The following is a 576,716-nucleotide window of genomic DNA, read 5'->3' as shown; positions in this document are numbered from 1 at the left end:
ATTTCTTGTTATTGGGTATATTCAATTAGATACTGGTAACCACTTACTAGAAGGACTGAAGACAAGATTGTTTACCGGACAGAGGGCTGTGTTCAATGGAGTTTAGGGGTTTAGCGTCCCTTCCAAATTTCAGGATCTTTAACTTTTCATATAATTTTGGAAAAAAACTGTCAGGTCTGGGAAGGCTGGATTTGGGTGATTAGACTTCATGAGACATTCAGAAAAAAGGGTCATCAAACCATTCCCTCAGTAACCATCGATGAACAATCAATGCGGGCAAAGCACTGTGCTAGGCATGTGAGTTACACGGGATTGGATAACACACAGTCCAAGGAGCATTTTCCTATGTTGGACAAAGATGGGCTTAGTGTATTCCTTGTGTCTTACAAAGCTTCACACCTGCAGTGATACAACTTTTCTGCACCGGGGGCAAGTGACTCGAAAGTGTTTTCTCGGGTGATCTCTATGTCTGCAGGTGGAAAATGCAAAGGCAGGAACAGATGCTTTTGCACAGTCCAACCTTCCATCCTTTTGTGCCTCTCCTTGTGGTCGTGTAGAGCCAGCTTATTCCGGCTGGTGAGAGCTGATTGTGTGCATTTTTTCTCAACTCCTTGTTTGGTGACATCACATTGGTAGCTTCTAATTTGCCACAATGAGAGTATTTACACCACGGAAGTCAGCAAATACTACAAATCAGAGCTTTCCCTGCCTCTCCTGACCTGGCTTACCAGCACCACACTAGATGAGAGTCACCCTAAGATTGAATGAAATTGAGGACCCAGTAGCTGGTTCCTCAATGAAAGGGGCTTTAGCTGATTTCTCAAGGCTGGTGCCGTGGCTTCCAGAACCCCTCAGGCAGCTTCCTAGATTTCTCAATGGAAGTTGTTCTCACTTCTCAGGGAAACCTTTTCACTATCTATGACCTCATTTGTCTCTTCTCTATTCCTTACAGCCACCCCAGCGGTCAGGGATCTGAGGCCCAAATAGCAATGATAAGCCTTTTCTTTACTCGAATTTGGACAACTCTTAGACTCTGGGATTTTCTTCATCGCATGTACATGAAGGCTGGTATCAAGATCATGTGGGAATCCATCAGAGCTATTTAAGGTATGGAGAATGACCCTTATAATGAAGTTTTTAGTTGACAAGGACAGTGCTTTTGCAGGAGGAATTTGGTGAGCAAATATGTAAACAATAACAATAAAGCTACTAAGCTAAACATTTCCTTCATCATTATTATCATCAACTTATATATGCATATGTAGTTTGGATAATATTATTTTTTTCTCTGGAGGGCTGTCTGGTAGAGGGCAGCCTGGTTAGGTAACTGTTTGTGTGGCCGCTTTTACATATGTGCGCGTATACACACACATACACACGCACACGCACACACAGGATGGGTGGTGGCAGAGACGCTGTATGGGTCCCAGAGGCAATATTACCTTAGTAATTTTCTGGGAAACACTCAGCTCACAGAAACCGAACTGCAGTTTACCAGAAGCTATCCATCTTCTTTAAAACAGTTCAGAAAAAGAATCCATTTTCTTGAATACAAATCCTCTTTGTCTTGTGATATATAAATCACCCCTTCGAAAGAAGCCTTTTGAGGTATCAATTCAAGGCATTCTCTCAAAATATCATCCCTCAGCACAGCCCTGCGATGGAAGCTAATCCTCTGTGACTGCCCAAAGGCAAATTCATCCCACTTTTCACCAAATTTCCCATAGAAAACCCTCTGCTGTCATCTTAGTGATTAGGATGGAATATCAGGGTCAGAATGACCTTAGCCAGCTGTGGTTATCTGGAGATGAAGAGAGCAGAGAGGAGAGTCAGTCTGACACAGTGATTTCGAATTAACGACTCTCTTTAATAAAGAACAAACTTACTGAGGATCTTTTTATAGGAGAGTGATGCCGTTGCACATAGCCTACGTCTGGGTCCCTTACTCATCCTCGTGTACTTCTTACTCATCCTCGTGTACTTGCCAATGGTCTCTCCTTAACCTCCATTCATTCTCCTAAGCCCAATTTATTTTTTTTTATTTTTTATTTTTTTAAATTTATTTATTTTATTTATTTATTTTTGGCTGCGTTGGGTCTTCGTTGCTGTGCGCGGGCTTTCTCTAGTTGTGGCGAGCAGGGGCTACTCTTTGTTGCGGTGCGCGGGCTTCTCATTGCGGTGGCTTCTCTTGTTGTGGAGCACAGGCTCTAGGCACGTGGGCTTCAGTAGTTGTGGCACGTGGGCTCAGTAGTTGTGGCTCGCGGGCTCTAGAGCGCAGGCTCAGTAGTTGTGGCACACGGGCTTAGTTGCTCCGCGGCATGTGGGATCTTCCCGGCCCAGGGCTCGAACCCGTGTTCCCTGCATTGGCAGGCGGATTCTTAACCACTGCACCACCAGGGAAGCCCTCTCCTAAGCCCAATTTAAATCCACTCACCAATACATCTTCCTTACTATATTCAACCCAAAGTGGTTTCTGAAGCTGCTAAACTCTTACCCAGTGAGGAGGTAAAGGAGGTGAAGGATAATGGTCAAGCCTCTCTATGTGTAGTCTGGTTTTTAGGACACAGCAGACAGTGATGCTGTCCTCTCCAGATTCCCTGGGTTCCATTTTTATCAGTTTGGTTTGCCCATCTCCAGCTGCTAACCTGAGGATTGCTCTTGGATGAGTAGAGCCACCTCACCTGGAGATGCCTTGGAATTATACCCCCTCCCTTACTTTGGGGCAGCAAATAGTAAGGACTGACCATTGGGGTTGGGTGGGTGGGAGTTTACAGAACCCCTCTCTCTTGTCTCAACGTAGGGCAGACTCCAAGGTAGAATTTGTGTTCCAGAGCTCCCTGTGGGATGGAGTTAAGGATAGACTTCATCTGAAACCCTCATTTTTGCTTAGTTTCTGCCTCATCTTTATCCTCTTACTCCCTTGTATGTTTCTTCTGAGAGCACTTCCTCCATAAATCACTTGGACACAAATCCCTGTCTCGGTCTTTGCTTTTAGGAAACCCAACTTCACCAGGTCCATCTCAGGCTGATTCAATGACCTTGCAAGGAGTGATTTGTTCTCAGAGTGAAGGGGTTGTAGTTAATTCCACACTGTGCTAAAGTTCAGTTTAAATGTGTGCTTGAGGACAACTGCAACCTACCTCTCTGGTCTTGATGACTGTTAATTTAGTGCGTAATATACTTGAATGAAACTTTGGTCTAATACCTATGGTTATCTGCATTAATTGTGAACTGGGTACTTCCAAGGAGCCTCTCATGGACATGCCTCTTTGACTCACTGTCTCTGTTCACTGGATGGCTGCCTTAAGCATAAGAAGGCCTCTTGCCCTCAAGGAGCCTGCTGTCAAATTGGGCAATGGACATACACACCCAAATAAAGTAGTCTGCAGAAACAACCTGATGAAAACGTGCAGAGCATATACACTGAGTAAGAGTTTAGCGGCTTCAGAAACCACTTTGGGTTGAATATAGTAAGGAAGATGTATTGGTGAGTGGATTTAAATTGGGCTTAGGAGAATGAATGGAGGTTAAGGAGAGACCATTGGCTCAAGGCTGGAGAAGACTTTGACCCCTTCTGCCAGGAGCATTTACTACCACACTTGGGAGTAGTAAGGTGAAATTCAGCACCCCTTTCATTGTAGAGGACCCTCAAAGAAGGGCACATTGTACAACTGAACTTTCCCACTCCCTTTGAAGTTGACATAGCCATGTGACTTGTTTTGGCCAATGAAATGTAAGGGGACATGTGTCACTTCTGGGCACACATTTTCAGAGCCAGCGTATGGCTCTCCGTCTTCCTTTCTCTTGATGCTGTCATCTTGGAAACATATGACGGAGTCTCTGTTTGAAGCATGTCTCTCTTTTCAGAAAATAGTTTGCAAGCAAATATGTTATGTTCCTGGATAAGTTACTTGCCCTGTGACTTATGAAATGATATTATAATGTGATTACAAAATGATGGGAATTGGGCTGCAACTTTCAGATTCCTTCTAGCTTATCTGATTCTTTGAAGAAGGGCCCACATTAAAATTTAGTAAGACTTTTATCTTTTCTTGGAAACCCAAAGAAATGGGGGCACAGAAACATCTTCTACAGAAAACACATAGTTCTTTGTAACATCAATGGACAAGAAATCTATCAGAAATAGGAAAAATAAAGTTAAATATTCTTCACTTTTGCTGTAAAACTCTGACATGTAGACCCTGACCACATAGAAATTTGTCCTCTCAAAAAACCGAAACCTTAATGGTCCCCAGGAACTGTGAAAAAGTTTAATTGATGAACATATTTGCAGCTCAGATGAATAGTTCAGGGAAGTCAAGGGTCTCGTTTATCCTAATGGGTGTAGTTGTGTGTTTGAGATTGTGTAAAGTTCAATTTCTTATTTTATTTTACTTTTTTGTGCAGAGGAACATCTGTTGTTGAGACTCATTTCTTTAGGGCTGTTGTGAACATACTTCGCCAAGCCTATTTTGCTTTCTGTCGTCCCAGATTCAGCCATCAATCTCTTTCTACTCTGTTTTGTGCATCATTATAAGTCACTTTGTGTGTAGAAGTGCTGCTTGTGTGTTGAGTTCTTGTTGCTTATGTGCCATACTTGTTGCCTCCTTCTCAGCCCAGCAGGAAATTACCTTCTGCTCAAATGATCTCCTTTCCTTCCCTTATCCCACCATCATTTTAGTATAATTTTCTCTTTCCAGATGATATGATGGGGTCCTTATGCTGACTGTTCATGGCAGGGTCTCATGTCTTCATAGAAACAGAATTCTCATCTTGAGTTAAAGAAAGGAATCTTAAGCCTTCTGAAATCATCTTCTATTTAATTATAGAGGACAGCCTTCTGTTACTCAGTTTATACCCAGGCTTTGTAGAATTTACACTTCTGTTAACAGGGTATTAAAATAGGACTCTTTCTTTCTTAGTTTCAGTAGAGGCGGCAAAAATCTAATCATAAAAATAACAGACGCTACACCTACTTTCTAAAATGAGGTGCTAGACCACCTAGGTAGGGTTGTGAAGGAGGTAACTGGGAACCAGTGTTGTGATCCTTAATCAACCTCCAACTTGAGGATAAAATACAATTGAGCTTGAAAAGGCTAAGTGAGAGAATATCTTTGAAGAAAGGTGATGGAGTGCTCTGGCATTTCCCCACTATGTCTCCATGGGGGGAAGGGAGAAGATGCTTATGTGTAGTGAGAGGTAATTGAAGGAGACCCCTTGGAGCCTTGATATGTATTCTTTGGAGTTTAGGGGCCCCAGTAGACTGGTGGCTGACTCATGCCTGAAAGGGCAACAAAAGAGAGCTAGGTGGAACAGCCCGCTTGGCATTGGAGGAAGGAAAGGTGGTGGTATTGGGAAATAGCAACCTTTCCGCAAATGGTAATTAAAGTCAATGGTAATTAAAGGTGCCTTGATATGGGAGTGGAATTTTGGATTTCACTCAAGAGGATGAATAGGTTCATGGATGGGCTGTGGAAGCTTGGGCAGGGTGTGGACAGACTGCCTGATGCCCAGGGGTGGAGGAAGGAGTCACAAGCAACTAGGAGGAGAAGGGGTATTGCTTGCACTAAGGGAGGTGCAATCAAATGTCCTAGTGGGGAAACCTCCTTGAAACCCATAGAAGAACCCCACGTGAGAGTCATTTCTGAACATTAGTCAGCCACTCGGCACCCTTCCCTCCCCACTGGAGGAACAACTCACCTTTGAGTGACTTTAAAGGGAGGCAGGGAAGAAAGAAGAAAGTTGCTTTCTGCATGCATGTTGAATCTGGTTATATCTGTGTAGCGCTATTGCTTCTATTGAGAGTTTTCCTGCATGTTGATAATACACTTATTATCATGAATTATTCGTTACAGTTTTTTTGTCTTTTGGAGTATATACTTTTCCGTATGGAAACTCCACTTACTGAGCTCGACCCAATGGTCTGTATCCTCAGAGCTTCACCTGGTAGAAGCACAGAAAGACATCGGTGGGGCTTTGAAATTTATCTTTCCATTTTCATCCATTTTGTAAGTGACATGGATTACAACAAATGCTTAATTCCTTATTTTACAAAAAATGCAGCTCCCTTTCCCACTGGAAGGCAAAATTGGCTCCAGTCAGTTTAGACATCATAGAACAATTTCCTTACCCTTCTGTCAGCTGGAAGCATTGTGATGAGGAGTTTGGGTAGGTGAGCTGGGACCAGACCATGAGGACCACGTGAAACGGTTTAGATCCCTGTTTTCCACCTGAATAATTTATGATACGCCCTGACTTTATCTTTTTGGGTAAAAAATTCTCAGAATCTCTTAGTGTTGACTTAAATGATTTCACTATAATTTTACCTAAATACATACAACCCTAAAACCAGGCTTAGAGTCATATTTATACCTCTTACACAACTATGAAACCAAAGCAAATTTGTAAATTGTATTCAAATAAAACTGCAAACTAAACAGAAAGGGAAATGAAAAATGAATTCGGTGTGTCACATCAAGTTGTTTTGGGGAAGCAAAATTTCCACTCTTAATGTGACAGTGATGCTGCCATCAGGTAGAGTGTTTTGAATTTGACCTACTTATACTGTTTGTTAGAAATGACTCAAGTGCTCACCATTTCTCTCTACTTAAACACTGCAGAAGCTTAATTTGGGCAGGGATGTGAAGTACTTCAAACTTCATTTGGCCCCGAGGCATCATTTATTCACTGTTTGTTTCTGGACTTTCCCTCATTAGCCTGGGGAAATTAAAATCCTACTACCTGGAACCCATGTAGTTGTTAACAAATGCAAATGTGGGCACTAAAATTTCAAGGTAGTACTTGGTTTTAAAGTGGAAATCCAGATGATCCAGTATATAATTATATTAAATATTTTAGATATCAGTGAAATGAAAAGAGGAAAACTATTCTTACAGAGATTTTGAAGTCCTTCCTTAATATGTCTGAAGACCTCCACAGTCTCCAGCTGGGAACTCAAACGTTCTTCCAAAGATGAGTTAGGTATTTAGGATGCTTCAGGTGACAAGACTGGAAGGTCACCAGGGGAGGGGCCCAGACAGAAGTCAGAGAAGAGCGAGGAGTCTGAGACAAGGCACCCTGAAGGCCAACAGGGACAGCGCTCAGGTTGGCAATGGATGGATGGCGTTATTGCAGGGGCTACTATGGTGCTCCAGCTGGGTCCCTCTTTAGGCCGACACAGATGCTAGGATTATCTGGTGTCCACGGCTACTGCTGTATCCTCTGGGAATTACCCTCAGTGACAGAGAACTGCTTTGCCCAAGGTGACACCCCTTCCTAGGCATCCACTCATGGCTAGGCAGATGTGGGGATACAAAGTCTTCAATTTAGGACAACATTGAAGGACCATCCGAGCTCCAGAGCCCTGTGTAGAATCAGCTGAGGCCTCGCTTCAACTTGATTGGGCATCAGCCTCTCTCTCTCTGCCCAATCCTGTCATCTTCCCTCCTTTTAGGTGTATCTCCTGAGACTTCTCCCCAGTGGAATGTCTGCATGCAATTCCTTATCTAAGAATCTGATTCTACAGGGCCCAATCTAAGGCAGATATCAGTGGGACCTGTGGACAGAACCAGTGGGCGTGTTCACTGCTGCACTCCCAGCGCCCAGCACAGTCCCTGGCACGTGATAGGTGACCCCTAAATACTTGAGTGAATGAATGAATGAATGAATGATGGATTTGACAAAATCAAGGATGATGACCATGATTCTGGCTTTGAATATTGATCAGATGATGGATCACTGGGGGAAATAGGATGACTTTAGATATTACAGGTTCTCTGATTCGCATTTATTGCCTCATCCTATGCTTTCTTCTTGGGCCTGATTCAATGCCCTGTTCCCTATCCCCCAAGTACATGTTGTATGGTTTTCTGGAGGTTAGCGTTTCAGGGCATTTCAAATGAATTGTGAGGCGGTGTCAGTGAGGATGAGATCTGTTGACTACTCCCTGACATCCCCGTCTAATCACCTAGAGTTGAGATTCCAGGTTTTTTGTTTGCCTGCAGTTGTCCACAAAGTGTTGCATGCACTCAGGAGTGATGAGTCTGAATTTCATGGCCTTGTTGCACATCAGTACATAAAATGACAGTAATGAGATTGGATGAGGGGAGGAAATGCTAGGTTCTTTGATTGTTCCAAATTTCATTTCTGGAGGTATCTAGGGAGCACTTCCATGGTGGAGACAGGAGCATTACCATTTTAACGAGCCCAGCCTCCCTGTAGTTTATGGCTTCCTTTCACCCACGGCAGATCTGATGGGCAATTGCTCTCCCTCTTCAGGTGGCCTTTCTGGGATCCAAGATTAGGTCAGACACTCCTTCCCACTGTCAGGCAGCCTCATAAAGCTCCTTCCTTTGATTGGAATTCCAGGCCATTAAGGAGTGGCCTAATTTGTTGCGTTGGACTGTTTCTCAAGTTAACTTTGCCAAAGGTAAGAAGCAAAACCGGATTTGGGTATGGGTCTTCTCCTATGTCATGTTTCTTAAAGGGTCAGATTTGCATTTCTAGAAGAGAGAAGAGTTGAATATACTTTGAGGGGGAGGAGCATAGGGAGTGCTCCATAATTCTGTTTTATTTATACTTCAATAAAACAATTACGGAAATGTGGAGGCGGCTGGGCCCTTGTAGAGAATCAGGTAGCCTCTGCTCTGCACTTTTTACATTACAATCCAGCGAGGGGGGTTTGCAAATCTAAAATTACAGAGGTGATTTAGGGCAGGGAATTGAGCAGAATCTGGGCCAACTGGGGTTACCAAATAGGAAGGTTTTGTAGGAGTTGTGAGGTTTCCCTTATCAGAACAGACTCCGTTTCCCTTGGCAGTAGAACAGTTGGGCAAGGGACCAAGGGAAAAAGTTAAGCTCTTGGTGCAGGTTCCCTATTTCTGATGTAGGGATCACTTGACTAGGACTGTCACCTTTCCCATACTGAGAGATGTCAGTGAATTGCATCTGCCAAACAAAATCTTAATCAGGAAGTAAACTTCCAGGGTTATCAGGACTAGTTTGAGAAATGTCTTAGGCCAATGGAATTGGGGTTTCTGATCACATCCTGGATGAATGCTAAGCGTTTCAAACACGAGGAGCTCACAGAGGACCCAGCCTACTATAACCTATTATTGTAGTCGTTATTGATGTTCAGGCTTCCTGCTGTAGGCTTGTCCCTGGAGTCTGCTTTTAAGATAGCAAGAGCTCTAGATGGCATTTGGTACCAGCCACTGCCCGCGGACTGTCACTCTGCGTAAATCCCTTAGTCCTGCTGGATCCCTCGAACAAAGGTAATCTGCCGTCTGACACCTGGGCTTGCCACCTTTAATTCCAGGCTTCTGAGCAGCTGTCTGCAAGGAAATAAAGGGATGGATTTCTTTTCTGCTCTCACTGTTATTCCATTCATGGGGTTCTGCCCCAAGGGGCACGCAGCTGCCCCCTACTCTTCTGTTTAACTGTGTAAAGCCATTCCTGAGTTTCTGTCCTGCCCATTTTGCAGTTTGAACTTTTGGGGTGAAAGAATCCTGTGGCAACAAAACAGCTCCTTTTTAGAAGCTGTTTCTGTTAGGAAGTTTATGAACAAAGAGAGACATTGAAAAAGCAGCTGTTTCTTCATGGTGGAATTTCAGGTATTGGCAAGGGTTGTAGGGGAAGTATTTTGAGGCAGAGGACCTGTTTCCAAGGTGCCCTCAACCTGTACCTTCACCCTCACATACTGAGCCTGGAGAGGGTGGGTTTGTTCTATCCTTCCCTCAGCCTTTCAGTGATTGGGCAGATGGGTTGGCTGCGTGATTGACGCAGTTTGTCCAGGGAAAATAGTTATAGGATGGGGCCAGGGCAGAGTAGGTCTGTAAACTAGAGGATTCTTTGGGGGCCTTGGGGTACTTTGGTCCAGAGTTTAAGCAATAAACTAAGACATGTACACAACAGAGAAAGGAAAAGATGTATGAATATAAATATATACATATATACTCTTATATGTATGCATATATGTATATTACATCTATATTACAGGTAATATATATATGTTATATATATATAAGTATATATTTTGCAGTAGAGTAATCTCACCCACAACTGGTGCTGGAGGAGAGTAAGGGAACATGGAATAGGTGGTGTAGGAAATAAGTTAAAAGTCCCTCTCTGGCTTCATGACCAGTGGCAGAAACAAGGATTACAGTAGCTTCTCAAATTTTCTTTCTTGCTCTGTTTTGTATATATATTTATATGTGTTTACTTTTTAACCATTTTCTGTCCTTTACTATTTTAAGATGTCTTGTTGGTGGTGAACTGCACAATTTAATCCTTAGATTACAGTTTAATCCAAGGTGGGAATGTGACAGAACTAGAAGGATGGTTGAAGATCACTCAGTGACAGACAGGACTTCGGCTCCCTCCTTTTGGGGGGAGGTGAGATGCTTCTATTTGTATGAGAGGTAGTTGCTTGTATTGGACATTGTTGCTGTTGGAAGCTTACATATGTGTCAGGTGTATTTGGATGATGAGTGCTGAAGATACGGGCTATGGTCGGTAGGGTGGATTAGTTCTCTCAACCGCCGTTTGATGTCGAGGTTGGAAAGGTCATAGCCCCCATTCTTAAGACTCTTCTGCAGTCCGTGTTCTGTGAACCAATTAGGTTCTGCTGGTTAGATGCAGTCACGCAAAACTAGAAGGTGGAAGTGATTCAGAGTCCACTTTCCTACTGATGTTGCTCTTGGCAAGTGAGGTCATAAATTGCGCATGTCTAGAGGCACTTGTGGCAGCTGAACTCAGTGGTCCGGTATCTAGTCCTCAGCTTCCTGGGTCCCTCAGGCTGTTGTGGCAGAAGCAGTGAGGGTAGCAGCTTCCTGACCCCTGGGTTGCACTTCAGTGGTGTGTCACTGAACTCAGCAGGCTTGCATCTTCTGTTTCCCCAGCACTTCTGATATTTGGTAAGCACCCAATACTTAATATATTAAATACCTTTTATTTTTATTTATTCATGTTTCAATATAGTTGATTTACAATGTTGTGTTAGTTTCAGGGGTACAGCACAGTGATTTGGTTATATATCTATATATATATCTGCGCACACACACACACACACACACACACACACGGATATATATATATATCCTTTTTCAGATCCTTCTCCCTTATAGGTTATTACAAAATATTGAGTAGAGTTCCCTGCGCTATATACAGTAGGTCCTTGTTGGTTATCTGTTTTATATATAGTAGTAGTATATATTAATCACAAACTCCCAATTTATCCCTCCCCTTTGGTAACCATAAGTTTGTGTTCTATGTCTGTGGGTCTATTTCTGTTTTGTATATCAGTTCATTTGTATCATTTTTTAAAGATTCCACCTATAGGTGATATCATATGATATTTGTCTTTGTCTGACTTACTACGCTTAGTATGATAACCTCTAGGTCCATCCATGTTGCTGCAAATGGCATTATTTCATTCTTTTTTTATGGCTGAGTAGTATTCCATTGTATATATGTACCACATCTTCTTTATCCTTTCATCTGAGTATGGAAATTTTGGTTGCTTCCATGTCTTGGCTATTGTAAATAGTGCTGCAATGAACACTGGGGTGCATGTATCTTTTTGCATTACGGTTTTCTTGGGATAAATGGCCAGGAGTGGGATTGCAGGATCATACGGCAGCTCTATTTTTAGTTTTTAAAGGAAATTTCATATTGTTCTCTAAATACCTTTTAGTTTTAGAAAACTAGAGTTGTTTCTGTTTCTTATATTGTACTCTGGCTTTTAGGTATAGCTTGGAGAGTCCTTTCTATGGAGGAATGGAGAACAGGATAATTAACTAATCTCTATCTTTACGAGCTGGGGTCTAGGATTCTGCTTCCTTCTCAAAATTTGCTTCACCAAGCCCAGGTCTACTCACTTTACACATTCCCAACATAGTCGTGATTTGTTTTCATGGGGTGCAATTCAAAGAACACTAACCTGGGAGTCAGAGAAACTCAGTTAGATCATTATATCTCTCTAACTAGCTGCATGGGCTTGGGCAAGTTGGATAACTTTCCTGGGCTTCAAATTCATTATCTGTAACATGATGACTGAAATCGTCCCTCCTTGACTCATCACAGGGTTGCTCTAAGAAACCAGCATCAATAACAGTAACCATCATTTATTTAACAAATACTTACTAAGAAATGCCAAAGTTCTCAGCTCCGTGTCAAGCACTAGAAACCAACAGAGAGCCTGGTAAGCCAGCTTTCCAAAAAGAAAAGCCCTGATTTGTAGCATTTGCCAATTTCTGTGGTGTAAATACTCCCACCGTGGCTGATTTCAAGTGACCTCCCTGAATGCTCTACAGTGAGCTCTTGTGAGTTGACACCAGCACACAAGTGACATGCAGCCTTGCCAGCCCAGGGTGGGGGAGTGGGTGGGCGGGGCAGAGTCAGTCCTCAAACACATAGTCACCCGGTTACAGGCTTGAGCAAGTGCTATAAAGGCAAAGAACAGGACATCATGCAAAAGTGATGTTGGTGAGATTAATTCAGCTGGCTGGTCAGGGAAGATGTGACAGTTAAGCTAAGACCCAAAAATTGAAGAGGAGTTACTCAGGTAATGAGGGGGTGGAAGAGGAAGCAGGAAGAGCATCCCAGGAGGAGGAAACAGCAGGTGTGAAGGCCCTGTGACCAGAACGAGCTTGGCTGTTTAAAGGAGCGTAGTGAGTCCAGTGTGATTTGTGGGTGGATGAGATTGCAGAGGGAAGTGGAGGCCAGATCATGGCAATCCCCGCAGGCAGGGGAGGGTCTTGGGTTTAAACCAAAGCGCACTGGGAAATCTTTGAAAGCTTCAAGCCTGGAAGTGACCTGAAATCTCTAGTTGCAGCAGGGAGAACGGGCAATAGGAGCAAACATGGAAGGAGGGATACTATGTAGAAGTCCAGGAGAGAGATGCTGCTTGTAATGGAGACGGAGGGAAGTGGACCCGTTCAAGATAAAATTTGCAGGTAGAATGATCATTTATGGAACCTACCAAGTGTTATTTATCTTTTCCTTTTAATTAAAAAATTTTAAATTAGCGTACAATAAAATTGACTTTTGTAGGGTGTCCAGGTCTAGGAATTTTAATACCTATAGATTCATGTAACTAACCCCACACTCAGGATTCAGAACAGTTTCATCACCCCTCACAAAAATCTCCTTGTGCTGTTCTTCTGTAGTCACACCCTCCCCCTCCATGCCTGATGGAGCTGGAAGGGTGGGAAACTGAACCCAGACAGAACAGTTATCCATTTGGATCCCAGTTGTATTACTGATAGTCCTTCTGTACTCAGGAGCATCTAACAAGGCCCAGCCTTTCCCAGCGGTTTATTTCAACCTCTTGGCCCTTCACAGGATTCCTACAGAATGCCCAGTCCCTGTCATAGGCACAGAAGATGCAGAGAAAGCCTTAGGAGCCACTTGAGCTCACCAAAAATTTCCACATCCTGAGATATATCCACAAAGTCAGTAATGGGGGAAGGCAGTCTATTTTTAGGCACGTAAATAATTTAGGTCAGAATATTCCAGGTAGCATTGCATTATAGCTGAAAACAAACCTCAGTTTGGATGGTTATAAAATGATTTCAGTAAGCATCATTGCTAAAAGCATAAGCATTTTAATTATCTCATCTGTAACTCTGCAGGGCCTGCTGAGATATAAATATACATATATATTTGTAATATAGATTGTTGTGAATATATCTGTTATTAGTTGCATCTCTCCCTCCTCCTTTCCCATTATTGTTATGTCACAAAATATCTTCTGTCTTTTGAGTGAAAGGAGAGTTCTGTTTACTAGTATTCTGGGGTCATGGAAAATGGACATGATTATTTTTTCTGGAAAGGGGAGAGGGTCCAGGATGGCTCACCTTTTCTCAATTCACAAATGAACTTCAAATATCTCTTGATCTGAAGTTGCAGTTTCCTTGTAAGGAAGCAGATGAGTTGATAGAGCCTTGTCCTGGTAGAGGCACTAGAGGGCAGGGAAACGTGGGCACGCATCTATCAGGCCTCCACAGGCATCATGCTTGCCCCATTGGACAAAGGTAGTCATGTGGCCAAATTCAGAGGTAATGTGGTAGGGGGCTACCCGAAGACATAAATACTGGGAGGTGTGGTTCTTTGGGGGCCACCAAAGTGGTAGCAACAGTAACAGTCTCCTGCCATCTCTAAGAACCTGCTCTGCAACCACTGTCCACAAAACACTGTCCACAGCTCAGCCCCGTCTGAAGCCTCAAGCTCCACCACAACTTCCTTGCCAAAGTCTCTTGGAATGTTCCTTCTGATACTGACTCATCATTGGCCTCCCAGTTTTACCTGTTGGTCTTGGTTCCCTTTGTGCAAGACACTGCCAGGTATTATGAGCAATATAGAAGAAATAGGAGCTCTGTTCCTGTCTTCAGAAGACAGCTGTCCAAATGGGGAGATAAAGGGAGGGATAGAAATTCAGAGAAGGAAGAGATAAGTGAAGGCTGGAGGAGATGGAGGGGGCTGCTTTTCTCCCTCTTACCCTCCTTCCCTCCCTCCTTTCCCTCTTTCCCTGTCCTCCATTCTATTCTCATAGTCTATATCCAACCTCTTCTCATCCTCTACTCCTCTCAGGCGTAGGATCTTCCCAAGGTGAGAGTGAGTCAGGGTCACTACTGTATTAGTCAGCTAGTTCTGTGTAACAAATTCTTCTCAAACATTGTGGCTTAAAACAATAAGAAATATTTCTTATCTTTCATGATTTCTATGGGTCAGGAATGGATGAGTGGCCAAGCTGGGCAGTTCTGGATCGGGATCTCTCACGAGAAAGCGTCAGGATGTCATCTGGGGTCACCTAAAGGCTTGACTAGGGCTGGAGGATCCCCTCCCAAGGCGGCTTGTCACAGGGCTGGCAAGTTGGTGCCGACTGTTGTGGGGGAGGCCACGTCCTCCCCAGGAGGGCCTTGTACAGGGTCCTCATGGTATGGCAGCTGGTTTCTCCCAGAGCAAGAAAGCCAAGACAGTGAGAGACAGTGGAAGTTATCTTTTTTACCCTCAGAAGTCACATAGCATCACTTCCTCCTCATGCTGTTCCTTAGAAGTGAACCTCCAGCTGTGACCTGCTTTCAAGTGGGGGAGAATTAGCTTTCACCTTCTTAAAGGAGTAGTGTCAAGGGATTGACAGACGCGTTAGAACCACCATATCTCTAGTTCAAGGGTTCCTCCTGAGGTCACTCAGCAGTCTCTCCCCCTTCAGTAATTTCTGAGGCAGGAACAGTTCCCATCATGGATAAACAACTCCAGGGAATGCCGTGAAAAATGATTTCTCAGTAACCAAGTCCCTGTTCCCCTGTGTAAGAAAGTTCTCTTCTCACACAGGCTATAGCTGATGCTAACCCTAGAGAGGCTGAAGGATGGCTGGTGCAGCTCAGAGAACTTCTCTGGACCACACTTGACTTGTCTCTAGAATGAAGAGGAGGTGACTGCTTTTCTGACTCTAGCTCCTCTGCTTCCAAATGTTTCTTCCATCAGCAGCAATCCTGAGCAAGAATCCTATGGGATTACTTGGGCAGTGCCAAACTTTGGTGAGAGAAGACACTTAGCATGGTCCTGGTGGTGCTGTGGACTCTTGTTTCCTGAAGGGGGCTGTCAAGATGGTGAGATAGAGCCTGCTTTTCGGTCAGGAAATCTGTAGTTTGAGAATGAGCCAAATTTGGGCACTCAAGGGGGGCCATTGAATTAAAAACATTTTTCAATTGAAGTATAGTTGATTTACAATGTTGTATTAGTTTCTGGTGTACAGCAAAGTGATTCAGTTATATATATATATAGTATATATATTCTTTTTCATATTCTTTTCCATTATGGTTTATTACAAGATACTGAATGTAGTTCCCTGTGCTATACACTAGAACCTTGTTGTTTATCTGTTTTATATATAGTAGCTTGTATCTGCTAATCCCAAACTCCTAATTTATCCCTCCCCAACTCCCTTTCCCCTTTGGTAATTGTAAGTTTGTTTTCTATGTCTGTGAGTCTCTCTCTGTTTTATAAGTAAATTTATTTGTATCATTTTTTTTAGATTCCACATATAAGTGATATCATATTTATCTTTCTCTGTCTCACTTACTTCACTTAGTATGATAATCTCTAGGTCCATCCATGTTGCTGCAAATGGCATTATTTCATTCTTTTTTATGGCTGAGTAATATTCCACTGTATATATGTACCACATCTTCTTTATCCATTCATCTGCATATGGACATTTTGGTTGCTTCCATGTCTTGGCTATTGTAAATAGTGCTGCAATGAACATTGGGGTGCATGTATATATATATATTTTTTTAATATTTATTTATTTATTTATTTATTTATTTATTTATTTATTTATTTATTTATTTTTAGCTGTGTTGGGTCTTCGTTTCTGCGTGAGGGCTTTCTCTAGTTGCAGCGAGTGGGGGGCCACTCTTCATCGCGGTGCGCGGGCCTCTCATTATCGCGGCCTCTCTTGCTGCAGAGCACAGGCTCCAGACGCGCAGGCTCAGTAATTGTGGCTCACGGGCCTGGTTGCTCCGCGGCATGTGGGATCTTCCCAGACCAGGGCTTGAACCCATGTCCCCTGCATTGGCAGGCAGATTCTCAACCACTGCGCCACCAGGGAAGCCCCATGTATCTTTTTGAATTATGGTTTTCTCCAGATATATGCCCAGGAGTCGGTTTGCTGGATCATATGTTAGCTCTAATTTTATTTTTTTAAGGAACCTCCATACTATTTTCCATAGTGGTTGTATCAATTTACATTTCCACCAACAGTGTAGGAGGGTTCCCTTTCCTCTGCACCCTCTCCAGCAATTCCTATTTGTAGACTTTTTTATGATGGCCATTCTGACCAGTGTGAGGTGTTACTTCATTGTAGTTTTGATTTGCATTTCTCTAATAATTAGTGATGTTGAGCATCTTTTCATGTGTGTATTGGCCATCTGTATTTCTCCTTCAGAGAAATGTCTATCTAGGTCTTCTGAAGGTGCTATTGATTTTTGAGTCTTTTAGAATCAGAGGCAATGTTATAGATACTATTGATAGAAGGAGCACAACTCCTTCATTTTTCTCATGAGCCCTAGAGAGGTGAAATGAACAATAATTTAGCAAATTAATAGTTAGACTGGCCACTTCTAATTGAGAGTTATCTCCTGTAGTAGGTCTATGCTTTCCAGGAAAAAATAAAACAACAAATCAAATTTCTAGAGATTTCCAATGCTAATATTGAGTAGGAGGTTGTCAGAGGTGAGGCCTAGCATGGTGCGTATCACATAGCAGGTGCTCAATAAAAACTAGTCAAAGAAATGAATGTGTGAAGTTCTATGAGATGTTACCAGCTCTTTCAGTAGTAAGGTCTAAGATTTGTCTTGTGGATACCAAGTTAGCAACAATTCTTCCACATCAAATTCCTCATCCCCTATGCCCTCTCTTTTGAACCTCTTTCTGTAAATATCTCAGAGATATTTTCCTTTTATTTATTTTGTGGACCATATTCTTATCTCGGTTCCATTATCTTATAATGACCAGACCTAGATATATGGATATTACAGCTCATGTGAAAAAACTGGGTCACTTTCAAACTGATTTATGGGACTGGTCCAAGTGCAGGTGTATGTAAAATCATGATTCAGGATTTAAAAAGAAATGTGCAAGTAAAAAAATTATACATCTTTATTGATTTAAGAAACTGCAGTGTCAAAAGTTATTTGTAAAAGTCTCACTCCCTTTATATTCCTAAAAACTAATTTTCACTGTTATTAATTCACTGCTTGTGTTCTAAATAAGGATATTACAAATTTAATTGATTTTGAACTCACTGATTTTGAAGTTAATGAAATTGTTTATTTCAGTAACTTCACTTTCGTTTCTTTTCTTCACCATTAAACTTGATGATATAAATCCCAAACTGATTTGCCTAACAGCAGAAGGGGCTAAAAAATAAGAGATCTCAGTTCTCTGGAAGTTTTTCAGTTTTATATCCTGAGCAATATACAAGTTCAAGGATTCATTCTGGGAGGGACCTTCAAGATGGAGGAGGATTAAGACGTGGAGATCGCCTTCTTCCCCACAAATATATCAAAAATACATCTATATGTGGAAGAACTCCTACAGAACACCTACTGAACGCTGGCAGAAGACCTCAGACCTCCCAAAATGCAAGAAACTCCCCACGTACCTGGGTAGGGCAAAAGAAAAAAGAAAAAACAGAGACAAAAGAATAGGGAGAGGACCTGTACCTCTGAGAGGGAGCTGTGAAGGAGGAAAAGTTTCCACACACTAGGAAGCCCCTTCAATGGCGGAGACGGGGGGTGGTGGTGGGGAACCTACGGAGCCACGGAGGAGAGCGCAGCAACAGGGGTGCAGAGGGCAAAGCGGAGAGATTCCCGCACAGAGGATTGGTACCGACCAGCACTCAGCAGCCTGAGAGGCTTGTCTGCTCACCCACCAGGGCAAGTGGGGGCTGGGAGCTGAGGCTCAGGCTTCGGAGGTCAGACCCCAGGGAGAGGACTGGGGTTGGCTGCGTGAACACAGCCTAAAGGGGGCTAGTGCGCCACAGCTAGCCCGGAAGGAGTCCGGGAAAAAGCCTGGAACTGCCTAAGAGTCAAGAGACCATTGTTTTGGGGTGCGCAAGGAGAGGGGATTCCTTCCCTGTCTGCCCACATAAGGCAGAGCACTGCCTAAACAAGCTCCAGAGATGGGCACGAGCCGTGGCTATCAGCACGGATGCCAGAGATGGGCAGGAAATGCTAATGCTGCTGCTGTAGCCACCAAGAATCCTGTGTGCAAGCACAGGTCACTATCCACACCTCCCCTTCCAGGAGTCTGTGCAGCCCCCCCACTGCCAGGGTCCCGTGATCCAGGGACAACTTCCCTGGGAGAACACATGGCGCCCCTCAGGCTGTTGCAACGTCACATTGGCCTCTGCCGCTTCAGGCTCGCCCTGCATTCCTTACCCCCCTCCCCACCCCCGCCTGAGTGAGCCAGAGCCCCCTAATCAGCCTCTCCTTTAACCCCCTCCTGTCTGGGTGAAGAACAGATGCCAGAGTGTGACCTACACGCGAAAGTGGGGCCAAATCCAAAGCTGAACCCCTGGAGCTGTGCAAACAAAGAAGAAAATGGGAAATTTCTCCCGTGCAGCCTCAGGAGCAGCGGATTAAATCTCCACAGTCAACTTGATGTACCCTGCATCTGTGGAATACCTGAATAGACAACGAATCATCCCAAAATTGAGGCAGTAGACTTTGGGAGCAACTGTAGACTTGGGGTTTTCTGTATGCGACTGACTAGTTTCTGATTTATATGTTTATCTTAGTTTAGGTTTTAGCGCTTGTTATCATTGGCGGATTTGTTTACTGGTTTGGTTGCTCTCTTTTTTTTAGAATTACTTTTTAAATTTTTTATTTTAATAATATTAACATTCTTTCTCTTATTTTAATAACTTTATTTTATTTACTTTTCTTTCTTTCATTTATTCCTCCCCTTTCTTCTGAGCTGTGTGGCTGACAGGGTCTTGGTGCTCTGGCCAGGTGTCAGGCCTGAGCCTCTGAGGTGGGAGAGCCAAATTCAGGACATTAGACCACCAGAGACCTCCTGGCCCCATGTAATATCAATTGGCGAGAGATCTCCCAGAGATCTCCGTCTCAACGCTAAGACCCAGCTCCACTCAACGACCAGCAAGCTCCAGTGCTGGACACCTCATGCCAAACAACTAGCAAGACAGGAACACAACCCCACCCATTAGCAGAGAGGCTGCATAAAATCAATAAGTTCATAGACACCCCCAAACACACCACTGGATGCTTTCCTGCCCACCAGAAAGACAAGATCCAGCCTCATCCACCACCACACAGGCACCAGTCCTCTCCACCAGGAAGCCTACACAGCCCACGGAACCAACCTTACCCACTGGGGGCAGACACCAAAAACAACGGGAACTACAAACCTGCAGCCTGTGAAAAGGAGACCCCAAACACAGTAAGTTAGGCAAAATGAGAAGACAGAGAAATACGCAGCAGATGAAGGAGCAAAGTAAAAACCCACCAGACCAAACAAATAAAGAGGAAATAGGCAGTCTACTTGAAAAGGAATTCAGAGTAATGATAGTAAAGATGGTCCAAAATGTTGGAAATAGAATGGAATGCAAGAAACGTTTAACAAGGACCTAGAAGAATTGGAGAGCAAGCAAACAATGATAAACAACACAATAAATGAAATTAAAATTCTCTAGAAGGAATCAATGACAGAACAACGGAGGCAGAAGAATGGATAAGTGACGTGGAAGATAAAATAGTGGAAATAACTACCACAGATCAGAATAAAGAAAAAAGAATGAAAAGACTTGAGGACAATCTCAGAGACCTCTGGGACAACACTAAACACAGCAACATTCGAATTATAGGGGTCGCAGAAGAAGAGGAGAAAAAGAAAGGGACTGAGAAAATATTTGAAGAGATTATAGTTGAAAACGTCCCTGATATGGGAAAGGAAATAGTCAACCAAGTCCAGGAAGTACAGAGAGTCCCATACAGGATAAAACCAAGGAGAAACACTCCAAGACACATATTAATCAAACTATCAAAAATTAAATACAAAGAAAAAATATTAAAAGCAGCAAGGGAAAAGCAACAAATAACATACAACAGAATCCCCATAAGGTTAACAACTGATCTTTCAGCAGAAACTCTTCAAGCCAGAAGGGAGTGCCAGGACATATTTAAGTGATGAAAGGGAAAAACCTACAACCAAGATTACTCTACCCAGCAAGGATCTCATTCAGATTTGATGGAGAAATTAAAACCTTTACAGACAAGCAAAAGCTAAGAGAATTCAGCACCACCAAACCAGCTTTACAGCAAATGCTAAAGGAACTTCTCTAGACAGGAAACACAAGAGAAGGAAAAGACCTACGATAACAAACCCAAAACAATTAAGAAAATGGTCATAGGAACATATATATCGATAATTACCTTAAATGTAAATGGATTAAATGCTCCCACCAAAAGACATAGCTTGGCTGAATGGATACAAAAACAAGACCCATATATATGCTGTCTACAAGAGACCCACTTCAGACCTAGGGACACATATAGACTGAAAGTGAGGGGATGGAAAAAGATATTCCATGCAAATGGAAATCAAAAGAAAGCTGGAGTAGCAATTCTCATATATGACAAAATAGACTTTAAAATAAAGACTATTACAGGAGACAAAGAAGGACACTACATAATGATCAAGGGATCAATCCAAGAGGAAGCTATAACAATTGTAAATATTTATGCACCCAACATAGGAGCACCTCAATACATAAGGCAAATGCTAACAGCCTTAAAAGGGGAAATCAACAGTAACACAATCATAGTAGTGGACTTTAGCACCCCACTTTCACCAATGGACAGATCATCCAAAATGAATATAAATAAGGAAACAAAAACCTTAAATGATACATTAAACAAGATGGACTTAATTGATATTTATAGGACATTGCATCCAAAAACAACAGAATACACATTCTTCTCAAGTGCTCATGGAACATTCTCCAGGAGAGATCATGTCTTGGATCACAAATCAAGCCTTGGTAAATTTAAGAATATTGAAATCGTATCAAGTATGTTTTCCGACCACAATGCCATGAGACTGGATATCAATTACAGGAAAATATCTGTAAAAAAAAAAAAAAACACATGGAAGCTAAACAATACACTGCTAAATAACCAAGAGAACACGGAAGAAATCAAAGTGGAAATCAAAAAATACCTAGAAACAAATGACAATGAAAGCACAGTGGCCCAGAACCAGTGGGATGCAGCAAAAGCAGTTCTAAGAGGAAAGTTTATAGCAATACAATCCTACCTCAAGAAACAAGAAACATCTCAAATAAACAACCTAACCTTACACCTAAAGCAATTAGAGAAAGAAGAAGAAAAAAACCCCCAAAGTTAGCAGAGGAAAGAAATCATAAAGATCAGATCAGAAATAAATGAAAAAGAAATGAAGGAAATGATAACAAAGATCAATAAAACTAAAAGCTGGTTCTTTGAGAAGATAAACAAAATTGATAAACCATTAACCAGACTCATTAAGAAAAAAAGGGAGAAGACTCAAATCAACAGTATTAGAAATGAAAAAGGGGAAATAACAAGTGACACTGCAGAAATACAAAGGATCAAGAGAGATTACTACAAGCAAGTATATGTCAATAAAATGGACAACCTGGAAGAAATGGACAAATTCCTAGAAAAGCATGACCTTCCCAGGCTGAACCAGGAAGAAATAGAAAAAGTAAACAGACCAGTCACAAGCACTGAAATTGAAACTGTGATTAGAAATCTTCCAACAAACAAAAGCCCAGGACCACATGGTTACACAGGTGAATTCTGTCAAACATTTAGAGAAGAGCGAACACCTATCCTTCTCAAACTCTTCCAAAATATAACAGAGGGAGGAGCACTGCCAAACTCATTCTACGAGGCCACCATCACTCTGATACCAAAACCAGACAATGATGTCACACACAAAAAAAACAACTGCAGGCCAATGTCACTGATGAACATAGATGCAAAAATCCTCAACAAAATACTAACAAACAGAATCCAGCAGCACATTAGGAGGATCATAAACCATGATCAAGTGGGGTTTATCCGAGGAATGAAGGATTCTTCAGTATATGCAAATCAATCAGTGTGATACACCATATTAACATATTGAAGAATAAAAATCATATGATCATCTCAATATATGCAGAAAAAGCTTTTGACAAAATTCAACACCCATTCATTTTCAACACTCTCCTGAAAGTAGGCATGGGGGGAATTTACCTCAACATAATAAAGGCCATATATGACAAACCCACAGCCAACAGCATGCTCAGTGGTGAAAAACTGAAACCATTTCCTCTAAGATCAGGAACAAGACAATGTTGCCCACTCTCACCACTGTCATTCAACATAGTTTTGGAAGTTTTAGCCACAGCAATCAGAGAAGAAAAAGAAATAAAAGGAATCCAAATGGGAAAAGAAGAAGTAAAGCTGTCACTGTTTGCAGATGACATGATACTATACTTAGAGAATCCTAAAGATGCTACCAGAAAACTACTAGAGCTAATCAATTAATTTGGTAAAGTAGCAGGGTACAAAATCAATGCACAGAAATCTCTTGCATTCCTATACACTAATGATGAAAAATGTGAATGAGAAATTAAGGAAACACTCCCATTTACTACTGCAGCAAAAAGAATAAAATACCTAGGAATAAACCTACGTAAGGAGACAAAAGACCTGTATGCAGAAAACTGTAAGACACTGATGAAAGAAATTAAAGATAATACAAACAGATGGAGAGATATATATACCATGTTCTTGGACTGGAAGAATCAACACTGTGAAAAGGACTCTACTACCCAAAGCAATCTACAGATTCAGTGCAATCCCTATCAAACTACCAATGGCATTTTTCAGAGAACTTGAACAAAAAACTTCACAATTTGTATGGAAACACAAAAGGCCCGAATAGCCAAAGCAATCTTGAGAAAAAAAAACAGAGCTGGAGGAATCAGGCTCCCTACCTTCAGAGTATAATATAAAGCTACAATAATCAAGACAGTATGGTACTGACACAGAAACAGAAATATAGATCAATGGAACAGGGTAGAAAGCCCAGAGATAAACCCACGCACATATGGTCACGTTATCTTTGATAAAGGAGGCAAGAATATACAATGGAGAAAAGACAGCGTGTTCAATAAGTGGTGCTGGGAAAACTGGACAGCTACATGTAAAAGAATGAAATCAGAACACTCCCTAACATCATACACAAAAATAAACTCAAAATGAATTAAATACCTAAAGGTAAGGCCAGGCACTATCAAACTCTTAGAGGAAAACACAGGCAGAACACTCTATGACATAAATCACAGCAAAGTCCGTTTTGACCCACCTCCTAGAAACATGGAAGTAAAAACAAAAATAAACAACTGGGACCTAATGAAACTTAAAAGCTTTTGCACAGCAAAGAAAACCATAAAGAAGATGAAAAGACAATCCTCTGAATGGGGGAAAATATTTGTAAAGGAAGCAACTGACAAAGGATTAATCTCCAAAATTTGCAAGCAGCTCATGCAGCTCAATATTAAAAAAACAAAGAATCCAATCCAAAAATGGTCAGAAGATCTAACTAGGCATTTCTCCAAAGAAGATATACAGATTGCCAACAAACACATGAAAGGATGCTCAACATCACTAATCAATAGGGAAATGTGGGCTTCCCTGGTGGCTCAGTGGTTAGGAATCCACCTGCCAATGCAGGGGACACGGGTTCGTGCCCCGGTCTGGGAAGATCCCATATGCCACGGAGCGGCTAGGCCCACGAGCCACAACTACTGAGCCCGCGCGTCTGGAGCCTGTGCTCCGCAACAGGAGAGGCCGCGACAGTGAGAGGCCCGTGCACCACGATGAAGAGTGGCCCCTGTTCGCCGCAACTGGAGAAAGCCCTTGCACAGAAAACGAAGACCCAACACAGCCAAAAATAAATAAATAAATTAATAAATTAATTAAAACCACAATAAATTTATATATAAAAAAATAGAGAAATGCAAATCAAAACTATAATGAGGTATTGCCTCACACTGGTCAGAATGGCCACCATCAAAAAATCTACAAACAATAAATGCTGGAGAGGGTGTGGAGAAAAGGGAACACTCTTGCACTGTTGGTGGGAATGTAAATTGATACAGCCACTATGGAGAACAGTATGGAGGTTCCTTAAAAAACTAAAAATAGAACTACCATATGACCCAGCAATCCCACTACTGGGCATATACCCTGAGAAAACCATAATTCAAAAAGAGTCATGTACTGCAGTGTTCATTGCAGCTCTATTTACAATAGCCAGGACATTGAAGCAACCTAAGTGTCCATCGATGGATGAATGAAGAAGATGTGGCACATGTATACAATGGAATATTAATCAGTCATAAAAAGAAATGAAACTGAGTTATGTGTAGTGAGGTGGATGGACCTAGAGTCTGTTATACAGAGTGAAGTAAGTCAGAAAGAGAAAAACAAATACCGTATGCTAACATATATATATGGAATCTAAAAAAATAAAATAAAATAATGGTTCTGAAGAACCTAGGGGCAGGACCAGAATAAATACGCAAATGTAGAGAGTAGACCTGAGGACATGGGGAGTGGAAGGGTAAGCTGGGACAAAGTGAGAGAGTGGCGTGGACATATATACACTACCAAATGTAAAATAGATAGCTAGTGGGAAGCAGCCACATAGCACAGGGAGATCAGCTAGGTGCTCTGTGACCACCTAGAGGGGTGGGATAGGGAGGGTGGGAGGGAGACGCAAGAGGGAGCGGATATGGGGATATTTGTCTACGTATAGCTGATTCACTTTGTTATACAGCAGAAACTAACACAACAATGTAAAGCAATTATACTCCAATAAAGATGTTAAAAAAAAAAGTCATTCTGGCTCTTTCTCTTGAAAGATATTTTCATTATGACTTCATATCTGTCTTATTATTTAACGAGAAATCGAGTCCTTAGTTTTCTTTTTTTTAAAATTTATTTATGTTATTTATTTATTTTGGCTGCGTTGGGTCTTCGTTGCAGTGCACAGCCTTCTCATTGTGGTGTCTTCTCTTGTTGCAGAGCGCAGGCTCTAGGCACATGGGCTTCAGTAGTTGTGGCATGTGGGTTCAGTAGTTGTGGCTTGTGGGCTCTAGAGCAGAGGCTCAGTAGTTGTGACGCACGGGCTTAGTTGCTCTGCGGCCTGTGGGATTTTCCCGGACTTGGGCTCGAACCCATGTCCCCTGCACTGGCAGATGGGTTCTTAACCACTGTGCCACCAGGGAAGCCCCCTTAGTTTTCTTAAAGAACATTTTATGCCTTCTCATTGTTCCCATGAGAATCCCCAGATAGCATGGGAGTCTCAGCTTCTGATGATCTAGCTGGAAATCTATCTCCTTTCCACATCCCTTCTTGTTGCTCCTTGCTGTACAGTGTTTCCTACTTGTCCCTCAAGTACACCAGAAACTTTCAGAGCAATTGTGTCGTACTTATCTCTTGCTGTGTAAGGAGTTACACCAAAGCTTCAGGCGTTATTCCATGGTTTCTGTAGGTCAGGAATCTGGGTGTGGCTTAGCTGGGTCTCTCCTCTCACAAGGCTGCAGTCAAGGTATCGGCTGGGACTACGATCTCCTCAAGGTTCAGCTGGACCAGGATCTGCTTCCAGGCTCATTCACTTGGTCATTGTCAGGATTCATTTCCTCTTGGACTTGGCTCTTTGTTGGCTGTTGGCCTGAGATCACCTTCCATTCGTTGCCAAGTGGGCCTTTCATCAAAGAGGCTGAGAGCAAGGGAGAGAATATCAACAGCGTGCAAGTCATAGTCTTTGGTAATCTAATCCCATCACGTTTTGCTGTTTCTGTTGGTTAGAAGCAAGTCACTAGGATCAGCATACTCCGTAGGAGAGAGGGTTACACAAGGTCATGGACACCAGGAGGTGGGGCTCACTGGGGGCCATGTCAGAAGCTGCTGACCACACATGGTTTTTATGGTTAACATGTATGGAATACGTACTATGCAGCAGGCATTCTGCTAAGACCTTTCCCATACGATCCTCACAAATGATTCTTTTGAGTTGACAATGTTTTCATCTTCATTCTGAGGCTCAGAAAGTTTAAGTTGCTAGAGGCACAGAAGGGTTAAGTCACTAGCAAGTGGCAAGGGCAGGGTTTGAGCCCCGGTTGTCAGGCTCCTAAGCCTTGGGACAGGCGCCAGCTTCCTCATTTCTCCATTCTTAGAGCTCAGCACAGGCTTTCCTCCTACCAGAGGAGCCTGGTAGGTACTGAGTAACAGCTAAATGAATGAATGAGTGAATCTAGATCTGGGTCACACTGTAACTGCTTCTGTCCAAACTCTGGTCCTAGTCCTTGATCCAGTCTAAATAATAAGTAAATTACCATGTGGTTAGATAAAGCTGAATTATATTTAATTATTGAGGAGAGCTCTGAATTTCAGGTGCAGGGTCCAAGAGAGGAGATGGGGTTTTGTAAATTGTTCTCATGTGGCACAAAGCAGACTTCATTACTACTGAGAACTTCCAAAGGATATTCCGGAAATTAGAACACTATGACCCAGGATCAGAGATTATGGAGTTATAGGAGAGACTGCCACAAATTCAAGAGGAATATTAGAGCAGAATTTGGAAGGTGGAATTAGCAGCTAATTGTTGGTAGGGTTTTTAATCATACTTCCTTTCCTTAAAGAAGAATGGGATTAAAGCTAGCCGGCACATGATTAGCTGAACCGGAGATAAACTGGTGGTGTGTCTGTGGCAGAATGGATTAAAGGGGCGTGGGCAAGCAGGGTCTGGGGACAGAGAGATGGCTCTTCCTGCGTCCAGCAGACCTTGACTCAACAACTCCTTTGTGTAGTTCTACACTTTCAGGATGCATTGAGGTGTTTGGGCTCCTGTAGGAACAAGTCAGATGCATCCAGATGTCCTGGCTGATGGATAAACCTGGCCTTACACTGGCCCTATGACACTCAACATTTGAGAATGTCTATGCAGTACCCAGCACTGGGAAGTGTATAAAGTGCTTCCTCTTGGGGTCTTATTCATGCCTTATAATGACTCTCTAGAGTGAAATTGAAGAAGACTATACAGACCTATCACCCAACTGGCCCCTTTTCTCCCTAAGAGGAAACCATGTGGTAATCAATTCACCATAAGTTTCCCTGCTGAGAATGGACCCCAATTCCAGGGTTTAATGGCATTGGACTAATAGCTGAGCAGCCACTGGGTTGGTGGACTCTTAGGGCCAGGGTCTCCCGTCTTGGGATAGGGGCTATCAACTGTTGTCTCTCTGAAGCTCCCTTTTCTGGATTCCAAGTGGAGTGCCTCCTGCCCCCTGCCTTCAGACACTTCTTTTTGTTGATGTGATTGTTTGTGTTCTGAATTAAGACCATGGAGACAAATGAAGCTAATTTGTTTCTCTCTTTGCAGCTGGCACAGGAAACATTTAGTCTCTGAGGTGCCATTTGCAACTGACCTCATACATTATTTATTGGTTTTATAATTTAGCCCAGCCTTTCAGATGCCTGCAGGATGTCACCTGCTCATGGGTATTATTATCTCCAGTTTATAAATGAGGAAACCAGGCCTAAGAAGTGGGGACAGGGGTTTTCTAGGGTCACACAGTCAGTCAAGGGGACACTCAGAGGCAGGTTTTCTGACTCCAAACTCCAGGTTCTTTTCGCTCCCACGCCTGCCCCATGCACATTTCCCCACAGAGTCACACTCAGGGCTCTCACTATACTGTTCTTTATATAGTGCAGTCACATCTGGGATGTGCTCTGTTGTTTAGTGAGGTTGGGCCGTGAGGAAAGGGGAAGCTTAGGAGCCAAATAAAGAAGACGTAAACTTACAGAAAGAAGGAAGCAAACAAAGCAGGAGAGTAGAGGGGTTGTGTACCCTTCTCCCATCGTCAGAGAAAATGAGCAATTTAGAAACACGGGGGACTCGCCGCACAGCTGCAAAAACGGACGAGGCCACGCCCAGTCCCACGCCCTGGCTCCATTCCCAGGCTAGGTTGGCCACATCTTTGTCCGTCATCTTTTCTTCACTGGAGCATCTCTCTAATGTATGGCTGCTTGGCTGAGTGACAGAGGCTGCTGTTCCGCCATCAACAGCACTTAGAGGTGAGGGGCTTGGCAGGAGGCAGCTGCTGCCCCTAGAGGTCTGGAACTCAAGCAGGAGCAGCCCCTGCAGTGGCATGCACCCTGATCATGTTCAACCTGAAGATCAAGTTTGATCAACAGAATAAAAATGTGATCAGGAATAGTGTGTGTGCCATTCAGACAGAACATCCGCTGGCACGCTCTCTCTCTTGTCTCTTTGCCTCCTTGGAGTCCCCAGCCTCCTACAGATGGCCTCTTTGCACCCCAGGAGCCTTGCTCTCCTGGAGTGTTCATCGTTACCTGCCTTGGCCCTGGCAAGTCTCCTCCTCTCCCGCGAGCAGGAAAGCGAGTGAGTTAGTGTGTGTCTCAGACCACATCTCGTCTCCAAGGAGCAGGGGGAGAGAGGAATTGTCTCATACCTGCTCTGGGTCCGGCTAGCTCACTCTGGCTGAGCCACACATTCAGAGCAACCATCCCAAAAGATGAAATTAACTCTGCAGGGCCAAGACCCATATTTGTAACACACATTTGGCAAATTTTCACTGAACCCGTACCCTGCTCAGGCTCTTGGATGGGGCAGGTGCCATGGGGGAATAAAAGGATGACGTCAACACTCAAGCCCTGTGCCTGGACCCAAGCAGCTCCAGAGGGGACCAGTTTCCTCCCTCCCTGGTTCTGAGGCCAGGTCACGGCTGCATGGCCTGGTGGTGGTGATGTGATGTGAACTGTCAAGTGTCCTGAGCAGAGGTGCTGGGAAAGGAGTGGGGAAAGTTCCCTAGGGCAGTGTGGGCAATGGAGCAATGACCACGCTGCCCGCTGGACCGCACACCAGCCTTCAGAATGCAGACGATGCTCTGCTGCCTTTCTCTAGAAGGAGTGCCTCACTGCTTTCCCAGGGAACCACGAGTCCTCCACCCTCAGTGCTTACCTTGTCTGTGTTCCAGCATCTCCATTCCACACTGCACCTCACTGACGGCATTGCTTCATTTTTCCTGAGGGCCCCTGTGTGGCCATCGAGAGCCTGTCCACAAAGAGGAAGCTCTTCCAGCCTTTGTCTCCAGGATCTAACTACTTTCTACTGGCCCATCGATTAGGAAAGCTGGGTGGCTTTTGATTTCCACTTTGATGGGAGAGGGAGTAGGAAGTGTTACCAGAGGGACTGGCTTGATGCCCAGAGATCAGGAGAACCAGAGGACCCATGAAGACAGCTTGCACCAACTTGGCTTCTTTCATGATTCCATGTGCTCACCCAAAGATGGAGATGGGACCCATTATGAAGGAACCCGGCAAGTCAAAATCTCTCTAAAGAGATTCTGAATAATATCTTTTTACAGATGATACTATAGAAAAACATCCAGAGAGAAATGACTCATTATTTCTTATTACATTTACAGGACTCTTTCTGGGGTTATAAATAAATTCTTCATCACTCACTTGAAGGTAATAAAGCTTGTAAATTTTCTGCTCTGAAGACTTATGTCCCCTCTTGCCTTTTTCTGCCATCCGGCTGTGTCTCACTTTACCTTACCCATCACCGGTTGGTGTGTGTTTAAGGAATGAAAAATAATTTTAATATTTGCCGAGGTAAAATATAATTAGGTTGGTAAATCTGCTGTTTAAAAGGGCATGAACAAAATCCCCAGACTAAATAGAAATTATTTCTGGATCGTCTTCTGTTTTCATTATTTCTATTATCTATTTCTTCTATTACCATGGGTAATCAGAAATTGATCATATTTCCAAAAAAACCAAGCCAAAACAGAACGAAGTAAACAAAAAACCCACAACTAGGGGACAAGGTAGGAGGGAAAAAAAGTGAATGAACCATATAGGTGCTTTGTCCATCATCAGTCTCTTTATCCATCCATCCACCCATCCATCTATCCATCCATCCATCCATTCATCCATCCATCCATCCATCCATCCAATGTTTAATGTGCCTACATGTTCAAGGCATGATTCTGAGAGCTGCATATCAGAGTAGAAATCCCACAAGCTTTAATGCCACACTGGACTGAGTTAGAATCCTAGCTACAAATTTATGCTGGTGTGTGATCTACAAAACTCAATCTTGGCAACCTCATGTTGCTCAGCTGTTAAGGTTTCCAAATCCCTTCCTCATAGGGCTCTTATGTACCTGGAACAATACCTGGTACCTAAGGGTTCCATAAATATTAGTTGTTTCCCTTGTTTCACTCTTCATTATCTAGTTCCTGATTAATTGAATCAGGAATTTTAAGGAAATTTTAAGAAAAGTCACTTTAAAATGGAGCTTGCCATGACCTCCCCATCCTGCCATTTTGTTAAGAGAAGTAATTAAAGAAAATTACCGTAGACAATATGGCAAATAAGCGGGCACAAGGCATCTTGAATGTTAATGATTTCCAAGGATTTCTCAGTTCCTCAGAAGACAACACTCAAGCATTTAGAGCCCGAGCATCCTGGGTCAAGGTGAATGTGCATGAGATGCCACCTGTGCATTCGGTTACACTGAGCTGGTCTTGGGGAGCTTCTGCCCAGAATCTCCATCATGCTGTATGGAGATTCCTTGGGGAGCTGCCATCACATTAGATATGTGGATTCAACTTCACCAACTGGTGTGGTTTCCCATTCCCATCCCAGAACCTATCAGGACTCGTCTCGTCATGCCACCCAACCTGGTTTGCCTCAGTAACTGCTAAATGCCTAAGTTCCCTGGCATTCTCTCAACTGGACTTTCATCTCTTCTGGCTCTGTTTATCCTCTATTCCTGGGTTTTGCAACCCAGCGTTTCTGGCACTATTGGCATTTTGGGTTGGATAGCTCTTTGTTATGGAGGGCAGTTTTGTGCATGTCAGCAGCATCCCTGGCCTCTACCCACTGGGTATCGGTGATACCCCCTCAGTAGGACAACCAAAAATGTCTCTAGACATTTCCAAATGTTCCTAGCAGGCAAAATTGCACTTGGTTGAGAACTGCTGCTCTTATATAACCTACACCTCCCATTGTGCCCTCTGGAAATGTCATCAGGAACCTCATCTTTACCTTTTTCTCTGGATTTTCCTGCCTCCTTTCTCTGTTTGAAACTTGGTTATCCCTTGGTTGTCTCAAAGGGGGACTGTTTCTTCTCCTACATCTTACCTACCGAAAGGCCAGGAGGTGAAGTAGTGGTCCTCCTTGCTTCCCATTGCTGCACTGAAACAGGCATTTTCTATCCTGCCCACAAAAATCTGATCCTTTGAAACTCATTCCATCTGGTAATGCTCTTCTTTCTTACTGCTTGATGCATCATCCACTGACTGCTCCATCTTTCTCCCTCATTCTTGGGAGAATTCAGTACCTGGCTGACCCTCTTATTTCTCTCCTGAACACTGTCCTCATTCTCAGTGTCTTGAACATCCACATTGATGAGTCATCCAACGTCATGGCCTCTCAGTTCCTGATCTCATCTTCATTGACCTTTTAATTTTCCTGATAAATGATGGAACACTGATGACTTGCCAGGCACTATTCTAGATCCAAAGGCTACAGGAGTAATGGGGTAGACGTAATCTCTGCCCTCATGGAATTTACATTGTAAGGGTGGAGAGGTGCAAGTAATAAGCAAACAAGAAAATCTCATTTTGCCAGTTGCTATTAAAGGAATAATTTAATAATTTAAGGATAATTTAATAATTTAAGGATATTGTGGATAGGGAATAATTTAAGGATAATTTAATAATTTAAGGAATAATTTAATAATTTAAGGATAATTTAATAATTTAAGGATATTGTGGATAGGGAACAATAGGGTTGAAGGAATGAGTTTGCATAGCAGGGTGCAGGACATCCTGTCTGAGATGGTGAAATGCTGAGTTGAGACTTGAAAGATGAAAAGGGGTGGACTATGCAAAGAGCCAGGGGAGGAACGATTCAGGAAGAAGAAACCAGAAGTCCAAAAAGGCTTTGGAGTGGTAATGAGCATGGAATGTTCAAGGAACAGAAAGTTGGCATAAGTGGCTGGAGAAGTGAGTGAAGAGGGTGGCACCGGATGGGATAAATTTGTGAGGTAGATGTGTGTGCCTTTGTTGATTTGATTATTTGTATCTTATGTGCACAAAATTGAATTGATCATTCTCCTCAGTTTATTATACCCTATCATTGCTGGTTTGTGGCTGCTGTCTTTTACATTTTAAAATATATTTAATTAATATATCTTAATTAATATATCTTTAATTTCCAATCCAATTCCCCTACCTCTTATATACTTCCATTTTTGTGTATTTATCTTTTGTATATATTCTTCCATTCTACTTTCCACACATCTGTTTACATACATGGTTCATGTTTTGTTGTATTTTAAAGTATTTTAATTAATGGTATTGTCCAATAGATCTTGCTCTGTTCTTTAATTTTTAAAAATTGAAGTATAGTTGATTTACAATATTGTGTTAGTTTCAGGTATACAGCAAAGTGATTCAGTTATATATATATATTCTTTTTCAGATTCTTTTCCATTATAGGTTATTACAAGATACTGAATATAGTTCCCTGTGCTATACAGTAAATGCTTGTTGTTTATTTTATGTATAGTAGTTTGTATCTGTTAATCCCAAACTCCTAATTTATCCCTCCTTCCCTTTTCACTTTGGTAAACATAAGTTTGTTTTCTAAGTCTGTGAGTCTGTTTCTGTTTCGTATATATATACGAAATGTATGTATATATACATTCTTTTTCATATTCTTTTCCATTATGGTTTGTCACAGAATATTGAATATAGCTCCCTGTGCTATACAGTAGGACCTTGTTTATCCATCCTATATATATAGTTTGCCTCTGCTAATCTCAAACTCCCATTCCTTCCCTCCCTTACCCACCTCCCCCTTGGCAACCACAAGTATGTGCTCTATATCTGTGACTCTGTTTTTGTTTCATAGATATGTTGATTTGTACCATATTTTGATTCTACATATAAGTGATATCGTATGGCATTTGTTTTTCTCTGTCTGGCTTACTTCACTTAGTATGATAATCTCTGGGTCCATCCATGTTGCTGCAAATGGCATTATTTCATTTTTTTGATGGCTGAGTAATATTCCATTGTATTTATATACCACATCTTCTTTATCCGTTCATCTGTTGATGGATATTTAGGTTGCTTCCATGTCTTGGTTATTGTAAATAATGCTGCTGTGAACATTGGGGTGCATATATCTTTTCAAATTATAGTTTTGACTTGGTATATGCCCATGAGTGGGATTGCTGGATGAGATGGTTGCTCTGTTTTTAAAAATTTTTCATTCAACTTAAGTTTTTGAGGTCTCTCCCTATTGCTATATATCTAGTTAATTTCATTTGCTTGCTGCATAATATTCCATCATATGTATCTACACCTTTCAATTATCCATATCTCTATTGGTGGCTACCTGAGTTGGCTCAAGTTATTTACCACAGTAAACAACACTGTACATGTGCTTTCCAGTGAGAGATACTCTTGGACGTGTTCCCAAAAGTGGGAATGTTGACTCATAAAATATAAGCATTGTTTAGTTTCACTAAATACTGCTAGTTTGATATCCCAAATTCTGTACCTCTATTCACTCTCATTAGCAGTGCATAGTTTTCTATGTATTTACCACCAGTTCAACTTAAACTTCTCCTACAGTGTGTGACTTTATTCTTAGAGTGCTCAGAAACATTAGCCATTCTATCAGTTTTCTCTTCCTAAAGAAATATCTTCAAATTTTTGTCCTGCTCCAAACTGAACTAGTTGTTCTCCAGGGATGCTATGCATCAGTCATCTGAGATCTCCCTTCACCATCATCCTGGGGATTTCCTTTCCTTCTTTCTTGCCTTCTGGGTTTTTATCTCTTACTCTTTCTCCGCGTACTCTCTTGTTTTTGTGGAGCACATCCTCCAGTAGCTTTCTGAGAAATGATAGAAATTTTACTGTGAGTATTCCATGTCTGAAAATGGACAGACCTTATAGTACCTTCACATTAAAAAAATTTTTTTAATTTAAGTATAATTGATTTACAATGTTGTGTTAGTTTTAGGTGTATAGCAAAATGATTCAGACACATGTATATATATATACACATATATATATTCTTTTTCAGATTATTTTTCCTTATAGGTTATTACAAAATATTGAGTATAGTTACATGTGCTGTACAGTAAATCCTTGTTGTTTATCTATTTTATATATAGTAGTGTGTATATGTTAATCCCAAACTCCTAATTTATCCCCCGCCCCTTTCCCCTTTGGTAACCATAAATTTGTTTTCTATGTCTGTGGGTCTATTTCTGTTTTGTATATAAGTTCATTTGTGTCACTTTTTTTTTTAAGATGCTGCATTTAATGATATATGATATTTGTCTTTCTCTTTCTGACTTACTTCACTTAGCATGATAATCTCTAGGTCCATCCATGTTGCTACAGATGGCATTATTTCATTCTTTTTATGGCTAGGTAATATTCCATTGTGTATATGTATATTATACCACATCTTCTTTATTCATTCATCTGTTGATGGACATTTAGGATGCTTCTGTGTCTTGGCTATTGTAAATAGTGTTGCAGTGAACATTGGGATGCATGTATCTCTTCAAATTATGGTTTTCTCTAGATATATGCCCAAGAGTAGTACCTTCACATTTAATCAAAAGTTTGGGGAATTCCCAGGTGGCCTAGTGGTTTGGATTCCAGGCTTTCACTGCTGCAGCCCAGGTTCAATCCCTGATAGGGAACAGAGATTCCACAAGCTGCGTGGCATGGCCAAAAAAAAAAAAAAAAAAAAGTTTGGATATGGAATTCTTGGTTGGAAATCATTTCCCTCACAATTCTGATGGCATTGCTTATTGAATTCTAGCTTCCACTGCTGCTGTTGAGAAGGTCAGTACTATTCTGATTTTTGATACTTTGATTGTGTGTGTTTGTGTATATTATATGTATATTTTCTGCTCAGGAACTTTAGCACCCTCTCTTTGTCCCCAGTTCTGAAATTTAAAAATGATGAGTCTCGGTGTGCGTCTATTTTTATCTCTCGCACTGAGAACTTTTTGAGCCTTTCAATTTGGGAACACAGCTCTTTCAGTGCTGGGACATTTTCTTAAATTATCTTATTGATGATTTCTTTCTATCCATGTTCTCTCTCTGGAATGCCTGCTGTTTGGAGTTGAACCTCTTATCTTTTCCATCTCTTTGTCTTTTTCCTTTACTTCCTGGGAGGTTTTCTCAACTTTATCTGACAGCACTTCTAGTGGGTTTTAAATATCTGTGGTCCTATTTTTATTTTCTAAAGACCCTTTTTTGGGGGGGGTCTCTGAATATTTTAAAATGCATCCTAGTCTTGTTTTGTAGATACAGTATTTTCTCTGAGATATTAATGATTGTTTAAAAATCATTAGAAGTTTTTATCTTCTGCATACTCTCTGCTTCTCTAATCTCCCCCCACCCAATATGTTTGTTTTTATGTTATATGTTATTGCTCATTTTAGGTTTCCTCAAATATCTTGTTATCTTTGGTTGTCTGTTGGTCAGTAAAAGGACATCAGAAAGCTCATTTGAAGCTCTGTGTTGCCCTTCATGGCTTTCACTGTAGGGTGAAGACGGGACTGTTTCACTGGGGAACTGCTGATATCAGTATCTTTAGATCTTTTCTATTAGGCCGGCTAGATTTCTCAGAGGTGTTTTAGTCTCCTGGTTGGAGGATTTATCCCAACTGACAGTGTCCTGGGAGTTGAGGTAGGTTGACAAGGAAGGAAGGTGGAGTTTTAAGAGTCAGTGTGGATCTTTTAGTAAACGCTCATATTTTTGGTACAGTAAGTTGTCCCTCAATTTTCCCTGGTGTACCCCAATCCAGGGGGCCCAATTTTACCCTCTTTAAAGCATTGGTTCTCAAAGTATGGTCTATGGACCTTTAGGAGTCACTAAGACCCTTTCAGGGGATCAGCAAGATTAAAACTGTTTTCAGGGCTTCCCTGGTGGCGCAGTGGTTGAGAATCTGCCTGCCAATGCAGGGGACACGGGTTCGAGCCCTGCTCTGGGAAGATCCCACATGCCGCGGAACAGCTGGGCCCGTGAGCCACAATTACTGAGCCTGCGCGTCTGGAGCCTGTGCTCTGCAACAAGAGAGGCCGCGATAGTGAGAGGCCCGCGCACCATGATGAAGAGTGGCCCCCGCTTGCCACAACTAGAGAAAGCCCTTGCACAGAAATGAAGACCCAACACAGCCATAAAAATAAATAAATGCATTAAAAAAAAACTGTTTTCATAATAATACCAAGACTTTATTTACCTTTTTCACTCTCATTTTTTTTTTTAAAGATTTATTTATTGATTGATTGCTATGTTGGGTCTTCGTTTCTGTGCTAGGGCTTTCTGTAGTTACGGCAAGCGGGGGCCACTCTTGATCGTGGTGCGCGGGCCTCTCACTATTGTGGCCTCTCTTGTTGTGGAGCACAGGCTCCAGACGCGCAGGCTCAGTAGTTGTGGCTCACGGGCCTAGTTGCTCCGCGGCATGTGGGATCTTCCCAGACCAGGGCGCGAACCCGTGTCCCCTGCATTAGCAGGCAGATTCTCAACCACTGCACCACCAGGGAGGCCCCTCACTCTCATTTTTTAATGAGTGTACAGTGAAGTTTTCCAGAGGCTACATGATGTGTGATATTGCAAGAGGGTGAATGCAGAAGCACATAGAAGACCAACTATCTTATATTAAGCCAGCTATAAAAGTTTGAAAAATGTGAAACAATGCCACTCTTCTCAGTACTTTTTTTTATTTAGAAAATACAGTTATTTTTTATAAAATATGTTATTTGGGTTAATGTATAGTTACTGTTTATTACCACTATTTAAAATAAATAAATAAATATTTTAAAATGACAGTTTTAATTTCTCACATGATAAATATCAATATATGTAATCCTCACAAAATCTTTTTGGGGTTCTCAATAATTTTGAAGACTGTATAGTTGTCCCAAGACTAAGCACTTGAGAATCGTTCCTCTAGAGAATGGTCAGATGAAACTGGGGAGAGATCTGAGGAGTCTAACTTTTTTTTGAATAGAAAATTCATTTGCTTTTCTACTTTCTTTTATCCCTTCCTTTCAGAGGTCCCTGTACTATAAACAGCAAAGTGGAGAGACAGACGAGCCTATGTCCCTGAAGACACTGTTAAACTGATGAATCAACCAGCCCTGAAGACTGATTTACCTCTGGAGATGCTTCCTGTTACGTGAGATAATAATTTTCTTTGTTTCATTTGATGTGGTTGTTAATTGCAGCTGAAAACCTAATGGAAGCCAAGAGAGAAGAGTGTTTCAAGAAGCGAGGAGTGATTGAGTCTGTAAATGATGGACAATGAAGGTTGTCCTAGGCTTTGGCTGCGGGGAGGCCCTAGGTGGCCTTGGCAGGTCATTTTCAGTGGGGTGGTGGTGGTACAAATCAGATCAGCTCCTGGCAGACCCCCTTCCTGCTTGTTCCTCTTTATCTTTTTCTTTGTCTCCTTTATCATCCAGACCACAAGACGCTGGGGTTCTTCGCAGCTTAGTCTGGGCTTTCTTCCCCCCTCTGTATATTCTTTTCCTTGATGTTATCCTTTCCCATAGGTCTAAATGTCATTTTATGCTGGCGTTGCCTCAAATTTATATTTCCAGACCAGCCTTCTCTCTGTGTTCCAGGTTCAAACCTCCAACTGCTCACCTGACATCTCCAGTTGAATCTTTCTCAGATGTGTCAGATCTAACCTTTCCAAAGTGGAAGACTTGACCTATCCCGCCCCCTTTCTTCACCTGTCTCTTGGTTCACCCAGCTGCTCAAGCCAGAAACTGAAGTGTCCCTCCTGATTCCCCTCTTTCCTCACTCCCTGTTTCTAATCCATTAGGCAGTTTTATAGGTTTCATCTGCAAAATATAACTGGGGTCTAGTCTTCTCCGCTTGTCCAATACCATCTTCTTTTTTTTTTTTTTAAAAAGTATCTTTTTAAAAAATTGAAATATAGTTGATTTACAATGCTGTGTTAATTTCCAGTGTACAGCAAAGTGATTCAGTTATACATATACATATACTCATTCTTTTTCAGATTCTTTCCATTATAGGTTATTACAAAATATTGAGCATAGTTCCCTGTCCTATACAGTAAGTCCTTGTAGATGATCTATTTTATATATAGTAGCGTGTATATGTTAATCCCAAACTCCTAATTTATCCCTCCCCCTGCTTTCCCCTTTGGTAACCAAAAGTTTGTTTTCTATGTCTGTGAGTCGATTTCTGTTTTGTAAATAAGTTCATTTGTATCTTTTTTTAAGATTCCACATAGAAGCGATATCATATGATATTTGTCTTTCTCTTTCTTATTTCACTTAGTATGATAATCTCTAGCTCCATCCATGTTGCTGCAAATGGCATTATTTCATTATATTTTATGGCTGAGTAATGTACCATTGTGTATATATATACACACACACCACATCTTCTTTAAATATACATGCACCCCAATGTTCATAGCAGCACTATTTACAATAGCCAAGACATGGAAGCAACCTAAATGTCCATCAATGAGTGCCATCTTCTTGACACATATCATGAACATTTCTTGCCTGTGTGATTGCAAAAGCCTCCCAGCTGGCCCTGCTTCCTTTCTTGCTGTCCCTCACCCAACATTCAGACTGTGCTTCTAAAAAAATACAGGGTAGATCATGTTCGTCTTGCTTAAATCCTTCCATTGCTTCTGTCCCTATCTATAATAAAATCCAGACCCCTTCTGATGACCCACGAGGCCCTGCCTGCTCTGGCCCCTGCCATCTTCATCAGCCTTATTATTGCACATGGCCCTCACCCTTCTTGCCTCGATCTAGCTGTACTGGTCTTTTAGTCTCTTGAACAGACCACTCATTCTACTTTGGAAGCTCTTCCTCACCCTTCACTGCTTGGCTAGCTCCTTCTGTTCCTTTAAATCTCAGCTTAAATGTCATTTCTTCAGCAAGGCGTTTCCACCGCTTTTACCTAAAGTCCGTGATATTCCATGGGATATTCTCCTACTTAGCCCTTTGTTTTGTTTGATTTTTGAATTTAATTTTTTTGTTTTGTGGCATAATTCAGATTCATTATATAAAACTATTTTCTAAATAATCTGTGTTTGGCTGCACAATAGGAAGGGTCTTACATTTATTTGCTAACTGCTCTCAGATGAAAGATGGTTCCCATTATGGCCTTGGCTCCTTTTATAAAGGGCCAAGAATTTCTTAGAAGAGCTCAGTAACTCTTAGTAACTCAGGGAAAAAATTACAGGAGAAACACCAGAGACCACAGTGACTCTTGGAACTCCAGAATAATTATTTTTGAACTTTCCCAACTGGACCCATTAGAGATTTATTTAATAACGTTAGATCCCTTCAAAGATCCAGTCTATTGTCTCAGATTTACTGGGCATGTTACTGAACCAAATGTCTTGTGAGTTCCCCATTCTGATTTTTAATAACAGTGAGTTGACAGCCTTGATCCCATCCTTTGAAGTCTACAGATAAAGTGTATCTGAAAGGGTCCCCATAGGGTGGGGAGACAAACAGGGACCCAGTCCTGGGATTTCTGGCTCAAGCTGCAGCTTTTGCTGGAAACCGGTGAGGTCAGCGGTTGCAAGGAAGCTGAGTTGATCTCTTGACAGTCACATGATGACAGACTCGGAGTGTATCTGGACCCAGGCGTCCACCTCCTCTTCTGGCGCCTCAGCAGAAAGCGTGCATGCTTTGTCCCTGGCAGGATTTTGAAGGATGTAGCTCTAGGGTTGTCTTTGTGTCAGGATGTCACAGAACCAGCACCAGAAGCAAGCAGACAGAGAATTCCTACATTCTCTTCTCCTCCTTCCTCTCTGAACCAAATATCGATAATCTTCATAGGCAAGCAGAGAAAAACGTCCTTGGAGGTGCCAAGCCAGGAGGAGGTGACGGGAAGGAATGTGGCATTGTGTTCTGAACGGTTCTTGAGGCAGCATTTTGTACCCCTTGGTCAGTCAGCCATTGGCTGTAGGTTGTCTCTGTGGGGAGCTAAGGCTGTAAGGACAGGGCAGATCCTTTGACCCAGAGCAAGTCTCTGGAGGAGGGGTGGCTGTGAGCAGTTAGCAGCCAGTATTCACAGCAGCAGGGGCATGGGTGCATCCGTGTAGAAAAAAAGGATCTGTGTGAAGCACCAGAACATCCATGAGGGCTCCTGTCCCTGGAGGGGATGTCCCTCAGGCCAGTCCCACCTTTCCGTCTTGTGTGACGGCTTTCTGGGCCATCCAGCTTGAGTTGGCCACTCCCTCCCTTTAGTCCTTTGGCCGTCGCACTGCCATCCCATTGTCATTGACTTTTTTTTTTATACACATTTAAAAAAAATTGAAGTATAGTTGATTTACAATGTTGTGCTGATTTCTGCTGTACAGCACAGTGACTTAGTTATACACATATATACATTCTTTTTAATATTCTTCTCCATTATGGTTTATCCTAGGATATTGAATATAGTTCTCTGTGCTATACAGTAGGACCTTGTTGTTTATCCATTCTATCAATAAATGTAATAGTTTGCATCCACCAACCCCAAACTCCCAGTCCATCCTTCTCCCTCCCCGCCCCCCTTGGCAACCACGAGTCTTTTCTCTATGTCTGCCATTGTCATTGACTCTTTACTTGCCTGTCTCCCCCACCTGCTCCTTGAGGCAGGAAACTGGCCTTGCCCATCTGTTGTCCCTCTCAGCCCCAGAGGCTGGCACCGTCTTTGGCACGGAGGAGATAAGTGCAACATTCCCCAGTGTCCTGGGTCCCCTGCCTCAGTGATTCTCCTTGTCTGTGCTCACTCCATGGACTCAAGTCAAGATCATTGACTAAAGAATGACCTTAGGAGACTTTGATGAGCCCCATGTGAAAATCAGGCAATCATCAGCAGAAGGGATAGTCTTCAGCAACGCCCCCCCCAACCTTTTTTTGGTTATATATGCCTTTAAAAAATTTATTTAAAACAAATTATATGGCAATAATTTGTTTATTGCCTACCTCCCAAATGGCTCAGTGGAAGACAGTTTTGCTGTGCCCCTCTTGGAGAGAGAGAGAAATGAGATCTTAAGGCTGAGTTATTTCCATCAGCAGGAAATCAGTACTCTTTGTGTGAACTGAGCAGGTACTGGGAGAGTCTGACTGTTTAATTTCCTTGAAATGCCATTTGCATGCATTCGATGTTGGGAGGATCACTTTGGGAGTTAGGGACTGAAAGAAAGGTCAGTGGAGAAAAAGGAGAGAAGTGGCAGCGTCTCGGAAGGCTGGGGAATGGGTGATACTTGAGAGGTTCCAGTGTTTATTGGCAACTGCTCCCCCTCCCCACTAGGCTCTGAGCCACGGAGAAGCCGGCAAGACGCAGGATGCGTCAGCCTTTTGGGGACACGGTGTGATCGCTTCCTGTGGTGAGTGATGGTTGAGTCACAGCCTCCCCAGGTGAACATCTCCTCTTGTCTGTAAGACAAGCAACTTGGGGACCTGCATAAACTTCTCCTGGCTGCCTCTCAGGGCTCTGCAGCTGCAAGGTGGTAAATGAATGAGTACGCCCAGTAAACAGCCAAACGAGGGTCTGGGGAATCTGAGGGACCACGTGTCATTCATCTTATATAAGGGACACTCAGGGTAAGTAGGGAGGAGCTAAAATGAGTCCTGCAGGGGCTTCTGGACTCCCCTGTGTTCTTCTTTCTTTGTCAATGCCCGTAGGGGTCTTCCGTCTACACTCAATCCCTTCATCTTTTTTTTTTTTTTGAAGTAGAGTTGATTTATAATGTTTCAGGTGTATAGCAAAGTGATTCAGATATATATGTGTGTGTATATATATATATATATATATACACACACACACATACATACATATATATATATTCTTATACAGATTCTTTTCCATTATAGGTTATTACTAGCTATTGAATATAGTTCCCTGTGCTTCATTCCCTCCATCTTAAAGATTGTTCCTACAGTAGGATTCAGTTTTAAAATGAAGTTCAGATGTGTGAGGCACCTCTATGTGCGAGGTCCCTGGCTAATTGCTGGAGACTCAGGGATCACAGTTTTATAAAGGAGACAGACCCGTTAAGAGCAGATGTGGGCATGTGACACCAGATAATCAAGGAGGAAGGTGCTCTCCAGGGTTGGTCAGGAGAGTCTGGTGAGTTTGACAGGCAAACAGGTCGGGCAAAGGCTTTCTAGCAGAGGGAACAGTCTGTACAAAGGCTGGGAGGTCTAAACATCAGGTTCAGGGCTGTCTGAGCATTTTGATATGCTAGAGAGTGAAGTCAGGGTGTAGGGACTTGGCTTGAGGTCAGGGATGTGGCTGAGGAGACCCTGCCATATAGACCTTAAGAAGATCAGCCATATGAAGGGTGAAGGCACAATGAGATGTAAGTGTTATGTTTCTCAATCGTAATTGTAATTGTAATTTCTGGGAGTGGTGATGACTAGTGAATTAAAACACCCAGTGATGGGATTGCAGGAGTCAAAGCACCGGCTGGTGAGTTTTCTCTTGGGCAGGGAAGTTTCCCCAGCTCCTGCTTTCGGCTCTTCTGAGCTAGCTCTGGAATATACCCACTTTGACTAGTCACTGTATATTTACTGAGCAACTACTATATGCTCAGAACAATATGTATGGCTGAGAAATACCATGGTGCCCTAGCTCATGGACTTCTGTGGCTCCACTGGGTCAGAGCTTCTCTGAGCTCTGTTCATTGCCGGGACTAACTGCCCACCACACCCAGCTCCACACAAGCTGAATTCATTCCTGAATCCCTCGTGCTCCAGGAATCCCAGGGCACATGCTCCATAAAGGTTTGATGACTGAATGACTTGTACACATCAAATCATTTGTGAACACAGGTTGGGTGAAAGTCATTTGTGGGTCTGACATTAATAACTGTATCTTCTGGAATTTGGGGGATGTGGAGGGTTGACCTAGGGTGAGAAAAATAGATCTGATCTTGCTTCTTCCCTGAATTGTTTTGTGACCTTAGACAGTCCTTGGCTGAAATAAGCCTCTTTTCAGCATGTGTAAGATAAGAGATTTGGATCAGCACTTCCTGAATGTCCCTTCTAGTTCAAATATACTAATATTTTAAGTCTATAAATAGGAATCTCCAGAACTCTGGATCGAAAGACATAAAAAAGTGTGAGCCCTGAGGGTTGTCGCAAGATGCAAAGACACAAAATGGGTACCTGGTGCTGGCACTGGCTTCTGCCTTGCTTAGGAAGTGCTGGTTTTTATTCCTTGTAAGATACAGGCAGGAAATCCTACCATCTACTCTGGGGTGCTATGGCAATTAATTCGTTCATGTTTCTGAGGAACAAAAGTAACAAAAAGTGCTGCCTGTAAAAAGTCATATAAATGCTAAGTGTTATTGTCTTCCATCTGATTCTCCTCCAATCGATTTCAGTTTCCTATCAGAGTAGTCATAACAGCATCAGTTGGGGCTCTTCTGGCTAATTGTGCTGCCAATAAAGGGGGAAAATTCCCTTAAAAATTTCCATTTTAATTTCCCTCTGTGACCCCCCTCCTCCTTTTTCTCTAGTGCGTTTATTGTTCAGAGTTGCACACTGCTCAGGGGTCACTACAAGTCAGCACCTTCTGTTTTCTCTCTGTACTCATTCTAGTCTCCATAAGTTGGCAAACGGTGTCTCCGGGCTTACCTGAAAAAGCTCTGGAGGATACACAAGGAAACACCCCAGGTGGGTCTCCACCCTCCAGGGGCTCCTATCTGTGCAGGAAGGGTAGAGACCATCCCCTTCCCCGCCACAGGCGACCACTGTTCAAGGCAGAGTGTGACAGGCTTGGCGAGCGCAAGGCTGTGGGGTTCTTGATGAGCCATATAATAAACGGGAATCCAAATGCAGGTTCCTCTGTGTATCAGTTATTTACTGCCATGATAATGCCATGGAACAAACCAAGCCAAAACTTGGTGGCTTAAAATAATGGCATTTATTTGAAGAGGCTGCAGGTTGGTGATCCAGACCTGGCTCGGCTGGGTAGTTCCTCGGCCCCGGCTGGGTGTGTCCTCATGTCTGAGGTGAGCTGCTCCTGAACAACGTAGGCTGTCCTTGGAAGGGACGGCTGGAGGGACTTAGCTCGGCCCACTGTCTCTCTTCCTCCAGGTGGCTTGGCTGGTGGTGTCATTAGGACACTGCAGAGATGCAAGAATGAGAGAGAAATCTACACGGCATCCTGGGGCCTGGGTGCAGAAGTGGCTCATCCTCACTTCTGTCTATTCTATTGACCAAAGAAAGTCACATGGCTGAGCCCAGATTTAGAGGGGCTGGCAGGATACAGACTTTTCTTCTTTGGTGGGGGGACTGCAAAGTCACACAGCAAAGGGCAGGATACCAGAAGGGGTAAAGAATTGGGGCTGCTAATGCCATCCATCTAGCACAGAGTGCCTCAGCCCTAGACTTTCTCAATCTCTGGGGGTCAGGACATCGGCATTTTTAAGCAGTTCCCAGGATGTTCTGATGCTCAGTGAAGTTTGAAAACAACTGGACACATAAGCAAAGAGCAGCAGAACAGTGGGAGCTTGGAGAAGACATGAAGTTACCGGCTCCCTGGGCTGGCCTTGCCCCAAATGCTCCTCATCTTGCCTGCTTTCCATTTTTTCATGTCCAGAGGGACTGAGTCAAGCCTCTTCAGCTGTCAGTGAAGCTGTGTGTTCTGTTACTCCTGGGGGGAAGGGATCCACGTGACTGGGACAGGAGAAGGAGGTGGGGAATGGCAAGAACAAAAAGCTCAAAGCAGAGGAGCTAAAGGGATGTTGGAGTGCAGTGGGATGTGGCTGGAGGAGGGGCTATGGGAGAGAAGTCTGGAAAGGTGAGTCAAACCCAGATTGTGGTGTGCCTCCAGCAGCTGGGATGTGGGGAAGCTGGGGGTTAGCTAACGTGGAGTCCTCTTCTGGGGAAGTGTGTTAATAGGATTGGTGTTGAGGGTAGAAAGGAAAGTGCCATGAACTAAAATAGGGCTTCAATGGTAAGCTTCCTGACTCTTCTGGTCATTCTTGGGTAGTACAAGGTCCTTTGGTTAGCAATTCAATGTCTATTTCCTACGTAGGAGTCAAAACTTTGAACTTGGTTTAATGCGATGTCTTTTCCACTTGGCATTTTCCATTCTGCCAGCTAAGGGCTGCTGAAAACAAGAAAGCTGGAAGTCAGCTGTGGCTTTCCAATTCTTGATTCCTGTGGCTTCAGCAACTACTTTCCCTACCCCAACTCGTTAATCACAGTTCCCACAGGTCTGGGGTGTAGAGGAGGTGGAAGAGGTAAGGGGTACAGGAGCATCTTACTTGGCTGTGAAAAAATAAAGAATGTTGCCCACTCTCCAGTTCTATAAGAATCAAGTCATTAGGCCACTGCTGTTACTGACCTACAACACACCTTGAAAGGAATTCAAGGCGAAGGTCAAATTGAGGCAATACTCTGGGAAAACAGGCAAAACAGGCCCTTTAGACAGTTGGAAATATTTATGGAGAAATTTTATATGAACCTGGATTCATCTTTCTATACTTAGAAAACCACTAAAATCATTAACTGAGGCATCTGTTCCTTGTGACTAGCAGCGACTTCTACCCAGATGCGTGCTTGAGTGCACATACCCCTTTGCCAAAATCACATATATACTGGCCTGCCTTCCCACCCCTTGGGAGCAGGTCCTCAGAGCAGCTGAGAGGCTGTCTCCCAGGCTACAGTCCTCAGTAAGTCCCCAAATGAAACTGAAACTCACAGCTCTTGCGTTGTGCATTTTTATTTCAGTTGACAGCTGGTTCAGGTGTGGACGGGCTGGCGTTCTTTCTGACTCTTTCTCTTGGGGCTCTGCAGGGACACGCTGTCTAAAGTTAGGTGCACGGCAGTGAGGGGGAGTGGGATGGGGAGGGACGAGGGAGCCAAGGGAAGGTGTGACTTCAGGTGAAAACCCATAGAGAATTGTGTACGTTGATCACAAGGGGCCACTCAGGAGTGCAAAGCAGGAATCCAGAAGAGGCACCCTGCAAACATCTTCTGAATGAATGAACGAAAAGGAATTGGGTCTTCTGAAATGAGTATGAGTTTTTGTTCTTTGAGGTCAAGATATTAAAAGAAGAAAGTTCCAGTGTCCTTACCGAGCAGTCACAGAGGAGTCCCAGAGATGTGTCTGTATCTCTCGTTTCTGGTGGATTTACGATGTCCGTGTGTGTCATCAGAAAGGAAACGGGAGGGTCCATCAGCACAACCTGCACCCCCAGCGGGGCTCATCCCAGCTGAGGATCGCAGAGGGAGGAGAGCAAGACACCACAGTGGGGTGGAGGCGGGCTTGCCGGGCTTTGACAGGTACACCATCCATTGTCCAAGGGACCCTGAGCGTGATTACACAGGGCACCCCCCTCACCCAGGGGAGACTTCCCAGCCTCTCGGGGAGACCCCAGCCTGGGCACTAGGAATAGGAGCTCTAATGGCATCTGGCCTAAGTTGGTGGAGCTGCATAGCTTCTCTGTCTGGCTCCCTTTTCTCCCTGAAACCTGGGGAATGATCTGAGTCGATGTGAATGGTCCTTACCAGGACACAGAGTTTAGTATCTAGAATTACGAGCCTACTGAATCCCCCCAGGTTTTGAGTAGTGTCGCCGACTGGGCGGCTTCACGGGGGCCTCTCCACCCTGATCTCCACTCAGCACCCAGGCAGTGGACACCCACTGTGTGCCGGCCCATGGCTGGAGCTCTGTGCAGGGAGGTAGATGGACTCGCTGCTCAGACCTGGTCAGCTGCCTCGGGCATGGGCGAGGGTCTCGGCGGAGTGGTGACTCACTGAGAACAGGCTTCATTGCGCTGGATGTCCTTTCCCCATGCTTAGTATCGCAGGAAGCTTTAGCTGGGTCATTGCATCTTGACCAAGCTCAGTATTTTTTTTTTTTTTTTTTTACATTTTTATTGGAGTATAGTTGATTTACAATGTTGTGTTAGTTTCAGGTGTACAGCAAAGTGAATCAGTTATACGTATACGTATATCTACTCTTTTTTTTGTTTTTAAGATTCTTTTCCCATATAGGCCATTACAGAGTATTTTATTTTATTTTATTTTATTATTATTAACATCTTTATTTGAGTATAATTGCTTTACAATGGTGTGTTAGTTTCTGCTTTATAACAAATTGAATCAGTTGTACATATACATATGTCCCCATATCTCTTCCCTCTTGCATCTCCCTCCCTCCCACCCACCCTCCCTATCCCACCCCCTAGGTGGTCACAAAGCACTGAGCTAATCTTCCTGTGCTATGCGGCTGCTTCCCACTAGCTACCTATTTTACGTTTGGTAGTGTATATATGTCCATGCCACTCTCTCACTTTGTCCCAGCCTACCCTTCCTACTCCTCGTGTCCTTAAGTCCATTCTCTAGTAGGTCTGCATCTTTATTCCCATCTTGCCCCTAGGTTCTTCATGACGATTTTTTTTTTTTTAGAGTCTATATATATGTGTTAGCATATGGTATTTGTTTTTCTCTTTCTTACTTACTTCACTCTGTATGACAGTCTCTAGGTCAATCCACCTCACTACAAATAACCCAGTTTCATTCTTGTTTATGGCTGAGTAATATTCCATTGTATATATGTGCCACATCTTCTTTATCCATTCATCTGTTGATGGACACTTAGGTTGCTTCCATGTCCTAGCTATTGTAAATAGAGCTGCAATGAACATTGTGGTACATGACACTTTTTGAATTATGGTTTTCTCAGGGTATATGCCCAGTAGTGGGATTGCTGGGTCGTATGGTAGTTCTACTTTTAGTTTTTTAAGGAACCTCCATACTGTCCTCCATAGTGGCTGTATCAATTTACATTCCCACCAACAGCGCAAGAGGGTTCCCTTTTCTCCACACCCTCTCCAGCATTTATTGTTTGTAGATTTTTTGCTGATGGCCATTCTGACTGGTGTGAGGTGATATCTCATTGTAGTTTTGATTTGCATTTCTCTAATGATTAAAGATGTTGAACATTCTTTCATGAGTTTGTTGGCAATCTGTATATCTTCTTTGGAGAAATGTCTATTTAGGTCTTCTGCCCATTTTTGGATTGGGTTGTTTGTTTTTTTGATATTGAGCTGCATGAGCTGCTTGTAAATTTTGGAGATTAATCCTTTGTCAGTTGCTTCATTTGCAAATATTTTCTCCCATTCTGAGGGTTGTCTTTTCGTCTTGTTTATGGTTTCCTTTACTGTGCAAAAGCTTTGAAGTTTCATTAGGTTCCATTTGTTTATTTTTGGTTTTTTTTCCATTTCTCTAGGAGGTGGGTCAAAAAGGATCTTGCTGTGATTTATGTCATAGAGTGTTCTGCCTATGTTTTCCTCTAAGAGTTTGATGGTGTCTGGCCTTACATTTAGGTCCTTAATCCATTTTGAGTTTATTTTTGTGTATGGTGTCAGGGAGTGTTCTACTTTCATTCTTTTACGTGGAGCTATCCAGTTTTCCCAGCACCACTTATTGAAGAGGCTGTCTTTTCTCCATTGTATATTCTTGCCTCCTTTATCAAAGATAAGGTGACCATATGTACATGGGTTTATCTCTGGGCTTTCTATCCTGTTCCATTGACCTATATTTCTGTTTGTGTGCCAGTACCATACTGTCTTGATTACTGTAGCTTTGTAGTATAGTCTGAAGTCAGGGAGCCTGATTCCTCCAGCTCCATTTTTCTTTCTCAAGATTGCTTTGGCTCTTTAGGGTCTTTTGTGTTTCCATACAAATTGTGAAGTTTTTTGTTCAAGTTCTCTGAAAAATGCCATTGGTAGTTTGATAGGGATTGCATTGAATCTGTAGATTGCTTTGGGTAATAGAGCTATTTTCACAATGTTGATTCTTCCAACCCAAGAACGTGGTATATCTCTCTATCTATTTGTATCATATTTAATTTCTTTCATCAGTGTCTTATAATTTTCTGCATACAGGTCTTTTGTCTCCTTAGGTAGGTTTATTCCTAGATATTTTATTCTTTTTGTTGCAGTAGTAAATGGGAGTGTTTTCTTAATTTCTCTTTCAGATTTTTCATCATTAGTGTATAGGAATGCAAGAGATTCCTGTGCATTAATTTTGTATCCTGCTACTTTACCAAATTCATTGATTAGCTCTAGTAGTTTTCTGGTACCATCTTTAGGATTCTCTATGTATAGTATTATGTCATCTGCAAACAGTGACAGCTTTACTTCTTCTTTTCTGATTTGGATTCCTTTTATTTCTTTTTCTTCTCTGATTGCTGTGGCTAAAACTTCCAAAACTATGTTGAATAATAGTGGTGAGAGTGGGCAACCTTGTCTTGTTCCTGATCTTAGTGGAAATGGATTCAGTTTTTCACCATTGAGGATGATGTTGGCTGTGGGTTTGTCATATATGGCCTTTATTTTGTTGAGGAAATTTCCCTCTATGCCTGCTTTTTGGAGGGTTTTTATCATAAATGGGTGTTGAATTTTGTCGAAAGCTTTTTCTGCATCTATTGAGATGATCATATGGTTTTTCTCCTTCAATTTGTTAATATGGTGTATCACGTTGATTGATTTGTGTATATTGAAGAATCCTTGCATTCCTGGGATAAACCCCACTTGATCATAGTGTATGATCCTTTTAATGTGCTGTTGGATTCTGTTTGCTAGTATTTTGTTGAGGATTTTTGCATCTATGTTCATCAGTGATATTGGCCTGTAGTTTTCTTTCTTTGTGACATTTTCGTCTGCTTTTGGTATCAGAGTGATGGTGGCCTTATAGAAAGAGTTTGGGAGTGTTCCTCCCTCTGCTGTATTTTGGAAGAGTTTGAGAAGGATAGGTGTTAGCTCTTCTCTAAATGTTTGATAGAATTTGCCTGTGAAGCCATCTGGTCCTGGGCTTTTGTTTGTTGGAAGATTTTTAATCACAGTTTCAATTTCAGTGCTTGTGATTGGTCTGTTCATATTTTCTATTTCTTCCTGGTTCAGTCTCAGAAGGTTGTGCTTTTCTAAGAATTTGTCCATTTATTGCAGGTTGTCCATTTTATTAGCATAGAGTTGCTTGCAGTAATCTCTCATGATTGTTTGTATTTCTGCAGTGTCAGTTGTTACTTCTTCTTTTTCATTTCTAATTCTGTTGATTTGAGTCTTCTCCTTTTTTTCTTGATAAGTCTGGCTAATGGTTATCAATTTTGTTTATCTTCTCAAAGAACCAGCTTTCAGTTTTATTGATCTTTGCTATCATTTCCTTCATTTCTTTTCATTTATTTCTGATCTGATCTTTATGATTTCTTTCCTTCTGCTAACTTTGGGGTTTTTTTGTTCTTCTTTCTCTAATTGCTTTACGTGTAAGGTTAGGTTATTTGAGATGTTTCTTGTTTCTTAAGGTAGGATTGTATTGCTGTAAACTTGCCTCTTAGAACTGCTTTTGCTGCATCCCATAGGTTTTGGGTCGTCGTGTTTTCATTGTCATTTGTTTCTAGGTATTTTTTGATTTCCTCTTTGATTTCTTCAGTGATCTCTTGGTTATTAAGTAGTGTGTTGTTTAGCCTCCATGTGTTTGTATTTCTTACAGATTTTTTCCTGTAATTGATATCTAGTCTCATAGCATTGTGGTTGGAAAAGATACTTGATACGATTTCAATTTTCTTAAGTTTACCAAGGCTTGATTTGTGACCCAAGATATCATCTATCCTGGAGAATGTTCCATGAGCAGTTGAGAAGAATGTGTATTCTGTTGTTTTTGGATGGAATGTCCTATAAATATCAATTAAGTCCATCTTGTTTAATCTATCATTTAAAGCTTTTGTTTCCTTATTTATTTTCCTTTTGTATGATCTGTCCATTGGTGAAAGTGGGGTGTTAAATTCCCCACTATGATTGTGTTACTGTCCATTTCCCCTTTTATGGCTCTTAGCATTTGCCTTATGTATTTAGGTGCTCCGATGTTGGGTGCATAAATATTTACAATTGTTATATCTTTTTCTTGGATTGATCCCTTGATCATTATGTAGTGTCCTTCTTTGTCTCTTGTAATAGTCTTTGTTTTAAAGTCTATTTTGTCCGATATGAGAATTGCTACTCCAGCTTTCTTTTGACTTCCATTTGCATGGAATATCTTTTTCCATCCCCTCACTTTCAGTCTATATTTGTCCCTAGGGCTGAAGTGGGTCTCTTGTAGACGGCACATATACGGGTCTTGTTTTTGTATCCATTCAGCCAATCTATGTCTTTTGGTTGGAGCATTTAATCCATTTACATTTAAGGTAATTATCAATATGTATGTTCCTATTTCCATTTTCTTAATTGTTTTGGGTTTATTATTGTAGGTCTTTTCCTTGTCTTGTGTTTCCTGCCTGGAGAAGTTCCTTTAGCATTTGTTGTAAAGCTGGTTTGGTGGTGCTGAATTCTCTTAGCTTTTGCTTGTGTGTAAAGTTTTTAATTTCTCTGTCAAATCTGAATGAGATCCTTGCTGGGTAGAGTAATCTTGGTTGTAGGTTTTTCCCTGTCGTCACTTTAAATATGTCCTGCCACCCACTTCTGGCTTGCAGAGTTTCTGCTGAAAGATCAGCTGTTAACCTTATGGGGATTACCTTATGTGTTATTTGTTGTTTTTCCCTTGCTGCTTTTAATATTTGTTCTTTGTATTTAATTTTTGATAGTTTGATTAATATGTGTCTTGGGGTGGTTTTCCTTGGATTTATCCTGTATGGGACTCTATGAGTTTCCTGGACTTGATTAACTATTTCCTTTCCCATATTAGGGAAGTTTTCAACTATAATCCCTTCAAATATTTTCTCAGTCCCTTTCTTTTTCGGGACTCCTATAATTCGAATGTTGGTGCATTTAATGTTGTCCCAGAGGTCTCTGAGATTGTCCTCAGTTCTTTTCATTTTTTTTTCTTTATTCTGCTCTGCAATAGTTATTTTCACTGTTTTATCTTGCAGTTCACTTATCTGTTCTTCTTCCTCAGTTATTCTGCTATGGATCCCTTCTAGAGAATTTTTTTTTTTTCACACACACACAGTGTATTTTATTTTTACAAGAGATAAATAGACTGACACGAAGCATTGTACATGGATGACCACAACAAAAGCAACAATGATTGCAATTACCAAACCTGAAACACACTCATACTATGTCACAATATTGACATTCAGTCCAGTAATCCTCCAGTGTAACAGCTCCTTTACTTTGCAGTGAAAATTGATTTGTATATTCTTTGCCTCTGAGTCCTTGTGGGATTTTTTTTTTTTAAATTCAGACAGAAAGTCACAAAAATTATACTCATCCTCATCAGTTCACTCAGTCCCATGTAATTAAATTCTTTTTTTCATCTTGATCTTTTGTTAGCACTTTTTTGAGTTCATCAGTTTTTCATTAGAGTTCTGAAAATGCTTATTCATTCAGTTCAGCAGTACAGTCAGTTACCAGAAACCTGTACTTGTCAGAGTCTTTTCCATGAATTTCTTGAAGATGAAACCCTTTAATAGGAACATATTTGCAAAAGCATCAGAGTACACCCAGAACTGTCTGTAAATGAGAAAAGACTTAAAAATGACCACAGTTAAAGATTTGATGAAAGTTCATAATAATGCAGTTGACAAGAAAATTAGTTATTTCTGAGATATACATTTTAAAGTAATAACTAGGATTATTACTTATAACATTATACCAGAACATATAAGATTTTTAGAAATTTCATGTAATGTCTGAAACATTTATATTAACATATTTCCATACATATTTCCATACAAATACAAATATAAGATTTTTAGAAATTTCATGTAATGTCTGAAACATTTATATTAACATATTTCCATACAAATAACCCAATGAAAGTTTAGTATTAGTTGTTTTGTTTGTTTGTTTTTTTATACTGCAGGTTCTTATTAGGCATCAATTTTATACACATCAGTGTATACATGTCAATCCCAATCGCCCAATTCAGCACACCACCATCCCCACCCCACCGCAGTTTTCCCCCCTTGGTGTCCATATGTCCATTCTCTACATCTGTGTCTCAACTTCTGCCCTGCAAACCGGCTCATCTGTACCATTTTTCTAGGTTCCACATACATGCATTAATATACGATATTTGTTTTTCTCTTTCTGACTTACTTCACTCTGTATGACAGTCTCTAGATCCATCCACTTCTCAACAAATGACTCAGTTTCGTTCCTTTTTATGGCTGAGTAATATTCCATTGTATATATGTACCAAAACTTCTTTATCCATTCGTCTGTTGATGGGCATTTAGGTTGCTTCCATGACCTGGCTATTGTAAATAGTGCTGCAATGAACATTCGGGTGCATGTGTCTTTTTGAATTACGGTTTTCTCTGGGTATATGCTCAGTAGTCGGATTGCTGGGTCATATGGTAATTCTATTTTTAGTCTTTTAAGGAACCTCTATATTGTTCTCCATAGTGGCTGTATCAATTTACATTCCCACCAACAGTGCAAGAGGGTTCCCTTTTCTCCACACCCTCTCCAGCATTTGTTGTTTGTAGATTTTCTGATGATGCCCATTCTAACAGGAGTGAGGTGATACCTCATTGTAGTTTGGATTTGCATTTCTCTAATAATTAGTGATGTTGAGCATCTTTTCATGTGCTTCGTGGCCGTCTGTATGTCTTCTTTGGAGAAATGTCTATTTAGGTCTTCTGCCCATTTTTGGATTGGGGTGTTTGTTTCTTTAATATTGAGCTGAATGAGCTGTTTATATATTTTGGAGATTAATCCTTTGTCCGTTGATTCGTTTGCAAATATTTTTTCCCATTCTGAGGGTTGTCTTTTCGTCTTGTTTATGGTTTCCTTTGCTGTGCAAAAGCTTTGAAGTTTCATTAGGTCCCATTTGTTTATTTTTGTTTTTATTTCCATTACTCTAGGAGGTGGATCAAAAAAGATCTTGCTGTGATTTATGTCAAAGAGTGTTCTTCCTATGTTTTCCTCTAAGAGTTTTATAGTGTCCAGTCTTATATTTAGGTCTCTAATCCATTTTGAGTTTATTTTTGTGTATGGTGTTAGGGAGTATTCTAATTTCATTCTTTTACATGTAGCTGTCCAGTTTTCCCAGCACCACTTATTGAAGAGACTGTCTTTTCTCCATTGTATATCTTTGCCTCCTTTGTCATAGATTAGTTGACCATAGGTGCGTGGGTTAATCTCTGGGCTTTCTATCTTGTTCCATTGATCTATGTTTCTGTTTTTGTGCCAGTACCATATTGTCTTGATTACTGTAGCTTTGTAGTATAGTCTGAAGTCAGGGAGTCTGATTCCTCCAGCTCCAATTTTTCCCTCAAGACTGCTTTGGCTATTCGGGGTCTTTTGTGTCTCCATACAAATTTTAAGATGATTTGTTCTAGCTCCGTAAAAAATGCCATTGGTAATTTGATAGGGATTGCATTGAATCTGTATATTGCTTTGGGTAGTATACTCATTTTCACAATGTTGATTCTTCCAATCCAAGAACATGGTATATCTCTCCATCTGTTGGTATCATCTTTAATTTCTTTCATCAGTGTCTTATAGTTTTCTGCATACAGGTCTTTTGTCTCCCTAGGTAGGTTTATTCCTAGGTATTTTATTCTTTTTGTTGCAATGGTAAATGGGAGTGTTTCCATAATTTCTCTTTCAGATTTTTCATCATTAGTGTATAGGAATGCAAGAGATTTCTGTGCATTCATTTTGTATCCTGCAACTTTACCATATTCATTCATTAGCTCTAGCAGTTTTCTGGTGGCAGTTTTAGGATTCTCTATGTATAGTATCATGTCATCCGCAAACAGTGACAGTTTTACTTCTTCTTTTCCAATTTGTATTCCTTTTATTTCTTTTTCTTCTCTGATTGCCGTGGCTAGGACTTCCAGAACTATGTTGAATAATAGTGGTGAGAGTGGACATCCTTGTCTCGTTCCTGATCTTAGAGGAAATGCTTTCAGTTTTTCACCATTGAGAATGATGTTTGCTGTGGGTTTGTCATATATGGCCTTTATTACGTTGAGGTAGGTTCCCTCTATGCCCACTTTCTGGAGAGTTTTTATCATAAATGGGTGTTGAATTTTGTCAAAAGCTTTTTCTGCATCTATTGAGATGATCATATGGTTTTTATTCTTCAATTTGTTAATATGGTGTATCACATTGATTGATTTGCGTATATTGAAGAATCCTTGCATCCCTGGGATAAATCCCACTTGATCGTGGTGTATGATCCTTTTAATGTGTTGTTGGATTCTGTTTGCTAGTATTTTGTTGAGGATTTTTGCATCTATATTCATCAGTGATATTGGTCTGTAATTTTCTTTTTTGGTAGTGTCTTTGTCTGGTTTTGGTATCAGGGTGATGGTGGCCTCATAGAATGAGTTTGGGAGTGTTCCTTCCTCTGCAATTTTTTGGAAGAGTTTGAGAAGGATAGGTGTTAGCTCTTCTCTAAATGTTTGATAGAATTCACCTGTGAAGCCATCTGGTCCTGGACTTTTGTTTGTTGGAAGATTTTTAATCACAGTTTCAATTTCATTACTTGTGATTGGTCTGTTCATATTTTCTATTTCTTCCTGGTTCAGTCTTGGAAGGTTATACCTTTCTAAAAATGTGTCCATTTCTTCCAGGTTGTCCATTTTATTGGCATAAAGTTGCTCGTAGTAGTCTCTTAGGATGCTTTGTATTTCTGCGGTGTCTGTTGTAACTTCTCCTTTTTCATTTCTGATTTTATTGATTTGAGTCCTCTCCCTCTTTTTCTTGATGAGTCTGGCTAATGGCTTATCAATTTTGTTTATCTTCTCAAAGAACCAACTTTTAGTTTTATTGATCTTTGCTATTGTTTTCTTTGTTTCTAGTTCATTTATTTCTGCTCTGATCTTTATGATTTCTTTCCTTCTGCTAACTTTGGGTTTTGTTTGTTCTCCTTTCTCTAGTTTCTTTAGGTGTAAGGTTAGATTGTTTACTTGAGATTTTTCTTGTTTCTTGAGATAGGCTTGTATAGCTATAAACTTCCCTCTTAGAACTGCTTTTGCTGCATCCCATAGGTTTTGGGTCATCGTGTTTTCATTGTCATTTGTCTCTAGGTATTTTTTGATTTCCTCTCTGATTTCTTCAGTGATCTCTTGGTTATTTAGTAACGTATTGTTTAGCCTCCATGTGTTTGTCTTTTTTACGTTTTTTTCCCTGTAATTCATTTCTAATCTCATAGCGTTGTGGTCCGAAAAGATGCTTGATATGATTTCAATTTTCTTAAATTTACTGAGGCTTGATTTGTGACCCAAGATGTGATCTATCCTGGAGAATGTTCCGTGCGCACTTGAGAAGAACGTGTAATCTGCTGTTTTTGGATGGAATGTCCTATATATATCAATTAAATCTAACTGGTCTATTGTGTCATTTAAAGCTTCTGTTTCCTTATTCATTTTCATTTTGGATGATCTGTCCATTGGTGTAAGTGAGGTGTTAAAGTCCCCCACTATTATTGTGTTACTGTCGATCTCCTCTTTTATAGCTGTTAGCAGTTGCCTTATGTATTGAGGTGCTCCTGTGTTGGGTGCATATATATTTATAATTGTTATATCTTCTTCTTGGATTGATCCCTTCATCATTATGTAGTGTCCTTCCTTGTCTCTTGTAACATTCTTTATTTTAAAGTCTATTTTATCTGATATGAGTATAGCTACTCCAGCTTTCTTTTGATTTCCATTTGCATGGAATATCTTTTTCCATCCCCTCACTTTCAGTCTGTATGTGTCCCTAGGTCTAAAGTGGGTCTCTTGTAGACAGCATATATATGGGTCTTGTTTTTGTATCCATTCAGCCAGTCTATGTCTTTTGGTTGGGGCATTTAATCCATTCACGTTTAAGGTAATTATCGATATGTATGTTCCTATGACCATTTTCTTAATTGTTTTGGGTTTGTTTTTGTAGGTCCTTTTCTTCTCTTGTGTTTCCCACTTAGAGAAGTTCCTTTAGTATTTGTTGTAGAGCTGGTTTGGCGGTGCTGAATTCTCGTAGCTTTTGCTTGCCTGTAAAGCTTTTGATTTCTCCATCAAATCTAAATGAGATCCTTGCCGGGTAGAGTAATCTTGGTTGTAGGTTCTTCCCTTTCATCACTTTAAGTATATCATGCCACTCCCTTCTGGCTTGTAGAGTTTCTGCTGAGAAATCAGCTGTTAACCTTATGGGAGTTCCCTTGTATGTTATTTGTCGTTCTTCCCTTGCTGCTTTCAATAGTTTTTCTTTGTCTTTAATTTTTGCCACTTTGATTACTATGTGTCTCGGCGTGTTTCTCCTTGGGTTTATCCTGTATGGGACTCTCTGCGCTTCCTGGACTTGGGTGGCTATTTCCTTTCCCATGTTAGGGAAGTTTTCGACTATAATCTCTTCAAATATTTTCTCTGGTCCTTTCTCTCTCTCTTCTCCTTCTGGGACCCCTATAATGCGAATGTTGTTGCGTTTAATGTTGTCCCAGAGGTCTCTTAGGCTGTCTTCATTTCTTTTCATTCTTTTTTCTTTAGTCTGTTCCGCAGCAGTGAATTCCACCATTCTGTCTTCCAGGTCACTTATCCGTTCTTCTGCCTCAGTTATTCTGCTATTGATTCCTTCTAGTGTAGTTTTCATTTCAGTTATTGTATTGGTCATCTCTGTTTGTTTGTTCTTTAATTCTTCTAGGTCTTTGTTAATCATTTCTTGCATCTTCTCAATCTTTGCCTCCATTCTTATTCCGAGGTCCTGGATCATCTTCACTATCATTATTCTGAATTCTTTTTCTGGAAGGTTGCCTATCTCCACTTCATTTAGTTGTTTTTCTGGGGTTTTTTCTTGTTCCTTCATCTGGTACATAGCCCTCTGCCTTTTCATCTTGTCTATCTTTCTGTAACTGTGGTTTTTGGTCCACAGGCTGCAGGATTGTAGTTTTTCTTGCTTCTGCTGTCTGCCCTCTGGTGGTTGAGGCTATCTAAGAGGCTTGATGGGAGGCTCTGGTGGTGGGTAGAGCTGACTGTTGCTGTGGCGGTTAGAGCTCAGTAAAACTTATTCCACTTGACTGTTGATGGGTGGGGCTGGGTTCCCTCCCTGTTGGTTGTTTTGCCTGAGGCAACCCAACACTGGAGCCTACCTGGGCTCTTTGGTGGGGTTATTGGCAGACTCTGGGAGGGCTCACGCCAAGGAGCACTTCCCAGAACCTCCGCTGCCAGAGTCCTTGTCCCCACGGTGAAACAGAGCCACCCCCCGCCTCTGCAGGAGACCCCCCAACACCAGCAGGTAGGTCTGGTTCAGTCTCCCCCAGGGTCACTGCTCCTTCCCCTGGGTCCCGATGCGCACACTACTTTGTGTTTGCCCTCCAAGAGTGGGGTCTCTGTTTCCCCCAGTCCTGTCGAAGTCCTGCAATCAATTCCCACTAGGCTTCAAAGTCTGATTCTCTAGGAATTCCTCCTCCCGTTGCAGGTCCCCCAGGTTGGGAAGCCTGACGTGGGGCTCAGAAGCTTCACTCCAGTGGGTGGACTTCTGTGGTATAAGTGTTCGCCAGTCTGTGAGTCACCCACCCAGCAGTTATGGGATTTGATTTTACTCTGATTGCGCCCCTCCTACCGTCTCACTGTGGCTTCTCCTCTGTCCTTGGACGTGGGGTATCCTCCTTGGTGAAGTCCAGGGTCTTCCTGTCAATGATTGTCCAGCAGCCAGTTGTGATTCTGGTGCTCTCGCAAGAGGGAGTGAGAGCACGTCCTTCTACTCTGCCATCTTGGTTAATGCCCCTTCTAGAGAATTTTTAATTTCATTTATTGTGTTGTTCATCACTGTTTGTTTGCTCTTTCGTTCTTCTAGGTCCTTGTTAAACGTTTCTTGTATTTTCTCCATTCTATTTCCAAGATTTTGGATCATCTTTACAATCATTATTCTGAATTCTTTTTCAGGTAGACTGCCTATTTCCTCTTCATTTTTTAGGTCTGGTGGGTTTTTGCCTTACTCCTTCGTTTGCTGTGTGTTTCCTGACTTCTGATTTTGCTTAACTTATGGTGTTTGTGGGCTCCTTTTCACAGGCTGCAGGTTCGTAGTTCCCGTTGTTTTTGGTGTCTGTCCCCAGTGGCTAAGGTTGGTTCATTGGGTTGTGTAGGCTTCCTGGTGGAGGGGGACTAGTGCCTGTGTTCTGGTGGATGAGGCTGGATCTTGTCTTTCTGGTGGGCAGGTCCATGTCTGGTGGTGTGTTTTGGGGTGTCTGTGGCCTTATTATGATTTTAGGCAGCCTCTGTGCTAATGGATGGGATTGTTTTCCTGTCTTGCTAGTTGTTTGGCATAGGGTGTCAAGCACTGTAGCTTGCTGGTTGTTGAGTGGCGCTGGGTCTTGGTGTTGAGATGGTGCTCTCTGGGAGATTTTCACCATTTGATATTACGTGGAGCTGGGAGGTCTCTTGTGCACCAGTGTCCTGAACTTGGCTCTCCCACCTGAGAGGCACAGCCCTGATGCCTGGCTGGAGCACCAAGAGCCTGTCCTCCACACGGCTCAGAATAAAAGGGAGAAAAAAAAATAAAGAAAGAAGAAGATAAAATAAAATTAAAATAAAATAAAATAAAGTTATTAAAATAAAAAATAATTATTAAGATAAAAATTTTTAAATAAAAAGAAACAAACAAAAAATGGACAGACAGAACCCTAGACCAAATGGTAAAAGCAAAGCTATACAGACAGAATCACACAGAGAAGCATACATATACACACTCACAGAAAGAGAAGAAGGGAAAAAAATACATATATCGTTGCTCCCGAAGTCCACCTCCTCAGCTGCTGGGAGAAATTTCCCTTTCTCTTCTTTGTTCGTGCAGCTCCCGGGGTTCAGTTTTCGATTTGGACCCGCCTCTGCGTGTAGGTCGCCTGAGAGCGTCTGTTCTTCGCTCACACAGGATGGGGTTAAAGGAGCAGCTGCTTCAGGGGTTCTGGCTCACTCAGGTCGGGGGGGAGGGAGGGGTGCGGAGTGCGGGGCGAGCCTGCGGCGGCAGAGGCCGGTGTGACGTTGCACCAGCCTGAGGCGCGCCGTGTGTTCTCCCGGAGAAGTTGTCCCTGGATCACGGGACCCTGGCAGTGGCGGGCTGCACAGGCTCCCGGGAGGGGCGGTGTGGATAGTGACCTGTGCTCGCACACAGGCTTCTTGGTGGCAGCAGCAGCAGCCTTAGCGCTTCATGCCTGTCTCTGGGGTCCGCGCTGATAGCCGCAGCTCATGCCCATCTCTGGAGCTCCTTTAAGAGGTGCTCTTAACCCCCTCTCCTCGCGCACCAGGAAACAAAAAGGCAGGAAAAAATGTCTTGCCTGTTCGGCAGCTCCAGACTTTTTCCCGGACTCCCTCCCGGCCAGCTGTGGCGCACTAGCCCCTTCAGGCTGTGTTCACGCCACCAGCCCCTGTCCTCTCCCTGCGATCCGACCCAAGCCCGAGCCTCAGCTCCCAGACCCCGCCCGCCCCGGCGGGTGAGCAGACAAGCCTCTCGGGGTGGTGAGTGCTGCTCGGCGCCGAGCCTCCGTGCGAGAATCTCTCCGCTTTGCCCTCCGCACCCCTGTGGCTGCGCTCTCCTCCGTGGCTCCGAAGCTTCCCCCCTCCGCCACCCGCAGTCTCCGCCCACGAAGGGGCTTCCTAGTGTGTGGAAACCTTTCCTCCTTCACAGCTCCCTCCCACTGGTGCAGGTCCCGTCCCTATTCTTTTGTCTCTGTTATTTCTTTTTTCTTTTGCCCTACCCAGGTAACATGGGGAGTTTCTTGCCTTTTGGGAGGTCTGAGGTCTTCTGCCAGCGTCCAGTGGGTGTTCTGTAGGAGTTGTTCCACGTGTAGATGTATTTCTGATGTATCTGTGGGGAAGAAGGTGATCTCCGCGTCTTACTCCTCCGCCATCGTGAAGCTCCTCCCAGGCTCAGTATTGCAGGAAGCTTTAGCTGGATCATTGCATCCTTGCGCAGGAGGCAGTTAGGAAAGGTGGGAGGCGAGTGACACGGATGGGCTGCAGTGATGCTACAGAAATGGCGAGGAGAGGCAGCTCCAAGATAAATCAGAAGAGAAAAAAAAATCCAGATTTCACATGACTTGTTGGGGTGGTGTGGGGGGCGGGGCAGAGGAGAGGGAGGAGCAAGATGAGACCCTGGGAGGAACCCGGAGGCAGAGGTGCAGTTATTAAGGTCGAAATAACATGCAAATAGCTTTGTGGCTTTTTCTTAAAACCACATTTTATTTGAAACTGATTGTTTCCTTGGTTATATTTGTCCTTGCTGAGAAATTTTGCAGAACAGACTAAATTCTCCAGTAATGCTGTTTCTCAGTTGCTGCGATCTTGACCCTCAAGGTGTCAAGTAGGCAGCTCACTCAGGGTGCTGGTGACCGTTGGGCTTCTCAAAACTGAGGAAATTTAAGAGTGTGGACTTCAGCAAAACATTATTGCTGCACATGTGAGTGCGATTCTTTCTTCTTAGTCCAAGGTCCTTGGTTTCTCCCTCCCCGCCCTTCCTCATTTATTCCTCAAACATTTATTGACCATCTACTATGCAGCACCTGGGATACACAGGTAAACAAAACAGATATGGTCCATATCTGCCCAGGGTCGATATGGTGGGAGCTGAGACGTTCCTCATTCATTTATTTGTTCAATAAACATTCCTGCGGTGCCTGATATTTGATAGTCTCTGTGCTAGGCATTGGGCATACAGGGTTGAAAAAGAGAGATATGGCCCATGCCTTTGCGCAGTTTATAATGTGGGTGGGGAGAGATGTCAAGCAATGAAGTTCATAAAATAAAAATATAATGACCTAGTCTGGAGGATGCTTAGTGGTCCAGTGAACACAGGTATCTTTCCTCATTGCTTCAAGTTTCATGGATATGTTCAACCTTGAACTGTGGAAATGTACATTTATGTGTTAGAATAATTGTGTGTGTAACAATTGTGTATGTTTCCTTCTTCATTCTTTCGCAAGAGGGAGCGGCTTCCTTGGGAAACACAGATCTCAAGTTAAGGTCTTGCACCCTTGTTGGCTGCTTTTCCTTGTCACCAAGGAGACCCAAGGGGTCAGTGGTGGAGGGTGGGGGCAGATTTAACGTGCTGTGTAAGAGGGGCTCTCCAGAGTTGTGTTGTTGGAAAACCAATGGCCAGCTGGGGACAGCGAATTGTAGCCACAGTTGGGACTCCTGCTCTCATTGCTTTCAGTGGTCTTGTCATATTCCCAAGTCCTTGCCTTGAAACCTGAGACCTACTCCTGCTAGGCTGAGGTTCTGACATTTTATGTCTGAAATAAGGTAGGAAGAGCCACAGACATCACTTATTCTTCAGTGTCTTTGTTATGGTGATTGAACCTGTACCTGCAGGAGGTGATACGTGCAGCTCTTCCCAATGTCCTGTAGTAACAAAGGAAAGGCCTCTAGGACCCCATGCCCCTGCTCACCTGCCACTGTCCCAGCGCAGCAGACAGAGCCACTGGGAGCCCCAAAGACCCTTCTGGCTGTGAGCTCTTTAGACAGGCCTCTTCTCCTCTATTCCTCTGTAAACTGTGCTGATCTCACAGGGTTTTATGAGCATTTAATGATACATGCCTCATAAAAAGTAGTTTATAATCATTAGGCCACTGGAATGATTGCTGCTGTTGGTTGTCGTTGTAATGATGTCCTTGATTCTCACATTCTGCACATACAGGGCGCTTAGGGGGTTTATAGCAGATTATGTCCTCCGAAGAAGGCACAACACCCCTCCCACCTCACATGTGACCTTACCACGCCCCTCTCAAGAGGTGTGGCCTATTTCTCCATCCCCTTGATCTGGGTTGACCCCATGACCCCTTTGGCTGCTTTGGCCAGTGGAATATGGCAGAGTGACACTGTGTCAGTGCTGGGTGTAGCCAGCCTGAGAAGTCTGCCCTTGCCTCTTGGAGCCAGCTGCCAGGTAAGAGGTGTGACTGTCCTGAGACTGCCAGGCGATGTTTCCCCTGGAGAGAAAGAAAGGCCAAGAGCAGAAGGGTATACTAGTCATCCTGTGAAGAAGCCAGCTTGGAGATGGATTTTTCCAGACCAGTCTCCTGAATTCCCAACTCAATTCCTGAATTCCCAACTCAATTCCTGAATTTCCAATCCACTGAATTGTGAAAAAAATAGTAGTTGTGTTAAGATACACAGTGTTGGGGGTAGTTGATGACCCAGCAGTAGAAAATGAAACAGTCCTTTGTTCCTCTTCCAGGTTTGTGTGTCTTTTCTCCAAAGCCTTGCTAATTGTGTTGAACTGAGAAAAGCAGAGGCTTTTCCAGCCCAGGTGGTCTGCTGTGTGAATCTTGATTCAGCCACCTATTAGCTGTGTGTTCATGTAACGCTTTGAACTTCAGCTTTCTGACCTAATACAGAGCCTCCCAGAGTTCTGGTGAGACTGCAATGATCCCATTCAATTGCAAGTGGCTTGCAGTGTGTCTGGCCCTTATTGTCTGCCAGGCATTAGTTGGGAGTCAAGGAACCTTCTGAGGCTCTGTGGGACACCTGCTGGTCAATCCTGCAGCCCTGGTGGGGTTAGCTCCCAGGAGTACTGGAGGTTGATGTATTCTGGGGCCGGCTTTCAGGATGGGGAGGGGAAAGACGGCATAGTGTGGAGGCTTCAAATGCAGCTTGTGGCTCCTTAGTACCTACTATGTGTGCCAAACCTCTCTGTAACCTCTGTGTTATTCCCTTAATCCTTATCTCCGTTTTACAGATGGGGAAACTGAGGCTCAGAGAACTGGTGTGGCTCACCTAAGGACCTATGCTAGCAGTGATGGAGCTAGAGTAAGAAATCAGGTTCCTGGACACCAAGTCCAATGTGATTTGAGGCAATCACTTAGAATTTTTGACCTCAGCACAAGGTGGGGAAGATAACAGAGTATTCAAGAGGCATAGCATTTTAATCTTAAAGCACTGCAATGTAGTGACTCTTTGAACAACATGAAAAATATTGAATTCTTTTAAAGCTGCAAACACCAGAAATTTACTCCTTCCAGTTGATGGTTCTTGGCAAAAATAGGCTTAAATAGCATCTTATTCCTCCTGTTTTCCTTCTGTTTTGAGCATGTGTGTTCTTCTGTTCTGGAAGTTTTTCTTGACAGAAGCAGAGAGGTTCTTGACAAACAACTTTAATATTTTTTTGTGTCCGCTGGCTCTAATAATCCTACAAGCTTACAAGGTCACTGTTAAGATTAAATGAGTCATTGGAGGCAGATGTTGACACATCATTATTTAAATCTGGAGCTGCAGGAGGACTCTCAGCCCCCGAGCTATGATTCACTCTCCAAACAAACACCCCAAATTCCACACGGCCTGCTGAGCGGACAACAGTCCGCTACTGCTGTCCCTACTCTGGACAACAGTAGGGAAACAAGCTTGCTTTGCTGTTGCCTTGCTCTGTGTGATGAGAAAGCCCTGCTTTCTGTTGGTGTGGAGAGAATGAGAGTGGTCCAGGAGACCTGGGCTCCTATCTTGTCTCTAGCACTGGCTGTGGGCTCTGTCTTTTCACCTGTTCTTCAGAGCCCTTCCTGTAATTGGTGCTGACACATTTATTTATGCAGTAAAATGGATTATCTGGAGTGTCCAGCTTGATGAAATTTTACAAATATATACTCCAAGTGAGCATCAGTCAGATCAAGACGTGGAACGTTTTCCCCACCTCAGAAGGCCCCCTTGTGCCCCTTCCCAATCAGTAACCCCTATTCTGACTTCTGTCCCCATGAATTAGTTGTGTCTGTTCTAGAATTTCACATAAAAGGAATCAAATGACATGTACACTTTTGTGTCTGGCTCTTTTGCTCAGGAAAATGCCTGTGAGGTTTATCCATGGTGTCATGTTATCAGTAATTTTTTCTGTTTCATTACTGAGTAGTATTCCATTGTATGGATATGCCACGATTTGTTTATCCATTCTCCTGTTCATGGACACCTGGGCTCTTTCCAAACTTTGGCTATTATGAGTATAGTTGCTATAGCTACTCTTTTTTTAAAATTTAAATTTATAATTGAAAATTTTAATTATTTTTTAAATTAAAAAGTATAGTTGATTTATAGTATTGTGTTGGTTTCAGGTATACAGCAAAGTGATTCAGTTTTATATGTATATATATATTTATTTTTTCAGCTTCTTTTCCATTATAGGTTATCACAAGATGTTGAATATTTTTCCCTGTGTTATACAGTAAACCTTGTTGCTTATCTATTTTATGTATAGTAAGTTGTATTTGTTAAGCCCATACTCCTAATTTGTCCCTCCCTCCCTCCCTCCCTCCCTCTCCCCTTTGGTAGCCATAGTTTGTTTTCTATGTCTGTCAGTCTGTTTCTGTTTTGCACATAGATTCATTTGTATTATTTTTTAGATTCCACATATAAGTAATATCAAGTAATATTTATCTTTCTCTGTCTGACTTGCTTTGCTTAGTATGAGAATCTCTAGGTCCATCCATGTTGCTGCAAATGGCAATATTTCATTTTTTTTATGGCTGAGTAATATTCCATTGTGTATATGTACCATGTCTTCTTAAACCAATCATCTGTTTATGGACATTTAGGTTGTTTCCGTGTCTTGGCTAGTGTAAAAAGTGGCTATATCTATTCTGGTACACATTGTTTTGTAGATTTAAGTTTTCATTTCTCTTGAGTCAGTACTTAGAAATGGGATTGTGGAGTCATAGGGTAGGCATATCTTCAATTTTATCAGAAACTGCCCAACAGTTCAAATGCATCTCTATGGCAATAAGAGCTCCTTGGTGTTTCCAGGAAGGGGAAGGCTGGGGAGCTCAGGAATTGGGCCGGTAGTGACGTGTTCTTCAGTTGAAATAACTCAGTCCTGCTGACCCGTTATTCTAAGTCACCAAGAATGGAGGGGAAAATGAGCCTCAGGGCTCTTCAGATGTCTCTCATCGGGAGAGTCCTTGAATCTCTCTGAATCTCTATTTTCCCATCTGTAAGATGGAAATAACAGTACCTATTTTGAAGAATGATTGGGAAGATGAGAAGTAATCATGTAAAATACCAAGCGGTGTGCCTATGATCTAGTAAGACGCCAACAAATATCAGTTTTCTTCATCTCAAGGGAAGAAAATAAAATACTTGTTACCAATGTGGAGTCTTGGTGCATATGGGCAACGTGGCTGTGTCACTGGTGACAGCTCTGTGCCTGGCAGAGTCATTTACTCTCCCTGGCCATTACGCTTCCTTATCTAAAACCTGGAAGAAGGTTCTTACGATGACGGCCTCTGGGGATTGTAATTAGTGTGTGGTGAGGGCAAGATGCATTCCTCACTTGCCCTTATTTGCTGTGTAGTGTTCATGTGATCGACACTTTTTTTTTAAAAATTAATTAATTAATTAATTAATTTATGGCTGTGTTGGGTCTTAGTTTCTGTGCGAGGGCTTTCTCCAGTTGCGGCAAGCGGGGGCCACTCTCCATCGCGGTGCGCGGGCCTCCCACTGTCGCGGCCTCTCCCGTTGCGGAGCACAGGCTCCAGACGTGCAGGCTCAGCAGTTGTGGCTCACGGGCCTAATTGCTCCGCGGCATGTGGGATCTTCCCAGACCAGGGCTCGAACCCGTGTCCCCTGCATTGGCAGGCGGATTCCCAACCACTGCGCCACCAGGGAAGCCCCCCGATCGACACTTTTGATGTGTAGTTGCCGGATGTTGGCAGAGGGTGAAATTGAATTGAAGTTGTATATTCCAGCACCAAAATGCTGCACTCTTGGCTACACGTAGAGCTCATATAGCTTCATTCGTGGAGGTGTACCTTACAAAATACCAGATTTTCATAATGGAAAAATAAGAATATTAGAGATAAACATCAAAAGCTTCCTTTTTATAATTCTCTTAATAAAAGCTGATTGTTTGTTATCTGGGCTGTGGGTTGCTATGGCGACATGAGGGTGCTGAATGAGAAGAGGATTGAAGTGGATATTCTAATATGGACAGGCATAGCTTATACACACTTAGAAAAAAAAATACTGCGTTTTAGAAACAGGCTTGACATGTTGTGGAGAGTGTTTTATGGTATCGATAAAATTTCCTGAGTTTCTGTGTCAGACTGGCCTCTGTTTGCTAGGTTACCCATTTAATCCCCATTGTATTTTATTTCTCAGTCATAGTCGAGATAGTTTATTTGTTCATTCATTCATTCATTCATCCATTCATCAGTAAGTAGCTTTTGGTAGCATATGTGTCCACATTCTGAGGGATATTCAAAGAAGTAAAGCATGTGGTCTCTCAGGGTGATTTCATCAGCGCGGGGGCACATCCTTGCTACTGGCTGACTTTCCTCTCTGAATTAGTCTACATTCAATCACTGTATTCAGTGATTTCAACACTGGGGAAATTTAATGTAAAGAATTTTAAAGCTATGATAAGATAGTATGTGTAAAGATGGGAAAAGAACTCTAAAAGGTACCCATGGAATGGCAGATGTGGAAGGGGGTGTCCAGTCCTCACTGGAGGAGGTCTGGTTGCAGCACCCTGGACTATGGGAGAGTTTGCTGGGTTATAGGAGCCCTAGTTCATGGTAACTGGGCAAACAGCAACAACCCTATGGGGTGTGGGTGAGCTGAGGCTGGGAGTTCGGAGTGCAGAGGGAGTTGGGGAGGTGTCACTGTGGGGTGGCAGCTGGGAGCTTTCAGTGTCTGCAACCAGAGGGCTACAGCAAGGCGGTCTCTGGGCCTTGGTGGGGAAGGCGAGGTCGCTGGGGGACGGCTTACTTTGGGCATGTATCCGGGGCAGAGCGCCTTTGGTTGTCCCACCTTGCACGGCTGACAGAACGTGCAGGTGAAGCTAGGAAAAGCAAAACAGAGCAAGATGAATCAGGAAGTCCCCGCCTCCTGTGATGTCCCGCCAGCGCCCTCTACTGACAAACCTAATATTGTGCTCACCGTGAAGGAGAAATGCTTCTGTTATCACAGGGCAGGTATTGAAGGGTAAATTTGGAGCTGAGAAGCAGTAAATCAATAACTGGCCCACCATCCGGGTTCTGGTTTATCTTGTAAAATCACTGAAAATATTTGACTTTCACAACCATCCCCAAAGAGGCTTCATGGGCTGCGAAGCTGGAAAGTTTAACAAAGGGTTCCTTCAAAGCAAATCCTTTAGAGAGAATGACTCCCTTGTCGCCCTTCCAAGAGGAAGCCCTGGGATGCACGCTTGGGTTGGTAGCAATCGTTTGTACTCAGTCCTTCTCTGCTGAAAGGGAGTTTATATCCATTTGGTTTTCAGACTTGGAATCACGAGGACACGGGCTTGAGCCCCAGCTCTGCCACTCACCAGCTGTATGATTTGGACACTCTGCAATGATGTCCTTGGTAGTTCAGATGCCAGTGTGTGCCTAACGGTACCCCAAAGTTACAGCTTTCCCATCATTTCAGAGGCTCAGCCACCATTTCCTAAAGCAGAGGTCAACACATTTTTCCTGGAATGGTCAGGTAGTAAATATTTTAGGCTTTGCTGGTCATGATGTCTCGTTGCAACTATCCAATTTGGTCTTTGTAGAGCAAAAGCATCCACAGACAACAAGCACATGAATGGGCATGGCTCTTTGTGGGGAGGGATGTCCAGGATTGGATCTAACTGTGCTGGGACCAGTGTGTCCCCAGTCACGCTCTGGCTCTTGTGTTACACTGACCTCTCCCTTCCCAGACAAAATTTTCTCTCAGATCTATTGACTTGCCCTGCTATAGGTCTTGGTTGGAGCCCCTGAAGATATCCTAATGAATTGTCCTATCTTTGTATCTGGAGCATCAGGGCTTGGGGTCTTGGTTGCTTCCTACCTAGAATGCCCCAGTCTTATTTAAACTTGGTCTTTAGGATCCAGCTCTGCAAACCCAGTAAGGTGGCAGCTTTTGCTAAGTTACTCAAAATATAAGATGTTGTTAATCTACAAACAATAAATGCTGGAGAGGATGGGGAGAAAAGGGAACCCTCCTACACTGTTGGTGGGAATGTAAATTGTTATAGACACTATGGAGAACAGTATGGAGGTTCCTTAAAAAACTTAAAATAGAACTACCATATGATCTTGCAATCCCACTCCTGGGCATATATCTGGAGAAAACCATAATCTTAAAGGATACATGCACCCCAATGTTCATTGCAGCACTATTTCCAACAGCAAGGACATGGAAGCAACCTGAATGTCCATCAACAGATGAATGGATAAAGAAGATGTGGTACATATATACAATGGAATATTACTCAGCCATAAAAAAGAATGAAATAATGCCATTTGCAGCTACATGGATGGACCTAGAGATGATCATACTAAGTGAAGTAAGACAGACAAAGACAAATATCATGTGATATCACTCACATGTAGAATCTAAAGATACAAATGAACTTATTTACAAAACAGAAACAGACTTACTTACGGATATCAAAAACAAACTTATGAGGGAAACGTGGTGGGGAGGGATAAATCAGGGGCTTGGGATGAACATATACACGCTACTATGTATAAAATAGATAACCAACAAGGACCTACTGTATAGCACAGGGAACTCTACAGTATTCTGTGATAAACTATATGAGAAAAGAATATAAAAAAGAATGAGTATGTGTATATGTATAACTGAATCACGTTGCTGTACATCTGAAACTAACACAACATTGTACATCAACTATACTCCAATAAAATTAAAATATTAAAAAAAAGAGAAAAAACCCCACAGAATGTTGTTAGACAGCCCTTTCAGTGATGCGCTGTGGAGCAAAGAAGATCCACTTCCCTGTTGAAGGAGCAGCCATGACAGTACAACATACCTGGCTCTGTTGTTTATTGTTGCTGTAGCTACTAAATGTAAAAAGTTGTCACTGTAGGCAAAAGATCATCTGTTATTGTCACCTGTGGATTTTCTTGGTCAGAGAAGTTATGGTAAATTTGGATATAACAGGTAATGAATTTTAAGGAAAAGTAGGGGCCAATAGAGTAAAACATTAAAATGATTGCCCTGGTGGTAGGGGGGGTGAATCTCCCCAGACAGACATCTGTCGACATGCCTGTATCCTGGGTTGGTCTTTGAGCCCAACTGCTGACCTCACCCCACCACCTCATATGATAAGGTAACCACCGCACCCTGGCATTTTCCTTGCCTTTTTTTTTTTTAGCTCTATTTAAATTCTGGGGCAGAAGGGTTGATACTGAGATATTTACGCCCTTTTAATAACTGCTGCTTAAGCTGCTTCTTTGACAGACAAATTCTAATTAAACAATATTATAAGTTGCAGAAACACAACGGCTCTCGGTGCTTTTTCTATGGCATGTCACATCTGAAAAAGCCACATCCTGTAACTTGCAGATACATTTTTAGGAACTGAATCCATGAAGTTGCACTGGTTGTTTCTCCAGAGATGTAGGTTAGGCTAACACCCTCTTCTTCTTCTTCTTTTTTTTTTTTACTTCTTAGAGGAAACTATTTTTAGGCAGTAAATTAATGGTAGGGAAGTTAAGGTCAAAGAGATTTGTATTTCTTTGCAGAAAATTCTGCCCTTGGCTTAGGAATGTTACACCAGCCCCTTAAGTGACTGAGCTGGGATTTGAACCTGGGTCTTCCTGGCACCATACATTCCGGGAAATAAAAGGAAAATGAAAAACAACAACACAACAACAACAATAACAAAACAAAAACAAAGGTGCTTGATTTTTGGATATATTGATTTGACTTCGATTTGAGGAATGGAGGGTAATTTGAGTAATGATATTCTACTGAACTGGAAGTGTAGACCTGGAACTTGCATGACAAGTGCAGAGTAGAGATTTAATTGTGAGAGTCTCCTGTTTGCAGCTTCATTTTTTAAACCAATGCTCTTTGTTTAACCTCATTAACTGGCATTTTTTATTGGTCGCAGTGGAAGAAGCACTAAAAGGGAGTCAAGAAAAGCTTCCTATACTGAGTGCTGCTTTTATTTAAACTTGCTGTGTGCCTTTGGGCAAGTCACTTAACCTCTCTGATTCTGGAAATTGAGTCACCAAATCTGAGTTTGGTGGAAGTGGTAGGCATTCAGGCTAAACTGGGCTCGTTCACATGGCAGGCATAGGGTTCCATGACAGTGAGTGGAAGCAGCCAGGTCTTAATGCCTCTTCTGTCACTTTCCATTGGTGAAAGCAAATCACAAGGCCGGCCCAACGCCAGGAGCTGCGAAATAACATTGTAAAGACATAAGGAAACAGAGAGGAGAATTATCACAAGCAATCTACGCTGGGTTAGTTTTCATTCTGGGATCTTTAAGGAAGATAAGTGATTAATAATGTGGTGATTTGGGTGTGATCTGCCTGTGTTATGACTTTAGCCAAGAGGAAAGACAGGTGCAAACAGCAGAGAGAACACTACACAAGGAATCACAACTTGCTCGCTGTGTGACCTTGGATGAAATACTTACCCTGTCAGAACCTCAGTTTTTTATCCCAAGGTTCCCCAGAAACTTTATTAAGTCTGTTCTATTCTGGGCACTAGAGTCACAGATGCAAAAAAAACGAGGTGACCCTTGTGAGTTTCTGCAGTTGCGTATATCAGTGATTGGTGAGGGAGGGACCCTAGTACCAGCCACTTCCATCTGTAAAAGTGTTGTCTGGTTTGCTCGCGTGCTGTCCAGGGCAGCTTTGAGCCTGGACCCTTGCTTCCCTGAAGGAGCTGAGGACCGGCAGGCAGACAGTGTTCCCTGCACCGAGGCAGGCACTTCCCCGTGGGAAATCTCCCTTTAATTCAGCTTTTGAATTTCTTGACCCCTTTGGGGGCCATGGGTTGGTAAAGGCTTCAAGCGCATCTATATTCTGCTCACTTGTCCTGGTTGATTTTCAACTTTGTTTTCCAACTGTGAAAAACATCTATACGGACGGCAGTAATTGGGAATTCAATAATTTTTTGATGTCTCTTGTGGTGCTTGGGAAACCCTCTGAGAATGACCTATGTATTTTCAGTGTTTCCCCATTCTGTGCTAAAACTCTGTGCTAAAACTATACGTGAATTTTATTCTCTCTTTTTCTTTCTTTTTTTAAAGCACAAAGCAGGCTAACTTTGAAGTCAAGTTTCCTTTTTAGTCAGGTGTCTGTATCAGGTCCTTATTTTTTCCTTTTGTTTTTATTGCTATAGTGTTCTTTATTACTTTTTCCCAAGTCACTTTAGAAATAAAAAAGATGTGGGAATAAAACCACCGGAGTCAGAGCTTCAGACAATCTGAACGTTGTCTCCCCATGAGAATTACTCTTGTGGCTGGAACAGGATGCTAGTGTTTTTTTTTTTTACTTGATGTTATTTGATTACTGGATCATCAAAACTTTATCAGCTCTATTGCATTGACTCCCAAAAGCTTGAGAGTAACAGAGGAATTGCAAGTAGGGCTCTTATCATATCACAGGACCTCCAACTTCATCGTCAAAGCAAGCAATGCAAAGGAGTGGAACATTTTTTGGAAGGAGCGTGAAAGCATTTGGACGCAAGGCCCAGTTCTACAACTAAGGCGCTGGGTGACCTTGGAAAACCTGCTTCACCTCTCTTGCTCCCTTTACCTTAAAGAGGAAGCTGCTTCCTGAAGTTACCTGTAAAATGTTTCCATTTCAGACCTAAAAAGAATCTCTCACTTCATGGATCTTAGGTTAAGAATTATTAAGGGTTCTGTGGGGTCTTACCATAAATAAATACCATTGATATAGAGATTTTGATAATGTTGAAAGTCATACATGTCTTCTCCACCCCATGAAGCCCACTTCCTCCTTGGATGAACTCTAGGTACTGAGATCCCGGACTGGGAACCGTTGAGGTCTTGCTGGGCCCTCACTTATCTAACAAAGGATGAGTCTGATGGGTCTTACAGAACAAGCAGGAGATCCAGGGTGCAGGGGTTGGGGGAGGGGGAGAGAACAAAAGTCAAAGCTTTATGTGGGTCTGAATGTGTTTGTTGGCTATAGTAGTAGATTCATTTTTCTTTTCTTTTTAAAGTAAATTTATTTATTTATTTTATTTTTGGCTGCGTTGGGTATTCGTTGCTGCGCGTGGGCTTTCTCTAGTTGTGGCGAGCAGGGGCTACTCTCCGTTGCGGTACGCGGGCTTCTCATTGTGGTGGCTTCTCTTGTTGCGGAGCATGGGCTCTAGGCACACGGGCTTCAGTAGTTGTGGCACATGGGCTCAGTAATTGTGGCTCGCGGGCTCTAGAGCGCAGGCTTAGTAGTTGTGGTGCACGGGCTTAGTTGCTCCATGGCATGTGGGATCTTCCGGGACCAGTGTTCAAACCCGTGTCCCCTGCATTGGCAGGCGGACTCTTAACTACTGCACCACCAGGGAAGCCCAGATTCATTTTTCTTCGAGTCCAAATTCTCTGATGTGCATATTGATGGCACAAGTAGCATCACCTGTCGTTTAGGGATGCTCCCTGGGCGTTTTGGGGTGAGACCACTCATTTCCACTACTCAGTCTACTTTTTTTGGGCCCCAGTCCAAAACATGAGTGACAAGTGGAATCTATGCGGTATGGAACAGGGGAATCAGGCAATTAATTATAGTTTTTAAAATTTGTCTAGAGAGGGAGGAACACCATTAGCACACTTTTTGGGAGAATTCCAAAAGATGTTTGTGGGCAGGAATGCTCTTTGTGATTGGACCTCACACCCTCCTTACACTGTTGGGATGTCTTGGCCCGTCCATGGGTTACTATCCTGGATGGAGATTAGAACTTGTGCCCCAAAGTCCAGGAAACATAATGTCCCACGCTCTTGCCCTTTCTGTTGATACAACTCTAACCGTGCCTATTACCGTTAACCACCATTTGTTAAGTACTTGCTAGGGGGCAGGCAAGGTACATCTACATTTATCATCTCACTTAATATTGAAAACATCCCTTTACTATAGGTAGCACTATTGTCCTCATTTGGCTAATGTGGAAATTGAGGCACTGGGCTTCTTTTGTCTTCTTTACGCAGCTGGTCAGTAGTAGAGATGTGATTTGAAGTGAATCAGCTAGCCTCGAGAGTCTTCCTCTTAAATGTTGTGTTGTGCTGTGTCCACAAACACGTATGGCCATCTGTGTCTGACCACTAGGATCACAGGGATTAAAAGACTGACCACTGGTCCATATTTCTGCCACTAGTCTAAGCCCCTTTCAGTGGCTTGAGTCAGAGCTGTAGACATGGTGGGTCACGAATGCTGCAGAAGCTTTGAGAGCAGAATCTTCGGAGGGCCCCTGAGAATATGCTGTTGGAGCAAGTATATTGTAGCAGTTTCTTCCTGTTACTCACGGGACCTCAGAGTCTGCTCCTGTCTGATCTCCACGTTAATTTCTTAACAATCTCCCCTTAGACTTTTAACTTCAGCAATGTCAAAAAATGTGTATTTCCTGAGGTCCCCATGCTCTCCTGCTGCCTGGGATGCTGGCCTCCTTCCCCATCCTTCACCTGGCGATGTTCTCTGCCCCTCCAGACTGACCAGATGCCCTGCCTGGGCATTCTCTTGACATTCTTCTAGGTTTTTCCTGGTTCCCCAGAAGTCCTTACTCTCTGTCAAAAGTGACACCCACGGGGCGTTTACCATGGCAAATCCAAATGATTCGTTTCATGTCTGTTTCCTAAACTTCTCTAGGACTTGGACTGGATACTGTAAATCTAGCATCTCCTGAGTCTGGCTGGGAGAGCTCTGATATACGTTTGGCACATTGCCAGTGACAGACAAACCTGGATAATGTGCTCTTTTCCAAGTGAATAGTTAGCTTTCATTGCTTTTTTATTAGATTGAATCATACGAAATTGCTGTTTTCATAAGTGAAAATTGCTTGAATACCAGCATTTCAAATGTATATTTTTCTATTCCCGTGAGCATTTTCAATCTGTTCCTCTCCTGGGTTCCTTCCTTTCTGCTTTTACAAACCAAGGGTTTCCCCTACGTATCCTAAACACACCTTTTCCTTTTTCTGACACTGCCTTCCCTTGAGTCCTGAACTTCTGGAAAGAGCTGGCTATATTCACTGTTTCCACGTCCGCAGCACCCACTCGTGCTTCAGTCTTTTGCCATCTGATCCTCCCTCTCTCTACTCTCCTGAAGCTGCTTCAGTTGTTTTTAGGCAGCCCTGGAATTGCTCCAGTCTCAGGCTGATCCTGTTCTTCACCTTCTTGGACTTTCTTGCAGCATGAAAACGCTGGGGTGACCCTCCTTTGAAACTCTCACCTTCCATGACTTCCGTGGCGTGAGTTTTTTTCTTTTGAATCCTACTGATTTATTCCATATCCACTCCATTTAAAGTTGAAGTATAAAATGACAACCCATCTCTCCTTTCAGTTGCATACAACACAGAAGATATTACAAGAGAGCTCATGACACGTATCCTGGAAAAGTAAATGCAGTCAATCAATTCTATATAATTAATTGATAACTACATGGGTATTATTTTAAAACTAGAGAGAATATATGGAGAGCATTTAGAAATGAGCCCCAAAAGATTTTTTGGAGAATTCAAAGACAAGAATCTTTATAATCTCAGAGAGGGTATATGTAAACTTTACTTACATTTCTGGAACCAAATTAAAGAAGCCATAGAAATAGAGGGTTTTATAGAATCAAGACTTTAAGCAAATAAAACCATGCTATGGCACTTGTACCTCTATCCATCTACCCTCTTCAGTGGTGGGGAACTCTCCTGGCTCCACCTCTCCTGGCCACGTAATTGACTCTTCTTCCCATCCCTGCCTGAGTCCTGCCCATGGGCACCCTCCACCCTCCTCCTCCCCTTGGGAGCCTCGTGCATCTACCATTTGTGAACATCTGCACGTCCAGCTGTAATGTGTACTCCAGGCCGAATTTCGCTCTGGCTTTGGTGTATCAATAGGACTCAAACCAAGATTGTCATCTTTCTCCCCAAATTGCTTTCTCTTCCTGTTATTTCCCCCTTCAATGGTCCTCTTTAATGTTTTTGCCTCTGGGTCCACCTCTAGCACCTCTACCGTTCTTGTCACACTGTCTAAGCCCTCACCCTGGACTGTTTCTTCCAGCATCCTAACTTTTTTCCACCTGTCTGCCAGCTCCACACACTCACATGTTGAAAATAGTCCTTGGGGAGGCTGACTTGATCACATTTGCATTTCCCACAGCAACTAGCACTGTGCTCAGGTTAAATAGGTCTTCGATACATACATGTTGAGTTCAGAGAAATTAATCCTTTAAATCACAGGTACAGTCAGACTGCATTGTTGTAAGTTTTGAAAAATAGAAGAAAGGAAAAAAAAAATCACAAATCTACCACCCCAGCACACTGTTCCAGTCACTTTGGTGTATTCTCTCATGAGTTTCCCTGTTCCTATTTTTAGGTGAGGTTTACAAAGTTGTTATTGTTACCCCAGTGGTCCACCCAGAGCACAGGGTTTCTTAGCAAGGGCTGCATCCTAGCAATTAATGTTGCTCACCAAATTTTTCCAGCTCTCTGCCTTCCCAGTGGGATTGTACTTCCCAGCTCCCTGCAGTTAAGTGAGGACGTATGACCAGAACTGGCCGATGATCAATTCATTGCTGACCCCTCAGAGCATTCTCTCCATGGCTCTTCCATCAACTTTGGTCCTTGAGTGAGATCACAACACAGAGAAGCCCCCAAGTGACCCATGATGGCCATGAAGTGGGAGTGAGAAAAAAAGCTTTATTTTCAGCCCTTAACGTTTTGGGTCTGTTACTGCAGCAAACCTTAGCTCAGTTGGAGATGTAGATTTCCATTTCTGGGAGATTCTCTGATCTAACACCATCGTTTTACAGATAGAGAAACTGAGACTCAGACAAGGGAAATGGCCTAAGTCATACAGAGTCAGTCTTGGCACATGACTGGAGCCCAGGTTCGCTGACTCCTTGGACACTTTCCCCAGCAGCGCCCTGGGTCCTGCACGCGGCCAGCCTTGCATGATGCTGCCCTGCTTTTCCTCTCTGTTTTGTGGTAGTATTTCTGCTGCAGAATGTGTGAGGCCAGGCTGTCCCTGGAGTATGGGTCACTGACCTTCTCTAATTTTCTACCTTGACAGGTCATTTGAGAGAGCCCGGGGGTCCACTTTTGGAGCCCTCTGCAAAATGCCGTGATACAGGTGCCCACCTCAGCACTATGGCAGCTAGAAGAATGCTTCCTTTTCCAAATGATCACCTCGAGTTTAGGCAACAGCATCTCTGTGCGAGTGAGAGTTCAACAATTCTACTTTGGAATTATCCGATGGTGACGAAATTCTCAGATTCAAAGGTATGAGGATAATTAGGACTCTCGTTAATCATTCTGTATCCCTTTGCCCACCCCCACCCCCCAGCAATGAGATTCACACAGATTAATTACTGTCTGCTATATATAAACGCAGAGAAAAGCAATCTGCCTTGGAGAGGCAGAGGGTAACTGTCATTTAATACATCACAGCTTTCCGCACACCTGTTCTCCCTTTGCTGTTGCCATGGAAACCACACTTTATAAGAGAAGCTGTGCATAATTAGCATGGATAGAGGTCTATATCAATCAGAATAATTTGGAAGAATACTAAAAACCCAAAGGAGCAGCCACAACTACTTGTCTCAGTAGGAAGGAATCAGATCTCCACTGTGTGGTAAGTGAGGAAGCAGTTACAGTAGGAAATCAGCAAGATTAGCAGTTCTGGGTCAGCTGAAAAACAAGGAGCCAGCCTTCCTGCACTGGAGAGCAAGAAAACTTTGACATGAGTTTGACTCTTTTCTTTTAAGTGCTCTTTAGAGACACACAAAGGAGATACAAAGCCAAACAAACGCGTGAATTAACTTGGAGGTGATGGGGCTCAGGTAGCCGGAGCTGTGCTTGAGTCGGGAGGGCTCTGCACATCTGGGGCACCCCTGCTGCAATGGCAGGCAGGGAGGCTGGGACTCCAAGGCTCCAACTGTGGGAGGAGCAGGTGGCTGAGGGTGGGGGTCCTTCAGGAACAGTGAGCAGCTTCCAAAGAGTGGGATTTTGTGAGTGGTTGGAATCACAAAATTTCCTTCTATCTAGTGGTGCAAAGAATTTCAGAAATAATCGAGTTCAAATGCGCTAGTTGTGGAGGGAGGAACGGGGCTCACAGAGAGATGCAACTTGCCTGAGGTTTCAAAACAGCTGGTGGCCAAGCTCTCTGGTTCTCACTAGTACTCTTTGCCAAGGCCACTGATTGGACCACCACTGGGTCGGTTGTCCTGGTCAGAAACTCTTTGGTCCTTTATTACCGTGGGGATGAAACGGAGCACCTGGCACCAGAAGCCATTTGGACTTTGGTATTTACAGTCTTTGACAGTTTCCCTTCAGATGTGGACGTGCAAATTCATTCATTCGTTCATTCGGTTCATGCAATACACATTCATTAAGTAAAACGGGATCATATTAAGTTCTTTTGAGATAACACACACAAAGCTGCCTGCAGAATGTAAATTTCCAGACCTCTTACTGGATCCGTGTTTATATTAATCAATAGTTATTCACTCAGCATTTACATACTGAGTGCCTACTATGAGCCGACTCTATTCTAGGTGCTGGGAAGTAGCTATGAAAAAAGGCACGAAGATCTCTGCCTTCACGGAGCTTGCATTCTAGTGGGGAAAGACAGACCCTAAGTATGGAAACAAAAAAGATAGTTTAATTTTTTTGTAATTAAACAAAATTTATTGAAGTTTGGCTGATTTACAGTGTTGTGTTAATTTCTGCTATATAGCAAGGTGATTCAGTTATACATACATATATTCTTTTCCATTATGGTTTATCACCAGATATTGAATATCGTTCCCTGTGCTATACCGTGGGACCTTGGTTTTTTTTTTTTTTTTTTTTTTTGGTGCGCCATGCGGCTTGAAGGATCTTACTCCATTGCCCAACCAGGGATCAAACCCAGGCCTCAGCAGTGAAAGCGCCGAACCCGAACCACTAGGCCACCAGGGAATTCCCTAGGACCTTGTTGCTTATTCGTTCTCTATATGATAGTTTGCATCTGCTAATCCCAAACTCCCAATCCGTCCCTTCCCCACCCCCCTCCCCCTTGGCAACCACAAGTCTGTCCCCTATGCCTGTGGGTCTGTCTCTGTTTCGTAGATAAGTTCATTTGTGTCATAGTTTAGATTCCACATGTAAGTGATATCATATGGTATTTGCCTTTCTCTGTCTGACTTACCTCGCTTAGTATGATCATATCCAGGTCCATCCATGTTGCTGCCAATGGCACTATTTGATTCTTTTTAACGGCTGGACTACTTCACCCTCATCAGGAAAGCGGCAAGAAAGGATCCAAGCAAGTGCCTAGTTCTGGTTAACATAGGCGACTTCAGAGTCTTCCCCCAAACTTCCGCTCCTCTGTGGTTTAGTGGACTCTTGATTTGGGGCATGTTGGGCCTTGTTTTGGAGGTCAGCCTGCAAATACTACTGTCCCTTCTATTTCCTCTGGGCTAGAGTTCTTCCCCCTAGAATTCATTCTCCAAATACTTCTTGTGTTCAGAAGCCACTCACTTCTCTAAGCAGACTTCATCCTTTCCAGGTTTAAAATTTATATATTGTCTTTTTCTTTTACAGTTAATAGAGTATCAAAAATGAGGACAGTGGGACCCAGGATGAAGCAGGGTAAAGAATTTTCTCTGGAATGCTTATATGGGCGTTGTGCTGGGCCTGCTAATCTTAGTGTTTAGGCATCGTTTCTTTGGAAAAGTGATTATCCCTTGAAAACTGGAATGGATAATGAAGAAACTCGAAACAGCCTTGAAACTGGAATGAATGTTTTATTATGGATGCCAACTTCAGTGGTATTTGTACAGCAACAAAGCAGATCTTGAAGCCAGGCATTCATTCCTCTTTATTCCTGAATCTTATCAATAGTTATTTGGACCAAGATTTAGCACAAAAGATTGATTTTCTGGGTTTTTTTATAAATTTATTTATTTATTTATTTTTGGCTGTGTTGGGTCTTCGTTTCTGTGCGAGGGCTTTCTCTAGTTGTGGCGAGCGGGGGCCACTCTTCGTCGCGGTGCGCGGGCCTCTCACTATCGCGGCCTCTCTTGTTGCGGAGCACAGGCCCCAGATGCGCAGGCTCAGTAGTTGTGGCTCACGGGCCTAGTTGCTCCGCAGTATGTGGGATCTTCCCAGACCAGGGCTCGAACCCGTGTGCCCTGCATTGGCAGGCAGATCCTCAACCACTGCGCCACCAGGGAAGCCCCCGATTTTCTGGGTTTTTAAAAAAAATAAAATTATTTATTTATTTTTGGCTGTGTTGGGTCTTCGTTGCTGTGCGCGGGCTTTCTCTAGTCGCGGTGAGCGGGGGCTACTCTTCGTTGCGGTGCACAGGCTTCTCACTGTCATGGCTTCTCTTGTTGCGGAACACGGGCTCTAGGCGCGTGGGCTTCAGTAGTTGTGGCTTGCGGGCTCTAGAGCTCAGGCTCAGTAGTTGTGGCACACGGGCTTAGTTGCTCCGCGGCATGTGGGATCTTCCCGGACCAGGGCTTGAAGCTGTGTCCCTTGCATTGTCAGGCAGATTCTTAACCACTGCGCCACCAGGGAAGCCCATGATTTTCTGTTTATTCCTTTGGCCTTTATATTGATTGTATATTTGTATTGTTGTACTGAATATGGTTACTTATATATATATGTACATGATCAAAATATGTTTAATAAGCATGCATAAAATATATGAACTTGAAAACTGTTCCCTGGTGGAACATTAGTGTCTTGGTTGAAATATCTAAGTGACTTCCAGAAGAAATTGTTAGTTCCACTCCAGTGTACTTTGTTCCTGTATAGGAGTTCACACTCGATACAACGATTCTTAATTTTTTATTGTTGTTGTTTTACAGTCTCCTGAGAATTCCAGGAACTCTTATGTACAGGACAGAACAGATTAAAACAAAAACAAAAACAGTTGTTGGGTTGGTTCCTAGAGGGAGAGACAAGCTTTTTGATTCTATTCCATTATTATGGTGGAGGGCCTTTACAATGAAGAAATACAGTCCTGGGGTAGATTGCAAAAATGCTCTCTATTACCCACCTCTCTGTGTCTATGTCCTTTGTAAAGTGACTTTGCATCTCCTCTCATCAAGAGATGAAGTCCATTTCCCTGACTCTGAATCTGGGCTGGCCTCGTGACTTGCTTTGCCTGTATGATTTGGTAGAAATGACAGTTGCCAGTTTTGAATGTAGGCCTTGAGAGTTCTTGTGCTCTCCGCTACCTCTCTTGGGATTCCATCTTCCACCCATGTGATCAAGCCCAAACTAGCTTGCTGGAGGCTGAAAGAGAATGTGGACCAGAGCCAAGTCAGTCTGAACATCTCAGACAAGGCCACCAAAGATCAACTAAGCTTTCCTCGGCAGCTGACTACAGATACATGAGTGAGTGTAGCTGAGGTCAGATAAGCCTGGCTCAGATCTGCACAACCACCCATCTAACTGACAGACTTATGAGCAATAGTAAATACTCATTGTTTTAAATGACTAAGTTTGGGATGGTTTGTTATGCAGCGATAGCTAGCTGATACAGATAGAAGAATCACAAGAAAGTGAGCTTCTTGAGTGAAAGATTCATGTCTGCTTCTCTAGTTATTATAAGCTTCTTGAACATAATACGTGTCTATTATTAAATATTTATTAAATTTGTGAGTACAATGTGATTAATTTGGTTTCCAGCATTGGAGGTCTTTCTAGTGGCACAGCTAGAAGGATGGTCATTTCCCTCACAAACCGTGTGATTTCTGTAGGAGAGGAATGGATTCTGTAGCAGAGGTGCTAGTTTTTCCACAATATCTGCTCTCACCTTCTTTCTTAGCTCTAAGGCCCTTAGTTTTTATTTTGACATATGGATTCCTGCAATAAAGAATACATTTTCTGGCCTCTATCACATATATGTATATGACTAAGTTCTGGACAGTGAGATGTAAGTGAAAGGGAAGGGGCATGCTCTTTTTTTCCTTCCCTCATTTTTGCTGGTTGGGATGCAGATGTGCTGGCTGGATATAGTGCAGCTATATTGGAAAATGGGGTAGAAATCATATGCTGAGAGTACAACACAGCAAATTTAAGGATATTGGGTCTGTGATCAGTGTTCTTAATTATTCACTCCCTCTTCCCTGTAAGAGAGAGAATCCTTCATTCATTTTATTATTTTTTTAACATCTTTATTGGAGTATAATTTCTTTACAATGGTGTGTTAGTTTTTGCTGTATAACAAAGTGAATCAGCTATACGTATACATATATCCCCATATCCTCTCCCTCTTGTGTCTCCCTCGCACCCTCCCTATCCCACCCCTCTAGGTGGTCACAAAGCACCGAGCTGATCTCTCTATGCTATGAGGCTGCTTCCCACTAGCTATCTATTTTACATTTGGTAGTGTATATAAGTCCATGCCACTCACTCACTTCATCCCAGCTTACCCTTCCCCCTCCCTGTGTCCTCAAGTCCATTCTCTACGTCTGCATCTTTATTCCTGTCCTGCCTACTAGGTTCTTCAGAACCTTTTTTTTTTTTTTTTTTTAGATCCATATATATCTGTTAACAAACGGTATTTGTTTTTCTTTCTGACTTACTTCACTCTGTAGGACAGACTCTAGATCCATCCACCTCACTACAAAAAACTCAATTTCGTTTCTTTTTATGGCTGAGTAATATTCCATTGTATATATGTGCCACATCTTCTTTATCCATTCATCTGTCAGTGAGCACTTGGGTTGCTTCCATGTCCAGGCTATTGTAAATAGTGCTGCAGTGAACATTGTGGTACATGACTCTTTTTGAATTATGGTTTTCTCAGGGTATATGCCCAGTAGTGGGATTGCTGGGTCATATGGTAGTTCTATGTTTAGTTTTTTAAGGAAACTCCATACTGTTCTCCATAGTGGCTGTATCAATTTACTTTCCCACCAACAGTGCAACAGGTTCCCTTTTCTCTACTCTCCAGATTTTATTGTTTGTAGATGTTTTGATGATGGCCATTCTGACCAGTGTGAGGTGATACCTCATTGTAGTTTTGATTTGCATTTCTCTAATGATTAGTGATGTTGAGCATCCTTTCATGTGTTTGTTGGCAATCTGTATATCTTCTTTGGAGAAATGTCTGTTTAGGTCTTCTGACCATTTTTGGATTGAGTTGTTTGTTTTTTTGATGTTGAGCTGTATGAGCTGCTTGTATATTTTGCAGATTAATCCTTTGTCAGTTGCTTCATTTGCAAATATTTTCTCCCATCCTGAGGGTTGTCTTTTCTTCTTGTTTATGGTTTCCTTTGCTGTGCAAAAGCTTTTAAGTTTCATTAGGTCCCATTTGTTTATTTTTGTTTTTACTTCCATTTCTCTAGGAGGTGGGTCAAAAAGGATCTTGCTGTGATGTATGTCATAGAGTGTTCTGCCTGTGTTTTCCTCTAAGAGTTTTATAGTGCCTGGCCTTACCTTTAGGTCTTTAATCCATCCTGAGTTTATTTTTGTGTATGGTGTTAGGGAGTGTTCTGATTTCACTCTTTTACGTGTAGCTGTCCAGTTTTCCCAGCACCACTTATTGAAGCGGCTGTCTTTTCTCCATTGTAAATTCTTGCCTCCTTTATCAAGGATAAGGTGACCATATGTGCGTGGGTTTATCTCTGGGCTTTCAATCCTGTTCCATTGATCTGTATTTCTGTTTGTGTGCCAGTACCATACTGTCTTGATTACTGTAGCTTTGTAGTATAGTCTGAAGTCAGAGAGCCTGATTCCTCCAGCTCCATTTTTCTTTCTCAAGAGTCCTTTGGTTATTTTGGGTCGTTTGTGTTTCCATACAAATTGTGAAATTTTTTGTTTTAGTTCTGTGAAAAATGCCATTGGTAGTTTGATAGGGATTGCATTGAATCTGTAGATTGCTTTGGGTAGTATAGTCATTTTCAGTGTTGATTCATCCAATCCAAGAACATAGTATATCTCTCCATCTGTTTGTATCATCTTTAATTTCTTTCATCAGTGTCTTATGGTTTTCTGCATACAGGTCTTTTGTCTCCTTATGTCGCTTTATGCCTAGGTATTTTATTCTTTTTGTTGCAGTGGTAAATGGGAGTGTTTCCTTAATTTCTCTTTCAGATTTTTCATCTTTAGTGTATAGGAATATAAGAGATTTCTATGCATTAATTTTGTATCCTGCTACTTTACCAAATTCATTGATTAGTTCTAGTAGTTTTCTGTTAGCATCTTTAGGATTCTCTAAGTATAGTATCATGTCATCTGCAAACAGTGATAGTTTTACTTCTTCTTTTCAATTTGGGTTACATTTATTTCTTTTTCTTCTCTGATTGCTGTGGCTAAAACTTCCAAATCTATGTTCTGTGTTGAATAATAGCGGTGAGAATGGGCATCCTTGTCTTTTTCCTGATCTTAGTGGAAATGGTTTCAGTTTTTCACCATTGAGAATGATGTTGGCTGTGAGTTTGTCATATATGGCCTTTATTATGTTGAGGTAAGTTCCCTCTATGCCTATTTTCTGGAGGACTTTTATCATAAGTGGGTGTTGAATTTTGTCAATAGCTTCATCTGCATCTATTGAGATGATCATATTGTTTTTATTCTTCAACTTGTTAATATGGTGTATCACAATGATTGATTTGCGTATATTGAAGAATCCTTGCATTCCTGGGATAAACCCCACTTGATCATGGTGTATGATCCTTTTAATGTGCTGTTGGATTCTGTTTGCTAATATTTTGTTAAAGATTTTTGTATCTATATTCATCAGTGATATTGGTCTGTAGTTTTCTTTTTTTTGTGACATCTTTGTCTGGTTTTTGTATCTGGGTGATGGTGGCCTCGTAGAATGATTTTGGGAGTGTTCCTCCCTCTGCTATATTTTGGAAGAATTTCAGAAGGATAGGCATTAGCTATTCTCTAAACGTTTGATAGAATTCGCCCGTGAAGCCGTCTGGCCCTGGGCTTTTGTTTGTTGGAAGATTCTTAATCATAGTTTCAATTTCAGTGCTTGTGATTGGTCTGTTTATATTTTCTTTTTATTCCTGGTTCAGTCTCAGAAGTTTGTGCTTTTCTAAGAATTTGTCCCTTTCTTCCAGGTTGTCCATTTTATTGGCATAGAGTTGCTTGTAGTAATCTCTCTTGATCCTTTGTATTTCTGCAGTATCAACTGTTACTTCTTCTTTTTCATTTCTAATTCTGTTGATTTGAGTCTTCTCCCTTTTTTTCTTGATGAGTCTGGCTAATGGTTTATTAATTTTGTTTATCTTCTCAAAGAAGCAGCTTTTAGTTTATTGATCTTTTCTATTGTTTCTTTCATTTCTTTTTCATTTATTTCTGATCTGATCTTTATGATTTCTTTCCTTCTGCTAACTTTGGGTTTTTTTGTTCTTCTTTCTCAATTGCTTTATGTGTAAGGTTAGGTTGTTTATTTGAGATTTTTCTTGTTTCTTGAGGTAGGACTGTATTGGTATAAACTTCTCTCTGAGAACTGCTTTTGTTGCATCCCATAGGTTTTGGGTCGTCGTGTTTTCATTGTCATTTGTTTCTAGGTATTTTTAAAAAAATTTATTTATTTTTGACTGTGTTGGGCCTTTGTTGCTGTGGGCCGGCTTTCTCTAGTTGCGGTGAGCGGGGGCTACTCTTCGTTGCTGTGTGTGGGCTTCTCATTTCGGTGGCATCTCCTGTTGCAGAGCATGGGCTCTAAGCGCCCAGGCTTCAGGAGTTGTGGCTCGCAGGCTCTGGAGCACAGGCTCAGTAGTTGTGGCACACAGGCTTAGTTGCTCCGTAGCATGTGGGATCCTCCCGGACCAGGGCTCGAACCTGTGTCCCCTGCATTAGCAAGTGGATTCTTAACCACTGCGCCACCAGGGAAGCCCCCTGGGTATTTTTTGATTTACTCTTTAATTTCTTCAGTGATCTTTTGGTTATTTAGTAGCATATTGTTTAACCTCCATGTGGTTGTGTTTTTTAGTTTTTTTCCTGTAATTGATATCCAGTCTCATAGCACTGTGGTTGGAAAAGATACTGATATGATTTCAATTTTCTTAAATTTACCAAGGCTTGTTTTGTCACCCAAGATATGATCTATCCTGGAGAATATTCCATGAGCACTTGAGAAGAAAGTGTATTCTGTTTTTTTGGATGGAATGTCCTATAAATATCAGTTAAGTCCATCTTGTTTAACGTGTCATTTAAAGCTTGTATTTCCTTATTTATTTTCATTTTGGGTGATCTGTCCATTGGTGAAAGTGGGGTGTTAAAGTCCCCTACTATGATTGTGTTACTGTTGATCTCCCCTTTTATGGCTGTTAGCATTTGCCTTATGTATTTAGGTGCTCCGATGTTGGGTGCATAAATATATACAATTATTATATCTTCTTCTTGGATTGATCCCTTGATCATTATGTAGTGTCCTTCTTTGTCTCTTGTAATAGTCTTTATTTGAAAGTCTATTTTGTCTGATATGAGAATTGCTACTCCAGCTTTCTTTTGATTTCCATTTGTATGGAATATCTTTTTTCATCCCCTCACTTTCAGTCTGTATGTGTCCCTAGGTCTGAGGTGGGTCTCTTGTAGACAGCATATATATGGGTCTTGTTTTTGTATCCATCCATTCAGCCAGGTTGTGTCTTTTGGTTGGAGCATTTTATCCTTTTACATTTAAGGTGATCATCGATATGTATGTTTCTATTACCATTTTCTTAATTGCTTTTAGTTTGTTATTGTAGGTCTTTTCCTTGTCTTGTATTTCCTGCCTAGAGAATTTAGCATCTGTTGTAAAGCTGGTTTGGTGGTGCTGAATTCTGCTAGCTTTTGCTTGTCTGTAAAGGTTTTAGTTTCTCCATCGAATCTGAATGAGATCCGTGCTGGTTAGAGTAATATTGGTTGTAGGTTTTTCCCTTTCATCACTTTAAATATGCCCTGCCACTCCCTTCTGGTTTGCAGAGTTTCTGCTGAAAGATCAACTGTTAACCTTATGGGGATTCCCTTGTATGTTATTTGTTGCTTTTCCCTTACTGCTTTTAATATTTTTTCTTTGTAGTTAATTTTTGATAGTTTAATATTTGTCTTGGCATGTTTCTCCTTGGATTTATCCTGTATGGGACTCTCTGCACTTCCTGGACTTGATTGACTATTTCCTTTCCCATATTAGGGAAGTTTTCAACTATAATCTCTCCAAATATTTTCTCAGTCCCTTTCTTTTTCTCCTCTTCTTCTCAGACCCCTATAATTCGCATGCTGGTGAGTTCAATGTTGTCCCAGATGTTTCTGAGACGGTCCTCAATTCTTTTCATTCTTTTTTCTTTATTCTGCTCTGTGGTAGTTATTTCCAGTATTTTATCTTTCAGGTCACTTATCTGTTCTTTTGTCTCAGTCATTCTGCTCTTGATTCCTCCTAGAGAATTTTTCATTTCATTTATTGTGTTGTTCATCATTGTTTGTTTGCTCTTTAGTTCTTCTAGGTCCTTGTTAAATATTTCTTGTATTTTCTCCATTCTATTTCCAAGATTTTGGATTATCTTTGCTATCATTACTCTGAATTCTTTTTCAGGTAGACTGCCTATTTCCTCTTCATTTGTTTGGTCTGGTGGGTTTTTACTTTGCTCCTTCATCTGCTGCATATTTCTCTTTCTTCTCATTTTGCTTAACTTACTCTGTTTGGGGTCTCCCTTTTGCAGGCTGCAGGTTCGTATTTCACGTTGTTTTTGGTGTCTGCCCCCAGTGGGTAACGCTGGTTCAGTGGGTTTTGTAGGCTTCCTGGTGGAGGAGACTGGTGCCTGTGTTCTGGTGGCTGAGGGTGGATCTTGTCTTTCTGGTGGGCAGGACTGCGTCCGGTGGTGTGTTTTGGGGTGTCTGTGAACTTATTATGATTTTAGGCAGCCTCTGTGCTAATAGGTGTGGTTGTTTTCCTGTCTTGCTAGTTGTTTGGCATGGGGTGTCCAAGACTGGAGCTTACTGGTCAGTGAGTGGAGCTTGGTCTTAGCGTTGAGACGGAGATCTCTGGGAGAGCTCTCGGTGATTGATATTACATGGGACCTGGGGGTCTCTGGTGGTCCAATGTCCTAAACTTGGTTCTCTCACCTCAGAGGCTCAGGCCTGACACCCAGCCCGAGCACCAAGACCCTGTCAACCACATGGCCAGGTACGTGGGTAGTTTCTTGCCTTTTGCAAAGTCTGAGGTCTTCTGCCAGTGTTCAGTAGGTGTTCTGTAGGAGTTGTTCCCTATGTAGATGTATTTTTGATGTACTTATGGGGAGGAAGGTGATGTCCACTTCTTACTCCTCCACCATCTTGAAGGTCCTCCTCGAGAATCCTTCATTCTTACTCAATTATCTATGTCTCAACTGGGTGCATATGCATCCATTTACTTATTCCACATTCCCAAATGGAAAGAATAGGGGTGAGGGCAAGACTAGGATGGACTATTTCAATTCTCATTTCATTTGATATAAACAACCTGCTGTCTGCTTAGTTCTATTGTCCAAGATACTGTGGCCCAGGTAATTAACAATGCAAGAAGGTGCAAACCAAATGGCAAAACAAGTTCTCTTAGGCGCTCCACATTCCCTAGGTTCAAGGGCAGGTTGATCAGGGAGCTGTGGAGGGGTGGCAGGCCTCATGAATGAGGTAGACAGGCTTCTTGGATGTTGGGCTCTATCCCATTCTTACCTTCTCTTCACCACAACCTTGTCTTGGTGGGAGAGGGCATCATGACAAAAAATGAGGGACTTCCAGAGGGGCAGAGGGTGCCTGCTGAGCTGTAGTGATGGCCAAGGTGGGCAGGGGAGGTAAGGTGGGCCCACATAGTGGAGTCACTTCAGCACCAAGCTGAGGACTTTGTACTTGAACCTGTGGGCATGGCCTTAGGGATTTTAGAGGACAGCTGCAAGCTAAGAGTCTTATATTGGGTTGGCTAAAAAGTTCATTTGGGTTTTTCTGTAAGATGTTTTGAAAAACCCAAATGAACTTTCTGGACAACCCAATATTTTAGTGAGACTAGTTGTGTGACAGTGTGAAGGGACTAGATTCACACGGGGCAGAGAGAGGAGGATGGAGACTTTGGTTCCGCAGGTGGGGTGAAGATGGCCTGAGCAGCGTGGTATCTATGAAGTGGAGAGATGGGGAAGGATGGACTTTGCAAAGGAAGCTACAAAAGGAACCTGGTGGCTGGATGTCAGGGCTGAATAAGATGTAAGAGCTGAACTTGCCTTCTCCTTCTTCTTTTTTTTTTTTTTACTTTTTATTGGAGCATAGCTTAGGGGTCCTGAACCCCCAGGCTGCGGACTGCTAGCAGTCCGCAGCCTGTTAGGAACCAGGCCGCATAGCAGGAGGTGAGTGGTGGGCGAGCAAGCGAAGCTTCATCTGCCGTTCCCCATCGCTCCCTATTGCTTGTATTACTGCCTGAACCATCCCCTCCACCCCCACCTGTGGAAAAATTGTCTTCCACAGAAACAATCCCTGGTGCCAGAAAGGTTGGGGATGGCTGGTATAGCTGATTTACAATGTTGCATTAGTTTCTGCTGTACAGCAAAGCGAATCAGTTACACATATACATATACCCACTTTTTTTTAGATTCTTTTCCCATATAGGTCATTACAGAGAACTGAGTAGAGTTCCCTGTGCTATACAGTAGGTCCTTATACAATAGATAACTAATAAGGATCAACTTGCCTTCTTTTTATGCATGGAAATGGGAAGATCGGCATTGCCACTGAGAGAAACGGGCCAGAGGGGCGGGCTCCAGTCTGAGTAGGATGGGGGCTGATGCCTTCAATTTGGAGTTTCTTGTCTGTGCACTGAGACCTGACCGCCCTCAGGGGATCTGTTCAGTGGGCAGTTGGCAGTAGAGGGTAGGGATGGAGCTGAGAGTGGGACTGGATGGAACTCCCTGACTGGTCAGCAGGGTCAGGCAGACTGGCACCTAGATCATCTCTCCCTAGAATCAAATGGCCAGGGAATGGTATGCAATCAACAAGGGTAAAGATAGCGTTTATTGGCAGACCTTTTGTTCATTGCCTATTATGTGGTACCCGGTGCTGAATACTTTGCATGCACTATCTAGCTTTATCCTCATCCTATAGGGCAGCACACCAGCAAAGAAAGAAGACTGAAGGGAGGGAAAGCTTCAGGGTGGAGCATCCACGTGCCGAGACAGGGTTGAGGTGTTGAGAGGACTAGCTGTGGGACCTCGGGCAGCGAACTGAACATTTCTGAGGCTCCATTTCCTCAGCATAAAATGAGTAATAGTAGTGATAAAAAATAGTACAGTAATAAAAAATAAAAGTGATAGTAATTGTAACTTCTATGTTCTGTATCTATTACAGCATATACTACTCACAACTTAATGTCTTACAACTTGTTGTATTCGTGAATCTGCATTTTGGGCAGGGCCAGGTGGGGACAACATGTCTCTGCTCCAGAAGGTCTGGGACCTGTGTTGGGATGGCTCGAGGGGCTGGGGCCAGCGGGACATCCCTCTGCATGAGGTCTGCTCTGTGTGCTCTCTCCATCATGGCAGCTCGGAGGTCCAAGAGCAAGTGTTCTAGGAGACAGAAAGCAGAGGCTGCCGGCCTGTTAAGGTCAAGGCCTGGCAGCTGGCACAGCTGTGCTTCCATTGTGTTTTATTGGCCAAAGTAGCTCTAGAGTCAGGGCAAGGAGACAGACCCTCCCCACTCTCAGTGGAGTGTCCCTCTTCTGTGGTCCTCTTTAACTGGTGAAGATGAAATAATATAATGAACACGAAAGGCTTAGCATGCCATCTAGACATCTTAAGAGCTCAGTAAACAGTAGTTATTGTCATGATTAGAGGTAGTGTCAGAATTATCAGAGAGAGATTCGGGATTGAGTAAAGGTACTGGATTCAATGACCAAGAGGCCATTGGTGATTTTATAGAGACAGCGGTGGCCTTGCTTTCATGGCTGTGGTCGAGGTGGGGCGGCCAGTGTGCAGGAGGTAAGGGGTGAGTTGGTGGCAACTCCAGAAAGGCAGTGCATGGGCTTGAGAAGTTCAACTGCAGAAGGACAGAGAGAAACTGGCGAGTCATTGTGGGTGAGCAGGAGCAGGGCGGCAAGGCCGTCAGGAGGATGGTTCTCCCAGGGAAATGGCTCAGGGGCAGTGAGGCATGCGTGTGGGGAGGACAAGAAAGAGACAAAGGTATTTGGAAGAGGAAGAGGGGTGAGGCAGAGAGACTGAGAAAAAGTGTGAGTATCTGTGTTTTAAAGGCCAAGTTTATTCTACGAAAGCTGTTTATTTAAGATTTGCATGCAAATGAAAACAGCCAGGATGTAAGCTCCGTAGAGGAGGGACTTTGAGAGGGAGAAGAGTTTACAGGCCTCATTTCAGGCTGGTAGACACGCAGCTGCCCAGGCCAGGCTAAGGGCAAAGCTTCAGCTGGGAGGGGGTCTGGTCGGGCAGACCGGGGAGTGTTGTTTTTGGGGTCAGTGGTTGGGGACATTGATTTTACACTTAAGAGTGGACGGTGACACACAACCAGGGTAATATGAAGCCAAGGCCACATCAGGAGTAATTCTGGAGGTCCTAAGAACTAAAATGTTTATGGTTCTTCCTCTACCCCTAAGTAGTTGAATAAAAAGAAAAAAATTAAGTTGTAAAATTAGTGTTAAGAGGTCAAGCAAAGTTCTGATTTTTCCCATGACACTTTGATGCGTCTTTTAAAATAGAAACTGTGAATGTTTTCAAAAATGAAGTTTTGGTGCCCTTGCTTTGTGGGAGACTTAGGTCTGGGCTTGGCTGGCCTGGAGGGTAGTCTGGTGCTGTGAGCAAGGCCCTCTGTCCTCAGTGCTGGCCCTGGTGGGAGAATGCTGGCCCTGAAATTCCTCCCTTGCAGACTCAGCTTTTTGGGTAAGGTTTCCTCCCAACACCCCAACCCCCTTGGACAGACCTGGGTCTTGCCCAGCTGCCTGCTGTACTGTTTGAATATCCCTGAGGATTTATCCCTGGGAAATTCCCTTTGTTTTTGACACAGGCTTCTTCAGGGCGGGGAATTTTTTGATTTGTTTGTTCCTTGCTGTATCCCCAGAGCCTAGCCCAGAGGCTGGCAAATGGCTGGCACTGGATCATTTGTTTCATGAATGTAAGAATGAAGGGGCATCATAAGGGGGACAGGTGCGGAAGGGGAGCGCTGAGAGCAAATCTTGGGTATTTCACAAATTTGTGAATGGCTCTGTAAGGGGCAGAGCGAAGTAGCTCAGATAAATCGATGGCTAAATCCTTGAAAAATGATCTCCATGTCCTTGGGATGAAACATGGAAGAAAGGAAGGGTTAGTTCCACGGATCCTGGGTAGGTTTTTTTTTTCTTTTTTTTTCTCATAACAACTGAGAAGTTTATATTTCTATTTGAAATGCAGAGTGAAACTGTGTACAGCCCTTTAAAAAAGTAGAATGTATTTACTTATGCACAGGCCATATGGGACTTTGGAGTGGGTGTTGATGGTACCAAAATAAACTCCCTGGATTCACAGCCATGAGCAGTAACTGGAGCAAAATTTCTCTTTCACCTTAGAAAACTTGAATTTATTTTAAACAATTTAAAATAGAGTGGGTTTTCCCATTATAAAATCAGTGCAGGCCTATTATAAAAAATTGGGAAAACACAGAAGAGGCAAAGTCTTGCTAAGTGAACTTTGCAGAGCATAGGTAGGGTGCTGGATGATGGCTGCAGGGACGACCCTTGAGACAACGGGAGATCAGAGCCTAGGGGACATTTTTAGGGCAACCTAAAGGTGAGCTGTGGCGGGACCACCTCTATCTCCTGAAGGCTGCAGGTCCTGTGTTAGGCTTGGGCAGGGTCTGGACCATCTGCCTGTCCCTGTAACTCCACATCATGGCTCTTGAGTTTCTATGATCCCCCAAAGAAGACTCTGTCTCTCCTTGGGGGGAAACAAAGCAGACTGGTGTTCTGCAAAGATCATCTATTTTCTGCAACACCAGCAGCTTCTGGAGGGTGTGCAGAGACCACAGGGACGACAGGGAAGCCGTAATCGACCCTGAAGACCAAGAGGGCTTATCCTTTCATGCAGCAACTCATTAGAGGCTCTGCTCCAGAGCGGGCCCTGAGCTGCGGGTACAGTGGTGAGTGAATAGGTGTGATGCCTGCTCTCACGGATATTACGGTTTAGTTTATGTCCACTGAGTTTACATGTGTCCTCATATGTGACTGAGAGAAGGTGGGCCTGTGATCATAGGGCTCCAGGAAAGGCTGTGGTCCCACCATCTAGTCCTCCCCAGCTCCATCCTTTGGGGAGGGGGTCCTCATCTCCTTCACTGACCCGCTCCAGAATCCTTGGAGTTGTTCTTAGTTGCCTTGGCTGCGCTGTGCGGCTTGTGGGAGCTTAGTTGCCTGACCAGGGATTGAACCTGGGACCCCTGCAGTGGAAGCGTGGAGTCTTAACCACTGGACTGTCTGGGAAGTCCCTTAGCTGTCCTTTATATACTTTGCCCCAGATGTTTCTGGGTTTCAGGGAAGCCGCACAGAGGCTTGGTGGAGATGGGTGATGAATGCAGGCCCACTGGTCCTTTCCCTGCTGGTGATGAGGGGGGTAGGGAAGCTGGATCCCAGCAGCAGGATGGGTGAGGCTCAGCCTAGTGCCCTGGGCCCGCCCACCGTGGGACCCCTTGTGTCTCCTCAATGATTCTCTGTCCACAAGCCTCTCAGGCAATCAGTGTCCTCACTGTACCTCCTCTTTTCGTCTCACAAAACTTGAATCAGGAAACTTCTGGAACTTATGCAAAAGGGGCTAGTGACAGCTTAAGCTAGTACCCTATCCATGGGATTTACATCACAAGAAAGATCCAGTCACCAAGACTGGCTGCTCAGTGGTTAGGAGAGGACTTTGGAGGGAATAGCTTGTTTGTAGGAGAACCCTGGATGTAAAATGTGGAGGCCTGTGGGATAAATTTTGTTCACAGTGTACTTATTGCCTTAGAAATTCAGCCCTAAGGAGGCATTTCAAGTATCTCCTGAGTTCCCTGCTCCCTTCACAAACATGGCACCACAGTGATAGCTGTGACCAACACAGCTTTTCAGCTAGGATTTCCTTCAACAGCTCTGCTTTCAAACATTCTGCTGCCTCATCCACGCAAACCATTAAAATATTTTAGAAACCCTACCATTTTGGCATCTACATCCTACTGTTCATTGTCTCATACCTAGAAGTAATTTAAAAACTATTTTGTCCATTTATGTTCCAAAGGGTTTTGAAAAATACAGCTACTGGATTTCTCATATGTAGTACCATGGGGGCAGCGCCTGGGTCACCAGCTGAGGAAGGGCCATTTACTGTGAACCAGAAGTCCTGGTTGTTCAGAACAGCTCCAACTTCAAATATTCCGTCCCGATGGTCAAAAGCATAGGTTCTGAAGTTTAGTTTTGAAAATATATCTCCATAGCTGGGAGGCAGTCAGTGTTTTGTAGGGACAAGGACTTCGTCCCTGCTTCAGGCTCCCCAGGGGAAATTAGAGGCAGTACCACTTCCATTCCAGAAATTGCTGTGAGATTTCACGCAGGGAAAGTGAGACTTGCCCTTTTCATTTATTATTTTTTCTTCTATAGTGACTGCAATTTTTTTTTTTTTTTGCTGAAGACAGAGGCTTTGGTGAGACTGAAATGCAGCAGTGGTTCAATTCAGACATTGGCTTAGGAAATAAATGGAGACTCAGGAAACAGCTGAGTTTGAATCAAATCCTGGGGTTGTTTCTTTTGGAAGGAAGGTCCCTCACTTGGTCAGGATGTCAGCTCTCACTTGAGTGCGGGTTCTTTCACTGTGGTGGGGTCCTCGGAGGCACTGGGGCTGGCCCTAATCAATCAGTGGATCTCCCTGAACTCTACCTTGTGCTCCATTCTGGATGCCATTTTGGAAATTCTATGAATCTGTCAGGCCTTTGAATATTCTCCACATCTTTTTTTTTTCTTGCAAATTTATTATATAACTATTATTACAATAAAAGTTTAAGAAAGATAATGTAAAATTTAAAAAAATAAAGAAATACAATTATACAGTTATTGTTACCAAACATTATCATCATTTTTATATATATCCTTCTAGTCATTTTTATGTGCATGGGTTTTGTTAGCTTTTAAAACAGTTATATCTCCACAGCAAATGCAATTTTCGTTATAAGCTTTTCACTAAACATTGTAACATAATTAGTAATTAATATTTGTTATTGACTGTTCTTGATTCCTACTACTTTACTTACTTAAGTGTTCCTCTATTGAAGGTTATCCAAGTTGTTTCCAGGTTATCATTATTATAACCTGTAATGAATGTCTTTGTGTACACTATTTTATGTCATTTAGGAAGATTTTTTTTTTTTAATTTATTTATTTAATTTTGGTTGTGTTGGGTTTTCGTTTCTGTGCGAGGGCTTTCTCTAGTTATGGCAAGCGGGGGCCACTCTTCATCGCGCTGCACGGGCCTCTCACTATCACGGCCTCTCTTGTTGCGGAGCACAGGCTCCAGACGCGCAGGCTCAGTAGTTGTGGCTCACGGGCCTAGTTGCTCCGCGGCATGTGGGATCTTCCCAGACCAGGGCTCGAACCCGTGTCCCCTGCATTGGCAGGCAGATTCTCAACCACTGCGCCACCAGGGAAGCCCTAGGAAGATTTTTAAAGGATATATTCCTAGATCTAAAAATTCAATATTCTGTGAGTTATAGGTGCTTTACTGGTGTTTAACATCAATAACGTTAAAGTTCTTAATAACATTAAATAGCATTAGGAGGGTTTCTTAGAGGATACATCAAAAACATTAAAGTTCTTAATAACATTAAATAAATAACATTAAAGTCTATATTTAACAATTTGTAGTTCCTGCTTAAAAAGATTTTTTTAGACTAAGAATCACTGTAACATACAACTCCATGACCGAGTATGTCAAGACCTTGATTGCCCGTTCATTCTTCTATTGGGAAAATTGGAAAAAGGGAGAACCCTTTCTTAGCCAGGCGCTCTTCTCCTTGGAACCTCCAAGCCCTCCTGTGTGTCAACTGATGTCAGTGCCCAGGGCTCTGCCCAGACAGAAGGCATCTGCTCTCCAGCTACTTGGCAGAGAATGTAACTGAAAACTTGGCTGCCCAAATTTTGTCAAAGGTCTGGTGTGGAAAATAACCTTTAGAGGACTGTTCAAAGGATATTGTCATGGACTCAATGTCTATGTCTCTCCAGAATTCATATGTTGAAGCTCTAGCTCCCAATGTGATGGTATTTGCAGGTGAGACCTTTGGGAGGTGGTTATGTATACATGAGGTAATGGGAGTGGAGCCCCCATGATGGGTTTGGTGCCCTTATGAGAAGAGGAAGTGAGACTAGAGCCCACTCTTTCTTCCATGTGAGGATACAGCGCAAGCCAGGAAAAGGACCCTCACCAAGAACAAAATCTCAGGCTTTCCAGCCTCCAGAACTGTGAGAAATAAATGTTTGTTGTTTAAGCACCTGGTCTATGGTATTTTGTCAGAGCAGCCTGAGCTGGCTAAGACAGGGATTCAGGCCTTCCACTCCTTTAGACCTTCTCCATTTTATCCTTGGATCGAGCGGGACCACCACAACTTAGACCAACATGTTCTGGCTTCTTTATTTGTTTCAAAAAAATTGTATTGAAGTATAGTTGATTTACGATGTGGTGCCAATCTCTGCTGTACAGCAACGTGGCTCAGTTACACACATGTAGACATTCTTTTTCTAATATTTTGTTTTCCATTATGGTTTATCACAGGATATTGAATATAGTTCCCTGTGCTATACAGTAGGACCTTGTTGTTTATGTTCTGGTCCCTTTAAAATGACTATTTCTGAGTTGTGTTTGGAGTGTTGCTCTCAGCCCCCTGGGGGGAGAGATGCTCTAGGAACTAAATGGCGGGACCGAATCTCCTCCGCCTCCTCAGGCCACAGTCCCAGAAGCACCTTCACCGCTTCCCAGCCACCGTCTTGTTTTCATTGATTATATACAACATGGTATTGCTTAACCAGCCAGAGTTCTTCCCAAAGCCAAATCATCCTCAGCAGTGGTATAAAACCTCAGCAGGCTGGGTTACCACCAGGTGGTTCAAACACACGATGAGGTGCCTCAAACACTATTGCTATACTTTTTCATTTTCCGTATACCCATGGAGAGTTTAATAGCAGGACGTCTAGAAAAAGAGCTATTTTCATTTCGATGCAAGATGTATGTTTTGTGTTTGGTCTAGTATTGCCTTTGAGTTGCCTGCATGGGGATGGGGGCCTCTAAAGGCCTTTATCTGGCCTGTTCTTTTTTTTTTTTTTTTTTTTTTTTTTTTTAGAAATTTCATATAATGTCTGAAACATTTATATTAACATATTTCCATACAAATATAAGATTTTTAGAAATTTCATGTAATGTCTGAAACAGTTATATTAACATATTTCCATACAAATAACCCAATGAAAGTTTAGTATTAGTTGTTTTGTTTGTTTGTTGTCTTATACTGCAGGTTCTCATTAGGCATCAATTTTATACACATCAGTGTATACATGTCAATCCCAATCGCCCAATTCAGCACACCACCATCCCCACCCCACCGCAGTATTCCCCCCTTGATGTCCATATGTCCATTCTCTACATCTGTGACTCAACTTCTGCCCTGCAAACCGGCTCATCTGTACCATTTTTCTAGTTTCCACGTACATGCATTAATATACGATATTTGTTTTTCTCTTTCTGACTTACTTCACTCTGTATGACAGTCTCTAGATCCATCCACTTCTCAACAAATGACTCAATTTCGTTCCTTTTTATGGCTGAGTAATATTCCATTGTATATATGTACCAAAACTTCTTTATCCATTCGTCTGTTGATGGGCATTTAGGTTGCTTCCATGACCTGGCCATTGTAAATAGTGCTGCAATGAACATTCGGGTGCATGTGTCTTTTTGAATTACGGTTTTCTCTGGGTATATGCCCAGTAGTGGGATTGCTGGGTCATATGGTAATTCTATTTTTAGTTTTCTAAGGAACCTCCATATTGTTCTCCATAGTGGCTGTATCAATTTACATTCCCACCAACAGTGCAAGAGGGTTCCCTTTTCTCCACACCCTCTCCAGCATTTGTTGTTTGTAGATTTTCTGATGATGCCCATTCTAACAGGAGTGAGGTGATACCTCATTGTAGTTTTGATTTGCATTTCTCTAATAATTAGTGATGTTGAGCATCTTTTCATGTGCTTCGTGGCCGTCTGTATGTCTTCTTTGGAGAAATGTCTATTTAGGTCTTCTGCCCATTTTTGGATTGGGGTGTTTGTTTCTTTAACATTGAGCTGAATGAGCTGTTTATATATTTTGGAGATTAATCCTTTGTCCGTTGATTCATTTGCAAATATTTTCTCCCATTCCGAGGGTTGTCTTTTCGTCTTGTTTATGGTTTCCTTTGCTGTGCAAAAGCTTTGAAGTTTCATTAGGTCCCATTTGTTTATTTTTGTTTTTATTTCCATTACTCTAGGAGGTGGGTCAAAAAAGAGCTTGCTGTGATTTATGTCAAAGAGTGTTCTTCCTATGTTTTCCTCTAAGAGTTTTATAGTGTCCAGTCTTATATTTAGGTCTCTAATCCATTTTGAGTTTATTTTTGTGTATGGTGTTAGGGAGTATTCTAATTTCATTCTTTTACATGTAGCTGTCCAGTTTTCCCAGCACCACTTATTGAAGAGACTGTCTTTTCTCCATTGTATATCTTTGCCTCCTTTGTCATAGATTAGTTGACCATAGGTGCGTGGGTTAATATCTGGGCTTTCTATCTTGTTCCATTGATCTATGTTTCTGTTTTTGTGCCAGTACCATATTGTCTTGATTACTGTAGCTTTGTAGTATAGTCTGAAGTCAGGGAGTCTGATTCCTCCAGCTCCATTTTTTTCCCTCAAGACTGCTTTGGCTATTCGGGGTCTTTTGTGTCTCCATACAAATTTTAAGATGATTTGTTCTAGCTTCGTAAAAAATGCCATTGGTAATTTGATACGGATTGCATTGAATCTGTAGATTGCTTTGGGTAGTATACTCATTTTCACAATGTTGATTCTTCCAATCCAAGAACATGGTTTATCTCTCCATCTGTTGGTATCATCTTTAATTTCTTTCATCAGTGTCTTATAGTTTTCTGCATACAGGTCTTTTGTCTCCCTAGGTAGGTTTATTCCTAGGTATTTTATTCTTTTTGTTGCAATGGTAAATGGGAGTGTTCCCTTAATTTCTCTTTCAGATTTTTCACCATTAGTGTATAGGAATGCAAGAGATTTCTGTGCATTCATTTTGTATCCTGCAACTTTACCATATTCATTCATTAGCTCTAGCAGTTTTCTGGTGGCAGTTTTAGGATTCTCTATGTATAGTATCATGTCATCCGCAAACAGTGACAGTTTTACTTCTTCTTTTCCAATATGTATTCCTTTTATTTCTTTTTCTTCTCTGATTGCCGTGGCTAGGACTTCCAGAACTATGTTGAATAATAGTGGTGAGAGTGGACGTCCTTGTCTCGTTCCTGATCTTAGAGGAAATGCTTTCAGTTTTTCACCATTGAGAATGATGTTTGCTGTGGGTTTGTCATATATGGCCTTTATTACGTTGAGGTAGGTTCCCTCTATGCCCACTTTCTGGAGAGTTTTTATCATAAATGGGTGTTGAATTTTGTCAAAAGTTTTTTCTGCATCTATTGAGATGATCATATGGTTTTTATTCTTCAATTTGTTAATATGGTGTGTCACATTGATTGATTTGCGTATATTGAAGAATCCTTGCATCCCTGGGATAAATCCCACTTGATCGTGGTGTATGATCCTTTTAATGTGTTGTTGGATTCTGTTTGCTAGTATTTTGTTGAGGATTTTTGCATCTATATTCATCAGTGATATTGGTCTGTAATTTTCTTTTTTGGTAGTGTCTTTGGTTTTGGTATCAGGGTGATGGTGGCCTCATAGAATGAGTTTGGGAGTGTTCCTTCCTCTGCAATTTTTTGGAAGAGTTTGAGAAGGATAGGTGTTAGCTCTTCTCTAAATGTTTGATAGAATTCACCTGTGAAGCCATCTGGTCCTGGACTTTTGTTTGTTGGAAGATTTTTAATCACAGTTTCAATTTCATTACTTGTGATTGGTCTGTTCATATTTTCTGTTTCTTCCTGGTTCAGTCTTGGAAGGTTATACCTTTCTAAAAATGTGTCCATTTCTTCCAGGTTGTCCATTTTATTGGCATAAAGTTGCTCGTAGTAGTCTCTTAGGATGCTTTGTATTTCTGCGGTGTCTGTTGTAACTTCTCCTTTTTCATTTCTGATTTTATTGATTTGAGTCCTCTCCCTCTTTTTCTTGATGAGTCTGGCTAATGGCTTATCAATTTTGTTTATCTTCTCAAAGAACCAACTTTTAGTTTTATTGATCTTTGCTATTGTTTTCTTTGTTTCTATTTCATTTATTTCTGCTCTGATCTTTATGATTTCTTTCCTTCTGCTAACTTTGGGTTTTGTTTGTTCTTCTTTCTCTAGTTTCTTTAGGTGTAAGGTTAGATTGTTTACTTGAGATTTTTCTTGTTTCTTTAGGTAGGCTTGTATAGCTATAAACTTCCCTCTTAGAACTGCTTTTGCTGCATCCCATAGGTTTTGGGTCGTCGTGTTTTCATTGCCATTTGTCTCTAGGTATTTTTTGATTTCCTCTTTGATTTCTTCAGTGATCTCTTGGTTATTTAGTAACGTATTGTTTAGCCTCCATGTGTTTGTCTTTTTAACGTTTTTTTCCCTGTAATTCATTTCTAATCTCATAGCGTTGTGGTCCGAAAAGATGCTTGATATGATTTCAATTTTCTTAAATTTACTGAGGTTTGATTTGTGACCCAAGATGTGATCTATCCTGGAGAATGTTCCGTGCGCACTTGAGAAGAACGTGTAATCTGCTGTTTTTGGATGGAATGTCCTATGAATATCAATTAAATCTATCTGGTCTATTGTGTCATTTAAAGCTTCTGTTTCCTTATTTATTTTCATTTTGGATGATCTGTCCATTGGTGTAAGTGAGGTGTTAAAGTCCCGCACTATGATTGTGTTACTGTCAATTTCCTCTTTTATAGCTGTTAGCAGTTGCCTTATGTATTGAGGTGCTCCTATGTTGGGTGCATATATATTTATAATTGTTATATCTTCTTCTTGGATTGATCCCTTGATCATTATGTAGTGTCCTTCCTTGTCTCTTGTAACATTCTTTATTTTAAAGTCTATTTTATCTGATATGAGTATAGCTACTCCAGCTTTCTTTTGATTTCCATTTGCATGGAATATCTTTTTCCATCCCCTCACTTTCAGTCTGTATGTGTCCCTAGGTCTAAAGTGGGTCTCTTGTAGACAGCATATATATGGGTCTTGTTTTTGTATCCATTCAGCCAGTCTATGTCTTTTGGTTGGGGCATTTAATCCATTCACGTTTAAGGTAATTATCGATATGTATGTTCCTATGGCCATTTTCTTAATTGTTTTGGGTTTGTTTTTGTAGGTCCTTTTCTTCTCTTGTGTTTCCCACTTAGAGAAGTTCCTTTAGTATTTGTTGTAGAGCTGGTTTGGTGGTGCTGAATTCTCTTAGCTTTTGCTTGTCTGTAAAGCTTTTGATTTCTCCATCAAATCTAAATGAGATCCTTGCCGGGTAGAGTAATCTTGGTTGTAGGTTCTTCCCTTTCATCACTTTAAGTATATCATGCCACTCCCTTCTGGCTTGCAGAGTTTCTGCTGAGAAATCAGCTGTTAACCTTATGGGAGTTCCCTTGTATGTTATTTGTCGTTTTTCCCTTGCTCCTTGCAATAATTTTTCTTTGTCTTTAATTTTTGCCACTTTGATTACTATGTGTCTCGGCGTGTTTCTCCTTGGGTTTATCCTGTATGGGACTCTCTGCGCTTCCTGGACTTGGGTGGCTATTTCCTTTCCCATGTTAGGGAAGTTTTCGACTATAATCTCTTCAAATATTTTCTCTGGTCCTTTCTCTCTCTCTTCACCTTCTGGGACCCCTATAATGCGAATGTTGTTGCGTTTAATGTTGTCCCAGAGGTCTCTTAGGCTGTCTTCATTTCTTTTCATTCTTTTTTCTTTATTCTGTTCCGCAGCCGTGAATTCCACCATTTTTTCTTCCAGGTCACTTATCCGTTCTTCTGCCTCAGTTATTCTGCTATTGATTCCTTCTAGTGTAGTTTTCATTTCAGTTATTGTATTGGTCATCTCTGTTTGTTTGTTCTTTAATTCTTCTAGGTCTTTGTTAAACATTTCTTGCATCTTCTCGATCTTTGCCTCCATTCTTTTTCCGAGGTCCTGGATCATCTTCACTATCATTATTCTGAATTCTTTTTCTGGAAGATTGCCTATCTCCACTTCATTTAGTTGTTTTTCTGGGGTTTTTTCTTGTTCCTTCATCTGGTACATAGCCCTCTGCCTTTTCATCTTGTCTATCTTTCTGTAACTGTGGTTTTTGGTCCACAGGCTGCAGGATTGTAGTTTTTCTTGCTTCTGCTGTCTGCCCTCTGGTGGTTGAGGCTATCTAAGAGGCTTGATGGGAGGCTCTGGTGGTGGGTAGAGCTGACTGTTTATCTGGCCTGTTCTTATAGCCACTCTTGCAAACTCACCTCACCGCTGCCTTTATGTTGTCTTTATTTTGCCTCACATTGTTGATTTATTTAGTTTGGTTTGCTGAATAATAAGCACTTTTGTAAGCCACCTCCAGCAATTTTGGGAACCAGATGGGATACAAGCATATCCCATAAAAATGTAATTTATTGGGTCAAAGCATGTGAATGTTTTTGAGGCTGTTTGTACATGCTGCCAATTAGCTTTCCTTTTCCTGATGACTTCCCAGGGCTGTCATCTGTTTTTTCTTGGACTTTAGGCTGGGACTAATGTGAGCAGCCATTAGTGAGCTGGTACTGATGAGTCTTAAAAAACTCTTAGCCATGAAATAAATGGATTAGTGTTGATTGACTTGATTGGAAGATACAGTGAATGTCAGGTCAGCTTTTTTTTATCCAACTCTGTCTCTCCTCTTTGCAGGTTGGTTTCCCCAGGAAGCCTGCCCTGATGCTGACTGAGTGTGCAGGGGGCTTTCTAGGAAGTGCTCTTGGGATCTACACCTTGGAAGGGCAGGAGCAGGACAGGGCAGAGGGCGAAGCTGGGCTGTGATATCCAGCTTCAGTGAAGTGTCAGTGTCAATGAAATCCTCAGGATGGTGCCTCGGGGAGCTCTGAAGCTGGGATGGCCCTTCAGAGTTGTCCCAAGTTGGAATGAGAAGGTCCGGGAGGACCAGTCAATGGAGCCAGTTGCTTGCAGAAGTATATGTGACCTTGGACAAGTCAGTCACCACAGGGGTCGCTGAGAGATGAGGTTGGTCTGCCAGGAGCTCTCAGTGCAGGTGCAGGTGCAGGTTTAGGTTCATTAGTCCTGCAGGGGGATCTGGACAGTGTGTCACAATGGAAGCCTTCAGGCATCACCTGATTTGGGGCATTGCTAGGCCTGTGGGGGTTTCTCTGCAAGAGAATTTAGCCTGCATTTGTGAATATTTTCCCTTTCGTTGGCACTTACTACCATTGCCACCTGCGATTTAGGAAATCCGCATCGTGGTTAGCCTTCTGATTTTATAATTACCTTTCCAGAATAATAACCCCATCCAGGTGTTTTGTAACACAGAACAGCAAGGGAAATTAGTTTCAATTAGAGGGGGAAAAATAGAAATTGAAGTGGAGTTGTGGAAAGAAAAAAAGCCCAACATGCATTTCTTTGAGTGTACTTCATTTAGGTGATTAAATCCCTGCAATGCGACTGAACCATTGGCAGTGGTGCCCTTTAAAGACCGACATTTAAAAAATACATGACTTTGTGGAATTTGGAGCTGTGCTGACTGCCCAATGCATATCTGGAAGTCAAAGGGGCAGGGAGAGAGGAAGGCAGAATAAGAGCCTCAAGGAAGGGAACAGAGACAAAAAGAAGCATCCTTCTTTTGTGTTTTCACATTTAAATTTTTTCTTAGCGTAAGAACACGAGCCTTGTAAAGATGAATTCCCATTAGTTTCCAGCATTTTGAAGAGATGTGTAGAGAATTGAGGGCAAATGGTGACTTACGGGCTTTAAAATATATATATATATATATATATATATATATATATATATATATATATATATATATATATATTTATTTATTTATTTATTTATTTATTTTTGGCTTTGTCAGGTATTAGTTGCTGCACACGGGACCTTTTGTTGCAGCGTGTGGGCTCTTCGTTGTGGTGCACACACTTCTCTCTAGTTGTGGCGTGTGGGCTTCAGAGTGCGTGGGCTCTCTAGTTGAGGCGCATGGGCTCAGTAGTTGAGGCACGTGGGCTCAGTTGCCCCACAGCATGTGGGGTCTTAGTTCCCCGACCAGGGATTGAACCCACGTCCCCTTCATTGGAAGGCAGATTCTTAAGCATGGACCACCAGGGAAGTCCCCTTATGGGCTTTTATTGAAGAAGCAAATTTGAAAGTTCTTGTCTTCTGTCTCCCTTGAATGAGGAAATCCTGGATCTTGTTTTTTTCTGGCTGGCTTGGCCGAATTTCAGAGGAGATGGTTTACCACTGGGCAGAAGGAGCCCTCCTCTTGGGGAGCTGGACAAAGCTGGCAGGAAGCAAGAGGGAGACAATCTCATAAAGGAAAAGAGGGACCCGTTTCTCAGCCAAGACCCATGTCACCAAGAAGCAGCTGGTCCTCAGGCTCCTGGAAGGGTCAGTGGGTGACATGCCCAAGGTTTTGGCCCCTGCTTAATGTTCCAACACACCGACCATTTGTAGACTGAGTGCTCAGGAAAGCTCAGCACAGCCAAGGCATGTTAGAGATGTTCTTTTATTTATTTATTTAAAAAATTTTATTGATGTATAGTTGATTTACAATGTTGTATTAATTTCTGCTGCACAGCAAAGTAACTCAGTTATACATATATATAATCTTTTTCATTATTGTTTATTACAGGATATTGAATATAGTTCTCTGTGCTATACAGTAGGGCCTTGTTCTTTATCCATTCTATATACAATAGTTTGCCTCTGCTAATCCCAAACTCCCACTCCATCCCTCCCACCCCCCCCCCCCCCAACTTGTGTTGGCAACCACAAGTCTCTTCTCTATGTCTGTGATTCTGTTTCTGTTTCGTAGATAGGTTCATTTGTGTCATATTTTAGATTCCACATATAAGTGATAGGAGATGATCTTTTAAACAGTTAGGTCTTTGGGAGGCTGCCACACCATCTCCAAAACAATTACACAGCCTTATTCCCCAGAGAGATGTTTTCTGACTTTCCAGTTCTGGTCTGAGACAGGAAACTGAAAACTGTCAAATTTATTCTTCTAGATCCACCCTAAATGTTCCATTCTAATGTTAGTTCACCTGTAATGAGGGGAGCACTGACACGGGGAAAGTGGCATTAAGGGTACAAGGAACTGGGCTTCTCTCCCCTCCGTGGTTAATATTGACCGCTGGGGAGTGGTCTGCTCTGGGAGGACACACATGTTTAAGTCGTGCAGGGGAAGAGCCCCATTAGCTGAAGTTTTTTGGGTTGACTTGGGCTTCCTCATGTTTTTGGAAAGGGCAGGAAGTCCTTTTTTGAATCTGTATAGGTTCCTACATTTTTGATGCTTATTACTATTACTCTATGAGTTTAAGATTATAGATTGACTTTTTGGAGCTTTTTGCACACCTGTGCACCAATCTGTGTAACAGGGCATTGGTTACCTTCAGTGCTGTTAGCACACTTTTACCCCCTCATCCCTTTAAAAACAAGACTCATCACAAACCTGATTTAACACAGACAGATCAAATTAGATGCTATGGTGTACTCATAATAAGGACCTACTCTATAGCGCAGGGAACTCTACTCAATACTCTGTAATGGCCTATATGGGAAAAGAATCTAAAAAAAGAGTGGCTATATGTACATGTATAACTGATTCACTTTGCTGTACACCTGAAACTAACACAACATTGTAAATCAACTATACTCAAATAAAATTAAAAAAAAAAAAGATCCTTGCAACTCTGAAAAAAAAAAAAAGAGAGAGCACACTTCCACTTATCAAGGAACCTGTCCACATGGTGAGCATCTTTTTGTCAAATCGTGGACTGCATTCAATCTGTCATTCGCTAGGTAGAGAAGTCGAAAGAAACTTTTGGGCTGCATTCACACCACCTGTGATTTCTGTGGCCCTTTCCTGCCCTAATATCCACAGGCACATGAGAAAGGCTGGAGTCCATTTTTCTAGTTAGTCAGGATATGTATCCATCATTGTCAGCCACGATTTAGTCTAATTTAAAGACTTAGGCTCTTAGGCATTTAGTCCAACTTTTTTTTTTTTTAAATAAGTGAACTGAGTGATTAATTAAACTGGCTTTACCCTAAAGTCTAGATCAGTACTTCCTTTCATGCATCATCTTAGTTCATTTATTCAAAAATATTTTTGAGTGTTTACTCTTTACTGTGCACGTCCCGAACTTGCCATACATTTGGGACTTCAGACTCACATGGATCCAATAATCTTAGAACCTCTACAGCTGGTAGTTACGAATTCTCCAGGAGCAGGATTTTGAATAAAGTTGTTTCCTTGCTCAGTTGGGAATTTGCTAGCATTTTCCTAGCCCAATCTCAGGTGGCACCAAGGGAGGAGCTGCCCATAGATTGTGTCTCCTCACCTCCTGGTTATATATATTGTAAAGTTGTTTGCATCAGGACCAAAGACATTTCTCCTATAGCTGCCGTTTGCTTTATAATTCCGTATGTATTCTTCTTAGTAAATGGTCTCTGTGAGTCTTGGAAGAGTAAAGTTTCTGAGTTGATCTAACTGACTAATTTTATAGATGTACAAACTGCTGCCCAGAGAGATTAAGAAACCCACCGACGGGTCACACAGTGGTGAATGGAGGGAGACCCTGATCTCCCAAGTTTGTGTTTGAGGTGGCTTGTACTCTTCTTCCTCAGGACTAATTTTATAAAAACTTCTAGAAACAACTTGTAAGAGGTTTTTTGTGTATTATATTAGTTACTCTTACTTTATCAATTCTCCATTTTTATCTTCTTGAGTTTTTTCCTATCTTTAGTTGCACAATGAAGCGCATTAATTTTTAATCTTCCTTCATTTCTAATATACACTTTTAAGAATATAAAATTACCATTTACTTAGTACTTTAACTACCTTCTGTAACTTTGATATGCAGTATTTTTGGCATCATTTTTTCTAAAGATTTTATTATGTTCATTACGATTTGTCCTTTGACTATTAATATACTTAAAAGTGTGTTTCAGAATTTCCAAATATATGGGTTATTTGGGTTATTTTTTTGTTATTGATTTCTAATTTAATTACACTGTAGTCAGAGATCATGGCCTCTGTGCTTTTCATTCTCTGGGATTTATATAGCGAACTGCTTTGCAACATTTTCTGTGATCTGTTTTTATAAATGTTTTATGCTTCTTGAAAAGAATATGTATTTTCTAATTGTTGGGAATGGTGTTTTATATAGAGCCATTAGATCAAGTATTTTAATTGTGTTCTGTATCTTCACTAATTTTTTATTAGCTTAATTAGGTACTGAGATATGCATATTAAATTTTCTATTATGATGTGAATTTGCTAATTTTTCTTTGCAGTTCTGTAAATGGGTGCTTCATATATTTTGAAGCTGTGCTGTTAGCAAAAAGTGCAGGGTTTAGACACTGGAGGCAGACTGGCTGGGTTTGAATCATACCTATGCCATTGACTAGCTCTGGACCTTTCCTGTAATTCAGTATTCTCATCTGTAAGATGGGCTGTGCCTTGGGGATCATTGTGAAGATTAAATCAATTAATACATATAAAAAGCACTTAAAACAGTGTTTGGCACATAGTAAGTGTTCCATAAGTGTGAGTTATTATTCTTACTGGTGAATTGCCTCTTTTATCCTTATGTAATGATTACAACTATATCTACATAGGTACATATCTATATCTGTATTTTTTTGTTTAGTCTTCCTTTTATGATACTCATGCTGTTATACCAGCTTTTTATTTTTTCTTTAGTTCAGTATACCCAGATATCTCTTCCCATACATATATTGATACTTCTAACGTTTATATTTCATTATGTTTCAGATGAGTCTTTGGTAAATAGCATATGGCCAAATTTATAAATATTCAATCAGAGGATTTCTTTTTAACACATTAAATCCAACTAATTTATAAGATTATGACTATATTTAAAATTATACTTACCATTTTATTTTCTGTTTTCTATTTACCATGCTTTTTCTCTGCTTTTTTCTCTTCCCTACTTTCTTTTAGGTTAATAAAATATTCTCTATTGCCCTTTTTAACTTCAACTGTTTTTGAAATTTATTTATTCTATTTCTTTTCTTTTATTGGTTACATTTAAATTTTTAACGTGCATAGTTAATTAAAACAACAACTACAACAATAACCTTATCCTGAATAATTCAAGCACTTTAGAACATTTTAATTCTGATCTTCCCTTTTCCCATGCCCATGTTTCTTTTTTATAGAATTTTAGTTCTACTTGTTTTAAGTCCTCCAAATAAGTCCTTACTGTTGTTACTAATTTTATTTTTTCATTCAGTGCTTGCATAACTTTACCTATTTATTTACCAGTTTCCTTGCTTACCCTTGTTTCCTTTTTTTTTTTTAATTTTAGCAATTTCATGTATCTTTATTTATTTATTTTATTTATTTATGGCTGTGTTGGGTCTTCTTTTCTGTGCGAGGGCTTTCTCTAGTTGCGGCAAGTGCGGGCCACTCTTCATCGCGGTGCGTGGGCCTCTCATTATCGCGACCTCTCTTATTGCGGAGCACAGGCTCCAGATGCGCAGGCTCAGTAATTGTGGCACACAGGCCTAGTTGCTCCGAGGCATGTGGGATCTTCCCAGACCAGGGCTCGAACCCATGTCCCCTGCATTGGCAGGCAGATTCTCAACCACTGTGCCACCAGGGAAGCCCTACCCTTGCTTCTTGCCTCTCACTCATGTCTTAGGGTTCAATTTTCTTTTTCCTGTATTATTTACTTTAATAGATATTTCTGTTATGACATGTAAGTCTCAGCCTTTATCTGAAAGTGACTATTTCCCCCTCCTCCTTGAGTCATGTATTAGCTGCATATGGAATTCTGGGACGAAATTTATTTTCCCTTAGTCATTTAAAGGTTTTAGTCTATTGTGTTCTGGCTTCTGTTGTCACTGGTGAGAACTCTGCTGTCAGTTTAATTGTTGTTCTTTTAGATAATCTATTTTTTTTCCTCAAGTCCCTTTTATGGTGTTGCATTTTGACTTTGATGTTCAATTTTCACAATATGAGCCTATGGGTAGGGTTTTAAAAATGTATCATTTGTAGAGCTCATTATACTTTAACTGAAGATTCATGTCTTTCATTAATCTGAGAAGAGTCTCATCCATTATCTCTTAGAATATTACTTTGCTTTTCTACTCTCCTTTTAAAAAGTTCTGTTTGACATTTTCTACCTCTTTGTCTCATTAATTTCTTCCTCTCTCTACTCCAGTTAATTAACTTTTCAGTTATGTTTAATCTTATGTTAATCTTGTGCAGTGAAATTTTAATTTCTGAAAGTTCATTTGCCAATTATTTTTTCATATTTTTCTGCTTTCATATGATTGTATTTCTTCTTTTATCTTTTTAGTCATTTAAAAGATAATCATCCAAGAGTCTTTTAAGATTGTTCTTTATCACAAGTTCTATTATGCCCATTTTTTATGTATACTGGGTCACTGTCACAGTGACTAGTGAATGTGGCTTGTAATTTTGGATTGTGAGTTCATTTTCAGCAGAGCTTTTCTTACATTTTCTTTCTTTCTTCCTGTAGCAGTTTCATGGATGCTGGATTATGAAAAGAGTTGCTACAGAGTGGGTTTTCATTTGATTTAAGAGCCAGTCTTTTCTTTTATGAAGATAATAGCTTTTCCATGGTCTGATGTTAGGGAATGATTTCTGCTTTTGCTCTCTACCTTCTGTGGATTTAAAGCCGTACCTCCCATTCCTATGGAACTATTAAAGCACAAGATCCTTAGGGCCTGTGTTCAGTTTGACTTGCCTCTCGAGTGTCATGACATTGGCACATGGTTTTATCCTGCTCCTTTGCTTTTGGCACCAAGCAATGTCTCCTTTCTTTTAACCTAAGCTATATATTTAATATTTTTTCTTTCGATCTATAATTTCTATGTGGTTGTATTGAATAGAGCTGGGAAAATGGCTCAGTCTACCATGTTTCCAGAACCCACAAGTCCTGAAATTTATTTTTTATTATGGAAATATTAAAAAAAAAAAGTAAAAAATTAGCAGACAAATGACAAGTTAGAGAAAGTATAATATATATGATAGAATGTTAATATCTTTAATTTATAAAGAGACCTATAATCCAACAAGAAAACGACGAACAACCTAACCACAAATTGGATGATTTTAATAAGAAGAAAGGTTTGAAAAAACTCAATCTTTATGGTAAACACATGCAAATTCAAATAAAGAAAGACCTTATTTTGGCTATCAGAGTGAAAAAAAATTTAAAACAATTATAATGTTAAGGGTTGTTTAAGATGTGGGAAAATGAACACTCAAACACTGTTGATGGCAGATCTGAGGGTCAGTTTTTGGGAGGACAGTTGGGCAATATGACCGAGAAACCTTAACAAATGAAAAGTATTCTTTGGCACTATCATTTCTAGGAATTTTTATTAATAAATGAATTAGGTATGCATGTAAAGATCTATGTATAGGGCTTCCCTGGTGGTGCAGTGGTTAAGAATCCGCCTGCCAATGCAGGGGAAATGGGTTCGAGCCCTGCTCCAGGAAGATCACACATGCTGTGGAGCAGCTAAGCCCATGAGCCACAACTACTGAGCCTGTGCTCTAGAGCCCACAAGCCACAACTAGTGAGACCGTGAGCCACAACTACTGAAGCCCACGTGCCTAGAGCCCATGCTCCACAAGAGAAGCCACCGCAATGAGAAGCCCATGCACCACAGTGAAGAGTAGCCTCCACTCGCTGCAACTAGAGAAAGCCTGTGCACAGCAATGAAGACCCAATGCAGCCAAAAAATTAATAAATAAATTTATTAAGAAAAAGCTTTATGTATAAAGATGAAGAAGCATTGTTAATAATGGCTAGTAATTGAAGTCAGTTAAATATTTAAAACAGGAAATCATGGTCTATCCATGCAATGAAATATGATAATTAATTAAAATAATAACAAAGAAAAATAACTATTAGAAATGGAAAATGTTTAGTACATATTATTAACTAAAAATCAGATGACAAAGTAAGAAATATAGTAGAATCCACATTTATCTTTATTTGTACTTATATGCTCTTAAAAAATCTAGAGAGGCAATCACCAATATGTTAACTTGGTGTTGGCAGAGTGGGTGATTCTTATTTCTTTTTTTTTTTTTAAATCTGTACTTCATATATTGCTTGTGTAATTAAATAAAGTTAATTATTACAGTATGTCCATAGGATGAAATTTTTTGTGGCCACTAAAATCTGTGATTCTGAAGAATGTTTGATAAGATGTGTGATGCTTAGAAAATAATACTGACGTAAAACAAAGTAGGACGTAAAGCACAGTAGGTTTCCTACATAATGGAATATATAAAATGCATGTATGCATTTGGAATGAAATAGTAAATATATTAATTTTATTTGTTAAATGAATCATTATTAACATTAATATCAATAATGGTTATTGCTAATGGTAGGCATATTTATGGCTTTTCTTTCTTCAGTTTTGAACAATGTCCATGCATACTTTTATACATCAGAAAACTATTCAACTCCAGTTTAATTCCAAGAAAAGTTGGGGAGAGGCCTGTGGGAGATGTGGGCCTGTGTGGAGAGGCCAGAGGTCTTGTGACAGAAGCGGAGGAGGCCGGGGTGGGCAGACAGCCCTGCCTGGTTTGTCTCCCAGGCCTGCCTCGCCTCTTCCTTCCTGGGAGTCCTGTAAGCTTAAAGGGTTAAAGCTTTTTACAGTTTCCATCTGCAAATGAATGCGATTAATCTTCTCAGAGAATATTTGAAATGAGAATTGTAAAGACCTCTGAACAGTATAAAAATTTTGCTTTTTGAAATGCCCATGTAAATTCACCTTACCTCAAAGGTTTGTGGAAGCTGTGACAGAGGTAGAAACTTGGATGAAGTGCCCCAGAGCAACAATGCCCTAGTGGGCCCAGGGGAACCAGAAGACCTCTGAGCAGAACACTGGAATTTAAATAAAACATGGGTCTAGATTGCATATGCAAGCTTTATTTGTTTGGAGCTGGCAGCTTACCTGAGGTCTGAAGAGACTTCTGAGAGCTTCCTGGATATAAGTGGTCCATGAGCTTGGCAAGCATAAGACTGGGTAACGCATGTGTGGGGGGACTGAGGAAGGCTCTCACCCACCAGACTAGTTAATTTATTAGCCCTAGACTCACCCAGTCTTGGGGACTGTGCAGCGACATGAGTAGCTAGTTCAGACGGCTGTGGGAAGGGCCCACCTGGGTCAACACTCTGAACCACGAGACACCTGTTAAAAAGTTGAATTTTCCAACTTGCAGGCATTCGTGATAGCTGATAGAGAGCTGCCGGGCTTCCTTTAATGAATCCCTGGGACTTATTTGATGTGAGTACCTTGACTTTTTGAATTCAAATGGATGTTCTTCATCTGCTTACAGATGAATGTGTTCTTAACCATTTGCCTGGCAGTTTTGTGTTTTAGAACAGTCTTCATCAATCATCATAAATCACAGAAGAGAAACTTTTTCTCTACCATAGTTGAGTTATCAGCAGCTGTAGATGGATGCTACCACTGGTAGGCTTGTGAGGAAGTCAGCCTGGGGACCTGTGTGCACGTGCAGGTCTCTGGCAGGAGTAGGGAGTCGTTCTCTGCAGGGATGCCGTGGAAATGGACAGGGTGGGGCCAGGCCCGCAGGGCACCGTCAGGGGCTGTTGGTAAAGAGAAGCTGACTGGAGACTGTGGCCAGCCACTGTGGCTCTTGGGGCAGTCTCAGGGTGGGTGGGCCTGAGCTTTGCGCTGGACCTGGAAGCACTATCTGTATGCCCACTCTCGGTCTCAAAGCTTTTGATGGATGTGATTAGAATATATTCTCTTCTTTGCCAACACATGCTACAAAGAAAGTTGAAGTCTTCCTATTCCAGGCAACGGAAAGCATAAGAAATACTATTAGTAAACTGATGAGAATTTACTGAGTATCTTTGAAGTTCTCATTGGTATTTTCCCCACACTGAAATTATGCCTTAGACAAAATCATGTCGGTTATGCCGAATTAAGAAGTGAATACACCCACATGTTTGGCACACATGGGGTTTTTATTTCACAAGCTGTTTAATCTTCTTGCATATTCCAAGGGAGGCTCATTGTAGGAGTATGTGTATATCTTTGACTTGCAGTCAGGTTATAAAAAAAAATCTAGGTCTAGAGTTTGAAAGTACAGGAATAAAAATACTTGAAAAAAACCAGGATAACAAACTCACAAGGAAAGAAAGTGTTGGCTTCATTTTAATTTTCTTTCAAAGTTTATAGAGTTCCAAATATCTAGCTCAACGTATTCTCCATGTTACATATACGACTATAGGAATCCACACCATTCTATTTCACATGAAGCTGAAAATTAAATTTCAAGTAAAAGTTTATATTTTGTTATTTGGTGACACTCGCTCATCCATAATCCATGATTTAATAAATTACTGTAAATTTATTAATTATATGTATATATAAATTAAAGACAACTTCTCTTTGTCTGCTTTTTCCCTGCATGTGGGTCACACTTTTCTATTTCTTTTTATGTCTCATAATTTTTTGTTGAAACCTTGAAATTTTAGGTACTGTATAGTGGCAAATCTTGATTCTGAATTTTTCCCCTCAGGGTTTTTGTTTGTTTAGTAACTTTCCTATGAAATCTATCTCCCTTGTGGTATGTGGCTGCTTATGTCTTTGCTCACTTAAAAAACATATGTAAGTATAATAATAAATTAATATATTAATATATTATTTTTAAGCCTGATTTCCTAGGTCTTGTCCTTGTGTCAGCATAGCTTAGGGGCCAGCCAATGATTCTTCAGAGATTGTGTTTATATACTTTTAGCCAGCAGGCTTCCACTCAATGCTGATGGATCTGTGTGTTGTTTTGAGGATGCATCCGAATTTCAGGCAGTTTAAAGTCGCCCTGGCGTTTACTCTTTATAAAGCTCCCTCTGGTCCCTCCTGCACGTGTATGCCAACTCCAGGTCTGCCAGAGATAGGTGGAAAGATTATCAGGTGCCTCTATGAGTGCTCATTTCTTGCATTTCCCTATTAAATTTCTGACTAGTCCTCTAGGCTGATGTTTGCTCCAAATAGGACCACCACCTCAGACTGTTGTAATGACTGACCTTCCTTGTTTGGTCACCACTGAGATTGCTGCTTATTATTCACTGAGCACCAGATTTTCACCTCCAGCTCCAAATTAAGTCATCCTTTTCTGGCACTGAAGCTGTTGGTCATACAGTCTATTCTACCTGTTAGAACTACTATGCTAACTGATCTGAGAGAGTAAGGGAGCTTGATGGGATCAGCCCTGGGCAAATATGCTGTAGATTCCAACTGTTCTTCTCCAAAATCAGTGGGGTTTTTTTTGTTTGTTTGTTTGTTTTCAAATATGAGGCTTTATTTTGAAACAACTTCTTAAAATAAATATTAATTTAGATTTTTTAAACATCTTTATTGGAGTATAATTGCTTTACCATGTTGTGTTAGTTTCTGCTGTATAACAAAGTGAATCAGCTATACATATACATATATCCCCATATCCCCTCCCTCTTGCGTCTGTCTCCCTCCCACCCTCCCTATCCTACCCCTCTAGGTGGTCACAAAGCACTGAGCTGATCTCCCTGTGCTATGCGGCTGCTTCCCACTAGCTATCTATTTTACATTTGGTAGTGTGTATATGTCCATGCCACTCTCTCACTTTGTCCCAGCTTACCCTTCCCCCTCCCTGTGTCCTCAAGTCCTTTCTCTACGTCTGCGTCTTTATTCCTGTCCTGCCCCTAGGTTCTTCAGAACCTTTTTTTTTTTTAGATTCCATGTATATGTGTTAGCATATGGTATTTGTTTTTCTCTTTCTGACTTACTTCACTCTGTATGACAGTCTCTAGGTCCATCCTACTCACTACAAATAACTCAATTTCATTTCTTTTTATGGCTGAGTAATATTCTACTGTATATATGTGTCACATCTTCTTTATCCATTCATCTGTCAATGGACATTTAGGTTGCTTCCATGTCCTGGCTATTGTAAATAGTGCTGCAATGAACACTGTGGTACATGACTCTTTTTTTTTTTTTAATATATTTTTCTTAACTATATTTTGCTTATTTATTTATTCATTTTTATTTTATGGCTGTGTTGGGTCTTCGTTTCTGTGCGAGGGCCTTCCCTAGTTGTGGCAAGTGGGGGCCACTCTTCATCGTGGTGCGCGGGCCTCTCACTATCGCGGCCTCTCTTGTTGCGGAGCACAGGCTCCAGACGCGCAGGCTCAGTAATTGTGGCTCATGGGCCCAGTTGCTCCGCGGCATGTGGGATCTTCCCAGACCAGGCCTCGAACCCGTGTCCCCTGCATTGGCAGGCAGACTCTCAACCACTGTGCCACCAGGGAAGCCCACATGACTCTTTTTGAATTATGGTTTTCTAAAGGTATATGCCCAGTAGTGGGATTGCTGGGTCATATGGTAGTTCTGTGTTTAGTTTTTTAAGGAACCTCCATACTGTTCTCCATAGTGGCTGTGTCGATTTACATTCCCACCAACAGTGCAAGAGGGTTCCCTTTTCACCACACCCTCTCCAGCATTTATTGTTTGTAGAAAATCCAGTGGTTTTTGATGAATAAATCTTCTCAGTTTGCTGTATGCTTTTGGTTGCTTTCCAGGGTTCTGAAATAGCTGTTTTGGTAATATCCTCCTGTATTTTAGTTGCTTTCAGGGAGAGGCTTTGGTGACCTCCTTCTCTCACCCCAGATGTCCACCTTACCTCAATTATTTTTGTATCCCGAGAAGCTATTTTCTTATTTGTTACACAAAGAATTCTCAATCTATAATAATTGACCTCTGATATTTAAAATGCGTTTTGCCTTAAAGGTCAATTCCAGGCAACTTCTTAGGATGAGAGTTTGCCTTCAGAGAAAAAATATCAGTCTCTTAACCAATCTCTACTAAACCAATTCATTACATTAACATGCAATTTAATTAAATATTATGTAAACCAATGAACATTGAGTATGGAAAGAGAGCTGTTTCTATGAAAACAAAACTGCATGCTTTGAAAATACTCAATAAATGTGAGGTGCTAAAAAAACTGCTATTGGGCTTCCCTGGTGGTGCAGTGGTTAAGAATCCTCCTGCCAACGCAGGGGACATGGGTTCGAGCCCTGGTCTGGGAAGATCCCACATGCCGCGGAACAACTAAGCCTGTGCGCCACAACTACTGAAGCCCGTGCCCCACAACTACTGAAGCCCTTGCACCTAGAGCCCACGCTCCGTAACAAAAGAAGCCACCACAGCGAGAAGCCCACGCACCACAACGAAGAGTAGTCCCCACTCGCCGCAACTAGAGGAAGCCCACACGGAGCAACAAAGACCCAACACAGCCCAAAATAAAAATAAAAAAATATTTAAAAGAAAACCAAACAAAAAACCCCAACCCGCCCCCCCCCCCCCGCTATTGAATTAGGTGTGGGTGAGACAACTATAAATGACTGCAGAAATACAGAAAAATTCAGAAGGATTTTGTGCTCAGATTACCTCATAATTGTCCTTAAAATTTTACTTTGCTTGAAAGAAATGGAAAATGTGAGTTATGAATGTGGCTTTTGAAGAACGATGACGGAGAACTTTTTATCAATGTTCTAATGTTCAAAGAACACATCTTGGCCCCACATAAAAAGTTAGCAGAAAAATGCATGCTTATATTTTAAGTTACAACAAACTGTGTAGGGTGTTATGCATCACTTTATTTTTTTTATGATTCCCTGCCTTAGCTAAGTTCTTGATTGACCAAATTATTCCCAGTCCCAATCAGAAAAGTAATTTCTCTACTCTTCCATTGCTCAGGAACCTAGGGAGATCTTAGTTAAGCTGGCTGCTGGCTACCTGCCTGGGATTCCCCCACCCGACTCTGCAGTTGACCTTTTGAGTTAGCTCAAGGCTTTACCCCTCCATCTCCCACTCCACAGTGGAGGGAAATAAGTAGATGGGGTAGGGATCCTGAGGGGTCTGGAGTCACTGTGCCAAGCCAGGGAATCTTTAGAGAGCTAAGAAAGTTTCATGCTCTTTCAGCTGTTTGGAAACTCTTTATGCTTCCATGTTGACTGAGGCTGCTCCTGGTCCCATCCTGGGAAGGCCCAGGAGTAAGAAGCAGCTTTACACCTTAGGGACAAATAGTATCATTCCCTTGACTATCAAGGGGACAGATGTGAGTATTCTGATGAATAAATTTTGATGCATACAACGGGGGACAGAAATACTCCTCTATCTGTCCCCCCTTGTATGCATCAGAATTTATTCATCCATGTCCCATTTCCTCAGCTAATCTGAAAACACATTCACAGGGAAAAGTTAGGGAAGATTGTCCTAACGTCTGTGTTTTTGAATAGACAGATCTTTTGAAGACAGAAAGGGGTAACATGAATGTGGGGTTTTCGGCACTGATATTAGTTGGTAGGGGAGAAAATTTTAGGTTGGCAAGACTTTTAGTGCTACCCAAACCATATTACAGAGGAAGCTGCTCAGTTTGTCTAGACCCCAGACCGAGGCAGAGCTAGCTGTAGTGGCCACCACGAAAAGAGTGAGGCTCAGAGAAAGCATGTACGATTGTAATAATTTTGAAAATCTGGTTATTTTGATAATGGATCAAGAGGTCATAGGAAACCTTTTTATATTTTGTCTAAAGCATGGTTGCTTATTGAAATCTATACCTACATATCCATTAAAAACACAAGTGTGGCAAAAGGAGAATTTTCCTTATAGAAAGTCTCATGGTTTAGCTGGAATAAGCTTGGTGCTTTTTATTAGCTTGTTGAGTCTGAATCTAGGTCTTGATTCTTAAACTGCTGTCCACAGTGAGGAAACCAATGAAGCTTTGAATGAACAAGTGACCTTGGGAGGACAATGTGATCACTCTCTCCAGAGGCACTCGGCTCAGGAGAAATATCTTAATAAGGGTGCTGAGATCCAGGAGGGCGTACGGCTTTTTAGAAGGGTGGACGTTTGGCATGAAACTTGTTAGAGTGTCACAGACCAAGAGGCTTTTAGTTTTCTGTTGAGAATCAGAGCAGGGCCTTTCTGCATCATGGAGCAGAGAGGAAAAGAGAAATAATTTGACTCACCTCCTACTACCCCCTTTCAACTCCTGCCTCATTCTGTATCACCCCAGTCCTTCCTTTCCAGGTTTTTTGCAACATTACCCAATGAAGAGGGAGAGAAAGAAGCCAGTAGAAGAGATGGAGGTGCATGGGCTCCTTTGGAACAGGGTTTCCTCCCTCCCTCTAGAAATGAGAGCCCTCCCTCAAAGGAAACAATGCCATTTCTCCTACCCTGTCTGAAACCTGCTTTCTCCCAAGCAGCTCCCCATTGCTTTGTTTGTGTTTTCCTTCTGGTTCACTACCAATAGGAGGTATTTTTATTCTGTCTCTCTCTAGCTCTGTCTCCCTCTCCCTCTTTCTCTCTCTAGCTTCTAGCTCTCATCTGGTCCTGCTGAGAGAACATAATACCGCCTTATTTGTGACTCTGCAGTCATTTCCATGGCAACCGACCCATGGCCCAAGTATGAGAGCCTGTGCAAGGACTGTGCAAGATAAAAGGCCTTTATTAAAGCTGAGAGCCAGCAGGTTCCCTCCCGCAGCCCTTGCCCAGGGAGGAACTTCTGCAGGGGTCAAAGGGGGGACACATAAATCAAAAGCAGGGTTCTCAGCTTTCTCACAATTTCCCCAGGGTAAGTGAAATACCTGCAGCCCAGCACATGTACAAGTGCGTGTACACACACACACACACACACACACACACACACACACACAGCACTTCTATTTCTGGACCTTCAGCCACAGAGCATTTTTCCCTTTGAAGGGACTCAGCTTCAATGCTGTGGCCTGGAACAAAAGCTTGTGTTTGAAATGAGAGATGGGCTCCACAGTTTCAGCCTCCTATGTATAGCATGGGGATGGGGATGGGGAAGGCAGGGGTGGGGGTGGTGACAGCAGGGACAAGGGTGGATAAAAGGTCACAAGGGTGGCAACGTGGGAATTAAGGAAGACATTTTAGAGCTCCTAACTCAATGACGACTAAGAGAGAGAGGAGGAAAAGAGGGTTTCAGCTGAGGAGTTCTTAACACAGAAGCTCAGAAAGTATTCATTATTGTGCAGTGGGATTTATATACAGTAAAATGATGTGAAATGGCAAGGGGGCCTGATATCTCTCCTCACTTATCTCTCCTTTCTTTTTCTTATCCTTTTCCTGTGGATCTCTGCTTTTTTGTTTTATTCCACTTGAGTTTGGGTCAAGGGAATACCATTTGGGGAAGATGCTAGAAAAATCCTAGTCTAATTCCTAAGGCCCTTCTTTCTGCCTCTGCCCTCCCTCCCACCAGAACTCTTGAATTCAGATAAAGAGAAGGCAAGGGAAAGGGTCTCTTGCCCATTGCTCCTGAGAAATGTCTGGTTGTGGAAAACAAATGGAACTTGCTGGCATCTGGAGCCAAGAGGGTAGCCCGGGTTTGTGCTACAACCAGGATGAGTTAATCTTTATTAAGCAGATGTAGAGAGGACCAGCTCGTTTCCAAACACCTCCACGGCCATCCGCTCCCCATTTCTTTTATTGATCTCCCTGTCTAAATGAGTACTTCTAAACTTGGTGGGCGTTTTCCAGTTAGATAAAAGACAATTCATGTCGCCTGCTGCCTCTGCGCTGCACTAACAGCCCCAAACCGAGAGAGCATATTCAGGGTGTTGACAGAACACCCTGCTTTAATCAAGGCAGCCCCTCCCGAGCACCCTGGTCTGCAGGACGTTTCTCTTAATAGATCGAGGCTTTCTTTATTGGAGGTGGAGAAAAATTGGCTCCTTCTCCAGGAGTGGGCTTTCAAGGTGAGCTGTGTAGTTAGTGGAGGAGAGCCAGGGCTCACTCCCTGGGCTGGTGCTGTAGAAAAGGTAGTTTGGCAATTATTTTTGGGTCAAGCAATGACCGCAGGGTTTTGAGATCTCTGAGACTCCCGCTGGGAGCTCTGGCCTTGGACCTGCACAGCATCCTAGGGGGTCCTCCTGTCCCCAGATGAGTCAGAGCTTGGGTAGCACGATGTGCTGTGGGCACTACCCACTGCCAGGAGGGCTGAAGAGAGGACAGAGGATGGGGTCCTCCCACAGAGGTGGGCCCTTCCACCTAGGATGTGTACTGGTGAATACAGGTGGCCCAAAGCCTGGACCTCAGCAGGGGCCTCCCATGGCCCACTGTAGCTGGCCCAACCCTTCTGCCTGAGTTCAAGGTCCTTTTTATAAGGCAGCCTCATTTCTCTGGCCTCTTAATCCTTTTTATTCTGGCCTGGCTCATCTTCCACGTAGCCAGGTGACCTTATTTTCTGGCTTTTGGTCATCCTTTTCTTCTTACCTTAAAAAGCTGCCCTCACCTGAGAAAGGGGATCCTTTTTCAGCCACCATCTTTCTCCTTCCTCCAGATTCCTCTCACACTGTTAGTACTGTCTTGCTTGCTGTTTCGTCACTAATTAGAGCGACTCTCCTTTACTGGGTGCACTTCCTGTGCTGGGGGCCCTGGGCTGGGTGTCTCACATGCAGTTAACAAAGTCAAAGCTCACAATGTTACCCTGAAGGAGGTGCCGTTATTACCCCCATTTTATCCACAAGGAAACTGAGGCTCAGCACCTTGCTCAAGGGCACAGAAACATCTGGATCCACATCCGTGTGATGTTAAAATTCTTAGGTTTTAACATGCGCAGTCAAGGATGAATAATAATCATAATGGTAATGAAAATAAGTTATTTGCTTTAGAAGCCACATGGCACGGTCATGTTTGCATGACAGAAGGTTTAGCAACAATGATCTTTGACTCTGAGGTAGAATCATTTCCCAGGTAGACAGATTTAGGCCCCAGTCCCTTCTGTCTCTAAAGCACCTGCACTTTTATTGGAGACCAGGAAGCTTTCCTATAGCTACTGTGGGTGCAGATCTCTGTGTCAGGGGCCTGGGGACCCCATTTGGTGGGGACTGTAGAAAGTCTAGTTGGACTATGGCAAAGGATTTGTTCCTCTTAAGTGTTTTGGCTTCTAAAGGGAAAGCCTTGGACCCTTAGACTTTCTTATAGCTTCCTCTCTCTCAAGGAACTTGGTCCGAATACTGTCCTCAGAGATGGTCATCTCTGCCAAACTTAAACCACTGTTTCAGGAAAGAGCCCAGACCGCTTAATTCAGTTCTCCCCTCCCTCTGGACAAGTCCCTTCTCCTGTTTATATTTCTCCCGAAGACAGGAGATGTCTCTTTTCTTTCTATTTTTTCAAGAGTCTTCATCCTGGAGTTCACACACCGATCCCCCAGAATTGCCCTTTGCCGTTCTTCCTAGGAGGGCAGATAGGTTTTATGAAAATAAGGCTTTTGGTAGCTCCTGCAGGTGGGTCAGACCTGTCGAGTCTTGTGTGATGATTAGGTGCCTTCTTTTACACCCTCACCTCAAGAGGATTATCTCAGCTGGCTTGATGGGACCTTGAAGGTAGGGGAGGTAACTAGGGCCTTCTGAGCGCTGGGCTGTGCTCGGAGATGTCCAGTAGCCACTGTCCACGTGGTTGCATCATGAACCCAGGGCCAAGGTGGAGGCTAAGGTAAGGGATGTACTAGGGGGTCACTGACAGTGAGATGACGGCTTTGCCACTGAGCGCCCCTTCCCTCCCCTGCATTCTTGCCCCTGGGCAAGCATTTGCATGATCCGGACCAACCGTGCCGTCTGGACCCCCAGAGGAGTCTCCGTCATCTGTCCTCCCGCCTCCGTCTCTCCTCCCTCTTCCCCTCACAGCACAAACTCAGAGGCGAGGCACAGCTTGGTTCCCACTCGCTTGTGGGGCTTGGGTGGACAACACTAGGTCCTTTTCTGACCCACGATAATCACACTGTCAGCATGAGGAGAGTGGGATGCTGAGGAGTGGACACCTGTTGAATACTGAGTTTCTGGATCTTATCAGCGGTGGCATCTTCTCTCCTGTCAAGCCTTGTTGAAGCATCATTTTGGCTGCACCTTGGGAGGCAGAGCCGGAGAATGATGGAGCTGCGTTGTTCGGAAGCCTGAGGCACCTGCTGCTCTGAATTGCCATGTAGCCACTGTGGAAGGCTCTGGAAAGAGGCACTTGACCTTCCCTTACATGAGAAGAGAGAAGAGCTAGAGCCAGGGATGAGCATTGGAATTAGTGCCCATTCTAGCTGGAGGGGTTCACCTTTACTCTCTGGCAGAAAAGTAAGTGTTTGAAAATTCAATAAAGCTTCCTTTCATTATCCAGCCCCAGCAGGACTTTATCATAATTTTTATAACTTCTTCATTCAAAACTCTGGGTGCTTTGAAGATTAATAACTTGTGTTTATCAAAACTTCCCTTCAAGGAACTCAGAGAGCTTTGTAGACGTTATCTAATTCAGCAGCACTGCAGGACCAGGAAATGGGGAACAGGGAGATGAACAGACAAGATTATTCCAATTTAGGAGAGTTGATAATATTAATAGCTCCCACAGGGAGTTTAAGTGAGTTTTTGAAAATCACAAAACAAGTTGTGAGCCATCCAGGAAAGGGTCTCTTCATGTCCCAGCCTCAGATCAGCATCTGGCTCTACCACTGTGAGCTGGGGGTGCTGGGCCTCTCTGTCTCGGTTTCCTCATCTGTAAAATGGGACAGTAAGTCCTACTTCTTGGCCTTGTGTGGCATTTAGTGAGGTAGAGGAATGATGGTACCAGCACAGTGCTTGGCATATCGCCAGTGCCCCATCAATATTACCTCCCTTCCCACCTTTTTTTTTCTTTGGCTGTGCAGCATGTGGGATCCTGGTTCCCTGACCAGGGATCGAACCCGTGCCCCCTGCATTGGAAGCGTGGAGTCTTAACCACTGGACCACCAAGGAAGTCCCTCTCCCACCTTCTGAAGGAGCCGAAGAATATCTTCCTGGGGGACTGGAGGGTAAACCACGTGTCTTGTCCTCTGCTGAGCATGAGGAAGTTGGAGTAGGGATGCAGGGGGTTTTCTGGGGATGAGGGATCAGTAGCCATTTCTCTTCTCTGGAAGCTCTGACATCCGAAAGGTACAGCCTAGTTTTGTGAGAAAACTGACGCTCCCTCCCCAAAATCTGGAACAAGAGGAATGCGTATCCCCGAGTAAATGGAGATTTGAAGCAATTTTATACTTATTTAGGGGGTGAAAAAAGTGCCTCTACCTGAATTGTCGTTTGGGGGGTTGCGTCATTTGTGGAGGTTTTCATGTCTCAGCAAGTGACTCCACAAACTTCCATCTGGCTCTTGCTGGAGGAGGAGGCTTCTGTGAGAAGGCACGTGACCTGCGTCTGGCTTGGACTCTAGGATGGCAGGAGATTTCCACCTTTGGAGCAGGACATGGCCTGAGGGATTTCTCCGCCCGGACCCACCTCATTAGGATGAATGATACCTGCACCCGTCTTTAGCAGCCGTGACCTTTTAAGGTCTTAAAGTTGTACGGAGAAGAGAAAAGGAAGGTCGTACAACTAAAAGATCCTCAGGAGCTTTCTGGATGTCCTGGTGACTGATACACGCAGAGAGCAGGGCGTGTGCTGCTTCCCCAGGCCCCCACCACGTTCTGAACAAGACTCGGAGAAGAAAGCAAAGGACCCAGCTCTGATGGTTCCTCCATCAGTTCCCTACTAATTTTTTTTTTTTAATTAATTAATTGATTTTATTTTATTTTTTGGCTGTGTTGGGTCTTCGTTTCTGTGCGAGGGCTTTCTCTACTTGAGGCAAGTGGGGGCCACTCTTCATCGCTATGCGCGGGCCTCTCACTATCGCGGCCTCTCTTGTTGCGGAGCACGGGCTCCAGACGCGCAGGCTCAGTAGTTGTGGCTCACGGGCCTAGTTGCTCCGCAGCATGTGGGATCTTCCCAGACCAGGGCTCGAACCCGTGTCCCCTGCATTGGCAGGCAGATTCTCAGCCACTGCGCCACCAGGGAAGCCCCTACTAATTTTAGGTCCTTTTCTACCATGGGAATCTATAGGATAACTGTGAGAGGCACAGGCTTTTGACTTGCAGCCAGAGGTCTGGGTCTCTTTGGTCCCCCTACCTGAGTTCATCTGTCTTTGGCAACTGTAGCCCTGGAGGGCTTTGCTAGACATCTTGCCATCAGTGGTATTGCTTGGATTCATCTTCTCTTGTCTTGATCTTAGAGCAAGTGAATTTTGGACTTACATGGTTTGCATATGTCAACCAGTGAAAAGATAAAGGTGGACAATGCCAAGGAAAAGGAGATGGTGGACCACCAGCAGGTGGTTCTAGTGACAAAGAAATGGCGACCAGGAAGTGGCTGTCGTGTTGCTTAATCTTGGGGCCAACTTATCTAAAAAGAGTGCAGAGTAGTTCCTCAATTCCAATGGGAGCCACCCTCAGCAGCAAGACCATCTCACTGACACCACATTCTAAACTTGGTAGAGGACTTCCCTGGTGTCACAGTGGTTAAGAATCTGCCTGCCAATGCAGGGGAAATGGGTTCGAGCCCTGGTCCAGGAAGATCCCACATGCCGCAGAGCAACTAAGCCCGTGTGCCACAACTACTGAGCCTGTGTTCTAGAGCCCGTGAGCCACAACTACTGAGACATGTGCCACAACTACTGAAGCCCACGTGCCTAGAGCCCGTGTTCCACAACAAGAGAAGCCACTGCAATGAGAAGCCCCCGCTCGCCGCAACTAGAGAAAGCCCGTGCGCAGCAACGAAGACCCAACGCAGCCAAAAAAAACCACCACCACCACCAACAACAAACCATGGTAGAGACACAAAAGAGGGTGAGCCCGACTTTGTTTACTGATAACTAGGCCCTTCTTCTTCTCTATAGATGAGAATTAACATTCAAAGCTTAGAAGAGGAAGCAAAATTTCTCTGCATTCTCTAGCCTCATCTTGAAGCCACACAGATTGCTCTGTCGCCTCTCGAGACCAATTTCTTTCCTGGGTATCACCTGGAGAGTGATGAAAGCTGCCTTCCCTGCTTCTGAGCTGAGGCCTCAGAGTCAGACTGAAGGCAGTCCTGGGACACTTACCTCTGAATGTCTCAACTCCAGCAGTTTTAAATCTCAGCCATAAATGTTTCAGAAGCGTGTTTTTTTTTTTTTTTTGGCACTGGATGTACATGTTCAGTGATTTAATGACCCATCCTGTGATCTAGTATTGCTACTGCTGTTGAATGAATAATTCTCCATTTGCAGGTGGAGAATTATTCTTCCAGGCTTTAACTGGGAATGCTTCATGGAATGGCATAAAGCACAGGTGCTCAGGACCCACGCAGCAAGTAGGAGGGAAACCCAGGTTATCATCCAACAAAGAGATGCTCTCCTGGGCTGGGAGTTCAGAGGAGGCTGAGTGAAGAGCAGAATTTGACTCCTTGTTTAATGGGAGCTAAGTTAGACCAAACGTAGAGTGAGGAGCAGGACCTGCGAAATGGTGGGAAAAAACCCCAGGTGGTTCAAGACCAGTTCTGAGAGGGCCCTGGCAAAGCTGCTGGCCAATGGGCATGACCAAGGTTGGTTGCCAGGTCTCAGGCCCACGGTCTGACTGGTCAGGGAGAATCGCCGCAGGCATGTCTGTCTGCCAAGTGCTTGGCTAGACCCTGGGCTGCCGTGCAGGGGCCTGTGTGTCCTCCTGGTGAGTCGGGTGTCCCTGGCTTGGAGACCACTGACATGTCCTGAGGGAGAGAGATTTCCAAGGCCAGATACCTGTGAGGACTCCTCCCTCCCCACTAGTTCTTTCTTTTTTTAACATCTTTATTGGAGTATAATTGCTTTACAATGGTGTGTTAGTTCCTGCTGTATAACAAAGTGAATCAGCTATACATATACATATATCCCCATATCTCCTCCCTCTTGTGTCTCCCTCCCACCCTCTCTATCCCACCCCTCTAGGGGATCACACAGCACCGAGCTGATCTCCCTTTGCTATGTGGCTGCTTCCCACTAGCTATCTATTTTACATTTGGTAGTGTGTATATGTCCATGCCACTCTCTCACTTCGTCCCAGCTCACCCTTCCCCCTCCCCGTGTCCTCAAGTCCATTTCCCCACTAGTTCTTGATTGCTTTCCAAAGACCCGGATGCTTTTTCCCGAAGCGTTTACTGTACATTCATTTATTCACTTATTTATCAAACATCTTTTGAAAGCCAGGTAGTGGGAAGAGTGTGGGGAGTGGAGCAGTGAACAAACACAGTCCCTCTGCAAGGATCAGGTGGCCAGAGGAGGAGACAGGGGCATCTACATGTGCTTCCCCCCCGGCGGGGGCAGTTAACTGCCGGGATGGGCCCTTGTACTCACAGAGGGCAGAGTTTAACTCAGACTCTCTGCGTGTGTCTGTGTGTTTTCCAGGAAAGGTTTCCACCAAGAGGTAATGAGGCTCAAAGGGCAAGAGGGAGTTAAAAGGATGATGGGAGGCTGGAGGTAGGGATGGTATAAAGAGTCAAAGCAAAGAGAATAAAGTCACAGGCCTGGGAGAACATGAGCACGTTATCCAAGTGAGCAAAGCCTTGAGCCTTGGGAGGGAGATACCCTATGCATTTCCAGGGGTGAAGAAAGGAGCAGCAGGACCCTGTAATCTTGCACCGTTCCCATAAGTAACAGGGTGTGGAGAAGCTTTTCTTGGCTTGCTCCAAGGAGAGAGTTGAGTCCATGGTAGCGTTGCCAGGTTTAGCAAATAAAAATACAGGATGCCCGGTTAAATTTGAATTTCAGATGAACAACAAATAATTTTTTTTAGAATAAGTATAGCCTATGCAATAGTCGAGATTTGCTTATCCTAAGAAATGATTCATTGTGTATCTGAAATTCAAATTTAACTGGGTACCCTGCTTTTTATCTGGCAACCTAGTATTTAGGCATCTCAGGATTAAAGAGATGGAGGAGGCCCCGAGGGTTTTTTTTTTTTTTTAACTTTGCGTTTGTTTGTTTGTTTGTTTGTTTATTTATTTATTTATTTATGGCTGTGTTGGGTCTTCGTTTCTGTGCGAGGGCTTTCTCTAGTTGAGGCAAGCGGGGGCCACTCTTCATCGCGGTGCGCGGGCCTCTCATTATCGCGACCTCTCTTATTGCGGAGCACGGGCTCCAGACACGCAGGCTCAGTAATTGTGGCTCACGGGCCTAGTTGCTCCGCGGCATGTGGGATCTTTCCAGATCAGGGCTCGAACCCGTGTCCCCTGCATTGGCAGGCAGATTCTCAACCACTGCGCCACCCCGAGGGTTTTGATGTCCCAGGGCTGGGCACCTTGGCAAGAAGGTGCTCAGAGGGTTTCTGGGTTGTCATTTCCAATTTTGAAGAAAATTTTTCAGTTTTTACCATCATAGCACAAACGAAACCATGTCATGTTACATAATTTATAGAGCTAACTTATTCATACATTCACTTTTAATTCAGTCACAAATATTTAATAGGCTCCAGGCCCTGTGCCAGGCACAGGGTACACTGTGTGAGCAAACACAGACTCAGACCGATTGTTGAGGCGTTTTCACGTACTTTTGACAAATCTATCACATTTCTGGCAGTTGCCATATTTTCCCTGATGGAACCAAGGAAAACACTTGCTTCCTCTCCCATCTTCCCCCACCCATATTGACCCCACATTGTTTCCCACCCCCTGCTCCTGCCTGCAGTCCCGTTTTGAATGGCTTAGGTGTGGTGATCTCAATACTGAGTTTGCATCAGAATCGACAGGTTTTATTCAACCCTGGCTTCTGGGGTCTTTCCTCCAGAGCTTGATTCCATTGGTCTCAGATGGGGACCAAGAATTTGCTTTTCTAACGTGTTTTTAGGTGAGGCCAATGGTGAGAACAGTGGTCTTATGTGATGGGTTCCTGCAAGCACCTGGGAGAGGAATTACTCCCCCTGCCCCAGTGCCATCTCCTCTGCCATCTCCCACCCATTGGCTTCATGCCGATCACTCTGGATTCCCAAGAGCTGAGGGCGAAACAGGCTAATCTGATATTTGGCAGGTCACAGGGGCAACTGTTCTTGGGATGAGGATTTCTGGTTAGCCAGTGGAAGCAATAGGATGTGAGTCTTTCTGAGATGGGATTATTTTAAAAAATCCTATGAACAAACATTAAAATTATATATGTATTGATAAAGTTGAATGTGGAAAATTTAGAACAATCCTAAAAGAGAGTTAAACTAAGAAGATTAAAAAATTATTCACAGTTCTATTGGTATAGTTCCTCTAAATATTTTATATATGTATGTATAAATATATTTATATATTTCATACATTTATTCATTCATGCATTCACTTGGCCAACATCTACTGCATGCCTTCTCTGTGCCAGGCACTGTTTTAGGCACCGGAGTTACAGTAATGGAGGGGAAAACCCCCAAAGATCCCCTCCCTCGTGGAGCCTATATTCTACTGGGAGAAACAGATCATATGCAAGAATATAAGTAAAATATTTTAGATGGTGACAAATACTAAGGATAAAAAAGTTAAATCAGGGGGTGGGGGAGGGATGGACTGGGAGTTTGGGGTTAGCAGATGCAAACGATTATACATAGAATAACTAAACAACAAGGTCCCACTCTATAGCACAGGGAAATATATTCAATATCCTATAATAAACCATAATGGAAAAGAATATGAAAAATAATATATATATGTATAAAATTACTTTGCTGTACAACGGAAACTAACACAACATTGTAAATCAACTATACTTCAGGAAAATAAATTTTTAAAACAGTTAAATCAGGAAAGGGGGATATGAAATGTGGGGGTGGGAGGGTTTGGGATGATGAGGGAAATTGTCACTGAGAAGGTGATTTTTAAGCTGAGATGAGAAGGAAGTAAAGGAGTAGCCATGAGGCTGTCTGGTGAAACAGCTTTCCAGGCAGGGGAGATGGCAAGTGCAAAGGCCTTGAGGGGGGAACAGGCCCCCCTGAGTGTTTGAGGAACAGCAAGGAGGGTGGTGTGGCTGGCGTGGAGAGCAGTAAGGGAGGAGGTTGAGGGGTAAGACACCAGATCACTCAGGGCCTTATGGTTTCTAAGGGCCTTGGTTTCCCTCTGCATGAGATGGGGGTCATTGGAGCAGAGGTGTGGTACTGTTCCACTTCCTGAACAGGACCCCTCTGGCAACTGTGTTGAGGATAGACCTTAGGGGGACAAAGGTTAAATCAGGGAGACCAGTTAGGAAGCCACTGCAATATTCCAGGCAAGATGCAATAGTGGCTTGGATCAGGATGGTGGTGATGGAAGAGTGAGAAGTAGTCCAATTCTGCCTTCTATTTTGAAGGTAGAGCCGAAAGGATTTGCTGATGGACTGGAGAGTGAGTGAAAGAGAGATAAAGGTTGAGTAGCTGGAAGAGTAGAATCAACCATTTATAGACAAGGGAAGATGCAGAGGTTTTGGAGTGGTGATCAGGAGTTCAGTGTGGGACAAATGCAGTTTCAGAGGCCAATCAGACGTGACCTGGAGATGTTGGGAAGGCCATTGGTTTTATGAGTCTGGAGTTCAGGGGAGAGATGTGGCTAGAGATAGGAACCTGGGGTTGTCAGCATGCAGGTGGTATTTCAGGTCTGTTGGTGCCCCACCCAGATCCCCTTGACTGGGGATCTCAGATCCCGAGATCCACACTCTCCTAGTTGCTGTGAACATTGGCTGCTAATGGCCCATAGCTGCCCTCTCTTCTGGAGAGCTGCCCTCTGCTGCTGTGGCCACCTCACCTGGTAGGTAAAAGAACCCACCCATCCCTGCCCCACCAGAGAACGGTTTGCAGTGAATGATTGACCAACTGTGATGTAATTCATGCTCCAGAGCTTTCCACAATCTGGATCTTTTGTCAAGCTGAGACCACAGACACCCTTCCTCCCTTCTCCTGAACTCTCTGCTCTCCTCACTCCCCGTGGGTTACTTCCAAGAGCACCCTCTCAATAAACCACACCATTCCGAATCTCTCTCCCAGGCTCATCTGGGGAACCAATCTAATGAGAGAATTTCTTTCAGTTCCTGGAGCATGGAGGTGTTTGTGCTATGTGCTTGTGTGCACCATCCTTCTGGAAATGTCTGGGCTTTTCAGGTTGTGTATTACCTGATTACATGGTGAGTCAGGATGGATTTGAGATGCCACCAGCCTCCCAGCATCCTGTCGTTAGCAATGCAAGGCTTGTTGTGGGTACAGGCGGGAGGGCAGGCTGGTCCTGGGGGCGGAGGCAAGTCATTATTTCCGCCTGGGTGCATTCTAATCATATTTCCCTCTGTCAAACCGAGCTGTACTTTCCATCTTACTGCAGAGTCTCTGCTTTCCTTCCGCTTGGATCAGAAACAAATCAGCGAGATCAAGCCTGGCAGTAGATCATTTAGAAATTTTCATCTTTATTAGTAGCCAAGAGCTGGCAGCATCTTTTGTATTTGTGTGTGAATACACGTGTGCCTTTTGCTTTTAAATAGTAGATGGCACTGCCTCTCATTTTGAAATGCTGTATATTTTGCACTTTAATTTTCAAGCTTTACTGAGGTCACAGACAAGGACAAATCAGCATAGAACAAAGTTCCTAACTGTGAATCTACCCAGCATAGTGATTCAGGTATCTGGCTAGTCTTTTATACTTTTATTTATTTATATTTTATTTATTTATTTTTGTTCAATTTATCTAAAAGAAAAATGAAACAGTTCACCCATTTCGTACCCCCTTACCACCTCTGGCAACCACCAATGTTCTCTGTATCTATGACCTTTTTTTTTTTCATATTTGAGATTCTATGTGTAAGAGAGATCATATGGTATTTGTCTTTCTTTGTCTGACTTATTTCACTTAGCACAATGCCCTTGAGGTCCATCCATGCTGTGGCAAATGGCAAGATTTTACTCTTTTTTTATGGCTGAATGATATTCCGTTATATATATAAATATATGCCACAATTTCTCTATCCATTCATCCATTGGTGCAAACTTAGATTGTTTCCATATCTTGGCTATTGTAAGCAGCGCTGCAATGAACACAGGGGTGCATATATCTTTTTGAATTAGTGTTTCCATATTCTTTGGAAAAATACCCAGACGTGAAATTGCTTGATCATATGGTAGTTCTATTTTTAATTTTTTGAGGAACCTCCGTACTATTTTCCATAGTGGTTGTACCAATTTACATTCCTATCAACAGTACACGATGGTTCTCTTTTCTCCACATCCTTGCCAACACTTGTTAATTCTTGTCTTTTTATATAATAACCATTCTAATAGGTATGAGATGTCTCATTGTTTTGACTTGCATTTCCCTGATGATTAATGATGTAGAGCATGTCTTCATGTACCTTTTAGCCATCTGTATGTCTTCTTTGGAAAAATGTCTATTCAGATTTTCTGCCCATTTAAAAATTGGATTGCTCGTTTTTTGCTATTGAGTTGTGTGGGTTCTGTATGTTTTTTGGATATTAACCCCTTATTAGATACATGATTTATAAATATTTTCTCCCTCTCAGTAGGTTGCCTTTTCATTTTGTTGATGGTTTCCTTTGCTGTGCAGAAGCTTTTTAATTTGATGTAGTCCTACTTGTTTATTTTTGTTTTTGTTGCTTTTACTTTTGGTGTCAGATTAAAAAAATTACCACCAAGACCTGTGTCAAGCAGCTTATTGCTTATGTTTTCTTCTAAGCTTTATGGTTTCAGGTCTATGTTCAAGTCTTTAATCCATTTTGAGTTAATTTCGTCTATTGTGTAAGATAGTGGTCCAGTTTCACTCTTTTGAATGTGGCTGTCCAGTTTTCTAACACCATTTATTGAAGAGAGTTTTAAATTGAAGTATTACAGACATACACTAAAGTGCCCAGATATTAAGTGTAAAACTACATATTTTTACATATGTGAATGCCCACGTACCCACTACCGAGATCAAGATATGGAACATTTCCAACATCCCAGAAGGTTCTCTTGTGCTTCTTCCCAGTCAATCCTTGTCCCTACTGTAAATAACCACTATTTTAATTTCTATCCCCATAGATTAGTTTTCCTGTTTTTGAACTTCATATATATGAAATCATGCAATCTGTAGTCTTTTATATCTGGCTTCTTTGATCCATTATTTTGTTGGTAAATTCTGCAGTAGTTTGTTATTTTAAAATTTCTGCATAGTTTTTCATTGTATGAATGTACCACAATTATTTATGCATTCCACTCTTATTGAATTGCTTCCAATTTTTGGCTACCTTAATGTTATCAAAACTGTCTTAGTGTCTATAAACTGATTTAATACCCCTTTCCCCACAAGAAACCTGCACAGTAGACTGGATGGGAATTTGTTAGCCTTATCTTTATCTTCATTTTATAGGTGAGGAACCTTCATAGGGAATTTCAAGGACTCACCCAAGGTCACATGACCATGTAGGGACAGAGCCAGGACCAGAATTTGGATCTCTTGACTGCTGGTCCAGTGCTCTTTCCCAGATCCCTGCTAGCAGTGCCCTGAAATTCTCGGCATTGAGAGGACCAAGGTAGGGGACCTCTTTGCTCCTTGGAGTAATGCTAACAGCTGCCTTCCTGATTGCTGAGACCCTGCTGAGGCCTCTCATTTACCTGGAACCTGTTTCCTATTTGAACAAGTGCCGTGTCCCCAGTAGCCTTTCAGCATAGAGAGATGCACTTGACACTCAGGTAGCAACAACAGTTGAGTCTCTTTCAAAAGGAAGCAGCTGAAACCTCCACTTGACAGTGCCCGGAGACTAAGCAGTTGTAGCCGAAGCTTATGGCTGCCAGACATGGGCAGAGAGTGAGAACAGGCAGCGTAGATGTCACCTGGAAGAACACCTGGACACACATGTTGTCAGTGCCGTGGTCCTGGCTCCAGGAGGCTTGGCAACCGGGACAGGACACAGCCCCTTCCTGCCGGCTTAGGAGCAGGCGCTGGTGGGGGTGGGGGCTATGCCAGTATTTAGGGAGAAAGATGAAAAGAAGGTCTCCTGTCCTGCCCCTAGGTTCTTCATAACCTTTTTTTTTTTTTTTTTTTTCTTATAAAGATGCAGAGGTACAGAATGGACTTGAGGACATGGGGAGGGGGAAGGGTAAGCTGGGACGAAGTGAAAGAGTGGCAGGGACATATATATATACACTACCAAATGTAAAACAGATAGCTAGTGGGAAGCAGCCGCATAGCACAGGGAGATCAGCTCATGCTTTGTGACCACCTAGAGGGGTGGGATAAGGAGGGTGGGAGGGAGATGCAAGAGGGAGGGGATATGGAGATATATGTATAGGTATAGCTGATTCACTTTGTTATAAAGCAGAAACTAACACACCATTGTAAAGCAATTATACTCCAATAAAGATGTTAAAAAAAAAAAAAAAGAAGGAAAAGAAGGTCTCAGAGCAGACGGTGCCCTGAGCATCGTTTCTGATCATTTCTGAGCTGAGTGCCCCGCGAAGGAGCCGTTTTTATTCTGTCACTCTGTCCCATGCCTCTTGCTATGCCCATGTGGGATTCCTGCAGGATTCAGAAGGGCCCCATGATAATGGACTGCTGGCTGTGGTTGCTGCCTCTGGTTTTCCCTTTTTCTCATTGTTCCTCATTTCTTTCACCAGCTCTGTTGCTTTCCTGCTTATTTTTCCTTTCTCTCATTATTTTTGATTCTTTGAAAAAGCAAGGCAGCATCTCTAGGATGGAGTAGTGAGGATTTAGAATGTTTCTGGCACCAGTGAGTCCTCTTGTCTTCACCATCTCCATGTCTCCATGCATGTTAGGTCACCTCGGTACATGTTTACAGACGGGCAGATGGGACCTCTGAGTTTAAGTAGGGGGACGAGCTCATCCTGGTTTTCCTAGGACTTTTTTGGTTTTAGCACTCACAGTCCTGCATCCTGGGAACCCCTTTAGTCCTGGGCGAACAGGGACAGTTGGTTACCCGAAGGCTATGTGATTACGTCAGGTTACAAGCCTGGAAGTTCCAGGGCTGAGATTTGAACTAAGGCCTCTCTGGTTCCCAAAGTGCTGTTTTCCCACCTCTCCGACGTTGACTTTTCCTAAGTATTGGTTTGAAATGATGTAGAAGATGTTTTGAGGGACATGCATGCCGGAGCTTAGCTGGGGCTAGAGGTGATAGGCACAGCCTTGAAGTTTGCTTCATTTGCAGACAGCCTCAGATGTGTCCCCTACTCTCAGCCTGCTGGCATGGTCCCCCAGACTTAGGCTGAGAAGAGAAAAAGGCCTGTTTATTTAGGTATTGCTGATGAAAAGTGAGAGATGGAAGTACATCCAACCTCTGCTCTTCATGATCTTCCAGTCTTGACTAGTTTTGGGTGCTCCCAAGGTTTGATAAAGCGGGATGGCTAGTGACCCTACCAGAGCGGATGTGAGGTGGCAGAGTGACCCTTTTTTTTTGAGAAATAAAGACTGAACTTTTATTTTACTTAATATAAGAAACTATTCCTTTGATTCTTTCTGTAAAAAGGAGAATTAAGGGCTTTCCTTGCAATTTCATACAAAACTATTATAAATTTTTAAACAGACAGTATTTAGAATTGTGTTATCATTTTCAACAGGTTACCATTTTCCCCTAGCTTAAATATCTAATTAGGAATGTCATATATTTTGACTTGGTAGTGTGTTGTAGCATCATATTCTTATTCCTTTAGATCAGAGGCTGTTTTTAAACTTCGACTCTTAAGCAGGAGAAGCATTTGCTTGAGAGAAAATCCTAGGGCCCAGGGCAGCCAAAGGGCAGGGCGGCTCATGGTCAGTGTTACTGCCCTGTTTCCTTCACATTTACTTGCTCCCTTTCTTTATTGTTCTTTTGGCTTCTAGGGCAGTGGTTCACAGCTTTGGCTGCACGAAACCAGCATCTTTAATCACCTGGGGTGTTTGAAAATCGTGACGCATGGTCTCACCTCCAGGAAGTCAGACTTAATTGGCCTGGGGTGTGGCTGAGGCATCAGGGCTTGAACAAGTCTCCAGGTGATGCTGACTTGCAGGCAGTATTGAGAGCCTCAGAGTGACCCTTTTGCAGTGTGACCTGTAAGCTGCTAGATTCCTAAGTTTTAGCCAACTTTTTGGGGCTGTTATCTGGGTTCAGCTGGGCCTCCAGGCCTTTTTTTGCACAAGTTTGCTGTGCCTAGCAGAGCTCCACCCCTGCCAGGGGCTCAGCCCTCATCCAGTGTGTTCCTGACCCTCCGGTTCACCAGGCGAGACCAGTATCCTCACTGTCCTCCCAAGGCCAGCACACCTTTATGGAGAACTTCATTTCCTTGGACCCAGCTTATTTACATTACTTAATCAAGCAGGATTTGACCAATGACTTAAAACTTTGTTTATTAGAGTTTACTGTGTGGTACAAAATTATATGATTCATTTTCTATTTTACGCCAAAGCCTGCTTATTCCCTGCTCCCTGTACTTTAGTGTGGTCCACTAGGGATGCACGACATTCTCTGCAACAGGGACTCCATTACCCCCCGCAAAGGCTGACATCTGCTTCTTTTCTGCCCCCACCACCAAGATTAGGTCATTCAAACAGAATTTAAGGGAACACCCTCTAGACACATTTAGGTACAGAGTGGAACAGGGGGTTTGTGGATAAGCCAACGAAGAGCTGTGTCATCTTTGAGGTTGCTGGTTTGTGGAGGTGGTAACAGCATCCAGGGAGGGGAAAGTTGTGTGGGGGAAAGGGGGGGAGACTGGGAAGGGATTAATGGATTGTCATCTATGTGCCAGGCATCGTACTTATGTCATCATATTCAATCCTTATAACAGAACCTATGAAGTACTAGATTTACATGAGCGGGTAAGTGACCGTCCTGTGTCCCACACAGTTATGAAGTGGCAGAGTCAATATCTTAACCAAGTCTGACTCCAAAAGCCCACTTTTCCTAAAATACTATAGGGAGGAGAATGAGGGGTTTAGAATAAATTCCTTGAGGATTCCTTCTCTTGGAGGACATTAGGAGATATGTTTATATACCAAAATATATCTTCTATATCGCTTTTCTGTCTTTTTAAAGTAGAGAATGCTCCTTGAAGTACTTCTTAAAAGTTTATTTTTAAAAACAAAAGACTTTATAAAATTTGTAAATATCCACTAAACCATGAGCTGGTTTACACAAGCAATTTTAAACAGGGTAGGAAGGATAGTTAAGAATGTTCCAAACCCAGGGCAAGTCAGATTTATTCTTCTAGGTAAAAAACAATATAGAATCATTGCTGCGAGTGTGAGTTCTGACTGCAGCTGACAAGTTGAATGGCCTAAGATGAGTTCCTGGGCCTCTCTGATGCTGTTTCCTCATCTGTAAAATGGGAATCATAACCCCCACTTCGCAGAATTGGCAGTTGTTAAGTGCAGAAAGTTGTCAACAGATGCTAATTCCTTCCTTCCTCAGAATTCCTTGCTTCTCAGAAACAAGTCTTCTGGTGCTGGTCAAAGTGAAGAGCCATTTGGTGGCGCCCCAGTCGGGGGAGAAAATGAGCCAGCTGTGCTCCTCGCAGAGCTTCCTTCAGGGGATGATTTCTGTACTTGACTCATCCACACCCAGCCTTCTCTTTGCTTTCCCTTTTCCTGGCCACTTTTTTAGTCTATTATGCCACCTCCACAGATGCTGAGCAAAGAGAGAAATCAATAAATCAAAGTTGCTCTATTTTAGCCAGAGGGAAGTTTCGGTGGGCAGGGCTTTTACATGTTTGCCTGAGCATCTTGGACTGTGTGGGCTGCCTTTTTGGAGTTTCTTCCTCACCTCCATCTCGAGCTGTGTGAACTTCCCTGACATCTGCTGGCATCCTTGTCCCAACAAAACGAGGGATGGAGCTCTCGCCACTGGCGAAATTGTGGGGAGAAGTCAGCACCCCAGCTGTGCACACATGTCCCCACACAGGGCTGGGGGAGTCTCAGACGTCTCTGGGGATCTGGTCTGTGGCTTCCTGGCACTTGACCCTCAGGATAGGGCCTGTGTCCTGGTGGAGCCCAGTGCAGGCTTGGACTCAGAGCACGAACAGCAGGGGGTCCTGTGGCGTGTGCCTCTTTCCCTCACCTGGGGCTCCCCGCCATTTGTTCTGCACCCCAACTGTCTTGATTACTGGTGGTTCCTGAGCAGTCACTCCTCGCCCTGCCCCCGTTTTCCCCCACTTTTTTTTGCTAGGCTCTGACTCATTCTTCACCGCTCATCTGGGTGCTACCATCTCGGGGATGCCTTGGCCACCTCCTTCCTGGCCCCCTGCCTAGGTGAGGCAGCTGTCTCGCTCTGAGGCCCCTTGGTGCCAAATCCCACCTTTTCTTGGTTTCCATCACACATATTATGGGAGTCTGTTGACTCCTGAAGGAAGGGGTTTTACCTCATCAATCGGAGCCCTCTCTTCTCTGTGTTTCTGAACCTGACCCTGACTCTTCTCCCCTCCTGTGGTCATCCCGCTGGCATCCTCCTCATCTCTAGACAGACTGTTCCAGTCACGTCCTATCTAGTCTCCAAACCAACCACCAGAGTGCCCTTCTAGAATGTGGGTCTGACTGTGTCGCTCCTGTCAGAGGCTTTTGGGGGTTTTCTCTTGCCCATAGGAGGCTGCATCAGCCTGAGTCATGTTGGGGTGCATCAGAGCAAACCCTAAGACAAAGAACCAAACACCAGCAGTTTATTTGGGGGATGAAGGGAACACAAGATGGCGTAGGGACTTGAGACAGGGAAGGATGTGCCTGTGAGCAGATCACCTGCAGGGTGCCTGGGAGACTGTAGCATGTGCCCCAGAATTGTTACTGAAGGGGTTATAAACCCAGGTTTTCTCTCCAAAATCCCATTGGTCATTGGCTGAGTGCGCTCCCAGGGCTGGTAATTACCTGCTGCTGTGGCCTGCCCCACACAGCACCCAGCAGGCTCCACTGGTCCAAGGGTGCCTGCAGGCAGAGAGCACAGGTACTTGCAGGGAGAAGCTTTATGTGGCACAGCGGGTGCTGAGGGCAGTGGGAGGGGCTGACAGGATTCCCCACAGCCTGGCTCCTAAGGCCTTCTATGACGCAACCATTTCCCGACTTGCCAGCTCCTCTACCTGCACCAGTCCCTGTGCTGCTGTGGGTTCCTGCACAGCCCAGCTGGTTATTGTTTGCCTTCGTGCTATTGCTCATGATACGCCTTCTGCTTTGGATGCCCTTCTCTCATTTCTCCATCTGGTTAACATCTACATATTTTTCCAGATTCATCATCACCTTTTCCAGGAAGCCCTTCTTCTTCTTTTTTTTTTTATATGCTTTTCCATTATGGTTTATTATGGGATATTGAATATAGTTCTCTGTGCTATACAGTAGGACCTTGTTGTTTATCCATCCTATATATACTGTTTTGCATCTGCTAATCCCAAACTCCCAATTCACCCCTCCCCTACTCCCCCTGCCCCTTGGCAACCACAAGTCTGTCCTCTATGTCTGTGAGTCTGTTTCTGTTTTGTGGATAAGTTAATTTATGTCATATTTTAGATTCCACATGTGAGTGATATCATATGATATTTGTCTTTCTCTGTCTGACTTACTTCACTTAGTATGATCATCTATAGTTCCATCTGTGGTGCTGCAAATGGCATTATTTCATTCTTTTTTATGGCTGAGTAATATTCCATTGTGTATATGTACCACATCTTTTTTATCCATTCCTCTGTCAGTGAACTTTTAGGTTGCTTGCATGTCTTGGTTATTGTAAATAGTGCTGCAATGAACATAGGGGTGCATGTATCAATATCTTTTTTTTATTGGAGTAAAATTGCTTTACAATGTTGTGTTAGTTTCTGCTGTACAGTGAATTGAATCAGCTGTATGTATACCTATATCCCCTCCCTCTTGGACCTCCCTCCCACCCCCCCATTCCACCCATCTAGGTCGTCACAGAACACCGAGCTGAGCTCCCTGCACTATACAGCAGGTTCCCACTAGCTATCTATTTTACATGTGGTAGTGTATTTATGTCAAACCTAATCTCCCAATTCGTCCCACCCTTCCCTTCCCCCCCGTTTCCACATGTCCGTTCTCTACGTCTACATCTCTGTTCCTGCCCTACAAATATGTTCATCTGTACCATTTTTTCTAGATTCCACATATATGCGTTAATATACGATATTTGTTTTTCTCTTTCTGGCTTACTTCACTCTGTATGACAGACTTTAGGTCCAGCCACATCTCTACAGATGACCCAGTTTCGTTCCTTTTATGGCTGAGTAATATTCCATTGTATATATGTGCCACATCTTCTTTATCCATTCATCTCTCGATGGACACTTAGGTTGCTTCCATGTCCTGGCTATTGTTAAGTAGAGCTGCAATGAACATGGTGGTACATGACTCTTTTTGAATTATGGTTTTCTCAGGGTATATGCCCAGTAGTGGGATTGCTAGGCCATATGGTAGTTCTATGTTTAGCTTTTATAAATTCATTTATTTATTTATTTATTTATTTATTTATTTATTTATTTATTTTTGGCCGTGTTGGGTCTTCGTTGCTGCGTGGGCTTTCTCTAGTTGCGGTGAGTAGGGGCTACTTTTCGTTGGGGTATGCGGGCTTCTCATTGTGGTGGCTTCTCTTATTGCAGAGAATGGGCTCAGTAGTTGTGGCACGTGGGCTCAGTAGTTGTGGCACACGGGCTTAGGTGATCTGCGGCATGTGTGATCTTCCCGAACCAGGGCTCAAACCAGTGTCCCCTGCATTGGCAGGTGGATTCTTAACCACTGTGCCAACAGTGAAGTCCTATTTTTAGTTTTTTAAGGAACCTTCATACTGTTCTCCATAGTGGCTGTATCAATTTACATTCCCACCAACAGTGCAACAGGGTTCCCTTTTCTCCACACCCTCTCCAGCATTTATTGTTTGTAGATTTTTTGATGATGGCCATTCTGACTTGTGTGAGGTGATACCTCATTGTAGTTTTGATTTGCATTTCTCTAATCATTAGTGATGTTGAGCATCCTTTCATGTGTTTGTTGGCAATCTGTATATCTTCTGTGGAGAAATGTCTATTTAGGTCTTCTGCCCATTTTTGGATTGGGTTGTTTGTTTTTTTGATATTGAGCTGCATGAGCTGCTTGTAAATTTTGGAGATTAATCCTTTGTCAGTTGCCTTCTTTGCAAATATTTTCTCCCCTTCTGAAGGTTGTCTTTTCATTTTGTTTATGGTTTCCTTGACTGTGCAAAAGCTTTTAAGTTTCATTAGGTCCAACTTTTATTTTTGTTTTCATTTCCATTTCTATAGGAGGTGGGTCAAAAAGGATCTTGCTGTGATTTATGTCGTACAGTGTTCTGCCTATGTTTTCCTCTAAGAGTTTTATAGTGTCTGGCCTTACATTTAGGTCTTTAATCATTTTGAGTTTATTTTTCTCTGTGGTGTTAGGGAGTGTTCTGATTGCATTCTTTTACATGTAGCTGTCCAGTTTTTCCAGCACCACTTATGGAAGAGGCTGTCTTCTCTCCATTGTATATTCTTGCCTCATTTATCAAAAATAAGGTGACTGTATGTGCATGGGTTTATCTCTGGGCTTTCTATCCTGTTCCATTGATCTATAGTTCTGTTTTTGTGCCAGTACCATACTGTCTTGATAACTGTAGCTTTGTCGTATAGTCTGAAGTCAGGGAGCCTGATTCCTCCAGCTCCATTTTTCTTTCTCAAGATTGCTTTGGCTGTTTGGGGTCTTTTGTGTTTCCATACAAATTGTGAATTTTTTTGTTCTAGTTCTGTGAAAAATGCCAGTGGTAGTTTGATAGGGATTGCATTGAATCTGTAAATTGCTTTCGGTAGTATAGTCATTTTCACAACGTTGAATCTTCCAATCCAAGAACATGGCATATCTCTCCATCTGTTTGTATCATCTTTAATTTCTTTCATCAGTGTCTTATAGTTTTCTGCATACAGGTCTTTTGTCCCCTTAGGTAGGCTTATTCCTAGGTATTTTTTTCTTTTTGTTGCAATGGTAAATGGGAGTGTTTCCTTAATTTCTCTTTCAGATTTTTCATGATTAATGTATAGGAATGCAAGAGATTTCTGTGCATTAAATTTGTATCCTGCTACTTTACCAAATTCATTGATTAGCTCTAGTAGTTTTCTGGTAGCATCTTTAGGATTCTCTAAGTATAGTATCATGTTATCTGCAAACAGTGACAGCTTTACTTCTTCTTTTCCAATTTAGATTCCTTTTATTTCTTTTTCTTCTCTGATTGCTGTGGCTAAAACTTCCAAAACAATGTTGAATAATACAGGTGAGAGTGGGCAACCTTTTCTTGTTCCTGATCTTAGAGGAAATGGTTTCAGTTTTTCACCATTGAGATAGATGTTGACTGTGGGTTTGTCATATATGGCCTTTATTATGTTGAGGTAAGTTCCCTCTATGCCTACTTTCTGGAGGGTTTTTATCATAAATAGGTGGTGAATTTTGTCAAAAGCTTTTTCTGCATCTATTGAGATGATCATATGTTTTTTCTCCTTCAATTTGTTAATATGGTTTATCACATTGATTGATTTGCATATATTGAAGAATCCTTGCGTTCCTTGGATAAACCCCACTTGATCATGGTGTATGATCCTTTTCATGTGCTGTTGGATTCTGTTTGCTAGTATTTTGTTGAGGATTTTTGCGTCTATGTTCATCAGTGATACTGGCCTGTAGTTTTCTTTCTTTGTGACATCTTTGTCTGGTATTGGTATCAGGGTGATGGTGGCCTCGTAGAATGAGTTTGGGAGTGTTCCTCCCTCTGCTATATTTTGGAAGAGTTTGAGAAGGATAGGTGTTAGCTCTTCTCTAAATGTTTGATAGAATTCGCCTGTGAAGCCATCTGGTCCTGGGCTTTTGTTTGTTGGAAGATTTTTAATCACAGTTTCAATTTCAGTGCTTGTGATTGGTCTGTTTATATTTTCGATTTCTTCCTGGTTCAGTCTCAGAAGGTTGTGCTTTTCTAAGAATTTGTCCATTTCTTCCAGGTTGTCCATTTTATTGGCATATAGTTGCTTGTACTAATCTCTCATGATCGTTTGTATTTCTGCAGTGTCAGTTGTTACTTCTTTTACATTTCTAATTCTGTTGATTTGAGTCTTCTCCCTTTTTTTCTTGATGAGTCTGGCTAATGGTTTATCAGTTTTGTTTATCTTCTCAAAGAAGCAGCTTTTAGTTTTATTGATCTTTGCTTTTGTTTCCTTCATTTCTTTGTCATTTATTTCTGACCTGATTTTTATGATTACTTTCCTTCTGCTAACTTTGGGTATTTTTTGTTCTTCTTTCTCTAATTGCTTTAGGTGTAAGGTTAGGTTGTTTATTTGAGATGTTTCTTGTTTCTTGAGGTAGGATTGTATTGCTGTAAACTTCCCTTTTAGAACTGCTTTTGCTGTATCCCATAGATTTTGGGTCATCGTGTTTTCATTGTCACTTGTTTCTAGGTATTTTTTGATTTCTTCTTTGATTTCTTCAGTGATCTCTTGGTTATTAATTAGTGTATTGTTTAGCCTCCATGTGTTTGTATTTTTTACAGATTTTTTTCCTGTAATTGATATCCAGTCTCATAGCACTGTGGTAAGAAAAGATACTTGGTATGATTTAAATTTTCTTAAATTTACCAAGGCTGGATTTGTGACCCAAGATTTGATCTATCCTGGAGAATGTTCCATGAGCACTTGAGAAGAAAGTGTATTCTGTTGTTTTTGGATGGAATGTCCTATAAATATCAATTAAGTCCATCTTGTTTAATGTATCATTTAAAGCTCGTGTTTCCTTATTTATTTTGATTTTGGATGATCTGCCCATTGGTGTAAGTGGGGTGTTAAAGTCCCCTACTATGATTGTGTTACTGTCGACTTCCCCTTTTATGGCTGTTAGCATTTGCCTTATGTTTTGAGGTGCTCCTATGTTGGGTGCATAAATTTTTACAATTGTTACGTGTTCTTCTTGGATTGATCCCTTGATCATTATGTAGTGTCCTTCTTTGTCTCTTGTAATAGTCTTTATTTTAAAGTCTATTTTGACTGACATGAGAATTGCTACTCCAGTTTTCTTTTGATTTCCATTTGCATGGAATATCTTTTTCCATCCCCTTGCTTTCAGTCTGTGGTTGTCCCTAGGTCTGAGGTGGGTCTCTTGTAGACAGCATATTTATTGGTCTTGTTTTTGTATCCATTCATCCAGTCTGTGTCTTTTGGTTGGAGCTTTTAAATGATTTACATTTAAGGTAATTATCGATATGTATGTTACTATTACCATTTTCTTAGTTGGTTTGGGTTTGTTACTGTAGGTCTTTTCCTTCTCTTGTGTTTCCTGCCTAGAGAAGTTCATTTAGCATTTGTTGTAAAGCTGGTTTGGTGGTGCTGAATTCTCTTAGCTTTTGCTTGTCTGTAAAAGTTTTAATTTCTCTTTTGAATCTGAATGAGATCCTTGCTGGGTAGAGTAATCTGGTTGTAGGTTCTTCCCTTTCATCACTTTAAATATGTCCTGCCACTGCCTTCTGGCTTGCAGAGTTTCTGCTGAAAGATCAGCTGTTAACGTCATTGGGACTCCCTTGTATGTTATTTGTTGTTTTTCCCTTGCTGCTTTTAACATTTTTTCTTTGTGTTTAATTGTCGATAGTTTGATTAATATGTGTCTTGGCGTGTTTCTCTTTGGATTTATCCTGTATGGGACTCTCTGCACTTCCTGGACTTGATTGACTATTTCCTTTCCCATATTTGGGAAGTTTTCAAATATAATGTCTTCAAATATTTTCTCAGTCCCTTTCTTTTTCTCTTCTTCTTCTGGGACCCCTATATTTCAAATGTTGGTGTGTTTAATGTTGGCCCAGAGGTCTCGGAGACTCTCCTCAATTCTTTTCATTCTTTTTTCTTTATTCTGCTCTGTGGCAGTTATTTCCACTATTTTATGTTCCAGGTCACTTATCCGTTCTTCTGCCTCAGTTATTTTGCTTTTGATTCCTTCTACAGAATTTTAAATTTCATTTATTGTCTTGTTCATCATTGTTTGCTCTTTAGTTCTTCTAGGTCCTTGTTAAACATTTCTTGTATTTTCTCCATTCTATTTCCAAGATTTTGGATCATCTTAACTATCATTACTCTGAATTCTTTTTCAGGTAGCCTGCCTATTTCCTCTTCATTTGTTTCGTGTGGTGGGTTTTTACCTTGCTCCTTCATCTGCTGTGTGTTTCTCTGTCTTCTCATTTTGCTTAGCTTACTGTGTTTGGGGTCTCCTTTTTGCAGGCTGCAGGTTCGTAGTTCCCGTTGTTTTTCGTCTCTGCCCCAAGTGGCTAAGGTTGATTCAGTGGGTTGCATAGGCTTCCTGGTGGAGGGGACTAGTGCCTGCGTTCTGGTGGATGAGGCTGGATCTTGTCTTTCTGATGGGCAGGACCGCGTCTGGTGCTGTGTTTTGGGATGTCTGTGACCTTATTATGATTTTAAGGCAGCCTGTCTGCTAATGGGTGGGGTTGTGTTCCTGTCTTGCTAGTTGTTTGGCATAGGGTGTCCAGCACTGGAGCTTGCTGGTTGTTGAGTGAAGCTCGGTCTTAGCGTTGAGGTGGAGATCTGTGGGAGAGCTTTCGCCGTTTGACATTATGTGGAGCCAGGAGGTCTCTGGTGAACCAATGTCCTGAACTCGGCTCTCCCACCTCAGAGGCACAGGCCTGACACCCGGCTGGAGCACAAAGACTCTGTCAGCCACATGGCTCAGAAGAAAAGGGAGAAAAAAAGAAAGAAAGGAAGAAAAAAATAAAATAAAGTTATTAAAATAAGAAATAATAAATTATTTAAAATAAAAAAAAGAAAAGAAAAGAGGAAAGAAGAGAGCAACCAAAACAAAAAACAAATCCACTAATGATAACAAGTGCTAAGAACTATAGTTAAAAAACGTAAACAAACAAATAAACAAAAACGGACAGATGGAACCCTAGGACAAATGGTAAAAAGCAAAACTATACAAAGAAAATCACACAGAGACGCATACACATACACACTCAAAGAGAAAAAGGAAAAAATATATATATATCTTTTGGGAAGTCTGAGGTCTTCTGCGAGCGTTCAGTAGATGTTCTGTAGGAGTTGTTCCAGGTGTAGATGTAATTTTGATGTATTTGTGAGGAGAAGGGTGATCTCCACATCTTACTCCTCCGCCATCTTGAAGGTCTCCTCCATGTGCCTGCTTTTTCAAGTGCTGAAGGGAAACCCGTGGAGCTGAAGTTCCAGGCAACAAAGCAGAGAGCAGCAAAAAGGGGGGTATGGGAGTATTCAAAGTCCGAGTGCTCACAGCCTTCTGGGGGAAGGCGATTTTATTCTGAGCCTAGATTCCTTTTTTGCAGCATCTTTCTCAGGTATGCCTCCCTCACCAGACCATGGGATCTATAGCACATGTGCCCCATCTGATTCCTCTTTGAGTCTCTAGTAATGAGTGAGCCTGTGGCCCGGTGCATAGTAGGCACTTAGTAAGTAATGCACAGGATTGAACCGTTCATCTGCAGTTCATTGTTTAGCACATGGTTGGGACCCTGTACTTCTGTCCTGAGTTGAATTAATCTTTGCTCCACTTCCTCTTTTCATTGGCAGAGGCAGCAAGGGAATAAAACCAAGTCCTCCCCTACTCCAGGGCACTCTTCTACCCAGAAAGATTAGAGCTGCAAGTGGTGACCGAGGAGAGGCACAGAAGCCACAGGAGACAGAAAGCATCAGGGAAGGGCACACGTGTGTGTATCCACACACACACACACACACACACTTATGTATACACATGCAGAGAAATGTGGACAGACAGATCCACACACACACACAGATGAATCTAAATGTCAACAGACAGATTGAGAGGGGTTGGACCCACTAGAAAGGGGAAAACAGACTAACAGGCATAAATGGAGGGAAGGACAAATAGACAAAGAGAAGAATAGAAGGAGGAGGAGGAAGGGAGAAAATAAGATCAAATAATGTGCTAATTGGGAAAGTAGTGAATAAAAGCCCCTGGAGGGAGGTTTCCCACCTCTCAGGGCAGCAGGGATGGAGGCTGGGGCTGCAGCCACCCGGCTCTTCATCTCCGTCACTGTTGCTGGTCCTCAGGCGGAGGTGCGTGCAGGGTTGTTGCTGTGGGGGGAGGACGAGAGGCTGCTGCGGGCCATCTGGAGCCACACGTCCCGGCACACGTCTGCTGCCATGGTCTGGTGGCGCCTCCTTTGGTGGCGAGTGGTGTGTGCTGTCTGCTGGACGTTCTTTGCGCCTTCTTTTAGGGGCTCTAATCCACAAGGAACAGCAGAGGGAGTCGGCGGCTGCCACGTGTCTGCCCTTGGCCTTGTGCTGTTGGATTTGCGGTGGCTCATGAAGGAATAATCACCCACATCAGTTTTTAAAGCTGCTTAATGCTCCGCTCAGCCCAGCTGTCTAGAAGTTTGCAAAACAGGCAGCAAGGCTCCCTGGGAGAGGGCCACAGACACAACTGACTATCAGGCCTGCAGATGTCACTGCCAGCACCCTGGACGGTTCCTGGGCGTTGTCATGGTGCTGGGGAGGGCAGAGAAGTTGTCCCACCCTTCGTCTGCGTCAGAGGGCAGGAGCTGAGAGAGCAGAACCTCCTAGTACTGAAGGTCCCACATCCTAGCAACCAGCCTGGTTCCAGGCCAGTCAGGTAGCTCACTTAGTTACCGCCTTAACAACTTTATATCAAGATAACAAGTCTTTATAATAAAATTTCTCTGTTAAAATACGGGTGTGATCTCTGTCTCCTGATGGGAACTTGGCGCATGCTCACATGGAATTCTCAGGAATTAAATCAGAGAGCATCTATTACTTGTGGGGAAAATCCAAAGTGTTCCACTAAGGAGTATTACCTTGTTTTATTGCTGCTATTTTGATCACTAAGGCTATAGCAGCAGCTGCTGCTCGGGTGATAACAATACCTCATATTCGTACAGCATCTCGTGTTTCACAAAACACTGCCGGCCCCCTTTCCTCGCTTGTTTTCCACAAGAGCTCTGTTGGCTAAGTACTGTTATCTCCAGTGACTTCACGGAAGGAGAGTGACTTGCCCACAGTCATAGCTCGTCACGGATGACTGGGTTCCAAACTAATTAAAAAAAAAAATTCCAGTTCCTCTTTTTACCTTGCAGCTTTTCTTGAGTTGAATTCATTTGCAGGCAAGCAGTAGTTACCTTCCTTTCCTTTTTGGCTTCCCACCCGGCCTCCCCAGCTCTCCACCCCCTAAGCTTTTGAATGTTATCTAGCGTTCCTGGATGAAATGGACCATAGGGATGCATGGACCAGGGGAACTAGGCTGTTTGGACCCTACCCATTCTTCTGGACATCTCCTTAATGCTGGCATGGCTCACATTTCCAGTGGGTTTGCATTTAAATGAAAAGCTTTCTAGAACCTTGGACTTAGACCTGGTGCACTTAAAAGGCACTTCCCAGAACACTCAATTTTATTAATACCATAAAACAATCTGCATTAAATAGCTGGATCATTTCACATTCAGAAGACATCTCCTATTTGAACTGCTTTATTTGGATGGTACTGAAGTATTCCTGTAAATGATGTTGCAGGTGGCACTGGGGAGGCTTGCCTGAAAGATGGAGACCTTCCTTTCCTCCCTCCCTCCCTCCCTCCCTCCCTCCCTCCCTTCCTTCCTTCCTTCCTTCCTTCCTTCCTTCCTTCCTTCCTTCCTTCCTTCCTTCCTTCCTCTCTCTCTCTTTCACTCTCTGTCTCTCTCCCTCCCTCTTTCTTTCTGCTCTATTGTGGTATAATTGATTTTAAAAGACTGCACATATTTAGAGTATAAAAGTTGATAGGTTTGCACATATCATACACCTGTGATACCATTACTGCCACAATCAAAGTAACAAATATATTTAAAACGTTAGTTTTCTTGTGTTTCCTTGTGCCCCTTTGCATTTTTGTTGTTGTTTTGAGAACACTTAACATGAAATCTGCCCTCTTAACAAATTTTTAAGTCCATAGCACAGTATGTTAACTATAGCATGATGTTGACCAGCACATCTCTGGAACATATTCACCTTTATAACTGTAACTTTATATGCACTGAACAACAAATCCCCATTTCCCCCTTTTCCCATCCCCTGGCAACCACCTTTCGATTTAACCACTTATATTCTTACGATTTTGTGGGTTGGCTGAGCTCTGCTGGGAGGTTCTTCTGCTCTACATAGTGTTGGCTGGGGTCACCCATGTGTCTACATTCAGCTGGGAGTTTAGTTGGGCCAGAAAGTCCAAGATGGACTCATTGATGTGTCTGGTGCTTAGATGTCTAGAATGGCTGGCATCTGGTGAGACTTCAGTCTCTAGGTGGTCACTCAACATTTTTTCACACAGCTGCTGGGTCCTAAGAGAGTGAAAATGGAAACCGTCAGGTCTCTTCAGGCCTAGACTCCAGAGTTTGTATAACATTATCCTCGCACTCGATGTGGAAAGCAAGGTTCAGTTCAACCGTGTAGCATCTGAGGTCACTCAAGAAAACGGAAAGGGCCCCGTAGAGGGTTTGAAGGATCTACCAGCTCTCAGGGCCTTTGTTCCCACTGAAAGCCATGACATTTTTGCCAGAGAATCTGTCAGTCCCAGCTTGAGGAAGAGCAAGTAAAAGCTGCTTGCTTGGTTCTAGAGAACACATTTTATCTCTGAGAAGTAAGCTAGAAATGCAATGCCATCAGGATTTGAAAACATGTCTTTAAATTTTAGGCACTTAAATCCAAAGGCAGGTAATGAATTTTGCTGCATTACTAAAGCTTCAACCTCTTTGATGAGCATATGCAACAAAAACAGAAAACTAAATGCACAAAATTACCATGGTGATGGCTAATTGTGGTGAATCTGCATCAGTTCACAGAAACGCAAATAACACTCCAGTAAGCTAAAGTGCTAAGATACAGAAAGTATTGTTCTGTTTAAAATGTTGTGAAAATCACAGTCTGCTCTGATTAAAATAACATTAAAAATGTTAGCAAATTAAATATTGTTTAATAATGAAGAGGAAAAGAAAATCATTTTTTCCCCAAAGCTATTTGAGAATCTGGTTTAGAATGATGGTGTGAGGGGCTGGAACGTGGTTGATTTATACTCTGCACTGGAGAGAAATTTGAAAAAGAGTATGGATCCTTGGGGTCCTCCTGTCTGCCTCTCAGCAGCTCTTTTTATGACGGCATCCTCTTTCCCAGATGCCCAGACATCTCCTCAGTAACTGACACTGTCGTGGGAACTACAGGGAAGACAAAGAGATGGACCCTGCCTGTTAGGAGAAATACCAGCCTGAACTTTACCTACTGTCGTGCCCAGGAGGCCTAGACACCTGCCACCTTTGGGCAAACATTTTCCCTCTGTGAAACTGATAAAATCTGTAACACAAATAACTCTCACTGGTAGTTACAGAAAGTATTGTTCTGTTGAAAATGTGAAAAATCACAGTCGGCTCCGTTAGACTGAATCTCCTCATTTGTAAAATGGGGAGACTATGTACCTTGAATGAGATAATGGATATCAAGCATCCAGAATGTGACGGTTGTTTAATGTCAACTCTATTAGAAAAGGCCAGTGCACTTGAAGTAATGGCAGAGTCAGGGAGACCCTATAGTGATGTGCCAAACTGTGGTTTGGACTCCAAGTTCTGGAAAAATTTAGAAAAGGAGGTCAGCTTCCTGAATAAGGAGAGACTTTAGCTGGGCTTGGCGGGGGCGGAGAGGCTGTTCTCAGAAGGTATCTTAGGAGGGAAGGTGTGGAGGCAGAACAGGGTGCATTGGTGGACAATGGGGAGACTTAAATGATTTCCATGAACTAAATGGAGACTAGTGTTGGGATCTGGGACCATGAAACCCAGACACAGGAGTCTACTTAGCAAGGAGACTTAACTCTGAGTGCCCTTAGGAAACTGCATCTATTCCCAACTCTTTAAAATTTGTGTGATGTACCCTCCCCCCCCCCCCAAATCCATTTCAGTTTCCCTTTTTCTCTCTTTTTTCCAAATCACACTCTGATCTTCACTCTGTAGTGTGCTGTTTACTTGCAAGTGCAATTAAAGGACTGGGCCAAAAAACAAATGGAGCACATCTTGCCAACTCTACCTGCAAAACGCATTACATTTGTTTAACTGTGACTCAGATTTGGAACGACTGGAAAAGGAAAGGGCAATAGTGTTTGGGTGATGACAGCACCATCCATTACCTTGCTGGGAGCCAGTGGAACTATGTGCGGAAGGATGAACTATGAAGCAAACAGTGATTCAAGATTAATACTAATTCCTCATGCCTGTATTGTGATTTACAAGTGTTTCAAATGCTCTCATAGCCAGTAACTCGTAATTTTTAGGACAACCCTATGAGGTTGTTAAAGTAAATGCTGTCCTTATTTTACACATGAGGGAGCTGAAATGCGTAAGGAAAAGAGGGCTTGCCCCCAGTTACACAGCAGGCAGACGGTGAAAGGAAATGGAGATTCAGGATGTTTGTTATGTCACCGATCACATGTTTGTTTGGTGTTTACTTCTGCCCCCATCCCTGTCCCGGTGGTGGACTATTGTTTGCAGACTTTTTGACGATGGCTATTCTGACTGGTGTGAGGTGGTACCTCCTTGTAGTTTTGATTTGCATCTCTCTAATAATTAGCGATGTTGAGCATCTCCTCATTATTCACGTTTTGCCTACCTCTGCAGCTTCCTCTTGCTCTATTCTCTTTGTTCTTCCCACTCCTTCTAATATCAAGGTGTCTGTACACTTTCCCCCTTTGCGTAGAATTCTGCCCTATCTCCTCACTTATTTAACTCTTCCTTGTCTTTGCACACACAGCTCGGAGGTTGCTTCACAGAGGCGCTTCCCTAAGCTACCATATGTGGCCTCCCATTCATATGCCTTCATAGCTCTGGCTTTGTTCCTCATGGGGTCCTTTGCACAGTTTGCAATTGTATATTTACGTGAATATTAGATTAATAATCGTCCTCCATGGTTGACTGTGTGCTCCATGAGAGGAAGGGCTGATGACTGTTTTTACTTAAGGACCTAGCGGAGTGTTTGATGTGTAATATACACTCCACAAATGTTTTTTGAGTATGAAATAGATACAACTGATGTTGGTCATCTTCACATGAGTGAATATCTTGAAGCCATGCCTCAAACTGAACTCATTCTTTCTCCCTTAACCCTTGCCCTTCCCCTCTTACCTTGGACTCCCCTCTAAGTGAATGGCCTGGCCATCCACCAGTCACTCCACTAGAAATCTCTGTGTCATCCTTGATTCTCCATTTCCTGCCACGTGTAGTCACTGGAGTCCTATAGAGTCCATCTCTTTAATATCTCTTGGATGTGTGCCCTTCTCCTGAACCCCACCTTGCCTGTCTTAGTCAAGAGATGCTTTTATTTGAAGTATTACACGTTTCTTATTTGAGTTCCTGACTCCACCCTTGTCTCCCTTTCACTTTCTAAAATACTAATACACATATTGTTCCCTTTTCAGAGTTTCAGTGGTCTTCTATTTGGGTGAAAGATCAAATCTAAACCCCTTAGCATTCCTCTCATGCTGATTGTTGCTAACAGGTCCAGTCTCCTCTTCCTCTTTTCCCTTCCTCTCCTCCATTCCTTTGTTCCTGACACAGTGACGCTCTTCCTGTGGTCTTCAAATGTTGCCAGGCTTGCTTGCACCAGTGTGTTTTTGTTCATGCTCTTCATTCTTCCTGGGATGACCTTGCACACCCCGCAAATGTTTCCCTATCCTTCTAGCTCAGCTGCCTCACATCACCTCCTTCTCCTGGGAAGCCTTTCTTGCCCCCCCACCTTAGGTTCCCCCAAACACTTCTTATACACCTGTTCTAAAATAAGTACTTATTTCTGAGTTTGGATTCCCAGTAGAAGGGTACCTGCAATGCTTAGCACAGTCATGCCTGGCTGGCACTGAAACAGTGATTTTTAAAAATATGGATATGTTTTCCTCAGATGAGGCCATTGGTTGTCAGCCACAGGAACCCACCCACTTAAGGCTAATTTGTGTAAACAGGATTTGTGGAAAGGTTCCCGGGAAATCTCATGAAACCCAGTCGTAGGCAGTTCAGCTGGGCTTTACCAGCAGTATTAGAAGTTGTCAGGCAGCTGCTCTCTTCATTTCTCTTTCTCGGGAGCTTCATTCTTTGTTGTCTGCTTTTATCTGCACATCTTCTCTTGTCTCTGCAGAGCTTGCAGTCTCTGAAGCTCCGTCTTGGGTCACCCAGCTTGGGTCACGAGTCTGCCCTTGACACATGCTGCAGTGCCAACATCTGACCTTCAGCAGTCCCTGTGTCTCAGTTCAAATTATCTAGAAAAGTTATTGGTTCCTGGCCAGCCAATGGGATGGCTGGCTTTGCATCAGTTCTATTCACTGTTGCTAGAGGGAAAAGTCACTTGGCCTGAAGCTATTGGTTGGAGTGGAGTCTCTGAGAAAGGATGTGGGAGGGGCAGGAAAACTGATTGATGTGCTAAAGCAGGAACAAAATCATAGTTTTGTGATTTGCTTATCAGGACCACTGCAGCTGGGAGCGATGTGAATAGCTGAAATCACGGACAGTTCTCCAAGCCTTCAGAGTCCCAGAGTCTGATGTTGACCTTGGCCCTATGCCAACCAGCTCCCTCATCCTATCTCTAGCCTTACTGTCTTTTAACCCAGGAAAGCAGTCTTACACATAAGACATCCGATAGAAACCAACTGTTAAGTCAGCAAGGGTATGGCTGGGCTTTCAGGTGTTTGTTTGGACTGGGTTTACTCGTCCAAAAGTGATTCTGGGCAGACAGCGTGCTTTGTCCTCAACTGTCATTTCTGGAGGGAGTAGCTCTAACTACAGGTACAGGAGTGGGCTTTAGGCTCTGGCTGGGCCTTGCATTCTCCAACTCTTCCACAAGGAATTACTTTCCTGGATTTGAAAGTATCAAGAAGTGGCATGGAGTACAAAGGCCACAGTTGTGGAGTCTGTTTCATTTTTATCTACAATCTTTGCGTGCTTCTATTTTTCCTTCTCTGATTATGCAGAGTAATTTCCTAGGGAGCACATTTATAGAGCTGGGTTTTCTAGGCCCATTTTGGGCTTATGATGCAAAGAAGTCCTGGGATACCTCATCTATTGCCTCCAACCAGTAAGCAAGTATGTCTTTTAACTCAAGGCATCCTGATTCTCTAGGCCATCTGATAAAAAAAAAAAAAAAAAAAAGGTTTGTGCTTGAGGTTCAGATGTGGTGGAATTGATGTTGCCAAGTCCTATTGTCTTTTAACTCAAGGCACCCTGAGTCTCTAGGCCATCAGATTAAAAAAAAAAAAAAAAAGGTTTGTGCTTGAGGTTCAGATGTGGTGGAATTGATGTTGCCAAGTCCTATTGTCTTTTAACTCAAGGCACCCTGAGTCTCTAGGCCATCAGATTAAAAAAAAAAAAAAAAAAAGGTTTGTGCTTGAGGTTCAGATGTGGTGGAATTGATGTTGCCAAGTCCTATTTGGACATTTGGCTGTAGGGCTTTAAGTCCAGTTTAAGAACTGGCTTTTTGGATATTATTTGGGCATCTAGGGGCAGGAGAATCAGGCTGAAAAGAAAACATTTCAGGGAAAATTATTGAACCTCCCAGGCTCTCAGTTTCTTTCTTTATGAATTGTGGACCATAAGGAATATAATGTATTGAACATGGTAGTTGTAATAAACAGTCAGCTGAAGAAGATGAAGGTTGCTGCTGTTCCTCCAACTGTCTCTGGTAATAAATATGGTGCAAGCTGTGCTAATTCCCAGGACACCAGAGGGTCGGTGAACACACTGAAGGAGAAGCTTGAAATTTGGTGGTCTCCAAACTGTAGGCAAAAACTAAGCCTATTTGGGTGCTACACCTACACTCACAATGCTCTGTGGCCATATAGGTAGACTAAACTCTGCCTAAAAAGAAGTTAAGCAGGTTTTCTTTGTAATTAAAAAAATTTACTGCAACACTGCTCAGAATTTTTAATATGCTTAATAATATATATTAAATCTGGAGGTGCATATAATATCTAGTACATCAAGCTTATTTTGTGTTACAGCCTTTTCCCCTCTTCTTTTTTAGTAGAACATCTTGTAAGGCTGTCATTATATGAAACGCAGATATAACCATGTAACAACTCAGTTAAATAAATACTGTTGAGCATTGCTTATGGACACAGGGCTGTGTTAAGTATTACAGGAGACAGACAGCATTGGTGTACCAGGCAGGACTCCTTCAGCTGTAAGAGATTGAGACCCAGTTTTAGCTAGCCTAGGTAAAAAATGGAATCTATTGACTCATGGAATTTGGAAGACCAAGGAGGGTACTAAGGAGGGTAGCATGATCAGATCAAGGTGTTCAGAGAACATAGTTGGATTTCTCTATTTCTTGTCTCTTCTTGGTATCATTATGAGACAGGCTCAATTCATGCACCAACTATCTTAAGTTGGGTTCCCAGGAAGCAGACTCTTGAATGGAGAGTTGCATAAAGATTTACTGGGCGGAGCTCTTGGGAATTATACCTAGGAAGAAGTGAGAAAGCCATGATTGGGCAGAGGAAGACTCTGATCCCTGGATTGGTTGCAGCTGCAGCCTCAGCTAATCCTACGGGAAGCTTTAGAAGCCTTCAGAGTTGTCTCCACATTGAAACAGAGTCTCTGCCATTGTATCTCTCTATTAGCAGGGCATTGGTTATAAGCCACTCTCCGGGAGGGAGCATAACTTTGATGAAGTGTTTTTTCGTGGCAGATTCCTGGTGAGAGACGCACCTCTGAGCCATCAGTAGCCATCACTTTGGCAGTTGGGGAAATGAGTGGCTTGGCTTGAAAAGGGTAGTTGGACAGAGCATCAGGGTCCACTAAACTCAACCAACATGGCCCTTCCAGCTCAAGCCTTAGCCTTCTTACTATTTCAGAGGGAGAGAGACTTTCTTTTCAGGTGATGTTTGTGAAAAGGGAATTTCATTATCCAGCCTGGGTTCTTACTGCCCCTGTGATGGAGGAGGTGAAGTTATATGGTTGATGCACCATATGAGGGAGGGGCAATCCCCAAAAGGAACACACACGGCATAGACAGAAAAGGGAATCAGTTATAGCCTTCAGCATCTTATTGTACCAGAGAATGAGAAAGCATATCCCCAAGTGATGAGTAATAGCACAAAAGATTTTATGGCAGATACTTCTAAAAACTATGACCTGGGGTCACTTAGTCTTCATGTTTTGTTGGTTAAGATGGAGAAGGGAAATTTGTTTCTAATTTACATCTGCACTTACCACTAAGTCTTTATTATATGTTTTAATTTTGAAGATAACTCTACATATACCATAGTGTGGGCTGGTCTGCTTTGATTAAAAATGTCTTTCGAAAAGACAAGATAAAAATTATATAATTTGGAATAATTTCCAAGCTAAGGTACATAGAAGTACTCTTCTGTGAATATTGCTAACTCCATTAATTATTTATCTAAAAATTTCTATGGCTTCATTACTAATGATATACTTTCTCATAGTTTTTGAATACTTATTATTTGCCAGAAACTCAAATAAGCAGTTGATAATCATCCTCAATCAATCTTTACGACAACTCTCACATAAGCACCAATAGTGTCTCCATTTTACAGATGGGGAACTGAGGTTAAATGAAGTAATTTTTCCAATGTCTTATAAGTAATAAATGGGATTTGACTCTAAAAGCTGGTGCTTAAACCCCCTGCTATGTTGCCTTATTACTCAAGTTGACTTTTTTTTTTTTTTTACAAGAGATAAATAGACTGACACCAAGCATTGTACATGGATGACCACAACAAAAGCAACAATGATTGCAATTACCAAACATGAAACACACTCATACTGTGTCATAATATTGACATTCAGTCCAGTAATCCTCCACTGTAACAGCTCCTTTACTTTGCAGTGAAAATTGATTTGTATATTCTTTGCCTCTGAGTCCTTGTGGGATTTTTTTTTTTTTTAATTCAGACAGAAAGTCACAAAAATTATACTCATCCTCATCAGTTCACTCAGTCCCATGCAATTAATTTTTTTTTCATCTTGATCTTTTGTTAGCACTTTTATGAGTTCATCAGTTTTTCATTAGAGTTCTGAAAATGCTTATTCATTCAGTTCAGCAGTACAGTCAGTTAACAGAAACCTGTACTTGTCAGAGTCTTTTCCATGAATTTCTTGAAGATGAAAGCCTTTTATAGGAACATATTTGCAAAAGCATCAGAGTACACCGAGAACTGTCTGTAAATGACAAAAGACTTAAAAATGACCACTGTTAAAGATTTGATGAAAGTTCATAATAATGCAGTTGACAAGAAAATTAGTTATTTCTGAGATATACATTTTAAAGTAATAACTAGGATTATTACTTACAACATTATACCAGAACATATAAGATTTTTAGAAATTTCATGTAATGTCTGAAACATTTATATTAACATATTTCCATACATATTTCCATACAAATACAAATATAAGATTTTTAGAAATTTCATATAATGTCTGAAACATTTATATTAACATATTTCCATACATATTTCCATACACATACAAATATAAGATTTTTAGAAATTTCATGTAATGTCTGAAACATTTATATTAACATATTTCCATACATATTTCCATACAAATACAAATATAAGATTTTTAGAAATTTCATATAATGTCTGAAACATTTATATTAACATATTTCCATACATATTTCCATACACATACAAATATAAGATTTTTAGAAATTTCATGTAATGTCTGAAACATTTATATTAACATATTTCCATACAAATAACCCAATGAAAGTTTAGTATTAGTTGTTTTGTTTGTTTTTTTATACTGCAGGTTCTTATTAGGCATCAATTTTATACACATCACTGTATACATGTCAATCCCAATCGCCCAATTCAGCACACCACCATCCCCACTCCACCGCGGTTTTCCCTTTTGGTGTCCATACATTTGTTCTCTACATCTGTGTTTCAACTTCTGCCCTGCAAACCGGTTCATCTGTACCATTTTTCTAGGTTCCACATACATGCATTAATATACGATATTTGTTTTTCTCTTTCTGACTTACTTCACTCTGTATGACAGTCTCTAGATCCATCCACTTCTCAACAAATGACTCACTTTCGTTCCTTTTTATGGCTGAGTAATATTCCATTGTATATATGTACCAAAACTTCTTTATCCATTCGTCTGTTGATGGGCATTTAGGTTGCTTCCATGACCTGGCTATTGTAAATAGTGCTGCAATGAACATTCGGGTGCATGTGTCTTTTTGAATTACGGTTTTCTCTGGGTATATGCCCAGTAGTGGGATTGCTGGGTCATATGGTAATTCTATTTTTAGTTTTCTAAGGAACCTCCATATTGTTCTCCATAGTGGCTGTATCAATTTACATTCCCACCAACAGTGCAAGAGGGTTCCCTTTTCTCCACACCCTCTCCAGCATTTGTTGTTTGTAGATTTTCTGATGATGCCCATTCTAACAGGAGTGAGGTGATACCTCATTGTAGTTTGGATTTGCATTTCTCTAATAATTAGTGATGTTGAGCATCTTTTCATGTGCTTCGTGGCCGTCTGTATGTCTTCTTTGGAGAAATGTCTATTTAGGTCTTCTGCCCATTTTTGGATTGGGGTGTTTGTTTCTTTAATATTGAGCTGAATGAGCTGTTTATATATTTTGGAGATTAATCCTTTGTCCGTTGATTCGTTTGCAAATATTTTTTCCCATTCTGAGGGTTGTCTTTTCGTCTTGTTTATGGTTTCCTTTGCTGTGCAAAAGCTTTGAAGTTTCATTAGGTCCCATTTGTTTATTTTTGTTTTTATTTCCATTACTCTAGGAGGTGGGTCATAAAAGAGCTTGCTGTGATTTATGTCAAAGAGTGTTCTTCCTATGTTTTCCTCTAAGAGTTTTATAGTGTCCAGTCTTATATTTAGGTCTCGAATCCATTTTGAGTTTATTTTTGTGTATGGTGTTAGGGAGTATTCTAATTTCATTCTTTTACATGTAGCTGTCCAGTTTTCCCAGCACCACTTATTGAAGAGACTGTCTTTTCTCCATTGTATATCTTTGCCTCCTTTGTCATAGATTAGTTGACCATAGGTGCGTGGGTTAATCTCTGGGCTTTCTATCTTGTTCCATTGATCTATGTTTCTGTTTTTGTGCCAGTACCATATTGTCTTGATTACTGTAGCTTTGTAGTATAGTCTGAAGTCAGGGAGTCTGATTCCTCCAGCTCCATTTTTTTCCCTCAAGACTGCTTTGGCTATTCCGGGTCTTTTGTGTCTCCATACAAATTTTAAGATGATTTGTTCTAGCTTCGTAAAAAATGCCATTGGTAATTTGATACGGATTGCATTGAATCTGTAGATTGCTTTGGGTAGTATACTCATTTTCACAATGTTGATTCTTCCAATCCAAGAACATGGTTTATCTCTCCATCTGTTGGTATCATCTTTAATTTCTTTCATCAGTGTCTTATAGTTTTCTGCATACAGGTCTTTTGTCTCCCTAGGTAGGTTTATTCCTAGGTATTTTATTCTTTTTGTTGCAATGGTAAATGGGAGTGTTCCCTTAATTTCTCTTTCAGATTTTTCACCATTAGTGTATAGGAATGCAAGAGATTTCTGTGCATTCATTTTGTATCCTGCAACTTTACCATATTCATTCATTAGCTCTAGCAGTTTTCTGGTGGCAGTTTTAGGATTCTCTATGTATAGTATCATGTCATCCGCAAACAGTGACAGTTTTACTTCTTCTTTTCCAATATGTATTCCTTTTATTTCTTTTTCTTCTCTGATTGCCGTGGCTAGGACTTCCAGAACTATGTTGAATAATAGTGGTGAGAGTGGACATCCTTGTCTCGTTCCTGATCTTAGAGGAAATGCTTTCAGTTTTTCACCATTGAGAATGATGTTGGCTGTGGGTTTGTCATATATGGCCTTTATTACGTTGAGGTAGGTTCCCTCTATGCCCACTTTCTGGAGAGTTTTTATCATAAATGGGTGTTGAATTTTGTCAAAAGCTTTTTCTGCATCTATTGAGATGATCATATGGTTTTTATTCTTCAATTTGTTAATATGGTGTATCACATTGATTGATTTGCGTATATTGAAGAATCCTTGCATCCCTGGGATAAATCCCACTTGATCGTGGTGTATGATCCTTTTAATGTGTTGTTGGATTCTGTTTGCTAGTATTTTGTTGAGGATTTTTGCATCTATATTCATCAGTGATATTGGTCTGTAATTTTCTTTTTTGGTAGTGTCTTTGTCTGGTTTTGGTATCAGGGTGATGGTGGCCTCATAGAATGAGTTTGGGAGTGTTCCTTCCTCTGCAATTTTTTGGAAGAGTTTGAGAAGGATAGGTGTTAGCTCTTCTCTAAATGTTTGATAGAATTCACCTGTGAAGCCATCTGGTCCTGGACTTTTGTTTGTTGGAAGATTTTTAATCACAGTTTCAATTTCATTACTTGTGATTGGTCTGTTCATATTTTCTGTTTCTTCCTGGTTCAGTCTTGGAAGGTTATACCTTTCTAAAAATGTGTCCATTTCTTCCAGGTTGTCCATTTTATTGGCATAAAGTTGCTTGTAGTAGTCTCTTAGGATGCTTTGTATTTCTGTGGTGTCTGTTGTAACTTCTCCTTTTTCATTTCTGATTTTATTGATTTGAGTCCTCTCCCTCTTTTTCTTGATGAGTCTGGCTAATGGCTTATCAATTTTGTTTATCTTCTCAAAGAACCAACTTTTAGTTTTATTGATCTTTGCTATTGTTTTCTTTGTTTCTATTTCATTTATTTCTGCTCTGATCTTTATGATTTCTTTCCTTCTGCTAACTTTGGGTTTTGTTTGTTCTTCTTTCTCTAGTTTCTTTAGGTGTAAGGTTAGATTGTTTACTTGAGATTTTTCTTGTTTCTTTAGGTAGGCTTGTATAGCTATAAACTTCCCTCTTAGAATTGCTTTCGCTGCATCCCATAGGTTTTGGGTCGTCGTGTTTTCATTGTCATTTGTCTCTAGGTATTTTTTGATTTCCTCTTTGATTTCTTCAGTGATCTCTTGGTTATTTAGTAACGTATTGTTTAGCCTCCATGTGTTTGTCTTTTTAACGTTTTTTTCCCTGTAATTCATTTCTAATCTCATAGCGTTGTGGTCCGAAAAGATGCTTGATATGATTTCAATTTTCTTAAATTTACTGAGGCTTGATTTGTGACCCAAGATGTGATCTATCCTGGAGAATGTTCCGTGCGCACTTGAGAAGAAAGTGTAATCTGCTGTTTTTGGATGGAATGTCCTATATATATCAATTAACTCTAACTGGTCTATTGTGTCATTTAAAGCTTCTGTTTCCTTATTCATTTTCATTTTGGATGATCTGTCCATTGGTGTAAGTGAGGTGTTAAAGTCCCCCACTATTATTGTGTTACTGTCGATCTCCTCTTTTATAGCTGTTAGCAGTTGCCTTATGTATTGAGGTGCTCCTATGTTGGGTGCATATATATTTATAATTGTTATATCTTCTTCTTGGATTGATCCCTTGATCATTATGTAGTGTCCTTCCTTGTCTCTTGTAACATTCTTTATTTTAAAGTCTATTTTATCTGATATGAGTATAGCTACTCCAGCTTTCTTTTGATTTCCATTTGCATGGAATATCTTTTTCCATCCCCTCACTTTCAGTCTGTATGTGTCCCTAGGTCTGAAGTGGGTCTCTTGTAGACAGCATATATATGGGTCTTGTTTTTGTATCCATTCAGCCAGTCTATGTCTTTTGGTTGGGGCATTTAATCCATTCACGTTTAAGGTAATTATCGATATGTATGTTCCTATGACCATTTTCTTAATTGTTTTGGGTTTGTTTTTGTAGGTCCTTTTCTTCTCTTGTGTTTCCCACTTAGAGAAGTTCCTTTAGCATTTGTTGTAGAGCTGGTTTGGTGGTGCTGAATTCTCGTAGCTTTTGCTTGTCTGTAAAGCTTTTGATTTCTCCATCAAATCTAAATGAGATCCTTGCCGGGTAGAGTAATCTTGGTTGTAGGTTCTTCCCTTTCATCACTTTAAGTATATCATGCCACTCCCTTCTGGCTTGTAGAGTTTCTGCTGAGAAATCAGCTGTTAACCTTATGGGAGTTCCCTTGTATGTTATTTGTCGTTTTTCCCTTGCTGCTTGCAATAATTTTTCTTTGTCTTTAATTTTTGCCACTTTGATTACTATGTGTCTCGGCGTGTTTCTCCTTGGGTTTATCCTGTATGGGACTCTGCACTTCCTGGACTTGGGTGGCTAATTCCTTTCCCATGTTAGGGAAGTTTTCGACTCTAATCTCTTCAAATATTTTCTCTGGTCCTTTCTCTCTCTCTTCACCTTCTGGGACCCCTATAATGCGAATGTTGTTGCGTTTAATGTTGTCCCAGAGGTCTCTTAGGCTGTCTTCATTTCTTTTCATTCTTTTTTCTTTATTCTGTTCCGCAGCAGTGAATTCCACCATTCTGTCTTCCAGGTCACTTATCCGTTCTTCTGCCTCAGTTATTCTGCTATTGATTCCTTCTAGTGTAGTTTTCATTTCAGTTATTGTATTGATCATCTCTGTTTGTTTGTTCTTTAATTCTTCTAGGTCTTTGTTAATCATTTCTTGCATCTTCTCAATCTTTGCCTCCATTCTTATTCCGAGGTCCTGGATCATCTTCACTATCATTATTCTGAATTCTTTTTCTGGAAGGTTGCCTATCTCCACTTCATTTAGTTGTTTTTCTGGGTTTTTTTCTTGTTCCTTCATCTGGTACATAGCCCTCTGCCTTTTCATCTTGTCTATCTTTCTGTAACTGTGGTTTTTGGTCCACAGGCTGCAGGATTGTAGTTTTTCTTGCTTCTGCTGTCTGCCCTCTGGTGGTTGAGGCTATCTAAGAGGCTTGATGGGAGGCTCTGGTGGTGGGTAGAGCTGACTGTTGCTGTGGCGGTCAGAGCTCAGTAAAACTTTAATCCACTTGACTGTTGATGGGTGGGGCTGGGTTCCCTCCCTGTTGGTTGTTTTGCCTGAGGCAACCCAACACTGGAGCCTACCTGGGCTCTTTGGTGGGGTTAATGGCAGACTCTGGGAGGGCTCACGCCAAGGAGCACTTCCCAGAACCTCCGCTGCCAGAGTCCTTGTCCCCACGGTGAAACATAGCCACCCCCCGCCTCTGCAGGAGACCCCCCAACACCAGCAGGTAGGTCTGGTTCAGTCTCCCCCAGGGTCACTGCTCCTTCCCCTGGGTCCCGATGCGCACACTACTTTGTGTGTGCCCTCCAAGAGTGGGGTCTCTGTTTCCCCCAGTCCTGTCGAAGTCCTGCAATCAATTCCCACTAGGCTTCAAAGTCTGATTCTCTAGGAATTCCTCCTCCCGTTGCCGGACACCCAGGTTGGGAAGCCTGACGTGGGGCTCAGAAGCTTCACTCCAGTGGGTGGACTTCTGTGGTATAAGTATTCGCCAGTCTGTGAGTCACCCACCCAGCAGTTATGGGATTAGATTTTACTCTGATTGCGCCACTCCTGCCGTCTCACTGTGGCTTCTCCTCTGTCCTTGGACGTGGGGTATCCTCCTTGGTGAAGTCCAGGGTCTTCCTGTCAATGATTGTCCAGCAGCCAGTTGTGATTCTGGTGCTCTCGCAAGAGGGAGTGAGAGCACGTCCTTCTACTCCGCCATCTTGGTTAATCCTCTCAAGTTGACATTTTTGAATAGATCTTTTCAAAGCTAGTTCTTACTCTAGTTGAACACTTAATTCACAGATTCTTGTATGGTAAATTAAAGAATTGAAATGGGAAGATAATAACAAAATTGTACTCTTTAACTTATTTCAAGAGTTGTTTTTATCTGTATAGCAATTGTATCTTCCATGTTTTAACATTAAAATGGGTTTTACACATAATATCAGAAGAACATGAAAAATAACAAGGCTGGAAAGTTAACGCTTGATACTACCACCCTTCAGCCATTTTTCTCTTTGTGTTTCCTCATAGGTCTAGTCCAAAGGAAGATATTTTTATCTACCTGTATCCATGGCAGAGCTATTAGGTTGAACCATGTGGAATTTTCAACATTTTACCACTTTTTCCCTACAAAAATAATAATTTCATATGGTTCAACCTAATATTTTTCAGTGTTAAATTTAACACTTTGTATTAACATTTTCCACGTTGTTATGTAGACTTCATAGTTGTCATTTCAATGACTGTCCAATATTCCATCAAGTAAAAGCTCACTTTAACTATTCCTTGTCTGTTGTCTTTAGCTTTTTAGTATTGTAAATGAATATCTTCATACAAAGACATTTATCTCTCCTTTGGGTTTTTTCCTTAGGATAAATTCTTACTGATGGAATTACTAGGTCCAAGAAAATTAATATTTTATGGCTTTTGATATGTATAGTTAAATTACTTCACAAACAGAATCTATTTAAATTGCAATCAACAGTGTATAAATGTACTAACTTCATCAGAACCTGATTAGCCTTGAGTATTATCATTATTTTTGATAACATAATAGGTGTAAAATGGTACTTAGTGAATATTTTGTTTTTCTTTGATCACAGCAAGGTGGAGCATTTATGCATGTTTGTTTACTAATTTCAGTTCCTCCTGCATAGATGATCAGATCATATTTTTTGTTCTTTCATCTATTGAGCATCTTATTTGTGTATAATTGTGCATTTAATGTAATTTAGATATTTACCCTTTATCTTTCTTTAAAAAGAATTTTAATCTCTTATTTTTCTCTTAGTTTTCATTATGTTATTTTAGAAGTCACAAAATAAATATTTTATACCATTAAATCTGAATTTTTCCCATCAATTAAAGCTTAGAAAATTTTAATTCCTGTATATATTTAAACATATTTAATTTTTCTTTGCCACATCTTATATAAGATTTAAAAATATTCACTCTTTTAGTGATCTAAAATTTATTTTGATTTATGGTATAAGCTGAGGATATAAAGTAATTTTATTTTAAATTTGCTGATCAGATATCCCAAACTATTTCTTATACCAATCTCTTTTTCCCCATTGTTTAGTGATGTTTCCTACAAGAATGTAAAAATGTTTAATGTGATAGAGTCTATTTCTGAAGCATTTATGTGGTTCCACATTTTTTTTATAGTGCCAGATGTATTTTAATACCTAACAGGATGGTCTCCTCTAATGATTTTCACATCAAGAATATTTAAAATATCCCCCCCCAATTTGGTCCCTATTTTTTTCTTCTTAGGGTAATTTTATAATACGTCACTATTTCATAATTTGGTCAGGTTTAAAACTAGTATATTGGTTTCCTTTTGCTGCTGTTAGAAAATAATACCAGAAACTTTATGGCTTAAAACAACACAGATTGATTACCTTATGGTTCTGCAGATTAGAAGTTTTGCTTGGTTAAAATCAAGGTGTTGGTAGGGCTGCATTCCTTTCTGGAGGCTCTAGGGGAGAATTAGATTTCTTGCTCTTTCTAGCTTCTAGAGGCCACCCACATTCCTTGATTCATGGGCCCCTTCTTCTACCCTTAAAGGCAACAATGCTGCATCTCTCTGACTGTTTTTCATTCTGAGCAGAGCCAGAAAATATTCTTCAATTTAAAGGATCTATGCGGTTAGGTTGGGCTCTGGATAATCCAGGATAATTTCCCTCCATTGCAAAGTCTTCACCCTTAATCTCATTTGTAAAGTCTACCCTGTAAGGTAACATATTCAAAGGTACTGGGATTAGGATATAGACATATTGGGGAGGGCCATAAGTTTGCCTACAACAAGTAGCATCAGAATTTTGCTTGGGATTCTGTTAAATATGTTAAATGACCTTGGAAGAATTGGCATTTGTGCAATATTTCATGTGCATATCCATCAGTAAGATATAGTTCAGTCTTCATGGTGATCATCTGGTGACATTTTGAGGATTTCTTTAGTAGTTTTATAGACCTTATCTCCTTAATCATACTCCTTAAACTTCCCTTTTGTGTGTTGCTGTTGTAAACAGAACTTCCCTTTGCTCAGATTCCTCCCTAGTACATTTTTCTAACAAGTTACTGTATGATGTCCTTAATTCTTTATGAAAATTTATTCCCTAATGTAATCTTAATTTGGCATCCACTCTACAAGGAGAAACATATGCTGGCAATATGTGGTGCCATGTGAATGCAGCTCCCAGGGAATCAGCCCAGCTATGCCATATTGAGAAGTCTCCACTTTCATTATTTATTTGAAAAGATGCAAAAATGCTGAGCATTGAGATGACCTTCAGCACTTATGAAAGGTTGCTGAATACCACGTTTGACCTAGTTTGCTCAGTGTCCTGAGCAGAAGGGCACCCAGCAGTCCAGGAGCTGCCCTGGCAAAGGGAAGTGGCATATGGGCCTGGGGTAGAGAGGCAAAGCTTTGCTTAGGGACCCTGCACAGCCCCTCTTTCCAAATGATTAATTTCTACTTCAGCAGGTTGCAGTTTGTGATCCACTTCCTTCTAAGTTTGATATTCATGTTGAAAGCATTCTCGTGATGCAAAGGAAGGAGCTTGGGATTGGGGAACAGGAGGCCTGCTTCCAGCCTCACCTGAGAAATTGGTTGAGCCCATATGGTCCTGAGGAGGTAATGTGATTCCTTAGGGAATCAGTTCTCTTATTTGTAGCAATGGGGGTTGGATCCATGAGTCTGTATGTTGATGGAGATTTTGAAGATGGCAAAATGCATTTGAAGAAGGAACAAAGCACCAGTCATTTTAGTTCCCACTCTTTTTTCTCTTTACATTGATTCTAGGGTGACAGTCAGGAAGCAGAGCTCTTTTTGACCCATTTACTCTAGAAATATCTCTGACCTTGTGAGCTAATTCTCATCTCAGCCTATGAGCCCTTGCGAAGTCTCAGAATTCTCTGCTCTAAGTAGTAATGAAATCCTTCCTAAATGATGGGCATGTGGGATTAAAAGCACATTGGTCTTCTGACATTGGAGCCTCCAGCCTCTGTTCCACAGAAAGCTTTTGCTGCAGAGGCCAAGAGGAGAAACCTCATAGGCTTGTCTTCAGAACCCATGGATGGATTTGGCCTTTCCTAGGCAATCCTTCATATGGATCTTGTTGAAATTCTCCCCTCCCACTCTGTGTGAGCATTGAAATGTCTTGATATTGTGTTTCTTCATCAGCTACTGTTCCCATTCCCTGCAGATCAGGGGTTCTGATGTCTGACGAGCAGGGATTGGCCAATGGGATCCAGAGAGTAGCTTGGAGACGGGAGGAAGAGGGAAGCCCTCAGAGCTGTGCTTCAGTGGAGGAAATCCCCAGAGAGTCTTGTGGAGAAGAAAAGGGAAAAATCGGTGCTGTTCTACAACCATGGCTTTGAAAAGACACTACAGCATAGCACGCTGGAGCAGGAAGAGCCCTCAGCCTGAGGACCGGAGGGTCAGAGGGAGGGGCCAGGGCCCCAGCTGCCAGGCCAGATTGGAATTCGAGGCACCAGATATAGCAGATGGCCATGCAGCGGGCTGCCTGCCTTCCCCCAAGCTGTGAGCACGGGTGGGATCAAGCTTTATGCTTCCTTATGTAGCTGCATTAAACTGAATGTAGGAATAGGGGTATTAGCAAAGGACTCCCTTAACAGCATTTTTAAAGAGAAGATGATATGGTGGAAATGAGGTTGGAAAGATCAGCGTGTGAATCGCAACTTTATCGAGGCGCAAGTGAGAGGTAGAGATGGCCTCTGAAGAGGGAGTTGGGAGCAGGAAACTTTCATCTTAAATTCACTTTGACATTTGTACCAATCCCCTGACATTTTGCAGATGACATTGTCTTTTCTTGGAGATTGCCTTGTTTGTTCTTCCTCTGTTTTGGAATAACCCTCCCAAGTTAGAAGGAGCTTGTCCTAGAGTTTATTCACAACCTGTCACAAACCTTGCCTGTGACCAGGAGCACAGTTTATAATCTGTTCCTGGACTTGTTGAGAATCTTCAGGCGGACTTTTCAGTAGATTTCTGTCTTAGCTCGGGCTGCTGTAACACAATACCATAGACTGGGTGGTTTAAACAGCAGAAATGTATTTCTCACAGTTCTAGAGGCTGGGAAATCTGAGATTAGGGTGCCAGCATGGACGGGTCCTGGTAAGGGCTCACTTCCTGGCTTGTAGATGGCTGCCTTCTTGCCATGTCCTCACATGGCCAAGAGAGATGGAGCTCTAGTCTCTTTCTCATCATGGGGACTCCACTCTTGTGACTTCTTCTGAGCCTAATTACCTCCCAAAGGCCTCATCTCCTAATACTATTCCATTGGGGATTAAAATTTCAATGTGAATTTTGGGGGGACACATGCATGAAGTACATAACAGCATCCAAGCCTTGGTTTAGCAGGTAGTGACACAGGCTCAGACTAATGACCACTGTGTTCACAGCCTGGAATTGAGGAACTGACCCAGACCATGGGACCACAGAACACATACTCTGCCACTCACTGCCTGAGTATTCACTGGGCATATTATTTATCCTTTCTGAGCCTCAGTTTTCCTAGCTGGACATGCTGGGATGAGATTTCCTATACTCTACAGGGTTATTGGGAGGAGTTGCTGGGGTGAATTATGCAAAGCAATTCATTTATAGTAAGTGATCAATAAATATTAATTATTCTTATTATCCATGTTCCAAATACAACATAATTTCCACCTATATTTGTATTCCTTTGCAAACAGACCAAGAAACTGTCAGAAAAGATAATTGACTTTCACAGATAGAAAACATTTGAATAACCTCTAGTTGGTTGGGTAAAATTTTCTGCTCATCTTTATTTGCAAGGTCATCATCCAAGCTGCATGACTAGCCATCAGAGAGACATCTTGAAGTAAACATTTTCAAGGGCAGGTGGAGATAATGATACTTTGTGGAGCTGGACTGATAAAAAGCAAAAGAGATGGAGGAGGAGGGATTTATTGACGAGACACTCCCAAGAGAGAGCCGCCCGTAAAGATGAAGCCACACTGTCCATGACAGGCCCTGGCTACATACATTAAATGAGCAAAGGAAGGCCTCAGTGATCCTACAGCAAAGCACCCCAGGGAGCGGTGAGTTTGTGCATGTGTGTGTGTATGAAGCCTATGTTAATAGCGCGCCTTGTTTGGGCTGTGAAATAAACTATGGGAGAGCAGAGCAGACTTGCCATTCCGTTAGTCTGCATTTTCTCTGATGCCCAATTGGCATCGTTATGACCTGGGAGGAAGTGAGGTTCACTTCCTCTATCCAGCAAGAGAGCTCCCAGGGCAGGCTTTGAGGATAATAGCGGTGACTAAGCAGCTACCATTTACTTTACTGACCAGGAGCTACTTGTCAGTTATGTACTAGTACCTTATACTCATTGTCTCCAACCCTGACAGCAGTCCTGTGAAGCACCCCCATCTATGACATCAGTCTTTGCCTGGAGACTTAGGAAACTGAGGTCCAGGGAGGTTAGATGATTTGCTCAAGCTCACAAAGCTTATAAGTGGCTGAGTTATAGGTCAGACACTTGTAGTCTGAATCCAAAATCTGTGGTCTGTCCCCCATGCTTTCTGCCCACCTCCCCGCAAAATACTCCAAACAACAAACTGAGTGTAAAATCTGGCCTCTAGCATCTGTCTGGCTCTGCCCTGAATCCACATCGGCACTAGAGTGTGGTGGTCGGCAGCGGGATGAACCATTCTGGGAAGGGCTGTAGTGACCCTGTAGACTTGGACAGTGCCTCGCAGTGGCCCGGGCTACAGGGGAACTGGTAGTGTCCGTGGGGTTGAGAGGCTACTCTTGCCAGCAGAATAGCAGCAGGCTAAAGGGTGGAGGGCATATGGCCCTGCTGGTGATTCTTTAACTCCATCACTCTTTGCCTAGAGACCCAGAAGTGGGATTCAGATGTCTGCTGCCAGCTGTCTTCCAGACCTAACTCCTTAGTCTGTTCTAAGTCTGCAAAGATAGTTGTTCTCAAAGCTTTTGGTTTGAGACAACCAAACCCCTGCAAAAATAGTATTTTTATCTTTTAGAATGTATCAGTCAGTCCTATGTGATTAATTTGTGTATTTAGGTTTTTCATATCTTACTTATATTCTTTTTCACATTAAGTCATGTGTTGAGAGAAGTGGATTAAAGTCTCCTGTTAATGTGCTTCTGTTTATTTTTCCTTTTTAAAAAAATATTTGTTTATTTATTGGCTGTGTCAGGTCTTAGTTGCAGCACGTGGGCTTCTCTCTAGTTGTGGTGCAGGGGCTCATTACTTGTGGCACGTGGGCTTCAGAACGTGTGGGCTCTGTAGTTGCAGCATGTGGCCTCTCTAGTTGCGGCATGTGGGCTCTCTAGTTGCAGTGCATGGGCTTAGTTGCCCCGTGGCATGTGGGATCTTAGTTCCCTGACCAGGGATCGAACTGGCATCCCCTGCATTGTAAGACCGATTCTTAACCACTGGACCACCAGGGAAGTCCCATATTTTTCCTTGTTTTTGATGATTTATCCTATGGTCTGTTTAGTGCTTTTTGCCCTGAATTCAACCCTAAGAGTGAGATTCAGAGCTTCTATTTTCTTTCGATTCGCATTTGCTTTTTGCAAACCTTTGTGCAGCCTCTTATTTTCAACCTTTCTGAGTTAGGCTGTCTTAGATATGTCTCTTGTATACATATAGTTGGTTTTTTCTTCATGACCCAATATAAGAATTTGGTCTCTTACTCGATGTTTACATACTTTACATTTATTATTAAAACAAATGAGTTGGATGTTAGTTCTGTCATCATATTTGATGTTATATCTTCTATTTTTTCCTTTTTATAATCTATCATTATATGGTGAGCTTCCTTTGTGTGTGTGGAGGTGGGGTGGTATGTGTGTGTACTTTCTGGTGATTTGAAAAGTTTGTGCTCTGTTTTAATTTCTCCTGGTGTTTACGTTGGTAATTTCACTCTTCTCTTCATTTAAACTCTATTGACTTTGCTGTAGTCAGTTTTGCTTCTACCTCTTTTCTCTCCATCTTTCCCCTGGCTGTACCCAATCTTTGTCAGTTCTTTTTTTGGGGGGTCAAATTTATAGGGTTCACACTTATTCCTTTCAATATATTTATCTTACTCCATTGCTTTATCAGATTTAAATGATGTATTTTGACTTCAGCCTAGAAAAAAATGACAAAGTCAGAATCCTTATACCACCTTCCACCTTTGTCTTCCCCATCTCCTCCCAATTGTTGTTAGTAATATCATTTCTACATTATTGTTGTGTATAACATGTATATGCTATTTATTATTTTTAGTGGTGATAAAATACATATAACACAAAATTTCCCGTTTTAATCATTTTAAAGTGCACAGTTCAGTAGTATTAAGTACATTCATGTTATTGTGCAACCAATCTTCAGAACTCTTTTTATCTTGCAAAACTGAATCTCTGTATTCACTTAACTCCCCATCCTTCCTTCCCCACAGCCTCTGGCAACCACCCTTCTTTTTCTGTCTCTGAATTTGACTACTCTAGGTACCTCATATAAGTGGAATCATACAGTATTTTGTCCTTTTGTGACTGGGCTTATTTCACTTAGCATAATGTCCTCAAGGGTCATCCATATTGTAGTATATGTGAATCTCCTTCCTTTTTAAGGATGAATAATATTCTATTGATTGTCTCTACCACATTTTGTTTATCCATTCATCATCCTTTGGTGGACACTGGGTTGCTTCTATCTTTTGGCTCTTGTGATTAATTCTGCTATGAACACGAGTGTATAAATATCTCTTTGAGACCCTGTTTTCACTTCTTTTGAGTATATACCCAGCATTGGAATTGCTGGATCATATGGTAATTCTGTTTTTAATTTTTTGAGGAACCATCATCTTGTTTCCACAGCTACTTCACAATTTTACATCCTATCAGCAGTGCAGAGTGTTCTAATTTTTCCACATCCTTGCCAACCCTTGTTATTTTCTGTTTGTTTTTTGATAGCAGCTATCCTAATGGGTGCAAAATACTATCTCATTGTGGTTTTGAGTTGCTTTTACCTTATGACTAGTGATGTTGAGCATCTTTCATGTGCTTATTGGCCATTTGTATATCTTCTTTGGAGAAATGTCTGTTCAAGTCCTTTACCCATTTTTAAAATTTTTGGTTGGGGTTTTTTTTTTTTTTTTTTTTTTTGATTGTTGTTGTTGAGTTGTAGAAGCTCTTTATATGTTCTGGATGTTAACACATTATCAGATATATGATTTGCAAATATTTTCTCTTATTCCATGGGTTGTCTTTTGACTGTTGTGTTCTTTGATGCACAGAAGTTTTAAATTTTGAGGTAGTCCCAATTTATGTACTTTTCCTTTGTTGCCTATGCTTTTGGTGTCATATTCAAGAAATCCTTGCCAAATCTAAAGTCATGAAGATTTCGCCTTTTGTTTTCTTCTACTTTAAATTTAAAAAATATCTTTTAAATGCTTAGTGATATTAGTCATTTTTTTTCCTGTCCTTTGTCAACAATTTTTGTATTGTTTTCTGGTCAGTGTTCTCATTTCCTGTTTGTTTCTCTATCTCTGTCTTTCATTTTCATATGGTCTTTTTGTACAAACTTGCATTGATTCTTTTTTATTAAATCATCTTTGAATGAAACACATTCTTCATGGATTCTTTTCCTTTTTCCTTTAGGTTTTTCCATTAGGTTTGGGTGAGGAAGAGCCTTAAGATACAGGGTTGGATGCACCTGGGAGTGAATGAATCATTTTAGCTTTTGGTTGTCCCCTGACAAAAGGACCAATGCACGGTTGTTTGCAATTGAGAATCTATCTCCTATTTACATCAGTCACAGCCAGCTTCCTGCAAAGTCTGTGTGATTCCTCATTGAGCTCCTTTCCCCTGCGACACTTTGTGCTAAATAGGATCGTAGAAAACCTCCTCTGACAGCTCACTGATGCCCTCTTGTTGCTCCAAGTGAGAGATTATTTCTCTCCCTAGTATGTACCATCTTGCTTGGACAACTGTGATCTGACAGTTTGCCTGAGATCTGTACCTGCTGGATTTCACTGGATTTCATAGCCCTTGTCTTTTAGCACAGTTCAGAGTTCCAACAGTCTATTTTAGTTTGTTGAAGGTGGACTTTGGGTTTCTGTTTCCCATTCTCTTTGCTGTTGGGGTGACTTCCTAGAGAAAAAGGAAGCAGGACCTTGCAGTGGGAATCCAAGTGGCTATATTCACTTCAGTTCTCTATCCCTTTTTCTTTTTTTAATTTTCTTTTTTATTTATTTATTTATGGCTGTGTTGGGTCTTCGTTTCTGTGCGAGGGCTTTCTCTAGTTGTGGCAAGCGGGGGCCACTCTTCATCGTGGTGCGCGGGCCTCTCACGATCGCGGCCTCTCTTGTTGTGGAGCACAGGCTCCAGATGCGCAGGCTCAGTAATTGTGGCTCACGGGCCCAGTTGCTCCTCAGCATGTGGGATCCTCCCAGACCAGGGCTCGAACCCATGTCCCCTGCATTGGCAGGCAGACTCTCAACCACTGCGCCACCAGGGAAGCCCCCCTTTTTCTTTTTGACCAGTTTGACAGCCTCCCAGTTTCCTAAGATACAGATTGGAGCACTGAGAGTCCAACTACACAGAAGTTATAGAACAGGATGGTTATAGACTGGACTTCTGACTCCATCACTTGCTAGCCACGTGACCCTGGGCAAAGAACTCTTCTGCGCCTTGGTTTTCTTCACAGTAGTAATAGCCAAGGTTTTACTGGGCGCCCGCTCTACTAGAGGCACTGTTCAAAGATTATTGATGTCTTTGTTACCCAATACAAGTCTGTGTGCCCGATGCAGAGTGAGCCCAAACAATACTGAAATGTCGGAGTTTGGAGCAGAGAAAGGTTTATTGCAGGGTTCTGCAAGGAGACGATGGCTCATGCCTTAAAAAGCCCGAATTCTCAATTCTCGAAGGCTTTCAGCAAAGCTCTCTTATAGGAGAGGGGAGGGAGGGGCATGGTTAGTTGTTGCAAACTTGTTGGTGTCAGATCCTTTGTTCTTGCAGCTGGTCACATGTTCCTATAAACCTCCACCAAAGCAAATGTTATTCTCTATTCTGAACACTTAAACCCCAGAAGCAAAGCAACAGCATTACCCCTCATTTTACTTGTTCAAGGTCCCAAGGTTCAACTTTCGCCCTCTGAGGTCCAGGCCTCGTTAAGGGGAGGGGTCCTGCGCGGGCCGGTCACCCAGCCCGGGTCCTCCTGCCAGTGCCCAGCCCGGCTGAGGAGGCAGATCTCAGCGGGCGGCGCCCTCAGGGCCGGGTCCCCAGACCCCGCCCAGCCGTCATCGCTGAGGGAGCCAGGCGCCCAGGACCCAGCCGGCCCTCAGGCTCCTCAGGCTGTCCAAACGGGGGCCAGGTCCTGCGGACTGCGACCCAGGGTGACTGCCGCCACTGGGGCCACCATGACACTGACCCTTGGTTGAGTGGGACCGCTAACCGCTCTGCGTGCTAACACCCCATTCTAATGTTTGGGCGCCGGCCACCCTGCTAATAGCCACACGCTACCGCCAGGCGCTAATGGCTGCCCTGCCCCGCCCCCACTTACGGCTGGCCCTGCGCAAGGACCACGTGCTAAGAGCTGCACGCTATTGGCCACGTGCTAACGCCTGTGAGCCCGCCCCCCACCCCACCCCCCATGGCCCACGTGCTAACGTACACACGCTGCCCCGCCCCTATTACAGATGAACTCCTGTAAGCCTCACCTATTGTTATCCTCCTTTTACAGCTGAGGAAACAGAAGTAAAAGCTTGTTTAAATACATGGCAGAGCTGGGATTCACATCTAGGCCCTCTGCTTCCAGGGCTGTGCTTGTCTGCTCTCCAGTCCCTGCTCGGCTGTGCAGTGGCCACCTCGCGGGGCTGCTGACGGGATTAAAACCATAATGCACGTCAAGCACTGGCACAGTGAGCTCGGTAAGTAAGATGTTTCTCCTCTTCCTTCTACCCCTTCTCTTTACCTTGCTCATCCTTCTCCCCCTGCTTTTACCTGTGTTCATACCCTTTTGAGATAGGGTAGGGGAAAATGATGGTTTGACACCATTTTGTTTGACAAAAAGGTGCACAATTGTCCCAAGCATTGAAAACAACTTCTTTCTTCTGAAGAAAAGTTTAAAATGCTGACCTTTGTACTGGAGATAAATTAGAAAATGATAAGGAAACTATCTTTCAGTCTTTGTGCCACTTAAAAAAAAATGTCTCAATGTCTTCAGGAGCTAAAGATGGTGGCAAAGGGAAGGAACCTGTGACGGAGGACTTTTTTTTTTAACATCCATATGGGAGTATAATTGTTTTACAATGGTGTGTTAGTTTCTGCTTTATAACAAAGTGAATCAGCTATACATATACATATATCCCCATATCTCCTCCCTCTTGCATCTCCCTCCCACCCTCCCTATCCCACCCCTCTAGGTGGTCACACAGCACCGAGCTGATCTCCCTGTGCTATGCGGCTGCTTCCCACTAGCTATCTATTTTACATTTTGACTGAGGACTGTTGAAGCAGCTGCTGAAACTCCATGAGGGCCTGGGTCTTGGTCATTTGGGGCCAGGTTGTAAGTCAAAGGAGGAAGGTGGAGAGCCATGTGGAGTGCCACGCTGTCCTCTAGAGTGTGCTGCCTACTTACCTCATGAAGGTCTCTGGCTCTGGGTTCCAAATATAAAATAGGTCATAAAGTGGGGAGTTAGGGACCAATCATTGTAAGTCATCCTCCCCATCTTTCATGGTTTTCTCCTTGTGTTTGCTACACTCTGACTCTGCAGCTTTCTTCTTAGAGGATGAAAGGCACAGGCTGGAAAGTGGACTCCTTGGTCTGATTTTGTACAAACTTTTCAAACCCTGAGAAACAGAGACAGGAGAGAGGGGAGGAAGGAAGAGGGAGAGAGAGATAGGTCGAGGGAGACCCACTAGACTCTGAACCCTAATTCCACCTTTCCTGTGGGAAAATCTGATTGGTTTGGCTTTGGCCGGGTGTCCACATGGTTGCAATCAAAGGTGTCCAGGTTGATGACATACCTGCAGATGGTATAGGCTCTCGGAGAAGAGGGACTTGGCAGAGGAGGACATGATTGGTGGAGAGCATGACTGGCACCTCTTGGGCACTAAGTTGCCGTGTCAGTCTGCTAACTGGGACCCTGGTATGGCAGTGCATTCTGCACTCCAGACTCAGTGACTGGGGAAACCAGCACCTGTATCCCTGCCTCCAGTTCCCAGCCCAGTCCCTGAGCCCACCCACCTCCTGACCTGGATTCCTAGTTTGCTGCCAGCCACCTAGTTCCTTTTAGTTGTCTGATATGGACTGTTTGCCTTGGCAATTGGTCCTCTTGTTGGTTCCCATGTCCTCTTCAAAACAGGCTTGCCTGGCATTTCGACGTTGTCTTTTCTCTGCCAGTTGATTTTTCCCTTGAGGGCCTTGCCCTAGCAGCAGGGCGCCCTGTATCACACTTCAGCCAAAGCACTCAAAAATCCTCTTCTGGAAGCAGAGGTGGGCCAGTAGTCCTCCCTGCCACTTCCATGCACCTCTCTCCAAATCATTCCGATCTGTTTTAAAGAGGGAATCAAACAATCTTGGGGGACATTTCATCCCTAAAATGTTCTCCAAGGAAAGTTCAAAGATGGGCTGTTATTTAGAGATCAGTGAAGATGAGATGGAATTTAAATATTAAGAAGAAAGCTCTTGCCTTCAGGTAAAGCTTGCATTTGCATAATAATGAGGATGACTAGCCAGATGGAATTGAGAATCTGACTGGAATCTCAAGTTCTGGTGAGGGAACAGTCACGTACCTGAACTGGCAATGGGAAATGTGCTAATGAGAGGTTTGCTGCTGTCCATCACTTTCCACAGATTCTGAGACAAAGAAATAGAAAGAGTTCACGAATAGGAGGTGATACAACTTGACATTAAACTTAATTAGGTTTGTTTTCCCATCAGCCCCTGACAGATGTGAAATTGTGGAAGTCTTTAAAGGGGGTGGGGGCAAATGATTCCCTTCTGTCAGAACTGCCTGACACTGTCATCACAGTGCTGTCATTGTCGTTATTGTTATTGTGTTAGAAACAATGGGAGAGAGGGAAAGGAAATCTGGAGTATGACCCAAATCATTATTGAGAACTAATGGGAACATCTAAAAAGAAAAGGGGAGAAGGAAATAAGGACTCCAAATAAACATTTTTGTGTCTTGATGGTTAAGATAGGGGAGACTTAGTATCTGGGTGATAGAATCAATAATTTACAAGACACCTTAACTCAGAAATTGTGGAGGCAAGGTTATGTTAGCCTGTCCCAGACCTGAGCTTGAATTCTTTTATTTGAGGCAACAGAATCTATTCTAGGGAAGGATGGAGGAAAGCTGTGATGGGCAAAATTCCAAGATGGCCTCTATCATCTTCTCCCCCTACCGTTGTGTCCCATTTAATTCCTTCCTTGTGAGTGTGGGCAGAACTAGTGGCTTGCTTCTAATAGAATCACACGCATGATCATGTCATATGGCGAAGGTAAAAGGATTTTGACTGAGTTAATGATTGGGGAGATTGTCATGTGTGGGCCTGACCTAATTGGATGAGCCCTTCAGAAGAGGGCTTAGGGCTGGCTTCTTTGAAATCAGAGACTCCAAGAAACAGAGACTCTCCATTTCTGACTTTGAAGCTGCCATGAAACCCACAAGGAGATGACTTCTGTCACCAACACAAGGGAGTCTGGAAGCAGATTCTTCCCTTGTTGAGCTCCTAGATGAAACCACAGCCTTGGCCCACATCTTGACTTCAACCTTGTGAGACCTTGACCAGAGAACCCAGCTGAGCCATGCATGGACTCCTAACTCACAGAAACAATGAGATCATAAAATGGGTGTTGTTCAAAGCCATTGAGTTTGTGGTAATTTGTTACATAGCAATAGAAAACGAATACAGAAGTTTATTCTTAAATAAGTCAGTTGGAGCAATGCTATGTGCATTAGCCTTTCTGGTGGGAGGGCAGGGCAATTGGGGATTAACAACACTGGTGTCACGTACACATTTCTGCAGCTGGTTAGATGCCAGTCTTGGCTCTTCTTAACTGCTTGAGGATGTCTCCAAAGGCTGGATGGCTAGCAAGGCCTAGTCTCTGATCCCCAGATTACCATCTTTTCAAACAGGCTTCTTCATCTTTTCATTGGAACTACTAAAACAATGTGACTCACCCATGACCACACTTTCAAGGAAATGACTAAGCTTATATTATGGTTTCATTCATCTTTTATCCTTAAGTATCCTACTTCTTATTACTTAACTTTATTTCAGTTCAATTAAAAACAGCATTAGTTGAGCATTTACTGTATTACAGGCTTCCTGTTGGGGTGGGGATGGGAAGTGGGGCGTCGTGTTATGTCATAACTAATACAAAGGGTTGTGGTTCTACTATGTACATCTATATTTTCTGACTGGGTGCTCTTAGGAAAATTACCTACCTGAGCTTCATCTGAAAAATAAGATTAATGATAAGGACAACAATGACAGTGAATAAGGATAATGATAGGGATAATAATATTGATAATATGGTTTTGAAAATTAAATGAGCAAAAATACGTGCAATACTGGCAATAAAAAATAATACTGGCAATAAAAAATACGTGCAATACTGAGTAAACTCTCAATATACGTTACTGTTACAATATTATTGTTTATGAGGGAAATAAATAAGGGAAGGCTTCTTGTAGGAAGCAGCCTCTTAATGAAGCCTAAAACTATTGCTAATATTTGATGAGGGAAGATATGGGAAGATTCCAAGCAGAAGGGCCATCAATGATCACAGACCCAGAGGTAGAAAATGGATAAAAAGTTGGGCAGACAGTGGCTTCCTATAGTTTTTCCATTACACCTTCCTTCTTTCCCTCTGAAGAACTTGACAGGCTATTTCTTTTTTTTTTTTTTTTTTTTTTTTTTTTTTAAACATCTTTATTGAAGTATAATTGCCTTACAATGGTGTGTTAAATTCTGCTTTATAACAAAGTGAATCAGTTATACATATACAATATGTTCCCATTTCTCTTCCCTCTTGCATCTCCCTCCCTCCCACCCTCCCCATCCCACCCCTCTAGGTGGTCACAAAGCACCGAGCTGATCTCCCTGTGCTATGCGGCTGCTTCCCACTAGTTATCTATTTTACATTTGGTAGTGTATATATGTCCATGACACTCTCTTACCCTGTCACATCTCACCCCACCCCCTCCCCATATCCTCAAGTCCATTCTCTAGTAGGTCTGTGTCTTTATTCCCGTCTTGCCACTAGGTTCTTCATGGCCTTTTTTTTTTTTTTCCCTTAGATTCCGTATATATGTGTTAGCATACTGTATTTGTTTTTCTCTTTCTGACTTACTTCACTCTGTATGACAGACTCTAACTCCATCCACCTCATTACAAATACCTCCATTTCATTTCTTTTTATGGCTGAGTAATATTCCATTGTATATATGTGCCACATCTTCTTTATCCATTCATCTGTCGATGGACATTTAGGTTGCTTCCATGTCCTGGCTATTGTAAATAGAGCTGCAATGAACATTTTGGTACATGACTCTTTTTGACCTATGGTTTTCTCAGGGTATATGCCCAGTATTGGGATTGCTGGGTCGTATGGTAGTTCTATTTGTAGTTTTTTCAGGAACCTCCATACTGTTCTCCATAGTGGCTGTATCAATTTGCATTCCCACCAGCAGTGCAAGAGTGTTCCCTTTCCTCCACACCCTCTCCAGCATTTATTGTTTCTAGATTTTTTGATGATGGCCATTCTGACCGGTGTGAGATGATATCTCATTGTAGTTTTGATTTGCATTTCTCTAATGATTAATGATGTTGAGCATTCTTTCATGTGTCTGTAGGCCATCTGTATATCTTCTTTGGAGAAATGTCTATTTAGGTCTTCTGCCCATTTTTGGATTGGGTTGTTGGTTTTTTTGTTATTGAGCTGCATGAGCTGCTTGTAAATCTTGGAGATTAATCCTTTGTCAGTTGCTTCATTTGCAAATATTTTCTCCCATTCTGAGGGTTGTCTTTTGGTCTTGTTTATGGTTTCCTTTGCTGTGCAAAAGCTTTTAAGTTTCATTAGGTCCCATTTGTTTATTTGTGTTCTTATTTCCATTTCTCTGGGAGCTGGGTCAAAAAGAATCTTGCTGTGATGTATGTCATAGAGTGTTCTGCCTATGTTTTCCTCTAAGAGTTTGATAGTGTCTGCCCTTACACTTAGGTCTTTAATCCATTTTGAGTTTATTTTTGTGCATGGTGTCAGGGAGTGTTCTAATTTCATACTTTTACATGTACCTGTCCAATTTTCCCAGCACCACTTATTGAAGAGGCTGTCTTTTCTCCACTGTATATTCTTGCCACCTTTATCAAAGATAAGATGACCATATGTGTGTGGGTTTATCTCCGGGCTTTCTATCCTGTTCCATTGATCTATATTTCTGTTTTTGTGCCAGTACCAAGACAGGCTATTTCTTTCGGACTAGAGCTTGGATTTTACAGTGGCCTCCAAGTTCCCATGAAGTTTATTTTTCTTTTTGACTGTAATTGGGATTTGAACCTTGATGCTCAGGAGAATAAGAGCAGTATGTGGCTGGTTCACACTTTCCTGAATGGTACAGCCTTAGCTCAGAGCATGGCCTCTTTAGTTACCAAACTAAAGAGTGTGTGGGGTCTAGCTACCCCAGCCTTTGGGGAATGGGAAGGCGCACAGTCTCAGATGTGGAAAGGCCCATTAGTCATTAATTTCAGTTAGAAAAGATCTGTGGGAGCCCTGCAAAACCAGGTGTGGCAGGGTAGTTTTCTCTCCTTGTCCTCCCCTTCTTTTCTTTTTCTCTGCACTCTTGGAAGTCAAGGCAAGGAGGCCAAGACTCACAGTTGTACATACAAGTTATACTAAAGAAGGGGCCAGTGTTATCCTGAGAAAGATCTTGTAGATGCTTCACTTTGAGGGTTGCAAGCTTTAAAATTCCTCTTACAAATGGCAGTAGGCACTTCCCTGTGGCCTATTAAGGTGGACCCTGGGGTGAGAATAGAGGGTCAGAGGGTAGAAATGGAAACAGGAAGGAGGAGGGAGATTAGGGAGAGGAGGGCATCTTGGGTGCTCATGTAAGGTGAATTGTGTGTGGGATGAAGGGCAAATTGATGGTAAACTAGAGCAATGCTTTGCTCACCTCCTGAATCCTGGAATTGTTTATGACTATCTACTGCCCATTGTGGGTGCTTACCTGTGTGTCCCTCCTGCAGTGTCCAGAAAGCTCTGGGGTTACTCTGGAGGGTGGGTTTGAAATTGCTTAAACTATTGCATGTGACACAATTTTTGGCTTCTTCGTAAGCATCAGAAGATTCTTGGGTGAATGGGAAATATGGCAGCTTCCTGTGGGAAAGTACTGATGAACTGGCAAGTTCATCGTGAAGTCCAAAACTTTATGGTCAGTTTGGTGCCAACTGTGGTTGATATCGTTGCTGGTTTTGCATGTTCAACATTATGTGGTATTTGCTTCAGAATATATGCTTATGAAACTTGCTATTTGGAAACAACACACTCAAGACTCAGAGTCTTGAGGTTCAAATATCTACCTGTGATGTACAGTGGACCTGGACTAGTTAAACTCCCAATACCCAGGTTGCTTGCTGTTCTGCAGGGTTGCGTGTCAGTCTCTTCCCTCAGAGCACGTATCACAATTAAGAACTTGTTTATTGATTGTCTTCTCTAGGCTGTGAGTTTCCTGGGGACCAGGCTGTGTGTCTTCTCTACAGCTTTATCCTCAAGTCTAGCACAGTGCCTTACATTGTCGATGCATATTTGTTGAATGCATGAAAGAATTTCAATGACACTTCTCTGAGTCCATGAATATGTCTTGTTTAATGTCGAGGTACCTCTAGTATTTGTAAGGTCGCTGGTTTGTGTTCAGGACGTCTAGGACTAAGGACGACGGGCTCTTTGTGTGTTTGTTGACACTCCCGCTCTTGCTGGACTTGGCTGCTGCTTTCTCTCTCTTCACCCTCTGCTCCCCCATCCTCTCACAAATGGTTCTACTGCCCTTCTCTGTAGCCTGCTTCATTGGGTGACCACGTTGTTGGGGAGCTAGAGGCTGGTGATTATTTTGATGTTCACACTGGTTCTGCCTCTTTGGTGGGAGCTGCAGAGTACGTGGCTGTTCAGCAGAGGAGAAGAGAGGGCTTCCAGCAGCCCAAGTGGGGCAGCTGTAGAGTAAGGTGGGAACCGAGGGGATGCCCACATTTCAAAAGTGATGAGTGCTAGGGAGTTCTTCAGCTAGAGCCCCATGGTCTTGGCGCTGCTCAGATTGAACATTCTGTAGCATCTTCCAGTAAAAGAAGCACAACCCTCCTCTCTTGTGGTACCCTGGGAACTTCCATTGGGGGGTTCAGGCCTTAACTAGCATTGTCCTGGCCCTAATATATTTGGACCCGTGTCAACCGGAACCATAAGTATCTCTTCCATTGGGTGTCTGAGATACATTAGGTATCATAGAATCCTCCAGAGAAACAGAACCAATATTGTATGTGTGTGTATCTATCTATCTATATAAATATATATATCTCTATATACATAGGTATAGATATATATATAGATACACACACACATATATGTGGTGTTTTGCCAGCTATCTGGGCATCCCTTGGACCAATCAACTTCACACTTGACCATCAAAACTAAAAATTAACCATCAAACTGGGTCTTGCTACAAGTCCGGATGGAAGTAGACTAACACGTTAGTGGTCCCAGGAACCAGACCCAGTGGGAGAGCAAAGCCCTCAGACCCTGGCTCTCTTACTACAGAGCTTCTGGATGGCTGACCACGGTGCCTGATGGGAGGGGGCGCTGGTGGTTATGGCTGTGGATACATTTGCATATCAGCTGTGCTGGAGGAGGAGTGGCACCATCCCCGTGATGTGCTGGTGGCCCGAGCTCCCTTTTTTCCTTCTGCAGTGTAACGCCACTTGTCATCTATTATTAAATATAATAATTGCATTATATCAGTCACTTCACAACTAACAAAGTCATTCTGACCAGCCAGAGACTTGGAGGAGCATGCTTCCCGGAGAACACCAAATTGGTTCTCAGCCATTTGTCATCATTGCTGTCATTGTCTTCCTGTGGTTATGATCATTATTAATAATGATGATCATGATCATTAGGCTTAGGAAGAAAATCATGATAAAATGGCTCTAATTAGGCATTCTAAATACATCATGTTCTTATCACTATGTTGTCTAGCATTAATTATAATCACTATAATCACTCTAACAATACGAACTTCTGCTTGAGTTTGTCTTCTCTGTGATCAGAGCCTTGAAAGACATGCTCTTGTTAGCTTTCTTGACATTCTGGCAAAGGGAGTGTAGGTTTCCAGTCACGGCCCCGTGTATTGGAGTAAGTATGGATCCCTTCAGGGGATGTAATAAAGAACTCCAGAAACCAAAACACAGCAAAGTCAGCCTTGGGTAAACATGTTGTGGGGAGGTATGTCTGATATGGTACAATCCAAAATGAAATAGACTTCAGGAAGTTCAATTCTACTTTCAAGTTGAATTTTGCCTCTGCCATTTCCCATCTGTGTGACCTTGAGAAATTTGCTTTGCCTCTCTGCTTTATTTTCCTATTGCAAGTAGAGGTAGTATATATTTTCTTGTTTCACTCTCCCTTTAGTTTAATGAAATAAGGCAGTGTAGACTATAATAAGGTCCCATGCTGTGAACTCTTGGAAGAAACCAAGTGAATGTTCACTCCAGCACCTGGCACAGTGCTTGGTACATGGTTGGTTTGTACTTAATGAATATTGGTTGAATGAGTAAAGATATTGAAGGATTGATTGCATCATATAATTTATAGCTAGAAGAGATTTTAAGCAGAATTATTAATTTCTGATACTTAAACTTCTGAGTTACTTGAAATCAGAGCTGATCTGCCCTTTGCCCCAGTCCACTGCTGCCCTCGAGCTCTGATGTCTCCACTCCCGTCAGCTCCCTCCAGCAGTGGGAGGACACCTCTGGACTGTGGGCATTAAACAAGATGAACACATGGCCCATGAATGCGGGCCATTACAGCTGTCAGCCCACCTCCTCTCCACGGTGACTGCAGCTCTCCCTTCAGGGACTGGCTGCCCTTGGGCTCACCCCTGAGCCCAGGCCCTTTCTTTAACTTAACTCTTCTCACATACCAACATCGTCCACTGTGACTTGGACCTGTGCTTAGACGATCATCCCATTTGAGGAATCCTGAAGTCGGCTAAAAATAGCACCATCTCTTAGCTATTCCAGCATCCTTCTGTTCTGTATGATCTATACTCTAATTTGCATTTAGGAGATGTGCTGACAAAGGTAAGCTCAGTTTTGTCTCAATTACTAGAAATTCCTCATTAGTAGGGAACAAATTAATGAACTCTTAGTTGTCTTGTTAAAGTAGTCATCACTAAGACTTAGTACACTGCTGTCTGGCTTCGAGTGCCCTGACCTCATTTACTCTTATCAAGGCCAAAGACTGGGACTTCCCTGGTGTTCCAGTGGTTAGGACTCGGCACTTTCACTGCTGTGGGCCGAGCTCAATTCCTGGTCAGGGAACTAAGATCCCACAAGCCACACAGCGTGGCTGGAAAAAAAAAAATGACCAAAGACTTCCTAGTATTTTCCTAGTATTGTCACATCCAAAGGCCACTTCCAGGCCTGGCTGTAAGTCCTTCTGTGCAATCAGCCATGCTCTTGTTTTTCCCTAGATCAGTGTTCTCAGAGACCATGTGTGTGAGGTAAAAGAACCCTGGATCCTCTTGGGAGAGAGGAACCTAGGAACCACATGGGAATATGTCAGGAGAGAGAAATAACCCTCCATTGCGGGGTTGTTTGTTACAGCAGCTAGTGTGTTACCCTGACTACTATGGACACTGACAGAGACATTCCTGGAAAGCAGGATGTTGATGAGATGGGCATTCAAGGGGGAGAGACATTCCACACTTGGTGGGGCCATAATTCTGCTGTGCCTCTCTTATTCAGCCCTCCCTTACCGTCCTTCAGTCATCCCAAACTTCTGTCCGAGAGTTAGCAGCCTGCGTTGACTTCCTCTTGTGACTCCCACAGATGAAAAGCGTTGGAGGATGATGTCCCAGGAGGGCCAGCATTGGGCATAGCATGCCCTTCACTAGCTCTTCTGCTGCGCCCCCCTCCAGCCCATATGAGCATATGGGTAAGAAGCCGGCTGCTCCAGAAGCCGCCTCACCCTTGATCCCATCCCTGGTCTCTGCCCAGAGGGCTGGGCCGAGGGATGGAGGTGCGGACCCGCAGAGCACAGGTGTGAGTTGGCCATGGTTTCAGGCTAATGAACGCTCCGTGGGCCCTTTTGCTGGTTGCCAGCTCTGAGCTTTGTGTGCTGGAAACATCTTGAACAAAATGTCATGAAGAGCATCTTGGCAGTGTCCTGCTGACTGAGGACACAGTGCTGCCGAGCTTGCCATCTGCCCGCAGCCTCTCTGAGGTAATTATATCAGAGTCTCTCAAGTCCTGGAGCAAGGTGGATGTCAAATGCACTTTCCTTCCTCTAGGAAGGTAATTTTCATTTTCTCAGTTCATTTGGAGCTACATATCGTTATTGTTTCCAGGTGTGAGAGAGGCGTGTGGAGAGAAGATGGGGGAGTGTGTGGAGTGAGGAAGGAGAGGGGCACGGATGCTAATTTTGGCAACTTTTAATTAAACTATAGGCTGGAAAAATTCCATTGTTATTACTGCTCAGCTTTCTGACTGGAGTGGCTTAACGTCTTCTTTTTTAGTGTAATAGTCTGAAAGCATTTTCTTTTTTCTCCAATTGCTAATTTGCATTAGGCAAAGGAAACGTGTCTGATAGCTCTTAGAAGGAAAATATTTTCAAAATTTGCTGAACACAGAGTTTTATACTTTTTCCCTCTGCCCCTCCTGTAATTGCTTTTTGTTTGGGGTGGGAGGAGAGGGGGATTCAGTTCTACACATGAAGGGTGGTTAATGAGACTTTCACTTGGCAAGAGAAATGCAAAGCTGGTCCTCACTGGAAATGTGTTGTAAATGTGGGGCTCCTCCAAGTCCTGTACTAGGTCACCTTCCCTGGGTGGTGGGTCTTAGGGTTCCTCTGACCTTGGGCAGCATTCAGGACCAATCTGGATAAGGAGGGCAGGGTAGTGTTTCTTCCTCATGGAATTACTTAAAGAATTTTTATAACGAAGGCTAGTGGCCAAGACCACAAGGGCATTGGAGGGCAGGCAGCTGTCCAGGTGCCCTTGGGTCAGACAACAAAGGGCTTGTAGACATTTAAAAGTGTGCTTTCGGGGCTTCCCTGGTGGCACAGTGGTTGAGAATCTGCCTGCTAATGCAGGGGACACGGGTTCGAGCCCTGGTCTGGGAAGATCCCACATGTCGCGGAGCAACTAGGCCCGTGAGCCACAACTACTGAGCCTGCGCATCTGGAGCCTGTGCTCCGCAACAAGAGAGGCCATGATAGTGAGAGGCCCGCGCACCGCGATGAAGAGTGGCCCCCGCTTGCCGCAGCTAGAGGAAGCCCTCGCACAGAAATGAAGACCCAGCACAGCCAAAAAATATATATATAAATAAATAATAATTTTTTAAAAAAAGTGTGCTTTGAAACATTAATTTCATTGTTTTCACAGCAAGTGGACAAATTAGGCTTTATTTTTTTTAAATCATTTTACAGTCAGAGAAATTGAATTTTATAAAGGAAAAATGGTTCACCCAAGGTTGTCTAGTAAGTAGATTGATGAACAGTCCCTGTTTTCTTGGGACCGAGGGAGTTCCTGGGACATGGGACTTTCAATTTTAAAATGGAGTGAGTCGTGGGCAAAATGGGGTGAGTTGGTCATCTTATTAGTAAGTTCAATTCTGGGTCTTCAAATCCAAGGACAGGGTTCTTTCTTGTTCCTCACGGCTGCCCCTGGTATATGCACTGTATTAATTGTGGTGTCACTTGGCTTTATTTAGGCTTTTATTATTTTGCACATGGATACTAACTACCTTACCAGTGAAGTAATATGGCTGACCTAGAGCTGTACAGGAGAATGAACACCCCCAATGTTAACAGTACCGACTTGTGCCTTTTGAAAAATTGCCTTTAAGAGGTTGCATATTACTCCATTGCTCGAAACGTGTTTGGAAATTCCAAATCTTGCAATTTGTCGCTAGACCCATTTTTAGGGCCATTCAAGAGACTGAGTCTTATTATTTTGCAGTTAACGTTTTGTGGCAAAATTACCTTTTAGTAATTTGCCTCTTGTTTCACCTCTCTTGCTCTTCTAGTTTTGGCCAAAAATATTTTCTTGCCTATCTGTCTCTACTATATGTCATTATACCCTTAGACCAGCTTGTTTCTGTGGTCATGAATCTATAATAGTAGAAAATGTGGTTGATTATAAGTGCAGTTGGTGTTTGACGACCACCAGTATGGTTTTGTGAGTAACGAGAGGAAGTAACCCATCGAATACTGAACGTACCACACGCTAGTATACGGTAGCATTTGGCACATTATTCAAATATAATGTAAAATAAGCAAGGATCCAGAATTTGGTTAATAAAAAGTAAGCATTGTTATTGTGCTGTAAGTGAAACCCCAAGAAGGTTTTAGAAAAGATGTTTAGAAGGAAGTACTAGAGGAGAACCATAGTCACAGGACATACACTCTGGCTATAGACTAGACCTTTGTTATTTAATTAAAAAGTAAGCCAATAGGGAGTATCAATTTCTCTTTAAATTTAGTAGAAATATTACAAAAGCCTATTCAAGAAAGCTAAAAAAACAAGGAGCATTAAAAAATGAGTGGGCTTCCCTGGTGGCGCAGTGGTTGAGAATCTGCCTGCCAATGCAGGAGACATGGGTTCGAGCCCTGGTCTGGGAAGATCCCACATGCCGCGGAGCAACTGGGCCTGTGAGCCACAATTACTGAGCCTGCGCGTCTGGAGCCTGTGCTCCACAACAAGAGAGGCCGCGATAGTGAGAGGCCCGCGCACCGCGATGAAGAGTGGCCCCCGCTTGCCACAACCAGAGAAAGCCCTCGCACAGAAACGAAGACCCCACACAGCCATAAATAAATAAATTAATTAATTAAAAAAAAAAAAGCGTGTCACAAGAGCTCAGTTAAAGATAGTTACAGTTATTCAGCGGTAGATTAAATAACTTCATGTTTAAAAAAAAAAATAAGGAGCATTAAATACTTCCCCCCCAAGAATATTTTATATTTTATCACTTTTTAGCCTTACATTTCTATGTAGTATTAGGTCGAACCAATAGCAATTGTTTTAGGTCAGAAATGGTTGAGTATTGGCAATTTTATGTGGTTCAGCCTAACATGACTATTTCTATCTTGCTGAGGGAGAAATGGAATTTATTACCGAGACAGTGAGTTATTGGAAAAACAGGGCAGAAAGCCCTTCTGATCTCCAATATAGAGCTCTTTCTGTTTTTCTCCTTTATAGCGCCAGCTCCAGTGGCTCTCACAGAGCAAAAACTTGATAAATGTGTGTGATGGTTTTTGAAAAATGGTCACAAATTTGTTGATACTCTTCCCATCAGGAGAGTCTATGTCCTTACCTCTTGAATCAGGCAGTCTTATGATTATCTTTTTTTTTTTCAAACAAACAACTTTTTATTGAAGTATAGTTGATTTACAATGTTGTGTTAATTTCAGGTGTACAGGAAAGTGATTCAGTTATGTATATATATACATATATATATTCTTTTTCAGATTCTTTTCCATTATAGTTTATTACAAGTTATTGAATATAGTTCCCTGTGCTATACAGTAGATCCTTGTTTATCTATTTTATATATAGTAGTGTATATATGTTAATCCCAAACCTCTAAATTATCCCTACCCCCCCTTCCCCCTTTGGTAACCGTACATTTGTTTTCTAAGTCTGTGAGTCTGTTCCTCTTTTGTAAATAAGTTCATTTGTATCATCTTTTTAGATTCCATGTATAAGTGATATATGATATTTTTCTTTCTCTGTCTGACTTGCTTCACTTAGTATGATCGTCTCTAGGTCCATCCATGGTGCTGCAAGTGACATTATTTCATTCTTTTTTTATGGCTGAGTAATATTCCATTGTGTATATGTACCACATCTTCTTTATCCATTCCTCTGTCGATGAACATTTAGGTTGCTTCCGTATCTTGGCTATTTTAACTTATGATTATCTGGACCAGTGGAAGTGACACTATGTGAACCCCAAGGGTAACTCACAACAGGCCATGCAATTTTTCCCTGGTTCTCTTAGAATGGTCATTCTTGTGCCACTCACTCCCCTGTGCATGCAGTGAGAAGCCCAAGTCACATGGAGAGGCCACATGGTATGACCACATGTTGGTGAACATGTGCAGCCTAGCCTTTAAGTCATGATGTCCCAGGCACCAAACATGGAGTGAAGGGGCCTCCAGTATGTCGGCCCCCAGCTGCTTGAGTCTTCTCAACTGAGACTCTGGACACTGTGGAGCAGAGACAAGCCATCCCTGCTACGTTCTGCTCAAATTCCTGACACACAGCATTTGCGAGCATAATAAAATGACCATTGTTTTAAGGCACTAAATTTGCAGTGGTATGTTATTTGTCAGTAGGTCCCTGAAACAATGTGAAAAGAACATGTACTTCTTGTCTAGGAAGTTGGGCTTCATTCTCAGTTACAAAACTGAGACAGCTGCCCCCATGTCATCTGAGTTCCAATCGGCTGCTGTGCCTGCCCATGGAAGCTCATGCTTGCCATTGACCATGCAGGAGCAAAAGCCAGGAGTGTAAAGGTGACACCAGCTCTAATTGGCTTGATGTTCTGAGAAGCCTGAGGAGGGTTTCTGTCTAGTGAGGGAATGCCAGTCTGCAGACACTCAGGTTTGTCAGAAATACTTCTTGAAGGAAGGTGCTCTCAATTGGGTTCGGATGCTGCTGGAATGCAAAAGGATTCTTCACATGTGCATATCTTTTCATTTAAAAATAACTTTAAAATGTATTTTCAAAGGAACAATGCATTTTCATTATAGCATGAATTGAAAATACAGACAAGCCAAAGGAAGAAAGCAAAAGACATCTATAGTCACATCCAGAGGCAAGTGCTGTTACCACCTCCTTTCCTGGGCATAAATCATATGACCTATTTGTATATAACATGATGTAATACGTGATTATTACAAATAAGACTTATGAACATTTAATATGTACATTTTAACATATGAGATTATACTATCCATATTATTCTATAGCTACTTTTTTATTTACATAGTTCCATGCTTGTATATAAAACTCTATAATTTATTTATTTGTACTGATTGCATAAGACACATCACATGATTGTACTGTAATTTATTGCTTTCCCTGTTAATGGATGTTTACACTTTTCCCATACTTTTATTGTACAAATCATGCCGCATCACCTTCTAAAGACAGTGCTTAAGTAATTCAGGCTGGCTGTTGGTTGAGGCTATTTCTTGTTTTTTGCACATCCCAGGCACATTTCTAATAGAAAATGCTTACCCTTATCCCCTAGGTCTTTCCTCGCCCCCCACCCCACCCCAACACATCTACACACACACACACGAATTCAGTGGGAGGACATGCACACACACATGGAAATTCCACAGAAGATGGCTGTGGGATCTTGAGATTAGACATTTTCAAAAGGGAGCAGGCATTTTCGTTCTCAGACTTTGTGCAGGGTTGCAACCAACGTCTGCTCCTCCAAAGAAAGAAATATTTAAAGATGCTGTGGGAAGTAGGTTAGGCTGAACATGAAAGGTTTTTTTTTTTTCTTCCCTCACTGTTGTATTTGTAAATATCTCCCCTATGACTTTTGCAATTGGGAAATGTCAGCATAAATGTGAAATAAAAATGGTCTGGTCAGCTAGTTGGTTTAGGTTTTCTAAAATGGAGGAAATAAAGTAGAGATTTAAAATGGCATCTACATGGATTAAGTTCTTCTTCATTTTTTTTTCTTTGTCTTTAAGCAAAAGGTACAAAAGCACTCCCTTGCTTTTTGTTAGCTGCAAATCAGTAGAGTAAAGGCTTTTCTTAACATTCTTTGCTTGACTAAGCTGCGAACCTTTCACAGGACAATAGCAGTGTTGCTCAGAGGAACACTTGGGATTTGGGATTTCACTGTAATGAGAGAAAAGGAGGCTGAGTGGAGTTTGGAGTTCTCCTGTTCCTTTGCAGTTCCTTGGTGTATTGCACAGCTTGAAGCATTAACCTTGAACTGGTTGAGTGACTGGTTTTTGCTAAGAGGGCAAGTGTGGAGAAAATTGTAGACTGGGGGTAAGCTTAGGTTTTGCTGTCAATCTGAGTTAAGTTAGACTCAGTTCCATTGCATTTGAAACATGGACATAATCAAACCTCATTGAACTTAAGTTTTCTATTTTGTATGATGCAGACCACACAGGATTGTCTTTGTGAGGGAAATAAGGGGGTAAACATAAAGCAATTGCACATAATAAACACTCACAAATATTGGTTTCCATCTCTGCCTAAGACACCATTTTGTCTGTCATAGTGTGGTGAGCTGGAGAAAATAAAATTTGCTGGAAGTCTCCTGAGAAAGTGAGAGATATCTTTGAGAGAAAGCATTTTTATAAGAGCTTAGGGTGGCACTAGTTACCTGCCTCCTCTTCTGTCTTGAGGGGCCAGGGTATATTCTAAAAATATTTTGTGTGGTTAATGGAAGAGATTGTTTCGTTGGTTGCTCTAGAGGTGTTGAGAGTGAAACCAGCAGATTCTGGGAAGATGTGTGCACTGTGAGGTAATCCATCTTCCTGTGTCACCCCAAGTCTTCAGGAAGCCTCCCCAAATCATGAAATACTTGATTTTGAGTGATGGTTTTCTTCTGGAAACTGGTAAAGGAAATGAGATTGCTGTGGATTTAAAGACACCTAGGGATTCAGAGGCAACAGAAGCAGGAGGAAATGAACTTTCAATTGGGCAGATGTTGTGGAGAGGACTTATGACTATTACAGGCAATGGAATTGGGAGTCAGGACAAGTTTCACTGAGTCTCCCAGTGGCAGGTTGACCTCTGGGTTATCTTTTTTTCTCTTTAAGGTTGTGCATCATTTGTGATTAATGTTTCTATTTACATGTCTTTCGGATATTGGAGCAAGACTGATTTAACCAAATCACAGTGAAATAAAACCTTTGCATCTGACTCTTCTGCTTTCCAAATAGTTTAAAGAATCCTTTGGCCTGCTAGCATTTTTATTGCGTTGTAAAATATTTAGTGGTTTTCCTCACAAATCTTGGTGTCTTAGTCAGAAATAACATAGCTGACATCAGGGCTAGATGTAATCTAAAATTATTGCAAGAAATGTACTTGTTTGCCCAGAAAGTAATTTCTTTCCATTCTGATCCATCCCACCCCCCAACCCCCCACCCAGATCTTGGGCTTGTGCTTATCTGCATGCCTCCATTATTATGTATTTTACACTCTACAGTCTTTCTTGTTTAAGGACACAGGCTGTAAGTCAAAAGCTAGAGTTAGATTCCAAAGCTTGGGCATAGACCATCTGGCGTTAGAGCTAGAGAACAGATTTCAGGTGGAGACAACCAGTAGGGGAACTATTCTAATAAATATAGGTGGATGGTCAAAGCCTTTGCTTCCTCTTGGACTTAAGTGTATATATATTCAACAAACTGCAACCTTTCTCGATATTAACAACTTTATTATGGTAATTATTGGAGTGAAAGAGGATTAGCTTTGTGCCTGGCCTTTCATTAGATGTCTAAACATAGACTATTTGTGTAATAAATCCAAAGTGCTCTAGAAAGAATTGTAGAAAATTTTTCATTGTTAATAACAATAAAACCCATGCATTCAGAGTTACAGCTGATCATAAGGATACAACTAACATTGGATGCAGAATGATAAACTTAGGGCTTGTAATTTCAGAAAAAGCTGCTAGAATAGTAATTGGAATGACTCCTTTCAGTAAGATATTACAAGACCTGCAAGTGCTACTGAATGCTGAAGCTATTAGCCAGAAAAAATTACTTGGGGAAAAGGAAATGAATACTTCTGAGTACCCATAAAGTGCCAGATACTTATATATTGTCTCCTTGGATACTTATAGTAATTTTGAGATAAAAGTATTATTTTTACAGATAAGGACATTGAGGGTAAGAGAGGTTAAGGATTTGACTAATCTCATATGGCAAGTGAATGCAAATGGTGTGTCTAGAATTCAGCCTCTTAGATATATTCCCTTTCCATCAGGTCTCTGGAGGGTAAAATGCATTTGATTCGGAAGGTGTTTTACTTCAAAGCCAAACATAGAGGGTAGAACAGTTATCCATAAAGTCAAGAAATGAAAAATTTCAACTTCACATTTATTGGCAGTTGGCAAATGTCCATCTTCCATTGTTACTCTAGCCTCTTAGAGAGAAAAAAATATGTTTGCAAGTATAGTGAAAAGAACGGGGCTTGTCAAGGTGTTTTCAGACATACAACTTTGAGAGTAAAGACATGAGTTGAGGAGATTGGCTGACTTCTTAGAGGGTTTGCAATGTCAGAACTATGGTGGGCAGTCCCAGAAACTAAACTTGTCAGTGCCCCAGATTTGACCAGGCTCAGGGAACTCAGTCATGTTTAGAGGAGGCTATTTATTAATTTACAAACTAAGATTTCATTTCCTTTGACCATATAATGGTACTCAAAGAAATTTTTTTGTACTAAGATAATAGATATATAGACTTTGTACTGAAGGTTTATTAGTGAGTAGACGCAGAAGGAATGGTTTGGATGACTATGTGGGTATTTTCTTCAGGCCACACCTGAGAGTAGACTATGTTTAGTGACCAAAACTTTCTTATCGGCTAGATAACTACTACTATGACATTCTTGTTCTTTTTTTCCTGGACTCCTTATAGATCTCAGTCCTTTTTAAGATTCAGTTGTAATTCAACTGTTTAAACAAGTGTCACACAAACATATACTCTAGTCACCTTAATTGGATCCCCACAAAGCCCTGCAGTTCACTGCTCTGAAATTGGAAAACCCAAGACAAGTCTCCCCCATTAATATAAATCTCAGATGTTACACTTATTCCAAGGTTTGATGTTAACTTCCTGTAGCCACCCTATATACCAATTAAAAGCACATAAAACCCCTCTGAACAGAACTGATTTAATCTGACCTGACATTCAGCAATGAAATGGAATTCGAAAAATCATTAGCTAGAGATTAGAGTGTAGGGAAAGAAAATATAAGATGAATTTGGGGCAAGATTTCTGTAAATCATAATTAATTGAAGAAGAAATGAAGTATATAGGAAGGGATGGACATTGCATTTTATTTGGGGCAAGAGAAAACACTAGAAGAAATATTTCCTGGGAGAGAAGCTACAGTTCTGATTATCATTTTCATTAATGATGGCAATAACATGAAAGGCTCATGTGGATTAAGCATTACTGTTTTCAAACATACTTTAAAAGTTTCTTTCAAATCATTCAAGGGTAACATAGCATGCTTAAAGTTCTGTTTATCCCAATTATGGTGTGTTTCTCTTTACATAATTGAAAGCTATCTAATGAGCCCTCACTGCATAAGAGGTGACTGCTAGGTGATATGAATAAGCAGAAAGGATGATCTTTTCCTTTAAGGAACATTTGCTTTAAATTCCATGATAAAAATTCACACAGAAAAGGGTGTTTGACAACTGAGGGCCATATGTGCATTGTGCCCAGCAGATGGCACATCCTGCCATTGGGAAGGATTGTCATAACATCTTGGAGGTCAGGTCAGGAGCTGTGTAAGGTAGCGTTAACTCAGGTTAGGGGAGTTAATCAGTGCTGTTTACCTCCTAGAAAAGGTTGGATGTTCCCTTCAGGCATGAATCCTCTGTAAAGTCCTCAAGTTTTCCAAGAGGTTATTATTCTTATTTCCAGTTTGGCTACCTTTTCAGGGTAACAGTTCTGCACTTAAATGGCAGCATAGATGTCTGTGTTCAAGTTCTTTCTAGGGGCACATTCTGGAATTTACAGCTGTCCAGTAGTTATTAAAATTACAGTTGAGAAAAAAAAAACATTAAGGATGATTGCATAAAGGATGTGCAGTTAATTCCTTCTTTTGAAATGCAAACATCTCCTTCCAGACCCAAGAGAGCTGTGATCCTGGGCTGACTAATAATGGTCCCCCAAAGATTTGCACTCTGGGTGAGTCATGAGTTTACGGTGAGGAACATTATAAGAAACAGCCTTAGGAAACACCTTGTTCAGGCTGTGGAGAGTATGTTCCTGAGAATATCTTTTCTAATTTAGTGCAAAGCATAGAGAGATATTTAAATCCATTCAGCAAATTATCCAATCAATAGTCTAGGCTGGCTCATCAATGACACCTCCATCTTTGGCCATTTCAATGTTACTTGTCCCTCTATGGTAGTATGGGCAGGAGCAGAGATAGTAATGGAAGCTGAGATCTGCCACTGCTATGAGCTGGTCCCTGTTAGGAGAGGGGGCAAATCACCATTAATGAGAAGAGAATTGTCAAGATGGAGAAAATGACTCTAAATGAAATTATTTCCACTTACTGCATTATATGACTTAATTAGCCCAGATCTGCCCTGGTCAATATGGTAGCCACTAGCCACATGTGGCTATTTACATTTGCACCTAAATTAATCCAAATTTAGTAAAATTAAAAATCCAATTCCAATTCCTTGGTTATACTAGTAACATTTCCAGTGCTCAATAACCACATGTGGCTACTTGGCTACTATAATGGACAACACAGATATAGAAAATTTCCTTTATTGCAGAACATTCTATTGGATAGCACTGGTCTAGACCATAACAAGGAGAGAATGACCCAAGCAATGAAGTCAATGGTCTATTCTCCAGAGTAATGTATCAGTATGTTTTCTATCTTTTTATTGCTTTACTTACCCCATTACATTATTTGTATGTTACATTATTATTATATTATCTTTGACTGAGTTGGTAGAAATGGATCATGCTTACTCAGTTATTTTAGAATAAGGGAGATTTTCCCCATTAGCCAAATGTATGGATTCATATTTGTGTGTATGTATATCTATCAGCCCTATCTATCTATCTATCTATCTATCTATCTATCTATCAATCATCTATCATCTAGGTAGCTAGCTATCATCTATCATCTGTATTCTTCGCTTCTTTCTCTTATTGGCTTTATAGAATATCCAAATTTAGTACATCAGCATAGATTCTGTTATGAACTGTGGAAAAATTCTGACTGGGAAAGTTGATTGAAATTAATGATTTAGAGAGTCTTTTGAATAATTTATAGATTTCAGATTTTTCTCTGTACCTGCTTCCTATTATCACAGATAAACAAGAGTTAGGTGTAGTTTTTATTAGTAAGAAAAGAGAGTGTCTGACAGACAGATGGAGAGGGACAAAGGAAGGGACAGATAGAGATGAACAGATGAATAAAGGGAGAGACATTTATTGTGTCCTGTGAGCCTGTTACTAGGTGAGGTTATTCTCTTGTTCTTATAATAACCCAGTGAAGTAGATTTCATCTTGATGTTATAGGTGAGAAAACAGGTTCAGCAAGGGATTTCACTTGCTCGGGGTTCAGAGAACTAGAAGATGGTAGTGGTGACATTGAAACTCATACTGTCTTGAAGGATCCCGCATTTTCCCTTCTATCAGGTGCTAAGCCATTATTTCTTTTCTGAGAGCTGACAGCTTACCCTCCATCTCTTCCTGTTGGTTTATATTTTCTTTTATCTCTTATCTTTTCTTCAAATTTTTTTATCTGAGGAATTTTTATTCTCTTTACTTGAAAATAAAGAGCAATGTGTCTGAAAGATTTTCCCCTTGCTTTCCGGAGTAATTCTTTTTCTGAATTTTATTATACCTGCTTTTTGCTCTTATAGCTCTTCCAGTTTTTACCGGAATATTAAGCATTGGCCCGTGCCGCTACATTTGTAATGATTACTCATCTTTCCATGGGGGTAATTTTGTTTGGGTCTTTGATTTGCTCATTTAAAACGTGCGGGGTCGGGGAGAAGTGTGAACTAAGGCTGCAAGCTACTTAAGTTTGGTTATTTTGCATCCAAACTCCTCACTAAATCTGCTACATTCTCTGTTCTCATGGGGACATCTTTCATATTTTGGCATTCTGCTCTTCAAACTAAGCAGAAGTTTAGCTTGATTTTTTGTGAGGCTAAATATATCACCACTCTCTCGTGATTTGATGTGAACAACATATACATGTACAGTTAAATAATATAATGAAAATAAAATGCCCATTACCCAATTTAAATAATTCAGTTGTTCAAACAGCAGTTCCATGGAGTGGGGAAAGCTGAACTATTGGCCCAATCTTCAGATGGTGTTAAGATAAAGAAAAAAGGAATAAGCTGCAAGAGCAGTTGCAGCTACATTTATTGATAATATATGGACAGGTACTTTCTGGGTGTTTGCATGGAATATATCATTTACTTCTTACCCCTGGGAGCAGGTGTTGCTACATGCATTTTTCTTTTCTTCACATTCACGAGAGAAGAATCTCTTTTTTTTGTTGTTATGCGTATATATATATTGTAATAGATCTTTATTGGAGTATAATTGCTTCACAATACTGTGTTAGTTTCTGTTGTACAACAAAGTGAATCAGTCATATGCATACATATATCCCCATATCCCCTCCCTCTTGAGCCTCCCTCCCACCCTCCCTATCCCACGTCTCTAGGTCATCGCAAAGCACCAAGCTGATCTCCCTGTGCTATGCTGCTGTTTCCCACTAGCTAACTATTTTACATTTGGTAGTGTATATATGTCCATGCTACTCTCACTTCGCCCCAGCTTCTCCCTCCCCCCTCCATGTCCTCAAGTCCATTCTCTATGTCTATGTCTTTATTCCTTTACTGCCACTAGGTTCATCAGGACCATTTTTTTTTAGGTTCCATATATATGTGTTAGCATATGGTATTTGTTTTTCTCTTTCTGACTTACTTCACTCTGTATGACAGACTCTAGGTCCATCCACCTGACTAGAAATAACTCAGTTTCGTTTCTTTTTATGGCTGAGTAATATTCCATTGTATATATGTGCCACATCTTTTTTATCCATTCATCTGTCGATGGACACTTAGGTTGCTTCCATGTCCTGGCTATTGTAAATAGTGCTGCGATGAACATTGAATTCTTTTTGAATTATGGTTTTCTCAAGGTATATGCCCAGTAGTGGGATTGCTGGGTCATATGGTAGTTCTATTTTTAGTTTTTTAAGGAACCTCCATACTGTTTTCGATAGTGGTTGTATCAATTTACATTCCCACCAATAGTGTAGGAGGGTTCCGTTTTCACCACACTCTCTCCAGCATTTATTGTTTTTAGCTTTTTTCATAATGGCCATTCTGACTGGCATGAGGTGATATACCTCATTGTAGTTTTGATTTGCATTTCTCTAATAATTAGTGATGTTGAGCAGCTTTTCATGTGTTTGTTGACCATCTGTGTGTCTTCTTTGGAGAAATGTCTATTTAAGTCTTCTGCCCATTTTTGGATTGGGTTGTTTGTGTTTTTGATATTGAGCTGTATGAGTTGCTTGTATATTTTGGAGATTAATCCTTTGTCAGTTGTTTCATTTGCAAATATTTTCTCACATTCTGAGGGCTGTCTTTTTGTCTTGTTTATGGCTTCCTTTGCTGTGCAAGGGCTTTTAAGTTTAATTAAGTCCCATTTCTTTATTTTTGTTTTTATTTCCATTACTCTAGGAGGTGGGTCAAAAAGATCTTGCTGTGGTTTACGTCAAAGAGTGTTTTTCCTATGTTTTCCTCTAAGAGTTTTATAGTGTCTGGTCTTACATTTAAGTCTTTAATCCATTTGGAGTTTATTTTTGTGTATGGTGTTAGGGAATGTTCTAATTTCATTCTTTTACATGTAGCTGTCCAGTTTTCCCAGCACCACTTATTGAAGAGGCTGTCTTTTCTCCATTGTATGTTCTTGCCTCCTTTGTCGTAAATTAGGTGACCATATGTGCGTGGGTTTATCTCTAGGCTTTCTATCCTGTACCATTGAACTATATTTTTGTTTTTGTGCCAGTACCAGACTGTCTTGATTACTGCAGCTTTGTAGTACAGTTTGAAGTTGGGGAGCCTGATTCCTCCAGCTCCGTTTTTCTTTCTCAAGATTGCTTTGGCTATTTGGGGTCTTTTGTGTTTTGCTATGAATTGTAAAATTTTTTGTTCTAATTCTGTGAAGAATGCCATTGGTAGTTTGATAGGGATTGCCTTGAATCTGTAGATTGCTTTGGGTAGTATAGTCATTTTGACAATATTTATTCTTCCAATCCAAGAACATGGTATATTTCTCCACCTGTTTGTCATCTTTGATTTCTTTCATCAGTGTTTTATAGTTTTCTGAGTACAAGTCTTTCGCCTCCTTAGGTAGGTTTATTCCTCAGTATTTTATTCTTTTTCTTGCGATGGTAAATGGGATTGTTTCCTTAATTTCTCTTTGTAATTTTTCATTGTTAGTGTATAGGAATGCCAGAGATTTCTGTGCATTAATTTTGTATCCTGCAACCTTACCAAATTTATTGATTAGCTCTAGTAGTTTTCTGGTGGCACCTTTAGGATTTTCTATGTATAGTATCATGTCATCTGTAAGCAGTGACAGTTTTACTTCTTCTTTTCCAATTAGTATTCCCTTTATTTCTTTTTCTTGTCCGATTGCCGTGGCTAGGACTTCCAAAACTATGTTGAATAAGAGTGGCGAGAGTGGACATCCTTGTCTTATTCCTGATCCTCGTGGAAATGCTTTCAGTTTTTCACCATTGAGTGTGATGCTTGCTGTGGGTTTGTCGTATATGGCCTTTATTTTGTTGAGGTAGGTTCCCTCTATGCCCATTTTCTGGAGAGTTTTTATCATAAATGGGTGTTGAATTTTGTCAGAAGCTTTTTCTGCATCTATTGAGATGATCATATGGTTTTTATCCTTCAGTCTGTTAATATGGTGTATCTCATTGATTGATTTGCGTGTATTGAAGAATCCTTGCATCCCTGGGATAAATCCCACTTGATCATGGTGTATGATCCTTTTAGTATGTTGTTGGATTCTGTTTGCTAGTATTTTGTTCAGGATTTTTGCATCTATGTTCATCAGTGATATTGATCTATAATTTTCTTTTTTTGGTGATATCTATTTCTGGTTTTGGTATCATGGTGATGATGGCTTCGTAGAATGAATTTGGGAGTGTTCCTCCCTCTGCAATATTTTGGAAGAGTTTGAGAAGGATGGGTGTTAGCTCTTCTCTAAATGTTTGATAGAATTCACCTGTGAAGCCATCTGGTCCTGGAATTTTGTTTGTTGGAAGATTTTTAATTACAGTTTCAATTTCGTTACTTCTGATAGGTCTGTTTATATTTTCTAAATCTTCCTGGTTCAGTCTTGGAAAATTGTACCTTTCCAAGAATTAGTCCATTTCTTGGTGGTTGTCCATTTTATTGGCATTATAGCTGTTTGTAGTCATCTCATAATTCTTTGTAATTCTGCAGTGTCAGTTGTGATTTCTCCATTTTCGTTTCTAATTTTATTGATTTGCGTCCTCTCTCTTTTTTTCTTGATGAGTCTGGCTAAGGGTTTGTTAATTTTGTTTATCTTCTCACAGAACTAGCTTTTAGTTTTATTGATCTTTGCTATTGTTTTCTTCGTGTCTATTTCGTTTATTTCTGCTCTGACCTTTATGATTTCTTTCCGTCTACTGACTTCGGGTTTTCTTTGTTCTTCTCTCTCTAGTTGCTTTAGATGTAGGGTTAGATTGTTTATTTGAGATTTTTCTTGTTTCTTGAGATGCGATTGAATTGATTTAAGCTTCTCTCTTAGAACTGCTTTTGCTGTGTCCCATAGGTTTTGTGTTGTTGTGTTTTCATTGTCATTTGTTTCTATGTATTTTTTAATTTCTTCTTTGATTTCTTCAGTGATCTCTTGGTTATTTAGTTGCACCCTGTTTAGCCTCCATGTATTTGTGGTTTTTACAGTTCTTTTCCCTGTCATTGATTTCCAACCTCATAGCGTTTTGGTCAGAAAAGATGCTTGATACGATTTCGGTTTTCTTAAATTTTCCAAGGCTTGATTTGTGACCCAAGATGTGATCTATCCTGGAGAATGTTCCGTGTGCACTTGAGAAGAAAGTGTATTCTGCCACTTTTGGTTGGAATGTTCTATAAATATCAATTGAATCTATCTGGTCTATTGTGTCATTTAAAGCTGTGTTTCCATATTTATTTTCTGTTTGGGTGATCTGTCCATTGGTGTAAGTGGGGTGTTAAAGTCCCCTACTATGATTGTGTTACTCTCAGTTTCCCCTCTCATGGTTGTTAGCATTTGCCTTATGTATTGAGGTGCTCCTACGTTGGGTGCATAAACATTTATAATTGTTATATCTTCTTCTTGGATTGATCCCTTGATCATTATGTAGTGTCCTTCCTTATCTCTTGTAATAGTCTTTATTTTAAAGTCTATTTTGTCTGATATGAGAATTGCTACCCCAGCTTTCTTTTGATTTCCATTTGCATGGAATATCTTTTTCCATCCCTTCACTTTCAGTCTGTATGTGTCCCTGGGTCTGAAGTGGGTCTCTTGTAGACAGCATATATATGGGTCTTGTTTTTGTATCCATTCAGCCAGTCTGTGTCTTTTGGTTGGGGCATTTAATCCATTTACATGCAAGGTTATTATCGATATGTATGTTCCTATTACCATTTCTTAATTGTTTTGGGTTTGTTTTTGTGGGCCTTTTTCTTCTCTTGTGTTTCCCACCTAGAGAAGTTTCTTTAGCATTTGTTGTAAAGCTGGTTTGGTGGTGCTGAATTGTCTTCGCTTTTGCTTGTCTAAAAAGCTTTTGATTTCTCTGTCAAATCTGAATGAGATCTTTGCTGGGTAGAGTAATTTTAGTTATAGGTTTTCCTCTTTTATCACTTTAAGTATATCCTGCCACTACCTTCTGGCCTGCAGAGTTTCTGGTGAAAAATCAGCTGATAACGTTATGGGGATTCCTTATTATGTTATTTATTGTTTTTTCCTTGCTGCTTTTAATATTTTTTTCTTTGAATTTAATTTTTGTTTGTTTGATTTATATGTGTCTTGGTGTGTTTCTCCTAGGGTTTATCTTATATGGAACTCTCTGTGCTTCCTGGACTTGGGTAAGTATTTCCTTTCCCATGTTAGGGAAATTTTCCACTATCATCTCTTCAAATATTTTCTCAGACCCTTTCTTTTTCTCTTCTTCTTCTGGGACCCCTATAATTCGAATGTTAGTGCATTTAGTGTTGTCCCAGAGGTCTCTGAGATTGTCTTCAATTCTTTTCATTCTTTTTTCTGTATTCTGCTCCTTGGCAGATATTTCCACCATTTTGTCTCTTAGCTCACTTATTTGTTCTTAAGCCTCCGTTATTCTGTTATTGATTCCTTCTACTGTATTTTACATTTCAGTTATTGTGTTGTTCATCTCTGTTTGTTTGTTCTTTAGTTCTTCTAGATCTTTGTTAAACATTTCTTGTATTTTCTCAATCCATGCCTCCATTATATTTCCGAGATTCTCGATCATCTTTACTATCATTACTCTGAATTCTTTTTTCAGTAGATTGCCTACTTTGTCTTCATTCATTTGGTCTTGCAGGTTTTTACCTTGCTCCTTCATCTGTGACATATTTTTTTGCCATTTCATTTTTTTTATGAGTGGGATTGTGTTCCTGTCTTACTGGTTGTTTGGCCTGAGGCTTCCAACACTGCAGTTTGTAGGCTGTTGGGTAGAGCTGGGTCTTGGTGCTGAGGTGAAGACCTCTGGGAGATCTCACTCTGATGAATATTCCTTGGGGCCTGAGGTTCTCTGTTAGTCCAGTGGTTTGTACTTGGAGCTCCCACCGTAGGAGCTTCAGCCCGGCCCCTGGCTCATGAACCAAGATCCTGCAAGCCATGCGGGGCAACAAAAAAAAAAAAAGAAAAAATAAACGGAGAACAATATAACAAAGTAAAAAATAAAATTAGACTAGGAAACTAACAGCTATGTTAGAAAAAAAATAAAAATACAGATGAAACAACAACTGGAAGGTAAAACAGCACCACAATAGTAAAAAAGAGGAGGAGAAAAAAAAAAAAGTGGAAAAGGCTTTGGCTGTGGAGGGCGGGGCCTATGCAGGGGTGAGGTTTGGGCAGTGGTTGGGGCCTATGCTTAGTACCCACAGGGCTGGAACAGGTGGGGGGCGGGGCTTTGTGGGAGTGGGGCTTAGGCTCAACAGAAAAGAAGAGGCCCAGGTGCGCCTCCTGCCTCTGGTCTCAGAGGGCAGGGGACCCCACCTGGGAGCCCAGCAGGCTTCCTGGGCTGGAGTGGGTGGGGCAAACGCCCTCCTCTCCTGCTCTTCCCGTCCTGGAGGGCCCCTCCCGCCTGCCTCTCCTGATCTCCCTGGCCTTGCTCCTATGTCCCGGGGACCCACGCAGCCTGGAGTGGGCTTTGGAGGGCAGGGGATCAGCCTGGGAGCTTAGCAGGCTCCCTGGGCCCCAGTGGGTGGAGCAGATGCCCTCTGCTCCTCCCACCTGCCTCTCCTGATCTCCTCAGCCTCCCTCCTATGTCCCCAGGACTAACTCAGCCCGGAGGGGACTTCTGAGGGTGTAGGACCCAGCCTGAGAGCTGGGCCGACTTCCCCAGTAGATTGGGCAGGGGAAACGCTGAGCCTGATCCTGGCTGATCTGAGCCCCCAAGGGTCGCTCCAGGCGTGGAAACCCCTTCCCGCTCTCAGCCACCCCTCAGGGGCACTGGTCCTGTCCGGCCTCCACTTCTCCTTTCCTCCTCAGTCCCCCCACATCCTACTGGTTCGCTTGGGGGTTCTTCCCGTCTCCTTGAGCATCAGGGTCCCCCACCAGCATCCATCAGGTGCCCTAGTTGTGGGGAGATGTGAACTCTGAGTCTTCCTACACCGCCATCTTGACTCCTCTGAAGAATCTCTTTTGTTCACTACATGCATTTAACAGTTGAGGAAATTGAGGTTCAGAGACATTAAATAACTTGTCCAAGGTCATTTAGCAAGTAGGTGGCGGAGCTAGAACTTGATTCTGGTTTTTCATTTATGTTAGTGAGGGGTTTGGGAAGAGAACTTCACTCGTTAGAATCTCAGTCTGTTATTACAACAGTTTATAAATGCTGGATCAGGAGTGCTGTGGAAATTATGCAAATATTACAGAGTAGGAACAATTAGATGATAACAGAGAAAGGCTCTGGCTAAAAACATTGAACATAAGAACAGTGTTGCATTTCCTAAATAAAAACGCTTCTCTTGAGGCAGGGGACCTGGATAGAGGGGTTAGGTGTTCTCATGATTGAAAGGGATGTCCTTGGTGGGAGCTGGGGGCTCTCAGTCCTGACTATACCCAACTGAGTGATTAAATACCACAGGTATCTCTGTGGATCGCTTTCATCCTCAAGTTCTGTGAGATCCCTCATTACCCACTAGACTGCCCATGAGATGTTCAGACTGTCCCACAACCACAGAGAGTTCTTCTACTTTTAAGGCAGTGGTTTGAAACTGGTTGAGATGTCCTCTGGGGGAAATCTGACAATATCTAGAGATACTTTTAATTGTCACAACTGGAGAGGGTGCTACTGGCATGTAGTGAGTAGGTGCCAAGGATGCTGCTAAACATGCTACAATGCACAGGACAGCTCCCTACAGCAAAGAATTATCAGCCTCAAATCGTCAGTAGTGACAAGGCTGAGAAATCTTGCTTTAAGGTAAACAAGCGAACAGACAGCAGACCTTTAGTTCTCCAGGTCTTGAAGGCAACAGTGTGTATAAGAGGGTGAGGTTTGGCCAGAGGGAGGAGCAATGAAGACACTAGGAAAGCTTCAATATCTGAGTTCACTTAGGTTGGCTCCTAAAGGGAAGTTAAGGAATTTACATTAAGGCTTTGAAATTCAAGCTCATATTTTCTGATTCCAAATCCAATGATTTCCATAGTTCCCTCATCCTAATTTAGCAAGTGTCCAGTACAGTATCATAAAAGATTTCTCTTGCAAAGAATATTTTGTTAGAAAATAACTGAAATGGAGTTTAAAAATATAAACAAGTTTGTTAGTGATGAACATTTTTAAAAATGAAGAGTTTTCAGTGAAGATGCATTAAGGTTAAAGTTCCAAATCTCAACTTTTTATAATTTTTGAAAAAAATTACCTTTGGCAAAATGGTGCATATGTGTGAATGTCTATATAAAAGTCTCAAATATAATTTACTTCAGTCAGTTGCTGGGAAAATTGCTCTTTGTTAGGACAAATATTGGTCTTGATGTGATGCATTAAAGGAAGAAAGTAAGATAACATTGATTTACAAAATGTTTGGGAAATTGTTAGAGGGATCTGGGACTTCAAGTATACAGTCCAATTTTGTTAATTAGTTTTATTTTTTTATGACCCAAGTTTATTTTTATTTATTTAAAATATTTTTGTTTATTAAAAACAATAAAGAAGGTAAAGAGTAAAAATTTCTCCTTAATTTCTCTTTCCATTTTCCCAGTTCCTCACCTTTTTCCTCAAAGAAGCTATTAGTTTCTTCTGTTCTCTTCCAGAATTTCCTTGTACATATTTAAGCAAATAAAAACATGCCTTGCCTTTTTTTACATGTAGACTTGTCCTACTTACAATGTTCTTTATCTTATTTTCTCATTTAACAATGTATCTGGGTGATGTTTCTATATTAGTACATAGAGAGCTTTCTCTTTTTTTGTGTGTTTTCACTACTACAGGATTTTCCATTGTTAGAATGAGTCATAATCTACTTAACTAATTGCCATTGAAGGGCATTTGTTGTTCCCAAACCTTGATTACCAACTTTACACATATGCCAATTCAAACGTTGTTCAGGTATGTCTGTGAGATAGTTTTTGAGAAGAGGAATATGAGGGGTAAAGTGTGTATGTATTTTTATTTTTATTTATTTATTTATTTATTTGGCTGCATTGGGTTTTTGTTGCTGCGTGCGGGCTTTCTCTAGTTGCGGTGAGCGGGGTCTACTCTTCATTGCGGTGCGAGGGCTTCTCATTTCAGTGGCTTCTCTTGTTGTGGAGCACAGGCTCTAGGTGCACGGGCTTCAGTAGTTGTAGCACACGGTCTCAGTAGTTGCGGCATGTGGGCTCAGTAGTTGTGGCATGTGGGCTCAGTAGTTGTGTGGCTCGCAGGCTCTAGAGCTCAGGCTCAGTAGTTGTGGTGCACGGGCTTAGTTGCTCTGCGGCATGTGGGAATCTTCCCGGACCAGGGATTGAACCCGTGTCCCGTGCATTGGCAGGTGGATTCTTAACCACTGCACCACCAGGGAAATCGCTGTCTTTATTTTTGAAATACACTGTGTCATTGTTCAACAAAGGGGTTACATTCCCACCAGTGATAGACAAGAGAGGTTGTTCCCATATAAACGCATTAATAAGCATATGCTATTAAAATTCTGGGTTTTTGCTAATAGAAATGAGTTCATGTTTGGACGCTTAGAACTATTTGTATTTCCATTTTTGTGAACTGCCTGTTCATGTTATTTGCCTATTTTTCTACTGGGTTGTGATCTTTTTCACAATTATATATAGGAGCTTCTTATTATGCCAAGAATTCATATCAATGAAATATGTTGCATATATATATTTCCCGGGTTTTCAGTTGTTTTTGCAGTCATATGATGTATCTTGCCATTCAGAAGGTTTAAAAATAACTTTATGGACAAATTTATTAATCTTGTTTTATGGTTTTCGGATTTTGAACATAATTAGGAAGATCTTTCACTCACTGAGATTATAAGGGAATTCTCCTTTGTTTTATTTTAGCACTTTTCTGTTTTCCTTTTTAGATTTAGATGTCTGCTCCATTTGGAATTTAACTGGTATGATGTGGGTTATAGCTCCAATTTCATTTTTTCCTTCCGAAAGGCTACTAAGTTGACTATTGAGTAGTCTATCTTTCTCCCACTGATATGATTTGGCAGTTTTGTCAGATGCTGTTTTCGTTTCTGTTTTGTGTAATTTTTGAGGTTTTCGTACCAATCTTATATTTACTTCCTTTCTTTTCTATGTTCTGAAACATTTTATGTTGGATTTCTACTGTTCAAAGTTTTAGTATATTTCCACTGTGAAACTGTTAGGGACTGGTGCTTTGTTAAAAGGTAACTCTTTGGTAAATTTTCTGTTTCTTCTATGGAAATCAATGTATTTAAATTTTCTATTTTTTTTTTCCTGGGATCAGTTTTTTTAAATTCTATTTCCCTAGAAAATTATTTATCTTATCTAGATTTTCAAGTTTATTTGTATGGAATTTGGCAAAGCACCCTCTATGATTCTTTAGTTTTCTATGCATCTTGTCATTTTTTTCTTTTTTGTATTTGGCCTCCTTTTTAAAAAGCATAAGATAGAGGGAATTCCCTGGCAGTCCAGTGGTTAGGACTCTGCACTTTCACTGCTGAGGGCCCGGATTCAATCCCTGCCCAGAGAACTAAGATCTCACAAGCCACGCTGTGTGGCCAAACAAACAAACAAAAACATAAGATAGAGAATTATATATATTTTAACTATTCCTCCCTACACCCTACAAAAATCATATTTTACTTTATTGGTTCAATTATTTTCCTAGTTTTTAATTCATTAATTTCTGTTATTACCTTTATTAATTTCTTTCCTTTGGTTTATTTTGCTGTCATATAAAAATGGAATGTATAATTATTTTACTCTTATCTTAGTTGAATAGGTGATTATGTTTATTAATTATTCTCTGAAAACTGTTTTAGCTGACTTTTATAAGTTCTATGTTTTTTGTCATCCATGCTTTCTAGAAATTCTGTAATTTCAGTTTAATTCTCTTTGATTCAAGAGTTGTTTAAGAGAAAAAATTTTAACTTTTAGGAGTAGAAGGACCCTTTTGTTTTCTCCTTTTGTAATTAGATTGTAGTTTTAGTCCATCATGATTGGAAAACCTCCCTGTCCTATTTCTACATTTTGGAATCTATTGAAGTTTTATTTGTGGCCTAATACACGGTCAAACTTCATGACTATTCCATGGGAACTGATATAAAATGCATTTGTTATTTTAGGGTAATGAATTTGATATATATCAATCAGGACTATAGGCAGACCTCATTTTATTGCACTTTGCTTTATTGCACTTCATAGATGCTGCATTTTTTCCCCCCAAATTGAAGGTTGTGGCAACCCTGTGTCAAGTGAGTCTATTGGTGCCATTTTTCCAATAGCATTTGCTCACTTCTTGTCTCTGCGTCATATTTTGGTAATTCTCACAATATTTCAGATTTTTCATTATTATTTTGTTTTTTTATGGTAATCTGTGATCAGTGATCTTTGATGTTACTATTGCCATTGTTTTGGGATGCCATGAACCATTCCCATATAAGGTGATGAACTTAATCGATAAATGTTGTGTGTGTTCTGACTGCTCCACTGACCAGCCATTCCCCATCGCTCTCCCTCTCCTCAGGCCTCCCTATTCCCTGAGACAACAATGTTGAGATTAGGCCAGTTAATAACCCTACAATGGCCTCTAAGTGTTCAAGTGAAAGGAAGAGTCATATGTCTCTCAGTTTAAATCAAAAGCTAGAAATGATTAAGCTTAGTGAGGAAGGCATGTTGAAAGCCCAGACAAACAAAAAGCTAGGCCTCTTGCACCAAACAGTTAGCCAGGTTGTGAAGGCAAAGGAAAAGTTCTTGAAAGAAATTAAAAATGCTACTCCAGTGAACACATGAGTAATAAAGCAAAACAGCCTTATTGCTGATATGGAGGAAGTTTTAGGGGTTTGGATAGAAGATCAAACTAGCCACAGCATTCCCTTAGGCCAAAGCCTAATCCAGAGCCAGGCCCTAACTCTCCTTAGTTCAGTGAAGGCTGAGAAAGGTGAGGAAGACACAGAAGAAAAGTTTGAAGCTGACAGAGGTTGGTTCATGAGGTTTAAGGAAAGATGCCATGTCCATAACATAAAAGTACGAGGTGAAGCAGCTGATGTGGAAGCTGCAGCAAATTACTCAGAAGGTCTAGCTAAGATAATTCGTGAAGATGGCTGTACTAAACAACAAAATTTTAGTGTAGACAAAACAGCCTTTTGAAGAAGGTTAGAAGAAGATGCCATCTAGGACTTTCATAGCTAGAGAGGAGAAGTCAATGCCTGGCTTCAAAGCTTCCAAGGACAGGCTGATTCTCTTGATAGGGGCTAATGCAGCTGGTGATGTGAAGTTGAAGCCAATGCTCATTGACTATTCCAAAAATCCTAGGGCCCTTAAAAATTGTACTTAATCTACCCTGCCTGTGCTCTCTAAATGGAACAACAAAACCTGGATGAGAGCACATCTGTTTACAACATGATTTACTGAATAGTTTAAGCCCACTGTTGAGACCTACTACTCAGAAAAAAAATGTTCCTTTCAAAATATTACTGCTCCTTGACAATGCGTCTGGTCACACAAGAGTGCTGGTGGAGATGTACAACAAGATTAATGTTTTCATGCCTGCTAACATAATATCCATTCTGCAGCCCATGGATCAAGGAGTCATTTTGAATTTCAAAGCTTATTATTTAAGAAATAATAAATAAGCTTAAGAATAATAAGCTTTCATGAGGCTATAGCTGTCATAGATAGTGATTCCTCTGATGGATCTGGGCAAAGAAAATTGAAAACCTTTTGGAAAGGCTTCACCATTCTAGCTGCCATGAAGAACATTTGTGAGAAGACGTCAAAATATCAACATTAACAGAAGTTTAGAAGAAGTTGATTCCAACCCTCATGGATGACCTTGAGGGGTTCAAGACTTCAGTGGAGAAAGTCACTGCAGATGTGGTGGAAATAGCAAGAGAGCTAGAATTAAAAGTGGAGCCTGAAGATGGGACTGAATTGCTGCATCTCATGATAAAACTTGAACAGAAGAGAGGTCGCTTCTTATGGATGAGCAAAGACAGTGGTTCCTTGAGATGGAGTCTGCTCCTGGTGAAGATGCTGTGAAGATTGTGGAAATGACAACAGAGGATTTAGAATATTACATAAACTTAGTTGATAAGGCAGCAGCAGGGTTTGAGAGGATTGACTCCAATTTTGAAAGAAGTTCTATTGTGGGTCAAATGCTATCAAACAGCACTGCAGAGAAATCGTTCATGAAAGGCAGAGTCAATCGATGCGGCAAACTTCATTGTTTTCTCATTTTAAGAAACTGCCACAGCCTCCCTGACCTCTAGCAACCACCACTCTGATCAGTCAGCAGCCATCGACTTTGAGGCAAGACCCTCCACCAGCAAAAAGATCACAATTTGCTGAAGACTCAGATGATGGTTAGCATTTTTAAGAAATAAAGTATTTTTAAATTAAGGTATGTACTTTTTTTAGACATAATGCTATTGCACACTTAATAGACTACAGAATAGTGTAAATATAACTTTTATATGCACTGGGCAGTCAAAAAATTCTTGTGACTTGCTTTATTGCAATATTCATTTCATTGCAGTGGTCTGGAACTGAACTTACAATATCTCCAAGGTATGCCTGTACTTCATCAGCTTTGTTATTTAGATTTTCTATATCTTTGCCTCTTGTTATACTTTTTTGGTCTACTTAACTGTCAAGAGCTGACAGAAATGACTTAGCTTCCTGTTACTAGGGCATCTCTTTATTTCTCCTCATAGTTACTGAGATTTCTGATTCATAAATATTGCTGCTAAATTGTTTGGTGCATAGGTGTTCGTAACCTGAAAATCTTCAATTTGAACAGCAAATATTACCAAGTGCCCTTCTTTGTTTCAGTTAATGCTTAGCTTTGGAGCCATACTTCTACCTTGTGTAGTGTTAGTATTGTGATTGCTGCTTTGTGTATTGCTTGGTGTTGCATGATATAACTACTTAGCTCTCTTTTCTGTTTCTCTGAATCACTTTTTAAAGATGTGTCTAAAAAACAAACAACCCAATCAAAAAAGGGGCAGATCTAAATAGACATTTCTCCAAAGAAGACATGCAGATGGCCAAAAAGCACATGAAAAGATGCTCAACATTGCTAATTATTAGAGAGATGCAAATCAAAACTATAATAAGGTATCACTTCACACCAGTCAGAATGGCCATCATCAAAAAATCTACAAATAATAAATGCTGGAGAGTGTGTGGGGAAAAGGGAACCCTCGTATACTGTTGGTGGGAATGTAAATTGGTACAGCCACTATGGAGAACAGCATGGAGGTTCCTCAAAAAAGTAAAAATAAGGCTACCATATGATCCAGCAACCCCACTGCTGGGCATATCCGGAGAAAACCATAGTTTGAAAAGATACATGCACCCGTATGTTTATTGCAGCACTATTTACGATAGCCAAGACATGGAAGCAACCTAAATGTCCATCGACAGATGGATAAAGAAGATGTGGTACATATACACAATAGGATATACTCAGCCATAAAAAATAATGAAATAATGCCAGTTTTCAGCAACATGGATGGACCTAGAGATGATCGTACTAAGTGAAGTGTTAATAAGTCAGAGAAAGACAAATGTCATCTGTTATCACTTATATGTGGAATCTAAAAAAATGATACAAATGAACTTTACAAAACATCAACAGACTCACAGTCTTAGAAAACAGACTTAAGGTTACCAAAGGGGAAAGGTGGGGGGGAGGGATAAATTAGGAGATTGGGATTAACATATATGCACTACTCTATATAAAATAGGTAATCAACAAGGACCTACTGTATAGTACAGGGAACTCTACTCAGTACTCTGTAATAGCCTATGTGGGAAAAGAATCTGAAAAACAATAGATATATGTATATGTATAGCTGAATTACTTTGCTATACACCTGAAACTAACACAACATTGTATATCAACTATACTCCAAAAAATAAATAAATAAATAAATCCTCCTCTTGGGAGAAATCTCATCAAAAAAAAAAAAGATGTGTCTCTTTGATTTTGGCACAGACTTTGATTTTGTTTTGTGAGCCACTCTGAACATCTCTTTCTTTTAACACATAAGTGAAACACATTTATTTATTTTAACATCTTTATTGGAGTATAATTGCTTTGCAATGGTGTGTTAGTTTCTGCTTTATAACAAAGTGAATCAGCTCTATGTATACATATATCCCCATATCTCTTCCCTCTTGCGTCTCCCTCCCTCCCACCCTCCCTATCCCACCCTTCTAGGTGGTCACAAAGCACAGAGCTGATCTCCCTGTGCTATGCGGCTGCTTCCCACTAGCTGTCTGTTTTACATTTGGTAGTGTATATATGTCCATGCCACTCTCTCACTTTGTCCCAGCGTACCCTTCCCCCTCCCCATATCCTCAAGTCCATTCTCTAGTAGGTCTGCGTCTTTATTCCCGTCTTGCCCCTAGGTTCTTCACGACCATTTTTTTTTCTTAGATTCCATATATATGTGTTAGCATACGGTATTTGTTTTTCTCTTTCTGACTTACTTCACTCTGTATGACAGACTCTAGGTCCATCCACGTCACTACAAATAACTCAATTTCGAGTGAAACACATTTATATTTTTTGATGTAACAGATACATTTGATTTGCATTATGTTAAATTATTTTATGTTTTTTTTCTCTCCCTTTTTTTTTTTAAAGTCTTCCACTATGTGGTTTGTTTTGGCTTTCTTTTTGTTTGTTGGTTTGTAGTTCTGTAATGTTTTTTAAACTTTTTTTTTTTTTTTTTGCCATCCCACGCAGCTTGCGGGATTTTAGTTCCCTGACCAGGGATTGAACCCAGGCCCCCTGCAGTGGAAACGCAGAGTCTTAACCACTGGACCTCCAGGAAAGTCCCTGTAGTTCTGTATTTTATAAAGGTTTGAATTTTTGTTTTAGTGTTTACTTCCATAATTGTAATTTTCCATGGCCGCCTACTTTTCTAGGCATATATTAGTTCCCAATCATGAGCTAAATATAAATTAGTATCATCTGTTTCCTAAAACTTCCTCTTCTTTTCTCTATTACCTGATGTTACCCAATGGATTGAAGAAAGTGCTTCTTCTGTTGTGTTAAATGTGTCTCTACTTAGCAATGTCCTTAAGAAAAACTTCACCATCTTTTCCTTGAATTTCTGCATTGTGGTCCTTATTCAATGAGGTATTTATTTCATTAATATTGCATATAAATTCTGGTAAAAGCGTGGTCACAGTTTTGATCTGCTCCCTGGCACCGTTTTTCTGGTAAAGGTTTTTGTCTGTTGGTAAGTTTTGCTACTCTCTCCTGTTTTTCGTATAGTAAGTTTGTATCGATATCTTACCTATATCTCTTTATTATTCATATTTTAATCAGTTTATTTTCCTGGATGAGCTCCTTATGGCTGCTCCTTGGTGATGGTGGGAGAGGGTTAACGGATGCCCAGACTAGCCTTCCAGACTTCACTCCAAGGGTTTTCTTTGTTTTGCTGCCACAGAGACAGACTGCTTCCTGAAAATATAGCTCATCTGTGCTTTTTTTTTTTTTTTTCTTTTTCTTTTTCTTTTCTGAGTATAGCCTCATTTCCTCTGTCTTTCCAAATCAAATTGAGTCCTGGAGTGCTTTTTCCTCCAGCCTTTTTACCCCAGTTTCTGCACTCTTTGTGACAAACAAGAGTTACAGTTTACTTCAGGAGGAGTCCTCGTCTTCAGGAAGCATATTTTTTTACTGGAACTTTCTGAAATCTACCTCTGCTGGGCTTTTTCACCCCATTCTTCTTGTTACTTCTTCTTGTGCAGCCTCTGCGTCATTTCAGCTGCTTTTGAGGGCTCTTACACAAATTTTGGAGTCTCTAGATTATAGGTGTCCTGGTTTTACCAGAAATGGAACTTTTAACTTAATTCTCATTTTTGCTTTTGTAAGATTTTCAGTGGGAGAAGTATTTATCTTGGAATTCTGATCCAATTTTAAAATATGGTGGGTACACTGCTCTTTCAGAAGCACAGGTCAGGGGCAAAGTGAAGTGCTTCTGCAATTTGTTAGATATACAACTTCACCCACACACTTCTCAGCCATGGTAGACCTGGGGGGAGGAATGGGAAACCTTCTGTAATCGTCACCTTTAGTTTTATGTTTTTAACTCTGGCTCCTTTCTCTCATCCTCAGAGTCTGGATATCTCTGTCAGACAGCTAGGGATATGTTTCTGAGTTTCTTAAAGACAGTGACGTCTCTCAGATTATGTGGTCACGTGAGAGACAACGAGGCAGTGCTGTGACATCCTATGTGGCCTGGTGTTTGTGCGTAGTTCTGTCCCCCACGGTTTTCACACCCTCTCCATGCTCCCACCTGCTTATACACAGACACAGCTGTAGAGGATGGATAAGAGAATAACTGTGGATAATAGACTAGCCTTTTTAAAAACCACCAGTCATAATATAGAATCAGTGAGCATTGCAGAGAATGGCTAGGTCACTATATGGAGAGCAGTCTCTGTTTCTGGGTAACCTGGAAGGTGTAAGCATTCCATGAGATTTGATATGTTTACTCACATGACATCATACCATTCCTATTGCCACCTTTGAAGGTCAAGGACAAGGTTATCTATGTATTCCTTTTATTATTAACTTTCAGAGTCACTTAGCTGCTTAGCAACACTGTAGTACATTTTGTGGGTTATGGTCAGTCACGTTGAAGGCAGAAATGGTTGGGGGATGGGTTGAGTAGTGATAGCAATAAATATGAAAAAGATTTTGCACAGCAAAGGAAACCATAAACAAGACAAAAAGACAACCCTCAGAATGGGAGAAAATATTTGCAAATGAAACAACTGACAAAGGATTAATCTCCAAAATTTACAAGCAGCTCATGCAGCTCAATATCAAAAAAACAAACAACCCAATCCAAAAATAGGCAGAAGACCTAAATAGACACTTCTCCAAAGAAGATACACAGATTGCCAATAAACACATGAAAGAATGCTCAACATCACTAATCGTTAGAGAAATGCAAATCAAAACTACAATGAGGTGTCACCTCACACCAGTCAGAATGACCATCATCAAAAAATCTACACACAGTAAATGCTGGAGAGGGTGTGGAGAAAAGGGAACCCTGTTGCACTGTTGGTGGGAATGTAAATTGATACGGCCACTATGGAGAACAGTATGGAGGTTCCTTAAAAAACTAAAAATAGAACTACCATATGACCCAGCAATCCCACTACTGGGCATATATCTTGAGAAAACCATAATTCAAAAAGAGTCATGTACCACAATATTCACTGCAGCTCTATTTACAATAGCCAGGAGATGGAAGCAACCTAAGTGTCCATCGACAGATGAATGGATAAAGAAGATGTGGCACATATATACAATGGAATATTACTCAGCCATAAAAAGGAACGAAATTCAGTTATTTGTAGTGAGGTGGATGGACCTAGAGTCTGTCATACAGAGTGAAGTAAGTCAGAAAGAGAAAAACAAATACCGTATGCTAACACATATATATGGAATCCAAAAAAAAAAAAGTTATGAAGAACCTAGGGGCAGGACAGGAATAAAGACACAGACGTAGAGAATGGACTTGACATGGGGAGGGGGAAGGGTAAGCTGGGACAAAGTGAGAGAGTGGCATGGACTTATATATACTACCAAATGTGGGAAGCAGCTTCATAGCACAGGGAGATCAGCTCTGTGCTTGGTGACCACCTAGGGGGGTGGGATAGGGAGGGTGGGAGGGAGATGCAAGAGGGAAGAGATATGGGGATATATGTATATGTATAGCTGATTCACTTTGTTATAAAGCAGAAACTAACACACCATTGTAAAGCAATTATACTCCAATAAAGATGTTACAAAAAATAAAAATCAAGAGCCAGTATATTAAGTTCTGTGCTGTTGGTGATACAAAGATGAATAATCTTCTGCCTCATATGCAAATGGAAGGCTTCAGGCTAGCATTTATTAAACACCTATTATGTGGCAAATATTGGGCTAGGCATTTTACTTAGTTATTTTAAGAACTGTAATGTGTGGGCACTACTAGCCGTATCTTAAAGAGGAGACATCTGGAGCTCAGAGAGAAGGGTTAGAGCCCAGACTCGGATCAATGACCTCAAAGCTCACCCTCCTTCTGCTGCACCACAGTGGTTCCATTTCCATAGAGGGAACAGGCATGGGTACCATTCCCTGATATGCAAGTGATGTGCTGAGACTGGAAATGAAACCAGGCAGCCTGAGAGTTCCCGATTTAAGTACCTGTGTTAAGGTACCCTGGAAACCTGGGTCCTAAGATGCTGTTTGAAATTCTGTCTGTGTCTGAGGCTGGAGAGTGGCTAGAAGGGAAGTACGGGTTGAGGGATTAAACTCTTTGGGGGGCACTTAATGCCAGGAAGATTAAAAACTAATAACAAAACATAAATATTATCCAGAATGCATTGTTTCTCACTCCGAAAAATATGTAAGCCAGCAAGTCTCTTACTTTTTCTTTAAGAGAAAGACTATAAAAGTGTGTCTCATGCTTCTCACTCCTCAGGGGTTGGTCTCACACTTCTTGGCTTGGCATAGGTGTGGGAAATCCGATGCTCCCCAATGCCACTCTGGTGGAGAATTCAACACTTGTTCCTGGGGGGTTGGCTCTTCCCAACCACCTCCATTCTCATGGCCTCACCAAGTCAAAGTTATCTTCCCACTTGAACATCATCATGGGTCTTTGTGTTGAGTCCACTGTATTCCCTTTCTCACATGCATTTGCTCTCCGTGCAGGAATTTGAAGTAGAACTTTGCCATGTGCCATTTCCCATGTCACGTGAAGATAACATGGCTGTGTAATTAAAAAGTTTAGCAACACTGACATTTCTGTGTTTGTGCTAGAATTATCTCGATATTACCAGGGACTGAAGGATGCTGCCACCTGCTAGGAACATATACTTATGTTTGAGCAAAGGTTAATGAGTCTATTCAGAAAAAGGATTCAGGTGTGGCCTCAAGAGTGACTTGGTACATTCTAAGTTAACCAAGCTGTGTGTTCTGAGAACTAGGTCACTTTGGGGTGAGATAATTTGAAAGTTCCTTTCAGGGAGGTGCTGGGTGGAATAGTGGTTTGATTGATGATTTCAATCTTACATGTAAGACAAATGTTCTCTGGCTTGACTAGGTGCTCAGTATTACAGGTCCGTGGGCAGATATTAATTCTGTGTCAAGTTGTACATTTGTAGGGGTGCAAATGTCCCTTTATCTTAATCTCTGTGTATTTGTCTTTGTGTAGCTCAATGCTCTGCACAAATGTGGCAGCCATTGATAGGGTATATGCACAGTGACTTAAATTGTATTTATTGAGTATAAACATAGGTTGATAAATTTGATACCATTTAATCACACTCACCCTGAATATCAATTCTCCATTCTCTGAAGGTCTTATTTAGTTAAATATGATGGCCAAGCTTTTGAGAATCTTCTAAATCCATGAGCCTTTGGGGAAAAATGTTATTTTCAGTTACCTATTTCTTGAGGTGTTTTTCTCTTAGATTTACAAAGAGCAGTAGCATGCCATTGAAAATTACTCTTTGGACAAACAAGACATCCTTCTCAAATCAGGATGGTGGCTTGACCTGGAGGAGCCTCTTCACCTCCCAGAAAAGCAGAGCAGTGAAGCTTGTCTCTTACTCAACTTGCCTTACTTTAAGAAAGGACTTGTTAGTTTAAAAATAGTCATCTTTTATTCCCTGCCTATCAGGGCCTCTCTGCCTTCTCTCAAAAGCCAGCATTTACTGATGTTCTTTGATTGACACCCTCCTCAATACTAAAAGGGAACAGAGAATGGGAGAATATTTCATTTTATTGACAGGCGCTGAGACCTTGTCAGGGACAATTGCTTAGCAACCTCTATGGTGCCACTTTGGGGAAAAGGGGAAGAAAAGGACAGAATTACATATAACTAAGAGGAAAACATATGTGACAAAGGCCAACTATCATAAAACACTGAGTATTTTTTTTTAAATGGGTCTTTAAGTTAGCAATGTCAGTTGTAAAATCTGCACAAATTATCTTTTTCTTCCCTTGGGTTGTTGGATTACTGCAGAGTTGAGATAACGTTACATTTTTGCAAAATGCACATTGATGTAGGGAAGTGAAAGGGAGCTGTGTTCAGAGAAAGGCAACCTGGGTTCCTATCTTGACTGTCCTTCTGGCCGATTGACTCAGTGCAGGCAACTTGACATTTCTGAGCTTCATGGATAAAATTGGGAAAACAACCCTTATGAAGATTAAACAGGTTTATATTTAGAATTACAGGTTTATATGCATGTGGAAGGGTCTTGAAAATTGTCAAGCACTTATAAGGAGTTCTTATAATTGTGCTATATTGGGACACAGTCTGTGTATCACTATATGGTGCATTTGTAAGTTGGACATAAATATTTTATTGGTATGGAAAGAACACTGGCTTATGGTTATAAGTATTTTTCAAAGTGCCTTTGAAAACATTATACCATCTGATCCTTATAGTTCAGTGATACAGAATAATTATCATTTCCTTTTTTCAGTTAATCATTTTTAACCCCATTTCTAGGTATGGAATTTGCCCACAGCTACTCTGGGGGCTGGGCAGGGGCTTGATCAAGTCAGCTGGTCCCAAACATGTAGCATTTCTACTCTTTTTTCAATTTCTGTTGCTACCTTCAGTTACTTTTGTAATAAGATTATGTAAACGAGCTTTTTCCAAATTATCTGTGGTGAATAACCAGTTTTAAAAAATTCTAATGTGCCACACATGGATATTTTTGCAAAATACAGTGAAAATGAGATATTAGAGTCAGTTTCCTGGTTTGGACAATGTACGAGGGGTAAGATAATGCCATTGGGGGAAGCTGGGCAAAGGGTACATGGGAACTCTCTGTACTATTTTTGGAACTTTTGTGAGTCAACTTACATCACAAAAGTTATTGAGAATAACTTATTAGAAAATAAAAATAAATACAAAATACAATTCTTATATTTTAGTCATTGGAGTCAAACAGACATAAAATTACTCTGTCAAATTTCTATAAATGTTTCTAAATGCACGCTCTCGATTTCTACACTTGTTTTGTGGTGGACCAATAACAGAGAGGTCCACCGACCACATGAGTGTGAACATTAATGGAAATAAATTCCTCTTCTGTTCAAGTAAGTAGTTCCTGCAGGAACTGTGACTACAACTTCCAGGTCCACGGAAGAGAATCTGATTGTCCCACGCCTTGTCCTGTCCAGTCAACTATGGCAGGGTGGAAGGTAGGATCATGCTGCAGCCCAACTTATAAGTGAGCATTAGTTTTCAAGAGCAGCAGGGATGAAGAGAAAAGCTCAGAAAGTGACCAATAAATGACTCAATATGTGACCAGTTCTAGGGAGGCAAAGGCGAGCCCTTGGTGGAAATAACTGTAGATCACTGTCCAAAACTACCAATTATTAAAATACTACAAGGTGGGGAAGAGGAACTATGGGAATTCAGAGAAGAGAAAACGTCTCCTTGGGGAGATGACAGAAAGTTTCTTGGAGTGGGTGGCATCTGAGCGACTGAAATAATCCTTGAAGAAAGTGTGAGGTCTGACTAGAGATAAAAGGGGAAAGTCATTGTTGGCTTTTGTACAGATTGTTATTTTAGGAAAGTCAATCATTTAATGTGGTGGGGAGGATGGACTAGAGGTAGGGGGTGATGAAGCCAAGGTCAAGAAGGCAACCATGAGGCTGGTGCCTGGGAAGGAATACAAATCCTTGAAACAGTGTTATGGAATCGGAAGGAAATGGACACAAGAGAGATTTCAGATGGAAAACAGAGGACAGCAACCGATTCGATGCAGGACATTAATAGTAAGAGATCCAGGAAGAGAAACACATTTGGGAGGAATAAGAATGAGTTCAGTTTCAGTTATACTGCTTTCCAGGGTCTGGTGATGGTTTAGACGGTGGTTTCCTCAGACAGTCAGAAATATGAGTGTCCAAAAAAATCAGGAGGATGCATTCACCGACTCAGTACCTTGAATACTGTCCTTCAAAAAGATGCATTCAAGTCCTATCTAAATGCGACCTTCTTTGGAAACAGGTTCTTTGAAGATGGAATGAAGTTAAAGTTTCCAGATGAAATCATCCTGGATTTAGAGTGACTAAGTCCTGATAAGTATCTTTGTAAGAGGAAAGAGAGGGAGATTGACACACAGAGATACACAGGGAAGGCCTGGTGGAGGCAGAGATTGGAGTTATGCTGCCACAGGCCAGGGAACTCTGGGAGCCACCAGACACTGGCTGGAGTGGGGGTGGGGGGGAAGAAGGACTCCCCACTGGAGCATGGAGTGGGAGTGAGGCCCTGCTGACACTGTGAGTCAGACTTCTGGCCTCCTAAAGTGTGAGAGAATAAACTTCTGTTGTTTTAAGCCATCAGTGTGTGTAATTTGTTATGGCAGCTCTAGGAAACTAATACATACCTCTTTGAGAGCTCAGTATATCATGCTGTTCTTGTGTTGTGAAGTAGAGGGAAAATGAAGTTCTTTATTCATCTTTATTAGCATCTTGTTTCTGGGTGTTTTCAAAGGTGGCTTTTCTTGCAGGTCAGCAGAGGTGAAATGATGTCATTCAGAAGAATGAAGTTTCAGACACCTTAGCAAGTGTGAAAAGTGATTGACTTACAGATTGATCCACCCCCTCCCCCCATTGCACTGCTTTAAATATTTCCTTCCTTTTTTCCCTTCCTTCCTTTTTTCCTTCCTTCCTCCCTCCCTCCCTCTGTTCTTCCTTCTCTTCTTTCTTCTTTTTTACAGAATCTACAGAATCTCTCTACATTAGATTTCCTGCCATAAAAAGAAAACACAATTCATTAGCTTCAAATTCGTTTTTCCATTTCTAACTTCCAATCAGAACTTATGACCTTGAAATAACCAGTGTTTCCACATTCAAAAATAGCCAGAGTCCTGTACACAGTTAGCAGGTCCAGTCTTATTCTGGTTAAAGATGTGATTATTTTCCTCTTGGGCCTTTTGGAGTATTGAAAAATAACTTGCAGGCTCTTCTAACCTAATTGCTACTGTTAGTATTTTGTTAGATGTTACTGCCTGGAGAGCCGGTGTTCTGTTGGATGCACGGCCTAACACAGGTTATGGAACAGAGTAGGTTTCCAAGTATGATTTTTGACCTAAACTGTTGGCTGAAGGATTGGATTTGCTGGCCTAATACTGCATAATTCTTAAAGTGAATTTTCCTCATGAGACTGGAAGCGTTTAAATGTGTCTTCAGGCTTTCATGAACTTAGGAAACCACCGTATGTCTGCATATCAGTAAGAGTGCCCTCCATTGCAAGTATCAAAGAACACAAGTCAGTCTGGTTTCAACAAAGGGAGTGTATTGGCTTTTGGAATAGAAATCCCAGAAGTGTTGACTTTAGGTGATCAAGCAGCTCAATGATGCCCAGAAGGAACCAGTTTCTTCCTGTTTTCCTGTTATCCTGTCCATGGTGTCAACTTTATCCTAAGGTGGGGTCCCCTTTCGGCTCTAGGAAGGCAGATGCTATGAAAGACAACTACTTGCCTGTTTGTTAATGTCTCTGGGGAAGAATATCACTACCTAAGCTGTCGAACAAAAATCCTGAACATTCTTCTGATGGGACCAATTAGGGCACATGTCTCTCTTTGAACCAATCTCTGTAGCCATGAGTTATAATTACACTACAAGAAGAACCTCATAGCTGGTTTAAGGGTGTCTTGGCCTGACTTGAAAAGAAAGGGTAACTGAGCTCCCCTTTTGTTTGGCAGGCCTAAGTTCAGAGGATCACTAAACCAGGCTATGTTAGCCCAGGAAGGCTAAGAATGATAAATAGGGTTATATTTGTGTCCAAGTATATTGCACTGGACCATATCCTTTAGTTATATTGTATATTATATAAACTCAAAAGTGATGCTGTACAACTGACCCAAACAGGGGAGCCCCAAGACTTACTCAGACTAGCTAAACTGCAGAGCAGTCCCCGCCTTTATGTGACCTTATTGATGTGACTTTACTCTCTCCAATTTACCATCTGTAACTGGGGGTCTATGGTTTAGAAGTTTGTAATTCCTTTGGAGAATACTGTCGACCTCTCTGCTGTATATGTTTTTACTACCCTGCCTTCCTTCTGTATCCTTCAATTAGTAAACCTTATTTGATTTGCCCAAGCCAAGGTCAATGTTTGTTCTTACTCAGTGGATCTGAGTCTACTCTTGACGTTTGCCGCTTTGGTGGCAGAGCTAAGTGTCTTGGGCCAATTCTGAACCACTCCTGGAGCTGGGACTGGGGTTAGTCCCATCTAAAGCACAAAGCCTTCTACAGTGGGTCAGGGCTAAAACTGATGCTGGGAGAGGCTGTCACAGTGCCTACTCATTTGCATTGTCTGCTCAACTTATAATGGATATTTTACTAGCTGTCACAGGGCCCATTAATGTCTTCCTTTTGCAAATGAGAAGACTGTGAGATTTCAGTTTCTAATTTGAATTATTTATCAGTCTAATATGGATTGTTTATATAAAGAATATTTGGAGGTGCAAGAAATGTTACTGGAGCCAGCATGCCATAGGAAGATGGTTTGGATTTGTGCTTTCTGGAGACTCAGGGCTTCCCCCAGATGTCTCATAGCTGAGCTGGACCAGGAGCAGTGAAGCTTTGGAGGCCAGCCCTGCTTCAGTCACGGTGCTGTTTCTTAAATGTTTCATGCATATTGTAGTGATCGTGTGGGATTCCATTTAAGATCCGGCGCTGCTAACAAGCAGGTTGAAAACCGCTACTCCCTCCTAGCTCTGTGACCAGGAAAAAAAAAATCCCTTCTCCCTCTCTGGTCCTCCATTTCCTTTACTTGTAAAATGAAGGTGCTGGATGAGAAGTTCTCAGTAGCCCCTTCTGTCTTCCACAGTCTATGATTTTGTAACTTTTGCCTTTGGCCGAGTTGCATGAAAACTGATTAAGTGACTACCTTTGAAGTTATTAATTCGGCACAGCTTCCCCATCTTAGTGAGTTTTCAGCTGGCTAACGCATGACAGTCATAAAATGCCAGCGTTGCCTGCGTGGGATGGAGTTAACAGTATGAGGTTTGCTAAGTGTTTCTGTGCGATCAGTATGAAAGCAATCACATTTCCAGAGCGAGGAAGGTCAGTGCCCTGTCGCTTCCAAGCCTCGCCACACTAAGGGGACATGAAGGGGACTGCCACCTGCCAAACACAAATCAGGCTAAAAAATGAATGCCCTCTGCAGTTGCAGTCTGCTAGCTCCGAATGTCAAAGGATATTACTTTGGGAGCCTGTTAAGCCCCCTGCTCAGAGCACAGCAGTGTCTAAATCCCCTCATCTCATTTGATTAATCTGAGAGACTATAGAATATGTTATTAGACACAGAAGACATGACTGCAATATGATAGTCTGCAGTATTACCAAGCATGGCAATTCTTTGAAGTCCTGATGATTTTTCCTGGTTCCAGGTTGCTTGAAAGTGGGGGTGGGGAACCTCGTTGATCTTAGTGAATTAGTGTCCTATGTGAAATAATGTTAGTGAATATATACATAAACTTAAAAAAAAAAAAGGATTATAGAGTGAATCACAACCCTTATAGCATCAGGACTCTTCTATCCAGAAGAGGGGACTCTTTCTTTCTCTGTCTTTCCCTACGCACACTTTAAGCCCTGGAACACACACCTGTACTTAACAGGAAGGAGACTGTATATTTAACAGTGGTATTTCTCATTGGTAAGATTACAAATGATTTTTTTTTTATTCTTTATGTTTTTGTATGTTATACATTTTTTATCATGGACACATATTGTAATAAGAAAATATGTTTGAAATGGTGTTTTATTTCAAAATACATTTTCCTTTGTTCGTTGTAAGGTGATTCTTTTCTCCAGAAAGGCCCCTGAATACTGTCTTTTTTCCCATTCTGCTGAAATGGAGGAAGGTACCTGAAATGCTGTGTGAAACAGATTAACTGAGCCCTGCCTGGGAAGCATCCCGCGTCTTCCTTTTCAAGACCTGGAGCCACTGTGGCCTGACAAGCAGTGAGAAATGTGATAATAAAGACGATGAGCCACTCCAGGGCTGGATTTCATTTCCAGCTTAATTAAATCCTAGAAACACACCTGACCTCCAGCTTTGAAGAGCTGCCACAAAAGCCAGGTGCCCTCATCAGCTCGGGCTCGCCCTGCGGTGATTGTAGGATGGCAGGCTGAAAGGAGAGGGCAGAGGGAGACAGGAGCCATCGGAGATGAAACAGTGGAGTCAGGAGGGAATATTTCAGAGGAAGCTGTTTTATCCCGTGGGCGATCTCTTTGCCCCTCTGCTTAAAAGCTGAATAGCAACGCTAACCTACAAATGTCCTGGATTGAAAACTTTTCCAATGGCACTGCTGCCCCTGCCACTTGGCCTCCCCCCAGGTCCTTGACCAGCTCCTGCCCCCACCTGTCCTGGTAAATGGGGTACAAAATGCACTTGGTTGGCACAAGTCCTGACTTGCCCTTCAGTCCATGCAGGTTGACTGGCTCCTGGTTGACAAATGCGTGGCTACTTGTGGTCCTTCAGGCCCTGTGGCCACCTGATGCTGCTGCCTGGGGTCTCTTGTGTTTGATATCTCAGAGACCAGAAATCCTCTTGAAATGCAAGTAAAAGGGGAAAAAAATGCCATGATTAATTGAGCCCAGGAGTTGTACAAGGAACTTGAATGACATCATCTCAGCTAGTTTTCATGACCACTTGTGACACATGATTGGAATTTCACAGGTGAGGAAACAGGGCTCTGAAAGGGTAGGTGATTGTTGTAGCTCTAAGAAGCAGAGCCTGAGACAGGGATTTGGGTACCTGGGTTTTATGAAGGGGCTGCTATTAGGAGAAACCTGGAAGGAGGCAGGGGGGCAGGGGAGAAGAGGGAAAGGGTAAGCAAGGATACAGTCTCAGGACACTCAGCCTTGGCCTGAACCACAGGGAACCCTGGAGTGTAAACTTCACCATGGAGTGGTCCCCACCCCAAGGCCAGGAGGTTGACTGACCCCTATCCATTATTGCTGTGGGTCATCCCTGGTGGTGGGGACATGGCTCCTGAGGCCAGGAGGCTCACATCAGCTGAGGGCAATTCGCTGAAGGAAGGGGCCAGTTGGAGCTCATGATGGTCAATACTCATAATATCTGGGGGGTGATGCCAACCTGTAAAGGGGCTCTGGCAGGGCACCACCAGCACCCACTCATCCACAACGAATCCATGCTGCTTCCCTTCAGAACCTAGAGATGACTTTGGGGGTTGGGTGACACAGGTGGGTGGCTCTCATTCTTGTAGAGTGTGAAGATTGTCGAAAATGTGCATGAAACATGCAAAGCATGGGAGATGCCCCATAATCATTGAAAAGAGGAAGAGTCCCTTGACCCTAAGTTGTGAATATTTCTTCCTCCCCTTTGATTTCTGAACATATTGTACCTTCATGAGAGCTGCTGTTATATGCAGAAAGTAAAAACATATCTATCTTTGACTCAAGTGGGAAATTCTCAAGGGAAGAAATCTTGCCTTATTTCATGGGTAACACACCCGCTTGTACATATGTCTTGTCCATAGTAGGCTAATCAACACTGATTGAATTGGGTACTCCTTGTTTGCAGGGGGAGGCTTCCTGGTGCTATTATTTCAGCCAATCAACCACTCAACATTCATTCAATGTCTATTAGTTGTGACTAGCTCAAAAGGCATTGTGTTATTGGCTGCCTGTTTTATTTCCTAACTATCTGTCCAAGGGTCTCAGAGTCCATGAAACAGCAACAGGAGGGTAATTCTAGGTTACCGGACCAGGAAGAAAGGCAGTTCCATAGGAGGTCATGTAAGAAAGAGTGGGTCTCTTGGAGTCAGGAGACTTGCAACACCACTCATTAGTTGGTTTTTGCATCTGTAAAATGGGTCAAAGATGCTGCCTCGTTGAACTTGCAGGGCTGTTGTGGAGGATCACAGGAGACAATACAGGTGAAGTCCACAGACCGTGCAGAGAAAATTGATGCATGTTTAAGGACCAATGATGGTTCAAGGGCAAGGATGACAGGTAGAGGGCTTGGAAGCCATCGCTGAAGTTCAGGTGGCACATTCTACCTCTACCTCCTGTGTCCTTAGAATTCACTGCCTCTGGGAAACAAAAGAGGAAAAGGAAAAATCATCATTCTTCTCTCTTCCCCTCCTGACTTTAAGTAACTGCATATGCTATTATTAGCACCTCAACTTACACCTCCAATTTCTGAAAGTTTCCCATTTAATTTTACAAGGACATATATACTTTACAATGCCTGACACCTGCTCAAGCAAGCAAATAATTGTTTTGACACTGTGACAGTTATAGAGAGTATATTTTAAAAATTTCTGCAATCTGCCAATGGGATAATTAGAGTCTAACTCTCATTTGCCAGGGCAATGAGGTCTTGAGGCCAAATGACTCCCTGATGGCATGCCAGCCACGTTTTCCTGGTCCTTATTGGCTGGTAGAGATTTAGTTCCACATAATTGTTTCAGTCCTCACTGATGACTGATTTTTGACCTTTAATGATAATACAAGTTATGTACTGAGTGCGTCACTTGCTGGTTTCTTTGGATGGGCATCTTACTACAATTCTCATTGCTTGAAAAATAGCTTTAATTTAAGTTGGTCTATTTAGGACTTCATTTTTCTTGTAGAGTGACCCCATAGCTGGCCCAAGGCAGTGGGTCATGGGACAAAAGATAACCAGCACTCCTGTTCTGGGCGAAGGTGACCAGGGAAGGAGGGATGGCCTGAGAAACAGAGTCCAAGGAAGCGGGTAAAGAGAAAGTGTGGACATGAGGTAAAGACTAGTGAGAGCTGGCCAGAAACACTGTCTTACATTTTACCGTCAGATTTAGGAAGGATCTTGGAGATGCTGAGAATGGGGGAGGGGGTATGATTTCTTTCCTGGACCACTGGCGGTGTATTGCTGGACGATGAACCTGGGGTCTGTGAGGATGCTGAGTCAGGCCAGGCAGCCTTCCAGAATCCTGGCTTTGGTTTCAGACTCCTCAGAGCCCATTCTATAATGCGACTTGGGCATGGAGCCAAGCCTGCATCCCTGCCCAACTGTTGAGCATAGCCTCTGGCCCCACATAACCAGAGAGCCTGAAAAATGCAGCCTCTGAATGCAGCCTGTGGTACCACCCTGCATCAGAGCCATGGAGCCCAGCTTACAGCCCCGCCCTGCAGCATATCCCAGCCTATGGCCCTGCCAATTGCTGAATGCTGTCTGAGGCCTCTCCTGGGCAAGGAACCTAGACAGGGACTGCCCGACCATGTAGTACAGTTTCTAGCCCCACCTAACTGCAGGCTACAGCTAGAGGCCCCTGCCAGCCCGTGAGCCCAGCCAGGCCTTGCCCAAAAGCAGAGCACAGATATTGGCCTGTCTGATCACGACACCCAGCCTGTGGCCCTCAACCAACTTCAAGGCACAGCCTGTGGCCCCATCTGACTGTGAAGCCCTGCCTGCAGCTCTGCCTGAACATGGAGTCCAGACAGCAGTACCATCCAGTTGGGGAGCACAGCCTGAGACCCTCATCTGATCAGAAGCAGTTGTGGAGCTCAGCACCTTGCCCTGCCCAATTGCATAGTCCAACCAGTGGCACCATCCTGCTAGGAAACCCAGCTGCGACCTTGCAAAGCTGGTTGCAGAGCCCAGCTAGTGGCCTCACCCAACTGTGGAGCCCAGCCAGCAGCACCCCCAGCTAACCCCAGAGCATGGGCAGTGGCTTCACCTAACTAGGAAGACTGATAGCAAGCCCTGCCTACCCATGGACGATACCAGCTCACCTGACCAGTACCCCAAGCTGAGCTACTGGTGAAGGATTGTCCCTGATGAAAAGACTGGAAGAGGAGAGTACTCACTCAGATGCTCAGATATCAATGCAAGGAATCAGGGATCATGAAGAATCAGGTAAACACGACACCACCAAAGGAAACTAAGATGGCTCCAATAACTGACCCTAAAGAAATAGATTTCTATGAAATGCCTGACAAAGAATTCAGAATAATCAGAATTCAGAATGTAAATTGGTAACAGTATGGCGATTCCTCAAAAAATTAAAAATAGAATTACCATATGATCCAGCAATTCCACTTCTGGGTATATATCTGAAAAAAATAAAATCAGTATTTTAAAGAGATATCTGTACTTCCATGTTCATTGCAGCATTATTCACAATAGCCAAGATATGGAAACAACCTAAATGTCCATTGTTGGGTAAATGGATAAAGAAAAAAAAAAATATATATATATATACACACACACAATGGAACATTATTCAGACATTAAAAAGAAGGAAATCCTGCTATTTGCGACAACATCTAAGTGAAATAAGTCAGACACAGACATAACAGATACTCTCTGATCTCACTTGTATGTGGAAGCTAAAAACCCCCTGAAACAGAGATCAGATTGATGATTGTCAGTGGTGGGGGTGGGGGAAATGTATGAAGGTGGCCAAAGGGTACAAACTTCCAGTTAAAAGTTCTGGGGATATAATGTATATAGCATGGTGACTATAGTTAACTCTACTATATTGTGTATTTGACAGTTGCTAACAGTGTAGATCTTAAAAGTTCTCACCACACACAGATTGTAACTGTGAGATGATGAATGTGCTAATTAACCTTATTTTGGTAATAATTTCACAATATATACATATATCAAATCATTACACTGGATACCTTAAACTTATACAATGTTATATGTCAATAATATCTTAATAAAGCTGAAAAAAATGAAGATAAAAAAATGAAAAAATGTTTGCTGTATATATAGTTTCTATTTTTGAATGTTTAGGTAGTTACATTTAAAAATATACAAAATCGGGACTTCCCTGGCGGTCCAGTGGTTGAGACTTTGCCTTCCAATGCAGGGGGTGAAAGTTTGATCCCTGGTCGGGGAGCTAAGATCCCACAGGCCTCACAGCCAAAAAACCAAAACATGAAACATGGGCAATATTGTAACAAATTCAATAAAGACTTTAAAAATGGTCCATATCAAAAAAAATCTAAAAAAATATACAAATCAATGAGGAAAAGACAAAGATCCCAATAAAGTGGGCAAAGACTTGATCAGAAAATAAGATACATAGCTAATGAGCATGTGAAAAACTGCTCAACATTATTAGTCATTTGAGGAATGCAAATTAAAACCACAAGAAGGTACCAGCTCACATCCACTAGAATGGCTAGAATTAAAGACTTGCAGTGCCAAGTGTTGTTGAAGATGTGGAAATACTGGAACTCTCATATATTGCTGATTGGAGTAGAAAACTGGTGCAACCACTTTGGAAAAGTCTTGGCAGTTCCTTTTAAAGGTAAAAATCCATCTATCCTATGACCAAGTAATGCCATCCTTAAGTATTTAGAAATAAGAACATATATCTACAACAAAGACTTGTACAAGAATGTTCGTAGCCACTTGATTCATCATAGCCCCAAACTGGAAACAACCCAAATATTTCCTTGATTTATTTCTCAAGAGCATTTCTTACTGTGGAAGAAATCGAAGGAGTTTCCGCATAGACACAAGGTGGACCTCCCCAGCTCCCATGAAGAAATGGCATCACAAAGGGAGCAGATGACCCACTTTCTTAAACTTCAGACTTGCACCAAGGATCAGCTGTGGACTTGATTCTGAAGCACCTTTTTCCTCTCCGTGGTCAGGGTACAGAAGCCCTGAGAAATGGAGCCCCGCTTTTCCTGCGTTGGCTCCTGTCCTGTCCCCAGCATGCTAAAGTGAAAGCCGATTGTGTCTCTCCCAGCTCTGCATCCAGTGATGTCACATTGATAACGTGAAACCAGGACGGTGGGAGTATTTACACTGTAGAAAGCAGCATTTCACCTCCCACTCCACGTCTCCCTCCAAAGCCAGTGGTTAAACACAGACCAGCTCATCTCTATCTGTACCTTCCCCTTCCCGCCTGGTGATTCTGCTCTGACAAAATTAGTCATTCTTCCTGTTTGATCACTATCTAGTGCACATTGTTGTATCCCCAGAAAGGGGCTTTATATACTTTCACTGTTTCCTGATTCTGCTCCAGAGTCAGCAGGTGACAGCAGTTTTCCTCTTTCTCAAAACCTAAAAGAGGGGCCTCACTTCCCTACTTGGTGAGTGAGGAGTGTTTCATGAGATGATTTTCCTTGTTCATAGTCTTCTAAACATCTAGGTTAAACAAGTAGGAGCAACTGGTGAGAAGATACCACAAAAAAATATAGGGGATTTAGGACAAATGCATCCAACAGGAGGGTCAAGCGGGGGTCTGAAAACTTTCTCTTAAAGGGCCAGATAGTAAATATTTGAAGCTTTAAAGGCCAAGAGGCAATCTTGAGGCTATTATGTAGTACTTATATAACCATTTAAAATGTAACCATATAAAAATTTTTTAAAAAATTCTTGGCTTCTTAGCCATGAAGAAACAGGAAACTGGTTGGCTTGGTCTGTGGGCTGCAGTTTTCTGACCTCCACTATGGAGGACTCACTTGGGGGATGAGGAGAAAGGCAAGATGGTCAGGTTGGAGGCTGGCAGATAAGGGTGTTGAGGGAGGGCTAAGACTAGGATGATGACAGTGGGGAGGAAGGAAGAGGGAGGAACAGGTCAGAGGGAATGTGAATATCCAATTAGATGTATATATAGCTGATAAATGAAAAGATGAATCAAATGTGATCCAGAGGGCTGGCTGCAATTTGTTACTTTGTCTTTGAGATTTACAAACATTAGGTCGTTAGAAGCTCTGCAAAATCCTGCAGTAAATAAAACTGTCTTTGTTCAGTCCATCATTTCTCAAAGTTATTTACCCTTTATTCATGGACTACCTACTAATTAATGCCCCTTATGAAGTAATGTATCATGGAATGTACTTTCATAGGTTTCACTGACTTGATCTATAGGTGCGTTCATTGCCCAGTGCAATGTCTCGCTCATCAGGAAAACAGGAACCATATCAGTATTTTAACAGCGATAATTTAATATAGGGGATTGAACTGCTGAACAGGCACTTGGAGGATTGTAACTGCAGAAAGATGTAGTAACTGCAGGAAACATCTACCACCCTTAGAGCAAGAAGAACAAAGGGAAGATGTTGGGGTTATTAGAACCTAGAAACTTAGATTGAAGGCCTCCAGAAAGCTGAGACCCAGACCATGAAGCAAGAGGTGCCACCTGGCTGGTGCTGGTATCTCTGAAGGAAACCCAGTGAGTCTGGCTTGGGTGTACGGAAAAAAAAGGCCTGGAACCAACTGCTGCTGCTGCTAGGGTGGAGCACCATTGCTGAGGTGACATTGACAGTAAGAGGAGGCAGACAGCAAGGAGCAAATCCCTTCTCCTTCCTCTAGTCTTGCAGTTTCCCTTTAACACCCTTTATTGGCAGATTCTACCAGGAAGCCAGATGGCAAAGGAGAAATTTTATCTGTGGAGTACAGCCTCAGAATCATAAAACAGAGAACAGAAGGGTGGGTGGTGCTGAGAGACAATAGCTTAATAATCAGCCCAGATCCCAACCTACACGTATGGTCAGTTTCCAAGCAGCCTGAGTCTGCATGACTCAAGAGGTCTCCTCCTCCTCCCAAGGGCTGGAACAGTCACAGGTACCTTTCTGAGGCTTTTCTTTTTTTTCTTAGCCCACAGAAGCTGTTCATTTGGGTAGAGAAAATTATGGTTTTACTTACATTTCTCTTATAATCCAGAAGGGTTTAAAGAAAGAGAAAAGAGATTTTGGCAAAGAGCAAAACGATTTGGCAGCTTCTTCTAAAGTGTTTTTCAGCATCCCTAGATTCATCTGTTCCTAATCCTGTAATCATGTGCTTCAATTTTCCATTTAAGTCCCAGGGATTTAGAGGTACCTCCTTTATTGCTGCTGGTGGGTGCTTAGTGGACAGCTTGCAGATGACAGGGCTGTGTGCTAAAACAAGACACACGGGGAACAAAAAGAAGCACCCTGTTCTCCCAAAGACCTCCTCTTCTGAGACGTGCAGGGTGAGGCATCTTTCTGGAGGAGCTGAAACATCCTGGAATCTTCTCCTTAGATGTTCCAACGGTCACCGTAGAATGATTTTCTTACACATGAAAAACTTCTCCAGTGTGGAAGTCTGACAGAGCCCTTACTAGGCCCCAAGAGAGTCAATTCACTTCATTGCTTTATTATTGCTAATAATTGTACCTGTCCTGCTCTCTTTTTTGGCTCACTCAGAAGATCAAAAGAGATGGTGGCTCAATATGAAAACATGCTGCAATGAGTAAAGTGAAAGAAATACACAGGGAATCAACAATGATTGGGTTTGAGCTATATCAATTCATATGGTTCTTGACTCAGTAAGGATACAAAGAGAGATACATCTTCCCCCCAAATTCCTTTCTATTATAGAGAAGTTACAATGTATACATTTCTGGGTTTATGTTGCACATTTTTCCCCTCCTAAAATGTTTGTCTTTAATGTTACTATCAACAAAGCACCCAATGTGTAAGTGAAAACAAACCCAGGACAAATTTCTCTGTGTTTCTAGACCAATTCAGTTTTCTCCGTTATTTTCAGTTTTTCTTGGGACCAATATGGAGTAGAAGTTTCTGAAAATTTAGTTTGAATCTAGGAGTCAACTACTACTATTATAATTTCTTCCTCTCCTCCCCCTCCCCTCCTTCTTCTAGGAGTAGTAGCATTTATTGAGTGCTTATTGTATGTTGGACACTTTTTAAAAGCACCTATACTGTATTGCCTTCTTAAAAATAACCTTTTGAGGTAAATATTGTTTTCATTCTCACTTAATATAAGCAAACTGGGGCATAAAAAGGTAAAGAAACTTGCCTGATGTTACAGACAGTAAATTATGGAGCTGGGATTTAAACCCACATAAATTAGTTCCACAATCTAAACTTTTAGCTACTCAAGAAGTGTATTCAAGAAACACTTTTGCATATATTGTGTAAATCAAAGTTGCCTCTCAATGGCTTTTATTTGTTGACATAGAGATATTGTTCATTGAACTCTTAAAAAGTACTAGATTGGATTCTAAGCATTCTCTATGCATTATCTTATTTAATCCTCACAATATTTAAAAATCATTGTTCTTATTTATCAGATGAAGAAACTAAAGTTCAGAGAATTTAAGCAATTTGCGCAATCAGGCTCACACTTTTAATGACTGTTGAAGCTGATATTTGAATTTAGGCCTATATGATTCAAAATCCCATGTTTTAATGTAGTAAGTCACATACCTTTTCATTTACCAGAAATACATATTTTTCCTATTTTTCATGGAGGCATCCCTCAAACTTCTCTGAACATTAGTGTAAAGCTTATAACAATGGCAAAGCTGAAATAAAGCTAAATGAAAATCAGAAATCATGTAGTAATTATACCAGGAAACTGGGTTGAGGGGCAATGAAACAGAGTTTAATGCTCCAATTTTGAACTTCTTAGAAGTTAAGACCAAAAAAAAAAAAAATAGGAAATCCAGTTTATCTAGTTCTTATTGTCAGATAAAAAGAGGTAGACCAGTTTTGCACAAGACACAAACTCCTTAGCATTCAAAGTCAAGAGCAATTTATCATAAGTCTTGTATTTGAACAACAGCCATAGTTTATAGGGACCTTCATGAAACAGCATGGTGTGAATGAATACTTGGTGAAAGGTAAAGATTAGAATTTATATTGTATGTGAGATAGATCAAATTTGCAGAGTGTCTTTAAAGGAGAATGAATTGTAGTTGTACATTCTAGTGTAACGTATCAACTAATGTTCTTAGATCTGTCATACCAACTTCATGGGTAAATGTGTTTACCAGCCTCATAGAAGGAAACAACTTTATTTATGTGCTAAAAGCCAATTGTTTACTTCTTGAAATTCTGGAGGAAAAATTTTAAAACTAACTTAAAACTTGTTTAACTTCAACTTAATGGGTGGTCTCTATTTTCTCCTTGCAAGGTCTGGTTGAGACCTGAGGCTTCCTCATTCATTTGTTCATTCTGCATTTAATTTGGTCCCCTATTAGTTAAGGAAGACCTCAGGCTTGGCTAACACCCAGGCAAAAGAAACAAGGGAAGAAACCTTGGCTAAGAACCTGGTGGATCTCAGTGGCCTGTGGTGCATTCATTGGTTCTACGCACAACTGAGGCAGTTGAGCCCTACCTGCTAGTGTTATGCTGGAGCTAACCATACAGGAAGGTGAGAAAAAGGCAGGGATACAATCAGGAGACAAGTCAGAGTCACATGGTACATGGTAACCTGTCAAGGCCAGGGAGATAAAGATGCTCAGAACTGGGTTTATATTCAGGTGACTACAGCACAGCATTCTTGAGCTTGAGACAGCCGTTCTTTAGTGAACCACAATCTCACCTATGTGGGCTGGGGATTAGAACTCCTCATGCTGCATCACTTGATGGATAAAATTGCAAATAAGTTAAAGATGAATTGAGAAGCTCATGGGATCATGGACATAAGTACAGGTGTATGATCATAACTAGGTTCTAGGGTTTTGCTCAAATCTGACATCTGTATACCTAAGTGTTCATCCATCCATCCATCCATCCACCCCTCCATCCCTCATTTATTTAATAGAATTACATCTATTGACTCAGGAATTAAAACTAGTTCAATATTAATGGAAATGAAAGCTAGATTAGGTTTCTTTATAATAATTAAAGGAACACACTAGAAATGGCATAAAGTATTAGTAAACTATGCATTAATCTGTAAGTACAACAAATATTTATTAAAATACTCTTATGGGCCAGGAGCTGTAGTAAGAGCTAGGGAGAGAATAAAGGTGAGTAAGGTAGAGGCTTGCTTTTTAGATTTTAGAATTCATGGTCTAGTAGAAAGTAATCACACACACCTCTCTGACCTCATGTCCCATCCTCTTACCTTCATTCACTCCACTGTAGAGACACTGTCCTCCCTTTTTTGTAAAACATAACAAGCATCTCTTTCCTCAGGGCCTTTGTCCTTACAGTTTCCTCTGCCCAGAATGTTCTTTCCCCACACATGTGCAGTGTTGAGTCCACACTTCCTTCAGATCTCTGCTTACATGTCACCATCTCAGTGAGGTCTTCCTTGAGTATCCCATCCAGGATAGCAATTCTCTTTCACTCAGGGAGCTCTGTATCTCCATAGTTCTGAATTATTTTTCACCTTACTCATCTGTCTTTACTTTTTTTGTGTGTTTGTTTGTTTGTCTGTCTCCCCTTATGTCCGTTAGAATGTGTGTTCCATGAAAATAGGGAGCTTTGTTTTGCTTTCTGCACTACCCTCGTGTCCAGAAAAGAGCTTGACAATAGTAGATGTTTAATAAATATTGTTAAATGAATAATACAAGGAAGAAAAAATAATGCTAAAATACACAAATGAATTGTTTGACAGCAATGGGGAAGGAGTGATTATTTTGGATTGGAGGTATGAATATTGATTGGCTTATGAATCCTTGAATAAAAAGTTTTTACTTTGCATAGTAAAGTCTACAAATGTGGGACAACTACATGGCTAAATTCCAAGATAGATATACCCAGCATTTCAGGAATCAAGGTGCTGGTTAGATGTGATAAATGACCATATGATGCCTGAAAATTTTCCATTACCCTTTGCATTTAAATTTTTTTTTGGTCTGGGACCATCTGGAGATAAATGGGTTTGACCTCATTTCCAAAACTACTTGTGAAGCCTATTCCTGGTAACCAGGATCTAAATCTCCACCGTGGGCTGTTTGTGCTTGATTCTGTGCTCCAATCCCTACAGCTCTGACTACTGATGGGACTCGAGAGAACACTGAACATTTTCCTTGTTGCAAAAGCCATCACTCACTGGAGATGGGGAATAGGGAAGAACTCTAATATCCACTGGAATGGCTCAGGGCAACCTGGGCTGCCAAAGAAAACAGGTGTTCAATGATTACTGGAACAAGTCTGAGGCAGAGAATCCAAGCTGTGCTTGGGCCCATGTGATGCCTTTCCTTGTAGTGCTTGTGGATGTCAGACAGGTAAATGAGGACTCTCAGGCAGCCAGAGAAACCCTTTGGGGGCAACTTTTCATTCATTCAGCTGACAATTATTTATTGAGCCTCTGCCTGGTATAAGGCTCAGAGCATGACCAGTCTTGGTCCAACCAGAGGTTCTCTCCAGTAAGTTTGTGGAATCCCCCAAGGACTTCAGGAAGCTTTCTCTTGGAGATTGTTTTAATCAAAGAATATTATTTGCAGGAAGGAGAAACTCATTCAAACAAGCTCCTTTAAAACAGAGGAGAGCAGGGGAGAAATTTTCCAGAATCTAAAGGCAGGAGGTGGCAACATGGTAGCTCACGGCATGTTTCTCTACAGGGTGCTATGCTCTCTGGGCATCTAATTCAGTTTTCTCTCTTTCCTTGGATCTGGAGTTCATCAGGCCATAAAAGACCATTTCAGACCTGGCTGGATAGCACTGTCCAGGAGCACTTGAAGGAGACTGCCTGTAGCCTGTGTGTTCCATTCCAGACCCCTGGAAGAAAGAACCTGAGTGGCTCAGCTGGTATCTGGGGTCCTCTTCCATGCCATCAGATGTAACCAGGGGTCAGGGTCTTGTGGCCCACTGTTCACTTAGCAGGGCGGTGGGAGGTGGCTCTCTCAGAAGGTAGGCTGAGGTTACGGGGAGGGCAAGACTGACATCTCTAGTGAAGACTAAAAGTGCTGTTCAGAGACGGTGACCAGTGAATTTAACGGGACCAGAGGGAACAGAGCTGTCATTGACATGAGCTATTAGTTAGACACATGGGATATGGGGGAGGGGAAGTTTGGGTAGCAAGAAGGAAGCCTGAATACCAAAGCTGAAATGATGGGAAGAGTGAGTACCCAGCCTACCCTGTCCCCACATCAGCTACTTCCTGTCCTGCAGGTGAAATGGGGGTGAAAGAGCTTCTCCTGGATTAATGAGGAGCTGCTGCAGCAGAGGGGTTAATCGGTGTGTTAGTGACTCACACTCCCTCTTCCTCCTTGGACCTGGGTGGATTTCCCTGCACACCTGGGAATCTCAGTTTATAGCCATAAAACATGATTCTGAGCTGCAAATAAGAGAAAGCCTAAGGACTTGTCTTGACTGCAGTGTGTGAGAGGCAGAGATGTCCCCCCTCCCCGTGCTGAGGAAAAGAGCAAAGGCCATTTACTGAGTAACAATTATGTTCCTGGAAGTGTGGACTGAAGTGGATGCTACTGGTATTCCATCCAGAACCCCCTGGGTCTCTTTTGCCCTGTCTGTGCCTGCCCTCCCAGTTTCAGTGGACATTTGCTTGCAAACAGCCGGCCTTGGCGTCTGTTCTTTGGCAGCTGGTGCTCTGCCGTGGGAGTTGCTTTGCTCACATGTGCAGAGTTCACTGTGCCTGTGAGCGTAGGTTTCCCCTTTACCCCCCGTGGAGGCTCTTAGCTGGTGACAGGTGGATGCAGGGATATGAAAGTCCTGCCCTCTTGCCTCCAGTGGGGACTACCTCAGATGTAGCCCACCCTCCAGAGCTTCCCTGTGGAGTCAGGCTCAGGCCACCCTCCACAGGTCCTCCCTGAGATGGCGTCCTCACCAGGCATCCTCCTCTCCCTTGCTGGTCTCCCCGGGGGCATTTTCTTAATAAATCACTTGTACAAGAATCCTAGTCTTGAGTTCTGCTTCCAAGGAACCTGATGTACATTATCCCGCTCTCATTTGTACTTGACAAAAACCTTGTGAAGGAAATGTTATTATCCCCATTTTACAGATGAGGAACCTGAGTCTCAGAAGGTGGTAAGATGTTCAAAGCTAGTGATTCAAATCCAGCTCTGTCCAACACCATGAACTCAATGCCATGGAAAACAATCAGCATTTCGACGAAGCTAAGCCAGTGGTCTCCTCACAAACGCAGTTGCTTTCTCAAGGTCACAGAGAAGGTTAGTCACCTAAATTGAATCAGGAGTTGAGTAAGTCTGAGGTCTCAGGCCTATGTGGATGCTTTTGCTGACTGTCTTCCTTCCTCCTTTAGCCTGTGCTATACTTACCCATCTACTGCGTTTATCAATACTCTGCTTTAAGAGTCTGCTTTCCCCTATGGGTCTTACATGAGCCAGTAAGCTGGTTGAGGACCAGAACCCTGTGCTACTTATTGCATGAAATCTGCAGAGCCTACGACGGTGCTTGGCACATAAGAGGTACTTAAATGAATATACCTTCAGTGAAAGGATCCAGCCACAGGGCAGTTTCCTCCATGAAAGGTCCACTCCGGAGAAATCAGTTAAGTCAAAATGAAGGGATTTCTCTGAGTCCTTCAAAAGAACTGCCATTCCTTGAGCTAATTTCTTACTCTCTAGTGCCTGCATCATGGTTTAGCGCAAAGACCTCACGCCAGTGCTTTCTCTGCTGAATGTCTCTCCTCTGAGGTTTCTGTTCCAGCAACATTAACTAATTCTGTCAAAAGGTTTTAACCCTTGATACATTTTCAGATGATATACATATTTTAAGGGTTCAGTGACTTTAACATTAATTCTGGGGAATTATGAATTCTTCTTAATTTTCTATGCAGAGATTTTCCATGAAAATCAAGCCTAATCATTATATTGGACATCAAACATGAGTAATGCAGAGAGTGCTATTTAACCAATTTTGGGTGGTCAAATGATGGCATTATTATCTTTTAAATTGTGAATCAGTATTAGAAGCCCCGGTGTTTTTCTGCTGATGCTGCTAGCATGTTTTTCTTCACCGTGTTTTTTTTTTTTTTTTTTAAGTTTTAAAACTACCCACCCCCCGCCTTTATTTATTTATTTATAAAATTCTTTTCCATTATGGTTTTTTTTAATATAAATTTATTTATTTATTTATTTATTTATTTATGACTGTGTTGGGTCTTCGTTGCTGCATACGGGCTTTCCCTATTTGTGGCAAGTGGGGGCTACTTTTCGTTGCGGTGCTCAGGCTTCTTATCGCGATGGCTTCTCTTGTTCCGGGGCAAGGGCTCTAGGTGCACGGGCTTCAGTAGTTGTGGCACGTGGGCTCAGTAGTTGTGGCTTGCGGGCTCTAGAGCGCAGGCTCAGTAGTTGTGGCACACGGGGTTAGTTGCTCTGCGGCATGTGGGATCTCCCCGGACCAGGGCTCAAACCCGTGTCCCCTGCCTTGGCGGGCGGATTCTCAACCATTGCACCACCAGGGAAGCCCTCCATTATGTTTTGTTACAGGATATTGAATATAGTTCCCTGTGCTAGACAGTAGGACCTTGTTGTTTATCCGTTCTATGTATTAGTAGTTTTGCATCTGCTAATCCCGAACTCCCAATCCATCCCTCTCCCATCCCCCTCCCCCTTGGCAACCACAAGTCTGTTCTCTATGTCTGTTCCTCACCGTGTTTTTATCAATCCTCCCCTCAGTGTACCAATCCAGATAATAATTCAGATGTGTATTATGGCCCCCAGTTCCTGGAATTTTTCTTTTGAAAGGTGTGTAGGTGGGTTTTGTGATTATGTAAGCACAAAGCTACTAGGATTGGCGGGAGCCCCCGCTGAGAACAGGCAGGTGCTGGACAGTCTTCTCGCGGCCTTGCTGTCCCTGGTGTGGGCTGGTGCTGGGCTGCTACTGCTGCATAGCAACACCGACATCCCTGCCACGTTTTCTTTCCCAGCTGTAACTGAGAAATACGGGAACTGACTCTTGGATTCAAGCAGCCTTTAAAGCCACCGCTACAGAAGGAGCTTGGATCTAGAATCAGAATTTGTAAGGTTGGATTGGGAGGAATCCATGTGTAATCCAGTTACTAAACTGGGTTGAACTGGCTGCTTACGTTAACCCCTAAAACTTATGGAAAATAATGTGTGGCATGTGTTTCAGTTACCTACCACTGCATAACAAACCACCTCAAAAACTTAGTAGTAGAAAGCATCATCACTTTCTCATGATTAGGAGGGTCTAGAATTTGGACAGGGCACAGTGGGGATTGAATGTCTCTGTTTCACTTGTGTCTGCTGGGCTGGAATGTGCAGGATGGCTTCTTCACTCACATGCCCGACACTTGGTCAAGGATGATTTGAATGGCTGGGTCCTGGCTGGAATGGCTTGACTAGGATATACGTTTGGCCTTGGTTCTTGCTGTTGGCTGCTTTCCTTGGTTTCCCTTCATGTAGTTTCGGGGTCTCTCTCTCTCTCTCCGCAAGGCCGCTCCCTGTAGTCTCTCCAGCGGAGTAGTGAGAATTCTGACATGAGTGCTTAGAGCAAAAGCAGAAACTCCAGGGCTTCTGAAACCGTAGGCTCAGAACAGGCACAGAATCACTTGCACTGTATTCTTGCTAATGTCATAGATTGGCTCAGATTCAAGAAAGGGGAACTTCTTAAGGATGTAAGTACTGGTGATGTGGTTTCCCCCAAATCCCCTGATGTAACAGACTACTGCAGCATGGTTTGAGGAAGAGAGTGTACAGACATGGGACACACAGAATAGACAGAGGCTGCTGAGGTTTGAGAAGTGCCTAGGGTTGCCAGATAAAATACAGGCTACCCAGTTAAATATGAATCTCAGGTGAACAATAAATAATTTTTTAGGATAAATATGTCCAGTGCAAGTCAGCACAGCATGCAATATTTGGGACATACTTATCCTAAAATAGCTTGTTTTTCTTTCCTGAAATTCAAACTTAATTGAACATTCTGAATTTTTATTTGCTAGATGTGGCAACCCTAGGTGAGGGCCCTGTGAACAGTACCTAGTAGCTGTTTATTGGTCTAGTTACAAGGTGGTTCAGGACGTACGAGGACCAGGGCATGTGAATGGAGAGGGAGAGGGCAGGTCTTTGAGGCTAGCCGAGTGTGCAGGCAGTGTACCAGAGTGGCTGAGATTGGGACAGTGGAGTCAGCAGACCAGAGACGAAGTCTCAACTCTGCATGACTACTCTGAACATCAGTTTTTCTTTTTTTTTTTTAGGCTTTCAGATAAGGCAGATAATACAGTGCTACTCAGTAGGGTTGTGGTGAGGATTAAATATGGGTGCCTGGAATGCACTTGGCTCAGTGCATAGTAAGCTCCAAGAACAGGTGAGTGTAACCACCATCAGAGCAACGATTGTGGCAATGATAATAGAGTTGTGGGTATTGAAGCTGGTGCACAAAGAGTGGGGAAGAGGCACGAAGGAAGCTAACGCTTCTAGAACAGAGGGCAGGCTCTGTGCCTGGAGCTTGCAATTCTCCATCTCCCTTAATCATCATAGCCTTTGCAGGGACAGTAAATCAATTTTAGAGATTAGTGAATTGGCTTGGAGGAATTAATGTTTGCCTGAGTGGTAAAGTCAGTTCCGTATGACTCCAGGAATTTTTTCCTATAAAAAAAGACACGTTAATATAGTTTATTTGGGTGGACCTCAACTTAGGGGCTTCCAGTTAATGTGCTGTGGGCCAGTCTTTCCTGTTGACCTTGGCCTCTGTGTTGCCTTAACTCTGAGCCTTCCCTACTCAATTGTACAATGGGAGAGTAACACCCATTTTGCTTCTCCCAGAACCTGTTGAAAGCATTCACTGTGGTAAAGGGTGTGAAGACATTTGAAAACTCTAAAGTGCCCCACAGATGTTGAAATTGTTTTATAAACCCTAGTACATCAAGCGTCAGTGGAATTGAATACGTTAATCTTGTATTCTGCTAATTCGAGGCCTTGGCAGGATAGGAAATGCTGTTCTCCTGAAGGCAGTGAAGAAGGGGCTTGGGGAGGTAGGAAGAGGAGAGAGGCAAGTCTTATGGTGTGGTGTGTTTCCCCCTGGAACACTCTAGAACAAGATTCTGGGGATACCGGATTTAAGGGCAAAGAGCAGAGTAGGACAAGAGCATGCCCATGTGGGCTGTGGAGCTCTCCCTCTGGCTTATCGCCTTTAGGAAGCCTTGCCAATAGCTGCTTGCCGAGGCACAGGGAGGTCTGATCCAGAGATTGATGAAATGCCGATTTCACGTTTCTTTCATTGTCTGCTGAAGATTTGGAACTTATTTACAAGGCCCCTATGAACTTTTAGACTTCCCCAGAGAAGAGCAGCTTAGAAATATGGAAATATTTCTGGAAATATTGTCATTATCTATGTTATGGGCGAGCATGATGTAAACAGTGACTGACAAAGCTTGAGTGAGGTGGGTTGTGTCTCTAGCTCAGGTTTTCTCTTTCTCTGATTCACTCTGGGTCTGGATTTCCATCCTCCCAGCACTCTGGATGTGCAGCTGCATTCATTATGCTCACTGGCTCTGCCCATATCGCCACATAAGGAGCAGAACGGTCTGCCACCACAGACTCATTTCCCAGGCAGTAGATTATGATAACATGACAAGAGAAGGTTCTAGCTTTGACACGTATTTTCCAAGTTTACCAGAGGTAACAGCATAGCTGGTGGTGTATGTGTATGGGTGTGTGTTTGTGTTTACGTGTGATGGGGGTGGAGTGAATGTGTGGGCTTCTGAAAGGCATCTTGCGAAAGCCACAGTGGGAGGGAGAGGCAAGAGTGCTCGCTGCTTGGTAATGAGATTCAGTGTTATGGGGCTGTTATTTTTAGCGTTTAAACTATGAAAATCTCATTCTCTCCCCAGAGGCCTCCTCTCTGCCATTCTTTAGCACATCAGGTGAGAAATCAAGTGTCATCTTTAAAAAATGATAACAGATCCCAAGTTAGCTTGTAAAAAATACTGCTCTCCCCCAATTCTAAGTGTTTGGTGTGGCAAGAGTCATCTTATAAATTGGAATTTTGATTTGAGATGAGCAGGGAGGGACAGAAGAAGAGAAAGGAGATTTGAAAGTCTTGAATTAGAGAAGGAGGACTAGAGATAGAGAATTAAAAATAAGATGGAACTTGATTTTATTCTTTATGAATAATTAAGCACAAATGCCCACTGCAACTCTGTGTGCATGTCTGTGTGTATGGCTTTATATACATATATGTATGTATATAACTTGCATCTCCCATACGTGTGTGTATATGTGTGTGTGTGTGTGTGTGTGTGTGTGTCACATGTCCTTTTTGATATAGTCTATGAATTATGATCTTGGTCTAAATTTTCTTCTTTGGTCATCCTTATATTTTATGCTCACATTTGTGCCCATGAAATTCCTTTAGAGCTAGTAAACTGGTTGCAATCTTAAAGGTACAAAGGCTTTTCTACTTTGACTATATCAGCTCCAGAGACAGAGATTTCTATTGTTCTGTTTTTATCCTGTTTACTATTGCATAAGACCAATCAATTAGTAAAATTCAGGACGCTTAAATAAGAAGATGCTCATCGCTTCAAATTCCAGCTATATGGGTGATAACTTCCAAATGTATATCTCCAGTATTAACCTTTCCCATGAGTTCCAAACTTTTTAAGTCCAAATGCCTACTTGCCAGATCTACCTGGATATGTAACATGTATCTCAAAGCTTAATATATCCCAAATCAAACTCTTAATTCAGTTCATGCCCATTCTTGATTTAATTCTGTTGCAGCTTTTCAGTAAATTCTATCAGTTTCTTGGGTCAAAAGTCATGAAGTCAGCCTTGATTCCAGTTTTCTTCTCCCAGCCCATGTACCCGGTCCATCAACAATTCTGTCAGGTCTACTTTCAAAATCTATTTAGAATCTGACCATTTGCCATCTCCGCTACTCCCACCCTGATTAAGTCACCATCTTTTGGCTTTATTATTCCAATAGCCTCCTAATTAGTTTTGGCCCCTTTACAGCCTATTTTCCAACAACAGTCAACATGATCCTTTAAAAACCTTGGCCAGATCGTGTCACTCTTAAATTCAGAACCCTCCAGTGACTTTTGAGTGAAAGCAAAAAGTAAAGTGAAAGCCAGACCCTTACATTGGCTGCAAGGTCATGTGCACCCCTCCTGCTCCCACTGCCTCCTGCTCGCCCCTCAGCACACTCATCTTCATCCACACCTGTCTACCTGCTTCCCATGAATGTGCACTGTTCAAAGATAAACTGGGCCATATTAAAAATGTTAAGAGTTTACTTGAGCAAAATCCATTTGAATTGGGCAGCATTCAGCCTAACAGATAGAAAGCAGCTCCAAGGAGCTGTAGAAAGTGAAAGACTTTTTTTTTTTTTTTATGTGATATATGAAAGTTTTTTTTTTTTCTTTTTTCCTTTAACATCTTTATTGGAGTATAATTGCTTTACAATGTTGTGTTAGTTTCTGCTGTATAACAAAGTGAATCAGCTATATGCATACGTATATCCCCATATCCCCTCCCTCTTGCGTCTCCCTCCCACCCTCCCTATCCCACCCCTCTAGGTGGTCACAAAGCACCGAGCTGATCTCCCTGTGCTATGCACCTGCTTCCCACTAGCTATCTATTTTACATTGGGTAGTCCATCGACAGATGAATGGATAAAGAAGATGTGGCACATATATACAATGGAATATTACTCAGCTATAAAAAGAAATGAAATTGAGTTATTTGTAGTGAGGTGGATGGACCTAGAGTCGGTCATACACAGTGAAATAAGTCAGAAAGAGAAAAACAAATACTGTATGCTAACACATATATATGGAATCTAAAAAAAAAAAAGTTGTGAAAGACTTATAGCCAGAGGGAATGGGAATGAGGAAGTTTCACTAGACAGAAGAGTGAGTTGGTTACTGCAAAGTTATTTTCCTTTAGGGGTTGCCAATCTCCCAAGATCCAGAGGCACTCCCAAGGTTACCCAAAGAAAGACAGACTTAGACAAATACCCTGAGAGCTATCAGCAGTTGGTAGGACCCTGGACACAAGTGGAGTGCATTTCTGTCCAGCCAAATTTTCAGGGCCCCTGAACCTGATGGTTGCCAAGCCAAGTCTCAGGATACAAAATGAGACAAACAAGAAGGCAGTAGCCATCCCTGGGAGAGAAAGGATCACCAGCCAATGGATACCTGAAAGCAAATTCATGAGTCACAAGTCAAAGATTCAATTCTTACAAATGTTTTTTTGCCTGCCAGTATAAATTTGGAAAAGAAGGGACAATATGATTTTACCTTCCTTTCTTGAAGAGGCACCACAGATAGAGATCTGGAGAGCTGACTTTGGTAAGCATTCTTACCCTTTGCTGGCTTCCAAGCCAGTTTTTTCAGGATCCCATCTGCAGGCTCTGGAGTGAGTGGGGTGCCCCAGTGGGTCCCATCCTGGTCATCAGAAACTGTAGAGGAGGAAAAATGATTTCTCCTCTATCCTTTATGGGGAGTGCTTGGCTGAGACCCCTTTTTCTCTAGGATACTTCATAAGTGGATAAGCTTACCTAGGTTAAAATTTTCCACTGCGGCCACTGTAATTCAAGATTATCTTTGATAAGTTTAACCTGTTTTTTCAGGCTTGAAATAAATTTTACTCACCTGAGACCTCACACTGGACCCAGTTCAGCTTAGGTTGGCCCCAGTCCAACCCCAGACCTGGTCCGGTTTCCAAGTAGGACCAATTCTGACCCTGGAACTGGTCTGGTTTCTAAGTTGGATCCAGTCCAACTCAGCTGCTTTCCAGACCCAGTCCACGAAAAAAAAAAAAAAGCTCATATAAAGTCTGAAAGCTCATAATGCAAAGGCCATAGAGCGAGGGTCCAAGAGGAACCGACCCCCCACCTCTAGGGGCAGCAAGAAGGCAGTAAGCTCAGGAACTCAACAGAACCTGCACCTAGTTGCTCGTGGTTCCTGGGACCACCGTTGCTCTCCTTTAATTCCCTCTTGTGACACCAGAACTGTTCAGAGATACTGAGGCATATTAAAATTTTTAAGAGTTTATTTGAGCAAAAATCGATTTGAGTTGGGCAACATCCAGTCTAGCAGATAGAAAGGAGTCCAAGGAGCTGTATAAAATGAAGGACATTTTGTACAGGAGCAGGAACAAGGAAGTGAAACTAGGCAAAAGAGTGGGTTGGTTATTGCAAGGTTACCTTCCTGGGGGGAATGGCATGGGTCCCTCAGGCAGATTATCCAACTAGTGCTAATCAGGTGACTTATGATTGACTCTTTAAGATCCCATTTCTGGGAGAGTTGATGCTGTAAGTTAGTTAAATCTCAGTTTGGTGATGTGGAGCTTAGCCTAAGTGACTCCATTTTGGGTCTGTTGTCTCGTTTTCTAACAGCAGCTTCCATTCACCTTCAGTTGGCTCTGCCAGGGATGCTTTTCTTTCACAATTATGCACACTCATCTCCCACTCCGTTTTGTCTCTACTCAAATGCCACCTCCTCAGAGAGGTTATCTTTAAGCATTTAAAATAAAATAGTGCCCCATTCCCTGTCTTCCTTACTCTGCCTCCCTTATAACCTATGTTATTTTTCTTCATGATACTCATCACCGTCTGACATTATATGCTTACTTATGCTTATTTATTTGTCTGTTTCCTCTCACCCCTCTGTAAGCTTCCCGAGGAAGGTTTTTTGTTTTTGTTTTTGTTTTTTTCATGCTGTGTCTCCAGTGCCTAGAACAAATATCTGTCATGTAGAAGTTGCTCAATAATTATTTGTTAAATAAACAAGTGAACGAGTGCTCTGGAAAGCTTTCTACAACATTCCTGTAAATTCTCTCTAGCGTTAGTGCAATTATTTTATTTTGATGCTCTGGGATGTGATACAAGGAAATGTACCATAATGACAGTTTGGAAGTGGAATTTGTCCATCACTTCTCTTTTGCCATCCACCGAAAGCTCCTTATTCTGGGGAAGGCGCTGATTAGGGCAGAGGGATCACAAATCCAGGAAAAGTGTGGGGTGCTGGCTCATTCTCTGGGGAAGGGTAAAGTGCTTTTTCAGGGAGCCGAGCCCCGACAGTTCCCTGGTGACCTTCTGGGTCGACTCGTACTTTTTACAGCAACACAGAGGAAAATTTCCTAGTTACGATGCTACTTTGCAAAACTAGAAATAAAATTTGAAACAAAACTGTTTTACAAGTTTACCCTCTTGACTCGTATATTTAGCCAGATTCTTCTCTCTTTCCCCAGTCTACCTCTGCAGCCTAGTTCATTCGATCTTACAAAATATGTCTCCTTAAAACTTGTTTCTGTAAGGAGAAGAATAGGTGAGAGGTGGACTACTTAAAAATAAAATATCTGAAAAGTATAATGATTGCAAATCTATGTAAGACGCTGTATTTTCAACAAAGTCAGGGCTGGTATGCAACCCTGAGTCTGGCTAACCCAATATATGAGCTGATGCAAATGCTTCCTCCTGGTGGAGTGCAGTGCACAACCTGCACATCCGTACGTGACAGCCCTGAATCCTGGTTCTGCCACATACTTACTGTGTGAACTTGTGCAATTTTTTTTTTGCAGGTCTGTTGCCTCAGTTTCTGCACCTATAAAGTGGAGAAAATAATACTTACCTCCTAGGGTTATTGTGAGAACTAAATGAGTTAATATGTCTAAAACCCTTAGAACAGACCTGGAATGTAGCAATTGCTATGTATATTTATTACTATTATTTATTACGATAATATTATTGTCAATGGGTATGAACATTTTAAGAGTTAATTGCAGGCTGCCAAATGAAACCTCATCTTAAAATGACTGAAGACCTAATGTAATCCTGTAAATCTGGAAGCCTGTCAACTCTAGTTGATGTCATGATTGGATTCAAGACCCTTCAAAAACTATACAATAAAGAGTATCTACTCTTGGAGCCCTGCGAGATGAAGCTGAAATATGAAGCCACATTTTCCAGAGATGAGATGAGGCACAGAAATGGAAGGCTAGTTGGCTCTAGAGGGGAATGGGAGCCCAAGAGGAAGCATGTGATTACAGAATCATGATTTCAGAAAAGGAAAAACCAGTGAAGAAAGCATGTGGCAAGGAGTTTGTTGGAAGAGAAGACCTCCCTCTGTGGGGAGGAGAGGTGACCACAAACTCTCCATGAGCAAGTGGGACAGAAGTCTGGGTCCCACCAGAGGGGACGCTCAGGAGCCATCTGTCACAGTTAATTCTGAGTCGGGATGTCCTGCTTACCTTTGGCTTCATACGGCCTTGTGGTCCAGATGAGAGTCACGTGCTTGCATCTGTTCTCCCTCTCTGAAAATTTTCCTCTAGAATAATGATCACCTTGTTAACCAACACCAACCATTTTCAAAGGAATGCTTTCAGAAAGATGTAAAGAGCAGCAGAATGCTTGACCGAACCCATCTGGTTTCAGAAGCTCCCCTCTTCTCAGATGTGTCTACTTTGATTAAAGCAAACCATGAAGATTCCCATGCCTGGGAATAGAGGCAGAAAACTCTATTGCAGGCGGTTTCAGAGACATCTCCATGCAGAATAAGCAAAGTGAAGCCCAGGCTGGTCTCTCACTGCACTGAGTGAGCTGTGGCAGGCTTTCTGCCCTCTGACCTCACACTTTTGCCTCTCCATTTACCTTCCTTCTGGAGAGGAGAAGCTAATCAGGCTGTTTGGAGGCTAGGATATTCTTTGGGGCCACATTTAACCAACAGGCAGGGCTACTGTGCTGTCTTAGTTTTGGGGAAGCAGACCCCAAGACAAGATTTTGAGTATAGATAACTTATTTGCAAGGTGTGGAAGGAACTCAGGAAGTGGCTGAAGAAGTGGGACGGGGAAGGGAAGTCAGCTAATAAATGGTGTGTTAAACCATTTACCACCGTGGACAACTGGAGCTTTATCCTATAGGGACACTCTGGGAAAAGAATAGAACACAGGACTCAGATATATCGTACTCTGTGGCAAGGGAGTTGGGATGTTTATACACCAACTCCATCAATCATCAGTTGAAGGCTGCTCTGGGAAATGTTAATTCCCTGGCATTTCCAAGACTCAGAGGCCTGCCAGGAGCTTTGGAAAAAGCCCTCAAGCAAAGAGATTCAGATACTGGCAGTTGGGAGTCTGCCTCACTCACAAAAATGGCAAGGTCTGAGGATTATGGATGGGACACTTACAGTGTCTGTTACGTGTAGCTTAAAGATCAACACACAAACTCATGTCTTCCTCTGGTCCTTTTTCCCATGGCAAATCTCAGCAGATCAATGTGGCTGATGTGGGTAATGCTGATTAAAAGAGTAGTTAATCACATTAAAACAGGAAAATTGTTAGGTTAAGTAACATTTATGGAAAATACATCTTTTGTGTTTGATCATAACGTCTGGGATGATTTTGTATGATATGTTTTGTTGGTAGAAGTAGAACATAGTGGGCAAATAGGTTGAGAAGTAAAACATGTCTTGGGAAACAAGACATTTGGAGTCATAGACATGTTTCAGGGGAAGAGTTTTTTTGTAATTTTTGTAATTATGCAATAGGTTTCAGTAGAGAAAATATCTGAGATTCTATTGAGAAGGGTTGAGTTGGGATGAAAAAGGATACATTGATCTTCTGAGCTTCAGAACATCCTGGGAATAGCACAAGCACTGCCTTCTTCCCACTGGTGTGGTCGCAGCCAGGGCATAGCTGCCAAGTCTGTAGGAAGCCCTGCTGCTTTGTAGTTCCTTCCAGCCAGATCAACTGTGTGGAGGAAACTTTGGGCTGAAGGATGTGGAATCCATCTTCCAGTGGATTTTGTGAGTTGGTTTGGGTTGCTCTTGCCACTGAACTTAATGGAGTATAAATAGGAATCATTCTTTTCCCCAAAAACAGGTTTTTTTTTTTTTGTAAAAATTTCCTTCCCTACTTCTTAGATGATGTCACAGGGATATTCCATTGATTTTCCAGTCATTTTGAGGTATTAGAACTGTTTCATTTGCAAGACTAAAAAGTCCAATCCAATCTAATGTGAAAAATTCAGACTCTCCAATTCAGAACTTCTTTCCTCCAAAGTCAGACTTAACTTGTGGCTAGAGGCTAGGCAGGAGAGAGAGGAGGTTGTGGTCCATTCTTTCTGTCTCCTTGTCCCACCTCCTTCCCAAATAACTCTGCTGAATTTGGCTTCTTCAGAGTCAGAGAATATGGAGTGGGGGATTTACAAAAGACAGAGGCAATGTTTTTTGTTTGTTGTTGTCTTTTAACCTGACATGGCTGTCAGAAGCCCTCTGTCAAGGCAGGCATCCAATTGGTGGTTCTTTGGTGTATTCTCAGAGACCTCCAGTGGGGACCTCTGTGTCTCACTATATCCTGGGCAATGGACCCACTCTCTGCTGACTTCTTACAGCTCCTCCCTATCCATCCAGCCAAGGCACATCACTGGGAACGCTTTGCCCTAGTGGCCAGTCCTCTTAAATGGGGTCCTCTCAAGCTAGCTTGAGCATAGGCTAAACTTCACAGGGTCCACACGGGAACTTGGCTCCTTTGATCCACCAGTTCTCAAAGTGAAGTTCATTTCTATTCTGCTCTGAGGTGATGCTCCAGGTAGTCCCTTGCCTTCATACCTCCCCAGGTTTTAGGGAACCCATGCCAAGAACTCTCTCATATTCTAATCTCATCACAAGTTTCTTGGGCTCTATATACACCATCAGCCAGGAAAGAAGTTTCTACTTGTTCCTCCTACCAGACAATCTTTAAAAGTGAGTTTTGGGGGCACCCCCACTTGTTTTGGGGTAGAATAAGGGGTATGAATCCTAATGATTCTACTTTTAATTAACGCACCTTGTTTTCTGTAAGCTGGGTGTCAAGGATGGGCTGAACGATTTTGGTCATTAGTGGTCCAAACTACACAGATGTGTCAAGCACTGCCTCAGCCAGCATAGGCTAAGTGCTACAATAACAAACCCGAATCTCAGTGGCTTCAAACAAAGGAGTTTTATTTATTGTTCATGTTATTGACCAAAGTGGGTTGGTGTGTGTGTGGGGAGCTCTGCTCTGTGCTGTTGTTCAGTATCCAGGCTTCTTCTCCTAGTGTCTTTGCTGTCTTCTATGTGGAGAGTCTTATTTTGTGCGATGGCTTCCTTTGGTAGTCTGGTGAAGTTTAGGAAGACTTTTTCAGAGTAATGTTTTTAAAGGAATAGAATACAATAATCAAAATATTAATACAGTGTGCTTCTTTATTACATATTAAATACTGAGACTGAGGTGGCAGGTCTAACAAGTTATGTAATTTTAAAGTAGTCTTGATCACAACAACGTTTTGAGATATCTCTAACGACTGTAATATACTGTACTAGGAAATATTGGTGACTTCTGTTGGTGACAGTGTCACTCGTACTGCTAATACTATGTAGTTTCTGTCTCATTAATAAATTGAAGGAAATGGTAACATCAGTTAAAAGTTAATTCGTATAACTGCAATTTTTTTCTCATAACACTTCATGGATTTCCTGAAATGAATCCCTTGAAGACCTGTGGACTGGGGTTTAAGAATCTTTGTAGAGCCTCTACAAGAAGTTTTATGGAGTTCTCTACAAGGTTGACCAGCATTATAAGAAAATGCCTGGGAAGTTGGTAGATGGCAAAATTGGCTGTAGTTCTCTACCCTTCCCTGTATCCATACGGTTGGCAATTTGGCTTTATAACTTTTCCCATCAAAATGTGGAGTCTAGATTCTTGCCCCCTCAGCCTGGGCTGCCTTTGTGACTTTCTTTGGCCAGTAGCGTGTGGTAGAAATGACATTGTCCCCGTTCTGATCCTGGGCCTCAGGAAACTTGGCACACTTCTGCTTCTTTTCTTGGAATCCTGCCACTCCCATATGAACAGTCCTGATCTGTCTGCTGGATAATGGGAGATATGCAGTCAGCTGCCCTGTCACTTCAGCCAACTGCCAGCCACATACCAGAAGCAGAGAGGCCAGCTGACCTGCATCTCACTGCAAACACAGAAGGGAGCTGCGGTGGGACTGGAAGTACCGCCCCACGTGGTGAGGCCTAAGTTGCCAACCTGCCGGATTGCGCTCTAAATAGATGGTGGTTGTTTTAAACCACTAAGTTTGAGGTGGTTTGTTTTAATAGAAATAACTACTGATGCAAGGATGATGGCCCTACTTTTAAGTGACTCGGCTAGGTGGTGAGATGGTTCCTTCCACTTACATTCTGTTGTTGAAATCTAGTTATAGGGCCCCACCTACATACAAGAGATACTATAAAATGTAGTCTAGTAGTATGTCCAGGAGAGGGGGGCATAGATATTCCTAGGTCTCTGTCGTAAGCACTTATTTCTCTCTGCTTTGGAGCCTCAGCTGAAACTCCTGCTCAAAGACAGAATTACTATGTAAAATCCTGCTATGCCTTGTGATAGACTGTCACTACCTGAGGCTCCAGTGACTCTCCTTGCTCCCATCTGCCTCCAAAGAGGATAAGATTCTGGTTTAATAGACTCAGGGCCTGGTCATATTTATTTGAGGGAGAGGAAGGAGAAAGCATGCAGGCTGAGCCATAATATTCAATTGCATTTTTAAAGCACCTATACCTTCTTATGTATTCCTTTGGGACCCCATAGAGAGGAGACTTCATGGCAGGATTTATGCATTCTTATGTTGTTGCGTTGTGATCAATATCTTTGTTCACTGCTCTCAGGATGTCATATCCAGTCTAGTGTGTATAAGGTGTAGTAACATGATTTATGATCCATGAGTTTGAATGATGCTTCAAGAGCCCTAACACCACACAGAAACCATGGAGTGTGCTGGAGGGATTGCAGTATAGCAGATAGACCCAGGTCTCAACCTCTTCTTTCCAACTCACTAACTGTGTGACCTTGGGAAGATTCCTTAAATGCAGGCACTGTTTCCTTTTTGCAAAATGTAGACAATCATAGCAAACATCCATGTTTCTTGTGAGCATTACATGAAAGAAAGGGTGTGAAAGTGCTTCATACTAGTAGATGCTCTGCAAGTACAAACTGAATGTAAAGTGTGAGCAGGCTGGTGTTTTAAATCATAATTTAAAAAGAAGATACAGGACAGAAAGTTGAGTTAATCATAGCACATTGTAATCATAAGTCCATGTAAGGCCCTTATCTGGTATGTACCCAATTATTTAATTTCCTCTTTATTCTTGTTCCATGGTTTCATTCATCTTTTTTTTTATAGATATCCATTCTCATGTACTTTATGCATATTCTTAAATTCATTTATATTTGGAAAATATAATGTTGTTTTGTGTGTATTTGTGTGTGTAAAGTTTATGCAAATAGTATTGTGTTCAAATTTCTTTTTTTTAAACCTTTTGCCCAATGCCATGTTTTAAATGACTATCCACGGTGCTGAAAGTGATCTCACTCATATTACTTTAAGGATAAATAGCATTATGTTGTAAGTATTTTCTATACCCATTCTCAATTGTTGGATACTCAGGTTGTTTACAATACCAAAAACATGCATTAAAAGCATCTTCTAAATTGCCACTTTACTAAACTGATGGAAAATTTCTCTGGGATGAAGGCCCAGGAGAGGACTGACAGGAACAGGGTGTGTGCACACTAGATTTTACTGACGACAGCTAAGTGACTTTCCAGAATAGCAGCGCCAGTATATATACCCACCAGTACTGCACGAGGAACCTGTTTTTTGACATCTTAACCATCTTTCTAATTTTTGCATTTTAACAGATATCAACTATCTTATTGTCATTTTAATTTCTATTTCTCTGTTTTCTTGTGAGTGGGAGAGTATCTTTATCTGTATGTTGGCCTTTCAGGAATTCCTTCCCTGCATTATTTCTTCATGTCTTAGAGAATCAGTTTTCTCACTACTCTTTACTAACCAAACCATCCTTTTCCCATTGTTTTGAAGAGTCACCTTTACTATGTGTCAAAGTCACATACAAAGTGGGATCTATTCCTGAGGTCTCTATTCTGTTCCACATTTGTTCTGTTTATCCCTTTGTATTCTAGTCCATATTGTTTGTATTACAATGGCCTTTTCCTATATCTCAGTATCATGTGTAGTAACCCTCTCCCTGCCCCCGTATTTCCTCTTCTATTTCAAAACTGACTTAGATCTTCATGGCCTTTGTTCTTCCTTTTTATCCCCAATGACGATTTATTAGCCTATTGTCCCAACACGATTTATTGAAAGAGCTAGCTTTTAATAACTAATTCATAAGTGAACTTAATAATACATCCACACTTCTAAGAAATGGTACATGGTATTCTTATTTTTGTTCATTTTTTTAGTGGTCACTTTCTTTTCCTCTTCAGCCAAAGAGCTTTTTGGAAGGTGATTTTTTAACAATTTCAAGTGGTTTTATTTTACGGTTAACATGTTCTTATTAATTTCTAGTTTTATTGCATTTTGATTAGAGGATGTGGCTGCAAAATACTTTTTTAGAACTCTGGGTTGTCTTTGTGGTCTAATGTACGATGGATTTATGTGAACAGGCCATGGGCACCAGAAAACTATTCTCCATAGAGTTAAAGTTTGCTAATTATTAAACCAATCTTTATGAATTATTTAACTCAAATACTTTAATCTAGTATTGTTAACCCATAGGGAGCCACAAAGAAATTTATGAAAGGGCTTCAGGGGATTCATAAATCCCCTGACATATAGGCAATATGCACATGCTTCTGAGCAAGGAGAGAGCCTTTCATGAAACTCTCGTAGGGATTCGAGAGTCAAAAAAAATAAACAATCACAAGATCTTGAGTTCTGTTTTATGGTTGTTTGTATCTATTTGATCTGTCAATAGCACTGTAACTGTTTTTACAGTTTTGTCTTGTTTTTCTGCTACTTTTCATTTTATATATTGAAACAATGTTGATTGATGCATAAAGATTCAGGAAATTTATGACATTGCTGTGGATTTTATTCTTTATCAATATAAAATGATAATTATAGAATCATTAAACATCCCTTTTAGTATGTTTGCCTTGAATTCTGCTTTATCTGATTTTATTATCCCAATTGTAGTTTTCTGTTTATTTGTATTTGCTGACTACTTTTTTCAAATTCAGGCTTCTTGCTTAATTGGATTCTTTTTGTATCAAGCATGTTTAATATGGAATTTTATCCCTTTTATGCTCATTGCAATAACTGATATATTTCCCCCTACTTCTGTCATTTTCTTTTTATTTGGTTGTTGGTATTCATGGTTTTCTTTGTTGTTGTTTCTTTCTTTTGCTATATGGATTTGCATTCATTGCTTTGCTCTTCTTCAATGGTTTGTGTATTTTTTTTTTTTTTTTTTTGGTTTGTGTATTTTGATTGCAGTTTATTTTAAAACCATTTTTTAAAATTTATTTATTTTTTTTTTATTATTGGATGTGTTGGGTCTTCGTTGCTGCGCGTGGGCTTTCTCTTTAGTTGTGGCAAGCGGGGGCTACTCTTCATTGCGGTGGGCGGGATTCTCACTGCGGTGGCTTCTCTTGTTGCGGATCATGGGCTCTAGGGTGTGCAGGCTTCAGTAGCTGTGGCACATGGGCTCAGTAGTTGTGGCTCGCGGGCTCTAGAGCGCAGGCTCAGTAGTTGTGGCACACGGGCCTAGTTGCTGTGCGGCATGTGGGATCTTCCCAGACCAGGGCTCGAACCCGTGTCCCCTGCATTGGCAGGCGGATTCTTAACCACCGAGTCACCAGGAAAGTCCTTAAAATCATATTTTTAATCCTTTAAAAGTTTTTCCAAATATATTCTAACAGATGTCTATTTGATATTATAATTGGTGTCTTTTAACTACCCTTTATATTTTAAAATAAGAATTTGAAATTATTCTGTTTTCCTCTTCCATTTATTTATACAAACTTACTTTTTAATTCAGTTTTTGCAATTCCATAATTATCTTTATATTCTAAATCTTCATGAGTATATTTTTATTTTTTGCATTGTTTTTAGTCAAATAAGAATTTAGCCAAATTATATTAATTGCTGTCAGTAGTCTAATCATTTCATATTGTGACATCTTTCTTGGCCTCTTAATTTTGCTTTACCCTTTTCATTGTTTCATGTTTTAAATATTATTTTTATTTTAAAACATAATTTTTTAAAGAGAATATATTTTCAGATCCCTCTTATCCCCGAGATTGACTTTCTTTGCCATCCCACATATATGACAGTGAATATGAATGCATCATTTAGCAATTTTTGCCAAACAAAACCACATCAAAAATTAGTGACTTGAAATAATAATCACTTATTTAGCTCACAGTTCTATAGTTTGCCAGTTTGGGCTGAGTTCTGCTGGGAAGTTCTCCTGGTCTAGAATGGTCTCACTCATGCGTCCATGGTCAGCTGCTAGGTTGGCTAGGGGTTGGCCTCATTTGGAGTGGCTTGGTCCTAATGTGGACCCTCATCCTATAGTAGGCTATAGGCATGGCAGCTGGATAGGATTCCAAGAGAGAGCACAGAAGCATGCATGCAAAGCCCCTTAAGACTTAGGTTTTGTACTGGTATATCATGACTTCTAACATATTCTATTGTCCAAAGCAAGTGACTGAGACCACCAGCTTCTATTGAAGGGGTGGGGAAATAGACTCCACGTCTTGATGGGAGGTGCTGCAGTCACATCACAAAGAGGAACTCATCAACAAAAGGGATATTGGTTGCCATTTTAGCAAATCAGTCTACTATAGTATGTAAAACTTCTGACAATTCTTTAAAAAAATCCTTCTCACCTTACCGATTAAAAAATATTTTTATATAGTTGACCTGATGGCCAAACATCATCACTAAATACACATAGAAAAAAAAATGGCATTACAGTGTCCTAAGTTAATTGTGAGTTTATCAGCTTTAGACTGTAAAACTCATCTGTTCTGTGCCTGTGTCATTGCATTGCTCCTAATAATTTCACTCTGACATGCTCAGGAGCATCAAGAAGGTCTGCTCTACCCTCTACCAACAGAACGACAAATGAAAACATACTGAAAAACAACCTATTTTGCTTTAGCTTAAGCCTCTTTCAGTACATGTTATGATATTAATTAAAAAGTCTCATAAAAGACTTCAGATCTTATACTGCAAGGAGCCTTCCCTTTGATTGCAGGGCTGACCTTCCCTCAGTACTGACTGACAAGTCAGCTGTTCCCAGGTAGTTTTATCCTAGTAAAAGCCAGTTGTAAAATGGTATCATTATGTAGAGTGGGGAGCCCTTTGGAGTTGTAGTGAATAATTTTGTTCCAACAGCGTGCAGCTCAAAGCAGGTTGACAGTAAGTTTAACACGAGAAAAAGGGACTGTCCAGGAGAATTGTGAAAATGCCTTTAGTTTTGTATATGGGAACCCGACGCTGAAAGACATTATTTTACAAATTACTATTTTATTGTCTGGAGAGCCTCCTGGGTAAATGGTTACTGACCAAAGTTTGAGCTGAATACCTTGTTTTGGTCTTTATCCCTTTGAATTGCGTGAACATTATCTTATTTGCGAGGTTGAAAATGTACTCATGAAAATAAAAATCTCCGATGACCACTTACCATCCCCCCAAAATATTTTTATAAAAAGTATATATATACACATACATACATACATACACACACACACACACACATATATATCCTCTTTCCTGGTCAGGAAATTTTATTCTGGACTGTCTGATAGGTTATTTCCAGGGACATTGTGTAACTTCTGTGTGTTCTTTTTTCTTTGTTTTACAGATTTGTAAATAATTTCATATTTATTTTTCTCATTTATAATCAGAAAACCAAGATTTATCTAGAATCAGCTTTTTCTCTCTTTTTTGTTTTTTAAAAGATAAATGTTAAAACTATATTATTAAAGTGATATATTCACAGGTTAAAACATCAAGCAGCAAAGAATGGTGTAAAATAAAAAGTAAGTCTCTTCCTCCACAACCTAACCCCTTGCTGCTGATAACCACGATCAACAGTTTCATGGCATCCACCAGAAATATTTTTTTGCATACTTATGGCACACACACATATTTCACTCAAATAAGATAATGTTTTCACATTGTTAGCACCTTTTTAGTTTTTCACTTAATAATATATTTTGAAGATATTCCTATGTCAGTACATATAGAATTATTGCATTTGTTTTTAACAGCTCAAATTGATATGACTTTTTATTACAGATGTTTTCACACATACATGAAAGTACCTGGATTAATAAATGAACCTGCATGTACCCACTACCTAGTTCTAACAGTTATCAGTGTTTTGCCAGTCTCGTTTGCTCTATTCATCCCTCTTCACACTCAACACTGTTTTTCTCCTTGCTGACAGCTTTCAAAGCAATTCCCAGCTATCATATCAATTCATCCTTAAATAATTCATTATGCATCTCTAACTGATAAGAACTTTCCCCATGTTACCACCACACTATTACAACGTTTAAGGAAAATAACTCCATAGTCATGTTTACCTGATTGTCTCAACTCTTCTTTTGAAATTGGGTTACCTGAATCAGGATCTTAACAAAGGCCCACACATTTCATTTTGTTGTTATATTATTCTTCAGGATTTATAATCCAAATACTGATTTCAAATGTTAGTTGAAATGCTTATTTTCTGTATTTTCAACTTTAGAGTTTGCTTTTTTTCCTTTTGGATCAAACTTTATTTTTGGAATGTGCAAAACATTTCTGTGGTTCAAGAGTCTAAAGGATGTAAGAGTGAATACTCAGAAAATGCTTGTTTCCATTCCCCTCCCCTTCATTCTATTACTCTTCCTGTTACCCGTGACTTCTACAGGTAACCATCTCTACTAGTTGTAGGTTATCCTTCCATTATTTCTTTTGACAAAAAAATCGTGTGTGTGTGTGTGTGTGTGTGTATTTCCTGTTGTTTCTTACACAAAAGGTATCATAATCTATACACTGTTTTGAACCTTGTGTTTGTCACCTAGTGTATCTTGGAGATCACTCTACATTGGTACATACAGCCTTTCCTCATGCTTTTTGTGTGGTAGCTGAGTAGTCCACTGGCTGGAGATACCCTGGTTTGTCTAACCAGTCCTCTGAATAATCTTGAGCACATATTGTCTGGTATTTGTGCAAATGTGTCTTCAGGGTAGATTCTGAGATGTGGAATTGGTGGGTCAAAGGGAAAACGCTTATGTAATTTTGTTAGATATTGCCGTCATAACATAAGATCTATTTTTATGCTGTATTTTCTTTCAGACCAGATTTCAGCACTTTTCAATAGCCAGGCTTTGGTTATATTCTCTGTCCACTTGTGCTGTGGTTGAATTTATCACAGACATTCAGTTAACGGGCAAATAAATCTGTGCAGTGGATGGTTCCAGTTCTTATTTCTGGCAGCCTTTCACTTTCTTTATTGGGGTGGTGTCTTTTTCTTGCACCCATACTACTGGACTCTGAATGTTGTATGTGAAAATCTACAGTTCCCGGAATGCACTGCTACCAGGGGTCTCTTTGCCTCTGCTCCTGCTTGTGGCACTTTTCTCCTGGAATTCCTACTGCCCCAGATATACTCAAACACATATTGCCTTAACTACTATTCAGGTCATTTTTTGGTGGTGTAATCTTATCCCAGATGTAGGAAAAAAATGGTGCTTAGTTATACACCATTTGGAGAGTGGGTAGAGGAGAGGGTTAATATTCTGTTTTTATTACAGAAGAGTTGGGAGCATACACAGGCAGTAGAGAGGGGTTGCTTTTCAATTTTCAGTTCTGTTGTTATTAATTTTTAGATGCAGTTATCTCTGGATTATATCTGTTCTTTCCAGATTCATGGATTGCCTTTCAGCCTAAGTTTTGGGGATAGTACAGTTTTTCACCTTTTGCTATATTTTCATTGGTAATTCAGTGAGATGATAGATAGGAAAGTATGTATGGGAACTGCTAGTCAAAAGTCATTTTAAACCAGAAAACATTTTTTTTTCCAGTATTGTATGTCAGCTCTTGGTGTGTAACAAACCACCTCCAAACTCTGGCTAGTAATAATAATAATAATAATAATAATAATAATAATAATAATAATAATAATAATAATAATAATAATATAGTCTTGCTCATTTGTGGTTTGGCAGAGCATCAACTAGTTTAGTCTGAGTTTGGCTGGGAAACTCTGCTTTACTTGTCAGGCTTACTGGGCTTAGTTTCTCACTGAGGATTGGGCTCAGGTCTGCTCTGTATCTGTTCATTATACAACACAGGCTGAGGTATCTGGAAAAGCTCACCTCAGGGTGAGGAAAGAAGTGCAAGAGAGGTAATAGAAACATATATTTCCTTTTAATGCCTCGGTTTGGAACTGGCACTTAGTTACTGGGACCCAATTTCATTGGCCAAAGCAAGTCAGATGACTGAGTCCAAATTCAAGGAACAAAGAAATGTATTTCACATCCAGTGGAAACAACAGCAAAACTGCATCACCAAAAGCATGGAATCAGGGAGGGAGCCCAAAGTATTTACTGTATGCAGGTACTATGCCAAGTCCTTCCCACAGATTGTTCATAGCTTTCCTTTTCCCCAACACGTCATATCAAAATAGATTTCCTTCTGTTTCATAATGAGGAAACTGAGGTTGAGGAATTTTCAGGGACTTACCATGAAACACCTTTTCCAGGATTTAATTGGGATTTTAGACTAGGTCTCTATCCAGGAAGTTTATGCTTTTCTGACTCTACTCCTCCAAATAAAATTTCTTTCCCAAACCCCGCAATTGCTCAAACTCATAGTGCTCATTGAAAAAAATCAGACACAGAACCAGAAGTTATAAACCATCTGACATTTGAGAAGCTACCACCAACGACTCCCTAATATAGGAGGAGGTGAAAGACGCACTCTTGGGAAGAATCATGGCTTAGTTAACGGAAGGGGAATCGATGCCAGGTAACAATGCCTCTGGTTAACCTTGTCACTTGGTGTTGGCTGGATCACAGGGCTTGGAAGAGTGATGTAGAGAAGACCTTGAGAAGAACAACTCCAGCCATACCTGCTGTCCCACAGTTAACATTTCGACATCTGCTGTACAGAGCGGGTTAGCACAGAATCTCAGCTTTGGAGGCATATATAATAATGACTCACACAATCATTAATGTGTGAACCCCAGGCTGGGAGCTCACATTTCATATGAGAAAAGAATTTTTGTTCAGTCGTAAGTGCTCCCCTACTGGGCCTAGAATTACTCTCTGCACCAAAAATGCCTGACTTCATTTTCTTTGAATTTAAAAGGACCTTCACAAACATTTTGGCTTAAATATAATGGAAGACTTTTTATAAAGGAAAATAAATTAGAAAAAAGGTTAATAGAATGTTATTGAAAATAGTTTCATTGAAAATGCCTCCAATGAAAACACACTTAAAAAATATTGACTATGCCCCCAGCCCACTCCCTATACCTCTTTCTCAGGTTTCTTCTTGTTTCCATGAAGGAGAGCAAAGGAAAAGAAGCTTGATAGATCTAGATTACTTATATTTTGTAAGAGAAACTAAAATAGAAGTATCTTTTAAAATGATGTGACTAAAATAAACACTACAAATTAATTCATGTTTTTCAATAGCATAAAATATTATAAGCATCCCTGCAAAGGGATGGGCTTCAGAGTTTGGACTTCAAATATCAATCCTAATGGTACATTATGGGTTAATCTGTCTCCTCTTGTCTTTTCTCAATCTCACTTAGCTTCCCATTAGTTATAACTGGGCCGTACTGATACCTAGAGTTGGTCACCTTGTCCTTGTAAAAAGATCAGCTTTGCCATTTTTTCTTACTGGCTATAAACAGAAAGAAGCAGGGGCTAGTTTGCACATATGGGCGCCTAACTGAGGCTTTCTTGCTGATCCAAGCAGAAGACACTGCAAAAGCATTAAAAGTTGGGAAGTCAACTCCGTGATTAGCAACAAGCCCTAACTTTCTTTCCTGCCTGGCGGATTCAACTCTAGACCTTTCATTGGGAAGGGTAGTCTTTACCGGATTATGACCTGAAGGAAAGAGGTTTCTAAATAAAATCATCTTGAAAGAAGGTGAAACCATCATGGGGTCTCTATCCCTCTTTTTTCACCTCACTTCAAATTGTGTTCTCCAGTCCATGAACCTTCAAGGAAACTTCATCTAGGGTCTATCCATGTTTGCCATGCCTTTGGTAACATGACGGGGTGATGAAGTCTTAGGAGAGAAGACCCTCGGTCTTAACATTACATGCTTCCTGCTAAACCTCAGAACACAGATCCATGCATTAATACATTTTCTGTTGTGTACATATAAGCTTTTGGAGAATTTTTTGTAATGGTCGATGCTTCGGAGTGGTATATTTGGTTATGGTTACTTCTAAGCTAAGCATAAGCAACTCATCTCAGTAACAATACCTGAAACTCTTCACTAAGTCCTTCTCAGAACCAGCCATGGGCAAAACTAAAATCTGAAAAATTCATCTGTACTAGGATTATACTACCAGCTCTTTGTTTTTCCCTCCAGCATGAGACCTCTGAAGTTATCACCTGCTCCTAACCTCAGATGATCTCACTTGCCCCATCAACTTTTGCTCTTAGGCAAGAATCATAAACTGAATCACAGCAAGATGTAGGCAACTCTTAGGAGAAAGGGATGCTTTTTACAGGAATAAATGAATATTACCAAGATGGTGGTGGCTTCCAACCTGGGGTACCTGGACCCCAAGATTCTGTGTAGATAGGAAAGGAAATAGCTTTGAGCTGTTTTCAACATTTAAAAGACACCCATGAGACAATCATCTAGCAGATAAATCAAGTTTCCTTCTTTGAACTTTAATTTTATCAACTCAGTGTGGTAATTTGAGTTAACATGTGCTGAAGAATAATTTATAAATACCAAATATTTGTTATTCAAAAATCCATCAGAGATGTGATTCATGGAAGAGATTAAGAATCAGTTTGAATGGTGAAAAGTTTGGACTTCTGAACTAAAGATTTAATAGCAATGTTTCCAACATCAGCTTGGGACTGTGATAAGGGAGAGAAGGATGTAGAGAGAAAAGAAACTACCATGGAATGAGCACCTGCTCAGGGTCTGGCTGGACACTTTTACACATAGCCATTCACTAGGCTGTGGGTAGCTTTGTGTCGGGGCTGTGTTTTATCCCAGTCTTTCCCTAGTGTTGAGTGCAGCAGTTACTTTCTATGTGGAAGGTGCTTCTTAAACATTTATGAAATGGGATGGAAGATGAGAGAACTTAACTCCCCTAAGAACACATGAACTTTCACATCATCTAGGTGTGTCTCAGTCACTTCCATTTTTTTTTTCAGCCTCACCATGAATTTGTATCAGTGGGATGAAGGAGAATCATCCTAGATGTGCTGAAGTCATCCACACAGAAAATCACATACTGTATTCTATAGATTCACCACCTATACATCTGCCCATCATGGAGGTATTGTTCTTTATGCTGTGTTTATCTGTCCTGAATTGGAAACCTTTCTGCTTTTCACAGTACCAACAATTTCTCCATATCCCTCCAAACAGAGAAGTGTCAGAAATTAGTGGCTTAGGTTAGTTTGTGAGCCCTGTGCCCTCTCGGGCATAGAAGCCTTGTGTGCAGGCTGTGCTGAAGCTCATGGAGCCTGTCTTTGAGCTGCCCACCTAGCTGGGGTGTTCGTCTCCCTTGGTTCTTGCTTGTGCTGCCCTCCAGAGCCTGCCTACCAAGCTAGGTCTGCTCTCATTTGAAAGCTCAAGACTGAGCACAGCAGGCCCAGATGCAAAAAAAAAAAACCAAAAAAACCCACACAAAAACTGAAACCCACTGACATTGTGAACCTGGAGAAAAGACTCCCTTTCGCAGTCATTGTCAATTTTAGTCAGTCAGCCCCAGGACTCCTCTGCATGTCTGGGATGCCACAGCTTAGAAAAAGGATGCTGCTGACAATGGAAGACACATACACACACATATACACGCATGTACACGCGCACAATCACACAACACAGGCATGCAGGAAAGGAGGGAGAGAGGTATGGTGATTACATCTTGTGTGTCAAGGATGAGAGATCTCACCATTCACAGTTGCATTCTTTTAATTTCAATAAACATTCACAGAGAACCCAGCCCCGTGGAGCCCTGTAGCAGCACTCTGCAGGCTCTGAGTGGGATACAAAACCCCCTAATACAAGTAGGGAGAAGCAAAAAACCAAACAAAAACAAAACCCCCAAACCACCAACCCAGGCATCAACTTGAGAATTTCCAAGCACTTTCACAAACATCTCATTTAGCCCCATGTGCAAGGCAGGTGAGGCAAGTGTTATCTGCGTTTTACAGGTGAGACCAAGGGCCTGGTTGAAGATCGCAGAGCTAGCAAGTGGCAGTCCCAGAATCCAGGTCATCCAGCTCCCGATTCAAAGCTTTTCCCACAATATGACACTGCCTCTTTGTAAACACTTGGTTATAATACAGCACTCTGTTAAAAGAGCACAAAGAAAAAAAAAGATTAATTCTTTCCAGCCCAAGGGAGATGGAAGATCAGGCTTCTCAAAAGAAGTAATATTCCACAGGTAGAGGAAATGCGGATGGTTGTTTGCAGAAAAACACAATGGGATGGGGAGGTAGGCAGTGTTCCCATGCAGAGCAGTGGTGAAGAGGCCGATTTATTTAATCCAAACTCTACTAAACGATCAGGTCTAGGTCCAAGAGAAAACAGGCAGAGACATGAAAGCATCTGTCTGCCTGCAGCTTGCCTCCTGGGTTTCCATTTCCTGTGTGAGGACCAGGTATTTCTCAGGAAATGAACATGGCGAGTAATGACCCCTCTTCATTAGCCCTAATCCTCCTCTAATCCAGTGGCTTTGCAGGCCTCAGGATGAAGATCCTGTCAATAAACTATGGAATATCTATGTATTGGTCATCCAAGGGATGCATGCATAGGATTCAAGGTGTTGTTTCATTTCACAAAGATGCTTCAGACTTCCTGTGTGACTTGTAGTGCCTCATTTGACCCCATCCAATCCTATTTCTTCATCTGTAAAATGAGGGTAATTATATCAACCATGAAGGGTGGCTATGGGTAACAAGTGAATTGATTTTTGCGAAGCATGTAGCACAGTTCCTGACTCATAGCTACCTGTTTATAAATATGAGAGATTATTACTACTATTTGACATGAGGAAAAGGAACTAGTGAAGGTCTGTTACGTGCTGACCCCACTTCTCCATTCCAGCCAGATGTGGCTCCTGCAGGGCCAATGTGACCAGAGGCTGAGTGGCCTCCACTGTCATAGTCAAGTGGGGTCCTTCAAAATGGGGTCCTTTTCTGAGACTTCTGTTTCATGGTTTCATGGAGAAGAGGAAGAAGGAGAAAGCAAGGTTTAGTATCTGATCTGGCTGAAGGAGTGGATCTCAGTGCGTTTTCAAAGCAGTAGCTTTGGTCTGGGTGGTTCAATTTGCCAGTGAGATACAGGATGTGATATTCAATATGTGGCAAGGGACTACAGTAGGTATTGCTAACCCTCCAGTTATGGGCAACCCCAGACAGCAGCTGGAGGTGGGCAGGGACTGGGGTTGTAGCCAAACCAAAAGAGCTGGGGCTCTAGCAGGAATGGCCAAGTGGAATAAGACATCTATGCCTGTCTTCAGGGAAAAGGTGGCATACTCAGGGGGAAATACAGCTCTGTGATGACTTGGATGTCCATGGCTCAATCCTGGCTCATCAGATCCTAGGTCTTTGGCAGCACAATTAAATCCAGATCTCCATTGAATAGTATGGCTGAGGCTGTCTTGCACCTTGTAGCCTTATACAGATGGACTCAGGATTTAGGCAGGACCGGGTGAGGAGGTCTGGGACTGAGCAGGGCTGGAGAAGAATGGAGCTGAAGCCCACCATGAAGCCCCAGTCACTGGTTGTTCCTTGCCAGCACCCAAACTCTTCACTTCCTCTGGATTTTGCTGATGCCACAAGGATCATTTGCCACCTGTTGAAACAAACATCTGATACTCTGTCCATATGGCACTTATATTTCACAGTCCTGTCAGTTAAGTCCTCCATATTTGCAGGAATTAATAACTTCAGCTAGGAATGTGTTTGCACTTTGGGGACTCTTCAGTGTGAAGGAAGAGGCAATGGAAAAAAGAGTCAGAAAATCATATCCCTGGTTTACAAATGGGTGATATTTTTTTCTAGAAGGTAGAAATCAGGGAACAATGCTTGGGAATTTTAACTTCACTCAGAGGTTACTCATGACTTTGTTAAAGGCCAATTCTATTTCCTGTGGAAGGAATGGAATTTGGACTTTATTTGATCTGATTATATACAGGTAATGGGGATAGAAAATCATGATTAAAAGTGGATTTTAGTTCAAAAGATGTGATTTTTATCATTGTAGTGAATGCACTATTTGTAGCTGATAATGTAGACTGGCTTACTCAGCACCCTTTCCACCCTCCTTTTAGCTTGCTGTAGAGAGTGAAATGCTAAGAACTACATTTCCCAGACTCCCTTGCAGCTAAGGTTTTCATGTGACCTAGATTATCAGGCAGGTGTACCTGCAATAAGCTTGGGGGCAGATGAGAGCAATGTGAGGTACCAGTCGTGCAGAGACAGATACAATTTTCTGGAAAACACTATGGCAGCGTATTCTTTAGCTTCGTGTTCCCGTTTCATAGATCCAATCTCTTCTCTTATTTCTCTAGGTCACTGACAATCTGTATTTTATGGAAATTTGTTCTTTCTGTAGAAATTTTACTTTCTCTGAGTTGCCTTCTTGTTTGTTTGTTTGGTTTTTTTTGGTCTTTATATTTTATGTTAGCGGTTTTCCAAGAAGGCTGGTGATTCTTGGTTGTGTGTTCATATATAAGAGGTGGGGACTAAACACTTGGAAACCCTGAGCAAATGAGTTGGCTTGGAGACTGTGATCATCACTGTAGGGTCGTCTGACTGGGGAACCTGTGGTATCAGTATCTTCTGGTCCTTCCTCTGGGGCTGGGCAGAGGGTGAAGGCATGGCTGTCAGTGTTCTTGGAGCTGAGAGAGGGAAGAGGGCTGGCCTCTGCATTCAGTACACATAACTTTACCTAACTCGACTGCTTTGGGTAGAGTTGCCCACAGTCATCTGTGCCAGCTTTCTGGGAGCTTTCTGCCTAACCTAACCTTCTCAGAAGGAGAATTCCAGATTTTGCCAGGCGGGAAATCATCCTGCAGTGTGGGGTGAGCACGGGGCCTGGAGCACTACCTGACTCTTCACCCATCCTTTTCGATTTGGCTTCTCTTTCACCTCACTTCCTGAAATACTTAATGATCATGGTACCTGAGCTTTTTGATGATTCTGCTGTGTTATTCAGATTGGCCTTGGATTCCCTGCTGCCATTTTAAAATTCAAATTTCAACAGTTTGCTAAATCAATTACCCCTTGTCCATCATCCGTTCACTTTGCAGTTTTCAACATTTTCTTGCTATCTCCTCCCCTGTTCTTTCCATCTTTTTGAAATTATGCCTTTAAGAAAACCCCCTTTACTATAGCTTTAGTGATGCTTTGGGAAAGGAGGAAAATCAGATATTTTCAATCTGCCATCTTTATGTACAGCTGTTCACATACTTCTTTTTTTTCAATACATTTTTTTTTGAAATTTAGACACTTGCAAACCAATTTGCCTGAAAAGCCTTATAGATTTTTCTTTTTAAATAAATTTATTTATTTATTTATTTATGGCTGTGTTGGGTCTTCATTTCTGTGCGAGGGCTTTCTCCAGTTGCGGCGAGCGGGGGGCCACTCTTCATCGCGATGCGTGGGCCTCTCACTGTCGCGGCCTCTCGTTGCGGAGCACAGGCTCCAGATGCGCAGGCTCAGTGGTTGTGGCTCACAGGCCCAGTTGCTCCGCGGCATGTGGGATCCTTCCAGACCAGGGCTCGAACGCGTGTCCCCTGCATTAGCAGGCGGATTCTCAACCACTGCGCCACCAGGGAAGCCCTTCAATACATTTTTATTGGAGTATAATTGCTTCACAATACTGTGTTAGTTTCTGTTGCACAACAGAGCAAATCAGCCATATGCATACACATGTCCCCATATCCCCTCTCTCTTGAGCCTCCCTCCCATCCTCCCTATCCCACCCCTCTAGGACATCACAAAGCACTGAGCCGATCTTCCTGTGCTATGCTGCTGCTTCCGACCAGCCAACTATTTTACATTCTGTAGTGTATATACGTCGATGCTACTCGCACTTCGCCTCAGCTTCGCCTTCCCACCCCATGTGATCAAGTCCATTCTCCATGTCTACCTCTTTATTCCTGCCCTGCAACTGGGTTCATCAGTACCTTTTTTTTTTGTTTTTTAAGATTCTATATATATAGGCGTTAGCATACGGTATTTGTTTTTCTCTTTCTGACTTCACTCTGTAAGACAGACTCTAGGTCCATCCACCTCACTACAAATAACTCAATTTCATTTCTTTTTATAGCTGAGTAATATTCCATTGTGTATATGTGCCACATCTTCTTTATCCATTCATCTATCGATGGACATTTAGGTTGGTTCCATGCCCTGGCTATTGTAAATAGTGCTGCAATGAACATTGTGGTGCATGTCTCTTTTTGAATTATGGTTTTCTCAGGGTATATGCCCAGTAGTGGGATTGCTGGGTCATATGGTAGTTCTATTTTTAGTTTTGTAAGGCACCTCCATACTGTTCTCCATAGTGGCTGTATCAATTTGCATTCCCACCAACAGTGCAAGAGGGTTCCCTTTTCACCACACCCTTTCCAGCATTTATTGTTTCTAGCTTTTTTGATAGTGGCCATTCTGACCGACGTGTGGTGATACCTCATTGTAGTTTTGATTTGCATTTGTCTAACAATTAGTGATGTTGAACATCTTTTCATGTATCTCTTGGCCATCTGTATGTCTTCCTTGGTGAAATGTCTATTTAGGTCTTCCGCCCATTTTTTAATTGGACTGTTTGTTTTCTTGATATTGAGCTCCATGAGCTGTTTGTATGTTTTGGAGATTAATCCTTTGTCTGTGGTTTCATTTGCAAATATATTCTCCCATTCTGAGGGTTGTCTTTTTGTCTTATTTATGGTTTCCCTTGCTGTGCAAAAGCTTTTAAGTTTCATTAAGTCCCATTTGTTTATTTTTGTTTTTATTTATGTTACTCTAGCAGGTGGGTCTAAGAAGATCTTGATGTGGTTTATGTCAAAGAGAGTTTTTCCTATGTTTTCCTCTAAAAGTTTTATAGTGTCTGGTCTTACATTTAAGTCTTTAATACATTTGGATTTATTTTTGTGTATGGTGTTAGGGAGTGTTCTAATTTCATTCTTTTACATGTAGTTGTCCATTTTTCCCAGCACCACTTATTGAAGAGGCTGTCTTTTCTCCATTGTATGTTCTTGCCTCCTTTGTCATAAATTAGGTGACCATATGTGCATGGGTTTATCTCTGGGCATTCTATCCTGTACCATTGATCTATATTTCTTTTTTTGTGCCAGTACCAGACTGTCTTGATTACTGTAGCTTTGTGGCATAGTTTGAAGTTGGGGAGCCTGATTTCTCCACCTCTGTTTTTCTTTCTCAAGATTGCTTTGGCTATTTGGGGTCTTTTGTGTTTCCATATGAATTGTAAGGTTTTTTGTTCTAATTCTGTGAAGAATGCCATTGGTAGTTTGATAGGGATTGCATGAATCTGTAGACTGCTTTGGGTAGTATAGTCATTTTCACAATATTGATTCTTCCTATCCAAGAACATGGTATATTTCTCCATCTGTTTATGTCATCTTTGATTTCTTTCATCAGTGTTTTATAGTTTTCTGAATACAAGTCTTTCACCTCCTTAGGTAGGTTTATTCCTAGGTATTTTATTCTTTTTGTTGCAGTGGTAAATGGGAGTGTTTCCATAATTTCTCTTTCTGATTTTTCATTGTTGGTGTATAGGAATGCCACAGATTTCTGTGCATTAATTTTGTATCCTGCAATCTTACCAAATTCATTGATTAGTTCTAAGAGTTTGCTGGTGGCATCTTTAAGATTTTCTATGTATAGTATCATGTCATCAGCAAATAGTGACAGTTTTACTTCTTCTTTTCCCATTTGTATTCCTTTTATTTCTTTTCCTTCTCTGATTGCCATGGCTAGGACTTCCAAAACTATGCTGAATAAGAGTGGCAAGAGTGGACATCCTTGTCTCGTTCCTGATCCTCGTGGAAGTACTTTCAGTTTTTCACCATTGAGTATGATGCTTGCTGTGGGTTTGTCATATATGGCCTTTATTATATTGAGGTAGGTTCCCTCTATGCCCATTTTCTGCAGAGTTTTTATCATAAATAAGTGTTGAATTTTGTCAAAAGCTTTTTCTGCATCTGTTGAGATGATCATATGGTTTCTATCCTTCAGTTTGTTGATATGGTGTATCACATTGATTGATTTGTGTGTATTGAAGGATCCTTGCATCCCTGGGATAAATCCCACTTGATCATGGTGTATGATCCTTTTAGTATGTTGTTGGATTCTGTTTGCTAGTATTTTGTTCAGGATTTTTGCATCTATGTTCATCAGTGATATTGGTCTATAATTTTCTTTTTTGGTGATATCTTTTTCTGGTTTTGGTATCATGGTGATGGTGGCTTCATAGAATGAATTTGGGAGTGTTCCTCCCTCTGCAATATTTTGGAAGAGTTTGAGAAGGATGGGTGTTAGCTCTTCTCTAAATGTTTGATAGAATTCACCTGTGAAGCCATCTGGTCCTGGAATTTTGTTTGTTGGAAGATTTTTAATTACAGTTTCAATTTCGTTACTTCTGATAGGTCTGTTTATATTTTCTAAATCTTCCTGGTTCAGTCTTGGAAAATTGTACCTTTCCAAGAATTAGTCCATTTCTTGGTGGTTGTCCATTTTATTGGCATATAGCTGTTTGTAGTCATCTCATAATTCTTTGTAATTCTGCAGTGTCAGTTGTGATTTCTCCATTTTCGTTTCTAATTTTATTGATTTGCGTCCTCTCTCTTTTTTTCTTGATGAGTCTGGCTAAGGGTTTGTTAATTTTGTTTATCTTCTCACAGAACTAGCTTTTAGTTTTATTGATCTTTGCTATTGTTTTCTTCGTTTCTATTTCATTTATTTCTGCTCTGATTTTATGATTTCTTTCCATCTACTGACTTCAGGTTTTCTTTGTTCTTCTCTCTCTAGTTGCTTTAGATGTAGGGTTAGATTGTTTATTTGAGATTTTTCTTGTTTCTTGAGATGAGATTGAATTGATATAAACTTCTCTTTAGAACTGCTTTTGCTGCATCCCATAGGTTTTGTGTCATTGTGTTTTCATTGTCATTTGTTTCTGTGTATTTTTTAATTTCTTCTTTGATTTCTTCAGTGATCTCTTGGTTTTTTAGTAGCACCCTGTTTAGCCTCCATGTATTTGTGGTTTTTACAGTTCTTTTCCCTGTCATTGATTTCCAACCTCATAGCGTTTTGGTCAGAAAAGATGCTTGATATGATTTCAGTTTTCTTAAGTTTTCCAAGGCTTGATTTGTGACCCAAGGTGTCATCTGTCCTGGAGAATGTTCCATGTGCACTTGAGAAGAAAGTGTATTCTGCCACTTTTGGTTGGAATGTTCTATAAATATCAATTGAATCTGTCTGGTCTATTGTGTCATTTAAAGCTGTGTTTCCATATTTATTTTCTGTTTGGATGATCTGTCCATTGGTGTAAGTGGGGTGTTAAAGTCCCCTGCTATTATTGTGTTACTGTCAGTTTCCCCTTTCATGGTTGTTAGCATTTGCCTTATGTATTGAGGTGCTCCTATGTTGGGTGCATAAACATTTATAATTGTTATATCTTCTTCTTGGATTGATCCCTTGATCATTATGTAGGGTCCTTCCTTATCTCTTTTAACAGTCTTTATTTTAAAGTGTATTTTATCTGATACAAGTATTGCTACTCGAGCTTTCTTTTGATTTCCATTTGCATGGAATATCTTTTTCCATCCCTTCACTTTCAGTCTGTATGTGTCCCTGGGTCTGAAGTGGGTCTCTTGTAGACAGCATATATATGGGTCTTGTTTTTGTATCCATTCAGCCAGTCTTTGTCTTTTGGTTGGGGCATTTAATCCAGTTACATGCAAGGTTATTATCGATATGTATGTTCCTATTACCATTTTCTTAATTGTTTTGGGTTTGTTTTTGTGAGTCTTTTTCTCCTCTTGTGTTTCCTGCATAGAGATATTTCTTTAGCATTTGTTGTAAAGCTGGTGTGGTGGTGCTGAATTCTCTTACCTTTTGTTTGTCTGAAAAGCTTTTGACTTCTCCATTGAATCTGAATGAGATCCTTGCTGGGTAGAGTAATCTTGGTTGTAGGTTTTTCGCTTTCATCACTTTAAGTGTATCCTGCTACTCCCTTCTGGCCTGCGGAGTTTCCACTGAAAAATTACCTGATAACCTTATGGGGTTTCCTTTGTATGTCTTTTTTTGTTTTCCCTTGCTGCTTTTCATATTTTTTCTTTGAATTTAATTTTTGTTAGTTTGATTAATATGTGTCTTGGTGTGTTTCTCCTAGGGTTTATCCTGTATGGGACTCTGTGCTTCCTGAAGTTTGGTCACTACTTCCTTTCCCATGTTAGGGAAGTTTTCCACTATAATTTCTTCAAGTATATTCTCAGACCCTTTCTTTTTCTCTTCTTCTTCTGGGACCCGTATAATTCAAATGTTGGTGCATTTAGTGTTGTCCCAGAGGTCTCTGAAATTGTCTTCAATTCTTTTCATTCTTTTTGCTGTATTCTGCTCCTTGGCAGTTATTTCCACCATTTTGTCTTCCAGCTCACTTATTCGTTCTTCTGCTTCCGTTATTCTGTTATTGATTCCTTCTAGTGTATTTTTCAGTTCAGTTATTGTGTTGTTCATCTCTGTTTGTTTGTTCTTCTAGATCTTTGTTAAACATTTCTTGTATTTTCTCAGTTGGTGCTTCCATTCTATTTCCGAGATTCTGGATCATCTTTACTGTCATTGCTCTGAATTCTTTTTCAGGTAGATTGCCTGTTTCCTCTTCATTTATTTGGTCTTGTAGGTTTTTACCTTGCTCCTTCATCTGTGACATATTTTTTTGCTGTCTGTTTTTTTTTTTTTTTTATGAGTGGGATTGTGTTCCTGTTTTACTAGTTGTTTGGTCTGAGGCTTCCAACACTGGAGTTTGTAGGCTCTTGGGTAGAGCTGGGTCTTGGTGCTGAGGTGAGGAACTCTGTGAGGCTTCACTGTGATGAATATTCCCTGGGGTCTGAGGTTCTCTGTTAGTCCAATGTTTCGGACTCGGAGCTCTCACTGCAGGAGCTTCCACCTGACCCTGGGCTCTCGAATCAAGATCCTGCAAGCTGTGTGGGACAGCAAAAAAAAAAAAAAAAAAGAAAATACAAAGTAAAACTTGGACTAGGAAACTAACAGATACGTTAGAAATAATGTAAAAATAAAAATATAGATGAATCAACAAGCGGAAGGTGCATCAGTACAACAATAGTAAAAAAGAGGAGGAGAGAAAAGAAAAAAAAAAGTGCGGGGGTGGGGGGGGGAAGGCCTTGGCTGTGGAGGGCAGGGCCTAAGCAGGGTGAGGTTTGGGTGGTGGGCAAGGCCTATGCTTAGGACCCACAGGGCTGGAAAAGGCCCTGGGGGCTGTGGGGGATGGGGTTCGGCTCAAGGAACAGAAGGGCCCCAGGCGTGCCCCCCACTCCTGGTCCCAGAGGGCAGGGGACCTCACCTGGGAGCCCAGCAGGCTTCCTGGGCTCGAGTGGGTGGGGCAAACGCCCTCCTCTCCTCTTCTGCTCCTCTGGTCTGGGGTCTGGGAGGGCCCCTCCCGCCTGCCTCTCCTGATCTCCCCAGCCTCCCTCCTATGCCCCCAGAACCAATGCAGACGGGGGGAGGGTGGGCTTGGAGGGCAGGGGATCTGCCTGGGAGCTCAGCAGGTTCCCTGGGCCGGAGTGGGCGGGGCAGTAGCCCTCTGCTCCTCTGCCGCTCCTCCCAGATGGCCCCTCCCGCCTGCCTCTCCTGTTCTCCCCTTGCCCTGCTTCCTAGGGCCCCAGGACCCATGCGGCCTGGATAGGGCTTTGGAGGTGGGGGGAACCGGCTTGGGAGGTTAGCAAGCTCCCTGGCCCGAGTGGGCCAGGCGATTTCCCTCTGCTCCCCCCCTGCTCTTCCCGGAGGGTCCCTTCCACCTGCCTCTCCTGATCTTACTGGCCTCAGGGGCTCCAATCTTGTCTGGCCTCCACTTCTCTTCCCCCCGCGGTCCTGCTACGTCCTACTGGTTCACTCCGGGGTTCCTTCCATCTCCTTGGGGGTCAGAGTTCCCCACCAGCAGCCAGCAGGCGCCCTAGTTGTGGGGAGACGCTAACTCGGCATCTTCCCACACTGCTGTCTTGACTCCTCCCACATATTTCTTTATATCCAGTTTTTACCATTTATCCAATATTCATAACTAGTAGAAATGACCTTCTACTCAATGGTTATTAATTATAACATTATAAGCACAGTTCATGTTATCATTCTTTTGAAAACATTTTTATTGGCTATATATTTTAGAACATAGATGTACTTTAATTTCCACACTTGAGTGGGGAAGTTTTAGATAAACAGGTTTCCCAAGATCAAAACTCAGAGTATCAGGCTTTTACTTAGCATTGGATATTTATTTTGTTTCAGTCATTTCACTGTTATGATGCATATCTTTGTGCATAAAGTTTTTCATGCATTAGAATTATTTCTTCAGGCTGGATTCCCAGTAGTGGATTTAATAGATTCCAAGCTATAAACATTTTTAAGGCTTTAGATTCTCTCTGTCAAATTTCCTTCCAAAAGTTATGGCATATTTGCTCAACAGAGGGGAACAATGGGTCAAAATATGTTTGGTGCACCCTTGGGAAAGAGTGGGATGGGGTAGTCCACACAGCTCATCTCAGTAGTCAAGCACACACACATAAACAGCACAAAATCTTTGCATTTCCTCCTTTGTCCACTTAGGATGCCAGCTCATTTGGTCATTCTGATAATAGCCAATCCTAGACTTTACCTGCTGTGTGGGGTCCTGCCAATCATGATTCAAGAAACACTTACCATGTGCTTGGATTACCCAAAAACACACAGTTAGAGTGGCAGCTCCCAGTTTAGCAAAACTCTGAAATGTTCGAAACAGGAGGCTGGTGGTAATCCCTGAGCCTTGTCACCATCAGAGCCCCTCCCTCAGGGTCCCCTGTCTTTGCCGAACTCCACAGGTGGGACCAGACCCATGAAAATGGCGTATCAGGGACATGGAGAGAGGGGTGCTCAGTGGGACCTGACTGTCTCTGGAGCCATCTCTCCTTGACCCATACGGCATTTATGATGTATCTGTCATTTTACTTAACAATGTATCTCCTTTCACATGTGGTATTTTGCTTTAAGCAAACTTATAAGGCAGAACAGGCTTGAACAAGCTTGAAGGGGAAAAATGAGTCCTCATTCCCAAATGAGGGACCACATCCTTTACCATCCCACAGAGGTCAGGCAAGGGGTCACTTGACTAGAAATCCCCCAGGGTCCATAAATGTATAGGAAGGGAGGCTGTGTCTCAAACACACAGAAGCCCAATCCATGGCTTTATTACGTGAGGGGTGTGTGTGTGTGTGTTGGTTTAGTGTTCCAGAAATAACAGCTCCTGGTTTTTTCTTACCAGTTTTCAGGGATGGTACACCCTATAGTGGTTATGGAGGTGACGGTGAAGGTTGTTGTATGCAGGGTCCTCATGGATAAGCTGAAGATTTGTGGGCATCCCCATCCGTAGGCTCTCAGGACCATAAGGCAACCCTTTGAGGGGAACCCAGAAACCTCCTAAAGGACTGATGCCTTGAACAAATCTTTGGACCAACCAAGTCCACCTCCCTGATGGAACCCTGTTTACTGAATATTGCAACTGCCTTGGAAATTTTCCTTAGAATTTTATTGATGCATCTGCATGAAATGTCACAGAAGAAAGCACCCCAAAGATAAATATATTGTAGGAAAGAGCTTCTGCTTTAGTGTTTGAGAGATTTGAATTCTGATTCATCTGTCTAGCTCTCAGGGGTTTCCACATCTGAACTGGGAACATGATGCTTAGCTTATAAGGTTGTTGTGAGATTATAATGAGCCTTATTGATGCATCGGGCACAGTGTCTGCCCACAGTTCATGTTCTATGTGCTAGTTCCCTTCTTTCCTCTCAGGAGAGAAGTGCCTTCGGTGGTGGGTTCCAATCTGAGACCTTCCTGGACAAGCCATCAAGACAGAGTTCCTGGAGCTTTGCTCCCACTTGCTTCCATCTGGCTTGGGTAATTGACGTACCTCTGGGAATCTCCTTTTACTCTGCCACCTCCTCTCATTTCCTTAAGCAGTGGTTCTCAAAGTGTGGTCCCTGGACCAAGAACATCAGCATCACCTGGGAAGTTAGAGATGCAGCTTCTCAGGCCTTACCCTGAACTACTGAATCAGAAACTCTAGGGCTGGGGCCCAACAATCTGTGTTTGAACAAGCCTTACAGGTGATTCTGGGGTAGACTCAAGTTTGAAAACATTGGTCTAAGGATGCCAAACTCTCGTTAATATTACCTACTTTCACATTTGGTCTGCAGTCAGGGCACAGCCCACCTGCCTTGAGACTGTGAAATTAGCTGAAATCTCTACCTGTGTCTCCAGCAGAGGCAGACCCTGTAGTGGAGTCTTTATCTTGTCTCAGTGACAGTGGTTCTTCTCACCTGTTGGTGCCCGGGCACACCTGTAGTCCTCAGCACTTGGCAGGGCCTCAGCATGTGGGGGAGGAAGCCTTGCTCTTAGCTCTCCTACAGCCCTGCATCTGGATTATGGGGCATAAACTTTATTGTAGTTTTTCTTTCACTTTGTATTTTACATCCTGTCTGTCCTTGAAATGATTCTGTTTTGCCAAAGTGGAGAGAAGAAAATAAAACCTTCAAATGTTACCGAACCACTTTAATAGTCTTGAGTGTTTTTCCTGATCAGAGGTTCAGAGCATATGCCAACCTTTTCTTCATTTTCCACTTCCAAAGTTCTGTCACCTCTTTAGTAATTAGGGGGAAATTCTCACCATGTCAAGCAGGGCACCCAAAGTCGCTATAACCGTAATCTTTGAAGTCAGGATCCTGAATATTACCGTCAAATCCTCGTTCCCAGCACAGGCTCAGCATGCTGAGGGTTACTTGACAAATATCCATCGAGTGGACAGGCTCAGTGCGTATCTGGCCTCTACAGAGCCTGCAGGTCTGGCTTGATCAATTGCTGGCATATTTTGAATGTTATTGAATTAAGACTTCCTTGAGTAGGCTTGTGTTTATCTTGCAAGGAGCTCTGCCAAGATGAAATTAGATTTTATAAGGTCCTGGATGGTTGCGGGAGCCATAGCAAGGCTTTAATATTTCAGAGAGCAGTTATGTTGGGCTTGATCTCAAGTTCAAGGACAATGTCTTCTTTGTGTGGTGTTTGGTTGGGGGTTTTCAAGCATGATGGTGATAGGCCTCAGACATTACCCTGATTTTAACAGTTGGTTTGGGTTTGGCCAGAAGTGGAAATGACTCAGTGGTCCAAACAGAAATTGCTGTGGGAGGGATGTCTGCTTTCCAAACATAGGAACTTTGTGCTTGTTGTACCCTGTCCCAGGGTGCTTGCCAAGATCTTCCCAGGACTTATTTCTTTATAGCATTTGCTAAGAGGCAGTATAGTGCAGTAGCTAAGCACACAGACTCCAGAGCCAGACTGCTTGGGTTAGGACGCTGTCTCCCCCTCTGTCTAGCTTTGTGACCCTAGGCGCGAAATCAATCCCTTTGCTACCCCAGTGTCTTCAAGCAGTAAAATGGAGATAATAGTACTGACTTTATGGAGTTGTTGAGAGGACTTAAATAATTCATACATGGAAAGTGCTTTGAACACTTTGAACATCTCTTGGCACAAAGAAAGCCCTCAATCATTGTTAGCTATTACCATTATTATTCAGGTTCAGTTCCAAAACCACCTGTTCTGAGAGTGCTTTCCTGACCACTTAATCCAAAACAGCTATCCCCACCTCAATTTAATCTTTATTACACCACCACGTTATGGTCCTCGTGACTCTGGCACAACCTGATATGAGAATTTGTTCTGTTTATTTCATGTCTCACCAACCCCAGAAATAAGCTCCATGATATCAGGGGTTGTGTCTTGGTCACTGCTGAATCCTCAGCACCTGGAATACTGCTGAGATCACAATAAGCATTCAGTGAAAACATGTTGAATGAATTATGGGTTCCAGAGCTAGTCTACTTCTGACCAAACTCAGAGCTATAGTTCTCCCACAGTGTGGAGAGGCAGGGCATGATCTGGGGCTCACACACCCCTTGGAGACCAGCTCTTATCCTGCAGTTCTTGAGAGCCTGAGCTGCACTTTGGGGATCTTTGGAGTCTGGTTCATTCCAGCATCTTCTAAGGCCTGAGAGATGTGCAGTGTTCAGCAGGAGCGCAGTGAAATGGGGTGTCTCCACAGACTAAAATGACTTGGTCTTTCTAGCCCTCCAAGGACTGAAAATAAAATGAGAAGTTTATGTTTGTTTTGAGGAGGCTTGGCTGGACTCTCTCAGACTCAAGGAGACTGATGCAGACTGGCCATGCTGCTCATCCTGGCTACTCCTGTGGATGCCTGGTCACTCCTGCCATGAGCTTTTGCTAGTCCAGGTCCTGGCACAGTTCACAGTGAGCCTTCGAGTGAGAAAGATCTTATCTCTTCTTTTCCAGGCTTGTCCAAGGGTGCATAACATTTGGATGCCCAAATCTGTAACTTTCAGTGTTGGGCTTCTCTTTTATAGGCAGATGCATTCATTAGGATGCAGCCAGTCTGGGAGCACTCAATCAAGACCCTGTTGGGGTCAAGCACTTGATGACTAAAACCTATGCTTGTCCACGTGGTTCTGGGGTGGTTTATTTTCCAATCCTCCAATATTAATCAGGACAGAATAGGCTGTGCTGCAGAAACAAACAATCCTGATGTCTCAGTGGCTTAATGCAAGAGGAGTTTATTGCTCTTGCCATGTGTGGGGGATTCTCTAGGGCAGCTGTCGTCCAAGTGGTGACTCAGCGAATCAGGCTGCTCTCGGTATGAGGCCTCCCCAAGGATCACTGCAGGAGGAGAGGAGAGACTCTGGAATTGTACACAGATCTTCCCCTGTTCAGCTCTGAAGTGATGTGCTTCCCCTCTGCTTCTCTTTCATTGGTTAGAACTGGTCACACGGCCCAGCTACCTGCAAGGGCCTGCAAAGTGTGATCTTCCATGTACTCAGGAAGGGGAGAAGAAGTGGGTGTTGGTGAATGCCCTGATTCACCAACCATGTTTCCCGCACCTCCCGAGTGAAAATGACTTCGTTATGCAGAAAGACTGAGACTACTCACTTTGCACCTACTATTTGAAGGGACATTCCTCCAGCATTAAAAAGATATTTACTTTCTATGCCAAGATTGTAGCACAACTTGAATCTTCACTGTCTAAAGAAGAAAAATAAAGTCACATATTTAATATTTAGTGGGAGTACCCTCATGGCAGCACAGCTGTTAGACTGTGACCCACTAACGCATAGGATTTGGATAGAAGAAAAAAGTAATATTTCTAGGACTTGGGACACGTAAGCAGTGACTCAGAGACAGGAATGATTATGAATAGTACCATTAGCATGAAATTAGAAAACCGCTCAGACGTGAGAGTCTTTGAGAGAGAGGCTAACTACCCAGAAGACTTATTCCCTATCTTCACAGGATTGGTAATGATATAAAGAGATGAAATATTCAGGTCCTTGAATAGAGGTGCCCAGGCATTTGTTAATTTCTTGAAGGAAGATGTATGGATGCCTGCTATAGGCCGGGCATTGAACTAGAAAGGGATGTGTATATAAGTAAGACATGGTTCAAGCCTTCAGAAAACTCACGGTCTAGTGGGGGATACTGATTAACAAAATAATAATGTCTATACAACACGGGAATTGTAATATAGAGGCATGCTCAAGGTGAAGTGGTGGCTTGTGAGGTCAGAAAAGGCAGAAGGAAGTATTTAAACTTATTCTGGAAGAATGGGTAAGCAATAGCCAGGTAGAGAAGGGAACAAGAGCATTCCAGAATACTGTTTAAAGGCACAGAGTTGTAAAACAGTAAGGCATGTTTTGGATTGGAGAATACATATATAAATAAATAAAGTATGATTGGAGAATGAAATGGGGATGGCGGGGCATGTGATGTGGCTGGAGTGGTCATCTGGGCCAGGTCACAAGGAGTCTTGTTTGCCATGTTAAGGAGCTTGGGTTTTATCTTGAGGATAAGGTGCCTTTGAAGAGTTTTAAGCTGGGAGCATAAGGCAATAATGATTCAGTTTTCTTTGGTAGCTGGCAGGAGGATGGGTTAGAAATGACGAGACTAGAAGCAGGGAGACTGGTGGGGAGACTGACGGGGAAACTGATGAACTGGCCCAGGTGAGAAATGGTGGGATCGCACTAGGACAGTGGCTCCTGGAGATGAAGATGAGACCTAGTGAGTCTGGCATTGTTGCAGCAGAGACAAAGGAACAGCACATGGCACTTTTGATGCTGCTCAGATTAGGGGTACAAAAGAGGGCGTGGTGAAGGTAGGATCCATCAAGAACTATATGATGTTTCTAACTCTGGTCTTGCCAAATGTAGCAGATGCTATTGGTGCCTTGTCCAGATCCCATTTATCACGCTGGGATGCCCACCCCCTAACTGCTGGGAGTGTAGGCTGCTGAAAGCTCACAGTTGTGCTCCTTCTCCAGAGAATTGTCTTCCTTTGATAGGAGCTGCCTGGCTCTGGTGCGTGCACGTGTCTTATCCTGGGGAAGCCCGCAGCCAGTGATGGATGCATATGGGAGTGCAAAAGTTGGACCTAAAGGGTGCACAACTTTGTGTTGTAGTTTGTCTCCAGAGCCTCTGTGGTCAAATCAAAGCTAGACTTTGCCTGAGACCCCCATCCTTGCTTGGCTCCTTTCTCTGCCTTATCCTGCTTCCCTCCCTCCCTTGTTTCTGACAGCACTCCCTTAATATGGTACGTGCAGCAGAATCCTTGTCTCAGGCTCTGCATCAAGAGAAACCAGTCTGAGATACCAGGAAATGGTGGAGATGGAAGTTAATAAAAGATTGGAAAATAAAATCCCCAAACTGCTACCCATCTGAGGAATGAGAATTAGAAAACATAGTCTGAGAACAAATGATGCAGTGGAACTGAGAACAGACACCCTCATCATCTTGCCAAGCTTTGAAAGAGAATCCGAATTCTTCAAAGTGTGTGTGTACATGCTGCCCTTAGGGATCTGGGCCACAGCTGCTGAGTTCCAGGCCCCTTCTGATGCTCATCTATCTACAAAGCAGATGTGGCAGGTGGTGGAAAGTAGAGTGAGGGTCTGAAGTGTTCTCTTGTTTCAGTAGGGCAGCCTTGGCAATAAACCTGTGGTGGCTGGACCCCAGTCGCCTCATCTGGAAAGAGAAAGGTTGGGACCAAATAACCCCAACTTCTTCAGAACTTGCTTCAGCTTTGAGATGGAGTTGCAAATGCCAATAACATCTATCTCTTTTTTTTTTTTTTTTTTTGGCCTGGGTGGCCCTGAAGGCTGTGGGCTGCAGAAATAGATAAAATGTGTCCCTGGCACACTCCCTTCCTTTCCAAGCCACCTTTACAAAGCCTGTGGCTCCCTCCTGTCCCCTTTATGCTGAAAAACACTACTCACGTGGGTAGAAGTCATTTTTAGCCTCTGCTTCTGGGTCGAAGGCTTCGAGCCCAGTTTCCCCATTGTTTTGTTGTCTCCTATTCAAAGTGGCCCCCACCATGCTGAGGAGGAGCCTGGCCAGGAGGAGGCCAGGCCAGTGCCGTGGGTGGCCTTGCAGTTACCCTCTTCCCAGTGAACAAGCATCAAGTCACTGGCACACAGAACAATACTAACAGGGGCTGGCTGGGATTTTTATTTTTGACTTCCCCTTCCAAAAAGCTTTGCTTCATTTTGGCGTGGGGACAAAAGGCAACTACCCCCTTCTGCAAACACTATAAAACCATATCCAGACCAAACCTCCCTTGGTGCTTTAATCAGGCAGCTGAAAGGTACCAGGTCCAGGTTGATGCTGAGGGCTTTTGTGCAAGGATGAAGTGCTCCAGGTCATCTTATACCCTGGGGGTTGTTGTGACTTGTCATTTTAGCTCCTGGTCTTACGGATGGCCTAGGGGAGGGAGTAAGAGAGGAAGTGGGGGAAGAGAGTGGTCAGAGAGAAAGAGAGAGAGAAGCAGGGGAAGGAGAGATAGTGGGAGGAGATGATGGAGACAGGGAGAACAGTAAAGAAAGCCATTGAGGGACAGGGAGAGAGGGAGAGAGAGATTAAAGAGAGGGAATTAAAAAGAGAGAATTAGAAACAGAGAGACAAAGACACACAGAGAAGGAAAAGGGACAGGAGAGAAGAAAAGTGAGGAGAAGAAGAGAAAAGAAGGGAGAATTAGAAAGAGAGAAAGGTAGAGATGTGGATGAATTAAAAATAGTGGGGGATTCTTGCTCATTGGGAAGAATTTTGGAAGAGGAGGGTCATGGGCTGAGGCACAGTTGTATTGAGGAAGGGTAGTTATGAGTGAGCAAAACTGATGAAAAACTATGAAAAACCATTTTGGCAGGCCCAGGATTGGGGGAAATGAGGGCTAAATGAGGCCAGGCTGGGTTTTAGGCCCAGGGCACACTGGCTCTTCCCAGGACCCTGGTCTCCCCAGCACACCCCCATCTGCCCAGGCACTGGCCAGTATTCCTGCGGCTGCCTTCCTTTAAAAGGAGGGGGGCTTAGGATCATGACCTTCTTTCCGCCTCTCTGCTGAGTGCAATAGGAAAGGGGATGCCGTAGGGGGATGTACAGACACTTAGGGCGCAGGGTTCTGCCTCTGTCCCCTGCCAGCTGTGCAGGCTTTGGCAAAGCCTGACCTTTCTGAGCCTCAGTTCTGTCATATGTACAATGGTGATGACAGTGATACTGATGGAACTGTGTTTCTGTCCCGTGTAGGAGGGTCCCTAGTGCATTGCTTTCTCCCCTTCCCCATGACACTTCCCAGTAGAGTACCCCGAGTGACTGTGGAGCTTTGGGTTTCTTTCTGACACAGCTTGACCCCCTGGGCTCTCAGGAATAAGGTTCCAGAAATAAGGAAAAGCACTAGGTTGTAGCCTCCAGCCAGGCACAGAGACACCACTCCGGTGACTATGAAGACCTAGTCAATTTGGTTTGGCTGTTGTGAGGGGGCAGGGTTGGGACAGCGTTTCGTGCCCAGAAGGTAATGCCGCAGCTCATTCAGCCCACTTTGGGCCCCTGTAAGCCTTGCACACTTAGATATTTTGGGTGATGGGCATGTTAATGAGCTTGGTGGTCAGGATGAAGCTGGGGAGCCATGTCCACCAGGTTCTGCTCAGCCAGGGCAAGAGGAGGTGCAGCCCTGAGGTCCTGTCCACTGGCAGTGGAATAAAATCAACGAAACAGCTGCCTTCCCCAGGCTGCAATCAGAGATGTTTTTTTTTTTTCTTCAGCTCTTTTCATTGCCATTTTGGCTTTTTGGATTATCATCCCCCAGTTCCAGTTCTTCTGCCCTGACGTGGGGATTCTTGTAGTCATGAGGCTGCCTGCCCTGGGTGAATGTCAGGCCGAGGCCAGAGACTTGGCATTGCCAGAGAACACAACGCATGGTCCCATTTAATCTGTTGAAACTGATCAAAGGAATGGCTCCAGACCAACACGTGAGTTGCTTTCCTAATAACACCGTTTACCAAACCCCACCTGGGGGCCAGGCTCCACTGCACAGACATCTCCTCCTATCCTCACCATCCCCCACCCCCCGCCCCAAGGATAACAGGAATACAGTGTTCCGTGTTTCAGTGCAGATGTGAGAAAGCTCAGAGAGGTGAAGACCTTGCTTACAAACGGTGGAGCCAGGATGGGATGGGGGCCAGTCCCCCAGACTCATGGACCCCAAGCTCCCAGGAGGACCATGGATGGGATGCTGTGTGGAGGACTCTTGTAGGTGAGGGAAGGGCAGCCTGAGTCAACGTGGACGGACAGAAGAAAGCTCCCCTTGCCTTTGGCAGAGGTCAGAATGGTGGCAGAAGGCTCCCTCTGCTGAGGTTAGAAGAGGTAAGGATCCTGGTCATCGCTACCCTGCTAGTACTGAACATTTAATTGGAAATATGCCCCCAAAGGGAGTGGGGCAAAACTTCAGACTGAGATGGCTTTGGTCATAGAACTCTAGAAATTTAGTTTCAGTTGTTTCATCTTAGTAATTAAGAGTTTGAAAGGAACGGACAGGCTTTCCCTTGGTTTGCAAATGACCCACGCACACACGTGCGCACACTTACATCACCACCTGGAGCTTCAGAGAGAGCCAGGCCACACTGCTGGACAGCTTGGGAGGCCTCCTTGACTCCATTCCCTGATTGCTTCCAGGGACCCAGGCAGGCAGACACCACCTGGGCATTGTAGCTGTCATCTCACAAGGAAGGAGGAGGGACAGTATCCTGTGGGAAGATGCTTCATTTTCTGTGCCTTTTCTCCTGCCTGCGCTGCTGGGTCTCTGCTGGGGCTGGAGAGATTAAGGGATGACTGTGTCCTTGCATTCCCTTGGGCTGTGTTATGTGCCCAGGCACTTGGATCAGGCTACTCTATAGCACTGATCAGTTTCCAGTACAAGGATCTGTTTCCAAGGCTGTCTTCACCACTACATTGTCAACTCCCACTGAGCCCGGGGCCAAGCCGGATTCACTGTTCTCTCTGAGCACAGAATCTTCTGGTGGAGAAGCTGGAAAGAAGGCATTGAGGACAGAGTCAGAAAATAGCATTGCCCTGGCAGCCTCACCACAACTCCAGATTTGCCTTTCATCTGCAGATGCAGAAATCCAGACCTACCAATGAACCAGAATTCCAGGAATTCCTAAGAAGCCAGGGAGCTGGGCTAGCAAGTAATGTGTTAGTTTTGCCATAAGAAATAGAATAGGCCAGACCAGGGTCCTAGCTCCCTGTGAACAAATCTGCATTGGATACCCAAGGCATTGGTTCTCACACTTGAAAGAGCATCAGAATCACTGGGAAGGCTTGTTAAAACACAGAGGGCTGGGCCCCACTCCTGAAGTTCTTCTGATTCAGTAAATCTGGGGTGGAGCCTGTGAATTTGCATTTCCAGTATGTTCCCAGGTGATGCTGTGGGTCCAGGGACCTCAACTTTGAGAACCATTTTGCTAGGTCAATATGAATGTATTACATGGAGAGGGAAACATGGCTCCAGTGGTCCCCAAACGCTGGGGATCTGCAGGGCTATCTGGGTCATTATATACCACACTGCTTCCATTTTTCTTTGACTTGTCTCCTTCTTATAAAAATAATCAAACCAAAAGAAAAAATATCCACAACAACAAAAATGATCCTAAACAATAGCAATAATAACCACCACTACACACACACAAAAAAGACCAAAAAAAAAAATGTATCCTCAGTGTTGTGAAATGGTTTTGCACAATGTCCTGAGTTGGAAATGACCCTAGTTCAGGACAGCAGGGAACTCTGGCTTGGTCTAGGTGGGACAGAGTTTGCCAGCAAGATCACCAGCCCAAGGGCAGGAGGCAGATCAGGTGACGGCCCTGCTCAGAGGAAAGCGTGCCAGGAAGTTGGTGTGAGGATGAGCCATCCTCCCCACCTGTTCTCTCCTCAGCACAGCTGTCTCCTAAGGCATGGACGCCTCACCATCTGTGCTTTTAACGTGTGAAACACATTTTTAAATATACTATTTAATTAAAAATGATATTTGTCAGCTCACTGCTGCACCAGCTCCCTTCCCACCGTTGTATTGCTGCCGGAGCTATAGTGCAACCGGAGAAGAAGTCAGCTTTCCAGGGAGCAGAGGTTGGGCAGTGGCGTGGAAGTTCAAGGCAAAGCCTCAAAGCTTTTTAGAGCCAGTGGTCAGACCCTTGTGTTGTCCCTGGAGGTCTGGAACCCTCCGGAGGTCAGGGTTAGACAGTCTAAGGTACTGATGTTTCTGGAAGGGATGGGCACCTCGTAACCCTCCATGAACTTTTCCACCCTTTCTCCCACTTGCAGATCAGACCATGTAAATATTAATCCATCAGTATGTCTACCTAAAAATTCCTAATAATCTACAAACTACACATCCCTGCCTAGAAGCTGCCTGGGTACCTTGGGTCTCATAGCTGGCATGTACCTTCTTCTTTCAAAGTCTAAATGATACTTCTGTTGGGCTTGTTTGCTTCCCTCCATTGCAGAAATTTGGAAGATTTTTCACAGCCCGGGTATGACAGACTGTTCCTGCTGTGCTATGAATTCATGCCTGCTCAGCTGGCACTGCTTTCCCATGGTGAGGAGTCTAGTGGTGTCATCTGGGCTTTTAGCTCTGTTGTCAGCTTTGAAATAAATTGTAACCATGTTTTGTGGCGAGAGGGAAGGAGGAAGAGAGGGAGAGAGAGAGAGAGAGCGGCCTAATTCTAGATGGATATGTTTTCTGATCAGTCTCTAGAAAAATCTTCCCTGTTCATTGTGTGTGCCAAACCCAGGACTGTAAATGGAGTTGTTGCAAAATTTTTGCTTTCAGTCTAGCTTGTGGTTTGAAGGCAGAAGGACCACCAGGTGGGGCTAGAGAGAGGCTTGTTTTGGATGAGGCAGTAGCAAACTGACTGACTTAGAAAACAGTTAGTCTTGAAAAAGAGTTTACTTTTCATATCTTAAAATGAAAGTTAAGACCTAGTGAGTCTTTGCAGTTCATGGTTCTTCTATAGAAAGGTCATATGCTTTTAGCAGTGCCAAGCATTGTCCCTTCAACCTCAAACCAACTGTAGGCAACTTCCTTTGCTACTCTCTCCCCTCCTCCCCCTCCCTCTCTCCCTCTCTCCTTCTTCTCTCCCGCCTTCCCTCCCCCTCCCCCATTCTGATTTGAGGGTTCACGTGTCTGTGTAAAGCACTTTTCAGAGGCTCCATGGATTCAAATGAAAGGGCAGAGCTGCTCAGCCTCTCATGTCAGATCTCACTGCTCTGGACCAAATAGCATTATTAGTTTGGAGAAATTCCTTCAGTAAACTTCCACTGAATATTTGTGTAGCATTTTCTAGGGATTACTAATAGTTCTCAGATTAATCTGACAGTTTCATCTCACTTGTGATCTGTCCTTCTCAGTGCATTATTTGGAACTCCTCGTCCTTACTTGAAAGCATATGAGATAGTTTTACCAGTCACTTTTTAAGACAAACATTTTCAAGTTCAGAGTGCACAGATGATAAATACATAATGCTCTACATTTTTAGATTAATTGGTAATTAATTTTTGCAAAGAGCTTTGGAGATAAAAAGTGTTGTGCACCATCATGTCAAATTAGTGTTGATTACAAAGAGTTTTAAGTTTAACACCATGTGAATGTTGGCTTTTTCAGACCTCTTATATTGTGTTTCCGGAACAAAAGGGGACTTATTTGGAATCTTACATCAATTACTGGATAAATGAGAGAGAGGATCAATGACATCGACAAACACAGCAATCAGTCTGATAGCAAACACACACACACACACACACACACACACTCGTGCAGGCCTGATAAGAATTTTGACTGCATTGGGAAGGACATTCTGCATCACATCATGGGCAGACTGGAGTGAGGAAAAATGGTGATGGAAAATGGGTCATTGTGGAGCCTGAAGATGTACTTTTTCTTGATTTCAAATTGAATGAATTGAACTGGGTGAATATGTTGATTCAGCCCTCAAAGGTCAAAAACAAAACAAAACAAAACAAAACAAAACCAAGCAGAAGACATGGGAAAGCAGAGAAGGCCTCAGGAAAGTACCCCATAAAGTAGTGACACAGAGCACAGACCTGGATGCCTGGTGGGGACAGCACAGACTGTGGAACCACCCAAATGTGGAGTCACTACTCACCCAGCTGCCTTTTGGTTATATAACCTTGGGAGTCTCAGTTTCCCCTCTGAAAGATGGGACAATAATACCTACCTCAGGGGTTGTTTTAAGCGACAAATGAGGTAAATAGTGCCTGGCAGGTGATGTTTTCCAAAAGTGTTATTCTAGGTATCGTGATACCTAGGGACACCCAGAGAGGGTTCCCCAAATTGTGCTGGGGATAAGGGCCCTATAGGGTAAGAGTATTTGAGCCACGTTGAGCAATAAAGATAGTTCACATTTCATAAGTAGCTCAAATAGCTCAATAAATTGCATCCAGCTTTGGGGTTGCAGTGCACCATCACTCTTGTTCTTTCATGGTATCCCCACAACCTCCTTGTGAGATCAAGGCAAGCAGTATTTTCCCAAAACCAGAAACCAGCGCGATTCTGCTGCATCTCCAAAGGTACCAGCAGGGAGCGAAAGGAAGGAAACCAATGTGGATCTTAGTTCTGGCACAAAGGAATCATTCCTCAGATGGAGAGAGGGAGGGAACCACCACCTCCTCATTCCTGTGGGTCAAAGAGCTCATGTGCATGGGGTGAGTGTGTGCACACTCATACACACTCACACTCACACACACCCCTGAAGATAACCTGACAGCTAGTTAAAAGCATCTGCCAAGTGCCTGCCTGTAATTCTTTAAAAAAGGAAGATGCCATTTCCAAACGGTAATCTTCACATTTTTTTTTTTTTTGAGAAAAAAAGAGGACAGTCTCATTTGGAGACTAGTAGGATGAGGGAAAGACTTGCTGGGCTAGTTCTAGAAGTGTGAACGTGGCATGCTTGTCTGGGTATTAAGGTACTGCAAATTTAATTTTTTCCCCACAGCTTTATATGAATGTCTTTCTGATGTATCCCTTCCTTCTCTTCTTATGAAATGATGCTGGCAAACGCAGAGGAGAGGACTTTTATTGTGTTAAAAGGAGCTTTATTTGAGACACGTTTCCATAACGACAGACTTTTTATATATAGAAACAACTCTACCTGCTTTTTTTAAAAAATTCTTTTGGAATCAAAGTCTGAGTCATTTTAAATCTGGTAAATTCTTAAGATATTCTGGGGGTAGAGAGAAAGGGTCCACAAACACTTTCAAATCAGTGGGTTCATGGGCAATTGGGCTGCAAATTGCTTCACCAGTTCTCTGTGGATCCTCTGGCCTGACCCTGGGCAGCAACCTGCACCGAGAAAGCTGGAGAGGATTCTGACAGCTCCCCTTGTCATATGCAGTTCCATCTCCCATCACCTCCTTATTCTCTCCTCCTCTCTCTTTCTCTTTCCTCACTTTCTTTTCTTCCTTCTGACTTAGCAGGTGAATAACATGCTGGGATCTTGGCCATAAGTGGATCCCAAGCTTTGCTCCATGACCCAGTCACTTGGGTGGGCTGATTAAACTATAGATTCTGGGGCCTCATACCACATACTCTGAATTAGGCCAGAGAACCTTCATTTCTAAGCTTCTCCCCAAGTGATTCTGAGCCCACCAGCCTGGCCTGAGTTCTGCTAACAGAATAAGGAACAAGATTAGGTCATACTGAGCACTGTTTGTGTGAGTGCATTGGACCCTTGTAATCACCCCAGGGACAGATGCGGAAGCTGAGGCTCAGGAAGCTTAAGTAATTTGCTCCAGGGTTAACTATTCGGTCATTTATTCATTGAACCACTGAGTGATTTCTTCTTTCATCATGTTTTTTTTGGGGGGGGGGCACGGCCCTAAGAAATACATAGAAGAATAAAGCACAGTAGCTCCCCTCAAAGTGACTAAAGCAAAGTGGATCACACAGCTCATTGCTGCTGGAACCAGGGCTCAAATCTCGTATTCTGACTCCAATCTTGCGTTTTTAGAAAACCTTTTTTTTTTTTTTTTTTGAAGGATTTATGGACTCACAAGAAGTTGTAAAAATAGTACAGAGTTCCTGCATACCCATCACCCAGTTCTCCCAAAGGTAAATCTTACAAAACTATAGTGCTTTATAAAACCCAGGGAATTGACATTGGCACAATACAACTAACCAGACTCCAGGCCTTACTCAGATTCCACATTTTCATCTTGGACTTATTTTATGACACACAAGGCCACAGGTGTATCTATAGACCTTCCTTAGGCCTGATGTTGGTTCACGACCAAAGTGGTTTCTGACCTCTGGGATAATAGGTGCTGATCAGAAAATGCAGAAGACACAAACTGTACTCTGGGTGAGTTTGCCTTTCACAAAATAAAAACATATGTAATATCTAGTGGATACTGTTGGTGTTATGAACCTTTACTGGGCCAGCATCTATCTCCCACCTGCTTTTAATGTCTGCTGCCACTGGCTTATAGTTGACCCTTCTCTGGACAGGTGACCCTCAGTCAAGCAAGACCTGCCTGACCTGGGATGTTAGATCCCCGCCTTCTCCTCCTTCAGCCCAAAATCTGTAGCCAATGATGGACTGATATGGGGGCAAAGAAAGCAAGTTCTTGGGCTTCAAAGTGGGACCAGCTCTATGACACAAGTCATGCTGCAGAGCTCCCAGAGGATCAGGCTGAAGCTCATCTCCCGCTGAGAGCACTTTCCTGCTTAGCTCCTTCCCCTGCCCCATCCTGAGCCAACCTACCCCCTTTCTCCTGAGAGCACCCCCTCTGTAGATCATGTGCCTCTGAAGCTCCGTGTCAGACTCTGCTTCTGGGGAACTTGAGCAAAGCCACATCTTCGTTTTGTTTCTTTTCTCCTCTTTTCATTTTAGAGAAGGGCTGTGCTAGGCTCCAAGCAGATTTCCTTGTAGTCCACTGGAACACCCCCACAGACATACACAGACACCCAAACACACATGTACTTACTTGTGCACCCTCATCACCACCCAACTCTCTTTCACATACACCATAAACAGCAGCATAGCAGATGGTGATGGGGCAATCCTGAGTAGCTGTTTTGGACCCTCCATTGAGTGCATAAACAAACAAATTGAAGCCCAGATCAATGGTTATGCATTTCATGTCAGATTGGGTCTCATTAGTTTGTGGATGTTGCTTTGAGATAATCAACACAAGGTGATCAGAACGCAATTTTATATATAGCATAATGTCTTAGCTGGAAATCCAAATTACTGTCTCCCTGCCTCCCTGTTTACACAAAGTCAACTTTAAATTAGACTGATTGGACTGAACTGATCATTTGTTTTCCCTTCAGTAGAGTGTAACGTCAATAAGGCTGCTTCTTGGCCTTCCTGGATGCTTGTGGCCAGCACAAAACCATGGAGAAGTATTACAGTCTTTTAAGAGGCACCACTGGGTTCAAAACTAGGAGTCAGGAGTCCTGGGGTCTTCCCTGACTTGCTAGCTGTGAAACCCTGGGCATGTTCCTTTAAAGTCTCTGGCTTATTTTCCAGTAATATGGAGCTACTATAACCTCCCCTGCCTGTCCCAGAAAACAAGGATAAAATTATTTAAGTGAAGGTGCTTTATAAGCTAATAGGTGTCAGTTTCCAGGGCTTCAGCCCTGAACTTGTTCATCCCTTCCTCCTTTGGTGAAACTTCCACCCTCCTTCTTACCTTTATCCCAAACCAAGCACTCAATGTCCTTTTATTCTCTGCCCCCGCCCCCTCCCCGGCAAAAGCCTTAAAAAAGTGTCTATGGCTTCTTGGAGGAACTCTCAGTCTCTTAGAATTCTCTTTCCTCATGAATCTGACCAAGAAGATGTGACCTAAGAATGCTCTGATGTGGCTGGAATCTTACAAGTACTTTCATCACTCTAGATGCCCCAAATTTGGATTAAAACACATAAAACACAATGTGTCCAGTCTTTTGACTTCGGCTTATTCTGCTATAGGATTTTATGTTATTGAAACCAAGATATAGAACAAGGTCTGGTATTTTTCTACAAATTTTCTACAAAATACCCCCAAAGTGTTTAGCATTTCTTTTGTGGGACATTTGCAACTGAAGAATCACTCTTCTTAAAATTATCCTTCAGTCTGCTGTGATCACACAGCAGGAATTGGTAGGCATGCAAGGAAGGGGATGGGGGAGCATGTGGTGATGGGGCCAAGACTTCTAGGTTTGGAGACTACCTCCTCTGAGTTCAGTTTTTACTTTTTCTTGCTTCTGGAGATATACTCTTATTTCTCTCCTTCCCACTTGAAATCAGATATTAGCATCCTCCCTGAAGACTGCCTCCATATGGGGTGCAAACAACATCAAAATATAACAGTTCAGATTTTGTATGCTATAAAAATATAGCATTTATTGACGTGAAGTTAATTATATTGGAGTACACCAGAGGAAACAAAAAGATTAAACTTCTACCCAAGACACTCCGTTTCTCCAAATTCATGCAAGTTACCATAAAACTTGTTCAGGAGACACAGTCTAAGCAGCTTAATAGCCCAAGGAACAGTTCAAGGTCAGGGCCTTCTGGAAGTTATGGATGCCTATTTCCTGAGCCTGCCTGGTGTAGTCTCCAGGGAGTCCTGGTTGTATCTTATCAGCAATGTTGACTCTGGAAATGCATAGACTGTTCTGGGTTTGACCTGAACATTTTGAGCTTTTAAGCTTATGAATGTTTAAGCTACAATCAGGAATTTTTTGATGCACTGGAAAGTCTTCTCTTCATGATTAAAAAAAACAACAGCAGAAACAAGTACTACATTCCTTGTTGAATGCTGATGCAGTGAATGGCACCTCTGTCCACTGGTTACACCAGCCTTCAGAGATCATCTTGAAGCTTTACTCTCAATTCCCATGTCTAATCCTTCACCAGGTGCTGTTGACTCTACTTCCATACTTCTTAATAAATCTTTCCACTCCTCCATTGCTACTGCCTCCATTTGAACCTAAGGACATGTCATATCATGCCTGCATTATCACAATCATGTCTTTTTGAAGCCATTCTTGCCTCTCTCCAATCCATTCTCCTATAAACGTTCACATCTGGTTTCAGATTTAAGATGGAAGACTCATATGTCCAGCCTTCATTTCTCCCAAAAGTCCCCTAGAAGGACGAAGGGAGATTTCAAAGAACAATAATTTAAATACAGTAGTGCTGGAAGACAAGGACAAAAGCCAACAGCAAAAGAGAAAGTTAAAGGAAATCCTTAATGAGAAGAGACAGATGTGATCAGTTTGATAAAGACAACAGAACTGGAGAAACTGCAGCTTAAAATACCCAGCATGAGAACAACCTCATCACAGCAGGGGGAGCAGAGAAAGCTTCCATGTCGAGGTCGATGAATACAAAATGCTGGCCATGGGATGATCACCAGGATTAGTAATCAAAAAAAAAAAAAAAGGAAAATTTAAAAGGTGAGTCTCCTGGAAATATCCTCTTTCTCCCACTTCCCCTCATACATAGAGCATATGGCAATGGCACAAAATCCAAGAGCTAGTCTCTAAAGAAAATGTGTGAACATTCTAGGAAGGTATCTTCCTGTGGTTTTGGGGATCTAGAGAAAAGCTGAGCAGATAAGAAATTACCTCATCAGAAATCAGCATTAGAAAGAGAGGAATAAGGGCATCAAGAACAAAGCAGCTCCACTCAAGAGATCACTCCAATATGAAACCCAAGCCCTCTTACATGGCAGTTGTGGGGCATGCCGCCTACAGACAGCTCCCCAGCCCTGCACCCACAGGAGAATCAACAGGTCACTAGCCCCTGCTTCCTCATGGAGCCTGCCTTCCACTGTCCCACTTATGGAGAAGCTTGTTAGGGAAACAAACCTACCTACCCAACTGCAGAGGAAATTTTGCTCTTTACTCATGAATATGAATTCTCAACCAAAAACCAGGTATTGAAGGAAAACCAGTAGCACAAAGGGAAGGATTAAGATTTTTTAAAAATAAACAAAAAAGAGCAACCTTCTATGGAAGAGACAGAAATAATTGGGAAATAGAAAAAGAACTTGAAAGTTCTGAACTGTCCTTAAAAAAAGAGGCAGGTGGGTATTGTCCATGTTTTCCTCTTTCGAAAATGAAGAACAAGATACTATGTATAAGAAAGAACAAACAGTTAGCAAAAAAGAAATCCCTGGAAACTAAAAATATGTTTCATTTTATGAAAATGAAGAAAAAAGAATCAAAGGACTGACAATAAGAAATAGGAAAGCCAGGGCTAAAGACCAAAGCTAGGAGATAAGTCAAGGAAATCCCCCGCAATGGTAAATAGAAGTCGAAGAGGTTATCCTGTCCACAGTAGAGTGGACGTAAATCGGAGTACATTCCCATGTGGATAAGTACTCAGCACCGAGGATGAGAACACTGCAACTCCGCACACAATGTGGATGAATTTCAAGAACACTGGGCAAAAGAAGCCAGCAAGAGCACATGCTGTATTACCCTACATATGTATCAAGTTCAAAGACAGGCACTACTGCTCCGAGGCACTGAAAGTCAGGAGAGTGGTGGCCCTTGGGGAGGTAGTGACAGGAGGCGGCATGAGGGGGATTCTGGGTATTGATAACATTCTCTTTCTTGATCTGGGTGCTGGTTACACAGGTTGTTCAGTTTGTGAAAATTCATCAGGTTGTACACTTGTTTGCACTTTTCTCTATGTACACTATCTTTGCTAAATGTTACCAAAAAAGAGCCAAACAAATATAAAACGTCACGCATTCGAATTTATCAATGTATCCTTAATGGTTCTGGGTTTGGTATCATGTTCAGAAAACCCTCCCCTAGTGTGAGATTACACTTGTCTTTTTCCTGATGCTTTCTTCCAGTACATTTATAGTTTAATTTTGTTGTGGTTGTTGTTTAAATTGCATGACCATCTAGATTTCTTTTTATAGATCAACATTTAAAAAATGACTCCATTCGTCACCAACAAATGTGTCACGATGTATTTAATCAGTCCTCTCTTATTAGAAATATAGGTTGTATCCAGTTTTCACTATTTAGAAAATAATAAAATATAGACAACTGGGTAATAAGGAGTTAAACATTCATCCATTTAAAGCTGGAGGAAGAGGACAGAGATAACGGAGTAGAATGAAAGACACCAATGGAAAATAGAGAGACATTTCTCATAGGTGAAGAAAGGAGGGTCTCCAGCGTGTCTTGGCCTAACCCACGCTGAGCAGGATGCTGAGGAAAAAAAATTCACACTTAAAAGCAACCAAATTAAAGTAGAAAACTCCAAGGATAAGAAGAATATTCTGAAAGTTTCTGTAAATAAGAAGCAGGTTACCTGAGATGCAATCAGCTTGACATCACATTTCTCACCGTCAAGAGTGAAGATACTTTTTTTTAAAAGAAAATGACATGTCTCAAATTCTGAATTTGCCCCCAGCCAAACTTTCAATTAAAGATATTTCTGAGAAATCAAGCACTCAAAATATTTACCACCCATGTAGCCAATTTGAACATAATTACTTGAAGAGTTTTCCTGAAATGTGAAAAGGAATATAAGAAAATGACTTGTGTCCTGGTTCTCCACAACCTTTGTTTGGACCCCAAACTCATTTATTCAGTGTTCTTGGTACCTCCACGTCCCCTCTTCAGGACTCACAAAGTCTTCTGGGTCTCCTGCTTGCCACACACCAACCATAAGGAATCAAAGCTGCCACCTCAGGTCAAATATTTAGAGAATTCCCTCCATCCATGTTGTACCATTATTCCTTAGCCATTTTGGACTTTGTGACTAGCTGAATGGAGGGCTTTTCTGAAAGCACTGCAGCCTCCCTCAAGCTATGGTCGAGAAAGTGGTTTGCTAGCCCCCAGCCATCTCATGAATCCATGTGCTAACTGAAAGGTTACCATTGTACGCAAACTCTCTGGGATTTCAGCCTGGAGGGAAGCCAGGACACATGTTTCCTTCTCCATCTCTTTCTTTTTTCCATGCTCAGCACAAAAGCAGAAACATTGGGCTTTCCCGTGTGGCAGGGACTTTTTATATCCTGAATTCTCTCTTTCCCTTTAGCTTGTAGCTTAACTCCCAACCCTTGAGAGCCCAAGAAATATAGAAAATTCCTCCCTCTCAATATGACAATTTCCTTGATAGGAACTTGAAAGTCTTTTTCGAATTGTTGGAAACTGTTCATTCTCTTCTTCCCTCATGTGGTAAGTCTTCAGCTTCATCTAATCTAAAGGCAGCTAGCACTTCCTTGAGTCCTCCCAATCCAAACCAGGTCTACCAGGTCTTTGCCTACCCAGGACATAGCAGTTATCATAATTCCTTTGTGTGTCTATTTGGTTATCACATGGCTCCCTCTAGATCATGCACCCTATGAGAGAAATGCCTCTAAACAAGTCTATGAAGTACTCTGATTTGGCCTGTTAAAGTGGATTTGTTTACACCCTCAGATCTGATTCTTAATCAGGAACGTCTTTAGAGTAAGTTTAATTTGAGTGACTTCTCCTGGGTTAAAGCCAATGGCCAGGGCTGATCCTTGAGGAGGACCCAAGGATAAAAGCAGGTGAATCTCTCAGTCATGAGTATCCAGGACCCAAGACTCTTTATATACAATGCTTCTCTCTCCATCTCCATCCCAACCTGCCAACTCCCTATTTTGGAGGTAAACATCTGGGAGTGTCCTGTAGAGACTGCTTCCGGAGTGTCCTTTCTGGTTCAGGGTGCCCTTAATGTCAGTATTTTTGTGGACAGTAATGATGAGGACAGTCAAATCCGTACACGTAAGCTGGCGCAGTTCTCATGCTCTAGATTCAGGACATGAGAAGGACCACCTGGTGGGGCATCTTCCAAAGACCAGGAGAGCTGACACAGGGGCTAGGACTTCTCAGGAGTAGTTGTGCTGGGAATCAGAGTCCTTGCTCTTTCTTTCTTCCTTCCTTCCTTTCAAGGATGTCTGAATACTATTTGCAGGGATACCTGACCCTTTTCCAGACCCTCTCTGATATTTTGGTATATTATTTGCTTGCCTTTTAAAATACACATTGGGCATCATTTTCTCATCTCTCCCTTAGTTTTGAAATACCTACTTCCAGCATTTTCCTTGGGAGGCAGGAGGCTTGGTCTTAGACTTGCTGTGTGACTGTGGCAAAATTAACTGCCCTCTTTGGGTCTCTGGTTTATCCTATGCAACATGACTGAGGAGGACCAGATGATGCCAGCACTTCTGTCACTGATGGCATTCTAGGACACTTTGCTTTTGAAGCTGAGGCAGGGCTGACATGTGATGGCGTCTGCATGTGATTGGTGGCTATCAACATTCTGCTTGGAGAGGTTTTGTGGGTACGTGGACTCCCACTTGGAGCACAACTGCCTAGAAGGAGCAGAGGCAAATGTGCAGGCAGAAGTGACTCTGGCTAGTAACACAGCCAGTTGTTGATTAATGAAGGGGAGAGAGAGCGCAAAAAACTGAAATCCACAGATGATTGTCAAACCTCATCTTCAGCAATGATTTTAACCTCCTCTCTGATTCCATTTAAAAAAAAATGTTTTTTTGCTTCCTCTTAAGACCAGAGCTGCTAACAAGAAAAAAAATGGACTGATTTAAATTTCATCTTCTTTCATTTTCTCAGTGCAAGCTGAGGTACAGTGCTAATGAGCAGTGGAAAGACAACAAGGATTCACTGAAGGGTGAGAAGAAAGGCTGGAGAGGCCAAAGCCCCTGCCCATGTGGTGGAATTACAATGAGTGAAGGTCAGCATTAGGATGTGCTGGGTCCTGTGACATAATCCCCAGATCTCCTTGGCTTATCACAGTGTAGGTCTATCCTCATTCATGCCATAGCCCGATGCAGGTAGTGGGCGGTGATGCACTGTTCCATGCAGTCATTCAGGAACCCAGGATTCTTCCATCCGTTGAGGCATCAGAGACCTCCACTGGATCCTCTGCATCTGGCTTAGAGACAGAGAAAGAGAGGGAGCTTGGAGGATTGTGAGGGAGGTCTTATGGGTGGGGTCTGCCCACAGAGAACTCAGTCACATGACCCCATCTAGCTGCAGGTGAAGCTGGGAAATGTAGTCTATCCACATTGCCAAGAAGTAAAGAAACAGAGTGAACACATAGCACTGTCTCTGCCACCAGGTCTTTTGGCTATGCTAGTTGATTTCTCTCAGAGCTCTGAAATGGGGGTGGGGGTGGGGAAGAAAACAAAACCTTTTTCTCAGCAGTACCTCTGCTCATTCATGGTGTTACTCATGGCTCTTCCTTCATTCCTTCTTTATCGGCATGCAGTCAATCCACAGCACCCAGACCTAAACTTATCCAGGTCAGGGAAACTCTCTCTCTGATGGTACCTGATTCTCTCTGAAGAAAGGAAGAGGATACTATTTCCCTGTAGTCTTGTGGTTAGGGACCAGACTCCAAGCCCTTCAGATCTGATTTGAATCTTTGCTATGTCATTCAACTTTCTGGGCCTGAGTTTTCCCAGCTGTAAAACAAGAATTAAAAATCTTGTCTCATAAGACTGTTGTGATGTTGAAAGTAGTGTTTGGCAAAGTTTACAGGTCTAATATTGTATTAATCTAAAACACTCAGTGGATTCAGAAGGGGAATAAAATGTTCAGACCTTGATTCCAACCCCAGTAACTCTTGGGAAGTTCTTACTTTAAAAAACAACGGGGCTTCCCTGGTGGCGCAGTGGTTGAGAATCTGCCTGCCAATGCAGGGGACACGGGTTCGAGCCCTGGTCTGGGAAGATCCCACGTGCCGCGGAGCAACCAGGCCCGTGTGCCACAATTACTGAGCCTGCGCGTCTGGAGCCTGTGCTCCTCAAAGAGAGGCCGTGATAGTGAGAGGCCTGCGCACCGCGATGAAGAGTGGCCCCCGCGTGCCGCAACTAGAGAAAGCCCTCGCACAGAAACAAAGACCCAACACAGGCAAAAATAAATATAAAAATAAATTTAAAAAAAACAAAAAACAAAAAACAATGAAGTTCCTTTGTGCTGTCTCTTTCCTGCTAATTAACCAACAAAGAATCTAGATATGGCCTCCTGTCATCAAGAGTGCAGGGGTAAAAACACTACACCAGATGTGGTCCTGCCCACCAGAAAGACAAGATCCAGCCTTATCCAACAGAACACAGGCACCAGTCACCTCCACCAGGAAGCCACACAACCCACTGGACCAACCTTAGCCACTGGGAACAGACACCAAAAACAATGGGAGCTACGAACCTGCAGCCTGCGAAAAAGAGACCCCAAACACAGTAAGTTAAGCAAAATGAAAAGACAGAGAAACACACAGCAGATGAAGGAGCAAGGTAAAAACCCACCAGACCAAACAAATGAAGAGGAAATAGGCAGTCTACCTGAAAAAGAATTCAGAGTAATGATAGTAAACATGATCCAAAATCTTGGAAATAGAATGCAAAAATAAAAGAAACGTTTAAAAAGGACCTAGAAGAACCAAACAGCAAACAAACAATGATGAACAACACAATAAATGAAATAAAAAATTGTGTAGAAGGAATCAATAGCAGAATAACTGAGGCAGAAGAACGGATAAGTGACCTGGAAGTTAAAATAGTGGAGATAACCACTGCAGAGCAGAATAAAGAAAAAAGAATGAAAAGAATTGAGGACAGTCTCAGAGACTTCTGGAACAACATTAAATGCACCAAAATTCAAATTATAGGGGTCCAAGAAGAAGAAGAGAAAAAGAAAGGAACTGAGAAAATATTTGAAGAGATTGTAGTTGAAAACTTCCCTAATATGGGAAAGGAAATAGTCAATCAAATCTAGGAAGCACAGAGAGTCCCATACAGGATAAATCCAAGGAGAAACACGCCAAGACACATATTAATCAAACTATCAAAATTAAATACAAAAAAAAATATTAAAAGCAGCAAGGGAAAAACAACAAATAACATACAAGGGAATCCCCATAAGGTTAACAGCTGATCTTTCAGCAGAGACTCTGAAAGCCAGAAGGGAGTGACAGGACATATTTAAAGGGATGAACGGGAAAAACCTACAACCAAGATTACTCTACTCAGCAAGGATCTCATTCAGATTCGACGGAGAAATTAAAAACTTTACAGACAAGCAAAAGCTAAGAGAATTCAGCATCACCAAACCAGCATTACAACAAATGCTAAAGGAACTTCTCTAGGCAGGAAACACAAGAGAAGGAAAAGACCAACATTAACAAACCCAAAACAATTAAGAAAATGGTAATAGGAACATACATATCGATAATTACCTTGAATGTAAATGGATTACATGCTCCAACCAAAAGACATAGATGGGCTGAATGGATACAAAAACAAGACCCATATATATGCCGTCTACAAGAGACCCACCTCAGACCTAGGGACACATATAGACTGAAAGTGAGGGAATGGAAAAAGATATTCCATGCAAATGGAAATCAAAAGAAAGCTGGAGTAGCAATTCTCGTATCAGACAAAATAGACTTTAAAATAAAGACTATTACAAGAGACAAAGAAGGACACCACATAATGATCAAGGGATCAATCCAAGAAGAAGATATAACAACTGTACATATTTATGCACCTAGCATAGGAGCACCTCAATACATAAGGCAAATACTAACAGCCATAAAAGGGGAAATCGACAGTAACACAATCATAGTAGGGGACTTTAACACCCCACTTTCACCAATGGACAGATCATCCAAAATGAAAATAAATAAGGAAACACAAACTTTAAATGACATATTACACGAGATGGACTTAATTGATATTTATAGGACATTCCATCCAAAAACAACAGAATACACTTTCTTCTGAAGTGCTCATGGACCATTCTCCAGGATAGATCATATCTTGGGTCACAAATCAAACCTTGGTAAATTTAAGAAAATTGAAATCATATCAAGTATCATTTCCGACCACAATGCTATGAGACTAGATATCAATTACAGGAAAAAAATCTGTAAAAAATACAAACACATGCAGGCTAAACAGTACACTCCTAAATAACCAAGAGATCACTGAAGAAATCAAAGAGGAAATCAAAAAATACCTAGAAAAAATTACAATGAAAACACGATGACCCAAAAGCTATGGGATGCAGCAAAAGCAGTTCTAAGAGGGAACTTTATAGCAATATAATCCTACCTCAAGGAACAAGAAACATCTCAAATAAACAACCTAACCTTACACCTAAAGCAATTAGAGAAAGAAGAACAAAAAATACCCAAAGTTAGCAGAAGGAAAGTAATCATAAAAATCAGGTCAGAAATAAATGACAAAGAAATGAAGGAAACAATAGCAAAGATCAATAAAACTAAAAGCTGCTTCTTTGAGAAGATAAACAAAACTGATAAACCATTAGCCAGACTCATCAAGAAAAAAAGGGAGAAGACTCAAATCAACAGAATTAGAAATATAAAAGAAGTAACAACTGACACTGCAGAAATACAAACGATCATGAGAGATTACTACAAGCAACTATATGCCAATAAAATGGACAACCTGGAAGAAATGGACAAATTCTTAGAAAAGCACAACCTTCCGAGACTGAACCAGGAAGAAATAGAAAATATAAACAGACCAACCACAAGCACTGAAATTGAGACTGTGATTAAAAATCTTCCAACAAACAAAAGTCCAGGACCAGATGGTTTCACAGGCGAATTCTATCAAGCATTTAGAGAAGAGTCACACCTGTCCTCCTCAAACTCTTCCAAAACATAGCAAGGGAGGAACACTCCCAAACTCCTTCTACGAGGCCTTCATCACCCTGATACCAAAACCAGACAAAGATGTCACAAGAAAGAAAACTACAGGCCAATATCACTGATGAACATAGATGCAAAAATCCTTAACAAAATAGTAGCAAACAGAATCCAACAGCACATTAAAAGGATCATACACCATGATCAGTTGGGGTTTGTCCCAGGCACGCAAGCGTTCTTCAGTATACGCCAATCAATTGATGTGATAAACCATATTAACAAATTGAAGGAGAAAAACCATATGATCATCTCAATAGATGCAGAGAAAGCTTTTGACAGAATTCAACACCCATTCATGATAAAAACTACTAGAGCTAATCAATTAATTTGGTAAAGTGGCAGGATACAAAATTAATGCACAGAAATCTCTTGCATTCCTATACACTAGTGATGAAAATCTGACAAGAGGGAAGAGATATGGGGATATATGTACATGTATAGCTGATTCACTTTGTTACAAAGCAGAAACTAACACACCATTGTAAAGCATTTATACTCCAATAAAGATGTTTAAAAAAAAAAAAGGAATTAAGGAAACACTCCCGTTTACCATTGCAACAAAAAGAATAAAATACCTAGGAATAAACCTACCTAAGGAGACAAAAGACTTGTATGCAGAAAACTATAAGACACTGATGAAGGAAATTAAAGATGATAAAAACAGATGGAGAGATACATCATGTTCTTGCATTGGAAGAATCAACACTGGGAAAATGACTATACTACCCAAAGCGGTCTACAGATTCAATGCAATCTCTATCAAACTACCAATGGCATTTTTCACAGAACTAGAACAAAAAATTTCACAATTTGTATGGAAACACAGAAGACCCCAAATAGCCAAAGCAATCTTGCGAAAGAAAAACGGAGCTGGAGGAATCAGGCTCCTGCACTTCAGACTATACTGCAAAGCTACAGTAATCAAGACTGTATGGTAATGTCACAGAAACAGAAATTTAGATCAGTGGAACAGGATAGAAAGCCCAGAGATAAACCCACGCACATATGGTCACCTTATTTTTGATAAAGGAGGCAAGAATATACAATGGAGAAAAGACAGCCTCTTCCATAAGTGGTACTGGGAAAACTGGACAGCTACATGTAAAAGAATGAAATTAGAACACTCCCTAACACCATGCACAAAAATAAACTCAAAATGGATCAAAGACCTAAATGTAAAGCCAGACACTATCAAACTCTTAGAGGAAAACATAGGGAGAGCACTCTATGACATAAATTGCAGCAAGATCCTTTTTGATCCTCCTCCTAGAGAAGTAGAAATAAAAACAAAAATAAACAAATGGGACCCAATGAAACTTAAAAGCTTTTGCACAGCAAAGGAAACCATAAAGAAGACAAAAGAACAACCCTCAGAATGGGAGAAAATATTTGCAAATGAAGCAACTGACAAAGGATTCATCTCCAAAATTTCCAAGCAGCTTATGCAGCTCAATATGAAAAAAAACACAAACCCAATCCAAAAATGGGCAGAAGACCTAAATAGACATTTCTCCAAAGAAGATATACAGATTGCCAACAAACACATGAAAGGATGCTCAATATCACTAATCATTAGAGAAATTCAAATCAAAACTACGAGGTATCACCTCACACTGGTCAGAATGGCCATCATAAAAATATCTACAAACAATAAATGCTGGAGCGGGTGTGGAGAAAAGGGAACCCTGTTGCACTGTTGGTGGGAATATAAATTGATACAGCCACTATGGAGAACAGTATGGAGGTTCCTTAGAAAGACTAAAAATAGAACTACCATACGACCCAGCAATCCCACTACTGGGCATATACCCTGAGAAAACCATCATTCAAAAAGAGTCATGTACCACAATGTTCATTGCAGCTCTGTTTACAATAGCCAGGACATGGAAGCAACCTGTGTGTCCATCGACAGATGAATGGTTAAAGAAGATGTGGCACATATATACAATGGAATATTACTCAGCCATAAAAAGAAACGAAATTGAGTTATTTGTAGTGAGGTGGTTGGACCTAGTCTGTCATACAGAGTGAAGTAAGTCAGAAAGAGAAAATCAAATACCATATGCTAACACATATATATGGAATCTAATAAAAGAAAGAAAATGTTTTTGAAGAACCTAGGGGCAGGACAGGAATGAAGTCACAGACGTAGAGAATGGACTTGAGGACACGGGGAGGGGGAAGTGTAAGCTGGGACGAAATGAGAGAGTGGCATGGACATATATACACTACCAAATGTAAAATAGATAGCTAGTGGGAAGCAGCTGCATAGCACAAGGAGATCAGCTCTGTGCTTTGTGCCCGCCTAGAAGGGTGGGATAGGGAGGGTTGGAGGGAGACCCAAGAGGGAGGAGATATGGGGATATATGTATATGTATAGCTGATTCACTTTGTTATAAAGCAGAAACTAACACGCCATTGTAAAGCAATTATACTCCAGTAAAGATGGTAAAAATAAAAGAGTGCAGGGGTAATGGTAAAGAATGTTCATTTCTCCCAATCTGGAACAAAATTTAGGTTTGGTAGGGGAGGCCCAAATGTCTAACTCTGTCATTGTTAGACCATCAAAGGAGCAAACAGATGACTGTGGGTCTATATTGGGGAAAAGTAGAGTTGATGGGAGCAATTAGGATTGATTTTGAAGTTTTGGAGCTTAGAAGACCTTGTGAAAATCTTTTCTTCTGTCTCCCATGGAAATAAAAATTTTAAAAAATCTTAATTCTTCCAGTCCAAAGTCTCCGTTTTTTGTTTGTACTACTCTAGGTGTGCAGGGGCCAGGATCATAGTCTTGATAACTGTAATAGTAAGCACAACTGACTTAATGGCATTAAACAAATACCCATACTTAGTAGTTACTATGTGCCGGGCATATTCAATCTTGTTTGTTCCTTTCATCTTGGCAGACCTAGGATTTGAATCCAGGACCAGTTGGCTGCAGAATCAAGTCTTTTCTTTGATACAGTGTTGTCCATTAGGTTACGTAGAAGTTAGTGCTATAATTTGATCAAGTTCATGTGATTGTCCTCCTGTGACACATTTGTGCCTTTGTTACATTGCATAGAAATTGCATAACCTTTGTTGCACTGATTAGTAATTAAGCAATGTTGGTGGAGGACTGTTTCCAACAGTTTTCGTTAGGAATGTGCAGTATTTCAGTTTTAGTCTAATAGATTAAGTAGGTTGTTATGGGTCCAGCTCCCAAAGAGGGCCAGAGCTCCCAGTTTCATGGGTCAGAGTGCAGCTGGATGTCCAAAGTTGTGTGTCCAGGGACAAGGTTCCCAAGGGAGTTCAGAGAGGAACATCAAAGATCTAGCAAAGGTCTGTGTGGGGGCAGGGAGGACGACCCAGGAGAGCCAAGGAATAGAACGGGGTCTGGCACTGTCAGGTAAGTCCTAGCATCTTCTTGGGAGTTATTTGATATCCAGGGCATGTTGAGGGGTCTCAGAAAGACCTTGGGTTATTACCCTGATGAGAAAACCTCCGCACTCTTGCATGTCCTGGGCAGGGGTAACCCTGGTGGACAACGTGTGTCCATCCAAGGTCTTAGTGCCAGTGGCAGCCATGGGCTCTAAGACAGAGGTTGGCTAAAGCTGGGGCAGCCCTCCCATATCCCCTTCCCTAAGTGAGGGGAGTGAGGACCCACACACAGCCTTTTTTGGTATAGATTCCCAGGAAGTGGAAGAAGGACAAAGGCTGACTCTTATTTGACATTTCTGCTGCTCTCTCTTTTCCTCCCACCCTACTCCGGAATTCAGAAGTACAGAAAATTACTCAGTTAACCAAATGGAGAATTTAATGAATCCACTGATATCAAAAGACAGACCTGCAGTATCTTTATCTGTGTAATTAATTAGCCTCTGTCTGTGAAGTGTTCTGAGCATGTGAAGTGCCATGGATATTGTATTATTAATTATTATCATGCATGGGAAACATAACTGGATTTTTTGACCTCCATGCCCTTAACAGCCCCTGTTTAATGGTGCATTAATTGTAGCTTTACTTTTTGATCAGCTTTGACTCTCTTTAGGTGGTGATATATTGAAACACTTTTTCATGCCTTTCGAGATTTTTCCTTAGAAAATCAAGTTTCAAAAGTGTGTGTGCAAACATGAGTGGCAGTGAGGAGCCACTGAAGGTGTCTGAGGGGGGAGGAGCAGGTGACTGCACAGGAAGCAGGTTTACAGAAGATGCGTCTGCTAGTGTCAGATGAAATTAAAAGGAGGAGAGACTGCAAGCGGGGAAGAATCCTGCTTGGGCATGAAGTAATGAAAATTAGGATTAGGGTGGTGGTTGGGAATTGGGGATTGTTTGGTGGAGAGAAAAATTTATTATTTTAGGAACCGTTGAAGATAGTGTCCTAATGGACCCTCTTGGTATGCTGGGGGAAAACCGTATATAGCTTAATTCCTTGTGTTAAAAATGAAAAGGAATTTGGGGAGCTGGAAGCAGCCTTGAAATGGACAGAGGTGAAACAAATTTGGAGGAAGGGCACCACGGTGAGAGTCCAGTGGGCTTCAGTCCTGTGGCAAGTGGGTGGCTGTGTGGCCTGCAGCAGGCATTGCCCAGGTCCTGGGTAGGTATGGGGCTGGGTAGCAATGAGGGTTGTCTTCTAGTCTGTTCTTGGATGCAGTGTAATACTCACCTGTCTTTAGTGTGTTGGGAATGGTGTTCTGGAGAAGTCGGAGCGTTCCACCCCTGGCTCAGCAGTGGGCAGAGGGAAGCAGAAGTTGGGTGAGGGCCACGCGAGTTAGGTGGGGAGCTCTCCTCCAACGTGGATTCCAGTGACTACAAGAACAAAAAGCCATGGAGGAATTCAGTATATTCTCGACCAGGGCCTGGATTTCCTAGAGCGTGTGAGAAGGGATCAAGCTAATTTTATCTGATTTTCAAAACCAAAGTGACCTCAGCTAATATCACGATATCTAAAGGAAAGACAAATCCTAGAACTGGAGCTACTCTGCAAATTGAGGATTATATGCCTAACCTTATGATGGAAGCCCACTGCCTTCCTCTCTCCAGCTTTGTCCTTGTATAGCTATTCATTATTTTTCTACTTTACTAGAATAGTTGTCTCTATCCAAATGGGACAAACTGTGTTTTCAGAGATTTCTGAAAATCCTTTTCTTCCAGAGCCACTCTGTTCTGGATTACTCTGTGCTTCTAATGAGATAAAGCCTAGATAACTGTTCTGGATCATTCTGGACTTTTAATGAGATAAGACCCAGAGACATTTGTCCCAGAGCCACTCTTGGCTCTTAATGAGGTGAGGCTAACAGGGGATGGACTAGAATTGTTTCCCCCAAGCTCCTCAGAGACCAAATATGGCCCTACCGTTTTAGGAAACCTGCACAGAGGAGAAATGCAAACATGTGGATGAAATCTTCCAAATTGCCATCTTCTTTCCCCAACTCCTCTCCTTTTCTATTCTTCACATTACTTCCTTTTTATTGAGTGTGTGTGTGCTGGTAGGCATTATCAGTGGAGAGGTGGAGGTTTGAATTTGGGAGAGTAGCTGTTTACGTATTCTACACCTGGACAGCCTTTGTCACTAAATACCTATGTGACCCCTGGCAAGTCACCCAGTCTTTCTTCCTCTGCCTAGCTTTGACCTTCTACAATCCACTGTTTACTTTTCATTAGATTACCCTGTTTAGTTGCCTCTATTGATAAAATGCTCAGGCTAACTGGTCATTTCATCTGCCAAGACGAAAAGAAAAAAGTATCAAATGTTCAATAGCCAAGATATGCAAACAACTTAAGCACCCATCAATGAATGAATGGATAAGGAAGATGTGGTATACATATATAATGGAATACTACTCAGCCATAAAAAAGATAAAATCTTGTCATTTGAGACAACATGGATGGACCTTGAGAGTATTATGCTAAGTGAACTGAGTCAGATGGAAAAGGACAAATACTACATGATTTCACTTATATGTGGAATATAAAAAACAAACAAAGTAAATGAACAAACAAGAACACACACGTAGGTAGAAAGAACAGAGTAGTGGTTACCAGAGGGGAGGGGGGGCAGGGTGGAGGGTGAAATGGATAAAGGGGATCAACTGTATGGTGATGAATAGAAACTAAATTTTTGGTGGTGAGCATACTGTGGTGTATACAGAAGTAGAAATATAAGGTTGTACACATGAAACACATAATATTGTAAATCAATGCTACCTCAATTAAAAAAAAAGTAAAGTGTTGTCTTTTACAAATACTGATACAAGATACTACATTATTGCTAACTTTAATCACTCTGGGGATGAGAATGCCTTCCCTGCTTGGCCTCTGGTACTCACCTGTGAAGTGGCTTGAGTATTGGAGTCACCTGTCTTGTGAGAGAGAAATTTCTTTCCCTGTGGAAGTTACCACACCCACCCAAGCATGCAAATCATGTCAAGGATCCTGGGCAGAATCCCATTATGACTCTAAGATACATTTCATCCCTTGTGTTTCTTTCTGTTGCCATTCTAGGATGCAAAGGGGTTGAAGACAGGAGCTGTCTTTAATGGAAACTGAACAGTGCCTAACTCCTGTGGATATCTGTTAAATGTTGAATAACAACAGTGATCATGTAATAAGGACGCCCAGCTCACTCGGGAGAGAATACCAAACAGCCTGGAATTTTCCTGTTGCTGACAGCATGGCCCAGGAGCATCTTGAGGTGAATTTAAAAACCTCAGCGATTCAAATCACATTTCCCATAAGAAATCCATCTTCTAGCTTGGAGTAATTGTTCAGGTTATTGCTGGTTTACTGCGTGATTTGTTAGTCCTCATTTGAATCTTCCAGGTCTGGAAGAAAGATATTGTGCTTTAATGATAAATAAGCTCAAAAAGAGGGAAAAACATCCAAGCAGCTCCCTGGCCAGTACCTTTCTCTTTTTCCTCATCCAGTATTTTTTCCAACTGTTTCAATTGTTCTGAAGTAAATTATTACTGTATGAGCTCATTTAAAGAGCTGCTATAGAAAACAAGCTGCCACAAGCTATTAAGAAAATAACCCTATTTCAGTTTTGAGTGAAAAGGAAAAGAAATTAGCTCCATTCAAGATACATATATATTTTTTCACAGAACCAGAGTCTTTCTCTATAGTGTCAAAAATAAAGGAACTGCGTCCTTTTTATCCTCCCTGCTTTCCTCAATTCAGCCCCAGTCTTACTCCATAGGATCCTGGAGGAAAGCTGTCAGAAGTGTTGGTTAAAAGCTTTCTGATGGGGACATTAATGATTGGTTTGGAAAGAGCCAGGGTGAGCGGGCATGAACCCGGCTCCCCACTGGATGTGCAGCGCTCTGCCTAGCACAGACATCTTCCCCTGGACAAGGGCCTCAGCATCACTGGGGCACTGCTGGGCTTGAGATTTACGCACTTGCTCATTTTTGGCCCACTAAGTGCCACGTGTTTTGCTGGGTGACCAGGATATAATAAATAAGACAAAATCCTGCCCTAAAATGACCTCACCGCAGATTAAATAATTATGGGCTCCCCCTGGATGAGTATAATGACAGCAGCAGACATGGCTTGGAGGTGGGTTGTGGGACCATGGCTCAGATCACCTGCTCGGTCTTAATGGGGTCATCAGAAGCTTTCTGGAGGAGGTGACACATGAGTTGCTTTCGAAGACAAATAGGAATTTTCCAGTTGTAGGAACAGCCGGGAAAGAGCCTTTCATTGCCACACCTTATTTGCTCTCTGCTCCTTGAACTTTAGGTAGAATTATTTTACCCCACACTTCCAAACCTTGTCAAAGTCCAAAGAGGGGCTCTTTTCATGGCCATTTTTGCTTCCCTGTGTCCACCACTAATTCTATCAGCTATCAGGCACCTACAGTGGAGCTGATGCTGGGTGCTTTGTAACATGTTGTTTGTCTTAACTTTACTCCTATATTAACAGCTGAGGTGGCTGAAGTCACACAGCCAATAATTCAGGTAGCCTAGTCTGTTTAGTAAAATCTAAGCCCTTCCCACTCGAGTGTGTTGCAAATTAAAAAGAAGAAAAATTCTACATGGAAAGAATATTTCAGCCTGACGTCTCCACTTTCTAGCATGAAAAACCTACAGCACATTTATGGTATTTACCTGAATAGATAAGTATCATTATTATTATTATTATTATATATGAATAGTGCTATTTGTTGTGCTTGGTTTTTGTTTTTCAGTATTGTCAGGCTTTGGAATGTACATTTTTATAGCACATTTACATTTCTTACGAGCAGATATTTCAGTGTTTCTGTGTGATTTGTCTGTGGGCACCAAAAAACTTGAACTCCTGAGCCAGTTGCTAGTAAACTTTAAGAAACACTGAGCTGGGCTCAGTATCAAGGCAGAAAGCTTGGAGTATTCATAGTCTTCTCCCCCTAGGTAGACATAATGATACATGAAACTGGATTCTGAAGTGTCTGTTTAGGACTTTCTTTCCTCTTATGGGTGCACCAAAATTCAGAGGAGAATGTTAGGAAATTATGAGCTGATCATTGTCCCTGGGGGCAAAGACCACTGACTATATGAAAATCCTAGGGCTGGACTACATTTCCCAGCCTCCCCTGCAGTTCAGCGTGGTCATGTGACTGGGTTCTGGCCAATGGGCTGTGGGAGTCAGTGATGTGTACCCCTGCCAGGTTTGGCACAAAAACCTCCCGTGCAAGTTCCTCCATGCTCTGCACCCTTTCCAACTGGAATAGAGGTGACTTGCAGGGTGACCTTGGAAGCCATGTGTTGAAGATACATGATCAACTGTCTCCCTGAATGACCATGTGGAATAATCCATTCTCTGCCAAGAACTGTTATGTGAACATGGAGTAAGCTTCTATTGTGCTTCTATATTTTATTTTTAGACTTACTTGTTATAGTAGTTGGTGTTACTCTAAATGATATAGGCCATCATCCCTGGAGTCTTTATTGTCATAAACTTAATACCTGTGTCTTGAATCTTGCAGTTTCCACTGTAGAGAACTCAGTAGGGAGAGTTGGAGGACTTTGTGAGGCTTTAAATGGAAGGAAGGCACACAGGTTACATTTGTCAGGTCTGATCCCTGAATGTGTCTGCTTTGTATGACTTGTCCCCTGAGGGCTCTACAGGCATGGGGAAGAATGTTCACAATCACAATCAGATCTTTTCCCTTGGTTGCTTTATCAACATAGTTTTTTCTGCTGCAAGGTTTCTGACCACCAGGGCCTGCCATCTCTCTGTCTTTATGTCACCCTTCTTCTCTTGAAGAGTTGTCCATTGTAGTGCCTTCATTAGCTCTAACAGTTTTCAGAATTTTACTCAAGCAGGGTGAGGAGCTTTTAACTCTCAGAGCTGCTGAGTGAGAGCTCTGTCTGGGGCATAAGCAAAACCATTCCTTCCCTCACTCACATGTATCAGTGGAAGCTGCTGGCAGGAACCTGGTGTCAGTGAAAAGCTTTTTTAAAAATACCAATTTAGTGTTGAAAAATATTCATATATCCTGTCAATGTTTCTAGAGATCTTCCTGAATTTGAGGTTTGGAGACAATGTGTCTGGATAGATTTGGGGAACTGGGCTTTGTCTACCACTGCTGCTGTATCTGGAACCATATACAGATGATAAGCTGGGAACACCTCTTGCTGGGTAAATCCAATTCTCACTTTATTGAAATGATACAGGGCATGACCCACAGGGTGTGTGCAGAGTGGTCCATGACCCTGTTACCACAGACTTCAGGGTCTGAGAACTAGGTTAAGTGCTTGCCTTCTCTGTGATTCTACATTGTTATTTCCGTCTTATTCTTTCAGACGCGAGAGGGCTGAAGCAGGAAGGATGCCTGTGTATTACAGTAGCCCACAAATGGTACCTTCGAGGTGTGCCCCTCTTCATATTTCTGGTGAAATGGATAGGGATAAGATGACTCAGCAGTTGGGGATTTTGAAGGTGAGCGTGTTTGATATTATGTATTTAGCTTTTATAACCATATTTCTAACTTAACCCAGACTGAATTGGATAGAATTTTATATATTTCTGTAGGCAGAGGCACCTTCTTTTACTCTGGTGGACTTCCTATTGTGGACATATGTTACAGAACATCCCATGATTTCTCAAATATTTACCATTAACCTATTGTTTATTATTATTTGGAAAGCCATCTGAGCATCTTGTCTCCACTCAACTAGAATGCTTCTGCCACCATCTCAGAAGCACCAGTAGTTGCCATGACACTTAGATGAGATCATAGCTCTGTTGCCGTCTTTAAAAATATTATGTCTAAATAATTCCAACTTTCTAACCCCCACTGAAGTTCTCAATTTGATTATCCCCATTCACAAACTCTCCCAGGGGAAATTGGGGTAGTTATCTTAATAAATTAGATCATCTTGCATTGTCTCAACTTCAAGTTGTATCAGTAACAACAAACCCCAGTTAAAATTCAGACTGTACTTTTAACCTGACCAGGGATGAAAATATCTGTTGTATTTGCCATTTAAATGTTCCACTTGCCCCCTGAACACCTGGTGTTTAGCATTTGTTCTTTCTAAGTCTCTGGAGAAATGGAGAGAGTGAAGATCTCTTACTTGAATGAATAACTCAGGGGAAACCTTATGCCAGATAGAACTGGATAACAGACAATATTAAATGTCTTTAATTCTGTCTTGATAATTTCTAATTGAAAAATTGTGTTGGTTTTCTTCTTGAGATCAGGTTGGCTTCATCATATGTGTAAGAAATCACCATCAGGAGGTAGATCTTCTTTCATTTTTTAAGGTGGCTAGATGGTGTCCCCCCACTGCTTGCCTGCCCTGTCCCAGGGCTAAGGACCTATAAGAGAGATTTTTACAAGGTCACTCAGGCCTGAGAAGCAGATGTTATTTTTAGCATAATCAAATAGAGGAGGGGTGCTAGCAGGGTGCTAATCCGCCCCCCGCAGCATGAGCTTCTCTGGTTGGGCTCAGGTCTCATTCCCAAATAGTGGCCCCTTCCCTCTTCCTTCAGGGCACAAGGTGGAGCTTCTCCCGCTTTTAAGGCAGCAACATCAATGGGGACAGGTAGGGACTGTCCATCCATGTTGGAGACCAAAACCAAGAGAAGTGGGAAGAGAAAGGAACATATAGTGCATAGAGAAAGGGTGGGTCTATGAATGAGATCCTGCATCTGGTAAGATGCTTTTGGCACCAAGGAGTAGGAACTCCCAAATGATCAAGGAAGAAGGAAGCTTATTTCATGGGGATGTGTTTGTTTGTGACGCGTTCGTGATGGCGCCCGCTTCCTCAGTGTTTCTCGTGCCTTTCCCAATGCGCTGGCTTTGTCCTTAGACTGGTGGCCTGGTGGCTTCAGCAGCCCCAAGTCATCTAGACACCACAGCACCAGAGAAGGAGGACAGCCTTTTCTGTGGCTTTCTCTTTACACTGAGAAGATGTGTCTCTGAATCCCCAGGAGACTTACCTTATTCCTCTTTGGCTAGAATTGGGTTAAATGCCGATTTCTTAGCTACTAGCTGATAAGGGGATGGAATTACCATGATCGGTTTAGACTAATTATTTGGAGTGAAGTGAATATTGGGGGATTAGTCACCATGACACTCAAGGTTCCATACCTGTGATGTCTCTTATTATCTCTTATATGTTATCTTATCAATTAGATAGATTAATTGCACCTAGATATTTAAAACATTTAATAACTGGTATGTAATATAAAAATAAAAAATATAGTCCCTTTTATTTCTATAACTGAACTCTATATACTATGTATAAACTAAACCATATCAATATATACTGTATCTGTATATTTATATTACATATTATACATACCTATTATGTAGTATAGAATATATTGTATGTACTATATTGTTACTATTTTTAGGATGTATATATATACATATACACACACATATAATATAAACTAAACTTTATATAATCTAAAAGCTTCTTTCATCACATCAATATAATAATTTCCTAGTTTTTTGTTGGCTTTTTGAAATTGTTGGTCTGCTCTTTTGGCTGATGTAACATTCAGTAGCTAGATGGTGTTCGGTCAGAGCCATGGTTTGACAAGTGCTTCAAACTTTTCCAACATCTTTCCCATTACATTGATAGCCATCAGGAGGCTGGGCTTCTTGTCAGAACCTGAGTGGGGCCCATACCTTTGCTCCATCTTAGCGCTGAGCTCTCTAATGGTCTCCAGGCTTGACTCCTCACCTTCCGTCTTCTCTTCCCCGCAGTTAGTCATTTGGTACCTGGGTGCTGGCCCCATGCAGGTGCTGCCTCTGGGGTAGGGGTCCAAGGGGACAGGCAGAGAGGAGGAGGCAGGAGTCCAGGGTGGCAGGTGAGGAGCAAGTTGGCTCTTCCTGGATGCAAGAGTTGGGCCTGGATCTTTGGTTGGCCTTTTCATGGAGGGGAGGGAACTCCAAAGGACCGTGTGCCCTGCCCACACCAGTCACAGGAGGGTGGGCACTGTGGGGAAGGAGGCAGCTGGCCGCAGTGCTCTCCACAAAGTGGAACAAAGGCAGAGGGGGAGGGACAAGGAAGAGGGACATGGACAGAAATGAAAGAGGAGCTGGGATTGTTGACGGGCTGTCTGGGTGGGAGGGGTGAGTGGGGCGAGGCTCCCCTGCCCAGAGGTCACTTGATGGGGCCCAGAGGACCCACATGGCCACTTGCTGGGGTGTCTGGCAGAGTTCCCTCCAAGACTGGTTCACAGTGTCAGAGATGGCTGCTCCCCACTGTGGATGGGTTGTCAACTAAAGCAGAGCTGCCCAAGCTCACGTGGGGACCCTGCTCTGACATCTGACCACTCCCATTGGCCCTGGACCTTATTCAGCCACTACCCGAGCCTAGTAGGGTTAGGTGTCTCTTCTAGGTGCATATAAATAGATCACCCCAGCTTGGCTGAGTGGTCTCCATCTCCCACCCAAAGGCTTTTGAACCAGGAGGCACATTCTCAACTAATTAAAAAAGTAATAGGGGACTGCTGTGGATCCGTATCCAAAGTAGAAAAGCATTTTGATATTGCAGCCATGTGTGGTTTCTGAGATAAACCACATGTGCTAGAATTTACATTATTAATTAATCCTGCATATATGGCAATTGTACTGTTTATTGGCCAATATAGAGGTATTTAAATATTGGAAGAGCTTACCATGGTGTGTACCCACTGAATATGAGGTATTGATTACATTTCTCCCCATCCCTAAAAGGTGGCTTTTGGAGGCAGGTGTTGAATTATCTAGCTTGAACCTGAATAAAATGTTATTGAGTATTTGGGGGCTATGTGGTTTTTTTATGATGGAGGGAGGGGATAGGCCACCTCCTTACCCTTTATCAGAGTAGCCACTCGGCTTTCTCCAGTGTGGAAGGAAGAGTCCTTAACCTGACTGCTGACCAGAAAACTGACACCTCCTGAGGGTTCCACTCCCTTCTCCTCCCCGCTTGTCATTCTGTTACACTTTTTTTTTTTTTTTAAGTAACATATCGCCTCTGCTCAGGAACTCAAAAGTAGAGTGAACTGTGAAAATACATCCTGTAATTTATGGTCAATGTGCTTTGAAGGTGAAAAACACCCTCTAGTCATACAACATTACTGTAGCTTCTGTCTGTCCTTTTATCCACTGTTCCCCCTGCTTTGCTAGCTGGCTTGAGCCACCTGCAAAAAGATCTGAAGAGGGAAGGAGAAATGAAGAAGCACACTGGAAAAATTCTTCATTTATTATTAACTTAAAACTCAGACTGACTTGCTTCCCCCAGGGCTGGAGACTACAATGGGAGCATGGAATTGGTCCAGTTAGCCTCAGACATTCGGAGAAAGAGATCAGTGTCATGGAAAGATCAGTGAACTGAGAGAGAAGAGCTGAATGCTCACTGTGGTTTTCTGAGTCCTTTAACTTCTCAGTGACTCAGTTCATATTTTGGACACCTTGTTCTCTCTGTTTGCTAGCTTCTACTTCTGGCCATTCTGTGGTTTTCGTTTCTACTTATTGCAAGGCTTCAGAATGTAACAGAAAATGCCTAGGACTGTGTATTGGTTAAAAACATCATCCCATAATTTTGTGTCTTAAAACAAAAGCCATGTTATTTAGTTCATAATTCTGTGAACTGTCCAGCTCCTCTGGCCTGGGCTGGCTCAGCTGGTCATGGCTGGCTCTCTCATGCATCTGCTATCACCTGTCAGGTCTGCTTGATAATCTACAACGGCCTCCCTTGCGTGTCTAGTGATTGGCAGGCTGGCAGCCAGGGTCTGGATGCCTGTTGGCTGGGGTGCTCCCTGGGGTGCTTTGGTTCTCTTCCACATGACCTTTCAACCTCCAGCAGACTATCTTGGACAGAATCACATGATGGTCTCTGGGTTCCAAGCTCAGCAGGTGGACAAGCCAGAATGCTCATGCACTTTTCACGCCTCTGATTACATCATCTTTGCTAATGTCCAGTTGGCCAAAGCAAATCACATGGCCAATTGAGATTCAAAGGGAGAAGAAATAGGTTTCATTTTTTGATGAGAGGGAAGGAATTTATGACCATTTTTGCAATCTATCACAGACTGTATTTTGAGACATCTGAAAAGAAATGATGACAATGGCAGATAACAATTGTGAGTGTTTACTATGGCCCAGACACTACACTAATCACTGAATTTACATGGTCTCATGATACTTGACCTCATCAGTCCTACATCTTTGGTGCTTCTATTAAAAAAAGAAAGTAACTATATTAGAACCCTGCTTTGCTTTACATAGCAGATGTGGTACAGAAATGTTTCTTGTAAATAGAAGTTTTTGTGGCTTGAATTATATTTTCAACACAATAGGGGAGTTGGCTATTTCAAGGAACCCTGTCGTGAGTCTTTTTTGAAAGTAAAGAATCCTTTTGTAACACCCCAGATCACCTCCTGGTTTAGCTGCTTGGCAGGTCAAAGTAAAGGGATTTGAAAATATAGATGATGTAGAAAGAGCTCCGACCTTGGACTTGAACTGCCCAAGATTCAAATCTTACTGGCTGTGTGATCTCAGGCAAGTACTTTAATTTCCCTAAGCCCTACTTAAAAAAATTTTTTTTTATAAAATAAGGTTAATAGATATCTACATCCATTGGGCTATTGGGAGGATTACATGACAAGGGGAAAAAATATAAAGGACCAGATAATTTACAGAAGTTCAGTAAATGAGTACGATGTTTTCTTCCACATTATCAGATGTTAGATTTTGTGTAACTACCTATCCTGTCATTTCCCACCATGGATAAGAACCTTTTGAAATATTTGTTTTCCAGTTTTGAAATTAGCTTGGCTTGGTTCCCTTTGTCTGTTCTTCCAAAGTCTTGCCTTAAAGCTTTATAGCCATTTTCATCCCTTGATCAAATTCAAGAGGGTGGATGAGGAAATGAATTCATAGCTCTGTAGATAAAAAGAGCTTTTTACCAGGTAAAAAGTCTGTACTAAACCAATTTAATAAATTAGCTGAGAATAAGTAAGGTGCTGCCTAACACAGTCTGCAACGTTACCTTTTAACCTGATCTGCAGAGAACAGGAAAACAATTAACAAATTGGGAAGCCATCCCAGGGTGTCTGAGGGCCACCAACCACAGGGTGGCCATCGGAGTGATTGCCACCAACTTCGGGGTTACTGGGTGGACGTGCCGTGTCAGCACAGAACCCTGACTTGGAGTGGCCAATCTTCCAGGGCTGTGAGAGCATCACAAGGAATTTATAGCTGGTGAATTACAAAAGCAGCTCTAATTAGCCCCGAGAGGCAATAGTATAAGAACTACTGAGAACATTGCAGACTCATATTTGTTTTCTTCTCAGGATTTTATATGAAAACCTGGTAATGAATGTTCTTTAACAATAGGAGCTGAGAGACCTTAGCTCTAATAGCCCTCCAGAGGATACAGCCTTCTTTATTTGCAATCCTGCAAAGACCAGTGGGGTACTATTGTTAAGCCTTGAAATCGCCCCCCAATTTGCACTGTGGCTTAAATCAGAAGGGAGGAGCAGAGGGGAAGAATTTTTCCTTAACCCCTGCCCCCTCCCCACACAGTAATAAATAGTAAATAATCTAGCACTCATAGGTTTCGTAATGTTTTTCGAAGGACTGGCACATTTTTAAAAGGAGTTTCAGGCACAAAGGGTTTTCTTGTTTGTTTGTTAGTTTGTTTTTAATAAAGAATAATAATGTCCCTCTGACACTCACAAGTTAAGGTACTGTTTCTGAAGTCAGGGTTGCTTTGGCCAGATGTTGTCACGGGTAACCTTGGCCTGCTTTTTCTACGTCTCGGGGAAAAGGTACTCATAGATTAATTCTCTGGTTGACATTTGGGGGGTGGCTTAAAAAATTCCTCCCTTCTTCCCTTGCTCCACTCAATAAATATACAGAGAGCCTTATATGGAACAGCCACTGTTCTAGGTGCTGAACACATAGCGGGGAACCCAGTAGGTTTGGATGCAAGATCACTCCTGTGTCTTCTCTGAAATCTGAGCCCTTCAGTGTTGTGGGTTATGGTGAGAAATCCAGACAGGTAGTTGTAGGGATGTTTACTGGTAACAGTGGAGATTCAGCCATATCCCCATGATTGTGATTCCTGAATCAGGTGAAAGTTCAGGATGAGGCAGGTACAGGGAGGAATTCGGTGCTGTTTTCCTCATCTTGTAATACAGTCATAATGGATTTCAATTCGGGCAGTCCAAAAAGGATAGAAAAAAATAAATCATCATTTTCATGGCAGTTTGGTTCTGAACCAAACATGTTAGCCCATCCCTGATGGAGGCTGATATGGAGGACTACTAGCCCACTTCATCCAGGAGATGGTCCAGCTTCACTGACCTTCTGTTGCCTACTTAGGAGCTTATTAAAGTACTGACTCCTGGGCCCCATCCAGGAACTTCTGAGTCATTGTATCCAGGGAAGGGGCTGAATTTCTGACGTTTTAATAAAAACTCCTCTGATGCAGTGTTTGGCTAAACATCTCAGGCAGGCCCATGTGGCTTATATGTTCCATATTGGATCCCTCCATCCTTCCGGCAAGAGCATCTCACTTCCTTTTGGAGAACCACTCTCCTCATTCTGTGGAGTAAAGAAGAGTAGGATAGTTGGTCATATGCCCTTAGCTCATCCAGTCAGATGTGCTAAGAGTGAGGTAAGGATAGGAAAAGTCTTTTGGATCCCACTGGTTCTGCAGTGGTACTCTGACCAGCTGGTGTTAACTTCTGTTGCCCAAATCCTCAGAGCTTCTCTGGTCCCAGCTTTTGTCCAAGTTCAGTCCTTCAGCCATTTCCTGTATTGTGAACCTTCACAAAGTCTTTAAATACATTTTTGAGGGCCTAAGTTAGCCAGGATTGTTCTGCTGGTACAACCAAAGAAGCAGGAAGGACATGAAATCTTGGCATGGAATTGGTGTTCTGGCTTTTGCTGGATGTCACATTTAGGAAGGAAATGAGGGTCTTTCCTCTGCATGGTCCATGAAGGGAAAGCCTACCCTGCCTTCCACCTCCACCCCAAGGGGAGTAATGTGCTTCTTCTCTCTCCTTCAGCTCAGGCAACTCTGTTGAGAATATTTTTCTATGTATCTGTTTCTCCTTCTAAGCTCTGAGGACAAGAACTGTGTCTTATTTCTGTCTCTGGTTCCAGGGACTAATGAAGCGCTTGGAGTATAGAAAACTGCATGTGTGGCTGTGAGATGGGATTATATTCTGAACCTCAACAGTGATGCAGGAGCTGGGCCTTGTTTGGGACCCAGCCTTCATTGTGAGCCCCACCTAGGTGTTTGGGACCTGTTTATCTCTACCTTTACCCAGTCCTGTTCTTCCTAAGAAAAAATAACTAAGTTTAGCTGCCTCCAATTGGGCCATTATCCTTAGTTTTTAAAGTCCAGAGATCTTTTTTTTTTTTTTTAATTTATTTATTTGGCTGTGCTGGGTCTTCATTGCAGCACACAGGGTCTTCATTGCTGCTGTGGGATCTTTAGTTGCGGCATGCGGGATCTTTAATTGTGGCATGCGAACTCCTAGTTGCGGCATGTGGGATCTAATTCCCTGACCAGAGACTGAACCTGGGCCCTCTGCATTGGGAGCTCAGAGTCTTAGCCACTGGACTACCAGGGAAGTCCCAGAAGTCCAGCGATCTTTCATTTGCTTAGGAATTTGTATGTTTCTTAGATTAATTTCTTATATCTGGGTCCACATTTTGTTTTCTGCCCCTCCTGAGTCTATTCTATGCAAATGGCATGATAGACAAAAGAAATGTATTTATCTCTAATCTCTCAAGGACCTCAAGAAATAAAAGTTTCCAATTAGCATTCTTTCCTTGGCAGCCCCACTTCGTGATTAAAGAGCTTCATTGGCTTTGGAAAGTTTTAGAATTAAAACCGAGTGCTAACAGAGACCCAGGGGCAAGACCTCATGAATGGAGGCCAGAAAGGAAAGCAGGCAAAGCAGATGGAGCCAGTGAAAGAGGTGGGAGGAGGCCGCTGTTTCTGGAGAGACAAGGGAGGACAAGAATAGCCCACTGAGACAATTTGCTGTCCCTCAAGTGGAGTCAGTGGCTAGTTCCACAGAGGCGGTGTCGTCTGAGAATCAGGAAATTCCAGGGGGCTTGTCTTTCTTCCTGCTTTGTTAAATGACACTGAATAAATCCAGGAATCTTGCTTTGTAACTCCTTCCTCTATAAACTCACTTCACGACCTAGATGTGCACTGAAATACTGTACTGAAAGCAGCCATGTAGGATATCAGAGGTCGGCTTAGTAGAATGGAGAGGTGGAATGTGACAGGCTAGATGTCAGGAGATGAACTTTGTCCCCTGTCTACCTATCTGGTTTATTTCATGCTGCACCACCGCTCACCCCTCTGCTCCAGCTTATAGCTGCTCTGCATTGTACTGGGCTCTCTCGCATCCATGCCTTTGCACCGTTGCTGTCTCTGCCTAGAACATTCTTCTCCCCTGACTTAGGTTGGGTTCTCTAAAAGCAGAAGGGAAGACAGGGATTCATATGATTTCTTAAGGGAGTGGTCTCGGGAGAAGGGAAGGGAAGGAAGAAGGGGAGGGTAGGGCAAGGAGCTAAGCAAGAATGTGATCTCAGCTGATCCTACAGGGAGCTCTGAGTATGAGTTACATCACAGAGATTGTCCCAGTTTCAGGCAGGGTCCCTGGACCCCCATGACAGTCAGTCATTGCAGAGGGGATATCCCTGTATATGGGGTGTGTAACCTCCCAGGCCTCCCAGGTGAGGTGCCTCCCCATGGCCAGGACCAACTGTCCTGAGAAGGGTGCAGGTGTGAACCATAGCAGTCGACACTCACAGCAGCTGGGAGCCCTGTCCTGGTAAAGGAGACCTTGGAGCATCAACAGCATCCCCTCCACCCCCATTCTTCACCTTGTTAAATTCTATTTACTGGTTTTTCAAAAGACTTGGTTCTGGTCATACATTCTTTGACCACTTCTTTCCTTTGTAGCAGGTTAGATGTCCCTTGTCTGTATTCAGTAGCCTCCTGGACTTAACTAACTTCCATCTAATCTCACTGTATACTATTGGGCCTTCTCTGTTCATCATCTCCTTGGTGATATGGGATTACCTTTCCCATCTCTATCTACCATGCTTACCACAGTATGTACAACATAATGGTATTCCATAAAATTGTGTTGAGTGGATGAATGAAATCTTGGATCCTCCATTAGTTTACTGTATGATCAAGGTCATAACTTTTGTGAGTCTAAATCCCCACTGCTATAGGCAGGGAATGATACCTGTCCACTGGGGTCTTAGTGTTAAGAAGGTCAAGCCACCTAGCACAGTCTTAGCCATGAGGCATGGTATGAAAACCAGATCTTGTTTTGTCTCTCTCACCCTAGTGCAAGAGTCCGCTTGACATAGGAAAATGGTGTCCCTCCCGCCCGTTTCCTTGGTCGGTAGCTTGGACAGTTCCAACAAATCTGATTTATATCAGGCTGACTTCTATCAGTAACTCCTCCTCCTGAGCCTTCATTTTGCCTCCAGGAGCCACTCAGGACCTCTGCTCCGCGCTTCACACGACCGTCCTTACAGATCGATTATTTCAGGGAGTGTTGCTGTCTCATCTGCTCTTCTCACTTCTTGCTGACAGTTGCAGCCAAACCTTTGAAGTTCGAGTCTTGCTTGTCTCCTTCCTTCCTTGGTTGTCATCGGCTCTCGCTGTTTAACCCAGATGAGATGGAAAGAGTTGGACGCTCAAAGTTTAAGTTCCCACGAGAATGATCCTCAGGAAGGTCTTCTGAGGACATTCATGGAATTTTGTCTCTGTTTTTTTAATCGTGCCAACTCAAAGGAGGACACGTCTGCTTAGAGGGATCCCACACTCCCCTATTGTTCCTCAATAAAATCTTGGTGATAAACGACATCATATCCATAATCAATTTTTGGTTTTCCTGGATAACCTTATGACTATATTAGGGTGATGTAGAAACACCAGTGCACCAGGGACTGGAATACTTGCTCCCTATTTCAAGTGGCCATTAATTAGCTGTGTGACCTTAGGCAACTTTATCTCTTTGTTCTGGAGGTGCTGCTGCAGCTCTCAGCAGGTGAGAGGAGTGAAGACAGAGTGGACAGAATAAACACACACTGAAGGGCCCAGATTAACAGGGGGATGAGGGGGATGAGGGAGAGAGAGTGATCAAGGACAACTCTCAGAGTCTGTAGGAACTCTAGCAAGTTGGATAGGGAACGGGAACCTGCAAAGAAAATAGAGGAGAAGCCAGGGAGATGGGAGGAAAATCAGGGGGTTGTGGAGTCCTGAGAGACCAGGTCATTCCAGAGGAGGGAACTGGTCTGCACCACTGCTGAGGTTTCTGGTAAGATGAGGATTTAAAATGGTCCTTGGGCTTTAGCAGCAAAGAGGTCGCCTGATGATCACAGAGGCATTTTAAAGCCTGTGATGGGGGTGGAAGATGGAGTGGAGTGAATTGAGGAGTAAGTGGGAGGGGGGCATATGGAGACTGCAAGGAGAGATAACTTTCTGCAAAACTTTGGGTGTGAGGAGGTGGAGAGAGAGCTATAGCTGCAGGAAATGTGGAGTGGAAGGAAGATATTTTTAAGGCTGGGGAGACTTGAGCCTTTTTAAGTGATTGAGAGGAAAGGGTTGACTTCTTCTACATAGAAGAGAAATGGTTTAATTGATAACCCTGAAAAGGCCAGGGAAGAAGTGCAGAATGCAGGAGGAGGGACTGACATTGGCAGAGAAGGACACTGCCTTGAATGTCACACCAGGGATATGCGTGTTGTTGTGGAAACCACACTCGAATTCACTGGGCCAGCTGCTATTTCTCCTTCCTTCACCCCCGACCACAATATCAGTCAGACACCTTTTCTCTAGACCTCAATTCTCAGCAGCCCCGACTCCACGTGTGTGTGTCCAAGGTGGGAAGGAGAATGTCCCAGGACCTCACAGGCACCTTCTTGGTCATTGGGACTAACCCCCTTCCTGCCTTTGTTCACTCAGTGTCTGATCAGGCATGAGAGTCATGCCCAAGGTTCCCTATACACTCGCCCCATCCAGGCATCCATTCTCACCTGACTTCCCAAGTTCACATCCTACCAACCCAAAGTCGACTCCCTCTCTCCTCCTCTCAGATGAACCGGACAAGCTGTAGCTGCAGGGTGTATGATGGTTACATTTCTGCTGGTCTGCCTCATGCTCCTGTGTCTGGGTTCAGGATGAGTCAGCATTCTCTAGTGCTCTTGGCCAAATCCATTTTTCTTATAAATGAAGTTACTGTCCCCATTTTCCTAGTTGACAGAGGGGCCTAACGAGTCCACTGGCCTCACCTGTGTGTGTTAAGTGGCTTGAGTGTCATTTAATCTAACTTCAAGATGTGTGACTAAATTCTAGATGTGCTAATAAAATGCTGACCCTATAAAAAAAATCCAAGTGTCACATTTAAAAAAAATCCAGGAAGCAATGACTAGAAACACAAATTAACTGAGAGATTTAATATGCTCCTATGTGTTTGTGCATAACTAGCTTTCTAAAGGCCTGAAGACAGAACCACAGACTTTTTAAAGCAACAAGAAATTGCAAGTCAATAAACATCCTATTCCCATGCCCCCCTCTGCTCATCCAACCCGGTGATGACGAAACGCACACTGACATGAGCAATAAGAAAAATAATAACATTATCACAGGATCAATGTCTATTGCTGGCTTCATAAATAAAAGACTTGGCTTCCTATTGATGTTTAATTTTTTGTAAATGCCTCTGGAAATTTAAGTAGCAGTAGGAAAACATTATCCTGAGATAATGTTCAATTTCTCCCAACATAAGCTCTTAAACCCTGGATGTGTTCAGTTTTCAGTCTGGGACAAATTCTGGAGAACAAATTTCTTTGGAACAGACCGTGGTAGATTTATTTTAAACAGGCTGGCTTTGGTGCTCCGGGTCTAGGGGACAGGAGAGTAGAAGATGGTTGGAACAACAGAGGCATAGAAAGCCTGGCAGTCTGCTTCTTCCATGGCTTGCTCGAAGGTACCCATCAGCAAAGTGGGGGACTCTTTCTCCTCCCTCCCTGTCCCACAGCTGATGCAGTGGCATGAGCCCAATTTGTGAGTACTAGGGGACAAGTGAGGAGGCTCTGAGGGGTTCACCTGTCCCTGTAGGATCCTATGATGTCCTAGCATCCTGTTACCCCTTGCTGTACCTCAGCTGCTCTGGCATTGACTCAGATCCCTGGGGCTGTATACTGGGCACCTAGCATGAATAACAAATCAACGCCTGCCAGCTCTACCCTAGGGAAAACATTAGAATACTTTGAAGGGGAGGAACCATAGATATTAAAGCTGAAAGGGAGGTTCCTCAAGAGATCTTCTAATCTAGGATTCCTCAGCCTTCAGGCAGGTTAGGTGTGAATGCCCCCATTCCTCAGAAGAAATTCTGAAGATCCAGCGAATTAGAATAGAGGGCAGGTAAGTGACTGTCATATACCCTTAGAGCAGTGTTTCTCAGCTTGCACAGAATTGCCTGGTTCTTGTTAAAACACAGATCCCTGGACCCCACCCCCAGAGTCTCAGATTCTGTAAATCTGAGGTGGGGCCCAGGAATGTGCATTTCTAATGATTTTTTAGTTCCTGCTGATGCTCTTGGTCTTGGTCCGGAGGCCACTTTTTTTGTTTTTAAAATAAATTTATTTATTTATTTTTGGCTGCATTGGGTCTTCGTTGTTGGGTCTTAGTTGCTGCGCGCACGGGCTTTCTTTAGTTGCGGCAAGTGGGGGCTACTCTTCGTTGCGGTGCACGGGCTTCTCATTGCGGTGGCTTCTCTTATTGCAGAGCTTGGACTCTAGGTGTGCGGGCTTCAGTAGTTGTGGCACACGGGCTCAGTAGTTGTGGCTCGCGGGCTCTAGAGCACAGGCTCAATAGCTGTGGCGCACAGGTTTAGTTGTTCCGCCGTATGTGGGATCTCCCCATACCAGGGCTCAAACCCATGTCCCCTGCATTGGCAGGCAGATTCTCAACCACTGCACCACCAGGGAAGTCACCGGAGGCCACGTTTTGAGAATCACTGGACTAGAGTCTCCTTTCTGTATTTCATGACCCAGAAGCTGGGCTGTCTTAAGCTAATACGTGAGTTGTTCTGTAACCTATTGAGTCAAATAGGAGCATAAAATACCCATGTCCCCAAAGGAAGCTCATTCCTTCATCTGAGACTCTGCAGAGTCTTTGCCCGAGTAAGAGTAATTTGTTTTCCTCATTGCGACTCTAAGGCTGGTTCCAACTACTCCAAAGCCACATGCGCTTGGAAAGACACAGGGATTCCTCAAGGTGTCCCAGCCTCTGACCTAGAATCTTTTAACTTGAGAAGAACTGTCACCTTCCTGGGAATCTGAAATAGAAAGGCAAATTTGTGAAGGCCCTTCTGACTCTGAACAGCTGGATTTGCACTGGCCATGGTGATCACTCAGTGCCATGCAGACACGACAGTGATAAATGATGCTGGATTCCACTAAAAAACCATCAAAGCTGCAGGGTGGAGACCCCAGTCACTGAGCCCAGTGCCCTCTGGCCCTTCCCATCAAGGTTTGAAAAGCTGACAGGCGGCAAGGAGGTGGGGTGGGAAAGAGGCATCATGTGGGTGTGGCAGCTTCGCTATTTAGCAGAGGTCGCAGTTGTAGGGGTGGGGCGATCAGCAGGAGAGGAGGGAAGGGTTGACAGCAACGAGAGGGTTTTCTTCAGTCCCGAGAATTCTAGACCCTTACCTGACCTCCCTTCTTCCCTGACAGAAGGATTTCATGAGAAAGTCCACTTGCCTCGGAATACAGTCCCAACCCCACCCCCACCTGAGTCAAAGCAGTGAGAACAGTTTGGCTCTTTGCAGGGTTGTGTGTTCTAAATATTCTACTTGCATTATGTTGCATATAAAGGTTAGAAAACAAAAATGCTGGAATTTTCAAGTCCTTGTCCTGCTTCTCTCTGTCAATTTCTAGTGTGCTGCCTTTATAAGCATTTCCCCCTTTTGTTTGAATTGCTTCCGTCTTTTTCCTTTTGTATTCTTTCTCGCTGATTCCTCTTCTTTGTTCCTCTTTGAGGAATTCAGATTTCTGCTTCTCCAGTCACCTTTCTTTCCAGTCTTTGACTTTTAAGAGCAGACTGTGTAGGTGGTTTTGAGACACAAGGGCCGGTTCTGAGAGCCACTTCTCCCCCAGCAACTTGCATTTCAGGCAGAAGGAGCCCACGTCCACTTCTATTTTGCTTCATGTGTTACTGAAGTGCAACATGTATACAGAAAAACGCACAAACCATATATTTCCTGCTGATGGCTTTTTATAGACTGACCACATGGAGTGACCAGCACCCAGATCAAGAAACAGAACATGGCCGGCCCCAAAGCCCCTAGTGTCTCCCTTCAGTAATTTCCAGCCCTTAGGAATATCACTATCCTGATTTCTAACAGATTAACTTTGACTGTTTTTTAATTTTACATAAATGGAATCATTCAATACATGCTCTTTGATGCCTGGCTATTTTTCTCTATTTTGTGTTTGTGAAATCCACTGATGCTGTTACATGTAGTTTGTTCATTTTCCTTGTGCTCTCTCTCCTTTGCTCTCTCTGTGTAACGAACATATTACATTTGATTCATTCGACTATTGATGAACATTTGGGCTTTCCCAATGTGAAGCTATTATGAATTTTGCAGCTATTCTCATTCTTTTACATGCTTTTCTGTGAACATACATCCTTTTTCTGTTGGATTTGAGTGGAGTTGCTATTTTATAGATTAGCATTTATTCAGCTTTAGAAGATACTACTATATTGTTTTCTAAAGGTACTTTACCAATTTATACCTATACCCCCACCAGAAAAGTCCAAGAGTTGTAGTTGCCCCACATTCCTGCCAACATCTGGTATCTTTACTTTTAGTCATTGTGGTAGGTGTGTGATGATAAGGGATTGTGGATTTAATTTGCATTTCTTCGATAGCTGATAAAGTTGGGTGCCTTTTAATATGTTTACTGTTCATTTCAATACCCTTTTTGGTAAAGTACCTGTTATGTATTTTGTCCATTGTAAAAATTTAGATTATTTGCCTTTTCTTATCACTTTGTAGGAGTTCTTTATAATTGTGGATATGAATTCTTTGACAGATACTCTAGAGCAAATGTCTTCTCCCAGGCGTTGGCTTGCCTTTGACTCTTCTTCAAACCCACTGTTTTACAACTGTCAAACTCACACTTAAACTCCAGCTCAAATGTCACCTAGTTGGTGACTTAGCCTCCATCCCCTTTCTCCTGGAGTTGTTGCCTATCCCTTGTCCTCCCACAGCTTCGGCCTAACGCTCTCTCATAGTGATTGTCGCATTAGTTACAATGACCTCTCCTTTTCCAGCCCCCGAGCACCTGAGGCACAGACTATTTCTAGATGGAAACAGTGGCAGTCATTTTTCTGGAGGCTCTGGGTGTTTTGTTTCTTTTTTACTTTGTAATTATCTGCGTCCCAACTTTCTACTGTGTGTATGTATTATGTTTGTAATGATAAAAAGACACATATCTTAATATTGTGCCCTTGACCCTGCCTCATCTCCAGCACTATGTGTTGGACATCTATCCAGAGGATCTTTCAACTCAACATGCTAAAAAATTAGCTCCTCCTTTTGTCTTTCCATCTCAGCCCAGTTTCTTTCCTGGCCTCTGTGATGGGTATGGGATAGCATCACTACTGCCCAGAAATTAAGTATCAGAGAGAATTGCTCTAACTTCTAAATTATCTTTCACTCCTTCCTCCCACATCTAAATTGTGCTTTCCAGCTCTACTGTCTTTGCCTCTCTCTGTTCTCTTGCAAAATTATAACAGCTTCTAAATTGTTCTTTTGCCCACCCCTGTCAAAGAAAAATTGCACTTGATGGAATTAAGCAGATAAAGAAGACTTTATTCAAGATAGTTGTTGTAGAGGTCAACTTCACTGCCGTAGGGGAGAAAGACTGACCCAGTGCCAATGAAACAAAAGACAGGGAGTTTTTAAGCACTGGGGTGAGCTAGTAGAAAAGTGCTGTAGGACTTTATGGGGAAGGTAGGTCAATGTGATTAGCCCGTCTCTGTCTGCTAATTGATGTTTATCAAAGTTAGGCGTCTACCTTCCCACAGAGACTGGGAGATGACTGTAATCATCTCTCTTGATGGTTATATTTCAAAGGGATGGCTCCACAGTCCTTGAGAAAACTCAAGATTCTTGGGTTGTAATTGGCTGGGAGAAGATTTACATCTCAAAAGGACAGAGAAAGAATTTGCAATTTTCTAAACTAAGGAATAAAAAAGTAAAGTAAGTCATGCTCTGAGAAAAGGGAGGTAAGGCGCCTATAGTCAGGAAGAAGCCTGTCTGAAGTTTAGTCAAGCTGAGGGGAATGTTAAGGCCATCTTGGTCACCCACACTCCAATTTAAATACCATAATTTAAATTTGGTTTTAACATTCTATCCCTCTGTTCTAAAACCTTTAATGAGCTGTAAACTCAGGTGTGCATGGAAGAGTCTCCATGCTCTCATCCCAACCTCCCCTGAGTCTTATTCCTGCCGTACTGGAGATGGAGTCACCATGAGCATTCTGAAAATGGTCACAGGAAGTTGAGGTTGAGGGAGATGAACTTCAAAGCATCACAGGATGTAAGTGGCTGACCCAGTGGTGAATTTGAATCATGGGCTGGGTGAGGGTGGAGCAGGAGAAACAAGACCAGGTAATGTCCCAAGTCATTGGACTGCCAGCCAAGTGTGTTTCTGGGAAGACAGGCATTTCGTCCCAGGCAGTGCTCAGAGAGTGACCTGCTCAGACTTCTCAGCTGGGCCCCAGCTGCCCTTCAAGGGCTTTCTGGTAGTCACATCATTTCAGGGTTCATTTAACAAAATTCAGAGATTTTTCCTTAGCTGGAAACCATCTGTGCTCCATCAAGGTCAAGGTCATGGGCCAATGGGCCAATCATGTTTTGTGCCCATCCTCTGAAAGTCAGCAAAATGGATGTGGTCCCCTTAATGTCTCCTGAATGACAAGGACAACCTAAGATTTTCTACCTTCCTGCTCCACTGAACACACAGAACTCAATTGAAAGGCCACAGCACATTTAAGTGTCTGAAATTAAATCTGAAGTCGAAGCAGCAGCATCTTATTGCTTTTAATCAGTGCAGTGCATGAAAGCCCCTTTGGAGAAATCGTTATTTTACCTCTACATGCAGAAGGCAGAACTGCATCCCTGCTTCCTCTGGTCCCTGGAAGATGACAAGGACTCTTCACTCTGCCTGTCCATCAGACTTGGGGCTGCCTTCAGCTTCTGCTGTGTCCAGGGCTTGGGTCAGATTTGATTCTTAGAGCTGCTTCTTTTGAGTCCCACTTTGCATGGCTCTCAGCTGTACTTTTCTTAATATAGGGACAAGAGGCTGAGGGATTAGTAACTATAGTTACCATTTATTAAGCACTTTCTTTATCAGTATTAGTAGCAAACAATCAAAACTGGTTTGATCAGGGGGTAGTTTATTAAAGGATATTGGGTTGTGCACAGAATCTCCAGCAAAGCTAAAGAACAGGGTTGGAAGCTGTACAGCCGGGAACAATGCTCAAAATCTCACTGCAGAATTGGAGGTAATAGGGACACCAAAACTGCCACCCCGGGCACAGCACCACAGCTTGAACTGCTAATGCTGAACGCTGGAAGCCATGTCTAATTTTCCCTGCAACAGCCATGAAAGGTAAGTATTATTATCTTCATTTCACAGATGAGGTCACAGAAGTTCAGAGATGTTAGGTAGCTTATTCCCAAAGTTAGCTACAAATTCTCAACTGTGTGTTCAGTGAGGATGGGGATTATATTGATTTTGCTCACTATTTAGTGTAAGCTCCAGTGCAGTTTAGTAGGTACTAAATAAACGTATGGAATGAATACACGGGGGAAGTGATGGAGAGATGCATGGTTATCGTGTTTGTTTTTGTCCCACTTTAACACAACCTGTCCTCTTCTACCTTCCTTTGGGACCATATCCCATGTTTCTGGCCAGAGGGTTGGGTAGATGACTCAGGGTCAGGCAGTCATAATATCCTCCTGGCCATGGCGTTTGGTCCCAAAGTTTGAAGGATATGAGTCTGAGCAGATGGCCCAGCACATGGAGCAAGACTGACTGTGATATGAAAGAACTGAGCCAACATACAGAGAAGCGCGAAGACAGGATTTATGATTCAATTTTCCTGCATATTACTAATATTGGCTGTTTTATAAATAAGCACTATCACTCCAGTCAAGAAAGGCAGATTGAAAATGGTGACTTCTCTCAAAAAAGGGGTTTTATTTTGGATGCCAACTCCAATGCCCCATTGGATGGATATGTTTCAAGAAATATTCCAGAACTGGGTTAAAATGGATGTCTTCTCAATCCTTCTTCCTTTCTCTTTGGCAAGCCCCCATGTGTCTTAACTTACCTGTAGTTGAATGGAGTCTTTTTTACAGGCAGTTTTTCCATCTCCAAGTCCATGCTCAGTGAATATCTCTGAGATATGTTTGTTAGGACAACTGTTGGGCAAAGGATGTTACGGGGGCAAGAGAAAAGCAAACTTCAAGGTGGACAATGCAGGTTCTGGTGGCCATAGTATGTTTCAGGCTGAGCACCTGTGAGAGCCCTTCTACTGTAGGAGTCTACTGTGTAGGGCACTCATGTGGTCAGGTACAGAGCACTCCTTCAGGCTAGCTCTAGTAATGGGACTGTTGTGAAGTTGTCAATGCACTCATTGCATTGACATTGCATCGTCCAGACCTCTTGCAGGAGCACAGCTGCAACATGGGGCTCTGTGGATCCTGGGGTGTAATTTAAGAATTAGATGTTCGCTCTATCCTAGTAGCTTTAGCCTCAGGCCATCTTGGCCCATCCTGTAGTACCAGGGCTCCTTCATTATCAGGGCTCAGTTATCCTTTTGTTTCTACTCCAGCTCCAGTGCTGACGGCATGACCCTCTCCCTCATTACTTCCATGGACCACCGGCTGGCCCACAGATTAGACATCCCCGTCGGGTGTCGTAGCCTTGCTTATCTCTATACTTGATGGATAGAGCTGCTGGCCCTTCAGTCCTTCCCTATCCACCACTGCACCCAGCTCCCTACCCAACCCTCTCATCTCCAAAGCTCTGATGAATCAGTTTGCATTTCCCAGGCCGAGTATATTCCCACATTTGGCTGAAGACTTTCTCCCTTCCCGGAATGCCCAGTCTCTGTACCTTTGTTGTTCTCCCGGGGCTCCTGGCCTTTCTTTCTTTCTGCATCATAAGGAAAGCAGCCTGCTGCTGCTCTGCCCCATCGCTGCTTGCCTTGGTAACTTTGCTTTTCAAAACGAGGCTTAATTGTAACTTTTATTGACAGACTTACCTTATGCCATAGGAACCCATCTTGAATAAATTAAAATCAATTAATCACACAGTGATTAACTTTAATTGTGGGATGTTTCCTACACCCAGCAAATAACCATTCACATATGTTTCAATTAATATTTTTACCCCTCTTTGTTGACAAATGAGCTATTGTACTTAAAATTAATTAAATGTTAGCATGGTCCCAATTAACATTGCATTAACCAAAAAATGCCTTGATTGTCAATCCTGAGCAAAATGTGTGACAATCTACCACTTAACATAATGCAGTATATGTTAGTTAAACACACGGAGGCCTAACCTTTTTCCAAATATAGTGAATGATCTGGTCAAAACATGAGGCCACATTTAAAGCCATTGAAAATCTTGGGGTTTTTGACTCTGACTTGAGATAAACAGGGAAAATAAAACTGTGTCCACCTAGAAATAGTTGCCTATCTTTTTCTGTCTGTGTTTTGCTAAACCAAGATTTAATGTCTCTAGATGATCAGTACTTTATATATATAGGGCCTTTTTATTTTATTCAATATTTTCAATTATTTTTGTCTCTTTTATTTCTAAAGTGTCGCATTCCTCTCTATCTTCAATGTTTCTTTACCTAAACGCTATTTATTGTGCCATAAATTCCAAACTGCATTTTTCATTTTTCACTCAACCTTCTGTTTTTGAGACTCATCTAAGTAGGTTATGTGGGTCTATTTTATATGCAAACATTGTTTATCCATGCCCACATTGATAAGCATTCAAATTGTTTCCAACTCTTTGCTTTTATAAGCAACGTTGGGATGAGTATCTTTGTGTTTCTGAATTTGGGTATGTTGGGATCCAGGGCAGACCACCCCAAAATGTGCCTTAATGACATATTGATTATTTTGAATTAAAGTTACTTAAGAAACAGCAAATACAAGAAGAACACTCTGACTCTCCTTTCTGTCTCCCTGGAAGCAGGAAATAAATCTCTCATGTGAAAGGTTCATTCCCTGCATCTGGAGGTAGAAGGGCACCCTTATTGCCCAAGACAGAAATCAGGGCTGAGAAGCCTATAGAAACAAACCTTCTTACTTCTTTAATTTACTTCCCCAAGCCCAACTCTGTTTGGATTCTTCACTAATTGGCCACCCCAAACCTAAGCTTCTTTGTCCTGTGAATTCCTCACAAATTTATTGTTTCTTTGCTTAAAAAGTATAAAAGCTGCTTGCTTTGGCCACCACTTAGGTCTCATTTCTATGGGACCTCCATGCACACGAATTAGAATTTGTTTCTTTTTCTCCTGTTAACCTGTCTTGTGTCATTTTATTGTTAAACCAGCCACATGAACTCAAGAGGGGTAGAGAGGGAAAATATCCCCTCCCCAACAGGTACCTGTCTGAGATATATTCCTAGGGAAGCAATCATTGGGTCATAGGGTGAGTGCAAACTGCACTTTGGATTTGATCACATTTTGCACAGGAGGAAATGGAGATCTGGAGAGGTTAAGCAATTTTTCAAGGTCAAGTCTGTGACTAGGCTTGATTTCAGATCTTCTGAATCTTAGTGGATCTTCTGCATCTTAGTGGATCTTCTGAATCTTAGTGAAATATTTATTTCACAATATGCTACCATCTCAATTGCCCTGAATTCCCTGGAATTTTCAAAGCAAAATTTCTCTAGTATGATAGTTTCATTGTGTTATAGTTTAGAATATATTATTAGGGTCACCTTAAGAGTCAACATTCTATATATAAATTATGGCTGACACAGAGACGTATGCAACTATTATCAGTCAATGGCATTGGGAATTTAGGTCTAAACTGTTCTCTTCAAAAACTTTTAGGGAATTCCCTGGTGAGCCAGTGGTTAGGACTCTGTGCTTTCACTGCAGAGGGTGCGGGTTCAACCCCTGGTCAGGGAACTAAGATCCCCACAAGCCGTGCAGAGCCACCAAAAAAAAAGAAAAAAAATGACAAATTAAAAAATAAAACCTGCTTTTGTTATCGGGCAAAGGCCTATAAAATCAGTCATATATTTTAGAATAGGTGATAGAGATATAATAATTATCCATCTGAGATTTCAAAGTTCTTCTCACACTAGGGGGCAAAACACTGCTACCATGATAAAAAGAAACACACACACACAAACATAAATCCCACATTTATCTTTACAAGTAAGCTTGCCCTGAAGGGTGTACATATGTATGTCTTTGAGAGATATAAAGTGATATACATCTAAGCTTTTAAGTTGCCTTTGGAGCTTTATAGTTCTTTTGTGTGTTTGGAGAAGGTTTGACCACTCAAATGCCATCCCTAGATATGTTATTCGCCTCCCTGTTTCCTCTGCCTCTGTTCACATTAATTTCTTAAGGGTTAATTGAGCAACTGCTGAATCCAAGAACAATATACATTCCTTGTCCTTATAACACAAGGCAGAGGGAAATAAGTAACAATTCTGAGTGCTGAGCCAAGGCTTGTGGGTGACCCGAGGAAGGAGCCATTGAATCAGTCAGTGAGTGGTGAGCAGGAAGGTGAGATCTGAGCTGGACTTGAACAGATGTGTAGGAGGTGGTCAGGTGGAGGAAGGAAGGCAGGATCCTAAGTACAGGAGAGAGCAGAGTGCTTCACCTGCCTCCTGTACTCATGCCCCCGCTCCCTGCTCTTCCTGCCCCTACAGTAGCCATGTTCAGAAATAATCCAGCATCCCTGAGGGAAGAGGAACAAATGTTCTACATTGCACCATGCTAAGCATCCCCCTCCAGTCCTTGTGCCTGTGAAATGCATTTCACGCCTCATCTGTTCCCTAAATGAGATGTGAAAGCACTTTACACCTCGTTTACATTTGTGCTGTTTTACCAAACAGCATAGATACAGCTCCATCCAAAGTAATGAAATGAGGTCAGGCACCCTTTCTCTCCTTGGATTGAATCCACCCAACTCTTCAGATCCTCCCAGGCATCCACTAAGTGTTGGGAGAGAAAGTGCAAGGCTTGGTGGAGAGGTGTAGGGAGCAACGAGCAATGGGTGTTCAGATCCTTTTTGAGGGAAATGGCCTTTCTTTCAAGCCAATAGTACTTTCCTGAGTATAATTTGTTTAAGTAAAATGCAGAAATCATAGGTGTATACTTAGAAGAATTTTAGCTTTTGCATATACCTGTGTAACCAACACCGAGACCAAGATAGAGAATGTTTCTCTCACTCCTGAAAATTTTCTCATGCCCCATTCCAGTCAAAAGCCGCCTCCTCAAAGATAACCGCTATTCTGACGTTAATTGCCACCATGGATATGCTGTAATTATTCTAGAGCTTAATATACTTGAAAGCATATAGTGGGTGCTGACTTTTGCTCAGATAATGTCTGTGAGATTCATGTGTGTCGTTGTATCAATAGCCCATTCCTTTAAATTGTTGGATAGTGTTCCATTGTATGACTAAGACACAGTTTAGCCACCATCTTGGGTTGTGGTGGTGTGCGCAGCACTTCTCCACACAGGCGCCAAGGTGTGTCCCCGCAGCAGTTCTGCACTGGGAAAGCCAATCTGACCTGTCAGGCGCAAGGCCTCTTCACACAGCCCCCTACAGGCAAGTGAGACTAGACTAAGCAAAAAAGAAGAGAACCAATGCACCGAAGCTCCGGGGGCGGCTAGGCCAACCACTGAGGCAGAGCTGTGGAGCCCCAATCCCAAGTCGGCCACCATCCAAGGGCCAGAAACCTGATTCATTTCTAACTTGCCCATCCTCCAGCTATGGGGCTGACAGGGTATTGGTGCTCCAGCCGGGTGTCAGGCCTGAGCCTCTGAGATGGGAGAGCCAAGTACAAGACACCGGACCACCAGAGACTTCCCGGCCCCATGTAATATCAATCAGCGAGAACTCTCCCAGAGAGCTCCGTCTCAATGCTAAGACCAAGCTCCACTCAACGACCAGCAAGCTCCGGTGCTGGACACCGGATGACAAACAACTAGTAAGACAGGAACACAACCCCACCCATTAGCAGAGAGGCTGCCTAAAATCATAATAAGGTCACAGACACGCCAAAACACACCACCGGACACAGTCCTGCCCACCAGAAAGACAAGATCCAGCCTCATCCACCAGAAAACAGGCACCAGTCCCCTCCACCAGGAAGCCGACACAAGCAACTGATCCAACCTTACCCACTGGGGGCAGACGCCAAAAACAATGGGAACTACAGACCTGCAACCTGTGAAAAAGAGATCCCAAACACAGTAAGTTACACAAAATGAGAAGATAGAGAAATACTCAGCAGATGAAGGAGCAAAGTAAAAACCCACCAGGCCAAACAAATGAAGAGGAAATACGCAGTCTACCTGAAAAAGAACTCAGAGTAATGATAGTAAAGATGATCCAAAATCTTGGAAATAGAAGGGAGAAAATACAAGAAATGTTTAACAAGGACCTAGAAGAACTAAAGAGCAAACAAACAATGATGAACAACACAATAAATGAAATTAAAAATTCTCTAGAAGGAATCAATAGCAAAATAACTGAGGCAGAAGAACGGATAAGTGACCTGGAAGATAAAATAGTGGACATAACTACCACAGAGCAGAATAAAGAAAGAAGAATGAAAAGAATTGAGGACAGTCTCAGAGACCTCTGGGACATCATTAAATGTACCAACAATCGAATTATAGGGTTCCCAGAAGAAGAAGAGAAAAAGAAAGGGACTGAGAAAATATTTGAAGAGATTATAGTTGAAAACTTCCCTGATATGGGAAAGGAAATAGTCAATCAAGTCCAGGAAGCAGAGAGAATCCCATACAGGATAAATCCAAGGAGAAACACGCCAAGACACATATTAATCAAACTATCAAAAATTAAATACAAAGAAAAAATACTAAAAGCAGCAAGAGAAAAACAACAAATAACATACAAGGGAACCCCCATAAGGTTAACAGCTGATCTTTCAGCAGAAACTCTGCAAGCCAGAAGGGAGTGACAGAACATATTTAAAGTGATGAAAGGGAAAAAACCTACAACCAAGATTACTCTACCCAGCAAGGATCTCATTCAGATTCGATGGAGAAATTAAAACCTTTAGAGACAAGCAAAAGCTAAGAGAATTCAGCACCACCAAACCAGCTTTACAGCAAATGCTAAAGGAACTTCAATAGGCAAGAAACACAAGAGAAGGAAAAGACCTACAATAATAAACCCAAACCAACTAAGAAAATGGTAATAGTAACATACATATTGATAATTACCTTAAATGTAGATGGATTACATGCTCCAACCAAAAGACATAGACTGGCTGAATGGATACAAAAACAAGACCCATATATATGCTGTCTACAAGAGACCCACTTCAGACCTAGAGGCACATACAGACTGAAAGTGAGGGGATGGAAAAAGATATTCCATGCAAATGGAAATCAAAAGAAAGCTGGAGTAGCAATTCTCATGTCAGTCAAAATAGACTTTAAAATAAAGACTATTACAAGAGACAAAGACGGACACTACATAATGATCAAGGGATCAATCCAAGAAAAAGATATAACAATTGTAAATATTTATGCACCCAACATAGGAGCACCTCAATACATAAGGCAAATGCTAACAGCCATAAAAGGGGAAATCGACAGTAACACAGTCATAGTAGGGGACTTTAACACCCCACTTTCACCAATGGACAGATCATCCAAAATGAAAATAAATAAGGAAACACAACCTTTAAATGATACATTAAACAAGATGGACTTAATTGATATTTATAGGACATTCCATCCAAAAACAGCAGAATACACTTTCTTCTCAAGTGCTCATGGAACATTCTCCAGGATAGATCATATCTTGTGCCACAAATCAAACCTTAGTAAATTTAAGAAGATTGAAATCTTATCAAGTATCTTTTCCAACCACAACACTATTAGACTAGATATCAATTACAGGAAAAAATCTGTAAAAAAATGCAAACACATGGAGGCTAAACAATATGCTACTAAATAACCAAGAGATCACTGAAGAAATCAAAGAGGAAATCAGAAAATACCTAGAAACAAATGACAGTGAAAACGTGATGACCCAAAACCTACGGGATGCAGCAAAAGCAGTTCTAAGAGGGAAGTTTATAGCAATACAATCCTACCTCAAGAAACAAGAAACATCTCAGATAAATAACCTAACCTTACACCTAAAGCAACTAGAGAAAGAAGAACAAAAAACCCCCGAAGTTAGAAGGAAAGAAATCATAAAGATCAGATGAGAAATAAATGAAAAAGAAATGAAGGAAACAACAGCAAAGATGAATAAAATCAAAAGATGGTTCTTTGAGAAGATAAACAAAATTGATAAACCATTAGCCAGACTCATCAGGAAAAGAAGGGAAAAGGCTCAAATCAACAGAATTAGAAATGAAAAAGGAGAAGTAAAACTGACACTGCAGAAATACAAAGGATCATGAAAGATTAATACAGGTAACCATATGCCAATAAAATGGACAACCTGGAAGAAATGGACAAATTCTTAGAAAAGCACAACATTCCGAGACTGAACCAGGAAGAAATAGAAAATATAAGCAGACCAATCACAAGCACTGAAATTGGGACTGTGATTAAAACTCTTCCAACAAACAAAAGCCCAGGACCAGATGGCTTCACAGGGGAATTCTGTCAAACATTTAGAGAAGAGCTAACACCTAATCTTCTCAGTCTTCCAAAATATAGCAGAGGGAGGAACACTCCCAAACTCATTCTACGAGGCTACCATTACCCTGATACCAAAACCAGACAAAAGATGTCACAAAGAAAGAAAACTACAGGCCAATATCCCTGATGAACATACATGCAAAAATCCTCAACAAAATACTAGCAAACCGAATCCAACAGCACATTAAAAGGATCATATATCATGATCAAGTGGGGTTTATCCCACGAATGGCAGGATTCTTCAATATATGCAAATCAATCAATGTGATACACCATATTAACAAACTGAAGGATAAAAACCATATGAGAATCTCAATACATGCAGAAAAAGCTTTCGACAAAATTCAACACCCAATTATGGTAAAAATGCTCCAGAAAGTAGAGGGAACTTACCTCAACATAATAAAGGCCATATATGACAAACCCACGGCCAACATTGTTCCCGATGGTGAAAAACTGAAACCATTTCCTCTAAGATCAGGAAGAAGACAAGGTTGCCTACTCTCACCACAGTGACTCAACATAGTTTTGGAAGTTTTAGCCACAGCAATCAGAGAAGAAAAAGAAATAAAAGGAATACAAATTGGAAAAGAAGAAGTAAAAAAGGCACTGTTTGCAGATGACATGATGTTATATATAGATAATCCTAAAAATGCCACCAGAAAACTGCTAGGACTAATCAATGAATTTGGTAAAGTAGCAGGATATACAATTAATGCACAGAAATCTCTTGCATTCCTATACACTAATGATGAAAAATCTGAAAGAGAAATTAAGGAAACACTCCCATTTAACATTGCAACAAAAAGAATAAAATACCAAGGAATAAACCTACCTAAGGAGACAAAAGACACATATGCAGAAAACTATAAGACACTGATTAAAGAAATCAAAGATGACACAAACAGATGGAGAGATGTACCATGTTCTTGAATTGGAAGAATCAATTTTGTGAAAATGACTATACTACCCAAAGCAATCTACAGATTCAATGCAATCCCTATCAAATTACCAGTGGCATTTTTTACAGAACTAGAACAAAAAATCTTAAAATTTGTATGGAGACACAAAAGACCCCGAATAGCCAAAGCAGTCTTGAGGGAAAAAATGGAGCTGGAGGAATGAGACTCCCTGACTTCAGACTATACTACAAAGCTACAGTAATCAAGACAGTATGTTACTAGCACAAAAACAGAAATATAAATCAATGGAACAGGATAGGAATCCCCGAGATAAACTCACGCACGTATGGTCACCTTATTTTTGATAAAGGAGGCAAGAATATACAATGGAGAAAAGACAGCCTCTTCAATAAGTGGTGCTGGGAAAACTGGACAGCTACATGTAAAAGAATGAAATTAGAACACTCCCTAACACCACAGAGAAAAATAAACTCAAAATGGATTAAAGACCTAAATGTAAGGCCAGACACTGTAAAACTCTTAGAGGAAAACATAGGCAGAACACTGTATGACATAAATCACAGCAAGATCCTTTTTGACCCACCTCCTAGAGAAATGGAAATGAAAACAAAATAAACAAATGGGACCCAATGAAACTTAAAAGCTTTTGCACAGCAAAGGAAGCCATAAACAAGATGAAAAGACAGCCTTCAGAATGGGAGAAAATATTTGCAAATGAAGCAACTGACAAAGGCTTAATCTCCAAAATTTCCAAGCAGCTCATGCAGCCCAATATCAAAAAAAAAACAACCCAATCCAAAAATTGGTGGAAGATCTAAATAGACATTCCTCCAAAGAATATATACACATTGCCAACAAACACATCAAAGGATGCTCAACATCACTAATCATTAGAGAAATTCAAATCAAAACTTCAATGAGGTATCACCTCACACCAGTCAGAATGGCCATCGTCAAAAAATCTACAAACAATAAATGCTGGAGAGGGTGTGGAGAAAAGGGAACCCTCTTGCACTGTTGTTGGGAATGTAAATTGATACAGCCACTATGGAGAACAGTATCGAAGTTCCTTAAATAACTAAAAATAGATCTACCATATGGCCCAGCAATCCTGCTACTGGGCATATACCCTGAGATAACCATAATTCAGAAAGAGTCATGTACCACAATGTTCATTGCAGCTCTATTTACAATAGCCAGGACATGAAAGCAACCTAAGTGTCCATTGACAGATGAATGGATAAAGAAGATGTGGCACATATGTACAATGGAATATTACTCAGCCATAAAAAGGAATGAAACTGAGTTATTTGTAGTGAGGTGTATGGGCCTAGAGTCTGTCATACAGAGTGAAGTAAGTCAGAAAGAAAAAAACAAATACCGTATGCTAACACATATATATGGAATCTAAAAAATAAAAAAAAAATTGGTTCTGAAGAACCTATGGGTAGGACATGTATAAAGATGCAGACATAGAGAATGGACTTGTGGACACGGGGAGGGGAAGGGTAAGCTGGGACGAAGTGAGAAAGTGACATGGACATATATACACTACCAAATGTAAAACAGATAGCTAGTGGGAAGCAGCCGCATAGCACAGGGAGATCAGCTCGGTGCTTTCTGACCACCTAGAGGGGTGGGATAGGGAGGGTGGGAAGGAAATGCAAGAGCGAAGGGATATGGGGATATATGTATACGTATAGCTGATTCACTTTGTTATACAGCAGAAACTAACACAACATTGTAAAGCAATTATGGCCCAATAAAGATGTTAAAAAAAAAAAAGACATAGTTTAATCATTTTCCTGTTGGGCATTTGGGTGGTGTTTTGTTTTTGTTTTCTATAAATTAAGCTGCTATGAATATTCTTACACAAGATTTTACGGATATATACACTCATTTTTCTCAGGACACAGCTGTGAGTGGAATTTCTGGGTTCTAGTGTAGATGTATTTTAACTTTATTAGAAAATGCCAAACATTTCTTTGAGGTGATTGAACCGTTTTACACTCCCACTGGTGGTATATGGAAATTCTGGTTGCTTTGGTTGATTCAAGATAATGAAGTAGTGTTGGCAATCACTGTAAAGTAGCACATATTCATTTAAGGAACATGAGATAAAAGACAAGACTAAATATTTTGGAAGAGAGCCAGAATATGAAAGGAGTTCCTATGCATGAATCTTTTTTGCCCCAAATAATGTACCTTGAATGTCCTGATTTTGCCTAAAACTCGCTGTATTTAAAAATGCACACCACGTTTTGTCTCCTTCAGACTACCTGCCTGAGGATGTAAGAACAATGCACTGGGTGTCATATACCAATGATGTAAAGGAGGCCATTTGCCTACCTTCACCAAATTAGACTCATAATGTTTGTAATTTTTGCCAAACTGGCAAACAAATATTTATCTCTTATTTCTGTCTTTAATTTTGTGCTTTGACAGTTAATGAAGCAAAGCATTTTGTTTGTTTATGGATATCTGTATTTTTTTCTTAGTGAATTGACTCTTCATGTTCTTTGCTCATATTCTCTGGTGTTTGTCTTTTTCCTGTTGATGTTTAGATGGCTTTATACTGACAACTGGTTGTCATATATGTTGCAGTATTTCTCTTTTTCTGTTGTTTACCTTCTTAAATAAAAACTACTTTTACTATTTTTAAAAATCCTACTTGCTCTTTATAAAACACCTGAGCAATAGAGAAAAGATTACAGAAAGATCGAAATTCTTCCAAATCCCACTTTACAGAGATAAAACAAAAAATAAAACCAAGAAATATTCAATAAAATTCTGGTGAAAATCACTTCAGGCATCTCTCTACCCATATATGGAGAAAACTAGGTATGAAGGTAGACGTTTAGAAGAATCGCTTTAAAAATACAATATAAGTTCTATTTGCATAGCTATACTTAAAAATGTCTTTATTGCAAAATATATTAATCCTAAAAGAGTCTTATTATTTAAAACTTCGTGAGTTTGGAACAATATTTGAACCACATAATTTAACTTTGGACTGTATCTTTGGAAATCTTTGCTATCAATGGTGAAAAAAATTAGCAAACATATTTTTTTCAATTCCCCAGCACTTCTAGTTTTATTGGTTACCTCAGTATTTTGATGTTGTCAAGTTTTATAACATTTATAACCTTTACTCTCACTGTAATTCCCACAGATGTCAATTTTTCTTCTATTTTTAAACACATCATCAGCATTTCTTTTACCTTGGACTTGCATTCATATTTTCTTTATTTTGGTTTATTGCTTTTTATATTCATTTTATCATTCTAATAATTTCCTTCACAAAGGGCTTGCAGGTGTTAGATTTCCTGAGTTCTTGTATATTTCAGAATATTTCTCAGTTGCCTTTGCACTGGAAGGTTTACTTGGCTAGGGATAAAATTATTGAGTTTGCCTTCTTTCACTCAGAACTTTATGGATATTGCACTAATGTCTACTGGTATTAAATGTTGGATAAAGCAGAGATCAAGAGGAACCTCATCAACTCCCTCCCCAACACACACATTTACACACTCTGTAAGTCTATGTATGACTTTCTGCCTAGATGCCCATATAATTTTTTTCTTTTTAAATATATATCTTTTGGTGGTTACTCTAGAGATTACAACATACACCTTTGACTTATCAAAGTCTGATGTTACTTGGAACTTTTATCCTCTCCTTGGACAATGTTAAAAAATGTAACTCCATTTAACCTCCTATCAACTTATATGCAATGGTTGTATATTTTAATTCTCTATACATTTTAAACCATGTAAAACACAATAGTAATAATAGTAATTATTATTGTTATTGTTATTTTGTACAGAAAGTATTCATTTAGCTTGATATACATAGTTAATTTTTCCTCCTCATTCCTTTCTGCATATCTAAGAAAACATATGGGATCATTTTCTCTCTGCCTGAAGAACATCCATTGTTATTTCCTTAAGTGTGGTCTGGATGTGCTGCTTATGAATGCCTTTGGTTTTTATTTGTCTTATTTCACCTTCATTCTCCAAGTGTATTTTCCTGAGTATTGGATTCTAGATTGGTGCTTTTGTGCTTTCAGCACTTCGAAGGTCTGGGTTCATTGTCTTCTGTTTGATTCCATTGTTTCTAGTGAGAAGTCTGATAGTTACTCTTTGTAATGAGGTGTCTGACTCCGTTTTTGGATGTTTAGCTGCTGATAGCTTTTAAGCTTCCCCCTTCCTCTTCCCTTTCTGCCCCACATCTGGACTAGCTGATAAAAAAGCCCTGGTGCTCCCTCCTTTGCTACTGGTAGGAAAATCAAACCACATGAGTCCCTGCCTGCACGAGGGAACCCTCTCCCTGGTCCTACTTCCTAATCACAATGAAAACCCAGGCCAGTCTCCTTTGCTTGCTCTCTGAAGTCACCCTGCTCTCCCCAGAGATACAAGTATGTAAATAGTAAACCTTTCCACAGCCGCTTGGTGTGTGTGGCATCTTCAGTCTCGATGTTTGAACCAAACTCTGGGTGGGAGTCTTATTGCCTCTGCAGGGAACCATGACGCTTTAAAAAAGTCTCTTTTGTTTAGCTTTCATCATGAGGTATTTAATTGTTCTTATTTTATTTTATTTTTTTATTACTCTGCTTAATCCTTCTTGAACCTGTAGCTTGATGGGTTTTTTGTGTTTTTCTTTTTTTTTTTACTAGTTTTTAAAAATTCTCAGCCATGATACTTCTGTCCAATTGTCTGTAACCTTTCTTTCTGGGACTCCAAGTATGTCAGTCTCCCCATGTACGTCAGTCTTTCTCATTTTTTTCCTGACCCTTTTTTCTGTCTTTTTCATCCTTTTCTCTCCCATGTTTCACTTTAGATATTTTCTTCTGACCTTGCTTCCAGTTCAATGATTCTTTTTCACCAGTGTCTAAACCTATACATTAAGTTCTTGATTTAGCTAATTGTATTTTCTAGTTTAAGAATTTTGATTTTCAGTAATAGTTCATGTATAAACTAAATATGTTCTTGTAAAACAAAAATGCCAACTTGCAGTTTGCACTGTTTCACTGTTTCAAATTTTAAACACAAATAAATATCCCAAGTGGTAACACAGAATGACAGAGTTGAAGTAACTCACACAGACAAAAAAAAGAATTTTGATTTAGTTTTATTTTATAATTCCTAGTTCTCTTCCAAATCCTCAGTCTTGTGTTTTTCTCTCCGTATGTGTTAGGATGGTTATTTTAAAGTTTGTGTTTGGGAACTCCATTATCTTAAACTCCTGTAGGCTGATTCAATTTCTTATTATTTCTCTTAATTTGGTTTAGGTTTTCTTGCCTCTTCATTTCTGTTTGCTTTCAATGCTTGCACTTCCAGTAGGAGAATTGGCCTGGATTACCTAGTCTGCTATTATCGGAAGTGGAAGACTGAATCTCTGATTTATTTTATCTTAATCCCTTATGTTCAGTAACTTCATCAGGATAGAAGTTGTTAATGAATAGTTCACCATCAAGTATATATAAAGTATATATATACATATATATATATATATATATTTGGTTCCTTTCTTTTTTCTCAGAATATCAATTATGTACATGTTGATTCTTCTTTGTTTTTTATTTTATCATCCCCTTAATAATTCTTTAAATACCTGTTCTTTTTCATACCGTTTGAGTGATTACCTGAGCTTTGTCAAGCCAGGGACCTGGCTGTGGTTTTTATTTTATTTAATGGTATTTTTAAAAATTTATTTATTTTATTTATTTATTTTTGGCTGTGTTGGGTCTTTGTTGCTGTGTGTGGGCTTCCTCTAGTTGCAGCGAGTGGGGGCTACTCTTCGTTGCGGTGCGCGGGCTTCTCATTGCAGTGGATTCTCTTGTTGCAGAGCACGGGATCTAGGTGCGTGGACTTTAAGAGTTGTGGCTTGTGGGCTCAGTAGTTGTGGCATGCAGGCTCTAGAGCACAGGCTCAGTAGTTGTGGCACACGGGCTTAGTTGCTCCACGGCATGTGGGATCTTCCTGGACACAGGGCTCGAACCTGTGTCCCCTGCATTGGCAGGCAGATTCTTAACCACTGTGCCACCAGGGAACTGGCTGTGTTTTTAATTATACATATTCAATAGTTTTCTGCTTCAAATAAGACTTTAATCTCTGTAATGTTTTCATTTTCTTCTTGAATTTCTACTTTCACTTTGTCAGCTCACATTATTGCTCCTTTTTAAAATCTCTTGAAGATTTCAAAACTTTGGTTCTCTTTTTGATGTTCTTTTTGAAAAGGAAGTTTCATGGGATTCTTTGAGACTCTGAAGAATCATTTGGAGGAGCTCTTCTTCTCTTTCCTTATGTGTGCTTTTTATCTTGTGTTTTTTTTGTCACTTTTTTTTTTTAATTGTGTGTCTGGTCTGTTTTCATTTACGGCTCATTTTTACATGGGGTCAAATAGTTACTATATTGGGAGAGACTTGGGTGAGGGTTGAGCCAAAGGCATCTGTGGCTTAGAACCAGGATTTGTGGCTTTAAACATGCTCTAATTTAGTCTGCCTTCTGCCTTAACCTTTGCTTAATTCTCCCCTTGGTTGTTGAAGGTCAATGGTCAGTGTGGCCCAGAGCACATCCCTTTAATTAACTGACTTTCTGGGTTATCATCTGGCATTTGTTCTTCCCACTTGCCTTCTCTTTGCTTTACCCCTAAAGCCCCATTTGGTTAGGAGTCTCACATTTGTCAGACCTGAAAAAAGAGAACTGGTGTGCTGTTTAGCCAGAGTTTAGGCAGGCGCACCATCCAAATCTAAAGGCAGACGTTTGCTTCCTGGGCTGGTGATGAGTTGCAAGTGATGGACGCTCCATTAGAGAGGCCTCAGCCAGTGTCTCAGGATAGGTTTATATCAGAGATCTGCATGTCACAGCAGCTGCTGCTGTGGGGCAAGGACCCTTGAGAAACTTCTCTTCAGGCCCAACGCAGATCCTTAGCTGACCATCCAAGATGGCTCAAAGTTCCTAGCAGATGATTTGGCAATTACCTATCAGTCTTACCAAATGAAGTCTCACACGTGTACCAAGACCACTGTGGACAAACATCTTTCCTCACAGAGTGATGTGGAGAAGTGTGTGTGGGTTTGTGATGAGAACACTGGCTGGGAATTAGGACACATGTGTCCTACTCCTACCCCTTACACTAAATGGTTAACGCCACTGGGAATAAGCAGTTAACCTCTTTAGGCATTAATCTCTTCACTATCGATATGCAAGGCTTGCTGATCTTTTCAAGTGGGGATAGTCTGTAGAAAGGTCTACACATTTCTGCTTCCAACTGAAAATGGAGATTAGCTTTTCTTTCTGATTGCTTGTGTGCTCAAAACAGAAGAAAGACACCTGGGTAAAGCATTTCCACTGACTTCTGCAATTCCCTTAAGGGGATCCCAGAAACTTTAAGCTTCTCTTAAGTTCCTTTGAGGTCTCCCAGCCCAAGGACTATCACCACATGTCCTCCATCCTGTCCACACTTTCAGCAGGTGTGTGTAGGTGGAGCTTAAATTTAAAAATAACTCAAGTGAACTCACACATCTTTTTTTGAAACTTGCTGTTCAGTAGAAGCTCTTAAGTTCTCAGCATTTTTCTTAGTGGTTAAACAGAACTAGAAACAAAGACAGTAGCCACTAATGACCACATTGTGCCTCCAATTCTCATCACTAAACCAACCTCCTCAACAGACATAGCAGCAATGTGATAAGAATTTTTAAAAAAAATCTTTATTGGAGTATAATTGGTTTACAATGGCGTGTTAGTTTCTGCTGTATAACAAAGTGAACCAGCTATACGTTTACATATATCCCCACATCCCTTCCCTCTTGCATCTCCCTCCCACCCTCCCTTTCCCACCCCTCTAGGTGCTCACAAAGCACCCAGCAGATCAACCTGTGCTTTGCAGCTGCTTCCCACTAGATATCTATTTTACATTTGGTAGTGTATATATGTCAGTGCTACACTTTCACTTTGTCCAGCCTTACCCTTCCCCCTCCCCATGTCCTCAAGTCCATTCTCTACGTCTGCACCTTTATTCCTGTCCTGCCCCTAGGTTCTTCAGAACAATTTTTCTTTTTTTAGATTCCATATATATGTGTTAGCATATGGTATTTGATTTTCTCTTTCTGACTTACTTCACTCTGTGTGACAGTCTCTAGTTCCATCCACCTCACTACAAATAACTCAATTTTGTTTCTTTTTACGGCTGAGTAATATTCCATTGTATATATGTGCCACATCTTCTTTAACCATTCATCTGTCGATGGACACATAGGTTGCTTCCATGTCCTGGCTATTGTAAACAGAGCTGCAATGAACATTGTGGTACATGACTCTTTTTGTTTTTAAAACATCTTTATTGGAGTATAATTGCTTTACAATGGTATGTTAGTTTCTGCTTTATAACAAACTGAATCAGCTACACATATACATATATCCCCATATCTCCTCCCTGTAGCATCTCCCTCCCATCCTCCCTATCCCACCCATCTAGGTGGTCACAAAGCACCGAGCTGATCTCCCTGTGCTATATGGCTGCTTCCCACTAGCTATCTATTCTACATTTGGTAGTGTATATATGACCATGCCATTCTCTCAGTTCATGCCAGCTTACCCTCCCCCCTTCCCATGTCCTCAACTCCATTCTCTACGTCTGCGTCTTTATTAGTGTCTTGCCCCTAGGTTCTTCAGAACCTTTTTTTTTTTAAGATTGCGTATATATGTGTTAGCATACACTATTTGGTTTTCGCTTTCTGACTTACTTCACTCTGTATGACAGACTCTAGGTCCATCCACCTCACTACAAATAACTCAATTTCATTTCTTTTTATGGCTGAGTGATATTCCACTGTATATATGTGCCACATATTCTTTATCCATTCATCTGTCAATGGACACTTCGGTTGCTTCCATGTCCTGGCTATTGTAAATAGTGCTGCAATGAACATTGTGGTACATGACTCTTTTGGAATTATGCTTTTCTCAGGGTATATGCCCAGTAGTGGGATTGCTGGGTCGTATGGTAGTTCTAAGGTTTTTAAGGAACCTCCATACTGTTCTCCACAGTGGCTGTATCAATTTACATTCCCACCAAGAGTGCAAGAGGGTTCCCTTTTCTCCACACCATCACTTATTGTTTGTAGATTTTTTGATGATGGCCATTCTGACCGGTGTGAGGTGATACCTCATTGTAGTTTTGATTTGCATTTCTCTAATGATTAGTGATGTTGAGCATCCTTTCATGTGTTTGATGGCAATCTGTATATCTTCTTTGGAGAAATGTCTGTTTAGGTCTTCTGCCCATTTTTGGATTGGGTTGTTTGTTTTTTTGATATTGAGCTGCATGAGCTGCTTGGAAATTTTGGAGATTAATCCTTTGTCAGTTGCTTCACTTGCAAATATTTGCTCCCATTCTGAGGGTTGTCCTTTCATCTTGTTTATGGTTTCCTTTGCTGTGCAAAAGCTTTGAAGTTTCATTGGGTCCCATTTGTTTATTGTTGTTTTTATTTCCATTTCTCTAGGAGGTGGGTCAAAAAGGATCTTGCTGTGATTTATGTCATAGAGCATTCTGCCTGTGTTTTCCTTTAAGAGTTTTATAGTGTCTGGCCTTACATTTAGGTCTTTAAACCATTTCGAGTTTATTTTTGTGTATGGTGTTAGGGAGTGTTCTAATTTCATTCTTTTACATATAGCTGTACAGTTTTCCCACCACCACTTATACAGACCGTCTTTCCTCCATTGTATATTCTTGCCTCCTTTATCAAAGATAAGGTGACCATATGTGCGTGGGTTTTTCTCTGGGCTTTCTATCCTGTTCCATTGATCTATATTTCTGTTTTTGTGCCAGTACCATACTGTCTTGATTACTGTAGCTTTGTAGTATAGTCTGAACTCCGGGAGTCTGATCCCTCCAGCTCCATTTTTCTTTCTCAAGATTGCTTTGGCTGTTCCGGGTCTTTTGTGTTTCCATACAAATTGTGAAATTTTTTGTTCTAGTTCTGTGAAAAATGCCCTTGGTAGTTTGATAGGGATTGCATTGACTGTCTGGATGTTTGTTCTATCAATCCAAGAACATGGTATATCTCTCCATCTGTTTGTATCATCTTTAATTTCTTTCATCAGTGTCTTATAGTTTTCTGCCTACAGGTCTTTTGTCTCCCTAGGTAGGTTTATTCCTAGGTATTTTCTTCTTTTTCTTGCAATGGGAAATGGGAGTGTTTCCTTAATTTCTCTTTCAGATTTTTCATCATTAGTGTATAGGAATGCAAGAGATTTCTGTGCATTTATTGTATATCCTGCTACTTTACCAGATTAATTGATTAGCTCTAGTAGTTTTCTGGTAGCATCTTTAGGATTCTCTATGTATAGTATCATGTCATCTGCAAACAGTGACAGCTTTATTTCTTCTTTTCTGATTTGGATTCCTTTTGTTTCTTTTTCTTCTCTGACTGCTGTGGCTTAAACTTCCAAAACTATGTTGAATCATTATGGTGAGTCACCATGGATCCTTGCCTTCATGGAACTTATAGTCTAGTAAATCATCCTATGAACTTTAGATACCAAAAGATACAGGATTGCTATTTCCTGGGTTTTAAGACAAAGGCAAAATAATTATATTCTCAAACATGTAATAACTTACAGAAAATGCCATTCATATATTTTTATGGAAATTACTTGGAGACATTATAAGATAACAAAAATATAAATCAAAGGTGCTCTTAAGAATGAAGAAATTTTGTTTAAATAGGACTGGTAATGAGCCCATATTGAAAATATGGGGCCAACTCAGTTGGTTTACTCATTCATTCAACAAATACTTATCAACTGCACGTGATATTATTTTCCTAAAGAATTCAAGAAAATCAACTACAAAATTATTAGGACTAATAAAAGAGTTTCCTACAGTGGCTAGTGACAAAAATCTACATATAAAACATCATTAACTTCTTTGTATACTGGTAGATATAATTAGGAAAAAGATCTCTGTCATCATAGCAACAAAATTATGTAAAACCCAGGAACGCAGTCAACAAGAAATGTGGCAGAAGGAAATTTTACTAAGGGATATGGAATGAATGAGAAGATGTAGTACTGAGGAGGTATTCATTTTCCCCAGATTAACTTCTACATTTAATGTGAGGAAGAAACTGAGGTTGAGAGATTCTGAATGACTTGCCTTTGGCAGCCGTGCCAGCCAAAGGCAAGTCAGACTCCGAAAACTGGTCTCTGTTCTTGTCATGATTTCATGTCGCACCAAGCTACTAAGAACATATATGGTTTAGATTAAAGATAACGTTGAACACTCAAGTTTCATGAGGTTCAGGCTTCCTGAAAGGTTTCTTCACCATCAGCTGCATCTTGCACTGATGACCCCAAATACTCCATCCACACCACGTAGGGGCTGGTAGACTCGCTATGTGGGGAAACACTATTTGGCATCCTGAAAGGTGTCTATTTGCCAGGAGGATTAATTTAGGCTGATTATTTTTACAAAACAGAAGACTCGGGAAGTATTTCTTTTTACCTCCCCCTTAGCTGCCTAAAAAATTTAGATAAAGGTCCTGTTTCCAGAATAGAGCTATCACCAGAGATACCTGCAAAGAGTATGGACTGGGTGTGGTGAAGGAAACTGGCAGGGCTTAGAGATCATAGACCCCTCTTTCTCATTGTCTCTGCATGGTCCAGCAAACATTTATTTACCCAACATTTGCTTTTCTACAGTAATCAAAACAGTATGGTATTTGCACAAAAACAGAAATATAGTTCAATAGAGCAGGATAGAAAGCCCAGAAATAAACCCACACACCTATGGTCAGTTAATCTAAGGCAAAGGAGGCAAGAACATACAATGGAGAAAAGACAGTCTCTTCAATAAGTGGTGCTGGGAAAACTGGACAGCTTCTGTGAAAGCATGAAATTAGAACATTCTCTAACACCACGCATAAAAATAAACTCAAAATGGATTAAAGATCGGATACTGTAAAACTCCTAGAGGAAAACATAGGCAGAATACTCTTTGACATAAATCGCAGCAATATCTTTTTGGATCTGTCTCCTAGAGTAATGGAAATAAAAACAAAAATAAACAAATGGGATCTAATGAAACTTAAAAGCTTTTGCACAGCAAAGGAAACCATAAACTAAATGAAAAGGCAACCTATAGAATGAGAGAAAATATTTGCAAAAGATGCAACCGACAAGGGATTAATCTCCAAAATATACAAACAGGTCATACAACTCAATATAAAAAGCAAACAAACAAACAACCCAATCCAAAAATAAGCAGAAGACCTAATTAGACATTTCTCCAAAGAAGATATACAGATTGCCAGCAAAGACATGAAAGGATGCTCAACATCACTAATCATTAGAGAAATGCAAATCAAAACTACAATGAGGTATCACCTCACACCGGTCAAAATGGCCATCATCAAAAAATCTACAAACAATAAATGCTGGAGAGGGTGTGGAGAAAAAGGAACCCTCCTACACTCTTGGTGGGAATGTAAATTGATGCAGCCACTATGGAGAACAATATGGAGGTTCCTTAAAGAACTAGAAATAGAATTAACATATGATACTGCAATCCCACTCTTGAGCATATATCTGGAGAAACATGGTTCGAATGGATACATGCACACCAGTGTTCACTGCAGCACTATTTACAGTAGCCATTGCAACTCCCTGGGTGACTTGGAAAACCCTCAGTGTTGAGGCTAATGATAGAGGTTGGGTCAGAATTCATCTTTGAACCAGTAGAGAAGCAGCAACTGTCACATTCTGACCAATTACTCTTGGACTTGGTAAAGGAGCTTTTTATTATGGCTTCATTGCCATGGAGTCTGGCTTTGTGATTAGGAAGTCATTGTCTGTATAATCCCATGCCATGCTGAATCTTATACAATGAATAATAATTATTATTCCCACTGAATAATGATAATTTAGTTAGTTCTAATTTTGAGAACTTTAGAACATATGGTTTATTAAAGAAGCAACATAACCAAAGTTTAATTAATAATTAAAAACAGGCATCTGTATTTCAAATAAAAATTTAGCCATTTTGAAGTACACCTAAGTCAGTGATTCTTTACAGGGGGAAGCCCTAAATCTTGAGAAGCACTTGAAGTACTAGTCCCTATAATATCCACCGAATCTTCTAGTTAAATGTAAAAGCCAGAGTCTTAGTCAGCCTTGGACACACCTTGCACCTAAAAATTGTGTATTTTTGAGTGAAAAGATCTGTAGCTTTCATCAGATTTTAGAGATCATTGACGTAAAACAGATCAGCAACCTCTGTGATGTTTTCCAGCGACACAGACACTAACAAAACCTTCCCTGCCTGCCCCAGCTAGTGCTCATTGCCCGAGAAAGGTCTCACCTAGAATTAGAGAATTGAAGTTCAGAGTCAGGTGACCTGACTTTAATCACTTCTGAAATTTGCCATTTGCATCAACAAGCCCTACTGAGGGAGAATTGAACTGACCGCTCCAATAAAAAAGGCCAGGTTCAAACATTCCATCTTTAAGGAGTTCAGGCCCTCTTCATTGCTCCCCGGGCTTACCTTGACACCTTCTAACTGCTCCTCTGCCTCTGGTCTCCCTTACTGTCCTGACTCCTCAATCTTGCCAGAGTGAACTTTTCAAAAAGCAAACCCGAGAATGCTCCTGGGGCTTATAATTTGATTTTATCTGTGTTTTAAGGTGCTTCTGGCCTCATGCACCCTGTGGTTTTGAGTGTTTTGCCTTTCAACTCCCTGAGCAGGGACCTGAATGCCCTTCCTGCCCTTGCCTGCCTTGAGAAACTCACTCATCCTTCAGCGTTCAACCCAGTCTTTATGTTCTTTGAGATGCCTTTCAGAATATCCACAGGCAGATTTAGGCTGCATCAGCTCGGATCCCACGGTGCCTTGTGCAGATCTTAATAAAGTTCTAATCTGGGACTTCCCTGGTGGGGCAGTGGTTAAGAATCTGCCTGCCAATACAGAGGACACAGGTTCCATCCCTGGTCTGGGAAGATCCCACATGCCACGGAGCAACTAAAGCCTGTGCTCCACAACTACTGAGCCTGTGCTCTAGAGCCCGCGAGCCACAACTACTGAGCCCACATGCCACAACTACTGAAGCCCACGTGCCTAGAGCCTGTACTCTGCAACAAGAGAAGCCACTGCAGTGAGAAGCCCGTGCACCACAACAAAGAGTAGCCCCCACTCTCTGCAACTAGAGAAAGCCTGTGCACACAACAAAGACCCAATGCAGCCAAAAATAATAAATAATAAATAAATTTTTAAAAAAGATCTAATCAGTTTCTCTAGTGGTTCTTGGCTGTCTTCCTGAGGACTCTGTGACTGTCTTCTGTTCCTCATTGTCTCTTCAGCACATGGAGGAATGGAAAGAATACTGGATAGTGATCTACAACTTAGTTCTTTTGATTTCATTAAATCAGAATGTGTGATAATTTATGTGATTTGACTGGTTGGGGCTCCCAAGGGATGTGGCACATTTAAGCCTTTTCTTTTTTTCCCAAGGGCAATCACCATGCTTGAAACACCATCGATACCCCAAAACAGCATGGGTCTTTACCAGAATTGATAGAAGAAACAAAATTTCAATGACATTCTTTACTAAAGAGAAGAGAGTTCTTAAGCACTTGTGTATTTCCAAGACCTTAATTTTCTTAGTTAAATCAGAATTTTGATAATATATAATACTAGTTCATTAAAATAAGTCTACAAAGCTTTATTCACATTCTTTTGATCATTTTTAATAATTGGAAGTAATGCAATATCATGTCTTAAAAAATGGTTTATATTTCAGTTTTTAAACTTACTCTGCTTTCTTTTTTGTTTTTTTTTTAACATCTTTATTGGAGTATAATTGCTTTACAATGGTGTGTTAGTTTCTGCTTTATAACAAAGTGAATCAGTTATACATATACATATGTCTCCATATCTCTTCTCTCTTGCATCTCCCTCCCTCCCACCCTGCCTATCCCACCCCTCTAGGTGGTCACAAAGCACCGAGCTGATCTCCCTATGCTATGCAGCTACTTCCCACTAGCTATCTATTTTACGTTTGGTAGTGTATATATGTCCATTCCGCTGTCGCATTTTGTCCCAGCTTGCCCCCTTCCCGTATCCTCAAGTCCATTCTCTAGTAGGTCTGCATCTTTATTCCCATCTTGCCCCTAGGTTCTCATGACCTTTTTTTTTTTTTTTAGATTCCATGTATACATGTTAGCATACGGTATTTGTTTTTCTCTTTCTGACTTACTTCACTCTGTATGACAGTCTCTAGGTCCATCCACCTCACTACAAATAACCCAGTTTCGTTCCTTTTTATGGCTGAGTAATATTCCATTGTATATATGTTCCACATCTTCTTTCTCCATTCATCTGTTGATGGACACTTCGGTTGCTTCCATGTCCTGGCTATTGTAAATAGAGCTGCAGTGAACATTTTAGTACATGACTCTTTTTGAATTATGGTTTTCTCAGAGTATATGCCCAGTAGTGGGATTGCTGGGTCGTATGGTAGTTCTATTTTTAGTTTTTTAAGGAACCTCCATACTGTTCTCGATAGTGGTTGTATCAATTTACGTTCCCAAGAACAGTGCAAGAGGGTTCCCATTTCTCCACACGCTCTCCAGCATTTATTGTTTGTAGATTTTTTGATGATGGCCATTCTGACCAGTGTGACATGATATCTCATTGTAGTTTGGATTTGCATTTCTCTAATGATTAATGATGTTGAGCATTCTTTCATGTGTCTGTTGGCAATCTGTATATCTTCTTGGGAGAAATGTCTATTTAGGTCTTCTGCCCATTTTTGGATTGGGTTGTTTGTTTTTTTGACATTGAGCTGCATGAGCTGCTTGTAAATTTTGGAGATTAATCCTTTGTCAGTTGCTTCATTTGCAAATATTTTCTCCCATTCTGAGGGTTGTCTTTTCGTCTTGTTTATGGTTTCCTTTGCTGTGCAAAAGCTTTTAAGTTTCATTAGGCCCCATTTGTTTATTTGTGTTTTTATTTCCATTTCTCTAGGAGGTGGGTCAGAAAGGATCTTGCTGTGATTTATGTCATGGGCTGTTCTGCCTGTGTTTTCCTCTAAGAGTTTGATGCTGTCTGGCCTTACATTTAGGTCTTTAATCCGTTTTGAGTTTATTTTTCTCTGTGGTGTTAGGGAGTGTTCTAATTTCATTCTTTTACATGTAGCTGTCCAGTTTTCCCAGAACCACTTATTGAAGAGGCTGTCTTTTCTCCACTCCATATTCTTGCCTCCTTTATCAAAAATAAGGTGACCATATGTGTGTGGGCTTATCTCTGGGCTTTCTATGCTGTTCCATTGATCTATATTTCTGTTTCTGTGCCAGTACCATACTGTCTTGATTACTGTAGCTTTGTAGTATAGTCTGAAGTCCGGGAGCCTGATTCCTCCAGTTCTGTTTTTCTTTCTCAAGATTGGTTTGGCTCTTCGGGTTTTTTTGTGTTTCCATACAAATTGTGAAATTTTTTGTTCTAGTTCTGTGAAAAATGCCAGTGGTAGTTTGATAGGGATTGCATTGAATCTAGATTGCTTTGGGTAGTAGAGTCATTTTCACAATGTTGATTCTTCCAATCCAAGAACATGGTATATCTCTCCATCTATTTGTATCATCTTTAATTTCTTTCATCAGTATCTTATAATTTTCTGCATACAGGTCTTTTGTCTCCTTAGGTAGGTTTATTCCTAGATATTCTTTTTGTTGCAATGATAAATGGGAGTGTTTTCTTAATTTCACTTTCAGATTTTTCATCATTAGTGTATAGGAATGCAGAAGATTTCTGTGCATTAATTGTGTATCCTGCTACTTTACTAAATTCATTGATTAGCTCTAATAGTTTTCTGGTAGCATCTTTAGGATTCTCTATGTATAGCATCATGTCATCTGCAAACAGTGACAGCTTTACTTCTTTTCTGATTTGGATTCCTTTTATTTCTTTTTCTTCTCTGATTGCTGTGGTTAACACTTCCAAAACTATGTTGAATAATAGTGGTGGGAGTGGGCAACCTTGTCTTGTTCCTGATCTTAGTGGAAATGGTTTCAGTTTTTCACCATTGAGGACGATGTTGGCTGTGGGTTTGTCATATATGGCCTGTATTATGTTGAGGAAAGTTCCCTCTATGCCTACTTTCTGCAGGGCTTTTATCATAAATGGGTGTTGAATTTTGATGAAAGCTTTCTCTGCATCTATTGAGATGATCATATGGTTTTTCTCCTTCAATTTGTTAATATGGGGTATCACATTGATTGATTTGCGTATATTGAAGAATCCTTGCAATCCTGGAACAAACCCCACTTGATCATGGTGTATGATCCTTTTAATGTGCTGTTGGATTCTGCATGCTAGTATTTTGTTGAGGATTTTTGCATCTGTGTTCATCAGTGATATTGGCCTGTAGTTTTCTTTCTTGTGACATCTTTGTCTGGTTTTGGTATCAAAGTGATGGTGGCCTCGTAGAATGAGTTTGGGAGTGTTCCTCCCTGTGCTATATTTTGGAAGAGTTTGAGAAGGATAGGTGTTAGCTCTTCTCTAAATGTTTGATAGAATTGGCCTGTGAAGCCATCTGGTCCTTGGCTTTTGTTTGTTGGAAGATATTTAATCACAGTTTCATTTTCAGTGCCTCTGATTGGTCTGTTCATATTTTCTATTTCTTCCTGGTTCAGTCTTGGAAGGTTGTGCATTTCTAAGAATTTTTCCATTTCTTCCAGGTTTTCCTTTTATTGGCATATAGTTGCTTGCAGTAATCTCTCATGATCCTTTGTATCTCTGCAGTGTCAGTTGTTACTTCTCCTTTTTCATTTCTAATTCTATTGATTTGAGTCTTCTCCCTTTTTTCTTGATAAGTCTGGCTAATGTTTTATCAATTTTGTTTTTCTTCTCAAAGAACCAGCTTTTAGCTTTATTGATCTTTGCTGTCATTTCCTTCATTTCATTTTCATTTATTTCTGACCTGATCTTAATGATTTCTTTCCTTCTGCTAACTTTGGGGTTTTTTTTTTTCTTCTTTCTCTAATTGCTTTAGGTGTAAGGTTAGGTTATTTGAGATGTTTCTTGTTTCTTAAGGTAGGATTGTATTGCTATAAACTTCCCTCTGAAAACTGCTTTTGCTGCATCCCATAGGTTTTGGGTCCTTGTGTTTTCATTGTCATTTGTTTCTAGATATTTTTTGATTTCCTCTTTGATTTCTTCATTGATCTCTTGGTTATTAAGTAGTGTGTTGTTTAGCCTCCAGGTGTTTGTATTTCTTACAGATTTTTTCCTGTAATTGATATCTAGTCTCCTAGCGTTGTCGTCGGAAAAGATACTTGATACGATTTCAATTTTCTTAAATTTACCAAGGCTTGATTTGTGACCCAAGATATGATCTATCCTGGAGAATGTTCCATGAGCACTTGAGAAGAATGTGTATTCTGCTGTTTTTGGATGGAATATCCTATAAATATCAAGTCCATCTTGTTTAATGTATCATTTAAAGCTTGTGTTTCCTTATTTATTTTCATTTTGGATGATCTGTCCATTGGTGAAAGTGGGGTGTTAAAGTCCCCTACCATGACTGTGTTATGGTCGATTTCCCCTCTTATGGCTGTTAGTATTTTCCTTATGTATTGAGGTGCTCCTATGTTGGGTGCATAAATATTTACAATTGTTATATCTTCTTCTTGGATTGATCCCTTGATCATTATGTAGTGTCCTTGTTTGTCTCTTGTAATAGTCTTTGTTTTAAAGTCTATTTTGTCTGCTATGAGAATTGCTACTCCAGCTTTCTTTTGATTTCCATTTGCATGGAATATCTTTTTCCATCCCCTCACTTTCAGTCTGTATGTGTCCCTAGGTGTGAAGTGGGTCTCTTGTAGACAGCATATATATGGGTCTTGTTTTTGTATCCATTCAGCCAATCTATGTCTTTTGGTTGGAGCATTTAATCCATTTACATTTAAGGTAATTATCGATATGTATGTTCCTATTACCATTTTCTTAATTGTTTTGGGTTTATTATTGTAGGTCTTTTCCTTCTCTTGTGTTTCCTGCCTAGAGAAGTTCCTTTAGCATTTGTTGTAAAGCTGGTTTGGTGGTGCTGAATTCTCTTAGCTTTTGCTTGTCTGTAAGGTTTTTAATTTCTCCATCAAATCTGAATGAGATCCTTGCTGGGTAGAGTAATCTTGGTTGTAGGTTTTTCTCCTTCATCACTTTAAGTATGTCCTGCCACTCCCCTTCTGGCTTTTCTGCTGAAAGATCAGCTGTTAACCTTATGGGGATTCCCTAATGTGTTATTTGTTGTTTTCCCCTTGCTGCTTTTAATATTTGTTCTTTGTATTTAATTTTTGATAGTTTGATTAATATGTGTCTTAGCATGTTTCTCCTTGGATTTATCCTGTATGGGACTCTCTGTGCTTCCTGGACTTGATTTACTATGTCCTTTCCCATATTAGGGAAGTTTTCAACTAAAATCTCTTCAAATATTATCTCAGTTCCTTTCCTTTTCTCTTCTTCTTCTGGGACCCCTATAATTCAAGTGTTGGTGTGTTTAGTGTTGTCCCAGAGGTCTGTGAGACTGTCCTCCATTCTTTTCATTCTTTTTCCTTTATTCTGCTCTGTAGTAGTTATTTCCACTATTTTATCTTCCAGGTCACTTATCCGTTCTTCTGCCTCAGTTATTCTGCTATTGATCCCTTGTAGAGAATTTTTAATTTCACTTATTTTGTTGTTCATCACTGTTTGTTTGCTCTTTAGTTCTTCTAAGTCCTTGTGAAACGTTTCTTGTATTTTCTCCATTCTATTTCCAAGATTTTGGATCATCTTTACTATCATTTTTCTGAATTCTTTTAGAATAAGGAATGCCTATTTCCTCTTCATTTGTTAGGTCTGGTGGGTTTTTGCCTTGCCCCTTCATCTGCTGTGTTTCTCTGTCTTCTCACTTTGCTTAACTTACTATGTTTGGGGTCTCCTTTTCACAGGCTGCAGGTTTGTCATTCCCTTTGTTTTTGGTGTCTGTCCCCAGTGGCTAAGGCTGGTTCAGTAGGTTGTGTAGGCTTCCTGGTGGAGGGGACTAGTGCCTGTGTTCTGGTGGATGAGGCTGGATCTTGTCTTTCTGGTGGGCAGGTCCACGTCTGGTGGTGTGTTTTGGGGTGTCTGTGGCCTTATTATGATTTTAGGCAGCCTCTGTTCTAATGGATGGGGCTGTGTTCCTGTCTTGCTAGTTGTTTGGCATATGGTGTCCAGCACTGTAGCTTGCTGGTTGTTGAGTGGAGCTGGGTCTTTTTGTTGAGACGGAGATCTCTGGGAGATTTTCACCGTTTGATATTAGGTGGAGCTGGGAGGTCTCTTGTGGACCAGTGTCCTGAACTTGGCTCTCCCAGCTTAGTGGCCCAGCTCTGACACCTGGCTGGAGCACTAAGAGCCTGTCCTCCACGCGGCTCTGAATAAATGGGAGGAAAAACAGAAAGAAAGAAAGAAAGAAAACATAAAATAAAATAAAATAAAATAAAGTAAAATAAAAAAAGACTTATTAAAGTAAAAAGTAAAAAATTATTATTAAGAAAAAAATTTTTAAGTAAAAGATAAAAAGGACAGACAGAACCCTAGGACAAATGGTAAAAGCAAAGCTATACAGACAAAATCACACACAGAAGCATACACATACACACTCACAAAAAGAGAAAAAGGGAAAAAAATACATATATCGTTGCTCCCAAAGTCCACTGCCTCAATTTGAGATGATTTGTTGTGTATTCAGGTATTCCACAGATGCAGGGTACATCCAGTTGATTGTGGAGGTTTAATCTGCTGCTCCTGAGGCTGCTGGGAGAGATTTCCCTTTCTCTTCTTTGTTCGCGCAGCTCGTTACAGCTTTGGATTTGGCCCCGCCTCTGCTTGTAGGTCGCCTGAGGGCATCTGTTCCCGCCCAGACAGGACGGGGTTAAAGGAGCAGCTGCTTCGGGGGCTCTGGCTCACTCAGGACGGGGGGAGGGAGGGGTACGGATGCGGGGCGAGCCTGCAGCGGCAGAGGCCGGCGTGACGTTGCAGCAGCCTGAGGCGCACCGTGCGTTCTCCCGGGGAAGTTGTCCCTGGATCACGGGACCCTGGCAGTGGCGGGCTGCACAGGCTCCCGGGAGGGGCGGTGTGGATAGTGACCTGTGCTCGCAGACAGGGTTCTTGCTGGCGGCAGCAGCAGCCTTAGCGTCCCATGCCCGCCTCTGGGGTCCGCGCTGATAGCAGTGGCTCGCGCCTGTCTCTGGAGCTCCTTTAAGCGGCGCTCTGAATCCCCTCTCCTCGCGCACCAGGAAACAGAGAGGCAAGAAAACGTCTCTTGCCTCTTCTGCAGCTGCAGACTTTTTCCCGGACTCCCTCCCGGCTAGCTGTGGTGCGCTAACCCCTTCAGGCTGTGTTCATGCCGCCAACCCCAGCCCTCACCCTGGGATCCAACCGAAGCCCGAGCCTCAGCTCGAGCCCTCGCCCGCCCCGGCGGCTGAGCAGACAAACCTCTCGGGCTGGTGAGTGCTGGTCGGCACCGATCCTCTGTGTGGGAATCTCTCCGCTTTGCCCTCCGCACTCCTGTTCTGCGCTCTCCTCCGTGGCTCTGAAGCTTCCCGCCTCTGCCACCCGCAGTCTCCGCCCGCGAAGGGGCTTCCTAGTGTGTGGAAACCTTTCCTCCTTCACAGCTCCCTCCCACTGGTGCAGGTCCCGTCCCTATTCTTTTGTCTCTGGTTTTCCTTTTTTCTTTTGCCCTACCCAGGTACGTGGGGAGTTTCTTGCCTTTTGGGAGGTCTGAGGTCTTCTGCCAGCGTTCAGTAGGTGTTCTGTAAGAGTTGTTCCACGTGTAGATGTATTTCTGATGTATTTGTGGGGAGGAAGGTGATCTCTGCGTCTTACTCTTCTGCCATCTTGAAGCTCTCCTCCTACACTGCTTTCTTTATTTCCTTATTCACTCAGAAATGATTAAGGCCTGTGCTCCCTTAAGAGAAAATTTAAATCTGTCCTAAACTTTCATAAACTAGTTTTGACTAAATAAAACTTCTGTTATTATAATATATATAATCGTACATACTAGTGTTACATGATTATTTTAAAAGCATCTTTGTTCCAATCAGGGCAACTTTTAGGGACATGTACGTACACACATATTAGGACTTTCAGTTTAACATTATGGCACATGAAGGAGCCACAATGGTAATTCACATTTTTCCTTACTATTTTCTCCCACGTCCTTCATGTTATCATTATGAATATCATGCTTAGACCAGGAAGCAGTGTCCACCAGTGTGCTGCAAAAGGAGAAAATGCTGTCTTTTATTCCAGAAGTGCTTCACTTAGTTCAAGAGCTGCTGACAAATTTTAAGCGAGGGAATGAGAAAAATCAGAGTTACACTTTGGGGAAAGATTATTTGGCTATGATATTCAGATTGAATTGCATCAAGGCTGGAGTCTGTTTTACGCCCTCAATCTGGTGTATGTCTTTGTCTGGCCAGTGGCATTTCTCTCCTTGAACATGTCAGAATTGATGAACAATTAGACATTTCCCCAAAGGTCCCACACTCTGTCCTTTTCTGTACCTGGCAGGTTTTTCCACCTGTCACACCTAGGGGGGGCCTTCCCAACTTCCTCAGCCTACACAATGCCCCACTCCTAGCTCTGGTGTCTTCCCAGCATCTGTATCAGAGACAAATCTTGCCCGTCTCCTTGTGGAACTTTAACCCAACTGGTGGCAGGAAACTCATTCATGTGGTAGGTCATTCATGTGGCTCAGTGTCCGCTCATAGTAGGTTCCATGGGTGAGGTAGAGAATGAATGAATGGGTGAGAGTAGAGATAAAAAGACTAGATATGTAGCTGGTCTGAATGCTAGATAATCCCAACTTGATTCTGGGAATGATGGGAATGTGTGCATTGGAGGCTATTTGGTATTTCGGGGGTGGCATTATGATAGCAACCCCTGACTGAAAGTCAGGAGCAATGGAGAAAAGAGCGTCACAAATGATAGAATGTTTTGGCCTGCTTCAGAAGACTGCATGTTCCAGGAGTGGAAATATGGGGGGCTGGAGGGGGGGATAATTTTAGGGTAAAAACCAGTGGTTTTATAGAAGTTGAATTTAATAAAGTACATAGCACTGTAATATTAAGATAGGTTTGACGTTTTTCTGTTTGAAGTTTTTTTTCTTCTGTTGAACCTAAATTTCAATATGTAATTTAAACCCAGGTTGATACAAAATTTTCTTCCTTTCTTAGTTTAGACTCCTGAATGAGTGTGTTTCCTTTAAAGGGAGAAATAAATATTTGAGAAAAGTAAACAGTTGAAAAATTAAAATATGAATAATTTACATGCTGTCAGTTATTTTGTCGATTGCTAAATTATGTGTTCATTGAGTGGTGACTATGTTTAAATATCTCTTTCAGTGTTGCTAAGGGAAACATTCTTACCTGACTTTTGTGTGTAGACTTTTTGTTTATATTGTTCCCAGTTTATTTTTTATTTTTTGAAAGAATAATAACTATTTTTCATAAACATATATGTTCATTTTTAAATAAAAATGCTGTAAGATGGGGCATGCTAAGAAGAACAGATTACCTAAAACCGCACTACCCAGAAACTACTGTTTTTAATATTTGGTAAACTCAATTTCAGATATCCTTTTATTAAAATACGTATAGATAGAAGGTTAGATAGATAAGAGATAGAGACAGAGAACAAAGATTGGGTTCATAAAGCACATGCTATTTTTTCTGAAAGTATTAAACATAATCCTTCTTTAATTTGCAGAGATAAATTGACAGTGAAATTAAAGGAACCAGTGATCTCATAATTCTCACAGTTGCCTAGATTAAGTTTTATATGTAAGTGAATTTAATACTAACTACCAGTCCTTGTTTTATGGTTTCTCCTTTTCTATTATGCATATTTTGATAGATTTCCTTGCTAGCATAATCTCAGCCTCTAGTAGTTTTCATAAGAAAGGCCCACAAGTGCTTGATTTTCTAAGTTATTGCCTACTCGAGAATGTCTGTTTGTTGCTTCTGTACTTTCTGTTTGAAGGAATACTTGTGGAGTACTTTTCCCTCAGAACATTTGAACTATTTGTCTACTGTTTTCGGGCTTTGATAGTACTACTTTGTATAAATCTGAGTTCAATGTTTTCTTTCTACTGGGTTGCTGGTTTGATATTTCCTTTTTAACCATTGTGTTTTGAACTGCAACTCACAAATAGAGAAATCCACAACACACAGAACAAGTACTTATGTATCCCTCACCCAGGTCAAGAAATAGAACATTGCCAGACTCTCCATTACCTTCTCAGAATTTGCAAAATCCTCACAACCCAAGTGGTTTCTCATGGAGGGCTTACCTCCTTGTATCTTTGACTTTTCCCAGATCTTGTGACAGGAATTCCTTTTCTACCTTATTCGCTTTTCATTGCCTCCCAGCATACTTTTTTTTTTTTTAATTTTACATCTTTATTGGAGTATAATTGCTTTACAATGTTGTATTAGTTTCTGCTGTATAACAAAGTGAATCAGCTATACATATACATATATCCCCATATCTCCTCCCTCTTGCGTCTCCCTCCCACCCTCCCTATCCCACCCCTCTAGGTGGTCACAAAGCACCGAGCTGATCTCCCTGTGTATCACCTCACACCAGTCAGAATGGCCATCCTCAAAAAATCTACAAACAATAAATGCTGGAGAGGGTGTGGAGAAAAGGGAACCCTCTTGCACTGTTGGTGGGAATGTAAATTGATACAGCCACTATGGAGAACAGTATGGAGGTTCCTTAAAGAACTAAAAATAGAACTACCATATGACTCAGCAATCCCACTACTGGGCATATACCCTGAGAAAACCATAATTCAAAAAGAGACATGTGCTACAATGTTCATTGCAGCACTGTTTACAATAGCCAGGACATGGAAGCAATCCCAGCATACTTTTAAAAAGTATTTTGCCCAGCTTTTCCATTAGTTGTCATCAGTGGAATGGTTGTTCTGAATTACATGCTCCACCACTACCAGAAGCTGAATTCCCCCATGTGACTCTTTAACCTTGAATTTCAATGATTTTGGTAGGATTTGATCATGGTGTTCATTGTTATCTATTTCTTTATTTATTTGAGGGGAGGGATGGTCACTGCCCTTTTCATCAGCAAATTCAATCCTTTATGTCTGGAAATTTTTCTTTTCAATTATTGAATTCTTGTTGTCCATCTGTATCTTCTGTATCTATCACTATCTCTACAACCAATTTTTAATATCAACATCTTCTTGAAGTGTTACATATATACAGAAAAGTTTTCAAATTTTAGGTGTATTGCTTGGTGAATTTGCACAAACTGAGCACACCCATGTAATAAATACTCAGTTGAAGAAATTCAGTCTCTCCAAAATCCTCTCTTGTGATTCTTTGTCCACTCTCCCCCTTCTCCAAAACTGTCCCCTGTTTAACTTCTAACACCATAGATTAGTTATACCTGATTGTGAACTTTCTATAAATGGAATTACACTGTGTATAATCTTTTATTCCAAACTTCTTTTACTCAGCAATACATAAGCGAGTTTCATCCATGTTGCTGTGTGTAGTTGTTTATTTATTATTACTGCATAGTATTGCATTGTGTAACTATATTACAATTTATTAACCTCTGTTTAATAGAATTCAGAGTGTTTCCAGTTTTGGGCTCTTCAGTGAAAGATGTTGTTGTGAACATTATAGTACATGTCTTTTAGTGAACATGTTTATACATTTCTTTTGCATACTTTCCTAAGAGTGGAATTGCTGGGTCATAGAATCGGCAGGTGTACAGCTTTTGTAGATATCATGAAAAAGTTTTCCTAAGTGTTTGTACCAATTTACACTCCCACCAGCAGCGTATGCTATGAGAGTTCCAGTTTTTCCACGTTGTTACCCTCACTTGGTAATGGTTCTGGTTTTCATTTTAGCCATGCTGGTGAAGGAGTGTTTAATCAGCTTTATTTATTTATTTCTGGTTTGTGTTCTGGATTTCCAAGGGCTTAATTCTGTATGCCTCACTATAAGACCTCTCTTTTCTGGGTCTCAGTTCTTTCATCTATAAATTAAATATACTATCCTGAATGTTGAAACAGTGGCAAACAGTGTTCTAAACTTCATATTTTTTCTTTTCACATTTAAAATTCTCTTTATGGATTTCTCAAATAGTTGGGGGGTTTGTGTGTGTGTGTGTGTGTGTGTGTGATTAAATATCTTGATGCAGATTTCCTTCCAAGTAAACTCAACCTATATTTTCTGACTTCTTTCTTGAGACAACCTGGGGGAGATGAGAGGTAACAGTGTAGCTTGACAGAGTGCTGGCATTTTGTTGGATCATTCTGGAAACACAGATCACCCAGTATTATTAAATGAACTTTTAAGTGCACCGCTTCCTTTGATTCAAATCTGACCTGAAAAAAATGGCTGGTAAGAGCAGAGTGTCAGTGTTGGAGTTTGAATCCAGCCTGTTGTGAATACCTCTTCATTTTCTTTCTGTGGCTCTTATAACATTCAGCTCTTTGGTTTCCTGAATACTGAGGTGCATAGGGCTGTGCACAGTGTCATTTTATACCTTCTTGTTAACCTTCACTGAGAAGCTGTGTAAATAAAACACAGCTAAGCTATATAAAGAGATCCTGTTTGAAGCTCCAAACGGCTATGTGATGATTATCCTACAGCTCCTTCTCAAACAGGAAGAATGCCTCTCAAAGGCAAGCAATCAGTCTGCTCCTTGGCACATCCTGGAGCCCTGGGGTTGCACCAATGTCGAGAGATCGCTGCCCATTTCTACTGTCCTGCGTTCATGATTCTTTCAGAACTCACTCATTACTGATACTGCTGTCGATCATAGTAACAACAAAGAAGAATCTACCAAGTGTTTGAAGTAGCAAGATATATATAGTGATCTCATTCATGCCTGAAACAAGGAATATTAGTGACTGTAGTGACACCGGACTTCATTCACAGGGCTTTCATTTTAGGAATTACTCAGGTAGTTCTGAGTGATGGGCTTTAGGGATGGAGAGCGTTCAGAATCCTCACTATCTTGTTCTCTGCATGAAAAAATGTCTCACCGTCCAAGACCAGGGAGAAGGTAAAACTTTCCATTAACCATTCTAGTTACTTGAATTCTATATACCCTTTAACTTGACCTACCTATGTTTGCCCTATCTTGTCCCCTTAGCCAAGATGGAGAAATGGGCTCTGTGAAGGGATTGATGGGTTTATTATTGACGTCTACATCAGTAGCATCTCTGTTGGAGGAACATGGAGGATGAAATATTCGAGTCCTCTATCTGGTGTGGAAGCTTTCGTCCCAAAGCATCTGTGCTAAATACCCACGTGAGAATTTCTCACAAACCTTCGAGGCTTGAGCCAGTAGTCTGTCTTGAAATCCTTCCGAGGTGGGGATATGGGAGCCCTGGGCCTCATTAGCCTGCCACTCTAGCCAGCCTCAGCTGGCAGAATGGTTGGGAGAAACAGCCCTGCACATCTCACGTGCAGGCCCAACTTTACTGTGCCATGTCTGTGCATCATGGGAAGATCTTGGAAACTGATCCTGGTGTTTCAAAGCTGGGGTAAAGCTGAATGTCAGGAGTGTCCAGGAGCTGAGGTTCAGGGAAGCAAGGCGGGATTTGTCTAGCTCTGGATGGGCTGTGTGTGAATTTAGAAGAGGGATGAGAACGAAAACACAGGGAGCAAATCAGGCTTTGTGTGAAACATTCGGCAGCGTCACCGTCCGTGCTTTTGAGGTGTTAGGAAGCTGCTCCTGACCTCCTCAGGGAAAGTATAAACGAGAGTGTCTCTCTGGCCGCTTCCCTGGAAAAACACAATCCCCCTTTCCTGTTCACCAGGCAACATTAGGGAACACACATCTGACCTCTCAGTTCTTCCTGCTTTGTGAATGTGGGTGTAGGGGGGCCATCAAAACCCGCTGGAGGAGAAAGTAATGCATCTAAACTCTTTAATAGGTGGGCTTTATTGCGCTTTGATGAGACCTGCATGGGAACACCTGTGCCTCATTCAGTCTTTATGAGGCTTCTCGGTTTTCATATTGACTACACTGAATACGCCATAAAACGATTAAGAAAGAGAGACTGGTGTGTAAAGCAGTTCTTGATAGAGTACTTAGGGGCTTTTGGAACCGGGCCATAGCAGGATGATAACACCCTATGGCTGCCAGCAGTGTGATGCGGGTGAGATGGACCAGTGCCAATGTGGGTGATCTCCTGGCTTGTCAGGCTACCTGCCAACAAGGTCACAGTAGGTTACCTGGGCAGCTGCCCTGCAGAGGCCACAGGTGTGTGAGGATGGCTCTTTACTCATGGTGTTCCCTCCCAAGATGCCCACTGACATCCGAAATGTATTTAAGCACTGTTTTCCTGTTACCTGTGACTAGAGGCTGATTGATCAGGTGAGTGCAACTTTCAGACCGTAAAAAGTGGAAGAGAGGATGCCTAAGAAATGTAAATGCTTCCTAAAGAGGGCAGTGGATTCAACTCACTTTCAGAAATCCTGTGTGAATATCCCAGGGCTGTCTTAAAATATTTCTTCCTTTAAAAGAGACATATTTCTATTCCTTGCTGGAGAAAAAAAAATCATATACTTCTTTTGGATCTATTTTTGAGTAAATGAGGGGGGAGCAGGTGTGTTCTGGCTCCTAGTCTGTCTACTCTCATGGATAACTGGTCTTCCTCTGCAGGAAGGAGAGAGAATTCCTCCATGGAATAGTGAATTCCAGAACAGCCTGTTTCTGTAGCATGCTTCAGAAAGCCCAGATTTCACCTCCTCTCTTTGGCAGGACCTGATCCTTGCCACTCTTTCTAAAGTCAGATCCAGCCCAGTCACTAGGATCTGACAGTTGGCCAGGACCTTCTGTTGAGGGGGGGCCCTGTTGGGTCCCCACCTCTGATGAATGAGGTAGCTCAGCTGGAGCAGCTGAGGGCAGTACTTGGAGGGGAGGCTTAGGTGGGGTTCAGGCAGTCAAGAGAGGTAGCCAGCATGAGCCTCTAAATGTGACAAAATTACTCTGGGATCCTGAAAGGAGTTGATAGAAAAAATCACAATACTATTACAAATTGGATTATTCAAAGACTCAGGCAAGCCACCATTGTTCACTCATGTATTACCACTAGAGACCTATAGGTACGAGGATGGAAAGCAAAATTCTGCTGTTCCTAGAAGTGTCAACCTGTCATTAAGTCTCAAGTTCATCCTTGTATTTAAATTCGCTTTCACCTGTCTTTCTGAATCTCTTGAGCTTGTCTCCCTGTGCTGCACATATGCTGCTGCACATATGCCTCTGCCTTCAGAGGAAATATGATAGCTCACCATATTTTATGGCTTTTGACCATAGCTGCTATGCCGGACTGCAACTCTTTGTAGAATTGGGAAGCTAATGAACATGCCTCAGGAGATACAGTTTTTTTTTTTTCCTGGTCTTTGTTGGTTGCTTGTTGTCACTTTTTAGCCTCTTTGGCTTTAGACTGCACACATGCCACACGCATACACACACGTACACACGTGTGCACAGATGCACAACTGTATATATACATCATGCACGTTTGTATACAAAAGCTTGAATGTGCACTCCCGCTCTGATTTTAATTGGCATTTCTCACATTTTAAAACTGTCTTGTAGGATACTAGAAGAGAAAGATATTTAGGAGCATTAAACCTATGTGTCAAACGTGAATGTGAAAAACTAGAATAACTTGAAATTAACTATATGAGTTTACTAGTAGACACTCCTAAACAAATTAAAGAATAAAGCTTAAAAAATGAGGAGATGGATATATACTTACATGCAATTTTAAACAAAAGGAAACAGGGTTGATATCAGAAGTAAAATTATATGAAAAAGTTAAATGTGCAAAAGGGAACAGTCTAAATTGCTAATGATATAAATCCAAATGAAAATAATAATCCCAAACTTTAGGTAATGAATCACACATAGTTGAACAAAATAAAAAAGGGAGAAAATTGAAAACTCAAGGAAATAGTAGGAGGCAATTTTTAAAATACTAAGTAGGTAACCGAATAAAGAGAAATCAATAATGGGATTGACGGGCTTTTTTTAATGGTTGTATTTTTTTTTTAACATCTTTATTGGAGTCTAATTGCTTTACAATGGTGTGTTAGTTTCTAGTGTAGAACAAAGTGAATCAGCTATACATATACATATATCCCCATATCCCCTCCCTCTTGCGTCTCCCTCCCACCCTCCCTATCCCACCCCTCTAGGTGGTCACAAAGCACCGAGCTGATCTCCCTGTGCCATGCGGCTGCTTCCCACTAGCTATTTTACATTTGGTAGGGTATATATGTCCATGCCACTCTCTCACTTCGTCCCAGCTTACCCCTTCCCCCTCCCTCTGTCCTCAGGTGATAGTTGTATTTTGAATTGTGTCCTATCCAAGGAAGAAGAGAATGAAAATATGAGTAGAAATTAATATGTATGAAAGTAATAAAAATGACAGCTAAATAAATTAGCACTAGACTTTTTGTTGTTTTCACTTCTCGTCTTACTTTCTTTTTCTTTAGAGAATCAAGACCAGTAAAGCAGAGAAGACTCTCATAAAGGTGATCAGGGAAATAAAAAAGAAGCAGCCATGTACTTCATTAGGAATAGTCAAGGAGATGGAGTTAAATAGCTATTTGTATATTTTTATATACACATAGAAGAAAAAGTAGAATTCTATGTCAGTACATACCAATACAGATAAATATATAGATAAAAGAATAATCTTAGAGGACACTATAAAAAACAACTGATTATAGAACAAATAGGAAAAAACTAAATAGAACCTGAATTAAATTATGAAAAATGCCTAAAAGTAACCCCATATCAATTTAGGAATGGGTTCTTGCAAACAATTTTAGAACATAGAATTCTTATGCCACTCGAAATATTTGAGCATAAAAAGACAAGTTTCTCCTTTTTTTCTTATAACTATAGAGAACCACAGACCAGTGTCTCTTAGAAATGGAAACACAAAATCCTAAACACATGATGGCTGTGTGAAATCAAGTATATTAAAGAAATTATGTGCTATGAATAAGTAGGCTTTATTCAAGGAATTTAATGATGGCTCAGTGATAAAAAGATATGATAATCATTGTAAGTAAGGGAAAAATGTACGACTATTCTTGATTTAAGGTAAATTATAGAGAAATAGGATGAGAAGAATAAAATGTAATAAAAATATCTCTGACCAAAACGTGCACATCATAATCAAAATGCAAACACTAGAGCCATCCTCCTTACAAGTCAAGATTGTTTGCCTCTCTGTTATACCACAATTGACACAATGTATAGAGAAAGCACTTCAATAGGATAGAACATAGGTATTTGTTAATATTTTCAGGAAAACTACTTGTGGAAAATAAAAACACTCAAGGAAACAAACTTAAGGAGGCTCCAAAGCCTTTCATAAGCACATCTCTTAAGTGGACAAATGGTATGAAGGTGAGAAAATTAAACTATTAGCATTCATGGAAAATATAAGCACATATTTATGTTAGTTTGGAGTAACCCAGAACTTTACACCCATGAGAGAAATTATAAAAGAAAATTTGAAAGGAAATAAGATAAAGCAATTTAAATTAAGAGAAAACTGGGTAAGTATTTTTGAACAAATATGACAAGTAGAAGGTTACTATCTTTAATATGTAAAAAGCTCTTAACACAGACTCACAGACGTAGAGAACAAACCAGTGGTTACCAGTCGGGGGTGGGGTTTCCAAACTATTGGATGTAAGATAAGCTCAGGGATGTATTGTACAGCATGGGGAATAGAGCCAATATTTTGTCATAACTATAAATGGAAAGTAACCTTTAAAAATTGTATTAAAAAATTTAAAAAGCTCTTGCAAAACAAAAAATAGATAAATATCCTTAAAGAAAACAGACAGTCTATAGAAAAGGAAACACAAGTTGTCTGGAAACAGATAAGAAACAACAATGACTTATCACTAATCTTATTAGTTAAGCAACAGTTGGTTTTTGGAAAAGTTGACTGAGTAAATGAAAGATAATTAACTCAAGGCAATAGAGAGACTGGCAATTCAGATGTAGGCTGTGGAATAGAATGATTTCAGTTAAAACACTTTCCTACCGCTTTCTAACTGCTAATCTCAGTCTACTTCTCAATCCTCAATGCCAACGTTTATAAGTAACGGGGGTGGCCTTTACAGGATCACTGGTCGAAGTAAATGATAAAACCATGTCCATCCGAAACTTATGGAAGCATATCTAAGCGTTGTATCTGTCTGTCCCTCTATCCCTTTATGTTTGGCATCCACCATTTATCTCTTTCTTTCTAATTACATTTTTTAACATCTTTATTAGAGTATAATTGCTTTACAATTGTGTGTTAGTTTCTGCTGTATAACAAAGTGAATCAGCTATATGCATACATATATCCCCATATGCCCTCTCTCTTGTGTCTCCCTCCCACCCTCCCTATCCCACCCCTCTAGGTAGTCACAAAGCACCGAGCTGATCTCCCTGTGCTATGCGGCTGCTTCCCACTAGCTATCTATTTTACGTTTGGTAGTGTATATATGTCCATGCCACTCTCTCACTTCGTCCCAGCTTACCCTTCCCCCTGCCCATGTCCTCAAGTCCAGAACCATTTTTTCTTAGATTCCATATATGTGTGTTAGCATACGGTATTTGTTTTTCTCTTTCTGACTTACTTCACTCTGTATGACAGACTCTAGGTCCATCCACCTCACTACAAATAACTCAATTTCAGTTCATTTTATGGCTAATATTCCATTGTATATATGTGCCACATCTTCTTTATCCATTCATCTGTCGATGAACACTTAGGTTGCTTCCACGTCCTGACTATTGTAAATAGTGCTGCAGTGAACATCATTGGGGTACATGACTTTTTGAATTATGGTTTTCTCAGGGTATATGCCCAGTAGTGGGATTGCTCGGTCATATGAGAGTTCTATTTTTAGTTTTTTAAGGAACCTCCATACTTTTCTCCACAGTGGCTGTATCAATTTACATTCCCACCAACAGTGCAAGAGGGTTGCCTTTTCTCCACACCCTCTCCAGCATTTATTGTTTGTAGATTTTTTGATGTTGGCCATTCTGACCGGTGTGAGGTGATACCTCATTGTAGTTTTGATTTGCATTTCTCTAATGATTAGTGATGTTGAGCATCTTTTCATGTGTTTGTTGTCAATCTGTATATCTTCTTTGGAGGAATGTCTATTTAGGTCTTCTGCCCATTTTTGGATTGGGTCGTTTGTTTTTTTGACATTGAGCTGCATGAGCTGCTTGTATATTTTGGAGATTAATCCTTTGTCAGTTGCTTCATTTGCAAATATTTTCTCCCATTCTGATGGTTGTCTTTTCGTCTTGTTTATGCTTTCCTTTGCTGTGCAAAAGCTTTTAAGTTCCATTAGGTCCCATTTGTTTATTTTGTTTTCATTTCCATTTCTCTAGGAGGTGGGTCAAAAAGGATCTTGCTGTGATTTATGTCATACAGTGGTCTGCCTATGTTTTCCTCTAAGAGTTTTACAGTGTCTGGCCTTACATTTAGGTCTTTAATCATTTTGAGTTTATTTTTCTCTATGGTGTTAGGGAGTGTTCTAATTTCATTCTTTTACATGTAGCTGTCCAGTTTTCCCAGCACCACTTATTGAAGAGGCTGTCTTTTCTCCATCGTATATTCTTGCCTCCTTTGTCAAAGATAAGGTGACCATATGTGTGTGGGTTTATCTCTGGGCTTTCTGTCCTGTTCCATTGATCTATATTTCTGTTTTTGTGTCAGTACCATACAGTCTTGATTACTGTAGCTTTGTAGTATAGTCTGAAGTCAGGGAGCCTGATTCCTCCAGCTCCGTTTTTCTTTCGCAAGATTGCTTTGGCTATTCGGGGTCTTTTGTGTTTCCATACAAATTGTGACATTTTTTGTTCTAGTTCTGTGAAAAATGCCATTTGTAGTTTGATAGGTATTACATTTTTATCTATTTTAAGAAGGCATGGGTTGGTGGAGTGAGAGAGAGATGGAGAATTATGTCCAAAGATAGTGCAGTCATTAAAACTTGTGAAGTTTTAAGTCTATATTTTTATAAAGAATATTTAAACATATATATATATATAAAACATCCATAATAAAATTAATAAAACTTGACTTAAAAGTGACATAGTGCAGTGAAGGAAGTTTGTTGGCCAGTCATCCAGGTAATTGATGCTACTCTAACACTAGGTAGACCCTGAAACCTTGGTGGCTTAGCAAGGTAAAGTCTATTTTTCACTCATGTCACAGCTAGGTGTAGCCATGCCATCTGGAACATATGGCCTACAAGGTTGCCATGGCAAAGGAAGAAAGCAAGTTGTAGGATTTGGACTTACGTCATTTTTTCCCCACATTCCATCGGATAGAACTTAGTCATATAGCCCTGGCTTACCTGCAAAGGAGACCAGGAAATGTAGAGAAGTCCATGAAGATCAGATGAGCATTATTGGTCTCTGCCTTTGATAGAGTATAATTAGGTCCAAGCTCTCCAGGATGACACAGTTGCACTGTGAAATTTCTAGAACCATCTTCAGAGTTTGTTCCATTGTAATAATCCCTTTGCAATAACACCATCATCTGGGAGTTTGTTCAGAGTGTTTATCTCACTCCTCCATTTTCATAAAAGATTGTCAGTCAGTAAAAATAACAACAACAACAACAGTAATAATAGCAGATCTGCATTCAGATTAGAGGATTTTTAAAAAATGTCTGCTTTTCAATTCTTACTTAAAGGTTAGTTGAAATAAGGAATATTTGGAAGTGAGTGTGTGGGAGTTCTCCTTAGAAATATTTTATTTCTTGGATCAAGCAGAACAAATCTACACGCCCTGTAGACCCTCTATATTATTCCCTCCCTTTTCCCTTCCCCTTGCCTCTCTCTCCCTACCCTTCCAGACTGCTTTCAGAGGCCTGCACTTTGCTTCATGCTTGAAGATCCTAATGAAACCCATCAGCGCGTTTGCAATTTGGTTTCTATGCGCAGTATCTCTCGGTGGTCCATATGTGAACCTCCAAGTGAGAAATTTCTTTCAATACTGAGTTTTAAGAAAAGTTTGGCTTATTTTGAAGGATACTGTATTTTATTCATTTTTCTTCATGCTTTCTCTTTTGCTTTGGCCACCAGGAAGCTCCGTCAAATTGTTGGATCAACTAACACAACTAGGACATGAAGGGCCACAAATATGTATTGTACCATCCCCCTCTCTTCCATGTTGATCTTTCATTTAGATTTATATTTTTGTTTCTATTTGAGTATTGTAATACATGTTTTAAAGTGACCTTAAATCCCATGTCCTAGATTCACCCTGGGGAGTCAGTCAGCTCAGAAAATTCCAGAGATGATTATTGGAAGGACTCTTTTGATATAGAAAGTTGGGACACTTTTGGTTATAAGGCCAAACTTTACAGAAAAGTATCAATTTCTTAGGTGTTCTTGTGTGTATATTTTATTAAACAGCAAGGCTTGGAAGAGAGGATGTTTATGGGAAGTGAAGAGATATGTGACAGCCAATTTAATAAGGAACAGAAATAAATTATAGAGAGTCCTTTTAGGACTCACAAAGGGTTTCTGCATTCTTCTATGTTAAAGGGAATATTTTCTGTCTATTTATGAATTGCGTCACTAATGGGTGGGGAAATGAAGTACCTTGACTAGACTGTTGATATCTCTATAAAGATCATATTCATGGGTGAAAAACATAGGATTTGCCCATTTCTCAGAATATAGAGTGTTATAAATAGAGCAGTATTAGATTATAGATGATGACCTAGTTTCCATGGCAACAACATTCATTATCTTATCTCATTCTCTCCTAACTTACCCAATTTAACTGCCCTATCCCTTTCATCACACCTCCCCCTCATTAAACACTTACCAGATCCTTTTCTGTTGCTATGTAGGCAGTATAATAGCTTTCTCAGCTGCTTGCTGAATGAATTGGGAAACACACACACACACTTTGAGAGTGTAAGGAGAAGAATTTCAGCAGTATTTCAGGATCAAGGGATGCAAGTGGCAGGTACGTGTTCTATATATATACACATACAGTGCATCCCCCTGGCACATTTTGCACAGAAATGTGCCCTGTTTTTGGTGCACAGAGCTGCCATGTGTGTCGATTTGATGGAGTCTGGGTTCTCCTGACAGTGTGACAGGGTATTAATCACATGTGACCAAAATAGCACACAAAGGAGGGCAGTCCTGTTTGTTTTTATTTTTTTCCTTCCCTGGGTGGGAATGGGTGATTTGCTGAAATTCCTTGTCTTTGCATCCTTTCTGGTTTCTTTTTTTAGTCTTTGTCTTTGTGTCATCCTTCATCCTTACTGGAGGACTTCTCATTTAGAACTGCAAGGTAGGTGTGTTGTCTTGGGCACGTGAGGTCATGGGGACCAAGTCAGTGGAGTAAGGATAACATAAAAAAATAGATGCTTGTTTCACATTGACTTGTTTCCTCCTAAGACCCATTGTGAGAATCATATAGCTTCATAATTATTATCTTAATGGCTTTGTCTTACTTAGGAGGATAAAGCAGGTAATAGTTAAGATTTAAAACATTTTTAATGGCCAAGTCATGCTGATAGTTAATACTTATCTTTGTATGATTTACAAATATAGAATACTGGAGTATTATGTTTTTATATGTGCTATTTCAAAGTGAAGTAATCACATGCTATTCTATTGGAAATTTCTAATATGAGATCGTGAAACCTTAGGGTCAGAGTCTGTTGTCAAATGCCTTGCCTTGATCAGGAATGGCTTGGGTACTTGATATGTCCTGTCCTCTGCCCATGATAGGAGATGGCCAACAGAGGGTGGACTTGACTTTGTGGTCCCAAGGACATAAGATTATGTTGGCTTCACCAGTCACTGTGCCTGAAGTTGGAGTACAGATATCTGGAAATGAGTCTGTGGTCAGGAGGTTATGGGGGGAGGCGGGGCAAGAGCAAAGCCACGAGAGCAGAGTTCAACCAGATTCTTAAGCAGTGGTCAGCAAATATTTTCTGTAAAGGACCAGATAGCCTTTGCAGGTCCTATGGTTTCTGTTGCAACTCTTCAACTCCGCTGTTGTGGCATGAAAGCGGCCATAGATAATATATAAGTGAATGGACATGGCTGTGTTCCAGTAAAACTTTATTTATAAAAATAGGCAGTTGGCTCTATTTGACTCACAGGCCATAGTTTGCTGATGCTTGTTTTTAAAATGATACCAAGTAGATAGTAGTTACTGGGATGTGGGGTCAAATAAGAAGGATGGGTTGATCAACAAATCTAGCAAGAAGAAAAATGAGAAGTAATGGTAAAAATTGACAATTAAGTGGTATTTACTGTATGCTAGTCCCTCTTCTCAGTGTTTTACACTCATTAACTCACTGCATCTTTATAACAACAACACCATGGTATAAGTACTGTCTTATTGGCTGGGAAACATGCAGGTTATATAATGTTCCCAAGATCACATGGATAGTGAGTGGCAGGGCTGGGATTCAATCCCAGGTTCTGAAATTCAAATCAGGTTTCAAAATTCAAATCAAGCTCCAAAATCCAAGCTGTAAGCCACTGTGGTTTATTACCTTGTATAGTGGAGCTGACAAGTGAGAGGTGGTCAGGAGGAATTCTGGAGATGAGATCATATGCATACAGTAAACTTTATATTGTCTCAGAATGTGCATAATGCTGCATTTGAAAGGCCAGAATGGGATAGACAGGCTGTACAGTGGCTACCCCTGATGGGACTTGCAGAAAGGCAGAGACTGACGGAAAGTCTCCACTCTGACATTAACTTTCTTGGTGTGTGAAATATATCATACACATGAAAGAGTGTATATAAAATATACTATGAATGTCAGGAATAATAATAATAAAACACCCCTGAACCCACTATTTCACTTAGAAAGAGGTCATTATCAGGACCAAAGAAACCTCCCTGAGCCCCCTGGTCCCATTCCATTCTTGTCTCCTTCCAAAATACCCCATTATTCTCCATTTAAATGAATATCTGCCTTGCTTTTCCTTATAGTTTACGACATATGTATGTAATCTAAACAGTATGCTATTTAGTTTTGTCTTTCATATGAATGGAATAATACTGCTTTGGTGGCTTGATTTTTTCTTTCTGCATCAAATCCTTGAAGTTCGTACACCTTGCTAAATCTAATGGTAATTCATTTCCATTGCTGTATAATATTCCATTTGTGTGAATATAATCCAATTTAGTTATTCATCCTGTTACTGGGCATTAGGTTTGCCGTAGGTTTTAGTCTGCTGAGGGCGATGCTACTATGAACATTTCTATATGTGTTTCATATTATGGAGCACACATGCAAGAATTTCTTTAGGAAATATTTTTATGAGTGGAATCCTTGCCCACAGATTGTGAACACACTGAACCTTAAGAGGTAATGCCAAAGTACATTTCAAAGTGGTTGTACCAATTTACTTGTTCACCAGCAGTGTCTGAGGGTTGGTAAGGCTCTGTATCCTTGCTAACCCTTGATGTCGCTGGGTGAGTGGATTTGATAGGCTATCTCTTTGTGGTTTTAATTTACATTCCCCTAATAACACTTGAAAGTTTTTTCAGGTTTTAATATTATTGCCTCAGACTCTTCCTAGTTACTATGGGTGAACATCAAATAGACTCTTCCATGGGAAAACCTCACTGTACGTGCCTTATTTATCTCCCTCATACTGGTAGGGTTGGTGGATGAGCAACCCAAACACAGAAATGTCCTCTTGGGATCCAGGTGGACACATTTATGTCTCCACACCAATCAAAATTCCATTCATTCTTCTGGATTTTGGAGGCAGAGAGACTCAGGCTTATTCATACCCCATTCCCACCACAAACCAGCAGAGGGAACTCAGGCAAAGTTATTCCACTTCTTGAAACTCAGTTGCCTAAATAATAAGATGAGCACAATAGCATCTCTCTGTGCTGGATGTTGTCTGTTGATTCTAATTTCTTCCTTGTTTTGTGGGGGCTAGAAGGCTGAAAACTACCTTTTCCAGCCTCCTTTGGTCAATAGGGTTCTGGTTTGGATCCTGCCAATGCCAGACATCCATGCAGACTTGGAAGGCAGAGAAGAGGAGAGGTATTCACTGCCCTCTGCCTGTGCAGGGTGGCCACATAGATGTACAGTGAACATGATGTTTGCAGTGACTTGAAGGTGAGCTTCTGGAAACCCCCACTTCATGTGGCACTCAGGTGAGATCATTGGCAGGGGCTTCCTGTGATTCAAGTATTTTCTGATTTCAAAGTCAGCAGTGGTTCTCACTGACCATCAGTCCCCTGCCCTGTATTTAAGAATCTCTGTAATTAATACAAACTCCCTTTCTGCTAAAATACCTAGAGTGGATCTATTCATCTGACTGAACTCTGACTGATACACACTCCCTTATACTACCTAACTACTTCAGGCTGTTGTGAAGATGAAATGGAATAATTCATGTAGAGCACCTATTATGAGCCTGGCATGTAGTGGGTGCTCTATAAGCATCCATCTTTTTTCAGAAAGAGGATCATCTCCCACTTTGATATACAGAAATGGAAATGAATAGAGAATGGTGAAGGATCTTGCTGCAGACAGTAGATAGGAGACCTTGGGTAAACCTTCATTTAAAACTTTGTTTCCGTGACACCCAGGCCAAGGCTCTAACACAGCTGCTTTAGCACTGCCAAATCTGCGGTGAGACTCCCAAATGTCTGGAAGCCAGTGTTGCGTGCTGCTGGCCAGGTTCCGTCTCCACCAGGTGTGTTGGAACGCCAGCATCCTTCCCTAGCTGTGATGGTGCCTTTCTTTATGATGTTCACTCTGAATCTCATTAAAACATTTCTACCCAGAGTTATCCCTGCATCAAAACCCTGCTAATACTTGCCAGGAATTTTTCTGAACAGTTTTTAAGTTGAGTCAAATGAACAGAAACCACCTCCCTCCATACTGTTGAAGCATCACCTGGAAGCAGTTGGTGCAGCTCTGGCTTCTGTTCATTTCTCCACTGGTCTCACGCAGGTTTGAAATAGCACACGCTGTGACTGGTTAACAATCAGAAATGCCAACAGGTCTGAACTCACTTCCACAGGCTCCTTTGCTACCGTGTTTTGGCATTTTTAGAGTCCTTCAAGAACCACCGCAGAAAAGCTGGGCTGCAAATCAAATTCTATCTGACTTCAGAGTTCTCACTTTTTTACTGTTGGAAGAAAATGCTCCACTGAGAGAAGATGTCACCCTCTCCCTTTCTCAGCACTAGCCAACTGGATTCTAATCCCCACCCTCTCCAGGCAAAGCCTGCCTTTGTTGTCCGCAAGTGCCTCCTTTCTGAGTCCCTTCTTCTCTGTTAGGAGCCCCCTACACTTCAGAGATTCAGGGTTCTCGAGTGAACTTATATCACGGTGCCCCCCCTCCAAGGGGCACCTGCATTTTAAGGCCTGTGCCCCCTGCTGTGGAAGCTCTGCTTACACATTCAACAGCCATATAAGTGCCCTGTGTGTAATGGGCACTGTGATGGGCAGCAGGGACAGGACTGAGCAAACCTTCCTGCTCTCCAGGAGGTTAGTAAGAAGGACACTGCCAGGCAGTGCCAGCTTGACTGTGAGAGCTCAGGCTTGGGGGGTCACGGCTATTAGGGAATGCGTGGGCTTGAAGGGAGATTTGGGCAAAGCAGCGAGGCAGTCCACACCGAAGGTGAGGAGCCGTGAGTTTTTGCCACACCTTGGCTGCTGAAACACCTCATGAGATAGTCATGTGACCTTTCCAGCTCAGGGGGCACGTGGGCAGCAAATGTGGGGTGGCTTTGTCTGACAGTCCAGCTGCGAGACAGCCTCCTGCTGAGGGAAGCTGAAGGGTGTGCTCTTTACATGCAGGGAGGGGCACCAGGCGGAGAGGGACTCACACAGGGAGGCTATGGGAGGGGGAGCTGGGAAGAGATGGGTGGGGAGTGATATGTGGTCAATCTCTGTTTCCAAACAAGAGGGGCTGCTCATGTCAGCAGAGGGCATCAGTGGCCAGGGGCCTGTCGGTTTGTCCATCTGTGTGTCTGCAGTTATAGGAAACCCTATTCCAGAAATGGAATCCAATCCCGTGCCCAGTTTATTTCAACTTAATACAGGTCAAAAGCAACGATGTCTGCTATATCTTCTGTTTTATCACTGAAGTTTGGTATTTATTGCTTAGTGTTTTGAGAATACCTACTTTATGGGGTATTTATGGAGGGAACTAGTTAGACAATTTTTGATTTTAGAGCCATCTCATTTCCTGGCAAAATACTCCATGTTTTCCTACTATCTTTTTTTTTTTTTTTAACATCGTTACTGGAGTATAATTGCTTTACAATGGTGTGTTAGTTTATGCTTTATAACAAAGTGAATCAGCTATACGTATACATAGATCCCCATATCCCTTCCCTCTCGCATTTCCCTCCCACCCTCCCTATCCCACCCCTCTAGGTGGTCACAAAGCACCGAGCTGATCTCCCTGTGCTATGCAGCTGCTTCCCACTAGCTAGCTATTTTACATTTGGTAGTGTATATATGTCCATGCCACTCTCTCACTTCGTCCCAGCTTACCCTTCCCCTTCCCCGTGTCCTCAAGTCCATTCTCTACGTCTGTGACTTCATTCCTGTCCTGCCCCTACGTTCTTCAAAAACATTTTCTTTCTTTTATTAGATTCCATATATATGTGTTAGCGTATGGTATTTGATTTTCTCTTTCTGACTTACTTCACTCTGTATGACAGACTATAGGTCCAACCACCTCACTACAAATAACTCAATTTCATTTCCTTTTATGGCTGAGTAATATTCCATTGTATATATGTGCCACATCTTCTTTATCCATTCATCTGTCGATGGACACTTAGGTTGCTTCCATGTCGTGGCTATCGTAAATAGAGCTGCAATGAACATTGTGGTACATGACTCTTTTTGAAGTATGGTTTTCTCAGGGTATATGCCCCGTAGTGGGATTGCTGGGTCATATGGTAGTTCTATTTTTAGTTTTTTAAGGAACCTCCATACTGTTCTCCATAGTGACTGTATCAATTTACATTCCCACCAACAGTGCAAGAGGGTACCCTTTTCTCCACACCCCCTCCAGCATTTATTGTTTGTAAATTTTTTGATGATGGCCATTCTGACTGGTGTGAGGTGACACCTCATTATAATTTTGATTTGCATTTCTCTAATGATTAGTGATGTTGAGCATCCTTTCATGAGTTTGTTGGCAATCTGTATGTCTTTTTTGGAGAAATGTCTATTTAGGTCTTCTGCCCATTTTTGGATTGGGTTGTTTGTTTTTTTGATATTGAGCTGCATGAGCTGCTTGTAAATTTTGGAGATTAATCCTTTGTCAGTTGCTTCATTTGCAAGTATCTTCTCCCATTCTGATGGTTGTCTTTTCATCTTGTTTATGCTTTCCTTTGCTGTACAAAAGCTTTTAAGTTCCATTAGGTCCCATTTGTTTATTGTTGTTTTTATTTCCACTTCTCTAGGAGGTGGGTCAAAAAGGATCTTGCTGTGATTTATGTCATAGAGTGTTCTGCCTATGTTTTCCTCTAAGAGTTTGATAGTGTCTGGCCTTACATTTAGGTCTTTAATCCATTTTGAGTTTATTTTTGTGTATGGTGTTAGGGAGTGTTCTAATTTCATTCTTCTACATGTAGCTGTCCAGTTTTCCCAGTACCACTTATGGAAGAGGCTGTCTTTTCTCCATTGTATATTCTTGCCTCCTTTATCAAAAATAAGGTGATCATATGTGCATGGGTTTATCTCTGGGCTTTCTGTCCTGTTCCATTGATCTATATTTCTGTTTTTGTGTCAGTACCATACAGTCTTGATTACTGTAGCTTTGTGGTATCGTCTGAAGTCAGGGAGCCTGATTCCTCCAGCTCCATTTTTCTTTCTCAGGAGATTGCTTTGGCTATTGGGGTCTTTTGTGTTTCCATACAAATTGTGAAATTTTTTGTTCTAGTTCTGTGAAAAATGACATTGGTAGTTTGTTTGGATTGCATTGAATCTGTAGATTGCTTTGGGTAGTTTAGTCATTTTCACAGTGTTGATTCTTCCAATCCAAGAACATGGTATATCTCTCCATCTCTTTGTATCATATTTAATTTCTTTCTTCAGTGTCTTATACTTTTCTGCATACAGGTCTTTTGTCTCCTTAGGTAGGTTTGTTCCTAGGTATTTTATTCTTTTTTTTGCAGTGGTAAATGGGAGTGTTTCCTTAATTTCTCTTTCAGATTTTTCATCATTAGTGTATAGGAATGCAAGAGATTTCTGTGCATTAATTTTCCTGCTTCTTTGCCAAATTCACTGCGTAGATCTAGTAGTTTTCTGGTAGCATCTTTAGGATTCTCTGTGTATAGTATCATGTCATCTGTAAAGAGTGACAGCTTTACTTCTTCTTTTCTGATTTAGATTCCCTTAATTTCTTTTCTTCTCTGATTGCTGTGGCTGAAGCTTCTAAAACTATGTTGAATAATAGTGGTGAGAGTGGACAACCTTGTCTTGCTCCTGATCTTAGAGGAAATGGTTTCAGTTTTTCACCACTGAGAATGATGTTGGCTGTGGGTTTGTCATATATGGCCTTTATTATGTGAGGTAAGTTACCTCTATGCCTACTTTCTGGAGGGTTTTTTTTTTTTTTTATCATAAATGGGTTTAAATGTTGTTGAAAGCTTTTTCTGCATCTATTTAGATGATCATATGGTTTTTTCCCCTCAATTTGTTAATATGGTTTATCACATCGATTGATTTGCATATATTGAAGAATCCTTGCATTCCTGGGATAAACACTACTTGATCGTGACGTATGATCCTTTTAATGTGCTGTTGGATTCTTTTCGCTAGTATTTTGTTGAGGATTTTTGCATCTATGTTCATCAGTGATATTGGCCTGTAGTTTTCTTTCTTCTGACGTCTTTATCTGGTTTTGGTATCATGGTGATGGTGGCCTCATAGAATGAGTTTGTGAGTGTTCCTTCCTCTGGTATATTTTGGAAGAGTTTGAGAAGGATAGGTGTTAGCTCTTCTCTAAATGTTTGATAGAATTCGCCTGTGAAGCCATCTGGTCCTGGGCTTTTGTTTGTTGGAAGATTTTTAGTCATAGTTTCAATTTCAGTTCTTGTGATTGGTCTGTTTATATTTTCTGTTTCTTCCTGGTTCAGTCTCGGAAGGTTGTGCTTTTCTAGGAATTTGTCCATTTCTTCCAGGTTGTCCATTTTATTGGCATAGAGTTGCTTGTAATAATCTCTCATGATCCTTTGTATATCTGCAGTGTCAGTTGTTTCTTCTCCTTTTCATTTCTAATTCTATCGATTTGAGTCTTCTCCCTTTTTTCTTGATGAGTTTGTCTAATGGTTTATCAATTTTGTTTATCTTCTCAAAGAACCAGCTTTTAGTTTTATTGATCTTTGCTGTTGTTTCCTTCATTTCTTTTCCATTTATTTCTGATCTGCTCATCTTTATGATTTCTTTCCTTCTGCTAATTTTGGGGTTTTTTTTGTTCTTCTTTGTCTAATTGCTTTAAGTATAAGATTATGTTGTTTATTTGAGATGTTTCTTGTTTCTTGAGGTAGGATTATATTGCTGTAAACTTCCATGTTAGAACTGCTTTTGCTACATCCCATAGGTTTTGTGTTGTCATGTTTACATTGTCATTTGTTTCTAGGTATTTTTTGATTTCCTCTTTGATTTCTTCAGTGATCTCTTGGTTATTTAGTAGTGTATTGTTTAGCCTCCATGTGTTTGTATTTTTTACAGATTTTTTCCTGTAATTGATATCTCATCTCATAGTGTGGTGGTCGGAAAACATACTTGATATGACTTCAATTTTCATAAATTTACCAAGGCTGGATTTGTGACCCAAGATATGATCTATCCTGGAGAATGTTCCATGAGAGCTTGAGAAGAAAATGTATTCTGTTGTTTTTGGATGTAATGTCCTATAAATATCATAAGTCCATTTTGTTTAATGTGTCATTTAAAGCTTGTGTGTCCATATTTATTATCAAGTTGGATCATCTGTCCATTGGTGAACGTGGGGTGTTAAAGTCTGCTACTATGATTGTGTTACTGTCGATTTCCCCTTTTATGGCTGTTAGCAGTTGCCTTATATATTGAGGTGCTCCTGTGTTGGGTGCATGAACATGTACAATTGTTATATCTTCTTCTTGGATTGATCCCTTGATCATTATGTAGTGTCCTTCTTTGTCTCTCGTAATAGTGTTTGTTTTAAAGTCTATTTTGTCTGATATGAGAAATGCTACTCCAGCTGTCGTTTGATTTCCATTTGCACGCAATATCTTTTTCTGTCCCTTCACTTTCAGTCTGTATGTGTCCCTAGGTTTGAAGTGGGTCTCTTGCACACAGCATTTATACGGGTCTTGTTTTTGTATCCATTCAGCCAGTCTGTATCTTTTGGTTGGAGCATTTAATCCATTTACATTTAAGGCAGTTATCGATATGTATGTTCCTATTACCATTTTTTAAATTGTTTTCGGTTTGTTATTGTAGGTCCTTCTCTTGTGTTTCCTGCCTAGAGAAGTTCCTTTAGCATTTGTTGTAAAGCTGGTTTGGTGGTGCTGAATTGTCTGTCTGTAAATATTTTAATTTCTGTGTCTAATCTTAATGAGATCCTTGCTGGGTATAGTAATCTTGGTTGTAGGTTTTTCCCTTTCATCACTTTAAATATGTCCTGTCACTCCCTTCTGGCTTGTAGAGTTTCTGCTGAAAGATCAGCTGTTAACCTTATGGGGATTCCTTTGTATGTTATTTGTTGTTTTTCCCTTGCTGCTTTTAATATGTTTTCTTTGTATTTAATTTTTGATAGTTTGATTATTATGTGTCTTGGTGTGTTTCTCCTTGGATTTATCCTATATGGAACTCTCTGCGCTTCCTGGACTTGTTTTCCTTTCCCATATTAGGGAAGTTTTCAACTATAATCTCTTCAAATATTTTCTCAGTCCCTTTCTTTTTCTCTTCTTCTTCTGGGACCCCCATAATTCGAATGTTGGTGCATTCAGTGTTGTCCTAGAGTTCTCTGAGACTGTCCTCAATTCTTTTCCTTCTTTTTTCTTTATTCTGCTCTACAGAAAAGTAGTTATTTCCACTCTTTTATCTTCCAGGTCACTTACCCGTTCTTCTGCCTCAGTTATTCTGCTATTGATTCCTTCTAGAGAATTTTAAATTTCATTTATTGTGTTGTTCATCATTGTTTGCTCTTTGATTCTTCTAGGTCCTTGTTAAACGTTTCTTGTGTTTTCTCCATTCTGTTTCCAAGATTTTGGATCATCTTTGCTATCATTAGTCTGAATTCTTTTTCAGGTAGACTGCCTATTTCCTGTTCATTAGGTAGGTCTGGTGGGTTTTTACCTTGCTCCTTCATCTGCTGTGTGTTTCTCTGTCTTCTCATTTTGCTTAGCTTACTGTGTTTGGGGTCTCCTTTTCACAGGCTGCAGGTTCATAGTTCCCGTTGTGTTTGGTGTCTGTCCCCAGTGGCTAAGGTTGGTTCAGTGAGTTGTGTAGGCTTCCTGGTGAAGGGGACTGGTGCCTGTGTTGTGGTGGATGAGGCTGGATCTTGTCTTTCTGGTGGGCAGGACCATGTCTGGTGGTGTGTTTTGGGGTGTCTGTGACTTTATTATGATTTTAGGCAGCCTCTCTGCTAATGGGTGGGGTTGTGTTCCTGTCTTGTTAGTTGTTAGGCATAGGGTGTCCAGCACTGTAGCTTGCTGGTCGTTGAGTGGAGCTGGGTCTTAGCGTTGAGATGGAGATCTCTGGGAGAGGTTTTGCCGTTTGATATTACTTGGAGCTGTGAGGTCTCTGGTGTACCATTGTCCTCAACTTGGCTCTCCCACCTCAGAGACACAGGCCTGACACCCAGCCGGGGCACCAAGACCTTGTCAGCCACATGGATCAGTAGAAAAGGGAGGAAAAAAAGAAAGAAAAAATAAAATAAAGTTATTAAAATAAAAAATAATTAGTAAAAATAAAAAAAAATTTAAAGTAATAAAAAATAGAAAAAAAAGAAAGAAAAAAGAGAGCAATGGAAGTAAAAAACAAATCCACCAATGATAATAAGTGCTATAAACTATACTTAAGAAAAAAAAAATGGACAGACAGAACCCTAGAACAAATGATAAAAGTAAAGCTATACAGACAAAATCACACAAAGACGCATGCATACACATACACACTCACAAAAAGAGAAAATGGAAAAATATATAATTATCATTGCTCCCAAAGTCCACTGCCTCAATTTTGGGATGATTCATTGTTTATTCAGGTATTCCACAGATGCAAGGTACATCAACTTGATTGTGGAGATTTAATCTGCTGCTTCTGAGGCTGCTGGGAGAGATTTCCCTTTCTCTTCTTTGTTCCCACAGCTCCTGGGGTTCAGCTTTGGATTTGGCCCTGCCTCTGTGTGTAGGTCGCCTGAGGGCATCTGTTCTTCACTCAGACAGGACGGGGTTAAAGTAGCAGCTGATTAGGGGGCTCTGGCTCACTCAGGCCGCGGGGAGGAAGGGGTACGGAATGTGGGGTGAGCCTGCGGCGGCAGTGGCCGGCATGATGTTGCAACAGCCTGAGGCGCACCGTGTGTTCTCCCTGGGAAGTTGTCCCTGGATCACGGGACCCTGGCAGTGGTGGGCTGAATATGCTCCTGGGAGGGGAGGTGTGGATAGTGACCTGTGCTTGCACACAGGCTTCTTGGTGGCTGCAGCAGCAGCCTTAGCGTTTCATGCCTGTCTCTGGTGTCCACGCTGATAGCTGCAGCTTGCGCCCATCTCTGGAGCTCGTTTAGGTGGTGCTTTGAATCCCCTCTCCTTGTGTACCCCAAAACAGTGGTCTCTTGCCTCTCAGGCAGGTCCAGACTTTTTCCTGGACTCCCTCCCAGCTAATTGCGGTGCACTAGCCCCCTTCAGGCTGTGTTCACGCAGCCAACCCCCAGTCTCCTCCCTGGGATCTGACCTCCGAAGCCCGAGCCTCAGCTCCCAGCCCCCACCCACCCCGGTGGGTGAGCAGACAAGCCTCTCAGGCTGGTGAGTGCTGGTCGGCACCGATCCTCTGTGCAGGAATCTCTCCACTTTGCCCTATGCACCCCTGTTGCTGCACTCTCCTCCGTGGCTCCGAAGCTTCCCCCCCGCCACCGCCCGTCTCCGCCAGTGAAGGGGCTTCCTAGTGTGTTGATACTTTCCCTCCTTCACAGCTCCCTCCCAGAGGTGCAGGTCCCGTCCCTATTCTTTTGTCTCTGTTTTTTCTTTCTTTTGCCCTACCCAGGTACATGGGGGTGTTTCTTGCTTTTTGGGAAGTCTGAAGTCTTCTGCCAGCTTTCAGTCGGTGTTTTGTACAAGTTGTTTCACATGTAGATGTATTTCTGGTGTATTTGTGGCAAGGAAGGTGATCTCCACGTCTTATTCTTCTGCCATCTTGAAGGTCTTCCTACTATCTTTTAAGGCAAGAATCAAGGGTGGTCATGTTTTGTTTTTTTTTTTAATACCAGTGAGAATATAGAATTGTGTTAAGGGAAATGGAATACATTTGGCCTTGCCTTTCAAGTCCCTGTGTGGTTTTCCTCATTTGTAAAATGGGAATGGTGCCGTCTATGTCAGAGGGCGATTTTCCATACATAATGAGATAATGGATCTGAGAAGACTTCTAGACTCCAGTGTCAGACTGGCTCCAAGGAGAGGAGGTCCCTTGATTCTAGGAACATGCAAGAGCTTTGTCCAGTGGGTGTGTCAGAGCAGGGGTTAAGGCAATAGACAGCTTTACTCTAACCCACATGGAGCCCAAGGATACTCCTGTGCAAAGAAAGAGCCCTGTGAGCAATCTAAATCCATCCATCATGTGACCAAAAACTTTGTACTAGAAAGAGGGAGAAAGAAGTGGGCCTGGCTGAAGGTGGGAAGTGCTAACAATATGTTTGGTTGGAAGGCCTGCTCTGCCAGATGCCTTTCTTGTTAGCTCTGCAAGCTGCACCTCACTTTGTCTGCTATATTTCTGTGGTGGGCATTGCTATTCTCATTCTAGAAAAACGGTGGCTTAGAGAGTAACTTGCCCAATGGTGGAATATGCATTTGAGGCCAGATAGGTCGGACGCTCAAGCCCACCCTCTTTCTTCTGCTTGGTACTGCATCTGCTGCTGCCCCAGGAGAAAGAAGACTGTATAGCCACTTAAAGGCGCCTACAGTTGTTATTGTTCCCATGCTGCTTTTTTGTCATGGAAGCAGGAAACACAGGAGACCTTGCTAACGGCTGAGGGTCACAGGCACTTGACTCACGTGTCTGGCAACATGGTGATGTTGATCATCTTTTCCTGTGTCTGTTGGCCATCTGTATGTCTTCTTTGGAAAAACGTCTATTCAGGTCCTCTGCCCATTTTTTAATCAGGTTGTTTGTTTGGTTTTTTTTGATGTTGAGTTCTTTTTATATTTTGGATATTAACCCCTTATTGTATATATCACTTACAAATAATCTTCTCTCATTCAGTGGGCTGCCTTTTTGTTTTGTCAATAGTTTTCTTTGCTGCACAAAAACTTTTTCATTTGACGTAGTCCCTGTTGTTTATTTTTGTTTCCCTTGCCTGAGGAGACATATCCCAAAAAATATTGCTAAGACTAATGTCTTCGAGGAGTTTTATAGTTTCAGGTCTTATGTTTAAATCTTTAATCCATTTTGAGTTTATCTTTGTATATCCTATGAGAAAGTAGTCCAGTTTGATTATTTTGTATGTAGTTTTATGAGCACCACTTATTGAAGAGGCTGTCTTTCCCCCATTGTATATTCTTACGTCCTTTGTCATAGACTAATTGACCATATAAGTGTGCATTTATTTCTGGGTCCCCTGTTCTGTTCTATTGATCTAAGTGTCTGTTTTTGTGCCAGTACCATACTGTTTTGATTACTGTAGCTTTGTAGTGTAATTTGAAATCAGGGAGTGAAATTCCTCTGGGCTTGTTCTTCTTTCTCAAGATTATTTTGGCTATTTGGGGGTCTTTTGTGTTTCCATACAAATTTTAGAATTATTTATTCTAGTTCTGTGAAGGATGCCATTGGTATTTTGATAGGGATTGCATTGAATCTGCAGATGGCCTTGGGGCAGTATGGTCATTTTAACAGTGTTTATTCTTCCAATCCATGAACACAGTATATCTTTCCATCTATTTGTGTCATCTTCGATTTCTTTCACCAGTGTCTTACAGTTTTCTGAGTACAGGTCTTTTGCCTCCTTAGTTAGATTTATTCCTATGTATTTTATTCTTTTGGATGCGATTGTACAGATTAAATTAAAGAGGATTCTAATCATGCAAACAGAATAAACAATAGCAAAATGGCAAGGTGATACTCCTACTTTTTCACCAATATTATGATATAAAAAATCTATTCATATTCTAAAACTGCTCTAAAGTAATTGGAACTTCATATATTGGGTGTGGAGATTAATTATTATAGGGGCTTTTGACTTTAAACAAATAGACTGCCAGTTTTCCACAAATTCCCTGCAAAAATGAAGAAGGGAGCTCTTTTATAGAGGGAAAAGGAAGTTGGAAGGGAAGTTGAGAGCCTTTGCTGGCTTTTTTATGCATGCCACCCACCTCGGGCCCATGGAAAACACAAACACAACCTTTGTGCTGATAAAATCTGGGAATACACACCTATACCAATGCATTCAACTTTAAAAGCCACTATATCAATTTGCATATCATGCTTCCTGCCCTGTCCTTGGGGACAAGGGTCATATTTCTGTCCACTGAGTTTTACAAACTCCAAGAGACACATATTAGACCTAGTGGTCCAGGCCCCTCAACTTGAGTCTGCACACTTGAGTGAATGAGGGAAACCACCCCATCAGTCTATTTCCTCTGGTCCCCTCAGGGACTTCCTCAGCAGGTCTCTGGCTCATCTCAGGCTCAGGCATTAAAAAGAGTCAGTATGGAAGGCTCCATCAGGGTATAGACATGAGGGGAGGATGGTTAGCATCTTAACTTTTCCTCAGCCTAAGTGTCTTTAGAAAATTCAGAAGTCCTTTAGAAAACAAACTTATGGTCGCCAAAGGGAAAGGTGAGGGTGGGAGGAGGCATAAATTAAGAGGTTTAAATTAGCATACGTACATTTATGTAGAGAAAAGGCATAATCAATAAGGACCTACTGTGTAGTACAGGGAACTTGACATAACATACTGTAATAACCTCAAAGGAAATAGAATCCGAAAAAGAATATATAGACGTCTCTGTATAAGTGATTCAAGTTGCTGTACACCAAAAAGAAACACAATATTATAAATCAACTATACTCCACTATACAATTAATATTAAATTACAAAAACAACAAGCAAATGTAAACAAAACAAAAACAAATATTCAATAAGTCTCTCAATAAAAGAATATTTTGCAAAAAAAAAAAAAAAAAAAAAAGTCTTGCCATAGACAACCTGGTCTTATTTCTGTCTTCTCTATACTTCCTTCCTCGGATCAACAGCCCCCAGATGACCAGGGTGAACCAGGCTTGGAAGTTGGCTGGCAGTGAGGGAAGACTTCAGTTAAATTGACACTGATTCCCTGGCTGGTCCCTGATTAACTACTGTTCAGGGATATTGTCTTCATTAAATAAGTTGCTGTATGCAGAATAGAGAAAAAAATGCGTGTTGTTGTTCTCCTCTGTGCTCCCCAACCCCACTGCTCGCTACAGATATTTTGGGTAGGATTTGACAATTTAAAAACCACTTGAAACACTAATAAGAATAATTTTTGAAAGAATTAGTCCTGGGGAAGTTAGACAGGTGATCACCCCTTTTGAGAGGGCATTAAAAGGACACGAGAAGAAGCTACTTCACTGAGGTCTCCATGGCACTTAGCCTATGAAATAACGAACCAGATTCTGAGAAATGTGTGCAAAGTTCTAAACGTTCTTTTGGAACTTAGTTAACATACATCATTGACTCCAAAAAGAATGCCCAAGAGATACTCTCAAAGGGCCCTACTTAATTCTTGCACTGTCCTCCTCTGAGCTCATAGCCTTTTTACGTAGCAGATGAAAATCAAGCATTTAGCTGATGCTCCAGCAGCATGACGTGGCTTCAAGGCAGCTAGCCATCTGCAAAATGTCTAGAAAAGCAAGTGTGTACCATCTCCTTTCTTTCTGGCCTCTAATTTATTGGCAGAGAAATGTTAAGTGGATTTTTTAAAGAGTCACCATATTGTAGAAACAGATTGAAGGAAGATGGATTTGGGAGAGTAAAGTTTGCAGGAGGGAATCCAGGTCCCAAAAAGGAAGGCATGTGGCTGATGTCACAGCCCTTACAGCCTCCCTAAGTAGAGTGAAAGCTTCCTAACTGTAAAGAGCCACAGCACTGGCAGTATTTATTGAGCAACTACTTTGTACTTGCTTTTTAATGAATTGTTTCATTCAATTTTTAACAAACATATGAGTTGATTACTAAAATTATTCCACTTTTCTAAGTGAGAAAAGATAGGTAATCTTCCTAAGGTTACACAGCTGTTAAATGGTAGAGTCAGAGTTTGAAACTGTGGTCAGTCAGACTCCAAGTTATGGAAAAACTTAAAATGAAAACAGACATTGTTCAAAAAATTCACTAACCCTATGTTATGGATTTAATTGTGTCCCCCCACCCCAAATTCATATTTGGAAGCCCTAACCCCCAGTGTGATGTATTTGTAGATGGCCTTTAAAGAGGATAATTAATGTCAAATGAGGTCATAAGGGTGGGGTCTGAATTCAACAGGACTGATATCCTTGTAAGATGAGGAAGAGACACCAGTAGCATGCACATACAGAGGAATGGCAGGGTAAGGGCGCAGTGGGAAGGTGGACATCTGTAAGCCAAGGAGAGAAGCCTCAGGAGACACTGAACCAGCCAACACCTGGATGTTAGACTTTCAGCCTCCAGAACTGTGAGGAAATAAATTTATGTTATTTAAGCCACCCAGTCTGTGATATTTTGTTACGGCAGCCCTTAGCAAACCAATACGCCCCACCATCTTTAATGGGTGGAGCATACTTTGCCATTCCTTGACTTAGAATTTAATCATATGATTTACTTTGGTCAATGGAATGCTAGCTGACCTGATGTGAATAGAGGCTTAAAAAACATCTGGGTGGTTTGATGTTTGCTCTCTTGTGCCTGTGCTAGTGCCATGAGAAGGACATGTTCCTTTCAGCTGGTCCAAGGAGAATGAGTCACACATGGAGTAGGGCCTTGCAGCTTGAAGTAGAACCACCTGGCTGAACCTGGTCTAAGTCAGGCAATGCCAAGATGCTGTACTTTGAAGCCAGGTCACCCCAACTGAGCCCTATATCCATGACAGTAGATGCTCATCGTCTTAAGCTCCTGAGTTTTGTTAGGCAGCATTATTGCAGCAATAGCTAACTGATACAGTCGTCAAAGATCAGAATAAAGAACTTTACATAATTTCTGCACAATAATTTCTCAGCCATTCATTAGGGGTTGGGACGGAAGGATGTTTGGAGAGAAGGTAGACAAATGGCAGCTCTAATAATTCTCTCAACTGTCAAATTAGAAGAAGCTATATTTCTCTAAAAATATGTATAAGGTGGAATAGAACCATTATTTTCCCCTTCTTCCAGGACAATATTTAAATGGAGAAAAACACACCCACACACTCACAGAGAAACAGAGAGAGAATGGGCTTGGGCTTGTTGCACTTAGTTATACTGAGTTTAGTGTCTTGAGTTTGTGACTTACTAGCTATGGGTGACCTGGCACGAGTTACATAACCTCACTGAGTTCAGTTTTTCTGTCTATAAAATGGGAATGCCAATGATATCCTTCACACCCATATACAATTTTGTCTCCCACACATTTGTTCTTCCCCTTCAGTTGTAAAATTCTGACTCAGAGCAGTACTCTTTATATTGCCTCATTATAATCCAGAAATCTTGAAGGGCTGGGGTAGGGTAGAGAAGATTTGAGAAACACAAACCTTTGGGGAGGTTTTTTGCTGTCTCAGTGTTTGGAGATATTTAGCCCAGAGAGGCCAGCAGGACAGGTTGGGTTGCCTTCCTCACTGCCTTGGGTTGATTATGAAGTCTTGAATCCGAAGTATGTGGCCTAATGGGGGAAGGTGTGGAGTCCCAGACCATCAGAGCTGAAAGAGCCCACAGAGGTGATGAGTAATAGATAAATTCTAGTTTGACAAGTTGGAGCCCTGATTAATAGTTCAGATTCCAAGTTCCAGAATTTCCTTGTTCTGTGCCCTGGGACAAGTTACTTAGCCTTTTTGAGTCTTTGTTTCTTTATCTGTAAAAATAGAGTAATAGTAGTGTGTATCTTTTAGAGTAAAGCTCTCCATTATTATGAAAATCACATTAAACCAAGATTATCTAAAGCCCTTGGTACAACATCAAGCTGCAGATAAGCACTCACAAATACAATCTTGGGATAGTTAATTTATCCACTCCAATCCCCTCCTTTTGCTAATAAGTAAACTGAGGCTCCCTGAGGTGAGCTGCCCTCCAAGTCACAGGCCTGTGAAGTGACAAAGCAGGACTAGACAGGAGAAAATTTTTCCAAGTGACACATACCTAAAGAAGAGGCATCCTAACCTTTTCAGAACTTAAGATGAATTATGAAGACTGAAGGCCCGGGAGAGAGGGTTAGAGCTATAAATTCTCAGTATTGAAAATGATCCAGCATCTAGCTTGTCATTGTTGCAAGAATACTCTCTAGTTTCTACTGGTAGCTTGGCTTCTTCACCTGTTATACCACCAGTGACAGGAAGCTCGTCACCTACTGTGACCATGCATCCCATCTGGAAGAACTTATTACCAAGCTTTTCCTTATATTGAGCCTTAATATAATGTTTACTTCTGGAACCACATTAGAATGAATCTAATGCTTTTTCCATAGCCTAGTCTTTGACTATTTGAAGACAGCTCTGTGTCTCGTGCTCTCACTGACTCTGCCATCCACACATTCATTCAACTAGTGTGTATTGAACAGCATATCAGGATTCTTTTAGTGGTAATAAACAGGAAACTCAACTTAGACTTAACATTTCATTCATTCATTCATTCATCTTTTTGACAGATTTTTATTGGATACATTTTATGTTCCAGGCACAGTTCTAGATGCTGAGGATAGAGCAGTGAATATAGCAGTCTCAACCTGTATGGAACTTGCATTCCAGTGTGAGAAGATAGACAATGAACAAATAAATATATTCATCTCAATGAATAAACATATAATAACTCAAGTGAAAAGTGCTTTGGAAAAAGAAAAAGAAGTAGAAGTAGAATGAAGGGTACAGAGAATCCCAAGGGGTGGGGGTATGGGAGTATGGTACCATTTAGCTGAAAACTTCAGAGGTAGGGCACAACTCAGCTCTCCATCTTTTATCTGTGTTCCTCTCAGATCTGCTTTGTGCTAGACTAGCTCCCCTCATGTTAGCAATATGGCTCCTGGTGGACCAGGGCTATGTAGTTTCTCATTTACATTCAGGAGGAGATGGGCATTAGTTTCTACAGCAAGGCAACAGAATTTCTAAGCTTCACTCTGACAGAATCACCCCTGAACCCTGTGTCCAGAGGGAATATCATACACTGATTAGCTTTGGCCTTAGTATATTCCCATGTGAACTTTTAGAGGGACATGCCCACTTCTAAAGTTAGAAGTATGCTCGTTATCACCCAAAGCATATGACTGCCATGAAACAGGCGAGAAGGAACCCTATGATAGGGAGGCTACTATAGCATCCACTGCAAATACTATATGCAGGCACTTCGGGCTTATGGAGATAAATAGAACGTAACCCCTCATCTTGCAGAGGTCACAGCTTAATGGATGGATATGAATGAACAGATAATTCTGTAACAGGGATTACCATTCAGGCTGGTCCAAGACAGTTGTGAACCTTAGGGCAGGGGTATGAAAATAAGGGTCCTACAAGGGTCATTCTAAAATAGTCAATATTATTCAGGATTTCTGTGTTCCCAGCTCTTCACTCCCCTGTCATTAACAACCCTACCCATGAAAATTTGCAGAGGTCTCACTTAAGGGGAGTATACTTCTCTGCCCTACATGATTTGCTTTGGCCAATGGGATATTAGCAGACCTGTAGCCAGTATAGGCATTAAACATGCTTGAACATTTGGACTTCCTTCCTGCACTCTGCCTCACTTTGAGAATCATGTACCTGGGTTAGCCTGCTTGTTTCAGGAGAGAGAAGGAAACAAGTGAGGCAGAATCACCCGAGCTGAGCCATCTCAGTGGAACCCAGATTCAATCAGCTAACACCACTCAACCTTCACACCCACGAGCTAAATAAATGCTTATTGAGGGTACCGCTGAGGTTTTGTGGTTGTTTGTTATGCAACATTATTTTGGCTGACAGATACAGGCTGTAAGAACATCTTTGTAGAATTTGAAAACATGCTAAATTATTCTAGTTCCTATTTAATATAACGAGGTAGGTATGGTCATCAAATTTTGTGTACTGGAAGTCTTTGCAAATGAAGAAGAGACAGGGAGAATAGCCCCCTCTTTCTAGTCCTGGCAGATGTGGGAAGAAGACAGGAAATGGAGATGTGGTCAGAAGAGGCAAATGGCTGGAGGAGTGAATGGGCTGGAGTTGGCATCCCTGAACTTTGGCTCCCCAGGGGCATGGATGGGATGCAGGGATGGAGGGTGGATGTGCTGGGAGAAAGGGTTCTACCATAGGGTGGTCCTGTGGAAGGAGGCAAGGAGACCCTATAGCAGGGATGGATCCAGACATGTCAGACTCTGAAGGGTCTGTGAGAGGAGTCAGTGAGAGGAAGGGCCAGTCAGCCGGAGATCACCAGCAGGTCTTGAAGAAGCTGAGAGAGGCCAGTTGACAGGTCACAGCAGCCAGAGGTGTCCCAGCAGGTGTTGGCGGGCTGCCTGGGGTGGGACTGGCCTCACCTTGGGGGACATCATTCAGGAGGCAGCCCAGCCCTGCCTCTCTGTAGCCTAAACCACGGAGGATTCAGAGGGTACCAGGTCCGTTCAAGGACACTCCACTCGCCCCATCCACTGGCCCAAGAATACGCCAGGAGGAGACGGGATGGAGCCTGGGAGAGGGGCTTCAGTAATCTGAGGTTCTGAGCATTTTCACCTCAAGTGACAAAACATTTAATTCAACAGATTCTTCAAATTTAGGATCAGACCCAAGAGCAACAGCTTAAACTAAATTTAGTTTTCTTTTCCTGCTTACCAATTGGGAGGGGGGCTTGTGAGGAAGAACAAGGCAGTTATTGACCAAATGAAGAAACCACATTTTCTTTGTACACAGAAGAGTAATGGGGATGGATTTTCAATCCTGCCACAATTACGGTCCAGGGTGGTGAGGTCTGAAGTGGTGGAGAGCTCTGGGGTGCTGCGGGAGCTGCAGAGACCATCTCTGACTCAGAATGAAGAGGGGCAGGGCCGGGGGCTCCTGAGAATTAAGCACTCCTAACAAGCTGAATCTTACAGGATCCATAGCAGGTGCCCAGATGAAGAACCAAGGCAAAGGAGGAACTGAGGTGGGGAGCGGCCCATGCAAAGGCCTGGGTAGGGGGAGGACACCTATAATTTCTCTAGCTGACTTGCATGGGATGACTTTTGAGTGTCCTTGTCACCAGGGCACTGCAGGGATCTGAGAGCAGGGAAGGTAGGTGAACACATGCTGCCTGAGGCAGGGACTGCCTTTGCCTTCTCTTTCCTCCTCTCAGCCAGCTTGTATAAATTTCCAAGGGATTTCACTTTACTTGTAGGAAACGGTAGGAGTGTGGGGCAGAGGTGGGCTGAGACTAGGGCAGTAGGTGAGGCAATGCGCACACATATCTCATTTTATCCCCACAGCAGCTTTCTCATGCTGGTGTTAGTCTCTAATCCATCAGCATATTCTCTCGACTCTTATTTATATTCAGAATACAACCAGAATCAAACCACTTCTTATAGCTCCATCACTTCCCGACTTGCCCGTTGGTCCAAGCCACAGCTGTCTCTAACTTGGACTATTTTAATAGTCTCCTAACTGGCTTCCCTGCTTCCACCCTGCCTCCCCATCCTCCACACACGGTCAGGGAGATCCATAAAACACACTGAAGTCTGGTTATGTCATTCCTCTGCACAAAGCCATCCAAAGGCTCCCCGCATGACTCACAATAAACCCAAAGTCCTCGTGGAGGTCTGCAAGGCCCTCCATGATCTGGCCACCCTCCTGCTTCCCAGTCTCATCCCCTTCTTCCCCCTGTTCTATTGACCCCAGTTACTCTGACTTCCTTGGGGTTCCTCTCACTGTTCTTAAACATGACAGACACACTGGAGTCTCAGGTCTTCTGCACTCTTTTCCTCTTCATGGAATGCTTTTTCTTCAGACATCCTAAGAATGTCTTTACCCTCTGCCATCACCCTGCTGTGCTGCTCTCATGCCCTTGTAACTACTTCCTGCCAATGGGGAGGTAAGATCTCCAATCAGGAGTCTGAGCAGCAGGGGGCTGAGCTGGTTGGGACTCCTGGTCAACCCTTCATTTGAGCACTTGATCATTATGCACTTGGATGCAGGCCAGTGCAGCAGCCCGGTGAGGAGCAGGGGCAGAGCCAGGCCCTGCTCCCCTTGTCCCCTCCCCATCCTCATCCTCATCCTCTTGGGCTCACCACTGTCAAGGAAAACTCTAGTGGGCAGGAACTGTCAGTGCCTTCCTTATGCCCATGGGATCTGGCCATTTGGCAGGCACTGGAGATAAACAAAACCATTGATGACTTCAGAGATCCTTGAGCAAGAAAAAAAAATGCTAGCATAGTGTGTTTATGCAGTAGTAGATGCCTGTATTAGTTGCAGCAATATCAGGAAAGAGAAAGTGATGCTCTCTTAGGAAGAATCACAGAGAACATGTTGTCTGAGCAAAGTCTGCAAATGGAACGGCTTGTGAAGTGAACCAGTTGGGACCAGAGTGGGGATGAAGGAAAGAAAGCCAGTACTAAACTTCATGTGCAAAAGCTACAGAAGGATACAAACATTTGGTGATTGACTTGAGTTAGAGGCACCTGTGAGAGCCCTGGGTCTTACCGACAACTAGACACCCAGAGCCAGATCAGTGGGGACCCAATGATCAAGGCTGGAGGCCATATATAGGGACCATTGGCAAATGCACAGCAGGGGACTTGATGGGAGGATTCGGAGATCTCACAGCAAAGAGCGCTGGAACAGAACCCTGGGGAACCCCAAACTTTGAGTATATTCAGACAGAGACATCTACCAACAAGGCCCAGCAACGAGACTGATGGGGAGAAACTGGATAGAATCACATTGCTAAAGACACAACCGAAAATGTCAGGGAGGAGTGGCCAAGAGCTCAAAATCCTGCAGGGAGGCCATGGTCAGACTGTGCATAGAATTTAGCGATTAGGAGGTCAATGGTGACAGAGGGAACCACGTGGCAGTCAATTAAGTCATGTGAAACGGCTTTGAAAATTGTGGAGAGCCACCGGAAAGCAATGTCAATACCTGATGAAGACAGGCATCAGCCACCTTAGGCTGATCAATTCAGACTGTGCAGTGAGATTGACGTCAAATTCATCACTCCAGATTTACAGCTTCTCAGTTGCATCCTGTGCATCAGTATTTTAAATAGACACCCCTGTTCTCATAATGAATGCTTTTTAACACTTTTACATCCTTATCTAAAAAATTAGCTTCTTGTTGGCTCCAGAAAATTGCCTGTAATTTGTCGCCTAGGAGCAAAAATAAAATAGGGGGCATAAGAAAGAATGAGAGAGAGAAACTGCAAGTTATGGGGTCGTTGCTATGCAGGAATAAATAATCCTGGCGACTGGGTAGCAGTGCCGAGTTGTAGAATGTAGCCTCTGAAGAAACAAGCTTCAATCTTAGTCTGTTTTGGATAATGCCAATAGGGAAAGGGCTTCCAGCAGGACAAAATAGATTTTCTAACTAATACTTTTATCCTGTAAAAAAGAAAAGGAAACTAATAAAATATCTTAAGAAGTAATGGCTGTTGAGAGAACCATATCTAGAGGCTATGTGAATGATTTCAGTGAAGCAGTGCAGACGTCCCTGTGGGCTGCAGATGACCGTGGCTGAGTGCAGCAAGGGGATGGCTTGGGAGAGGGTCATGGGACCCTGAGTCTGTTTGATTTGTAATATCTTCTTATGATTGTAACTGAGCTCCATGCAGATATCTAGAGGGAAGTCATATGCGGATGTACATTGCAGCCATGACAAGTGTTGTTCCTGACTCAGGGCTGGGACATACCGAGCACATTCCTGCCTTGACACTGACTCTTCTCCTGCTTGGTTTGCTCATCCCCAAATGTCCACATGGCTGTTGCCCTCGCCATTCTTAGGCCTGTGCCTTAAGCATTGCCTTCTCTGTGAAACCCTCTCTGACAACCCTATTTAAAATAACACCTGCATCCATCCACCTGCTCGCCTTCTCCTCTTCCCTGCTTTATTTTTCTTTATAGCACTTATTACCTTATGATATATATTTTACCAGAGTGTTAGCTGCTCAAAGCAATGGTTTCTGCCTGTTTTGATCACTGCTATATCCCCAATGTCTAGTAGAGTGCGTGGCACCTAATAGGCACTCAGAAGTATTTTTGGAATGAATGAAGGAATGGACTTTGGCAGCCTGCCACGTGTTCAGTTCCAGATTGGAGTTGTCAAGCTTCTAGAAAAGTGCTTCCCTCAGAAAGGTCACCATCAAGTCACCACTCAGCCTCCTTTCTCCACCAGCTCTGTGATTCCTTCCTCTTCCTTCAAAGCATGAGCAGCATGGCTCAGGTTTGCCAGGAGCTTCCAGGATGTTCCTTCTGGGGCTTCTCTCTACCATCATATAAACCTGTCCTCCTTTCAGAGGCCTGGCATTTCCCAGGCTGGAGCCATTCCAGAGACCTATGGGTATTTAGAACTTCAGAGCCTGAAGGAGCCTGGAAAGCCCATCTGTCCAATCTGCAGTTCTCTAGATGAAGAAACTAGAACTCAGAAAACTGTCCTAATATCCCTCATGCCACCCAATTCATTGGGCGAATGGGGCTTGCCAAGGAGAGGAGAGGACGTCACATGTGTTATCACGCGTGAGCCTTGCAAATGGTGTGGGTCTGGTATCACAAGTTCCATGGACGGGTTGGAAAATAGAGGATCTAAAATGTTAAGTTACTTTCCCAAGGCTGCTCAGTTGCTGAGTGTTAAAGTGGGAATTGGGACCCAGGTTTCCTTTGATTCTAAACTCATGCTCCATGGACGACTAGATTCTGCTTGTGCTGGAATGTGGGGGGAAAGTCACGTCCCGGGCCGCTGCACTTGACAGTGGGTCAGTGAGTATGCAGCCATGTCCTTCTCTGCTGTCAGTCCCGTTTGTATTTCTGAAAGAGGGTTTTCCCCTTTCTTCTTGTTCTACCAGAAGAGGTGTTCCTCTTTTCTGTCTAGTGGTCAGTCCTCTGCTGAGTCATTTTTCTTTCTCTCTTTCCTCAATCTGCATCTGCTCTTCCTCTCCCTGGCCTCTCCTACCAGCTCTTAAACATGCTTGGTTTTATGTTTGTCTCATAGTACAAAGGAACACAGCTGCCCGGTTATCCTACAGTCTCCTGTGGTGACAGTCTTTGTTCCTTCTTCTTTAATTCCAGGATTCCTGGATGCATCCTCTGCATTTCCCATTCCCTTTTCAACCCTCTGCAGCTCTGTCCTTATGAGTTTCAAAGCTGTTCTGGCTCCCTCTGTCCTCTCCCCCATCCCCTGGTGGCCACCATTCTATCCTCTACTTCTAAACCTTTGACTACTTTAGATGCCTCATATGAGAGGAATCATGCAGTGCTTGCCTTCCTGTGACTGACTTATTTCACCGAGTATAATGCCTTCCAGGCCCATCCATGCTGTCACAAATGGTAGGATTTCCTCCTTTTTTAAGGCTGAATTATATTCCATTGTATGGTCTCTTACTAAGGGTTCTGACTATAGCAGAAAGAAAGGAAGAAAAAGAAAGGCAGGGAGTCAGGGAGAAAGAAAGAGAGAAATAAGGACGGAGGGGAGAGAGAGAGGAAGAAAGGAAAGAAGGAGGGAGGGAGGGGAGGAAGGAAGGAGAGGGGAGGGAGGGAAGGAAGGAAGGGGCAAAAAATGGACAAGGAAACTTTGGTGATGATGGCTATATTTATTACAGGAATTGTGATGGCAACATAAGTGTGTACGCATGTCCAAACTTACCAAATTGTGCACATCAATTATGTGCAGTTTTTTTGTATACCAATTATACCTCAATAAAGCTGGGGAAAAAATAAGATACCTATCACGAGACACATTACCTATTTAAATAAAAGTTAGTTGCACACATGGAAAGAAGAGCCTTTCCTGCTAAGAACACTAGCAACCTTTGTTGGTAAGTCCTGTGACCTCTCTTCAGACTTATCTTACTTGATCCTTCTATAGCATTTGACATGGGAAGCTATTCCATTGTTCTCCAAACTCAGTTCCCTTGAGTTATATATCACCATACTCTCAGGCTTTCTGCATACACCTCTCCAGCATAGCTGTTGTTTGCTGGATCTCTGGTAGATTGCAAAGATGGCTTCAATCATCTCTTCCATTCCAGGGTGTGTGCCCCTGTGCATTGTGACTTTGCTGATCCTAGGTCAAGACATTGAGTTTATTTCTGTATCCATTGAATCTGGGCATGGTCACATGAGTTGCTTTAAGGAAATTAGCAAATAGAATGTAGAGAAATTAGCAAGCAGGGTCTTAAAATTGCTTGCACATTGGTGCTTGTCCTTTTCTGACTCTGACAGGAACTCTGAGCCCACAGTGTGAAGGAACTGCAGCTAGCCTGCTGGAGAGATCATATAAAAGGGAACCAAGACACATTGGTCTGCCAATTTCCAGGCAAGCGAGAATGTTTTAGATCAATGAGTTCATCTGAATCATCAATTCACTGTAGCCATATGACCACAGGTAAAACCAGCACAGGAGAAAACAAAACAAAACAAAACACCCGAACGAACCAGACCGAATTGGCAAACAGCAAACTATGCAAATAAAAGCCACTAAGTAGTGGAGTATTTGTTATGTAGCAATTGATAACTGATATAGCCTTCTATTCCATCTATTCCTTCCATTTCTGTGGTTTTTAAAAAATCTACAAATGTCACATCCTCTTCTCCAAATATTTCCATTAATATCCACATTCCATTAATATCCTGAAACAGTATAGCCAAACCAGATATTCTTCTGATTCCTTGATTGTAAAACCAACTACCTGCTGAAACTTGGCTGTACCTCATGGAGCTCAAAATTATCACATCCTATGTGAAATTCACCCCTGCCACCCCAAATCTGCTTCTCCTACTATCCCTAACTCAGAGAATAGAACAAAAATCTGCACATTTTTCAATCTGTAGAGTCGATCTCTTCCTTGCCTGCTTCCAACTGTCACACTCAATGTTTAATCAATTACCAAGTTCTATGAATATTCTTCCTTGATCTTTCTTAAAATAATTCACCTCTCCCTGTCCCCATTTTCACTGCCTTAATTCTGGCCACCATAATTGTCTGCCAGAATTACTTTCAGCATCTTCTTAAGTAGACTTACTCTTACCATCTGATTGTCAAACAAGTAAGACTTACTCCGAATATCCAGCTGCCAACCAAGCCATTCTTGAAAACAATGTATATTCTTCAATTTTTGGCTATAACATTTCACCTAAGTCCATTAGATCTCCTGTATCTAACTGCCTTTCCCCTTCTACTTATCAGTTATGGGGATAAATGTGTTAAAATCTCATGTTATGGAACTGTCTAATTCTTTGGGTAGTTCTGTCCGCTTTTGAGTTTTATATTCTGAGCCTATGTTTTTTTAGGTGTGTAAAGTTTCAAGTTGTTATATATGAATTGTCTTTTATTATTATGAAGTAATCTCCTTTATTGCTAATAATACTTCCTACTTTAAATTTTATTTTGTGTAATACATTTTATGTACTGGTATTTGCTCCATTTATTGTTTTTATAAATTTATCTTACAATTTTTCTTTGCCTTCACATTTTAGATATATTTTTATCCAGTCTGACCATCTTTATCTTTAAACTGGTGGGGTTTGTACCTTTCCATTCATAGTGATCACTGGTATATTTTGATTTATTCCCATTCTTTTATTTTACACTTCCCATTTGTTTAGGTTAGAATTTATTTTTCTTTTGGATTGAGTGAGGCTCCCTCTGTACTCCATTATTTCATTAGTTTTCTGCAATTATTTTGGGAGTTTTTCATTCTATTTATATTATTTAATTGGTTGCTCTAGAAATTTTTACTCCATATTTAATTTTAAAAAGTCTAAAATCAATAAGTTGGCTTTCTTCCCCCAAAATGTAAGAGATTTAAAATACTTTATTCCCAAATATTCTCCCAGAATGTATATAATATTGTTACTTAACAACTTTTTGTACCTTGTTTATATTTTATCATACAAATGGGGCATTGTTTTATAAGTTTACCCAGATGTTTACCATTTTCTCTGCTCACTGTGTTTTATTAAATCTTCAATCTTCTGTTTGAAATCATTTTCCTTCTTTCTAAAGTATATACTTTAGAAGTTTCTTTAGTAAAGATATGTTGGAAATTAACCCAGTTTTCTCTTTTCTGTAACTGCCTTTATCTTGCCCACATTCTTTAAACATTGCCTTAATGGTTATAAAATTCCTGGTTGACAGCTATTTTACTTCAGCAATTTAAGTGGTTTCCATTGTTACTGCTGGGAGTCATCCATCAGTCTAAGTGCCATGACACTGGTGGTAAGCTGTTTTTCTCTGGGTACCTTTAAAGGCTTTCTCTGTTACTTGGTGTTTGGCAGATTCATTACACTGCATCTCAGTCTGAGCTTCTTTTTAATTATCCTATTCAGACTAGGGATGAGAGAACTCGTGCCTTTCATCAGTTCTGGAAAATTTGAGCCATTGTCTCTTCAAATATTATCTATCTACCAGTCCATTATTTCCTTTTAAAATCCCTATTATGTGTGTCTTAGATCTCATTGCTTTATTTTCCGTGTCTCTTAACCTCTAATTTATACTTTTTGTTTTTGTACAGTATTTTAAATTATTATTATTATTAATTTATTTTTTGCATCTGTCTTCCTGTTGAGTAATTCTCTTAATTCTGGACTACTTCCAGTTCAATAATTCATGCTTCAACTGTGTCTAATCTGTAATTTAGCCTACACTTTGAATTTTTATTTTCATTTACTATATTTTTCATTTCTATAAATTCTCTGGGAATCTTTATTTCAAATATACCTGGTCATTTTCGAGACAATCTCAATCACTTATTTCTCTAAATGTATTACCTATATATTTTTTAGATTCTAATTCTAACCATTCTAAAATCTGAAGACATTGTGCCTTACTTTCCTCATCTGGAAAATGGGAGTAAAAGTAATTGCCATTCAATGGACTGTTTTGAGGATTGAAATGATTAAGTATATGTAAAGTTCTTAGAGGAGTTCCTAGCACAGAGTAACCTATACAAGTGTTAGCTATTGTTGCTATTACTGTTGTTGCTGTTATTTGTAGAACTGATTTTGTTCTTTGCTGACTCCCTCCAAATGGCTTGTTTTTCTCATGTGCTGAGTAATTTTTGATTGTGAGCTCATGTTCCTCAAAACATTATCAGGGGAAATTTCTTAAGGCTTGTATATATGTAAGGTGCATGTCTCCAGGGAGGATGGCTTTTTCCAAGCCATGGGGATACTACCAATTCCAACTAGTTTAAATTAAATTCTTGCCTTGGGTGTTTTTGTGCTACGTGGACAGTGTGAATTACAGCCCTAAATTTGCCTGAGGGTTCGATTGTGGTTATGAATTCTCAGGGAAGACTTGTTTCCCCTTCACCCAGAGATGGACTAAGATAGGCAAACTTCCTTAATGCCATTCTTTGTGAGGTAGGTTCTTTGCTGGTTTGCCTGGTGAGATTTTCACTCGTTATGGTCCCAGCATTGGTATGAGTATCAGTGATTGTGAGTCCCACTGTGTGATGATCCAGTATCTTCAGGGAGAAGAGAAATGGCCCTGGATCATACACTAGCTTAAGTATTTACTTATTTTTGAGAGTTCATTCTTCCTGGTCATTTCTGACTACTTTTCTTGCTGTCTCAGCCTTCCTTTAGAAATGTATTTTGAACGTTCTATCCAAGATTGTTGACGTTTTGAACTTGGAGATTTTCTTCTATAAAGGGCTAGATAGTCAATATTTTAGGCTTTGTGGGTCACGTGGTCTCCATCGTTACTAGCTGTGCTGTTGTAGCATAAAAGCAACCATAGACAATTCATAACAAGTGGGGATGATGGGTTTCCATTAAACTTTATTTTCAAAAGTAGGTGACAGACTGGGTTTGACCCATGGACCTTAGCTTTTCAACCCTTGTTCTAGAGCATACCTGGTAATAGAAGACAACAGAATAATGTTGCCTCCAAGACTCCTGGCAGCCACAGCCAAAGGGGAACCAGTGTTGCTGCCTGATTGAAACTTTCCTTTTTATTTGGAGCTTAAAGTCTTAGAGGAGAAAAACCTATAGTGGCTTCCAAGGAGACAGCGCATGGGACGGGAGTTTGGGCAGAAGCTAGAGGTAGGATGTGGGGGAAACTTGAAGTGTTTGTTTGCCATCCAGGTTCTTTCTGATACAGTCTCCCGCCTGATGCCTGTAGTGAATCTTGCTGGATCACAGATGCTTAATTTCCAAGTTTCTTCCATCCTTCCCATAGTTCATTAATGTCTGTACAGCCTCCAAACGTGCATGTCCCTCCTCCGCTGACAGAGTATCTTCCATGTCTGCAGTGATGGTTCAGGCCAGCATAAGTGCTTTTTCTTTTTTCAAAAGCCAACTTATGTCCTCATCATGAATTAATGCTATACTTTTGACTGACTCCTTGGGGCTAAACAATAATGTTATTTGTCATGTGAACAAAAGGGGGTAGAAGTGGGAGGTGACTGTATTTTATAATGTCCTGAAATCTGACTACAGAAACGTCACTTCTACAACAAAGGCAGCTTTGGTATACTTTTTGGAAACATAAAGGTTTTGTCGAGCTGGTTGTGAAGTCTTATTAGGTGGAGAGAATTCAAGCCTATTTTTGTGGTACAGGTGCTGATCTTGTAGGTAGGAAGGTGGAATAGAACCTGAGGCTACAGGGGCAAAGAAAGATATTTATTGAGACCCCAGCTCTAAATGTAGTTGCTCTTTTGCAATACCTGGAGGAGGTGTCACAAAAACACTCTATGACAAAGGCTGTTCTAAAGAAATCCCAATGGTGATTCTGCTGAAATTCGTTTCAGAAGGAGACAATATCCCAGATGCGTTAGGTCTTGTTGAATATCTTAATGAATGGCTTCAGATAATCAAACCATGTTGTGATGACCCCTCAGCATCTGCCTTGCCATGGATAATGCCGAGTTCCTGGAGGTTACTCTTTGGCAGTGGTCTTCCCCCTGCACTTTTCTGATCCGTTTTCAGTTTTATACCTTATGTCCCAAGACACTTACTACCAACACAACTGTTAAACAACTATATAAAAAGAATGTATTAGGAAATCTTTACTTTTCACAGAAAAATCTCAAAGAAAAATGGATTAACAAAAGGTTGTTTTTGCCATGCTTTTTCATCATATACAACAAATGTAAATTTTGTGCAATAAAGTGTTTCCTAAGTAATTTAAAAAAAAAATGTAGAAGCTGGGCTTTCCCGTTCCCTTATTTGAAGCACTCTGAAGAGCTGGTATTTCCACAGGCATCTTTGTTAGTGGTGAGCTAGGAGGGCCTGTCAGCCGAGAGGTTAATCTTACTAATTAACAGAAAGTACACATGCCTCAGAAAGCACCTCAGCAAGCTGGCAGAGTTTCCCTCTATTTCATCAGGGTGACTCTGAAAAGGTTGCAGGCAAATGGCACCTTTCACTTTAAAAACCTAAACCATGGCTTTGTAACCATTTTTAAAATTGGAGTTTGAGAAGCCCATGGTGGTGAAGGTATGGACAATTGTGGCATTTTTTCAGAAACTTGTCCAGTGGAAAGGCTGCATTTGTAAGTGCATCATTCTTGTTCTCCAGTCCCCCTTGCCTAGCTTTTTTCCTTCTTTACACTTATTTTAAAAGGCCTTCTCCCTCCTCCTTCCAGTGAAAACCCACGTCTTATCCCTGAGTCTGTTGTGGAAGAACAGACTGGAAGACATCTGCCTCTCGCCTTATTTTTTTTAATTCCTCTAAACGATAGCGCCAAGTCTCCACCACAGAGCTCCGGCTCCCTGAACAAACCAAATGGCGGCTGTTGGCATCGTAGTGACAGCTTGTTAATGGAGGAATCCTTGACAGTGTGACAACCTGTGTGGGCTGCCTCGGGAAGCCAAATCCGCCCCCATACAAACCCCAGTCATTAACAGGTGGGGAGGAATAGCAATGAACTGCTGCTGAGGAGGGAAAAATACTCCACCAAATGCATTATGTATATTAAAAAGTAACTCCAATTTGGTAATCTCTTTCCTAGTTCTTGTTAGCATGCTCTACTGGAAACTGCTTTGCTTTTGGGGTCAGAGGAGCCTGGATTTGAATCTGAGTTTGGCCACCTCCCAGCTGTGTGACTTTCTGAAAATTCCCTCACTGAATCTCAATTTGTGAATAGGAGTATGGTCAGAGACTATTTGAAAAAGCACAGTCGTGGATGTCACCTATCTGTGTTCAATGGTTAAAATCTCTTTTTAGGATGATTGATTGGCCTAACTGTTCTTGTAGTTCTGTCAAAGTTTGATTTTTAGATTTTGAGGCAACGTTGTTTCAGTGCATTGAGTTTGAAATAGCTTTGTCTTCTTGGTGAATTGGGCCTTTCATCATTAGAAAGTGACCTCCTTTATCTCCAGTCTTTTTGTCTTAAAATTATTTTGTGGATGTTATTTGATATGCTGGTAGCTCAATATATATATATATATATATATATATATATATATATATATACACACACACACACACACACACACACATATATACATATATATGTGTGTGTGTGTGTGTGTGTATATATATATATATATACACACACACACACACACACACACACGGCTAATTCCATTTATTTTACAATATTTCTGTGCCGTCCTGATGCAGCTGTAGAGAAAGGGCAGGCTCGGGTTGGCTGTTTCTTGGTCAAGGCAGTCACACTGGTTGGACTGACTCCCTTGCTATCCAGCTCCTTGAAGCCCCAAGTATATATTTTTATATACACACACATTCTCTGAAAGAAAGCCTCTTGGAGCCTGCATGTGGTGGTACCACTCACGCCAGTCTCCGAGCACTTCCCTCCCCGCTCTGACCTATACTAGAAAGGATGTAGAATGAATTTATTAAAACTTATATCTGTAGCTCTTGGTACATGTCTAAGGGCTAAACTTAATTTAGGAGACATTCAACACTGTTTAAAAGAATGGTTTCTAAGCTTCCTTAGGTCTCAGGTCCCTTTGTGAATGTGATAAAAGCTGTAGAGTCTCTCCTCAGAAAAAAATGCACAAATACAAAATTTTCAAACAATTTCGGCCTATCTACCTCCTAATGTTCCAGAAGCTCCAGGTAAAGGAACTTTTCTTTAAATACTCATGTTATAAAAATAAAGGGATAAAAGACAGGATAAAACATTTTAAAAAATGAAAACTTCTATGTCAGAATGGCAACCTGTGTAGCCCTGGCAGAAATTCATTGCCTCCTGTGGTCTAAGGTGGATCAGACTTTGCAGGAAGATCATGCCCTGGGCTAGCTCTGCATGTGTGCACTGGAGACCTGAGCTGAGAATTAATCAAAGGGTCTAGAACAGGTGAACCCTATGACCCCAGCTGAGGCTCCCAGGAAACATCCTATGAGGAAGGCCTTCATCAACCAGGGCATGCCCCAAGCTCCCCCTGAAGAAAATCCCAGTTGAAGCTGAGCTGAGGAGAAAATGTAAAACACTGAAGAAACACCACCATGAGAGATGGTCAGCAGGTGCAACAAATGGAAGCATTGATTCCTGAGAAAGCAGAAGTAATAAAGTCAGCCGAAAAAGTACATGCACACCTCGTTTTATTGTGCTTCGAGGATATTGCAGTTTTTACAGGTTTGTGACAACCCTGTGTGGAGCAAGCCTATCGACACCATTTACGGCATTTGCTCATTTTGTGTCTCTGTGTCATGTTTTAGTGATTCTAACAATATTTGGAACTTGTTCATTATGATTATATTTGTTATGGTGATCTGCGATCAGTAATCTTTGATGTTACTGTTGCAAAAAAGATTAGGCTTGCTGAAGGCTCAGATGATAGTAACATTTTTAGCAATAAAGTATTTTAACATCTTTATTGGAGTATAATTGCTTTACAATGGTATGTTAGTTTCTGCTTTATAACAAAGTGAATCAGCTATACATATACATATATCCCCATATCTCCTCCCTCTTGCGTCTCCCTCCCACCCTCCCTATCCCACCCCTCTAGGTGGTCACAGAGCACGGAGCTGATCTCCCCGTGCTATGTGGCTGCTTCCCACTAGCTAGCTATTTTACATTTGGTAGTATATATCAGTCCATGCCACTCTCTCACTTCAACCCAGCTTACCCTTCCCCCCTCCCTGTGTCCTCAGGTTCATTCTCTACATCTGCGTCTTTATTCCTGGCTGCCCCTAGGTTCTTCAGAACCTTTTTTTTTTTTTTTAAAGATTCCATATATATGTGTTAGCATACGGTATTCGTTTTTCTCTTTCTGACTTACTTCACTCTATATGACAGACTCTAGGTCCGTCCACCTCACTACAAATAACTCAATTTCATTCCTTTTTATGGCAGAGTAATATTGCATTGTATATATGCGCCACATCTTCTTTATCCATTGATCTGTCGATGGACACTTAGGTTGCTTCCATGTCCTGGCTATTGTAAACAGAGCTGCAATGAACATTGTGGTACATGACTCTTTTTGAATTATGGTTTTCTCAGGGAGCAATAAAGTATTTTTAATTGAGGTATGTACATTGTTTTTTAGGGCGTAATGCTATTGCACACTTAATAGACTACAGTATAGTGTAAAGATAACTTACATATGCACTGGGAAACCAAAAAATTCATGTAACTCGCTTTTTTTGCAATATTCACTGTATTGCGGTGTCTGGATCCAAACCTGCTATATCTCTGAAGTGCGTTTCACTTTCATTATAAGTGCGTTTAAAATATTCAAAGTTAAGAATAGAAACCATAAAAATGGACGTAATGGAAGAGGACAGATAAATTTGAAAAAGTAGCTATTTTTAGAAATGAAAATACTGCCTTGGGTGAGAGGGAACCTTAAAGGTTAAAGGACAGTTTAAAGAATAGACTAGACATCACTAAAGAGTGAGTAAATAAATTGGAAGAATTGCCAGAGGAAATAACCCAGAATGCAGAAGAGAGGACTAAAGAGTTGGGAATTATGAAAGAGAAGGTGGAGAAAGGAGTAGACAGTGTGAAATTTTACCCTAGATGCACGGTGATGAAACGACAATAGTCATGCATAAGGAGAAAGTTCTGAAAGTTACCAGGCAGAAAAGACAAATTACTTAAAGAAGTCAATGTCAGACAAAAGGCAGACTGTCATCCTCAGTAACACATGCCAGGAAATAAAAAAGAAAGAAAGATAAATATCTCCAAGGCACTGAGGCAAAATTGTGTGCATACATATGTTACTAATGTAAATGATGCAACCTCCCCCCCAGCCGCCCCCCCCCTCCTGCCACAAACCACAAAGTACAGTCTCTTCAATAAATGGTATTGGGAAAACTGGACAGCCACATGCAAAAGAATGAAACTAGGCCACTGTCCTACATCATGTGCAAAAATTAACTCAAAATGGATTAAAGACTTAAATGTAAGACCTGAAACCATAAAACTCCTAGAAGGAAATAGAAAGGAGTGGTAAGCTCCTTGATGTCAATCCCGACATTGAATTTTTGTATTTGACTTCAAAAGCAAGGGGAACAAAAGCAAACATAAGCAAATGGGACTACATCAAACTAAAAAGTGTCCGCACAGCATAGGAAAACATCAACAAAATGAAAAGACAGCCTAGTAAATGGGAGAAAATATTTGCAAATCATGTCCAAAAAGGAGTTAATATCCAAAATATGTAAAGAACTCAAACAATTCAATAGCAAAAAAACCCCAAACAATCTGATTAAAAAATGGGCAGAGGATCTAAGTAGACTTTTTTTTCAAAGAAGACATAGAGATGGCCAACAGACACAGGGAAAGATGCTCAACATCACTAATTATCAGGGAAATGCAAATCAAACCACAATGAGCTACCACCTCACACCTCTTAGAATGGGTATAATAAAAAAGACAAGAAATAACAAGTGTTGGCAAGGATGTGGAGAAAAGGGAACCCTCATACACTGTTAGTGGGAATGTATATAAATTGATGCAGCCACTGTGGAAAACAGTATGGAGTTTCCTCAAAAAATTAAAAATAGAACTACAGTTTGATCCATCAATTCCACTTCTGGGTGTTTTTCCAAAGAAAACAAAACCACTAATTTGAAAGATATATGCACCTGATGTTCATTGCAGCTTTGTTTCAATAGCCAAGGTATGGAAGCAACCTCAGTGTCTATTGATGGATAAATGGATAAAGAAGATGTGGTATATATCTACAGTGGAATACTGCTTAGCTATAAAAAAGAACAACATCTTGCCATTTGTGACAACATGGATGGACCTTGAAGGCATTATGCTAAGTGAAATAAGTCAGACAGAGAAAGATAAATACTGTATGATATCACTTATATGTGGACTCCATTGATAAAAAGTAAAACACATGAACAAACAAAACAAAATGAAACTCATTGATACAGAGAGCAGATTGGTGGTTACCAGAGGGGAAGGGGGTTGGGAGTAGGTGAAATGGGTGAAGGGAGTCAGTTGTACTGTGACAGATGAGAACTGGACTTTTTATAGTGATCACTTTGTAGTGTATACAAATATGGGCTTATTATGTTGTAAACCTGAAACTAAGGAAATGTTATATACCGGTTTTACACCCCCCAAATAAAAAACTCAAACCACAAAAGACAAAACCAACATCCACAGGATATCCACACTCCATACTCAAGTGTTGAATTTATTCTTGTTGGTAAATTAGAAGTGTTCGTTTTATCTTAATACTTTGGCATCATTCACTTTTCCTACAATAAGCATGATTAACTTATATAATACAAATAAATAGTAAAAAATAATAATCTGTGTTGAAAGGATAAGAAACTTCTGTCTGTGTCTGTTCAAATTAAGCCCATCCTTTAGGGATTAGCTCCAATGACACTTTATCCACAAGGCCTTCCTGCTGTTCCTTCACCTCTGCAGGACGGATTCATCCAGTAGGCATAGGGAGCACAGTGCCCAGGGCCCCTGATAATATGTTAATTTTAATGCTTTTACAATCAGAAGGAAAAGCTGAATATAATAATAGCATATGATAAGGAATACAGCCTGGATTGTATTTTATTTTCATTTTTATACCAATGCAGTGGTAAAATGTAATTTAAAATATATATTATATATTAAATATATGTATTAATTATCATATTTTTAATGCAGAAGGAACCCACGAAGGCAAAAGTGCCCAGAGCCCATGGAAGTCATAAAGCAGCCCTGTACCTCTGACTTCCTGTCTTAATTTTGGTTTCCCCAGAGGCAGAGTCTGAGAAAAGCCTCTACAGGCAGATTATTTGGGAAATGACCTTAGCAAGCAGACGTGAGGGAGCGGACAGAGAGAGAGAAAGACAGGGAGGGAGGAAAAGCCCATAAAAGCTTGTGTTCTTAAGGTCACAGTTGTGGGCAACAGGGTTTAGTTTCTCCAGGATCTCCACTCCTAAAGGTGTACAGAGTGCTTCCCAATATTTCCCACCTGAAGGATAGGCTGCCAGGCTATTTATCCACTGACTGCTGTCCTCCATTTTTTGAGCAATGGCCCCAAAGTCTGTTAACTCCCTTCCATGGGGCTTGTATAAGCTGATTGGCTTCTGGCACTGGGGCAGAAAACCAAGTGTTAGCTCAAGGTGAGATGCTATGAGCATGAGAGCAAGATTGCATGGCTAAACACAGCTGAAACTAAAACCAGAGCAGGGCCAAGGTGAAGTGACTCAAATGACCAAAAGTGTCTGCTGCTGTTCCCCTGGAATCAATCTCACATAATCCCCACGCTCCCAAATGGTTTTATTCATAAGTCTGTAAGAGCTCATTTTACATTTAGCCATGTTTCATGCATCCTGTAGTTCCTTTTGTCCTTGAAGTATAAATTCCTTGAGGTCACAAGCCATGGTCATGGCACAGAACCTTGCACATAGCAGGTACTCAATACATATTGTTGATTCCATTTAACTTAGGAGGGTCCTGGACTAGGATTTAAGAGAACTGAATTCCAGTCCCCACTCTGCAACTAACACACTGCGTGATTTTCGGCAACCCCCTCAATCTCCTTGGATCTCATAACTATATCTATACAATGAAGGGCATGTACAAGATCTTTTCCAAGGTGCCCTCTGGATCTGTTGTATTATTCCCATCCGTGCAATTCCGTTCAGCATTAAGAAAGCTCCAACTGCATTCTAGGTCCAGTGTTAGTTGCTGGGATTATAGAGGTAAATGCAGCACAATCTCACTGTGTGGAAATGAAGTGTTTCTTCGAGGAGAGAGACAAATGAAGAATTATAGCACGATGTGGCAGAAGTAAGCCAGAGAGCTGAGGGCACACAGTGGGATTTATAAACAGATCTGGGATGTGTCAGGAGGAATTCTTGCAGAGATGATAGCTGAGATGATTCTTAAAGAATGGGTCATAAGTGATGGGGAGAATATGGGGAGAACAGGGGAGGACACGCCAAACAGAGCTGGTCCAGGAAAGGGAGACAGGGAAGGGAGACATCTTCCTCAAGGCTGAGGACAGCTTGCCTAGGGCAAAAAAGGGATGCTCCTAGGGCTGTCTGACTTTTGGACCCACGCTATTCCCGTATCTCATTTTGCCTTTCTGAGGGTAATTGTTTGATACTGTCACATACAACTTTTAATGTGTCTGTTGGCTCCAAGATTGGGAGAGGAGAACTAGTTATATGGACAAACTACAGCATCCATGGTGGGAGACAAGACATATTTTTCTATGTTTGCTAGGGAAGGAGAATCACCTTTACTTTATTTCATATTTATTATTAAGCAGCACTGTGGAAATGGATTTTTTTTTACAGTGCAGCCATAGACTAATGGAGAGAAGAGGATATATTAGCCACTAGATGGGTCTTCATTCAATTTATGTATGTTCAATCAGTCTAGTGTTCCTCTCTTTGATAGTAATGAGTACATTTCTTTCCAGAAGTCAAAGTCCCTGTTATTTTCTCCCTATTTATGATGATCGGGTATTTGTGTTACTCCAGGTAAAATACACTGGAGGTGGCTATTAGAAGCAGCTCTTCATGCTAAGTTCACCATGGGAAGCACACACTACAGAGACCCCAATCCTCTGGATGTAGCTGCTGACATTTCCCCTTCCTGTTCTGCCTGAGTATGAGATCACCCCATAATTTTACCTCCTGGAATCATTTGCTGCTTTGGGAAGAAATGCTCTTTGCTGATAAACATCCCACTACACGTAAATGTCATGCTAAAAAGGTTTCTCTTTTTGGAGAAATGGCCCCAATTTCAACAACATGCTTCATTACAGAAGAGAAACAAATGACGAAACTTGCCAGAGTAGTGGCTGGAACACAGTCTTCCCAACATTTCCCTGAATGAGGAAGCAGGAGAATGCTGGAGAGAGACTTTATTTTTGTAGAGAAACTCATTTTTTAGAAAAGTTTGGTTCAGCATATGAAATTTGATGTTGAGTACAGGTATGAACACTGATTCACTGGTGCTAATGCCAGTCCTAGACATACAGTCACTACTCAAAACTAAATCTGGCTGTCACCATTTTTCAACCGTACCATGGATATTTAGTCGTAGTACAAGCCATCTGTGATCTTACAACGGAGGGGAGCAGCATGAAAAGAATGTATTTGTTGAGACTCTACGAAGTGCCCTGGTAATTTCATCTTTTCTTTTACTAGTGACTGGACGAAGCATTTTACTTATGCTATCAATTCAGTCAACACACATTAATGAAACACGGAGTGAGTCATTTACTGTGAGGGTTAAAATATCATCTCATTCAATCTTCACCTCAATATCAAGAAGTTAGGCATTTTATTATCCAAAGTTTGGAAATCCATTTCCACAGTGTTGCTTAATAATAAATGTAAAATATCCAAAGTTTGTAGATGAACAAATGAGGCTCACAGAGTTTAAATCGATTGCCTAAGGTGACAAAACTTGTAAATGACAAAGCTGGGATCTAAACCCAGGTTTGTCTGACTCTAAAGCTCATACTTAGGACCTCACAGATCACACTGTATTCACCCAGTAAGTGCTTGTAAAACTGGACTTTTTTTTTTTTTTTTTTTTTTTTTGTCTTGTTGGGTCTTCGTTTCTGTGCGAGGGCTTTCTCCAGTTGCGGCGAGCAGGGTGCGTGGGCCTCTCACTGTCGCGGCCTCTCTTGTTGCGGAGCACAAGCTCCAGATGCGCAGGCTCAGTAGTTGTGGCTCATGGGCCTAGTTGCTCCGTGGCATGTGGGATCTTCCCAGACCAGGGCTCGAACCCGTGTCCCCTTCATTGGCAGGCAGATTCTCAACCACTGCACCACCAGGGAAGCCCCCAAAACTGGACTTTTATAGAAGCAATTATGGTGACCCCATTGAGGATGGACACAGGGCATGAGGGAGTAATAATCCTCAGAATCCCCATTCTTTCTTCATTCCGTGATGCATTTATCAAATACTTCTTGAGTCGATATGCCTCTCAATACACTACATTATGAGATTCAGAGATGAACAACGTGTGCTTCTTATCCTGGACTGCCTAGTCAGGAAAGCAAAGAGAACCACTCCAAGTACAGTAGCCTATATACCAATTCAGGCATGTTCTACGGATCAATGGCTGAGTAATAATCAGTCCAAAACTTAGTGTCTTAAAACAATAGTTGTATTATTATCTCTCATGGTTCTATGGCTGTTGGACCCCTCTTGGCACCCCTCATGGTTCTGCCCACTGATGGTGGTTGAGACTGTGGTCATCTGGTCATCTGAAGGCTTTTTTATTCCCAAGTCTGGTTCCTGTGATGGCTGGATTAGCTGGGGGCTGTTCTCACAAATACCACATGGGTTCTCCACATGGCTAGCTTGGGATTCCTCACAGCATAAAATCCACAACAGATGGATTTCTTCCTGGTGACTGGCTTCCCTTGGAGCAAACCTCCCAAGAGCAAAAGTTGGAAGCTATGAAGCTTTTTCTGACTAAGCCTCAGAAATCAAACAGTGTCACTTCTACTGCATTTTGTTGGTTATAAGCAAGTCTTCAGTTCAGCTCAGATTCAAGGGGTAGTGCTATACAGGAGCATGAATACTGAGAAGCATAATTCACTGGGGGGCAAATTTGGAGACTAGATACCACATACTAGGTAGCTATCAAGTTTGAGAGCCTTACTGACCAAATTTACTCTTGGGCAGAGGAAGCTCAGCCTGACTCTTGACAAAAGTAGAACAGTTCTTGTAAGCCAAGAGGTGGGAGTCTGGGGAAGCCCAAGCAGTTGGGTTGAACAACAGTGTGTGTGTGTGTGTGTGTGTGTGTGTGAGGGGGATGAGGTGTATGGCGAGTGGCACAGAGAGTCCACAGATTAACAACGGCCAATTGCCTCGTGGCCATGCAGGAAACGTAGGCTTTAACAAATAGGAGAAGAGGAATCACTGAAGGTCTAAAACACCAAGGAGTATCAAGATGAGATTTGTACATTAGAAGATCCCTCAGGTTGCCGTGGGGAAGGTAGATCTGAGAAGGCAATGGTGGAGTCAGGGAAACTGTGGAGTTGGGAAGAGGAGAACTCTGGTTGCCAGAAGCCACCCTCCTTAGAAGAAAGTAACGCATTGTGAGTTAGAAGCTATGAACCAGTTAGCTGAAGAGGATGAGTTGGGGAAAGGACCCGGGGGCTTCTGCACTGGGCAACTCTGTGGGAGGTGGTGCTATTCAATGTGGTGGAGGATACAGAAGGAGGAAGTGCTGGTGCATCCAGTCTTGAACTCGTTGATGCGGAAGTACCTGTGGGAGAATCAGATGGAGATGCTCTCTATGCGTTGTGGTGCACACCATTGGTGCCCCGCCCAGATTCCCTTTATGGGGCCAGTCCACACCCCCCACAACTGTGGTGGTGGCTGGCTGTTCGCACCTGCATCCTTATTCTGGACATTCTCCTTAACCAGAATAGCCTGGGGGGTTGTGGTCCGCTCTGGAGGCAGCCCACAGCCAACAACTGACTGCTAATGGGGCTGCAAATTGTCATCCCCTCGCCACCAGGTGGGACAACTCTGTGATTCCACTTATACCCCGAGCTCCCCAGGGGCTCAGCGGAGGCTAGAGTTCAGCTGAGTTCCCTTCTTTGTGCAGCCTCTTCCCCTGCCCTAACTTGCTGCCCTCACACCTCCTCCCCTCTCAGTAAATCACATGCATGAGAGCCTCAGACTCAGGGCTACTTCGAGGAAAACTGACCTGAGACAGGCCTTTAGAAGGTGTACCCGTGGATAGGCTGTTTGGAGGCACAACGGGCTCTTTGCAGTGAAATCTGTTCTAAAAAACAGTAGGGCTTCTTGTAAAGTTGAGTTGGATTGTGACGTGGGGCACATTTAAGAGGTGTTCTGAAAGTGTAGCTGTACCAAGGTGCGTGAATTCTGGAATAAGACTACCTGGTTTTAATCCCAAATCCACTGCTTACTAACTGTAGCATCTTGGGCAAGTTTTCCCATCTATAAAATGGGAGAATAACAGCTCTCTACAAAAGAGCTATTGTAAAGAGTAAATTATTTAGTGAATTATTATCACCAAAATGTAAAAACACCATAAGAATAATTTTATCTACTATGTTCAATGCTGTATTCTCAGCATCTAGGATAAGGCCTCTCACATACTAGATTCACAATAAATACACGTAAAGCAATTAGAAGAACACTGGGCACAATTTCACTCCTGGGAGTTTATCCAAAAAAATACTGGGTTGGCCAAAACTTTCACTTGGGTTTTCCCATAAAATGTTATGGAAAAACCCGAACAAATTTTTTGGCCAACTCAATATATTCACAATAATATAAACCAACAGAAAGATGATTAATTACAGAAATAACAATAGCTTGTTGAAAGCAATAGCTTGTTTGAAATAGCAAAAGATTGGGAAAATAAATAATTTACTATATAAATAATGTTTCCTTCATTCAGTGGAATACTATGCAGTCACTAAAAAAATGAGGCAATGAAATGTACAGATATGGAATAATCACCAACACGTATTGTGAAAAAGTAATGTGTAGAAATAAGTAAGGTGATGTGTGTATAGCATATCATCATTCGTGGAGGAATATAAGTACGTATTTGTAAATATGTATGTATATGTGCATATACATGCAATATGTGCACACGCACACACACGCACACACACACACACACACACACACAATCTCTGGTAGGACTCCCAGGAATTTGGCAGCAGTGTTTTACTCCGGAGGGGGAAGGAAACTTAAGGTAAATCCTTTTTATTTTTGTTCCACAGGCAAGGCAAGTCCATCCTATTTGGAAACTAATCAAACAATTCACAATCTTTAAAAGAAAGAATTGATATTAACAAAGAGTTGGCTGCCTAGGGGCGGATGAGAGAGTGGGTCTATTTTCAATCATCTAACAGAGCCGCAGGCATCTTGCTGAAAGTACGGGTGTGGCCATAGGGCTGGTAAAAGTGTGGAGTTTTTCTGCACGAGGGGGCGCCAAGTCCTTTACTTGGTAAATCCCCTGTGAATTGACCTCTAAAGATAGATTACAGCTCAGCCTTCCACTCCTCTGGCCTGGAAAATTAGATTGAATACCATTATTAATTTTGATTATCAGACCTGAATTCTCCGTAAGCTCACTTAGCAGGCAGACAGCCTTTAGCCTTTTATAAATAATGCCCTCGAGATCTGCCTTCTTAAGGGGATGGAAGGCGCCGAGGGTAGGACAGAAGTGCCCACTACGTGTTAGGACCCCTGCTGGGTAGCTGACTTGTGCATCAAGTCAGTTAATCCTCTCACCACGTCTCTGAGTTGGCATCGTTATATATGTCCATTTAAATAGGAAGCAGGCTTTGGTGGTTAAATGACTGACTTGCTTATGGACATAGAAAAGTAAAGAGAGAGGAGGCACATAACTACACCTGGGCTCGTGAATAATCACTATTTTGTTTGAAGGGGAAATGCACGAGAGACCTATAAAAAACACCAAGAAGAGGCAGACATTGGTCTGCCAAAAACGTTCCTGACGACCAGGAAAAAGGTGCTTTCCTTGGGCACAACACCTTCCCTTGATTCCTCGCATGCTAGAGGGACCACGATGTCTGTCTGAGAAGTAAGATCTGTCACCTGAGTGAATCCAAATGGTGCTGAAGGGCTGCACCTTCCATGCTGACTGAGAAATCATGGCACTTTTCTGAGAAGGAGCAACCTTGGACATCCTCTCAACTTGGGCAGGTCACACTTATTTAGAGGTGGGGGCTGTGACCCACGGAGGGGAAAAGAGAAGGTCAGGTCACACAGGCTATGTTGTAAGTTAGGGCCACATGCTAGGTCTTTGGATTTTGTTTTTCCAGTTCTTCCTAAAGCTGCATCTTACCAAAACTTTACAAAGCTCACATTACGCTTGGATCTAATCTTGCAGACCCTGGAACTCAACCCCCTTATTTATTCTGAGTTCCCTTCCTTTTGAGTCACTGTGTTCTTCATTGGTGACTCGGCCTATGAGTATGGAAGTGACCTATCAATTTTTTTTTAAATTTTATTTATTTATTTATGGTTGTGTTGTTTCTTCGTTTCTGTGTGAGGGCTTTCTCTAGTTGCGGCGAGTGGGGGCCACTCTTCATCGCGGTGCGCGGGCCTCTCACCATCGCGGCCTCTCTCGTTGCGGAGCACAGGCTCCAGACGCGCAGGCTCAGCAATTGTGGCTCACGGGCCCAGTCGCTCCGCGGCATGCGAGATCTTCCCGGACCAGGGCTCAAACCCGTGTTCCCTGCATCGGCAGGCAGATTCTCAACCACTGCGCCACCAGGGAAGCCCTGACCTATCAATTTTGAAAAAAATTTTTAACTACTAATTTTTATAAGTAGTAATTTACAGCTTTCTCCAAAGTACATTGGAAGTGTCTGCTGACAAAGGACTTTTATTTGCTTTGGCCTTTCTAGACTTCTGTTATTTGCCAGGCATGACAGTAGGTACTTATTCTGTTATCTAATTGAGTAGTGATCTGGCCTCCATTTAAAAAACCTGCACAGTGACTTCCCTGGTGGTCCAGTGGTTAAGACTCTGAGCTCCCAATGCAGGGGACACAGGTTCGATCCCTGGTCAGGGAACTAAGATCCCCCATGCCGCGGCATGGCCAAATTAAAAAAAAAAAAAAAGACCTGCACAGAATCCAGGGCTGCTGTCACATTGCTGTATGGATTAGCAGTGGAATATCAAACATGAAACTGAGAAATACAAGTTGGAAAGTGGTATTGCTTCTGTGGTAGGCAGAGTTCTCAGATGATCCCCAAGATTCCACCTGTTTGTGTATGTTCTGTGTAGAATCCCTTCCCATTCACTGTGGGCAGGACCTGTGAATATTGTGGATGCCACTCCCATGGTTACATTTTACAGCAAAGGTGAAGGGATTTTACAGATATAAATCAGATCCCTAATTAGGTTGACTTTGAATTAATCAAAGAGAGATTACCTGTGTAGACCTGACCTAATTGGGTGAGCCCTTTTAAAGATGGCTTAGACCTTCCCTGATGTTAGAGAGATTCCCCTCTTGGCCTGGAGTTGTTCAGCCTCAAGGAAATAAATTCTGCCAACAATCATGTGAGTTAGGAAGAAGATCCTGAGCTTCAAACGAGACCCCAGACTGGCCAGTAGCTTGATTACAGCCCTGTGAGAGCCTGGGCAGAGGACTCAGCTGAGCTGAGCCCAGACATCTGCCTTGTAGAAACCGTGTGATAATCAATGGGTTCTAAGCTGCTAAGTTTGTGATTTGTTACACAGCCTAGAACACTAATAAGGCGCCCGTGTTTGTAGAAGGAATTTAGGACCTACATTGTGTGGCTGTCAAATTGTCCCACACATAATTTCTTTCATTTTTTGTTTCTCTTCTTAAACTTGAATATATATATTTTTTCATGTGGCAATATTAGAGAACAAGAACCTGTATGACTTCAGGTGCCTTTGTATGATATTTTTCAAATTACTTAATTTCCTCATGGCTCCCTTTGTTCACCTGTGAAACAAGAGTGGCTCTGTGGCTGGCATGTCAGCAGGCCTGCTAGGCAGCAGTCGCTAGGAATTAGGGGCAGTGAGGGGCTTCTACAAACAAAACAATAATCTAGGGGGCTTATCAGATGGATAAGAAGCTATGGTGAATTGGAAAGAGAACTGGATTTGCCGTCCAGAGAGCAACATTTACATTCTTAGTCTATTTAAAAGCCACGTGACTTTAGGCAAACCATTTAATATTTCTGATCCCTGGCTTTTTCATCCCTAGAGTAATGGATCGTAACAAGCTGGTGGTGAGGACTAAATGAGCTGCTGTGTGTGATTCATTTTGTCACCCCCCAGGTTGATTTAATCTTGTCCTGGTCAGTTCCTCCCTTACAGACTTCGGAGTGTTCTCACCCTCCTGATCTCTTGGATTCTTCTAGTAACACTGGGAAGAAGCTTTGCAAATGGGATTTTATTGGGAATGGGAAATTAGGTGACAAAGACAAGGAAAAATTTCCATTTCCTTTCGGAGCAAAATGTCACCCTATTCTGTTTCAGTGAAGAATAAAGGAATTTGAATAAAATGTCAGTTTCTTTCTGAACTAATTTGGGAATTATAATGATATGCACAGTCTCCATTGAGCACATGAATATTCATAATTAAAAATGAAATTGTCCTTTTTTTCAGATTGTAAAAGTGAACAGAACTCCCCAGGGGTGCCCAGGGCCAGAAGAGCTGTTCATTTTAAGAAAAATTCTAAGGAAATGCTATGATACCAAAGCAATATATTCAAAACTGCAACAGATGCCAGGCGAGGGTTGGTGAAACACTGTTAGACTATTGATGTCCCTTCCATCCTCTCTCCGTGGCTCAGAGGACACAGGAGTTGTTCCCCTGGGGAGGGAAGGAGCTTTGAAAATATGTCCTGGCTGCTTGCTCCCCCATCCCATTCCACCACCCTGCCTCTAGCCAATGCCTCGGCTCACACACACACAGGTCTGGTTTTCCAGACATACTGAAGCTCTACCTCTTCAAAGTTCAGCATAGTGGGACAGGCATACATTAAATAAGTAAAATCTAGAGGAAGGGTAGGATGCTCTCGGGCATTCAGCCTTCAGTTAGTAGTTACTATGTCTATGTTATAGAGAGACTAAGACAGATTGTAGTGCGTGCTGTTCTTGGTGACATATTAGAAGATTTATTCTCCTAATTTTAAGTTTATTTTTTAATGAAAGGGTCTTTTCAGGATATTTCCCTATAGTTAGCACTAATAGAGACCCACGTTATTGTGGGGGAAGAAATGGACAGGCAGTAGGTCTGAGGTCTAGACTACGTGGCCTTGGGTGAGCTTCCAGTTTCTGGATCCTCATTCTTGCTTGGACAATTTTGTAGTTGAATTAGATGACCATTACAGAGATTCTTCTAGCTCTACATTCTGTGCCTATGATTCCTCTCCCCTTCATGGTCTAGTTTTCCAAACATTATAAAGATGTTCATTTCTCTGGGCCCAAGAGAGGGAATCATTCTGGGGAGAAAAGCCAAGGCTTGTGTCAATTAGAACCTTTCACCCTAAATAATCTGCTTTGCTTTCTGCTCAAATCCAGGGAAGTGATTGCCTCTGCTTTGCCTTAGTAAAATGGGGGGAACTGTTAAGGTGACTTGTTCTAGGTTACTGAGCTTAATGGAGATACATCTTCCTTGATTGAAAAGGTACGGAGGTTTAATTAGCCTAGCAACTCTGCAATATCTTCCAGAAGCCTTGGGAGCATGGGTTTCTTTTCTTTCTTTTTCATCCACTTGCTTCTTCGGAGTTAATGGTTTCTTCCTGTAACTGTGCCATGATCGACTTTCCTGGACACCACCCGCATCCATTATCCCAGTGACAGTGCCTTAATTGAAATGACATCTTAGAATTATTTCTTTAAAATTCATTGTTTAATTCAGTAAATTTAGTATTAATTAACGCCAACTGCCCGGGTGTTTTGGTCCCCCATTTGTCACTCTCTCAGCTAAGTACTGGAAATAATAGGTCTATTTCATTTTAGAGGACTTATTTCACTTTATAGTTCAGATTTGCTAGTGTAGCAGGAATGGAAATTCAAAATGGCTTGGTATTTTGTAATGATCATGCACTTGGAAAAGAGAAAGAGAAGGAAGAGAGGAGGAAGAGGATGGGCAGAGGAGGAAGAGAAGGAGAAAGGTTGGTTGCCAGATGCCACTCATCCGTGGAGGAGCCTTGAGTCAAGACTTGAGTACACGATTGTCAATCAGGGGCTCAGGATAAGCTAAGAGAGCCATACACTTCAAAAGACTTCTTCTATCCATAGAACATTCAAAATGAGATTGTGTGTGTGCATGTGTGTATATACGCAAATACAGTTAACTCTATTTTCCAGCCCTGTGGGAAAATGATATGTGTAGTTAATCAAATAATGTTGTAACAAAGAATCGTCATGCATCCTGTTAATACAGTCACATTTTGTAACAATTAGGCTATGCTGGGAATACAGATATTGAGTCCTAGTGGTTAAATACGGTCTTGGGTTGCGTTTCCCCAGAAGACATTGGGTTCAGGATTTAAGAGCAAGTAGCTTATCTGAGAGGTGATCAAAAGAAGCACCCAAAGGGGAGGCATGAAAGGGAAGATAGCCAAAAATGGTACATTTTTTGACAGTTACCTCATGGGCACCTGAGCTCAGCCCTACTGGGGAACTCTGGGAGATGGGACAGAACACATCCTGAGTTGTGTCTCCCAAGGGGCGAGGAAACTGGTATTTATCTTCCAGATCCCATCTGTTATCACAGAGCACTAACCCCCTGGCCCTCCTAGCTTGCCCAGTGTACGTGGGCTGGGAGAAAGCTCCTGGGGACAGAGGGGCAGGTGCTTGCTTTAGGTTAACAGGTATGAAATGGGAAGGTGAGTACCAAAGGGACATAGGGGGAGCATCAACAGTGTCTGTCATGTTTAATATTTCATGTGTTGACAGGCTCAAGTATCATCTAAGGTTGGAATTGGAGGCTTTCAGATCCTAGGGCAGGTGGCTTTGGGGTCATGGTTACCACGAGGGGTACAAGTACTCGTCATACTTTAATACTTCTCAGCCAGGTACAATTTATCTGGGTGGTCAATATTCTGCCCAGCTCCCCACTACACCCATCCCTGGCTTCCATGAGTGTCGGCTGCTCAAGGCTTACAGTTGCCCCTTTGTCTAGATGATGGCCCTTGGCTGACAGAGCCACCTGACCAAGGAGTTTACAGCTCTGAGGGCACAGCCCACAACCAGTAACTCAGAGCCCTGACTTAGCATCATATATCATCTGAGAGGATTGCCGTTCTATCTATAACAGCAATCACCTATTTATACCCCAAGTGGTGTTGATGCCCTGCCTGTGCATTTTGGCCTCACTTTTTGCCACCCGTGAAAATGTCTCTTTGCTATGTTGTAATAATTTCATAGTACTTAAGAAGACCACCAGATACCAGCAGAGCAGTGGGTGGATGGAATTCATGTGTCTGTATTTGGGCCCAGAGTGTGTACTATTAATGCATCCTAAGCCAGGGACAGAAGGTGGTGCCCATATTTTTACATGAGAAAGATCTATTATCCCCATTTTAGAGGTAAGGGTACTGAAGGCCAGTTATTTTATTAACTTGCACAAGCTCATACCACTTGTCAGTTGGTAGATTTGGGATTTGAAGCAGGTCTTTCTAGACACAAGGCCCATGTCTTCTCTACCATACCACAGTGTTGCTCAAAGATAGCTTCGTGTTTGACTGGAAACTTGAAACAAGGAGACTTGGTAATGCTCTCTGGCTGGCTGACCTGACTGACACACACCAATGGAGGGTCCCTGGGACTCCTCGCTCACAGAGACTGATCACCTTGATTCTCATTTTTGAGTTCAATCCAATCTCTTACTTATAACTTAGAAAGGCCTCCTAGTGTCTTGGGGCCAGTGTAACGTGTGCCCTTAATTAACAGTGTAATATGGAGAAAGATTCCTTTACCAGAAGGCCTGTTGAGCTCACACTGTCAGACGAGAAACAGGGTCTCCACGTGAGGCTTCCATGTTTCGGAACCAGGAGGGCTCAAACAACATGGGGTCTACAGATGGTTTCGGGAAGTGATTGTGTCTGCTCTAGGCTTTTTTACCCGACTTTCATTTAAATTCTACAAACATTTGCTGAACACCTACCAAGTGCCAGACACCACTCTAGGCCCTGGGGGGACTACAAATATAAAGAAGATGTCTTGCTTTCATTCTTGTAGAGAAGCTTAGCAAATAAACAAACAAGTATTACACATGGCAGAAAGAATCAAGGGCTAATTAGTCATTTCTGCACCCAGCTGTGGGAGCCCAGAAGGACAAGTGGTTAATTCTGACTGCAGGGGGTTTGGAAGTGACATTGAAGGATGAACACAGTGTTGATAGACAAGGAAAGGGGCTAGATCTATTTACCAACTCAGCAACAACAGAAAAGAGGAAGCAGCCATTCTTAAACAGTTTTCCTACAGGAGAACTACATATGTAAGTTAGTGTGCGAAGATCTTTTTTTGTGGAGGAAAGATTCACTGAGATGCAAGGGAAAGAAATACCTCACGGCTGGCAGAACTCCAGCCACAGAGGAATTATTATGTTTATCACCAGTTTCCCCATGACTTAGTCTTAAAGGGCCAGCCTCCCACCTGCACAGCACAGACAAAGCCCTGACAGAATGATTTTACTAATATTTCTGATCATCTGCATAAACTTATTATGTGGCAATTATCTGGACCGAGTATGTCCCGATGCAATTTGGTTGTTAGGCAGCTGACATAGACTGCTGGCATTTGACTGTTTTAGTTTAACAGACCCAGGCTGTGTTTGTGTTGAGCAGAGAAATAATAAATGATTTACAAAACTGTCACTCTGCACTTCTGCAGATTCATTTGAAAGAGATTTGGTAGGATTCTGTTTGTTAGCAGGAAAGGAAGAGAACAATATTGCCCCAGTTTTCACCACAGAGAATAATGGGAAATGACAGCCTAGAGGCAGGCTGGAAAGGTGACAGCAGAGATAGTTCCCTGGTAAATGAGAAGGAGAATGATATTTATTGAACACCTGCTATGTTCCAGGCACCATTCTAAGCATGTTTTATGTATTGTTTCATTAATTCTGGAAAGGTAAAGTGGAATTATACATGTGAAAGTGCTTTATAACATGCTCTACAAATGTTAGACATAATTAATATTTTCCTTTATTGTAAAGCCTCCTAAGATTCATTTGAGACCATTCCCTGCTTTCTGTTATCAGATGTTAATTTATGTTGAAGCAACAGCAGGTCAGCTTTCTCTTACTCAGAACATTTAAGTAGGAAAAGGTGATGGGAGAAGCAGGTGGATTGGCTCATGAGACCGTGGGAATGTGTTCTGGAAGGGGTCTTTGTTAGATTCTTGTTTTCAATTCCTCCATTGACTTTGACCTTATGTGCTGCTGGTACACCACCAACCATGCTCTCAGAGGTGAGCAGCCCTTTTCCTCTGCCATGTAGTCTCATCCAGGGCTGGAGAGGGAGTAGTGGTGGGGATTAGTCTGGTCCCTCTAGTGTAGGTAAATGACCTCCTGGTTCCCTGTTCACCTGATTTCACCCTGCTCCAGATTCTTTTTGGTGAGTTCGAAGACTACATCCTCTTAATTTTGGAGAAGTTGTACTCAAACGTCGTTTCTAATTTCATTCCACATGCCAGCCCTATTGGACCTCAGCAGCATCTAGATAGGAAAGGTCTGCCGATTGAGAGATGGCCAATGGAAATGGACCGCCCATTCCACAGCTTAAAGGGGCTGATATTCAGCTTTCTGCCCTGCAACCAGAAACAATCAAATTACTTTCCTACTAGGGAGCAAATGGCTGATATTGTACTATTTTAAACTCCTAGGAGTGGAAGGTACCTCAGAACCAATCTTTCTCTTACCAAGTTCTTCCCCAAAATAAAAGTGAAAGAAGGCTTGATTAGGATTGTACTTTTATAATAAAGACACGGACAGAGAAGCTGGAAGAACAAGAGGCACATCTCACTTTCCTTGACTTCCATTTTGCATCAGCATCTCTCACTATGTATCTTAAAAAGTCTTCAGTGGTTTTCACCCTTTAGTGTCAAGTCTAAATTCCTAAGTACAGTATAGCCTTAAGATGCTTCATCAGATGCCCCAACTGAGACCCCAGCCTATCTCTCTCTCAGTAATCCCGTTGGGGTACCCTTCATTATAACCAAATTGTATTTATGTCTCTTCTCTTCCACATTTTTGTCTTAACATTCTCAGTCCCTATGATACCTTCTCCTTCTTCTTGGTACATTCAAGTCCTATTCCTCTTTTTAATTCCCTCTCAACTGCGACCCTCCCATGAAGTCTTTTCAGCTCCCTAGTCTCTTTTCCCCAGGTGTCCCCTTCCTTTCTGAAATACATCAGCCTCAGAGGACTTCACCCAAAGCACTTCACCTTCATTATGGCAGACTTTACACTGTGTAATATTTGACTCTTATTTGTATGTGTATCATCATCTTTTATAGATAACATTTTTACTACTCACTCATCTTTCACGACCAGTCTTAGCAAGGCTCTTTGCAATCTTGCCTTTCTTGATCTGAGTTAGATCTCAGGATCGTTCAGGACCCTGTGTGATAATGCATTGTAATCTCATGGCTGAGTCATAGTGCAGAAGAAGAGACAAGGTGCTTTGAGTCAGACCTGGGTATAAGTCCCATTTCTGCTATTTTCCATTTCAGTGACGGTGGACCAGTTATCTAAACTTTTGGAAACTCAGTTTCTGCTCTTCACATGAGACAATCACACTTAGCATGGTTGGTTATTGCAGTGGCTTGAATTGTGGCCCCACAAAAAAATGTGTCCACATCCTAAGCCTGGAAACCTGTGAATGTTGCCTTATTTGGAAACAGGGTTTTGCAGATGTGATTGAGTTAAGAATCCTGAAGTAAGGAGATCATCCTGGATGTTTTGGGTATGCCCTAAATCCAATGACAAGTATTCTTATAAGAAACACGCAGAAGAGTGTCAGATACAGAGGAGAAGGTAATGTGAAGATGGAGGCAGAGATTGGAGTGATGTAGGTACAAGCGCAGGAAGCCAGCAATCATTAGAAGCTAGAATAAGCCTGGAACAGATTCTCCCTCTGTATAGGGCCTCTGTAGGGACTGTGGCCCTGGTGACATCTTGATTTTTAGACTTCTGGCCTCCAGAACTGTGAGAGATTAATTTCTGTTGTTTAAGCCACCTACTTCATGGTAATTTGTTATGGCAGCCTTAGAAAATGAGTACAGTTTTTATTATGCTATGTTGCTATCTGTCCCATGAAACTGTGAGCTCTTCAAGGGCAGGGACTGTTCCTCGTCCCTCCCCAGACCACCTACCCCTGGGGCTAGCTCAGTGTTTGCAGCAATAACACACGGTTGACAAGTTATATGGACCATATTTTATGACTAGCCCTCCAACAGACCCTGTGGAATTAAGATTGTCACTAAAAAAGAAGAAAACCCTTAAAAAACAAAAAGAAAGAGTTAGAGAAAGATTTAGAGGAAGAAAATCCGTGCACTTTAAGAATTTATGCTCCAAAGTGTTTTTCTTTTATCCATTTATTACCAGTCTCAAAGAGCCGGCAGTCTTCATGTATAATTTAGATCAGAGGCAATGGGATTTCTCTCATTTTCCTTCAGTCATCAATTAGCATTTATCAGGTGCCTACTCTATGCAGAGGCTTGTGCAGCATTAGGCACTCTTAGTATCCACTTTTCAGTTTCTTCACTGACTATCAACCTCTAAACTCCTATGACTCACACAGATAATGTCCACCCTGTTCTGGGGAGACCGCATCCCTCCTCTATTGGAATAGGGCTTTGTCCATGGTGCTGAACGACCATGCATATTAGAACTATCACAACCACCGTAGTAACTCTATACAAAATATACACCTGTAGCAGCAGGTGGGTAGGTCATTACAATAAGATGTTCATTTAATATAAAGAAGGATTTCTAGAACTCTTCAAACATCTCATTCATTCATCTTTCCTCCAAATACTTATCGATCCAGTCCTCTGTACCAGGCACTCTACTAGGTGCCAGAGAAAATGGATCCTGTGATGAAAGTGGCCTCTGCCTAATGGGGGAGACAAGCACCTACTTATAATAGAGAAAGGCTCATGTTAAAATAGATGGATTTTGGTTACCAAGGATAATGTGGTCATAGCCAAGAAAACATGAAAGAACTTGAATGTCTTGTTTCCATTTGTTTGTTCATGTCTTTACTCATTCATTCCTTCATTCAACATCAATTACCTGGTGCAGTAGTCAGCTTTTAGCCCTCATGGGGGATTGAGCCCTGGCAGCCAGGGGTCCTTTTCTCATGGAGCTCTTTCTGCAGTAGTTAGATATTTGACATTGATGGTGTCTCATTCCCTTACAGTTCTAAGGTTCTAGATTTCCATGGTCTAAAGTGAAAGGAACAAAGAATAGGACAAAAGAAGGAAAGGGAATTAATTTCTATTAAGAAATGCTAAACTCTATTTATGCTATTCCATCTAATTTTCCCCAAAGTCTATGGAATCTGGTAGGATTTTCTGATTTTACCAGTAAGGTAGAATATACTAATAAAAATTAAATAGCTTTCTCAAGGTCACATAACCAGCAAATGGAGGAGTTGAGATTCTAACAATGGCCATCTGAACTCAAAACCTGAAGGTACTCTGAACTATCCCCCATACAATCAGACTGGGGATGCATTATATGTACTGTTACAGATGAGGCTGGGGTATAGTGAGGCTCTTCTCACACCTCAATTACTAAATCCCCTTGGTTTGTGTACAGGATATCTTTGTGTGTTGTGATGTACTGAGGCCACTGTAGGTGCTGTCCAATAACTTGAGTGCCCATAAACGCTGGCAGTCAGGGACTTGGGGATGAAGGTTGACTGTTAGCTTTTTCTCTGGGAGAGGACCTGGTATCAATCTCTAGGTAGCACTGGCCTCAGTGACAGCTGTCCTAAGTTGTAACTCTTTTTGGTTTTACTGAAATAACTCACCATGATGTTCTATTTGTCACTTGTCAAGGAAATCAATATAGTCTAGACTTGTTACCTTTCCAAGATCTGTATTGGACAATTTATGGTCAAAGGAAAGTCTAACAACAGAGCAGCAGGGGCAGAGCTGATAAAAGGATCTCAATCTCCCTGTAAAACATTGAGAATTTAGAGCCTTCCTCCAATGGTGGGGGAAGGAAGGGGGTGAAGCTGAGGTGCCCTTGGTGAAATTAAGGAAGGGAGGACATTCACAAAAGGAAGGAGGCTGAGAAGAGGAAAAGGAAGATCTTTAAAATAGGGATGATCATATTTGCTTGGCAGTGCTGTTGTGAGTATTCAATGAGATACTTAATATGTCATGTATAGTGTCTAGCACAGTGCCTGGAACAAAGCAGATCATGAATGAGGGGTAACCATTCTAGTAGCTGTAGAGGAAGAGGGAGGAAAAGACCATGAGTAAAAATAACATCCACAGCAACAGCACAGAAATCTCTAGTGCCAGGAGTGAAAAGAAGCAAATTGTCAACATGAAGGGTAGAAAGCACCATGTTTCATATCCTTTGGTCATTAAATTGTTTCATTCATTCAAACATTTATCAAGCAGCAAGCACTGTGCTAGGTGCTGGGGAAAAAGAAACAAATAAGCAATGGTGTTGCCCCGCAGGACTGCAGAGTCTAGTTGAGAAGATAGATGTAAGCACACAATTGTGTTGGAGGTTGACGGATGCTGTTATAGAGATGGGAAAGGCTCAGGGCGGGGATGCTGTTCCTTCCACAAGCACAGGGTCCACATTGTTTGCTTCTCGCTCATCAAAGTAACATGCATGCGGAAAAGCCTCAATAATATCAGTTGAATGAGTCAGTATTGAATAAAAGAGTGATCTGGGTGCTGAAGGAAGGCTTCGTTGAGACCAAAATGTTTGAGCTAAGATACTTAACATTTGAAGATTAAGAGTCTTCAGGGCAGATGAAGATGTGTGTGTGTGTGTGTGTGTGTGTGTGTGTGTGTGTGTGTGTGTGTTGGGAAATGGGGAGAAAGATGCCAAACCAGTGGAGAAAGTATATGAAAGACACAGCAGGGGCCACTTGAGAATAGGAAGCATTTGGGTGTGGCTGGAGCACAGGGAATAATGGAAGATGAGGCTGAATTGGCAGACGGTGGTGGATTAAAATATGAGCCAGTTCTACTGATTCAGTCATTCCTTCACTTAAAAGGTATTTACTGAGTGCTTACCTGTGCCAAAGACTGTTATAGACCTTGGGAATACGATACTGATCAAACCAGGCAAAAATCCCTCCCCTCATGGAGTGTACATGCTCACAGGTGGGGACAGATAGTAAAGAGCATTGAGAACAGTATACAGTATATTCAACTGTAATTAGTAATATGGAGAAAAGTGAACCCTGGGAGGGAGGCGTGGATGGCTGGGGAGAAGGTATACGGAAACACAGCTCATGGTACCTGGTGGTTGCATACCCTGCAGTTCTGTTTTACAATTTAAATTGGCAAAGCCACGTGACATTTCTCCCCAGGCACTATGACTTTACTTGAACTTGTGGCTTCCATGTGAAATCTGATGCCTGGAGTTTATAATTACGTTGTTAACTTTGCAAGGTCCTCTGGACCCCTTCAGCCCTCTTTAGCCATCCTACATATAATTATAATATCATAGGCCGTTAGTTTTGCCTGTTTAAAAAAAATCATTGATTTATTTCTAATTGGGACTTATAAACACTGTCATCCATATTATGGAACTAGATTTCAATACACACAAACCCTTCTACTAAATCTCTCACATCAGCATAATTGAACACTAATGTTCCTTATCTCTAAAAAAGAAAAAAAAAAGAGTAGTGTTTCTTCTGTTTCCTGCTTCAGGCACAGGAAAGCCTTGGTTGTGGTCTCCATATTGTCTTCTGATGATGGGATTGGGGGTGCAATAGCTCCACACCCCTTGCCTGCTGTAATTGCTATAGGATGAAATCCTTATCTGAGGAAAGAAGGGAAGTAGCTGGATTATTTTTTTGAATTAATCACCTTAAATCCTTTTGGGTCGACATAGGTATAAATAAATGAAAGAGCCTCCTAATTAGGATTAGGATCTGCTCTGTTCTCTAATGTACAGTGAGAAGTTTCAGGTTATCGAATGAAAACAGAAGTTGCATTTTTTTGAAAAAAGGCAGAGTGTGAATCTGGCAATTTGCTCATTTTCATAATTTCAGACAGTGATGTCAAGTGACATAAAATCAACTCTACACATCCTTCAAAGAGCCTTCTTTGGTTCCCCAAATACAGCCGGGGTGGGCTCCCCTGTCCCCGTATTCCTCTACAATATTCCAATAAGAATAGGACTGCCAATGCTGAGACTTTGGGGTTCTTTGCTCACCCCTACCTCCGGCCTGTCTATCATCCCTGTCTTCTGTTTTTCAACACTTCCGTCACAAGTTCTTTCCCCTCAGTTTGCAAATATGCTCAAGCTTATCCCATATTAATGAAAGACAATAAAAGAAAGAAACTGTTCAATCACCATATCCTACCACTGTCCAAGCTTTCTCCTCCCTTTCACAATATAACCTCTTGAAAGAGTTGTCTGTATGCCCTACTCTCCCTCGCTTTCCTTTCCTCCTTGTTCCCTATCACATCAGAAGCTGTGTTTGGCAACATCCTTCCATGACACACTCTACAGAGATTGTTCCTGGTTGAGATGCCCTTGACCTTTCATTTTCTTTTCTTTCTTTCTTTTTTTTTTTTTTTTTTTTGGGAGTATAATTGCTTTACAATGTTGTGTTAGTTTCTGCTGTACAATGAAGTGAATCAGCTGTATGTATACATATATGACCTCCCTCTTGGACCTCCCTCTGCCACCCCCCATCCCACCCATCTAGGTCATCACAGAGCACCGAGCTGAGCTCATTGCGCTATACAGCAAACTCCCACTAGCTATCTATTTTACACGTGGTAGTGTATTTATGTCAAATGTAATCTCCCAATTCATCCCACCCTCCTCTTCCCTCCCTATGTCCACATGTCCGTTCTCTACGTCTGCGTCTCTATTTCTGCCCTGCAAATAGGTTCATCTGTACAATTTTTCTAGATTCCACATATAAGCGTTAATATACGATATTTGTTTTTCTCTTTCTGACTTACTTCACTCTGTATGACAGTCTCTAGGTCCATCCACATCTCTACAAAAGACCCAATTTCATTCCTTTTTATGGCTGAGTAATATTCCATTGTATATATTTACCACATCTTCTTTATCCATTCCTCTGTCGCTGGACATTTAGGTTGTTTCCATGTCCTGGCTATTGTAAATAGTGCTGCAATGAACATTGGGCAGTGACTTTTTGAATTATGGTTTTCTCAGTGTATATGCCCAGTAGTGGGATTGCTGGGTCATATGGTAGTTCTATTTTTAGTTTTTTAAGGAACCTCCATACTGTTCTCCACAGTAACTATATCAATTTACATTCCCACCAACGGTGCAGGAGGTTTCCCTTTTCTCCACACTCTCTCCAGCATTTATTGTTTGTAGATTTTTTGATGATGGCCATTCTGACTGGTGTGAGGTGATATCTCATTGTAGTTTTGATTTGCATTTCTCTAATAATTAGTGATGTTCAGTATCTTTTCTTGTGCCTCTTGGCCATCTGTATGTCTTCTTTAGATAAATGTCTATCTAGGTCTTCTGCTCTTTTTTTTTTTAACATCTTTATTGGAGTATAACTGCTTTACAATGGTGTGTTAGTTTCTGCTTTATAACAAAGTGAATCAGCTATACATATACGTATATCCCCATATCTCCTCCCTCTTGTGTCTCCCTCCCACCCTCCCTATCCCACCCCTCTAGGTGGTCACAAAGCACTGAGCTGATCTCCCTGTGCTATGTGGCTGCTTCCCACTAGCTATCTATTTTACATTTGGTAGTATATGTAAGTCCATACCACTCTCTCACTTCATCCCAGCTTACCCATCCCCCTCCCCGTGTCCTCAGGTCCATTCTCTATGTCTGCTCCTCTGCCCATTTTTTGATTGGGTTGTTTGTTTTTTTGATATTGAGCTGCATGAGCTGCATGAGCTGCTTGCATATTTTGGAGATTAATCCTTTGTCCCTTGCTTCGTTTGCAAATATTTTTACCATTCTGAGGGTTGTCTTTTCATCTTGTTTATGGTTTCCTTTGCTGTATAAAAGCTTTTAAGTTTAAATAGGTCCAATTTGCTTATTTTTGTTTTTATTTTCATTACTCTAGGAGGTGGGTCAAAAAGGATCTTGCTGTGATTTATGTCAAAGAGTGTTTTTCCTATGTTTTCCTCTAGGAGTTTTATAGTGTCCAGTCTTACATTTAGGTCTTTAATCCATTTTGAGCTTATTTTGTGTATGGTGTTAGGTAGTGTTCTAATTTCATTCTTTTACATGTAGCTGTCCAGTTTTGCCAGCACCACTTATTGAAGAGGCTGTCTTTTCTCCATTGTATATTCTTGCTTCTTTTGTCATAGGTTAGGTGTCCATAGGTGTGTTGGTTTATCTCTGGGCTTTCTATCCTGTTCCACTGATCTATATTTCTGTTTTTGTGCCAGTACCACACCGTCTTGATTACGGTCGCTTTGTAGTATAGTCTGAAGTCAGGGAACCTGATTCCTCCAGCTCTGTTTTTCTTTCTCAAGATTGCTTTGGCTATTTGGGGTCCGTTGTATTTACATACAAATTGTAAAACTTTTTGTTCTAATTCTGTGGAAAATGCCATTGGTAATTTGATAGGGATTGAATCTGTAGATTGCTTTGGGTAGTATAGTCATTTTCACAATATTGATTCTTCCAATCCAAGAACATGGTATTCAGTTTCTTAAAGTGATTTGTCATTTTATTTGTTGGTAGCATTTGGCACTGCTGACAGTTTTCTTCTCCTTTGCCGTTTGTTACACCCTCACTCTCCTCTTCTCCTGCTACCTCCCCAGTGACTGTGGTTTCCTCTCCTTCTTCATTGGTCTTACTTTCCCTCTACCTGCTCTTAAACACCTCTTGATTTCAATTACTGCATTTAATCGTTATGCCAATAATGATTAGATCCATATCTAGAGCCCACATGTCTCCTAATGCAGGGTTCACTTAATTGTGTGCTGGTCATCTCCACAGTGGCCTTGGCTTCATTCAGTAATCATGTGGCTATGTTTATACTGGAAAGTTTGCCCTTATATCAACAGTCTCAGCTTCCAACTTATCCAAAGCAGCACACAGTCTGGGCTGTACAAATCTTCAACCCATCACCCTCTCTCCTCCAGATGTCTTCTTTCACAAGGTGTTCCTTGGGATAATGGCTCATATGCTTGAAAAAGGGGCCAGGAGTCCCTGGAACTTTACTTTCCATGCCGACCCTCTGGCTCCCCATGGCAGAGACTGCCTAGCTTTTCACCAAATCCATTTTTTTCTTTTTGGGGACATAGTTGGAAGACATTTACCAACCTGCTTTGCAGTGACTGAATGGAATGTGATGTAAATATTTCCAGACCTGTCCCATGAGCACCTGCTTTGAGATTTTCCATTTCTTCTCTTTGTCTCCCTGTGGCTGAATGGGGAAGGCTCAGAGGCCCTAGGGGAGGATAGAGATAAAAATAACTGCACCGTGAAGAGCCTGACCTTTCTGTTCTGACTCTAATTGAACTTTTCAAGGCAAGAAATAAGCATATTGTAGTAAGCCACCAAAATTTGAGGTTAGCCTATCTTAAGTAGCATACTTCCTAATAACATATTTCCTAACAGTTAACGATTATGTAGCACTTAACATTCTTGATCAATTCATCTTTATTAATTTTAATATTCTCAAAAACTAGATAAAGTATGTATGAATTATTAACGCTCTTTTAAAAATGAGGAGGGACTTCCCTGGCAGTCCAGGGGTTGGGACTTTGCCTTCCAGTGCAGGGGGTGCAGGTTCTGTCCCTGGTCGGGGAGCTAGGATCCCACATGCCTCGTGGCCAAAAAAACCAAAACATAAAACAGAAGCAATATTGTAACAAATTCACTAAAGATTTTTAAAATGGTCCACATCAAAAAAAAAAAAAAATCTTTACAAAACGATAAAAACGAGGAAACTGAGGCTAGAGAAGTTGAGTAACTTGATTATGATCATATAGCTGGTAATTGGAAGAGCTGGGATTTGGACCTACACGGTCTGCTTCCAGAGTACATGCCCGTAACCACTAAACAGAGATTCAAAAGAGATGTGTAGAAGACAGAATAGTGGCTCCCCAAAGATGCCTATGTCCTAATCCCCAAAACCTGTGAACATGTTACTTTATATGACAAAAGGGGCTCTGAAGATGTGACTGAATTAAGGCTCTGGAGATGAGGAGATTACACTGGATTATCTGGATGGACTCTTCAAAAGTCCTTAAAGGTGGAAGAAGGAGCTAGAAGAGAAGATCAGAGGGATGCTATATGGGAAGGACTCACTCCACCGTTGCTGGCTTTGAAGATGGGAGGGGACCATGAGCCAAAGAATGCGGCAGCCTCTAGAGCTGGAAAGGACAAGGAGATACTCCCTAGACCCTCCAGGAAACATGCAGCCCTGCTGACATGTTGATTTTAGCCCATTGAAACCAGTGTCAGTCTTCTGACCTACAGAAATGTAAAATAATAAATTGTGTTGTTTTAAGTTTGTGGTAATTTGTTACAGCAGCAACAGGAAACCAATATAAGATGTAACAGAGGAAAATGTTCTCTCACCATGGGTGGCATTCAAATTTCTCGCAAGTTTCTGAAAAGCAAGCTTGTTGTTACGATAATGCTACTCAATTAGTAGACTGTCAATACCTACTGTGCCCCATTTCTTTTATTTTGTTTTCAGTTTAAGGCAGGAGGAATATTTTTTCCATTTAATTATTCATAAAATTTACATGTTAGGAATGAATAATCATGAACATTCTATTTTGGTTAAAAACGTTCACATAGTGATTTTATCCTAAATAAATACACCAACTCCATAATCTTTATTTTTAATATTCTCGGTTGAACTACTAATGTCTCCTCAACCAATTGTTACCTTCGATTAAAAGTCTTATGGTATTTCATGAATAACCAGATACAAGACGGCACATAGAGAATGCCATATTTTTCATGCTTCTTAGAAGCTCGAGCAGCTAAAACTTTTGAATCCACATGGAAAATATCCTCCAAACCTAAATACAAAGGTCAGAATGATCTTACTCACCCCATTACCACCAAATGCCCCCCCCCTCCTTTATCTCTCCACGCACCGCCAAACATCCTACACCATTGGTTTTTATGTACATTTCTATTAATCCTTTCTGATATTCTCAGCAATGTTTAATGACATTGTTGTCTTTGTGACTATCTCAAAATACAGCTTTGAGAAATTAGAGAAAAATATTGATCATGATGAGAAAGATGAAGGAAGCTGCCAAGATCATATGGTTAGTTAGGGCTGGAGCTGAGATTCACACCCAGACAGCCGGGCTCCAAACCCTGTGCCTGACCACTGCATGGCACTGCCCTGTGACTGTGCACTCTGGCAGGTAAGATAGGTACCTGTTCCAGATGTCTTCCTGAGATCAGAGATCACTGTTTTTAGTCAATGTACTTTTCAGCCAAGGATGCTGAGGCCCTTATGGGCAAAATCACTTACCCAAGGCAACATGACTACAGCCTAAGGGCATAGAATCTAATTCTTCCTATTGTACTAAACTCAGTTGACTTGAATTTTTTAGGGAAAGCATCAAGTCAGATAGCATTTATCCCACAGTTGCATTCATCTTTTGGTGCAAAACCAAGATGAGACCAGGACCCCAGAGGTACTTACTCAATCCTGTACCTAATAGGACATATTTTTATGGTTCTCCCCTTTAGCTGCAATCCTGGAAATGTAAGCATGAATGCTGCTTGTGAACCTTATAAGTGCTTTAGAGTCTTAGGGAAATGAATGGTTGATTGTTCATTTATTCATTCTTCAATGAAAGAATTTAAGCGCCGAGGCACTGAGGCCAGTGAATAAGACACAGCCATCCCCCAAAGCAGCCTGTAAATAAAATATTGTCTCAGCCTATCATAGTGGCAGAGGCACGAGTGTGGAGACAGACTTTCCTAGGCTCTGTGGCTTGTTAGCTGTGTGAACTTGGGCATGTTATTAAAAAATCTCTCAGAACTCTCAGAACCTCTGACTCCTTTCAAAATGAGAATAAAGATGTCTAATTGAATTGTTGTGAGACTTAAATGAAATGTGACATCCAAAGAATGTAGCCTCAAATTGGATTTCAATAAGCGGTAAATAGACGTGTGGAAGCCTGGATGTATGTTCTGTAACAGGAGACATACAAAGTGCTGGAGAGACCGGGGCAGGGGGTGGGCAGGGAAGATTGTGCCTGGCCCAAGAGTTATGGAAAAAAGAATCTTCAGAATCAATGAGCGTTAGCATTTTTCTATGACTATTTTAATCAAATGATCCTAAGCTCATTTTGCCAAGTCTCAGAAACGTGGGCTTTGTGATCGAGTTACATTTGGTGGTGGGAAGGAAGGGTAGCTTGGGAGACAGTCCAGCCTCTGCGTTTCTGTCCCTCCCGTGCTCTGCAGTAGCGGGGAAGCATCTCTGTTCCAAGCACCAGCCTCTTGTTTACCCAATGGACTCCAATAATGAACTCCATTTTTCCCATGTTTTTTAGCATATCTCATTTAATCCTCACAACAACCCTGAAGAGTAGAGGTTATACTGACTTTTATAAATGATGAAGGGTAAGTGACTCACTTGTTTGAACTCAGGGCTATGGACTGTTCATGAAATGGCAAAAGTAAATGCAACTCCATTTCTTCAGCTGATTTTTGCTGTCACTGGGGCAGCTTTGGGTTTCTACCTGAAATTGGGCTTCAAGTTCTTTGACAAGACTCCCTCTTCTTTGCAAGAGCAGCAGGGACGGCCAAGATGGCAACTGGCTCCATGCAGTGTCTGACAGTGATCTTCCATCTTCTCCTACTCCACGGTCTGCTTGACACAGCCCAGCCCCGAGCCCTGAGCTCCTGGAGTTTATGCGAGCAGTGGTGTATTCTTGAGCTTGTAGTGTGCCGGTCTCTGGGGTCTGTGCAGAAACCGTCACCACTCAGGCAGCCCTCACGCTCTTCAGTTAAGCATGAAATAACCTACAGACAAAATACACTTTCATATTCATGCATCATCTCACAACTAACATACGCAACCTTTTTTTCCTCTGGCAGTAGGACTTACCAAAAACAAAAAGGACTATGATGAGGTGGTATTGTCAGTAATTTGGAGTCCAATGAAGGGGATACATGATGCACATTTTACATTATTTACATTTTACAGTCGTTCATTGAGTGCTTACTGTGTAGCAGTCTCTCAGGGTGTGTAAATGTGAAGGAGATACAACTGTTGCCTCGAAATCTCAGTCTGTTTGTCAGTAGGCAGAAAACAAATGTGAAGGAGATACAGCTGTTGCCTCGAAATCTCAGTCTATTTGTCAGTAAAAAACAGAAAACAAATTACAGCAGAACAAAAAAGCAGAAAACAAATTACAATGCACCATATAGAATGACTGATACCTGACCATTTTTGATTTCCAAAAACAGACAGACATTTCATGTGATTCAGTGTGCTCCATGGAAGAGGGAAGGTAGGGAAGTAATTTCAGCTCTGTGGCTCACAGATCAACATGTACTAAGTCCTTACCATCCTCCAGGAGCTTTATGTGAATCATGGCATGTAATCTGTACAATCGCCAGCGGCGGTAGAAGTTAGAGTTATTCCCATTCCAAAGTGAGCAAACTGAGATTTAGAAAGAGCAAGCATGCTAGTGACGTCAGGGCCAGAGTTCTATGCAGGTCTGACTTCAAAGCATTTGATCTCTCTGTTTTATTTGAGTCCCAGTCTTATTACATGTAAAATGAGAGGAAAGACATGCTTCGTCCTTCCATCATTTTGCAGTTACATTTAATTTTCCCATGAAATAACCCTAGTTTATTTTTTTATTTTAATTTTTTAATTTAATTTTATTTTATTGAAGTACAGTTGATTTATAATGTCATGTTAGTTTGAGATGTACAGTATGTGTGTGTGTGTGTGTGTGTGTGTGTGTGTGTGTGTGTGTGTATATATATTTTTTTTTTTCAGTTTCTTTTCCCTTACAGGTTATTACAAAATATTGAGTATATTTCCCTGTGCTATACAGTAGGTCCTTGTTGGTTATCTATTTTTCATATAGTAATGTGTATATGTTAATCCCAACCTCCTAATTTATCCCTCCCCCTCCCGTCCCCTTTGGTAACCATAGGTTTGTTTTCTATGTCTATGAGTCTATTTCTGTTTTTGTAATGTGACAGTAGTTTAAATAGCACATATAAATCCTCAAAAATCTCTACGTTATTAAAGCATAAGAAAAGTACACTTTTGGGGGAAAATTAGTATTTCACTTGTGGAAAGAACCCTATATATATATCCACAGATGCTAATTTTATTTTTTGTTGCCTAGAGGAGGAATGATTCACAGTACCAACTAGGGGTAAAAAAATTCAGAGGCCTCATGATGTAGAGCAAGATTGCTAACAATAGCAAGTGGACAGATCGATAGAGAATCCATTTCAGAGAGCTTGCTTGTGGAAAATATTGATATCTAACTTGGTCATTCCTCCTGTGAAATAAACAGGCACCTGGTCTCTCTGCAAGAAAAACCACACACAGGAGCCGGGGTAATGTTTCTAAACAATTAATTGGAAGATTATCGAGGTTTAATGGATTGGTTCAACATATTCACACAAAGTTATCAAGAGACTTGGGCTAGCAGTTTCCTTGTAGCTGTCATCAATATATGACAGGATGCAGAAGTTCTAAATTATTATTACTTTTTACAGCATTCTGTGTGCATCGTTTACGTTATAAATAGGGCCTATTTGAAAGCCACTGACTGAGTCTTTGGCTTTGTTTCAAACAGCAGATATGGTAGACATTGGGGCATACTCAGTTTCCTAAGGGAAATGATAGAGCTATTTAAATGATAAATGAAAACGTTAAAACTGCTTGATTATTATATGCATGCAAAATGTTTATCATACAAGGGTTTATGCCAGAGGTATGAGAAAGACCCTATAATACACGTGTCAGTTCAACCTAGCCACTGGGAAAATGCAGATATTTTCTTCATGGGGAAGGAAGGAAGGAAGAGGAATATCATAATGTTTGACTTGCCCTCAGGAATAATCTGCCCTATATATGGACCAAAAAAAAAATTTGCCTAGTGAAATTTTTCTTTCTATGGGAAGATACAAACTGATGTAGAGGGAAGACTACAATTCAGTGGAAATTTATTGATTACTCAGTATGTACAGGTATTTCACACACATTGCCTCATAAATCCCTAAGGCAACCCCTTGAAGTGGGATATCTCATATGTAGGTTGAGGCAATAGTGTTTAAAGTTCATGGGGACATACTTAAGGTCATATGACAGTTCACTGGGCAGTGGCATAATCAGAACTTGAGCCTTTTGATTTCAGTCTCTTTTCTTTCATAATCATTGTGTCTATTACTGTGAATCCAACTCATTGTTTGAAAGGGTGATGCAAACTAATGGAAGGAAGCTGTGAAAATAAGAAAATAGGAAACTCATTTTCTTTCAAGGTTAGAGTTTGGGATGTGGGCACTTTCCTTTGTAGTCCCCAAATCCAGGGCTCAAATATCTAAATGCACAGGTTAGCAGGAAGTTCTACTTATTCCCTTTCAAAGCCCCTGTCATCCTTTACATAGCTCCCTGCTCTTACTAGTGCCTTGGGCTGGTGCAGCACTGGCTCACCGTGCTGGTCTGGCATTTAGGCACGGACTGCTTGGCCAGTGCTAGTACTATGGACTGGTTGAGGGAAGTACAAAGCAGCAGGATTTTTGGATGCAGACCAACACCTGCTCTCAGTATTGGGCTAGGTCCAGAGAGAACCACACCCAGGACTTATATAAAATCCCAAGGGCACAGCCCTTTTAATCACCTTTCCTGGGTTTTCAGAGATGTGTTCTGAGTGGGATAGCTTGTCCTCAAGCAGGAGGCTTGCATAGTTGCCAGTTTCCAGTGTCGATTCCCATCTCCATGGAGGGTTCCTTTGATGGAGATTGGTCACACTTCTTTTATGTTACACATTGATTTGAAGGTTGCAGCTCATTTAAATCATAGTCACAGGCACATTCCCAAGAAATGTAGGTCCAAACAGGTTCCAATGTCTGCTACATCATAGGGCCAGAATCACTATATCCTTTCTCAGCCTGATTGACTTGGTGAAAGGACCAGACCATTGATCTTTCAGCTCTCATGGTAGTAGTAATTATGTTGATCTTTTAAGGGATCAAGATATATATTTTGGCATAAGAGAAAATATATGCAAGTAAACTATAAATTAAATAAACATTCCCTGATATAAACCTTGAAGCAGAACTATCAGATGTTCTCCTGATTCTTTTGTCTTAATAATACCAATTTTTTTAGTCTGACCACTCATCTATCTAGACTTACAAAATTCTAGAATCAATGACAGCAAAATAGTAGTGAACACCCCTAGGGTGAAGATTGTGGCAGCTAAGCATTACATACCACTAAATGGAACCAGAACTCCCCAGACATTGTTGATTTCAGGTCCAGACAGAAAATATACAAAGTAAAGCTTAGCATTTTGTTGTAATAGAAAGCTAGAAACTCTCAACTAATCTTAGTTCTTACATTTGTCTGTAATTCTGAGTTAATTTTCACGTGTCGTGAAGTAGGGGAATGACTTTAATTTTTTTGCATAAGGATATCTAGTTGTTGTAGCACCATTTGTTAAAAAGACTATTCTTTCCTCATTGAATTATCTTTGCACCCTTGTTGAAAATCAATTGATTATTAATGTAAGGGTTTATTTCTGGACGCTTAGTTTTTTTTTTTTAATTTAATTTAATTTATTTATTTTGTGTGTGTGTGTTAGTTAGTTTCTGCTTTATAACAAAGTGAATTAGCTATACATATATATACATCCCCATATCTCCTCCCTCTTGCGTCTCCCTGGACTCTTAGTTCTATTCAATTGATCTTTATGTCTGTTCTTATGTCAGTACCACACTGTCTTGATTACTGCTGCTTTGTGATAAGTTTTGAAATCAGAAAGTGTGAGTCCTACAACTTGTTCTTCTTTATCAAGATTGTTTTGTCATTCTGCTTTTCCATATGAAATTTCCATATGCACTGTTTGAACCAGTTTATTACATTATTGAAAATATTGTAAGTTACATTACACACACACTTACTGACCATGAATTCATCTAAATGTACTTTTAAATAAAAAAAAGAGGAAGAAGAGAGATTCCCACCACTCCATTTAGTACCACTGTGTGCTGAGATGAGAGACATGGATTTGAGAACCTAGCAGTTGTTCTGAGTTCCCATGTACTTCTCAAAGTTTGAGCATTTTACCAAGATAGGTGCCTCTAATGTTTAAGGTTGTGTGGTATATTTTCAGGATTAATTCTGAAGGCGTAAAATTCGCAGCATGTGTTCTTACTTTAGAACCTAACTCCTGCTGTCTAATAACTCTTCCATAAACTTCTTGAGCGCAAAGATTGTATCATCAATGCCATGTATAGCTTCTCATATTACATTAGAGAGTTGTGGGTACCCAGTTAGTCTTCTACTTCTACTCTACTGCTATTTATACAGTCTTAGCGCTCCAAGATTAGTCCAGGTTGGTGGCACCCATTGCTCCATAGAGATATCTTAACTGGCCAAGAAGAATCTCATTTGAAATCCATGAAGTCAGTCAAAGAAATAATGAGAAAAAAATAGACTGAATGATCAATTATGCTGGTGGGACCCCTCAGGACAATACTGGGAACAAAGGAAGGGGTAGGCATTGGTTCTCTGATAGCCTGGGAGTTGGTTTCATATATAGCTGTTTTTTTGCATATTCGAGGACACATAATTTTGCTCCAAGCCATGAAAGCACTTGGAATTATGTTATTTCTTTATAAAAACACAAAGTAGATTCAAGCATAGATTTTTTGGAAGTTTTTAATACCATAACTGATTTTTATCAGAAGATGGAAAGGAGTAGCCACCAAATACTTGCTGCCATATTGAATATTTTCCAAGGAATGTACCAACAATATTGACATATTGCCAAAGGCAGGTGAAAATAGCAGCTCACTGTTGAACAGGGTTGCAACCTGAAATTTAGGTCTCTATAAAAAGCTAAAGGATGAGTTTTAAAAAACTCTTTATTTTAACTGCTACATAATTCTCTATGTAAACTTATCATACAAAGAGAAACTTCATTTGCCTTGATCATTACAGACGAAAAAGTCAATAGTTGAACATAGCCCAATCACAGTCATTAGATCATCTGTTCAGATTTGCCGTCATTCTGTGGTGTATCTGCCCCCTCTCAACAGTAGCCTTAGGCTTGTTGCCCAAGCTTGGAATTGTAGAATGGCAACCTGAGAAAGATCTAGCACAAACCTCCTCAACATTAAAAATCTCTTGCAAGATGGCGTCAAGCCTATGCATGACTACTTTTATTAATGAGGAATTTATTATTTACCCAAGCCATTCATTTCACTTTTGTAGGGCTGTAAACAATGAACAAAAATATACCTCAGTGCAACTTTAAATCGCTGGATTATTTTTACCCGCTAGACACATTCTTCTAGATATTGAAGATACCGATCATCTTCCTCCAGGGTCTCGTTTCTATCCTAACTAAATGTCACTATCTTATTCAAGCATTTGTTAAATTTTTAATTTTTTGAAGCAAAATTTAGCCCCTTTTAACTGAAACCCAAATCACATCTATTCTCATTAAAAATGTAAAAACACCCTAGTCACACAATTATGTTGCTAAAATTTTTATCTAGGAAGGAAGAGTCAGATCTTCGGATAAATCCAGGCAAGTCATTCTCATCCCTTGTTCGTAGGTTGCAGTGCCTTGTTGATTTCATTTTCTGTTGTGATGAAGTATAATCTGCTCATTTTAACTGCACAGAGTGGGGAGAATTAACTGTGCTCCCAGATCTGCAGAACCATGAAGAGGGAATCCTGGCTTCTGGAACTTCATTCCTTACAGGGAGCAGAAAGCTATACTTTCACTTTAGCCATATTCCCAAATGAGGGGTTATTCCTCTAATCCCATTCCAACCTTGGACAGAAAAGCGATGGATCTCGGAGATACGCAATCCTGCACTTATCATCTAGGCAGGTTAGAAGAAAGGCTGGGTCCATAAACTCTGTTCTTCATTAGCCACTTCTTTTGTTATGTTTCAGCCCATTTAACCTTCTAGCATGTATGCACATTGTAGTCAAATGATTACAAGAACTAAAGCAACATAACAATTATAGAGCTATATCACAGCAAAGCAACGCAAGAGCTCAGCAACTCCATTAAAATTTTAAAGGAGTTAATCCTCTGGGAAGTGTTCCTATTAATTAAACAAAGGTGAAAGAAAGTAGGTTTTACGTTCATTCTCTGCAAGAAGAAAGTAGGCCATGGCCTGAATGCAAAGGAGCTGTGTGATCACAGGTCAATGCATCAGCTCCTCAAGCACGTGAAGAATGATGATTTCAGGTCATTTATGTAAAGCAATGGGGACCAATTTTGTTCAGTCTTCCCGAGGAGTAAAGAGGTCTTTTGGTCAGAGAAGGTTTCCAGAAGTCCATAGGGGTTTTAATCCCTACAGACCCACACTGTAGTTTAGGAACAAAAGGCAAACCTCATTTGGTATTGAGCTCAGTATCAATGGAATGGATTGGAGAATGAAGGTTGTCTCGTGGAGTAGATCAACAGTCACAGCAAAATGAGAGACTTTGGGTCTCCTGCTCCCTGCCCCCACTACATCTATCCCATCTAAGAGTACGATGCTATGCATTCAACTTGTTCATTTACGGAGTAATTGAGGGTGTATACAATGGAGGAATCTGGTTACCTGGTTTCCCATACATACCTGAAAACAACGCATTTGCCAAGGTGTACTATACACAGATCAGACCCTTTGTGGACCCCAGAGAGGCACAAAGCAGAGCCACCGGGTAAGAGTCTATCAGAGACTTGAGACCCTGGAGTCTGGGGATTATCTATGCTGGGAGGAACAAAGATGACCGAGTCCTACAGCAGGCAGATTGTCCTTCCTCTAGTGCTCTCATGAGCAGGGAGCCTTGTGGGTGACCAGTATAAGGTTGATGAGTACAGATTTGAAAAGCAATTTTGGAACTTACATTACATTTGGAACTATATTGATAGTTAAATTTTCTGTATCTGGATTTGCTGGTCAAGTAGAGATTAACTAGCTTTGTAAAACTGGTACATTTTAGAGGTGTCTAGAAATTGTAGAAATGTTTCAAGAGAGAAAGCTTCAAAAGAGGAATGATCTATTTTTCTATTTACCACTGGTGTCTGGAAAGAGAAAATGTGTGTTTCGCTAGTTTTAATATCAACGATAGAGGACCAAATGAAGGGGCAAAGTTAATGAGAGAGAAAAATTGATGGAAAGTGTTTCAGTTTAGGTTCCCTAAAAATAACCTGACGTGGGGATTCTTATAAAATTGATTTATTGAGGTAGTGATTTCAGATGAAACTTGTAAGGAAATGAGGGAAGCAGGATATGGCCATGAAGAAGCTAGGCAAAGATGCCGGTATAACTGAAATGTAGCCCAGCCTGACCTATGATCATTTTTTGTCAAAGAGGCAAGGATGCTGGCTTTTTGTTCCTCTGCATCAGCCAGTCATTGACTGGTAAGACAAAAGCTCTGGGAAAAAGTTCAATACTTGCATGGTCACAAGGAGAGAGGGCAGAATGGCAGTTTGGAAAATAAATGTGTGTGCAATCCTGGAGGGAAGAGGATTCCAGATTGAACTAACATTTACAAAGAGACAGTTATCTGTCAGCTGCTTTCTGCTGCCATTATCGCATTTTAGGGAAGGGAAAGTTGAGGCTTGGAGAAGTTGCACAATGTACTCAGGAAAGTGGTGGAGTACTGGATACTATTACTCCTGGGAAGCATTATGGGGTAAAAGAGTGGTCTATAAAGTGGGAAGATTCAAGCGCAAAAGGCCAACTGCAAAAAATAAGTTATAGAAGTTCTATCTAAAATCCCTTGCTATCTAGAGTACATAAGAAATAACAAAAGTCTTCCTAATATATATTTAATGTACAGATTGAGAAAGATGCCTTCATTCAGGCTGTATGTCAGATACCCAGGGCCTCCTGAGGGGAGCACAAGCCCCTGTGCATTCATTTGCTCTCAGTGTCCTGCAGTGCCAAGTGGATTCTTAGCTGCTATTTAGTTTAAACCAAACCAACACTCACAAAATAGATAACTGACTTTGCAAGATTTCTGCAAAGAAAAGTGTAGATTAAAGAGGATTCTCTTTTCAAAAAAGTTTTTCGTTCATACCCCTGACCCATTTATTTTGGAACTGGAAGTTTGTACTTCTTAATCTCCTTCACTGATTCATTTCCTCCCCCATCCTCCTTCCCTCTAGCAACCACCTGTTTGTTCTCTGGATCTATAACTCTGTTTCTGTTTTGTTATGTTTGTTCATTTGTTTTGTTTTTTAGCCTCCACATATAAGTGTAATCATATAGTGTTTGTTTTTCTCTGTCTGACTTATTTCACTTAGCATAGTACCGTCTAGATCCAACTATGTTGTCATAAATGGAAATATTTCATTCCTTTTTTTATGACTGAGTAATAGTGTATTGTATGCATATACCATTTCTTCTTTATCCATTCATCTGTTGATGGGCATTTAGTTTGCTTCCATATCCTGGTTATTGTAAATAATGCTGCAATGAACATAGCAGTGTATATGTATTTTCTAATTAGTGTTTTCGTTTTCTTTGGGTAAATACCCAGGAGTGGGATTGCTAGATCATATGGTAGTTATATTTTTAATTTTTTGACAACTCTGCATACTATTTTCCATAGTGGATTCACCAATTTACATTCCCACCAACAGTGCGTGAGGGTTCCCTTTTTGCCACATCCTTGCCAACATTTGTTATTTGTTGTCTTTCTGATCATAGCCATTCTGATAAGTGTGAGGTGATACCTCATTGTGGTTTTGATTTAGGTCTGTCTGATGATTAGCAATGTTGACCATCTTTTCATGTGTCTGATGATCATCTGTAGGTCTTCCTTGGAAAAATGTCCATTCAGAACCTCTTCCCATTTTTTAAATCCATTGTTTGTTTTTTTGATATTGAGTTATATAAGTTCTTTGTACATTTTGGGTATTAACCCCTTATCAGATATATCATTTGCATGTATTTTCTTTCATTCTGTAGGTGGCCTTTTCATTTTGTTGATGCTTTCCCTTGCTGTGCAAAAGCTTTTCAGTTTGATGTAGTCCAATTTGTTTATTTTTGCTTTTGTTTCCCTTGCCTGAAGAGACATATAAAAAAAAACATTGCTAAGACCAATGTCAGTATACTGCCTATGTTTTCTTCTAGAAGTTTTATGGTTTCAGGTCTTACATTTAAATCTTTCATCCATTTTGAATTTATTTTTGTGCATGGTGTAAGAGAGTAGTTCAGTTTGATTCTTTTGCATGTAGCTGTTCAGTTTTCTCAACACCATTTATTGAAGAGGCTATCTTTTCCCCATTGTGTATTCTTGCCTCCTTTGTCTGAGATTAATTGCCCTTGTATGTGTGGGTTTATTTCTGGGCTCTCTATTTTGTTCCATTGATCTGTCTGGTTTTGTGCCAGTACCATGCTGTTTTGATTACTGTAGCTTTGTAGTATAATTTGAAATCAGGGAGTGTGATACCTCCAGCTTCACTCTTCTTTCTCAAGAGTGTTTTTGCTATTTGGGGTCTTTTGTGTTCCCATACACATTTTAGAATTATTTATTCTACTTCTGTGAAAAATGCTATTGCTATTTTGATAGGGATTTTATTGAATCTGTAGCTTGCATTGGGTAGTATGGTCATTTTAATAATATTAATTCTTCCAATCCATGAACATGGTATACATTTCAGTCTACTTTTGTTGTCTTTAATTTCTTTCATCAATGTCTTATAATTTTCTGAGTACAGGTCTTTTACCTCCTTAGATAGATTTATTCTAAAGTATTTTATTTTTATTTTTTGATGTGATGGTAAAGATTAGATTGTAAAGATTAGATTGAAGAGGATTCTAATCATGCAAAAAGAGTAAGTAAAGTGGCAAGATGATATGGCTTCTATTCCTACTCTGTCACCAATATTATGATATAAAAAAATCTATTCATATTCTTAAAGTGGCCTAAAATAGTTGGAACTTCATATGTTGAGTGTGGAGACTAATTATTATGGGAGTTTTTGACCTGAAACAAATAGACTGCCAATTTTTATCCAGCAAAAAAAAGGTTTACTTGGGATAAGCCAAGAATTGCAGTTCAGGGTCTGCAACTAAGGCAAGCCACTTTGCAACTCCTCTGCAAAAAATGAAAAGGAGAACTCTTTTATAGAGGGGAAAAGGAAGTTGGGAGGGCTATAGTAAACAGAATCTATGGTTTTTCATTGGCTGATTTGTGACAGTGTCTCATTGGCTGAGTGCTTGCTAGGAAAGAAGAGGACGTCTTTCTTCTTCCTGTTGGGCTCTTCACTGGTTTTAGGGCATGAGATCTCCCTCTTCTGGTCTCCCAACTCTATTTAATTGAGGCTTCCGTTTATTAATTGTTTACAGGGTGAACAATCTGAAAAGTTTGGAAATTACTGGCAGATCAGAGAATCATACCATATGGAGTTAGATGTGTGTTTACACCAGGCTCTGTATCTTTATTAGATGGATGAGCTAGAACAAGTTAAAGAGCTTCGGTGCAACTCAGTTTATCATCTGTAAATTAGTGGCAGTAATCTCAGGGGTAAAGGAGAGAGTTTTTAAGGCATCTAGCTTCATTTCTGGCATAATTGGTGTGCAAAAATGTACTAGCTCCCTTAATTTTCCTCTTTACTCAGTCCTATTTTGAACTTTATGAAACTGTGTTTCTCTAATACAGTATCAGGTAGGCAATGACAAATAAATCCCAGAAGGATATTTATAATTTTCTTAGTTTAATATTTTCTTATTTCACTTGAAACTAGAATGGAGGCTAACAGTCATTATGAAATGTATCTTTTGTATTGGAGTTGGGCATAGAGAAAAGGGTTTATAAGCTTTTGTCCTTGAAGCTATTTGTAATTGCTAGTAGAGAGTTGCCATCCTTGCTGCATTTTTTTCTTAACATCTTTATTGGGGTATAATGGCTTTACAATGGTGTGTTTGTTTCTGCTTTATAACAAAGTGAATTAGCTATAGATATACATATATCCCCATATCTCCTCCCTCTTGGTTCTCCCTCCCACCCTCCCTATACCTCCCCTCTAGGTGGACACAAAGCACCGAGCTGATCGCCTTGTGCTATGTGGCTGCTTCCCACTAGCTATCTATTTTACATTTGGTAGTGTATATATGTCCATGCCACTCTCTCACTTTATCCCACTTCCCCCTCCCCGTGTCCTCAAGTCCATTCTCTATGTCTGTGTCTTTATTCCTGTCCTGCCCCTAGGTTCATCAGAACCTTTTTTTTTTCTTTTAGATTCCATATATATGTGTTAGCATACGGTATTTGTTTTTCTCTTTCTGACTTACTTCACTCTGTATGACAGACCCTATGTCCATCCACCTCACTACAAATAACTCACTTTCATTTCTTTTTATGGCTGAGTAATATTCCATTGTATATATGTGCCACATCTTCTTTATCCATTCATCTGTTGATGGACACTTAGGTTGCTTCCATGTCCTGGCTATTGTAAATAGAGCTGCAATGAACATTGTGGTACATGACTGTTTTTGAATTATGGTTTTCTCAGGGTATATACCCAGTAGTGGGATTACTGGGTTGTATGGTAGTTCTATTTTTAGTTTTTTAAGGAACCTCCGTACTCTTCTCCATAGTGGCTGTATCAATTTACATTCCCACCAAGAGTGCAAGAAGGTTCCCTTTTCTCCACACCCTCCCTAGCATTTATTGTTTGTCGATTTTTTGATGATGGCTATTCTGACTGGTGTGAGGTGATACCTCATTGTAGTATTCATTTGCATTTCTCTAATCATTAGTGATGTTGAGCATTCTTTCATGTATTTGTTGGCAATCTGTTTATCTTCTTTGGAGAAATCTCTATTTAGGTCTTCTGACCATTTTTGGATTGGGTTGCTTGTTTTATTGATATTGAGCTGCATGAGCTGCTTGTAAGTTTTGGAGGTTAATCCTTTGTCACTTGCTTCATTTGCAAATATTTTCTCCCATTCTGAGGGTTGTCTTTTCATCTTGTTTACGTTTTCCTTTGCTGTGCAAAAGCTTTTAAGTTTCATTAGGTCCCATTTGTTTATTGTTTATTGTCTTTATTTCCACTTCTCTAGGAGGTGGGTCAAAAAGGATCTTGCTGTGATTTATGTCATAGAGTGTTCTGCCTTTGTTTTCCTCTAAGAGTTTTATAGTGTCTGGCCTTACATTTTGGTCTTTAATCCATTTTGAGTCTCTTTTTGTGTATGGTGTTAGGGAGTGTTCTAATTTCATTCTTTTACATGTAGCTGTCCAGTTTTCCCAGCACCACTTATTGAAGAGGCTGTCTTTTCTCCATTGTATATTCTTGCCTCCTTTATCAAAGATAAGCTGACCATATGTGTGTGGGTTTATCTCTGGGCTTTCTATCCTGTTCCATTGATCTATATTTAGGTTTTTGTGCCAGTACCATACTGTCTTGATTACTGTAGCTTTGTAGTATAGTCTGAAGCCTGGAAGCCTGATTCCTCCAGCTCCATTTTTCTTTCTCAAGATTGCTTTGGCTATTCGGGGTCTTTTGTGTTTCCCTACACGTTGTGAAAATTTTTGTTCTAGTTCCGTGAAAAATGCCATTGGTAGTTTGATAGGGATTGCATTGAATCTGTAGATTGCTTTGGGTAGTATAGTCATTTTCATAATGTTGGTTCTTCCAACCCAAGAACGTGGTATATCTCTCCATCTGTTTGTATCATCTTTAATTTATTTCATCAGTTTCTTATAGTTTTCTGCATACGGGTCTTCTGTCTCCTTACGTAGTTTGTTTTTGTTTTTTTATTTTTTATTTATGGCTGTGTTGGGTCTTCATTTCTATGCGAGGGCTTTCTCTACTTGCGGCGAGAGGGGGCCACTCTTCATCGTGGTGCACGGGCCTCTCACTATCGCGGCCTCTCTTGTTGCGGAGCACAGGCTCCAGACGCGCAGGCTCAGTAATTGTGGCTCATGGGCCCAGCTGCTCCGCGGCATGTGGGATTTTCCCAGACCAGGGCGTGAACCCGTGGCCCCTGCATTGGCAGGCAGATTCTCAACCACTGCGCCACCAGGGAAGCCCTCCTTAGGTAGTTTTATTCCTAGGTATTTTATTCTTTTTGCTGCAATGGTAAATGGGAGTGTTTCCTTCATTTCTCTTTCAGATTTTTCATCATTAGCGTATAGGAATGCAAGAGATTTCTGTGCATTAATTTTGTAACCTGCTACTTTACCAAATTCATTGATTAGCTCTAGTAGTTTTCTGGTAGCATCTTTAGGATTCTCTATGTATAGTATCATGTCATCTGCAAACAGTGACAGCTTTACTATTTCTTTTCCAATTTGGATTCCTTTTATTTCTTTTTCTTCTCTGATTGCTGTGGCTAAAACTTCCAAAACTATGTTGAATAATCTTGGTGAGAGTGGACAACCTTGTCTTGTTCCTGATCTTAGAGGAAATGGTTTATGCTTTTCACCACTGAGAAGGATGTTGGCTGTGGGTTTGTCATATATGGCCTTTATTATGTTGAGGTAAGTTCCTTCTATGCCTACTTTCTGGAGTGTTTTTATCATAAATGGGTGTTGACTTTTTTTTTTTAAACTTCGTTATTGGAGTATAATTGCTTTGCAATTGTGTGTTAGTTTCTGCTTTATAACAAAGTGAATCAGCTATACATATATATGTGTCCCCATAACTCCTCCCTCTTGCGTCTCCCTCACATCCTCCCTTTCCCACCCACCTAGGTGGTCACAAAGCACCGAGCTATCTCCCTGTGCTATGCTTATGGGTGTTGAATTTGTTGAAAGCTTTTTCTGCATCTATTGAGATTATCATATGGTTTTTATCCTTCAGTTTGTTAATATGGTGTCTCACATTGATTTGCATATATTGAAGAATCCTTGCATTCCTGGGATAAACCCCGTTTGATCATGGTGTATGATCTTTTTAACGTGCTGTTGGATTCTGTTTGCTAGTATTTTGTTGAGGATTTTTGCATCTATGTTCATCAGTGATATTGGCCTGTAGTTTTCTTTCTTTGTGACATCTTTGTCTGGTTTTGGTATCAGGGTGATGGTAGCCTCATAGAATGAGTTTGGGAGTGTTCCTCCCTCTGCTATATTTTGGAAGACTTTGAGAAGATTAGGGGTTAGCTCTTCTCTAAATGTTTGATAGAATTCCCCTGTGAAGCCATCTGGTCCTGGACTTTTGTTTGTTGGAAGATTTTCAATCACAGTCTCAATTTCAGTGCTTGTGATTGGTCTGCTTATATTTTCTATTTCTTCCTGGTTCAGTCTCAGAAGGTTGTGCTTTTCTAAGAATTTGTCCATTTCTTCCAGGTTATCCATTTTATTGGCATATGGTTGCCTGTATTAATCTCTCATGATCCTTTGTATTTCTGCTGTGTCAGTTTTACTTCTCCTTTTTCATTTCTAATTGTATTGATTTGAGCCTTTTCCCTTTTTTCCTTGATGAGTCTGGCTAATGGTTTATCAATTTTGTTTATCTTCTCAAAGAACCATCCTTTGATTTTATTGATCTTTGCTATTGTTTCCTTCTTTTCTTTTTCATTTATTTCTGATCTGATCTTTATGATTTCTTTCCTTCTGCTAACTTTGGGGGTTTTTGTTCTTCTTTCTCTAGTTGCTTTAGGTGTAAGATTAGGTTATTTATCTGAGATGTTTCTTGTTTCTTCAGGTAGGATTGTATTCCTATAAACTTCCCTCTTAGAACTGCTTTTGCTGCATCCCATAGGTTTTGGGTTATCGCGTTTTCACTGTCATTTGTTTCTAGGTTTTTTTTATTTCTTCAGTGATCTCTTGGTTATTTAGTAGTGTATTGTTTAGCCTTCACGTGTTTGTATTTTTTAGAGATTTTTTCCTGTAATTGATATCTAGACTCATAGCTTCATGGTCGGAAAAGATACTTGATACGATTTCAATTTTCTTAAATTTACCAAGGCTTGATCTGTGACCCAAGATATGATGTATTCTGGAGAATGTTCCATGAGCACTTGATTAGAAAGTTTATTCTGTTTTTTTTGGATGGAATGTCCTATAAATATCAATTAAGTCCCTCTTGTTTAATATATCATTTAAAGCTTGTGTTTCCTTATTTGTTTTCATTTTGGATGATCTGTCCTTTGGTGAAAATGGGGTGTTAAAATCCGCTACTATGATTGTGTTACTGTCAATTTCCCCTTTTATGGTGTTAGCATTTGCCTTATGTATTGAGGTGCTCCTATGTTGGGTGCATAAATATGTACAATTGATATATCTTCTTCTTGGATTGATCCCTTGATCATTATGTAGTGTCCTTCTTTGTCTCTTGTAATAGTCTTTTTTTAATGTCTATTTTATCTGATATGAGAATTGCTACCCCAGGTTTTTTTCATTTCCACTTGCATGGAATATCTTTTCCCGTCCTCTCACTTTCAGTCTGTATGTGTCGCTAGGTCTGAAATGGGTTTCTTGTAGACAGCATATATACAGGTCTTGTTTTTGTATCCATTCAGCCAGTCTATGTCTTTTGGATGGAGCATTTAATCCATTTACATTTAAGGGAATTATCGATATGTATGTTCCTATTACCATTTTCTTAATTGTTTTGAGTTTGTTATTGTAGGTCTTTTCCTTCTCTTGTGTTTCCTGCCTAAATAAGTTCCTTTAGCATTTGTTGTAAAGCTCGTTTGGTGGTGCTGAATTCTTTTAGCTTTTGCTTGTCTGTAAAGGTTTTAATTTCTCCATCAAATCTGAATGAGATCCTTGCTGGGTAGAATAATCTTGGTTGTAGGTTTTTCCCTTTCATCACTTTAAATATGTCCTGCCACTCCCTGCTGGCTGCTTTTAACATTTTTTCTTTGTATTTAATTTTTGATAGTTTGATTAATGTATTTCTTGGTGTGTTTCTTCTTAGATTTATCCTGTATGGGACTCCCTGCACTTCCTGGACTTGATTGACTATTTCCTTTCCCATATTAGGGAAGTTTTCAACTATAATCTCTTCAAGTATTTTCTCAGTCCCTTTCTTTTTCTCTTCTTCCGGGACCCCTATAATTCGAATACTGGTGTGTTTAATGTTGTCCCAGAGATCTCTAAGACTGTCCTCAATTCTTTTCATTCTTTTTTCTTTATTCTGCTTTGCGGTAGTTATTTCCACTATTTTATCTTTCAAGTCAGTTATCCGTTCTTCTGCCTCAGTTATTCTGCTATTGATTCCTTCTAGAGAATTTTTAATTTCATTTACTGTGTTGTTCATCATTGTTTGTTTGTGCTCTTTATTTCGTGTAGGTCCTTGTTAAAATGTTTCTTTTATTTTCTGCGTTCTATTTCCAAGATTTTGGATCATCTTTACTGTCATTACTCTGAATTCTTTTTTCAGGTTAACTGTCTATTTCCTGTTCATTTGTTTGGTCTGGTGGGTTTTCACCTTGCTCCTTCATCTGCTGTGTGTTTCTCTGTCTTCTCATTTTGCTTAACTTACTGTGTTTGGAGTCTCCTTTTTTGCAGGCTGCAGGTTCGTAGTTCCCATTGTGTTTGGTGTCTGCCCCCAGTGGCTAAGGTTGGTTCAGTGGGTTGTGTCGGCTTCCTGGTGGAGGGGACTGGTGCCTGTGTTCTTGTGGATGAGGCTGGATCTTGTCTTTCTGGTGGGCAAGACCATGTCTAATAGTGTGTTTTGGGGTGTCTCTGACATTATTTTGATTTTCGGCAGCCTCTCTGCTAATTGGTGGGTTTGTGTTCCTGTCTTGCTAGTTGTTTCTTGCCACATTTTTATTGGTACTAATACATGCATAACATTTGACCTGTAGAAAGAGATTGTTAAAAATCTGTGCCTGTGATATTGTGATTTATATATTTCTGTTATATATTTGGTCTTCTTACTAAGTTCCTGGCTCACAGCTCCCCAAACCCTCGGAATTTCCTGTGATATGATCAATAAAGGTTTCTTTTGTTATGTTAATTAGGTGATTTGGGGAAAACCTTTAGTTAACCAAAGGATGTAGCACTGGTTGTGAAAAGAACCAACCAAGTGATGAGAGGGATGGAACTTTCATTTCCCCCCACTTCACCTCTGGGGAGGGGAGTGGTGCTGGAAGTTGAGTTCAATTGGCAATGGCCAGTGATGTAATCAATTGTGCCTGTGTAAGGAAGCCTCCATTAAAAACCAAAAGAACTCTAACTCCATCCACCTCACTACAAATACCTCCATTTCATTTCTTTTTATGGCTGAGTAAAGAGTGAAGTAAGTCAGAAAGAGAAAAACAAATACAGTATGCTAACACATATATATGGAATCTAAGGAAAAAAAAAAAGGTCATGAAGAACTTAGTGGCAAGACGGGAATAAAGACACAGACCTACTAGAGAATGGACTTGAGGATATGGGGAGGGGGAGGGGTAAGACGTGACAGGGTGAGAGAGTGGCATGGACATATATACACTACCAAATGTAAAATAGGTAGCTAGTGGGAAGCAGCCGCATAGCACAGGGAAAGCAGCTCAGTGCTTTGTGACCACCTAGAGGGGTGGGATGGGGAAGGTGGGAGGGAGGGAGACGCAAGAGGGAAGAGATATGAGAACATATGTATATGTATAACTGATTCAGTTTGTTATAAAGCAGAAACTAACATACCATTGTAAAGCAATTATACTCCAATAAAAAACAAAAACAAACAAACAAAAAAACCAAAAGAACAATGTTCAGAGAGCTTCTGGTCTGGTGAACATGTTGAGGTACTGAGAGAGTGGTGCACCTGGAGAGGGCAGGGAAGCTCTGCACCCCTTCCCCATACCCTCCCTACTGCCCTATACATCTTTTACAAAACTGACTTTCCCTGAGTTATATCCCTTTATAATAAACTAGCAATGTAGTAAGTAAAATGTTTCTCTGAGTTCTGTGAGCTGCTCTAGCAAATTAATCCAACCTTAGGAGGGGGCCTTGGGAACTTCTGATTTATAGCCAGTGTATCAGAAGCACAGGTAACAACCTACTCTCCTGACTGGTTGGTGTCTGAAGTTGGGGGTGGGGGGAGTCTAGTGGGACTGAACCCTCAACCTGTGGAATCTAATGCTCTCTCCAGGTAGGTAGTGTCAGAATTGAGTTGGATTATAGGGCATCCAGCTTGTGTCCCGAGAACTGCTTGTTGGAACCCCCCTCCAGTGTTGGAATTGATATCAGAACCTATTTAGGGTCTCAGGTTGGACTCTCTAGAAGCAGAGCCTGACACAAGGATTTAGGAGTCTCTGGTTTACTGAGAGTATCTTCACAAATAAACAAAGCAAAAGAAAACAAACCCAAAAGCACCCCCCCCCAAAACCAACCAAACAACTGGGAAAGCTCCCAAAGTCATAAGGAAGAAGGGAGCTGGGTAAGGCAAGGTAAGGAGCCAGGAACGTAGAGTCTAACTTGGCTCACTCCAAAGGGGAGCTCTGGGTCATAAACAGCACCAGAAACTTGTGTTCCCTCATGGCAAACAGATTGGGCTTTTGACCACTAAATCCAGCACAGGTCATTGGCTGCTCCTATGTGGGTAGGGAGGTGAGGGAGAGTTGTAGCTTCACTTGCCAGGTGGCTCCTATCAGCCAGGGAGAATTTTCTAGAGAAAGGGACTGCTGTGACCCTACCTACCATGAGGTGGGCAAATACACTTTTTCTGGAGAACGCTTTTACTGTCTTACGGCACGTGCCAGCAACACAGTGTCAGGTGTTTGTCTGCCAATTGCAAGCATTCTCTTGATAGCCCAGAGCAGCACTGTCAAGTAGAAATATGAAATGGACCATGTATGTGATGTAAAATTTTTTAATATCTCCATTAAAAAAGTAAAGCAAAATGGTAAAATTAGCGTTAATATTATATTTCATTTTACCTCTATGTATCCAAACATTACCATGTTGACAGGTAATTAATATAAAATTATTTATGATATTTTACATTCTTATTTTTGAGGTAGGTCTTTGAAATATGGGGTGATTTTCCATGTGGATAATGGCTACCATATTGGACAGCACTAGACCTCAGCGTCTAGATGGGTGGTTGACTTCAAAGGGGCCACCTTGTTGTCAGATCCCAATCAAACCATAAATCTTGTTTATATTTTCCTGTACGGCATACACTTGTGGAAGTAGCATGAAGATATGAGCATATCTTTTAGGAGAAGTGGGGAAATAATGGACTTTGTAGTGAGTAGGCTTGGATTTAAATTCTCATTCTGCCATTTACTGATTTTGGCTAATGTATTTAACCCCAATTTATTTGAATCTGTTTCCTCAAGTGGGAAATGGGATAATGTTTACACGGTGGGGTTGAGGATTGGAGACATGCCTGGCCTGGAAGAGGTGTCAGTAAGCCAGTAGTTAGTATATCCTCATTGTGGTAGTGGAGTGTGTGCCCCACGTGGAGAAGGTACACAGATATCCATTTTCTCTATCTTCTCTCTGTCTTCTCCATCTCCCGTTTTCTCTTCTCTCCTTGTTCTTGCATATTCAACTTTTCCACTTTCTTTCCTACAGTGTATCTTTTCGTTCACAAATTTGAGTGAAACATTCTTGAAAGTATTGTTTTGAGGCTGGTTTCCTTAAAAACAAAGATTTTCAAAGATTAAAGCTACCCTTAGAGGTCCAGTTCAAGTGTCATGAGTGAAAACACTTGTTTGCATGTTTCTTTCCTTCTTTCCTGCCTTCCTTCCCTCCTTCCTTTCTTCATCTACCAGCTCCTCCCAGTAAGCTCACAGTCCTCACTCTGAAATTCTTAGGGTTTGGTGTTTGTTATTTTTGTATGTCAGAATGCTTAAATCCATAGGTTAGCCAAAAAAAAGTTCAGCTCTGCTTATACTTTTTACCAAAACAAGCCTTATAAGCATTGGGAAAAAAACAAATAAAAAAGATCAGTCCTATGACTAATACAGTAGAAAGATTTTCTTTTTGCTGGTTTTTTTTTTCCCTGCAGTGTGTCCCACATTGTCACTACTTAACAGATGGCATTGTGATTGTGTAATTGCTGTAATGAATATAATTAATAATGCAACTGACTATGATCTCAGCCTTATTTCCTTTACTAACATTGAAAGGGTCCTGAAATGTTTCCAGTTGAGTTCACAGACTTCTTTTTAAATTAGTTTATCCACCACATGGCTAAACACCCTGGGGAAGAATAGCAGCCAAATCTCTGAGTGGTATACAACTGGTAGCCATTCTATATAAACAGAAGTCTTTATGTACTTTGCAAATGTGCCCACAGTTCACAGGTGATCTAAAATAATTATTCTCTCAATAGCCCAGAGAAGTACTGTCGCACAGACATAGAACCTGAACCACATATGTAATTAAACATTTTCTAGTAGCCACATTAAAAACTAAAAAGAAACAGGCAAAATTAATTTTAATAGTATATTTTATTTAACCCAATAGAAAACAGCTTTTTTCAATACATCTCTTGCCATCTATAACCACCCTGTCTAAGTTTCTTCAAGAACAAAATGAAAATTGCATGCTGAATGGATTGCAGAAGCAAAGCCACATGACAGTGAACAACACGTGATAGACAACTTCTCTAACTCTGAACATGAGATGGTCAAAGCCAGATTTGGCCTATGCTAATTAAGGTGGTCAGGTTCAGATAAGTCTCACGTCTGGAGTTTGTGTAGGAGGGCAGGAAGTCATGCTTGGACAATGAAAGAGCTAGTTAATGATCATATTTAAAGGTCATTCATTTACTTTTCCAGTAGCCTAGTGACACTTATGCTAAGTTACGGTAGACACGTTATAAAATGTCACAGATTTATGGACCATTGCCATATGGAGGGCTTAGATCCTAAGACTGGTTTGTACAGAACTGTGACTCCATATTGTTATTGATAACATAATTAGAGGAAACTGTTTTGGCTAGAACAGGAGGTTGGTATCAACAATTTAACAGCTCAGCTTTATTCAATGCTCTAATCTTCTGGAGAACCTATAGATTCCCACGCTGATTCATTAGTAGAATCGGAAAGTATCGTTGTGGTCCATTAAAATATGGTGTAAGATAGGGGAGCACAGAGTGGTCCTCTAAGATCTTACACTAGAGAATGACACAGATACAAGGCAAAGGATGAATTTAGGGGGACAAATTATTGGTGTATTTGCCTTCTTAATATTTGCCATGACTATAAAATAAAAAGGTGACTTTTCCAGTGTAGTAAATTAGTTATATTACTTAATAGATAAACTTCATTAATTACTAGTGATTCTGAAAAATGTTAAGGAAGTTAAAGAAGGAGGTCAAACTTGACAAATAAAAAATTAATGACCACATGGCCAGTTGGAAAATACAGCTGTTAAGATGGAACCAACAAAATATGAGAGATGAACAAAATGGCAGGCCAGTAAGTGTGGTGGGCGTTTTTTTGGTGGCCCTTCATTATCCAATTTATCTTCTTTGGCAGTATCACTCTGATTTCCATAGGGGAAATATTTCTTCCTCCACTGCATGTGATCTGGTGGGATTATCAGTCCAGGGTTGTTGCACTGCACTCCTCCAGACAAGAAGAAGACCTATGGCCCAAGCCATGTTGATTGGTCTCTTCACCCTAGCTCTCTGAGTCTTGAGGAAAAAGATTCAGTGGTAGAAAAATAAGTTGGAACAGATTAATTCTGGGGGCATGCCCTGAAGAGACCATCCATCATTTTCTGCTTCCTAAAGCTTTAGTTCTTGCACCTTTCAAATCCCAGTTTTCTGATTTTCCCATTGATTAAGAGTTGTGCAGTATCTCTCCAATTAATTCCCTTTTGTGTAAGTTAGCTAGAGTTATCTTATTAACTTATCACAGGAGTAGGCTACTTTGGCCCATGGGCAAAATATTACCAGCACTTACTTTTTGTAAATGAAGTTTTATTAGAACACACCAATGTTCATTCATTTAAGTATTGCCGACAACTGCGTTAATGATGCAACAGCGGAGTTGAGTAGTTGTGACAGAAACCATATGACCCTTAAGCCTAAAATATTTCTTATCTGGCCTTTTAAGAAAAAGTTTGCTGACTTTAGGCTTATCGAATGTCTTAGATTGAGTCCTTTTGGGAGCAGTCTCTAAGATAAGGATTTTATTGCAAGTAGCTTATTTGTGAGGTGATTCTGAAAAAAGGAGTGGGGAAGTGAGATAGGAGAGGGAAGAAAGCAATAAAGGTTCCTGCTGTGGGTGATGATCTCAACTCCAGTGGAGTATACAGAGAGACAGTGTAGAACATGCTGCAGAGTTTCCCCATCTGTAGGTTGAGGGAACCAGAATACTTATATCCCTGAAACCTGCTTGCAGGATCGGTGACTCTCCTGTACTTCTGGTCTACCTGGTACCTAGCAGGATGGGCTCCACCTGATAGGGGAAAATCTGTGTGGGTTGCCATTTAATTTTGTTGATGGTTTCTTTTGCTATTCAGGAGTTGTTTGGTTTGATGTACTCCTACTTATTTTTGCTTCTGTTGCTTGTGCTTTGGGTGTCATACCCAAGAAATCATTGCCATGACCAATGTTAAGGTTTCTCTATTTTTTCTTCTAGGAGTTTTATAGTTTCAGGTCTTATGTTTAATCCATAAATCTTTAAAATCCGTATGTCTTTTTAATCCATAAATCTTTAAAATCCATATGTCTTTAATCCACTGTGAATTAATTTTTGTGAGTGGGAGAAGATACGGTTCCAGTTTCATTCTTCTGCATGTGGCTATCATGTTTTCCCATCACCATTTATTGGAGAGACTATTCTTTCTCCACTGACTATTTTTGGCTCCCTTGTCAAATACTAATTGAATTGTAGAGTTGAGGATTTATTTCTGGGCTTTCCATTCTGTTTTATTGGTCTATGTGTCTATTTTCATGCCAGTATCATACTGTTAGGTCACTATAGCTTCGTAGTATAGTTTGAAGTCAAGAAGTGTGATGCCTCCAGCTTTGTTCTGTCTCATGATTGCTTTGGTTATTTGAAACTTCACTTTGTGCTATGTGAAAACTATACTGAAGATGGAGATAAGACTGTAAGCAGAAGACAAGTTGAGAAGTTTCTGAAATGTTCCAAGTAGGGCATGGACTACCCAAGGGGTTTTTTGAAATGCATGGAGGGGAAGAGACAGATTCAACAGATGTCCAGTAGAAAGAATCTACAGGACTTGTGCATGTAGTGGCAGAGCTGGAGGAGGGACAGCCATCTCAGGGTTCCTGGCTCAGAGGTCGTTTACCAAGCAGGGAGTATAAGAATGGGCTTTGTTTTGGTAATGCTCAGTGTGGCATGGGATCCTATGTATTCCTCAAATCTCTTTCTTTTTCTACTTGCACACAGCAAGACCATTTCTCTCATTCTCTCCTGCATTGGGAAGGACTATGGTACTGAATTTTGGTCAGTGGAATTCTGTTAGAAGTGAAATGTGCCATTTCCAGACCCGATCCCCCAGGTACAGTCTTCCATGCACTTTCTCCTCATCAGTTCACTAGATGCAATGGATAGAGTGGAAGACTGAGCCCAGGGGATAGTAAAGCCACCACATGGAAGGAATCTGTGTCCTTGAATGACTACAGAGTAGAGACCTCTCTCCCCCAACAGCCCTGCATTGGACTGTGACATGAGTGAGGGGATTAAAAACCTCATAATCTTAAGCTATTAAGATTTGGAGATTATTTGCTTTAGCAGTTAGCGGACCATGACTGATAAGCTTGGTTTGAGAGGTTCATGGGAGAACCAAGCAGCCAGAAAGTGTTGTTCTGGAGCTAAGACCCAAAGGTCATGAGATAAGAATGGGGATCAACAGCTGTCTTTCTTCTCCACCCCCTACCTGCGGGTCACATCTGCATCTCTGCTTGAATTACTTTTCTTGGTGAATTATGTAACGTTCTTCTTCATCACTCAGGTCAGAGGCCTGACTGTAGTTCTGTATTTCTTCATTGTCATCCACATTCATGGTGATGAACTGTGCCAGGTTTGCCTCCTTCACATCTCATGTATTTACATGCCTGTCTTTTCATCCCCATGCTGCTTCACTCATCAGTTCTTTGCTTGTCCTGTGTGTTCTAGGATGTTTAGCAGTATCATTTGCCTTGTTAGATGCCTGTAGTACAGCCTCACAAGTTGTAACAACCAGAAATGTCTCTAGATAGTGCCAAACATCTTCTGGGGGGCAAAACTGCTCCCTCAGTTAAGACTTCAAGGACTCAGAACACCTAAGGACTTAGGACTTGGAGGATGAGAATGGGAGATTTTCATTTCTGATGGTATTCAATAGAATTCTCAGGCTCTAGATGGAAACACATGTCAACAACAAAATAAAAGACAAAGTTAGCACATTTGACAATGCAAACATCATTTGAATAAGTGTAATTTTTTAGTAAACTCTCATGGCAATTATTTCCTTGGAGATAACACTCATTAGGATCCCTGGGTTCAGATATATCTGTCAAAAATATTTCTCCTTTATACACATGCTCTCCACATACCCACCTGGGTTTGCTGGCAATCTCAGCTATGGGAAGCACAGAGTGACTCCAGTACTGGAATAATTACCTAGTTCAACCTAGGACAGTGGTGGCTGAGGCCTGAAATGGTAACTGTGGTCTCACAAGGTTTGCCATCACGCCTAGTGCTAGATGCCCTATGTCTTTTACGCCTCTGAAAAATCTTATTTTCTTGTGTTTCTGTTGACTAGTGGGGAGGAGATTACATTTGGATGAAGAAAGAAGCTGAAACTCTATGGAGTTAATTAACTGACCCTGAATTTGAAGCTCAGTCTAGAGAAGTAATCCTACCCACCTTACATCACACGGGCTGCCCTCTAATTGCCTTGCCTGTGCTTACAATTTCCTCATTTAATTGAAGCTTGAGTCAATACTTTGAGGTGTTTCAGTAAGGAAATATTGCCTGGTGAAGCTGAAAGGGATCATCAATTGAACCAGACAAAATAATTTCTGGAAAAAAATCCCAGCAAGTTGGGGGCACTAACTTTCTCATATTTTTAAAATGAGAAATGTAGCTGTTGGTTGTCAAACTCAAGGGTTGAGCACATGGGAAATGCCTTAAGTAATGCCCTCACTGGGTGCTGAAGGAGGAAACCTCAGCCTAGCCCCTCAGCAGCATCTCCTGGCATCACCCTGCAACTTAGCCATGCCAGATTCCTTACATACCTTGGAATACACTGAACCTTTTTATCCTGTGCCTTTTCTCCTGCTGTGTTGTCATCCTCCTCCCTTGTCTGTCTGGTGAATTTCACACATCATTAAGAAGACTTCCTGTGCTTCCTCCTCACTGAAGTACCACTGATGACCCTATGTGGTTACTTCCTTCTATAGTTCCCATGTCACACAATTTGGAAACTCGCTGTCTTGGAATTACTAATTATCTGTCTTTTTTCCAACACTGATTAAAACTCTGAAGATGGGCACTGTGCTTTGTTTCCCTTTATACTTCTGTCTAGCATTGTATCCTCAGGTGGTGTATTCATCAACGATAAACTGTATTTCTCCAGAGAGGGCAGGTTTAAGTGACCCAGTAGCAAAGAGCTGGCAAGAGGCTGTATGCCCAGCTTGAATGATCTTATAGAGAAGAATGCTGTTGCTGTTAATGCCTCTACCAACCCAACCACCATGTAATGCAATTTTTGGCTGATTTAACTAGCAGTTTCCACACATTGAGTATCAAAACCAAACCAGTTCTACCGTTGACCTCATCCAGCAGGTTGAGTCTGCCCTTGGGGCTCTGTCAGTAACTTCAACTGTGCATAGTTGCTGGGGAACATGGAAGCATGCAGGAAAAATGAGACATGGGCATATACCTACTTGAGAGGAATGTTTAAGGAGAGATTTTATCTTTTCACTCTTTCCTTTGCTATGAGAATTTTTACGAGGCTGGTTGGTGAAAAAGGCATGTCACACTTATGGCTGTGCTTGCACGTGCATGAGCATGACTTTGTACATACCCACCCAAAGTCCCCTTGAATCATTCTGGCAGCTGTTTTCCTCCCGCGGGTTCAGGAGGACTTCTGCCAGCTGTGAAGGAAAACTGCTGCTAATAAATGCTACCCTGGGCCAGTGACCTTTACCAGGAATCATCTGTTACTAGGACATGAACCAGCACGTGTGGAAAAGCCTGCACAGAAATCTGTTGGGGAGGATGGAACAGAGCAGGAAGAGGAGAGCTGACCAATCAGGAACGCAGTTGCGGTGGAATGTTTGCTCCATGGATCTGGAGTGTTTTCAGTCATGGATTCCCTGGAGCAGGTGGAGGGGGAGAAAAGGATCAGAAGGACCACATACCCCCTCCCCACTGCCTGCTCCATCACTGGCCAGCCCCAGTGTTCCCAGCATGCTCCGTGCTTTTTGCTGTAAACAGGCTCTGAATCCTCTGAATCCTGCTGAAGGCAGGAGGAGCAAAAAAAAAAAAAAAAAAAAAGACAAATTAAAAACAATTCAGTTTGAACTGTTGATAAAAAGCTCACCCCTAAGAACTCCCTGGCGGTCCAGTGGTTAGGACACCGTGCTTCCACTACAGGGGGCACGGGTTCCATCCCTGGTTGCGGAACTAAGATCCCACAAACCACGTGGTGCGGCCAAGAAAAACAAAAAATTCGCCCTTCTGAGCCCAGAGGTGGGTTTAGGTTTTGTAGGGCTGAACGCTTATATAAGTAGTGTGTATGAGTGCACGTTTGTAGGTCTCTCAAAACAAATAACCTTTAAAATACAAAATTAGGTATAAAAATCATACAAACGATAACGTTAAAGTGCTGAAATACACCACATCACATAAAGCCCAGAAAATATAAATTTTATTGACTACCTGCCAATTTTTATCAGTTAGTAATTTTAACTGCTATTATATATTTATTTATACATATCTTTAAGATATATATATTTAAATATGTGTGTAGATAATTCTATAAAGTATACAAAAATATTCTGAAATTAAGGCGTAAATAATTACAAATAAATATATTAAAATTGTTGCCACATTGTACCGAGATCCATAATTATATAATCAAATAACTCATTATATATCTTGACTTACGGATAATGTGTAGGTGGTTTGTCGTTGGAACACTTGTTTCTTCAGGTGGATTTGTGGAATCAGAGACCTTCTTGTGTACCTCTTGGCCTGGGATCACCAGACTTTGTCTTATGTATCAGATATGCTAAGATCTGATTTGATTCGTTGGGACACATATGACGTGCAACTTGACACAGTGCTATATCCACTGTCTGTTGTACTGCTTCAGGTTTGTACTTACAAACCCAGGAATTTGGTTTGCTATATTCAATTTTGCATAAAGAATGCAATAAAGAAGGCATTTGTAACTGTTTAAGATACATTATCAAGTATATTCAAGGCAGGAGAACAATTTGACCTGGGATTGATTAGAACAAAATCTTCTGGTTACAAATTTACACGTCTGTTAATTGGAAGAAGTTTCCACAGACTAGCTTCTGACTCCACACATTTTAAAACATTTTTTTTCTTCATTGCCTGCATAAGTCTGATGCCCAGAGCTTTGGGATGTGTTTGTATCACATTTCCACCTCGAGTCCCATGTCATGATGTTCAGCACAGCAAGAGTATTCCTGAAAGTTCTTCCCATCTTCTTACAGCAATAATTTTACATGAAAGGGACTGAGAGCCACATAAATGTGTCCTACTGTACCCAAACAAAACATATGCCTTTCCTTACTGGATTTAAAAATAAAGATGGTCACCCTAATGTTACTCTGCCTGAGAGAGCAGAGACTGAAGTTTTAAGCAATTGTGGTTTTTTTAAAAGATATTTATTTATTTATATTTTTATTTAAAAATTTTTTATTGGAGTATAGTTGATTTACAATGTTGTGTTAGTTTCAGGTGTACAGCAAAGTGAATCAGTTATACATATACATATGTCCACTCTTTTTTAGGTTATTTTCCCATATAGGTCACTACAGAGTGTCGAGTAGAGTTCCCTGTGCTATACAGTAGGTTCTTATTAGTTATCTATTTTATATATAGTAGTGTGTATATGTCAATCTCAATCTCCCAATTTATCCTTCTCCCCTACTATTCCCCCCTGGTAACCATAAATTTGTTTTCTACATCTGTGACTCTATTTCTGTTTTGTAAATAAATTCATTTGTATCAATACCATGTTTTTAGATTCCACATATAAGCAATATCATATGATATTTGTCTCTCTCTGTCTGACTTACCTCACTTAGTATGACAATCTCTAGGTCTATCCATATTGCTGCAAATGGCATTATTTCATTCTTTTTTTATGGCTGAGTAATATTCCATTGTATATATGTACCACATCTTCTTTATGTCGCAATTGTGGTTTAAACGTCTTACTTTTGCAAATTTTGCAAAAGTTTAATATCTTGTGAACACATTACTATAGCTCCTCCCAGGGCCTTGGAAGAGCCCTGTGCTAGTGAAGATTTCTGAAGTTTAAGTTTCATTACTGTCATTATAGACCTTCCCTGGTTTTAGCTAGAAGTCTATGGATTATCTGACTTGCTGGTTATAGCTGGTTATAGCTTTGGGAGAGTTTTCATTCATTCATACATGCATTAATTTTTTCCTTCATATTTCGTTCATTTGATTATCTAGCATTTATATATTGTTATAGTATATTGCCCACTGTGTGATGGGACAGACAGACAGATAGACAAAAGCCTAACCCAAAGTCCAGAGACTCAGTCTCCTTCTCCAGGTCCTATGCCCGTGGTTACTTTTGTAAGAAACAGAAACAGTATTTGTTGTTTTCTCTCTGGATTGACAGCTGATTTCAAAGGGGCCACAGGGTACAGGATCCCTTCCAACTCTCCTTGCTCTGGGGTCCAGAGAGCTTTCACTTCACCTTTTTCCCTGCTGGTAACTCCTGTTGGACCAACCCATCTCTCTCCTCCAACCACCAAGAGAATCAGAAATTCTGATATGTCGGGCGGACACAGATACTTTGCTAGAAAGAGAAGTAGAACCTTGTGCTCCTTTGAGGATCTCCAAGTAAGAATTCTTAATCCCAAATGGCGCTTCTATCCTACCACTTCATGTCATGGGTGTCTGAGTCTTCCCATGAGGGACTCATTCTATTCTTGAAGGCCTATCATCTCACGAACAGAAGTTTTTTCCTTTCTCTTATGATCTTGGGCCAGTTATTTATCTCAGTGAACCTCAGGCTCTGCATCTATAAACCCAGGTATAATGAGGGGAAAATGATAGAGCATTTGTGGGATGCTTGGTGAGCAGGAAGTTATGAACAAAGGTAATTTCCTTTCCATTAGGAACTGAGTGTTCAGGGCAGGTGCATTTTGAAAGAAGATGCAGAACAAGCTTTACAGTGCTGTGTCCTCGTGTGAGGACATAGAAGCTGCATGTAGAAACCCCCATCTGGCCGGTTACTCAGCATGTGACAAACCTCTTAGTGAATCTGTTTATTTAAAACACATTGCTGGATTGCCCAAGGGTGTATTTTACAAAAAATATATATATTGCTGGAAATTAAAAATTATTTGAAGAAAGTGAAAACTTGGGCAAATTTGTAAAATTTCTTTAGTCCATGTGCTTGCTCCCAGCACCAATCCAGGCACATGGGATTGTCCAGTCTCAGAAATATAGAAAGGGCATACAGCTATGTCCCAATTTATATTTTTTATTGTATACCAAGTCACCTATCATGTTGCTATTAGAGCAGATAATATTTGGTCCATAATGTACCAAAGGGAGGGATATTAATTTTCATTTGGGTCGGATCTGAAAACTGCTATGCACACCCTGAGTGACATCTCATTTTTCCTGATAATGATGTTGATATGTCTCTGGAATACCCATATGCTCAGCATTTGCTGCTTCAAACTTGTTCATCATTAATTATGGCTATACAGAAGCTGCCAAAAATTAAGCTCTATGGAAGATTTAAATTTGAGCTCAGAAGTGAGTGAAATTTATATGTAGAGGGAGAAACAGACTCAAAGAGGTGAAGTTTGCACAACCAGGAAGTAGCAGAGCTAGGAAGTTAATCCTGTTGGTCTGATCCTAAAGTTTGTTTGGAATTCCCATGACACCCACATGGCTTCCAATCCCAGAGGAATTCATGAGTAGGGACAGGTTTCCTGGGCTCTACATGGAGACAAACATAGATATGAATTTTGCAAGTTGCTGCTTCACAAGCAAAAGTGTGATTTCAGCTGCTCCACAGTTTCGTATGGGAGTGTAGAAGGGATTTGCTTTTTAAAAAAATGTGTAAATACCCCATATTTGCATTTCTGTCTGAAATTATGAGCTTTTACTTAGCTTGCCTAACATGTTGGGAAGTGGAAACAGGAAAGGTTTAGGTGAGGGCCGTTCAACAGAGATCACACTACCTTTCTTTTTAAGGATTCTACACTTTTAGGTATCATTCTTATACACATTATTTTGGTGGTTGATAAACATTTTTCATAAAGGGTCACAAAGTGAGTATTTTGTATCAGAATTCTTTTGACAGTGCTCTGATGTAGATGAAAATCTTTTGAAATATATTAAGCACTCGAAATGTATAAGTTTGCCTCCTCCTTCATCTCTTCCTCTTCTTTCTTCTTTTTCTCTTTACTTATAGTGGTTAAGAGCAACGGCTTTAGAGTTAAAAGGCTGAGTTCAATTGGGTGACATTAGGTCCATTACTTAATCTCTCTAAGTCTCAGTGTTTTATCTGAAAAATGGAAATTTTTCAGTAATCATAGCTCACTCAGAGGGTTGTTATGAGGGTTAAATTTTTCAGTAATCATTAGCTCACTCAGAGGGTTGTTATGAGGGTTAAATAAGTTAATGCAGGAAAACCATTTATAGTCATGCTTGGTCTTTAGCAGATGCTCAACAAATAGGTCCAGCTCCCTACTCCTCCTCTTCTCTTTCCCCCCTCCCCACCCTCCTTCTCCTCTTTTTCTTCATTACATGAACAGCTCTTCAGGTACAGTTCTAGTGGGGTTTTTTTCCCCTAAACCAGAGGCCTTTGCATCCTCAGGGGATTTCTGTAATGCTTTCCCAAAGGGCAAATTTTCTCAATATCAACTCTGACATAAGTACTTATGGCCCATGTGTGCATAATGTCATAAGGCTAAGTGCTTATTCAAGGGTAGACGCTCCTTAAGGCTACATCTCTTAGGGCCTTGACACAGTGATCTGGGCAGAGGCTCTCTTGGATGTTATCACTCAAGCATCTTTTGATTTATGAGCCAGGCCTTCTGGTGATCCTTTGCTGGACCTATAGCATGCCTACTGTCACCCTGATTCAGTAAGGCTACATGAACAAGCACACATAAGATTACTCTATCCCTTTAAGACTGAGAACAGAATTCCTTAGGAGTTTTGCTTTTCCCTTAGACAACACTGGTGGTCGTGGTGTGTTAGTGGTACAGTGAACATGCAATGACAGTACCAGAAAACCTTGAGTGAGGGACGTCAATTCCTGATCATCAGGACTGTTTGTGAAAGCTTCCCCAAGAACTTCCCAGGGGAAGACTTCAAGCTACTGGCCAACCATGCTACTCTCAGGACCAGCCGTGTCTCATCTCTGTCAGTGACACATGAAGACAGAAGGGCAAGCAGACGGGAATGTTCACACAAAAATAAGGGCACTGGGGAAGTTGGCAAGATCATCCTTCCCCTCCTGAAGCTCCTGTTTCCGTCTTTAACACATCGATTGGATCAAGCTCGAGTCTTTCTTTGATTCTCCTGACACCCTGCTTACTATTGTTTATTTAGCTCATGATTCTTCTGCCCCCAAGACAAATCTTCATACTGCATGGATCAATAGGCTACAAGGGCCTTAATTAAAGCTGCAGGATAAAATTGATACTGGAAACTAAATTCCTTCAGTATCTGGAAGGAAAGGAAACGCTATTTCTCATAGAGGCTTTTTCATTGTCTCACTCTGTCACTTCTGAAAGTTGTTGAAACTTGGATAACCCGTGGTAGATTTCTGAGACACCGATTAGATAGATGGATAGACATGTGAAGAAAGGTGAAGTCCTTTGACAAGGCCTTTGGATAGCTAAGTGTCTCTCTAGAGAATCAATATCTGGTGTTTTGGTGGGTGATAATAAAAAGTCAATGCTTATTTGTACTGCAAAAGAAACCTCAAATCTGGATTTTAGGTCCTGTGTCAGGTACATAAAGACAGAGTTGCAGAGACGTTTGGGAACATAGTATAATAGTGTTTTGATTTCACTAATTTAACTCTCTCTGGTAGTTTTAAAATAAGTCCCTTGAAGGATCCCTTTATCCTTTGTCTGGGTAATGGGAGCTGTCCCCAGTCATGGTACTGAAATAGCCACCATGAAAAGCATTGAGCCATCAAGATCCTGAGAATCCTAGCTGATGATCAATGATGTGAGGGCAGCTAGGGAAGCTATAAGAGCTACTGGCAGAAATTGCAGTTAGCAGTTGTCATTATTGAGTATAGTGGACTTAAATTCTGATTCTACCTTTCAATAGCTCTGTAATGAGCAAACTATTCAGTTTTTATGAACCATTATTTGCCCATTATTAAATTTGGTTAATATGGGTATCAAATGAGATTTGTATGTGAGAATTCCTAGCATAGTATTTGTAATGTTTTCCCTTTTTATCAGTTGCTAGCTTCCTCTCCAGATCTTTGGCTATCCAAGCCTAATATTCCCAGGAGCTGTTGCTCTTGCTGATGTCCATGAGGAATCAACCTGACAAGGGTACCTTTTAGACTGTAGAAGAATATCCAGCTCTTTCTGCCATTTTCACATGCCTGTGGTATTCAGCATCATTTAGGGGGAAGATACTGTTGATGGATGATCTTTAGACATAATACACAGAGTAGGGAGAGAATAACAGTATTACTCCATGGACCTGATGAAATTAGTATTCTAGAATCCAGAGATGGGGAGATAGAGGTATTAGAAGGGGAATGATAAAAACAGGGGACACATAAGCAGGAGAGTAAAAGTTTATGTATCAAAAGTTGAGGTTTTATGCACTTTGAAGTCTTTTTTTCTTTAGGTTTAGTTAAATATTTAAGTTCGCAATCAGGTTATTGGAGAAAAGAGAATATAAAAATGTATTATGGAGCACATTTTAAATCCAGATGTACACGTGAGTTCTTGGGTGTGTCAAGTAGGATCACACTGAAGCACTTTGACCTCTGTTCTCTGCTGTATAGGGTGGTTGATATGCCATTCTTAAAAGACAAAAATAAAAATATTTGGGAAAGAATGCATAGTCTCTTGGCATGAGTTTCAAATTTGGAAAAAGAGAAATGTCAAGTCCTAGCGGAATTAGTTAGGGTGTAAACATTTATTGCAGAATTTAAAGGCACTTAAGCACACATACAGATGTAAACCTTGAACAATTTATTGTATTGTCTTGCCCTCTGAAAGTACAGGAGGAGAAATCCTTCATAAAGTAAGCCCCTCTATGGCTAAAATAAAGCTACAGTTTGAGCTGATGTCCAACTTTCAATTTCCACTTCACCTTTGGCAAAAATAGTACTTATTCCTTGTGACTTTCAAATAAAATGAATGTGCAAAGATTCACAATAATTTGATGTATATGTTGTAGTTATGGACATATGCTGTTTCTCTGATATGTGTGTGTGTGTGTGTGTGTGTTTGTGTATGTGAAAATATAACATCATGAAATGAGCACCAAACTAAAAAGGAGAATCCTGGGTCTTTTAGTTCTAGCTTTTACCTATTAGCTGTGTGGCTTTGTGTAAGTTCCTTAATCTTTCTGACTTTCAGATTTTTTTTAATAAATTTATTTATTCATTTATGGCTGTGTTGGGCCTTCGTTGCTGTGCACAGGCTTTCCCTAGTTGTGGTGAATGGGGGCTACTCTTCACTGCAGTGCGTGGGCTTCTCATTGCGATGGCTTCTCTTGCTGTGGAGCACAGGCTCTAGGCACATGGGCTTCAGTAGTTGTGGCACACAGGCTCAGTAGTTGTGGCACACAGGCTTAGTTGCTCCACGGCATGTGGGATCTTCCCGGACCAGGGCTCGAACCCATGTCCCCTGCATTGGCAGGCAGATTCTTAACCACTGCGCCACCAGGGAAGTCCCTGACTTTCAGATTTTTTTATCTATAAATTTGTTACTAACCTATATATAAATTGACCTATAAACTGTTTATCTTGGAAGGCTAATGTAAAGATAAAAAAAAAGAATGGATTCATAAGAAAGTTCTTTATAGACTATCAGTACCATACAAAGTTAAAGTATTTTAGGTAATGGATACAAGCACATTAAAAATGTAAATCCACATTAATCTTTTAACACAATACCTGACATGTTCCTTAAACTCCGCAGCTCAGGGATAGCATTTCACTGACATTTTCCAGTCCCCTAGTCTGGCTGTGATTTTCTCAGATCAAGGAATACCTCTAGCCATAGCAATTGAGCACAGATCTGGGAAGAACCAAGGCTAGAGTCATTCAGAACATACACTTGTTTTCATCCTCATGCAGCTACACTACCTTCCCCTGAATTGCAGACATAGCATCATCCCATTTTGTATTTGGGGCATCCAGGGAAGAGTAAAACCCCCAGATACATTCAGAGTCAAGACCACCAACCACATGGAAGAAGAGCAGGTCACATAGTACCTTCCTCCCTCTTCTGAATTTGTTCATTGGTTTGGTCCATCTGGTCTTCGCTCATGAGGGTTTCTGGTTAATGAAGCTTTAAATAAATATAAACTGGAGAGGTGAGATGTCCAGCACAGCCCTTTGGCACTAGGAACTCTGGCCTAAAGTGCCAGGTGCAAGGCCTCTGCGTGAGGCACCCTATGAGCAAGTGAGGCTGTGAGCACAAGGGAAAAAAATAAGAGAGCCAAACTAATGAAGCTTGTATGAGGAATGGTTCAAGCTGGTAAGATGATGATTTAGGACTGGATCTCTCAAGGCTTGGCTGGTAGTGAAGACTGATCCTGTAAGGTAAGAGACCTTCAAGACGGCAGAGGAGTAAAATGTGGAGATCACCTTCCTCCCCACAAATACATCAGAAATACATCTACATGTGGAACAACTCCTACAGAGCACCTACTGAACTCTGGCAGAAGACCTCAGACTTCCCAAAAGATATATATATATATTTTTTTCCTGTTTCTCTTTTTGTAAGTGTGTATGTGTATGTTTCATTGTGTGATTTTGTCTGTATGGCTTCGCTTTTACCATTTGGCCCAGGATTTGGTCTGTCCATTTTATTCTTTTATTTTTTAGTATAGTTATTATTTATTTTTTTAACATCTTTATTGGAGTATAATTGCTTTACAATGGTGTGTTAGTTTCTGCTTTATGACAAAGTGAATCAGTTATACATATACATATAACCCCATATCTCTTCCCTCTTGCGTCACCCTCCCTCCACACTCCCTATCCCACCGCTCTAGGCGGTCACAAAGCACCGAGCTGATCTCCCTGTGCTATGCGGCTGCTTCCCTCTAGCTATCTATTATACGTTTGGTAGTGTATATATGTCCATGCCACTCTCTCACTTTGTCCCAGCTTACCCTTCCCCTCCCCGTATCCTCAAGTCCATTCTCTAGTAGGTCTGTGGCTTTATTCCAGTCTTGCCCCTAGGTTATCATGACCTTTTTTTTTTTAGATTCCATAAATATGTGTTAGCATACGGTATTTGTTTTTCTATTTCTGACTTATTTCACTCTGTATGACAGAATCTAAGTCCATCCACCTCACTACAAGTAACTCAATTTTGTTTCTTTTTATGGCTGAGTAATATTCCATTGTTTATATGGGCCAATCTTCTTTATCCATTCATCTGTTGATGGACACTTAGGTTGCTTCCATGTCCTGGCTATTGTAAATAGAGCTGCAATGAACATTGTGGTACATGACTCTTTTGGAATTATGGTTTTCTGAGGGTATATGCCCAGTAGTGGGATTGCTGGGTCATATGGTAGTTCTGTTTTTAGTTTTTTAAGGAACCTCCATACTGTTCTCCATAGTGGCTGTATCAAGTTACATTCCCACCAACAGTGCAGGAGGGTACCCTTTTCTCCACACCCGCTCCAGCATTTATTGTTTGTAGAAATTTTGATGATGGCCATTCTGGCAGGTGTGAGATGATATCTCATTATAGTTTTGATTTGCATTTCTCTTAATGATTAATGATGTTGAGCATTCTTTCATGGGTTTGTTGGCAATCTGCATACTTTCTTTGGAGATATGTCTGTTTAGGTCTTCTGCCCATTTTTGGATTGGGTTGTTTGTTTTTTTCATATTGAGCTGCATGAGCTGCTTGTAAATTTTGGAGATTAATCCTTTGTCAGTTGCTTCATTTGCAGATATTTTCTCCCATTCTGAGGGTTGTCTTTTCGTCTTGTTTATGCTTTCCTTTGCTGTACAAAAGCTTTTAAGTTTCATTAGGTCCCATTTGTTTATTTTGGTTTTTATTTCCATTTCTCTAGGAGGTGGGTCAAAAAGGATCTTGCTGTGATTTATGTCATAGTGTTCTGCCTATGTTTTCCTCTAAGAATTTGATAGTGTCTGCCTTACATTTAGGTCTTTAATCCATTTTGAGTTTATTTTTGTGTATTGTGTAAGGGAGTGTTCTAATTTCATTGTTTTACATGTAGCTGTCCAGTTTTCCCGGCACCATTTATTGAAGAGGCTGTCTTATCTCCACTGTATATTCTTGCCTCCTTTATCAAAGATAAGGTGACCATATGTGCCTGGGTCTATCTCTGGGCGTTCTATCCTGTTCAGTTGATCTGTATTTCTTTTTTTGTACAAGTACCATACTGTATTGATTACTGTAGCTTTGTAGTACAGTCTGAAGTCAGGGAGCCTGATTCCTCCAGCTCCATTTTTCTTTCCCAAGATTGCTATGGCTATTCGGGGTCTTTTGTGTTTCCATACAAATTGTGAAATTTTTTGTTCTACTTCTGTGAAAAATGCCAGTGGTAGTTTGATAGGGATTGCATTGAATCTGAAGATTGCTTTGGGTAGTATAGTCATTTTCCCAGTGTTGATTCTTCCAATGCAAGAACATGGTATATCTCTCCATCTATTTGTATCATCATTAATTTGTTTCATCAGTGTCTTATAATGTTTGCCATGCAGGTCTTTTGTCTCCTTAGGTAGGTTTATTCCTATATATTTTATTCTTTTTGTTGCAGTGGTAAATGGGAGTGTTTTCTTAATTTCACTTTCAGATTTGTCATCATTAGTGTATAGGAATGCAAGAGATTTCTGTGCATTAATTTCGTATCCTGCTAATTTACCAAATTCATTGATTAGCTCTAGTAGTTTTCTGGTAGCATCTTTAGGATTCTCTATGTATACTATCATGTCATCTGGAAACAGTGACAGCTTTACTTCTTTTCTGAGTTGGATTCCTTTTATTTATTTTTCTTCTCTCAGTGCTGTGGCTAAAATTTCCAAAACTATGTTGAATAATAGTGGTGAGAGTGGGCAACCTTGTCTTGCTCCTGATCTTAGAGGAAATGGTTTCAGTTTTTCACCACTGAGGAAGATGTTGGCTGTCGGTTTGTCATATATGGCCTTTATTATGTTCAGGTAAGTTCCCTCTATGCCTACTTTCTGGAGGGTTTTTATCATAAATGGGTGTTGAATTTTGCTGAAAGCTTTCTCTGCATCTATTGAGATGATCATATCGTTTTTCTACTTCAGTTTGTTAATATGGTGTATCACGTTGATGGATTTGCATATATTGAAGAATCCTTGCATTCCTGGGATAGACCCCACTTGATCATGGTGCATGATCCTTTTAATGTGCTGTTGGATTCTGTTTGCTAGCATTTTGTTGAGGATTTTTGCATCTATGTTCATCAGTGATATTGGCCAGTAGTTGTCTTTCTTTGTGACATCTTTGTCTGGTTTTGGTATCAGGGTGATGGTGGCCTCATAGAACGAGTTTGGGAGTGTTCCTCCCTCTGCTATATTTTGGAAGAGTTTGAGAAGGATAGGTGTTAGCTCTTCACTAAATGTTTGATAGAATTTGCCTGTGAAGCCATCTGGGCCTGAGCTTTTGTTTGTTGGAAGATTTTTAATCACAGTTTCAATTTCAGTGCTTGTGATTGGTCTGTTCATATTTTCTACTTCTTCCTGGTTCAGTCTCAGAAGGTTGTGCCTTTCTAAGAATTTGTCCATTTCTTCCAGGTCGTCCATTTTTTTGGCATATAGTTGCTTTTAGTAATCTCTCATGATCCTTTGTATTTCTGCAGTGTCAGTTGTTACTTCTCCTTTTTCATTTCTAATTCTATTGATTTGAGTCTTCTCCCTTTTTTTCTTGATGTGTCTGGCTAATGGGTTGTCAATTTTGTTTATCTTCTCAAAGAACCAGCTTGTAGTCTTATTGATCTTTGCTATCATTTCCTTCATTTCTTTTTCATTCATTTCTGATCTGATCTTTATGATTTCTTTCCTTCTGCTAATTTTGGGGATTTTTGTTCTTCTTTCTCTAATTGCTTTAGTCGTGAGGTTAGGTTGTTTATTTGAGATGTTTCTTGTTTCTTAAGGTAGGATTGTATTGCTATAAACTTCTGTCTTAGAACTTCTTTTGCTGCATCCCATTGGTTTTGGGTCATCGTGTTTTCATTGTCATTTGTTTCTAGGTGATTTTTGATTTCCTCTTTGATTTCTTCAGTGATCTCTTGGTTATTAAGTAGTGTACTTTTTAGCCTTCATTTGTTTGTATTTTTTACAGATTTTTTTCTGTAATTGATATCTAGTCTCATGGCGTTGTGGTCAGAAAAGTTACTTGATATGACTTTAATTTTCTTAAATTTACCAAAGCTTGATTTATGACCCAAGATATGATCTCTCCTGGAGAATGTTCCATGAGCACTTGAGAAGAATGTGTATTCTGTTGTTTCTGGATGCAATGTCCTATAAATATCAATTAAGTCCATCTTGTTTAATGTATCATTTAAAGGTTGTGTTTCCTTATTTATTTTCATTTTGGATGATCTGTCCGTTGGTGAAAGTGGGGTGTTAAAGTCCCCTACCATGATTGTGTTACTGTCGATTTCCCCTTTTATGGCTGTTAGCATTTGCCTTATGTATTGAGGTGCTCCTATGTTGGGTGCATAAATGTGTACAATTGTTGTATCTTCTTCTTGGATTGATCCCTTGATCATTATGTAGTGTCCTTCTTTGTCTCTTGTAACAGTCTTTATTTTGAAGTCTATTTTGTCTGATATGAGAATTGCTACTCCAGCTTTCTTTTGATTTCCATTTGCATGGAATATCTTTTTCTATCCCCTCACTTTCAGTCTGTATGTGTTCCTAGGTCTGAAGTGGGTGTCTTGTAGACAGGATAGATACGGGTCTTGTTTTTGTATCCATCCAGCTAGTCTATGTCTTTTAGTTAGAGCATTTAATCCATTTACATTTAAGGGAATTATCGATATGTATGTTCCTATTACAATTTCTTAATAGTTTTGGGTTTGTTATTGTAGGTCTTTTCCTTCTCTTGTGTTTCCTGCCTAGAGGGGTTCCCTTAGCATTTGTTGTAGAGCTGGTTTGGTAGTGCTGAATTCTCTTAGCTTTTGCTTGTCTGTAAAGGTTTCAAATTCTCCGTTGAATCTGAATGAGATCACTGCTGGGTAGAGTAATCTTGGTTGTAGGTTTTTCCCTTTCATCACTTTAAATATGTCCTGCCACTCCCTTCTGGCTTGGAGAGTTTCTGCTGAATGATCAGCTGTTAACCTTATAGGGATTCCCTTGTATGGTATTTGTTGTTTTTCCCTTGCTGCTTTTAATATTTTTTCTTTGTATTTAATTTTTGATACTTTGATTAATATATGTCTTGCTGTGTTTCTGCTTGGATATATCCTGTATGGGTCTCTCTGTGCTTCCTGAACTTGATTAACTATTTCCTTTCCCATAGTGGGGAAGTTTTCAACTATAATCTCTTCAAATGTTTTCTCAGTCCCTTTCTGTTTCTCTTCGTCTTCTGGAACCCCCATAATTCAAATGCGGTGTGTTTAATGTTGTCCCAGAGGTCTCTGAGACTGTCCTCAATTCTTTTATTCTTTTTTCTTTATTCTGCTCTGCAGTAGTTACTTCCACTATTTTATCTTCCAGGTCACTTATCTGTTCTTATCTGTTACTTCCACTATTTTATCTTCCAGGTCACTTATCTGTTCTTATCTGTTCAGATAAGTGACCTGGAAGATAAAATAGTGGAAGTTAGTTATTCTGCTATTGATCCCTTGTAGAGAATTTTTAATTTCATTTATTGTGTTGTTCCTCACTGTTTGTTTGCTCTTTAGTTCTTCTAGGTCCTTGTTAAATGTTTCTTTTATTTTCTCCATTCTATTTCCAAGATTTTGGATCATCTTTGCTATCATTATTCTGAATTCTTTTTCAGGTAGACTGCCTATTTCCTCTTCATTTCTTAGGTCTGGTGGGTTTTTGCCTTGCTCCTTCATCTGCAGTGTGTTTCTCTGTCTTCTTATTTTGCTTAACTTACTGTGTTTGGGGTATCTTTTTTGCAGGCTGCAGGTTCGCAGTTCCCGTGGTTTTTGGTGTCTGTCCCCAGTGGCTAAGGTTCATTCAGTGGGTTGTGTAGGCTTCCTGGTGGAGGGGACTAGTGCCTGTGTTCTGGTGGATGAGGCTGGATCTTGTCTTTCTGGTGGGCAGGTCCACGTCTGGTGGTGTGTTTTGGGATATCTGTGGCCTTATTATGATTTTAGGCAGCCTCTCTGCTAATGAGTGGGGTTGTGTTCCTGTCTTGCTAGTTGTTTGGCATAGGGTGTCCAGCACTGTAGCTTGCTGGTCGTTGAGTGGAACTGGGTCTTGGCATTGAGATGGAGATGTCTGGGAGATTTTTGCCATTTGATATTACGTGGAGCTGAGAGGTGTCTTGTGGACCAGTGTCCTGAACTTGGCTCTCCCACCTCAGAGGTGCAGACCTGACGCCTGGCTGGAGCACCAAGAGCCTGTCATGCACACGGCTCAGAATAAAAGGGAGAAAAGGAAGAAGTAAAGAAATAAGAAGGTAAAATAAAATAATATAATATACAATAAAGTAAAATAAAATGAAGTTATTAAAATAAAAAATAATTATTTAAAAAAATTCTTTTTTTTAATAGTTTCAGTCTGCAACTTGTTTTATTTTAAAAATTTCTTTAAAAGTAATTTAAAAAAAGAAAGAAGAGAGCAACCAAACCAAAAATCAAATCCACCAATGATAACACGTGCTAAAAGCTATAAAAAAATCAACAACAACAGCAACAAAAACGAACAGAAAGAACCCTAGGACAAATGGTAAAAGCAAAGCTATACAGAGAAAATCGCACACAGAATCATACACATACACACTCACAAAAAGAGCAAAAGGGGAAAATATATATATATATCCTTGCTCCAAAAGTCCACCTCCTCAATTTGGGATGATTCGTTGTCTCTTCAGGTATTCCGCAGATGCAGGGTACATCAGGTTCATTGTTGAGATTTAATCCGCTGCTCCTGAAGCTGCTGGGAGAGATTTCCCTTTCTGTTCTTTGTTCACACATCTCCTGGGGTTCAGCTTTGGATTTGGACCCGCCTCTGCGTGTAGGTCACCTGAGGGCATCTGTTCTTTGCTCAGACAGGACGGGGTTAAAGGATCAGCTGATTAGGGGACTCTGGCTCACTCCGGCCAGGGGGGAGGGAGGGGTACGGAGTGAGGGGCGAGCCTGTGGCGGCAGAGGCCAGCGTGACTTTGCACCAGCCTGAGGCGCGCCATGTGTTCTCCTGGGGAAGTTGTCCCTGGATCACGGGACCCTGGCAGTGGTGGGCTGCACAGGCTCCCAGGAGGGAAGGTGTAGTGACCAGTGCTTGCACACAGGGTTCTTGGTGGCTGCAGCAGCAGCCTTAGCGTCTCATGCCTGTCTCTGGGGTCTGTGCGGATAGCCGCGGCTCGCAGCCGTCTCTGGAGCTCCTTTAAGTGGCACTCTTAAACCCCTCTCCTCGCGCACCAGGAAACAAAGAGGCAAGAAAAAGTCTTTTGCCTCTTTGGGAGCTCCAGACTTTTTCCTGCACTCCCTCCCAGCTAGCTGTGGCGCACTAGCCCCTTTCAGGCTGTGTTCACACAGCCAACCCCAGTCCTCTCCCTGGGATCTGACTTCCGAAGCCCGAGCCTCTGCTTCCAGCTCCTACCCACCCCGGCGGTTGAGCAGACAAGCCTCTTGGGCTGGGGAGTGCTGGTCGGCAGTGATCCTCTGTGTGGGAATCTCTCTGCTTTGCCCTCCTCACCTCTATTGCTGCGCTCTCCTCCGTGGCTCCGACAATTCCCCCTCCGCCACCCGTAGTCTCCGCCTGCAAAAGGGCTTCTTAGTGTGCGGAAACCTTTCCTCCTTCACAGCTCCCTCCCACTGGTGCAGGTCCCGTCCCTATTCTTTGTCTCTGTTTTTTCTTTTTTCTTTTGCCCTACCCAGGTCCGTGGGGAGTTTCTTGCCTTTTGGGAGGTCTGAGGTCTTCTGCCAGCGTTCAGTAGGTGTTATGTAGGAGTTGTTACACATGTAGCTGTATTTCTGATGTACTTGTGGGGAGGAAAGTGACCTCCACGTCTTACTCTTACACCATCTTTCATGTTATTTTAGCGTAGTTTTTAGTGCTTGTTATCATTGGTGGATTTATTTATTTTTCAGTTTGGTTGCTCTCTTCTTCATTTCTTTCTTTTTTTCCTTTTTTAAAATTATTATAACTTTTTAATTTTCTTACTTTTAATAATTTTTTAATTTTTAATTTTAATAACTTTATTTTATATTATTATTTTTCTTTCTTTTTGCTTTCTTTCTCCTTTTTATTCTGAGCCGTGTGGCTGACAGGGTCTTCGTGCTCTGGCTGGGTGTCAGGCCTATGCCTCTGAGGTGGGAGAGCCAAGTTCAGGACATTCGTCCACCAGAGACCTCCCGCCTCCACATAATATCAAATGGCAAAAGATCTCCGAGAGATCTCCATCTCAACGATAAGACCCAGCTCCACTCAACAACCAGCAAGCTACAGTGCTGGACAGCCTATACGAAACAACTAGCAAGACAGGAACACAACCCCACCCATTAGCAGGGTGGCTGCCTAAAATCATAATAGGTCACAGACACCCAAAAACACACCACCAGACACAGTCCTGCCCACCAGAAAGACACGATCCATTCTCATCCACCAGAACACAGGCACCAGTCCCCTCCACCAGGAAGCCTACACAACCCACTGAACCAACCTTAGCCACTGGGAGCAGACACCAAAAACAACGGGAACTACAAACCTGCAGCCTGCAAAAAGGATATTCCAAACACAGTAAGTTTAGCAAAATGAGAAGACAGAGAAACACACAGCTGATGAAGGAGCAAGGTAAAAACGAACCAGACGAAACAAATGAAGAGCAAATAGGCAGTTTACCTGAAAAAGAATTCAGAATAATGATACTAAAGATGATCCAAAATCTTGGAAATAGAATGGAGGAAATATAAGAAACATGTAACACGGACCTAGAAGAACCAATGAGCAAACAAACAATGATGAAAAACACAATAAATGCAATTTAAAGTTCTCTACAAGGAGTCAATAGCAGAATAACTGAGGCAGAAGAACGGATAAGTGACCTGGAAGATAAAAGAGTGGAAATACCTACTGCAGAGCAGAATAAAGAAAAAAGAATGAAAAGAATTGAGGAGAGTCTCACAGACCTCTGGGACAATATTAAATGCAGCAACATTCGAATTACAGGGGTCCCAGAAGAAGAAGAGAAAAAGAAAGGGACTGAGAAAATATTTGAATAGATTTTAGTAGAAAATTTCCCTAATATGGGAAAGGAAATAGTCAATCAAGTCCAGGAAGCACAGAGAGTCCCATTCAGGATAAATCCAAGGAGAAGCATGCCAAGACACATATTAATCAAACTATCAAAAATTAAATACAAAGAAAAATATTAAAAGCAGCAAGGGAAAACAACAAATACCATACAAGGGAATCCCCATAAGGTTAACAGCTGATCGTTCAACAGGAACTCTCCAAGCCAGAAGGGAGTGGCAGGACATATTTAAAGTGATGAAAGGGAAAAACCTACAACCAGGATTACTCTACCCAGCAGTGATCTCATTCAGATTCGACGGAGAAATTGAAACCTTTACAGACAAGCAAAAGCTAAGAGAATTCAGCACCACCAGACCAGATTTACAACAAATGCTAAAGGAAATTCTCTAGGCAGGAAACACAAGAGAAGGAAAAGACCTACAATAACAAACTCAAAAAAATTAAGAAAATGGTAATAGGAACATACATATCGATAATTCCCTTAAATGTAAATGGATTAAATGTTCCAACCAAAGGACATAGACTGGCTGAATGGATACAAAAACAAGACCTGTGTATATCCTGTCTACAAGAGACCCACTTCAGATCTAGAGACACATACAGACTGAAAGTGAGGGGATGGAAAAAGATATTCCATGCAAATGGAAATAAAAGAAAGCTGGAGTAGCAATTCTCATATCAGAAAAAATAGACTTTAAAGTAAAGACTGTTACAAGCGACAAAGAAGGGCACTACATAATGATCAAGGGATCAATCCAAGAAGAAGATATAGCAAGTGTACATATTTATGCACCCAACATAGCAGCACTTCAATACATAAGGCAAATGTTAAGAACCATAGAAGGGGAAATCGACAGTAACACAATCAGAGTAGGGGACTTTAACACCCCACTTTCACCAACGGACAGATCATCCAAAATGAAAATAAATAAGGAAACACAACCTTTAAATGATACATTAAACAAGATGGACTTAATTGGTATTTATAGGACATTCCATCCCAAAACAACAGAATACACTTTCTTCTCAAGTTCTCATGGAACATTCTCCAGGAGAGATCATATCTTGGGTCACGAATCAAGCCTTGGTAAATTTAAGAAAATTGAAATCATATCAAGTATCTTTTCTGACCACAGTGCTATGAGACTAGATATCAATTACAGGAAAAAGCCTGTAAAAAATATAAACACATAGAGGCTGAACAATACACTACTAAACAACCAAGAGATCACTGAGGAAATCAAAGAGGAAATCAAAAAATACCTAGACACAAAGGACAATGAAAACATGATGACCCAAAACTCATGGGGTGCAGCAAAAGCAGTTCTAAGAGGGAAGTTTATAGCAATACAATCCTACCTCAAGAAACAAGAAACATCTCAAATAAACAACTAACCTTACACCTAATGCAATTAGAGAAAGAAGAACAAAAAACCCACAAAGTTAGCAGACGGAAAGAAATGATAAAGATCAGATCAGAAATAAATGAAAAAGAAATGAAGGAAATGATAGCAAAGATCAGTAAAACTAAAAGTATTTCTTTGAGAACATAAACAAAATTGATAACCCATTAGCCAGACTCATCAAGAAAAAAAGGGAGAAGACTCAAATCAATAGAATTAGAAATGAAAACGGAGAAGTAACATCTGACACTGCAGAAATACAAAGGATCATGAGAGATTACTACAAGCAACTATGTGCCAGTAAAATGGACAACTTGGCCGAAATGGACAAATTCTTAGAAGAGCAAAACCTTCTGAGACTGAATCAGGAAGAAATAGAAAATATAAACAGACCAATCACAAGCACTAAAATTGAAACTGTGATTAAAAATCTTCCAACAAACAAAAGCCCAGGACCAGATGGCTTCACAGGTGAATTCTACCAAACATTTAGAGAAGAGCTAACACCTATCCTTCTCAAACTCTTCCAAAATAGAGCAGAGGGAGGAACACTCCCAAACTCATTCTACGAGGCCACCAGCACCCTGACACCAAAACCAGACAAAGATGTCACAAAGAAAGAAAAGTACAGACCAATATCACTGATAAACATAGATGCAAAAATACTCAACAAAATACTAGCAAACAGACTCCAACTGCACATTAAAAGGATCATACACCATGATCAGCTGGGGTTTATCCCAGGATTGCAAGCATTCTTCAGTATACAGAAATCCATCAATGTGATACAACATATTAACAAATTGAAGGAGAAAAACCATATGATCATCTCAACAGATTCAGAAAAACCTTTTGACAAAATTCAACACCCATTTTTGGTAAAAACCCTTCAGAAAGTAGGCATAGAGGGAACTTACCTCAACATAATAAAGGCCATGTATGACAAACCCACAGCCAACATAGTTCTCAGTGGTGAAAAACTGAAAGCATTTCCTCTAAGATAAGGAACAAGACAAGCTTGTCCACTCTCACCACTATTATTCAGCATAGTTTTGGAAGTTTTAGCCAACAGCAGTTAGAGAAGAAAAAGAAATGAAAGGAATCCAAATTGGAAAAGAAGAAGTAAAGCTGTCACTGTTTGAAGATAACATGATACTTTACACAGAGAATCCTAAACATGCTACCAGAAAACTAGTAGAGCTAATCAATGAATTTGTTAAAGTAGCAGAATACAAAATGAATGCACAGAAATCTCTTGCATTCCTATACACTAATGATGAAAAATCTGAAAGAGAAATTAAGGGAACACTCTCATTTACCATTGCAACAAAAAGAGTAAAATACCTAGGAATAAACCTACCTAAGGAGACAAAAGACCTTTATGCAGAAAACTATGAGACACTGATGAAAGAAATTAAAGATGACACAAACAGATGGAGAGATATACCATGTTCTTAGATTGGAAGAATCAGCATTGTGAAAATGATTATACTACCCAAAGCAATCTACAGATTCAATGCAGTCCCGTATCAAACTGCCAATGGCATTTTTCACAGAAGTAGAACAAAAAATTTCACAATTTGTATGGAAATACAAAAGACCCCGAATAGCCAAAGGAATCTTGAGAAAGAAAAACAGAGCTGGAGGAATCAGGCTCCCTGACTTCAGACTATATTACAAAGCTACAGTAATCAAGACAGTATGGTACTTGCACAAAACCAGAAATATAGATCAATTGAACAGGATAGAAAGCCCAGAGATAAACCCACACACATATGGTCACCTTATTTTTGATAATGGAGGCAAGAATATGCAGTGGAGAAAAGACAGCCTCTTCAATAAGTGGTGCTGGGAAAACTGGACAGCTAAACGTAAAAGAATGAAATTAGAACACTCCCTAACACCATATAGAAAAGTAAGCTCAAAATGGATTAAAGACCTAAATGTAAGGCCAGACACTATAAAACTCTTAGAGGAAACATAGTCAGAACACTCTATGACATAAATCACAGCAAGATCCTTTTTGACCCACCTCCTAGAGAAATGGAAATAAAAACCAAAATAAACAAATGGGACCTAATGGAACTTAAAAGCTTTTGTACAGCAAAGGAAAGCATAAACAAGACGAAAAGACAGCCCTCAGAGTGAGAGAAGATATTTGCAAATGAAGCAACTGAAAAAGGATTAATCTCCAAAATTTACAAGCAGCTCATGCAGCTCAATATGAAAAAAACAAGCAACCCAATCCAAAAATGGGCAGAAGACCTAAACAGACATTTCTCCAAAGAAGATACGCAGATTGCCAACCAACCCATGAAAGGATGCTCAACATCACTAATCATTAGAGAAATGCAAATCAAAACTACAATGAGGCGTCACCTCACACCAGTCAGAATGGCCATCATCAAAAAATTTACAAACAATAAATGCTGAAGAGGGTGTGGAGAAAAGGGAACCCTCTTGCCCTCTTGGTGGGAATGTAAATTGATACAGCCACTGTGGAGAACAGTATGGAGGTTCCTTAAAAAACTAAAAATAGAACTACCATACAACCCAGCAATCCCACTACTGGGCATTTACCCTGAGAAAATGATAATTCAAAAACAGTCATGTACCACAATGTTCATTACAGTTCTGTTTACGATAGCCAGGACATGGAAGCAACCTAAGTGTCCATCAACAGATGAATGGAGAAAGAAGATGTGGCACATATATACAATGGGATATTACTCAGCCATAAAAAGAAACAAAGTGGACTTATTTGTAGAGAGGTGGATGGACCTAGAGTCTGTCATACAAAGTGAAGTAAGTCAGAAAGAGAAAAACAAATACCGTATGCTAACACCTATATATGGAATCTAAAAAAAAAAAAAAAATGGTTCTGAAGAACCTAGGGGCAGGGCAGGAATAAAGACGCAGACGTAGAGAATGGAGTTGAGGACACAGGGAGGGGGAAGGGTAAGTTGGGACGAAGTTAGAGAGTGGCATGGATATATATACACTACCAAATATAAAGTAGATAGCTAGTGTGAAGCAGCCGCATAGCACAGGGAGATCAGCTCAGTGCTTTGTGACCATCTAGAAGGGTGGGATCCAAGGAGGATGCAAGAGGAAGGAGATATGGGGATATATGTATATGTATAGCTGATTCACTTTGTTATAAAGCAGAAACTAAGACACTATTGTAAAGCAATTATACTCCAATAAAAATGTTAAAAAAAAAATGAAATACTCAAGGGTAAAATATTAAAAAATAAATAAATAAAAAATATAAATAAATAAACTGGGGGGAAATAAATGAATCACACACCAGAGAAAAGCATTGAGGTATGACCTTATTTGCTGACTTCCTAATTAAAATGAGAAAATGGTGCTTCATTGTGTTAAGGAAAAAATATGATTACCAGTTAATTAGAATATAAGAGAATATAATAAATGTATAATGAATAGAGATCTTGTCCCTAACCCTGACCATTTGGAGCCATAAAACGTCATTTATGCATTCTTAAACCTGTTTCCTCACCTATAAACAGGGATATAAATTCCTGCCACAAAGTAGATGCTCAACAGTTTTTTTGTTATTTAGATAGTAGGCTTCATGGCTGGATGACTAATCAGAAATATATTTTGCCCTCTGTTTCATGTCCCTAAAAAGCAGGTGTTAAACATGGAAATTTCTAAGATTCCTTCAAGCTTTAGCTTCAGCTTTATAGAATTGTGCCAGGTCTCAGAGCTTACCAGGTCCAACATCCTCCCTTGACAGATGAGGGGCAAGTTGTGAGTGCATCCCCTGACTACTTTTTCCATCTTTGTCACTTTAATATGCTTCCTGCAGTAGGGAGGAGAGTGTGGTCAATGAGAAGCAGAAGACTTTGCTGGGATACAAGGAATATGACCTCACTCTTTGGGGAAACAACGATTAGCAGCTGCTCTTGGACCATGTGAATTGTTTGCATATTCAGCGTGTGCATTTTGTGCAGTGCTGCAGGAGGGGGCTCACAGGATTCCGGCCCCACTGACTGAGAGGAAGCAGAACCAGATTGGGAATTGATTCGAAAGTAATGAACTTTTCGTCTCATCAGTCACTTTCAAAAGAGTTTGCAAAGTCAATAGGTGATGGGGACTTTAATTAAAAATATAAGAGTAATTGAAGCTTGACTATAGCATCTGAAAGGAAAGATGACTGTAGGGATCAGGAGAAATATTGTCAGAATCCCAGAACAGAAAGAGCTGTTTCTATGCAAGTCAAGCAATTTAAACATATAACGTACAACAATACCTGGGAGAAAAGCTGATATATATGCTCAAATACCCCCATCCAACCATTCTCTTCCTTCCACCTAGAAGACACGGCCTGGTATGTAAAGACACACTGAGTGGGGATTAAAGGTGAGGTTCCACAGGCCTTTATCACTGGTAGTTTGATCACAGTGTGCTGTGTGCATGCCCAGGCTCGGGATTGCTGCTTCTTGAGATGACTTAATTCAAGTCTGGTGTGAGCCCTCCTTGTGAACCAGAGTGAACTTGGGATGAGATGCCTGGGTCTGTTCTGAAGAATAAGAACATGACCTCTTCTCTGTTTGCATTCTTTCATTCATTGATTCATTTTACAAACATTTAGTTGGTGCCAGTGATGGAAAATTTCCTGCTCTGGAAATGCTGGGGTGACGTAGAAATGAACAAAGCAGGGTCTCCTTCCTCTAGGAGGTTATCCTGTAGTGGAGGAGAAAGATAGCAAATGACTAATTATGATGTAGGATGGAAGGAAATAAGCAGAGGCATACACATTATGCTGTAGAAATAGAGAGAAGGGTAATGGAGAAATAAATGATACCCTTTGAGCACTTGCTCTGTGCCTTGAACCCTCTCAGACTCTTTATAGCTTTCACAGTCATGAACGATTCTGAAAGGGAGATAAAATAGTTCTTATTTTACTGTTGACTTAATCAAGGCTCAGGAGTTTAAGGAAGTTGCTCAAGGTCACACAGTGAAATTTAAAGCTGGAGTTGTAAGCTTTAAAGCTTATATAGCCACGTGTTCTCCACAGCAGCCATTCTCCAGGGACCACGTTGAAGCAAGGGTTGATCTGAGAGTTGATTTCAGTGAAGAGTGTTATGGAAAGGGTTTATTGATTTCAGTTACAGTAGGCTAGTAGCCTTGAGTGCCTTGATTTGAATTCTAAACTCCTTGAGATCCTAACTATATACATCACCCAAACTTTTGCTATCTTCCACAGGTTCCTGGACATACTCTGAAGTAGAAAGGAGGTGTGGCTGGTAAAAGAGGATTGATTTTCTGGCTTTAGATTCCTGGTCCTCCTAAAGTAGCCTGTCATTTGCACTTGTCAGTCAGATTGTCTGAAAAGTCTGGGAGGACAGGAGCCAGGTTAACACTTATTTTTTAAGATGATCTGGGCTCACTGATCTAGATAGCAGCCCTCTTCTCAGTCAGTTTTCAGCATCTACATTGACATTCTTCCCTTATTCTCTGTTTGGTGCAAACACTGAATATGCATCAAGGAGAATCTTTAGCTTCTGTTTTCACAGCAATTTAGAAATACATCTCTTTGGCTGCTTTTTTTTTTTAACATCTTTATTGGAGTATAATTGCTTTACAATGATGTGTTAGTTTCTGCTTTATAACAAAGTGAATCAGCTATACATATACATATATCCCCATATCTCTTCCCTCTTGCTGCTTTTTTATTCGTATTACGTCCTCCCTGACACCTCTCTCTGGTTAAACACACAGATTTGTTTTCAACCTTGAGTTTCCATTTTTTGATTCTCTTGACAATAATAATTGTCTTAAATATCATTTCAAAATTGAAATTATCAGTTTAAAGTCTTCAAGGAAACATTTATTTCCCAGAACGTGTTTTTTAAACTAGTGAGAAGGGGTGGAGAGTGAGGGCTTGGAAAGGGGGTGGTGATGACCTCTTTATTTTTTTCTACAGTAGGATCTGGAGTTTTGTCCTGCCTAAAGTTGCCTGATATAAACATTCAAGTCCTATTTTATATTTTCCCTGTACTCAGAAGAGTTATTCATTCAAAATCTGTTACTGTTTATTAGTTGTATCTAGTCCTAACCTCTCCCACTCACACTCTGAACTCTAGACTTGTACATCTAAATATTTCCTCACTCAGGTAAAAAATCTAGGGGTCAAACTAGACCCCTTTTTTTCCCCTCACACCCCACATTTGATCTATCAGAGAATTATGTCAACTTTACCTTCAAAATATATCCCTGGTTCTACCCTTCTCACCATGTCCAGCGCGTTCCGTCTTAATTCAAATCACCATCATCTCTCACCAGTATTAATTACTATAGCCTGCCAAAACTGTGCTGCCTTCATCTCTGCCACACTTAAATTCATTATTTGGCTGCTAAAGAGATCTCTTACATTTCTCATCATTATTAGGAAAGGACTAAACGTCTTTAACATAACAAAGCCCTACTTGATCTGGCTTCTGGCTTCTTGAACATCATGTCCTTTGACCTTTTCCTTTATATGCAACCTTTTAGCCACACTGGCTTTTCTTCTGAATTTCTAACATGTTGAGCTCATTCTTGACCAGAGGTCTTTGTGTTCCCTGTTCCTATTGCATGGAAAGCTCCTCCTCCATTTTAGAATGGCTGACATTCAGTCTTTTTCTAAAGTGCTTCATGTGAAAGTTCTTCCTCAACTTCCTCCAAACTAGAGTGTCACCTTCCTGCCCTCATCACACTCCTGTTGCCCTGCAGCCTGAAATGATCTTGTTTATGTATTTATTTGCATGGTTATGTTCTATTTCTTCTGTTAGAATGTAGATTTCTTGAGGGAAGACACAGTGTCATACTAGGTTATCACTGAATTCCCATACCTACATCCAGTTCGTATGTAATTGGTGGTCAACAAATAGTCTTCTGGTAAGCTGTATGACTTTTATGCCTTATATCATTTAAATATAACAGAAGTTACTTTGATTAAGCATCTTGAATATGCGAGGCACTGTGCTAAGATCTTCATGTCATCATCCTGTTTAATTCTCAAAAAATATACAAGACAGTTTTTATTATTTACACTTTAGGATTATGGTGCTAAGAGAGTGTTTACATAACTAGTTCAAGGTGTAACCTAAATACTGAAAAGGTCTAGGGTATGACCAGAGCGGGTACGTGCAGAGGTAGGATGAAGAATAAGTTCACTGGGGACTTCCCTGGTGGTGCAGTGGTTAAGAATCCGCCTGCCAGTGCAGGGGACATGAGTTCGAGCCATGGTCCGGGAAGATCCCACAAGCCGCGGAACAACTAAGCCCATGTGCCACAGCTACTGAGTCTGTGCTCTAGAGCCCACGTGCCGCAACTACTGAAGCCCGCATGCCTAGAACCCGTACTTCACAACAAGAGAAGCCACCGCAATGAGAAGCCCGTGCACCGCAACTAACAGTAGCCCCTGCTCGCCACGACTAGAGAAAGCCCGTGCACAGCAACGAAGACCCAACACAGCCAAAAATAGATAAATAAATAAATAAATTTATTAAGAAAAAGAATAAGTTCATTGGGAGACAGGAGATCAAGGAACTGAATTTATCTCTGAGAAATAAATGGCTCACCAAGAATTATGACATGAGCTGTGATGGAGCTAAGAGCTAAAATTATCAAGGAATGGAGTATTTGGCATGGGAATCTGTAGGTGACTGTAACAAAGAAGAGTAGTTGGTTATAGTATGATGGCATGAACATCTCTTTTCGTAGCTGAATGTAGACTTAACTCCTGTCTCGGGACTTGGTTGTCTCATAGACAACACTGTTTGGAATGCTTTAGGTCTGGCAACTTACAACAAAAGTTTACTTTGCTTTGTCCACCTAATATGTCTCCCTAAAGAAAACATAGTAGTTGCAACAAAATCTCCCATTTTGAAAAAAAAGAGGATGGAGAATAAGATCATTGGGTAGTGGTAAGCAGCAAACACGTCACACTGGCTGGAATAGTCAGGACTCATTGCCTTGGTTATGGAATGAGATCCCTGGTCTTCCTTTCCTTGTTCCCACTTCTGTTCTCTTGGACATCTTCCTCATCTTTTGTTTTCTATGGCCACATCTGGGAGGGGAATTAGAAGGATTCCCCTTCTGCAGGTAGTATGTCTTTGAAGTTTAGGTGTCTAGGGATTCCTTCCCATTTTGAGCAATACAAACTGTAAAAAAATCTTTGGAAATGAAAAACTCTGAAAATAATGGTTGAATTTCCATTTAATTCTACTAGCTTAGCTTCAAGAGCTGGTAACCAGAGGTAGAGATCCCATTGAACTACCATCTTTGAGTCTGGAATGGGGCTGTGCTCTGCCCACTCTTCTTGCCTTCAGCTCAATGCTGAGTCTTGGCCACTATTTTGGCAAAATTCAAAACAAAAAAGATGGGTTGCGAAGGCACTTGAATGTTCTCCTGCTCCCAGGCTGTAATTACCTGTTTTCTACAGTGAGGTTATATTTTCCTTTTCTTAGACTATACCTGCATACAGGATATACATGGGAGAGCTCTGGATGTTTGGCTTCTCTGAGGCTCAATGCTATTCTTGTTTTCACCTCCTGTAAGCAACCCTAGGCTTAGGTAGAGAATTCATCTTTTCCAATTTTACTGGACTCCAAAGTACTAAAATCACAGCTTTCTTGAAATGCATTCACCTAGCCTAAAGATTCTCTCATAGTAAAGCAGTGTTCACCTTCCCCCCGGCACCCCACTGGCCCTTATTCTTTCAGATAGGTCAGTTTCAATTCAAAACCTCTTGATGTGGAGCCAACTTTTCAGGCTAGATTGTGTTGTCTCACTGCCCTCATCTCCTCTGAGACTTCCGTTCAGGTCTCATCCACCCTCCCTCTCACGTTAGTGAGTCTGAACGCCAATTTAAAAGTTCAGGACCTACAATCCTATAATAGCCTTGTCAGCAATTGAAAGCCCATCAGGATCTCACCAGTTTTGAGGGTCTTTTTCGCTCCTCTCTGCTTCTCTGTCTGGACACCTCCATTGAGCGGAGATAAACTCTTGTCCTCCACAGGCACAAGTCTGGACATCACCTCCAGACACTGCTTCTTCCTGCTGCAGTTCACAGTCTGTCTCCACAAGAGATCTCCTTTCCCTTAAGTCATACCTGGACACTTGCCCTGACTTGGCTGCTTCAGAGGATGACAGAGGTCCTCAAGTACCGTTCCCTCCAGCCTTCCCCTTAGGTCCATTCTGGACCTGCCCTCCACAGCCAAGTTCATTTTTTTAAAGCAAAGTTTATTTCATGATCCTCACTGTTCAAGCATTGACACTTGTTTCCCAGCATCTAATTTGATCTGGCTCCATCTATCTCTATATATTAGGTACAAATATGTTTGGTCCAATCTCATTCCCCACAATTCTGTTTTTCATGGGATGGTTTCTTCTTTCCCTCTGTAACCATGAAAGTTTCCGTGTGTTTTTGTTTTCTTATGCTGCTCCGTCTTATGCCCCCATTCTCTGCCTGCCAAAATTCCAATTATCCAGACCTTTCCAAAAGTTTCTTATCTTACAGGGTCTATTATAAGCACTTCTCCTTTAGGGATATTCCCATATATGCAAGTTCCTTTCTCCTTTAACCTTGGATTATTTCCCCTTTTCGCATCTGGTCTCAATGATAAAGAATATCATTTCAAGTAGAATTGGATTAAAAAGTCTATATTTTAAAAATTCTGGGGCTTCCCTGGTGGCGCAGTGGTTGAGAGTCTGCCTGCCAATGCAGGGGACACGGGTTCGAGCCCTGGTCTCGGAAGATCCCACATGCCGCGGAGCAACTAAGCCCGTGAGCCACAACTACTGAGCCTGGGCGTCTGGAGCCTGTGCTCCGCAACAAGAGAGGCCGCGATAGTGAGAGGCCCGCGCATCGCGATGAAGAGTGGCCCCCGCTTGCCACAACTAGAGAAAGCCCTCGCGCGGAAACGAAGACCCAACACAGCCAAAAATAAATTAATTAATTTAAAAAAAAATTCTTCATGGATCCAAGAGTTACAGTTCTGTTTGTGCCTCTGTCTCCTTGCCAGATAAAGAGCTTAATCTTTATGTCATTCCTGTAAATGGTATTCAGAACCAGTTAAATCTGATCCTCAGTTTTTATGCATGTTATCAAATATGCATTAATCTCATGCCCTGGTGTCTGTGTTTTGTTTCCCTTGGTAGCTCCCCAATAAAACATCCTAACCAAATATTTAGCTGGAAAAATGAAATTATGGAATAAACTTGGACTAGGAAATTTGACTGCATCATTACTTAAAATATCTCAAAAGACCTAGCTTACTCACAGATAGAAAGAGGGCCCTTTCTTTGCCACAAATGCAGAGAATACACACTGACAGTGCTTCAGTTACTTCCCCCTTATTTCTGTTTTATATATCTCAGCAGAATTCCAAAAGTCACACATAGGAAGCAGCCCCCAGTGTGGAGTTTTATTTTAGCAAACCCTCATGAAGACCTTACTGGTTCCAAATCAATACAGTAGTAAAATACCAGCAGGAAGTATATTAGTGGTATATTTAGAAGCATTACCTGAAGCTGGATAATGAGATCCTGAACTTACACCTGCCCCCTTAGTTTCACTAGGAAAGCAACACCTCAGCCTTGCTTGTAATTAGGTGTAATTGTTTCCTTGTAAAAAACAGAGTAATTTAACCAGTGATCTGTTTTTGTTTTTGATAATTCAATGGGCTGCCATGCTCATGTAATGAGTCTGGCCAGGGTAGGGCTGAAAAGTTGATGCTATTAGTTTCTTGAAGCTCCTAACTTCGAGTTTCTAGGGATCTCATGCTTTTTTGCTCTTTTAGTTATATAACAACACCTGCACTGCAATTACTGACAATGTAAGCACAAAGAAATTGCAAGGAAGTTCTTCTTCTTCAGAAAAAAAAAAACTATCTGGCTGTGTCTTAGTGGTTCAGCATACATGAGTGAGTCTAGCAGAGTCTAACCGATCAATTCTTTGACTGGGTGAACTCAACCTAGCATGGCAGTAAAAGATGCTGATGCTGAAGAAGTGGCAGAACATTCTAAGAATGGACTGCATGCAAAACTAAGCTAATTACCATGTTTGAAATTGCCGTATATTTAGGTAACAACGAATGCATGAATACTGTAGGTCATGGGAGCAGATTCCAGGACTAGGAGCAAAGAGTCCTTGGTTTCTAACTGAGCTCTGACCCTTCTGAGTTGTGTGATCCTAAAGAAAGTTCTTAACCTCTCTGAGCCTCAGATTTCTCACTACTAATAAAGGGATGTGTAATTCTTAATGGAATTAAATAATTTGCTGGCTGTACAGTTAGATCTGCAAATGCAAGTAAGCATTATTAATCAATGAACTCCTTCACCCAGTGGACTTCTGCCAGGGCAGACAGTGTAAGGGAGAGCTTTCTCTTAGGGTAACCCAGTTCATACTATGTGAATTTAGGAATATTTGTCAAATTCTGCCCCTGGAAACATAGCTCCAAAAGGACGTTGCAAAGTTTTATAAAATAGATCCCATAACTGTCATTAATCAACTGAGATATGCTGAAGGGGAATTCAAGTGTAGAAGGGAAAAATAAACTCATATTTACTGATAAGAATTCTAGGCACTGGGATAGGTGTTTTACATATATTATTTTATATAATACTTATAACTACTCAGTGAGTTACGTTAAAAATCTCCTTTTAATCTCTTTGTGGATCAGAGCGATAAATCACTTTACCCAAAGCCACACAGCTAAAACGGAACATAGGCATACATTTACCCAGTTCTGTCTGATTTAAAACATTTTCTTCTCTTTTCACTAAACTACACTGCCATTACCTTCAAGAAATTTAGTATCTTACAAATCGTCAAGTACATATCATAAATATTTAGTCAATAATAATGGGCAAGAATAATTATATCTTAAGTGGTAAATTGTCTATAATATATACTATCAGTATCAGAAATAAGAGAAAAAGAGAATCAAAGCTTATATCAACAAGGTGAAGGGGAAATTTAAGTATGGGCTAACTGTAGCTCACTGATTGTTCTGGAAACATGTAGGTATAGAAATCATTTTTTAAACAGGATGTTGCCAGACATAGCCAAGTTACCAGACAATACCAAGAAAGAAAAAAGTATTCAGTCTACATTTTGAATGTTTCCAATGTGAAAGTCTGATTTAACATAATAAACGACTCAGCAATTACACAGACCAAATTGAGTGCTTTGAAACAAAATCTCGATCTAAGAACAAGTTATATGTTGATTCTTGCAAAATGAGGATCATCATCCTCTACCCATGACCAGGGATGTTTCTATACTGCTAACGTGTCCTAGTGTTTCTTTCTTTTAATCAAAATATACAATGGGAGAAATGATTGGGCTGTGAATTGACATAGTGATGTAACCTGTTGCTTGTTTTTCCATCACGATAGGACAAAGTCATGAGAAAGAGAAACAGCATTCCCAGCATCATACGGCAGCTGGATGATAAATTAGGGGGAGAGTGAGTATGTATAAATGATCTTCTGTCTCCTTTATGGCAAAACTAATTCAAATCAGTCAAGCACAGAGTCAAGTCTAAAAATAATGGTTTCAAACAGAGTATTCAATCTGTATGCCAATGTCAAAAATAATAATACTTGGAAGAGATAATGCATAATGTAAACATAATTACATAATAATAATCTATATTACCAAATTAAATAATAAAACTCCGGAAGCTAGGAGAAGCAGTTAGGAAAGAAATTGGGCGTTAAATTCTTCTTCTTGCATGGGTGAATTCAATAGATACAAGGTTGATTTTTTATACAGTTATTAGAGAATTATATTCAATTACATTTTATAAACCTTAAAGGTAGTGAGGTGCTGAAGCTTGCACTGGCTTTTCAGGGCCAATTGTGTGTATCTCTTCACACTTTGAGTTCAGTGACATTATACTGGTAGCTTAAAATTGGCCACAATGTTAATATTTATACTATTAAGTTGACAAATGCTACAAATCAGGGAGCCTGTTTTAATTCCCAAGAGCCTATTGTTAACGCACTGTTGCTTAAAGGTTACCATTTGGAGAAGCATACCTTCCTAATCGCTAAACAAAATACTTAAAACAGCAAAAGCCTCTGGCAAAAGGCACAAACCAAAGAAAAAGTGAGGACACGTGAGAACAGAGAGTAACAGGATGATAGTAGCAAAGCAAATCATATTAATATAACGTGAGTAGAAAAGCAGAAGGAGGGGCAAGTGTTCCAGACAAAGGAGGTGGCATCCAAAAAGATCTGGAGGCAGAGACATAGGTGGATTTGAGATGCTGAAAGCAGCCTGGCGTTGGGAGGGACAAGAGTTCAGAGAGAGACAGACTGAGTAAGCAACCAGATTAAGGATGGTCTTTTCTGTCACACTGAGGAATTCAGGTTACTTCTTAAGAGCAAGTGGAGGTCCCTGAATGCTTTCGGTAGGAGAGAGAAATGATCAGATTTGCGTCAATTGAAGCTTTTCTTGCCCAGTGGATGGAAAACAGAATGAGGGCAGATGTGGAAGAGTGGAGGGAAGGAGTCCCCACATAGGAGGCTGATATGTACTCCCAGAAGAGGTATGGTGAGACAGGCTGGGACCTGGGACCCTCTACCAGAGTGCTTGCACCTGGACGAAGGTCTCCTCAAGCAAGAGAATATAAGAAACTCTAAGGGAATAAAAATAGCTACATGCAGGCGCAGTTAGGGCAATAATGAACAATAAGATACAAAGAGGTCACAGACCGACTGCCACTTTTGGGGTGCTGGGAGCAAAGGCAGGGTCCTGCACATGATTCCTGCCCACAACAGCACCAAGGGGGTGGGCAGACCACTTAAGCTATACCTCCTGCCCCATCCAGAGACTGGTCCCAGTTGTTACCCCCTTTTTAAAAAAAAAAATTTATATATTTATTTATTTTTAGTGGTTTTTTTTGGCTGCATTGGGTCTTTTTTTTTAAACATCTTTATTAGAGTATAATTGCTTTACAATGGTGTGTCAGTTTCTGCTTTATAACAAAGTGAATCAGCTATACATATACATGTGTCCCCATATCTCTTCCCTCTTGCATCTCCCTCCCTCCCACCCTCCCTATCCCACCCCTCTAGGTGGTCACAAAGCACCGAGCTGATCTCTCTGTGCTTTGTGGCTGCTTCCCACTAGCTATCTATTTTACGTTTGGTCGTGTATATATGTCCATGCCACTCTCTCACTTTGTCCCAGCTTACCCTTCCCCCTCCCCATATCCTCAAGTCCATTCTCTAGTAGGTCTGCATCTTTATTCCCGTCTTGCCCCCACGTGCCGCAACTAAGACCCAATGCATATGGGAATATGCATTGGGTCTTAGTTGTGGCAGGCGGGATCTTTCCTTGTGGCGCGCGGGCTTCTCTCTAGTTGGGGCGTGCGGGTTTTTTCTCTTCTCTAGTTGTGGCGTGTAGGCTCCAGAACGCATGGGCTCTGTAGTTTGTGGCACGTGGGCTCTCTAGTTGAGGCCTACGAGCTCAATAGCTGTGGCGCTCGGGCTTAGCTGCCCCACGGCATGTGGGAACCTAGCTCCCCGACCCGGGATCGAACCGATGCCCCCTGCATTGGAAGGCGGATTCTTTACCACTGGCCCACCAGGGAAGTCCCCTGTTACCCCTTTTAAGGACCCAAGAAGCTCCTCTTGGGGAGTGATCAAGGGCACCTATTTCTTGTTTCACTTCCTTGGGCTGTAGCACAAGCCCCAGTAAAGCCTTGCCTGACATTCTTGTCTGGCCTCTTATCACTTTCTATTGATTAGAGAGAGACCAAGAGCCTGGGTCAGTAGCCATGGTGGTTGACTGAAGAGGAGGGTACATTTTGCACCTGACTTGGTGACTGTATGGGGGCAATCATGGCACAGGGGTAGTTTGGAATGATGCCAAAGTTTATGGTTTAGCAACTCTGTGATGATGACGGTGTTTAAAATAAAGAGGAGTGGATTGCAGCAGGCTTTGGATATGTTGAATATGACCTGTCTGTGAGAGCCCAGTGGATATGTCCAGAGAAGAGTAGAATATATGGGTCTCAAACTCATTGGGAGAATTTGGATGGAATATAGAAGTTTGAGAATCATTAGCAGAGAGAGTATACAGATTTGGACTGGAGACAAAGATTTGGAAGTCATCAGTATAGAGTCTATAGATAGTTTTAGAATTAGATGAAATTTCTTAAAAAACTGTGGAGCAAGGATAGAAACAGGTGTAGGACAGAATCCTGAAAAACACTAACATTTAACTGTTAAGTAGAGGAAAGGACTTCTACAAAAAGGTCTCAGTACACTTAACACCTAACAAAGTGCTCTGCTCAAGGTGGGCACGCCATTAAGTATCTGGTAAATGAATGCGTAAAGAAGGAAGAATGGAGGAAAGAAATTTGAAGACAGAAAAATGAGGTTCAGAATATATACATAAGCATAAGCTGAAGTTTCAGGGCCCCTCACTTCACAGGCCTCTTCCAAGGCTCTGTAACTACACTTGTATTCAAAATTGAGTACATTAAAGAATGTATATATATGTATAGCTGAATCTCTTTGCTGTACAGCAGAAATTAACACAACATTGTAAATCAACTATACTTCAGTGAAAAAATAAACAAAATCATTACTTAAGTTAAAAGAACAAAAATTAAGTATTTTTAAACTTTTCCTAAAAAGGGTTCAATAAATAGCAAAAGCCTCAGATCCTTCTAAACCTGGTTCCAACTCTGTGTAGAATTCAGGAAAAAAAAATATCAAATGAGGTAAAGATAGGCATTTTCAGAATATAACCTCATAAATCTTCATGCACTGAGTTACTAAACTTGGAAAATCTGAAGTACAATCTCTAGGGAATAGAGAGGAAACTGACAAAAACACCATGGTGGGAGGAGAGTTCAGCTCTTAGACAAGTACTAATGAAATACAGAGAAACAAAAGTAGAAAAGCTATAGAGGATCTGAATAACATAATTAGTAAGGTTGATCTAATAGAAATATAGTTAACATATATCCAATAAACACCATAATTGGGAATAGTTCAAACTCTTCTCTTTGGCCGCAAGGCAATACAACTTGAAATTAGTTTAGAAACAAAAATAAATGAAACTATTACTTCAAAAAAATTTAAATCCCTTCAAAAGATTTTCACTTCAAAGGTAATAAAAGTGGGTATTTTAGTACATGTAACCATAATAATAAAAATATAACAATAGGTGTAATAGTCATGATACTATGCATTAAAAGCCATGTAAAATAGGGGCTTACATTAGGAAACAAGAATAAACGAAAATAAATGCACAGCGTCTATATCAAGAAGTTAGCAAAAAGAAGATCAAGTAACTTTGAGAAAAGCATGAGTAAGGAAATAATCAAATTAACACAGAAATGGTTTTCTTAGAAAATAGGACAACAACAGAATTAGTAAGTAAACCCTAGAGCTTATTTGGAAAACCAAGTGAAACAAAATAGGTAACCCCAAGCTTGCCTAATCAAGTAAATAAAGAAAGAAGTGTACATACACAGACTTAGAAATGAGAAACGACCATCAGTACAGAGATCATGAAAACTCCATAGGAATATTTTAGAAAACTCTCTTCAAATAAATTTGAATAGCTAGATGAAATGGATAATTTTCTAGGAAAATACAACTTACTAAAATTAAACCTGGAAGATACAGAAGACTCTGCATGGGCCAACATACAAGATGTTCAGAAAGTTTTAAAGACTTCTTTCTCCCTCAGAACAGTGCCAGGCACAGATGGTTTCCTGGGTGAATTCTTTCAACCTTCAAGGAACAGAAACTTCAATACTATTTAAATTGTTCCCAAGCAGAGAGAAAAAAGGAAAGCTTCCAAATTATCTTTCAAAAGCCAACAGAACATTGATTCCAAGACCTTAGAATGGGAGCACAGAAAAAAAAACTTGAGACAAATTTCTGTTACGAACAGAAGAATTGAAGTTCCACAGACATGGAAGGGTCCTGAGTCATTTCAGTTCAATTTCTTCCAAAGGTTGGAGGAATTGTGCATATACAGTCACTATTCACATGAAAGATTATATGTATAGTGTTCCTATATCCAAGTATAGATATAAATATTTATTTTAATTATTTGTTTTATTATGAAATATAATTTAATTTTTAAAGCCTTTCCATGATAGCAACAGCAACAATAATAAAATAATAAAGTTCATTTAGTATTCATTTGTTGCTGGACCCTATGTTAAGCTCTTTTCCAAGAGTCATTTCATTTAAATAATGCCATTTGCAGCAACATGGATGGACCTAGAGATGATCATACTAAGTGAAGTAAGTCAGACAGAGAAAGACAAATACCATATGATATTACTTGTATGTGGAACCTAAAAAAATGATATAAATGAGCTTATTTACAAAATAGAAATAGAATCACAGACATAGAAAACAAACCTGTGGTTACCAAAGGGGAAAGGTGGGGGAGGGATAAACATATGCACACTAATATATATAAAATAGATAATCAAGGACCTACTATATAACACAGGGAACTCTACTCAATATTTCGTCATAACCTATAAGGGAAAAGAATTTGAAAAAATAATAGATACATGTATATATGTATAACTGAATCACTGTGCTGTACACCTGAAACTAACACAACATTTTAAATCAACAATACTTCAGTTTTTTAAAAAAAAAGTAATTTGATTTAATCACAAAAACACAAGGTGAGAGCTATTACTTATATATATATATTTATAATATATGTTTATATATATTATTTATATATTTATATATATTATTTATATACATTTATATATACAGTATATCTAGATTCCCCCTTAAATATGAGGAATCTGAGCCACAGCAAGTGTATTTCACAGCTAGAGACTGGTACAGCAAGATTTTAGACAGAGGCAGGCTGCCTCTAGAGACTCTTCTTATTTTTGAAATGAATTTCAGTTTGTAAAATCAGCATCATTTGGTACCCTGAAGGAAGTCTTACGCCGCGCAGATCCCAAGTGCTGGAGAAAGCCCTTTTCCATAGGATCTAGGGGTAACATTTACGCTCCCCTTGCCGAAACTCAGCCTCTGTTCACCGGTGCTGAATAGAAACACGGAGACAGAGTTTTGGGTGAAGTAGAAAAGAGTAGCTTTCATGGCTTTGTTAGGCAAAGGGGGCCACAGCGGGCTAATGCCCTCAAGACTGTGTGACCCACCGTGGAGGGGGTGATTAGCTCGTGGACAATTCTCGGATTGGTTGGCATCAAGGCGAAGTTTCAAGGTTCATCACACTCTGTTTTCAACCAGTCTAGGGTCTATGTTCTTGTGGTCCAGTTTTCATCTGGAGAGGATCTGCTTCCTGTAAAAACAACTCAAGAGTGTGTGTCAGACCTTTATATCTTTCAGGGAACTGAGGGTTTGGTGATTCTGCTATGTGGCAGAATTATAGTCTAATTGTTACCAGTTCCCCAGCCCAACAGCTATTCTCTGTTTCTACATCTTCACATTTCCCAATCATTAACTCTTGAGTCCTCATTTTATTTCAAAAGACAAGGACACAGGGGCTTGTACATGGTTTCACTCCCATGAAACACGTGAATTTGTTGTAATTGAGTAGTGGAAAATCCAGGCTGGTTAGGGGCAGATCTGGGAACCAAAGCCAAGAGAGTAGAAACCTAAAGAGGATGAGTTGAGTTCGGTGGGCATTGAGGGAAGGAGGCGATGACATCCATGCCATTCGTAGAACGACAACTGTGTGTTGATCTTGGGTCAGAGGATGCTTTCTTGTGCCAGTGATTCATGGGAAAACTGAAGTAGTAGAGAGAATTTTGGCTGCGTGTACATATAGCAGTGTCTTCAGATCACGTCTATGCCTTTCAAAAGAGTCTCAAAAAGGGTCACACAGTACACAAGAGGTTGCGATCCCCGCTGCAGATGGGAGGGAGGTGCTGGAAGAGTACAGTGGGTCCAGGAAGCAATGGAAGCGGCTTGGACAGATGTCTGTTCCCAGGATGTGGTCACCTAGGATAAAGGATGCCTCAGGCTCTGTGCTCTCCTCTTCCCTCCCGAGCAGGGCCCCTACTTTGGGTCTTTGCCTTCCTGCTCTCTCCTGTCCATTCTATGGATATGGCAGGGGAAGTACCCTTTCCTATGAGTATTTCAGCCTTTATGCCTGTGCTGGGGTGTGTGTGTGTGTGTGTGTGTGTGTGTGTGTGTGTGTGTGTGTGTGTGTGTGTGTGTGATGTTTGCCAAGGACCTGGATTACAGAAGTGTTCTGGTGGCTCTCATTCTGGTCCTGAGTCCCCATCAGTTAGATTAAGAACGAGTAACAGAAGCAGGAGACAGATGCAGGGGTAGAGTCGGGATAAAAGATTAGTACGCATTTCTTCTTCCTACAGATTTAAAATCACAGAGCTTTTCACATTGATCTGTGTTTTGCCAGGACTAGTCATTCACTTACTGCTTCCATGCTCTGACTCGGTGCTTTCATATGGAGGCAGTATCATTTGGGACAAAAAAAATAAATAAATTGGAAAACTCATATTTCCAACCCTAGTTCCAGAAAACAAAAACAAAAACGAAGAGTATGGCTGGATGCTCACAAGAGCCTGCCATGTAGGGCGGGTTATCAGGTAGAAACTTATCTCTTACTGAGGAAATTTTCTTTTCAAACATCCTCAGTTCGAACCCTAATAGGCACAGCCAGAAAAGGAGTGCCATGTTGCTAATACAGCTTGAATGAACTATCGGAGGTGGGGTGTGTTAGTGTCTTTATTTTAACCAATACCATATTCTACTTGGAAATAACGGAGCTGAGAGCAGGAGAGCAGGTGGTGCCAAAGCAACAGGAGGAAAGAATCCAGGAGAAAATAACTAAATTGCCTACAGCAAGAGAATAAATAAAAAACTGCAGGAATTACTGATTGCTGGAGTCTCAAAGACCTCATAAAAAGTAACTCTTTGATTTACCTTCCCTGTTTCCTGTAGTGGCTGCCAGACAAAATTAAAAATGGGCCCATGATACTAGGGAGACTGAGACAGACATAAAGTATGCTTCAGAGGCTCAGCTCTTAAGCGCCTCTCCCCTTAATTGTCTTTGGTTGCCAGCTCCGGAGGGGTGGAGAGAGAGAAGAGGCAGGGCTGGCTTGAAACATCTGCAGATCTCAAGACAGCATCGTGCCCGGTGCATGCCGATGGCTGCCGTCCTGCATGTTTGCTGTGCCCCAGCGCTGCATCCTCCTAGTCGGGCTTAGGCCAACTCTCAGGTATCATGGATTGCTAGAGCAGGGGACATTTGGGGGAAGTCTATTAGTGTAACTCTCTCCAGAAACATCGCTCAGTATTTCCCTGCTTTTCTGGTGAGGCTTTGGTTGGACATAGTCTTGGGGGTGGCAAGGGGAAATAAACATCTCTCCTCCCTTCTTCCGTCTGGCTCTTTCATGATGGTGCAGCTCTCTGCCCCTTTGACGACATAACGTACTGCTCCATGTGCAATGAATGTTTATTGCACTCTTACTGTAACAGCTCTTAATACAGTGATGTTGTGAAATAAGCACAAATCACAGTAGTATACCGGAATAAGTGATTGTTGTGTCTAGAATCAGCTGGAGGACAGTTAAGTGATTGCTGATCTTGGCTGGTCTCACTCACGAGTCTGAAAATTAGTTGGCTGACTGTTGGCTGATCTATAATGACCCCGGTTGGGACAGCTGGGACGACTTGGCTCTCCTCCATGTGTCCTTCATCCTCCATTGGGCTAGCCTGGGTATGTTTGTTCTTCATGATGGTAGAGCTCAAGAGGGCAGGCAGAAACACACAGAGCCTCCTGAGATGTAGGTCTAGAACTGGGATGCTGGCAACTTCTGCCACATTTTCTTGGCCAATGCGAGACGCAGACTAGTCCAAATTCAAAGGCTGGGGTAGGAAAGTAGGCTTTTTCTCTTTAGTGAGAAGAGCTGCAAAGTCACGTGGAACCTAACAAGGACACAGGAAAGGAGTAAAAAATTAGGATCATCATTGCAATCTATCACACATACTATAAGCCAAGTCTGCATTACATGTTTGTAGAAACCAAAGTTTCTTTGACCTCAAGCCTCTTTCCCTTTCTGCCGTGTGATACACATGAAGCTCACCCTTGCTAGGAAGGAAGGGCAATCGATCCTGGCCATGTCACTGTGTATGCCATTCTCAAGTGTTTCTTGGCTCCATAGCTCTTTGCAGAAAGCGGCAGTGGTGTAAATGTATATAGGAAATATAAGTTCTTTCATGAAACCTTGTAACCTGGCTACAAGAAGAATGGCACCGAAACCCACAGTGAGGATGCTGTTGGTGCCCCACTCAGATCCCAATCCCCACCTACTGTGAGTGTGGGCTGCTAATGGTTCATAGCAGTCCTCTTCTCCAGAAGAGCTTAGCCATGCCAAGGCTGCCTTGCTTCAGGAGTTATGTGCATACCCACACCTCCCACCACAGCAGACTTTGGCCAAGGATTGGATGAAATGAGAATATAAAAGACTGCCCCCTTTCCTGGAGGGGAAGCCAACTCTGTGGTGTAACTTGAGCTCCAGAACTCCCCAAGGCCTGACGTTAGACTTTACCTGAAACTACATCCTTGGTTCACATCTTCTCCTGCTTACCTCACTCCCATCCTCCTGAGAGTACACCATCAATAAATCGTGTGCAACTAAACCCCTGTCTCAGGCTCTGCTTCTTGGAGCCCAAACTAAGGTAGCCATGTAACATAAACATAGTGGGGAAGGTATTCTCCTCTTCTTCATCGAAGACCCTGGCTCTAGGGTAGCTCCAGTGTAATAGAGGGAGTTTCTAGCTAAGGGGCAGCAGTGCCCAGCAGGCCATGGAAGGATGGCTGGCTGAGCAGTGGTGATGCCGGAAATGTTTAGAATCATCAACCTTCCCTGTGAGGCGCCCCAAAGGCTCTCAGACGTAACTGGCTGAGGCTTGGAGAACGGAGAGGGGAATGAGGTCCTGTGTAAGTAATAGAGGAAGAAACCAGTAACATTGGGAGTATTAATGTTGCTGTGAGTCCATCTATACTAATGATCCAATCTGGTGAGACCCAGTAAAGCTTGGGTTATGTTTGCATCCTAAGTAAGTCCAGGAATTTTTTTCTTTTTTTTTGTACAACTGCTGGACCAAAGTACGTTTCTCTGTGTGAGATCTAAGGATGAAGACACATTGTAGTACCTGTTATTTCAAAAGAGCTACTGCCTATCTCCACATCTCCACTGGAGCCTCAGCACCCCGTGAAACTGAGTATTAGGTCTGCTGTTAACGAGCACTTAAGCTTTCATATTCCCCATCAACCTCCTAACTAGCATCCCACCTCAGTGTTTATCCTCTAATTCATTCTCCAAATGATGGTCAGATTGATTCTGTAAAAGTTAATTCTTACCTTTTTATAGCTCTGATTAAATTCTTCCCTCCCCTTTGATGACAAGTTAAAATTCAAACTACCTAGTATGATGTAAAAGGCATCTTTTTTTTTTTTTTTCCACACACACACACTGTATTTTATTTTTACAAGAGATAAATAGACTGACACCAAGCATTGTACATGGATGACCACAACAAAAGCAACAATGATTGCAATTACCAAACATGAAACACACTCGTACTGTGTCATAATATTGACATTCAGTCCAGTAATCCTCCACTGTAACAGCTCCTTTACTTTGCAGTGAAAATTGATTTGTATATTCTTTGCCTCTGAGTCCTTGTGGGATTTTTTTTTTTTTAATTCAGACAGAAAGTCACAAAAATTATACTCATCCTCATCAGTTCACTCAGTCCCATGTAATTAATTTTTTTTTCATCTTGATCTAAAAGGCATCTTTTGTCATGGTCCCCAATGCCTTTCCATCCTTGCTGTTTCTTTACTCTTTGCTGGGTCTCGACTGTGCTACAGGCTGTTTGCTGAGCAGGCCAGGGGTCTTGCCCTGATGGTCCTGCGTGCATGATTTTCCTAGACTTGGTGTGTCCTATTTTATATTCTACGACTGGTAAACTTCTAATCATCTTTCATGATTCACCTTCATCCTCACCTCTTTGTGGAGCGTATCTTGATCATATTAATATCATTTCTACCTCAGGATATATTATATACTCATTATATTCATTCTGAGCACCAAGGGTACTTTGAACCTACATGTATCATAGAAATTATTTCATGTATGAATAAATTAGAATGCATAATTCTTTCTAGAAAACCTGCCTAAACTCTGAAAGCAAGTACAGCAAACAAAAAAATACACAAAATGGTTCAAATGTAGTGAGCAAAACAGAATTTCTATGAGCTTTAGGTCACATTCACTTTTTTATTCAAGCCTACCTAGTATGACTCCTTGATGTTACTTATAAAGTCTGAATTACAGAATTTGGGAACGTTTTCTTGTCTTGTGCTAGTAAGAACACCATATGGGTAGACAATGTGTCGTATCAAATCCAGCACAAAGGAATAAACCAGGCCCCTTTTCTTTGTTAATTTATATATATTGTTCTGTTCTCTTCCAAATTTAGGTCAAACATGTCTCTATAACAACTCATATTCATTAAAGAGAAAAGTTAAAAATTTTTTTAGCAAGAGATAAGATGTGGGAAGATTTAGTGGTTTTTCTTTAGGTTCTAGAATGGTTTGTGGTGGAGGAAGGGGATGGGAGAGGGGAAAGCTCTTGTGAGATACAGCCCACGTCCATCAATGCTAGACTATAGTCCTCAAATGGATCTGGAGCTTGGGCACCTTAAAGCAAAGGATACTGCCCATATATGCCCTCCTTTTTTTTAAAAAAAAAAAAACTTATTTATTTATTATTGTTTTTTTATTTTTATTTTTTGGCTGCATTGGGTCTTCATTGCTGTGTGCAGGCTTTCTCTAGTTGCAGCAAGTGGGGGCTACTCTTTGTTGCCGTGCGTGGGCTTCTCATTTTGGTGGCTTCTCTTGTTGCGGAGCACGGGCTCTAGGTGCGTGGGCTTCAGTAGTTGTGGCATGTGGGCTCACTAGTTGTGGCTCGAGGGATCTAGAGCGCAGGCTCAGTAGTTGTGGCGCACGGGCTTAGTTGCTCCACGGCATGTGGGATCTTCCCAGACCAGGGATCGAACCTGTGTCCCCTGCATTGACAGGTGGATTCTTAACCACTGCGCCACCAGGGAAGTCCCTGCCCTCCTTGATACCCAGCATCAAATCACCAAAGTTGGATCATCACCAGAGAAACACAATACCTCACTAATACGTAGAGGAAGGTGAAGGAGAACAAAAGAATCATGTGGGGAACTTGATACAAATGCCTAAGCTTAACCACTCAGAAAATTCTGATTAAGTGAGATTGAGTGTGGTCAAGGAATCTGCTTTTTTACATAAATGCTCCAGATGATTCTCCTACAGGAGTAATGTTTACCACATGCTGAGCGCTCACAGCTCTAACTATTCCCTAATTACAAAAGCTATAAAAACCCTGAGGAAAAAAATAATGTAAAATATCATTCTTCCATAAGAGCAGGTCAGTTGCATGGTCGATAATTTTAGTCTCTGTCTTGCATAGATCTTCACCTCACTTGCTTGTCTCTGACTTTGTTGTACTCAACTCGCTTGGGAAAACCACAGCGTTGGTCAAACTCAACTCTCTGGTCACTTCACAACTGCATTCATGCAACAGAAAGTGACTGAGAAAGACTCAAACTCACAGCCATGCTGATTGACCTCCCTTCTGGCTCTGACAATGACTGGGGCTTTTATCGAGCTAAGACTCCCATTGAAAACAATTCAGGAAGATGGACAACATGAATGAAAGGTATGATTTGAAGGCATTTGATTGTAACGAACCCAGGCAGGACTTGAGGGACTACAATCACTGAGAGAAAGGAAGCAAATGAGATGGGGCTCTCACTCACTCCAGCTTTTTTACTGGACAATTTTCAATTTGTTGTGTGGAGAAATAGAGCCCAGGAAGAAAGAGGCAGCCATGTTGGGCTGATGAAGCATATGCTGAAGCTCAGAGCTTTTAAGACTGTGGGAGCTTGAAGGGTGAAATCCCAGGAGAATTGTGTTACTTTTTCTTCTCAAAAGGTCCCTTTTACTTAACTGAAGTGGCAGCCATGAAGGTGTACTTCTTGGAACTTCCTTCAAGAAAGAACTTGCTGAGGAGTTCATTTAGTTTACAACCTTCAGGTGCATCACCTTTGGGATCTTCCTCAGCTTTTGAGGCAAAGCTCTGCTCTTCCCATGCACACCCCAAGACAGTGACTCAGCATGGTGGGCTCCTAAGGCCTGGCTATTTCTGCACAGTGCAGGATTCCTGGATAGGCAGTCATTTCACCAGAGCTCCGTGATGGGCTGGCTTTGACTTTCTAAGAGCTGCACCGTCATCTGAGACTCTTACTACCCAGTCGTCCTTTCTTCCCCAATCTCCTTTCATAGATCACAGACTTGCGCATGGGCTGAAAGTTCTCTTTACTTCTGCTATATTCCTCCTTTATATTTCATAGTTACACTTTTAATTCTATCTTGTATTTGTTTTTCCTGGGGGCCCAATTGGCATGTTCCATCGGCTACCACCTCAATTATTTGCTCCTTTTTAGCAAAACTTCCCCCAAATAGTTGTTAACTCAATGCCTATAATTCCTCTCTTCCCATTGGCTTTTAACTCACTTCAATCACATCTTAACACGCCCCCCCACTCCTCCCCCCACACATATATTCACATACTCCTCGGAAAGTGCTCTTATTAGTATCACTAATGACCATTTCCACATCCCTAATCCCCAGGCTTAATTCTCAGCCATCACTGATTTACTAAAGTGAATCACTCCCACTCCTTTTTTTTTTTTTAATTTTTAAATTTTATTTTATTTATTGTTTTATACAGCAGGTTCTTATTAGTCATCAGTTTTATACACATCAGTGTATACATGTCAATCCGATCTCCCAATTCATCACACTGCCACCCCCACCTCCCACCGCTTTCCCCACTTGGTGTCCATACGTTTGTTCTCTACATCTGCGTCTCAATTTCTGCCCTGCAAACTGGTTCGTCTGTACCATTTTTCTAGGTTCCACATATATGCGTTAATGTACAATATTTGTTTTTCTCTTTCTGACTTACTTCACTTTGTATGACAGTCTCTAGATCCATCCACGTCTCAACAAATGACCCAATTTCGTTCCTTTTTATGGCTGAGTAATATTCCATTGTATATATGTACCACAACTTCTTTATCCATTCGTCTGTCGATGGGCATTTAGGTTGATTCCATGACCTGGCTATCGTAAATAGTGCTGCAATGAACATTGGGGTGCATGACTCTTTTTGAATTATGGTTTTCTCAGGGTATATGCCCAGTAGTGGGATTGCTGGGTCATATGGTAATTCAATTTTTAATTTTTTAAGGAACCTCCATACTGTTCTCCATAGTGGCTGTATCAATTTACATTCCCACAAACAGTGCAAGAGGGGTCCCTTTTCTTCACACCCTCTCCAGCATTTGTTGTTTGTAGATTTTCTGATGATGCCCATTCTAACTGGTGTGAGGTGATACCTCATTGTAGTTTTGATTTGCATTTCCTTAATAATTAGTGATGTTGAGCAGGTTTTCATGTGCTTCTTGGCAATCTGTATGTCTTCTTTGGAGAAATGTCTATTTAGGTCTTCTGCCCATTTTTAGATTGGGTTGTTTGTTTTTTCCATATTAAGCTGCATGAGCTCTTTATATATTTTGGAGATTAATCCTTTGTCCATTGATTCGTTTGCAAATATTTTCTCCCATTCTGAGGGTTGCCTTTTCATCGTGTTTACGGTTTCCTTTGCTGTGCAAAAGCTTTGAAGTTTCATTAGGTCCCATTTGTTTATTTTTGTTTTTATTTCCATTACTCTAGGAGGTGGATCAAAAAAGATCTTGCTGTGATTTATTGCAAAGAGTGTTCTTCCTATGTTTTCCTCTAAGAGTTTTATAGTGTCCCATCTTACATTTAGGTCTGTAATCCATTTTGAGTTTATTTTTGTGTATGGTGTTAGGGAGTGTTCTAATTTCATTCTTTTACATGTAGCTGTCCAGTTTTCCCAGCACCACTTATTGAAGAGACTGTCTTTTCTCCATTGTATATCCTTGCCTCCTTTGTCATAGATTAGTTGACCATAGGTGTGTGGGTTTATCTCTGGGCTTTCTATCTTGTTCCATTGATCTATGTTTCTGTTTTTGTGCCAGTGCCATATTGTCTTGATTACTGTAGCTTTATAGTATATACTCTGAAGTCAGGGAGTCTGATTCCTCCAGCTCCGTTTTTTTCCCTCAAGACTGCTTTGGCTATTTGGGGTCTTTTGTGTCTCCATACAAATTTTAAGATGATTTGTTCTAGCTCCGTAAAAAATGCCATTGGTAATTTGATAGGGATTGCATTGAATCTGTAGATTGCTTTGGGTAGTATAGTCACTTCCACAATATTGATTCTTCCAATCCAAGAACATGGTATATCTCTCCATCTGTTGGTATCATCTTTAATTTCTTTCATCAGTGTCTTACAGTTTTCTGCATACAGGTCTTTTGTCTCCCTAGGTAGGTTTATTCACAGGTATTTTATTCTTTTTGTTGCAGTGGTAAATGGGAGTGTTTCCTTAATTTCTCTTTCAGATTTTTCATCATTAGTGTATAGGAATGCAAGAGATTTCTGTGCATTCATTTTGTATCCTGCAACTTTACCAGATTCATTGATTAGCTCTAGTAGTTTTCTGGTGGCATCTTTAGGATTCTCTATGTATAGTATCGTGTCATCTGCAATCAGTGACACTTTTACTTTTTCTTTTCCAATTTGTGTTCCTTTTTCTTCTGTGATTGCCATGGCTAGGACTTCCAAAACTATGTTGAATAATAGTGGCGAGAATGGACATCCTTATCTTGTTCCTGATCTTAGAGGAAATGCTTTCAGTTTTTCACCATTGAGAATGATGATTGCTGTGGGATTGTCATATATGGCCTTTATTATGTTGAGGTGGGTTCCCTCTATGCCCACTTTCTGGAGAGTTTTTATCATAAATGGGTGCTGAATTTTGTCAAAAGCTTTTTCTGCATCTATTGAGATGATCATATGGTTTTTATTCTTCAATTTGTTAATATGGTGTATCACATTGATTGATTTGCATATAATGAAGAATCCTTGCATCCCTGGGATAAATCCCAGTTGACCATGGTGTATGATCCTTTTAATGTGTTGTTGGATTCTGTTCGCTAGTATTTTGTTGAGGATTTTTGAATCTATATTCATCGGTGATATTAGTCTGTAGTTTTCTTTTTTTTGTAGTATTTTTGTCTGGTTTTGGTATCAGGGTGATGGTGGCCTCTTAGAATGAGTTTGGGAGTGTTCCTTTCTCTGCAATTTTTTGGAAGAGTTTGAGAAGGATGGGTGTTAGCTCTTCTCTAAATGTTTGATAGAATTCACCTGTGAAGCCATCTGGTCCTGGACTTCTGTTTGTTGGAAGATTTTTAATCACAGTTTCAGTTTCATTACTTGTGATTGGTCTGTTCATATTTTCTATTTCTTCCTGGTTCAGTCTTGGAAGGTTATACCTTTCTAAGAATTTGTCCATTTCTTCCAGGTTGTCCATTTTATTGGCATAGAGTTGCTTGTAGTAGTCTCTTAGGATGCTTTGTATTTCTGCGGTGTCTGTTGTAACTTCTCCCTTTTCATTTCTAATTTTATTGATTTGAGTCCTCTCCCTCTTTTTCTTGATGAGTCTGGCTAATTGTTTATGAATTTTGTTTATCTTCTCAAAGAACCAGCTTTTAGTTTTATTGATCTTTGCTATTGCTTTCTTTGTTTCTATTTCATTTATTTCTGCTCTGATCTTTATGATTTCTTTCCTTCTGCTAACTTTGAGTTTTGTTTGTTCTTCTTTCTCTAGTTCCTTTAGGTGTAAGGTTACATTGTTTATTTGAGATTTTTCTTGTTTCTTGAGGTAGGCTTGTATAGCTATAAACTTTCCTCTTAGAACTGCTTTTGCTGCATACCATAGGTTTTGCATCATCATGTTTTCATTGTCATTTGTCTCTAGATATTTTTTGATTTCCTCTTGATTTCTTCAGTGATCTCTTGGTTATTTAGTAACGTATTGTTTAGCCTCCATGTGTTTGTGTTTTTCATGTTATTTTCCCTGTAATTGACTTCTAATCTCATAACATTGTGAGAAGATGCTTGACATGATTTAAATTTTCTTAAATTTACTGAGGCTTGATTTGTGACCCAAGATGTGATATATCCAGGAGAATGTTCCATGTGCACTTGAGAAGAAAGTTTAATCTGCTGTTTTTGGATGGAATGTCCTATAAATATCAATTAGATCTATCTGGTCTATTGTGTCATTTAAAGCTTCTGTTTCCTTATTTATTTTCATTTTGGATGATCTGTCCATTGGTGTAAGTGAGGTGTTAGAGTCCCCCACTGTTATTGTGTTACTGTCAACTTCCTCTTTTATAGCTGTTAGCAGTTCCCTCATTTATTGAGGTGCTCCTATGTTGGGTGCATATATATTTATAATTGTTATATCTTCTTCTTGGATTGATCCCTTGATCATTATGTAGTGTCCTTCCTTGTCTCTTGTAACATTCTTTATTTTAAAGTCTATTTTATCTGATATGAGTATAGCTACTCCAGCTTTCTTTTGATTTCCATTTGCATGGAATACCTTTTTCCATCCCCTCACTTTCAGTCTGAATGTGTCCCTAGGTCTGAAGTGGGTCTCTTGTAGACAGCATATATATGGGTCTTGTTTTCGTATCCATTCAGCCAGTCTGTGTCTTTTGGTGGGAGCATTTAATCCATTCACGTTTAAGTTAATTATCAATATGTATGTTCCTATGACCATTTTCTTAGTTGTTTTGGGTTTGTTTTTGTAGGTCCTTTTCTTCTCTTGTGTTTCCCGCTTAGAGAAGTTCCTTTAGCATTTGTTGTTGAGCTGGTTTGCTGGTGCTGAATTCTCTTAGCTTTTGCTTGTTTGTAAAGTTTTTGATTTCTCCATCGAAGCTGAATGAGATCCTTGCCGAGTAGAGTAATCTTGGTTGTAGGTTCTTCCCTTTCATCACTTTAAGTATATCATGCCACTCCCTTCTGGCTTGTAGAGTTTCTGCTTAGAAATCAGCTGTTAACCTTATGGGTGTTCCCTTGTATGTTATTTGTCATTTTTCCCTTGCTGCTTTCAATAATTTTTCTTTGTCTTTAACTTTTGCTAATTTGGTTACTATGTGTCTCAGCATGTTTCTCCTTGGATTTATCCTGTATGGGACTCTCTGCGCTTCCTGGACTTGGGTGGCTATTTCCTTTCCCATGTTAGGGAAGTTTTCGACTATAATCTCTTCAAATATTTTCTCGGGTCCTTTCTCTCTCTCTTCTCCTTCTGGGACCCCTATAATGCAAATGTTGTTGTGTTTAATGTTGTCCCAGAGTTCTCTTAGGCTGTCTTCATTTCTTTTCATTCTTTTTTCTTTATTCTGTTCTGCAGCAGTGAATTCCAGCATTCTGTCTTCCAGGTCACTTATCCATTCTTCTGCCTCAGTTATTCTGCTATTGATTCCTTTTAGTGTAGTTTTCATTTCAGTTATTGTATTGTTCATCTCTGTTTGTTTGTTCTTTAAGTTTTCTAGGTCTTTGTTAAACACTTCTTGCATCTTTTTGATCTTTGCCTCCATTCTTTTTCCAAGGTCCTGGATCATCTTCACTATCTCTATTCTGAATTCTTTTTCTGGAAGGTTGCCTATCTCCACTTCATTTATTTGTTTTTCTGGGGTTTTATCTTGTTCCTTCATCTGGTACATAGCCCTCTGCCTGTTCATCTTGTCTCTCTTTCTGTGAATGTGGGTTTTTTTCCACAGGCTGCAGGATTGTAGTTCTTCTTGCTTCTCACTCAGTCTTTCTTAATAAGGCTTGCCCTCAAGGGAAACTAGTTTACCAGAGCCTAACTGACCTGGATAATGGGAAATAGCTAACTCCAGCCAGTTCTAGCCATCCTGTCTCACCTTTCAGGCAAATGATTTACAAGGAACCAGGGCAGTGTGGAGGCGAGGAACTCGTGCAGGGGAAACACCTCATGATCTTTTCCGAATTGTAAAATCACCACCCCACTCCCAAGATTCTGATATACAGCAGCAGTTCTAGAGTCTGGGAAGTCCAAGATCAAGATGCCAGCAATGTAGGTTTCATTCTGAGGTCTCTTCTCTTGGATTATAGGCAGCTGCCTTCTATCTGTGTGCTCACACAAACTCTTCCTTGTGTTAGGGCAGAGACGAGCTCCGTCTCCTTGATGGTGTATGTTTTTCACTTGGTTTCCAAGGCACCATTCCCCCACCCCATCCCCCTCTCCTGCTTTTTTTCATTCACACATCTTAGTGGCAACCCTTTCTAAGTCTTCATTGTGATTCTTCCTCTTATGTTCAGGTTGCCCCAGAGCTAAAGCCTTGGACATCTTTTCTTCTCTACCTATTGACATTTCCTATGTGATCTCACCAAGTCCAATAAATTTAAACACTGTTCAAATGCTGACAACCCCCAAACAATATATAAGCCAGCCAGCCTTCTCTCTCCTCACCTTCTGCCCTCCACCTGCCCTCAACTTGATATGTCTGATCTTCATTCTATTCCCCAGCTCTCCTCCTCACAGTTTATTATGATTCCAATCCTTCCATCTGCTCAGGTCCCAAATCCTTGAAGCCACTTTCTCTCATGCTCTGCATCCAATCCTGTTGGCACTAATTTCAAAATCTCCAGAATGTATCTAGAATTGGACCAGTCTTTACCTCTCCCACTAACACTTTGCTGTCTGTTTCCTCCCTGGATGATCACAGTAATGGAGCTCCTAGGTCCTCCTCTTGCCCCCGTCTGTAGTCTACTCTCAATGCAGCAAACAGTGAGAACTTTTTAAGTATTAATTAAATTATGTTCCTTCTCTACTCAAATTTTCCAGTGCTTCCCCGTTTCACTCAGAGTTAAAGCCGGAGACCCTGCAAATGCCTCCTTCTTTCTCTCACCTCGTGACCCTTCCCTGACCTTCTCTCCTGTTAGTCTCTCTGTGTCACACTGGCTTCCTTGCCATTTTCCTGGTGCACCAGGCACACTCGATTGCTTTCCGCTGAGAGCAATCCTGAACACCCTCTTCAATTGTGCTACCAAAGCATGGCTCCCTAATTCTCCTCCTCCCTGTCCTTCTCAGCAACTTTTTCTTGTAACAGTTATAGCTGTTTAGCCTGCTATAAAATTATCTTACTCATTGTGTTTACTATCTATTATCTATGTTGTTTATTGGTGCATTATGAATCAGATTGAATGACTTTTCTAGATATTCTGCCTAAATTCTGAAAGCAAGTCCCTTACGTGAAATAATGCACGAAGTGGTTCAGGTGCATGGAGGAGTAAGCTGTATAAGGGCAAGGACATCTGGCCCTTTTGTTCCCTTATGTATTCAGTGTCTGTTATATAGCAGGTGCTCCATGAATACTAAGGTGGCCAAAGCGCAGATGAACATCCAAGGGAGTCTGACCAAAGATTCTGCCCTGATGTGAAGGTCCTGATCTTGTTTATTCTATTTAGCTTCCAAACACCCTGTTGAATCTCCTCCACAGGCTGCATCTGTTTTTTTCCAAAGCCTTTTCAAATATGGTTTCTGGGCATATTCCCATCTGGCACTAAACCTACCTGAAGCTTCTCAATTAAGTAATATGAGAGTTTTAGCTGTGAGTATGCAAGAAATAATAACTTTTCCGCATTACTGCCAGATACATGAAGTTTGCCAAGAGTAAAAAATGTCATAAATGACAGAGTAGTAGATGCCTTTGTTCCATGTTGAAATTGCACATCTTCTGAAATTCAGGGAACTGTAACACAGTTTTGAAGCAATGATGATGATGGTGGTACTTTTTTTTTTAAATTTATTTTATTGAAGTATAGTTGATTTACAGTGTTGTGTTAATTTCTGCTGTACAGCAAAGTGATTCAGTTATACCTATATATACATTCTTTTCCATATTCTTTTCCATAATGGTTTATCACAGGATATTGAATATAGTTCCCTGTGCTATAAAGTAGGACCCTGTTTTTTTATCCATTCTATATATGATTTTGCATCTGCTAATCCCAAACTCCCAATCCATCCCTCCCCACCCCCCCTTGGCAAGCACAAGTCTGTTCTGTATGTCTGTGAGTCTGTTTCTGTTTTGTAAATAAGTTCGTTTGTCTTATATTTTAGATTCCACATATAGGTGATATCATATGGTATTTGTCTTTCTCTGTCCGGCTTACTTCACTTAGTATGATCATCTCTAGGTCCATCCATGTTGCTGCAAATGGCGTTATTTCATTCTTTCTTATGGCTGAGTAATATTCCATTGTATATATGTACCGCATCTTCTTTATCCATTCATCTGTTGATGGACATTTAGGTTGTTTCTGTCTTGGCTATTGTGAACAGTACTGCTATGAACATAAAGGTGCATGTATCTTTCTGAATTATCTATTATATGTTTTAATTGTGACCCTCCTCTGTGTCTGGCTCTGTGCTAACGTTTGGGATAAAAGATGCAAAGACATGGTTCATGTCTTGTAGGACCTTCTAGTCTAGGGGAGAAAAAATGACCTGCGAACAGATATATGAACCATTAAAAACATCATAACAGAATTTCAGAATTTTAAAATGCAATAAGATTGCAGAGGATTTAAAAACAAAAAACCAAATCCCAATTCTGTCTAGGGCAGTCATTGAGTATTCATGGAGAAAGCTTGATCTGAACCACAACTTGAAGGATGAGTAGTAATTTGGCACAGTGTTTAGGATGAGAGTGTAAGAGAGGAGAGAGAAAAATGAGGGCAAAATTATGTTGGGATAAACAGCCTGGTACTTAGGAAAACTGCAAGTAGGTCAACGTGGCAGTAATTTAGGGAACACGCAGGGTAGCAGGGACCAGTCACGAAGGCTCTGGAATGCCAGCTAGCATTTTGGCTTTTACCTCTTGGGCACTCATTCTTGATTACATCTATATGAAGATCTATATTATCTTTCAAAACGTGTTTTAAAAATATAAGTATCTCCTTGTGGTATATGGTAAGGACAATGGCCAAAGGTTCATAAAGACAGGGCGGGAAAAGTAGAGGAATAATAAACCTGTAGAAAGTAACATGAGCATAGGCTGTGCTCTGGGTTTCCCAGAGGCACAGAGAAAGGGGACAGTTCACAACTGGATGAGTTACTTCTTTCTAACAAAGAACAATTGTCTTGACTTCATGGAAGATGCATGCTTTCTCAGGTTTGGACTTAGAAATATCACCCTCTTGTGGGTCTCTGCATAAAGAGTCATTGAGTAATGGTGAGAGGCGTTGTCTTTGAACATGTAATGCAGAGGTTTGTACTTAGAACTGCTTGTTTCATGTTCAGCCTCTCGGTGAAAGATGAAGACCATTAGCCTGACACTTAATGAGGAAGCTCGGAGCTGTAAGACATGTTGAGAAGACAGGGCTGTGTGCCTTCTACCTGTGGTGTTTCTCATGGAGCCCAGCACAGAATTAGGGACATGATAGACGCTTTAGGACAGATGTCCTCATATGATTTTACTGTGACTAAACTAACTTTGAACTTGGCTTTGGTTTTCAGCGTGATTTTCATGGTAAAACCGTTTTCAGCGTGATTTTCATGGTAAAACTTTGGTCTGCTCTCAGAGCATGCTCTGAGATGAGAATTATAAACTAAAGGAGAAAATAATGACAACCAAATAATTGCCCAGGCTCCTATGGAGACTTCTTAATAGATGTGGATTTGGCAACTTGGTGAGTTGTTTGTCACTGGCAAATCAGGATTCACATGCCAAACACAGAATCACGTTCGATGCTTTTCCCGCTCATATGGCAGACAGTCACGAAGTCAGAGTAGGACCATGGACAGAAAGTTTATGGGGGGCAATAACTTTTTAAATGATTAAAAAATTAATTCTTTGATTTCTGTGGATTTATATTGCAAAGATGAAGTATGGTGGGAGAAAAACCGGAGCCCTCATCTTTAAGTAGCATTGGCAAAGCATAGCTCACAAAGGGTAAATAAGTTCCTTTAACATGTACGACCCCCTAATGCAGAGGCATTATTATTTCTCCTTCACACATGAGGGAACTGAGGTGCAGAGAGGTGAAGTGAGAGTACCCCATTTCATAGACCCCCAAGACTTCTGAATCCCAGTGCTTTGTACATTTTATTAGGCCATAGATGTTTCTTTTAAGATGCTTCCCTGCATGAAGATCTCTGATAGGTATCTTAGAAATCGGGATCGTGGCTTTTTGAAATGAGATTGTGTGCAGGCCAGAAGCCAGGAGATTGACTATGTGATTTCTTAATGTGTTTTTCTTCCCTGAAGTCATTTGGCTCTTCAGTATGACTTATGGGTGGAATGAGGTTAACTTTGGCCATTTCGGAGGGGGGGGATGGGTGGGGGGTGCATGCAACTTTGCTGCACATGGTGGCTGTCTCCAGTAGCTGCCTGGCTGCCTGCCTTCTTCTTGTGTTTCCCAGGAGGAGGTGAATATTTCATTTTTGAGAAACTGGACTCTAACCCAGAGTGACCCTGAAGCCTGAGCTGCATATTAATCTCTATCGATGAGAGAAAAGCACTTTGTTCTTAACAATTCACTTGCTCCTTCTTCTTGCCCTTGAAGACTTCATATTTGAAGCAGCAGGGAACAGAGGAAAGGCTACAGTTTGTTCTTTGGATTTCTACCAGACCAATTTTCTAACTGTTACTTGCCTAAAATAAGTGTTACCATAAAGGACCACAAAAGACCTCTGATGTTGTCACTCCATCCAAAGCCTTAAAATGCAGGAAGACTGCATGTCTGTAAGGGCTGAACCACTTAAGGTGTACTGACCACACGTCTCTCCGTTTGCTGTCATTTGAATGTCACTGCAATCAGCAGCCACAAATCTTTAGTAAATGACCCTGATTAGGAATTTTTCTCAACAGTTTGGGGCTATGAATCCTCTTTTTTCCTTTCTGGTTTCCCTCTTGGGGCCTGTCTCTTCCTTTGTGTTTGATCTCTCCCTTTTTCTAATGCATAGCACATATCTTTTTTCCATCTCTGTACCTTAATCTTCTGTTAGTCTTCCACAAGTGTATTTGCTTGCCTGAAAGGACAAACAGATGTTGACTTCCTTATTGTGAAACACACGCACAAAAAGGACAGCTAATTTATACCTATGACAATCTGCTCCAACAGTGACAGCCCTTGAAAATGTATATTCCATTTGAGATCCAAGCCATATTTTGTTTTCATGTAGCTGCTCAATAGAATTTAACTTCAAGTTAGGTTCGTATTCCCCAAGTGAGAGTCTTTAATTGTTCTCAGGAATAAAACCAGTGAATATTTCCATTTTAAATATTTCAGAGGTCTTTTTTTTCAAATGTGCGTATATTTTTTGCTTGTATTAAAAAAATTAACTCTTATCTATCATCATTTTGCTTCATCAGAGGCAAAATGCAGTTACAGATAGTTTCTGATTATAGTTATTAAAAATAATTCTTAATCTAGGAGTTAGGCAGATATATATATATATATATATAGGAGACAAACATGTTTTAGGGTGTTCCTGCTGGATAAAGTCGCCATTTAGTGAGAAACAGATTTCATGACTTATCTGCTCTTGGAACTGTCTGAGGATGGACATATAAATACACCACACACACACACACACACACACACACACACATACATACATACACTCACATCTCACATGTCTGCTTCCCCTTCACAACTTTCTAGCTCAACCTATCCATGTCTTGACCTTATCCTGACCTAGCAGAGGGGCTTAGCAGTCTTCTAGTAGTCAGGCTTGAATTACTTGTGCAGGTCTGGTACCTGGTAGATATAAGGTTAGCATCTGGAAATAGTCACCTGGTAGGTCCAAAGGAACAGTTACGCTAGTTGAGCAACAGATAATCAGAAAGCTGATTAGGTGCTGCTCCGGCTTCCGTAGTAGCACTTCTCTGTTTATGCCCTTGGCCCTTTCTGTTTCTTCTAGTTCCTGTCACTTGTAACTCTTTCTTAACTCTGTCTCTGTTCACATATTTAAACATAGCTTTCAATGCTTTTCCTTCACCTAAGACTTAAACCTCTTTCCCTGGTTTGTGTTTCCATTATTCTTTGCCCAAGCATGCGATTGCCCAAGAAACATACCTCCTATCAATGTCCCCTATTCCAGGAATTTGACTTTTGGGGCCTGAAAAAAAGTTTGGAGATAATACTGAGAGCTCTTTCTGACACCATGGATCTGGGAATACCTGATGGGTCAAAAACATCTTATACATATTCATTCACAAGTGGGCACTTTACACATCTCTGCTAACCATGTTGCAGTTTGCTTGTTAGGGTTTACTATTAATAATAAAGTGTCTGACGAATGGATAAAGAAGATGTGGCACATATATACAATGGAATATTACTCAGCCATAACAAGGAATGAAATTGGGTCATGTGGATGGACCTAGAGACTGTCATACAGAGTGAAGTAAGTCAGAAAGAGAAAAACAAATATCGTATATTAACACATATATGTGGAATCTAGAAAAATGTCACAGATGAACTGGTTTGCAAGGCAGAAATAGAGACACAGATGTAGAGAACAAACGTATGGACACCAAGGGATAAAAGCGGGGGCGGGTGGGGGTGGGGGTGGGATGAATTGGGGGATTGGGATTGACATATACACACTAATATGTATAAAATAGATAAGTAATAAGAACCTGCTGTATAAAAATAAATAAAATTCAAAAAACAAAAACCAAACAAACAGACAAAATAATAAAGTGTCTGAGAGCTACATAGAAGATCGAAAAAAGTAATAATAAATTTTCATATAATAGAATCTGCTCAAGATAGAGCATTGAGATTAGCCGGCAGACACAGAGACAAAGAGATCTGCCAAGAAAGTCATTTAGTAGATAATAAATCTAACCCAAAAGAGGCCTCTGGGTCCCACCTCAATGCATCGGATACCCTAATTTCAGAAATGCAAATGTTATAGGATTAAAGCAAAATGAGATATTGAGAGAAGATTAAGCATAACCTGATACACTATTAATCTCAGCCTTCCTCTGAGAGTCGTGTTTCAGAAAGAGGTGGGAAAGAACTCCCCAAAGGAAGCATTTACATCTAAGAGCCTATTCAACGGGAGCAAACAAGCCTTGCTTAATGTGTAGACGTTATGGAAGGGAGACTTCTATCTGGCTCTAGAAGCTCTGGCTTCTGTTTGGCTTTCTAGAAGAAGCGCTGACCTGTGCTGTGGTCAGAATATATCAACGTTGTTTGTAATCACAGCTCTTACCACGCTACTGACACTGCACCACCAGTAAATTGAACTTAGAAACACAAGACAAATTGTACAATTTGTGAGTGCCCAGAAAACAGCTACTGTGGACATTACCATTAATAACAGCCTCATTGTAAGTTTAGCTTATTCTAAGCTACACAGAATCTTGAATTCCTTACCAATGTATTCTATCTTCTATTCTGAAGATTATTTTAAATTATTAGAAAAATGGGCTTTTTCAGTAGCAGAAGCATCAAAGCAAAAAGCAAAAAGAATGGTACTTTATAGGATCCCATGATTTGTACAAATGCTTCATGTCAATAAAGAATCATCAATACTTGTCAAATCTGCACTGAAATTTCCAATGATTGAAAATACAAATTCCAGCTGTCCAATTTCAAGTCAATACCACTTGTATAAATTCAACCCTTTGACATAAAAACAACTTGAAATTTATTGAACGCCTTTAAGCTGGCAGTTTGGACTTGTCAGATACCCGGGGAACACAATTGGGCTGAGAAAATCTAACTTCCGTCGTATACAAGGATTACACTCAACCAGATTTTCTTCTTTAGGCCTTCCAATCAGGCTCCTATTCAATGCACTGTTTGATCCCAACATTACTAAGGTCCATAGGGCTCCATTTTCTTGCCGCAGCGGGATCGTTTTGTTTTTTTTTTTTCCTAGCACAACCTAGAATAGACTTTATTTGTAGAGCTTATTAATAAGGCCCCCTTAGAGTCAGAAAATAAGATTGTCTCAATCATTATTTGCCTCTTTGAGTATGAAAATATTCTATGCAGGTTAAATGAGTTATTAAAAGAAATCTGAATTTTCATTTGTTGATCTGAAGTTCAAGACTTGCTATGTGTCACAGTTCTATCCTTACTCTCTAATTGTTTTGACCTTATTGGCTCCTGGATCCCTCCTGACTTCTGTGTCATCATCCTCTGCAATAGGAATCTTTGGAAACAGTGGCTTTATATTTTTATCAGTTCGACAAACATATTCTAATCACCTACTCTGGATCAGACCTTGAGTTAGGCCTTGACATTACAGAAATGGAGCAATCCCTGCTGTCATGAACCTCAAAGTTTGGCAAACAGCTGGAATAATAGGGTCTAGGAACATGGAGTTCCTAGGAGAGAGAAGAGAAGCTGCTAGAGAGGGGAGCTGTGCCTCTAGGCATGACATTGCCTGAACCCCTTTACTTATTTCAGGCATGAAAACACCAGTCTTTCCTGGGGGATTTGAGGTGGGGTGGGAGGGAGAAGGCCTCCATCTTCTACAGATGAGTAAATATTCCCAAATATCCTGCTTGATAAAGTCCTCCTTTCTTCCATCTGCTTTGTTCAAGCCCCTGACATATACAAATATGGCATGCAGTGCCTGTTAGATCTCGTCAGCGATCTTCAGTGGCCATAATTATTCACTGAATGTGAACCATGAACTGTACTTTGTGTATCATGGGCCGAGTACAGCCATGGTGCTTGTTCTCGTAAAGCCAGCCCTGTGGTGGTGAAGACAGAAAATGAACAAGTTTAGGAAGGACAAAATAAATAATTAAACCTTTTTAGTGGTGCCATGAAGAAAAGGGTCAAGGCACAGCAATAGAAAATAAGTGAGTCCTGTTCCTTAGGGTGGTAATGTATGGTCTCTCTGAGTATAAGAACCTACTCTATAGCACAGGGAACTACTCAGTGCTCTGTGGTGACCTAAATGAGAAGGAAATCCAAGAAAGAGGGGATATATGTATACGTATGGCTGATTCACTTTGCTGTACAGTATAAACTAACACAATATTGTGAAGCAACTATACTCCAGTTAACAAAAAAAAGAACTAAAGGAAGGCACAGCATTCAGTGATATATCTTAAGGTGTTGCTAGCTTGTCAGAGGAAAAGATCTCAAGAGAATGGGCAGCTGTTAGTAAAATGGAACTGTGCCTGGTGTAGAGGCAATAACCTTACTCATTTCCAGGGTAATGAGGGAGAGCGGATTTTGGCAACCCCCATTTTAGACCTCCAAGATACCATGGACAGTCTCAATCCATGGGGCACCTGGGTGCTTGATAAAGGACACTAGAGCTCCAGTATGCTTTGAGAACCTATCACTTTCCGCATAAAATCCCGAGGACCAGAATCTAAAATAGTTACTGAAGCCCTGGTAGCCAGAATCAATTCTCTCCCCCACTCCCTACTGCTCTCTCATTATCTCTGTCTCTATCTCTTATATAATTAACACTTAATTTCTTCTCTTTCACTACTGAATCTAATGGAGAAGAGTTACTGTTGATGCTAAATTAACAAGAAGCAACTAGCATGAGATTGAGTACTGGACAGATTTTGGTTTGCATCCTACCTCGGCCTCTTAATGGTTATATAAGTTTGACCGGGTGATTCGAATTCTACCAGCCTCAGTTTTTTTCTATCAGCAAAATACGGATAATGATTTTTGGGGGGAACATTGTGAAGATTGCATTAAATAATGTGTGTGGAATGCCTAGTTTGGTACATGGTAATACCCAACAAATATTCAGTAGAATAATGAAATTGGATTTGGCTTATTTCTGGGCACAGGTTATGGCATTTATTACTCTATGCACTCCATCCTTCTAGATTTTTGATCCTCTTGGGACATTTTCTTTCTTAGACCTTTGGTCTGAAAGTCATTCTTATTCTTCCACAACCCAAACTTTTATGCTGAATCTTTTCTAACATGGAGAAAAGTTGCAAAATAAAACAGTGACTTTTTAATACCATCTAGGTTCAACAATTAACTAGTATTTTGCCATATTTTCTCTAATTCTCTATATTTATACCTTTTTAAAATCTAAGCATCTAAGCATTTAAGAATTGCAGACACCATGAGACCTCTCCCTAAATATTTCATTTGGCATGCATTTTCTAAAAACAAGGACTCTTTCCTTTATAACCCTAAGGACATTATCACTTCTGAGAATATTAACATTAATGTCACATCCTCACTTAATATCCAGTCCATAATGAACATTTCTCAATTGTTCTAAAATGTCTTTTATAACTATGTTTTTTTTAGTCTTTGAAGCAGCATCCAATCAAGGTATAAATATTACATTCAGTTATGTCTTTTTTTATTTCTTTAATATAAAACAGTTGTCCCAATTTTCCCATGACATTGATTTTTTTAAAGAGTGCAAACCACTTTTTTCTGTAGAATAATTCAACTCCTGGATCTGTCTGATTAAAACCCATTCTTCTGATCCAGCCCCACATCTTTTACTCACTGGCCCTGTGGTCTTTGAAGTGGCCACCTTGCTGATAGATTAGCTGCTAAGACGCTGAATCCTTCTTCCAGCCTGCAGGAAAATTATGACTGAGTCTTTAATGTTGACATTTTGATATCACTTTGGAAGAATGTCCAGAGGAGGAAAGTGAACATTGGAACTGACACCGAGGAGCTCTGTGTTCCTTCCACCAAGAGTACTGAAACCCAGGAGAGAGTCCCACCTGCCAAGCATAATGGAAGTGTCATCCAGGAAAAGGGGAGATGTTCAAAGTGACCTCTGGAGATTCCCTTGCAGGTTAAAGAGTTCAGTGAAGGATGTCCTTTGCCAATGGCTCCCGGGTCATTTATCTGGCAGACCAGAGCCCTCCTTCATGGTGTCTTGACTAAGGGTTGCAGAGTTTTCAACAAGTCAGGAGAATCTCATTTGCCAAGAATTCTAATTGAATCCTTTGTAGGCTTCTCATAGTTCCCAGATCACATGAGAATGAAGATCCTTGCAGAAGAAGTCAAGAAAATTTTTCTGGCTAGATATATTTAATAGAGTTTCTTTTTGTCTCTTTCCTATAGGTCAGCAGAGACCAATAAAATTTTATGCAATGACGAAAATGTTACTTTTCTTTTGCTGTGCTGTCCAACATAGTAGCCACTAGCTGCACGTAACCACTGGATATTTGAAATGGGCTAGTATAACTGAGGAATGAATTTTCAAATTTAATTTAACATTAAGAAATTTAAACGCAATTGCACATAGCTGCATTGGCTAGTGGCTACTGTGTTGAACGGCAGAACTACAGACAGTGTTATCCCTTGAATCTAATTTCCAGATTTTGAGACCAGGGGCTACTCTTACTAATTCCATTCTCCTCTCCTCTCCTTCTCTTCAGTACGGTAGAGGAACATATGTTATTTTCAACTCTCCAGGCCCTCATTTCCCCTTTCTTAGACCAGTCACAGGATGTGTAGGAGCCAGCAAAAGAGTCAGCCACACAGCAGCTGATGCTAAGAAAGGAAGCCTGTCACCCTGAGTGGTACCCACTCTTGCTTTTCCATCTAAGCCTTTCATCTTCCCATCTGACAACTTGCTCTGAATCTTCACCCCCTTTGTTGGTAAGCTGACTCCTGGGAAGTCAGCTCATAGGAACTCTGCTTCAGAGTTGACAGAGACTTGATTTTCAGGATCTAAGTTCTTTGAGAGGAGCTGACCAACACTTTGGTTTTGTCTAAGAGGCTGTGCTTTGTGATTCGGTTGCCAGATAGACAAGAAGGAAATGGCAATGACAGTTGCCACAAAATGGCAGTGACAGCAGTGATTACATTTCATTGCATATGAAGATCTTGGCACTTGTATTAACTACTTTACATGTATTTCATCTTTATAATAACTCATATAATACATATTATGAGTTCTTATTTTACAGATGAGGAAACATGATGTTCAGAAAGGTGTAAGACTTGCCCAAGAGCATACAACTAGGCAGGGAGGGGCTAGGAATTAAAATGTAATCTGCCTAATTCCACCACTCTTTCTAGGGCTTCTGATTATGACAGTAATTTTCTGCCTTGAATCTGTCCTGTTTCTGTCTCTGTTTTTCACTCTCTTTCTTTGTACACACACACACACACACACACACACACGCACACACACACATATTTGTGAATTTTCCAGGCATCTGAATTGTACACCTTTAATTTTCAAACTCTTAAATGAAAAATAATTTAACTTGACAAAATTGCTGATATATTGTACTTGTCCTGCCCTACTAAACAATTAACCCTTTCTGGATACACATACATTATAAAACTGCCCTGTGATATATTCGAGTTCTAGTGAGGCGAGTAGAATAGTTTGCCTGCATGAACCAGCTTTAAGTCACCAAGCTTTGTTGTTGTCCTTGTGATAAACTACACATAACACAAAATTTTCATTTTAACCGCTTTTAAGTTTACAGTTTTGTGGTATTAAGTATATTCACATTGTTCTGTGTGGTTGGTTGGTTTGTTTTTTACTTAGGATAAGTCTTTTTTTTTTTTTTAGTTTTATTGAGGTATAATTGACACATAAAATTTTAAGACATTTATAGTCATTCACACTGTTGTACAACCATCACTACTACCCATCTCCAGAACTTTTTCATCATCCCAAACTGAAATTCTGTACCCATTAAATAATAATTCCCCAACCTTCCCTTCCCCTCAGCCCCTGGTAAGCACTACTCTACTTTCTGTGTGTATGCATGTGACTATTCCAGGCACTAGAGCTTGGAGCTTCCTGGTTGCTATTTTGCTGACGTCACTTTTCAAGTCACTGAGCTTTTCAGGCCAACGCCCTTCTTGCCCACAAGGGGTGGGGGTGGGAGATTGGTGTGGGGAGGGAACAAGGCATGGAGAGTACAAGGTTAAGGACAGGGTGACACTGAAGAGCCTTCATGCATTTAGTTCCCATTTTTCCAAGAACAAAGTGGGGAATAGTTGCCAGCTATATATTCAACACCTCTCCTTTCCTTTAAAGATACGTTTATTCCTAAATCTGGTAGCCTCACAGAAAAAATACATTTATTCTTAAATTCTGGTAGCCTCAAGGAGTAGAAGCTCAGATAATTCAGGAGCCAGATGATTTTTATTAATGGAGGAAATAACTATTTGACCACGACATTCATCAAATTCTTTTCTACTTTAGTGCCAGTGGGGAACTAGATTTGGGAGACATCTGAGCACACTCAAAACCAACTAGCAGAACCAACTGGGTTCTGTTTCAGCCAGAGACTCGCCAATTCATTTCAATATTGTCTGCATTCTGTGTCTTCCTCTTCTCCCAAGAGATACAGAAGGTTAAAAACAGGGTCTCCTCCCTGAAGTAAGAAGCTGAATTCATATATTTTTGATTTGGTACATTACTGAATATTTTACGATCTGGTGTACTTTCAGTGAAAACAAGCCTTTCTTAAAGTAATTGAGAGATATATGAAATTCTCATTATCACAAGAGAAATGTTGATCACTTTGAATTATGCAGGGAAGAATAAATATCTAATTATTTTAGCCTAATCATCATTATTCCTTTTCATCTCCCAACACCCTAGTCATTTCTTACTGTTTTTTTCTCCCTACCCCATCAGCTCTTTTAAAAGGCCATCCTTTTGAGTTCAGCTGAGATAAAAGAGGCTTAAAGATAAGAAACAACAGAAATCCCTGCACTTCATGGGGATTACAAGTGGAATTAACATGGCTATATAGAATGAAGCCGCAGCTTGGGGCCTGGAAATGACAAGGTTATTTATTCTCTGAAATCCTAGGCACTGGTTAGGCTGTTATTAATCACAGGGGCTACAGGGCTGGGGTGGGCAAACTTCATTTGCAGATGGAAAGCTACTGGGCTGTGAGTCTCTGTAGCGATACTCTTAAAAACAATGTCTGCATTTGGAAAATTTAATTTTTTGAAAACTGTTGAAAATCAAGTATAATAGAATTAATCTCTCATTGCTCCTTCCCCACCCCCACACTCTAATGGTACATATCTTTTAACCATTTTCCTTTTTAGTTCATTTGGTGGTTCCCATTAGAATTTTAAATGCTTTTTCCACTTCTGTTTCTTGAGATATCAAGTTTAGACAGCACCAGTCTACTCTGTACAACAAAATCAAGAGTTTTGGAACATTTGTACCTCATCTTCTTGAGCCATACCTAAATTTTGTCATTTATATTATTATTTTAGTTCTTCTAGTAATTCCCTTTATAACTGTAAATGATAAATATTCACATTCACACTTCTTGATGTTATCAGCTTTAGAGAATACTTTTGAAGGGAGAATAAGTTAGTACACTTATAATTGCTTCCATTTCTTCTCTTCCCTTCACCTACTAACTTTTGCTGTTGTTGTTGGTTATTTAACTTTTATACTGTTAAGGTTCGTAGCACTTAAATTTTTCTCCAATACCTGTTATATTACTTTCTGCTTTTGTCTATAGGTTAATTTTCACAATTAAAATTCCCCCCAAGTAGGGGATTAAATGGATTAAAGACTTAAATGTAAGACCTGAAACCATAAAACTTCTAGGAGAAAACATTGGCAGTACACTCGTTGACATTAATTAGTCTTAGCGATATTTTTTTGGATATATCTCCACAGGCAAGGGAAAAGAAAAGCAAAAATAAACATATAGGACTACATCAAACTGAAATGCTTTTGCAGAGTGAAGAAAACTATCAACAAAATGAAAAGGCCACCTACTGAATGGCAGAAGATATTTGCAAATGACATATCTGATAAGCAGTTAATATCCAATATATACAAAGAACTCATACAACTCAACATCAAAAAAAACAACCCAAACAACCTGATTAAAAAATGGGCAGAGCACCTGAATAGACATTTTTACAAAGAAGACGTACAGATAACCAATTGGCACATGAAAAGATGCTCAACATCACTACTCATCAGGGAAATGCAAATCAAGGCCACAGAGCGATCGTCTCATGCCTGTTAGAATGGCCATCATCAAAAAGACAACAAATAGCAAGTGTTGGCGAGGATGTGGAATAAAGGGAACCCTTGTTGGTGGGAATGTAAATTGGTGCAGACACTATGGAAAACAGTATGGAAATTCCTCAAAAAATTAAAAATGTAACAATCATATAATCCAGCAATTTCACTCTGGGTATTTATTCAAAGAAAATGAAATGCTAATTAGAAATGATATATGCACCACTATGTTCACTGCAGCATTATTTACAATGGCCAAGATATGGAAGCAACCTAAGTGCCCATCAATAGATGAATGGATAAAGAAGATTTGGTGTATATACACAGTGGAGTATTACTCAGCCATCAGAAAGAATGAAATCCTTGTATTGAGGTGGATGGACCTAGAGACTGTCATACAGAGTGAAGTAAGTTAGAAAGAGAAAAACAAATACCGTATGCTAACACATATATATGGAATCTTAAAAAAAAAAAGTGGTTCTGACGAACCTAGGGGAAGGACAGAAATAAAGACGCAGACATAGAGAACGGACTTGAGGACACGGGGAGGGAGAAGGGTAAGCTGGGACAAAGTGAGAGAGTAGCATTGACATATATACACTACCAAATGTAAAATAGATAGCTAGTGGGAAGCAGTTGCATCGCACAGGGAGATCAGCTCAGTGCTGTGTGACCACCTAGAGGGGTGCGATAGGGAGGGTGGGAGGGAGATGCAAGAGGGAGGGGATATGGGGATATATGTATACGTATAGCTGATTCACTTTGCTGTAAAGCAGAAACTGACACACCATCGTAAAGCAATTATACTCCAATAAAGATGTAAAAAAAAGAAAAAGGATGAAATCTTGCCATTTGTGAAAACACGGATGGACCTAGAGAGTATCATGCTAAGTGAAATAAGTCAGACAAGAGAAAGGCAAATACTGTACACCTTCACTTATATGTGGAATCTAAACAAAACAAATGAACAAACGTAACTAAACATAAACAGAGTCATATATACAGAGAATAAACATGTGGTTGCCAGAGGGGAGGGTGTAGGAGGAAAGAAATAAGTGAGGGAGATTAGGAGGTACAAACTTTTAGTTACAAAATAAATGAGTCAAGGGTATGAAATGTACAGTGTGGGGAATACAGTCAATAATTATGTAATCTCTTAGTATGGTAACAGATACTAACTAGACTTATCATTACTACTTATCATGGTATGATTCCAGTTAAAAGATAAATAAGTACTAGGGATATAATGTACAACATAAGTGTAGTTTACGCTGCTGTATGTTATACGTGAAAGTTGTTGAGGGTAAATCCTAAGATTTCTCATCGAATGGAAAGATTTTTTTTTTCTATTTCTTTAATTTTGTGTCTATATGAGTTGATGGATGTTCACTAAACTTACTGTGATGATAATTTAATGATGTGTGTAAGTCAAATCAACGTGCTGTACACCACAAAAATTCCTAAAGTGTCAAGACCTAGTAGATTCTGGGGTTTTTTCTGCTTTTTGTTTTTTTTGAGTTTTCTTTGTTTTCTAGGTACCACACACTGCTGCTATTTCTGTATCTCATGTTATCCTCTTCCTTTTACATTTTTATTCCTGGAGTACCTCTTTGAGGAGTTTTTTTTTAAAAGATGAATTATCTTATTCTTACGTTTTATGAGATCTGGAATGTCTGAAAAGCATTTTGTTCAATACTTGTTTAATGGTTTGGTTGGGTATATATGTCAGGGTTTAAAAATCAGAAATTTGAAAAAAAAAAAGTTGTGTTGTCTTTTGGCATCCATTATTGCTGATGAGAAATTTGATGTTAGTTTGATTTTTTTTTTTCTCCAACTCTGGAAGCTTTTATAATTCCTCTTTGTTCTTGGACATCTGAAATTCCCTGAGTTGTTTCAGTGTGCAGATTTTTCCCTCCACTGATTTTGGTAGCCATTTGAATCCATTTGAAACTGCATTTTTTTTTTTTTTTTTTTTTTTTTTTTTCAGTTCAAGGAAACTTTCTTCTAGCTTCGTCTTGGTATTTAGACCTCTCTATTCTATTACTCAGGACAATTACTGAACTTTTTTTTGTTTTTTCAGTAACATGTTTACTTTTCTGAAATTATTTTTTTCTTTGCTTCCTTTTCCCAGATTAGATGCCTATTTTTGTTTTTGGAAGAAACAGCTTTTGTTCTGTCTGAAGATACTTATTAGAATAATTTCAAAGTTCTCTTCCTTGGTCAGCTCTAATTTCTCTGTGGTCAAATATTCTTTTTTCCATTTTGGGCTTTCTTTTTTGTGCTGTAAAATTTCCCTAAATATCTCAGGATCCTGAGCTTCTGGTTCAGTTTCATAAATGAACAGATATTGTTTTGTGCCCCATACCATGTCCTTTGGCCCCCTTTGGATTTTAGCTGCTGCCCTGGGGAACAGGTCCCTCCCACTGCCAATGGCCTGCCACTTCTCTCCAGAGTTCTGCCTCAGGGGTTTTGAAACCTGCTGGACAGCATGGAAATGTGGTTGGGAACTGTCTCCAGGGACATTCCCTCACCCACTATCTCAGTGGGGGGATCAGTTGATAAATGCTTCAGCCTCTTGTTCTTCAGGGGGACAATTCTGGGACACATTCTGCATGGTTCCTAGGAGGGTCCTGGCAGGATGGATTCCTAGTTTCCTACAATAGCAACCCTCAAATTATACATTCTTTATTGAATTTCCTCATCCCTGTCTCCCTCCAGCTGTCCACACCTGCTTCCTGGAATCACCTCCCATATACCTTCCTGTATCCATGTTCTTGTGTCACGTTCGATTTTGTGGGCACCTAAACAAAGACAGTGATTAGTATAGCCAGGAGACTGGGCTTTTCTCTGGAGCTGTGTAAATCTCCCTCTCCAATAGCCCTCTTCCCTGGATGAAAGGACTGACTTTGAGTTCTGTTATGCCAGGGGGTGTTTTGACAAGCAGTTTCCTTGGAGGGTGCCTAGACGAGAACAGACAATTTGCTGGGGTACTGCAGTAACCTGATAATGAGGATTTTGCCCAGGAGTGGGGGGCACATTGGTGCATTTGACTCTGGGAGGAGCTATTTATTTATTTATTCATTTATTTATTTTTCTCTTCATTGTTTGAAGTGTAAGCCCAGGGTTGTCTCTGTCTTTCCCTGCTTTTCTCACAGGCTCCAGGAGCCATGCAGATTGTCTACTTTCTTTAGAAAGTAGATACCCCAGCATTGTAAACTACTGCTTGCTACAGGTGCTCTTTAAACATGGAGAGGAGGGGGTACAGGAAGAGTATTGTTTTTCTGACTAAGCAGCTAATTAATTACCATGATGATTAGCCCAGGGCATGAGCCCTTCTTGGCATAAGTTGATAGTGTTTGAAGCTTCTCTGAAGCTCCATTTTGAAAGATATCTCTTACTCGTAACGCTGTGATGATGCTTTAAGTTGTGACTTTCTGTTTCATTTGTCCTGTCAATATCTTTTATTTGTTTTCTATCTTCTATAACTTCCTCAAATGTTCTGGTCCATTGATGGCCCCCTTCTTGTTACCAGCATGATTGTATGTACATTTTTCCCACTTAAATAGATCATGTAATGGGTACACATGTATATGCTGGGTCCATCATCTTGAATAATATTCTCTCGTTTTAGATGATGCCACAGACATAGAGCCTCAGAATCTAGACTTGAGCTCACTTCTCGTTCTGTACCTTGTGCCCTTCTGTTTCATCATTATACTCAGAGCTCTGAGTGCAGTTAAGGCAGACTTCACATGGAAAGGTGGCCATATTTTGAAAGAAAACACAGGGAATCAAAGGGAACTCAAAGAGGGGAAATTATAGGGATAACAAAACAGGATCTCTCATATCATTGGCCTGATGGTAATGGGAGAGCTTGCTTCCTATTCTTGCCACTTCTTTTAAATGAAGCCTTTATTTACAGGAGAAACGCTAAATATATGTGGCCTCGTTGGCACTTGAAATTCAAGGACCTTGGGTTGTGGTAAAATAACATTGTGGTACTGGAAGAGAATTATGAAATCAGAAATACTTCACCTTCTTCTAGTCTAATTGACTATGGAGATTTACGCAAATCATTCTGTCTCTGAGCTGGCTTTAATTTCCTTATGTATAAAATGAGGATAGAACCAATGACTTTTAAAATTCTCTGGTTCAAAATCTAAGCAAACAGAGGGAGGCAAGTGCATCTTAGTTAATTGACAAGGTTACTGATAAAGAGCTATACGGGTATGATCCTTATAGGGTATGACATTAAGATGTGCGTCTTGGTCCAGTAATTGTTACGGGTTATCCTGAATGCCAGGCTAGATTCCAATTAAGGTTTAGTCTTCAACAGTGTTAACCTGGGAAAGGCACATGCACACACAGACAATTACTCCAATGCAGACTCTCCCAGTTGAAGGCCACCAGACATTTTTCCTGAGTAGAGATCCGTCCGTTCTAGCAGTAGCTGATACATTTCTCTTATGCTTATTTTCTATACTTCTACATAGTTGTGCCTTCTGAGAGAAGCTATTGCCATAATATACCTAACTAGAACAGCTCAAGCCCCAAGGGTTCATCCTTTATTATTTGCTGAAGACCCTGATCTAAGATTCTCAGGGCAGAGCCTAGTGTTTGGGGGTGGGGGTGCAGGGGAACTTCAAGTTATTAAATCCCATCCTGATGGTTGGCTTAGATCTGGCTTCTGTCTCAATTTTCCTGCACAGAGATCCTGCTTCCTAGTCATCTGGTGACTTCCCAGAAATTCTATTCTGAAGGGCCTAGTGTTAGTTGTATGTCTGAAAGGGGGAGCTGTGGGTCTTACTTTGAAGTATATATATTCATATTATACAGCATATGTATACCGAGTACCCTGTTTCAGTTTGTTAAAGCAGTTCAGCTACTTTGTCTTGCCCTTGTTGGCTTCGTCCTCAGGAGACTGGATATGCACCATCTCTGCTTTGGGTTCTTCTGAGATGGAGAGGCTTCCAGGACCATCAAGGCACAGCATCATGTATGCACTGACATGGGGCCTGCCTCCAAGCCCGTTTGTGCCGATGTTTATCTCAGTCACAGGCCACAGCTGGCATGCCCAGCCCTTTATTCCACTAATTTATGGCTTCTGTTCAGTCCCCCTGACTCTCCTGCAGAGCTTTGTACCTGCCCATGTTCACCAGAGGGATCCTCAGCTTTGCAGACTATTTCAGGGTGTACCACTTTGCACCCAGATAATGGATATCTCCTGACTGCCCGAAAGTGTCAGGGCCATGGCTCTCTCAAAGCCATGCTCAAAAGACCCTCATCAGTATCTATCTGCAGTCCCATTTGGTTCTCAAGCAGGGACTTCCATCAGAGAAAGAAGCTGTCACTGCCTTTCACAAATCATTAAGAGAAGGAAAACAGGAGAGCTGAAAGATTGGCATCACAATGACAGTAGGCTATTACAAACAGGTTAAGAGCCTTCTTTTCTTAAGTTTCTTACCCCCAACTGCTGTTCAAACCATCAAAAAGGGATCCTCCCTGTAACTGATAATTCTCAGGAGCAATGAAAAGACATTTAAAGGGCAAGCCAACTTCATAAAATGACATTAAAAGCTTTTAAAATAGTGTTTTGTTCTAAAGGGTGTTTGCAAATGTCAGAGGTAACATATTGATTATAGCCCTAGCAGTTCTTTCTCAGGGATGCCTAGCTGCCTTTGGCTTAACTAATGCTATTGAACTATGCTCTTGGTATGAATGATCTCCACTACCTCGCTTTGTTTCCCTAAACTTTCCCGACCGACTGGACTTTATCCACAAATGAACAAAAGGTGTATTAAATCTTTGATGTTTATAATTCTTGTGGCACTTAACTTCTCATGTAAATTGCATAGAGGTAAAGTCTTGAAACTGGTAGTGGAGGTTAGTTGCCCTATAAGCTCCTGAGATGTCCCATAGGCTCCCGGAAAATGTTGAAATTTGGTTGCTTCATCTGAGGATGTGATTGTGAGTGCCTAAACAAACGAAAAAGCCACCTTGAAAGGGGACACATAATCCCATTTAAATCAAGATGGGGGTCAAACCTCTTCCATACTTCCTGGACTCTGGCCTCCATGATGGAAATATCTCTGATACTCTTGTTTGCAGATACTTACCAGCTATTAGTGGGAGCCAAGAATATTGTGGAGGAAGTTGATATCATCATAACAAACACAATCTTGGATGAGTCCTTTAATCTCTCTGAACTCATGTTCCCAATTTCCAAACAATGGAGACCATAATAACTGCTTTGACTACAGGGTCATACTAAGGCTCCAAGGAAATGAGAATGGTGCACTTGTGTGCTCTGGTTTACAGTTTATAAGGGCCTTGCAATAACTGGGGAGGCTGAAGCTGATAAAACTTCCCTACTGATTTTTAGGAACATCCAGAATCTAGACATGAGATGTGTTCATGCCGTTTAACCTAGCCAGGCATTAGGTATGAGCACTAAATCGTGTGTGTCCACTTATATAAGCGCATGCCAACTGTAGCTGTAGCAGTGGGCTGAACTCACAGTTTGCCCAAAGACCAAAGACTGCCTAATTTATGAACAGGGTAAAACTCTTAGTAAGTAATAGGTATGGTTTTGGTTTACTATTTTAAAGATTTTATACAGTGTAATAAGATCTTGTTCTTTTTAGGGGAGAGGGGATAGCTTATTTTTGTTATAAAAGTGATAACATGCTCATGGTAAACAAGTTAAAATAGTGATGAAGTGAGTAATGTGAAAATTAAAAATCCTTTCCCTGACTCCTATCTCATTCTTCAGGGGAAATCGCTGTTAATGTGTTCTTGTATATCTCTCTAGATATTGTCTATTGTAACAGGAATGAACATCTATTCACACTCTTCGGCACATTTCCTTTTCCCCCCTTAAATATATATAAACATATATATATTTCATATATGTGTGATTGATCTACTTCATATTTTAATGGTTACATATCTTATCACGTGGATATGACATAATGTATTCAACTACTTCCCTGTTGAGGTACAATAGGTTTCTTTAAATTTTATTTGTTACTAAAAACTGTGCTGTAAATACCCTAGAACACGTAATTTACATTATTTTGTAAGTTGAGTAAAGACCATACTTCCTTTTGCTGCCAATTTTTTATTTAGAAATTTTCAAACCTACAGTAAAGTTGAAAGAAAAGCATGAAGAACCCCCAGATTTCCTTTATCTAGAGTCATTAATGGTAAACACTTTACCACTTTTGCTTTCTCTCTAAATATATATTGATATTTGTACATCTTGCAGAACTGTTTGAATGTAAGTTGAACACATTATGACATGTCACCCCTAAATACTTCACCATGTATCTCCTAAGAACTAGGCCACTCTCCTATAAAGCCATAATGCCAAAGACATACCCATGAAATTCAAAATAAAATTACCAATATTATATATTACCTAGTATATAGCCCATATTCAAATTTCTACAAATTTCCTCATTTTTTTCTAAAATGTTCTTTATAGAGATTATTATTGCTGTTTATATCAGATCCAGGCAATGCAGTTGATTGGCATGTTTCTTACTTAGTCTAGTCTCATTTAATCTAGGACCGTTCTCTGGATATTTCGTGTTGTTGCTGTTGTGACAATAAGTTGTTTAAGATGTTTAGGCCAGTTATTTTATAGAATGTCGCACAGTCAGGACTTGTCTCTTTGTTCCCACAGGATTAGATTCAGGTTAAACGTTTGTTGTAGGAATATTGCATAGAGGATGTTGTGTATGCCTCATTGCATCCCATTAGGAGGCAATGGGATTTCAGGTTCTTGGATTACTGGTGATGATCACTTAAGACTGTTTTCTCCAGCTCACTCCATAATAGTTTGTATCCTTTGTAACTGAGTAATCTGCGTGTTCAGTTTGAGACTGTATGACTATCTTATTCCTCCACAACCTTTACCCACTTGTTTTGTTTTCTGTTGATGATCGCTGCCTGAGTTAATCATCATGTTCTAGCTGAAAATGATGATTTTATAATTCTATCGTATCTTCTTTGGTGCTGCTCATAGATTCTTTTGATTTTTTTCTCCCCAGTGTGCTATAATTCATCCACATGCTTAAATTGTACTAAATTTGCCAGTGGAACACTGTCTCTTGTCTCATTAGTCCTGGCTCTTTTTCCTTGCTTTCTAGCACAAGCTGTCCCAAGATTACTTTGCACTTCCCTGCTTCTAAACCTGGAGCCACTTGCTCCTCCACAGGGCCCTGGCTCTCTTTACATGGGGATCATTTTTTGGAACCAAGATCTGAGTGCTAGGTATGCTCATTGCTACAGTGGTATTCTTGTTTCTAGGCCCAGGATTCAGCATTCTGCCTATGGCCTACTTTTGTACAGCCTGTGAGCTAAGAATTATTCTAACAGTTTTAAACAGTTGCGAAAGCCGAGCAAAACCAAACAAAAACAAGCAAACGTACAGACAAATTTTTTTTTAAAAAAAGAAGAGTATGAAACAGAGATCATATATTGTCCTTGAAGCCTAAAGAATTCATTATGTGTCCTTTTACAGAAAAAAAAATGTTTCCCAATCACTCTTCTAGGCTTTTTCAGCATATAGAGCTAGGAAAATATATTTTGAAAATAATATTGCGTTTATACTATTACCTCCAATTCAATTCCAGCACCACAAGTTTTTCATGACTTTCTCCCATTATGGATTTGTAACTCCCTTTTTTGCAAAGAAAACCAGGTTTCCAACAAAAATTATATATTTACTTATTTGCTCTTTCCTATAGTACATCCCAGGCAGTTTCAGAAATACTACATCAATACCACAGGCAGGGTACTGTGTTCAAAAGTTATTCAATTAATTCCTTTCCCCCTGTAGTTATTTGATCAGCGTGATATATACTAGGTTCCTTTGTTTTTGTTTGTATTTAATATCTCAGTAAAGCAAGTCACACAGATTTTTTGGTTTCCCAGTACATATAAGTTTTTCACACTGTACTTTAGTCTGTTAAGTGTGAAATAACATTATGTCTAAAAAACAATGACCTTATCTTCATTTAAAAAATACCTTATCGCTAAAAAATGCTAACCATCCTCTGAGCCTTCAGTGAGTCGTAATCTTTTTGCTGGTGAAGGGTCTTGCCCAGTTGTTGATGGCTGCTGACTGATCAGGGCAGTGGTTGCCAAAGCTTGGGGTGGCTGTCTTATTCTTAAAATAGGACAACAGTGAAGTTTGCTGCATTGATTGACTCTTCCTTTCATGAATAGTTTCTCTAGAGCATGCAATGCTGTTTGATAACATTTTACTCATAGTAGAACTTCTTTCAAATTGGAGTCAACTTTCTCAAACCCTGGCACTGCTTTATCAACTAAGTTTACGTAATATTCTAAATCCTTTGTTGTCATTTCAACAAGCTTCACAGCATCTAAACCATGAGAAATTCCATCTCAAGAAATGACTTTCTTAGCTCATCCATAAGAAGCAACTCCTCATCTGTTCAAGTTTTATCATGAGATTGCAACAATTCAGTCCCATCTTCAGGCTCCACGTCTAATTCTAGTTCTCTTGCTATTTCCACCACATCTGCAGCTGCTTCCCCCACTCACATCTTAAAACCCCTCAAAGTCATCTCTGAGTGTTGGAATCAACTTCTTCTAAATTTGTGTCAATGTTGATATTTTGATCTCTGCCCATGAATCACAAATGTTCTTAATGGCATCTAGAATGCTGAATCCTTTCCAGAAAGTTTTCAGTTGACTTTGCCCAGATCCGTCAGAGTAATCACTATCTATGACAGCTATAGCTTCACGAAATATATTCTTAAATAATAACTCTTGAAAGTCAAAATGACTCCTTGATCCATGGGCTGCAGAAGGGATGTTGTATTAGCAGGCATGAAAACAACATTAATCTCTTTGTACATCTCCATCAGAGCTCTTGGGTGACCAGATACATTGTCAATAAGCAGTCATATTTTGAAAGGCTAGAGGAGAAGGAGAGAGATGGGGGGAATGGCTGGTCAGTAGAGCAGTCGGAACACATACAGTTTATGGATTAAGTTCACTGTTTTACATGGGCATGGTTCAGGTAGCCCCCAAACAAGTATAATAGTATCATCAAAAATCACTGATCACAGATCACTGTAACAAATATAATAATAATGAAAAAGCTTGAAATACTGCAAGAATTACCAAAATGTGACACAGAGACAACAAGTAGGAAAATGCTGTTGGAAAATAGCACAGATAGACTTGCTGGACAAAGGGTTGCCACAAATCTTCATTTGTAAAAAATGCAATATCTGCAAGGTACAGTAAAGCAAAGTGCGACAAAACGAGGTATGCCTGTATTATTTCTTATTGTGGAGGTGAAACTTTAAGGTAAATTTCCAGAAGTGGAATAACTGTGTCAAAGAGTAAATAATGAATATGCAATTTTGGCAAACATCGTCAGTTTCCCCTCCATGAGGTTTTTTTCCATTTCTTGCTGCATCAGTAATGTATGAATATGCCTTTCCCAAGATTCTCATCAACAGAGTTGTGCTTGTCAATCTTTTGAATTTTTGCCAATTTGGTAGGTGAAAAATGATATCCCAGTTTAGTTTTGATTTGCATTCCTTTTAATTATAAGTTGCACACATTTTCATATGTTAAAGGACAGTTTATCTCTTTCTTATGTAATAACTCTTTCTGTGTTGTACTCATTTTTTAAAATCAGATTTTAGCTAGTTCTTAATTAGACCTAAGTTCTTAATTAATGGCAATAAGAGGAATTCCACATCTTTTAACTTTGTCACATGAGCTTATTAAGTAATAACAACATTTTGGCTAATGGTTTCCTTACTAACATGTGGATAAAACAATCTCTTTTCAAGATTAATGTGAGTTTTAAAATAATATTATATTTTAACATTCCTGGCCATGACCCCATCTATACCTTAGAAGTAATGGTGTGGTTTGGGATGGTGAGAAGGGATGAGGATTATTATTTGTCTTTTAAAGGCAAGCTGCCAATTCCTGGTTGTCTTTTTTGTGTGTGCCTTTCCACCACCCCAATTAGTATTTATAATCCAAATGAAGGTGCATTCTCATGGCCCGAGGGGGCAGTCCCAACTAGATCACTACCTTCCTCCAGTTTTCCACTCTTTGATTAAACTTTATGTGGAGGAGGACATCATCTCACATTTGGTGAACATTTAGGAGGTTAACCGTCACACTTATTTATGATACTTTATTCACTCTGGTTCAAATTCTGCTAATAACTTGTGTGCACAAACTTACCAGTAACCCAGTTATAATCCAATCATTTGTTCACTTCATTCAGCCCATATGCCTACAAAACCAGGCACTGTGTTGGGCACTTAGATTTCTACCACCAACTCTAGAACTTCATCAGCAGTTTTAAGGTAAAAACAGACAAACAAATTTTAAAAACCCAAAACAGTAATAAGCCTAAGATTAGTGATCAATTTGAGAATGATCAAGGTGGCCTTCAAGTTCCCCTCAGCTTGGCTAAACTTTACTGAGGTTTCTTCTTCACCATAAGCCCTTTACCTCTGTTTTAGGTCCTTTGAGATGTAAACTTTCTCCCAGTCTCTTCTGGTTTTACAGCCAGGACTGTCTTTCTCAAAGACCTGGGAGGCATCCCTTTGAAATGTAATCAAGAAGACAGGGTCCCTCTTTCCTGGTATCCATGGGAAGGTAGGAGCCTAACTAGATAAGCATCAATTAACAAACACATATATCCAGAGAAAACCATAATTCGAAGAGATACATGCACCCCAGTGTTTACTGCAGCACTATTTGCAATAGCCAGGACATGGAAGCAACCTAAATGTCCATCGACGGAGGAATGGATAAAGAAGATGTGGTACATATATGCCATAGAATATTACTCAGCCATAAAAAAGAATAAAATAATGCCATTTGCAGCAACATGGATGGACCTAGAGATTATCATACTGAGTGAAGTAAGTCAGACAAAGACAAATATCATATGATACCGCTTATATGTGGAATCTAAAAAAAATGGTACAAATGGACCTATTTACAAAACAGAAGTAGAGTCACAGATGTAGAAGACAAACTTACAGTTACCAAGGGGGAAAGGGGTGGGGAGGGATAAATTGGGAGATTGGGAATGACATAAAATAGATAACTAATAAGGACCTACTATATAGCGCAGGGAACTCTTCTCAACACTCTGTAATGACCTATATGGGAAAAGAATCTAAAAAAAAGAATGGATATATGTATATTTACAACTGATTCACTTTGCTGTACAGCAGAAACTAACATGACATTGTAAATCAACTATACTCCAATAAAAATTAATAATAAAAAAACCAAACAAAAGCATATGGCCTAATCACATTGACCAACCTCCCTTCTCAAGTCCTGCAGCACTTTTCCATTGCTCGCTCCACTGCTTAGAAACTCTGCTGCCTTTTGTTTCAGCAGAGTTGAGTCCAGTCTCTCTCCCCTTACTACGATTGTCTTGACCTCTATTACAATAGTCTTGCATAAAACCTTCCTTGCCTGTTTCACTCCCGTTGGTGCAATTGTTCTTCGACATGGCTAAAGAGGGTGAGCACTTTTACATGAACACTTAGATACTCTTTTATTTGTGAAATGTCTGTTTAAGACTTGCCCCCATGTTTTTAATTGTAGTTTTTGCCTTTTTTTGGTTATGATCCTTAGGTGTTATTATTACCTGGATTTGCATCCTTTTTTGACATGTGTATTTCTCTCACTGCATTGCAGAATCACTTGCACATAGTTCAAGCGACCATATGTATATGGCCCAAATCTGCACTCTATTTTGTTCTTTTCAGCTTGTTGCTTAACCATATATATGCCAAAGCCATTTAATCTTTTTTTATTTTAATTGAAGTATAGTTGATTTACGATGTTGTGTTAATATTCAGTCTTAATTGTTGGAACTGTTGGGGAGGAAGAAATTTTCCTCTACCCTTCTAGATTCTTCTGGCTGGTCTAAGAATTAAACTGACATGACACAGATTACCAGGAAAAAAATCAAAGTTTAATAACATGTATGCATAGGAGAGAGCCAGGAAAACCGTGTAACCAAAATGGACAGAAGCCCTCACCTTAAATATCCTCAGCTAAAGACAAAAGAGGATGTTGAGGGTGGGGAGAGTCAGTTCTGGGAGGTGATGGGGAAAGCACAGTAAACAAGGGTAAGGTGGTTTTGCAGATTTAAGTCAGTGCCTTCCCCATTTATGAGAGTTTCTAGAGATTTGGTCCTCCTCTTCTTACTGGTACTTGGGGGGAGACCCCCTTACAAATGGAGATTTCCCTTATAAATGTTAATGTTTCTTACAAAAGAATAATTCCTACTTGCTTTTCAGAGTTTTCCCCATGTCTCCTCTTTCTTAGAAAATAACCAGCTTGAAATATATTAATATGCCAAAAAGACATATTTTGAGTTGGTAAATTTTGCTTCCCTAACAGAACTTTAGAGTAAGACATGACGCTTGGTAGTGTGAGTGTTCTACATTTGTTCCTCCACTCCAAGATTGTCTTGGCTGCTCTTGGTCCTTTGCATTTCCATATACATTTTAGAATCAGCGTGTAAATTTATGCAAACACGTACATATGCTGGAATATTGATTGGGATTACATTGAATCTATAGGTTAATTTGGTGAGTTTTTACATCTTTAAATATTTTACCTTCTTATTCAAGAACATGGCATAGCTCTCCTTTTTTTTTTAAAGATTTTGATTTATCATAAAAGTGTTTTAATTTTCCATGTAGAGATATTGCATGCATTTTTGCAGATTGAGTCCTAGGTATTTGATGTTTTTAATGTCATTGAAAATAGTATTTTAAGATTTTCCTTTTTTAATATTTACTGCTTTCAATTGAAGTACAGTTGATTTACAATGTAGTGTTAGTTTCAGATGCACAACACAGTGATTCAGTTATACATACATGCTCACTTGCACACACACACACACACACACACACACATATATATCCCTCCTGATTTATCTCTTTCCCCAATCCTTTCCCCTTTGGTAACCATAAGTTTTCTATGTCTGTGGGTCTATTTCTGTTTTTTAAATAAGTTCATTTGTATATATTTTTAAAATTAATTAATTAATTAATTTATCCTTGGCTGCGTTGGGTCTTCATTGCTGTGCGCGGGCTTTCTCTAGTTGCGGCGAGCGGGGACCACTCTTTGCTCTGGCACGCGGGCTTCTCATTGCATTGGCCTCCTCTTTTGCAGAGCACGGGATCTAGGCACGCGGGCTTCAGTAATTGTGGCTCTTGAGCTCTAGAGCTCAGGCTCAGTAGTTGTGGCGCTTGGGCTTAGTTGCTCCACAGCGTGTGGTATTCTCCTGGATCAAGGCTCGAACCTGTGTCCCCTGCATTGGCAGGCAGACTCTTAACCACTGCACCACCAGGGAAGCCCTTTTTTTTAAGATTCCACATATAAGTGATATCATATGATATTTGTCTTTCTCTGGCTTACTTAAGATTTTCATTTTCTAATTGTCTATTACTGGTAGATAAAAATATACATTTTATGTTGACTTTGGAAACAATGACCTTGCTAAATGCACTTCCATATTTGCAAATTTTATCTGTATATATTTAAACATGTGCTATGTATATAACCATGTTGTGTGAATGTGACAGTTTTATTTCTTCCTTTTCAATTCATTCACAAACACATGTATATATGTATGTAATTATAATATATATATATATATATATATATATATATATATATATACACATATATATGTATATGTGTTTTGTCTTTAGTACTGGCTAGAACCTTCAGTACAATACTGAATAAGAGTAGAGAGGGCATTTTTATCTCATTCTGGATCAGAAGGAAATCTCTAGATATTTTACCATTAAGTGTGTTTGCTATATGTTGGAGTTTTTTTGTTGTTGTGTTTTGTTTTTTGGTAGATACCTTTTACCTTTTAACATATTAATGAAGTCCCTTCCCTTGCACTGCTGAAACCGTGCACCTCGGATTGGGACTTGAACCCACGTGCCAGGGCTCGAACCCAGCCAAAACCCTGACTGGGACTCAAACCCGGCCAAAACTCAGATTGGGACTTGAACCCACTTGGCCAGTACTTGAACCTGGCCACAACCCACAGTCTTCAAACTGAGATCACACACCTGGTTTCAGGACTTAATGAAGCTCAGGTTCTTGCTGTCTCATCGCAGAAAGAATTCAGTGAGAGGCAAAATGATAGGTAAGAAGTGGATTTATTTAGAGAGAAACACACTCCACAGACAGAGTGTGGGCCATCTCAGAAGGCAAGAAAAGCACCAAGGTATGGGGTTGTCAGTTCTTATAGTGGTGGGTAATTTCATAGACTAATGAGTGGGAGGAGTATTCCAGCTATTTCAGGAAGGGACAGGGATTTCCAGGAATTGGGCCACTGCCCACTTTTTGATCCTTATGGTCGGCCTTAGAACTGTCATGGCGCTTGTAGGTGTGTCATTTAGCTTGCTGATATGTTACAGTGAGCGTATACTGAGGCTCAAGGTCTGGTGGAAGTCAACCTGCCCACCATCTTGGACCATTTGGTTCTAATCAGTTTATGTCATGTCCTCAGGCTGTGTCATTCTTTCAAAGGTTGTGCCCCATCCCCTTCCCTCCGTTTTCATTACTAGTCTGCTGAGAGGTTTTAATAAGAACTAATCTAAGGTTTCATTCTTGGTAAGTGCTAGTCTCTTTTCAGCTTGCTTTACTCTGGTGGCATAGAACAATACTCTGGCTAAAATTCTGGGTACGCAGAAAGGCTGTTCCTCTTTACCAGGCCTTGAACTCTACTATTTTTAAATAATGTTCTCAGTGTTTTGAGACCACTGAAAAATGTACACACTGTCTCATTTAGCTGCAACTCTCTTCTAGATGTTTTAGAATCGTATTCTGTCACAAGGTAGAAATCACTGAAGGGAATTTCTCGGGGAAATGCTGAAAAGAATTTTAAGTTCTTATCAACCTGGCATCTTGACTCCCTTAAATCTTAGATGCCTTGGTTATTCTCAAATCCCTTCCAGAGTCTTTAAAATCCAGCTCCCGTGTTATCTGGATGTTTAGAAGTAAATTCCACTGTTTTATTTAATTGATAATTATGTATGCTTCTACTATAAATATACCATTGTGTTATATACTGTGAATATTCAAAGAACAATGAATTATCCCATTCTCTAGAAAGAGAGAATCCATCTGATGGGGTGTCAGAGACATAATAACATACATTACATGCAAATAGTATTGCAAGCAGAGATTAGAGGAGTCAGTCACTGCACTGGGAACCCTTGTTGGGAAACATTATCGAAACACTTATACTTGTTTGCATGCTGCACAGTAGCGGCTGCCTAGCCAGATGGATGTCATGGGTTAGCAACACAAATACCCAGAGTTCTAATCTGAATTCTCACAAAAATATATTTTGCCTTCATGAGCAAACTGGCCTAGTAGAATCACCTGTTCAGAGTTGGAAGGGACCTAACAGATCACACTGTTCAGTCTCCTCCCTGAAGTCCAGAAAGGCTGACTATGGTGCCCAAGTTCACATAGCTAGCAGGATGGAACAGGTCTAGGATCCAAGGTTCAGCCTTCCTAGGTCATATTGTCTAAATATTTTAGGTGTGGAGGACAATGCTTTTGGAAGCATCAAAGGGGAAAAGCATGTGGGCTGAAGTTTCATTGCTTAGGGAATATTGATTGATGTAGAATAGAACTGCAAATTCCAGCACTTTAAAGCTGGTGCTGGACTGCAAAAGAAATCAAAGTAAAATGTTTCCTCTTATTGAATTTAAAAAAGAAAACCCAAGATCCAACCACTTTTTCAGATTCCAATATGATAAACACTGTCTCTCTCCAATCCATTCTCTTTTCCAGTCACTGTGATTGATCTACTTTAATAGATACATTTTACATTTTAATGAACCACTAACTAGTACACACACATACTTTTACAAAATTATAACAGAAACAAAATTATACAGAATGATACTTAAGCTTATAGTATATGACCCAGTCTCATATAGTCTATTCCATTCAATTTATTTTATTTTATTTTTAAAAATATGTCAATCAGGATCTGCTACATTGATCCAGGTTTAGATTTACCATTTTGAAAACATTGCTCTACATACTGGCCAGTTATCCTTCCAAATCATCTTACACACTCTACAGTCAGAATCTTCTAGTACGCAAAGCTTTCTATGATCTGGCCCCATCTCCCAGCAGTCCTTAGGTGCACATTCCTCCAGCCTGTGTGAACTCTTTCATACAGTTTCCCATACAGACCTTTCTTCTCATCAATTTCCACACAGTTTTCAGTATTTGATTTATGCCACCTTCTTTGGGACACCTTCCAAACCATCCAATCTGATTTTAATTTCCCTCCATGGTGAGCTTATTATACTGTAGTGGAATATTTAATGATGAGCATTCATTGAGCACATAGTATATACCAGGAACTGTGTTACTGTATAACTCTATGGTATAAATATTAATATAACCCCTCTGGATTAGATGAGGAAACTGTGGTTTGGAAAAGTGTTGTAACTTACTCAGTTAATGCTACTGGTGAGCTATAGATCAGTGGCTTGAACCCAAGCAATCTGATCCTAGAGTTCTTGCTTTTTTAAACATTAACCTGCTTGAGGAGGCAAAGGGAAAAAAACATTTCATTCACTCAGTAATCTCACTCTAATCCCACAAATTAAATTGATCTCTGTGGGTGTCTTAGACTCTGGTTAGATGTCTTAGGACTTTTTCTTCTTCTTCTTCTTCTTTTTTTTTTTGTATTTTATGAGTTCCACACCTTTTCTGTGTATTTCTTTAGTATTATCTTTGCACGGATGTGGGATGCATGGTCCAAGTGACATTAAAGCCACACGATGTTGCCTTTTCCTCCTGACTTTTGCCTTGAAGAGCCTAGTATAAGCTGCTCACTGGATTTGTGGCTTTTAAAGCAGGGCTGGTCCCATCCCTGGATGTTCTCTTGGTATTTGTTGCTGAATCCTTTGTCTGCTGTAACTCAGCTCAGTCAGGGATTAGTAGTTTCTTTAATAAACTCATCAGCACAGCAGTGTCAGGTGCTGCAAAGTCCTGTGATCTTCACCATATCTTGGCTGATCTTGCTTCGGGCTCACCTCTGTCATCTGGTAATCTCACCCTTGCAATAGAGGGGACCGCTGACTTGCTGCCACGCTACTGTCTGCTCTATCAAGGGTCACACAGGAACTTCTTGGGCTCCCAAACCACATGGAAGCCAAGGGAGGCCCGGAGGCCTAACAAGGGCCCTTTCTGCATGACTACTTTATCAACTTCTCATTTTTTCTGTTTTAGTTAGTGCTGTATGAATTCTATCTTAGAGATCCTTGCCTACTCCAGGACTGAGAAAATAGTCTCCTGTTTCTCTGTAGAAAATATATGATTTATATCTAAGTCTATGATCCAGTCCCTTCCTCCTGCACCCCACTCCATCCGCCAAATAATTTTTCAAGCTAGAAAGGCCAGGTTTCCCCCACCACACACCCTCCTCCTCCCTTCCCCAGGCACAGAGTAAAACTCTACGATCTTATCCACCGAGATGCTCTCTAGATATGTTTACAGGAGGGAGAGAAACTCAGAAATTCCTTCCTTCTTGAAGTAAAACCTAGCTCTGATCTACTCTTTTGCAATCAACTCTTATGTCTGTTTTAGATAGCAAAAATTATTTTTTAACTCTATCTTTTTTTCTCTACCTCTTACAGTCTGCCTCTCGCTTAGGGAAAAGACAATGTACACAAACATTTAAAATAAAAATAAACTCATTCATATATTTGAAAAAGCACTATGTCCATTACACAGTAGTTTCCAGCAATTGTATAATGAATGAATTCTTCAGAAATGAAGGTATCTGAAGGAAATGTATGAAAACCTGGTTGCACAGGCCAGAGGACTTGGTGGAAAATAAAAATGGCACGGTGGACAGAAACATATGTTGGACATGGAGGCTACAGCTGTGAGAACTACAGCTGCATTGGAAGAAAGGAGAAAAGGAAATCAGTGCCAGGGGGATTGGAGTAAAAACAGCAAAATAATCGTTTAGTACTGGAACGGAGAGATTAGCATGATTATAAGATAGAAAAACCCAGGGACAGGTTAGAAGAGGCCAGAAAACTTTTCTCTGAAATCAATCTAAATAAAGTTTTCATATTCTCTTCCAATATCTCAAATGTTGATGATATTAAAGTTATGTTTGTTTATACCTCTAGAACAGGGGTCCCCAACCCCCAGGTGGTAGACTGGTACGGATCCGCGGCCTGTTAGAAACCGGGCCGCACAGCAGGAGGTGAGCGGCGGGTAGCAAGTGAAGCTTCATCTGCCGCTCGCCATCGCCCCCCATCGCTTGCCTTACCACCTGAACCATAGCTCGCATTACCGCCTGAACCGTTCCACCATTCCCTTTCCCGCCCCCATCCGTGGCAAATTTGTCTTTCACGAAACCGGTCCCTGGTGCCAAAAAGGTTGGGGACCGCTGCTCTAGAAGACATTATGTACTATAGTGCTATTTATATAGAAACAGGCTAGAATGAGTAAGATCACGGACAATATATTTTATTATTTTTACCAAGTGAAAATTCAGCTTCCTTAATTAATTTATTCCAGAAATAATGTCCATTTATATGTGCTACACTTGTGAGATACAAAGATCAATTAGAAACTTTTAACTTACTTCGAGAAGCTTACAGTTTAGTGAGTAGCCCTGGACAACAGTAAAATACTATAGGTGGAAGCCTCCACAGGCTGTTATAGCAGATTTCTAGAGGAGGGTGTGGCTGAGTTCAGTATTAAATAACAAATGTGAGTTCATGGAGATTCTCCATGCATTTGGGATACGTGGCCCTCCTGTTCTTATTATCATTCAGAAGTAGCTGTTTGTGTGGGGTTCATCATTGGTCAAAGGTAGGCTCCTTATAGCAGGGAAGAGGGTGATGAGAGGGGAACTTGTTTTGTTGGGGAAGCAAAGAGATACTGCATTTGGAAGTGGGTATTCGGTAACTAAATTTTTTCACCAAAATGGGTCAAGGCAGATGCTGGGAAGTATATCATATGACAATTCTTTGGGCCAGGAAATGTTATGTGGTCAGTTGGTCTGTCTATCTACCTATCTATCTATCTATCTCTCCATACATAACAGGCGTCCCAGGTCTTTGGAAGGTTTTGAGTCAGTGAGAGGGTGATGTCTATAATACAAGATGTTTTCCTCTATGTGTCGATTAAAATCAGATTGAGAATGAAATTTATTTCTGCTTCTCTAGAATCATGACAACAGTATTTCCCTGTGGTTCAGAAATATTTAAAAAGAACAATGAGAAAGAATGTAATTCCCAAGCGCTTGCCTAGCAAGCGCCATGCCAGTTAAGCACTGTTCTTGTGTCACCGTGCAGCTCCCCAGTTGGCCAGATGAGAAACTTCTTAATTAGATTTCACTGGTCCTTGTTTGCCAAGGTGCATTTTTCGGGGGTATCTGGTGACTGATTGGCTAAGCATTTGTTCCAGTTTTTGCCTCTTCTCTGTAGGATTCTGCTGAGATGTGACTATCTCATAACTTTGCAGTTTCCTCTGACAACAGGTTAAGTTTGTCTGCCCCTGTCATATGCAGAACCTGATGGATGTCAAGGGAGCAGACCAAATTAATTCAACAGGTGGTAGAGACCCCTGGGGGAGGAGCAGCCTGCTCCACGCGGATATGCTAATATAGATTTCAGCGCATGATTATCATTCTGCAGTTCAGGACTAATTGAATTTACATATCCCCAGTGTCTAAGAATTGATTTCCTAAATGAGGAAATCTGGGGCATAATGACCACATGTCTGTGCATCACTGTGCATTATTTCAGGATTCAGAGGAATCTGCAGAGAGTAAATTACTTAGTCCCCTTGGATAGGTGGAATGTTCATGTTATCTTAGGAAGGCTATGCATATTTTTTTCCCCTAATTGAATGGGATCATTCTGTGTTCTAAACATAGGATCAGAAGTGCTTTGGAGGCTGCTGGGAGGGTAAATAATTAGCTACCCTACTGCCTGGAGAAATAGCTTAGAGGTTTTTAGAGACTCACAAATGGACTGGGATATTATGCAGAATTAGTTTTGGTTAGACTCTAATTTATCTAATTTAATATAATTATTGAGAAAAGCAAAATGTGGACAGTTAGGAGCATGGAATCAAAAGCCTGGGCAAAGGAGATTGGACACGAAAGTTCTTCTAAAGAGATAATGACAATTAGGCAGGACTGGATTTATTGCTTCCTCTTAACACTGAACTTACAGAGTTTGCCCCATAATCTCCCCCACTGGAACTTCAGTTGTGTCTTAATTATTCCTAAAACTTTACCTTAATCAGAATCAAATCCCTGTGAATAAAGGTAAATAATTGTGTAAAGTCATCATACTTATCTAGCTTTTCCAAATATGGCTAAATCTGATTCTGAATCTATTTTTTTGTACCTCTGGCCACAGGGAGAAAATAACAAAAGCAGAACTCTGAAGCAAGATGAGTTTGTGCTGTAGGTGACATACTAGAAGAGTATGGAAGTTTTAGAGGGAAATTCATCACCAGCCCACTTCTCCCTCAAGTCTAGGTCAGCTGACTCAAACAGCAATGTAAAGAAACATAATCAGGCATATTACAGGCTGCTGCAGGACCTTAGGTCTGTCCGAAGTCTCTCGTGACTTTCAAACTTGTTAGGGAAGTTGAGTCATAGGCCTATGTTGTAGGAGCCATGAGAAGTAGGTTTTGAGTGGGATTAGAGAGGATGAGGGCTGGAGAAGGAATGTTTGATTAAGTCATAAGTTAACAGAAAATGGCCCTTGAGACTAACTCACAGGAAAGCAGCTCAGGTTGGGTGGAAACCTAATGGAGTTCAGTAATTAATATTTCCATGGGGCTCCAGTCACATCAGCAATAAGCAACTGCCTTCTCTCTTATGAACCATAAAAAAAATGTGTCAGAAGGGCCACATGAGCTATGTCATCTGGCTGAGAAGTTGATATTCAGTAGATCTTTGTGGCATATTTTTTATCAAGGAGTTCAAACTGCCAGTTGAAAGCCACTCAAGTAGTCAGGCATAGGACCTACTGCAGAAGCTAGGATACTAGTATCAGGAAAGATGGGAAGGGGTAGAAATCCTGAATAAACACCCAGGGTCCCAGAACTCATTTTTCAAATGAGGAAATTAAAGATCTTGGAGTTTTTAGCATCTTGCAGAAGTCACATAAAGCTAGGTAAGATTTAGAGTTTGAATCCAGCTCCATGAGACCTTAAAGCCTGGCCTCTCCCATTTTCATTTACTGCCTTTACTAAAATGGTGAGGGTCCATCCAGACTAAAGCTCTACCATCGTCACTGAGGGCTTTCAGAACTTGTGAGCCTCTTAAATTGGTGGCAAACTAGTTCTCCTGGAGTAGGCCACCTTCCTGTGAACAATCTTCCTCAGACCTGGATGTATCTAAAAGAGTATATTTTGATCACTCAACATCTGTAACTACCATGTGTTAATTACTTCTCACTATATATCTGCAAGTAGCAAAGTTGAAACTTCCCTATTTAACGTGAGAAAACGGAAAGTCTAAGTGACCTGCCTAAAGTCAGCATAATGTCCTTGTTTTATAAGAGAGATATGTCAACTATTGCACCAGGTCTTAGCATTCTTTGTCCTGAAATTCTAGCAGAGTGCCTCACTGACAATTCTAACAGTAAAAATTATAATACTTATCACTTCTGGATGAGGAAAATAAGTCCCAGAGAGTGTAAGTATTTGTCTAATGGTAAGAAGCCAATCAGCAGTAGACACAGCATTCCAACCTAGACAGTCTAGCTCCAAGGTCAGTGCTTTAAACTCCCATACTTCCCTGCTTACGCTAATATTCGACCTGATGTTTAACAGATTTCAAGGACTTTCTCATAAGTTAAATCACTTTACATTCCTAGTGATCATGGGAGTTAAACAGTATCATTAATCCCATTTAACTATGAGGACATAGAAGCTCTGGGAGGTTAAATAACTTGTCCAAGGTCAGTCATCTGGTCTCACTGGAGTCTTCTTACTTTAAACTCTAGATCCTACCCATTAATTCACTAAGATGAGACTCTTTCTGTTGCTGGTCATCAATGGACCATAGTGCTCTGTAAATCAGTCAGCTTTCTCTCTGAATTCTGGGGCAGTAGATTGCAAAAATATGCAGTTTATCTCATGACTTTGCAGCTCCTCCCATCAAAGCCTGAAATCTATTTTTCTTCCTCTTCAGCCCGAACTGACTATGTGACTTGCTTTGACCAACAGAACGCAGAAAAATGATGCTGTGACCTAGGTCTCAAGAGGCTTTGCATACTTGGCAATAGCTCTCTTGTTCCATTTGCCATGTGAACAAGTCTGAGGTGGTCTTCTGAAGGACTCCCAAGGCGTCCTGCTGAAGGCATCCTAGGGCATCTAGTAAGCAGTCATTCTGGCAGGGGATTGCAGAGGCATGACTGAGCCCAACAAAGACCAGAGGACCCGTGCAGATAGATCCAACCCAAATTGCTGACCTGCAGAAGTGCGAGCTAAAAAAAAGGTTATATTTTTAAGCTACTAAGTTTAGGGATGGTTTACTGTGCATCAACAGTTAAGTGACTCACCAGGGTGCTAAATATTGTCTCTCGACTTTTTTGGCACCCATGTGTTTGATTCTTCTTTCATCCTTCACTGTGTTTACCGAAGAGCTTCTATTCTTTCAGATGTATCCAGTAAAATTGGATCCTACTTCAAATGTGTTCAGACTGTCTCATTGAAAATAATTTTGGAGCAGGGGAGTATCCAAGTTTTGAGTCTCTTTTTTTTAAATTTGGAATTCCGCTCAGCCAAAGGTTAGGTAGAGTCCACTTCCCCTATTTTGATTTGGCCATCATGTCAAGTTGCAGTGACATAGGGATTCTTTGAAGGCAGAGAGGCCATGATGGAAGGAAAGAGTGCCTTAAGTGTCACAGAAGAATGTGTTTGGAAGTGATATTATGTGATTATTGCCTGCTCACCCCCGTGCTGGTTGCTACCTAAAACGGACAGATAGACAGAAAGGTGATAGATAGATAGATAGATAGATAGGGAAACAGTATAACTCCAGGTGTGGTAAATTATACTCTAATTGCACTAGGTCATGTAGTTGTACAATCATTGGCATTCTGATTGTACTAAAATAATTTAGATTTTTATGCAACCAAACCACAGTGAAAAAGTCACGTGATAAAAGCCTTCACGGTGCATTTCTATTTTTCATTTGTTTCTCTAAAAGTGGACAGTAAAAATCAATGAACACAAGTGACTTATCCTTGACTTAATAATGCTTCTGTCTTGGGTAAGAACATTCACGAATGAAGGCAAATCTCCTATGAGGTCATTTGAAAAAAATGGGAATATCTTATTTGGCTTTATCATTTACTGACTCAGCTGTTTTTTTAAAATTCATGCATTTATTAAATAAATATTTACTAAGTGCCTCCACTCTCCACTAAGTACTATGAAAACAAAGAGAAGTAAGATATAGTGCCTACAGAAAATGATTTATAGAACAGTATAGGATACATTATTAAATATGGTGAGTACAATAAGAAAGAACCAAATATAATATTATTTGAACAAGAGATTAATTTGGCTTGGGGAAAATAAAAATACAGAGATAAAATAATACTAGATGTAACATTTTGAATTGACATTTCTTTTTGAAATCTCTGATTCATGGACCTGTTTCTTCTGGCTTTGTGAAAAAAAAATCACCGTATGTTTATCTTTAGTTCAGAATATATACCATTCCCTCTAGAGCACTGCCCTGAAATTGCAAGGGATCATTTCCCAGCTGGTGTTGCAACTGACTTTTCAGTAGGCCATATTCTCTGAGGCACGCTTTTTCTGGAAAATGGGGTGCATGCAATTAAATTCAATCCAATGGGCATCAGGTGTTTTTCTGTTTATTTTGTTATGTTTTGGATTGGAAGCATCATTGTGTATAATACTGTGTTAATGTTATAAGGCTTTTGAATGATGCTGGCAGAAGCATGTTTAGCAGGTAAAGAAACTGGAGTCCAATGTAAGTGTTACTGAGAATGAGGACAAATTACTGGCTCTTCTGTGATTGAAGGGATCCAATGTCATCCTTGCCACCAGGAGACTGGCTGATGTCAGAGTATGGTACCATGTTTGGGACTCCTAGTGGTCACTGCTGTGGATGAATTAAGAGTGAGAGAGTGGCATGGACATATGTACACTACCAAATGTAAAACCATAGCTAGTGGGAAGCAGCCGCATAGCACAGGGGGATCAGCTCGGTGCTTTGTGACCACCTAGAGGGGTGGGATAGGGAGGGTGGGAGGGAGACGCAAGAGGGAAGAGATATGGGGATATATGTATACGTATAGCTGATTCACTTTGTTATAAAGCAGAAACTAACACACCATTGTACAGCAGTTATACTCTAATAAAGATGTTTAAAAAAAAAAAAGAGTGAATCAGATACTCAACCAAAAGTGGTGCACAGATAAGCACTGGGAAAAGATGACTTTTTTTTTTTTAAGCTGTCACTATGGCCACATTTTTAGAACCTCACTGGGAACCTGGGGCCAGTTGACAGAACTTGGTCAATGAAAGACTCAGAGCAGATGTTCTTGTTTATTAAGGGCCTCTTCAGCAATGAGGTCTTGAGGCCCATTTACAAGTGGTACATTAACCTATATTTCCTAAATCACCTTACCAGCAGTCTTCCAAGCTTGCTTTCCAAGGAATGGACCCTGTGTTCACAGATCTATGTGGGTCATTACTTCAGCATACCTCCTTACATTGTAACGCTTACATTTCTGCCTCCTAGGAATATTTCTCTTTCCTAAACTCTTTCACACACAGTCCACCGCTGAGTGTGGTTATAACGCTGTAGCTGTCCACTTTCACCTGTTACTAGCCTGTCATGTGGAACTTTCCATAAATTAACTTTTCCCTCTTAAGTCAAGTAGTTATAGATGAGTTTCTCAATCTTAGCATTATTGGTGTTCTAGGTTGGATAATTCTTTCCCGTGGGTGAGACGTTTCTGTGCATTTCAGGATGTCTAGCAGCATCCCTGAGTTTTACTCACTAGATGCCACAGCACACCTTCCCTCAAGTTGTGACAACCAAAAATATCACTAGACATTGCCAGATGTTCTTGGGGGGCAAGATTGAAAACCACTAAGGTAGGGTGATAATGCAAAATTATTTGACTACAACAGTCCCGTTTTAGGCTTGTTGTCCTGGCCTACTTTTTAGCTCAAATGTGTCCCTGTTTTATGATAAATTATAGTTGCTCTAGTCATAAGAGTCTCCCCATGAGATCAGAAGTGTGGGTTGATGGAGGGGTGGTTGTGTGTCAAGAGGAGGCATGCTGTGTGTGTGAGCCATCTGTGCATGCGACTTTCTCACGCTTCGGGAACTGCTTGGGTCCAGTCCCGCACACACCTTTTCCATTTGACAAAGGTGCGCTGGTGTGTGCATCTGACTTCATGGCTCAAAGTTTTTAGGTAACATACAGTCCAGGATGTCTACCTCAGTTTGCATGGACACGTGGATAGGCATCAACCAGAGTATAACGTGAGGCAAGAGTATTTTTCAAAATAATAATTACTTTGTAAAGAACATAGAGGATTTTTATCCATAAATCCTAAGAAATGTGTTTTTACCATCAGGGTTGTCACAGACAACCTGCACCCCCATCTACCACAGATTTCAAGCGGCCTGGATTCAGCTGAGTTGTGAGCCAAGTGGCAGGGCTGCTTGCACTGCAACTTGGACCAGCTGGAAGCTTCCTCTTGCTCTTGAACTCACTCAAAGCTGAAAATGTTTTTAATAACCTGGTAAATAGATTGGAAAAGCACAACCAAATATGGTATATGTTGCCTGTAAAATCCCCAAGGACTACTTTGCCTCCTTCTTAGTGATAACAGGGAATGCAAGATTCAGGACTGTTTCTTCTAAGAACGTATATGGTGGCATGCTCCAGATCGCTGGATCGCCAGGAATTAAAAGCATTCTGTGTCTGCAAGGAGTTTATCTTCTCGGAACTATTGTGCAAGTGTTTCCAAGGCATTTGCTGTAGTTGCTACTTTTATCTTCCTAGTCTCACTAACATGATGAACCAGAATGATATATTCTGGGATGGTACAAAGATCATGGTCCCTGAAAATGAAATTGTAAAACATATACAGAATATTGAAATGATTTTAAGTCTGAAGGATAAAGTTGCATAACTCTTTCTGCTAGATAAATGCAATGGATCCTGTTGTCTCTTCTATTGGGGATAAGAATGAATAATTGATTAGATTAATAGCAGCATACTGGCTGCTGTAGAATATTTCTTCCAGTAAGCAGACCATATCTAGCAAACCAGCTGTAAAAGGAGTTTAACCTAATTAAACCTAATGACTATTATGTGTCACCCTTAAGGAATCATCCATCTTCTGTACTAGCCAAATTGGTGAGTCAAATGGCATGATGAGAAGAATCAACATTCTAAACCTCTCAAATCTTGATCAGTGGCACATGCTTCTGAGATTTCCCCAGGGATGTCATTATATTCTGGGTTCAGTGTTTTGGTACAGAAAGGGAGTTCTAGAACATTTCATTTGCCTTCCTACCAAAATAAACCTTCCTCCGTGGATCAGATTACAACTGTGATTATGCCAGTGGCCGAAGTTATCTAGTCTAAAATATACTTGGGAACCAAGGAAATACACATGATATAGAGGAAGACCCAGCTGGGGCTACTATGAGGTAGACTCAAGTCACAATCTATTTAATACTTGACCTCTGTAAAGTCCTCCTTATTTCCTATGAATCACAATGACATTCTAGGTCCCTAAGGATAAGCTTTGATTTAAATTGAACTTCCCACAGCATCCATGTCTGGCTAAAGCTCTTTATTCAATACCCACGTAGCCTAGCTAATGGCTATAAGGCCCTTTGGGGAAGGCGAGGAGGAAGATTCATGGTAGGAACCTATTGTGTTATCGAAGAGCCCTCCCTCAAGGGTATCGAGCTTCCTCTTAGTCCAAAGAGGTCTGAATCTGGCAAGTAACTCAAGTGTAAAGGGCTCCTATCATGATGGCTCAGGTACTGCTTCTGTTAGACATAGAATTTTGGAGGTTATAAATCTCAAGCAGAACGTCAGCTGGTTGCCCATCCTTGCCTGCTGTACAGAACACCATTCTCAATTAGCGATAGCCATATATTTCTGTGGTTCAGACCACTGTCATCATCACTTTACTGCTCTTTATTTTAGCCGTGCACACATTTTTTCCTCAGGCGGCTACGCCTTGCTAAATGGTCATCCCGTCCTAGCATCCTCCAGGCCTACTGAAAGCCAAGCAGTCAATTTCAAACTCAGCGTCTCTTACCAACAGCTCCAAGAATATTCCATAGCAATGCTGGTTTTCTCTCCTCCAGTTTCTTGAGTACTTGATGAAGGGAGTTTCTTCCAGTCCCTTCTTTAGGATTCTGTAGGATGCATTTAGGAGTGAGTGGAAGGTTTGCATAAAATAAACTTACTCCTGCATTTCTGTCTCCCAAAGCCTTTTTGATGACAAAAATGTTAATTTTATGTGTAAACATTTTAATATCCAAATAGTACAAAATGCTAAGGACAAAAATTAGCTGTTCTTTTTTCTCACCTTCCCTACCCTTTATTCCTTCTCTTTACAGGATCAAATAATCTTTTCAGGCTGCTTAGCAAGCCACGCCAGGCCATTTGCCCCTGGAGCCATGTCACCACGGCTGAAAACACCACAGGAGTGATGGCCACGGCCTATGCGCACTGCTGAGATCTGCTGGAAGGGGTAATTGCTGCTTTGCTATTTGACTTTCAACTGCATATTGGCAGTCTAGGTGACTCATCTCTAACTGACCCTGTGCTTTTACATCCTACCCTAGAGATTCAGATTCAGGTTCACAGGTGAGAGCTTCAGAGAGACCAGGTTTAGGATATGTGTCTGCACTTCCTGTGCTAGGGGGTGGTGAAAGGAATGTCTGTGTTTTCTGGAACTTATAGATGGAAGTACCCTGCCTTCGACTTATCTTGAGATACTGTCTGGGAAGTAATGATGATGTATATTCACAGTAAAAGGATAACTACATTCCTTTTCTTTTCTTCCCAGTTTTCCCTCTGGCTAGGTGGAAATGTGAACAATAATTAATGAGATTTGAGTGTTTTAATCCCTCTTCCTTGTGTTCATGAATTAGTATGAGCCCTGAGAAGGTATGGAGTCTACCCCTCCAGCCCAGGTCATGCTGCAGCCTTAGACTGAGAAGGGTGGGTTTCAGCTGGTATTTGCAACAACTACATATTTCTTGCCTGGAAAAATTTGATAGTGACTCCAAACTTACACCTCAAGAGGAAATGGTTTCCTTTTAGTTATACACACCCTGCAAAGAAAGGTGACTGGCCAGGGTAGGTCTGGATCCATGGCCATGAACCTCTCACACAGGGTTTGAACACATTACTGGCCGTAAATCACCTTGTTCTCACCAAATAATCTAGATGTCCTTCTTGCAGCTAAACCCAGGAAGGCAAGTGGCATCTGAATTGGCTTCATCTCCTGGCTTCTGTTATACTCACCACTGAGGCACATAAAGAAACAAAAACAGCCTTAGAGAGTCTAAGGGCTGTTTGGCTTTAAACATTTTTTATTTCCTAATTGAATTAGAGTAAAAACAGTAGTTAAAATAAACCCTTGGCTGTTGTCATGAAAATCACAATAACAAATTAGCCTAAAGTAGCCAATTTTCTGTGGTTTCCAAGGATACAACCACAATTAGAATTGTCGTCTGCCGATCAATTTTTTTTTTTTTTTAATTTTCAGGGGACATTAAAACAAAACCATGGAAGGGGAAGGGCTAGAGGGAAAGTTTTTCTTGCTAAATACATGTTAGAGGAAAAGGGGGAAGGTTTCTAAAGCAGATTGTGTTGATCCTTTGCAAACCAGTTTAAGGAAAATGGCTAAACCGACTCTGGTCCCACAGAAGTGGCTTAATTGAAAACAAAAGCTCACAGGTCATGTTGCTATTTTAAAGAATCAAGGTGGCTAAGTCCTCTAACTCACAGGACCACAAAATCCTGGTCCTCTCCTGTCTGATTTTAGCTTTCATTTATTGGGTGCTTTGCCAAAAATCTCTTATTAACGCCTCATAACCACCTTATGAGGATATATGCTAGACACTTGTTATCTGGCCCACCAAACATCCATTCCACCTTTTTTGGGCAATAGTTCCTGACTTCCTTTTAGCAAATTACCTTTTTCCCACTTTCTACTATCCAGTTAGACAGTAAATTAAGATGCCCTAGCCATGGTAGGAATGTGAACCAAGTCAGGCCATTCATAGTTAACCCTGGGTAGATCAATCTTCAGCTGTGCTTTAAAATTACTGAAAATTGTTAGAATTTACTTGCTTTGTGGAAGTTCTCGATGAGACTGTAGTGTTCCTGCTAACTTGTCTACACTATCTTGTTTCCTGTGCTCCTTTGTTCATTTTGTAAATTATTAATATCCTTCTAACAACTGTCCATTTCTGCTTACATTAGCCAAAACCAAAAAGTAATGCCAAGTGTTGTTATTCTCATTTTAAGTTGAGAAAACTGAGGTTCAATTAAATTAAATCCTTTGTCCAAGACTAGTCAGGTAATAATGGAGTCTGAATTCTAACTCACATCTGCTTCCCCTCCTCCCCCCACCATCTATTTCCTTTTATGTGAATTAATAAATTACAACCCTGGCTATACCCCAAGTCAAGGACTTTCCTTTCAACAGCGGAATCAAGGGTGCCTCCTTGGGAGAAAACTTTCATTGTTCACACTTTTCCTTTTTTGATAGGTTGAGTCTTTACATGTAATTGATGATTTTTCTCTGCCTGTTCTTTTCATCTACGTGATGGGGAGTGACAATGATTGTCTCATGCACCGGGATCCGATACAGTTTCTTTCAGACTCTGAAAGTATCTCTGTTTCTCTTCCTTTCCCTCCCCTTCTCTTTTCGCCCCTTCTCTTTTCTTTCTTTCTCATGGAGTCCTTGGCTGTGAGTATCAGAATAGAAGAAGAAATAGGAATGTTTAAAATGAAGAATATTGGAAAGAGCATGGGCTTAAGAACCAGGCAGAGCTAGGTTTAAATTCTAGCTCTGTGAATTTCTAGCTTGTTATTGGGGGAAATCATATAGTTAGGAGAATTTTAAATTCATTATAATTTTTTGTTGCCAATTTAGAGATCCAGGATCATAGCTGTGTTTGGAGGGAGGCAGCTCAACTGTCTGTTACATCTGGTCTGCCTTGACATCACCAAGCTCCCTAGAGCTGCCACTGCCTTTCCAAATGCCCTCTGTTACTTGGAAGAAGCCAAATCCAAAGCCTAGCCTCTTCCCGGCACATGTACAATAGATCTGCCTGAGGCAGGCTGTGAGCATATACTGTGAATACTCTTGATTTTTTGTGCCAGGTGAATCTTGGTACCCAGGCTAGAGGCTCCAAGAACTCTGAGATTTGCCCCTCAGCCACTTGCCCTGTGGTACCTGGTATGCTGAGCCTGGAGTGTTAGCAAGGCCTCCTTGGCGTCCCTTCCTGCCCTCTCTATGTACTATTCTCCTCCACAGTGGGTGAATGGCAGCTGGTAGGGATATCAGCTTCTGCTTTTCTTGCTGAAGTTCATTTAAGTTTCAGGTGAGTGGCTAACACCCTTCACTACTTCTATAGTAATATACCATAGATTGAATTTACTTCAGTGGGGTTTTGGGAGCTGTGAGTTAAAGATTTGGGTTTAGGTCACTTGCGTTGATGTTATGCCTCTTAATCCAGAGTTCTTTTGTTATTGTTGAGGCTGCTTCTGGAATTAGAGAAATGAATACAATTACATGTGTGTGAAAAAACCTAAGACATTCCTTGCTGCTCAGTGAATCCTAATTTTCCTTCCTGCCCAACCCCACTGGCCTTATCCAGGATATGAGCATCAGGATAGAAGGAAAAATACAAATACTTAAAATACTCAATACTGAAGAGAGCATGAGTGTTGGTGCCAGGCAGAGAAAGGTTTAAAATCTAGCTCTACTTATTTCTAGCCTGTTTTTGGGGAAAATTACTTTCCCTTTATGAACAGCAGTATTCTACTTTATTCTACTCTAGATGATGATAATGCATACCTTTTGGTATTGTTTTTAGTGGTAAATGGTATTTATTATTGTATGTTGCACAGAGTAAGCAACTATGTAAGTCAACGGTAGATATGTAAGTCAAGCCAAAATTTGCCAGAAACCTAACCCTCCTTTACAGCTGACATATTTTTAAAATGTAAATATATTTTTGAATAAATGAAATGTTCGTGACTGCTAGCTGCCCTTCTTGTAGGCTCTTTACTATATATTGCTATCATTTTTGTTTCCTTTTGCTGCTGTAACATAGTAACACAAACTTAGTGACTTAAAAACCACAAATTTATTTCTTACAGATCTGGAGGTCAACAGTCTGAAATAAACCTAATGGTGCTAAAATCAAAGTGCCAGTAGGGTTAGTTTCCTCTGGAAGCTCTGGGGAACATCCGTGTCCTTGCCTTTCCCAGCTTCTGGAAGCCACCTACATTCTTTGGCTCATGGACCCTTTCTCCATGTTCAAAGCATCTCCCCTCTGACCTGTTGCTCCATCCTTACATCTTTTCTCTCTGAGTATGTACCAACTGCCTCACTTCTATAAGAACCCTCGTGATTACATTGGGCACACCCAGAGAATCCAGGATAATCTTCCCATCTCAAGATCCTTATCTGCAGAGTCTTTGAAATATAAGGTAACATATTCACAGGTTCCTAGGATTAGGACATGGGCATCTTTGGGGGGGTCGGGGGGTATTATTCGACTTCCACAGTATGTTACCTTGTAGCAATGTAATCCCTCTCTTTGATAAATTTAATGTGTTTCTGCCCCAAATTTACCTTGTTTAATATTAAAGTCATGCCCCCTGCTTTCTTTTTTGGTTTGCAATTGCCCTTATACCTTGTCTACATTTTCATTTTTATCCTATCTGAATCGTTTGGTTTAGATGTCTCTTGTATATAGCACATAGAATTGTGGCTTATTCTGTAACTCCATCTAAAAATTTATTTTCTTTAATAGTCCATTAAATCATTCTCAATATCATCTATTTTCTTTCTTGTTTTCTGTAATTTAGAAATGTCCATTTGCATTTTACTTTGTAATCCTTTGGTTTATTCTTAAATCTCTATATAGATAAATGCATTCAATGTTCACCATCAGTCATCCTGTTGAAGATTTTCTAATCATCTAGCACATTCCTCAAAATAGCACATAGGTACAATATTTCCTGAGACTTTGCAAAGCCAAATTGCCTTTAGCGATTACTATTTGGCAGAATATAAAATTCTTGGCTCACTCTTTCCTTTAGCTGGAGGTGTTGCTCTACTGTCTCTTTTATGTTTGATGGTTAACTCAATTTTATTTCTCTAAGAATGATGTGATCTTTGTACCTCTGTGACCAAAGGATTCTTTCTTTATCTTTCATGTTTAGTACATTTGAATTATTTTTGTTTTGACTTTTGGGGCATCAGTTTTCTTTAGAATATAGTGTATTCTTAAAATATGTAGATTCGAATTTCCCTTTATTTTAGGAAAGTATCTTAATTTAAATTTTAAACATTTGCTCTGTACTCTTGATTTTTTTCCTTTAGGAATCTCAAGTCTGTGTGTTGCCTACTTTATATATCACTCTTCTGTCTCTTAACCATTATCCTCTTTCTTCGGTTCCTTCTCTGTTCCTGTTTCTATTCTTCTTGTCTTTTAATATGCTTCTTTGGGGGGGTAACTTTATTTTGTCCCTTGTTTTCTTTTTAATGTAGTTGTCATTCTTAAATCCTATTTCTTTTGTTTCCATTTCTTTCCTAAGTTATTATCAGCTTCCATTTCACCTCCTACTTTTGACTGGCCATCACCTCTTTTTATCTGGTCATTACTTTCCAAAGTTTTTATACATCTGCTTTGTGGTCTCCCCCTTAGAGCTGAAATTGTTCATAAAGTTGATTGTTGTTTTTCATGTTGAAATGTTGGGTTACAATTTTTCTATACTTTATAATGAGAGTTTTCTACAGAGAAGTTTTCCTGCTATTTTTCAGGTGGTTTCTCTTACGGTATCTTTAATGCATGTTATACCTTAAAAAAACTTATATAGACTTATTAAATGTGTTGAATTTTCCTTGCCTAGCTATTATATTAGAGCATCTTACCTAAGTGGTTTCTTAACCAAAATGACCTCTTTTTTTCTTCTCTTTTATGTATGGCACCTTCTGCTTTAGATCCTAACCAAGTTTGAGGGAGCTTCCACCACCTGTCCTGATTTTGTAGATTCCTTTTACCAGCTGCTACTGCCAAGGAGTACTCCCACTGCCTTCCAGAGTTTTCTCTCTTTTAGAAGGTGGTCATTGCTGAGAACTATCACCTCTGGGCCTCCTGGAAACTTTCTGTGTCTTCTTTCTCCCCAAATGCTCATGCCTTGTTCATTCACAGCCCAGTTGACAGCAGTTCTGAGGCAGGGTTTGGTCCTCTCTTTCAGGAGATAAATGTGTGGAACCTTCCATGACTAGGGCCCACTGCCCTACCTGTTATTCCTTTCCACTCGTAATCTAACTTTATGGCTTCTTGTGCTGGTTCACTTGCATTCAGGAGCTTTTGAACTGCCTGACACCTAACTTGGAGGTTGCAGAATTTCTCTGACTCTTAACTTCCCCATCAATGTATTTTGGAGAAAACCTAGGAAACTGAAAATTCAGCTGCCACCACACTAAATTTGTAAATATCTCTTCTCCAAATAGCACATTGAACTTTCATTAGAGTCAATCCATTGCTCAATATTAAAGTTGTTTTATGAAAGTTTATAACATTTAAGGGAAACATTACTTGCTCTCAGAGACAGACCTTAAGATCTTGATGGCTTAATACAGTAGAAGTTGTTTTCTTGCCCATGTAAAGTTCATTGGCATGAGGGAGTGCCAAGGCAGGGGAGTTAGAATCAGTCATTCAGGGGCTGGACTGATAGAGCCTTTGCCATATTTAACACCTGGATTCCAAGATCACTTGGAGTAGAGCGAAAAGCTGGAGGTTCTTGTAGGAGATTTTCATGGGTGAGATCTGATAGTACATATATGGCTTCTACCCTTTCCCAGTGGCCACGTTCAGGCACACGGCCACGTCTAACTGAAAATGAGATTGAGAAATGGAACCTTGTTCTGTGCCCAGGGAGAAAAGGAAATAAATTTGGTGAAGAGCTAACTTATCTTTGCCATAAAATATCTCTCTCTTCTCCCAGTTTACCAGCTTTGTCAGGGCAGGGCTAGAACTTTACTCGTGATTATCTCCCACTTAGCCTAGCTTAAAACCTGGGAAAGAACAGAGGCTCAGTGAATGTTTGTGCAATTTAATGGAATTCAATTGTTATCCTGCAACTTTATCTGAATTATTTACATATTCTCTAATGTTGATCATGGACAATTCATTTCTACCTGGGACTTGCAATGGAAAGGGTTAAAATAACTCAAAGAAGAGATGACATATTGACAAAGTGAACCAGGTATGGAACAAATCCTTCCTTAATCTCTATAAACTGTTTCAAAATCCTGCTTTATTTTAACTTGTCATGTAAAGGGACGTATATGTTGAGCTTGGTTAGATCAGACTGTAGTCTGTCATCTGATGTGACCTTGGGCAGCATGATGGAGAGAAAATCCTAAGTGACATTAGCATTGCAACTAGATTTATGCTTGGAAGAAGTACTTCGGAGAGGTAAAGTGGCACGCACGTGTGTGTGTTCAACATTAAAGGAACTTCCTATTAACATCTCTAATCTTTACTTTTTTGTTGTTGTGGCATTATCCTCTAAAATGGTGTGGCACGCCACACAACGTGTCATTATTTTTAATGATGTACATAACCTCACCATTTAAAATAGGCCCAATGTGCGGCAACTTCAGTGTGATAATCTCTCTCTTCACAGACTAAGTGTAGATCATAAAAGTATAGTACTTCCAGAGGAAATCTTCATGACCTTTGGTTAGGTGAGAAGTTCTTAGATCTGATGCCAGAAAACACAATCTAGGGACTTGCCTGGTGGTCCAGTGGTTAAGACTCCATGCTCCCAATGCAGGGGGCCCGGGTTCGATCCCTGGTCAGGGAACTGGATCCCGCATGCCACAACTAAAAGATCCCGTATGCCGCAACTAAAAAAAGATCCCACATGCCTCAACTAAAGATCCCGCATGCCGCAACTAAAAAAAGATCCCACATGCCTCAACTAAAGATCCCGCATGCCGTAGCACAGGGAGATCAGCTCCGTGCTTTGTGACCACCTAGAGGGGTGGGATAGGGAGGATGGGAGGGAGATGCAAGAGGGAGGAGATATGCGGATATATGTATATGTATAGCTGATTCACTTTGTTATAAAGCAGAAACTAACACACCATTGTAAAGCAATTATTCTCCAATAAAGATGTTAAAAAAATAAAATAAAATGGGTTTTCCAACTAATCCCACATGTCAAAACGAAGATCCCACACACAGCAACAAAGATCCTGCATGCTGCAACTAAGACCTGGCACAGACAAATAAATAAACAAATAAATAAATAAATATTTTTAAAAAACATAATCTAGTTAAAAATGATCAATTGGACTGTCCAATGATAAATTGGACATCATCAAAATACAAAATGTTTGCTCTGTTAAAGACAATGTTAAGGGAATGAAAAGACAAATTACAAGTAGGGAGAGAACACTTGCAACATAGTTATCTGAAACAGGACTTATTACATAACAAACTCAGAACTCCATAATAAGAAAACATAGAACCCAATGAAAATAACAGGAAAATGTTTTAACAGACACTTCAACAAAGAAAACAGAAATATGGCAAATAATTACCCATGAAAAGATACTCTTCATCATTATTTATTAGGAATTGCAAATCAAACCCACCATGAGATACCACTGCACAAATATTCAAAAGGCGAAAAGGAAATAGAGAAACAGAAAAGAAAATCTGAAAAAAAACACAAGTACTGTTGAGAATACAGAGCAACTGAAACTCTCCTATATTTTTGGTGGGAATGCAAAATGAGAGCACCACAGTGGAAAACTGTTTGATAGCTTTTTATAAAGTAAAACATGAATTTACCATATGATTCAGTAATACCACTTTTAGGTATTTCTGTATTCTGATTGTGATGGTGGTTCCGTGGCAGTAAACATTTATTAAAACTCACAGTACAGCACAACAATAAGGAAATAAACCTTATGGTGTATAATTTTTTGAAATATTTAAAAACTTGAAAAACAACAGATCTTTTCTTTTTTTTAAAAAAGAGCAAGCCCCTAACCCATGAGATGTTAGAACAGTTGCCACAAGGTGGCCTGTGCATTACTTCCAGAGTGATGGTGACCTCCAGCCATTCTAGTTCCCCAAAGATGGAGACAAGATTCACAAATGTGATTATTAGAGAAAACAGACACATCTTTGTCAGAGAAGGATCCCACCCCCAAATGACCATAGCCTTCCCTTCTGGGCCGTAAGCACAAGTTAGGAAGAAAGATGATAGTCTGTACCACGAGAGCAATTATGCTTAAATAATAGAGCTCTACCCTAAGCTCACAGGCATGTCACAATCAGAAAACATCCAAGGAGTAGTGGGAGTAGCTTGATAGTTGGGAGCTGCTGGCAAGAGAATGTTAGCACTATTAAATATAGCTTTCTGGCTCTGATGGAGCCCATTAGCTGTATTTCTGGAGACTGGTGTATTTTTTTTTTTTTTTTTCTGAAGCTATCAGCATGTTCAGACCCAAAGCTAATACGTGCATTATGGTTTTGCTGGATTTCAAGCCTTTTCTCATTACAGACATTGATAGCGATTAAAAGTTTTCACCAAATATCACGTTCTGTTGCCATGGAGTAATTTTTGGCTCCCCTAATGGTAACCAGAGATTCCAAGGTGATCATTCAAATTAATTACGATGATTTGCAATGGAAAAGTTGATGAAGAAGGCAGGTTGCTTGATGTGTCAAAGTAAGTATTACTGCCATTCTAATTCTTCCCACTCCTCTCCTCAAAAGGCAGTAACCACAAACAGAGGTGATAAGCCCTCCCTTGGGCTGGCCAGTGCAGGGCTTATTTCCAAGGGGTCATGACCTGTGCCCCTCTCCTCATTCTGTAAGCAGTCCCAGCAGAAGAGGAGACCAGATAAGCTCAGGCTGGTGCTACAGGCGATGACTTCAGTATGCTGGCTCTTCTCCAGCCTGGACGTTTGGCGTGGCACTCTGGTGCCATGAACTTGAACTAGACTTGAGATATACTCCTCCCTAATAGAGTGTTTTAGACAGTTGTCTTTCTCTTTCAGTGGCTTCTGGTTATCACCCATCTTGTGAGTGGGGTACGGCCCCACAATGCACTCTTCTGCATCCTTCTGATGCCTAGATATCACCAACCCTAGGCGACCCAATCTCAGAATCATTTTCTGCTCTTATCTACCAAGACTTTTCCTACCCTGTCTCAGGTACTATTTGAATTCTTTAGGAATAATGACTGATCTGGGTTCCAGTATAATCACTCACATGGAACTGAGTAGGGAGTTCTGCTATAAACAGCACACTGTCAGGGGCAACTTGAAAAATCTCTGTAAATATCCTTTTGGGGGTGGATAGAGGGACAGAGGAAGAGCTCCGAGTCCTAGTACTGAGCCCAACACAGTCCCATATGTTGCTTCACTTACCTAAGGGTTGCAATGATGAGGGCGTAGTGAGGGACTTTTGAGGCCCTCTGTGGAGGGAATTTCAGCTGCTCATGTGGAACTACATCTGGGAAAGTACCAGATCCCTGAGGCCGGCTGTTGCTCCCATCCTTCAGCCTTGTGAATGTGGGCTGCTCATGACCTACAGCTGCCTCTCCTCTTTGGTAAACTGACCTTGGCCAATGGAAAGCTGGCTACAGGTGGAGGTAATGTGCTGCCCCCCAAACATAGGGGTGGCCAGTGGGCATGACTGAGAGATATGGAGGGACACGACCCAAGCCCACTTGCCTCAAGGGGAGATGATTCTGTCTTGTGATTTACGCTCCAGAGTCCCTTATGATTTTATCTGAGATCGCAAGCTTGTTTGGTCCTTTCTCCATGCAATTCTTTTTCCCCATCACTCTCTTAAAGGGTTGTCCTGAAGGACATTCCCTCAGTAATTCCCACAAACTCAAATTCTTACACCAGGTTCTGCTTTCTGAGGAGCCCTGCTAAACACCAACTCCGTGGGGTTGGGCTATTGACAGCATCTACCTTCTCCAGGCTTGACGTTCACATCTTTTCTTCTGCCGTGGTTTTGAACACCACGTTACTCCTGGAGGTGGTCTGGAAGTTGTGGTCTGTTTGATTGTCTTTCCTCTGGGTCTGATCTAGTCCCCTTAGGAGGCATCTGACTCCCAACAACCCAAACTCATATACAAGGGAATCTTCAGAGACCATACTGGAAAAGTCTGGGGAAGAGGTAAAGGAGGTATTCGTCATTAACAAGAGCAAGAAAAAGACAAGAAATGAAACAAGTCTTTGTTGACAAACCTAGAGAATAATCAGCACAATTAGGAGCTTTTCTGGAAGGTGTCAATTCTGAGAGAATAAGAGCCCAAAGTGACGTATAAAGAAAGGCTCCTTATAGGCAAGGAAGATGCACAGTCCCTCACAAATAAAAATATATCACAATTCCTTTTACATAAGGCACAGCAGGCTGATATTGTCCTGGGTTATTATTTACTGTGGATCCCTTCAAATCTCCACAAATCACTACTGATCCTTTAAGCTAGGCAGTCCTTCCCTATTAGATTTTTATTGATCCCTTTTCTTCCTCTTTCTCTGCTTCCAAACAAAATGCTCTTTTTCATCCTTTGCATCTTGGTTGTTGCATTTTAAACCATTCCTAAAGTATTACTTGAGTTTTATAGTCCTTACCCTTGAATTCATCTGGACTTTCCTAAATATGTTGTACTAACAAGTATTTAAAAGCCTTTGTGCTAACTGTAATGTGATAGGTCACTGGGGAACCTAATTAATGATTTATACATATATTTAAGAGACATCAGTTACATCAGAATTCACATACCACTCTTCATGCTACCCTCCCTATTACAAAACAAGGTATGGTGACAGAAAACCCAGCATAAAAAAATATCAGGAGAGGAGCTTCAAGATCGCGGAAGAGTAAGACGCAGAGATCACCTTCCTTCCCACAAATACATCAGAAATACATCTACATGTGGAACAACTCCTACAGAACACCTACTGAACGCTGACAGAAGACCCCAGACTTCCCAAAAGGCAAGAAACTCCCCAGGTACCTGGGTAGGGCAAAAGAAAAAAGAGAAAACGGAGACAAAAGAATAGGGATGGGACCTGCACCAGTGGGAGGGAGCTGTGAAGGAGGAAAGGTTTCTACACACTAGGAAGCCCCTTCGCGGGCAGAGACTGCGGGTGGTGGAGGGGGGAAGCTTCGGAGCCACGGAGGAGAGTGCAGCCACAGGGGTGCGGAGGGCAAAGCAGAGAGATTCCCGCACAGAGGATCGGTGCCGACCAGCACTCACCAGCCCGAGAGGCTTCTCTCCTCACCCACCAGGGCGGGCAGGGGCTGGGAGCTGAGGCTCAGGCTTCGGTTGGATCCCAGGGAGAGGACTGGGGTTGGCGGCGTGAACACAGCCTGAAGGGGCTAGTGCGCCACAGCTAGCTGGGAGGGAGTCCGGGAAAAGGTTTGGACCTGCTGAAGAGGCAACAGACCATTGTTCCGGGGTGCGCGAGGAGAGAGGATTCAGAGCACCGCCTAAACGAGCTCCAGAGACGGGCGTGAGCTGTGGCTATCAGCGCGGACCCCAGAGACGGGCATGGGACGCTAAGGCTGCTGCTGCTGCCACCAAGAAGCCTGTGTGCGAGCACAGGTCACTCTCCACACCTCCCGTCCCGGGAGCCTGTGCAGCCCGCCACTGCCAGGGTCCCACAATCCAGGGACAACTTCCCCGGGAGAATGCACGGCGCGCCTCAGGCTGCTCCAACGTCACACCAGCCTCTGCCGCCGCAGGCTCACCCCGCATCCGTACCCCTCCCTCCCCCCGGCCTGAGTGAGCCAGAGCCCCGGAAGCAGCTGCTTCTTCAACCCCGTCTTGTCTGAGCGAAGAGCAGACGCCCTCAGGCGACCTACACGCAGAGGCGGGTCCAAATCCAAAGCTGAACCCGGGAGCTGTGCGAACAAAGAAGAGAAAGGGAAATCTCTCCCAGCAGCCTCAGAAGCAGCGGATTAAAACTCCACAGTCAACCTGATGTACCTGCATCTGTGGAATACCTGAATAGACAACGAATCATCCCAAATTGAGGAGGTGGACTTTGGGAGCAACGATATATGTATTTTTTCCCCTTTTTCTCTTTTTGTGAGTGTGTATGTGTATGCTTCTGTGTGTGACTTTGTCTGAATAGCTTTGCTTTCACCATTTGTCCTAGGGTTCTGTCTGTCCGTTTTTTATTTTTTTTTAATTACTTAAAAAAATTTTTTTCTTAATAATTATTTTTTTAATTTTAATTATTTTATTTTATTCTACATTATTTTATTTTATTTTATCTTCTTCTTTCTTTCTTTCTTTTTTTCTCCCTTTTATTCTGAGCTGTGTGGAGGACAGGCTCTTGGTGCTCCAGCCAGGCATCAGGGCTGTGCCACTGAGGTGGGAGAGCCAAGTTCAGGACCCTGGTCCACAAGAGACCTCCCAGCTCCACGTAATATCAAACGGCAAAAATCTCCCAGAGATCTCCATCTCAACGCCAAGACCCAGCTCCACTCAATGACCAGAAAGCTACAGTGTTGGACACCCTATGCCAAACAACTAGCAAGACAGGAACCCATTAGCAGAGAGGCCGCCTAAGATCATAATAAGTCCACAGACACCCCAAAACACACCACCAGATGTGGACCTGCCCACCAGAAAGACAAGATCCAGCCTCATCCACCAGAACACAGGCACTAGTCCCCTCCACCAGGAAGCCTACACAACCCAATGAACCAACCTTAGCCACTGGGGACAGACACCAAAAACAATGGGAACTACGGACCTGCAGCCTGGGAGAAGGAGACCATGTTCTTGGATTGGAAGAATCAACATTGTGAAAATGACTATACTACCCAAAGCAATCTACAGATTCAATGCAATCCCTATCAAACTACCACTGGCATTTTTCACAGAACTAGAACAAAAAATTTCACAATTTGTATGGAAACACAAAAGACCCCGAATAGCCAAAGCAATCTTGAGAAAGAAAAACAGAGCTGGAGGAATCAGGCTCCTGGATTTAAGACTATACTAAAAAGCTACAGTAATGAAGACAGTATGGTACTGGCACAGAAACAGAAATATAGATCAGTGGAACAGGATAGAAAGCACAGAGATAAACCCAGCCACATATGGTAACCTTATCTTTTATAAAGGAGGCAATAATATACAGTTAAGCAAATTGAGAAGAAAGAGAAACACACAGCAGATGAAGGAGCAAGGCAAAACCCCACCAGACCTAACCAATGAAGAGGAAATAGGCAGTCTACCTGAAAAAGAATTCAGAAAAATGATAGTAAAGATGATCCAAAATCTTGGAAATAGAATGGAGAAAATACAAGAAATGCTTAACAAGGACCTAGAAGAACAAAAGAGCAAACAAACAGTGATGAACAACACCATAAATGAAATTCAAAATTCTCTAGACGGGATCAATAGCAGAATAACTGAGGCAGAAGAATGGATAAGTGACCTGGAAGATAAAATAGTGGAAAAAACTACTGCAGAACAGAATAAAGAAAAAAAAATGGAAAAAATTGAGGACAGTCTCAGCGATCTCTAGGACAACATTAAACAAACCGACATTCGAATTATAGGGGTCCCAGAAGAAGAATAGAAAAAGAAACGGACTGAGAAAATATTTGAAGAGATTACAGTTGAAAACTTCCCTAATATGGGAAAGGAAACAGTCAAGTCCAGGAAGCTCAGAGACTGCCATACAGGATAAATCCAAGGAGAAACACGTCAAGATGCATATTAATCAAACTAACAAAAATTAAATACAAAGAACAAATATTAAAAGCAGCAAGGGAAAAACAACAAATAACACATTAGGGAATCCCCATAAGGTTAACAGCTGATCTTTCAGCAGAAACTCTGCAAGCCAAAAGGGAGTGGCAGGACATATTTAAAGTGATGAAGGAGAAAAAACTACAGCCAAGATTACCCAGCAAGGATCTCATTCAGATTTGACAGAGAAATTAAGACCTTTACAGACAAGCAAAAGCTAAGAGAATTCAGCACCACCAAACCAGCTTTACAACAAATGCTGAAGGAACTTCTCTAGGCAGGAAACTCAAGAGAAGGAAAAGACCTACAATAATAAACCCAAAACAATTAAGAAAATGGTAATAGGAACATACATATCGATAATTACCTTAAATGTAAATGGATTAAATGCTCCATCCAAAAGACATATATTGGCTGAAGGGATACAAAACAAGACCCGTATACATGCTGTCTACAAGAGACCCACTTCAGACCTAGGGACACATACAAACTGAAAGTGAGGGGATGGAAAAAGATATTCCATGCAAATGGAAATCAAAAGGAAGCTGGAGTAGCAATTCTCATATCAGACAAAATAGACTTTAAAATAAAGACTATTACAAGAGACAAAGAAGGACACTACATAATGATCAAGGGATCAATCCAAGAAGAAGATAAAACAATTGTAAATATTTATGCACCCAACATAGGAGCACCTCAATACATAAGGCAAATACTAACAGCCATAAAAGGCGAAATCGACAGTAACACAATCACAGTAGGGGACTTTAACACGCCATTTTCACCAATGGACAGATCATCCAAAATTAACATAAATAGGGAAACACAAGCTTTAAATGATACATTAAACAAGTAGGACTTAATTGATATTTATAGGACATTCCATCCAAAAACAACAAAATACACATTCTACTCAAGTGCTCATGGAACATTCAAGCCTTGGTAAATTTAAGAACATTGAAATCGTATCAAGTATCTTTTCCGACCACAACGCTATGAGACTAGATATCAATTACAGGAAAAAATCTGTAAAAAATACAAACACATGGAGGCTAAACAACACACTACTTAATAACCAAGAGATCACTGAAGAAATCAAAGAGGAAATCAAAAAATACCTACAAACAAATGACAATGAAAACACGATGACCCAAAACCTATGGGATGCAGCAAATGCAGTTCTAAGAGGGAAGTTTATAGCAACACAATCCTACCTTAAGAAACAAGAAACATCTCAAATAAACAGCCTAAACTTACACCTAAAGCAATTAGAGAAAGAAGAACAAAAAAACCCCAAAGTTAGAAGAAGGAAAGAAATCATGAAGATCAGATCAGAAATGAATGAAAAAGAAATGAAGGAAACAATAGCAAAGATCAATAAAACTAAAAGCTGCTTCTTTGAGAAGATAAACAAAATTGATAAACCATTAGCCAGACTCATCAAGAAAAAAAGGTAAGCTGGGACAAAGTGAGAGAGTGGCATGGACATATATACACTACCAAACGTAAAATAGATAGCTAGCGGGAAACAACCGCATAGCACAGGGAGATCAGCTCGGTACTTAGTGACCACCTAGAGGGGTGGGATAGGTAGGGTGGGAGGGAGGGAGATGCAAGAGGGAAGATATATGGGAACATATGTGTATGTATAACTGATTCACTTTGTTATAAAGCAGAAACTAACACACCATTGTAAAGCAATTATACTCCAATAAAGATGATAAAAGAAAAAGAAAAAAAGGGAGAAGACTCAAATCAATAGAATTAGAAATGAAAAAGGAGAAGTAACAACTGACACTGCAGAAATAAAAAGGATCATGAGAGATTACTACAAGCAACTCTATACCAATAAAATGGACAACCTGGAAGAAGTGGACAAATTCTTAGAAATGCACAACCTTCTGAGACTGAACCAGGAAGAAATAGAAAATATGAACAGACCAATCACAAGCACTGAAATTGAAACTGTGATTAAAAATCTTCTAATAAACAAAAGTCCAGGACCAGATGGCTTCACAGGCGAATTCTATCAAACATTTAGAGAAGAGCTAACACCTATCCTTCTCAGACTCTTCCAAAATAGAGCAGAAGGAGGAACACTCCCAAACTCTTTCTATAAGGCCACCATCACTCTGATACCAAAACCAAACAAAGATGTCACAAAGACAGAAAACTACAGGCCAATATCACTGAGGAACATAGATGCAAAAATCCTCAACAAAATACTAACAAACAGAATCCAACAGCACATTAAAAGGATCATACACTATGATCAAGTGGGGTTTATCCCAGTAATGCAAGGATCCTTCAATATACGCAAATTAATCGACATGATACACCATATTAACAAACTGAAGGAGAAAACCATATAGTCATCTCAATAGATGCAGAGAAAGCTTTCGACAAAATTCAACACCCATTTATGATAAAAACCCTCCAGAAAGTAGGCATAGAGGGAAATTTCCTCAACGTAATAAAGGCCATATATGACAAACCCACGCCAACATCGTTCTCAATGGTGAAAAACTGAAACCATTTCCACTAAGATCAGGAACAAGACAAGGTTGCCCAGTCTCACCACTATTATTCAACATAGTTTTGGAAGTTTTAACCACAGCAATCAGAGAAGAAAATGAAATAAAAGAATCCAAATCAGAAAAGAAGAAATAAAGCTGTCACTGTTTGCAGATGACATGATACTATACATAGAGAATCCTAAACATTCTACCAGAAGACTACTAGAGCTAATCAATGAATTTGGTAAAGTAGCAGGATACAAAATTAATGCACAGAAATCTCTTGCATTCCTATACACTAATGATGAAAAATCTGAAAGTGAAATTAAGAAAACACTCCCATTTACCATTGCAACAAAAAGAATAAAATATCTAGGAATAAACCTACCTAAGGAGACAAAAGAACTTTATGCATTAAATTATAAGACACTGATGAAAGAAAGATGATACACATAGATGGAGAGATATACCATGTTCTTGGATTGGAAGAATCAACATTGTGAAAATGGCTCTACTACCCAAAGCAATCTACCGATTCAATGCAATCCCTATCAAACTACCACTGGCATTTTTCACAGAACTAGAACAAAAAATTTCACAATTTGTATGGAAACACAAAAGACCCCGAATAGCCAAAGCAAGCTTGAGAAAGAAAAACGGAGCTGGAGGAATCAGGCTCCCGGATTTAAGACTATACTAAAAAGCTACAGTAATGAAGACAGTATGGTACTGGCACAGAAACAGAAATATAGATCAGTGGAACAGGATAGAAAGCACAGAGATAAACCCAGCCACATATGGTAACCTTATCTTTTATAAAGGAGGCAAGAATATACAGTGGAGAAAAGACAGCCTCTTCAATAAGTGGTCCTGGAAAAACTGGACATCTGCATGTAAAGAATGAAATTAGAACACTCCTTAACACCATACACAAAAATAAACTCAAAATGGATTAAAGACCTAAACGTAAGACCAGACTC

Source organism: Eschrichtius robustus, chromosome 12 (genome assembly GCF_028021215.1).
Source record: "Eschrichtius robustus isolate mEscRob2 chromosome 12, mEscRob2.pri, whole genome shotgun sequence".
Classification (NCBI taxonomy): domain Eukaryota; kingdom Metazoa; phylum Chordata; class Mammalia; order Artiodactyla; family Eschrichtiidae; genus Eschrichtius; species Eschrichtius robustus.
This window is presented reverse-complemented; position numbering follows the sequence as displayed.